The sequence below is a fragment of the Dipodomys merriami genome, unplaced genomic scaffold (assembly GCF_024711535.1).
Source record: "Dipodomys merriami isolate MVZ:Mamm:240054 unplaced genomic scaffold, mDipMer1.0.p SCAF_32, whole genome shotgun sequence".
In the NCBI taxonomy this organism is placed as follows: Eukaryota; Metazoa; Chordata; class Mammalia; order Rodentia; family Heteromyidae; genus Dipodomys; species Dipodomys merriami.
In genome coordinates this window covers 10,510,928-11,021,049 of record NW_027204715.1, presented here as the reverse complement: position 1 = coordinate 11,021,049, position 510,122 = coordinate 10,510,928, and the positions used below count along the sequence as shown (strand labels likewise).

At 44.0% G+C, this 510,122-nt stretch overlaps 3 protein-coding genes and 1 non-coding gene across 6 annotated transcripts; all 4 read left to right on the top strand.

Moving 5' to 3' along the window:
• The first annotated feature begins 24,253 nt into the window (after positions 1 to 24,253).
• Myo10 (myosin X) lies at positions 24,254 to 220,542 on the top strand. 2 transcript variants are annotated; one of them, XM_070042211.1, is made up of 41 exons: positions 24,254 to 24,718; positions 61,642 to 61,740; positions 91,584 to 91,742; positions 106,253 to 106,440; positions 116,333 to 116,467; positions 118,234 to 118,358; positions 120,283 to 120,296; positions 120,415 to 120,499; positions 122,017 to 122,120; positions 133,558 to 133,687; positions 136,500 to 136,618; positions 137,821 to 137,967; positions 138,128 to 138,228; positions 138,322 to 138,388; positions 138,908 to 139,000; positions 139,365 to 139,433; positions 139,672 to 139,754; positions 142,922 to 143,030; positions 145,194 to 145,274; positions 183,898 to 184,022; positions 184,121 to 184,235; positions 187,582 to 187,688; positions 188,598 to 188,831; positions 190,021 to 190,060; positions 190,691 to 191,551; positions 192,890 to 193,013; positions 195,791 to 196,034; positions 199,996 to 200,091; positions 204,127 to 204,220; positions 205,819 to 205,874; positions 207,338 to 207,480; positions 208,251 to 208,445; positions 209,309 to 209,466; positions 211,086 to 211,209; positions 212,012 to 212,309; positions 213,511 to 213,718; positions 214,143 to 214,279; positions 215,046 to 215,166; positions 215,555 to 216,007; positions 217,786 to 217,977; positions 219,089 to 220,542. In XM_070042211.1, the coding sequence occupies exons 1-41, from the start codon at positions 24,698 to 24,700 to the stop codon at positions 219,188 to 219,190; spliced, it is 6,156 nt and encodes a 2,051-aa protein (XP_069898312.1). In that variant the 5' UTR covers positions 24,254 to 24,697; the 3' UTR covers positions 219,191 to 220,542. The 2 variants fall into 2 exon arrangements, with proteins under 2 accessions (XP_069898312.1, XP_069898311.1); XM_070042210.1 differs by having other exon boundaries at positions 190,021 to 190,063.
• Trnaa-ugc (transfer RNA alanine (anticodon UGC)) lies at positions 32,618 to 32,698 on the top strand. Its single transcript has one exon. It is a non-coding gene; the product is annotated as a tRNA-Ala (tRNA).
• Positions 220,543 to 236,588: 16,046 nt separating the features above from the next.
• Positions 236,589 to 351,712, top strand: Retreg1 (reticulophagy regulator 1). 2 transcript variants are annotated; one of them, XM_070042208.1, is made up of 9 exons: positions 236,589 to 236,861; positions 270,789 to 270,895; positions 274,189 to 274,219; positions 341,773 to 341,899; positions 344,665 to 344,749; positions 347,207 to 347,344; positions 348,071 to 348,135; positions 348,801 to 348,927; positions 349,519 to 351,712. In XM_070042208.1, exons 1-9 carry the CDS (start codon positions 236,608 to 236,610, stop codon positions 350,010 to 350,012), a joined length of 1,428 nt encoding a protein of 475 aa, XP_069898309.1. In that variant the 5' UTR covers positions 236,589 to 236,607; the 3' UTR covers positions 350,013 to 351,712. The 2 variants fall into 2 exon arrangements, with proteins under 2 accessions (XP_069898309.1, XP_069898310.1); XM_070042209.1 differs by lacking the exons at positions 236,589 to 236,861; positions 270,789 to 270,895; positions 274,189 to 274,219 and adding an exon at positions 317,800 to 318,283.
• A 6,547-nt stretch (positions 351,713 to 358,259) lies between these two features.
• Positions 358,260 to 373,159, top strand: Znf622 (zinc finger protein 622). The gene is made up of 6 exons (XM_070042207.1): positions 358,260 to 359,020; positions 360,779 to 361,042; positions 361,648 to 361,810; positions 365,158 to 365,270; positions 371,601 to 371,744; positions 372,900 to 373,159. The coding sequence occupies exons 1-6, from the start codon at positions 358,402 to 358,404 to the stop codon at positions 373,025 to 373,027; spliced, it is 1,431 nt and encodes a 476-aa protein (XP_069898308.1). The 5' UTR covers positions 358,260 to 358,401; the 3' UTR covers positions 373,028 to 373,159.
• Positions 373,160 to 510,122: the final 136,963 nt, after the last annotated feature.

Sequence of the window (510,122 nt, the reverse complement as noted above, 5' to 3'; positions counted from 1 at the left end):
TGGAGAGTCATGCCTGTAATCCTAGTTACTCAGGAGGCTTAGATCTGAGAATCTAGGTTCCAAGCCAGCTAGGGCAGGAATGTCCATGAGACTCTAATCACCAATTAACCACCCAAAAAGTGGAGATGTGGATAAAGTGGTAGAGCACCAGCCTTGAGTAAGCTAAAGGACAGACCCCAGTCCCTGAGTTCAAACCCCAGTACTAGCACAGACACACACAGACACGTAAAAAAGCGGAGGCTGTAGAAGCAATTGGGGCTGAGTGAGTGGGAATCTTGGGCTCAGGAAGGGCTTGTTCTGTGTAATACAGAGCCTGAGAATCCCCTCTATGCGGCCAGTGACCAGCAGCTTGGGCCTAACTGGGCAGTAGACCAAAGTGGAATCCTGTGTAAACTCAGACCTGACACATAGCAGTATGCTTCTTCATCTAGCCCTGGGTGACTCCTGCACCCAGAGAAATTTGGGACGTGCTTCTTTCCCTGAGTTGACTTTAGCCCCATGTCACACATATGACAAACTCCTACCCACCCTGGTTTCCGCTGAGAAACAATCCCCCCTGGGTGCTTTCTCAGTGTGCAGGTGTCCACCAACTCTGGCCTTTCTCAGGCAGGAGACCTGAGTGGAGGAAAGGAATTTTCTCTACCAGCAGGTGTTTGGGAATGACTCAGGTGTTAGTGAGATCTTTAGAAAATATGCTTCCTGATCCCTCACCCCCAGTCCATGAAATAAATTGTCTCCAATTCTATTCTGCCTTGGGTGGCAAAGCCAAGGGGCATTCTAAAATTCTTTCCTGCCACATCTGTTTTCCTCAGAAGACTGCAAGTTCTTTCCCTTTTAATTTGCTTTTGTGTTGCCCGAACCTGCCCAGTGCCTTCAACTCAATAAATGCCTGAGGCCTTTCTGAATAACAGTGACCTACTAATGGCCAATTACAGAGAAACCATTGGTCAGACCAAAGATGAATGTGTGCTCCCGCAGCTCATCAGTAAGATTGTGCTTTCAAAAACCAAGTCAAGATATATTTCTGCAGCCCAATGGCTCGTCTCTGAATCCCAACCACATAGGAGGCTGAGATCTCAGAATCGAGGTTTAAAGCCAGCTTGGGCAAGAAATTTGGTGAGGCTATCTCCAACTGACCACCCAAATGCTGGAAATGGAGCTGTGGTAGAATGCTATCCCTAACAACAACAAAAAGAAAATTCAGGGAAAGAGGGAGGGAGGAGGGAGGAAAGGAGGGAGGGAAGGGCAGACAAATAGTTTTCTTCCTCCTAAATTTGGACATTGTCTGGCCTACCACATTAGCCCACTAGGTTAGTTCCTGTCTTCCACTCAAAGCCACAGCTGTCACCTCCCTTCCTCCAGCCATTGCTTGTATTTCACCAGCCTTGCAAGCCCTCTAAGGACTTAGGTCACCAATTGACATGTGTGGCAGCAAATTCCTCTGGTTGACCACAAGCATTGACCATAAGCTATATGAAGACATTGCTTCCTTCTGTTCTAAATTTCCTTTTTAACTACTCACCTTTAAGGGAATGGCCCTTCCTTTTGCCTTTTCCCCCACGCTTATCCATAGTCCCAGGGTGTAAACTAAGGACCTCAAGTAACCAACTGTGGCCCAGAACTAATCTAACCTACAAAAATTATGATAATAACGACGCTTTACATTGTGTGCATGGTTATAATGTGTAAAGAACCTGAAACAGTGCCTAGGGTACATTAGGCACTCAGTCAATGCATGCTGTAATTAATGACAGCACAAACACACTTGGGATGTTCTCTTCTTTCTTGGGTTGTTGTTTTTTTCCTCCAAAAAATAGCCATCAGTCTTTCCAAAATTATGTTTTTTCCCCATAAAGTATATTTGCTTAGCTGCTTCCCATGCTTTATGATTTTGCTAATGACTAATGTGGACAACTGTGTTCAAATCTTTCATTTTTATGGTTTCTAGGACTGCCATCCCATCTTGGAGCTATTATCAGAGGTATCAGATTGTAATAGGAAAGTGAGTGGAGGGAGAAGCTCCAACTGTCCCTCTGGGGTTCAGCTTGCCTGAGTTCACATCAGATGTTCTGGCCCACTGATTCACTCCGCCCAAGTGGCCTGTGTTTATGGAAGTTTCCCAGGGTAAGATTCTAGACCTCCATCCAATGATGAACCTTGGATAGAAATGAAAAAAAAGTAATATCTCTTGCTCTCTGTCAAAATATAGAATGGTCAGGAATGATCTTGATCCTTCAACTCTTCCCTTATGTTTTCCTTAGAGTTAGCTACCCTTCTTTCCAACCTAGAGAGGCTTAACAAAACTACATCAGTCTTGTGTTTCTTTTCTTAGTCTCCAACTCCCGTATGAAAATAATTATATAAGGCTGTACCTCTCTCCTTGTTTGGCTGTACCTGTTTATTTTATTTTATCTATTCCATCAGGAATAAGCAAGAGAAAGATTTTGTGCTCTGAATTCACCACTCTATTTTTCTAAAGATTAGATTCACCCTGGGACTGATAGTTTTACTCTGGGATACTAAGAAGAGGATTCTGTTCCTGCAATTTCTGTCACCAACAACCATTGTCTTCTGTAATAGAATACTTTGGACTACAAAGCTTATACGCAACAGAAATTTATTTCTCCAAGTCCTGAAGGCTAAAAGCCCATGATCAGGATGCCAACACGGTTGGATTCTCATTAATTGGGTCATGACCTCCTCCCTTTGGACCTAATTATCTCTCAGGAATCACCTCTTAGTACCATCCGATTGTAGATTAAAATTTCACTCTATAAATTTGGTGATGGAGGGCAGGCAACAACACTCAATTCCTGATAGCAATGCTCTCCCATTTTGCACCAAAATCATCTTAAATGAATGGAGTACAATTCCAGGAGGTAGCTGTCAGAATCACGAGAAAGTTTAGGCCCTTGGATACCTCATGAGAAACTAGCAGTCTTGATGTTAAATCTCTTTGTAGATAATGTAGACTCTATTGAAAAGCACTTTTATCATCCATTGAAATAATTTAAAGTTTGGCCTGTTGTTGCTATACTAAACATCAAGGCTTATAACAAAATTTGTTTTGTGGCTTGGAGCAATAATCAGAAATAGCTCTGCAAACTTTCCAGTTTTCTAACATAATTATAACTATTATATAATGATTTTCATCTATCTGGAATATGGAAGAAAAATGGGACATATTTATAACAGAGACTTGGTAGAAATGCACAACTGCTTCAAATCCGCCCTCTAGTACAGAGCCATTCTAGGTAGCTACTTAAAATCAGCTCTAATGATGACTTTTTCACCCTATAAATACATGTGTACTTAGTAGCTGCTTTGAAACAGAATTTGTGCTAGTTGATGGGAAAGATGAACAAAGCATGGTGGGAACTTGAAGGAAGAAGGAGGCCAAACTTTCTGCTTGGTATCATACATTCTACAATGAACAGATGGTGCAGGACACGGAAGGCGCAGAAATCTGCATTTGGTTACTTAAAGGCTTATGCAAGGGAGATGGCATGTGAACTGTCAATAATTCACTGGGCAGGAGGGCGGCAGCTAAGTAAGGCAGAGGAGTCAGCTATGTGGAGGCACTTAGATGTCAAAGGGCTGCTTGGGCCAGAACCACGAGAGGCTCAGTGTAGCCAGGTCATAAATGACACGTCATCTTGTGATCAACCTATCGAAAAGCCAGTGGGCAAGGACATTTATTCCTATAGCAACAGGAGGCAATAAGTGGTAAAGAACCATGGTAGGCTTCCCGGCAACAAAAATAAACTTGAGCTAAGGCAATTTCTGTGGGGAATGAAGAGCAAGGAGCAGGACCACAAGACATTGTCATAATAGGGTTTAGAGTTTGTACATACCCAAAAGGGAATGGTACTGAGCAAAGGAAATGTTCCCTCCTCCCTTTTCTCTTAAGCATAGAATAGATAATGATAATGCTTATTTATGGAAAAGAAGGCAAGGGACAGAGGACAAGCAAACCCTAAGGAGAAAAAAATCTAGCCTTGACCTTTGAGCCATTTAATCAACTATAGATTTTAAAATATGCATGGGTATTGACAGGTTCATTCAGAAGGCTCTGTCCTCCTCTTTCACCCTCTTGGCCTCAGTTTACCCAAGACAATATCTTGCTCGTGTCCTTCTGCCCACCTTCTCTTTGGGCATCTTACGGGCCCATTCCTGCCTGCAGACCTAAGCATTGGCTCCTTATGACACGAATATTACACCTGTTCCCTTAGAATTGTAGCTTCATTGACTGGACCCATACAAGCCCTCTTTCCTCACAGCCCCAGGCTCCCCCACACCTGTGAAACATGCTGTGGGTTCCCTCATTAAGCTTAACTTCAGGACAAAATATTAGATGGTGGGGGGCGTTGGGGAGAATGTAAGAAACTTGAAAAGTGCTGTGTCTAAGTTTCCTGACTGCTGGAGGTCCCCCAGCACCTTTGCATCTATTTCTACTGAAATGGACGAAGCCTGTTCTAGTGCTGAACAAGCATCATTATTACTGTGACCTTACAATATGGCCACCACTGACCAAGTCTGCTGCAGTGTCCACAGAGAGCAGCTAGGACTGTCTCACAGATAACTCACTGCAAGAGTCCCCACTGGCTTCTCTTTTCCAGGTTGACCTCTTAGCTACATAGGCAGGCTGCGCATGATGAGCCACTGCGTCTTTTGCCATTCCACTTGTTTTATCTGGAAAGAATAGAATTCCTTCTTTAGGCACTATGTGAGTTTCCTTTTTGCTGCTGCAATGAAGGACTACAGATAGAGTGGCTGAACACAACACAGATGCATTAATTTTTAGTTCTGGAGGTTGGAAGTGTTAAATGAGTCCTCTAACATTAAATCGTAGCTCCTTCCTTCATCTCCAAGAACACACATTACCACTTTCCTCTCTCCCCTTTGTACAGAAGACGCTTGTTGAATTTCAGACCTGTACCCTTCTCTGCCCTGGCTCCCTGCTACTCTAGTGTGAACATAGTCACGTGTCTTGCTTGGCAACATGAGATATAACAGGGCAACTCTACTTAACTGAGAGCTTAAGAGCTACTTCAATCTTGGACACATGTCAGTCTCCTCTATCACTCTACACAGCAGTGTTCAAATGATAGTTTTCATCACCCTGAGTGCCTCTCCCTGGACTAGTGAGGACACTTTGTGAATGGGTAAGGTGCACCTTTGTAAATGAGTAATGTGAATGAGAAGTAAAACATTTTTTTAAATTTATTTTTGCCAGTCCTGGGGCTTAAACTCAGGGCCTGGTCACTGTCCATGAGCTTCTTTTGCTCAAGGCTAGCCCTCTACCACTTGAGCCATCACACCACTTCTGATTTTTCTGTGTATGTGGTACTGAGGAATTAAACCCAGGGCTTCATGCATGCTAGGCAAGCACTCTACCACTAAGCCACATTCCCAGCCGAGAAGTAAACTGGTGATGCTTAGGTCACTGGAATGTGAGGGCTAGTTGGCGTCTACAGTATGGTCTATGCTAGCCTAGCTCTCTCCACAGACCAGTCAGGGTTGCTAAACAGGATTTCCCATGAAAAATCTCACCTTTTCTTTACTTTTTTTCAATTAGCATAAATTAGTTGTATAAGGAGGATTCCTTGTGATATTTTCATGTAATCAATGTCCCCTGATAAAATTCACACACACGCACGCACACACACACACACACACACACACACACACACACACACACACACACACACACACACACACCACTGTACCACTCTCCCCTATTCTTTCTGCTCACCACTTAAAACAATTTCAACAGGTTTCATTGTTCTATTTTCACACAGGCATAGAAAGCATTGGGACCATGTTCATTCTCTTTCATCCTTTCCTTTGGCCCTCCCTGCTCCCACCACATCTATCCCCACCCCCAACAGAGTCTGTTATACATGCCTGTCATTCTTTTTTCATGCATATTAATTGTACAAAGGGGTTTCAAAATGGTATTTCACACATGCATATATTACACCTTAATCAGATTAACCTCCTTTATTGCTCTCTCCTTCCCTACTCCCTGTCACTCAAGAGCTTTCAGTGAGTTTTATTATGCCATCTTTATACACAGATACAATGTGTTTCAATGTTGTTCAAACTCTATCAGTCGCTTACTGCTCCCTTACCCTCATATCCTCCTAGTTTCATAGTTACAGGCACATACATATGCATGCATGTTTGTGTGTGTATGTATGTGTGTATGTGTGTGTGTATCGCTATATTTCCCAAATGAGAGAAAACATAGGGCTTTTGTCCTTCTGAACCTGACTTACTTTGCTTAACAAAAGGATCTTCAGTTACATCCATTTCTCTGCAAACAACATAATTTCATTCTTCTTTATAACTGAATAATAAAACTCTACTCTGTGGGTATATACTATATTTTCTTTATGAGTTCATCAGTTATAGGACAGCTAGGCTGGTTCCCTAGCTTGAAAGAACTACAGATGGCCAATGAATGATGAAGAAATGATTCATCATCTCCAGCCATAAGTGAGATGCAAACCAGAACAATACCAAGATTTCACTTCACTCAGGTCAAACTGGCTTTCATCACAAACACAAACAGAAACAAATGCTGGTGAGAATGTAGGGCAAGGTAGGAGCCCCTACCTACTTTTGGTGGAACATAAATTAATGTTACTACTATGGAAAGCAGTGTGGCGGTTCCTCAAAAAATTAAAAACACAAATACCATATGGTCCAGTGGTACTGCTCTAGAGAACAAATCCAAAAGAATGGCAGTCAGGATACAAGAGACACTTGCACACCATTCAAAACTTCCATCTTTCCTTTCATGACCAAGACTTCAAGGCTGTCACATGTCTAGAAATCTTGATCTAAATGTATTACTTTAAAATCTGGTAAGTATTTTATTTTAATCAAAATTGTTGGCTCCAAAACAAAAAGTTTATTAGGACAAGATCAAGGACACTGACCACTTCAAAACGCTCCCTAGATTTTACTGATCCAAAAATAAAATTCCTGTATCACAATACATAAGGATGCATTGCCTTTTTATCTATACTTACCTATCATAGACAGAAGCCCTAGGAGTTTCCAAAGTACTTAATCAAGTTTGGCAGAATATTGCCATTATGATCTGGTAGCCCTTTAAAAATCAGTTTCGTTTGGTAACTTTACTCTTTAGGAACACAGACTGGCTTGTGGCAATCAATATATGCTTCTACTAAGTGCTCCTGGATCATCTGATCAAATAATAATTCTAAAATTACACAAGGGGTTCAGGCACATATTACTAAGTTGCACTTTCTGAGGCTGTCTTAAACAGTAGGCCCTATTAGATCACTTTCTGAGACTTAGGATAGCGAAAGGAAATTCTATCTTTAGCTTGAGTACAAAAATCCCTGAGCAGAGGGGAATGACATTGGACATTGCGCAGTATTTCTCCCTGATGATACTCATTTTCACCAGTCAGACAGCAGACTCTGAGGCACAGTCTTTCTTGAGAAAGAGGAAAGATCCACACAGAAGCAAGACTCTATCTTAACCTTTGCATTGCAACTAAGTGAATAGTGTTGTTTTAGTAGACCTCAAGATCTACTAAATGATTCAATGCAGTAGTCTCTAGAATCAAAGCATTGTGATTGGAATTCAACTTTTAGACTCACAAGTTTTTTGGAATTCAGACAAATTGATCCACCTGTAATTCTTGGTGTCCTCTTCTGTAAAATGTAACCATAATAGGAGGCCTCTCATAGTGTCATTGGAAGGATCCAAGTAGAAAATACAGTTAAATGCACAAAATGAAGTAAGACCTCAATAAGTGGCTTTAATATCAAGTAACATATCTCTTTATAGCACAGGGCACAAAGACAGCTAACCAATAAGTTAATTTACTGGTTAGTAGCATACAAAATGGGATTACCATTTCCTTCCAAACTGTCATGTAAGATGGGTGAAGTACAGGCCAGATGTCACCTGGTACTTGGGGAATTGGCTGCAGATTCCATTAAAATATGAGGTTGCATGCCTTTGCAATCTCTCTAACAAATGACCCTGATTCAACATCACCTAGGTTCCCAAGATGACACATGTTGAGTTTCCTTGTTAAGTGTCACCCAGTTATCTTACTTGACAGGAGATAAGCAGCAGATCAGAAAAATCCAGAAAAATCCCACTTTGTCTTTAGTTTTCTCTGCCTAGGGAATTCATCTTTTCAACTTCAGGACATAGTTAGGATTCCAAAAGGAAAAAGAAAAAGGAAAATCTCAAAGTCACTAATCCAGCTTGCTTTTTACTTCCTTCCTTCCTTCCTTCTTTCTTTTTCTTTCTTTCCTTCTTTCTTTCTTTTTTCCTTCTTTCCTTCTTTCTCTTTTCCTTCCTTCCTTTCTTTCTTTCTTTCTTTCTTCTTTCTTTCTTTCTTTCTTTCTTTCTTTCTCTTTCTTTCTTTCTTTCTTTCTTTCTTTCTTTCTTTCTTTCTTTCTTTCTTTCTTTCTTTCTTTCTTTCTTTCCTTCTTTTGTGTGTGTAAGTCCTAGGGCTTAAACTCAGGGCCTGGATGATGTTCTCTTGAGCTTCTTTTGCTCAAGGCTAGCACTTTACCACTAGACCCACAGCTCTACTTCCAGGTATTTTGTTTTGTTTGTTTGTTGTGGCTTTTTTTTTAGTTTAGTAGAGATAAATTTTCCTGCCCAGGCTGGCTTCAAACCACAATCCTCAGATCCCAGCCTCCTGAATAGTCAGGATTACAGGTGTGAGCCACCAGCCCCTGGCCAATCCCAGCTATTGATGCTACTTTCAGAGTTCCTTTAAGACAAACACATTTTTCAAACTTTCCAGAGACATACAAAATGGTTACCATTTGATATATGTCAGTTTACTTAAATTTCCATGAAATATTTAAACAGTTTCAAAGGATGGAGCATGATAACTAGGCTTATTTTTATTTTATTGATGAATCATATTTTTCATATCTAATACTATCTATGATAGTCTGCCATTATTTTCATTTATAGTTCTTTATACTTTATATTTACTGGAATAGGCCCTCAGTGCTCTCTCACTTGATCCTCTTTTCTCTCCCTTTCATTCCATCCTGCATCCCCCCTACTCCTCCCCCCCTGCCCTCAGAAGCAGGCCCACCATGGGTATCTGTTCTTCTTTTGGCAGGAGAGTTCCAAGACAGGACATAATGAAAGCCTGAGTCTCAGCTCTTTCATCTTCCTACTTATTTTCTGAAGTGCATTCCTGCCCTAAGTCCTGGTCAGCTCCACCCTTCCTAAAATAACACTGTGGTACTTCAAGATCAGCCTTCCCCAACACCCCACTAATTGCACAGAAAACCAGTGCTTGGTCCTAGGAGCTGTCAGGGAGGGCTATCTAATTGACAGGGCCCAATGTACAATGAAAATAAGTGACTTTTCCTTTTTTCGAAACACAGGGAAAAACAGTACCATTAAAAGTACTAACATAAAAAAGCTCTTGCCTTTCCCTTGTCATGGTGAGTTTATTTGTTCTTCAATGTCACCCTAATAAGCAGAGGAAAACAAGTGTGAAATTATTAGCAGAAATCTTGTTGCCATTCACATTTAAATTGTGAAATGCCATTTATTTATTCTTTTGCCTGTCCTAGGACTTGAACTCAGGGCCTGGGTGCTATCCCTGAGCTTCTTTTTGTTCAAGGATAGTGCTCTATCACTTGAGCCATAGTGTCACTTCCAGCTTTTTCTGAGTAATTTATTGAAGATAAGAGTCTCATGGACTTTCCTACCCAGGCTGGATTCAAATTGTTATCCTCAAATCTCAGCCTCCTGAGTAGCTAGGATTATGGGAGTGAGCCACTAGCACCCAGCTAAATGCCAATTTTTTTCATTAAATTATCAGAACATTTAACCATAAGCAACCATAGAATTTCATACTTCTTCCATTCTACATATATTCTATATATTTTATTCTTATAAGAACAATGGAAGCCAAGCGCCAGTGGCTCACGCCTGTAATCCTAGCTACTCAGGAGGCTGAAATCTGAGGATCTTGGTTCAAAGCCAGCCTGGGCAGGAAAGGCTGAGAGACTCTTATCTCCAATAAAAACCACTAGAAAACTGGAAGTGGCACTGTGGCTCAAGTGCTAGAGTGCTCGCCTTGAGCTGAAGAGCTGAGGGACAGAGTCCAAGCCCCATGACTGACAAGAAGAAGAAGAAGAAGAAGAAGAAGAAGAAGAAGAAGAAGAAGAAGAAGAAGAAGAAGAAGAAGAAGAAGAAGAAGAAGAAGAAGAAGAAGAAGAAGAAGAAGAAGAAGAAGAAGTTCACATGATTGTTTTTCATTTCCTTTTTAACCAGCTGGGCAGAAAATAAAGAACCAAAGGGTCTCACAAGGATTGGATCCCGGCACCCCAGACCTAGATAATATTTCCTCCTTATACTGTTACTCCTTATACTATACTATACTATATTCCTCCTTATACTATTTTGTTATTAGCATCTTGGTTCTTGGGTTTTTCTGTTTCATGGTGTGTTCTCATGGGTCTGGTCCTCCTCTACGGGAACCTACATGGTTTTCTTGGGCTTCCCAAGTGCCTATAGGCTAAAAGGAATAAGCAAAGACATTAATTCTGTCATGGCTCTGGTAGTTGGAAGTTCAAAATCAAGGTGTAGATAGGAAGAGGGGAATAGCTCCATGGTAATGCATGCATAAGAGCCTAGACTTAATCTCTAACACAGAAGAAAATAAAAAGGAACAAAATCAGAGTGTGGGGATGTTAGTGTCCCCTAAAACCCCTCTCCATGGCTCACAGATGGCCTCTGCTATGGGCTGAGTGGACCCCAGAAGCATTATGTTGAAATTTAGCTGACAACATGATGGTGTAAGAGACAGGGCCTTGGGAGGTGACTACAGTACGAGGCAGAGCCTTAGTGGATGGCATTAGTGTCCTTAAAAAAAAAACAACTCGAGCCAGTGGGTTCATTCTGTTCTTCCATCATATGACAACATACGTTCACCATTCCCACTGGAAACAGCCATGCTGCCATCTTGGAAGTAGAGATTGGCTCTTCACCAAACACCAAATTCTATTTTTCTTGCAGTTGATTTATTTATGTCTCAGGCAGCATTTTCTCTATTCCCATTAAAAACTGGAGAATCTAGATGATAAAATGTAAATAACATTTTCCCTTTTCATATGTTTCACCAAACTGGTTTGTTGTTGTTGTTCATGAGAAGAGCAGAATATTGGGGAAAGACTTGCTGGTTCTATTACTAGCTCTATTACTTATTATATAACTCCATGAACCCAAGGCAAGTCTCCTATCCTGTCTCATTGTAAAGTAGGAAAATAACAGAAACTTTCTTACAACACTTGTGTGTAAGGATTAAATATAAAAATGTAAAGTACTTTCACCAGTGTCATGAATATAATATAAATATCACTTAGTCACCTAACTCCTTAATAATGAAAACAGAAATTCACTATAGTCTCCTACTTAATTTGTAGCTAGGACTACAGTCAGGCTTAGTTGAGTAAGACATCCAGGCTGACAGAGCAAAGGAGCTGGGTTGGTGTATGCATTCCTAACCTTATCTACACCATTAAACTACCCAATTTGTCTTTTTCTCTTTTTGTTGTTGTTGTTAATGCTTTGATTTTTTTTTTTAACTTCTAGCTTCCAGAGTCTCAAGAAACAAATTTCTGTCATTTATAAATGACTGAGTCTAGGGTATCATGTGATAGTATCACAAAGAGACAAGGACATCTTCCTTCTTCCTGTCCTGTGTGGTGTCCTGAATGGTCTTTGTTCTGTGTGTGTGTGTGTGTGTGTGTGTGTGTGTGTGTGTGTGTGTGTGTGTGCGCGTGCAGGCACGCACACATGCATGCATGATGCTTGGACATCTTTCTGTGTATCCTGACCTCCTCTAGACACCAGTCTGATTAAACTAGACCCACCACACTTAACATCCTCATCATAACTTAACCAGCTCTGAAGGTCTGTCTTCAGATCTAATCCCATTCTGAGGTACTGGATGTTAGGAGCATGATAAATCACACAACAGGTTGAACGGATTTAAACTCTAAACCAGAGCAAGAGTGCTTGTGTTTATGACCCCTCAAGGGAGATAACTTTCCTCACACCAAATCAAGCCCTAAGTTGACAACTTTCCTTGTAGGCACTGTTGACGGGAGTTGTACATTTTCAGCTGTGTGATTCTGAGGGTGTTTTTGTAAGCTTCTCCATAGGACTCACGGCCTGGCTCCCAATTCTTATTTGCCATTTCACATTCTGCTCTGAGTTCTTTGGGGCCCTTGTGAACCCTTTACATTCTTGTGAGAAGATTTATTAATTTTTTGAAATGCACTGAGGCTTGAGCTCAGGGCCTGAGCACTGTCCATGAGCTTCTTTTTGCTCAAGATCAGTGCTTTACTACTTGAGCCATAGCATGGCTTCTGGCTTTTCTGAGTAGTTTGTTGGAGATAGGAGTCTCACAGACTATCCTGCCTATGCTGGAGCCGTGATCCTCAGACATCTGAGTAGTTAGGATTACAGGTGTGAGCCACCAATACCCAGCCTGAAATGTACTTTTGGAAGGAAGAACCTGAGACTTACGGGCAAGTTTCAAAGATAGTTCAAAGATTTCCTTTATTGTGTTGATTTTGTCCATTAAACATTTGTGTCAAAACCAAGATGTCAGCATTGCTACATTATTATGAACAAAACTTAGAATTATTCAGATTTCACTGGTTTTTCAAAGGCTCTTCTTTTGGGCTAGGAAGGTGGCTCAAGTGGTAGAGTGCTGGCCTTTAGCTGAAGAGCTGAGGGACAGCGCCCAGGCCCAAAGTTCAGGCACCACGACTCACACACACACACACACACACACACACACACACACACACACACACACACACACACACACACACACAGACTCTTCTTTCCACCACAATTGCATTTAGTCAGTAGTCTCCTTGATCTCCTGGGTCTCCTGGGGTTTCCTTCTTTCGCTGACATTGACTATGAGGATGTTTAGGTCCATTCATTTGGACATGTACAGATTTATGTTAATTTCTCATTAATTGCCCATGTACCATATTTGGCACATCAAGGTAGATGTGGTAAGAGGCACTGATTTATATGGGGTTGAGGAGGAAGCTTTACCCTTTGATTCTAACCAATTCCCAGTATGCTGCTATTAAACTCATTTCCCTCCTTCACATTTTTCCAGAGTTGTTTTCTCATTTAATTCAAAGAGCTCTATGACTAATTTATAACCCATGATGTCTTCCCATACTCCCTCCCAAGAAATGATCTGATTTGACAACCCTGTGCTTACTATATTCCTAACATGTTAAAATTGCTGCAATACTTACTCTGTGTGATTCTCTGCATTTACTCAAATCCCAGAGCTGAAGAGTAGGAGAGGTTCTTAGCTTTACTGGGCTAGCTTTCTGTATGAAGTTCTGGTTTTCCTGACAGCAGTCCTCAGAACAAGGAAGGTGGAAGCAGAGGGGAAGGCAGAACTCTGGCTCATGGGGGATTAGAAGGGTCATGGTATTGCTCACCATCAAGGCAAGGAGCCAGGGACAAAAAAGGAGAAAGCTGTGGGGAAGAGTGCTACAGTTCCAGAACAGGTGTGGGCTCTCCCAGCTGTGAACATGAGCACAGCTGCCACACCAGGTAGGAGAGTTGACTCCACTCCCTGTGTCTGCACCTGAAGTCTTAAAGGAAGGAAAGGAGGACTGCTATTTGTCCTGGCCACTGTCTGAGGAAGGGAGAAGGAAGCTGAAACTTCCAGCACCAGGCCTTTCTATGGACTTTGCCTAATTTGTGTCATCCTCAGACCATGAGAAGCAGCTGGTCATTGCCCAGCTTCCATTAACCAAATTGCCAGGATGCAGGTGCAGCATGGTAAAAGCCAACTGTGAGCCTAGGCCTGTTTTACACTTAAGTCCATGTCCTTTCTGAGGTAGTGTGGACAGAAGAGCGAGCACAAATCCTAGAGACCATTGTTCAACAGTAAGCAATTACTTGAGTCTTTGAGTCTTGGTTTTTTTCATGTATGAAGTGAGAAGATTGAAATCTTCTCCCTGGGTGGGTAGAAGTATTAAGTAATAGAATACAAGAAAAGTGTTTACTACAGTGCCCAGCCCAGACTTGTACTTACTCTCTAGTTAGAGGTTTTGAAGATTTTTTTTTTGTTTGGTTTTATTCTATTTTTGGTGGTACTGAGGTTTGAACTCAGGGCCTCACAATATGCCAGGCAGGCTTTCCTATTCCTCAGCCCACACCTGCTGGTTTACACATTTAGCCCTTTGTAGTGGTAGTGGGAGGGGTGGTAATGTTGTTAGTACGAGTCCAATGTGAGCACTCAACTGTTCGCATTTAACATACCATCATACTTCTTATCCCTCTCATTTCCTCCACCATGCAAGGGATTCTTCTGAGTGATCCAGTGATGGAGCAAAATGTTACACACTGTTCTCAAGAACCTGATTTCCTAGCAGAAGGAAGACAACAAACACATAAACAGAACCAGCAAGTGACCAGGGCTCAGCAAATCCCCGTCGAAAGAGACAGGTGTCATAGTTGAGTCTCAGTGGACTCTCAAGTCCTTGAGAGACTCCTGCACTCAAATCTGCTGTCTTTGGAGCACTTAGGAGGCTGTGCAGGGTTAGGGAATGGATATGGCTTCTCTAAACAGAGCTGCATTGTGTCCGAGCTTCCTGGCAGATTAGGGTCTACAGGTCACAGTTAACTGAACCCTGATGAAATGAGAGTTCGCAAAGTCATTTCAAAGAGTGATCAGTGCAGTGGAAAACATCAGGTGGGACAATGTGATTAGGCCTGACGGAAGAATATGATGAGCTGGTGGAGAGCACCTGAGCAGAGCCCTGAGCGAGGAGACAAGACAGCCCTACTGAGCGAAGTACAGTGAGTGGAGCATGAAGAGACAGTGGAGATAAAGGAAATACATGTGCAAAGGGAGGCATGTCCAAGCTCTATGACTATTGTTCTTCAGTCACAGAGAAGCCAGCATAGTCAAAGGGTAAAGGAATGGGGGCAGAGAGAGGTAGGAGACAACTCAACAGGAGGTGGTATTCGGTGCAAAGTAAGAAAGTCCCCTGGAAGCCTTAAGGGCCCTGTAAACTGTTGTTGGCTCACCGTTTGGAAGATTACTCTTGCTGCTGTGGAGCAGAGAAGTCACTGATGGCATCCAGAGGAGAGGCGAGGGGTGGAAGAGGGAAGAGCAGCGGGCCATGGAGGAGAGGATGCTTTCTGTGAAGACAGTGGAGTGGAAGCTGCATGATTCTGAGCATTAGTTAAAGGATTTAAAGCTTGGGCTGCTCAGGCATGTTGTCTGATAGGAAGGAAAAATGGTGCTAGAGCAGGCAAAGATGAAGGGATGGAAAAGAACGAGACCCTGAAAGAATAAAGATTTCATGGTATCTGAGAGGAACAAAGCCATGAAAATGTAGGTCAGATGGTGGCTTGGAGAGGGCAAAGTTCCACATTTGGCTGTTTCTGAGAACTCAGTAGAGTGTGGGGTCTTCTGGGAGGAGACCCTGAAGATGTCTGCATCTTCTTACCTTAATCCTTCCTATGTGCATATGAACTAGACCAGGTAGTGAAGTTCAATGGATATGTACCTTGTCCTGCTCCACATCTCTCAGAATCCCTTATTAATTTTTGATATGCCCTTGCTTAAGGGTACAATACACTGGCTAACTACTAGTTACTAAATACTAGTCACTAAATACTAAGTCAAGGATAAATACTAGTTAACTTAAACAGCATACTCTTGGTATAATGGACTTATGGTTCCACAGAGACTACCACTGAAGAAAATCTATAAGTGGTCACAATGCATAGGGTTCAGTATTCTATAACTACTCAGATTTATCCCATACAAACAGTATCTGTAACCTGAAACTGTGTAGAGGATATATCACTGTCATAAAATTCACTGCTGCACCCATTAATACTGCTTTGATTTCTTGCTTTTATCTAGAATACTTGATTCATTCTTCCTATAACACCTCCCAACTTCTACTAAAGGCATGTCACCTTTCCACACATCTCAGATTCTCACCTTATCACTTAAATTAAGCACATTACACAGCCTTTGTTGCTCAGAAGTTTTGCCACACCTTTTATCTTGTTTCTGAGGTACCATTTGCTTTTTTTAGGGGGCAGATTGTACCAAATGAAGGGCAAAAAATGCAGAACACACAGCATTTAAACACAGCAGGATGGACAGAGCTCTGTGCCACCTAAGCTGCATCCTATGCATACAGAAATTTAAATTTTTTTGTTGTGAAAATACTATACAGAGGAGTTACAATTACATGGGCAAGATAATGAGTTCATTTCTTATCAAGTATTGTTGCCTCCTCCTTTGTTTACCCTTCCTATCCCTTCCTATCTCCCCCACCAAAGTTGTGAAGTTTGTTTTTCAACATAACGACTTGTACATCTTGTTGTTGCAATGGGTCCACCTGTATCCCTATTTAAACGATTTGTTTTTTTCCCTTCCCCTCCACAAATTATACCAACATCAAATACAGTGAAAGCAGGGGTTATATCATGGGGGAGGAACATACAAGAAATTTAAATTTTTTATGTTTGAAATTTGAGTTTTTAGAATGTATATTTTAGATCATTCTTGATCAAAATCATGCATAAGAAAGAGCAACCGATGTGGGCTTACTATACATTCTGTTGTAGTTAGACTATGGAATCTCCTCCACAGGCTCCAGTGGTAAATGCTTGTTCCCCACCTGGATATTTTTAAGTGCTCTGAGTACTTGAGATGAGGCCTCATTGGAGGAAATATCTCACTGGAATGTGACTTTAAAGGCTATACTTGATCTCTAATACCCTCCTCTCTCTCTCTCTTGCTCTTTCAACTCCCTATGCACCATAAGATGACCAGCCTCCTCCTCTACATGCCCTTGCCACCATGATGTTCTGTTCCACCACAGGACCACAATCAGTAGAGCCAAAGTTAATGGATGGAAACCTCTGAAACAGTGAGTGTGAAGAAGCACTGTCCTCCTTTTTGTTTATGCCAAGGATTCCCTTTTATGATTCCATTTCTAGAAATATCTAGAATTGGCAATTCAAGAGAAACAGAAAGCAAATTAGTGATTTCTACAGGCTGGAGGTCAGTGGGAATTAGGGTCATGAAAATATTCTCTAGGTAGACTGTGAAAATGGCCCTCACAGATTGTGAACTTATTAAACGCCTCTCTGTCACACATTTTGGAATAGTGTAGGTAGTGTTATGTTAATTTTATTTCTGTTAAGATTTGGATATTCCCCAAAGGCTGCTGTGCTGAAGCTCTGTGCCCAATGCAGCAGTGTTCAGATATGATCGGATCATGAGGACTCTTACCTCATCAATGGATTGGTGCACTGATATCTGAGTGGATGAATGGGAGGTGGTGGACACTATACGAGGTAGCATCTGGTTGGAGGAGGTAGGTCACCAAGGACATGCCCTGGAAGGGACTATCTTATCATTCTTTTCCCATTTCCATCTTTGTCTGTCAGTCAGCTTCCTGGCTGCCATGAGGTAAGCTACTCTGCATCATTTTGTCCTCTCCACCATGGTGCTCTACCTCACCACAGACCATAATGCAGGAGCCAAGTGACCACAAATGGAACCTCGGAAGACACAAAAGTTTCCTTGTTTAACTTGTTTTCTCATTAGTATTTTTGTCATAGCAACAATAGCTGACAAATCTACTCCTCTTCCTTCTAAATTTGGATACAGATTCTTTGTAGCTTCTTTCATCAAGAGTTCAGAATCTGACCTGCCCTTAGGTTACTGTTTGATGGCTTAAATATGGCAGAAGCAATATCATATGACATCTGTGCAGATTCTCCAAAAGTCTTGCAGTTTTCTATTGTCATCAAAATGGAATCTTAAGACTACCACTAGTTGAAAATAAAGGAGAGAATAGCTCTGGTCTTTCTGTCCCAGTTAACCCCATCTGCCTGAGGGAGGTTCTTGTCATGTAGTAGGGCCACCTTAGATCTCCAGCCACAACTGAGAAGCTCTCTGACTTATCTGCCTGAGAATGTGGGTGACAAAATGGACAGGATGAATCATACCATCAGCTCATAAGAGTTTGACTTCATATGCCTGAGAATGGAGGTGACAGGAATAGTGGTCAGGCTGAATCACCCCACAACCCGATTGTGAGAGTAAGCCACTGCTGGAAGAAGCCATGAATGAGGTGGCTCTCATTACACAGAAAATTTAACTACCATCCAGGGCCATTTTCCCATTTGCCATTGCCCAGTTTCCTTTTGAGAGGTATGGATGTTGTATCCAGTCTTTAATAACAACAATTCTGCTCCTTCTTATATAAACAACGTGGAGTTTCATCTGATTCCCACCCCCATGCTCAATGGTAGCATAGTTGGACTTAATGCAAGATTTAGGAGGGAAAAAATCTGAACAGATTCTTAATTTGTTCAAAAAAAATCAAAGTCATGTTTGCAAGCCATTTTAGGTGGTAAAACAGTCTTTCCAAGCTACCAAGGACAGTTTCCATAAAATAGTCTGTGATGAATCCTAGGAATCACCTAAGTGTCTCATAGAGATGGTAAGCCCTCAGTGGGTTTTTTTTGTTTGTTTTCTTTGCTTGCTTTTTTTTTTTTTTTTTTTTTTTTGTCAGTTATGGGGCTTGAACTCTGGGCCTGGGCGCTGTCTCTGAGCTCTTCAGCTCAAGGCAAGCACCTTACCACTTGAGCCTCAACACCATTTCTGGTTTTCTGGTAATTACTTGGAGATAAGAGTATCAAGGACTTTCCTGCTTGGGCTAGCTTTAAACCATGATCCTCAGATCTTAGCCTCCTCCTGAGTAGCTAGGATTACAGGCGTGAGCCACCAGTGCCTGGCTTGCTTGCTTATTTTTGTACTGCTCTTCAAGTATTCTCTTTGGGTGTTTGAGTCCTGTAGTACACATAATTTAATTTCAAAACATATTACAGGATTCTTTCTCACATGGCTCCCAATCCTGTCATGGCCATCAACATTATGCTCAGAAGCTGGCACCATTGGCTAACATCTATAATCCTAGCTACTCAGGAGGCTAAGGCCTGAGGATCACAGTTTAAAGTCAGCTCTGAGACTAAGTCCCTGATACTCTTACGTCCAATTAACCACCCAAAAGCCAGAAATGGAAATGTGGTTCAAGTAGTAGAGTGCTAGCCTTGAACTAAAAAGCTCAGGAGCAGTATCCAGGCCCTGAGTTTAAAGCCCAGGACTGATGTACACACAAAAAATTATGCTTAGGCTTAGTGGTAGAGTGCTTGTCTAGAATGCATGAAGCCCTGGGTTCAATTCCTCAGTGCCACATAAACAGAAGAAGCCAGAAGTGGTGACGTGGCTCAAGTGGTAGAGCATTAGCCTTGAACAAAAGAAGCTCAAGGGGGGCTGGGAAGGTGGCTCAGTGGCAGAGTGCTTGCCTTGCATGCCTGAGGCCCTGGATTAGATTCCTCAGCACCACATAAGCAAAAAGAAAAAAGCCAGAAGTAGCACTGTGGCTCAAATGGTAGAGCACTAGCCTTGAGCTGAAGAGCTGAGGGACAGCGCCCAGGCCCAGAGTTCAGGCCCCACAACCAGACCCCCCCCAAAAAAAAAGAAGCTCAAGGATAGTGCCCAGGCCCTAAGTTCAAGGCCCAGGACTGGCCAATAAATAAATAAATAAATAAATACTAAAAATAATTAGTTAAAAAAATTATGCTCAGAGTTTTCATAGTTTTCACTTGTAGTTTGATTCCCAGAATAAGCCTTGACTGCCTATAGCAATTAGTTGCACCAAAGTCACACATTTGGAGTAAGAGAGGAGTGTAAAACTTCTCCATTGGATTGGGAGGTAGGTGTTGGGTTGAGGGACACTCTGAATGTAGGTACAATCTTCAAAAGATTTAATTCTGAAGGACAGATATCATGACAAACAGACACAGAGACAAAAGCAGAAGTCATGGAAATGAGAATGACATCCAAAGACAGTTTGTAAAAGTTAGAAGGACTGCATATATAATTTGTAGGGTCCACGTCAACTGAAAAGCTGTGTCTTTTTGTTTTAAAAAATCATTAAGAATTTTAAGATGTCAACAACCAACAACAGTTTTTAAAGATATCAACAACAGAGTTTAGGACTTTCTGTAACAAACTACACCTGTGATACTAGCTCTGATGCAGAAAGTTTGAGAATTTCCAAAGAAGGGTCTGTCAAGGAGAATGAGGTTTGAGAACAACAGGCTGTTGAACTTAATTATTTCGAAATTACAGTGATTTTTAGGAGGATGGGGTGGGAGATAAAAATCAGACCATATGGGGTTGAAAAATTTACTTGAAAATGAGTCACAGACAGTAAAATGTGAGGGTTGTGCCCATTTTGTGCTACTATAAGAAAATACCTGAGGCTGGGTGATCTATGAGAGTGGTTTGTTGGGTCATGATTCTGGCAACTGCAAAATCCAAATGGTGTGATGTTGGCCTCTGGAGAGGGTCCTCCAGCAGTCTCACATCATAACAGAGAAGCTGAAGAGAAAGCAGGTGTGTGCAAAGAGATGGAGCAAGTGTGGTGACCTCATTCCAAACAAGTCCCACACGACAACCATTTCCAGACACAACTATGAACCCCTTCCTGCTGACTCCAGGACCTCATGACTCTTCCTTAGGCCAGGCCGTTAAAGGTTCTGCCATGCAGCCTTACAACAATAGAACCAAGCCTCCTTCCATGAACCTTTGGGTACCAAAATAGAACCAAACCACAGCAAAGAATCGGAAGAGATGGCTTTGGTCATCTCCTCAGAGAGCCTGCCTAAGCAAACACACGCATCTGAGTTCAAAACCCAGTACCATCCAAAAAAAAAAAAAATCCAAGAATCTTCCCTCTCAAAACGTCAAGTTTTATACAAATCATTCACAATTAGTTGCAGGTTCCTAGGAGCAGTAAAAAGTCCCTTGAATGTAAGTTATGTCTAAACTTTAAAAATTCCTCTCATTTTTGTCTTTTCAGAAAACTAAAAATGTTTGTATTTTTAAATATCCAAAATTATAATTATATGAGCTCCTCAGGAGCTCATCCTTCCTGCTTACTGTTTGGTTAAGTATGAAAGGAGTTTAGAATTGTATCAGTTATTAACTTCTAATTTGTGTGAAAAAGCCCTCCAGAACTTTCCCTTTCTGTAACTAGTAATTAAAGCATTACTCTAGAGCAATTAAGTGTGGGGTATTTAACAATAATTAAGATAATGGAAAACCACCTGCTCACACATGAAGATTAGGATAGCAGAAATATTAGCATCATCAACAATTTGAGTTCATGAAAGAAACTCAGACAACACATTTCAGCTGAGAATAACAAACACGTGGTAGAGAATAGAGGATGATTATAGTACTTAACTCTTGAATAGACAAACAGGGGAGGGGATCAGGGTCCAATCAGTAGTAAAACAAACTTGTGTTCCTGGTGGGTTACTTTATGCCACTAAATAAGAGAACTGGAACTTTTGGGGTGTTTTATTTTGAACACCACTTTAGCCTGGTATCTTGAAAAGTAAATAAGAGAACTGAGAAAGAACTTGGCCTCAGAGTATTGTTCCTGGGCTGACATTAGCATCTTTGTATTATCTTGGGCAGGGTGGGGGAAGTTTAACAATTTTACACATTGCTGTGTCCAATGAGTACCACAGCCCTCTGAGAGCAAGCACTTAAGGTAAAAAAGAAAGTAAGAGTTTTCTTAAAATGTATTGATTTAAAATGCTTTCCCTTTTTTTCCTGTCCAATTTTGTTAATGATCTTGCACATTTAACAATGTCTTCCTGAACAATAGACAGACTTACATCACAATACCTGGGATTGGATAATTTATTTAGAATGCTTTTAAAAAAACATGTACCTAACTGTTCTGCAAATTGTGTCTTATTGCTGCAGTTTATCTTTCCACCTTTCTGAGAATGTGCATGCATACAGAAGATCAGCTTCATCCTGGTGATTTGCTGTAGGGATTTTCAAACTGAACCAGATACCTGGGGCTTATTATAATCCAGATTTTTAGGCACCCAACCTGACCCAGAATTCAGGGCCATTTTTTTTTCTTTTTGGCAATTTCCCCAGGAGAGTTTGATAAAATGGCCTAGGGACCAGTATTTATAACACTGGTGTAAACTCTTTAGAAAAGTTAAATGATTAAGAACTGGATCAAGCTTACAATTCTGTGAGTTAAACATGGAACAATTATTAAGCCTATCTTCTTAATTGACAAGAAATCAACAAGCATAAGAAATGTACTCATTACCTTAGGTAACCGTAAACTCTCTGTACATCACCTTTACAATAAAATTAAAAAAAAAAAACAAGCTAGGTGTGTTGAGGGAGGCTGAGGTAGGAAAATGGTGTTTGAGTATAGTTATGGACTACTTCATAGAGACCCTGCTTGAATAAATTAATTAACAAATTAACAGATTTTGTGTGTGTGTGTGTGTGTGCATGTGTGTTCAGGTACTGGGACTTGAACTCAGGGTCTCAAGCTCTTCCTTGGCTTTTTCCACTCAGAGCTGGAGTTCTAGCACTCCAGCTACAGCTCTATGTCTGGCTTTTTTTTTTTTTTTTTTTTTTTTTTTTTTTACTGACTTTCCTGCCTTGTTTGGCTTCAATTGGAGTCCTCAGATCTCAGTCTCCTGAGTAGTTAAGATTATAGGCTGGCACCAGGCAGTGGCTTAAAACAATTTGAGATGTAAGGAAACATCAAGGGAAAAAATATATATAGAATGCCCATCTACCTCGCCGGCCCTCATCTCCAGCTCCCCTAACACGCACCTTCTGCATCATCAGTCCGCACAGGAGAGTCTGAGAGCGCTCTCTGAATGAAACGTTGGAGACTGCCCAATACATTTCGCGTCTGGGCTGCTGCTGGTAATGTGGCTTCCCGCACACTCACTGAACAAGCACCCCGGTGATTTCTCTAGATGTCCCGGGCAGATTAACACGGGTAATGGCTGTAATTGTTCTGCCTTTGGATCTGCACACAATAGTTGCAGGACTCTTTTGCCTAAGCCCTGGGCTGGTGTTGAGGATTGCCATCTTCACACGGACTCCATCTTAACTTTCTGACTACTTTGGACACAATCTTTAATGACCTCGAGCCTTACGTGAGTAAACCTGTGAAATGAAAAGCATCACCATGGCTCTGGAATATCATTCGTTTATATAATATTATATAATATCATTACATATAGTTTATACCTCGACCCTTTCCGAGCAGTAGCCGGGCGGGAGTCAGGTCATTAATGCTAAGAACGACTCTACAGATGCTTGAACTTCCAGTCAAAGAATACGGAACGTTGTCTCATTCATTCATTCATTCTGTGAGTCAGGTTGCTGATTCTGTTTTTAAAGCCTAGATCTGATTCACCCACCTGCAGGTGGGTAGGACTCCAGGTTAAATCCCTTTGCACTAGGAGATTACTCCTCCAGCGTCAGGAACAAATCCCAAGGCGCAGGACAGTTCGAGCCCAGCACGTGGGTCTAGTTTTGGGGCGGGTGGGCTTTAATGCTGGTGAACTGGGAAATATGAGTTTTCTGCCCAGGCTGGCTTCAAACCCGGATCCGGAGCCTTGGGGGCGCGAGCCGCCACCGGCGCCCGGCCGCAGGACCCAGTGGAACTCCGGAGTGCTCCGGACGGACCCCCGGGGGGAGCCGGGGCCCGGAGGATCGGCGGACCCCGGGGTCCAGGTGCGGCGGGGTCCTCCCGCCGGCTCGGACTGCAGGGACAGCGCGTCCCGCGTCCCCGGAGCCGCCCTTTAACCTCACTGGGCGGGCCGCTCCCCGCAGTGCCCCGGGACCGCTCGTCCGCGGGGCTGCAGTCATGAGGTCCGGTGCCGCCGGTTCCGGGGTCCGCCAACATCAAAAGCAGTGGGAGACCCTCCCCCACTCGCCCCGGGTTCGCCCCTGAGTGGGGCTCCGCGAGGCCCCACTCACCTCCCGTCCCCGGGTTCCCGGGGCTCCGAGTGGGCGGAGCCCGGGTGGGAACTCTGAGCGGGCGGGGCTCCGCCGACTAACCAGAAAAAGCTGAGGGCGGGGGGAGGGGGGGGTCAGGGCGGAACTCAGCGCGGGAGTGGGCGTGGTCTCCCCCTCGGAGGCGGGACCATCCCGTGGGCGGGGCGTGGGAGAAGGTGGTGTGGGCGTGGTCGCGTCTTGGAGGGGCGTGGCCCTGGAGCGGGCGGGGCGGCCCGTGCGCGCGGGTCTGCGAGCCTCGGAGCGGCGGATCGCGGTCAGAGCCGCGGCGCCGGGCTGTTCAGCGCGGGGCGCTCGCCGGACGAGCGTCTCCGGGGCGCGCTTCGTGGCCGCTGTCCCTCCACCCCTTGCCCGCTTGGATCGCCCTCCGGAGGCGCGCTGAGGAAGGGGGCGCCCTCGCCGCACACCCCCCCACCTCCCCGGGCCCGGGAAGAATGTGCCACCAGCTGTTCCCCGCCCGCCCGAGCCGAGCCCGGGACTGAGGAACTTGGGGGCCGAGGAGACAAAGGCTGCTTGGGCTGGGGAGGTCGGGGGTGGGGGGGCGGATCGGAGACTCGGGGTTCGGGTGCACGATGGCCGCGGGGACGCCCCCCGCGCGCGAGCTCCCCGGTGCGGCGCCGTGACTCTCCGGGTTCCCGGGCCCCGCCGCGCTGACGTCCGCCAGCCGCGCTCGGCGGGCCGGGGAGCCAGGGCTCCGGAACAATGGACAACTTCTTCCCGGAGGTGAGTGCGGCCGGGCCCACCTGGCCCTGCAGCCCCGGCGGGGGGGGGGGGGGGAGACCCGCACGCCGCGCGCGGCGCCGCCCTTCAGCCGGCGCCGGAAAACTTTTGGGGAGTCTCCCGAAACTCCACTCCCCCGGGCGGCCGGGAGCCCCGGTGAGTAAGCCCGAGGCAGGTTCTGCTTTGTCCCGCGCTCGCACTGGGTCGGGGGTGGGGGGCGGAGTGTGCGGCCCAGGTGCGTTTCCCGGTCCCTAGGTGACTGGGTTTCGGGGGGGTGTCCCGCACCCCCCCCCGTCCCCGCGCCAGGTGAGTCCGCGGGCGCGCGGAGCCGGGGAGCGCTGCCGGGGCGCAGGAAGGCCCGTCTAAAGGAACAACGTTGAGCTTCGGGACGAGCCTCGCTGCGAGCGAGGTCTGGTGTGGCATTTCCTTCGCGAAGCGTGCCGGCTTCCTGTGCAGGGGTGCGGACGCTTCCCGGGCGGCCTGGGGAGGGGGCCGCGGGGCTTCCTGCCCGCGGGACGGCCGAGGGGGTCCCGCGTGCCCAGAGCCGCCCTCCAGGCCCCTGCCACCATGTCGGATCGTGGCCGGCTGTGTGCCGCCCGCCCGCCCTTGGCAAACGTGGACTGCGAACTTACAGAACATTCGTTACTTCAGATTAAAAAAGAAAAAAGAGGAAACCGATGCTCTCTTGGAGAGCCTTGGACCCTTTTTTCTCCCTCTGGGATCGACGAGTTGCTGTGGTTTTCTTGGCTCCCTTTCCTTTCTTGGTGGTGTTTATTTAATACATTTCTGTTTAAGTTTGAGGTTTGAAGTGGCTCAAAATAAACTTAATTGACTTGAGGAAGAGTTATGTGATTTTTCTGGAAAGGGGGGAATAGGAGTGGAAAGCTCAGGGAATGTCTTGTGAATCCAGGACCGCCTTGAAATCTTCCAGCAAAATAGGCTGGTGAGGTTTTTGCCTCCGGTGTTAGCCAACTTAACTTCATCTGACTTAATTGGATAGAATATTCCAAGTCCCTCTGCTTTCCGGACGCTCGATTGCTGTCTTCTCTGGCAACAGTGCTAACCCAAGTGCTCACTATTATTTTCTTGTTTTTGAGAGGGGCACCGAATTCATTGAGAATAGATATTTTGACTTAAACAGGAGAGGGACACACACACACACACACACACACACACACACACACACACACACACACATTTCACTGTGAGACATTAGCACTTTATAATCCATGGAACTTTATTTTCTTCCCTGTAAAAAGACACCTCAGGACTTTTGCAAGTAGTAGTTTGTCCAAAGGTAAATGACCCCAGGGCTTTGGTTTTTTAATTGCTTTCATCTGTAGGAAAACTGGGGCAAATAATTCTCTTTGCCTCTAGGGCAAATACCTCTGGAGCTTGGTTCTTGGCCATGTTTGTTTGGTGCTCTTGAGTCTTTTAGAAAATCTGATGGAAACATAGAATTTGAGTAAGGTGTGTTGAGGTTGCAATTCTCCAGCCCCGTGGACTGACTGGACTCCCTTGGGAAGAACATTGCCTCCTAGTGCCAGTGCGGGGGAACTTCAGGATGACTTGGCTGCCCACTGACCAGGTCTGATCTGTTGGCTTCAAAAGTATTCTTTTTTCTTTGAACTTACTTGGTGCTGGTTCTGGTTCTGGTTCTGTGTTTAAGGGGACAAGGACACCGGGGTTTATTTCAGTGATTAGTGTAATGTTGAATTTATTCCATCCTCTGGGGAAAGAACACCCCAAAGTCACTTGTCCAAAATTGAAGAGTGTGTTGCAGAATCCAGAGCCTTTTTGTTTTGCTGCTGCTGCTGACTTTTGAATTAATGGGCTACTTTCAAGTACTTAAATTTATCCTTTTAACCTGCTGTTGGCTTTTGTGTCACAATATTAATTTCTAGTTAGCCTTCAAGATTTTCACTCTGGAATCACTTTGAATGGATAGCAGCAGGGCCAAGAGAAATGACACAACAGTGTATGAATTAGAGACATCCTCCCAACATAAACCCTCTCTTTCTCTTGAATGTCTTAGAATATTCTTTTGTTACATTGTCCAGAGAAGAAAATATTGTCCTGTCCTGTTAGGATAGCAACAGAAAGTGTAGAAGTGGGGTCTTGTTATACCTTGTAGGGTTCTCCTGATCACAGACTTTTCTCACTGGGCTACAGCGATAATGAATTGTTGCTTGTTGAACAACCACTTAAAGCACGTGTTAACAGCTGGGGGGAAAAAAGGTTCTGAGTGAGATGTTCCATGTGCTAGCTTCATGATGGATAGTCAAATAATAAGGTGAAAGGGAGCTGCTGGTGAATTACAGCTGCTGCTTAGAGCTGTCCTAGGGTTTCTCAAACTGGGTATTACTGACATTGGAAGCTCAATGATTTTTGCTGGGTATCATCTGACCTATGCATTGCTCACCCGATGCCAGGAACTCCCCCTTAAGTGGTGACATCTTGAAATGACTGCTAACATTACTGAACCCTGAAGCCAAATCATTCCTAATTGAGTCGCCCTGAGCTAGACACTGGAGTCGGTGAAGCAATCGCCTCTCCCAAACATGCCTCTTGTCAGTGCATGCCTGGTCTAAGTGGGATGAGACTTCTTAGAGCCGGTCAGCAGCCAGGAGAAGCTGGTAAAGTGTGTGCCAATCAGCTGACACTGCTGGCTTCAAAAATGGGCGCCACAATTGGACAACCTGAGCCAGTTTCAGTTTCTTCTTGTCCTTTGTTAGATAATTGTGATCGCTAGAGTGTGTGTGCTTTCCATTGGGAAGCTTGGGTTTTGAGCATTTCTAGGTCATTTGTTAAAAAGTAGACTTCAGAAACTTGGGCATGTCTGTAACTAAATCAACTATATAAATATATACACACACACACACATATATATGCATATAAAGCAAAATAGTTCACAAAGTAGCACAACTATGGTGTGAAACTTTTTGAAGAGGATAGTGTTTGTCTTCCAAACCAAGCAAAGTGCCTAGAATGCATTGGGAGCCAGACATTTTTAGGTAGACCGATTTGGGGGATGTTTTTGGCAAAAGTTTGGTGTAACAGCTATTCAGGGGCAAGTTCTTTTGAAGGGAATTGAGACCTAAATGAACATGTTGATTTTCAGAATGGAAGTGTGAAATGACCACAAGTCAGACTGTCATAAAGAACAAATCCAGAAAGCAGGCATTCCGGCTCCTAGGGATGCACTGAGTGAAAGATACTCCAGATACACCTTTTTCCTGCTGCCCATTCAGACTGGCAGTGTCCCCTTACCCAGAAGGCACTAAGAGCTTCTGAAGCTGTAAATGGACTCCCCACACCTATTCTTCCTCCTTCTTCTGTAGTGGGGTGTGTGTGTGTGAAAGAGAGGGAGAGAGAGAGAGAGAGAACCTAGTGACTTTTCTTCTTTAGAAAAGAAATGGAGATCTTGTTCTTTTGGTCGCTTTTCCTCATGCTCAGCCATCTCTCAAAGTGAAGGACTTCCAGTCCCACCGAGTCACAAAAGCACCCTAGAAACTCATGCAACATCTTCAGTTGGGTCACTTTTCCTTGTCTTATGATGGAGTTACAGTATTTGCCTTCCCTGCCCAGTCCCAAACTTTTATTTTTTTCTTGAGTTTTTATTTCTAACTAGCTGTACAAAGGGGATTCAATGGAACATGTAATTTGTGAGTACAGTGCCCCTTGATCAATGTCTTTCTGTCATTCTCCCCACATCTCTCCCAACCCCACCCATCCCTTCAACCTACCTGGTTCCAGCTTTCATATATCTGCTCTGAATATTATGACTGCATTCGCCCACCCTTCTACTCTCCATTCCTTGATCTCACCCCCTACATACACACAAGCACAACACATGTTCCCACTTCCTGCTATTCATTTGGTTACCCATTGCATTCCTCCCCTGCATATACCATACTGCAGTTACTATTTCTATTGTCAAGTACTCTCTCTTTTTCCTCCCCCTCTCTCCTGCCATGAAGGGTACAGCAAAGCCATAGGAACAGCTGCAGAAGGACAGTTGTTGCTGGCTGTGAGCTCCCTAGCTCCATGTTCTTCCACATCACATCACGGTCACGTCACGTGGCTTGCTCTTCTGGCTCTCTCAACCTCTCACAAAATCAGGCTTGAACTGGTAGGGCCTAGTGCTCCCTGTTTTAAGCCAGGCCGTAAGAGAGGTGGACAGGATGTCTTGTCTTCCTGTGGGGGCTTTAAGTGGGGTCACTTTTGAGGCCGTGAACCTTGAATGTGTGCATCTGTTCTCCTCGTTAGTAGGATTTGGGATCCTTATCATTCACAGTTGCAAAAGTTTGGATTCAGAGTAAGTGATGGATAACATTGTTGAGTCCCTAAGTTGCAGGAACGTTCCAACAAGAAGACAGCAGGGAAGTCTGAAGCTTGGTCCACTTGCCCTTCCTGCCAGAATTGAAATGTATGGTTAAAGCTATGGTTTTTATTGGTGACAATCAGCATCGTACCAAGAAGGAAGGAATTTAATGAGTTGTATATGTCTGGTGCTCTGTAGTGCCGGAGCGAGTAGTTAGGCGTACATTCCATAATGTTTTTCTGTGAATCTACTTTTCTTGCCTATGTTTCAGTGAAATCACTCATTCTATGGGTAGTAGGGATTTGCATAATCATTTGTGTTTTGTGAACAGTAATACCACAGTAGAAAATCACTGTTAAATCATTGTGGTTCTGAGATGGTTCCTTTATTACTTTTCAGCATGGAGGAGGCTGGCTTTGCTGATATCAACAAGATTCATACAGCCATATTTTTTTGTTTGTTTTGTCAGTCATGAAGCTTGAACTCAGGGCCCAGGTACTGTCCCTGAGCTCTTTTGCTCAAGGCTAGTGTTCACTTTGAGCCACAGCTCCACTTCTGGTTTTCATATGGTTAATTGGAGATAAGTCTCATGGACTTTCCTGCCCTGACTGGCTTTGAACTGCAGTCCTCAAATCTGAGCCTCCTGAGTAGCTAGGATTACTGGCCTGAGTCACCAGTGCCTGGCTCATACATCCATATTTAAAGATGAATGGAATTATGAGCGATTGATTATATAAGTTATATAAGTCACAATCACTATAGGCATGATATTGTGAGTTTTCACCATTTCTTTTTTTTTCACCCTTACCATTTTCTTTCTTTCTTTCTTTCCTTCCTTCCTTCTTTCTTTCTTTCTTTCTTTCTTTCTTTCTTTCTTGTCGGTTGTGGGGCTTGAACTCTGGGCCTGGGCACTGTCCCTCAGCTCTTCAGCTCAAGGCTAGCCCTCTACCACTTAAGTTACTGTGCCACTTCCAGTTTTCTAGTGGTTTATTGGAGGTAAGCATCTCACAGATGCCTGGGCTGGCTTTGAACTATGATCCTCAGATCTCAGCCTCCTGAGTAGCTAGGATTACAGGCGTGAGCCACCAGCACCCACTGTTTTCACCATTTCTTAACGGCATGTATCATGTTCATTCCCCAGGGTCACATGCTACCTCTGAGCCTCCTGGGGATTGACTCCAGGCCTTAACATTTAGTAGAAAAATCCTCTACCTCTGAGCTCTACTCCCAGTCCCAGCAAATGTTTGCTTTCCTTACTTTCAAGCCTTAGGGCTTGAACTCAATGCCTTGTACTTTCCCTTGGCTTTTTTGCACCAAGCTGTTGCTCTACCATTTGAGCCACACCTCCACTTCCACAGTTTGGTGGTTAATTGGAGGTAAAGAGTTTCATGGACTTTCCTGCCTGGGCTGGCTTTGGACCTTAAACCTCAGATTTCAGACTCCTCAGTAGCTAGGATTACAGGTGTGAGCCACCTGTGTCGGGTAACTGTTCTTTATACTTTTCAGTGCTATAATGAAAACTGGAAACGAATTATTTGGCTAAAAGATGAAAGCATACCTTAATATTTATTATTTAGAAAATAGTCCATATAAAACTGTTTGGGGATTGCATCTTCCTTGTTAGCCATGAAAATGTGGTGGGTTTTTTTTTTTCAGATTTTTAAATATTTTCTGGAAATATCACTCCTATTGTACATTTTGCAAGTAATTCCTTTTTGTTTGAGGTAAAGTTTTGTCTCAAATTATTAAAATTGTGTTTTTTTTAATGGAATTGCTTTTGGTTGGGATTTTAGGAAGTTTTTGGTAAATCATTATTAATGATAATATACACAACATAATTGCTGGTATGTAAATTCAAAAGTAATATGCATAGGTGTTAATAGAAATATAGTAGATTCAAGGGTGAACTCACATCATAATTCTTAGAAAAACAAAGTCAAAATTCAACCAAAAAAAACCCACCACCCCAGGAACGGGGTACTGGAAAAGGGTGGGGTCAAGGGGTAGACAAATGAAGAGAAGAGGGTAAGAATGCAGTCAAGAATCCAATGTATATCCCAGGAAATTAAGCAGGTGAGGGAAGGGTTGAGTAGGGGAGGGGTGGGCAAGACCGTTGAAAGGGGTGAAGCTCAAGATGCATTGTGTTGATAAACTGCTTTGTTAAATGACAACTGGCAACTCCTGTGTACAACTACTTAAAGATACTAAAAAGAAAACAATTCCGCAAAGACCACGATTTTCACTTTTTTATACTGACGGTTTCTGCTTCTTTACTTTGTTCCCCCCTTCTTTGTGATTTGCAGGGGCGTGCACCCACCTACAGTAAGGTTCCTGAGTGTCTAATAGTATCACTGCTCTTTTAGGGAGACACATTCTCAAGTATTTGACCAGCTGATGTTGTTTCTAGTTGTTGGCTTTTATAACAGCAACTTAAACTTTTTTTGTACCTAGATCTTGGCACACTTGTCTGATTATTTCCTGATAAAAAACTTTCCAGTGTAGAGGGGTTTGATCAAAGTGTTTTCACATTTAAAAAATTTTTGGTTTATTTGCAGGAAAGTTTAGTGAAAAGTGTCATTGTTGCTCAGAGCGGGCCCAGGGGAGATACCCTGTCATGATGTATTTATGATTTTGTGGATTCTGTAGCTTCTCATTAGAATCTGAATGAAGTTCACTGTTTGGTGGAGGGAGTTCGCACGTGATCCTAGATTTATGCTTCCACTGTTCTTCCTGGTTAATTACAGTAAGGCTGTTGACTGACAGGCCCCCACCCCCACCCATCCCAGCACCGTGACCTGTGTTCATTTAAAGCCAGAGCACACACATGGACCCGGATATGCATTGCCTGGGGAGCTATTGCACATTTGTTTGGGCAACTGTTTCTTTGGTCTTTGAATTTTCTTTCAATTGCCTTGTAGTGTCCTTGGGAGTTGACCGCAGGCCAGGCGCTAGAGTGATATGGTTAAGTAGCATATCCAGTATTGGTGGTGGGGGAGGGTGTGTTTAAGCTCACTATTTATTAACTGCAGGAAACCTTTCCCTCGACTTTGAAATGAAAAGTGTTGAGTGTTAAGTGAAAACACACTGTGCCTTTAACAATGCTGCCATTCAGAGCTGGTTGACTCTGCCCACATTTTGTCCCTCTAATGGTGTGACCCCAGAGGACCCAGGGATGTGCCCGGTGAAGAGTGGTCTTCTAGGGGAGACTGGCCATCAACCTATTGCAGAAAAGAGCCTCAGTTACTTCAGAACCCACCTGTGCAGGTGGCCAACCTCTGAACCTTCTCCCCTTACCCTCCTCCTCCGGCCCCTCTTCCCTCTGCCCTCCTGCCCCTGCCCTTCCTCCCCCTGCCTGCCTCCCTGCCATTCTTCTCCCTGCCCTTCCTCCCCCTGTTCTCCGCCCCCTGCCCCCAGCTCTCTGCCCTTATCCCCCTGCTCCTCCTCTCTCTTCCTCTTCATCCTTAAGTGCTCTCCTCTCCCTAGAGCATTCGAGAAATACTGACTTGGTCATTAAATTGACAGTTGTTCTCCACTGGAAAGAGGAGGATGGTATTCTCTCATAAAACTATGAGAGCAGGGCTGGGAAGGTGGCTCAGTGGTAGAGCGCTTGCCTTGCAAGCATGAGGCCCTGGGTTCGATTCCCCAGCACCACCTGAGCAAAAAGAAAAAAGCTGGAAGTGGCGCTGTGGCTCAAGTGGTAGAGCACTAGCTTTGAGCTGAAGAGCTGAGGGACAGCGCCCAGGCCTAGAGTTCAGGCCCCATGACTGGACGCAAAAAACAAAACAAAACAAAACTATGAGAGCATGCCAAGATAAGCCATATCTCAGGTAGGCAAGTCTCATCTGCATGTTTCCTTTAGTCTTATTTACTACCTTTATTTATTTTTGTCAGTGACTGGGTTTTTGAACTTCAGACTTTGTCCCTGCTGGGTAATACCTCTGGTCCTCCTTTTTTATTTTTATTTATATTTTTTAAATATAGGCTTAGAAGTTACCATGTAGCTGGCACCAGTGGCTCACATCTGTAATTCTAGCTACTCTAAAGACTGAGATCTAGAGGATTGAGATTTGAGGCTAGCCCAGGCAGGAAAAGTATCCTAGATTTCATCTCCAGAATGACCATCAAAAAATCAGGTCTGGGTGTGTGGCTCAAGTGGAAGTATGCCAGCTGAGATCAATAAAACCAAGTGAGTAGAGCCCTGGGTTCAAGCCCCAGTACCGCCAAAATCAATCAAGAATCAATCCATCAATTAAAAGAAGTTATCCAAATAACTTGGAATGTAGCTTAGTGGTAGGGTTCCTCAGGCTCTGGTTTTGATCCCTAGCACTGCAGAGTTAAAAGTGAAAAGGTTGGGTATCAAAGTTGACATTTGTGCAGTCTTCAGACCTTCCTGGGGTTTCGATGATTTGAGATGCATACATGTAGTTGTCACAGGCATTCACAGTACCTGTGCCACCAGCAGGGTTACAATGCAGAACGGTCTCCCCTGCTGCTCCTTTATGGTCCTGGTGCCCTCCCTCCAACCCCTGGTAAGTACTGCTCTAGTTTCCTTCTAACTTTGCCTTCTGTGCAGGCTGCGGAAGTGGAGTCAGCCTTTGACACTGACTGTTTTCACTCTGAGGCTGTTGTCAGTGATTTGTCTCATTGTATTGCTGAGTAGTAGCCCGTGTTTAGTCACAGAGCTACATCTGTTGCTGTATCTGAGAGTAACAATTACTGACATAATGCTACCCTGTTTTGTCTTGTGGTTATTATGAGCACAAATCCTTATGGCTGTCTTTGTTTTATTCCTAAGTAAGTACTGTTGGGCTGGGTGGGTGCTGGTGGCTCATGACTGTCTTCTTAGCTACTCAGGAGGATGAGATTTGGAGCAAGGTTCAAAGCCAGCTTGGATAGAAAAGTGCGGGAGAATTTTTTATCTCCCATTAGCTAACAAAAAAGCCAGAAGTAAAGGCCTGGCTCCAATGGTAGAGCACAAAAACTCAGGGACATCACCTAGGCTCTGAGTTTGAGCCTGACACACAAAAAAATGGCACACACAAAAGAGAGAATGTTTGGGCTTTTATTTTTACAAGTTCTTAAAAAATTTGTGACAGCTTTGATGAGATACAATACGTGGTTATACAAAAAGTGGACTCCTAGTCCTGCTGACCACCTGGGACAGAGACTTGATGATGTAAAATTACTTGGATGAGTCGGACACCAGTGGCTCGACCTGTAATCCTAGTCTGAGATCTGAGGATTACAGTTTGAAGCCAGCCCAGGCAGGAAAGTCCGTGAGACTCTTACGGTTAATCACAGAAATAACTGGAACTGGTGCTGTGCCTCAAAGTGGTAGAGTGAGCAGAAGGAACCCAAGGACAGCACCCATGCCGAGAGTTCAAGCCCCAGGAGTGGCAAAAAAAAAAAAAAAAAAAAGACTTGGATGGCTCCACTGTTGCAAAGGACTCAGTTAAAGATATGGATGGACGTTACAGCTTGGAGCAAATGGATGCCAGAGATTGCTATGAACAAGACTTCTTGGAACCCTGAACAAAAACAGCAGGGCATTTCTGCCATCCATCCGTCAGCATCTCAGTGGGACCTAGTGGAAAGGAGACTTGTTTGATGAAAGGCAAACCTTCTAAGAGTGTTGAAATCGAGTCCATTATCATGGGGGTAGCAGTCAGGGGATCAGTGTGTGTGGCAAGAAAAACAAGTCGGTGATAGACAGTCTACAACCCAGACCGTAGGCAGCAGTGCCTCCTGGGTCCCCTAAACACGCACTCCACTGGGAGCGCACGGAGTATGAAAGGCAGAACTTGGACGGGCATCCCTTAGTTCTGTGACATCTCTCTGGCTCTGCACTGTCCCTATTTGGTAGGAATGTCTGCTGACAAGGAGCCCAAGATGAAAACCCAGGAATATTTCCTGTAGTTATTTCTTACCAAGCAGAGACTTCTTCCTTTCTCCAGCTTCATGCTCTGAAAAATGATGAGCTGTGCTTATGGGACAGAAGGCAAAACAAGCAAGCAACCATACCTAGGAATGAGTACAAAATGGGTGACAGAGTGCTCTGGTTTTGGCTTTTAATTTCACAGGCCAGGGCTAGCAGGGAGGCCTTCTGCAGCCCTCCAGTCCCAGAACTCTCTATCTGACCTACCCGTAGCCCCATCTCTTCCCACACCCCTCATCTTCCCTGCTTGTAATTACACTCCCAGCTGAGACTGGCTCTGGGCCTTGGGGAGACACCCTGTATTCCACTCACACCACCAAGACTGTATATGGAGGTCAAGGGAAAGAGTTTCTCCACATACTAATTTTCTTTCTGTGTGGCTCCTGGTTTGTATGAAAAACATCCACTTGCCCTTGTTTGTTCTACCAGGCATATGCAGGAAGGAGAGCTGTTCTGTGTGTGTTTGTGTGTCTCAAGTGTTATTAAGATTTTCTGTTTATATATACAACTAGTGTATATATAACATACATATCTGCATATATATGTGTGTATATACACATCTATGTGTGTATATATATATAGATAATAGATATCTAATATATAATCTAATATCTAATAGATCTAATATCTAATAGATAATCTTCCCCTAGTATTTGTGGGCCATTTGTTCTAGTACTTCCACAGATATTAAAATCTATATCTAGTCAAGTTATTTATATAAAACAGCCTATTTGCATATAGCCTTTGTGAATCCTCCCATTTACTTCCCTTGATAAGACCTTGCTATGTTGCTCAATCTGGTCTTGAACTCATAATCCTCCTGTCTCAACCCCCTCCCCATTATGCTAGGGTTACACGCATGTGCCATAGTACCTGGTCTCCAGACTTTGTTACATAATATAATGTTAAACTGCATTGTTTAGGGTAAGGTGACAAGAAAAACAAATTTGTCCATATCCAGTACAGGTAAGTCTTTCTGAGTTTTTATTTTTATTCTTTTGAGGTACTAGGATTTGAACTCAGAGCCCCACGCCTTCATCCTGTTTTTTGAATATTTTTGATCCACAGTGGATTGAATACACAAATGCAGAGCCCTTGAATACAGAGGGCCAACTGTATACATCGTGTGTGTGTGTGTGTGTGTGTGTGTGTGTGTGTGTGTGCGTGCGCACGTGCACGCATGCATATTCATGTTTCACATTGTGGTTTCAGTTTTTACATTGTGCTTTTCAGTCACAGGAGAGGTGAAGTCTCTCACCATTGCTAGGCTTTTTTGTGTTTTGTTTTGTTTTTTGCTGAGACCAACCTAGTACAATGTTTGCAGTAAATGAGGCTGGCAGTATTTCTAAACTGCTTCTGTTTTCTGAGAAAAGTTGGAGCCAGTTTCCCGACCATTTCACACATAGTTGCCTTGTCAGTCAGGTCGGGGTCATCAGAATACTTGTTTTGACTGTCCTAAGAATCACATTTGCGAAAAGTCTTTGTTCTTTTGGCACCTCTTCTTTGGAGAGAAGAGGGGCCAAGTTCAGCTTCAAGGTTATGAAGTTCAGGTGCAGATTGTAAATTCTGGCATTAGGGTTTTTTTTTTCTTTTTTTTTCCTGACCTTGAATACTCCAAACTCTGGAGTATTTCTCACAGGGGGTGCAGCTTTTTCAGCTGGAGCTATTTCCTTCTTGCCTCCGGGCAGATTTGCTAGGTTAACCGTATTTGAGGATCTAAATCCACGGCTGCCATGCACTCTCTTACACAAGCCAGTGTATCATTTCTATGAAATATTTAAAAGCTGGGTTGTCTTCTTGTTTCAAGGCATCCGTAGGACAAAGAACAGGACATGATGTTATGCAATTATTGGGCTGGATTTTGCCTTAGAATATTTCCAGGGGTAAACAGATCAGGTCTGTAGAACCCCTGATCTGTTTACCCCTGGAAATATGTTGTGAAGAGCAGTTTGTCCACCTGTCCTTTCCTCAGTGTTAGTATTTTCCAGTATCTTTTTTTAAAACCATAAGAAGAAAAATATAAATCAGCAGTTCTGAGAATGAAAAGATGAAGCAAAAAAAATATTAGTTGCATTAGGCTGTAAGTTGTGTGTATGTATTGCACTCATGTTCAGAAGATTCCTTCTGACATGAAAGCCCTTTCAAGAGTAGAATAGGGATCTGTACACAAATGTCACTTACCTAGGCACTGGTGGCTCACACGTGTAATCATCCTGGCGAAACCTGCATTTCTTTAGATATAGTTTCTTTTCTTTTTTCTCTTTTTGGTTTTATGAAACAGGGTTTCTCTATGTAGTTTAGCCTGGCCTTTAACCTGTGATACTTATTGTGCCCTAGCCAACTACTGGGATTATAGGTATGTACCACTAGGCATAACTAATCCAGGGTTTTTTTTTTTTAATTTGTGAAAATGTACTGTACCCTTACCATCAGCTGGGATGGATTCATTGAGTCTGCCCATGATCCTGTGCAGTTGGTATGGTCTTCATCTCCATTTTTTGTGTGGTAACACAGAAATAAGTAATTTGCCCAAGTTCACCCAGTTGGGAAGTGGTAGAAACAAGATTTATGCCCCAGGACTCTAGCTCTCTGGAATGTAAATTCTTCGGGGGTTTGCGCAAGTTTGTAAAGGTGAAGATCAAACCCATGTGGAAATCTTGTCAGGCTTGTGTCTCAAGAGCAGGTTAAAGTCATGTGATGGGAGCCCAAGAAGAGTGGTATGTTTTTCCAGCAGTCAGAACCCAGCATAGCAGTTTTCTTGTGACCAACAAAGCAAAAGTTTGTTTTGGTGATAGGGTAACAACAAGTGAGTGAGAAGGCAGAAGTAGGAAAGATCCAAGGAAAGGCTCTCAGGTGCACTTTGGTGACGTGCGTGTATGTTTCTAGGGAGTATCCCCAAGGCAAGCCACAAGCCATTGTCATGCTCCGAGACCTCAATCCATTATCTGTCTGTAGTAAACTCCAGAGTCCCAGGTGGTGATAGGAAAACCGTTGGCTTTGGAATCAGCATGCACTTTGGAAATCTTGCTTGCATCTGATGAGCTGGTGCGCTTCTGTGTGCTCTCTTCATGTGAATGACACCCGGGCCCGGGTCCCCAGCCTGGGAGGTCATCTCCTTCCATCCTCCTTCCAGAGCTGGAGAAAAATCACATGTCCTTCAAGGGTAGTGATAAAAGATTTAAGATGCCATTTTGGAAATGGATCCTTCCGTTGTGAGATTTTCAAAAGACAGAAAATGGTTTACATTGAAACTAACTTTTTAGAGTTGTAATCCAAATAAAGCCATGGTTCTTGGTAGCTTTTCATATGTAAGGAACACATATTTTAAAGTTTAAAAAGAAAATAGCCTGATTAGATCAGCTGATACATTCTGTGTCCCACAGTTAGCTTGCGAGTGGCTGAGGTGATGGGTACTCTATGGAACGGGGTTGGTCAGTTTTTCTTTTCTTTTTTTTTGGGGGGGGGGTTCAGTCATGGGCCTGAACTGTCCCTCAGCTCTTCAGCTCCAGGCTCGCGCTGTACCAATTGAGCCACGGCACCACTTCCGGCTTTTTTTTTCTGCTTATGTGGTGCTGAGGAATCGAACCCAGGGCCTCATGCATGCAAGGCAAGCGCTCTACCACTGAGCCACCTTCCCAGCCCTGGTCAGTTTTTCTATAGGACACATGTTCTTAGGGGAGCAGCTGTGCCTTCCTGACACTTAGCAATGTCTGGAGACATTTTTTTAGGTGATTAGCATGATCAGGTACTGCTGACCTACTGGGTGCTCTAGCTAGCATCCCAGGCTGTTCGGTGCTCCCAGCTAGCACTGCTCAGGTCCACACATTAATAGGGTCAAAGTTGAGGGACTCTGCTATAGAAAACACACTCAGTTTTCTCCAAGTCTACTCTGTTGTATTGTGTTCTTTTAATCTTCTGGGCTTTAAAGTGAAAAAAGGAATTACTTTACTGGTTTTGTGTGTGTGTGTGTGTGTGTGTGTGTGTGTGTGTGTGTGTGTGTGTGTGTGTGTGTGTGCAGGTGTGTGTTGAGAGTGTATATACATACATGTATGTATATATGCATGCATATATATAGACTTAGGTATTAATGTTCATATATTCATAACTCATACATATGGGTTCATATTATATAGGGATCTGTATGCTCACATACATGTGGTATTATATATTCATGTATGCTATTCATATATAGTATTATATGGTATATGTATGCGGGTACACATTTATTCCTGTTCATACATACATATTCATACATATGGATTCCTCTATTATATATATGGATTTGTCTGATTTTCATTTTAACATCTTCATTATATTTAGTATAACACTTGGTATATTTTATATCCAGATCTGTGGTTATACCTTAGTTCTCTTTAATCCGATACTGATTGCTGGTATATTAGTGAATAATGGAGATGATAAAAGTTTTTAAATTTTTTAGGGGGGCAGCGCGGGGCTTTGAGCTCAGTGCTGTGTTTGCTAGGTAAGTGTTCTACCATTGGAGCCACATCTGTAGCCCTTTTTGCTTTCAGGTTCTTTTTCAGATAGGGTCTTTTGCCCATGCTGGCTTCATTGCCTTCCAGCTCCCATATAACTGGGATTACAGGCATGACTCAGCATTCACTTTTTACGTACACTGTCCTTGAACCAGATCTTTGTACTTTCTGCCTCTTGAGTTACCAGGATTACAAATTGAAATAATCATACCCGGCTAATGTCATTATTTTCTATACTTTCTTGACTGTGTTTGCATTTGTCCAGAGAAGCAAAAGCATGGAGCACAGTACAAATTTGGGCACAGTACACCATATTTTTTGTAATATGTATTATATATAACATACTATATATATATATATAATTTATACACACACATAATTTCTGTATTTCCAAGCTGGAAGAAGGCAACATGAGCAAGCTGCATGTGCTGTGTATACTGGCCATTTGATTTGGCTCATTACGGATGCTCAGATTACCAACTCTGATGACACAGAGACTCTTTGAATGGAGTCAGTGAAGCTGTCAGCCAGATCCACACCTTTGCTTTGCTTTTCCACTTTGCCCAATCTTGATGAGTAAATGTGAGATTTTTCTCTCAGCTTCATTTTCACCAAGCTTGTTGTTTTCTTGGGAGCCACGGTCATGAATCACACCAAAAGCTTGCAAAAGCCAGGTAAATCTACAGGCAAAACTCTTTATTTGCTGAAAATAAATGAAAGTTCATACTCTGCTCATTGAGCCCGTTGAGTCATCACTAAGTGCCTGATTTATCTATGGTTTAGAAGTAAGCTCTCTTGGCCTAATTTCCTCTGCTACCAGGAGGAGAAAGAAAAGGGAAATAATTTGATTTTTATTGACTTTAAATTGAGATGCCTTGGTAGCTGAACTTTAGGTTTATGTATACTTTGTTTATTATTTGGGTGTAATTTAACAATGTTTATGGGTTGGATATAATTTAAAAAGATTCCTTTGGACTCCAAAAATAAGTATGCTAAATAGATAATTTATTAGAGTCTTTATTGCTGGTTCCTGGTGGACCTCGGCTTGGTAAGTTCATCGGGTGACTTAGCAATGATATCTTTACCAAAGCTGAAGCCTAAGCAGTTCAGCCAAGAGGGGACACACCCAGGTATGAATTCACTAATCTGTTAGTCCAGAAGAACGAGAGTATGGTAGGCTTCAGAGATCACTGCTAGTCTGAGCCCACTGATGGAATTCAGCAAGATTCAATGGGCCTTTGGGGTCTCTGGTTGAACTGACACATATGAGGCCCAGGCTGTGCAGGTGGCCCAGAGGCTGGGAAACATCAGGTGATTACTGGTGATTGCCAGTTCCTTCTGCTGTACCTAAAAAACTGTGAACCTCTAAGATAAACAATAACCACTTATGGACCCTCTCAGGGCCGAGTGGACTGCCCGTCCTGAGAACCAAGGGTGCCTCTGTACAATATTTACAGGTTTTCTAGCGCCTGTGATCTGGCACTGGGCAGCGATTGTATTTCAGGGCTGTTCTCACGGCATGAGTACACGTGCAGGGTGTGTTTGGTCTAGGACTCCCTCCCCTGGAGCCCATATCTGTTTTACAAATAGGCCAAACAAAACCAGTGCACTTGGCTACATGGGTCTGAAAGACGAGTCAGAAAGCAGATGGGCCCACGGTGCAGGACAGGCTGGTTTGCCCTTATGCTTGCCATTGTGAACGTATTGACCTATCCATAATGGATTTAGGCTCCCCAGTGAGTACCCCCTATCCCAGGCTTGCTGGAATGTTCTCGCAGATGTGTGGGACACATGACAGTCAGCAGAGGAAGGCTTTGTGGCCAGCACATGGGATGGACACACCTGGCTTCGGAGTCGCAGGTTCTTGCACCTTTCCTGGCCACTCGTGTTCTCTGCCTGGCTTCCCCTGGCTGCTATACTAAGAACCCCATCTTCAGTGTGTGGCTCAGCTCTCCAGACCTCACTGGAACATTAAGCCATTGCTGATTTGTCCGTAGTCTGTGCTCCTTGAGTCCCCTTGCTGCTGACGTCCAGGTCTTCCCAGGGTCAGTGTACATTTGGTTCCTTTCTTGCAGAGAGGGCCCCAAGTGACCAAGGCCAAGCTCTCATCTGGGGCCTCTTCAGCTGCTGCATCCTGACGTCCTCCCCTTGCTCCTGCTCTGCCCTGCCTTGCCTTTGGTGGGAAGGGGTGGGGCAGGGCGGGGTGGGGGGCAGACTTTGGCTTTGCCTGTTGTAGTTGGAGGCCTGGTTGGTGGCAGGCATACTTTAATAGGCACTTGTGCATCACAGCTGTAATTCATCTCTGGCTCTGCCTCAAGGTATTGTGGTCCCATCTGCCTTGCACATTGCCCTGGTCGGTCCTGCTATCATGCCAGACAGTCCTCTTACTTGTTGCCATCCTGGGTTCCAGTGATGCCACATCTCCACTTTCTCCAGAGATGCCTTCGCTCTCAAATGGGCAAAGAGGGAGAGTCTGCAATGGAGGAGGAAGGAAGGAATCATGCATTCTTGAGTTGCAGACAGGCAGATGAGAGGACAGGCTGAAAATGGCAGTTTGAAATGTCCACCGCTTGTCTCCCTCCCCAGGCACGCTCCCCCCCTCCCCCCCCCAACGCCCCACTGGGGTCGGGGCCATAGTTTCCAAGAATGCAGTCTTGTGGCTGGTCAGAGATGGCTCCCAGATGACCTAAGATTTGGAGCTGTAAAATAAATTGGCAAGAGTTCCATGACAATCTTGATAGCAGCTCCTGCTTTCCCCAGGCGGCCAGTTTTTAGCACCTTTACTCACTGCACGTGAAAATGGTTTGTTTTTACCTAGGGAGAAAGAAACAGTTCCTTTTGCATCTGATGGAAATCAGAAAAGCACTTTGGGAAATGTAAGTGCTTTGGGGGAATTCTTTTAAAAAATTCTTGCTCTTTTTTCTTTAACAAGAATGCCCTTCTGTGCCTATAGCTCAAGAATCGGCCAAATGCCTGATTGCTAGAGGCTGCAGTGCAATATGGAGGAGTAGTGTGTGTGTGTGTGTGTGTGTGTGTGCGCGCGCACGCATGTATGTGTGTGCGTGCCTGCATGCGTGTGGTGGGGTGAGCAGTAGGCATGCGATGTTTGGAAACCTTAATCTTTGTAGCTATAAATAGAATACTTACTCACTTGGGTGGCTAAAGTAGAGACCTTTAAAAAGGGGGTTTTATTATGCCATTTGGTCAGAATTAAGGTATGATTCAGTGTATTACATCCAAGGCCCGCCTGCACGCATACTCATTTTCTTTTTGATTTGAGCCAAGTTTAATTAAGGGCACTGCTTGACAAGTTCATTAAGTAACCGAATCACTTCCCTTGAAAACCTTTTACTCTGAATAGAGGCATTATATACAAAATAAGGCATTAAAAAAATCTATAGAGACTAGGAGCCAGTGACTCATGCCTTTGATCCTAGCTACTCAGGAAGCTAAGATCTGAGGATTGGGGTTCGAAGCCAGCCATAGCCGGAAAGTCTATGAGAATCTTTATGTCCATTTAACCAGCAAAAAGAGAGAAGTAGAGCTGTGGTTCAGTTGATAGAGCACCAGCCCTGAGCAAAAAAGTTAAGGGGCAGCACCCAGGCTCTTGAGTTCAAGCCACAGGACTAGCACAACCCCCCAAAAACAACAAAAACACTTATCTTGAGTCCCACATTACAGAAAGCACTGAGGAAGAGGAGCCACAGGTGAGAAAGGGGTGGGGATGAGGCAAGTTGGGGCAATATGGCATGGCAGGGACTGTGGTTAAGTGGAGTCCACCGGCCTTGGAGAATGTTGTTCAGTGTTGGACTTTTCTAGCATTTAAAATGAGGTCAGACATTTAGATTGCTATGAAAAGTCCCAATTTGTAAAATGTTGACAAGTTAACATATTCATTAACACAATTGTTTTGGTTTTTTTAGAGAGGGCCACACAATACTTGGCTGGGGATTATACTGTTTAGATAGGGAAAAGCGATGTTTCTTAATTTTGAGAAAAGGGAAGGGAATAGCTGACATTTTTTAGTTAATTTTAGCTTGCTTCCAAAAATATGTGCTAGATTATGAAGCTGTTTTGAGAGACATCTGTCTCTTCGTCTATTCAGAGAATCTCATTACTTAGCCAGGGATAGCAATGTACTCACAAGCCTTTTTCCTCCACTTCCTGAGTGCTGGTATTACAGGTGTACACTATCATGTCCTGTTTTTTGGGGTGTGTGTGGGGGGAGTCTATTCTTTTTTCTTTTGGGTAATCTAGGAGTAGAAATTAGGTAATCTTTGTCTTCAAAGGGAGGAAAATATTTTTTCTTTTTTTTTGGGGGGGGGGTCGGTCATGTGGCTTGAATTCTGGGCCTGGGTGCTGTCCTTCAGCTCAAGGCTAGTGTTCTATCACTTGAGCCACAGTGCCACTTCCTGTTTTCTAGTGGTTTATTAGAGATAAAAGTTTCACAGACTTTCTATCCCGGGCTGGCTTTGAACCACTATCCTCAGATCTCAGCTTCCTGAGTTGCTAGGATTACAGGCGTGAGCCACTGGCACCCGGCTTTATTTTTCTGTTTTAAACATTCATTCCTTTTTCTGTTCTTTTCTTTTCTTTTGGCAGATATGGGATGCTTGGAGGTTGGATGTCTTACTAAGATTGTCTCTTCTCGTTGTGGAACAAAGGTTCATTTCCTTTCCTTGCTCCTTTCAGCTTGCTATCCTCCTGACAAAAAGCTTTGAGATAAGAGTGCTTCCGGGTCAGGGGTCAGGAAGAGAGATCGGTATTCTCCACGACAGCTGTTTGTGTCTGCATAGGACACACCCCGAGTCCTTTCCTGAAGAGGGTGTGGAAGCCTGGTAAGAGCTGGTTAGCTCACACATCAGCATACTGACTCCAGAGAAAGGGACCACAGCACTCAAGACATGTTGCTGCATGTTATATGTGTCATGTACATGCAAGACTTGTCTGAACAGAGACACTGTGTAGTCTTGTGCTGTGAGTGATTCATTTAACCTGACATTAAACTCAGCAGGCTCACCCTGGGCCATCATGGCAAAACTTCAGTCACAGGATGTGGGGCTTCACCCCCATTTAGACACACTAAGTCCCTTTTGCATTTGATCTGCACTTCCGTGGCTTGTCTCTTCTCTGTTGTATAATGGTTACTGTCTAGGTTTGCAAAGTTGATTGATTGATTGATTGATTGATGCTAGTCTTGGTACTCAGGGCCTACGTGCTGTCCCTGAACTTCTTTTTGCTCAAGGCTAGCGCTCTACCACTTGAGCCACAGCTCCACTTCCAGATTTTTGGTGGTTAATTGGAAAAAAGAGTCTCGTGGACTTTTCTGCCCTGGCTGACTTTGAATTATGACCCTCCAAATCTCAGGATTTCCTGCTTAGCTAAGATTACAAGCGCCAGCACCGAGCTTGTATTTTGGGAGTTTTGTTTGTGATGAGATTCAGCCTCTAGGCCAGATTCTGGGAAACTAGTTTCTTGATCTTCACCGTCCAGAGACCCCAGTGGCTGTTCTGTGCCACAGGGCCTGCCATCCACGTTGTGTAGGATAGGAAGGGTGGCTAGCAGTGGTGGCGCGTGGGAGAGCACTGTGTCTAATGGTGCGGCTGGACTTGCCTGGGCTCACTTAATTTTATGGTATGTAAATTATATGGCAATAAAGCTGTATTTTTTTTTTTTAATTTAAGAGAAACCAAACCTGTTCTGCCACCTGCCAGCTCTGGAACCTTGAGCAAGTTCTTGAACTTCCCGCCTCAATATCCACATCTGTAAATTGGGAGCACAGCAGTGACTTAGTCCTAGCATGGGGGATGGGAGTCTGGCGTGCAGGATTCTGAATGCCATGTTCGGGCTGTTCAATTCTGTGCCCTCCTCAGCCCTGGCACCATGCCTTGTCAGTCAGGCATGAGGGCTAAGCAAATATTTATCGAAGGAATGACCACATCTGGAATTTGAGGGTGGTGGAGGTTTCTCCAGGTAAAATGAATTTGCTCAAAGGTGAACTGAGATCTGGGGATGTCTGGAAGAACTAGAAATCAGGTGAGGGTTGTGGAAAAAATTTCTACAGACCTTGTTCGTTCACTTCTTACCCCAGTCGTTTTGAATGAACTTATTTTGATGTGGAAAATACAGCTTTCTGACAGGCTGACCCTGGAGGCTGCCCGGGAAGCCAGCAGCGGTGGGAGTGGGCACACCCCGAGCCCCCTTTGCCTGTAGGAAATGACATCTGTTTGGTTTGGCTTGGGGCAGCCATGCTGGGTAGGGTTGTGAGCCAGTTTGGGGTGTTCCTGAGTTCTGGTGCCCGTGGGGGAAGTGTTGGTGATTCAGGTGGAGCTGTCACTTTTTACTAGTTTCTGCAGATGTGAACTTTAGAATCCGTGAGTCTGTACAAGTAAGCTGGGTCTTACTTTAGTTGGATGTGAAAGTTCTAAGCTGTTGTCTTCGGGGCACAGCTCCTCTGACCTAAGTGTCAGCAGGGTGGAGTGAAGTCCACTGTGTTCCTGGTTCTTTGATGTTAAATCCCACCTCCCAGCCCTCCTTTCCTATACCCTGTCATATCTAGTGCCGGGCACCATCACACCATATGAGGACAGAAGGAGGAGGAAGGAAAAGAGCAGGCAAGCACAGCTGGCATCCTAGGAGTTACTGATTTCAGGGGACAGAGGTGTGGCCCCAGGAAGAGGAGACAGAGCAGGCCCGGCAGGAGGGCCTCTCAGAAAGGGTGATTTATGTCAGGGTGCCCAAAGCAGACTGGGTGGGGCTGGGAAGGTGGCTTGCATGCCTGAGGCCCTGGGTTCAATTCCCCAGCACCACATAAGCAAAAAGAAAAAAAGCCGGAAGTGGCGCTTTGGCTCAAGTGGTAGAGCGCTAGCCTTGAGCTGAAGAGCTGAGAGACAGTGCCCAGACCCAGAGTTCAGGCACCACGACTGGACCCAAAAAGAAAAAAATAGCAATTCCAAAGCAGACTGGGTGGAGAAGATCTTCTTCCCTGGGTGAGATGAGAGAAGTCCCAGGGCAAGGTGGCAGAGAAGATGCTGGAAGGGTAGATAAGCAGGGCCTGCCCTGTGTCACTTTCAGGAAGGACTTCCTGAGGATGAAGGGCCGGTGAGTGCATGCTGGGAGGCTGTGTGGAGGAGAGGTGGATGGGGTTGGAGAGCACCGGCCACTGCTGGGTGTGGGTAGATTGATCAGCTATTCTGAATTTTCTTTTGTTCTTCAAACTTGAAGCCTTTGCAAACTCCCAATTCAAAACATATTCTCCCTGGACCACTGCTAGGAAGTGGGCAGGCCTTTTCCTCTCCGTCATATCACATTAAACACATCTGTGCCTGGTTGAAGAGGCAGAAAGGGCAGTTTTGAGGTGAAAGGTTATACTTTGTGCTGATTGCTATGTAACTAATTGTCAAGTTTTATTTGTCTGAGCCCTGAACCACCAAGAACTTGGATAATGAGCCGGCATGTACAATTTGGAGTTCAGGGGGTTTGGAAACACTGCTGTGGAAATTGCTGTGAGTTTTGCACTGCAGCAAATAGATGCTTTTCTTCCTCCCTTTTAACAGAAATGCCATGGGCGGTGGAGGATTGAATGGCTATGGGAAGGCCCAGGTCTGGTGCAGTCACCTTTCATGCAGATCTGGAGGCTTTACATTCGTTGAGTGGTTCTGGTTTGTCATGTGATTTCAGAGATGGAGAAAACCATTGTTTTTTCTGCCTTGCCCCTATGTGGATATTGAGGGGTAGGGGACCCCTGAGTCACTTTTGTGTTTTGGCTGTGTCTATAAATACTGGGGAAGTGCCGGCTGCTGGTGGTTCATGCCTGTAATCCTAGCTACTAAAGAGGCTGAGATCTGAGAATCACAGATCAAAGCCTGCTAGAGCAGGAAAGTCCAGTGAGACTCTTATCTCCATTTAACCACCAGAAAACCAGAAGTGGTGCTGTGGCTCAAGTGGTAGAGCACTCGCCTTGAGATAAAGAGCTAAAGAACGGCACTCAGGCCCAGAGTTCAAGCCCATGACCAACAAAAAAACAAAAACACTGGGGAGATTTGGACATGGAGTCCCATAAGTCAAGAAAACCAAACAGGAAGGCCTTGCTTTGATATCATCAAGGTCGAGCTCAGCCTTGCTCACGTGGTGAATATCTAGATTCCACAGTGTCCAGTCCATTTAGCCACTAGCCATGTGTGGCTTTCTTGTTTTGAGAATGAGGATGGAGAAAACAATGCCAAAAGCTCATTAACACATCTGTTATATTGTTGACTTGTTGACTTCTTTTTTTTTAATTTATTTTTTATTGTGAAAATACTGTACAGAGGGGTTACAATTACATGGGCAAGATAATGAGTACATTTCTTATCAAGCATTGTAGCACCCTCCTTTGTTTCCCCTTCCCATCCCTTCCCAGCCTCCCCCCACCCCACCACCCAATCCCCCCCCCCAAAGTTAAAGTTCGTTTTCGACATGACAATGTGTACTTCTCATTGTTGCCTTGTTGACTTCTTGACATGATATGATTTGTACCTATTGAATTAAAGGATAGATAGTTTTGGTTCTTTTATAGTGTTTATTACTGAAGAGAGAGAATGTGTGTTTATGTGAACTGGGATTAGAACTCAGGGTCAGACACTTGCCAGGCAGGTGCTCCATCACTCGAGCCACACTTCCAGCCCTGCTTGGCTTCAGTTGTTTTTCAGGTAGAGTCTTGAATTTTTGCCCAGTGACTGCCTCAGACCCCACTATCCTTCTAGCTACAACGGACTCTTACAGGTGGGACAACAGACACGTGCCACCTCTGCCTACTTCTTGATTGAGATGAGGTCTTACTAACTGCTTGCCCAAGCTGGCCTCAAACTTCAGGCCTCCTGATCTCTGCCTCCAGAGTAGTTAGGACTATGGGTATGTGCCACCATGCTCAGCCTGTTGTTATTCCGAGACAGGGTCTACCTATCTGTGTGCCCAAGTTGGGCCTCAGATTTCTAGGCTTAAGGAATCTTACTTCCTCAGTCTCTGAGTAGCTGGGATTACAAGTACACATGCATTTTGTTTGTTTTGGCCGTGCTGGGGTTTGAACTGAAGGGCTTTCACTTGCTAGGCAGGCATTCTACCACTGAGCCACAGGTCCAGCTAGGGAATTGAAAGTTATGGTGCTCGGCTCCCTGCCTACCAGCAGGGAGGAATTATCTCCCTGTCTGTGACTGACAGGACCAGGGAACACAGGCCCTAGAGCCTGCTCTCTCTCAAACCAAGAGCCTAAGGACTTCTTGACATGATTTTTCTTTACGCGCTTCCAATACTCACAAGTGGGCCATGGTGGCCAATTCAGTGTTCACTGCACTAGGAAGAATTGTTGCTGGTTTTTCTGTAAGCCACCTGCATTTTAAGCCAACCGGTTTGGGAAATTGTCGCTCTTTTATGAAAAGACTGGACCTTTTTGTCTCTGCTTTTTTAGTGGAAGACGTCCCTGAGAGAGCTGTGGGCTGACTGTAGCTTAGAAATGGAGACTTGAAGCTCTGCAGCGTCTGTGTGGAGGGTGCTCAGAGGTTTGTCTGTGTGCTGGTTGAGTTCTTCCAGTTTGCCAGTGTGGGCAAGAGAGAGCCGCCGGGAAGTGCTGTGGGAAGTCTGCAGGAGGATTTCTTGCCCATCAAACAGCCCACGCAATGGATTTCAACACAGATTAGCATGGCTTCAGCTAGAGGAGCCTGTGTTGGGTGCTGTTCCGACCTTTCCCATATATGTGTCTTGGAATGCTATGGTTGGTATTTTATTGGAGTGTTCCTGGATTGCAGAGCCCCCAAATCACACTAATATTTTCTTACAAACAATTAACTTTGAGGCAATGCTTAGTGTTTGAGTTCACTTTATGCAGGGACTCTGTTAGTTTTTCAAGAATACAAGATTAGTGCTTACACTTCCAGAGGTTGAGAAGTTCAAAACTGAGAAGCATCTACTGCCAAAGCCTTTTTTTTTTAAAGTAATACTGGGATTTGAACTCAGCGCCTTGCTTGGCAAGCAGGCAATCTACCACTTGAGCCATATCTCAGCTCCTTCTGCTTTCAAATAGGGTCTCACTCTTTGACTCAGCATGCCAAGATTATGATCCTTTGTATGTTTCCTAGGTAGCTAGCATGCCAGGCATGCGCCATCACGCCCAGCTTTTATTTGTTGAAATGGAATCTCATACCTGAGACCTCCTGAATATCTGGGATTACAGCTGTTAGCCACAGCTCCCTGCTTGTCCAGGACCTTCTCGCCTTGTCACCCCATGGCAGGAGACACCATGACAGGTCACACATGAGAGAAAGCAAGCCCTTGTTCTTGTTAGGGATCCACTGGTGAGAGCGGTCACCCCCTACACACAGAGGAGCCCTTGGAACTCGGTCACCTAAAGCCCTGTCCCTGAGACCCTGTTGTCCCTGGACTTAGCTTCCAGCTCATGAACACCATTCAAAGCCTGGTATTTAAATGAGCAACCAGTTTGCTAAACTGATGCTCTTCTGTGGGAACGTTTCGAATCCTTGTTAAATGATACGTTACACACTGACTGGCCTTTCAACTAAATGATTTCAAAACAACTACTTAGATTACAGTGAATGTTCCTTATTGAAGAAAGTCATAACTGGAGAGGTGTACTTATGTCCATGTTTCATGGTGAATCTCTGAGAAGTAATGCATTCGAGTCTGTGGATAGAATATTTACATGGCTTCCTCTCTCCTTCCCTCCCTCTTTTCCTCCCTTCTTTTCCCCCTTCCTTCTCTTGTCACTCTTTCTCTTCTTCCCTTCCTGGTTTGATTTGAAGTCCATGCTGTTTACATGGGTGGTTTGATACACAGCGCTCTATACTTAAGTTGGTGTTGGCTGTTGGGGGTCCGTGGGGTCCCGGTCAGGTGTAGGCCATGCGGTACTGGTGAATTGGCAGAAAGGAGGTGACCATGACTTGGTGATTCCCCTGGAAGACTCTGGCCTTGCTCAGTTCGGCCGGGAATGCTTTTCACCAGATGGACTTAGACATTGTGACAGGGCCTTGGAAGACCCAGTCCCCATCACTCCAGTTCAGACGTGGGCGCAGTCAGCACTGACGGCTCCGGGGTGGTTTGTTCGCACAGTACAGGCAGACACAAGAGCCTCCCTTCTGGTGTGTTGGAGAGTTGCTGGCCACTGGCGGTTGTGTGGCCTCTTGAATCATCAGCCGACTCCACCCGCGTACAAGGATTTTATTTTTCCCCCTGTGTCAGGCCTTCTCACTTTTCAATGAGAAGAAGAGAGAACAGAAGTGCTAAGTGGGAAGAGGCGGGTGCTGGGCCTGAAACTCACTTGAGAGGTTTAGGAACTAGGCCCTGCCCCTTGCCTCCCCCCCCCCACTCCCTCCACCATGGAGAGACTGCCCTTTTATAGAGCTAATATGGCGTGTGGGTCTGCTGTAGGCTTTGTGGGGGAGTGGGGAGGACTGAGGGGGTGAGGAGAGGTGGTGGGTGGGAGGGAGGGAGCCCTAGGGAATTGTCTGTCTGCTGGGGGGTGGGGGGGGACAGCTCCCTTGCTGATGGGAAGGAGTGTGTTTCCTTCTAGTTACTCCTAGCCTTCAGGTGGACATGGGCTTCCCTCTGGGATGGGGAAGGAATGAGGCAAGAGCTGGGAGGATTTTTTCCTTGATTTGTTCCCCAGGCCTCTCGCACCTCATCTGCTCTCTTGGCTCATCCCCTGTTCACCCCAGGGTGGTCTGGGACCATAGCCCATGCCTCCCCCCCCCCCCACTGTGTGGGAAAGCTTGCGGGTTTCTAAATTTTGACCCACTGAGGGTGTTTGGAACTGATATAGAAATGAGAATTGATCACCCAAAATGACTTGGCTCTGTCTGAACAAAGAATATTGCATGTGCTTGAAAGAGTAGTTTTGTCCACATTTTATTGGTCAGGAGAGGGCCAGCTTTCACCCCTAATTGTTTCTAGTCTTAGTGGGATGGCATCTGAGGCTGTTTGTTCTCGGCCTGGACAAAGGTGAATGCATTCATTGTTTAGTTGTGTGGAGCTGTTAATAGTTTATGGATGTGATTAAGTTGAGCTGCTGTAACCCAATTTACAGTGTGTCTTTGCTGACACTGGCGCTTGGCTAATTTGCAGAAAATGAGAGCTTTCATCTTGAGGCTTCTGTGTGCCTGTGTGTGGGGGATCTGCCCCTCAGCTGTCAGAACGTATCCCAGGAGGCTGCGTACTTGCCCCCACTCTCTAGTCTGAATAAATCCACATGGCAGTTCTCACAGCATTTGCTTTAACTTGGTCCCATTGGCCTCCAAGCTTCCTGCAGTCAGAATGTGTGACTGGTCCTCCACTTCTGTCTCTGGAGCAGCATCTAGTTGTCAAGGCCTGATTGTCCACACAGCCACTTTCTCAGGGATCACTCCTAGAAGGTTCATCATGTTTACTTCCCCTCTCCTGTTGATTAAAATAAACTGAGGCCCCCTGGGAGGTTAACGTGTCCAGGACCACACTGCCAAGGTGTGGGAAGCCAGGATCCCCCTTCAGGCAGTTTGATCCCAAGATTGAGTGCTCATTGAAAACCACTGCTGTCCTAATCCATCTGCATTACTCTTAAGAAAATAACTGAAGCCAGGCTCTGATGGCTCACGCCTATAAGCCTAGCTACTCAAGAGGCAAAGATCTGAGGATTGAAGTTTGAAACCAGCTAGGGCAGACAAACCAGAGAGACTCTTATCCCCAATTGATGACAAAAAGCCAGAAGTGGACCTGTGGCTCAACTGAGCACAGAGGCTCGGAGATAATGCCCAGTCCCTGAGTTCAAGGGACGGGAGAGGAGGGTAGAGGAAGGGAGGGGAGGGGAATCGAAAGGAGGGGAGGGGAAGAAAGGGGAGGAGAAGAGAGAAAGGGAGACCAGGTGATTTGTAAGGAATAGAGAACACCTGTGACCCACTGATATCTGTCTTTTTAATAAAACTCAGTTATCTCTATATTTCTTTCAACTCAGACACTATAACCTTATGGGGGGGGAGTTGACTTTTTGGAGTTTACTAGAACTCTGTAAAGAAGTGAGTGGCTACACACAGGATGAGAAATGGCTGTTTTAAGTAATTCACATCTTTGCACTCTACTCTCATTTTTATGAAGTCACAACAAACCCTGTTCTCAGTCTGTGTATTCCTTTCTAATGACAGATGGTAGCCAGAACATCTGAATTGCATTAAAACCATCTTATCAGTTTTATTTATTTGTAGGATATTTGTTTTCTCTGAGAAAAAAACCCCAAACCATTCTTGTCAGGAGTAGGGAGAGACTGTAACTGCTTTAACCGGGGTGAGCCTCTCCTGGGGTCGCCCCTGCCCCTTGCTTCTCTGCCCCCTGCAGCTTCTGCTCAGAGGAAGAACAGCACGTTGCAGCTCTAAAGCCTTGTGCCTCTTAATCAGGATTTCCTCCTGGGTTTAGAGAGTTTTTACAATTGGAACTGTTGCCTGCAGTCTTTACCCCATTTACCTACTTCTCTTTCTTGTCTCGTTCTCCTACTTCTGAAGTTGCATAATTATTCCCTGAAGAACAAAGAGATTTAAGATAGAGAGGGTGGGGAGATAGACACAGGTCACCTCTTTGCTCCTTACAGCAAGAAGGATTCTCCCTTGCATCCAGTCTTTCCTGGTTCTTGGTGCCTCGCACAGGGTTGAGCTTGTGGAAGGAGAGGTGGGTGGAGCAGTTTACTGATGTGTGTTCATTTAATGAGTGGCTAACAGATGAGATAATTTGATGTTGTGTGGTGTGTATGTTATACATGATCCTTAATGCCACAGGCAAACCCTCAAATTCCACTGATGATCATGTCGCTGAAGGTTGCCAATATGAGCTAGTTCTAAATAGCTGAAATAGATACCTTAGAAAATGTACAGTAATTCTGTAGTACTATTAAATGATGTCTGCGGGTCAAGCTAGGGAGTTACCAACACTTGTGGCATCTAGGGATGAAGGATTGTGTCTGTGCCATCACTGGGAAGTAGAATGTCAACAACACATTTCCCCCTGCAGTCTCCTGGTGCCATGAGCTCTGATGGACAGAGAGCAGTTCTCTTTTGGACTGCCAAGGCAGAAAACAGGCCTCCTTCCATGTCTCCCCAGCCAGCAGGAAAATGGCATGTTGGCATCCTGAAAGGACATACTTGGAACATTAAAGGATGTGTGCCTCCAAGGCCTCTTAGGAGTTTCACTTCATTGTTGTTATTATTTTTTCCTCCATGGTGGGTGCAGGGTGGGGCTTTGGCCTGACCACCTGGCTGGCTTCTGCAGCCTAAAAAGCCTGTCACGTGGGGTTCAGAGCTGATGTAGCTCTGGGCAAAATGGAAACTTGTCTTTGGAATCTGAGTCATCTGCTCGCTAAGGGTTGCCAGTTCCAGGTCCAAAACCTGCAGCCTGGATACAGGGGATACAAGGAAATGAGTCAGAGGAGCCAGCCTAGTCTGCTACTGTCATGGTCCCAGTGAGACTTTGAGGGCAATGACTTGTCACTGCTTTTCTCTATTTCCTGACCTTTACTAGGGTGGACGGTGGTGGGTTCAGGGGAGGAGTCTCAGATTCCGCCTCCCCCTCATTTCCATTCCCCAGCTTATCTTCCTGGCCTGTAATGGCTTTGTCCCCAGTTTTACAGACTGCAGGTGTATTTGGGTGTCCTTCTGCGGGGCACCTGCAAGCTCCTAGGGGAGTTGAGCTCTGGGCTTGGCAAGGATTTGGGGAAGGAGCAGGAGCACAGTCTGTGCAGTTCTAGTTATCTTCCTATAAACACGCCAAGTCAACAACGCATCTCAAGAGTGAGCATGCCCAGTGGGCAGAAGGGAGGAAGAGGAGGCTCTACCAATCCATCAGACCACCAGTCCCTTGTCAGATGTCTTGACTTACGTAGTAGTGGCAAGCCTTGGTTCTGTGCATCAGACAAGGCTAGTGCCCTGGTGAGAATTATCTAGAAAGATCCTACTTTGTATGGATGGCTGGTAAGGCTAGTGCCCTGGTGAGACTTATCTAGAAAGATCCTACTTTGTATGGATGGCTGGTGACATTCACTGGATTTAGACCAGAGCCTGCCCCAGGTAATTAGTTCACTGACAATAAATGGTGTTGGAAATTCTGTCACTGATCAACTCTCTACAGCTTTGTATCACTCTAGAGCAGAAGTTGGAACCCATAACATGATCACCTGGTCTCTAACAAAGAATTATCCTGTCTAAAATAGAAATAGCACCAAGGTTATGAAATCTGTGTTAGAACTTTGTTATAAAAACCATGTGTTCCTTGATGTGGGGTTAAGTGATAAGAATTTTAAAAAGAAAAAATAAAACAACAGAGAGCCTATAATCCTAGCTGTTTGGGAGACTGAGATCAGGGGATTGTGGCTCAAGGTCAGCTGGGGAAAAAGGTTTGAAAGACAACCCCTCCCTCACCTCAACCAATAAACACTTCCAGCTTCACTGGAAGAAAAAATAGGAGAAATAAGTCCAGGCTGGGCTTAGACTTGGATTGTAATCTCCGCTGGTGATATCTGAAAAGCAAAGCAAAAATGCCTGAAGTTATGACTCAAGGGGTAGAGTGCCAGCCTAGCAAGTTCAAAGCCCAGAATCAAGAGAGAAAAATAGAGGAGAAGGGGATTGGGTGGGGGAGGGTAATATATTGGAAAGGGATCACCTGCTTCTAACAGAAAAGACTGAGAAAGGAGAGCAAGTGCTTTTTAAGTCCACAATCCTACAACATATAATCCAGATCTAGTTTTTGGAATTCATAAGGGAGCCAGCCCCTCCCTCGGTCCCTCCCAGGACTCTGCTCTGTAAGAATTCCCAGCCAGGTCTTGCCAGGAAAAAAGGTGGAAAACTTTGGCTGCTAGATTTTCTGCAGCTATAAATAGTTGTATAAGTTCTTTATATGCATCCTAAAATTAGTTGTCCTCTGGGTCTTAAGGGCAAGCAGATGGCATTTCAAAAGCAAGGTAGTGGGCGAGGGCTTCTGACTCCTCTCAGGGGGTGGGGCTGATTACCCCCCTCTGAGCTCCATCAGATCTCTCCGGTGGTCCCCTTGCACTCTCCCCTCAACTGTGTTACTAGAAGCCAGGGACTAAAGTATGGGATGTTCCCAGTTTTAATGTAGTGTTTGTTTTGTTTTGCTTTGTCAGTCTTTGGGTTGGGCGCTGTCCCTGAGCATTTTTGCTCAAGGTTCTAGTGCTCTACCACTTTGAGCCACGGCTCCACTTGTGGTTTTCTGGTAATTAATTGAAGGTAAGAGTCTCACAGACTTTTTCCTGCCCCAACTGGCTTCAAACCCGGATCCTTAGATCTCTGCCTCCTGAGTAACTAGGATTAACAGGAGTGAGCCACCCGCTCACCGGTACATCTGGTTTTTATACTTAGTCATTTTGCACACTTTTTTACCTTGTTCTTGCAGGGAAAGGTTCACTGTCTAGCTCATGAGCCCACAATACTCTTGCCTCAGCCTCCCGAGTGCCGGGATGATAGGCATGGGTCATCACACCTTCTGTGTGTTTCTTGCCCTTTCTGTTGTTCAATTATAGAATCTGGTTCGCGTTTCCTTCTATAGAGTAGCTAGGAAGATTCGCTTTAATGAGGGTAGGAGCACAGTTGAATGAATTTTAACACAGTTATACAGATGCACAGCATCACTACAATCTAGTTTTAGAAAAATTCCTTTTCCCCTATACATTCAGGCTCCAGGAATCCATTCACCTGCAGTTTGTATCTATGGACTTACCTTTTCCAGAAGGTTCCCTAAATGGAAGTCTACAGTATATAGTCTTTTGCGTTCAGATTCTTTGAATCACCATGTTTTTGTGCTGGTACTGGGGCTTGAACTCTGAGCCTTGAGATCTTTCTCATCATTTTTGTTCAACTTGAGCCCTACCTCCAGTTCCTTACCATATTTTTCTTCTTTTTGTCAGAGAATTGGACTCAAAGTTTTGAGGCCCATCCTTGCTTGAGAATTATTGAACATATCAGTGATTACTTTATTTTTGTTTTCATTTTTACTGCGGAGTGCCATTGTATAGATGTTTTGTTTATTTTGTTGATACACATTTGAGTTGTAGTATGTGATATATTGGTAATAATGATGTTACGATTACTTACATAGAAGACTTGTTTAGAATTTCTCTTTCCAGAGGTTAGGGTGTGGTAACTCATACTTGTAATCCCAGCTTCTCAGGAGGCAGAGGGAGGAAGATTAAGTTCTCACACCAATCCAGGCAAAAGCAAGAGACTGATTTTGAAAATCAAACTAGAAGCAAAAGGATTGAGACATGGTTTAAGGGGTAAAGTACCTGCCTAGCCAGTAAGAGGTCCTGAGTTCAAGCCTCCCTCCTGCCAAATTTCCCCTTTTCATCAGACATATATATATATATATATATATATATATTATATGCACTATTTATATAACATATACAATATATAACATATATGATATATAATAAATACATATTTGTGTGTGTGTTAAGATAATGTTTGGATGTTATGGCGGTGGGGGGGGGTGCTGGAGAATACTGCCAAAATGTTTTCCAAAGTGGGTGTAGCATTTGTATAACCACCAATTTCCCTCTGTCTTTAGCAATTTTTGGTGACTAATTTTATGTGTGTGTGTGATACTTGAATGCAAGACCTCAAGCTTGTTTGAATGTAAGGCTTCGAGCTTGTTAGGCTAGCAGTCCACCACTAGGGTCTCATTTCCTATCCAGGCAATGTCTGAGCTGTGATCCAAGGACTTTAGGCTTCCATCATTGTCTAAAGGCACAAGCCACCTCACCCAGACTCCCTTCTTGGAGACAGAATCTCCTAGATTTTTCTTCTCAGGCAGTCTTCACATTCTCAACCTCCCAAGTAGTTTGAGATGACATGCAAGTGCCTGTGTCATTGTACCCTGGTATGATGGATGAGAAGGTATCTTAAGAACTTTTCTACCCAGGTTCACCTTGAACTGTGATCTTCCCAATCTTAGGCCCCCAAGTAGAGCTATGATTACAGGCATGAACCATGGATGCCTGGCTTTCATTTTATTTATATATATATATGAGAGACAGAGACAGAGAAACAGAGAGAGAGCATGCGGGAGAGTGTCAGGAAATCATTAGGTGGCAGTAGAAAATGGAACCTGCATTTTACAGAAAGGAATGGTATTACTTGCCTCTTTGTCTTACAGGATTACTCTAAAGATCAAAGGAGATGGGAATTTATCTATGTGAAAATGCTTTGTCTTGAAAAAGGGTTGCTGGTAACTATGTTCAGAGAAGATTTTAGGTATTTGAACTTAACATTCCAGTATCCATCTCAGAGATTAAAATGAGAACTTGTCTAAGTTTTAATAAAATGTCAACATTGGACCCAAACACATTCTACTTGCGTATAAAGGCAAGTTTTACTCAAATATTTTGAGATTGCTCCATATGTTAAGTTGCCTGTATTGCATATTAAATTATCAGCCTTATTTAACAACGACAGACTATAATGGCTTGCATATGGGAGGCAGAGTTTCTTTCCCTCCAACTTGGAAGATCTGGTAAATGTCTGCCTGTGACTTGGTTTTCAGATGCTGTGGGTGGCCTCTGGGGCCTGGGCATATGTGTTTAGTTCTAATAGAGTAGAGGTAGGAAGATTGGGGGTTCAGAGAAACCAAGAACAATCTGTGCCACAGGATCTGGTTCAGGGTTTTACTTTGCAATACAGCTTCTGTGAAAATTGTGTCTTTACACATTTGCAAAGAACAAAGAGAGTGTCTTGGGAGCGTTTATCTCAGACCTGGAGGACTGGTCAGCAGGCTCTAGATTAGATATTGCAGGAAGCTTGATTATGGGCAGCTCTTCACACTTGCTGAAAATGACCTTTGGCCACTGAAGCTGAGCTCTATGTTTGATCCCTGGGACTGTGTCAATAAAGGGCTATTAGATGCTTTCGAACAGAGGTGTAAAGAGAAGCAGAAGGTTCAAAGTGAGAAAAAGGGACTGTGGGCTGTCTGGAAACTCTTCCCCATGGCCTCCCAAAGACGGGAGGTTCCCAATACTGGTCACAATTTACAGTTTGGTAGTGTATAAGGCAATCTTGTTTTTCTTTTCTTTCATTCTTTCTTTTTTTGGGGGGGGGGGTTTGTGCACACATATTGGAGCTTGAACTCGGCCTGGTTACTGTCCCTTAAAGTTTTTCACTCAAGGCTGGTTTTCTACTGCTTGAGCCGCAACTCCCCTTTGTTCTTTTTGCTGGCTAGTTAAGAGTCTTGTTTATCTGCCTATAAATTTTACATTTTGTTTAAAACTCACCTAAAATAGTGCCTAGTGTTTATGAAGGATACTTGAAGATGCACAGGATAGATGTTTATTGCATTTATATTACTCTATCTCCTCAATGCTTTCAATCATGTTATTGAAAGATTTATTTAGAGTATTTTGTATCAGAGAATTTCATCTTTGTGTGTTTCTAGATACTAAACTTCTAAACCTAAACTGTTACCAATTTGTAAACCCTGTTTTGTGATATCTGATTATTGTTATTAAATAAATGCTATTTGAATACAAAAAAAAGTATCATGGATTTTTCTGCCTTCAAACTGTGATCCCCACATCTCATCCTCCTGAGTATATAGCTAGGATTATAGGCATGAGCCACTAGCACCCAGCAGAAAATCTTAATTTCATTCTTTGTAATTAGACTCTGTGTGTGTGTGTGTGTGTGTGTGTGTGTGTGTGTGTGTGTCTGTGTGTGTCTGTGTGTGTCTGTGTGTGTACTGGAGCTTGGACTTAGGGCCTAGGCACTATCCTTGAGTGTTTTTGCTCAAAGCTGGTACTCTACCAATTGAGCCACAGCTCTTCTTCCAGCTTTTTGGTGGTTAATTGGAGAGAGGAGTCTCATGGCTTTGAACCTCAGACCTCACATCTCAGTCTCCTGAATAGCTAATTACAGGCATGAGCCACCAGCCCCTGGCTGACTATATGATGAGTAGATTGGGAAACCAAATGTGGAATTCTTTGGGATGAAAGTGACATGGTCAAAGGCCACAGCAAACAGAAAGCTGTGGAGGTTCTGGGATGGAGGCTCACTCTCAGTCATTTCCTCATTCTAACCTACTGTGTACAAAGCGGCACATTCTGTGATTATGGTAGTTTCCTGACGTTTCAGGTGTGCATGTGCATGGTGATGTTTCAAGGCACCCCACTGCTGCAGTCTATAGTAAGGGAAATGAAAAGAGGGTAAAGGAAGTTGCCAAGGCATTTGGCAGCCTCTCTTCTGGGCCATTACCAGTAATGCATGGAATGATACTGGAGAGTCATTGAAGCAGGTGCCTGAAGTAAATGTTCTTTTGGGAAGCAGCTGTTTGTGAATAAAGAAATCAGGATTGACAGCACTTGTGTCATTCTTTCCATCCTTGCTGGGGTCTCAATGCAGAGCTGGAGTCGAAGGGCTGTGACTGGCCACCCTTGGGTTCTTGTATGTTCAGGGCTGATGTCAGAGCAGTTCACGCAGGCTCAGTACTGCTGTCACACTCACAGTGACGAGTAAATAGCCTAAAATCCCTGTCACATGGGGATTGAATGTCTACATGGAAGGCTGATAGAGGTTGCAATGGATGTGCTAGGACGGTGGCAGAAATCACTGGGGAATCATGGGAGCCAGTGGAGGGGCTTGATTCATTTGGATCTTAGGGCCTCCAGCCACCTTGATCTTGGCACTGCTTGCAGAACCTTCTGAGCACATGTCCCCTCCTTCTGTGACCCTGGTGAGGGTCTAGCTGATAGAGCCTCAATTTCGGTCATCCAACTGGAGATTGACAAACAGCAGTGACAGTAAATGCTTGGATGCATTTGAAACCAGGAAGAGCTGTTAACTCCAAATTCTTGTATCTTGGATTTTGTTTTTTTCCTTTTCAGGAAAATGTGAGACATTTATAGACAGACAGACAGTAGAGAGACAGAAACAGAAAGCCTTTATATTTCAATTGTTGGCAGATGGATGAGTGCTTTTGATTTTTTTATGAGTCATTTTAAGGAGATAAATCAGTGTGCTGTATAGATGCGTGTGATTAGGAGTTGAATTGTGACCTTAGCGGAGTCACTAAGAAAAAAAAAAAAAAAGCAAAACAGTGGGAAAATGAAGAATGGAAATAAGATCAGTGCCAAAAAAACAAAAACCAAAAAGTCCATGGTTAAAGTAATGGGATCTGAAGTTGTGGTTTCACTCTGTACCATACTTAAGTATCTGGTGGCATCCTAGAAAAATGTCATTCTGGCAGACTGAATGTTGATGTTTATCCGAAACTCTGGTCCCTTTTCTGGGAATTCCAGTTGGTGTGTGTTCTTGGCTCAAGTTGGACATCAAGGGAGTGGTTTAGTTGTGCAGCTTTTTTCTTTTCTGGGGCTTGAACTCAGGACCTGGGGCACTATCTCTTACCTCTTTTGCTCAAGGCTAGCAAGCACTCTAGCACTTGAGCCACAGCTCTACTTCCTATGTTTTGGTGGTTCATTGAAGAATCTCATGAACTTTCCTGCCCAGGCTGGCTTCAAACCGTCAAACCACAATCCTCTGATCTCACAGGTGTGAGCCACAGGTGCCTGGCTTTTGTATATGCTGCTTAGCCCTGGAAGCTAGGAGGTACCAGGTCCCAAAGGGACCATTCTCTCAAAGACAATAGATCAGTGTAGTGACCAGGTGAAATTTGTAGTTTGGTTTCTGAGACCTGGGTGTTTCCCCCTATCCTCTACCCCCGAGTCTCAAGGGTCTGCACAGGTGCTCTGCCTGTAAGCTTCATTCCCATCTGGGAGATGGGATGTAGCCATATCAGAGGGAGCTTGGGAAACATGAGATCCCATAACTAAGTTGCTGGTGTGGGAGGGCAGAGGGGCTACTGTCTGCTTTTGCTGTGGAAGTCTCTCTTTCCTCTCTCTCTCTCTCTCTCTCTCTCTCTCTCTCTCTCTCTCTCTCTCTCTCTCTCTCTCTCTCTCTCTCTCTTTCTTTCTCTTTCTCTTACACATTTCTCTTTCACATACTTGTGGGTGGAAGATTGTGATGAAGATTATTTCTTTGTTTGCTTGACAAAGACATTTGTTTTTCCAAAAGATTGCTATTGCTTTTTAAGCCTACTAGGAGTCCTAGTCATATTGAGAGTGGTATTTTGTCATAGCTGAAGTGTGTTTGTTTCTTCGTTTGTTTTACAGGGAGCACGCGTCTGGCTGAAAGAAAATGGCCAACATTTTCCAAGTACTGTAAATTCCTGTGCAGAGGGCGTCGTTGTCTTCCAGACAGACTATGGTCAGGTAAGAACAGGGCTTTAGTGTCCTTCTGACATTGCCCCTGGGCATACATGCCTCTCCTGCTCACACCAGAGTAAGAACACGGAACCCTGAGGCCGTTGGACCCCGTGGGGTGGGCACAGGTGGTGTAATCCTCCTTCAGACTGTCCCAACCAGTCTGGGACAGAAGACCCAGCACTTGCCCAGTTTCCTTCCCAGATGTTTTTCACACCTTTCCTTTCTTCCCAGAATCAGAAGTGTGGCATGCAGCTAAAAGGTCAAATGGATTGATATTTGCTGATTAATTCACTTATCACTGTCTGCTAAGATTCTTTAACTTTCATAGTGTCTTAGTCGCTTCTAGCTATCAAAACAGAACACCCTAGAAGGTATGCATGGCTTATGAATGATACATTTCTTTGTCTTAGTGGGGGAGACCAGGAAGTTGAGGGTCACAGTGGCAACTGATAGTGTAGTGAGGGCCAGGCTTCTTGATTCACACATGGCTTCCTTCTTGCTGTGACCTCCTAAGTTGGCAGGGAGAGGGCAGCTCTCTCAGGTCTCTTGTAATAATTCTAGTCACAGCCCTTTGCCCTGATTTCCCCACCTTCTCATGCCATTGTATTTAGTGTTAATATTTCAATTTGTGAGTTGTGGGGTGGCAGGGTCAGGGGTGGTGCTAAGGACATCAAGTCCATCACAGAATGACTGATCGGTGTGGAGTGTGGGAATCACTGCTCCTGAGCCAATTCATCCACCCTGGCAAGTCACAGAGACGCTTCCTTTCCACGTGAGGATACTACCTCTGCTGATGACCATTCTTTAGTGTAAACTGAATGAAAAGTCCCATCATGGACTATAAATATGTAAACCCAGAAATAGGTTCACTTGAGTATATTTTGATGATTTTGAGAGTAGGCTAGCGTCTCCATTTTGGTGACAGTGTTAGCTAGGGCTTGAACTCAGAGTCTAGGTATTCTCCCTTAGCTTTTTCATTCAAGGCTGGTGTCTGCTGCTTGAGAGCATAACTCCACTTCTGGTTTCCTCTTTCTTCCTCCTTCCTCCTTCCTCTTCTACTTCCCTCCTCCTCCTTTTTTCTTCCTCCTTCTTCCTTCCTCCTCTTTCCTTCTTCTTCCTCCTTCCTTCTTCCTCTTCCTTCTTCTTGCTGTGCAGGCAGTCACCTGACCTGTTTTGATTTACAACCTGATTTGCAGGCCCTTAAATGTTCCTGCAGCTTCCCTTGGCTTTTGGTAACCACGCCTTCTTCTGTTTCTGTGATTTTGATAATGTCAGGTGCATCATAGAATTGGAATCACGGGGCATTTGTTCCACTGTAAGGTGCTGTGGTGCTTTTCCACTCATACCTAACCTGGGGGATAGGGGCACCTCAGGACAACTCCACCTTCCCTTAAGGACTGCTCCTTCCCTGTGACTCAGGTCACTGCACTGTGACACCTGAACCCTTTGCTAGCCCCAGTGAGAACAGTCAGTTCTGAGTGGAGGGGGTAGAAGGGGATGATGGTGATTCATTCTTCAAAGAAGCAGTACTGAGTTTGAACTCTGGCTTCATGCTTGCCTAGGCAGCCTTCTACCACTTGAGCTACATCTCTAGCTCTGTTTTTAGGTTCTGGCTCTTTATTTTTTGGTGAGTCATGGGGCCTGAACTCTGGGCCTAGGCGCTGTCCCTCAGCTCTTCAGCTCAAGGCTAGCACTCTACCACTTGAGCCGTAGCCCACTTCCGGCTTTTTCTGCTTATGTGGTGCTGAGGAATCGAACCCAGGGCCTCATGCAAGCAAGGCAAGCACTCTACCACTGAGCCACCTTCCCAGCCCCTCTGGCTCTTTTTTTAAGATAGGATTTCACTTTTTTCCCAGGCTGGCCTGGACTGCAGTCCCCAATTTCTGCTTCCCATGATAACTATGAACCACTGTGCCTGGCTATTGGTTGAGATGGGGTCTTGATGACCTTTTGCCCAACATAGTAATGCTATCAGAGGGTGGCAAGGATATTGGTATTTCTATCAAACTAAGGGAGAGATAAGATGACTTCTTGTAAAATCAGAAAATGTTTCTTCTGGCCCAGAGTGAGGTCCTGAGTTTGAGCCCTAATACTGGTATGAAGTGAATGAATGAATTCCGGCTTTGGAGACCAGGAAGAACTGTGCATAACTACAGTCCTTCAATGGTACCTCGGCGCAAGCAGATGCTGAGAGCCTCATGTCCCAGCGGAGGAAAGGCCTTGCTCTCTTCTTGTACTGACCCTGGCCAGTTTTGCCTCTACTTTCACATTTGAAGTACTCTAGATTGAGGCTGGAAATGTCATAGACTGAAATGGTCCCTTTTGACTTGAAGCCTGTATTACATTCTCTGTGAAGTACTCAGATGGAATAATGGACAGGGGAATGACAGGCTCAGCACAGGCCTCTCTGTGGCCTCCCAAGCCTTTCTGGGGCTCACAGCTTGCTTACTTTGTCTCCTGCAGGGTAGAAATGAATTGTCTGCTTAGACAACAAGCTGTAGACAATGGTTATAGAAGCCTGGGCAGGAAAGTCTATGAGACTCCTAGGTCTAATTATTTACCAAAAGCTGGGAATGGAACTATTTCTTAAATGGTAGAGCACCAGCCTTGAACAAAAAAGCTCAGGGACAGCATCCAGGCTGTGAGTTCAAGGCCTGGTACCTGCAAAAAAAAGAAAGAAAAAAAGAAAAATCAGCAGTGTGACAGGGATATGGTCCAAAATAACACTGAACATTTATTTTTTCCTGAACATTTAGGAGGCACTTGGTCAGCACTCAAGCACCCCTTAGGAGTGCTGTGGAATTTTTTACTTGGAAAGATTGAATTGTTATCTTTTTTTCTGGAAAAATTCTGTTTGGATTGCTCATTATGTGTTAACAGGGATAATCATTTACCTAGATGTGGTTCCGTGGACTCCAGCAAGCTCATCAAGACTGTTATTCTGCAAGGAGTACAGTTGATTTTCTATGTAAATTGTCTTCAGTTGAAGTCTTCCAAAATATTTACTGGTTGGAGACCTCAGTCATCCAAACCTCTGAGTAGTTGTGGACTTGTCCCTTTCTATGCTATTTAGAAGAAGTATGATTAGATTTGGCTTTAAGAGTTATTCTCATTTTATTAATCCATTTAAAAAGCCATTAGATTCTTTCAAGTTGTCTCTATCACCTGAGAGAGTCAGACTTGTTCATATGCATGAGATTTGGTAGTAATTATTAATATTAGTAATTACTAATAGTCGGTCACACCTCTCACTTAAAGCCAGCTCTAGACTTTCTAGTTTGACCTTTTGCTCTGTTGGTGTTAACACTGTGAGTCTAATTGTGTGAAACCTGTTCATTGGTTTGTTATCTGGGTGGATTTTTAGTACATTTCTTTGATACTTTTACACTCTTTTGGCCCTGTCTAGCTGTCTTTTGGGGAAGAGGCATGGAGGTTCCATATTGGGCTTTCTTGCTTACAGCTGGCACTCTACCATTTGATCCATACCTCCAGTCGGCATTTTTCTATTAATTGAGATACAATCTGTTGGACTCTTCTGCCTGGGCTGATCCACCGTGACCCTCAGATCTCTGCCCTGAATAGTGATGATTACAGACACGAGCCACCAACACTCAGTTACAGCATTTCTTTTGCTTTTTTGCTTTTCGTTTTCCTTTTGGGCTTTCCCTTGTTGGTGACTTTTTGTGTCCCTGGATCACCATGTGAGCATGAGCAGTGTTTGTAGTTTGGTGTGTGTGTAGGCCGTGTATGTACATGTGCAGGCACTAGTACTAGGACTTAAACTAAGGGATTGAGCACTATTCCTTAGTTTTTTGTTCAAGACTGGCATTCTACCACTTGAGCCATGGCTCCACTTCCAGCTTCTTGGTGGTTAATTGGAGAGAAGAGTCTCACAGACTTTCCTTCATGGCTGACTTCAAACTGGGATCCTCAGATCTCAGCCTCCTGCATAGCTAGGAAGGATTATGGGCAGGAGCCATCCACACCCAGTTGGATAGCCCCCAACCTCTTCCTCAGTACCCACCCTGAACATTCCTGATCCTGGAAGTCTCCACCAATCAGGTGACTGCTGGACCTGGACTCTGCGGGTAGTCCAGCATAGCAAATCCTCAGCGCCAGGAGGAACTGGAAACCTCGAATTCATTATCGTCCACCTCTAGCAGGACAGAGTCAGATCTGACTGGCAGTCTGGTGGCGGGTCCTACGTACTCAGCTGAGTTAACTTCATCACAGAGCCCAGGAATGCCATGCTTGTCACAGCCAGGAGGCTGCATTCCGGGCTGCGCAGGCGAGCCAGCTGTTGGGCAAGGCAGCTGCCTGAGTGAGGAGGCGGCCGGAGGAAACTGGTGTCACCACCAGCTCCCTCCTATACCCAGACAGGACGTCAATGAGCAACAGCCGGCCAGACCTCAAAGGGGGCAGCTAGAAGAGAGGCCTGCAGGGGCTCAACAATAGTGCCAGCCCAAATGGTGGGCAAAGTGGGGACCCGAGGGAGAGACAACCTAACTTGTGAAGATGGAGGAATAAGGAGTTTGGGGGCAGTATTCTTCAGACTAAAATAGTATCATTAGGGACAAAAACAACAGCTCTTTCTAGTTAACGGGCCTGGACATAATTCTTTTGCTTTTATTTAATTTTTTTTTAATGTGCATTCTTTTTCCTTCTCAGTCTTTGCAATCTTCTTCTTTTGTTTTTTTGGTATGTAAAACTATTTTTATTTAATAGGGACAGCTTGCTCATATATATATATATATATTTTTTTTTTTCATGAGGAAAGGAACATTAAAATTGTTTGCATTTGGGCCCAGTCTGGATGCCAAGGCTCAAATGTCCTTGTGCAACAACCTCAGCCTCAGTGAGAATTAACCTATGGACTCAGTCAAACCACATGAATACACCACTTTTTTAAAATAAAAAAGAGTGGAAGATCTGCGATCCTTGTGGCTCTGCCCCACAGCACATTTTTATCTCTGTCTGTCTGTCTATGTAACCATCTATATATCTACCTACCACCTATCTATTTAATGCCAGGCCTGGTGCTTAAATTCACAGCCTGGGTACTGTCCCTGAGGTCTTTTGCTCAAGGCTAGCTTTCTACCACTTGAGCCACAGATGTACTTTTTGGTGATTATTTAGAGGTAAGAGTCTCACAGACTTTTCTACCCAGACTGGCTTCAAATCATGGTCCTCAGAACTCAAACTCCTGAGTAGCTACTATTATAGGCATGAGCCATAGGCAGATGCCTGATTTCCCATTATTAGCTTGGTGTTACTTAAGATTATCATTGACTGGTTCATTATTTTAAGATAAGAATTTTCTGGTGAAAGTTCTTACAGGAATTTGCAAGAAAGTTGTACAGAAGAAATTTTATTTTACTTATTTTCTAGTTGGGAAACAAAATGTATCAGTAACTCCATTCAGGCTTTTGGAAATTTTTACTGTCATTCAGTTGTTACTAACAGCTGTAACAATCCTTCAAGGTTTTTTCTTTTTCTAAAGGGTATTTAAGTGATTTGATATGATTAGTCTACAAATACTCAGATTTAAGAAAAAAGTGAACAAATATAGAGTTGATTTTTTTTATTCTTTTTTAGAGCTTGGCTTTTCTTCTATTATTTTGTGTGTATGTCGTTAGTTTATTGCAGAACACATTGGTGTAAATTACACAACTACCATTCTTATGTAAATTTCATACTTAACCAGCTTTAGATACCTAGTTTAGAGCAATTAATTACATGTGTGATTAATTACATGCAGAATGTCATGCAACCCACTCGACTGTCTATTTCTAAAGTTTTTTTTTTGGGGTAGTACTGGAGTTTGCACTAAGGGCCATGTACAACCCTCCAGTCCTTTTTGCTTTTATTTATTTTTCAGGTAGTATCCTGCATTCTTATCTGAAAACTCTTTCTACCATATAGCTGGGTTACAAGTATGTACTGCCACTGCTAGCCTAGGGAGTCTTGTTAACTTTTTGTCCTGGCTGGCCTCCAACTGAGATTCTCAAATCTCTGCCTCCTTTAGTAACTAGGATTACAGATGTGAGCTAGCACTTCACCTAGTCCTTCAAAGCTTGTTAATCACCTCAAACAAAAACTTTGAGGTTAATAATCAGTAATTCTTTGTGTGTTTAGTTTAAAAATCACTTTCTTCTTAGGTACTCCTGCATGTGCTATTTAAAAACAAAAACAAACAGCCTAAGTCCGGACATGGTGGCTCATGCCTGTAATTATGGCTACTCAGGAGACTGAAACCTGAGTGATAGATAGAGCTTTGGACCTGGTTTCTTAAGAAACCAACAATGCCAGGTGCTGGTGGCTCACACCTGTAATCCTAGCTACTCAGGAGGCTGAGATCTGAGGATCGTGGTTCCAAGCCAGACCGGGCAGGGAAGTCCATGAGACTCTTAACTCCAATAAGCCACCAGAAAACTGGAAGTGGTACTGTGGCTCAAGTGGTAGAGCACTTGCCTTGAGCTGAAGAGCTCAGCGTCAGCACCCAATCCCAGAGTTCAAGCCCCACAACCAACCAACAAAAAAAAAAAAAAAAAAAAAAAGGAAAGAAATCAACAATGTTGAGAAAAATGGCTCCATAGCTGGCTGTGAATAGCCTACATCAGCTGAGCACTGTGGATCAGCTCTGCCTCTGGGCTGTGCATGAGGAACCTGTGCAGAGCTACTCTGGGTAAGTGAAGGGCCCTTCTAAGTAGGAGGGTGAGCTCCACAGCCATCCCACATGGAAGAGGAAAGAGGAACATCTGCCACTAATGACAAACCATTTTTAAATGTGGACTATCTGTCTTCTTTTGTTGAAACCTAAGTAGAGTTCCATGGGTTATTCTTGGACTGTTACTTCCTTCGTGATGGTACAGCTGGGCTACAAGGCCGCACTGAATTAGGAAGCTCTCCAGTTCTCTGTGTCATTCACATTTTGCTATCCATCCTGGCATTACCCATCTCCGCCATGGACAGCAAGTACAGCGTGGAGTTTCCTAGAGCAGAGGGCCCTCCTCCAGAGACGACTTCCAGCTCTGCTTTCCAGACCGACCAAGGAGAATGCAGTTTGTCTGACTTCCCTGTATGATACTCGATGCAAATGAAACCTCAAGTTGGAAAAAAAAAAAAAAAGTAACATGCAGGCAGCTGTTTGTATTGATGAGAGGTATGGTGACACTGCGAAGTCAGTATGTCTGTGGAATTACTCCTGTGTTTAACCAGGCAGGAACAGCACACAAGCCAGGGCCTCACAACCTGTTTTTATATGGCCTACAAGAAGGGTAGGTTTCTCACTGTTTGGGAAAAATCAACAGAAGGATATTTTTGAAATGAAGATTGTCTGAAATGCAGGTTTCATCCTATTACATTGGGCCAGTATCACGTCCTTCCCTTGGCCACGGTAGAGCTGCAAAACCTAAAGCATCAGCCATCTGTCCCTTAGTAGAAACCTTCACCAACCTGATCTAGAGAGTCTGTGAGACTTATATACAGTGAACACCTCCCCGCGCCCCCCACCCCAGCCAAGAAGTGGAGCTGTGGTTTATGTGGTTGAGTAACAAAAGCTAAAGGACAGTGCCCAGGCCCTTAGTCGAAGCCCATAGGTCTGGTGCAAAATTACACACACACACACACACACACACACACACCAGCATCAGAAAACACACACACACACACCAGCATCAGAACACACACACACACACACACACACCAGCATCAGAACACACACACACACACACACACACCAGCATCAGAACCCCCCAGGCCCTTAGTCGAAGCCCATAGGTCTGGTGCAAAATTACACACACACAAAAAAATTACACACACACACACACACACACACACACACACACACACACACACACACACACACACACACACACACACACACACACACACACACACACACACACACACACACACACACACACACACACACACACACCAGCATCAGAACCCCCTGGGAGCTCTATCAAACATTCGCTCCTGGGCCTCAACCTAGAGTGTGTGATTCAGCCAGTCTAAGATGGAGTCTGAACATCTGCCCTTCTAGCAAGCTCTCGGGAGCAGTGGATGTGGCTGGTCTAGAGGCCACTCTTTGAAAACACATTTATAGGTTTGGCAGGCTGTGTTTTGATGTTTGCTTGCTTTTTTTTTTTTCAAATCCATGTTTTATACATATAAACATGTAATCCGCGGTCTTCCTCCCAGAGCGTGTTCTTTAAAAACACAGGTGGTCACTCAGTCAGGCCAAGTAACTTTTTGGACTGCTGCAGACAGAAAGGATCCATTCTCGCACACTGATTTGTCAGAAGCAAGACCAGTCTAGAGAGCTTCGCTTTAAATACTAACACCTGTCTGTGGTTTAGTCTGCGGGGTTTTTTTAGGAGTTGGTTTTATAGACAGCCACTCCCAGGCACAGCAGAAGTGGTAAAAGATGGTGCAGTGTGTGTGAATTCCAGTCCCACACATTTCCAAGGAAGATCCATGTCTTCTTGAACCATTTAAGAAGCAGGCTCATTCCTGCTGATACCCTTGGAAGTATTGATACAGCTTGACTCCAGTGCTTCTTGCAAAGGCAGTTCGACTGTGCACTTACCTTTTGCTGTGTGAGGTTGATTCATGTTCCTCTCTTTTGAAGAAGACAAGATTCTGTATTTTGTAGCTACTGTAAGAACACCCAGACGGTTGCATAGTTAGCTTTCTGTCTGATACCTTCTTTTATCCTATTGATTATACAAGCTGATAGAGCAAAACAGCAACCACAAAAAGTAACCAGGAACCACCACAACCCCAGGGACAGAGATGAAGCTGGACAAGACCCTGGAGTGAAAAATGTAAAGCAATACTTGGGAGTATGAACAACCCCTGGAGTGGGTTTTGCCCCAGTGTGCCTGCCTGTGTACTCCAGCCAGAACCCAGGAGCTCAGAGACCTCATCTTTAGTGTCAGACTCATCTCTTCTTGTGCTTGAATGATTCACTGATACACTTTAGCATACTTTCAGGAACAACTCCTTTGGAAGAAGTCTCTGTTTGGGATTTGGCTTTTTAATATCCATGTCCATACAATTTTCCTGAATTTTATGATAAAAAAAAAATCTTGGCAGTATGGCACACTGAGATGTATAAGATGATTTTGATTATTCCCATGAATTATTGAGTGGGGTGAAAATATCCCCGAAGGATTTTCTCCATGAAGACTTATAGCTGGGCTGTGCAGTCTCATAGAAAACTTCAATATTACATGTGTAAATTCACCACATGGCCTGTCTTAGAAATTCCGAAGGCGGTGGCATCGTTTCAGAGGGTAGACTCCGCCTTTAATCAAGAGGCCCTCTGGGTGTTCCAAATGGCTCTTGGAGTGATTTTGAAATAATGAATTGTGTTCCCGCAGCAAGGGTAACAGGGTAGCTCACCCTAGAGAATTCAGCAAGCATTTCAGTCTTCTGGAATGATCCTCTGTTGTGAAATGGATCTGTCTTCCTGCCATGTCAGAGTTCATGGAGTTTTGCTACAAGCATCTGCCTTGGCTCTCGCACACACAGCTAGTGACAGATGTTAACTGGTGGAGTCCAGAGTTGCTCAGCCTTGTGACAATGGCCTGGAACATATGCTGTCCCCAGTTTCAGGAAGCTTGTGTAACAAAGGACTCCAAAGAAACCTCGCCTCCTGGGATTGCTGCCAGCATGGCTTTGTAAAGGGCAAATCCTGTCCGATTAACCTAATTTCCTTCCCCACACTGGTACACAACTGAGGAGCTTACAGTTGTAGCTCTTTCGACTTGAGCATTATTTTTCCCCCAATATAAATGTATTTATAATTAAAATTTGAAGATTTTTTTTCTACTCTCTTTATCTTCCTCCACAAGCAGGTCTTATGCTAAAGTTTATCAGTGAATCATTCAAGCTCAAGAAGAGATGAGTCTGACACTAAAGATGAGGTCTCTGTGAGCTCCTGGGTTCTGGCTGGAGTACACAGGCAGGCACACTGGGACAAAACCCACTCCAGGGGTTGTTCATACTCCCGGGTGTTGCTTTTGGAAAATAGTCCATGGCGCTGGGCCTTATTGGCTGGACGTCAGCCTCCAGAACACACACAGCCTGGCACTGCAGTTCACGCCTGTAATCCTTGATACTCAGGAAATCTGAGGAACACAGTTCAAAGCCAGCCTGGGCCGATAAATCTGGTAGATTCTTATCTCCAGTTAACCACCAAAAAGCCAGAAGTGGTAGAGCGCCAGCCTTGAGCCAAATAGCCAAGCAAGAGTGCTAGGCCTTGATTTTCAAGCCCCAGTGCACTCTCGCACATGCATGCACACATGCACGCACACACACACAGAGGTATTTTAGGTATCTCCTGTTTGAGACATTCTTTTCAGGGAGGTAAATACCTCGGAGAAAACAAGTCCTGCTATCACAGAAAAGCCAGGAGTATGCACCGCTGGCTCATTGCTGTGTTGGATGCCGATCTTAAAATGGTTTGCAGATGTTGACTGTAGCTACAAGCAAAAGCAGCTGAAGCCACATTTTAGCACCTAGGATTTGATTAGTTAATAACTTTCATAAGCTGGTCCAGTGTCTGAAATGCAAAAGAACAGAGGCTTATTTGCACCCTAATTCACATCTGTAATTTACCCACTTCCAGTGTATCATTTAGCTCTTAGTATTTCCAAGGACTCATGCATTTGACACTATAGTAATTTGGGAACATTTTCATTACTCCAAAAAGAACCTGTGTGCTTCTGGCCTGTCATCCGCAGGCCTCCCTCCGGGCCTTGGCAACCACCTGTAGTTCTGCCTATTCTGAACATCCTGTGTAAGTAGAGTTATGCAGCATGTGACCTTCGTGTTTGGCTTCTTCCACTGAGCTTAATGTTTGGTCCATTATGGCCCATGCCAGTAACAGTATTTCATTCCTTTTTACATCTGAATAATATTCCATTTAATGGAAATACCAGATTTTATTTAAGATAGATAGTCTTTTAAGTTGAGGAAGAAGCTGATTGCCGTGGCTCGTGCCTGTAATACTAACTACTCAGGAGGCTGAGATCTGAGGATTGCAGTTCAGTGCCAGCCTGGGCAGGAAAGTCCGGGAGATGCTTATCTCCAGTTACTGGGAGTGGTGCTGTGGCTCAAAGTGGTAGAGCGCTAGCCTTGAGCAAAAAAACCCCAAAAAACAAAAAACTGAGGCACAGCACCCAAGCCCTGAGTTCAAGCTCTACTACTGACAAAAAAAAAATGAGGAAGAAAAGGATAAAACTGAAGAAGGGCTAGCCCCATATATAGCCAATTCCTGGAGGATTCATAATAGAAAAATATTTTTGACTTGCAAACTTAAGGTCAGAATTACAGCTAGGAACAATGAGAATTCTTATGCGCTTAAAAAAAATCAGTTGCGATTTTTTTCTTAAACAGTTTCTAGTTAGGGTCTCGTAGCTAACAGCAGGAACTTTTCCCCGCCACAGTTCGGAGGCAGCTGATAGGTGGGTAAGGCTTAGAAAATGAGCTTTGCTGGAGCCCAGGAAGTGAGGGAGTGGGTTATTTGGTCAGAAAGATGCCAGGCATTTAAGTGTCGACTCTTACGTAGAGTGTCTGGCCAGCCTCTGTCCTCTGGGAAGTGTGGACAGGTAGGTGGGAGAAGAGAATGTAGTGGCGGCCGATGGGTGACAGCCTTTGAGGGGCAGCCAGCCTCTTGTCTGTAGGGGACAACAGGAAGAACTGCCAGGATCCTCTCCTCTCACTGTGCCTGCCTAAGGCTTCCTCTCAGGCTTCTCCTGTGCAGGAAAGTGTCCTCCTCATCAAAAGGGAACTGTGACCGCTGCAGGTTGTTTGGACACTTATTTGACAGTGTTGTAGGGCGCAGTCATTTTTAAGGAGCGAGGGTACAACTTCAAGAGGAATGCCATGATAGCTGGCCATGGCTTTGTTTTTATACAATGGGGGTGGGGAGTGTACATGCACAGACGCACATGCGTGCTGGTACTCAGGGTCTGGACATTGTCCTATAACTTTTTCACTCAGGATTTATGATCTACTGCTTGAACCACAGCCCCACTTCTGGCTTTGGGGGGGTTAATTAGAGATAAAGAGTCTCATGGACTTTTACTGTCTGGACTGGCTTTAAACCACGATCCTCAGATCTCAGTCTCCTAAGTAACTAGGATTAGGCATAAGCCACCATTGCACAGTTTATATAATGCAGTTTTTTAGTCTCTGTTTTTAAGCAGTGTCTTGTATGGGCTTATTTCTGGTCTAGGGTAAGCATCAGTCTCATTTACTTTCTTCCTTCCCCTTCTCTTCCCCCTCTTTCCTCATTCCCCTTCCCTCCTCTTCTTCTAGTACTGCAGATTAGACCAAAGGCCCTCTTGACATGCCAGGCAAATTCTCTACTACTTGAAACACACCCTGGTCCTTTTGTTTGTGTTTTGTTTTTGTGGTAGAGTCTTGCCAACATTGTCCTGGCTGTCCTAGAATTTCAGAGCCTCCTGTGTCCCTACCACCATAACTGGGATTACAGGTTTGCATCACTGTGCCTGACCAGCGTTCCCATTTCATTTCTGGTTTTAACCTCATTTCCCACCCTTGGCAAGAGGTGGGTACAGATCACTGTTGTTCTCCTAAGCCCTTCTATGGCTGCCTAGCAAAGGCTTTTGCAGAAATTCCTTGAAGAAACTCCCAGAAGGCTTACACATTTTAAATCTAGTATTTATTGGAAGTTTAGAAGAGGGAACGTCTTTCCAGATGATTTAGTTTGAATATGGCTTTTCTATGCGTAACAAGGCTTAGACCAGAGAGCTTAGATCCAGGTCCCATAGGAAGAAATCAGAAGAATCTGGGGCGGAGGGAAGATTTCTTGTTTATAACTCAGGCTTCATTGGGTTATATGGTCTCTTCTGCTTGAAGGTAAGGTGGTACAGCTAGTGTAGGCCTGGAAAATAATGCAGACAACTGCAAGCCCTCCTGTTTTCTCCTGGCTGGCTGGGGATCACAACAGGGGGGGAATAAAACCATTACAACATTTGAATGAGGCAGGCATCAGTGGCTCATGCCTGTAATCCTAGCTACTCCAGAGGTTGAAATCTGAGGGTCACAGTTTGAAGCCAGCCCAGGCAGAAAGCCTGTTGAAACTCTTATCTCCAGTTAATCACTAAAAGTGGAGCTGTGTCTCCAGTGACTGAGTGTTAATCTTGAGCAAAAGAAGCTCAGTGACAGTGCCCAGGCCTTGAGTTCAAGCTCCAGTATAAAGCAAAAGAAGAAAAACAAAACAACCCACTATCGCCCATGCTTACTCAGTGATCCAAGACACAAAAACTTACCAAGGTAAACCAATCCAAAAGGAAAACACAAACCCCCAAAAAAGCAAAAGAAAAGTTGTAACTGGCACTGGTGGCTCACACATGTAATAGCTATTCAGCAGGCTGAGATCTGAAAATTATGGTTCAAAGGCAGTCCATGAGACCATCTCTAATTAACTAATGAAATGTTGAACTGGAGGTATGTCTCAAATGGTAGAGTGCCAGGCATAAGCAAGAAAACCTACTGAACAAAAGACCATACTGTCCATCAGCTGAAAAATAAAATCCAGAAGATCACAGTTTGAGGCCAACCCACACAGAAAAGTTCTCAAAACTCCATCTGCAAAAAGCAAAAAGTTATGCTGGAGTTATGGTACAAATGGTAGAACATCATCCCTAAAAACAAGCTGAGCAACATTGAGGTCCTGAGTTCAAACCCAAGAACCACTGAAAACAAATACAAAAAGGATAGGATGACTGCTATGCTAAGGAAAAGTTAAAGCAGTTAATTTTTTACTTGTCTAAAGTTTTCATCTTTCAGAAATTCTATGTCTAAAATGGCCATTAGGATGAGACTTGCTGGATAAACAGTTTAAATGTCAGTCTCAGTTACTTTGTGTAAAGGGAATCTAAGCCATCTGGACTTGTCATGCTTTTATTATAGGGGCTGTGTTTTGGGGTCAGAGCAGATGTTTGCAGCCTACTCTCCTCATTTCTTTTGTATGGGTTGGCATATATTTTAACAGCATTGAAATGTTGAAAAGATTTCAAGCCAACTTGGAGAATACCACAACAAATTGAGTCAGTTGACTGGTTCAACTATTTTGTGAACAAGGATCCTCTGAAATAAGTACATTTATTTAACACCATTTAAATGTGCCTCTGCATTTGTTGTTAATCTGGTCTTTTGACCAGATGTTGAACGTATGTCCAAATCATAAAACTACAATTTGGTTTCAACAAGAAGAGAATGGCCAGTGGCAGGACGTTCATGAAACCCCACAGCTACCTCTAAACAGGGCCTCTTCATGGTCCCTTGGGTTTCCTTGCTAACTTGTACTTTTGCAGCTTCCTATTTTATTGGGATAACATAGACAAAGATTTATCATTCATAAATATTTAGTCTTAGCTGACGTCTGGGTGAATCTGTTATTCTTAAAATTGAGCCTGAACTCCATCTTTTGATAGTATTTTAAGTTACCTGTAGAAAAGCCATTATACTTCAAAATGAAGGTTCCATCCCTGGTGCATTGCAGCAGACAGCCTGCTGCAATGGTGGCTCATGCCTGTAGTCCCAGCTACTCAGGACACTGAGGCTGGAGGATCATGGTTTGAAGCCAACCTCAGCTGAAAAATCTGAAACAGACTCTGTTGTGAATTAGCCAGCAAAATGCCATGTTTGCAGTCTTTTCAGGGATAATCAGATAATGGCAACCTTGTTCCCCTTAACCATTTCACTATTTTAAGGTAACTTGTAAGGCCTGTTTTTGAATCTGAAATGGCGATGGTCACACTCTGGGGTTGGCCAGAGGGCAAGGAAGGGTTTTAGTTGTGCCTGCTGGTGTGACTGCTGCTGGACACTACTGGACACTTGCCCCCTATTCTACGGTCATCTCTACACAAGTCAGGCTCTGCACCATCATGGTGATGCTCCCCGCCTTTGCACCCCAACTGTGTGATCATGCAGCTCTTCATGACTTCCAGCCTGTCCCTTCCTCCTTCGGCTACCTGTTACAGCTCAGAGCCAGGACAGCACATCGGTGCAAGTTAATCCATGAAAGTAGTGCTTCCCATGATGACCACAGTCTGGGAGAACTTTCTCAGAGCAGGAGACCTACAGAGCCAATTGTAGCCGTCACACCTGAGTGTAGGAGGGAAGGAAATGAGGGACTTGGCAGGTCCATTCTAGAACATTGTGTATCACACCCAGAAGTGATGGACATCCTTGGGTGACTTCAGGGTCATTTGGGGGGGGGCGGTTGTGTGTGTGTGTGTTTTGTTGGTCATGGGGCTTAAACTCTGGGCCTGAGCACAGTCCCTGAGCTCTTCAGCTCAAGGCTAGCGCTCTACCACTTGAGCCACAGCGCCACTTCTGGTTTTCTGGTGGTTAATTAGAGATAAGAGTCTCACAGACTTTCCTGCCAGGCTGGCTTTGAACTGCAATCCCCAGATCACAGCCTCCTAAGTAACTAGGATGACAGGCGCAAGCCACCGGTGCCCAACCTTCAGGGTGGTTTTTAACGTTGAAGAAAACTTGTGAAGGACAATGCCTCTCAATTCTGTTTGACAAAGCAGTAATGTTATAATTAGTCTGCGAATACCTTGTCTTTCTCTTTGGCTTCATTTTCACCTTGAAAATGAAATTAATGTCCAGCCCAGGAAGGCAGCTTGCCAAGAGCACTTTACATCTGCTGTTCTTCAACACCTGAACTGTATGACTTGCTGTTTCCCAAGCCTATACATTGCTGCTGCATTCAGGAATTTTAGGGGACCAGTGTAGACTGGTCCCATCTGTTATCTCACCAGAAAAAGCATTTAATAAACAATTGCTATTATTTTACTGTATGTACGTACATGTGTCTATGCATGGGTGCTGGTTCTGGTGCTTGAACTCAGGGCCTGGCTGCTGTCCCTGAGTTTTTATGCTCAAGGCTAGTGTTCTACCATTAGAGCCACAGCTGTTCCTCTTCCTCCTCCTCCTGCCTCTCTCCCTGCTCTTCCTCCTCCTCCTCTTCTTCTCTTCCTCCTCTTCCTTCTTCCTTCTTCTCATCCTCTCCTTCTTTCCCCTCTTCTTCCCCCCCCCTCTTTTTCCTCCTCCTCCTCCTTCTTTTTCTGGTGGTTAATTGGGATGAGTCTCATGGATGTTCCTGCCTTGGCTGGCTTCAGACCACAATCCTCATATCTCAGCCTCCTGAGTACCTAGGATTACAGGCATGAGCACTGGTAGGCACTGATTTCATTTTACAAAAGACAATTTGGCACAATCAGATGGAAAAGACATGGTCCCAGAATAAAAGACAACCTTTTAAATGGAAGACATTAAGTTGTTGTTGTTATTTGTGTGTGTGTGTGTGTGTGTGTGTGTGTGTGTGTGTGTGTGTGTGTGTGTGTGTTGTGTGTGTGTTGTGTGTGTGTGGTTTTTGTTTTTTTTAAGCTCCATTGTATTTTCCATTTGGCTACAGAAAAGTCATCTAAGTTAAGGGTTTGGAAATCTTTCAGGTAATTGAACACCTCCCAGGCCTCAGTGCAGTTCCTTGGCCTTGTCTGGCACTTTAAAGCTGGCACTTTAACTTATCCTCCTAATAACTTATGACAAGGTTTGGATCATGTTGATGCATTAGGTTGGGGCATCAATACAGTTTTGCTAAGATAATAATCTAAATCAGTATGTTTGAAAAAGGATATTCTTTTGTTTGAAAAAAAACCTCACTAGCAAGTTAAATTTTATAGACATATAAAGAGAGGTGAGCAGAAATCCATGCCTTCCCTTCCTCCCTCCTGCCTTCCTTCTATCCTTCCTGCCTCTCCTACCTTCCTCCATTCTTCTCCCCTCCTTTCCTTAGCAGTACGAGGATTTGAACTCAGGATGCACTTGGTAGGCAGGAAGTCTATCACTCCAGCCTTTTTTTAGATAGGGTCTCACACTTTTGCCCATTATACTGTGATTATCCTACCTAAACCTCCTTCATTGTTGGGGTTACAGTCATGAACTCTGATGCCTAGATGACCAGCAGTCCCTTTATTTCCTAATTGTGAGTTCTGTGAAATTTTTAGAGTTCTCCATAGCTTGATTTTAAACCACTGGTTGAGACTAATCTGTTCCTTGTACTTGTTAATGTTGCCATGATTTTTGACAAATTCCTTATTTGGCTTAATTTCATTTTAGGGACAAAATAGTATACAAAGTGAAACATAAAATGAATGTAAGCTAGGTACTAGAATCTATTCTTCCAGTGTGTCCTGATTTGCTGTGAGGCCACTTCTACTTTTTGAAAAACAACCACACACTCAGTTATGGCAGATGAATTTAGCTACAAAAACTTTAAAATGGAGCAAATTTTCTTACTTCAAATAAAAAGTATTCTTTACCTTTAAAGCTATGATTACTTTCTTAACTTTATGACTTTATAAAAAAAGAAGAGAACCAATAAAACAAATTCTTGGAGAAAGTAAAAGAGATAAATCTTGTAGTCATTGATAGTAAGTTTTACTTTCAAGAGTCATTGAACTTGGCGCATTGGCTCCCACCTGTAATCCCAAATACTTGGGAGGTAGAGATGGGGAGAGAGATGGTGGTGCAAGGCCAACCTGAGCATGAAGCTCAAGAGACCTCCTTTCAATGAATAAAAGCTGGGTGTAGAGGTATACTCTTATCATCTCAGCTACTGGGCTCACCGTCCAGGCTGGTCTGGTTAGAAATTGAATGCTCCATTTAGAAATTGCTAACACAGAAAAAGGGCTAGAAGCATGGCTCAAGTGATAAAGCATCTGCCTAGCAAGCACAAGACCCTGAGTTCAAATCCCAGTACTTAACAAATAAAAGAAAAATCACAGATTATGAAGATGCTCAGAAAGTGAAAAAGCGACAGAAAAACTGAAGGGCCGTGTTCATGACTGTATGTTTTCTTTGTAGTGTATCTGAAATCTTTCAGTCAATGCTGAGTTAGATAAAGAATTAATTATTCAACGAAAAAGAGGTGGATTAAAATCATTGGGAAGGAATGATTTTCTAGTTATATTGGAGAGATCAGGTTAAGGATACTTGTGGAGGAGTGGATTGGAAGAGGGACAGAGTTCTTCAGTTTTATTGTGGAACTGCGGAGCTGAAGGGGAAAAATATATTGATGGTGGTTTGTAACTAATCAGTCGCTGATTGGTTGAATGACTTAGACTCCTCACTTACCTTGTGCCCACTTTGCCTCATTATTTGGCAGTCCTTTGTTTGTTAGGCAGAATTAAAATGAAGCAATGCAGGTTAAGTGTTTGATGTTCTTATTATGTAATCCCATAATTAGTATGTACTGGTGGCTTGTCCTCACTTAACCTTCCTAGGTTAACGTGTCCCAACTAGTTTTGATGCTATTAATGAACTAAAGAAGACCTGGGAGCTTCATTCCTTAAAAAAAAAAGAAAAAGAAAAAGAAAAAGAAATTTTGAGCCACCAGCAGTATCTTACTCCTGTAATCTGAGCTACATAGAAGAAAATGGAGATCAGGAGGATGGCAGTTCAAGACCAGCCCTGAACTCTTCCAGTAGTTGGGCCTGGTGGCACATATATATCTGTACCAAAAGTAAGAGAATCACAGTCCACAGTCCAGGGCTTCCTCGACCCCACTTGAAAGAATCATTAAAGCAAAAAGTGTGAGAAATTTATCTCAAGTGGTAGAGCACCTCCCCAATAAGCTTAAGACCCTGAGTTCAAACCCCCATACCACCACCAACAACCAAAAAAAAAAAAATCTTTGTCCATCACTGAGTGTTTAATATGCTGTTCATGCAGTTTTAAAATACTGTTGCATTTTAACTTGATTTTTAGCAACAGGAAGGCAAGAGTGATTGTCTTAGTATCAGAAAGATAAAGCCAGCTAGGTGCTGGTGCCTCATGCCTATACTCCTAGCTACTCAGGCGACTGAGGTCTAAGGATTGTGATTTGAAGCCAGCCCTGGTAGGAAAGGCTGTGAGATGTATTATCTCTAACCAACTGCTCAGAAAAAGCCAGAAGTGATGCTGTGGCTCAAGTGGTAGAGCACTACATTGAGTGAAAGAAGCTCAGGGACAGTGCCCTGAGTTCAAGCCCCAGGAATGGCACCAAAAAAAAAACCAAACAAACCATCAAAACCCAATAATTGGTTTGGAAATGGGAACCCAGAAGCTACCTATAGCCTGTGTACACTGGCACGTTTGCATCAAGTCAGCTGACTTCTGTTCATGACCTCCACTGTTAAAATCAGTTGACCTTCAACAAGTTACTGCAGCTCTCTACTTCTGTGTTTTACATTTGTAAAGTTGGAATCAGAACTTTCCCTAACCTCACCAGATACAAGGTTACAGAGGTACACATTGCCACATGTAGACAGACACTTCCTTGAACATGCAGCTAGATCTTTATGCATAGCTGGAGCCCAGGGCAGCTCCCATGATGTGAGGAGGTCAGTGCTGGACCCAGAGGGCTGGGTGTAGTTCCAGCTGGTTGCTGGGTCTGGCAGGGAATGGGCTGGTGAACATGTGGCCTGAGGCTCAGGGTATAAGCAGGGTGAGCAGAACTGGAATGCAAAGGAGAATTTTCAAGAAAAGGTACCTTGACCATGTCACCATGGATCCAGAGCTGTCAGATGGTGAACAGTCTTGTCTTGGGAGCAGTCTGCATTTTCAAGTTCTTAACCCAGCACCTCTGACTGCAGCCTTTCGAACAGGGGAAGTCACCATCATCCCGTACATTCCACAAAGGCAGGTTCTCCAAGCCCAGTGGCAGCCACCGTGCGAGGCAGATCCCTGCCAGACGAGCCCTGAGCTGGAGCGCAGGGCTGTGGAGGAATCCATGGCCCTTGTGGCAGTAGTGTCTTCCTGGAGCCCAGGAGCTTTGATGGTGGTACTTTGGTGGTGGTGGTCCTGGGGATTGAACTCAGGGCCTCATACTTGCAAGGCAGTCTCTCTACTACCTGAGCCATGCCTCCTGCATTAGTTATTTTCAAGGGATGGTCTTGCTTTATGCCAAGCTGGCCTGGGCTTTGTTCCTCCTACCTGTGCTTTCCATGTGACTAGGGATGACAGATGCATACCACTGAACCCAGTCATTGTGCTTCCCCCATAGCTGAGATAACAGGCGTGCACTGCTGCACCCAGCCACTGAGTGAGATGGAGTCTCGTGTACTTTTATTCCTGGTCTGACACCTCCATCCTCCCATCTCTACCTTCCAAGTAGCCAGGATTAGAGTCTTGAGCAACAATCCTGGCTTTTTGGTTGGAGATAAGCATCTCATGGATTTTCCTGCCTGAGCTGGCTTGGAATCTGGTTTCTTAGAGCTCTACCTCCCAAGTAGCCAGGATTATAGACTTGAACAACCATGCCTGGCTGATCATGGTTCTTTTTAAAGAGGCTTCCTGCTGTCAGTTTCCTTGTCCGATCCTTCCCTTAATGCACTGGAGGCCGAGCCTCTCATTTATCTGTCTGCTCCATTTTTGTCATCCCTGCACACAGGGTAGAGAGTTGGTCCATTTTGTGCAAAACTGCTTTTAGCGAAGTGGCTAAAAGGTGACCTAAGCCTCTATCACAACACAGACATTACACTTATTTAAACATTGCCAGGGCTAGTGTGTGTGTGTGTGTGTGTGTGTGTGTGTGTGTGTGTGTGTGTGTGTGTGTGTGTGTGTGTGTGTATGTGTGTGTGTGTGTACGCGTGTGTGCATGTGTGTGCGTGTGTGCGCGTGTGAGTGTGCGCGTGTACGTGTATGCACGTGCGCGCGCGTGTGCACGTGCAAAGGGATCTTGTGAGATGCACCATCCTAACATTTTGCTTTACACTGTGAAGCCAGGAACACACTGGCCACTTATTTCCTGTTATGCAACACACACACACACACACACACACACACACACACACACTCAAAGATTAATCTCATGCCTTCCGTGATTGACTTCCCTTTGCCTAGTTACCTGATGAGATGCTAATGTCTGCAGGGGCTGTACTGGGGTGTGGAGAACTTAAGCTACTATGCTCAAAAAATCTCCAAGAGAGTCATGGAAAATAGACCATGACAAAGACATCCTATGCTTTATATTATTAGACATACTAACATTAAAGAGAATGCTCACTAATGAAACGCAGTGTGTGAGAGCAGCCGGCTTAGAAGTCAGCTTCCATTGTAAGCACTCTGGTAGGACTGTTGGAGAGAGCCTGAATTAGTTATGAGCCGTGGCCCAGCCTTGGGCTGCTGATGGTCTGGGGAACTTGTGAAACATAACTTTTCTGCCTTGGAAAGATGGTAAAAATGGAAAAAAAAAGAAAACCAACCTTTCAAATGAAAGTTTATCTCTAGCTTTGGTATTAGATGCGAACTCATGCATAATTGAAAGGGTATTAAATTTGCTGAGACAAATTTTAGTGGCAGGCTGAAGTCAAGGACATTTACAGCCATTCCCCTCCCCCCACCTTCAAAACCTAGAGGATCTTTCCACACTGAATGGTATCCCATCTAGCAGTTGTTGGCAGTTTGTTCTGACACTTTGTTCAGAAACCCTCGTTGTTGTCTTCATAAGCTTGGCTCAACTCACAAAATAATTACCCTTTCTACATGGGTTCTTACATGGCGTGACATTAAGACTAAATGCAGGGGCTAGGAAGGTGGCTCAGTGGTAGAGCGCTTGCCTTGCATGCATGAGGCCCTGGGTTCGATTCCTCAGTACCACATAAGCAAAAAGAAAAAAGCCGGAAGTAGCGCTGTGGCTCAAGTGGTAGAGTGCTAGCCCTTGAGCTGAAGAGCTGAGGGACAGCGCCCAGGCCCAGAGTTCAGGCACCACGACCAGACCCCCCCCCCCCCAAAAAAAAAAAGACTAAATGCATCCGGGCTGTGTGTCATTTCTGAGTACGTTTTCCAGAATTTGCGTTTGGGATAGTGTAGGCAGCTTCTGGACATGCTCAGCCCTTGTGTTGAATTTCTGTCTGTTTTTCATAGATTGATTTGAACTCTTATTGATTAAAGACTCACTGCTTTCCATGTGAATGTACGGCCTGATTTGGGTTGTGCTGCATTGATCATTAGAACATCCATCATGGAGACACGTGTACCTTTATACATTTCACTACCTGTGCCAGCCAGCGGCAGCTTGTTCTTTTTTTTTTTTTTTTTTTGGTGGTGGTGGGGGGGGCCTGTCGTGGGGCCAGAACTCTGGGTCTGGGCACTGTCCCTCAGCTCTTCAGCTCAAGGCTAGCGCTCTACCACTTGAGCCACAGTGCCACTTCCAGCTTTTTTCATTTTTGCTTATGTGGTGCTGAGGAATCGAACCCAGGGCCTCAGGCATGCAAGGCAAGCGCTCTACCACTGAGCCACCTTCCCAGCCCAGCTTGTTCTTTTTGTAAGTACTGAAATAAGTATTTTAGGGTTTTTTTCCTTAATACTACTGGGGTTGAGCCCTGGGCCTCACACTTGCTAAACAGGAACTTTACCACTTCAGTCCCACCCCCCAGTACATTTTCGCTTTCATTATTTTTCAAATAGGATCATCTCGAATTTACCCATGATCCTGGTATGTAGGATGACAAGCACATACCACTATGCCCAGCTTTTTATTAGTTGAAATGGTGGGGGGCGTCTCAGAAAGGCTAGGCTAAACCCTTGATCAGGATTCCTGTTCAGCCTCCCAACTAGCTAGGATTATAGGCATGAGCTATTGTGTCCAACTTTGCACAGGCCTTCTAAGGATGAAGAGAACACAGTATTAGTAGTGAAGCATATCAAGTGATCTCACAGGACCAATATGCTAAGGTCTCCTAGTCCTTCTTTATCAGTGCCATGTTGCAGTCTGTTAGTAGGAGAGCTGGCCAGAGCTGTGTTTAATTAACCCTGGTTCTTCTCCAATATGTATCTGTCTGGCTTCTGCATAAGCCTGCGTGTATCTCCTGCTACACTTATGCCTACCTCATGAGTGTGCTTTTAAATCAACAGCTTTATTGTGCTACAGTTCATATTTACCATAGGATTCACTATCTTCAAGTATACGCTTCAGTGGGTTTTGTCTTTACTATATTTACGGTGATATAATCAGCAGCACGAGAAATTCACGAACATATTTTCACCACTCCAAAGGGAAGCCCTCCCCATTAAAAGTCAGTCTTTGTTCCTCCCTCCTCCACCCTCTGTCATTCACTATCTGTTTTGTGTCTCAGTGCATTTGCGTATTTGGGACATTTCATATGCATGCAATTGTATAATATGTGGCCTTTTGTGTTTGTGCTCTCAGCGCAGCAGGGCTGATCTGTGTTAGAGTGTGCTTAAGTATACCATCCCTTTTCACAGCCAAGTAACATTCCTTTATGTAGGTAGACCGCAGTAGGTTTATTATCTGAGGGTTTTTATTTTTATTTTTTGTGTCTGTATTGGAGCTGTGATTGAGGCCCTCAGTGCTGTCTCTTACTTCCAGCTTTTTTAGTAGTTTAGTGAAAACTAGAATCTCATAGACTTCTGCCTGCTCTAGCTTCGAACTGTGATCCTCAAATGTCAGCCTCCTGAGTAGCTAGGTTTACAGGTGTGAGCCACTGGTGCCCAATTACATCTGCGGTAGTGAGCTTCTGCACTGTCTCCAGGAGTGTGTTTTGCTTTCAAGAAACATTGTGATTTGCAAGACAGATGAATTTTTAAAGAGATAGTAACAAACACTGGGCCACTTATTCATAACCTGGAATCTGGAAGGTTTTAGTTGGATTCCTACTTTTTTCTTTTATTGTTGGGTTTTCTGGCTCTTACCTGTTTGGACCAGATTTCTGGTACATAATGTTCAGGGATTTTAGATCTTTGACATGGTTAAATATTTACAGGCAGACATTAGTGTATTGTTGACAAAATGTTCTTGTTCCGCCTGCTTTCTTTGTTCATGCTCTATAGATTAGGAACACTATCTCAGTTTACGGTATTAATTTTGTCTTATTCAAATTTGTGTGTGTGTGTGTGTGTGTGTGTGTGTGTGCGCGCGCGGATGCGCTCTTAAACTGGGGCTTGAACACCGGGCTTCGCATTATCCCTTGTCTTTTTCTCTCACTGCTAATGTGACTTGAGCCACACCTCCAATTCCAGCTCTTTGCTGGTTAGTTGGAAAAAAATAATAAGTCTCTCAGATTTGCCTACCCAGGCTTCCTTGAGACTATAATTCACACATCTCAGCCTCCTGAGTGGCTGGAATTACAGGAGTCAGCCACCAGTGCCTGGTAAAATATTTTGACTGTTCTACAATTACTTTGTCACCTTTTCTTTCTAGCCCTCTGACTTCTGAGAAGTAGTGCAGATCGTGTTATCCTGACTTTTTGATAGATATTCTTGGTGATGGGATGGGGGTGGCATATCAGAGAAGTGGGGGAGAAAACCACATCATGTCCCAAGGCACTATACTGTTTTGGACCATGGATTTAGCTTCAGGATGGTGTGTTTTCTTCTATTTTTGTACCACAAGTTTGAGCCAAGCTAACCTCTTGTCCTCTTTGTACATTTTCAACAACCAGACAGTCAAGAAATGACTTTGGGGTTCAGCCTGGAATCTGGAATCAATCAGATTCTGTTTGTGCACTGGATGAATCTATGCCTTGCGTGATACCTCTCCATTCTTACTTGCCACTTGGAAATGTGACAGTCTGACATGAGCCATGTTGGGAAAAAAAAAAAAGTAAAGCTAGGATTCCTCAAATTGAGTTTAGGATTCCTAAACTTGATCTATGTATGCATATTTGGCTCAAGTATGACTTTTTTTATTGCACTGAAGAGCAGCCAAAGGATCATTGTCCAGTTATTCATTTTAAGACAGTTTCCAAAAAAAGGCAGGAGATGAAAAATGTTGACTTAGACTTCAGCCTTTGGAGTTCGGTTTCGATGGCAAATCTGAGCTTCTCATATGATTCCAAAGCCATTGGTGGGCAGTTGGTGCCTGTCCCTTTCGCACAGAGCTGCTGGTGCCCCGCATCTGACAAAGCAGTCGTGTGTTGGCATTCTCCTGTCCACATACTGGCCCTTGTGGGTGTGTCCTGTACCATGGTAGCTTGCAAGACAGTCAGCCATGCCACTGACTGTGGCCACTGTGATTTCATCCTGCCATCCTTCCTATGTGCTCCTATACAGCCCCAGACCCTCCTCACGCAGCCCCCAGAAATTAGCTACTTTGCCAAAAGAGCTGAAGGCCTTGTCCCCCTCTATTAGTAGCTGGAGATGGCACACTGGAGTGTGCTGAGTGACAGGACTGCCTTCGCAGGGACGGGGTGAGCAGGAGGCAAAGCCCTCCGGGGAAGGCATGACCCCAGTGGAGTTGACTCAGGTTGCTCTGTCACCACCGCAGACAGCTTGGCAGGAATAAGCAAGGGCATTGGAGAGAAAGCACGCTCAGGAATGGATACTTTATCTTGGAAGCCACTGGACACAAAGCACGGGAGACCTGCGGTCTGGGGATGATCAGATGACACTGCTGATAGCAGCGTCATGACTAACCGAAATATTTAAGTTGCTTCGTCAGCACCGGGGCTGTGCTGAGTCCTGTGTGTGCGCAGCCGTGCTCCGTCCACAGGGAAGGGCAGAGCCCCGTTATCGCTGTGTGGTGACACTGGTATCGAGAGGCCTGGTTGGAACAAGGGACAGTGCTTAGCCATGGAGGCTCCTAGCAGGGTTCAGAGCCACCCAAACCTGACGCTCAAACTTGACCAGTTTCTTTCTTTAAGGAGAAAGGTTCTATTTGCTATTTTGTGGCGGTAAATATCAGCCAAAGAAATCAAAGCTTTCGCTCAGAACATAGCCTGCAATTCTGCGTCATCAATGCCAAGGAAAACTGACATTAAAACTGGTAAAGAAAAAAATACATATATAACTTATCAAATGTAATAAAAATAAACTGTGTGTGTGTGTGTGTGTACACGTGACGTGTACGTGTACACATGTATGGGTTTATGCTGCAGAATGCTAAGGGCAAAAACTGAATTTGGAGATAGCCTCAGGGTGCTGGCTATAGATGATTTGAGTGCCCAGTAAGCTCTAGTCAGGGGAACAGGGAGGAGAGGGACATAGGGTTCAAGACAGGTTGGCTCTCCCATCTTTAGGCTTAGGAAGTAGAGTGACAACCAGCAAGGCAGAAAGGTTTTTGGTTGCCTAGTGTGAAGAGTTCTGGGTTTTGGTTTTGATGATGGCAAAAGCATCAGGTGGAACTTCAGCTGTGGGCAGAAGTTCCTTACCAGAGCTCAGGTCAATGCCAGTAGCCCCTGGAGGGCTCTGGGCCTGCGGCCAAAGAGAGAGTCCCAAATGGGACACCAGGATTAGAAGAATGCCAGGCAACCCAGCAGGGAGTAAGGCACTCCAAAGTGAGGATTCCACTGCAGTGTTCCAGGAGTCTTGGGCTGGGGCTGGGGTTCCTGGGCTGCTTTTTGACCTCTCCTCTGAGTGAGAACTTCCTGTGAAGTTATGTGAAGGCCCCTGCCTTTCCCTGGCTCCGCTCTTGACTAGTGGTGGAGCTTATCGTGGGGTTGAAAGTTATTCTGCGTGGTCTGTTTGCTTGTTTGCTTGTTTGCTTGCTTTTTAGTGCCTATATCATGGCGTAGCCCAAAGCTTGGGTACTACCCCCTTACCTTTTTCACTTGGGGATAGCACTCTACTACTTGAGCCACACCTCCCCTTCTTGCTCTTTGATGGTTGATTGGGGATAAGCGTTTCATAGATTATTTTTCTGCTCTTGCTGGCTCTGAACTTCAGCCCTCAGATTTCAGCCTCCTGAGTAGCTAGGATTATAGGCATGAACCACTAGTTGCCTGTCTTCTGTGCTTATTTTTTTAAAAAATCACTTAAATCCATTGTCGTTATCTAAATCCATTCTTGAGAGTACCTTTTGTTTTTTCTAGAAATGTATAAAAGCTTTAGAAAATTGGCAAAGTGTTATAGGAAAGTCATAAAAAAAAACAATTAAAAAAAAAAACCCAAGATTGAAAATACCTACAGACTTGGGAGCCATTATGGAGTTCTGCTGTGTTTTCTTCCAGTTGAAATGTTCTTGGGCCTTTTCCTTGAAAACTTGTTTTTCTGGATGGGGCACATACCCTCCTGCCACAGTCCCTGGCTCCGCCCAGCCCGTGTGGTGTCCCACCGCCCAGGGATGTGTGAGTCTCAGGAACTGCTGTGGAGAGACCTGGGCTCTTCCCCTGAGAGACAAGTGGTTCCCTGCACTTGCCTGGAACACTTTCTTGGGCTGGGTTTGGGCCAACTTGGGTGGCTCGTGTGGCAGAAATGCCACTGCTCAAGTTTTAATTTTTCTCTAGAGATATAAAGCATGCCACTTGTCAAGGAAAACTCACAGATTGGTATTTTTGCCATTTTTCGTGTGTTATTCTCTTGCAATAACATACCATTTGTGGCATGTAGGCAGCTGGTTGATATTTAAAAATAGAATTCTCTATCAAAAAGTTCTGCAGATGTGATTCTGCACGTCCATGCAGGTATGTATGTATGAAAACTGTGTGATTTTCAGGTTGCTTATGTTCTTACCTTAAAATACTTCAATGGTTATAGTACAAGTTGCAAAAATAAATAAATAAACAGCTACTGAACAGGCCAGGAGCCCATGGCTCATGCTTATAATCCTAGCCACTAAGGAGACTGAGATCTTAGGATCTTGGTTCAAAGCCAGTCCAGGTAGAAAAGTCAATGAGGCCCTTACCTCCAATTAACCAGTCAAAAGCTGGAAGTGGAGGTATATCTCAAGTAGTAGAGTGCTAGCCTTGAGTGAAAAAGTCAAGTGAGAGTACAAGGACCTCAGTTCAAATCCCAGTACTGGGGGGGAGAAAGCCCTACCAAATAGTAAGAACTGACAGCATAGCTCAATGGTAAACACACAAAACACTGCTGTCAAGTAAGTCCTAAATACAGAGAACTCCTAATCAATGATTTTACTGTGTTTGTAAAAGTGGCCAGACTTTGGTGAACTGATGGAGCTTACCTTGCTGTGGTTAATCCTATATCAAATCACCTATGACCGAAAACGCTGAGTAGGTCTTTGGAAATCCATGCTGAACTCAGTAGTGTCACCTCATGTGCTTGTTGTGACCTGTCTGCATCTCTTCTTCCTGTTCTTAGAATTTTAAGGAGTATAGGTTATTAAAGAAATGAATTCTAAATAAACCAAATTTAAATGACAAATGTCTTAGTTGAGACGAAATATTGTTCAAGGATGTTTCTAGACATTGATACCATGATCTATTTCAAGCTATGAATAGGTATATGAAATATTTGTGTTAAGAATATGAATTTAGGTAATTCTTAACTTATATAATACATTGAAGATTACTGTGAATGATTGATATCACTGTCTGATTCAATGTGAAAAATTATGTAAGGAAACCAAATGATGTTCTGAAAACTTAGCTAGTTTCTTAACCTGTATTATTGTGAACATATGCAGCAAAATGAACTACAAATAACTTATGTGATTTCCAATGGATAGTTAATTCTTAGACTGTCAAATGCTTCCTTTAGAAATACCTAATTTGGGCGCCAGTGGCTCACATCTGTAATCCCACCTACTCAGGAGCTGAGATCTGAGGATCAAGGTTCCAAGCCAGCCCGGGCAAGAAAGGCTATGAAACTCTTATCTCCAATAAACCACCAGGAAGTGGCACTGTGGCTCAAGTGGTAGAGCAGTAGCCTTAAGCTGAAGAGCTCAGGGACAGTGACCAGGCCCAGAGTTCAAGCCCCACAACCAACAGAAAAAAAGAAAGAAAGAGAGAGAGAGAGAGAGAGAGAGAGGAAGGAAGGAAGGAAGAAGGAAGGAGGGAAATCTAAGTAATATAAAGAGAATGAAATCAGGTGTGGTAGTTTATACCTGTAATCCTTGCTGTTCTGGAGGAGATTGGAAGGATTATACTTCCAGACTAGCCTAGGCAAAATGTTCATTAAGAATATTCTGGGTGCAGTAGTGCACACCATCATCCTAGCTACCATTGAAAGCATAAATAGGAATAATTCTGTCCAGGTTGGCCTTGATAAAAAGCAAGACCCTATAAAAGCAACAACAATAAAAAATCATAAAAAGGACCAAAAGTGGGGCTGGGAATGTGGCTTAGTGATTGCCTAGCATGCATGAAGTCCTGGGTTCAATTCCTCAGTACCACATAATCAAAAAGCCTGAAGTGGTATTGTGGCTCAAGTGGTAGAGTGCTAGCCTTGAGCAAAAGAAGCTCAGGGATAGTGCCCAGGCCCTGAGTTCAAGCCCCAGGACTGACAAAAAAGGACCAAAAGTGAATCAAGAGGTAGAGTGCCTGCCTAGTATGATGCTCTGATTTCAAATCCAGTACTGAAAAAAGAAAGAAAAGAAAAGGAAGAAAGAAATTTATGGAGTTCTTTTCTGTGTATTTTTTTTTTTGTTTTGGTACTGTTTTTTTTTGTGTCCACCTTAGGGCCTGGGTGGTATCTCTGCGAGTTTTTGCTTGAGGCTTATTAGTGGTCTATCCCTTGAGCTACAGTTCCCACTTTCAGCTTTTTGCTGCTCAATTGGAGGTAAGAGTCTCAAGGACTTTTCTGTCCAGGCTGGCTTCAAACCATGATGTTAGAGCTCAGCCTCTTGAGTAGCTAGGATTTCTGGCAGAAGCTACCAGCATCCTGCTTGTTGTTTACCCTTTTGAGACAGACTCGCTTACTACATAGCTCAGGCTACAAGCTCAGTCCTGCTTCAGCCTCCCAAGTGCTTGGATTACAGGCGTATTCCACCATGCTTGGTTAGTGTATATATTTTTTTTAATTGGAGTTCTTTGTGCTGTAGTTGTACTTGTTTGGGAAACACCTGTCAAAACCAGGTACCGCTGATTAACCAACTGAATTCCTCCTTCCCTCAGGTGTTCACCTACAAACAGAGCACGATTACTCACCAGAAGGTGACCTCTATGCACCCCATAAATGAGGAGGGCGTGGATGACATGGCTTCCCTGACAGAGCTCCATGGAGGGTCCATCATGTACAACTTATTCCAGCGATACAAGAGAAATCAAATATACGTAAGTTCCACCAGGAGTTCATTTGAGATGCAATTCTTGGGCCTGGTTCAGCGTTGGGGTCTCTCCCAGTGTGCTGGAGGCTTGGCATCTGGCCACAGCATGGGAAAAAGGGGCAGGGAGGGCTCACATTGGAGCAAATGTTTACTTTTCATTCTCAGAGAGTATTTCCTGTCTTTTGAGCACCTCTAAGTAAATCTAAGTAATCTAAGTAAAACTGTATTTTCAAGGGTTTTCCAAATTAGATTGGATTCAGGAAGCTGCCTCCTTGTGTTTACTGCCCAGATTTTATTAGAGGGATTTCTTTTCTGTTGAATGGGGTCCTGGGAAGGGAGTGATTTGCCCTCTTGCTTCTTGTGGGCACAGGCCCTCATGGGTAAGTGTAGTGTTACACACTGCATGTGGGCTTTGAATCCCACAGTCAGCGGCTGGGGGCAAGTATATTGTAGGCACTGGTGGTGTTTGACCTGAAGCTGCTTTCTTTTTCCCTTTTTTTTTTTGTGGATTTTTGCTGTTTTTGTTTTTGTTTCTGTGTTGTTGTGTTTGCTCTGGGGTCCATCCTGGGAGATACTTTGCACTGAAGGGAATTCATCATTCTATGTGATAGGATTCCCACTTGCTGTCTTGAATGGAGATATGTACACAAAATGCATTCATTCACATTTCCCTCTTTGTGTTCCTGACACATAACTATACCTATATGATAAAGTAGTGATATTTAAAAATCATTTCCAGAGCAATTAAAGTATATATGCATATATAATGTATATATAATTATATATGCATATATACACATACTCACATCTGCACATATATGCACATGCATGTGCATGCGGTCATACATGTACAAATGTATGTGTGTGCATACATACAACATACATGTTGTCAGTTCAAAGTCATAGTTTCTTAAAACAAATGAGTGATGAATGGGAGGACCTAGGCACTAAACAAGAGCAGTGGTGTGACTGCGATCAATCTGTAAATATTACAAATTCCTTTGTATGATTAATATATATTCGGATATATATTTTAAAAATCCATGATGATTTAGTAATTTGAGGGGCCTTAGGAGTTACAGTTACCATTGCTAATTGTGTTTGGCATTCTGGTTCGTAATAACAATGGCGCTGGAAATGGTGGGCAGGTGTTCACTGTAGCACAAGCAAACTTGGTGTTCTGGTCTCTCCCCTGTGGCTAAGCAGGGTGTGAAGGAGGAGGCACTGGATACTTGTGGATTTAATGCTATATTCATCAGCTTGCGGAAAAAGATGGCAAATAATTGCCCTTAATTCCTTTGTGAAAGTGTCATTTTGCAACATTGACTCGATGCCTGCCAAATGTCTCCTGTGTGGAGCAAGCCAGTAGTCTGGTCCTCCTCTGACGGAGGAATTTTGCTCTCCCCAAGCCTTTACATTATAATGGTTTCCATATGGTGCTTAGAAAGGTAATGTTCACATGTGTTTATGGAGCAGTGGCTGTCTAGTCTCTATGTTACATTTGCCAGCAGGATTTATTTATTCCTTTGTTCCCAGGTCAGAAGGCTCCTTAGAGGTGACCAGTGAGTGACCTTACCCATAGGTGACAAGTCACCACTCTGCCACCGCTCTGCTTGTGCTCATGACTGAATGTGCCATGCAGGCATTTAGCTACAGCTTCCTTGAACTAAGGGTACTGCCAGGTTCCTCGTGGTTGTGCAGTGAATGGTTGTAAAACAAATGCTAGGCACCATTAGCTGTCACCTGTAGTCCTAGTTACTCAGAAGGCTGAGATCTATGGACCAAAGTTCAAAGTTAGCCTAGGCAGAAAACTCTGTGAGACGCTATCTCCACAGACTCTATCTCTACAGATCCAGAATTGGATCTGTAGTTCAGGTGGTAAAATACGAGCTTTGAACAAAAAGCTAAGCAAGTCCACAGGGCCCTGAGTTCAAGCCCCCAGTACTAGCGCAAGCATGCGCGCATGCGCGCACACACACACACGCCATCCATACTACAAATGGCCTCTTCTAGTATATGGCAAATGTAAACCTAGATTTTTGACTTTTTTTTTTAAATTGGGGTATGTCTTTTGCAGGTAGCTCTCCTACTTTTTTTTGTCTTTAAAGGAAAGATTAAAGTTCTTATTACACATTTTCAAAAGGCAAGCAAAAGAAAGTCAATTAGAAAAAGTATCCAAGGGATTTCAAAGGTAGAACCTTTTCAAAAGTTTTTTTTTCTTTTTCTTTTTTTTCATGATAATGACATTAAACCTGATAGCTAAATTGCCCAATAAGGCCTTTGAATAAAAACTTGATCCTGTTTCCTGGAATGAAAGTCTTTATACTCTTTAGAAGGGAAAATACAGTATTTTTGTGCATCCAATTTGCAGTTTGGTTCACTTAATTATGCCCTTAGTTTCCTTTCTTTTGAGGTGTGCCTAATTGTGTTATTACTTACAAAGCAGCCACCACAGATTTCTTATTAGCAGGAAAGCTGTCTGCAAAATCTGTAGTACCTGGTGGAACATTCAACTTGAAACAAAACTCCCACTGTCAGAAATGCTACCATTTTCCCATGGTGTGGCCCAACTCTGCAAAATGACAGTCTGTGTTTTTTAAAGATTTTAGAAGAAGAAAAGAAAACTTCCTTAAGTCTTTCCAGAGGTGTTAGATTTATTTTTTGTTTGTTTGTGTCAGTACTGGGGATTGAATTCAGGACCTGGACACTGCCCTTTAGATTTTTTTCTTTTTGCTCAAGGCTAGCACTAATTTTTGCTAGCTAATTAGTGATAAGAGTTTCTGGGATTTGTTTGTTCCGGCCGGCTTCCAACCTTGATCCTCAGATTTAAGCAATCCTGAGTAGTTAGGATTACAGGCATGAGCTACGGGTACCTGGCCAGATTAGTTTTATATTGCTGATTAGCATGCTGTCCTAAACAAGCCAATGTGAACACATTTATTTCCCTATGGTGTGAAAGTCAGAAGCAGAAGGAGGCTTACCGTGATGAAATCAAGGTATTCTGGGGGCTGCATTCCTTCCTGTATTTTCCAGAGGAAACTCATTCCTGCTCTTTCCCATTCGCAGGACTGTCTTACAGCTGGAGAGACTCTTGAGGGCTGTCTCATGAGGGCTCTTCTGAGCTTCTAGAAGCTATTCCCATTCCCTGTTTCCCTGGTTTGTTGATTGAGTTTATCTTGTGCCTGTAAATCTTTCCTGTTTCTTTCCTTCTCTCTGTTGGTCTCAGTCTCAGTCTCAGTCTCAGTCTCAGTCTCTCTCTCTCTCTCTCTCTCTCTCTCTCTCTCTCTCTCTCTCTCTCTCTCTTTCTGTGTGTCTCTCTCTGTGACTACAGCTAAGAATATTTGGGAGCTTTTAAGACTCAGCGTGAGATTAGACTCAACTGAGTGGCCTGTCCATCTCAGGACTTTCTTCAGCAGAGTCCCACTGCTTTGGGGCCTCCCTAGTCACACACACAGATCTAGGGATGAGTTTGGGTGTCTTTGGGGAAGAAGCCATTATTCTGCCTTGCGTTAATGGGAAGGGACCCGCTCCCGCCACTGTCCCACCCTGGCTGCTGTGTGGCTGTCCCACTGTACAATGGACTTCTACTCTAATCCGACAGGTCACAGTTGTTGGCAGTGGACTCACCGCCCGGTAGAGCAGTCTGCTGCCTTCTGCTGAGGACAAGGACCTTAGCTTTTCTTTCTAGGGACCAGTCTTCTTGTCTGAGGACTTCATCCGAACCTAGTACAGTGGTTTTTTCTTCTAGCCTTTAACCTCCCCCAACTGCAATGACATGGGCGGCAATACAAAGATAAATGCTCTCAGACTAGACATATCACAACTGAGTCCTTCTCTATTCTTCAGTTCCATGTAATGTAATTTTTTTGAAAGGTCCATTTTAAAAAATGATGTCAAAGGTTGGACCTGACATGACTGTTTTGAAATCAAATCAGTGGGAGCTCTAGAAACTTTCAGCTGTTAAATCTCCCTAGCCTCATTATTCACAGCATACCCACAAGTATTTATCTAGGAAGCCCCTGCCTTGGATGTGCTCATGTCCAGGGGGATTTGGAGGAGGTTTGCCATACCATACCTGACCCCGTGACCCCTCTTCCACAGCTCTCAGCCACAGCCCTGCTCCCATCGCACCTCCCATCCATGCACTTCCTGCTGCCGGAGGGGATACTGCTCACCAGGGCGCTCCCAATGCGAGTCTCACCCTTTGACTCTTCTCTCTTCACTGCCTGATGGAGCCTGGTAAGCTCCTAAAGCTAAAGACGTGTGAAGAGGGGCTAGTGTGTATTGGTGAGAGGAGATAGGAGATGGGAGAGAGAGATGACGTATAGTTGGATCAGAAAGCTGACCTTGCTGCAGAAAGCCCTCTGCGGGCCAGGTGGCAGTAATGACCTGAAGGGGTAAGCGTTGGTCAAAGAAAGCGCCGGTACAGCCTCATCCGGGAAGTCAGACGGAAGAGATTAGCTTCCTACCAAGGGTCTTACTGAACCCAGAGAAGGTTGCCATGGGTCATGGAGTCAGGAGTTCGCTGGGGAATGTTGAGAAGTTAGATGCAGTGTTAGAAAGCCCTAGAGCATAGCTTCTCACTCAGAATGCTTCGGCCCATAAGGACACTTGGGAACCTCTGCAAAGCGTTTCAGGTGTCAGAGGCAGGTCCAGGAGCGCTCCTGGTATTTGGGATAGAGATGATAGATGCTCTCAGCACCCTGCTGGACACAGCACAGTCCCCTCCACCAGCAATTGTCCCGCCCCATTGTCAGCCAAACTGAAGTTGATAAACCCTCCCTTCCATTATATAGCTGATCTGGAAAATTCAAGGCTGTTGAAAAAATGAGTTTCCCTGAGAAATTTTTAGAAGGGGAAACGTTGATGGAGAAGCCATAGGGACAAGATTTGGAAGGGTGAATTCAGTAATCGGTGGTGAAGACCTGAGGCTTAGAGAAAGAGGAAGTAGGGGAGGGAGGGGAAGAAGATGGCTTATCTGTACTGCCCGTGCCAGCCTGTCAAACATGATGGCCATAGAGTCATGGCGCTGACAGGCCTGGAGATCAGGGAGAACGGATGGCTTGCGGATGCCTGTCCCCCTGCGGTCTCCGGAGGCTAGATCATCTCACAGTGTGTGTCTAGTGCATAACCAGTGCTGATGGGAGCAGATGAAGTTTCCGTTATGTTGAAGGGAAACTGTGTCCAAGCGCGGAGACTGCCAGATGCTGTGGTGCGGCAGCTTTGTTTTCTGCCAGATGGAAGGGAAGCACATCCTCTCCATTAAAGGGTTTGTCAAGTCCTACGTCCACTGCTTGGAGGAGACACCTCGCCCCGCCTTGAAGGAATTGTTCAAAACCACATCATGGCCAGCCACAGGGGACAGCAGGAGCTGGCCTGCAATTATGGCCTCCAGCAAGGTAGCTGGAGGAAGCCATCTTGGGCTCCACCCAGCCCTGAAGTTAGTTTGTTGGTTTTGCTGAACAAATAGCACCAAGATCAGAATCAAAGGAGCCCATTTTAAGAAGTGAGGCTGTGTCTAAAGATACTTGCTCTGTAAGCCCAGGACTCACTCCATAGCTAATGTATTTTTAGGTCTTTCAAAAATACCCTGTTTGGGTGATGTGGCATTCCAGCCTGAATCTGTAAATGTGTTTGATGTTGCTCCTTGGAAGCTTGATTCTGTAAAGCATGAGGTTTTCTGAGCCGGCACCAGTCAGATGAAGAGCGGCTGATTGCAGCAGGCAGGTGAGCGGAGTCCCAGCGTGCCCTGGAGGTTTCTCTCGCTTGGGGACCATGCAAATCAAAGTCTGTTTCATTTCCTTGAGTTGAGTCTTTCCCAAGTAGACTTTCTTGGTTTGTTGCCATCCCTCTGCAGAGCGGGTGTCAAGTAACAGCGTGCCTCTCACAAAGGCGGGGTGGCCAGGGTTGGCACAGCCTTGCGTGTCACATGTACCAGCTGAGCACAGTGTGGTTTGTTCAAGGGTTGTTTTTATCCCCCCTACATGAAATCAAGACTCAATGTTGCCAGAAGATAATTGTAACCATCTGTCTAACTATATATATATATAAATATATATAAACTTTACTGAACCTATGGTCTTGAGTGGCTATGTCCACATCAGCATATAATACTATTAATTAAAAGTTTTGGGTTTTTGTTTTTGGCAGGGGGGCCTTTTATTTTCCTGACTCACCTTTGGTTCAGATTCTTTTCAACAAGGAGAGAGTTTGTTTGAGTCAGAAACTCAAATGCAAAAAGAAATGCTAAGAACATCTAAATTTAAGAGCCGGGTTTCAGGAGTTAACTCTGGTGGTCTTCTCTTGAGCACACTCAGATTCTTAACATTTTTAAAAAATTGTTTAAAATGGTTTCTCCTTGTATAATTGGACCAAGGCAAATCATGTTATATAGAAGGTTGTGAATCTATAGTAGTCTGGAATGGAAGGAAACGTGGATTCATTTAGTGGATTGGTTGTCACATTGTGTCTACATTGACTTAGCCCTCTGGGTACTGGGTTCAGTACTGCACCCCAAGGATGCAGCATTCTCTTGTTTATAGTAATTGTTGACAGGCCGCATAAAGGGAGAATACTCGATTGATTGGTGAGGACGGACTCCAGCCAACAACTTAGGGTAAAGGTGAATGTGATTTAAAAAAAAGATGTGCAGATATATTTATATATATTTGGAACACAAAAGACAAAGAATGAGCATCTGAATAAAGAGACAGAATCAGAAAATGATTCTTGATGCAGGTACAAGTCTGGAGCATTCAGGAGCATTTGACCAAGAAAAATGCTGGCTCTCCTGAGAGAGGATCAGCATGTTTCAAGCACAGAATAGCATGTTGCATTTCTCCTTATAGCACATTCAGGATGCTGCTTACCAATGTGGGCCAAGAGTGGGTGGAGACAGGCCCTGGGTGTCAGTTAATGACACTTGAACTGACTTAGGAAAACTACAGTGATCAACTTGAAACATGAGTTTGGGGCATCTCCTTCTGGACACAGAGTGTTGGATGAATGCAGCAGCAATCAGGTCCAAAAGAGAAGTAACCAGTAAACCAAATGGAAAATGATAAGGTCTCTATCAGGGAAGGTTGGGTCAAAGAAATGAGATCTAGGTGTTTAACTGCAGTTGGTAAGCAAGTAGGCTGAAGTCATAAGGATTACTGGATTGATTACCCATTTGGTTAGACGCCACGCCATTTGTTGAGCTGTGACTGTGTGATAGACCTGATGGATAGGCTAGCATTGTCAGTGTTGAGTTATAACATCTAAGGGACAATGTCTAGCAAAGCATTGACTGGATGAATAGTAGCGTGAAGCTGCGTGCATAGTAAAGACTTAAAAAGTAAACTGCCATATTGAACTGAGATGATCAAAAAAAAGAGGAAGGAATGGTGAATGAGAAATAAATCTGGATAATGATGCCTACTTCTTAATAAACTCTTCCCTTTAGGAAAGGCAGTTGTGATGCTGAATTTAATAATCAGTTTCCCCTAGTGCATTTCAGCCCCTTTGATCAACCTCCAGCTTTGCAGGACCATAAAATTAAAAAAACAATTGGGGTTTTATTTTCATTAATAATAATAATCATAAATACCTCTGATTTTGATAGCACTTTCAAATGGTAATTTTGTATAATAATAGAGGATCTATTGCTATTACTGATCAGAAATGTTGATCAGTGGGCTTCCCACTGTACCAGGAGAGGTAGCATCAGGCCAGGGATTTCAGGTCTTTGGACTTGTCCAAGCCATGCCATCCAGATTAGCTGTTCCTGGGTTGGAATTCTGAAATCTCACATGTAGAATGGGTCCTTCAATTTCTCTAACTGATCATTGAAGCCATTGGGTCAGTGCAAATTTTGTTACTTACACTTGATTTTTGAAAAATAAATCACTATATATTACTATATATATGCCAGTGGCTCACATCTATATCTCTCAGACTGAGAATGGAAGGAATCACAATTTGAAGCCAGCCCAGGCAGAAAACTCTGCAAGACTCCATCACAGCAGAAGAAACTGGGCATGATCGCATGCACCTGTCATCCAAGTTAGGAAGGCTGAAGTAGGAGGATCATATTCCAGGCAGACACCCAAGCAGGAAGTGAGATCCTGTCAAAAATAAGACTGGCTAAAAAGGGGGAAGGGTGTTACTCACAGTAGAGACTTGCCTAGTAAGTAGGAGGCCCTGAGTTCAAACCCCAATGCTTTCAACAGCAAAATTACCATATATATTTAAGATATGCAATATGGTGTTTTGATATACATATGCAAGTTGTAGAAAACTATACCTGCTTTATTGGTAGGAGGCTACAAATGAACTATTGTACTCCTGTGCTTATATGTGTATATGTCGGTACTAGGGTTTAAACTTAGGGATTGGGTGTTGTCCTTAGCTTTTTTTGCTCAAGGATAATACTCTGTCACTTGAGCCACAGCTCCACTTCTGGCTTTTTGGTGTTTTACTGGAAAGAAGAATCTCTTAGACTTTGCTGCTAGGGCTGTCTTTGAGCCTGATCCTCAGATCTCAGCCTCCTGATTAGCGGGGGTTACAGGTGTGAGCCACCCGCACCTGACTTCTATCCTTCTGTAAACTTGAATCAGTAGACTTGGAATTGCAGAAATGCAGCAAAATTTCTCCCAACAATTTTTAAGTAATACATGCCACAGCTGTTCCAAATTAATAAAATGGGCAAGGAAGTAGGGTGATGGGGGGGGCCGGGGAGTTGTATGGAACTTTTCTAAGTAGAAAAGTTTTTTTTTAATATATTGCAAAATAGGATGTACTTTCTATTTCTGAATAAGCATTAAAAGCTATTTATTCTTGTGGAATTTGGAACCCACCATGAGGAAACTGGTACCTGGCCCAGTCCCAGGGTTGGAAGTTGCCTGTGTCCACAGTCCTTGGCTGTAGGAAGTCCTTGTAGCCATCTGGGGAGCAGTAATGAAACCCGTACTTGATTGGAGCATGCAACAAATGCTGTCGTGGAGCTCTGAAGACTTCTTATGACTCTTTGTCTTGCTTTCACTTGACACCAGGCTGTGCTTTCTCCACATGCCATTTTCACTTGTGTTACATGTGCTGCAAACATTCTGTTAGTTCTTTGGATCCTCCTAAGCTTTATGACAAACACTATGCATGACAAAAGGAAGAGTGAGCTCTGGTGTATTGAAGATCGAGGAGGATGGCTCTGAGATGTCTTTGACTGTCACCTCTGAGAGTTTGAATACGACCATTGGCTCTTTTTGACGAGACAGTTGTGAAGTGTTACCATGCTTACATTTTGGGTACACTGCTATGTTAGCAGATTGTGAAGTGCCTCTGGCACACTCGTGGACGTGGACAGTAGAAGGCCTGTGGTAAAGATCTTCCCGTGGACTGAAGCTCACCAGCCTTTGGTAGCCTGTAATGAGACCACAGTTATGCGTGGCTTCATAGTGGGAAAAATACTCAGAAATGCATTGTTTGGCATTTTTGTCCTCATAGGGATGGCAGAATACATGATATAAACGAAGAGGGCTGTGACGTCCCTAGGAAATAGTCATGTCAGTATGTATGTATCCATGTATGGGTGTGTACGTATACACACATGCATGCCAGCACTGGAACTTGAACTCAGAGCCTGGTCACTGTTGCTTTCTTTTTCACTCAAGATTGGTGTTCTACCTTGAGACACACCTCCACTTTCAGCTTTTTGGTGGCTAAATGCATGGACTTGCCTCCTCCACTGGCTTGGAAATGTGATCCCTAGATCTCCGCCTCCTGAGAAGCTAGGATTGCTGGCATGAGCCACCAGCGCCTGGCTGGCAAATACAGTCTTATGGGAACACCACTGTCTATGCAGCCCATCCTTGGCCAATACAGTACTCATGATACACAGCTGTGTGCCATGAAGACTTGTGCTCTTACCACTTGTTTGAAGGTTGGGTTAATGGAGCTAGACTGTATGGGAATTGTGGGGAAAAGGTAACAGTCAGAAAAAGGTGAGTCCTGAATGAAGCCTGGATGGAGTGAGAAGGGATGGATTCTAGACCCAAAGGTGCAGTGTACCAGACATGGAGATGGACCTGAGCAGAGTTCTGTGTGTTGGTAGATGGCGGTCCCTCTTCATCCATGGTGTGGCATCTGTTCAAACTGGTTCCCGCTCGCCAGCCGTGGCTCTCAGGGTCTCTTTGGGTTTTTTGTCTATCCCAAGAGTCTGGAACATGACATCCTGCATGGCTGGGTGGTGCCCCCAGTCACTGAGAGCTGTGCTATGCAAGCAGGCCGTTTGGCCATAGGGTCATGAAATGTTAGCTGATGTTGTTCGGGCAGCCTACACACTTAGTTCTATCATGTAGAATCCTCTGACACTAAAGAAATTTCTGGATACAGTGACCTAATGTCAATGACAAGGTGAAATGGTAAAAACAGGAGCATTCCTGTAGAAGCTTTGTTGAACCTCAGTGCTGAAGAGAGGTACTGGAAGGATGGCCTGCCTTCCTTTGTTCCCTCCCCTCCCCTCCCTTCCTGGTTCCCTCTCTACCCTCCCCTCTTCTTCCCAGAGTCCTGCTAGGGTATAGCCACATACCTTGGAGTATTTGGTCTTAGTCAGGTACAGCTGTTTATTTTACACTTAAGGATCATTCCATCCACAGGACAAGTGTTAGGAGGGGGAAATTAAACTCAAGTCTGAGTTACAGCTATAAAAACAGATCATGTGTATGAAGGACTGCCACAGAGTCCAGGGAAAGCAGCCTTGAAGGCGCTCCTAGTCTTATTTATAACTTATCTTACAAAGGGGAAAGGAGCCAGGCGCTGGTGGCTCACCTCTGTAATCCTAGCTACTCAGGAGGCTGAGATCTCAGGATCCCAGTTCAAAGCAGCGGAGGCAGGAAAGTCCATGACATTCATATTCCCATTAACCACCTTCCTTCCCTTTCTCGTTCTTCTCCTTTCCTGTGTGTGTGGTGGTGGTGGGGTTCAGCCCAGAGCTCCCCCCATGCCCGAGGAGGAATGCTGCGCCACCTCTTCACAGCCTCAGACAGGCATTTTCATTATGAGTGGGACAAGGTTTCATATAAACTTTAAGCAGAAAACTAAAGAAGTCAGGCTTTCTATTAAGCAGATACACATTTTACATTTTCCTTACCTTTTTTTCTTTTTTTAGTGAAGAGATTTCAGATGAATGAATTTGGGTTCAAATTAAACCAGGCTTTTTGACGTCTCTGTTAGTACACAGGCGCTCAGCTGCAGAATGCATTATTATCTGTGACATATAGGGTACTTATTAATCATTTGACCTCTAGTAAGATTATTTCATCCCTGAAAATCTAAAAGTCTTTTTCCCCTCCCCCGCCCAGCACCAAGTGCTGTCATATTTCTAGAACATTTTTCTTGAAGCATATCATTAAGTAGCATTAAAGTACATAGCCAGTGTTAGGCGGTAATCCCAGGATCTTTCATCTTGCAAAACCAAACCTCTGTATGCCCCATCCCCCTGCTCCTGCCTGTTTGCTTTTTTGGTCTGTCTTTGTTTGGAGAATTAAATAACCATCTAAACTGTCAGTTTCAGTTGTTTTTTCACAGTGTTTTTTTAAAGACTCAGATGTCAGGGGCTGGGCAGAGTGGCTTGTGCTTAGGAAGATGGTGGTTTGAAGTCAGCTCAGGCAGAATGTTTGTTAGTGAGCCTCTCATCTCAACCAATAAGCTGGATAGGTAGCGCACACCTGTTGTCCCAGTTATACAACAAGCACAAATAGCAAGCCAGCCAATAAAACACAAGACCTCCCTATTTGAAAAATAACTAAAGCATGAAGTAGTAAGGGTGTGGCTCAAGTAGTGCAGTGCCTGCCTAGCAGGAGCAAGGCCCTGAGTTCAAACCCTAGTACCACCCAAAAAGGGGGATGAGGGATGAATGTTGGTAGGTAGACCATAAAATGGGTAGGGCCCGCTAGTATTGTCTATGTGGTAGAGAGTCACATGGGGATAGAGCCGGGTACCACTGAGTGCAACTGTTTATTTTATACTTAATATCTCTTCATCTGCCAGGGCACATCTTGGAGGTAGGGTTGGGGTGGGGGGTGGGGTTCAATGCAGGTCTTGAGTTCTAGCTATAAAAGCAGATCCTGGAGCAGGAAGGACTGCCACACGCTTCAGAGCAGGCAGCCTTGAAGGTTTTTCATTCTCTTTACTAATAACTTACCTGAGAAGATGTAATGGAACTTGGAGCCAGTGGCTCATGTCTACGGCCAAGCTCCTCATCAGCACCTTGGCTGAGCCTCAGCTTCGTTCTCCTTCATGGTCATGGGAGCAGCTGGCTGGCTGGGCAGAGCTGAGGGGAGTGGCCAATCAGACGGCCGAGGCTCCAGCCTCTGCCTTGCTCACTGTGAACGTCATTGTCCAGGCCCGGGGCCTGAGTAAGACCAAAGCTCCCCCAAGAAATTGTTCAATCACTGACACCATCCTGAAGGACACAAGGACCATGCTGCACCCTGCAGACATTTCCCATCAAATCAGGGAAATCAAGGCTTCCTTGCATACAGTGGTTGAGTCTACTCTTTAGCCCTATGTTTATCCAAGTCTTCATTTCTCCACCATGTGTGATGGTAAGGGACTGTGTTTGCTTCATGAGAACTCACTGAGCTTGATTGATACTTGAGCAAGGCATGGTTGCCCTCCTATGCATCTTAGTATGGTTCTTGGAAATGTACATAAGCCCTAGAGAGAAGAGCCATTTGGGTTACTGACTGTGACCAAATGATCTTCCTGCTATTAAACTAACTTTGGTGGTTTTGTCTTTCACCCCCATATTATGGTCCCCATTGAAGCACATCATCCCCCCTCCCCCCACACACACACACCCTCTCTGTTGCTTAGCAACCACTACTTTCTTCCTCTGTGGATTTACTTACTCTGGATCCATGTCTGGCTTCTAAAATTTAGAATGTTTTCGGGCCTGATCTACATAGTAGAGCATATCGAATTGTATTGGTTCTTCATTCCTTTTTTCTGGCTGAATAATATTCTGTTGTGTAGATATTCCACATTTTGTTTATCCATTGATTCGATGAAGGGCATTTGTTTTTTGTTTTGTTTTTCTGGTGTGAATAGTGCTGCGGTGAACATGATATACAAGTATTTGAGTGTGTTTTTATCTTGAGCACTTTTGTTTCTGTGAGCACGATTGCTGTGATAATAGCATTTATGTTTTTAATCATTTTGAGTTCAAATTATTTCCAAAATGTAGACCTTATTACATTTGAAGAGTTGTGTGGAACATAAGATACTTTGCTCAATATTCCTGGCAGTTAGTATGAATATAAATGACTACAAATTGTTGTAATATGGTACAGATGTTCTCAGGATGTTAGGACTTTGTGTCTTGCTTGTTTTTTGTTGTTGTTTGCTTTTGGTTTTTCTCAGTAGGACTGTTATACTTTCATAAACGTGGTTAGAGGAGGCTCTGAAATTCGGTTGCCTGGGTTCAAATCTCACCTCTACCATTTCTTGGTGCTGCTCTTGTTTTCAAAATTTCTTCCTTATGCTTCACTTTCCTCCTTTGACCAAATATATATAGTACTAGTGCAAGCCTCTCAGGTTGTTGTACGCCTAAGAATAGCATAATTTAAGACAAAGCCACTGCTATCCTGACTTTGGCAGGAAAGGCCTGGGGAACTCAGAGTTAAGAAGGTAGCCTGGCCTAAAAGAGAGACTCCAGCTTAGTCAGTGGCTGTGTGTGATGGGGCATGCCTCAGGGTGCTGTGCCTCACACAAGCCATCTCAGCCATGAGGGGAAACACGAGTAGAAAGATGGAGAAGCCTTGACCAGCCTGGACATGGGCCTGACCCTACCTTGGAAATAGCCAATGTGAAAAGGGGATGGAGACTTGACCGGACGGGGTCACAGAGAGAGGGGGGGGAGGGAGAGAGGGAGAGGGAGAGGGAGAGGGGAGAGGAGAAGGAGAGAGGAGAAGGAGAGAGAGAGAGAGAGAGAGAGAGAGAGGAGAAGGAGAGAGAGAGGAGAAGGAGAGAGAGAAGATAGCTATCAAAAGGGCCCCTAATTCATGGGTGTCCTTGTAAGAGGACATTTGGGCACAGGAAGCCAGAGACAGACCAAATAAATGCTCTGTCTGTGTGTCTGTGTCTCTCTGTCTCTCTGTCTGTCTGTCTCTCTCTCTCTCTGCACCAGTACTGGGCCTGGCACAGGGCCTGGCACAGCTGTCCTGGAGCATTTTCACTCCATGCTAGCGCTCCACCACTTGGGCCACAGCTCCACCTTGCATTTTGGTTGTTGATGGGAGGTAGGCGTCTCGGGGACTTCCTGCCGGGGCTGGCTTTGAACCGCGATCCTCAGACCTCCCGCAGCTGGGCTCGCCGCGCGGGCCCTGCTCCCCGAGCCGCCCTCCCGTCCCGGGCGCGCGGGGCCCTGCGCGGTGGCGCCGTCCGCAGTGGCGCGCGGCCCGGGGCGGGGAGGGGGGGACCACGCGCCCAGCCGGGCCCCGCGGTAACGCAGCCTGCCCCTGTGCCTTGCCCGCCCCGCAGACCTACATCGGCTCCATCATCGCCTCGGTGAACCCCTACCGGCCCATCGCCGGCCTGTACGAGCGCGCCACCATGGAGCGCTACAGCCGGCGCCACCTGGGCGAGCTGCCGCCGCACATCTTCGCCATCGCCAACGAGTGCTACCGCTGCCTGTGGAGGCGCCACGACAACCAGTGCGTGCTCATCAGGTAAACCGAGGCACCCAGGGCCGGGCCGGGGAGGCCGGGGTGGGCCGGGGCGCCCGGGCTCCGCGCGCGCGCGCGCACTCGCGTGCCGCCCTGCCGCGCGCACAGCCGCCCTGCAGCCGGCCTGGAACCCGCGGCTCCGGGCCGCCTGGAGGGGCGCAGCCCGCAGGGAACCGGGAGCCGACCCCGAGGGCCCTCCGGGCTGGCCCTGTGCTCACAATTACCGCTCCCTTCTCTCCCATTCACTCATTCATTCGTTCGTTCATTCTTTTTTTTTTTTTTTGTCTCCCCTCCCCGCATTTGCTTTCAGGGCTTGCTTTGCCAAATCCTTTCAAATTTAAAATGTTCTCTGGATTCTAGACCGCTTGTATTTGCGAACAACTTTTTTTCTTCTAATCTATGATAAGGTGACGGAATTCTTAAGGATGTTTAGTAAGGGTATGCTTGCTCCTGGAGGTCACTTCTAAATTACCCAGGGGCGGCGCTGCCCCGTGTGGGATTTGAGAAAGCCTAAAGGAATGTTTATTCCCATTTTTTTAATTTGGGGGCAGCCTCGCTTTTTAAACAAAGCCTAGCTTCATTTTTTTTTAAATTAAAGAACCAGGAAATCTTTATTACTAGGAACTGTATAAAAGTAAAGCGCGCGCGCGCGCACACACACACACACACACACACACACACACACACACACAATACTTGTTTGTGCCCCTACTGAAGGCCTCACACTCTTACACAGGTTTTTCACTCAAGGTTGGCACTCTACCATTTGAGCCACAGCTTCACTTCTGGCTTTTTGCTGGTTAATTAGAGATAAGAGTCTCCGTGGACTTTCCTGCCTGGTCTGGCTTTGAACCTCCATCCTCAGCTTCCTGGGTAATTGCGATACGGACATGAGCCATTGACACCCAGATCTTCTTAGTTTTCATTTTTACCTAATTTAAACATCACATGTGACATCTCCCTGCATCTTCTTGCTGGTTTTTTCCAATTGTTACTGATTATTTTAACCATATGGGAGTTTGTACTCTTTCCTCACTCACCACTTGAACCATATTGGCAGTACAGCATTTGCTGGTTAATTGGAGTCTCACAGACTGTTTTGGCCAGGTTTGGCTTTGAACCTCTATCTTCCAGTCTTGTCTCCTGAGTATCTGGGATTACAGGGGAGAGCTACCACCTAGCTTACTAATAACGATGAGAACACTCTGCGTGACAACCAGAGCAGAGGTGACAAATGCCACTTATAGGGAGGCCTCCGATGTTGTCGAAGCACTTCTTCATTTATCCTTGCAGGTGGGCATTCCTGGAACATGGCGGTTCCTGAGAACTCTACGCTGCTGAACTTCCTTTGTGAAAGGTTTTAGCCCGGGTGCCGGTGGCTCACGCTTGTATTCCTACCTACCCAGGAGACTGAGATCTGAGGATCGTGGCTCAAAGCCAGCCCAGGCAGGAAAATCTGTGACTCTTGTCTGCAATTACGGAAAACCAGAAGTGAAGCATTGGATCAAAGTGGTTGAGTGTTAGTCTTGAGCAAAAAAGTTCAGGCCCTAATTCAAGCCCCACGATTGCTCTCCCCCTCCCCCCCCCAAAAAAGTGGTTTTGACTTCTATTTTAAATGACTTTCTAGTCCTAACCTGTGGCAGCAGAAGTTTAGCATTCAAAAGGAAAGGGAAAGAAAGGGGGTGAGGACAGTATAAAGAGTCCCAATTTCCTGGATTGCCAATTCATTAGACGTAAGACACAGGAGACAGATGGACAGCCATGTGTCAACCTTAGACTTCTAGCCAATCAGGAAGGCCACCTGCGCTGCCCAGTTTAGACAGAGCCACCTGGTCGTGGGTCCATCCAGGTAACTGGTGACTGCGGCCGCTGAGGGAAGCCAGCTCCCTGGTGAAGAGCAGAGCAGAGGACTGAGCGGAGCATGCGCATGCAGTCTTCCTCCCCGCTCTCCCTTAAGGACGCCATCCTGCTTGTGTAGGAGGACACGGGTGCTAGAGGGGGGGCAAGGGAAATGGACGGTGCCCCTAACTCAGACATCTGAAATGTGCTTATGCCATCCCTGTGGTGTCTGGTTGAAAATGGGTGACAGATTTGGAAGTAATGGCTGACAGATCCGGAAGGGTTGTGGTGTGCTGGATGCTGTGACTTTTCAAGCATCAAGCCATGAACCTTTGATGCGAGCACTTGATAGCAATGTCTATCTACAGGTGCCACAGAGAAAATGCTTTGCAGGGGCGGTGTTCCTACTGGCACTTTTTACCCATGGTCTTTGTTGGTTCTCTATTTCTTTTTTTTTTTAAATGGAATCTCTGCCAAGTGCCCATGGCTCACGCCTGTAATCCTAGCTACTCAGGAGGCTGAAATCTGAGGATTGCAGTTCAAAGCCAGACTGGGCAGGAAAGTCGGTGAGACTCTTATCTCCAATTAACCACCAGAACACCAGAAGTGGCTCTGTGTCTCAAGTGGTAGAGCGCTCGCCTTGAGCTGAAGAGCTGAGGGACAGCGCCCAGGCCCAGAGATCAAGCCCCACAACCGACCAAAAAAAAAAGGAATCAAGTATGTTTGAAGGACTGAACTTATTTTTTTCTCTGAAAGTATATCGACGATGGTATTTTTCAGTTAATCAGAGTGAAGCCTTTTGCTTGCTTAATATAGCAATAGAGCTTTTAAGAATAATGTCCCTAATAAAGTGATTCAGAAGAACTGCTGGTGGGTTTTTGTTTTGTCCCAACCAGTCTGTCCCTGCCGAGATTCCAACAAGACTGAGTGGGGTGGCTGTGTAGACTTGTTTGCTAAGACAAGGTCTCACTGTATGAATAGCCCAGGCTGACCTTGAACTCAAACTCTTCCTCTCTCAGCCTCCCCACTGCTAGAATAATAGGTGTGTTTGCCACTACACCTGACTTCCTTGTGGATTTTTCAGTAACTCCATACAAAATTTGGAGTTGGAATTTAAGGTTATTTTCTTAGAATATATAATGTCAGAAGAATACTAGAAAGAGAACTTACTGTATTTTAAGAATATGAAAATATTCACCACACTTTAAGTATTTAAATATTTGTCACTAATAACAGCTTGTGTTTATTGCTTTCAGTGGAGAAAAACGAAAGTATGAATAATAGATTGCTAGCTAAGCAGAGCAATTTAGAGAGAAAACAAAAAATCAAATGTGATCATTGTGGATGCATGTTGTGGTGTGTGTGTGTGTGTGTGTGTGTGTGTGTGTGTGTGTGTGTGTGTGTGTGTGTGTGTTTAACATAGAAAAGGCTTGGCTTTTTCATGCTACATATTGTGGTATTTGAAAATAAGGGGGTTGGGCTGAGGTTTCCCATCCGAAGCTCCTGAATGTAATGCTTTTGTGAAAGAGTAGCTATATTTTCCTAAATTAACTCAGGAAAAAGGACTAACGAATAATTTCTCACCAAAATGTGTTTTGTTTTTAATAAATCTTTCTGGCAGGTTCTCCTCCCCTTCCTCCTCTTCATCTCTTCTTCCTCTTCCTCCTCCCCCTCCTTTTGAGAGGAGATGTGAGAATTAAAAGAAAACAGAATTTAAGTGAACATGGCTGGGTCCAGTGGCCCTGTTTAGATTTTCTTAGACATGCTCTGCCCCCTGGTGGACACAATGTGACTTACTACTTAAAAATGCTAGTGTCTACAATCAGAAATTCAACTCCAGTCACCCAAATAAAAATAATTAGGAAATAAACCTATTGAAAAGTAGACAGGATTTTATGGCTTTATTCGCTGCCATTTGGCCAGGGTTTCCAGATGTGTGATGGCTATGCCAAGCTCTAGGCTTCCAGTCCATGCCTCTTTCTTTGATCTTGGTTTCTTCAAGATTGTTGCTTTCAAATTCTACATTTATTTTTTTGCATGTGTCCGTAAATGGAAGCTTATGCTGTCACAGTTTTAAATACATAAAAATAGAAAGCTGTATTTATTTAGATCCTACTTGGGAATTTTTGTGCATATAATTGATTTGACCTTGACTTTAGTTTTTTCATATATTACATGGGCAAAATACAGTACACTCTGTGTGTGTGTGTGTGTGTGTGTGTGTGTGTGTGTGAGTGTGTGTGTGTGTGTGTGTGTGTGTGTGTGTGTGTGTAGGACCTTTTGAGAGCCATGAGATAGTGTCAGAAGACACAAATGTATTCATAGAGCTAATCTAGTTTCTTTTTTCTTTCCTTTCTTTCTTTCTTTTTATTATTTATTTATTTATTTAGTCCTTGAGCTTGAACTCAGGGGGCGTAGGTGCTATCCCTGAGCTGTTTCACTCAATGGTAGCAATCTACCACTTTGAACCACAACACGTTTTCTGGTGGTTAATTGGAGATAAAAATCTCACAGACTTGCCTGCCCAGGCTGGCTTCAAACTGAGATCCTCAGATCTCTGCCTCCTGAGTAGCTAGGATTTTAGGCATGAGCCTCTGGTGCCCAGATTGATCTTTCTTTCTTCCTCTCTTTCTTTCTTTCTTTCTTTCTTTCTTTCTTTCTTTCTTTCTTTCTTTCTTTCTTTCTTTCTTTCTTTCTTTCTTTCTTTCTTTCTTTCTCTCTGTCTCTGTCTCTGTCTCTCTCTCTCTTTCTTTCTTTTTGGTGGTGATGGTGGTATGAGATGGGGTTTGAATAGAAAAATGCTATGTGAGCACTCTACCACTTGAACCACACCCTCAGCCCTCAGTTTGGCTTTTCCTTGAATTTTATGAATTGAGCAGCCTCAGTGCTGCAAACAAAATAGCATAACAGTTCCCACTGGGAATAGCAAAACAGAGGGTGTGTCAGATGGAAAGAAGGAAACACACCAGAGGAAAGGTTACTGGTTAACACCAGGGTTTATCGGGTTAGGTTTTTTTGTGTGTTTTGTCAGCATAGAAGCAAAGGATACTTCCTTACAGTGCTGACTCAGATAGACTGGAGGAATCTCCTGTTTTCAGAAAACCTAGTCAGTTTCAGACTTTACCCACTTCTCTAAAGCCTCCATTGTTGGATTGTGGGTCTTTAGCAGAGTGACCCATTTTGATTTGCTCTGGCCTTAGCCTAGTGCAGAACTCCCATCATTTTGTCTCCCAGTGTGCAAGGCCTGAGGCTAGTTGTCTTTGTACCTCAGTACCCCAGACTAGGGCCAATAGAAGGCTTGCATTCAGCAGCTGTCAGTCAGAGGTGAATCACTGGGTGTGACCGTTGCTTCTGAATCTTTGCTTGCTTTGTGTGTTTTGAGTTTTCCCTGAACTGGAGCAATTTCTTCTGAACTGTGTCTTTGATATCCTGGAATGATAATTGGGTGTTTGGTCTTTGCTGTTTCTAGAAGTATGTCTAGAAATGATGACTTTGGAATGCTGAACAAAACAAGCCTGAATTAGAAGGGCTGAAACAGGACATGTGCCTAGCTCGTGGTCACATAATACAGCTCCAGAACAAGATGGGGTGGAGGTGGGAGAAGAGAAAGGGAACTGAAAATCTTACCAATGTAAGCCTCGAAGCAACCTCAAGAGTTTTCTGGTGAATGACTTGCTAAAGAGACTTTAGCTTATAGTTAAAAAGCCACGGGATTTGAACTGCAGATTCTGTGACATTAACTGAGTCCTACTTCCTGTGTAAGATCATACCTAAAGGGCTTTATTTGGATTGCTAAGGCCTTCAGCCTTATTCCTTGAGACCCTAGAAAAGTTCCCCAACTCTTCTAGCAAGCCAGAAGATGATGATTCATTTTTTGAGAAAATCCTGTGACTCAGAGGAATTTGACTCACAGGAAGGGAAACGTTTGAGCATCAAATATCAACAAAATTAATGTATAAAGAGCCAAAGCATATATATTTTAGGTTTTGTACTGAGCTTAATGGGTTTGTGTCTTTGTAAATATAAAGTAAAAAAAAAAAAAAAAAACCCAAAACATGCCCAGCGCCAGTGGCTCATGCCTATAATCCTAACTACTCAGGAAGCTGAGATATGAGGATCACAGTTCAAAGCCAGCCCAGGCAGGAAAGTCCATGAGACTCTTTATCTCCAATAAACCACTAGAAAACCGGAAGTGGCGCTGTGGCTCAAGTGGTAGAGCGCTCGCCTTGAGCTGAAGAGCGCAGGGATAGCACCAGGCCCAGAGTTCAAGCCCCATGACCAACAAAAAAAAAAGCCTAACCTGTTCAGATAGGAAAACCTTTGGGAGTGGCTGTGTTTCTGCACATGCTCTGTTTAAAGCCTATATGTTTCTGAGCATACTCAGTTGAGGCCATAGTTCAGAAAGGGAAGATGGCAGACATATTTTTGCATGCTCAGCTCCAGGTCATAATGCACAGTTTGAAAGGATGAAAATGACAGGACAGGAACACTTCTAGGCACATTAGTTTGCATTTCTGTTGTTTTGTTTTTCCAAAAACGTTTAGCTAAAACAAAAGGAAACTTTGAAATCACACGAATAAGGGACCTGCCACATGAAATCACACAAATAAGGGACCTGCCACATCTAGTGGCTAAATATACCTTTCTTATAACTTCCCTCGCAGCTCAAAAGCACTCATGGACAAATGTGATGCAATAGACCTGGTCCCAATAAAACTTTATTTATAAACACAGGCAGCAGACAAACTCCAAGGGCCTTAATTTGCTGTCTGCATCTAAAAAACTGCCACTAATGTGCACTAGTAAAAGACAAGCCAGCACTTACAGAGTACTTTTTCCTTGCTTTCCTAAAGACATTCATCCATCTCTGATTCCTTGACTTTTCCTCCTCGATGATAAATATTGTTACTATTCAGAAATTTCTATCATGTTCCATTGTTCCATCTTAGTAAAGGGTGCAAATCTGGTTCTGAACTCTCTGTAGCCTACTCCTTGTCCAGCAAACTGTCTCTGTTCTTTTTTTTCAAAGCAATCCTCCTTTTTCTCTGGCCAATTCTCAGCTCCTTGGAGAGAGAGAGAGAGAGAGAGAGAGAGAGAGAGAGAGAGAGAGAGAGAGAGAGAGTGTGTGCGCGCGCGCCAATATTAAGGCTTGAACTCGAGGCCTGGGCACTGTCCCTTAGCTTTATCACTCAAGGCTGTCATTCTACCACTTGAGCCATAGCTCCATTTCTGGCTTTTTGGTGATTAAAGATCTCACAGACTTTTCCTCCCTGAGCGGGCTTTGAACTGTAATCCTCAGATCTCAGCCTCCCGAGTAGGTAGGATTACAATCATGAGCCACCAGTGCCAGCTCCCTGGTTGGTTTTTTTGTTTTTGTTTTATTTTCCCCAGTCTTCTAAGGCTTACTCAGGGCCTGAGCTCTGTCCTTGAGCCTCTCTGTGCTCGAGACTAGTGCTCTACCACTTGAGCCACAGTCACCCTTCCAGTTTATCTGAGTAGTTAATTGGAGATAAGAGTCTCATGGACTTTCCTGCCCAGGCTGGCTTTGAACTGCCATCTTCAGATCTCAGCCTCCTGAGTAGCTAGGATTACAGGTGTGAGCCACAGGGGCTTGGCCTCTTTTTTTTTTTTTTTCAATTACCTTCTCTTCCAACTTCCCTACACTATAGGAAAGGTAAAAATGTCAGGTTCTTCTGTGTGCTAGAAGAGAAAGAGATGGGTTTGGGAAAGTTGCAGGTTTCTTCCTTACTCATTTTAACCCGAGAAGTTAGTCCTTTAGTCTCTTTTTCTCTCTAGTAATTCAGTCATCAACAACTCCTAGGTCTGTATGTTTTCTGGAATGCAGACAGTTATTGACATATTTCCTGCAATTCTGTGTTGCTCATTTTGTGCATTATTGTCAGATACCTCCCTAATGCCAACCCCGGGGTTGTGCCAGGACCAGGCCTGTAAAGAGGAATGCTAACCCTCATGCTAGATGATTCTGAGTGCTGATAATGAACGTGCCAGCCATCCGGGCCTGGAGTGCGCATATCTTCTATTATCTCAAATACCACAAGGCAGGGCAGCGTCTAGGTTATGAATTCAACCCACTCCTTCTGGTCTTATCTCTGGTTTTCTTGGCTTTGGCTTCATGATCTCAAGCTAGGCGTGGATTCTGAGCTATTTGCTGTCTGCGTTTCTGCATGTCTTGTGGTGCGTTGGGAGACCTGGCCAGCGGCCCTCAGCACCCTTCTCCAGATGTTTTCTTTGGGAGGAATTAGGACACCTTCCCAGGCCCGGCCCGAATGGTGCACCGGGGGCTGGGTAGACTGGGATGAGCCTGGACCACTGGGGAATCCCCGAGGCCTGGGGGTCCAGCTGGCGCTGGGGTGTCATCTCTGAGTCACTTCCTCTCTCTCAGTACATGTGCTTAATCATGCACCACAGTTTCGGCATCAGTCCTCTCCTGATAATGCCCTGGGTCTTCCACTCCACGAGGACTTCTCTTTAACACGGACTCTTCTGTCAGTCCCACCACGGAGCGGCCGTCAACCTGCCTGCTGTTCCTGACCCTCTTACTTTAATTTTCTTGTACACATTGGTCTCGATGCTGCTTCCGTTCTCCCCATAGAACATCTAAAGAAAAATCAGCTGGGTTTTTCCTTCTCATTCTTCCATCTCCATACTTTCTTCTGCAGCCCCAGGACCTTTGCATGTCCAGAACCTGACTACCACTCACCACATAGTGAGTGCAGTGGCTACTCTGTGTGTCTTTCAGGGAAGTTCTTGAGTATTGCTTCCAGGGCTCCTCAGGTGACCTTGACGGTCCATTTTCTCTTCCTGCTCTTCCCTGTGGTTTGGTGTTTTGGGTTTTTTTTTACTGTTTTTTTTTTTTTTTTTTTTTGTCTTTCCTTTTTTGGTACTGAGGATCAAACCCAGGACATTGCACTTGCTAGGCAAGCGCTTTACCACCAAGCTACCTCCCAACCCCTGTTCTTGTCTTTGGCTTTGAACAGTTGAACTTGATCTGTCACTGATGCTGTCTAGAGGCTTGGGGTTCTTTCTCTTCACCAAATAAAGAATTATGAGACCAGAAAGGTTTGAAAGGCCAGAAAGACAGCTAGAGACAGCAGAAGAGAGAGCGAATAAGAAGTCAGAGGAGTTTCTTGGCCGGCCACTGGCGGGTTGGTGTACCCTCAGCCAGGACCCCCGGCTGGTAGAGCCTGGTCAGGTCATGTTGCATGAGATCTTGCCCGCCCACCTCCAAGGCAGGAAGAGGAGCAGAGGACAGACTTCTCAAGGCAAGACAGTGAGAACGGGAAATTGGTGTTTGTGAATTCCCCCTTTTAGATTGCTTTGGGGCCAGGCTTGTCTGTCCAGGTATCTGGTTGGATCATCGTCCACCCTTCCCAAGGGGCAGAGCACCCTGGTCTGCTCTACGGTTGTCTCCATGGGGGCCACAATCTCTCCCTAGCCACCTAGTTTTTTCTCTAACTCTCTCATTACTAATGTGTGACTCTAGAATCAGACACACCTGGTATTCAGCTCAGACCCGCCTCTCTGGCAGGGTTCATGGGGAGAAAGTGATTTAATGAGGGTCTCATACCTTTGGATTCATTCCCTCATGACTTCCCCAGTACTAATGAATTCTTTCATTCCTGTGCATATTTACCCATGTTACCTTTCCTGTGCTCATTCATGAAACAACTACTTAACAAGCTTCTGCCATGAGCTGAGTGACATTGATGTATTTGGGATATACTCAGGGACAAAGAAAGATCTGAAATTTGCAAAGCCCAGTGAGGTACGCTGCGTACCGATGGCATTCTGGTAAGAAGGTAATAAGACAGTCTGTTTCTATGATGTGCAGAGAGAGGCTCATGCAAGACCAGACCTGGAGCCTGCAGGAGAAAGGGCTTTTGCTTGCATCCAATTCAGCTCATTTACAACAAGCATTTTCAACTCCCCTGCCCAGTTTCTCCAGCCGCCACCACCTCTCGCCAACAGCCGATCTGTTGAGGCTGGATGTTTAAACAGAGTCAGTCTTAGAAGCTCAAAAATCTGTGTCTTGCAGTGGCGAGAGTGGAGCGGGCAAAACGGAAAGCACCAAGTTGATCCTCAAGTTTCTCTCTGCCATCAGCCAACAGTCTTTGGACTTGTCCTTAAAGGAGAAGACATCCTGCGTTGAACAGGCGATTCTTGAAAGCAGGTATTTCATTTATCAACTTCCTCATTCCCAGCCAATAGGATTCACTTTTCTTCCTGGCATGGGATCGTTAAATGGTTACCTATTAGTCTAGTTAAAGTTTAGTCTAGTTTTTCTTTGATATAATTCCTTTGTAACGATTTTGAAGTACACCTAGTGTTTTCTATTAACCTCAGTCACAACTGCTTCCCGGTGAAGACGCTCCTGACCCTTTTCCATTGGGTCACTTAGGAATGGTGACTGACTGGTGCTGGATAGTGGGCTATCGCCTCTTTCCTCCTGGGACCTTGACTCCAGCAGCCCACGTTTCTGAAGGACTGGGTTAGACGGGGCACAAGGGTAGAAGTTTGTGTAAAGAACAAAGTTGACCTACAGCCTGTTATCAGCTGAAGCTTCTACCCCCAACTGCTGTGGGAGGGAGGACTGAGCGTTCAGAGGGTGGAGGAGGGTTGGGTCAGCGTTCAGCCCTGGAGGGCTCCCTATGAGCAGAGTGGCTAGCCCTGAGTTGTCATTTGTGATGCCTCGTGTCTAGTTTGGGCCTTATGAAGTTTTAGAACCAGTAGGAACATTACTGATACTTATTACTCAACCAGTTATTCCAGACATTGGCAAATTACAGCCGAAGTCCATGTGTTTTTCCTTGCTTTTTCTTTTAAAAGCAAGCATTGCAACGTCTTCCTTTTCTTTCTGGTATAGGTAAGGTATGGGTAATGGAACTTGAACCCGGGGCTTGCTATCCCTTAGATTTAAAAAAAAATTTTTTTTATTGTAAAGATACTGTACAGAGAGGTTACAGTAACATGAGTAAGGGCATGAGTACATTTCCTATCAAGCATTGTTACCCCCTTAGATTTTTTTACTTCAGGCTGACACTCTGCCATTTGAGCCACACCTCTGCTTCTAGTTCATTGGTGATAAGTCTCACAGATTTTGCTGCCTGGGCTGGCTTTGAATCACAATCCTCAGATTTCAGCCTCCTGAGTAGCTAAGATTACAGATGTGAGCCACCAGTGTCTGGATGCATTTTGAAACACTTAATTTTAAAAATTGTAGTTGAGCATACATACCTTAAAATGGTAGCTGGTTTTCAGCGCCCAGCTCAGTAGCATTGTTCGTTCACATTATTGTGCAACCCTCACCACTGTCTGTCTCCAGATGTTTTCATCTCCCGCCAACAGCTTTTTTAAATTTTCTTTTGTAAATGGTGTTTTTGGGACCCAGCCACCCTCATTTGTATTGTTTCTAGCTACATATTTTAGCTCTAGAGGCAGAACTAAGTGCTTGCGACAGAGACCACATGATCTGCAAAGCCTAAAACATTTATTAACTGGTCCCTTGTAGGAAAAAGTTCACCAACCTCTGTGTTGCAATTAGAAAAGATCTAAAGAGTTCAATGGATTGCTTCCAGGATGTATAACCAATGGGCAATACCTGTTCTGGGACTTTTTCAGCTTCTAGAATTTGAAGGCAGGCTTTTCTGTTCAAGCCTTGGATCACATGTATCAGCCAAAGCTCACTTGTGCAGGGCCACGCCCTTGTAGACCTGGGCTGTGTTCCTTCCTTCACCAGCACAACTAGTTGTACACTCCTTCAATCAGGACAAAGCCATGTGAGCAAGTGTTTGGAAAAATCTGGCTCTTTAAATGGTCACCGTAGGTCCTTTCGGCTGCAGGTTTTTCTTATGTTCGTGTATTTTGGCATTTGTGAGGAATGCTTTTGCTGTCTTCCGATCTGATTAATACTCTCTGTTGCCCTCATTCCTTTCTCAGTCCCATCATGGAAGCTTTCGGCAACGCGAAGACAGTGTACAACAACAACTCCAGTCGCTTTGGGAAGTTTGTTCAGCTGAACATCTGTGAGAAGGGCAATATTCAGGGCGGAAGGATTGTAGATTGTATCCTGTTTCATTGATGTTGGTCAACAGCATTTGATTCTATCAGTGGGAACTGTTCTCATTTATTTATTTATTTATTTATTTATTTTTGTTGGTCATGGGGCTTGAACTCTGGGCCTGAGCATTGTCCCTCAGCTCTTCAGCTCAAGGCTCTACACTGTTCTCATTTATTGTGGGGATTCAAGAATGGGCAACACTTCTTATATGGGTTCTTGTTATTGCTTTAATAGTGTTGTCCTTGGCCTATTGATTATCAGATAAAGAACCATTTTTCTTTTGGAAATCTCTAGCATGTCTGTCATCTGAACATATGGGTTCATCATCTTATACATCCATATCCTATTGCAATAACACCATACCTGGCTTTGCATATTTCGTAAAGAGAAGAGGAGCTAGGCATAACATTTTGTACCATCCAGCTTGAACTGCAAGATACTGAAGCTTTCTTAAAAAGTGAAGACATTTGTAGCCAGGCACACCAATGGCTCACGCCTGTAATCCTAGCTACTCAAGAGCTGCCATCTCAGGAACTCGATTTGAAGCCAGCCTAGGCAGATAAGTCCCCGTGAGACTTTTATCTCTAACCACTCCAAAACCAGAAATGGGTCTGTGGCTCAAAGTGGTAGAGCACTACCCTTGAGCTAAAGAGCTCAAGGACAGCACCCAGGCCCTGAGTTCAAGCCCCATCAACCAAAAAAAAAGTGACATTAATTTTAGCTCACAATTTTAGAGGCTAGAAGTCCATGGTCCGGCAGATTTGGCCACTAATGTGGCCAACTCCATCATTGAATTGCATATGACATCATGTAGGGGACTGTAAGGGACAGAGGTCAGATGATATCACCAGAAGTGAGAGAGAGCGAGAATATCAAGACAGCTAAATTGATTTCAATCAACCCATTCTCTAAACAAGCTTTTATCCCTTTTCAAGACAGTGACATACCCCCATGAACTAACTCCCACTAGACCTCAGCTCTTTTAAAAATATAATTGTATTATTATTAAGCTGTTGTACAGAGGGGTTACATTTCATAAGTCAGATAATGAGTACATTTCTGTTTTGGACAATGTCGCCCCTTCCTTTGCTTTCCTCTAGTTTCCCCTTCCCATCCCTGTGCACAAGTTACATGGTTCATTCTCCACATTGTGTACTCTGAATAATAGCATGATTGTGTTTGTTCACACTTCCTCCCTCCTCTGTTTCCTCCCTTTTCCCTCCTTCTCCCCCACTCCTGCAAAAAAGATAAGTACCACCAACAACAAAACCCATGTTTCCATTTCCTGGAATTTATTTAGGTAAATAGTATTTTAAATGTTCAGAGGAGTTACACCTTTGTGTTCCTCTCAGACGAGTATCCTCCCTTAGTCTGGCTGTGTGTGAATGCCTATAGTCCTGTGTAGTTATATTTTAGCTCTAACTTCCACATGCGAGAGAGAAAACATGTGCCATTAGTCTCTCTCAGCTTGGCTTACCTCATTTAACATGATTTGTTCTAATGGATGAGTAAACTTCCATTGTGGATATGTACCACATTTTACTGATTCACTCATGTATTGAATGGCATCTGCAGACCCCAACTCTAAAGGGTTCTACCACCTCCCAAAGCTTCTCCACACTGGGGACCAAGGCTCAGCACGTGCACCTTTGGGCATCCCCTCAAACCAAGTCATTACATTCAGTTATTTGCTTGAACTCGGTTCTCCCAAATAGTGGTGCTGAGCCGAGAGTACTCTTGACAGGTCTGGAATTGTATTGGGGTCAGGAGATCTTTGCTCTGTGCTTGTCTTGGACACTGGGTGTTTCATTGTCAGAGATGCTGGATGCTATAATTCAGGGGACAATGTAGGATAAGAAACTAAACACCAATTCAGCTTTCCCCATCTTCCTTTTGTTCCTTGACTTGACCTTGCTTTTCACATGAAGATTTATTAGAAAAAGTAAGTAAACACGATTGAATTCATATTTCCCCACAGTAATAGTTTGCAGCCATTCAGTAATTGGAATGAATTAAGCAGAGGAATCCTCCCTGAATATAAATTTGGTTTCTCTCCACAGAATCGAGTAGTGAGGCAAAATCCTGGGGAAAGAAATTATCACATATTCTACGCACTGCTGGCAGGGCTGGAACATGAAGAGAAAGGTGAGATGGTGCGCAGACCAGAGAAATCCAGGCCAGCAACTCATGTCCTATTTAGAGCATGATGCTGTGGACAACCACAAACCCATTTTAGGACCAAGGAATCTAGGGGAAAGACTTGCCAAAAAGAGAAATTTTGACTCTGGGGGTTATTTTGGAGTCTTGGTACATTTTTAACTTAGATAATTTGTGAAAATATATATCAAATCTAGGTTTTCTTTTTTAATCATATCTAAGTAAAACTAATTCCTAAATGTTGGAGGGTTTTTGTGTGTATGTGGGGCTTGAACTCAGCCTTGCACTCTGGCTTGGTGGTTTTTCTTGATGTTGTTGTTGTTGCTTAAAGCTGGCTCTGTACCATTTGAGCCACAGCTTCACTTCAGCTGTTTCTGTTTAATTGGAGATAAGAATCTTTTGGGTTTATCTGCCTAGGCTGCTTTTGAGCCACGATCCTTAGATCTCAGCCTCCTCCTGAGCTCCTGAGTAGCTAGGATTACAGGCTTGAGCCACCTGGCTTTTTTTCCTTCTTCCTCTTTTAATTTTAACTATCTGCAACGCTTGAGATCACTTGCCTCCTGGCTCATTGCTGGTGCACCACTACTTCAGCCACACCTTCAGCCTGGCTTTTTACTGGTTAACTACATGTGAAGTCTCATAGATTTTTCTGTCTCAGACTGGCTTCAAACTTCAGTCTTCCAGGTCTCAGTCTCCTGAATAGTTAGGATTTGGGGATTGAGCCTGCTTAAATGTTTGATTTTTTAAGAGAAAGTAAAATAGAGTTGCCAGATGTTGGTGGCTCACACCTGTAATCCTTGCTATTCAGGAGGCTGAGTTTCTGAGGATCAAAGTCCAAAGCCAGCCCAGTGGGAAAGTCCATGAGACTTTTTTTTTTTGGCCAGTCATGGGGTCTGAACTCTGGGCCTGGGCACTGTCCCTTACCTCTTCAGCTCAAGGCTAGGGCTCTACCACTCAAGCCATAGTGCCACTTCTGGCTTTTTCTGCTTATGTGGTGCTGAGGAATCAAACCCAGGGCCTCATGCATGCAAGGCAAGCATTCTACCACTGAGCCACCTTCCCAGCCCAATGAGACTCTTATCTCCAGGTAACTACCAGAAAAAAAAACCAGAAATAGTGCTGTGGCTCAAAATGGTAGAGCACTAGTCTTGAGCACAAAGCTCAGGGACAGTGCCCAGTCTCTGAGTTCAAGGCCCAGGACTAGCACAAAAGGGGCAATCAAAAAAGTATCCTTGTCAATTCTGTTTTCAGTAGTATTTTGTAGAGTCCCATTTAGTTTAATTGAATGGTTCCTATTTTCCTTTGATGATGATTGCAAGGGAATTTTATTATTTTAATAGGGGGTCATCATGGGCATAAGATTATATGTACAATTTGGCTTTTAACACCATAGCGTATAACAACCCCTATCACTCACTTAGTCTGTCAGTCACACATCACTGGGTGAACTCTTGAATTTCACCTCACCAGCTGAGTGTCGATCTTACGCTTTTGTCTTTCTGTAGAAGAATTTTATTTATCGGTGCCAGAAAACTACCATTACTTGAATCAATCTGGATGTACAGAAGACAAGACCATCAATGACCAGGCATCCTTCAGAGAAGTTATTGTAAGTGACTTTGTTGTTGTCCCCTGTCAGCTGGGCAGATGTCATCTCCTGTTTCAAAAATAATATTTTAATGAAAACATTACACTTGGATGGCATGTGAGGGTAGATATTTCCTTCTCATTCGGAATCATGATGAAGACTTCCTTCCAGGGTGGAAGGAAATTCAAGGAATCCTGAGGGCAGGTGGCCTAAGACCTGGGGATCGCAGTTCAAAGCCAGCCTGGGCAGGATAGTCTATAAGACTCTTATCTCCAATTAACCTTGAAAAAGCTGGAAGTGGAACTGTGGCTCAAGTGATAGAGTGCTAACCTTGAGCATGAAAGCTCAGAGGCAGCGCCCAGGCCCTGAGTCCAAGCCCCAGGACCAACAAACACAAAAATGAAAGAAAGGGAAGAAAGAAAGAAAGAAAGAGAGAGGGAGGGAGGGAGGGAGGGAGGGAAGGAAGGAAGGAAAGGAAGGAAGAAGGAAGGAAGGAAGGAAGGAAGGAAGGAAGGAAGGAAGGAAGGAAGGAAGGAAGGAAGGAAGAAAAGAAAGAAAAGAAAGAAAGAAAGAAAGAAAGGTGTAAATGTTCTCAGATTCTGTCATCTGTGTGTGTTGGGAGGCGGGGGTGGTATTTGGAACCAATCTCCATAGATACCATGGGACAGTTGTACTTACTATTGTGAACTTCATTGGACTCATCTGTTCTTAGTGACCTTGTCAGGTCATTAGCATTAGAGCAGTGTCTTTATCCTAAGACTCAGAGGGAGGTGACCAGCTTACCCCTACACATTACCAGTTAACTGCAGATCTCCAGTCTAAAGCACCAGGCCAGTACCTGCTACTTCCAGTACACTGCAGGTTTGTCTCTCTAGGTGGTTGTGAAAAGGGCAATAAGTCTAATCCATATCCCTTTTTATTTTCCAAGGGTCTTCATGAGAATGCCTTTGGCAATACAAATTGAAATATTTTAGGTACATATAAGTCGTACAGTATTTCCCTATATCTCATGTATGTTGAAAATGAAATTTATGGGCTGGAGGCATGGCTCAGTGGTTAAGAGTGCCTATCTAGCAAGCCTGAGGATCAGAGTTCAGACTTCAGTACCCAGAAGAAAAATGGAATTCAAAATAGAATGGGCCACAAATGCCACAATCTGCCATTATAATGCAGAAGTTGGGGTTCTTTTTTTTTCTCTCTCTCTCTCCATACATACTCCCAACCTTCTCCTTCACCATCTCTTCTTTAACCTATTATCAGAAAGCCTTATGCAGGAATGAAGAAATTGTACCATAGGTACCCAGGAGGTGTGGGACTTGACTCTGCAAATTGGGTTTGGGGAAGGGTTTTGTTTTGTTTCCTCTTAGGTAGTTTCTCCCTCTATACCTCTGAGTCCCACATAGGAGGATTCAACCAACATCTAACAGAAGATACTTTTTAAATATAGTAAACCCTTGATACCAGGCTAATATGGTTCTAAGGAGGTAGCCATTGAAGATAACCTGCACATGCTCACTGTGCGTAGAGATCAGTTCTGTGGCGGGTGCTTAAATCATTCTCGGCAGGTAACACCACCCAAATTCTACTGAAGATGTGCTGCCTTTCAGCAGTTCTAAAGTTTTCACTTTATCAATTCAATCAAGCATGTTAACCTGTCTTTTGGACATCATTTACTTTTTGGAAGGCAGATTTTCACAAAATCAAGAACTGGGAAACACTACATCACGTAACAGTTTAAATACTACTGACGAGAACAAGTATTTACAGAACATACACATCTTATTTGTACCCTGAGAGATCTAGAGATGATCTAAGGTAATCAGGAAGGTGTGCACAGATACTGAACAGCTACTGAGCCTTATGATTTAAGGACTTAAGCCATGTGTTCATTTCAGCATCGTGGGGTAGGGATGGGATTTCCTGTAATGAATCCCCACAGATACTGACAGAATTTGATAGCAAATTGTGTTTTTTTTCTTTTTTGGTGTGTACTGATCCTGGGGCTTGAACTCAGAGTCTTTATGCTCTGGCTGAGCTTTTGTGCTCAAGGCTAGCACTCTACCACTTCAGCCACAGATCTACTTCCAACTTTTTTGGTGCTTAACTGGAGATAAGAATCTCATGGACTTTCCTACCCAGGCTGACTTCAAATCATAAGCCTTAGATCTCAGCCTCCTGAATAGCTAAAGATTACAGGCATGAGCCACCAGCACCAACTCTTTCTCAGTTTTATTTTGATCCTTTTCTTACTATCCAAACCTTCTGCCTTCACAATCCATTTATTTTTGCCTTCACCAAAAAAAAAAAAAATCGTGTATTTGAATAAGTACTCATTCTTGCTTTGTAGAGAGGGCAAAAGTGGGGCTTATCTCAGGAATCTTCTCTACTTTGCTTTTTTCTTGAAGCTGGTTAAAGGATGTTGTTTGTGGAGATGGTTAGGACTTCTAGTTATCCGAGTCTTGTCTTAGAACAAACTCCACACCCAGACACAGTGAGCCTTTCTGCCACCAGGGGACACTTAACCGCAGGGCCCAGGCTGGAAGGGCTGCAGTAATCCTCTGGTGCAGTTTCTCTCTCCTCTTCTTGGGGCATCATTTCCCTACTTTGAGCTGCTTTGTGTTGTTAGCTACAAGTAAATGTGGAGAATTTGTCTTACTTTCTAGGCTTGCTAGCTTTTATTGTCAATGAAATTGACCTTTAACATTTGCTTGTAAGACAGTATGCTTTATCAGAAAGGAATGGAAATTTATGAATATTGATTTACTATACCCAACAAATTTATTCTGCATATATATTCTGTGTATAGAACATTTTGGTAAGTGTTTAAATTAACCCTTTTTTTAATGATGGTAAGGAAAACTGAGCTGATGTTTACTGAGATCGCAAACGGGACATTCAAGGTGTTTTGTTGCTGGGTTTAGGGGGGGGGGTTTTGGTCAGTTGTGGGTCTTGAACTCTGGGTCTGGACACTGTCCCTGCTCTCTTCAGCTCAAGGCGAGCTTGAGCCACAGCACCACTTCCATCGAGCTGTTTTTATTTAACTTTGTTTGGAAGTTCTAAACAATGCAATAAAAAAAAGAAAGAAAAAGAAGTGTGCAACTGTGAGGAAGAAAGGAACAAAAATAACCCTTTCTATGAAAACAAGATTCTGTCTTCCCAAGCCTATGACAATCAAGAATAGGAGAATAGTTTCAGTAATTTGTTACATCCATAAAATTAGTTCTCTTTGTAGCAAGCATTTATATATCATGTGTTTATGGCAATTGTATGTACCCAAAACGTTACCTGGTGTGACAAAATCTACTGTTGTTCTCTGGGTGCTACTTTTTAAAATAGACTTAATGATTGTATGTTAAATGTTTATATGATTATTCTATGATAGCATTTTTAATATCATAATTACTGTGTTGAAATTGGTGCCTCCATGTCTGGGTATACCTTGTACATGGAATCAGCCAACTGTGGATCTAGTACTTAGTAGTGAGGCAATGGATGTGTCTAAACATGTACAGACATTTTTCTTGTCATTCCCTAAGCAATAAAACATAAACACAACATTTACATGATATATCACATTTTTTTGGTATTTAATGAGGTTTGAACTCAGGCCCTTGTATTGCCAAGAAAGCACTCTACTACTTGAGCCATGCCCTTTTTTGCTTATATTATTTTTCTAATGGGGCCTTGTTTTTTACTCCAAGCCAGCTTAGACTGTGATCTTCCTGTTTATACTTTCCACGAATTTGGGGTACATACTGTCATACCCAGCTTCTTCTTGGCTGAGATGGGAATCTCATAAAGTTCTCTCCTACCTCCCACCCCCTGACTGGTCTCAGATTTGTGATCCTCTTGATATCTAACTCTGGAGTAAGTAGGACTATAGACATGTACCCCAGTAAAGCAGACAGAAAGATGTGAATTCATTATAAAGGGTTATCACACTATTTTACATAAGAAACTTGAGTATCCATGAATTTGGGTATCCACAGAAACCCTGATCCAATCTCCCAAGGATCCTGAGGGACAACCGTGCAGGAATGACACCCTGAGTCATCATCAGCATTAGCCACCTATCTTACTGCTTGTGCATACTCTGCAGCCAAGAGGGACCTAGACATGAACCGCAGATGGCATCTTCCTCTTCCTCCAACACACATTGTGCATGTGTGAGCACCTGTTACGGGCCAGGCACTGCTATAACATCAGAGAGATGGCAGTCAGCAAATCAGATTTGATCCTAGTGAAATGAAAGGATTTAGAGCAGACTACACCACTGCGTTTTTGTGCCATTTGTCCCAGTATTCAAAGGAAAGGGACCGATGCTCAAAGAAAGTGGGTTTGTAGAAATGTGGGGAGAAGTCACTGGTGAGATTATGCATGAAAAATGTCATTCCCAGTGTTCATTTCTAAGTGCTAAAATAATATTTTTGTGAATCTTAATGTCACTGAATTTGTTTAAGAATTTGGATCATTTCTTTGGGAATTTATGTCTTTTTTTTCACCTCCTCATTGGCAATAGCTAATATGAAGAGAAGCAAACACCTGTGGAGGATTCTGCACAGATTTAGGAGAGACTTGTTTCTGTGTTACTGTTGTTTATATGCCAGTCCTGTGGCTTGAACTCAAGGCCTGGGTGCTGTCCTTTAGCTTTTTTATTCAAGTCCAGCAGTCTATACCTTATGCCATAGCTCTGCTTTTTTGGTGGTTAATTGGAGCTAAGAGTCTCATAGACTTCCCTGCCTGGGCTGAGTTGTCAGGATTACAGGCATGAGCCACTATAACCCAGTTGAGACTTCTTTTGTCCAGAAAAAGAGGCAATGGATGTGTGTGTGCTCAAATTCATAATCTTTTTCTAAAATATAGCCTTCCAAACTGCATCATAAATATTTCAGTCAGAAGTAACAAATAATTTATTGCCTGGATTTGACCCACCAGGATGATGAGTCTGATGAGTGATTGTCTGTTCATTCTCTTCTTCCACAAATTCTGTTCACATCATACATGGCTGCAGACCACAGCTGGAATTTCCTAACCACATCAGCCTTACTACGTGTACCCAGGGGTTTTATATGGTGCATGGTCACGATTATGTACGTGTAAATTCATTCAGCATGAGTCAGATTTTATTAAGATGTAAAGGATAGCCTTTTTGCTTCCAACTGTGGAAACATCCAGTCTTTCTGAGTCCTGGAACTTGGGAACTGTCAGCCTAGAGACCAGATACCTTCTCTAAAGTTATTCCAGCATAGCACTTCGGTGGGCACAGATAAATTGTGTATATATTTAAGGAGTTTGAGGCAAAGGAAAGTTTTAAAAGCCAAATGGGGGGGAGGGGTGGAGTACAGGAGTGTTTTTAAAGTACTGTTCTTAGGCTAGCAGGAGCAGGGATAGGGTGGCCTCCATCCAAGGTTGGGCAGGCTGACGTCGGATGGATTCTGTGGGGCATTTCACCTGTGAAGTTGTGGTGGCCGGCCTCTGGACAAGGTTGTGGTCTTGGAACTTCTTTGTGATACTTCTTGCTCTCCGGCTGCACATAGGAGATTCCTTCCTCCATGACTTCTCTGTTTTATTTCAAGTTTGACACGGGACTCCATTTTTATTTTGATAGCTTTGACATAGTACAAGCAAATTTTATAAATTAAAACATATTTGGATATGATATCATAAAAGATAATTACAGGGGCTCGGAAGGTGGCTCAGTGGTAGAGTGTTTGCCTTGCATGCATTAGGCCCTGGGTTCAATTCCTCAGCACCACATAAGCAGAAATAGCCAGAAGTGGTACTGTGGCTGAAGTGGTAGAGCACTAGCCTTGAGCTGAAAACTGAGGGACAGTGCCCAAACAGAGTTTAGGCCCCACCAAAAAAAAAAAAGATAATTACATAATAAGTTGTTATTAAATTACTTGTAGTTTATGACACTCTAGCAGCCATCAATATTTCAGGCATACCATTTATTCCAGGATCACGTAAGGCCCCCAGGCCTTCTCTCTGGCTTGTCTTCTCTCTGTTTTTGTGTGACAATCTATACCATCTATCACACACACATAGACATACACACACACCCACACACACACAAAAGTATTCATTTTTTTATGTGCTTAATAAAAATTTTAGTTGAAGTGACTTGGGCAGTTCTGAGCCAAGCTGAGCATTTCCCAGGGTTATTTTTGTTGTTGTTGTTGTTGTTTGCTTTTTGTCTTTTTCTCAGTCTTGAGCCATATTGCTGGGGTAATAATATAATTACAATAAGCCATAAAGTGGCTTATTATAATTAAGGGGGGAGGAGGGTACACAGTAAAACTATTATAAATGAGACAGCAAGAGGCAGTAAAGAGACACTCAGGACAGCAGTGTTGGCCCTGGCCCATACCACTTCTAATTGGATATGACCATTAAATTATCCCATGATTAATGTAGTTGCCACTACATTATCATTGTATTCCTAATTAAGCAGTTAGGGTTTGACTTGAAAGAAAAAGACGAAACTTTATGAATATAGCAGGCTCATTAATTTTGTGCCATTTTCTCTCTTAAGGCAATATATAGCCTTCATATGTATATTAAGAAAGCCAAGAATTTTTTTAATTAGGTATATGATCATATTTTTTGTTGTTAGGATTTTCCTGTACCTAAAATTTAAATAATTATTTTTCCATAGGCAGGTTTGTTTCTTTGTTAAATTGGTAAGCACTTGACAGTAGTTCTTACTCTTTCTAACAGTTTGTGCCCCTGAAATCATTCTCTCAACATTTGATAAAGTACCTCATGGTCTTTCAATTTTTTGTAATTAATACATGATCTTTTAATTTCTTGTAATTAATATTATTGAGAAAAATATACTGGTAATAAAATGCTTCCATTTAAAGTGTATGCATAGTTTTTTGTGGGTCATATTGGGACTTGAAATCAGAGCTTAGGTGCTCTTGCTTAACATTTTTCCTCAAGGTTGGTGCTCTATCACTTGAGCCACACCTCTACTTCTGGACTTTTGTTGGTTAATTGTGGAGATAAGAGTTTTATGAACTTTCCTTTGCAAGATGTCTGTGAACGGCAGTCCTCAAATCTCAGTCTCCTGAGGAGCTATGATTACAGGCATGAACTACCGGTTCCTGACCATGATAGATAACTTTTAAAAGAGGCTCAAAGTCAGTTCAATGGAGAAAGGACGGCCTTTTTAACTAATAGTGGTACAACAATTGAATTAAGGACTAAGGTTGTAGCTCAATAGAGAACTTGGCTAGTATGTGCAAAGCCCTAACACCACAAACATGTACCCAAAAAAAATTTTCACTTTTTACATTAAGCTATGACAAATATAATTGTGCATAACATTTATCACTTCCTTACAGTATTCATATATGTTTACTATAGTTGACTTCTCTAATTATGGATTTTTTGAAAGTGTGTTATGGTCTTTATAATAACAGTGTGTTTGTACAAGTATGGGGCTTGAACTCAGGTCTTTTATTATTGCTTGACTTTTTCACTGAAAGCTGACACTCTACCACCTGAGCCACACCTCCACTCTGTCTTTTTAACTGGTTAATTGGAAATAAGAGTCTGATTTGTCTAACCAGCCTGGCTTTGAACTTCATTCTTTATCTCTCTGTCTTTTGAGTAACTAGGATTACAGATGTGAACCACCAGCATCCAGCTTCTTTACAATAATTTTTGTAGTGACTACTGTATAAAGGCTTTTTTTCCTGCTGAAATTTTCCTTAAAATAGACTTCTAAACAGGATATCAGGGACTCATGCCTGTAATCCTAGCTACTCAGGAAGCTGAGATTTGAGCATGTGTATATTTCCTATGTAATGTCCAATAATTACATATATGTAAACACACACACACATACTCTCTCTCTCTCTCTCTCTCTCTCTCTCTCTCTCTCTCTCTCTCTCTCTCTCTCTCTCTCTCTCTCTCTCTCTCTCTCTCTCTCTCTCTTAGAAAGTAATAGAAATGGGAGCCAGGTGCTGGTGGCTCATGCCTGTGATCCCACCTACTCAGGAGGCTGAGATCTGAGGATCGAGGTTCAAAGCCAGCCTGGGCAGGAAAGTTCATGAGATTCTTATCTCCAATTAACCACCAGAAAACCAGAAGTAGCACTGTGGCTTAAGTGGTAGAGCGCTTGCCTTGAGCTGAAGAGCCGAGGGATAGCGCCCAGGCCCAGAGATCAAGCCCCATGACTAACAACAAGAAAAAGTAATAGAAATGAATTAGTTATAAAAACTTCATATACGCTGGACATCAGTGTCTCACACCTATAATCCTTAGCTACTCAGGAGGCAGAAATCTGAGGATCGTGGTTCAGAGCCCACCCTGGCAGGAAAGTTTGTGAGACTCTTATCTCCAATTAATCACAGAAAAAGATGGAAGCAGTGCTGTGGCTCAAGTGGTAGAGCACTAGCCTTGAGCAAAATGAGCTTAGGGACAGCTCCCAGGCCCAGGGTTCAAGGCTCAGGACTAGCCAAAAAAAAAAAAAAAAAAAAAAAACCATAGTAAGTTTAATAACAAGCTTTGAGTCAGATGAATATTGCTGTACAACCTAAAGAGTTAACCTCTCAGAACCTTTATTATTTCCCCCTCCAAATATGAAAGTTATAAGATTATATACAAGTATGACCTAGCACTGTACTACCACATAATTGTGTTTCTCTCCAAAGAATATCACGTGAGTTCATAGTGCCAGCAGCCAGTATATAGCAATCTATTTGTGTTTCACCGACCTTTGAATTAATCACTCATGAAATGTCTTGCTAGTGATTGAAGTGATGGCTGATTGGCTTGACTTTGCACCTGTTTCATGTGTAGGCCAGGACACAATACTCTGGGGTTTCACTTCCTTCTGTATGCAGTGACTTGTTTGACTTTGTTGCTTAAGTACCTTTCAGGAGATGTTTTAGTTACGTTCCCTTCTCTATTGTTTGCCCTTTCGGTCTGGCTTTATTGCTTATTCCCTGTAAAGAAATTAAACATTTCCCATTTTACAACCAGTTGTTTCCTCTCTTGAGTTCTATTGCTTCCAAATTGTGCCTGGTTTCCTTCCTTGCATTTCCAGTGCTCATTGTGTGCTTTCAAGTTCTTTTTGTGAAGGTCATTTCCAATAATTCTGTCCTTAGCAGCGTGTATATGTGTGTGTGTGTGTGTGTGTGTGTGTGTGTGTGTGTGTGTGTGTGTGTGTGTGTGTGTGTGTGTGTGTGTGTAAGATTTCTGTTTATAGCCTTCTTCCTTATACAGATGTGGCTCTTAAATGCTAATAGGAAATAAGTTATTCAGAAAACACCTAAAAAAAAAAGTTGTGTGGATACATGGTGTCATATTTTCCCCAAAACAGAATTACTTTACTTCTACTTATTCTGCTGAGTTAGTGTAAGCAATCTCTTGAGCCAAGATGCTATCTTTTTTTTTTAATTTTATTTATTCATTTTTATTGTGAAAATACTGTACAGAGGGGTTACAATTACATGGGCAAGATAATGAGTACATTTCTTATCAAGCAGTGTAGCCTCCTCCTTTGTTTCCCCTTCCCATCCCATCTTCCCCTCCCCACCCAACCCTCCTCCACCACCACCCCCCGCCCCGTCCCTACCAAAGTTGTAAAGTTCATTTTCGACATATGACTTACACATCTCATTGTTGCAATGGGTCCACCTGTATCCCTAGTTAAACGATTTGTTTTTCCCCTCCACAAATTATAACAACATCAAATACAGTGAAAGCAGGGGTTATACTGTGGGGGAGGGACATACAAAGCAACAAAGAAATCATCTTATAAATGTGTTAGAAACAATCGCATGAAAGAAAAAAACATTTGAATACATATCTTAGGCTTCATTTCCCTAACATCAACTTACCTGACCTTTTCTGCTTGTCTCAGACATATACTAGTTGTTGCAAATAAGGGAAACCATGGGACCTATGTTTCTTTGGGCCTGGCTTACTTCACTTAATATAGTTTTTTCCAAGTCTTTCCATTTCCTAACAAATGGGGCAATGTCATTCTTTCTGATGGAGGCATAGAATTCCATTGTGTAGATATACCACATTTTCATAATCCATTCATCTACTGAGGGGCATCTGGGTTGGTTCCATATCTTAGCTATGGTAAATAATGCTGCAATAAGCATAATCATGCTGGTAGCTTTAGTGTGGTCTTGTTTGTGAACATTTGGGTAAATGCCCAAAAGTGGGATTGCTGGGTCATAGGGGAGCTCTATGTGGAGTCTTTTGAGAAACCTCCATAGTGCTTTCCAAAGTGGTTGAACAAGTTTACATTCCCACCAACAATGCAGTAGGGTTCCCTTCTGGCTACATCCCCTTCCAGTGTCTGTTGTTATTAGAGTTCTTGATTATAGCTATTCTAACTGGGGTGAGGTGGTATCTCAGTGTTGTTTTGATTTACATTTCTTTTATGGCTAGAGAGGTTGAGCATTTCTTCATGTGTCTATTGCCATCCTTCTTTCCTCTTCAGAGAAGTTTCTCTTTAAGTCTTTAGCCCACTTATTTATTGGGCAGTTGTTTCTTTGAAGATTTGTTGTTGGGGGTTTTAATTTTTTGAGTTCCAGGTGTATTTTAGGTGTGAGACCCTTGTCTGTTTTATGGCTAGTGAAGATCTTCTCCCAATCCGTGGGCTTTCTATTGATCTTGCTAGCTATGTCCTTTGCCATGCAGAAGCTCTGCAATTTCATGCAATCCCATTTGTCCAACCTTTCTTTGATTTGTTGTGTTTCTGGGTCTCTATTAAGAAAATTTTGGCCTGTGCCAAGGAGACCTAGTGTTCTCCTATTCCATCCTGTAATGTTTTCAGAGTGTCTGCTTTGACTCTGAGGTCTTTGATCCATTTGGAGTTGCTTCTGGTGCAGGGTGATATATAAGGATCTAGCTTTAGTTTTCTACAAGTAGTTCTAAGATACTATCGTAAATCCTTGGAGAAAAGTACATTAGAGATATGATGAATGTCTAGGGAAGAAGACCCTACCTGATTAGATTTCCCAGCAGTCTTCATCATGAAAGGAAGAAGTCTGTCCTCACTATTGAGTTTCTGATGAATAATTTTTTTGGCTTCAACTATCATGCAAGGTCCCAAGGTTTACTCTGGAGGAATCTGATGAAGTTTTGCCTCTTCTCCTTTCCCAAATGGCTAACTCCACTCGCAGCATTTATGTAAAGAAAACCATGTTCACTATGCTTTTATATCTGTAGAATAAAGCATTTATGAATATTGTAATTACAGGAGCTCCCTTAAATAACTCTTCAGTGGTATAAACAGGAAGTGTATGGGGAAGGCAGGTTTTCATTGTATTCCATCTATTGGTTTCTTTATGTGCATCATTGTAAAAAGATTTTTCCTGGGTTTCTTGCCTTTGCAACAACTCTGAGTTTATCCTTTCATGAGCATGTTTTCATTTTCCTCGTGTTGAAGAAGAGCATACAGCTAAATGCACTTACTTTCTTCCAGATGGCAATGGAAGTAATGCAGTTCAGCAAAGAGGAAGTTCGGGAAGTTCTGAGGTTGCTCGCTGGAATTCTACATCTGGGCAACATAGAGTTCATCACTGCTGGCGGGGCACAGGTTTCTTTCAAAACAGGTAAAGTGATGCCTGCCTGCCTCCAGCTGTCTAAGCTGCAAGGAATTAAACTTAAAAAAAATTGGCAAGTCTTACAGAAAAAGTTTTCGAACTTCTGGAAAAGAGATAGAAATATACAATTATTGCAATTATTTATTGTCATTATTATTTTGGTGCTGGAGATTAAATACTGGGTCTCACACACACCAGGTACACATTATCACTGAGCTAAACCCTCCTCCCCCAGCTCAAGAGATAATGGGATTTTAACTGTATCTGACATGAAGTGTCAGTCAGAAGAGGACCAACACCAAGGAAAAGTTGTTGTTGAACTGGGGTAGCTGTGTTCTTGTTCTTACTAAAAAAGATGAAAAATGGGCCAAATAAGTTCACATCTGAGCAATGGGGACCTGAAGGAGAAGAATATTGAGGAGGAGGATAACATGCCTGATTGATCCTGTAGTTACAGAGTGGCAGGAAGTTAAACAGTTAAGCTGATGGCTAGGTGCAGGTGGCTCATGCCTGTAATCCTAGCTACTCAGCAAGTTGAGATGTAGATGATCATGGTTCGAAGTCAGTCTGGGCAGAACTGTCTGTGAGACTGTTATCCCCATTTAGCCAGCAAAATGTCAGACTGGTAGTATAGCTCAAATGGTAGAGCCTTAGCTATGAGCAAGAAAGCCAAGCTAACGCATGAGGCCTGGAATTCATACCACAGAGGGGTATGAATACAGAGGGGGGGAAAACTGTAATCCTGGCTACTCAGGAGGCTGAGATCTGAGGATCACAGTTCAAAGCTAGCACAGGCAAGAAAGTCTGTGACTCTTTACCTCCAATAAACTACTCAGAAAAAAACCCCGGAGTGACACTGTGGCTCAAGTGGTAGAGTGCTCGCTTTGAGCACAAGAGACTCAGGAACAGTGCCCAGGCCCTGAATTCAAGCCCCAGAACCGCCAAATATATGTATTAGTTCTCCATGGCAGAGGTACAGCTGAGTGGTATAGCATTTGCCTAAGCTGTGCAAGACCTTGGGTTTGATCTGCAACAGTGGGGGGAAGTAAAAGACTATTAATTTTCATGCATAAGCCAAGCATCAGTGGCTAACACCTGTAATCCAAGGTACTCAGAAGGCTGAGATTTTAGGATTATGGTTTGAAGCTAGACCAGTCAAGAAAGTGCAGGAGACTCTAATCTCCAATTTAACTACCAAAAAATAAAAAAGCCAAAAGTGGAATTGTTACTCAAGTGGAAGAATGCTAGCCTTGAGCAAAAAAGCTCAGGGACAGCACCTCGGCAGAGTTTAAGCCCCAGGACAGGCGTGCACACACACAGACACACACACACAGACACACACACACACACACACACAACAATTGCCAGAATATTGGGTTCATAACCCAGCTCTGCCTCAAGTTGTTTTCTGTTTCCCGTGTGATTTTTCCCTCAGCACCACTGACGTATCTGTGGTTGCTGTAGAAATTGGTTGTCAAGAGAAAATGAGCTCACAAATACAGTTAGGTCAGTGGTCCTCTTGCTGGAGTGACTTACCCATTTCCAAAACTTCCCAGGTAGAGACAATAGATGTGGTCACAGAGGCTCAAAGCTGGATGTATGTAGGGACAAATTGGCCTTAGGGGGAGGTTGCTCTGTAGGTCAGTAGTTCTGTAATGTTGGATTTTACCCAGCTCTTCTCAAAAATCATAAAACCTAAAAGAGCTTTTATTTATGTGGGCTATATATGGACATGTTTCTGAATCAAAAATTAAAACAGAGCTGGGCACTCGTGGCTCATACCTGTAATCTTATTTACTCAGGAGGCTGAGATCTGAGGATCATGGTTCAAAGCCAGCCTGGGCAGAAAAGTCCATGAGATTTATCTCCAAATAACCATCAGAAAAAAAAAACAACAACAAACAAACCTGAAAGTGGCACTGTGTTTCAAAGTGGTAGCACCTTGAACAAAAAGAGCTTAGGGACAGTGTCCAGGACCCAAGAGCAACAAAAGAAAAAAATTCAATAAAACTGAGGAATTTGAAATATTTGTTAATTTGCTTAACAATAAGCCAGTTGCCAGTGGTTCATACCTATATTCCAGCTACTCAGAAGATTGAGAACCCAAGGATTGAGAACCCAAGGATTGAGATCCTGTAAGCCTGTCAGAAAAGTCTGTGAGACTCAGTCTCCAAAATAACCAGCTAAAAGCTAAGCTGGAGGCATAGCTTAAATGGTAGAGTACTAGCCAAGCCAAGCAAACATGAGGCCTGAGTTGAAACCCCAGTAAAATAAAACCTTGACATATTAAAATCAGTGTATTGTTACCTAAGCAACTTTTCCCAGCCAGGAAAGAAGCCAGTAAGAATAGTTTCTTTCTCAATACCTTTTTTGCAAATTTTTTGAATGTTCAAAAAATTAAAGGACAGCTTGGGATGTCATAGCTCTGTCTGTACTCACATTGTTGAGATGGCTCATGGCCTGTGACCTTTCTTTTCTCTACACTAATAAGAGAATTCGAATGGAAAATCAAGAAAAGCAAAAAACACCTACATGGTGCTTTGAATGAAAATGCTCATCAAGCTCTTTCCAGGGTTTGGCAATGGCCAGCCAACATTTTTTTTGCCTAAATACAAGGTTCTCCCATGCTCCTAGACTAGAATCTATGAAGGAAGTAGATATCTTGACAATACACTATGTGTTCCTTGAGTTCGGCCTGCAGGATTCGGGGATGTTCTCTGCTCTATGATATTGCTGTGTAAGTTAGATTGAAGCCATTTGAGGTCTAATGGCTAGTTCGGGGGAATTCTGAGTTCACCTGTGACTTTTTCTTGGTTTTCAGCTTTGGGCAGGTCTGCAGAGTTACTTGGGCTGGACCCAATACAGCTCACGGATGCTCTGACCCAGAGATCGATGTTCCTCAGGGGAGAAGAGATCCTCACACCTCTCAACGTCCAGCAGGTACTCACGCGTTGCCATAACACCGTCTTACATGATACTCCTGGGATCTCAGGTCCTTGACTTTGATTTGTAATCGTGACTACAGTGTGAACTGCTGAAATGACTTTGACTCAAAATGCAGAAGATACTGCCTGAGTCTGGGGAATTGACAAAAGTTATAGAAGTATTTCCTAAGAAACAAAATGCACCATGTGCTTAGAGCATGTTGTGTCTAAGGCAGAATTCCTGAGTTTGAATCTTGAGCCTTCTCTACTTACTACTTTCTGTCTGTACTTCAGTTTCCTCTTTAAGTCAGATAGTTATCATACCTAACTCATAAGCTTCCTGTGAAGGTAAAAAAATAACCAATATATGCCAAGTATTTAATGTCTGTTCCAGAGTAAGTCTTAATAAACATTAACCCTATCAATGTGTTGCTACTCTTCCTATTATTATTATTATTAAAGATAATACAATTATCTGTTATTTTTTTCCTCTTTCATTGCAGAGGCAATTTGTGTTTTAGGGGTAGCTTTCCTAGTAGGTTTGGATTGTTGTTTTTTTTTTCTTTTTGTGCCAGTCCTTGGGCTTGAACTCAGGGTCAGGACACTGTCCCTGAAATCTTTAGCTCAAGGCTAGTACGCTACCATTTGAGCCATCACTCCACTTCCAGCTTTTTTTCAGTAAGAATCTCAGACTTTTCTACCCCAGTGGCTTTGAACCCCAATCCTCAGATCTCAGCCTCCTAAGTAGCTAGAATTTTAAATGTGAGCTACTAGCACCCAGCTTCTATCTTTTTTAATTGAATAAATAAAAATATTAATCATATCATGAAGAAAACCTGCATATGTTCAAAGTAAAAAAAATTGAGATCATTATTTAAACTAATATTGTAATATTTTAGACCTGGTCAAATCTGTGCCTGACTGAAGAGATTCAGATTTTCTTACTAGGACTTAGCAGGTAAAGTTGAGTTTACAAACCTGATAGTGACAGGAATTGTTGATGTATCTGACTTAAAGTCAGTGAGTCTGTCCTTTGTTTAGATATCTGGATTTTCCTGGATGCTATTGATTTTATTTCACAGTGAGGGCCCAGGTCCTTCCCCATTGTTTGTCTGTCTGTCTGTCTGTCTGTCTGTCTGTCTGTCGTATCTGTCTTATCTGTCTTATCTGTCAGGTCAGAGCTTGCCTGCCAGTGTTGCCCATGGTTTCCTCCTACAGGCAGTAGACAGTCGAGACTCGTTGGCCATGGCACTTTATTCACGCTGCTTTGAGTGGCTGATCAAGAAGATTAACAGTAGGATCAAGGGCAATGATGACTTCAAATCTATTGGCATCCTTGACATCTTCGGCTTTGAAAATTTCGAGGTAAGCTCCCAAAGAGTGGGCTAAGTGGATTTTTTTAGTGTGGACAGAAATTTCTGGAAACAGGCATGGATACTGTTCTGTGGAGACATATTTTTGCTTTTGCCCCTCCTATATATATTAGGACAGGCATTGAAGATCATTACGTGTCCCACCCTTTTAGGTGAACCACTTTGAGCAGTTCAATATCAACTATGCAAATGAGAAACTTCAGGAATACTTCAACAAGCACATTTTTTCTTTAGAACAACTAGAATATAGCAGGTAAGCATTGGGCTTGGCCTTTCAAGTGTGCCTATATACAAATCAGTGAAAAGTTGTTTTGATTTCACTTGGCGTTTTCTGATCTTCCCTTAGAGAAGGACTGGTGTGGGAAGACATTGACTGGCTGGACAATGGAGAATGTCTTGACTTGATCGAGAAGGTACTGGGTTCTTGAAGAATACATAGCTAGCCTCCCAAGGGTGTCCAGCTGGGCTGATTCATATTTATGGGAACAAAATAACTTGTGCAAACACGCACATCAAAGATGTGAATGTTTAGAACACAATGGACCATTTGGAAACATAAATGTAAATGTGCAGGGTTGAATTTAAATACTTGGCTGCCTCAAACCTATTGTCTCATTGAATTCACTACAGGAGAAACACATTGTGGGAATTGGCTTCATTTAGATGTTAAGTCTACCTCAGGCCGGCCAATTGAAGAATTCTAAGTTTAAAATAATTTTTTACAATTTAATTTTACAACTTAATTTTTATATGCAGTTTAAATTAATTGATTTTCTTTATGCTGTACCATTCTGAATTTTTCCATCCACAAAGTTACCATGGCTTTCTTTTAACCACTGACAGGATAAACAATGAATGAAGAGAAATTCATTCAACCGTAATTCATTTCATTCCTTGCTTAATTCATTCCACTTTTCTCTCCATCCTTGTAGAAGCTTGGCCTCCTCGCCCTTATCAATGAAGAAAGCCACTTTCCTCAAGCCACGGACAGCACCTTATTGGAGAAGTTACACAATCAGCATGCGGTATGTCAAAACCTGCCTGAACAGATCTGAGCATTAATACTGTGTACTAGAAGTTCACTGCTGTAGGCCCAGGGGTTGTTTCCACGTGAATGTGTTTTCCTCAGGCCTGTCTTCCCTTACTAGACCTAAAATGAATAAGATTTGATTTGAAGTGACTGGCCAGAACAGGCCCATTTATATCACGAGTGGAAAACTAAAAAGTTTGATTCTACTGAGATGACATGTGGAGTTGGAGCATTTTGAGAATGTGTTCTAAAGCACAGCAGGGGTTGCTGTTGTGTTTATCATCTGCTGGTATGGTTTTCTCTAAATATCAGTAAGTGAAATTTGTAATCCTTTTTTTTTTCTTTTTTTAAAAAATTAGAATAACCACTTCTATGTGAAGCCCAGGGTTGCAGTGACCAACTTCGGAGTGAAGCACTACGCTGGAGAGGTGATTTCTTCTTAAGAACTTTACTAATACTTTGCCTAGTTGGTAGTAGGTGCTTTTATTTTATTGTAAAGATGCTGTACAGAGGGGTTACAGTTACAGTAGTAGGCTCTGAAACAGGTCATAAATTTATTAAAATGATTCCTTTTTTTTTTTAATGACTAGCTTTGAAAGTGGTTGCTTTATGACCAGAAACTATTCTGTCTGCCACTTTGCCCCTCTTTTTATTTTGTAAAACTAGGTGCAGTATGATGTCCGAGGCATTCTGGAAAAGAACAGAGACACCTTCAGGGATGACCTTCTCAACCTGCTAAGAGAAAGCCGGTATGGTGGACTCCATGAGGCCATTAGCAAGTGAATGGAAATTTGGGCAAATGCACTTGATTCATGGATGTAGAGCAGATTACCACTATGGAAGTACTTGATTGAGTATTTTCTTCTGCAGACAATATCTAATCAGTTTCTCAAGAGATACAATAGTGGCTTCCATGGAGGAGCTGAGTTCAGTAGTCTCATTAATCTTATTTTGCAGATGAGGAAACTGAGGCTTAGAATGGATAAAAGTCTCACCAGGAAACTGAAGCATTATAGCTTAGTCAGTGCTGCCGGGTCAAGAATCTAAGATCTGATTACATGAACTAATAAAATATTCTCTAAATAATGTGCGGGGGAAGAACCTAAGACCTTTAGCAGCCTGACCAGCTCTCCTCACTCTGTGTGTCAATTTCAGCCTTAGCTTCATGGGCTTTTCTTATTAGAACAAGGGATGTGGGCATGGTAAGCGTAGCTACTTAGCAAGCTGAGATCTGAGGATTTTAGTTCAAAATCAGCCGGGCAAGAAAGTACTTAAGACTCTATCTCAGATTAAGCACCAAAAGCTGTGGTTCAAGTGGTAGAGATCTAATCTTAAGGAGTGCAAGACTGAGTTCAAGTCCCAGTACCAGAATAACAACAACAAAAAAAAACCCTACAGCTGATTACCAGTAGCTTAAACCTATAATCATAGCTACTTGGGAGTATGAGATCTGAAGATTACTGTTCAAAGCCAGTATGGAAAGTCTCTAAGACTCTTACCTCAAATTAAGCAGCCAAAAAAAGCTGGAAGTGGAGCTGTGGCTCATATAGTAGAATTTAGCCTGAGGGACAGCTCCCAAGCCCTGAGTTCAAGCCCCAAGTCTGGCACAAACAAATATCAAATAAATAGAAATAGAAAAAAATTAAGCAGATATTAATTGAGCCAAAATTTGAAAGTTATAAGTTCTTGGATTCATTCACGAATTGTAAATTCACACCTAAATGTTGACTGATTAGAAACCAGGAAGCTTCCCATTGTTTGGGGACTCTGTGTGTAAGAGGGAGAAAGAAAGGGAAGAGTCAGAAAAACGTTTTTTCCCAAAGGCTTTTCATGTGCTGTAGGAATCCAGTGTGAATCTACACAGAAATAAACTTTCCATCCCTGAGGAAGTAGCCCAGCATTGTGACAGCATTGTGAAATGTAAACACCAGGTGGCTGTCCTGTCCCTCAGACCACGATGAACAACAGCAGGCAGGGAGTGGTGCCAGGGAGTTAGATGTGTTAGTGCCAGTAAGTTGGATGATGTGTTAGCAGAGGTGCTCAGTGTTGAAGACCTTGTTTTCACTTTGCTATGTGAGGACTCACGGTTTATACCATTATCAGCTATTTTCATTGCTAGTTGAGTTTTCAGACCGATACAAAAGAAAGCATTGCTTTAAAACGATGGTAACCCGCTGTCTATCAGAGGAGTTTCAGGTTGTTAGATTGAAAGTGATACCTTTAGGTGAAAGCCATGTATTAAGTGCTCAGAAGCTGTGTGTGGCTGTAGAAAAAGCACCGGCTTGGTTGCCAGCAGGACTGGGATCCTGGGGTCCTGCAGAAACAGTCTGCTGTTTCAGCCCCAGGTGTCCCTTTGCTTTGAGATCTCTAACCTTATGACCTTCGACATCTTTGACCTTTGACTAGAACCCAAGCTTCTCATCAAGAGGTCAAAGCACAGTTAGAGAACTTAAGGGAAAGAGCATTAGAGAACAAAATAGGAACACACTGTCCAGAAAAAATGCTAGCACTGCCATCTTGGGGGAGAATGTGGAGGCCTGGACTTTCTCCCCGATTCTTTGGTAATAGTGCAACCCCTAACCCCACAGCCCATCATGCCTTTGGTGCCAAGAAGATCAAAGGTTACTGGGATGTCTTTTGCCTCATTAAGAGTGACGTGAGTTTCATAGAACTTCTGAGAAGTAGCAGCAGTGACAGCTCACAGCGGTGCTTTCTGTGCCAGGCCTCATGACCCGAGACATTTACATGTTTTCTGGTATCATTCTTGCCACACCCTTAGGGGACAAATTCTGAAATTAACCCGTTTTTACAGATGACAAACAAACAAAAACCTCAGGCTTTTGGGCTTGCTGGTGTATGTCTGTAATCCCAGTTTCTTGGGAGGTAGAGAAAGGAGGATTGCAGTTCAAGGGCCAACCTACACAAACTTTAGTGAGACTCTATTTCAAAAACAAGCTGTGGTGGTGGTACATGCCTGTAACTCCAGCTGCTCTGGAGGTAGAAGTTAGGAGGAGCTCAGTCAGAGATCACCCAGGATAAAATCACAAGACCTTGTCTGGAAAATAAACTAAAAGCAAAAAGGCAGGGCATGTGACTCAAGTGGTAGAGTGTTTGTCCAGAAAGTATAAGGCTCTGAGTTCAATCCTCAGTACCACCAGAAAAAATTTAAAAAATGGAGGCCACTAAACATGAAGCCTCTTGCCCATGAGGCCTATCTGGGAAGTGGTGATGAAGCAGAATTTGAAGCCTAGTCTGCCTCCCTACAGATTTCAGCGTTCCTCGCTGGCCCTATCATTCACTGGTCACATCTTCACAACCCTGAGGTGGGCAAAGCGAAATTCATATCTGTGGCTTCAGCACCCATATTCAATCATCCTCAGATTGAAAATGTGGGGAGAAAATACACACTTTTTTCCTTGTTTTTTTTTTTTTCACTAAAGAATATGTTATACCAGCTATTTGCATAGCATTGTATTGGACCACTGAGATGATTTTAGGTGTATGGGAGAATGTGCAGGCTCTGAACAGGCACAACCCCATTCTATAGAGGGGACTTGAGCACCTTGGGCTTTAGGACCATTCATCCTGGAGCCAGTTCCCTGCTAATCCAGAGGAATTCAGTGCTGCAAATAGCACAGCCTTCCTCAGTGGCTGCCACCTGGGGTCACTGTCTTTCCAGGCCACTTGTCTGTGGTTCCACCCCTTTCTGGCACTCAGAAGGCTGGCATGGATTTCTCAAGGCCTAAAGCTCTCTGGCAGTGGTTAGTTTGATATCTCTGGAAGCTGTCTTAGCCATTTCAGGCGTCCGGGGATGACTTTCCATTATCAGTGGGGAAAGGCACTGTAATTCTAGTAACCTGGATGTGATCATCCACTGTGTGAGTCTGCCTCACCATCCTGCCCCGCCTTCCCGCAGGTTCGACTTTATCTATGACCTCTTCGAGCACGTCTCAAGCCGTAACAACCAGGACACCTTGAAATGTGGAAGCAAACACCGACGGCCTACCGTCAGCTCGCAGTTCAAGGTTGGTCTCCACTGCCAGCTTGCTTTCATCCAGAGAACAGAAAATAGGAATCGGGTATACATAAGGTTTAGGAGAATTTTTTTATATGTATATCATGTTCTTAAAACAGGCAGTGCTGGGGCTGGGAAGGTGGCTCAATGGTAGAGTGTTTATCTTGCACGCATGAGGCCCTGGGTTTGATTCCTCAGCACCACATAAGCAGAGAAAGCTGGAAGTGGTGCTGTGGCTCAAGTAATAATGTGCTAGTTTGAGCTGAAAAGCTGAGGGACAGTGCCCAAGCCCAGAGTTCAAGCCCCACGACCGACAAAAAAAACAACAACAACAACAAATAGTCTGCTTTAAAAAGAATATGTTTTTGGTTTTTTTTTTTTGGGGGGGGGGGGTCCGGTTGTGGGACCTGAACTCTGAGCCTGGGCACTGTCCCTCAGCTCTTCAGCTCAAGGCTAGTGCTCTACCACTTAAGCCAGAGCACCACTTCCAGCTTTTTTCTTTTTTTGCTTATGTGGTGCTGAGGAATCGAACCCAGGGCCTTGAGCATACAAGGCAAGCGCTCTACCACTGAGCCACCTTCCCAGCCCAAGAATATGTTTTTGATGTTAGGTGATATGACAAAATTAACAGGACTTAAGAAACAAAGAACTTCCACTCATCTTGTCGAACCACTACTAAATATCCCCATGCTGCTGATCACATGTATGGTGTATATGTGTACACCGTTATATGTTATACTGTGATAGACAATTTGCAACAGGAAAGTTAGAATGAACTTGTGACTTTAAATGAGCATCATTATTCCACAATACTGTGAAATTTGGGAAATTATGTACTCATTACCTTGCTCATGTAACTGTAACCCTGTGTATAGTATCTTTACAATAAAAAATTTTTAAAAAAGAATACGTTTTGGGAATAGCTCAGTGGTAGAATATATGCTTAGCTTATGCAAGGTCCTAGGCTCAGTCCTCTCAACCAAAAAAACTGTGTATGTCTAGATGTGAAAATATGGTATATTTCTTCCTAGATCTGGATGTTTGTACTTTTCCCAGATACACTTACTCTATTGTAACTAGGAGTGATTGCCAAGTTCTTTTTGTTATTATTATTATTGTGAAGATACCATACAGAGGGGTTACAATTAATGGGCAAGATAATGAGTACATTTCTTATCAAGCATTGTTGCCTCCTCCTTTGTTTCCCCTTCCCATCCCTTCCCATCTCTCTTCCCCCTCTCACTCCCCCCCCCCAAAGTTGGAAAGTTCGTTTTTTTTCAACATAACGATTTGTACATCTCATTGTTGCAATGGTTCCACCTGTATCCCTATTTAAACTATTTGTTTTTGTCTTCCCCTCCACAAATTATACCAACATCAAATACAGTGAAAGCAGGGGTTATACCATGGAGGAGCCAAGTTCTTATATAAATTAAACTGACATCACTACTTTGCCCACATGTCCACAACTCAAGGAAAATTGATATTTGCATTTTTGATACAGAAGCATTTTATATCATTTTGAGAAATGGGGAACATTTCATCCAAAGGCCACACAGGTCCTTGAAATATTTTGGCCCACAATGGGACAGCCATGTACATTTCTCATATGCTTCTCGTTAGCTGTTCTCAGCTGTCTGCCTCTATTGATAATTTGATATGACCTTTGAATGATGTTAAAAATATCCAAATGTCTAGGTGCTAATGACTCACACCTGTAACCCTAGCTACTTAGAAAGCTGAGATCGAAGTTCATAGTTCAAAGATAGGCAGGGAAAAAAAAGTATGTGAGACTCTTATCTCCAAGTAACCACCAAAGAGCCAGAAGTGGAGGTTTGGCTCCAGTGCTAGAGCACCAGCCTTGAGAGAAAAAGCCAAGCAAGAGCAAAAGACCTGAGTTCAAGCCCCAGTACTGGCACAGGGCAAAAATAAATAAAGATCCTCTTTCAAAGGAAGTAATAAGTGAGTTTTGTATATTAAGATATAAATTTGATTACACTGAACTGCGATATCTTCTGCCTTATTTTATGTTGGAATGACATACTTAGAAAATGAAAAACTGTTATTCCTATGATTTACATTGTTTGATTGTTTCTGGCAAGTATGTAGGACACTGAGAATCAAAAGAATGATGTAATAAGAGACTAAGTCAACTTCTTTCTCCTTTCTGTAGGACTCCCTGCATTCCTTAATGGCAACCCTAAGCGCCTCTAATCCTTTCTTTGTTCGCTGTATCAAGCCCAACACACAGAAGGTAAGATTTATGATGGGGGCCAGAGGGAAATCACCCCTTGAAAGGAGAGCCTCCTGGGCTGGCTACTCGTGGATTGCTTTCTCTAAAGTCCTTTCATTATGGATGGTTGGAAATGGATATGACATTATTGTAACCTGACATTAGATGAAACGCGCCCCTTTGTCCTCTGAGGCTGGTAGTCTGCTTTTGAATGATGCCATTAGGCTTTAGGAGGAATCTGTTTTAAAAGGAAACGGTTTGAAGCCTTCCCATTTAGCATTTGGTTTGAAATGTTTGGTACTGGCATCCAAATTGGGGTATGCCTGTTTAGGCAGAAAAAAGTATGGTTTGGGTGGTGATTTTTTTTTGTTTGCTTCTTTTGCTTTATTGGTAGTTATGACATATAGGTTGTAATCTAAGAATTAGGACTGAATTTTAAGTACTTTAATGAGTTGGTTATTAACTACAAGAAAACTTAAAAGTTGTCATAAGTTTAAATGTCTAGGACCTACGATCTTAAGTTTAAAAATGAGTAACTACCTGAGCAAGAAAAGTAGAGTATTGGATTCTATTCAGTTGGTAAATCCAAGGCTAGATGGAGAAGTTGCCTTAATAAATGACTATTGATTCGGCCAACAGCCTCTTTAGGAACCCTTCCATTCAGAGCAAAGGAGAGAAGGCCCCACCTCCCATCCCACCCCTGAGATAGATGATGGCTTCAGTGAAAAGGCTGATCTGATGTTTTCCTATGACACGTGGGTTGATGCAGGTCTACTTTTTATATAGTTAAACAAGAGTTGCCTTTGCCTTCGTATTGTGTTCATTCCTCACCTATAGCTCACAGGCGTGTACTTACAAAAGCCACAGAATTGGAAGTGGAGAAATGCCTCAAGTGGCAGAGTGCCAGCCTTGAGTAGAAAAGGCCATGTCGGAGTGAGAGGCCTAGAGTACGAGCCTGAGTACAAACCAACATGAAAAAACAAGGAATCAGTATCAACTTCTCTCATCTGGATCTTGCTAGAGTAAACCTATTCAGTTAGTTAATGGCAAGAACTTAACATTTATATGAATCAAGTTTTTTCTATTTCTTGTTTTGGTGGTACTAGGATTTGAATTCAGCACCTCACACTGGCTAGGCAAATGCTCATGTACTTGAGCTAGTCTCTGGTACTTTCATGTGGCAGTTACTTTTTAATATAGGGTCTTGTTTTATGCCTGGACCATCCTATCTATGCATCTTCACGTAGCTGGGATGACAGGCATGTGCCACGTCACCCAGCCAGTGGCTGAGATGGAGTTGTGAACTTTTTGCCAGGGCTGGCCTCAAACTGTCATCCTCCCTATTGCCACCTCCCAAGGAGCTAAAATTATATGCTTGAGCTTCCCTGCCCATCAAGAGTACTTTTATGGAGATGATCAGTAATAGCATATACCGTTCTAGAAGTTTAAACAATGGCTTATCTGTTGATTTTTCTAATTTACATGACAATATTTGAGTACCTCAAAAAATGGAAGCATAAATAGTCCATGGGTTTTGTTTGACCCACGTAGGAAACTAAGGGTTGGAACTACCCTATTTATAGAGCAATATATCCTGGAAGCTGGTTCATATTCCAGATGCTGTGTTCTATAAACCAAGATGCACTGAGAACTGGTGGTTCATGCCTGTAATCCTAGCTGCTTGCCAGGAGGGGGTGGGGAGCGGGGGCTGAGATTTAAGGATCACAGTTCAAAGCCAGCCTAGGCAGAAATGTCCATAAGACTCTTTATTTCCAATTAACCACAAAAACAAACAAAAAACTTAGAAGTGGAACTGTGACTCAAGTAGTAGAGCACTAGCCTTGAGCACAAGTACTCAGGGACAGTGCTCAGGCTCAGAGTTCAAGCCCAGAACTGGCACAAGAGAGAGAGAGAGAGAGAGAGAGAGAGAGAGAGAGAGAGAGAGAGAGAGAGAGAGAGAGAGAGAGAGAGAGAGAGATCTAAGTTAAATAGTATGTTAAGAAAGGATGGTTGAGTGAGCATTGTTCTCATTTTCTAATAGGCCTGATGATACCGTATCCCATCACTTGAGTCACACATTCAGTAGCTAGGAGTATAGGCCTGAGTACCAGTGCTCAGCCCATAGATCATTCTTTAAACATCTAGGCCTTTTCTCACCTTAAATTGCTGGATACCCTGATGCGCCTTATACTTCATGCAGTTTAGCTGGAAGTGCTTGTCCTTCCCTCGTGGTCTGACACATCACTGCAGTTTACAGCCTGGCATCTGAGGCTCAGCGAAACAGGAGCGTGCCCTGGCAGTGACATCGTAAAGGCAGAAATTTCAGTCTTCAGTATTTTTGTTTTTACTCTTGAATGGCATAGAGCTGTTAGATTTTCCTTCAAATAGAGGCAGCTTTGAAATTAGGCCTGTTTGAAAACACTTCAGCAGCCAGATTATTGAAGAAATTACTTCTTTTTTGGAGACACATGCTTTTTGATGTTTATTTTTCCATGCTGAGATTTGATTGTACCCAGTTGCTTTAGTTTTGGCACTTTAAAAAGTGATCCAGCTCAACTGTATGTTTCCATTTGCATTGGCTTCCGTCCCTTGACATCTGACTTACTGTAGACACTCATTACTAACACACCAACACCATAAGACTAGAAGAAATGCCTTCATGCCATTTTTAAAGGGACCCAGACAGAATGGTGAAGCCCTGGCTCAAGAGCTGACTTGTCTGAGGCCTAAAACGTAGGTGTGATTTATAAGTGTCAAGATGCTAATTAAAATATGGAAGTGCCAAGTTACTACTCCATTAGCATTCATCTCATCTCGCTCCATGAAAAATACTGGACTGTAACTGATGATTATGTGCTGCAAAATACATGTCAGCAACCATCATTTGGAGTTTCTTACTGATTTCTTTAGAGTAATGATGGATCTTCTGGAAACTTCCACAGGAAAAAAATCTTGCCTTTCTTCTCTGCAGAGATGAAGAACATGTATTTCCAGCATGAGGAAATAACAGTCTCCCCTCTCCTCATGTTCTCTTCCAGTCATTCAACACGGGGACTTGGGGGCTCTAGTCAGATACAGGGGAGTGTAGGAGCTTCGGACATCATTCCACAATGAGAATTGTGCTTTTGGCAGATGGTAGAGATCTTTTTTTTCTCTCCAGCTACTATGATTTAAAAGTTTCTGGCCTAGGAGCTGGCATTAGAATTATTGAAGGCAGCTGCATTTATGCTATTAAGAACATCCTCAAGATTCACCCATGGTCTCAGCATACAGGTCACATGGCTCGCAGAACTGGCATTGTCCCCTCTTTGGGGAGCATTCGAGACCCTGGATGGGCATTTGAGCCTGAAGAATTTGGGAAGACTTTCGTTATTTGGTTTTGTTATTGTTACCATGTGGATTTGAACGTATGTGTGTTTTTATTTGGAAAAAAGGATGAACAGAAGGAAAGACATGCTAGAGTATACATTTCAATTCAACTCTTAACACCTGGCCTTGTTTCCTTTCTGTAAACAGGCTTTGACAAATCTTGAGTATTATGTGAAAGGCAGACACCAGCCCTGTTGAGAAAGCCTGTGGCACCAAGTTTGAAGCAGATTAAAAGAAAAACACCCCTCTTGTCTAGAGGTTTTCTGTAGCTAGTCCCTGGCTTCAGATAGCTCTACAGGCTGTAATCCATTCCAGAGCCCAGAATCTTCAGAGTTCACAAAGGGCAGGTCTGTCCTCAAGGTGATTTCGGGTTGGTGATGTGGCCTTTCAGCTTTTCTTTTCTTGTATCAACCCTAGGGCTTGAACTTAACGGCCTGGGTTGCCTCTGAACTTTTGTGCTCAAGGTTAGCAATCTACCACTTGAGCCACAGCTCCACTTCCAGCATTTTTGGTGGTTAATTAGAGATAATGACTCTCATGGATTTTCCTGCCTGGGCTGACTTTGAACCACGATCCTCAGATCTCAGCTTCCTCAGTAGCTAGGATAACAGGTGTGAGCTACCAGCTTTCGGCTCGTTTTTTCTGTTGAGACTTACTTTGGCAGTCCAATAGCTAGACCAAAGTGCCCCAGGCAGCCAGTGGCTGCTTGTGAGTCAAGTAAGACCTGTTGGCCAACGCAGAACATCTCCCTGAGGCCCTGCTTGGCCTGTCATCTCTCCCAGCCTGGTATTTTGGCAAATGAGTTCTAGTCAGAAAAGTCTTTCATTAACATTCCTCAAGCCCTCCCTGCTCCAGGAGGAGGAGCAGGAAAGAATTAAAGAAGAGAACACACTGAGATATATCAGGGGAAATGTCACGGGGAGAATTACTTGCCGAAATCCCAGGTACAGACTGTGAGACCAGGCCTGACTGCTGCAGAGTCTGTCATGACTGCCGTTTGCCACATGCCCAGCTACCTCTGCTTAAGGAGGTAAATCTTCTAGATTCCAGCAGCAGCAACTTAAAATGCTCGCTTATGTGACCATATCCTCTTTTGTTGTCAGTCGTGGGCCTTGAACTCTGGGCCTAGGCACTCTCCCTGAGCTCTTCAGTTCAAGGTGAGTGCTGTACCACTTGAGCCACAGCACCACTTCTGGTTTTCTGGTGGCTTATTGGAGAAAAGAGTTTCACAGGCTTTTCTTCCCTGGCTGACTTTGAACCACGATCCTTAGATCTCGGCCTCATGAGTAGCTAGGATTACAGATGTGAGCTGCCGGCTCCTGGCTATCTGACAATATCTTTAAAGATTCTGTCTTCTCCATAAAAGCCAGGAAGGAGGTCTCCCTGAACTCCCTAGAGCAAGAGTTTGGAGGAGGAAGGCCCTAGCTGGAGTGGCTTCTTGGAGTAAGACTTACCGGAGCTAAGAGTGAAGCCTAAAGACAAGGCCCAAAGGAGAGAGACAGAAACATCAGTCAGCTGGGCTACAGTCATGTTTGTTGGAATATGAAACATAAAATGATAGGACAAAGCTAGAAAGATCGGGCTGGTCAAATCGTGGTAGGCTTTGTCAATTAAAGGTCTGGAAACCTCCTGTCTCTTACTCTGAGACATGAAGACACACATAAATCATCTCAGAGAGATGATTGCTCTCCAGGGCTTGAGAAGATGTTAGTACTTGTCACCTACATGGATCCTGGTGGTCCATACAGAGACCAAGAACCATGTCCCGACATTTTGGACACAGGGGTATAGCAACAATGAGTGAATTCTGCGAATGGAACACATTCAATCCTAATTTATATGTGTATTTAATTTATATTTGTATAACCCATGTGTTCACTGTCACTCATTTTTTTTCCTTTACTCTTCTTTTGTTTTCTTTTCTTTTTGTGCTGGTCCTGGGGCTTGGCCTGGGAACTATTGGATCTGTTCCACTTGAAACACAGCTCTACTTCAAGCTTTTTGCTGGTTAACTAGAGATAAGAGTCAGACTTTCCTGCCTGAGCCAACTTAAAACTATGATCCTCAAATCTTAGCCTCCTCGGCAGCTAGGACTACGGGTGTAAGCCACCAGTGCCCAGCTTACTGTTTTCAAGTTACTGTTTTCCTTCTTTCTTTCTTTTCTTTTCTTTTTTCTTTTTTTGGTAGATACTGGGATTGAACTCAGGCTTACTAAGCAGATACTATCCCACTTGAATAACAGTGGTGACTGCTTCAATATGTCTTTTTTTTCGTTAGGCTCTCACATTTTTGCCTGAGGCTTACCTGGATTATGATCTTCCTATTTACACCCCTGTGTAGTGTGGATAAGCACATAGCATAGCTATTTATTGGTTAACCTCTGTGGCGTGGATGATAAATGAGTGCCATAACTATTTATTAGTTAATATGGGGGTTTTCTTGCTACCTTTTTGCTTAAGCTGGTCTCAAATTGCAGTCCCCATGACCTAGGTCTCTCAAGTAGCTAAGGTGATGGGCGCCATCCTGCCCATCAAAACTTAACACTTCTTCATCTTTTCTGCTACAGGTGCAAAGTTAGTTATTTTAGTTTTGTCATCTTTTCCTCTGTGGTCATCTTGGATTTGTATCCATGGAAGTTATGCTAGGGATATACCAAAGGTCAGAATGGAATGACATCCTTAATATGTAGCAGTCCTACTGTGTTAACATGTTACACTTGACTCTGTTTACCCCCCTCAGTTGACCCGCTTCCATGTACACCAGGGCGAGGGCTTAAGGCCCTTTTGGAACAACCAAGGCCGACATCAGTGGCTCCTTCACACACACTTCTCCCTCTGAGGGTGGTATCTCACACTCAAATACTCTGATTTCTAAATGCACAGGCATTCCCCACAGAAACCTTGTTTTCTGCCTTGTTGGCAAGAACGTGCAAGTATGTTCCATGCCCCATAACAGGGTGAGACCCTGGATCTTATTTCCATTGAACTTCTCGAATTGCAGATCATTTGTTTGGTCTAAATCTTACTGCACCATTATTTGTCTCTCACTGCAGAAGCAAAAGTACCACTATTCCATTCGGGGTATGATGCTTTCTTACTACTTTCTCCTCTTTATGGTTTGGAGATTATTCATTTATCACAAACATACACCTGGCCACTCTGTGTTCAGGTCTTTCTGCAAATAAAATAACTAGTATAATGTCGCTGTCTTTTTTTTTAAGCCAGTGCTGGGGCTTGAACTCAGACCTAGGTGTTGTCCCTGAGCTATTTTGCTCAAGGCTAGTGCTCTACCACTTGAGTGACAGCTGGCTTTTTGCTACTTAATTGAAAATAAGAGTTTCAAGGACTTTCCTGCCCCTTCCTCTTTCTAACTACCCCTTAGGCACATTTAATTAATTTTCCTGTATCTAAAGGTACCTTTTTTTCTTTAACTGTTTTAAAGCCTTTATTATTTATGGGAATGATTTGATTTTTTAATGAATGAAATCTGCATTTCTGCCTTTTTATTTGATCTTAAGTCCATGTTAAAGGCTTAGCCCTCTGGTGATGATAATATGAGGCCAGGTGGAACCTTTAAGCTGAGGAAGGAGGCTGGTAGGAGGAAGTGAGGTCAATGGGGGGCGTGTCCTTCTCACTTTGCTTCCTGTTCACCATGAGGTAAGCAGCTTTTTCCTGCTGTGCACTCTACCATGATGTTCTGCCTCACTGAGGAGCCAGCTGACCCAGGACTGAAACTGTGAGCCAGAAAGGACTTTCCTCCGCTAATTCCTTTATCTCAGGTGCTTTGTTAACAGTAACAGGTGTTCTAGTCTTCATCCCTTGGAGAGTCATATATTTCTAATTTCTTACTCAACATGTTCTCCAGTAGAGAGCCTCCCTTGTCTAATTTTCTTTTAGAATTTTTGTTCAACCCATCAGCATAGCTCAGGTACTCTGTTACATCAAGGCCCTTGAGGGTGACTAGGCTTTCTAGACTTTTCCTTGCCTTCTTAATGATTGTTTTCCCTTTTTGTTTTTGTTTCTTGTTTTGTGTTTGTTTTCACAGGGCCCCATTTATCACTACTCCACCTATACCTCAGCCCCCTCTAGTGCACCCCCTCCCCCAACTTAGGTTATTCCTTTTCTATACCACGGACTCCAAAGCTCTTCGTCACTGTGCTGACACATAGGGTCCTCAATCTAGCACGTTCTGGTGCTCATGACCTGGAAGCCACTGAGGCAGGAACCCTAAAGCAGTGAGCTAAAATAGCAGATGAAAAGTATGCATCTAGATCTCTTTCCAGCCTTTGGTTACTAAGCCCTATGTGGCTCACAGACAGTGTTCCTGCCTCCAGCCTTGTGTCTTGACAGCTACACAAAGGATGGTTCCATGTGGTCCATGAAATCAGAAGACCGATATGTATGAAAGACTTCAAGTTTACAGTACATTTATGGTGGAGAATGTGATGGAAAATCTTAGGGCTTCTTTATCCTTATAAGTTTAGCTGCTAATTTAAGTTGCATCATAGAACAATCTAAAACTATTATCAGACCTTTTCTCTTTCCAGTTTGGTTGTAATCACAAATCACGTACAGATAGCTGTAACTAGACTTTCGTTTCTTTCTTTGGTTTTGTTTTTTATTTGGTTTGGTTGCATTCGTTATATAGCTCAACCTGGCCTTGAACTCATGATCTTCCTGCCTCAGTCCAGAGTACTGAGATTATAAACATGTAACATCATTTTAGTTCTTCTTTAAATAGTTGTTGACATTGTTATAGACTGAAGAATGACCCTATTTTCTTCAGTTTGTGTGTATTTATCTGTGCTGAGCCTGAGTGATATGCCTGAACTTCTTTTGCTCAAGGCTAGTGCTCAACCACTTGAGCCACAGCTCCACATCCAGCATTTTGGGTAGCTCATTGGAGATGAGTCTTATGGACTTTCGTGCTCAGGCTGGCTGGCTTCAAACCTTGATCCTCAGATATCAGCTTCCTGAGTAGCCAGAATTACAGGCATGAGCCACTGGTGACTACCTTCTATCCAGTTTTTAAATATTGATTGGCTGTTTTTAGAGCACTAAAAAATGCTAGGGATGTAACTCTGTGGTAGAACTGTTAGCTAACACAGGGCTGGGAGTTTTGATTTCCAGTTCCAGGGTGAAAACTGTATGTGCACTGGTGGTGAACTCCTGTAATCCTACCTATTCAGAAGGCTGAGGTCTCAGGATCATGGTTTGAAGCTAGCTGGACAGGAAAGTGCATGAGACTCTTATCTCTAAACCACCAAAAAGCTGGAAGTGGAGCTTTGGCTGAAGTGGTGGAGCACCAGCTTTGAGCACCAAAAGTTAAATGAGAGTTTGAGGTAATGCCTTGAGTTCAGACCTCAGCACACACAGGGGCACACTCGCATGCATTCAGGCACAACACCAAAAATAAATAAATAACTTTAGAGAAATCAGAGCAATAGAAAAGTTCCTATATTATATCCCCTACCCCTCTACCATTTCCTTTTGGTAACATCTGGTGTTAGTGTGGTTACATTTGGGATACATCATTATCAAAGTGTAGAGTTGAGGTTGGGGTTCCCTACTCTGTTCTACCACTTCTTTGAGTTTGGACAAATGTATATTGTTCTCATATGCCAAAATACCAAATCTTCATAATCCATTCGTAATGTGATAAACATTTTCTCACGTAATGTTTCATTTATTTCCAAGCTGAAGGTGAAGCATTGGGAATGAAGTTCCTGTTGTCCTGATAAAAGATGAATAATGTAGCTTGTAGGAGGGACTAAATGAAGAATGGGATGGACAGAGTATCAACAGAGGGGCAGGAACTTTTTAAATTTTTCTAGATCATCTGCTCCTTTGAGCTGTAAGGAAGTCAAGAGTCTTGCAGTCTTACAAGATGGTTCTGTTTCTTTTGCTTGCTTACTGAGAAGTGCTTAAGTATATTTGAAACTTTCAATAATTCCCCTGTTTTTTTTTCTCTGATTGCCTCCAGTGGTTAGCTTTAACCATCTCTTGCAACTGAAGTATCCATTGCTAGAGACTTCTTTTGGATACATTTTTTTTTTAACATTTTAGAAGATTTTTGAAAAGGCAGCTTTACCTTTTGAGAAAATTGTAGGAAAGGCAGCACTGAAGCAACCATTCTTCTCCCCCAAACAAAACAATCCCAGTAAACCTCTCAGTGGGCCCTTCAATCCTGTTTACCAGGTTGTCATGGCAACCATTCAGCAGCCCTCTGTGAAGACCAGGATAAATAGCCATAAATGAAGCTCAGCTCAAGTGAAGAGGGTTGTGTTCTCTGGGTAGATTTTCCACAATCACCATTACATTTGCTTGATTTTATCCTGAAACATTTATTAAAGAAAAAAGAAGAACATCTTTTTAAAATCGGGCATCTTTGGGCCCCTCCATGTATTTGCCTATTTGTTGGTTTTGTTCAGGTGGTTTGCTGCTTTTGTCAGCGGTGTCTCAACAATTACTCTCAGGACAGCTCCTCTGGGCTGGACTTCCTTTGAGTAGAATCAGGAATGAATTAAGCAAGCACAGCCCAAGTCACCACATAAAAGGCTGGGAACACTGGCTAGCGGAAGAAAGCCGGGGTTTGTGTCTGTCAGTTTAGATGCTCCCGGTCCTGACTGCCAAAGGCAGCCGTTTCCAGCGGATAAAAGCTGAAGGGGAAAAAGAAAACCCAAGGTAGGGTGGGGTTCCCCCCTCTTGTTTTGCTTAAAAGTTTCATGCACTTTGCTGGTGGTTGAGATAGTGTAAAAATCTGCAGCAATCTCTAAGCACTAAAATGTTTCCTTTCTAAACAAATAGTGTGAATGCTGGTTTTGTTTGTCTACTCAAAGTTTGAATTTACTGATCCTTTGCTTTGTTTAAAAAAAAAGGCATAACCTATTTATCAGATCAGGCATTGGTAATTGGTTGTATTTTTTATGTCATCTGTCTTTTGTAGGAAAAATCATTTTGAATAGCTTGAAGGAAGGAAATTAGTAGTGGGGGTTTCTTTTGTTCAAAAATTTACTTGAAAGCATTTCCCTCTAGGTTTTTTTTTATAGCTTTCCTTAGAGCCATGCCACTTTTCCTAACCTTGTGCTTTGTAGAAATGTTTGAAAACAAACATATTCATACGAGGGTCATGGTCTCTTTTTATATTTCATTCATAAACCGCTTTATGCATGTGGAAATGTGAAACATTCCAGGTGTTGAACGGCCGTCCGTTGGATGTTAATGTGTTTGGTATGGGAACGCACGGGTGAGAATTGTGCAGTATGATGGAGAAACAAATGAGGCAAGTTTCTTTGGCTGTGGATTTTAGAATTCTCCAAGCAACAACCACATCCCCAGTGCTTGAAAGGCTGAATTTTGCCTGCTGGGGAGACTCTGCTTGGGTTGATGTCCATTCAGTTGCTAAATGGCTGAGGGCGAGGAAAGGTTTGCAAGTGTGAAGGCAGTTTTTAAGTTTTAAAAAAGAGAGAGAATGTTTCTGTCTGCTACTGGGCTAAACCTACTTTAGTTTAGGTAAGATATCCAGAAATGGCAGAAGATCTCTTAGGCTGGACTTGCTGGCCTGTGAGTCTCGTTAATCTGACTTAGTTACCCTCCTAAGAGAAGGGTGGCATGCCACGTCCCTTAGGGAAAAGTTCTCCTTTGTGTCTCACAGCACTGGACTCTGCTTCTCCTGCTCCTCACTTCCTGTGTAGTATAAATACCAGCATGCCTAGTTCATTTTCTGCTGAATGTATAGCGGCTAGAAGAATACACACAGAAAGATGGTGGCCATTAGAACACCACCTCCCACTAGGGAGGTGCCAACTGCCAAAATGGAGCATACACACTTCATCGGGGTGGTCATAGCCCTCCGGCCCTGTAGCTTTACTTTGTGTTCATCCTGATGAACTCCCAGAATATCACCTAATGGGAAGGGGAAACCCACTGGTACCTTCTGGCCATTCCCGACCTTGGCCACCTATCCAACCTAGGCTGATTTTTTTTATTGTTCCCTAATTTTCTTGGGCAAACACCCTTGCACACCTGTGTGCCCACAGCCCATGATTTCTCTTAGTGACCTTGTTCAGGAATTCCCACCGTTCATTTAGCAGCTGTTCAAAGGACTGACACCCAAATTCCCCACAGCCAGCCTACCAGCACCCCTGACTCACATGCTTCTCTGTGTTCCCACTCCCTTACCAAGGTTCCTCTTGCTTCTCTTCCATCCATGGTGTGTGTGTGTGTGTATGGGGGTGGGTTCTTCCTCAGGCCACCTCCTCCCTGACACTCAGATAATACACACACACACACACACACACACACACACACACACACACACACACACACGCACGCACGCACGCACGCGCACCAAGTGCTGGTTTATGCTTGTAATCCTAACTACTCAGGAGGCTAGATATTAACCATCAAAAAGCCAGAAGTAGAGCTGTGGTTCAAGTGGTAGAGTTTCAGCCTTAAGTGAGAAAAGCTAAGGGAGAGTGCCCAGGACCTGAGTTCAAGCCCCAGTACTGGCAGAGAGAAGGGAGGAGAGGGAGGGGAAGACAGGGGGGAGAGGGAAGAAAAGAGGGAGAGAGGGAGGAAAAAGAGAGAGAAGAAGATAGGGAAAAGAAAAAAGAAATATACTAAAAGACTAGAAATAAAGATAAAAATACCACAGGATAGTGGTTTCTGGCTTTCTTTTCTACCTATTCCCATATAAAGGCAATTTTTACTGAATATAAAATATTTGTAAAACACATGAAAATATATTTAAATTACAATTGTCCATATTAACTTAGTATACCATAAAACATTCAGTGGGTTTTTTTTGTGTAACTATAGAATTCTGCCAGAGGCTACACTTTAAGGTCAAATGCTATGAATAGATTGTTTCCTTTATTTGTTATAATAAACAATGCTTTTACAGTGTCCATATGCACAAATACTATTTTCCTAAATTCGTGGAAGTCTGTGTGCTAAATCAGAGTACGTGTATGGTTATGGCATTGATGATACCTGATAGCCAAGTAGCCTTCATGAAAACCAACAACTAGAGTTTTGTTTTGTTTTGTTTTGTTTTTTGGTCAGGTTGTGGGGCCTGAACTCTGGGCCTGGGCGCTGTCCCTCAGCTCTTCAGCTCAAGGCTAGTGCTCTACCACTTGAGCCACAGCGCCACTTCCGGCTTTTTTCTTTTTGCTTATGTGATGCTGAGGAATCGAACCCAGGGCCTCAGGCATGCAAGGCAAGCGCTCTACCGCTGAGCTACCTTCCCAGCCCCGTCAACCGGATTTTTTACAATGGATGTGAAGAGCCTTTAATAAGGCTCTGGTGCAAAAAAAAAAAAAAGGCGGCTCTGGTGACTTAAGCCTGTGATTGTAGCTACCCAGGAAGCTACAGTCTATAGGATTGAAAAGTTGGAGAGACTCATCTCTAATTAACCAGGAGAAAAACCAGACTAGAGGCTTCACTCAAGTGATTGAACACCAGCCTTAAGTGGAAAAAGTCAAAAGCCAAGGGAGTATATGAAGCTCTGGGTTCAAGTCCTATCACCAAATGTGTGCACAAGCACTCACACAAGCACACATTAAGAAAATAACAGATCATTTAGTAGAAAAATGAGTAAAACATACAAAAAAGAAGTTAGTGAAAGAAACTGCAGATGTTAACCTGACATTCTTAGTGTAATCAAAGAAACACAAGTTAAAGTCACGTGATATTTTTGCCATTGTGAGGACTGAAGTGATGTGTATGACTTTCTGTTGTTTACTTTCATTTATTAATTTTTGAGACAATCTCCCGTTATATAAGCCCAGGCTTGCCCTGACTCCAGTGTTGGCCTTGCTGGCCTCAGACTAGTGATCCTCCTACCTTAGCCTCTGTGGGGATTATAGGAGTCCACCACCACACCCAGCAGCTTGTGCTGCTGTGTAATAACACATGCCAGGGGCTGTGGTGATTGGAGAAGCTGCCATTAATGTGCTGTGCGATTTCGTGTTGCAGCCATTTCTCAGAATGGGTTTTTTTCTTTTGTGGGGTTGTTTTCTTTTGTGTTTTTTTCCATCGGTAGTGGCGCTTGAACTGGACACTGTCCCTGAGCTTTTCCCACTCAAGGCTAGCACTCTACTAGTTTGAGCCACCATGACACTTCTGATTTTTCTGGTGATTAATTGGAGGTAAGAGTCAGGTGAACTGTGATCCTCAGATCTCAGCCTCCTGAGTAGCTAGGATTACAAGCATGAGCCACCAGCACCTGTCTCCTGTGGGTTTTTACACACACACACACACACACACACACACACACACACACACACGTATGTATCAAGATTCTCTTCACTGCTTAGTATTTTTTGAAAACAGTCCAAGTCTATGGGATCAAGGTTGTTGTAGACACTTTTCTGGAAGCTACATGTTGCAGTTTTTCTCTGGCCTTCCCTTCTAATCTTCCCTCCACCCGGAGGCCCCGGGCACCCCTCCTTCCTGGCAGCTCTGACCAGCCCAGCCTTCTCACCCCCACGCCACGCTCCTGACTGGTTCCTCACGGTGGAGGCTGGCCTGGGGCTCTGCTGAGCCTGCTCCCCCGCCAGTCTTGAGAGACGCCCCTTGGCTTCTTCAGCTCAGGCTGGGTGAGTAGCTGCCCTTCCCCGCTGCAAACTCTCCTCCAGGCTCCAGCCTCACAGTCCGTCTTCATTCTGTAAGCACTTTTTGCTGCTTCCCTTCCCTGGGTTCTCCTGTGCTGGACTGTGGAGCGCTTTCAGTTGAGATGTGTCTGTAATTAAGTGTCACGTCCTCTCCCTTCCTCCGGGGTGATCCTTGCTTCCCCGTGGCCCGTCTTAACTGGACCAACAAAGGGCTCGTCAGTCTTGGTGCTGCTGACATTTTGGGCTGACCTTTTCATTATGGGGGGTGGGGGGGACGGTATCTAGCCTATGCTAGCTATGGACCTAGGAACCTGTGCTAGCCCCCTCCCTGAAGTGTTTCCAAACAAAATCCAGGGTCTGGGAAAATACTGGTTCAGGTGTCAGTGCCACTCACTGCTTGCATTTGTCATTCTTCATGTTGATGTGTCCTCAGGGAAATGGCATCTACACACATGTCAGAGTTCATTCGAGCACTCACCATTGCCTTTAACTTCGATTTCAACTATTATGCCTGGTGTGAATATTTTCCACCTTTTTCCAGATGTATTGAGTCATTATGTCGGACATATATTGTTTTCTAATAAGTCTTGCTAGGAATTTGGGAGCCCGAGGGGAGGGAGGGTGTGAGGGCAAGGGGAAGGGCACTTGCGCCGCTACCCTTGCGGTACCGCCGTGGCGCGGCGCTCCCCTTTCTCAGATGAGCGTCTGCCCCAGTTTTAGCCCCTCTGAAAGCAGAAAGCAGCGCATTAAAGCATGCCAACGCCTTCATGTGTCAGCCCTGGACTTCAGGAGAAACCCTGTGGAGGGCTGGAATTACACAGTGACAAGGGCAAGGTCTGCAGCTAAGAAATGGATGCAAAGTGACCTTGGTGAATACGCGGCAGCACCTTGAGGAGGAGGGTACATTTACCAGAAAACACGTACTTTAGGGCTTATTTCTTGAGTCTTTTTTTTTTTTTTTTTTTTTAATGTGCCAAACTAGGGCTTGAACCCAGTCTGGGCACTGACCCTTAGCTTTTTCACTCAGAGCTCTATCACTCGAGCATAGTTCGACTTGTAGATTTTATTTTATCTTTTGGTGGTTAAGAGACTTCTTCTGTGCTGGCTGGCTTCTAACTGTCCTCCTCAGATCTCAGCCTCCTGAGCAGCGAGGACTACGGGCGTGAGCCACCTGCGCCTGGCTTCTAGCATCTTCAAAATAGATCTCCTAGAGGAGCAGTGTACATAGTAACCTTAGATAACTGCGATTTCAGCTGCTGAAGGAGTATTCAAAGGACCATGAAGTCTTTCAGATGTGCGTTGATCTTCTAAGCCAACAGAGGTTTAAATAGAGTTTTTTTTTTTTTTTTCCAGTCCTGGGGCTTGAACTCAGGGCCCAGGCACTGTCCCTGAGCTTCTTCTACTCAAGCTAGCACTCTACCACTTGAATCACAATACCATATCGGGCTTTTTCTTGTGTATGTGGTCCTGAGGGATCAAACCTGGGGCCTCATGCATGCAAGGCAAGCGCTCTACCACTAGGCCACATTCCCAGCCCTTAAATAGGGGTCTTACAGTAAGTGGAAGACTTAGAAGTTTTGCTGAGCCTCAAAGAAAATCTATGGGATTATTGAAGCTAAGTGTAAAGCATCATTGATACCGTGTTCATTGTGGTCTGGGGAACTGAAGAAGGAAAGTGAAGCCTTTGTTCTTCGGCTGCTAACTCTGCAATGCTGACCTGGGCTTTTGACTCCAGTGGAGCCTGGCCAGTTTACGTTGGAGCACAGGTGCTCAGCGTCACAGCCTTCTGAGACTTTAGTCAGAGAGACACCTTGCAAATTAGGGAAAGTGGAAGGACTGGTTGGATTTGGTGGTGACATCATTTGATTCGGATGTCCAAGGTTCTAGCACAGCCCATCAGAGCTGAGAGCCAGGCAAGAATCAAAGGGAGACAAAGGATACAAAAGCTGCAGCGTTTGGGGGACCAGCCTTTTGTGGCAGGAGCGAGTGGCCCACTTCGGGTCAGTCCCTCCTGCTATGTAGGGCAGGCCAGCTGCATTCCCTGGTTGACACAACTGCAGCCTCCCACCATTGTCCACACGGTGAAAGCCTTCTCAGGCCCAATTAAAAAAAAGTAATTACCACACAATTGCTACTTGTTCTCCATTACTCACCTGGCCTGCTGTAGCACATCCACCCTTCTTGTTACAGCATGTTGCGGCGGAGTGTTTAAATGGTTGAGAGGTGGTTTGGGAATATTTAAAGAGCCTTCAGCAGCTGGCCTAGGTGCACAATCTTCTCTGTGTCTGTTCTGGTCATTTTGTAGCCTCATCCCTACAACTCAGATTGCTCTGAAGGCTTCTCGCTGTCCAAGTGTGTAGGTCCTGGGAGGTATCCATCTCAGGGGTACAAGCAGGGAGACAGGGTGCATGTGAATTCTGTTGGTGACTGGAGCGGAAGCATTGGGAGAAAAGAGCAAGTCATGTCTCAGTTCTATCTGGTGGTCGCTGACTGGCTTCACATCAGGAAGGAAAGTGGGAGCAACACGGGGGAGTGTTTGAGAATTCCCCAGCATAGGAGGTGTCTTGCTGGTGGTTCTAATAGTCTTCACCCCCCTGGGCAGCCTTCACAGACCCCGCAGCTCCTGTGTTGTATTCAGACCTACCGGCCTGGCGATCCACGCTGGGCCATCAGCCCAGAGGAATCCTGTTCCATCCTCCAGAGGAAGAAGCAGTTCTCCAGGAGCAAAGTGGTTTTGTTGTGTTATATGCAATGAATCAAGCCATAAATCTTCCTTTTAGATGAAGTATAGCTACCTAGGTGACTGTACAGGCTACTCTTTAATTTTTTTTTTTAATTTTTGGTCATGGTGCTTGAACTCTGGGCCTGGGTGCTGTCCCTCAGCTCTTCAGCTCAAGGTGAGTGCTCTACCACTTGAGCTACAACGCCACTTCTGGTTTTCTGGTGGTTCATTGGCGATAGTTTCACAGACTTTCCTGCCCAGGCTGGCTTTGAACCACAATCCTCAGAGCTCAGCCTCCTGAGTAGCTAGGAAGACAGGTGAGAGTGAGCCACCAGAGCTCGGCATAACCTTTTTTTTTTTTTTTTTCTTTGCCAGTCCTGCAGCTTGAACTCGGGGTGTGGGCACTGTCTGTCCTTCCTTGAGCTTCTTTTGGTCAAGGCTAACGCTCTACCACTTGAGTCCCAGCGCCACTTCTGGTGTTTTCTATGTATGTAGTACTGAGGAATCGAACCCAGGGCCAAGTACTCTACCACTAAGCCACATTCCCAGCCCCTCTTTAAATATTTCTCAGGTCACGTGATTGGATCCTGGTGGACAGAGCAAGGTTGAAGGAGGCTGTGGCCTGGCTTTCACAAACCACGTCACTGGCCCATCACCTACACACTCAGCTTAGGTAGATGATATGAAGACAAAATTCACACCATGTAGGGTGGATATAGGGATTCACTATGAGCTTGTCTACAAAGCACGTCCATTCATACTCAGAGCAGAGTCACACGAATGGTCCCAGTGGCTGATAAGTAAGGCTCATGGTGATAGGAAGGAAGGGTTACTTGATGCTAATTGTGGGGCAACCCAGCACAAGAGGGGTTCTTTTATTTTTTTTTTTTAACAATTGGTCATTTGAGTTTATTCACCATTGAATTCAGCAGCACATTTCCAATTCGAATTTACGAAGAACATACACTCATTGTGGGCTAGACTCTTGCAAGGACCAGTCCTGGGAAAGCTCTTATGGAACTGCCAACGATGCTTTAAATCTAAGATGGGGATTGGCCAGTGGTTAGTTACATCGAATCAGTATGGCTGTTAATGGAAGTGGGTAGAAGATGGCATCCCAAGGACAGGTGAAGGAAAGAATGTTATTTGTGCAGTCTTCCTTTCCTGTGCACTTTTTTAAAAATCTCATTTTATTTCAGCATTTATTTTGTACTGATGGGAATCAAGCCCAGTGCCCTGTCCCTGACAGACAAGGACTCTACCACTGAGCCGCCTTCCTAGTCCTCCTTTAGTTTGAACATCTTGTGATTGCAGGCTGGCTAACTTCCCATTATAACTAGCAGATAACCACTTCAATACATGAATTAAGCCAGGGAAAGAACTGCTAGGACCTGAGTCCACCAGTGTCCCCTCCCCAGACCTTCCTGCATTCTGGCAGCAGAATTCACCAAGGATTTGTGAGGGAATACTGTTAAGCTGAGCACATTGCATGGTGCATTAGTCAAGTAAATGTCTCCCGATTTTCTTTTTCTTCTTAGTATGACTTCATGATTATGTTACAAGTCAACTATATTCATTGATGAAAAAGTTTTTTCTGTAATACACACACACACACACACACACACACACACACACACACACACACACACACACACACACACACACACACACACACACACACACACACACACACACACACACACACACACACACACACACACACACACACAACATGGTGCCTGTCTGGGACTTGAACTCAGGGCCTGAGCACCATCCCTGAATTTTGGTGCTTTTTTGTGCCACTTGAGTCAGTCTCACAGATTTTTGTGCCCAGGCTGTTTTTGAGCTGCGATCTTTAGGTCTCAGCCACCCAAGTAGCTAGGATTCCAGGCATGAGCCACTGGTGCCCAACTACACCATATATTTTTACGCAGATGAAGTCCCTAAACAGATGGGGTCTTAACAGATGGGGTGAAATATCAAGATCCTTCCAGCTCTGACATGAATCTGACCACTCTGCTCTTTCATCTCTGATGCCTCTCTGTTTTGGGGCTGAGTTTTTTCTGTGTTGCTGTCTTCATCCTTCCTTATGATAAGTTTGATGCCTCAGTCCTAGTTTTCACTTTTTGCTTCTTTTATCTTTGTCTCTGTCATTGTTTTCCTCTGCATACTAACTTCTAAGGTTTCTTTTTAAAACTAAGGATGCTAAGTGATCTTTAACTTGCTTTCCCTGTTGGCAGTTTTACCAGTCCTTTGAAAGTTCAGCTGTCTCTCCACCAGAGCCCACACATGTGTACTCTCCTGATTGCCGATGGTTGACACGTACACTCACGCGGTGGACTGTTTGATAATGCTGTGCCTGTAGCATGATAGAAACATTCACCCTGGCCAAACGTTCCAGCTCTGTTTGATGATATTCCTGACTTTGGACATTGAAGACTGATTTTTGCTTACGGGCCCACAGACGTGAGCCCCCCCCCCCAATTTGAGTCCCTGTCCTTTTCTAGCTCAGCGTCCTGATTATGCGGTGACAACTGACTCAGTGAGCCAGGCCTCCCGCCCCTCGGGTTCAGCATTTTAATGACTGGTGTGAGCCTGCTTGCCAGCACGCATAAAGAGACAGCTGCCCTCCTAATTTGTATTTCTCAGCATGATTTTTTTTTTCAGAGCAAGTCTGAATACAGGATCTGACCTGTTCAGTATGGAGGACTAGGTGTGGGACAATGAAGAGAGTGAGACAGAGGCTTTAGTTTCTGGAGATGAAAAGGTTTCGTTGGGTTCATTAGATGAGACAGCAACAGATTAGACTCAGGACAGAAGGCCCAACCTTCTGTTGTTTTACCAGGGCTTCTGCTCTGGTGTGGAATAAATCTTGTCTCCTGCTTTCTCTGCACGTCCCTGGCAGCATTTTGCTGTTAGGGTTCCCTGCACCCCTGCCCCTTTGGCACTAGCGAAGGAACAGAGGCCCTGCGCATGCTAAGCACACGCCCTCCCGCCGAACTACCCTGCAACATTTGGTGCTTGGGATCCGTTTTGCTGGTGTCAGGGGTTGAACTCGCGAGCATTTCACTCTTGTTTGGTTTGCTTGCTTGGCTGGCCACACTTCCAGTTCAGCTTTTTGCTAGTCATTTTGGACATGGAGTCTAGTGAAATATTCTGCCCAGGCTGACCTTGAATTAGGATCCTCTAGAGCTCAGCCTCTTGAGTAACTAGGATTATTGGTATGAGCCACTGGTGCCTGCAAAGATACATTTTGTTTGTTTGTTTTTTGTCAGTCATGGGGCTTGAACTCTGGGCCTGGATGCTGTCCCTCAGCTCTTCAGCTCAAGGCGAGCACTCTACCACTTGAGCCACAGCGCCACTTCCAGTTTTCTGGTGGTTTATTGGAGATAAGGGTCTCTCAGACTTCCCTGCCTGGGCTGGCTTTGAACCATGATCCTCACATCTCAAGCCTCCTGAGTAGCCAGGATTACAGGTGTGAGCCACCAGCGCCCGGCTTGTGATTATTTTTCTTTGGTCTAAGAAGTGTTGTTTTAAAAACCTAAAATTACTAATTCTCTGACTTTCAATTCAGATGACCTACTCACAACTTAAAATTTGCCTCTCTGTCCTGTTCTTTTCTTCTTCCAGGGGGAGAGGGAACTTGCTTCTTTAGTTACATAGGCCTCTTGGAACCTAGGTCAATATTTGTTTCTGTGGGTACTGGGGCTTGAACTCAGAGCTTTGGTGCTGTATCTTAGTTTTGTCACTTAAGACTGACAGTGCTACCACTTGAGCCACAACTCTACTTCTGGCTTTTTAGTGGTTAATTGAAGTTAAGAGGCTTACGGACTTTCCTTTTGGGGCTAGCTTCGAACCACAATTCCTGAGTTGCTAGGATGACAAGCGTGAGCTGCCAGTGCCCAGTTCATAGGAGTCATTATCTCCTTCCTTACCTGGTTTATTAATCAGCCTTAAAATATTTTTTTCACCCAATGCTGGTGGATTACATCTGTAATCCAAGCTACTTGGGAGGCCAAGATTGTTAGAATTGGGGTTCAAGTCTAGTCTGCGCAAAAAAAGTTAGAGAAACCCCTTCACAACCAATCCTTGCATTCAGTGGCATGTTCCCATATCTTTTTCCTCTCCCTCCTCCTCCTCCTCCTCCTCCTCCTCCTCCTCCTCCTCCTCCTCCTCCTCCTCCTCCTCCTCCTCCTCTTCCTCTTCCTCTTCCTCCTCCTCCTCCTCCTCCTTCTCCTCCTCCTCCTCCTCCTTCTGTACTAGTCTTTGAGCTCAAGGCCTTGTACTTGCTAAAAATATTCCTTTCTAATTACAGCATAACATATGTATAAAGAATGAGCACTCAGAGCCAAGTGTCCAGCGCTGGGTGCTGACAGACTGCACCCCGGCAGAGGACAGTGGGAGACCTCGTGAGCTGGCAGCCTCTGTGAAACCCACAGCTCTCTAGCTTTCCTCTTCCTCCCCCCCCCCTTCTCCGTTCTCTCCTCTCCTCTGTTGGTGCTATTGCCTCAGCTTGGCCTCAGATTCCTCACAGGCACTGGAAAATCCTCAGATCACTTCTCACAACTCAGTAACCACAGCCTGAGCCTGCTGTGCACCATCCAGGGCAGCGCATGACCTCACCCGGCACTGGCCTGGGCACCTGTCCTTAGTACTCACCCAGCTTCCTCCCTCCATCAAACCCTCACTGAATTTGGAGTCTTTGCTTGTAAAACTCTTCCGTTCCAGGTTGTGTAGGCATTTGGCTGCTTCAGATAAGGCCAGCACCCGGTGGCTCATCACTGCCAGGGAACCCAGTCCTCTGCGTTCAGATTCTGACCTCTTTGTCCTGAATTTGAACTTGACTCCTGCCTGGTCCATCTGGCTTTGCATCACTTAACTCTCTTTTGCCACTATTCATCCCTGCTCCTCACCTGTGGGACATTTTTCAAGATTCATGGTGCCAATCACCATAATTTTAAACTATGCGCCAGCCTTCCTATGTGTTTGTGTGTGTGTGTGTGTGTGTGAGAGAGAGAGAGAGAGAGAGTGTGTGTGTGTGTGTGAGAGAGAGAGAGAGGGCCTAGGCACTGTCTCTTAGTTTTCTTTTTGCTCAAGGTTAGCACTCTACCACTTTGAGCCACGGCTCCACTTCTGATTTTCTGGTGATTAATATGATTCTCGTGATCAGATTTTCCTGCCTGGGTTGTTGGCTTTGAACTGTGATCCTCAGATCTCAGCCTCCTGAATAGCTAGGAGTGCAGGCCTTGAGCCACCAGCATCTGGCTCATTTGGTTTTTTTCACTCAAATTTGGCACTCTTCCACTTGAGTCATACCTCTACTTCTGGCTTTCTATTAATTCTTAATTCTAATTTTATTAATACTTAATAGAATTTTTAATTCTATTAAGTCTCATGGATTTTTCTGCCTGGCTAGCTTCAAACATCAATCTTCATATCTCAGCTTCTTGAGTAGCTAGGATTACAACCATGAGCCACAGGCTCCTGACTCTTCTTAAATCTTCGTATTACCCCATCTCCTGTATACGTCCCTTCTTCAGAGTGTGACCTACCCTACAGGAGTTCTCCCTACCATCAAACTACAGAGGAATGCCAGTCTCCCACTGGTTAGACTCCAGCCTTTCAGTGTGTGGCAGAATAACTTGGCCAACAGTGGCCTGTGCAGTCAATAGGTATAACTAGCACATTTAATAATTAAGAAGCGCTTGTTGAGAGATTCCATGATATCAGAGCTTTGCATCTGTAACTCTCTTGGTCCGTCCTCATGTTTGCAAAATGGCTGCCAAAACTATCACATCTCAAAGAACATCCTCATTCAATTTTACGTGTTTATAGAACTTGAAGATGTGTTCTTGCTATATAACTAAGGCTCACTTCAAATTTGGAACCTGTAAGTGCTGGGATTCGGACTCTTGCCTTAGCTTTCCAAGTGCTGGGATTAGAGGTATACACCTTCATACCTGAATAACTTTTTTCAGTATTTATTATCCTAGTGGGATGCAACCTCAAGTACAGCAAAGACCTTGCCTCTCAACATAAGTAGTCCTCTTTCCAGGCCTTCTTTTGAAAGGCAGCAAGCTCTTGGGATGGCCCTACAGGTTTGCTCACGTCTAGGCCTGGCTTCTCTGCCTGCTTCCAGGGCCAGGGCTGGCTCGTGCAGCTGGGCCTCTCGCCACAGGAAGCTGGGAAATGAATATCTGGCTAAGGTGAATGAATTTGTGCAGTTGGCATAGAATGATCTCTTTGCTAGGACAACAGGCCTGGATACAGAGGGGGTCCCTTCGCAGAAATGGCCTGATTGGCCCCCTAAGAAATGTGCAGGTGGAGAGTCAACGACATGAGATGGAGCGACAGCAATGTGTGGGCTTTATCTACAGAACTACAGGGCTTCTTCGCAGTTGTGGGGACAGCACTTTGTGAATGGACATTTTGTATTTGTGACAGTTTCCAGGAAAGATCTAAGTAAATACATGCTGCTTTTCCTTGAGGCTGCATGATGCTAAACAGAAAGGGAGGTGGGGGGGGAGGTGGCTCAGTGGTAGAGCGCTTGCCTTGCATGCATGAGGCCCTGGGTTCGATTCCTCAGCACCCCATAAGCAAAAAGAAAAAAGCCGGAAGTGGCGCTGTGGCTCAAATGGTAGAGCGCTAGCCTTTTTTTCTTTTTGGGGGGGTGGGGGGAGTCCGGTCGTGGGCCTGAACTCTGGGCCTAGGCACTGTCCCTCAGCTCTTTAGCTCAAGGCTAGCGCTCTACCACTTGAGCCACAGCGCCACTTCCGGCTTTTTTCTTTTTGCTTATGTGGTGCTGAGGAATCAAACCCAGGGCAGGGCCTCATGCATGCAAGGCAAGCACTCTACCACTGAGCCACCTTCCCAGCCCCAGAGCGCTAGCCTTGAGCTGAAGAGCTGAGGGACAGAGCCTAGGCCCAGAGTTCAGGCTCCACGACCAGACCCCCTTCCCCCCAAAAAAAGAAAGAGAGGTCTGTGCTTTCTGTGAAGTTATGGAATAATGTCATGAGGACAGACCTGTACACACAGATGAGAAGAGATATCTTTTTTCTTCCAGTCATGGGTCTTGCACTCTGGGCCTGGGAACTGTCCCTGGAGTCTTCTGCTCAAGGCTAGCACACTACCACTTTGAGCCACAGCGCCACATCTGGTTTTCAGGTGGTTAATTGGAGATAAGAGTCTCAAGGACTTTCCTACCTCAAAGGCTGGCTTTGAACTATGTCCTTGAACCTCAGCCTCCTGAATAGCTAGGGTTACAGGGTGAGCCACCAGCATCTGGCTACGACACTAGGACAGCTTCTAGAACAGCTTTAAGTGTTGCATTGCCAATTTGTCCACAGATTAATTTGTTTGTGAAACATAATAAAAATGAGACGGCAATGCTGTGCAGGTTCCTGACTGCTTGTTCCTGGACATGTGTCTCATGGCCCCAGCACAGGTACCACATACAGTCTTTCTTCCAAGGAGAACACGTTGCAGGACTCTGCTTCTTCATGCTGCCATGGGCACAATGAGGGCAGCATTCTGTCCGGCCTGCTGGATCTCATGGAGTTCTTTGAGCTTCAAATTGAGATAATGAAATGTCCTGATCCACTGCAATCCATTCGTGGCTATTAGTGCCATTATTTACTGTTGCCTTTTAGTTTAGGAAAGAAAGAGTCACTTTCAGGATTGAAGCTTCACATCTGCATGGAAGCTAAACTTATTTTGGAGGGAGGTGGTTTGACCTCAGGGCCTTGTGTCTGCTAGGTATAAACTCGACCTCTTGAGCCACACATGATTCCATTCTTTGCATAATGTCTCAGCTTTATGCCTAGACCAGCCTAAACTGCAGTCCTGTTTAACTCTTCCCTCCTAGCTGGGATGACAGGCATGTACCACCACACCAAGCTGGGATTGGCAGATATGGACTCTTGCAAATTCTTTTCCCTGGGCTAGCCTTGAACCTTGATCCTTGTAATCTCCGCTTCCTGGGTAGCAAGCATTACAGGGATGAGTCACTGTGTTCATTTTAGGGGGTCCCTTGTTGTGATCTTCCCATGCAGTTGGCAACATATACCACAGAACATCCCATAAATGTGCAAACCTGCCCCGTGGGAATGTAGCATCCACAGTTGGGCATGGTCCGCACTCCGTATGGGATTCAGAAAACCAGGATCCCAGCGTGTGCTGTCCTCTGAATGCATGGCCCTGGAGAAGGGGAGAGGGCTGAGCAGGTGCAATCTGTTACCAGCTTCCTGCCAGAGAGGACTGAGAATGGAGGAAAGGTGGGAGGCTGGCGGGCCTGTATTCTTACACCTCAGCAAAGCATTTCACCATATGCTTAGTACGTGCTATTTTCAGGCTATTTGTGGGGTTTGGAAACAAACATGCATACAGCCAGGGTACAATGGTAGCAAGGATTCAAGTGAGTGAGTATCCATACACAATGGAAGGAAAAGGATTTGTTCAGAACAAGGGGGCGCTGTAAAGCATTGACCTGCCAGTTTGAAGGAGCAGAAGAATCTGTGTGTGTGTGTGTGCATGCGTGCGCACACACGCACACATGCATGCCTCATTTTGGCTTGTTCAGACTTAAAAAAAAAATCATACCTCCTGTGGACTTCCATCACTGCCTTAAGTGCTGAGATCAGAGATTTCGCCAACCGGCATGGCTCAAGTGACCTGGCTCTTGCCTAGCAGGTTCAAGACCCAATTCAATTCCCAGTACCCAAGTCAAAAGGAAAACAATTTAATGTCTACGAATCTCTTGGGAACAAAGAATAGATGGCTGAAATTAACGCACACTGTTTGAGATTTGTTTCCTATCTTGAAAAGTGTTTTACACACTTAATCTGGCATTAATGGAAATTCTTCATCTCTGCTTGTTGAAAGGACTCCTTATGGGCACAATTCATGAGGTGTCTTCTGTTTGTCATTGTTCCCCCTTTGAGTAATAAATGTTGTTAATCAGAAGTGATACATTTTAGTTTCCAAATAGATAAGCTTGTGTAAAACCATTTTGAAAGTTCATTTATAGAACTCAAGTTCCAGAGATCAAAAAATGCAAAGAGACTAATTTTGCCGGGTGCCAGGGGCTCATGTCTATAATCCTAACTAAGAAGCTTAAGATCTAAAGACTCATAGTAGTAGGCCAACCCCAAACAGAAAAGTACAGTGGTTTCCATCTCGAAAACTAGCAAAAAGCAAGATTGGAGGCTTGACTCAAGTGGTAGAGAGCCTACCTAGCAAGTGATGAAGACATGAATTCAAACCCTACATATAATTTTGAGCCTATAATTTTGAGCCTTATTCTTTAATTCTCCAAGTCTTTATGGTACAGGGGGTCTAATTTCCTAGAGCACCACTGTTCACTAGAACTATTATGTGCTGGATCAATCATTTGGGCACTGATAGTTCATACCTATAGTCCTAGCTAATCAGGAGGTTGAAACCCGAGAATTGCTGTTCAAAGCCGGGTCAGGCAAACAAAGATTTTTTTTATCTCCAAGTAACCAGCAAGAAGCTGGTATTAGAGATGTGCTCAAGTGGTAAAGTGCCAGCCTTGAGTGGGAAAAAAAAAAGCCACAGTGTGAAGTTCAAGCCCCAGAACTAGTGAGCATACACAAATCCCAGTCCAATAGCTATACTTGAAAGTATAAACCTTTTTTTTTTTTTTTTAGAAAAAGAGTGTCTTACTAGTTTATATGGCTCATACATCCTGAATATGATCTTTTCCACTGAGCTACATCCCCACAGCAACTTTTCTTCTCTGACCCAGGAGATCCGCACATTTTTCTCCGATGGCAAGATGATAAATATTGAAGGCTTTGTCCATGCGTCCTGAAAGCAACCATACCGCATGCGTGGCCATGATCCAATAAAAGTTTATTTACCAAAACACTCGGCAAGCTGGATGTGGCTCTCAGACTATCCTTTGCCAACACCCCACTCTAACTCAATGCCTCCTCTCCTTTGGGTTTTAACCCTCTGAAGCTAGCTTCTATTTTTGGTCTTTCATGAAGATAACTATTGTGTTGGATTTCATTCAGGAATATTCAGGAAATACGCACCAGGAAATAAGCCCCATTGTTAACTAGTGAATACTTTGGAGCTGCGGGAACTACCCCCACTCCTGCTCTACCTTTCAGGAAGAGCAGTGTAGCCAGGGGATGCGTGGAGTAGGCTGGGTGTGAATCCTGCCCCCTCAGACAGGAGCTCTGCGATCCCACACAAGCTGATGTGCCTCCTCTCAGTGATTCAGGTTATGTATCTGTAAAACTGGCCATGATGGTAATGTACATGTTATAGACCTGTTAAACCAAAAGCTAGCACAGTGCCTGCCACGGAGTCTTAGTACATGTTAGCCTTTATCATCACTGCTGTGGCTAATGCTGGCAGGATATTGCTTGTGCACTTACTGAGTAGTAAGTATAGACTTACTGTTGCCACCACGGCCACAAAGGTGCACAAGTACAGTCTCACCCATATACCAGAACAAAGCGGGGCTCCTTGGTGATCATGCACAGACATGGTGGACACTCACCTGTTGTTACCATGTACTTAAATCTGTTCACTAAACACTAGTGCTGGTGGCTGATGTTTATAATCCTGCCTACTCAGGAGGCTGAGTCCTGAAGGATCTTTTTTCAGAGCTAGCCCAGTCAGTTAAGGCTGTAAGACTGTCCCATTAACCAGCAAAAAGCTGTGTTAAGAGACTTGACTCAAATGGTAAAGATCTACAAATCCCCGTGCTTCAGCTACTCATCCCTTCCCTGAGCTGCTCTTTCATATTTGCCTTTTGGTGGTGGTGATAGTGGTAGTGGTTATAGGGCTTGAACTCAGGGCTTAATTGCTTTCCATGAGCTTCTTCACTCAAAGCTAGTGCTCTGCCACTTTGAACCACAGGTTTTCTGATAGTTAATTGGTGATAAGAGTCTCATTGATTTTCCTGCCCAGGCTGGCTTTGAACTATGAACCTCAGATCTCAACCTCCTAAGTAGCTAGGATGATAGGCATGAGCCACTGATGCCCAGCTTATGTTTGCCTTTTTTCAAAGTGTCCTGTGATTGGAATCAAATTGTATTCCATCATTTCAGACCAATATTGAAGGGTCCTCGTGGCCTTTTGTGTGACTTGATAGCTCTGTCTTCTTTAAAAATCTGAAGAATATTCCACTGTATGAATGTACCATAGTGGCTCCATTTTCTTATTGAAAGACGTCTTTATTGGGTTTTTTTGGCAAGTATAGCCAGTACAAATGTCCACCAGGACATGAGGTTTTCAGCTCACGTGGGTGATGCTACAGAGGGATATTGCTGGAGCTTGTGTTAAGGCATTGACTCTACCCCATTCCACGTTCCTGACATCTGTGAGCCGCCATTTCTGTTCCACATCCTTGTCAGCTCTTAGTATTCACATTTGTAATCATTTTCATGGGTATGTAGTGGTATTTCCTCGTTTTTATTTGTAACTCACTAATCACAAGTGATACTGACCATGTTTTAATATGTCCATTAGCTGCCTATTTATAGTTAGCAAAAGTTTTATTCAGATCTTCTAAAATGATTGTTCACATTGTTGAATTTTAAATACTCTATATGTGTATGCATGTGTGTATGCATGTACGTATGTATATGTGTGTGTATGTCAGTATGTATATAGAGGAGAGCTTGGCTGACTGAGACTGTGATCCTCCTATTTCTGCTTCCCTTTGTAGCTGTTATGACAGAGCTGTACCACCATGCCAGTGTTTTATTGATTGAGATAGAGATCTTTTTCTTTTTGTGGACTGGTCTCAAACTTCAGTCTTCTGGATAAACACCTCCCCAGTAGTTAAGGTTGCAAACGTGAGCCAGTAGCACTTGGCTCTGGGTATAATTTGCTAGTCTGTTTTCCACATATGTGTTTTTCAAATATTTTCCAGTCTACTACTTGTTTTTTTTTCATTATCTTTAGAGTGTTTTAGAAGGCGAGATTTTAATAAAATTCACCCTAATACTTTTTCCTTCCATGGGCCATGCTTTTGGAATGGTATAAAAGGCATCACCAAAACCAAGGTTGCTTAAATCATCCTCTGTTTTCTTTAAACTGGTCCTGTGGCTTGAACTCTGGTCCTGAGTGCTGTCCCTGAGCTCCTTTTGCTCAAGGCTAGCGCTCTATTACTTGAGCCACAATGCCACTTCTGGCTTTTTCTGTGATTAATTGGAGATCAGAGTCTCATGGACTTTCAAGCCCAGGCTGGCTTTGTACCATAATCCTCATATCTCAGCCTCCTGAGTATCTAGGATTACAAGCGTGCTCCACCAGCATCCAATTTCTTCTAGGATGTCCAGTTTTGTGTTTTATGCAAATTATGTTTGCATCTAGAATTGCTTTTGGATATTGATACCCAGGTTATCCAGTACCATTTATTACAAAATTTATCCTTTTTTTTTTTTTTTTTTTTTTGGTCAGTCATGGGTCTTGAACTGGGCGCTGTCCCTGCACTCTTCAGCTCAAAGCTAGTGCTCTACCGCTTGAGCCACAGCACCACTTCTGGTTTTCTAGTGGTTTATTGGGAATAAGAGTTTCACAGACTTTCCTGCCTAGGCTGGCTTTGAACCGTGATCCTCATATCTCAGCCTCCTGAGTAGGTATTGATTATAGGCATGAGCCACCGGCGCCCGGCCAAAATTTATCCTTTATTCAAAAAATATTTTTATTATCACTTGATTATAGTTGTACAGACTAATATGCTTCTAAAACTGCAATGAATCTTTTTTTTTTTTTTTTTTTTTTTTTTTTTTTTTTTTTTTTAGTACTGGGGCTTGAACTTGGGCGCTGGGCTTTGTTCCTGACCTTCTTTTTTTGCTCAAGGCTAGTTCTCTCTACCACTTGAGCACAGCTCCACTTTCAGCTTTTGTGTGTGTCTGTGTGTCTGTGTGTGTCTGTGTCTGTGTGTGTCTGTTATCTGTGTGTGTGTCTGTGTCTGTGACTGTGACTGTGGGATAAGCATTTCACAGACTTTCTTGCCAGGCTAGCTTTGAACTACAATCTTCAGATCTCAGATTCCTGAGTAGCTAGGATTTCAGGCAGGTTGAAATGGGGATTCTGGTCTCCTGGCTCAGGTGCTAACTGTCCACGGGCCCAGGAAGGGTGTGGCTCCTGACTGTCCTCTGCGAGAAATTTCCATGCTCTGTAATCTGACCTCTGGGGCTCACTCACAGCTCTACTTTTGCTAGTCATGTAAGCTCAGCTTCCTGCTCTGGTCAGTTCTCACCTAAGGGTGAGGGAGTGTAGTGTACCTTTTGTGTAGGGACAATTCTTTCTGCCTTCTTTTTTCAAAATGTGAAGATTAAACCTGTGGCAACAATTTGTATAAAAAGTTTAACAGCCCGTGGGTGAAATGGCTGAAGTAAGTACAAAGAACCTTTGTCAACTATTTAATTGGCTTTTGTTTACAGCTTGGTCAAGGTCAAGAAAATTATATTGCTGCTTTAGCAGCCCGTGCTTTTGAACCCTGTTCAAAGCATGATAAACTTCTTATTGGATAATAATTTGCTTTTTCACTGCTCCTGACTTTTTGATGTAGCAAAGACTGAAGGTTGGCAGGGGAGTGTTTGGCAAAACCTCTCACTCAGTGTGGGACAGGGAATAATATTACTAGCGTAACATTTGTTACAGAATCCTTACTTGTGAAGAGGGATTATGAAAATGTGAAGCTTGTTTGTTTGTGTTAAAGTTAAAATAGACTAGAGATAGATCCCCAGTTGGTAAATGCAATACAAATATATCTAGTATATTTATTTAAGTGTTCTCTGTGTACGTGTTCTATGATTTAAAACAAAAACATTTATTACATAGAGAACCATGCAATGGTTATTTTTGTTAGTTTGAATTTGCCTAAAGTTTTCTGTTTCCATAATTATTCCTCTGTTCTTATACTGGTAAACTATGTAGCCAATCTGTTTCTTATTCATATTTCCAGGGCTTTTAAACGTTATAGCTGGTTTGTTTGTTTAGAGATGGATTCCTGACATGTTTGCTAAGTAATCCACATGTTAGGGATTTCTTGGGATGTTTGATATCAATCTTTATAATATGATCAGTTTGCAGACCTAATATGCCTACAGATAAAATGGAAAACATTTCCCATAAAGTGGGTCAAGAGTTATTTTGAAAAAGAATGAGAAAGGGTAGAACTTTTCATTTTAGGATGTTGTACCATTCACTTGGAAAATCAGTACTGGTGATGGAGGGTTAAATCTTAGAAGACAGAAGGATAAAGACAACTGTTGATAATAATGCTGGGCTCCGCTGTCTCCCCACCCCCTCTCGGCCATCTGTGGAGGGGTCCCTGGATCACCGTCCCTGGCTAAGCTGCTGTCTTGCATACTAAGCAGGTTGGATCCCAGGAGCCTGCATCTGTCATGTCAGGTCTGGGCGAAGTAGGGCTAGATTTGTTCTAGTCCATCCTATCAGTTGATGCAATGCTGCAATAAATTCCTCTTAATTGATTAAAGTAAGTAACATCTACTTTTATATCATGTCCAAGATACGGTGATCACAGCTACTCCTAGACACAGAATGTATTATCTTCAGGAAAAGGAAGCAAAGAAGCATTCTAGAAATTTAACCTGTCAGAAGCACTGGTGACAGTCTTGTCAGCTGGTATTTAAAGCAGAGCAGTCATTATTAAATATGTTCTCACAGACGAGAGCTTTCTGTGGGATGCAGTTTGACGGGGTCCAGGTTTACTGCTCTGTCTACTCTGAACCTGATCCGCCCAGATGCCTGATCTCAGTACACACCCAGGGTGGGTGGGAGAGGAAGAGAGAGAGCCACTGGGGGGGCTGGGATGAGGGGTATTTGGGGTTTTGTCAATTGTCCAAAGTTGAAGTGAAAAGTAAGGACACTGTTGGGCTTTGCCCTGTTTTACAGACCTACTGGAGTTGGATTTGCTTGGAGTTGACTATTTTGAATTGGCCTAACGTTTTCTGGCTCAGTAATTGTTCCTCTGTACTGATACTGGTGAACGCCCTACTCAGCGAATCACTTTCTTACTCACTTTGCCAGGGCTTTTAAAATCATGGATGGGTTGTTTGTTTGGGTGAATCCTGGACATGTTGCCCAAGTTGGCTCCCAGATTCCTGCCTCAATCCCCCAAGCACCTGTCCCTGTGCTGGCCTACAATTGGGATTTGTTTCAATCAGTTGGGTTAGACCAGGTCAGCACCTGACAGATGAGTCCCTAAGACTCACCCGCCCCACCCCACCCCAGCCCCAGTGCTGCACACTTGGATAAAGCCTGTGTTCCCAGCACACAGAGTGCTCTCTGCCAGAGCCATCTCCTTTCCTCCCCCGTTAGAAAGCTTTGTGCTGGCAACTCACCCGGCTTCTATAACATGAGTAGGAAAATAGGTTCCATGTGTACATGGTTGACTCGTGTGTTGTAATGATTTTCAGGAATGTAGATTCTTTGAGGTTGATTTTCCTAATCCATTTTTCGTAGTTGTTCCTTTATGAGGATGGAACTCTGCTGTAAGCACATACTGAGCTATACCTCATTCTAATTGTTCAATATGAACAACTTCTCTTTCTCTCTGCTGTGAACTCAGGGCCTCATACTTGCTCTGCAGGTGTTTTACCACTTGAATTATGCCTCCATTTGGGTCTTTTGCTGTTTTTTTTTCCTTTCTTCCTTTTGGAGATAAAGTCTTCAGGCCTTTTCTGCCCAGGTTGCCAGTGTCTCACATACAGTGGCAGTCCTTCTGTGTGGCAGTCCTTCTGCCCTTAGGGAGCACAGAAAAGAGCCTTAGCTCCTCTGGCTGTGCACGGTGGGCTGCATTCATTCTGACTCCCCCCTCACCCCCCAACTCTGGGCTCTGTTCAAGCATCCTGGGTTTTGTGGGATCCTCAAATGTTGAAGTCTGTAAAAACAAAGTCTATACATCAGTCGGCCTGCTTGTATTTGGCCGTGGGCAGGTGTCAGACTTGGTGTCCTAAAACAGTGCTCATGAAATTAGGGACCGCAAGGGGTTGAGAATGCCCCCGTCATTTCTGTGTGGTAAGTGTCCTCCTCTGTTGCATTATTTGATTTCAATCTGTGGGAGGAAAGGCTTGCCTAGAACTGATTTCTGTGGGGAGTCGAGCTTGTCGGGTCGCAGTCATTGTCTTTATCTGGGTATTCTGCACCTTTGCTATTTCAGGTGACTTTTTGTTTGGGTTTCTGTTTGCTTTTATACTTGAAGGGACTCCTCACTTAACTTTTTCCACTCAAGATTGGCACTTTAGCTCCCCTCCACTGGTTAATTGGAAGTAAGAGTCTCTTGGATTTAGGAGTTTCTCAGCCTGAGCCGGCTTCAAAGTGGAATCCTCAGATTTCAGTCTGTTAGGACTATAGATGTGATCCACCAGCCCCAGGTGTCTGTTTCCCGGCTTGTTTGTGTGAGTATGAGGGCTGAATGTCGGGCCTGTGCCAGTACTGTCCTTTAGCTTTTTCACTGAAGGCTGACACTGTATCACTTCAGCTCTCGCAACACCTTCAGAGATCCACCTCTGCTCTCACAACACCTTCAGAGATCCACCTCCAGACATACAACCAATCCACTTGTTAATTGGAAATAGGAGTCCCACAGACTTTCCTAAATATCTAGGATTACACCTGCCGGGCGCTGGTGGCTCACGACTGTAATCCTAGCTACTCAGGAGGCTGAGATCTGAGGATCGCGGTTCAAAGCCAGCCTGGGCAGGAGAAACCGTGAGACTCCTATCTCCAATAAACCACCAGAAAACCGGAAGTGGCGCTGTAGCTCAAGTGGTAGAGCGCTCGCCTTGAACTGAAGAGCTGAGGGACAGCGCCCAGGCCCAGAGTTCAAGCCCCACGACCTACCAAAAAAAAAAAAAAAAAAAAAAATCTAGGATTACAAGTGTGAGCTAAGCGTGCTGGGCTATTTCAGTTTTTTTTTTTTTTTGCTTTGTTTTGTTTTGTTTTGATGCTTTGGTTATGACTGAGTTACCCCCAAGTATACATTGAAGCAAAAGATATTTTGTCCTGACTGGGTCATATCCAAGATAGGAACTTTCTCTTACAAGTATCCCCTCTGGTCCATTTAAAATGCCTCCTTGGTCAGTCTCAGCTTTCATTCCGTTTCAGCCCCTGATCCTGCACAGGCTGGGCAAGTACTTTATCCCTGAGCTGTGCCCTAGCCCCTCCCTCTCCCTCCCTTGAAAAAGTTTTACTATGTAGCTCTTGCTTGCTCACACTGCTGCTCCTGTCTCAGCCTCCTGAGTAAGCTGGGATGGCAGGTGTGCATAGCCATGCCTGATCCTCCTAGTTTTTCTTTAAGGCTGTTTTGCTTTTTGTGTGTGTCTGTGTCTCTGTGTGTCTGTGTGTGTTTGTCCTAGGGCCTAAACTCTCAAGGTTAGCACTCTACTCTTGAGCTACAGCTCCACTTTTGGCTTTTTGTAGTTAACTGGAGTTAAGAGTCACATGGATTTTCCTGCCCAGGCTGGCTTTGAATCATGATCCTCGAATCTCAACCTCCCTTCCTGAATAGCTAGGATTACAAGTATGAGCCACCAGCACCCAACTGCCTTTTGTGTGTGTGTGTTGGGGGGGGGGGGCAGTTTCTGGTGTATGAAATCAGTGCCTTACACTTACCCACTGGCACTCTATGGAGTGAGCCATACTTTTTGCTACCTTTTGCTGGTTATTTCAGAGATGGAGTTTCCTGGCTTCATCTGGCCTGGGCGGGCCTAGTACTACTATCCCTCAGATCTCTCCTGAGTAGCCAGGATTATAGGTATGAGTCCCGGGTGCCCAGCTGTTTGCACTGTTAATGGCCTTACCACAGCCTCTCGCCAGTCCCCTGCTTCTCTGGCCTTCTTTCACCCTTTTCCGTGTAGGACCTCCAGAATCCAGTCTGGTTATAGTCTGTCCCCTTTGTAAGAAGCGCTGTTTTGAAATGTCTTCCAAGATATATGGTCTTGAAAGTTCTCATCTTATCTGTGGTTATTTCCTTGTTTCGGTATCCTCTTCCCTTTGTTCTCCTTGGAGCCATCTCTTTACCCACCACCCCTAGCAGTGGCATCCACTCCCTAATGACCCGTCACATACCTCCTCCCCATGTACCCATCACTAACCAGACTTACTTGTTCTCACACAACTGATAGTAGAGCAGGGTTGGGGGCACATGGTCTTTGTAGAAGGAGGCTGCCACACCTGCTTTTCTGCAGCTTCCTTTTCTCAAGAAGACCAGCCAACTGCTGACATTTCCTGATGCCGTTTGAAGAGGTGGCACACTAGCTCCTGCTGTCCCTCTGGTGGCTGCTGACCTTGCTTCCAGGATTATCCCTGCCTACCAGTGGGTCCTACCACAGCAGATAGGGCCGTGTCCACACCTAGTGGCTCTTGAGCACAGTGACTGTGCCCCATGTCCATGTGAACTCAGCTCAGGACTCTTTCTCCCTACCTCTCTCTCTCTCTCTCTTTCTCTACCTCCTAGCTTTTCTCCATGCCTTTTCTGTTCGCAGTACCCCTTCCCCACCAGTACTATGAGACCCCAAGCTGTGACGTGAATCCAGGCACTGCCCATCCCTCCACAGTATTTTCTGTCCTGTGTTCCCAGGGAACTTAACATCTTTAATATGGCGCATGGTTAGACGTCCCCATTCTGAAAGTGGCAGTGCTGGGCATGGCTGGCACTCTCCCTAACTTCAGGGTCTTTGGAAACAAAATGCAGAGCGCCTCACCCCCAAGCATGAATCACCAGAGCTTGAACATAGTAGGTGTTTAATAACTATTCACTGGACTGGTCAAGCTGGGACTCCTGGGACTCTAATTGCCTGTAGTTCGAGTTATTCCTTCCAAAATGGAACCTATTTGTTCTGCCAGAACATAGCTGTGAGTACCCCGCGGACCTTCTTTGTTGGGGTGAACTCCAGCTCTGCAAACCTAGTTGCCAGTCAAGTTCTGAACGCACTGGGGAAGTTTTGAAAGGCAGAATGCCTCTAAGTTGTTCCTCAGCCAGCCTCCAGCTGTGACAGCTTTGAAAGTTAAATGCATCGAGACAGGAAGTTGCCAGGGGAAAGGAGAACCACCAATGGAAAGCCAGGATCACCCCCCTCGTGACCACCCAGTGGGTTGCCTAGGGCGATCCTAGGCCTATAGACACCTTCCTCCCCCCCCCCCTTAAATTACTGAGATGGGGCTGCCAGACAATGGGAGTAGGAGTTTGGAAATAGCTGTTCCCTGCAGTGCCTTCCCTCCCTCCGCAGCTAGCCAAGCTGTATCAAATCCTACAACCACACCACCCTAATTAGCCCAAGAGTGGAAGGGGTTGCCATGGTGACAAGGCACTTTTTTTAAAGCCCAGGAATGGTGTTCATTATTGTTCTCAGTCTTTACTTAGCTGTGGGGGAAAGGTCAGTGTGGCCGCTGTTTTCCCTATGAAGTTTGGCTTGAGAGCCTAGGAAGCTGGCGGAATGTGGCTCAGGGAGACAGGACCATGGTGAGTGTGGAGGGCATTCGGGGCGGGGGCGGTCCTGTGACTGTCATCATAATAACTGAGGGTCAGACTGAGGGATTGTACGGATGCTGTTCGCTGGATGAAGGGGCAAACTGACAAACCAGAAGATGGGTCAGGAACAGCAAACATGGGAGCGATGTCTCGAACAATGAGCATCTTGGATCCTCCAACAGGTTTACTATGGAGACAGGTTCTCTGGTCTTAGGATATGGTAGTGGGTAGACATCGTGGATGTGCGCTGTACATTGCTCCGGGTCAGATTGAATTTCCAGATCCCTATCACAGAAACACGGAAGCCAAGCCACGCACTTCCCAAACGGTTCATTTCTGAAAGCGGAGATTCTGCCAAGGGAAGTTTGAGTCTTGATCATTTAATGGTTTTCTTACTTTTGAAAGGTGAGTTGAAATACCTCAAACTGTGAGCCACGGACAGCAGACTCTTGGCTCCAGTCTGCTGGTTACCGTCCCCTCCCCAGAGTGACTACTGAACGTGAAGATGGCTTGACTGCAGTTTTGTCTAGAAGAGCAGTTTTGTACTCTGAGCGCCGTAGGACGGCTAGAGATGAGGGGAACTCTTCCCTCCAAGGCTGTTCTGGACATTTGCAGAGCATTTTTTAAAGACCTTCAATTATTTGCTTACCTATTTGCAAGTTTAGGAAAACACCACTTTAAGCCTCATTTTGTGTTTATGACTGCATTTTATTTTAGGATCACTGACTAAGCTACTTTTGCATTTTTGTACTTTTTAACAATTACAGCTTAGGGATCAACTTTTCAGTCTTTTATTCATGGTTGTGTAGAATAACAAAAGACAAGTTAATTAAAGGGGATGAGTGTGTTTGTATTATAAAACCAATCACCAGTCAAAGAGCTGTGAGTGGGAAATGACCCACTTTTTTTGCTTTACCCCTGTAAACTGTCCTGGCCAGAATGCCTGTCAGTTTGTTTGCCAATTAAGCAGATAGTGACCCCATTTTTGAAGTTGAGATCTGGTTTGATTTTCTTTCTTTAATCCTTATGTCTTTAGGCTCAGTGAGCGAAGTATTTGACTGAAAATTGAACAAATTTCACTTCCTTTGTTTTTTGTTTTTGTTTTTTATCTAGTGACAACTATTTATGTCCCATTCTCCACCGTGTATGTGTGTGTGTGTGTGTGTGTGTGTGTGTGCGCTCATTTCTTGCTTGATACTGCATTCTTTAGAAGAAAAAAGTGCCTTTAAGTGCCTTAGATTTGATATATAAAAACAAAGCAATATTTGTCTGACAACCATTTAGATTCTTTTGAGAAAGGTGGATTTTAAAGTGGTGATTCATTTGTAGTTGTAAAATAGGCCATTTTTTACCTTGATTTTTTTTTATATCAGAGAAGATATGATATGCAACTTTTGACTTTGCTTGTGTATACTAACGAAGATACAGTGGTATTATAGTTAAACTATTACATATACTAATGTTACAAATGAGATAAAGTGGGCCTTTCTTCAGAAAGTATGTGAGTGGAGAAAATAATCAGCTCCTGGATAGAGGAGAAAACCTGTGGTGATGGGTGTTAAAGGAAAGACACAGACCCCTGGGAGCCTGTTTTCTAGTGTTCACCTTGGTGTGGGTTCAGAAGTGTTACTATTTTTATTTTTTGGTGCCAGTCCTGGGGCCAGTATTCAGAGCCTGGGGCACTGTCCTTGAGCTTTTTCTCTCAAGGCTGACGTTCTACCACTTGAGTACAGTTCTACTTCTGGCTTTTTGGTGGTTAACTGGAGACAGTCTCATGGATTTTACTGTCCAGATGGCTTTGAACCTTGGATCCTCAGTTACCAGATTTTTATTTTATTTTTTGCTGCCAGTCCTGGGGCTTAAACACTGGTCCTGGGGACTGTCCCTGAGGTTCATTTGCTCAAGGCTAGTGCTCTACCATTTCAGCCACAGTGCCACTTCTGGCTTTTTCTGTTTTGTTTTGTTTTTATGCCAGTGGTGGGGCCTGAACTCTGGGCCTGGGCACTGTCCCTCAGCTCTTTAACTCAAGGCTAGCGCTCTACCACTTGAGTCACAGCCCACTTCAGGTTTTTTTCTGGAATTGAGCCCAGGGCCTCATGCACGCAAGGCAAGCATTCTACCACTGAGCCACCTTCCCAACCCCTGGCTTTTCTGTTTATGTGCTACTGAGGAATCTAACCCAGAGCTTCATGTGTGTTAGGTAAGCATTCTATACTAGGCCACATTCCCAGCCCAGTTAACTAGATTCTTCAGTAGCTCTTACAATCATGAGCCAACAGTGGGTGCCCTTTTTTGTGCTGGTACTGGTCTTGAAACTCAGGGCCTATACTTTGGCTCCGAATTCTTGTGCACATATGTGTGTATGGTCACTAAAGCAACATTGAGGATGGTCTTAGGCGATTGTGTCTAATCCCACCATAACTAACTTCATCCCACTTTCTGAATGTTCCAGATGCCAGACCAGTTTGACCAGGCTGTTGTGCTAAATCAGCTGAGGTACTCGGGGATGCTGGAGACGGTGAGGATCCGCAAAGCCGGCTATGCGGTGCGAAGGCCCTTTCAGGATTTCTACAAAAGGCAAGCAGAGCTGGACAGCTAGCTCCGATCTCCTTTCAGAGGGGTGGAAGCAGGGGGAGCCCGTGCAGAACGCGGCGCCATGTGCCTCTGTGTTGCAGGTATAAAGTGCTCACGAGGAACGTAGCCCTGCCCGAGGATGTCCGGGGAAAGTGCACTGTGCTCCTGCAGCTCTACGACGCCTCCAGCAGCGAGTGGCAACTGGGGAAGACCAAGGTACCTTTGTGGGGCCCAGTCCCCTTAAGCCCGGAAGGCTTCCCCAGGCCTGGTGTGCCAACACACCAAGAACCGTTTTTGTCTTTCGGGCCTGGGGCTTGAACTCAGGGCCTTGTGCTCTTGCTTGGCTTTTTCAAGGCTAATGCTTTACCATTTGATCCACAAACTCCACTTCTGGCTTTTTTGGTGGTTAATTGGAGATAAAGAGTCTCACAGATTATGTTGTCCAGGGTGGCTTCAAACCCTGATCCTCAGATCTCAACCTCCTGAGTTACTAGGATTCTGGGCATCAGCCCCCAGCGTAGAATCAAGGTTTTCACCTGCGCCCTCACTCACTGTGGTCTTTTGTCTTCCCAACACTGCAAAGGACACTATTTCAATAAGGGACACACTGAACCAGCTCATCAGAATTGTGCCTACCTGGTACCCAGGGTTGTTGTTGTGCCAGGCAGCTACACCACCTCACAACTGAGACCACCATAGGAAGCCAGCAGTCTGAAATCCTGTAGGTGGCCAAAAACTCAGTCCAGAAAAGGGAAGGGAGGGGGCAGCCTTTGTTTTCAAATGTGCTGCTGTGGCGCAGGCCCTCACCCCTCACTCCACACAACAGTCTAGCCCCAACTTCCTTCATCAGACAGACAGTTCCAAGCTGACCTCTTCTTCCTGTGTCAGCAAACTGCCAAAAATCTCAGTTGGCTTTGCAGTCCACCCCTTCCAGTGCTTGTTCCAGGGGAAGACACCAGTGTGATTCTCAACTCAGACCCAAGCATCTGGGTCTGGTGTTTAGGATCTGGTCCTCCAGCCTGACTTTCCTGCCCCTCTCCATGGCTCTGAAATGTCAGAGGAGCATTTCCAGGTTTCCAGCCAGCACCACATGGTTTGGGTTTGTTTGGAGATGATATCTCCTTATGTTGCTGGGACTGGTCTCAAGCTCTTGATAAAATTGATCCTCCCAACTCAGACTCCTGAGTAACTGGGATTATAACAGGTTTCTTTGTTAAAGAGGGAAAGAAAGGAAAGAGAGTGTTTAATTAACCAATATGAAATCTATGGAAAGACTTCAGCTGGAGTTCATGTCTACTCAGCAAAGAAGTCAGATGCACGGACACTGGGCTGGGTTGGCTGGGGAGGGCTTCAGATTCAGGCAGTCCAAGGCGTTTAGAGCTGTGGCTTGGAAAGCAGCAGACATTGTCAGAGGTGGAGCCTGCCGTCTGACTCTGTCTCAGGATGCTCATCTCTGCTCACATGAGTTTTGACAGCATTCCATTCCCAGCTTTAGTAGGACTGAGGTCCCCACTTTCTCTCTGGTTCTCCATCAGAGTCAGCTAAAGGTTCCTGAATTTGCTTGCTAGGCTGCCTGACACAGAGACCATGAACTGATCTGTCCAGGCTCAAAATGAGATCAGCTTTAGAAATTAAGGTAGTCGTTTATGCTAGGCACCAGTGACTCCTGCCTATAATCCTAGCTACTCAGGAAGCTGAGATTTGAGGATCACAGTTCAAAGCCCAGCAGGAAAGTCTGAGATTCTTTTTCTTTGTGTGTGTATGGGGGGGGTCCGGTTGTGGGGCCTGAACTCTGGGCCTAGGCGCTGTCCCTCAGCTCTTCAGCTCAAGGCGAGCGCTCTACTACTTGAGCCACCGCGCCACTTCCGGCTTTTTGCTTATGTGGTGCTGAGGAATCGAACCCAGGGCCTCAGGCATGCAAGGCAAGCGCTCTACCACTGAGCCAACTTCCCAGCCCCAAGTCTGAGATTCTTATCTCCAATTAACCACTAGAAAACTGGTAGCAGCTGTAAGGCTCAAAGTGGTAGAGTACTGGCCTTGAGCAGAAAAAGCACAAGGACAGGACCCAGCCCCTAAATTCAAGCTTTAGTACTAAAACAAAAAAAACATTTAACAATCATGCCTATACATACGGTAGATTCAAGGGAGAACTTAGTGTAATTCCTTAGAAAAGCAAAGGCAAAGTTCAACAAAACAAACACTAGAAAGCAAGTATTCAAAGGTAGGGTGGGTCAAGGGGAAACACTAGACAAGAGGAGAAGAAGGGGAGAATGCAGTTAAGAATTCAGTGTAGGGGCTGGGAAGGTGGCTCAGTGGTAGAGCGCTTGCCTTGCATGCATGAGGCTCTGGGTTCTATTCCTCAGTATCACATAAGCAGAAAAGGCCAGAAGTGGCCCTGTGGCTCAAGTGGTAGAGCGCTAGCCTTGAGCTGAAGAGCTGAGGGACAGTGCCCAGGCCCAGAATTCAGGTCCCCTGACGAACAAAAAAAAGAAAAGAAAAGAAATCAATGTGGCCAGACACTGGTGGCTCACTCCTGTAATCCTTGCTACTCAGGAGACTGAGATCTGAGGATCGCAGTTCAAAGCCAGCCCAGGCAGGAAAGTCAGTGAGACTCTTTTTTTTTTTTTTTTAAATAAGTTTTTTATTGTGAAAATACTGTACAGAGGGGTTACAGTTACATGATTAAGGTAATGAGTACAGTTCTTATCAAGCATTCTTGCCTCCTTTGTTTTTCCCCTTCTCTCCCCATGAGACTCTTATCTCCAATAAGCCACTAGAAAACCAGAAGTAGCTCTGTGGCTCAAGTGGTAGAGTGCTAGCATTGAACTGAAGAGCTGAGAGACAGCGCCCAGGCCCAGAGTTCAAGCCCCAAGACTGACAAAAAAAAAAAAAAAAGAAAGAATTCAGCATATATCTTACAAAATTAAAAAGTGATGGAAGGGGGTGAGTTGAGGAGGGATGAGCTAGAATGTTGAAAGGGGCGACGCTGAATAAGATGCATTGTATTCATAAAACTGCTTTGCTAAATGGTAGTACCTTTGTACAACTACTTAAAGACAATAAAATACTTTTTAAAACCAATCATGCCTATAGAATGTACTAGTAATAACCAAAACATAAGGCTTAGGTTTTATATGTTCTTTTTATTTTCTTTTCCTGTGATACTCCTCTCCCCCTTTCCCCCAATCCAGTCCTGGGGCTTGAACTCAGGGCCTGGGCACTGTTCAAGGCTAGGGCTTTACCACTTGAGCCACAGCATCACTTCCAGCTTTTTCTGAGTAGTTTCTTGGAAATGAGAGTCTCACGGACTTTCCTGCTCTGGCTGGCTTTGAACTGTAATCCTCAGATCAGATCTCAGCCTCCTGAGTAGGTAGGATTACAGGCGTGAGCCACTAGCACCTGGCTCATTGGGATATTTAGCAGGATCTGCTGGCTCTGTTGTATGTGTGGCTCTCCTTAGACACCAGGAAAGAGGGAAACAGGAGCTACCCCCAAGTCCAGCCTGAGTGAGACCTTCACTGTACCAGCTACTGTGGGCTGAGACCCATGACTCTCTCCACAGGTCTTCCTTCGGGAATCCTTGGAGCAGAAGCTAGAGAAGCGGCGGGAGGAGGAAGTCTACCGGGCAGCCATGGTGATCCAGGCCCACATCTTGGGCTACTTGGCACGGTAAGAGCCACACCTTGGTAAAGCCACACAGGGGCTTTGTGTGTCCCCAGTGGGGTGGCTTGTGAGCTTGGAGGAGCCACTCCTGTAAGCATGACCTGAGTAGCAATAGACAAGCAATTCATATGGGGGCTCTACTGTGTTACTCAAATTGTCTACCGTCTATTCTTCTGCATCCTGTGCTCAAGGCTACTGCTTTTGTTGTCACAGCCGCATATCCCTTATCCAAATGCCGAAGAGATATTAGGCCAACCTACAAGCATGAAGCCTTGAGTTCAAATGCCAGTACTGTCTACCAAAAGAACTGACCAAGGATTTTCGGATGAACAATGCTCAACTCATGTCATCTTATCAGTAGTTTCTACTTATTTGGGAAATGAGACAACTTCTCACCTGGCATTTTAGTTGTGCCCACTACATGTCTAGCATGGCACCAAGAGCTAAGGCATTCCATTTTCTGTGGTACAGAGCCTCCCTGTGGTGGTTGCTGTTGGCTGGTTGGTTGTTTTCATATGAACAGGAGGCCAGAGTGAATCTCCCTTGGTCCAGGCCATTCAAGGTTGGCATTAGGCTTTACATGTCTCCTTCGCCAGGGTAGCCATAGTATTCTTCTTTTGTGTGTGTGTGTGTGTGTGTGTGTGTGTGTGTGTGTGTGTGTGTGTGTGTGTGTGTGTGTTCTTTGTTTTACTTTGTGTGTGTGTGTGTGTGTATGTGAGTGTGTATGTGAGTGTGTGAGTGTGTGTGTTCTTTGTTTTACTTTTTAGCCAAAGAGCCTCTTTGTCCTCTCCAGTCCTCCCAGTGAGAGAATCCTTCCAAAACTAGGTCCCTTTTGTCTTGTGGCCAGAATGTAAGCTCATTTGAATAGCTCACAATCTCATTACCTCAATGACTATTCTCCTGTTTTCCTTTTAGAAAGCAGTACAGAAGGGTCCTTTATTGTGTGGTGATGATACAGAAGAATTATAGAGCCTTCCTTATGAGGAAGAGATTTTTACACCTGAAAAAAGCGGCCATCGTGTTCCAGAAGCAACTCCGAGGCCAGCTGGCACGTAGAGTTTACAGACAACTGCTGGCAGAGAAAATGGAGCAAGAGGAAAGGAAGAGGCAGGAGGAAGAAGAGAAGAGAAAGCGGGAGCAAGAAGAGAGGTATAGTGCCTTTCTCCATTAGATGAAACTAAAGGATGTATTTTGACTTTTTTGCTTATTATCAGAACCTGTTTACTTGAAACAAAACAGTAAATCTTGGTAGCACTGAGACCCAATTCTGTGCATTTTTGTTTCTTGTGTAGATTGAGGCTCTGTCCTCCCCAGTCTTTCCACTGGCCTTAGCAAAGCTCATTGAAGGGTCTTAGCCAGGTGCTATAGTATGCTATAGTATAGCTCATACCTACCATCCCAACTAATCTGGAGGTAGGGATGGCTGGGGAGACTGAGGTTTGAAACCATCCAGGGGCAGAAAATTAGCCAGATCTCACTCATCTCAATAAAAGCAGCTGGATGTGTAGTTATTACCAGTCATCCCTGCTACAAAGGAAGCATAAGTGGGAAGATCAAGGTCACAACTAGTCTCACCAAAAAGAAAAAAATACAAGACTAAGATCTGAGGATTGAGCTTTACAAAGCCAGCCCAGGCAGGAAAAGCCATGAGATTCTTATCTCCAATAAAACTACCAAAAGACTGGAAGTGGCACTGTGGCTCCGGTGGTAGAGTACCAGCCTTAGCTCAGGGCTAGCCACGCCCTGAGTTCAAAACTCCAGTACAAGTTAAAAAAATAATAAACTGGGAAGTTGGCTCAGTGGTAGAGCGCTTGCCTTGCATGCATGAGGCCCTGGGTTCAATTCCTCAGCACCACATAAGCAGAAAAACAAAAAGCCAGAAGTGGTGCTGTGGCTAGCCTTGAGCTGAAGAGCTGGGGGACAGTGCCCAGCTCAGAGTTCAGACCCCACAACTGGACCCCCCCAAAAAATAAAAAATAAATAATAATAGTAATTGGAGCAGGGTGTCAGTAGCTTGTGCCTGTAATCTGAAACCTGAGGATCTTTGTTTGAAGCCAGCCTGGGCATGAAGAATCATTAGACTTTTCTTTCCAATGAGCCAACAAAAGGCCAAACGTGGCTTAAGTGGTAGAGCACCAGACTTGAGTGAAAAAGCTAAGAGACAGAGCCCAGGCCTGAGTTCAAGGCCCAGTACCAGCATGAAAATAAAGTTGTATCTTCGGTTGCGCCTTAGAACAATTGTAGAGCACTTGCTCCTATGCACAAGGGTTTCTGCAGGCTAGACCTGGCTGAAATGACTTAGAGGTTATTGCTGATTTCACTTTTCTTTTTTCTTTAGAGAAAGAGCACAGAGAGAAGCAGAGCTCCGAGTCCAGCAGGTGGTAAATACTGGGGCAACCTGCCCGCCCCCCACCTTACTTCTCTTTCACTTTAGGATTCAAACTCCTCGAGTGCACACGCGTATGCACACACACACTGTGTAGGACTAGTTTCCTCTCCACCTCTACCTTTGGGCAAAGCTTAATGAATGTCTTCAGATTTAAATGCAAATGACAGGCATGTCCCTTGGGGCCTGACCCAGGTGGATTATAAAACAATGGAAATTGAGTTTCTCACCGTCTGGAAGGCTGGGGCGTCCCAGCTCAAAGTGGCTGTGGGTTTGGGTCTCCTGATGCCTCTCTCCTTGGCTTCCAGACGCCTCCCCCCCCCCCCCCCCCACGGTGTGCCCAGACCCTGTGTCTTGGCCGAGGGCTTCTGGGCCCAACTTAATCACCTCTTTAAAGCCCTCTCTGCATACACATTTGCATTGTGAGGACTGGGGGATTAGTCCTTTAGCATAAGAATGGGCTGGAGACACAATTCTGCCCGGCCCCCCCCATTTCCATCGTGATTGCCTGAGGGGAGGGAGGGGGGGACACCGGAGGGTTTCATTGTAACGCCCTCCTCCTCCTCCTCCTCCTCCTCCTCTTCCTCCTCTTCCTCCTCCTCCTCCTCTTCCTCGCGTCCAGGAGGCGGAAGCCCGGAAGCAGCTGGAGGAGCGCGAGGCCCTGCGGAAGCGCCAGGCGGAGCTGGAGCGGCAGCAGGAGAACCGGCAGGTGGAGGAGATCCTGCGGCTGGAGAAGGAGATCGAGGACCTGCAGCGCATGAAGGAGCGGCAGGAGCTGTCGCTGACGCAGGCCTCGCTGCAGAAGCTGCAGCGGCTGCGGGACGAGGAGCTGCGGCGGCTGGAGGACGAGGCGTGCCGCGCAGCGCAGGAGTTCCTGGAGTCCCTGAACTTCCACGAGATCGACGAGTGCGTGCGGCACATCGAGCGCTCGCTGTCGGAGGGCGGCGAGGGCGGCGGGGGCGGCGGCCCCGCGGAGAAGCCCCGCTTCAACTTCAGCCAGCCGTACCCCGAGGAGGACGACGACGACGCGGAGGACGGGGTGGACGAGGTGGACGAGGGCTTCGAGGCGGACGACGACGCCTTCAAGGACTCGCCCAACCCCAGCGAGCACGGCCACTCGGACCAGCGCACCAGCGGCATCCGCACGAGCGATGACTCCTCGGAGGAGGACCCCTACATGAACGAGCCGCGGCCCGGCGCGCCCTGCGCCCCCGGCCCGCCCGCCGCGCCCGCGCCCGCCAGCCCGCGCGGCTCCGGCTCCTCCGGCGGGGAGTCCGCCTACTGCCTGCCCCAGAGCCCCGGCGACGGGGACGAGCCCTCCCCCGACGACGACGACTACGAGGACGGGGCCGCCACCTCCGCCAGCAGCGTCACCTGCTCCCACTCCTACGGCAGCCAGTGGTCCCCGGACTACCGGGGCTCCATGGGCACCTACAACAGCTCCGGGGCCTACCGGTTCAGCTCCGAAGGGGCGCAGTCCTCGGTGAGTGCCAGCCGGGGCTGGGCCGAGTGCCCCAGGCCTGTCATTCCTAGTGCCCGGGAGAGGGGCGTCCCGGAAGATCACGATTGGAGGGTTAGCCTGGGGGTGGGGGGCAAAGGGTCTGGAGACCCTCACTTCAAACAGTAGAAAGCTGAGCGCGCTCATGCAGGCCGGTGTAAATAGGAGGATTGCAGTCCACACCGGTCCTGGCATAAGTAAATGCAAAACCTTATTCAAAAACCAACCTAGCCGGGCATGCTGGGGGCTCAAGCCTGTAATCCTAGCCCCTCAGGAGGCTGAGATGGGAGGATCACGGTTCGAAGCCAGCCCAAGCAGGAAACTCCCGAGAGACCCTCCACTCCAATTAGTCATCGAAAAAAGCCTGAAGTGGCGCTGTGGCTCAAGTAGTAGAGCACTAAGCCCTGAGCAAAAGGAGCCTTGCAACAGTGCCCCAAAGGCCTAGAGTTTCAAGCCCCAGGATCGGCCACAAAGTAAAATTTAAAAAATAGCAAAAGTTGAAAAAACAGCCAAGTGAAAATGGCTGGGGGGGGTGGGGTGGATCAAGTGGTGAGACTCTTGCCTAGCAAGAACAAGGCCTTGAGTTAAACCTCAGTCAGCGCCCCCCCCCAAAAGCCCTGGAGCCTAAGATTTCAGAGTGGAGTTTAAACATAATCTTGCACCCCATTTCACTTACCCTGGACAGCGGAATTGGGAGATGCCTCTTGGAAGTGGGGCACAAGTCCCAGGCCTGAGCCTGAGCTTTACCCGGCTGCAAAAACCCCAGCACTGGGATTACATCTGCCAAGGGCTCCTGGAGAAATTCCCTCGCAGCCCCTGCCCCGCAGCAGGCTGATTTCCTGCTCTGGTTTTAGGAAGGACTCCCTAGGGGTTATTAAATACATTTCCAGTTTCTGGAGTCCTTTAAAAGTTTGCTTTTTCCCTTTGGTCACGCTACTAAACACTGTCTTTCCTTTCTAAGACGTGGTAATATTTTTAGCATAGCAATTTAAAGGAGATTAACTGTGTCGTGGTTTTGGTTCAAAATTATACCTAAAGGAGATTAACTATGGTGTGGTTTTGGCTCAAAATTATACCTTTAAACAGCAGTGTTATTTTTAGAACCTTTGGATTTAAAGCACATCTTGTGTTTTAGCTATCTGGCCAAGTGACCGTTTGACCCTAACCCTTGGTATCTGGTAATTCAGGGTTCCTTTCATTTCTGTGTTCATTGGAGCACATGCATGGGGGTATGGCTGCCTGGTTTTGCTGCGAATATGAACTGCACATCTCCTTAGCCTGACCAGCATGTCTGTCTGCCCCTCCATCCTTCTCCTTGTGCAGTTTGAAGACAGCGAAGAGGACTTGGACTCCAGGTTTGACACGGACGACGAGCTGTGTTACCGGCGAGACTCTGTGTACAGCTGTGTCACCCTGCCTTACTTCCACAGTTTCCTGTACATGAAAGGTAGGACTTGTGCACCACCCCCCGAAACCTGGCCACCACACTGCAAAACCAGCATCTGCTTTCCCTGAGCTGCTGCTCCAGGGCCTGGGAAAGTTACTCAGCCTCCCCGCATTCAGTATTGTGACAGCTGGGTGTGAGTGTTGGTGCCATGCTAATGTCACGAGGGCAGTGTGGCTCTACCACGGGACTGTGGACTTCACTCCCCTGGATTGGCAAATGACCATTGTCGGTCTCTCCCTCCTGTTCATATACTTTCTTACTCTCTCTGACACACAAACACACATGTGTACACACAGAGAATCGGGCATTAGCGAATCAAAGAGGAAAAGTCAAGTCTGTAGGTCCTGGGTTGATTGAACTTGCTTCCTGTACCTGCTTTGTGATGACAAGTTGACCTATCTATTGCAGTTGCTACTAATATAAAATGTGCTGTGTTGAACCTTAATATTTGAGGGTTTTTCTTAAATTTTAAATAATATAAATAGGGAGTGTTAATTCTCCCTCTTGGCTATATTGGGTTTAGATTCAGGGCTTCTTGCAGGCGTGCTTCTGCTGAGCCACGCCTCCATCCAGGAGTATGTTTTCACTTGGACCTGGTACTGGAGATTTCCCCTGATTCACACTCTGACCTCGGGCTCCGCACCCAGGGTGGGACAGTGAGGAGCCCTATTGTTACCAGTGTAGGTAACGAAAGGGTGGGGGACCGTCCTGCTTTTCACAAGGTCCTAGACCAGGTAAGAGCGTAAGCAAAACAAGCAAATAATGACCAAAAAAGCCAATGCCAAAATAGCATGCAAATACAAAACCCACGAGAAAGGGAAGAGTCATTTAGTCATTTCTTTTTGGTCAGAAGGAGAAAGGAAGAACAAATGCAAAAAGAAGGCCGTAGGGGAAAAGTGAAGGAAATGGCTAGAGAAGGCTAACCATTGGATGGCAGAAGAATGGGGAGAAGAGAACAGGGTGCAAAGCCAAGGGTCCTGTGCCTCCACCCGTCATCAGTCATAGCCACTCAGGAGGCTGCCATGTGAGCTAGGCAGCTCAGGGCCCGCCCAGGCAAGCAAGTCTTGTGAGACTCTTTATCTCAATCACCAATACGTAAACCTAGAAGCAGAGGTGTGTCTCAAGTGGTAGAACCCTAGCCTTGAGCAAAAAAAGCTTAGGGACAGTGCCCAGGCCTTGAGTTCAGGCCCCACTACCAACCAAAAAAAGGTTATTGAGAAAATGTAGCATCATTTAGTCTTAAATGAGATCATAAATACAATAAGATCCCCAGTTTTCAGAGAACAGTAGAAGAGACCAGTTTGCAGTTATGCACAAGGACGAGTTCTTACTGGCTATAGATAGCTTGCTAAAGGCATAAAGTAGGAAGTGAATAGCATCGATCAAATTCCTTAGTTAAAAGTGTCAGAGGAGCACGAGGACTTGGGGGTGAGGAATTGGGAGGTAGAGGAGAGGAACTACACATCCACCCACCGCCAGGAACACAGCAGGAATGGCTCCTGGATGCTTTGGTGCTCAGTGTAGGATGATAAAAGAATGGAAAGTCTGTGTGCTACTGTTTCCTTCCGGGCTTGTTTTGAGAAACTCAGATTAAAGTCACAAATCAAGAACAATAATACTCCGTTTTGACAGTGCTTGGCCAGTTTGCTGTAGGTTAAGAAATAGCTCTGACACTTGGCTTGATTGCCAGAGGTATCCCTGCCAGGCGAGCTGGAGTGCTTTCAGAGGAGGAGGAAAATGTCTGTGTAAGTTCAGCAAAATAGGTGGGCCTTCTTTCCATGATTTGTTTGCTCCATGAGGCTCAGATCTGTAATTATTGTCACAATCACTGAAGAAAACTCAACATTTATTTTCTGTCAAATTTCTTTTCCTAGCTGGGCCTGGTGGCTCAAGCGTGTAATCCTAGCTACTTGGTAGGTGCAAGATTTATCAAGGCACCAAGCTCGGAAGACCTGGTGTCATCGAACAAAAACCGGGGTGTGGTGGCATACACCGGTCATCTTAGAGACATGGGAATCACAAACAGGTAGATCCTGGCCCAGTCTAGTACAGTATTCAAAGAAAATGAAAGCCAAAAAGACTGGGCGCATGGTTCAAGTAATACAGCTCCTGTTTTAGGAAGTATAGGGCCCCGGCTTCAGGCCTCAGTGCTGCCATATGTGTGTGTGTGGTAGCTCAAGTGGTAGAATCTTGAGTGGAAAAAGCTTATGGAACTGTGCCCAGGTCCTGTGTTCAAGCCCTAGTACCACCACACACACAAAAAAGATTTCTAACCAGGCATCGGTGACTCATGCCTGTAATCCCAGCTACACAGAGGCTGAGATCTGAGAAATACAGTTAGAAACTAGCTAGGCAGAAAAGTCTGTGAGACTCTTTTATCTCCAATAAATTACTGAGAAAAAGTATGGTCAAGTAGTAGACACTAGTTTTGAGCAAAAGCTCAGGGACAGCGCCCAGGTGCTGAGTTGAAGCCTCAGGACACACACATCCTCAGGACACACACACACACACACACACACCCTCAGGACACACACACACACACACACACACCACAAAATAAATAGATAAAAACAAGAAATCTCAGTTGAGTGAGTAAGACTGAATTATTATGCGTAAGGACTAGAGCAACAAGGATGTGTAACGAAACCTCTCACCCAAGGGTCTCCAAGTGCATGTCAGCTGGGGCACAGTTGAGGACTGGCTGTCCCTTTCGCCTCTGTAGATGTGTTTGACGGACTGTTTCCTTCCACCTTTCTCTGCCCCGTCTTGGGGAACAGGTGGCTTAATGAACTCCTGGAAGCGCCGCTGGTGCGTCCTCAAGGACGAGACCTTCCTGTGGTTCCGCTCCAAGCAGGAGGCCCTCAAGCAAGGCTGGCTCCACAAGAAAGGAGGAGGCTCCTCCACCCTGTCCAGGAGAAACTGGAAGAAGCGCTGGTTCGTCCTCCGCCAGTCCAAGCTGATGTACTTTGAAAACGACAGTGAGGAGAAGCTCAAGGGGACTCTAGAAGTCCGGACGGCCAAGTAGGTTGCTGACAGCTGCACACACGGCTGGCTGCGGCTGGGGTGTTCTGGGTAGTGGGGGGCTGGTGGCTGTTGATGGCGACAGAGCTGCACTGAGCACTTGCATGACTGCTGAGCAAGTGCTCAGTGAGTGGGTAGTTCGGTTCAGCAGACTGAATTATCTGGACACTGGAAGCGAGACTTCTTTTTGTGGACCCTTTGTTACTCACGGTTGTGCTCAGGTGAATGGCTTCCATTTAGAAGATGGGTTCTGGGACTTAGAACTAGCCCATTAGAAAAGACATGGTAGATCTACAGGAGAAAGTCTACTAATGAGTCAACTTCATTTTCAATTCTTCCATACTCTGTTAGTCACAGATGGATCTGCTGAATCGGGCAGACTGACAGATGTGTTTTTGAGTGCATTGGGAGTGCCCATCTTCCCTTGTCCCAGCAGGAGGAAGAACAGCACTTGCATGTAAATTCTACACAATCACTTTTTCTGCCAATTCTTTTGAGACTATCATGGGCTTAACATTTTTTTTTTTTGTTACAAGTTAATGTTTTCAGGGAAGGTGGCTCAGTGGTAGAGTGCTTGCCTTGCGTGCATGAGGCCCTGGGTTCGATTCCTCAGCACCACATACACAGAAAAGGCCAGAAGTGGCACTATGGCTCAAGTGGCGGAGCACTAGCCTTGAGCTGAAAAGCTGAGGAGCAGCGCCCAGGCCTAGAGTTCAAGCCCCACAACCAACAAAAAAAAACAAGAAACAAAAAGGTTGTTTTCAAAAACTTGTTGGTACCAGAAGTGGCTGCTTTTCTTGGGTAACTAGGCACTAAGCATAAAAATTTGTTTGGGGATAATCTGAACCCACCCTTCTCTCAACACTAGCCAACACAAGTATTTGGGGAAGTGGTAGAATGAGCCTAAAGAGATCCAATTAATCCCTAAAGTCAGGGGTCCTGAAAATGTTCCCAACAGCCAGCATCAGCAGCTTGGGAAGTTATTCAGGGGCTGGTAGAAAGTTGACTGAGGAAAGGAATGTCTTTCTGTATTTGATTTTCAGGAAAAGTGCAGACAGGAGACTCTAGGACTTCTCTCTAGGCTGTCCCTTGGGGTTCATTAGGAGCAAGAGTGGGTTTGGAGGAATCTGGGTCTGAATCCTACCAGTGGTCACAGCCTGGTACAGCTGTCATCTTTTGGTGTCTGCCTTCTACCCTGCTTGCTGTGACGCTCCTCCTGTTCAACTCACAGAGAGGGCAGAGAGAGACAGAGCTGTCACCAGAGTAGAATGATGTACATTTGCTCTTCATTCCATGGTTTGTGTAGGTGAGAAAATATTCAGAAAAATTGCTAAGTATAGTGGCACATGTCTGTAGTCCTGGCTACTTGGGAGGCTGAGATTGGGGGGATCTTTTTCAGGCCAGCTGAAGAAACCATGAAATCCCCGTGGCCAGAAATATAATTCAGAGAATCACTGTCCATGATGGTCTAGGCAAAAAGTGAGACCCTATCTGAAAAGTAACCAGAGCGAAAAGGACCAGCCAGAGTCATGGCCGAAAACAAGCAGGAGACCCTCAGTTCAAACCCCAGTGCCACCAAAAGCTAAATTAAAAACTAAGTGGATGGAATAAATAATCTGTCCTAAACATAATTTTCCCCCTTATTTTCTAAGCAATATACTGATTAATATAATTTATATACTGCTTATATAATTCGAGTGTCTTTAGTCATCTAGTGGTGGTTTAAGATCTATGGGAGACTGTGCATAGGTTGAGCACAAATACCATGCTACATCTGCAGGTATCTTAGGTGAGTCCTGGAACCCACAGATACTGAGAGGGGAAGAGTTTGTCCCTTTTGCAACTTTATTGTTCTCAGTAAAAACGCTATTCTCCAAGGGCTTCGTCAGAATTACATTAAGAGAGAGAGCCATTTCTGTCACATTCCTAGCTAGGATTTCACCATGTAAATTTTTTTTTTTCCCTGCTCTGGTCCTCACTTCTGCTTATGTTTTGCCCTGATTTTTTTTTTTTTTTTTTTTTACCCCATCTCTGGGGAGGGTCGGAGAGTGTTGGGATAAGATGAGATCCGGGAACATCAAATCCTGCCCTTCCCTCATAGCCCCTGATGGAAATGGGGCCCTGTGTCAGACGTGTGTCTGATCAGCCAAGGCCTTCATCCATGATGGAAAGCTGTTATCTTGTCAAATGTTTTTGCCTGCCGGTGCAAAAGGTAACCTGTCTGCCCGGGACCTTTGTGTTTCCTCATGGATGACCACAGGGCAAGAAAAATGGAACTTGCATGCTCCCTTTAAGTCTTTTTGTAATGAGCATTGACCTGTTGATAAAGGTGTACAGCCCTCTTAGCCCACTCCAGCATCCCCAACCCCACCCCACTTCTTGGCACTCTTTTATGGATTGAGCATTAAGTTTCCAACCCATAAGCTTTGGGAACACATTGAAAGCAAGATGAGCTCACACTACACTAGGTCAGTTGGTCACTTGGTTTCCTTCCATTCTAAGAAGGAGCAAAAGGTAGGATTCCCTAAACAGTGGAGGCATTGGATTGGGGCAGCGTGAGAAGAGCGCCCTCTCTGGGGGAGTCAAGAGACTGCAATGCCTCCCTCCCTGAATACATGAATAGCCAGCTCCAGTCTGGCTAGCTGAGAGGTCTTAGGAATCAATATTGAAAGAAAAGGAGGCTTGGCTTCTAAAGGTGCATGAGTCACCCTGTTACACTAGTTCACATTCTGGTGTGAAAATATAAATTTATTATTTTGAGAGAGGGCAAGACTATGTTCATGTAACATTTATTCTAGTATATCTTTTCTTTTTTATCGATGATGGTTGATAATCTTTTACTCTGCCTACTTTTAAGTGTTGTCATAGATATATGTGTAACCAACTCGGCATCTTTAGCCTGAAACACTCCGAACTCTTTGAAAGTTAATGACACTGCAGTGGAAAATCCCATCCTTAACTTCATACAGTGGGTCCCGATCAAGATGTAGACACACAAAAACCACTGTATAGTTTCCTTCCAAAGGCTGGGAACATGGCTCAGGGGTCGAGTGCGTACTAAGCATGTATAAGGCCTGGCTTCAACTGCAAATATCAACAAAATAGAAACACTTAAGACAATGGATATATGACACAAATTAGTTCCAATGTTTAGACTTAGGTTCCATCCCAAAGACATGTCATTACAAATACGAACTTACTCAAAAATCCGAAACATCTCTCATGTCAAGCATGATGGAAGGATGGTTAGCCCATCTAGTAAAAAACAAAACAAACCAAAGAAAGGAAAAAACAAAACAGGCTGGGCCTGGCAGTTTGTGCCTGTAATTCTAGCTACCCGAAAGATGGAGATCAAGCCCAACCTGGGCAAAAAGTTAGCAAGACCCCATGTTTTCAAACAAACCAAGCATGAAGACCTACACCTGTAACTCCAGCTAAGTGGTCTGAGGCTGGCACTAAGCCAAAACAGGAGAGTATCCAAAATATTACTAACACAAGAAATGGATTGGCTGGGAAGGTGGCTCAGTGGTAGAATGCTTGCCTTGCATGCATGAGGCCCTGGGTTCCATTCCTCAGCACCACATAAGCAGAAAAAGCCGGAAGCAGCACTGTGGCTCAAGTGGTAGAGGCTAGCCTTGAGCTGAGGGACAGCACCCAGACCCAGAGTTCATGCCCCGTGACTGACAAAAAAAAAAAGTGGCTTAAAGTATATGGCTCAAGTAGTAGAGCACCCATTTGGTGAGTGCAAGGCCTTGACTTCAGACTCCAGTTGTGGAATTCAAACATCATGTTTATAATGTTCGGTCCTGCCTGCAGTTTCAGATATCCCCTGGTTGCGTGGAAATTGCTGTGCACAACTTCAGCACATGTCCAGATCAACAGTAGTTGTCTAAACGTCACTTCCCATGTGCATCAGCAGTTCTGTGTTCCTCACTGCCATTGGTGTCTTTGTTCTTTGCAGAGAGATCATCGACAACACCAGCAAAGAGAACGGGATTGATATCATTATGGCCGACAGGACCTTCCACCTGATCGCCGAGTCCCCCGAGGATGCCAGGTAAGGTCGGCATGGTGCACGCCCCTCAGCCATATCTGGCCTGCACCGGGCCAGAAGCGTTGCCCAGAGCTTGGCTCACCTTGCTGCCTGTAGAAGGGTGTGAGGGCATTTCATGGTTGGCTTTCTCTGTTCCACGGGTTGACCAATGGAAGCCATAAAGATGTCTGCACTGTCCCCTAGGAATTCTTCCAAAGCAGAATGGGGTCTTGTATCGCCCAGGCTCAGGCTTTGCAGCCTCAAATGCCACTGCTGGATAGACAGAGCCCTATGTATCTTGCTTGAGGAGGGCGGGGGGGGGGGGGCGGTCCAAGGCCTTAAACTCAGCATTGTACTGTACCAGAGCTTTCTTTCATGCTCAAGGCTAGTGCTCTACCACTTGCGCCATAGCCCCACTTTTGGTGCATGCGCGTGCGTGCGTGCGTGCGGTGTGTGTGTGGGGGGGGGGGGGTTAGTTGGAGATAAGGGTCTCACAGCTCCTGCCTTGGCTGGTTTCAAACCACAATCCTCAGATCTCAGGAGCTAGGATTACAGGCATGAGCCACTGGCACTCAACTCTACTCTTGCATTGTCTCTAGCCACGTGGACAAGTGAGGCTGAAAGCCTAGCTTCTGAAAGTTTCTGAGCCTTAGAAGTGACAGCTGGTGTATGTACCAGGATGTACCAGGAGGGGGAGCTTTTTAAGCACTGGCTGTTGAGGGCGGGGCATTAGTAGTCCGCATTGACGCATTCCATCAGTGGGATGCTCACAGGCTCTGCCGGTTTCACCATTTGTCAGCTCATTGATTGCTTATGCCTGTGCCGTGGGGTGGATGTTGTTGGTATGGTCTTTGCCCTTGGCTGAGGAGGGAACCCAGAGGGCACAGAACGCACGGCCTCATTGAGAACGGACCACAAGCTCCATTCTGCTGATCAGATGCATGCAGCTTACTTCTTTACTTTTAGCACTGGTCCTGGGGATTGCTTGAACTCAGTGCCAGGGCGCTATGCTGAGCTTTTTTGTTCAAAGCTAGCACTCTTACTGCTTGAACTACAGCTCCACTTGGAGCTTTTTGGTGGTTAATTGGAAATAAGAGTCTCATAGACTTCCATGGCTGGGGTTGATTTTGAGCCCGGATGCTCAGATCTCAGCCTCCTGAGTAGCTAGGATGATAGGCCTATGAGCTGCCAGTGCCCAGCAGCTTCCTGTGTTTCCATCTGGTGTCCCTCACTGGCTCTGGCACATTCCCAGACTCTTTTGGACCCTGGGTTTCCATGTTGGAGTGCTGAGTATGAGGAGCATAAAGTCAAGGCGAACTGGGGCTTGCTTTTGCGAGCCCCATCACCAGGTGAGCCGGGCGCGGCGCAGTGGGCGTCTGTCGCGTCTCTTCCTGCGGCCCTGTGGGTGTGCAGGATCTAGCAGAGCTAACTATTACCTGTTCTGAGCATCACTAGGGTGTGATTTTTTATGAAGGCCACATCCAGCGAGTGACCTGTATTCTTCAGGTCTCAGCTCAGAAGTGATTAGAACCTTCTGGAGAGTTCTCAGGACCTCTCACTTACCCCTCGCCTTTTGAATGTTTTGAAGTTGATATAACACCATGGTAGCAGCCCAGAGCGTAAAGACATCAGAAAGTAATTCTCCCCATGGGAAAAACTGAAACCCTGCTTGGACTCATAAATTATAACACAAACTGGAAAAATAAGCAAGCCTGAAATGACAGCCCCTTCGTTCTGTCTGGGGCTGGAAGCGGCCAGGGAATGCCCACAACTTTCCAGCTGAATTACAGCCCTGGCATTTGGCAGCTGGTCCTGTCTGTTTTGTGCCATAATGAACCTGCTAAATTTAACCTTCGGAATAGTTTAGCCAAGGACCTCTTCCCCTGACCAGCCAAAGTCATTTCTTTAAAAATTCCTCTTCAGATTCCAAGTTATATACTTGATTCAGAAAAAGTTTGTGTGTATGTGTATAAAGATTGATTCGCTTCAGGTTTTTTTTTTAACCACTAAGCCACATTCTCAGCCTGAAGTTTATAAATTGAAGCCTATCTGTAGAGATTGAAAACATAGCAAATTGTGTGTGTGCTTGCGTATGTGTATGTGTTAGCTTATGTGTTCAGTATTTTTTGATTGGGGAAGATATTTGAGCTTAATAATGACCTCAGGCTCGCTCTCCAGTGGGCCAGTTCATATGAAAGTATTTCCCTTGGATTCTCTAAGAGTCTGTTGGATATTTTCAAGTCCTTGGTGATGACATTTCCTCCTTCAGTAACCACAAAAGATAGATTTCATTCTTTACTGTAAATAAATTGCATTGCTTACCTTCATTTATGGATGCTACTAGTGTCTGTGCGCGCGCGCGCGCGTGTGTGTGTGTGTGTGTGTGTGTGTGTGTGTGTGTGTGTGTGTGTGTGTGTGTGTGTGTGTGTGTGTGTGTGTGTGTGTGTGTGTGTGCGCGCATGCGCGCAGGCACAGGCTGGTTCTGGGGCTTGAGCTCAGTACCTGGATATTGTCCTTCATCTTTTCTACACAAAGCTAGCACTTTGCCACTTGAGCTAGAGTTCCACTTCTGGCTTTATGTGTTTAATTGGAGATAAAAGTCTCACACTTTCCTGCATAGGCTGACTTCAACTGTGATCCTCAGATCTCAGCCTCCTGAGTAGGTAGGATTATAGAGGTGAGCCATCCTCGCCTTTTATTATTACTGTCTTTTAACTTAAAAATCCCGTTACATAGCAAGACCTTTTTTCTCTGCCTTAATTATTTATTTTGTCCTGGAGCTAGACCCTGTGGGCTTAGGCACTGTCCCTGAACTTTTTTATGCTCTAGGCTAGCACTCTCCCACTTAAGCTACAGCTCTACTTCTGGCTTTTTCAGTAGTTAACTGGAAATAAGAGTCTCAGGAGCTTTTCTGCCCAGTCTGGCTTCAAACTGGTTATCCTTAGATCTCAGCCTCCTGAATAGCTAGGCCTACAAGCCTGGCTGCTCTACGTAGACCTACTTTAGTTAAGAGCCTGTATATGACTTAAAAGCTTCAGAGGGGAGACGCTACCTTTGTTTCATACTCACATTTGTTCCCTCTCATAATTCTTTTGCCTAATTATTATTGGATGGATGGATGAATGGCCAGGCGTTCCTGGGTCATTATCGTGTTGTGTATCTTATGTTTCTAGTTATACAAAGCCTTTGATTCTGCTCTGTTTTTCTGAGATGAACATGTCTTTTCCTTTACTCACTGATTAGAATGAGACTAGAAGTAAGAAAATCCATATCCAATGAACATAGAAGAGTTCTCTGGCTCAAACTATTTTCTAGCTCTGTTACTTTTGATGTCTACCTCTCCCATGGCTTTATTTTCTCAAGTGGAACTCTTGTCAGGTGGTTGGAAACTCCATTGTGAAATAAAGAGAGAAATAAGCATTCGAGGGCTGGGGCTGGGGCTGGCGTGGTAGAGCACCTGCCTGCCCAGGGGGAGACCCTGAGCTCAAACCCCAGTTGCCTCCCCCAAGAAAGTGACTGTGCTGAGAGTTTCCCGGGATTGATTTTCCTGCCTTGGGGTTCATTTTCTGAGAGAGCGAGGGACGGGGTGATACTGTCCAAAAAGAAACATATTCTTCACCTGACTTACATAACTGTAACCCTCTGTACATCTCCTTTGTGGTAACAATACAAAAAGAAAAACATTTATTTCCAAACAAGAAAGAGCACCTGGATGTTCTCTAGGGTATAAAGTATGATACTTAGTGAAGAGCTTTCACATAAGTATTTTGAAAAGAAGTGAAGATTTCATAATTGTCTCATATTTGTCAAGGAACTCATCTGACATCCGAAGGTCTATGGGGAAGGAAGGGAGGGACTTCCAAACACGTGGTACTTACGGGTACTCTGGCTCCGTGTTTGACCTGGTTCCCTGGTGTGGTATGCAAGGTACTGAAAGAAGTATGCATTCACAAAGCACAGGCTCAGAGATGTCTTGCTGAACTAGAACATGGTGGACAGCACCATTGCTTTGCCAGCGCAGGGCTTGGCACCCTTGACAGTTGCCCTCTCTTTCCACAGCCAGTGGTTCAGCGTTCTGAGTCAGGTCCACGCATCCACCGACCAGGAGATCCGGGAGATGCATGATGAGCAGGCAAACCCCCAGAATGCCGTGGTGCGTAAGGCGTGGCTGGAGAGTCGGGGTGAGGCCAGCCAGCCGAGGGAGACGGGAAGGATCTTGGGATGGGAAACAGGGCAATTTTAGATTGTCTTTTGCTTTTCAGTAACAGTATAAAAATTAAAGAGACAAAAGCAGGACCATTTGGGTTAAAAAGTTATAATTAAAGATAAATTATAGAAAGGAAGAAATGGTGTATTTCAGTTATCTCACTTCAAACCTTTAAAAGAAAAAAAATCACAATTTTTATGCCATCCTAAGAGCAGATGATAGATTTTCTTCAAAAGACTGTGTGAATTCTTTTTTTGTTGTTGTTTTTTATTTTGTTGTTGTTGTTGTTTGGGTCCAGTCATGGGGCCTGAACTCTGGGCCTGGACGCTGTCCCTCAGCTCTTCAGCTCAAGGATAGCGCTCTACCACTTGAGCCACAGCGCCACTTCCGGCTTTTTTCTTTTTGCTTATGTGGTGCTGAGGAATCAAACCCAGGGCCTCATGCATGCAAGGCAAGCGCTCTACCACTGAGCCACCTTCCCAGCCCCAAGACTGTGTGAATTCTAAGTTGTACTGTTTTCTCTCCAGACACATAAAAACTGGGTGAAATTCTATTTTAAGAAATTAGAAGCCGGGCGCCGGTGGCTCACGCCTGTAATCCTACCTACTCGGGAGTCTGAGGTCTGAGCCTAGGATCACAGTTCAAAGCCAGCCCGGGCAGGAAAGTCCATGAGACTCTTATCTCCAATAAACCTCTAGAAAACTGGAAGTAGTGCTCTGGTTCAAGCAGTAGAGCGCTCACCTTGAGCTGAAGATAAAGAGTACAGGGACAGCGCCCAAGCCCCATGACCGGCCAAAAAAATTAGAATGAAATATCATAGTTTAGACCAGAACATGTATACTATTGAAAGAGCTCATCAGCGCTACTTCCCTGACAATATTATAAGAATAAGAGGGAATGATGAGTTGATCATGTGGGGTTTTTTCCTGTTTTTTGTTTTGTTTTTAAATTTTTATTTATTTATTTATTTATTTATTTATTTTTTGGTCCGGTCGTGGGGCCTGAACTCTGGGCCTGGGCGCTGTCCCTCAGCTTTTCAGCTCAAGGCTAGCGCTCTACCACTTGAGCCACAGCGCCACCTCCGGCTTTTTTCTTTTTGCTTATGTGGTGCTGAGGAATCGAACCCAGGGCCTCAGGCATGCAAGGCAAGCGCTCTACCACTGAGCCACCTTCCCAGCCCCTCTTGCTTCGCTTTTCATTCTCAGCTGGCTCTCCATCACCTGAACCATGCTTCCAGCCCAGCTCTCGCTGGTTATTTTGGAGATGGACTCTGGTAGACTTTTCTTCCCAGGCTGGCTTTGAACCAAGATCCTTAGATCTCAGCCTCCTGAGTAACCAGGACTACAAGTGGCAGTTTCAGAATGCTTGACAACGGTCTGCCGCTTCCACCCTGTCTTGAGGCTGTGTGGGAGGGACTATGCGATAACTATTACTCTATAGTTCTTTGCTGCTTGTTGGCTTGGTGTGTTCAGGGTGTTGTAGTCTAGGTGCTGCAGTGTCCTGCTGATGGCTTCTCTCACTGGCCATTTTTTGCTCCTTTTCAGGGCACATTGGACGTGGGACTGATCGATTCCGTGTGTGCCTCCGACAGCCCTGATAGGTAAGCTCCAAGCCGCCACAGTCCTCTGCGCTGAGCCATGGCTGCTTCACTGGGCTGTGTGAATGGAGAGATAAACTAGGGAAACACAGATAGAAAACAACTGTTTAGGGAAATGGTGTTCTAGTCCAGGGAGGGTTTGGAGTTTTTCCTCTAAATTTAATAATGAACTTGAAGGGCTTGGAGGTTTGACACAAGATAGATGCCTGCTACCATGCCACAAGGTCTGAGTTTAACCACACAGCAAAGTGATGATGATGATGAAGAAGAAGAGGAGGAGCAGGAGGAGGAGGAAGAAGAAGAGGAGCAGGAAGAAGAAGAGGAGCAGGAGGAGGAGGAGGAGAAAGAAGAACAAGAACTTGGAAAGAGTTTTGATGATGTACATGGAGAATATTCATCGGATTTCTAACGTTTTTTAGTGTCCAGCAGGCTGGGCGTGGGATGGTCTATGCTCTTATAAACCTCTTATAAAATGCTATTATTAGACTTTAAGTACCCCTCCTCACTTCTTCCCAACTTCATCCCTGACTGAGAAATGTATCCTTTTTTTTGGCGGTCACGGGTCCTTGAACTCTCTGGGCCTGGGCGCTGTCCCTCAGCTCTTCAGCTCAAGGCTAGTGCTCTACCACTTGAGCCATAGCACCACTTCTGGCTTTTTCTGCTTATGTGGTACTGAGGAATCAAGCCTAGGGCCTCATGCATGCAAGGCAAGCACTCGTACCACTGAGCCACCTTCCCAGCTCCGAGAAATGTATCCTTATTGGAGTACATTTTTCAAAATTCTGATACTAGAACTTGAACTCAGAGCTTAGGGATTGTCTCTGAGATTTTTACTCAAGGCAGGTACTCTACCATTAAAGTAGCAGCTCTTCCAGCTTTTTGCTGACCAGTTGGGGATTAGTGTCTCATGGACTTTCCTGTCCAAGCTGGTTTTCAACGGTGGTCCCCAGATCTAAGCCTCCTGAGTAGCTAGGATTATAGGCCTGAGCTGCTGGCACCAGCCCTGCTAGCTTCTTGTAATCAAGTACAGAAGATCTCCCACTTGAATACCTGCTTCCCAATCCTCCTCTTTTACCAGTGTCTGATATTTCACTCTCTACGGATGGAAATAGTATCCATGGCGTGTCCAGAAGCAGGGAGAAATTGACTTTGGAGGAACTTCAAAAAAAAATTTTCCCCCGTGGTCACCTTATTTAGCCTTCCCGGAACTGAGTTTCTTCTGGAAAGTTTTTTGCATGAAGAAATGTTTTCCCTCCCAAGACCTTCCAAATGGATGTGTTGCTCCAAGTTTAAAGGTTAATGATGCATAAAATAAATCCTGCAGAAATGAGTAAGGTTTGCCTTGATATAAAATACAAATCGGATAGCAGTGAGGCTCCTGTGACCCGGGACCAGGCTCGGGGCAGTCAGGGTGATGGGCCACTGGTGCTGAGAGGCCTTATTCTCTTCTGTTCCCCACTGCTCAGACCCAATTCATTCGTGATCATCACGGCCAACCGAGTGCTGCACTGCAACGCCGACACCCCAGAGGAGATGCACCACTGGATCACGCTGCTGCAGAGATGCAAGGGGGACACGAGGGTGGAGGGCCAGGAGTTCATCGTGAGAGGTGAGGTGACCACCCCTCGCACCTCCCCTAGTTCTGGCCTGCACACGCCTTGCTGTGGCTTCTCCGGGGGGGTGCGGGGGGTGGGGAGTGGAGGGGCGTTGTTTTATTCTGTTGAGAGGGCTCCTGTAGCTTTGAACTCTTGCTCCACCTGCCTGTGCTTCCCAGAAGCTGGGATTCAGGCATGTCGCCACTGTGCCCGGCATGACACTTGCAAGTGTTCTTTTAAAAGACATAAGCAGCGATGAGTAAAATGCCGCCATCTTGTAGCATAAAGGTAGAAATGCAGCCCGTGCAAATGAGTTCATGGTACTTAGGGTTTCTCTTCATAGGGTTCCCTCCCCCATCCCCCCATACCAGGGTTTGATTTCATGGCCTTAAGCTTGCTTGGCTAGACTAGCTCCACCATTTGAGTCACATCTCCAGCGGGTTTTTTGCTGGTTCTCTCTAGAGATAAAAGCTGGAAGACTTTTTTTTTTTTTTTGTGCTCAGGCTGGCTTCAAAACATGATCCTCCATCTCTTCAGCCTCCTGAGTAACTAAAAGTCCAAGTGTGAGCAACTGGTGCCCATAGGTTTTTGTTGTTTCTATTGGCTTTTTTTGTGGTTAGGTATTATGCGGTGCTGGCGCTGGAGCTCAGGGGATCTCGTGTGTGCGCGCGCGTGTGTGTGTGTGCGCGTGGGCGTGCGTGCATGTATGTGTATTGCAGGCGCGCCTGCACTCCACCCCCAGCCTCTCTCATTTTTTGGCTCACACTTACGTCTGCCCTTCCAGGGTGGTTACACAAAGAAGCCAAGAACAGTCCAAAGATGTCCTCACTGAAACTGAAGAAGCGGTGGTTTGTCCTGACGCACAACTCCCTGGATTACTACAAGAGCTCGGAGAAGAACGCGCCGAAGCTGGGGAACCTGGTTCTCAACAGTCTGTGCTCGGTCGTGCCCCCCGATGAGAAGATATTCAAAGAGACAGGTAAAGCCTGGCTGCGGATGAAGAAGCGCTTGCTAGAGCGCGTGCTTTGTCCCTCCCCTTGGCCTCCTGTGCTTGCTGAAGGGACACTTGGTATTTAAGCCACAGGGAAGATGTGCGGAGGTACACAAGGACCCTGGTAAGGAGAAGAGCACGTCAGTAGACATGGCGCCTCCTTGGGGAAGCTCTGCATTGTGGGTGCTTGCGCGTGCTCCCCTGGGGAAGGAGTCTGCGCGCCTTAGCGTAGCTGAGTCCTGACTGTCGGTGAACTTGACCGAGAGCAGCGGAAGCAAGTGTCAACACCTAGCAGTGTTGGCTGGTTGACGGTACCGTGTTTCCTTTGGGTTTTGTTTCTGGTTGTAATTTTGTGCGTGTGGAAAACATGGTCACTCCGTTTGTGTTTGGATGGTGAACTCTTGTCTTACCTGCTACCACGCAGGCTGTAGGTCTGCATCAGGTGGAAGGAAGTCAGACTGTCGGGAGGTTCTCAGCAAAGCCTAGAAAGAGACCTGAGCCTGTCCCTGCTCTTCCTTTGAGAGACAGTATGACAGTTGATGTATTTAATAATTCGGAGTTTCTTGTCCGAATATTTGTCTTTCTCTTTCCAGTGCAGGGATCAAGCCCCAGAACCCTATCACTTGGCCACATTTTTAGTCTATGGCTCTTTAAGACAAGGTCTCACTGTAGAACCCAGGCTGACCTTGAACTCTAGTCCATTTTGGCCTCACACTCTGGATGCTCCTACCTCTGCCTCCCCCCATGCCGGGATTACAAGCAGGTGCCACCATGTCCAGCAAGGGCCATCTGTTTCCCATTACTCGCTGGATACCTGTTAAGTTGATGCACTGCTGTCGCTGCCCACACAGGCTACTGGAACGTCACGGTGTATGGGCGCAAGCACTGCTACCGGCTCTACACCAAGCTGCTCAACGAAGCTACCAGATGGTCCAGCGCCATTCAAAACGTCACAGACACCAAGGCCCCTATTGACACCCCCACCCAGCAGCTGATCCAAGATATCAAGGTAGGTCACAGAGGCTGCCCGGGGCTCTTGGCTGGCTCGACTTTGACTTTTACCATCATATGATTCATCTTGAGTTCTGACTCTAAGCCCCGAGGATGCGGGCCTCACAGTGGGCATGCGTGTGTGACCTGGCGTAGGGACCATGTCCCAGCAAGGGTCCACGTCAGCTCCAACTGGGAACCTTCAAGCAGTGAAAGCAATTCTGTTTTCACCGTGCCATTCTAGACCACACAAGTGAGTCACGAGAAGTATAGATAGTTCTGGAGCATTTGGGATCCCTATTCTGCCAAGAAGCCCCAAGTGTCTGGATTAACATTGAGAGATTGTTGTGATTTCCTCATGCATGCACGCACCTTGAAGGATTGTCATGCTCTCCCCAGGAGCAGAAATGGGGAGTGAGGTATTATGGTGGGCTCGCTCACAGATCTGTCCGTCCCCGGGGCCCAGCCCAGCAGCAGGGATTGGAAAGGATTGTGTCCGTTGTCTCCACGCCAGGACAGCATAGGGCAGAGAGAGCTGGAGCTGGGGCGCCTTTTACTGATACATCAGTAAAAATAAAGTAGCCAAGAGGCAGGAGGAGGCGCACTCACCTGAGGTGGAGGTGGGGCATGCTAGTGCATCATCCGCCGAACTCCTACCACTTCCAAAACACCTCCTCACTCCAAAATTTTTTCTGGGAATTTGGAGCCAAATTCTAGCCAGTCACACATTCTAACCTTCTAAAGCTTCCTGTGGAACCCAGTGGCACTGAATACAAATCGTCTCATTTTTAGCTTTAAAAATATATATGGCCAGGTTGCAGGTAGCTCACAACTGTAATCCTGGTCACTCAGGAGACTAAGATCTGAGGATCACAGTTCAAAGCCAGCTGAGGCAGGAAAGTCCGAGAGACTCTTTGATCTCCACTTAACCACTCAAAACAGCAGAAGTGGGGGTGTGGCTCAAGTGGCAGCGCGCTAGCCCTGAGCAAAAAAAGCTTAGGCACAGTGCCCTAAGTTCATGCCCCAGGACCAGCCCTAAATAAATAAATGTTTTTTTAATGGACTGTGGATGGAAGTCATGTGATCTGGTTACATGATTGATGGCCAGGTCACTAGATGAGGCATTGAGGTGAATGTTGGAAGCATACCTCAGCTCTAGAGGAGAAGCTTTGATAACACAGGAAAAATACATACATACATGGAACTAAGAAAAAGGAAAGATCCTGTATTTCTATAACGTGTCTTCATCTTCAAATGTAGATTGTGGTTCTACTATGTTTAAAACTGCCTGCATGAGACCCTCAACCCCATTCGACTTATTCCTACAGTTTGTGTTGTTAAAAAGATTTAGGCAAGCTGGGCGCTGTGGCTCACGCCTGTAATCCTAGCTACTTAGATGAAGATCGGAGGATCACAGTTCAAAGCCAGCCTGGGCAGGAAAGGCCCTTTATCACCAATTAACTACCAGAAAACCGGAAGTGGCGCTGTGGCTCAAGTGGTAGAGCGCTAGTCTTGAGCTAAAAGCTGAGGGACAGCTCCCAAGCCCAAAGTTCAGGCTCCACGACCAACCAAATACTCAGGCAGATGTGTTTCTAGCATGCTCCCTTGTTCTCTTCCAATGACTGCTCTGCTTTCCAGGAGAATTGCCTGAACGCAGACGTGGTGGAGCAGATCTACAAGCGGAACCCCATCCTCCGATACACACACCACCCCCTGCACTCCCCGCTGCTGCCCCTGCCCTACGGAGACATAAATCTCAACTGTAAGTTAGCACTTCCAGCAGGATCTTCAGGCTTGTTTTCTCCATTAACTGACTAGTCAGCGCTAACATAGCATTGGCTTCACTCAGAGCTGTTGGGGGTGGGGCAGAGGTAGAATGTACTCAGATTCATACCTGAAGTACGGACTTGGGCTTGGTTTTAGTGATGTTTCTGTATAGAAGAAAAAAAGATTTTTAAAGAGAGGATGCGGGCAGAACCCGGACTTTCCTTGAATGTGGTCTGACGGTGTCTGAGCCGCGGTGGTGGATGTGGGCTTTGTGAGTGATGCTGGCCTCAGACATTGCTATTCACCACTGTCTACACAGCATTCAAGAAATCACATGAGCTCTTCCCCGCGTCATTAGCAAACAGGCTGTGTGCTAGGTGACTTTTGCCCAGCTCTGGGTTCATATGAGTTTCAGAACACATTGAAAGCTAGCTGTGGTGCTGGACAGTTAGGTATCTTAATGCATTTTTGCCTTCAGTGGTTTCTAGTCATGATGAAGATGACCCCATCTTAAATCGAGGGTCATCTGTACCCCAGAAATGGATCTTTGCATTCCAAGGACCCGTTCACCCACAGAGCAGCTTTCCAATGAAGCATTGTTTCGTACTGCAGAAGCCAGCAGTAGAATAAGTGATGCAGCTCATCCGAGGACGCGGTTTTGCCCCTGAATTGAGTAGACTCACGTCCAGGGTGTAGGTTTGGCACCTATCAGGAAATGGTTGCCTGTCCTCTTCTCTCCCGAACAGATTACGCTGCCCGAGAGCCCTTTGTGTGACTTGTCTTGCTTCTCTCCCTAGTGCTCAAAGACAAAGGCTACACAACCCTCCAGGACGAAGCCATCAAGATCTTCAATTCCCTGCAGCAACTGGAGTCCATGTCTGACCCCATCCCCATCATCCAGGGCATCCTGCAGACCGGACATGACCTCCGGCCTCTGCGGGACGAGCTCTACTGCCAGCTCATCAAGCAGACCAACAAGGTGCCACATCCCGGCAGCGTGGGCAACCTGTACAGCTGGCAGATCCTGACGTGCCTCAGCTGCACCTTCCTGCCCAGCCGTGGGATCCTCAAGTACCTCAAGTTCCACCTGAAGAGGTAAAGCGCGTAGGTGGCCGGGGGAGCTGGACTCAGCCATCCACACGGAAGCCGCAGTTCACGGCCCGCACAGTTCACAGCTAGGTCCCTAGCAGCCCCTGGGAGACCGGGGGGCCAGACGCTGAGACTCCGCTGTGTCCAGCAAGCTTGCAGGACACGGCACACCCGCTTACCTGCAGCTGCACAACGTTGTATTGAATGTCCTAATAGAAGGTTGAATCTGTTGATCAGTGGATTGATTCCCATCGATCAAAATTGGTCATCCCAGTAGTAGGGCTCAAGCTCAGGGCCTGGGCACTGTCGCTTAGCTTTTTCTACTCAAGGCCGGTGCTCTACCATTTGAGCCACAAACTTCATTTCTGGCTCTTTGCTGGTTAGTTGGAGATGAGTGTCTCAGGTTTGGCTGCTTCTGCTGGCTTCAAACTATGATCCTCAGATCTCAGCCTCTTGAGAAACTAGAGTTACAGGCATGAGCCACCGGCACCCTGTGAATGTTGGGTGTGTTTTAATTGCCACTAATCTGTCTCACTTAAATATATTTCTTGCCAGTTCTGAGGTTTGAACTGAAGGCCTCACGCTTGCTCAGCTTGCCTGTTCAGCTGGCATCCTATTACTTACTTGTGCCACATCTGAAGCTCAGCTTTCTGCTGATAATTTTTGAGATGGAATCTCAAAGACTTTTCTGCCCAGTCTGGCCTCTAACTACAATCCTCTAGATCTCAGCCTCTTGAGTAGCTAAGCCTACAGGCCTGGGCCATCAGCACCCAATCTAACTTAGGTATTTCCTGCAGATCAAAGAGATGGCAATCCTTCTGATTATGGTTTTTAATATTTGAGTTTTAATTTTATTTTAATAAATTTTGTTGTGTCTATCTGTGGTTGATACAGTGAAGCAAATTAACCTGTGTCATCTCACAGAGGTTTTGTGTGTGTGTGTGTGTGTGTGTGTGCGTGTGTGCGTGTGTGTGCATTTTAACAAGAGGAGTTAAAATCTTATTTTAACTTTCCTAGGATAATATGAACACAGTTCGTGTTTTAATAGCACCCTTGCAGCGAGCAAAACGCTGGCTCTTCATTTTTTTCTGTTTGAAATAAATGCCCAGGAATGAAGCGGCTGCTGTTGGTCCCTTCACCACTAGGGGGCGGTTCGCCACCTTGGGCTGGCTTCCTTCTATGTTAACAGCTCACCTTTGTCTCCTAGGATTCGGGAACAGTTTCCAGGAACCGAGATGGAAAAATACGCCCTGTTCATCTACGAGTCTCTTAAGAAAACCAAATGCAGAGAGTTTGTCCCTTCTCGAGATGAGATCGAAGCGCTCATCCACAGGCAGGAGATGACGTCCACGGTGTATTGCCATGGCGGCGGCTGCTGCAAGATCACCATCAACTCCCACACCACTGCAGGGGAGGTGAGGGAGGGGCGGCCCCTCTGTTACGCTCCATGCACATGTTCGCATGCTGCTAAGTCAGCGAGGTCATGTGTAACTAGAAAGCTATTAGGTTCAGGGAGGCACTGCTCTGTAAACAAGGGAGTAAATAACCACGCCAGCCACACATGTATCAACTCAGGGAAGTTGTGCAGCAAGAGCCCACAGCCGTCTTGTGTAGAAGCATCAATGTTTGCAGGCGCCATTGGTTGGGGGGGAGGGGAGATGGCATGCTTGAGATTTTAGTGTACCCACACTCGTGACAGTTTCAGGAGGTCATTCTCACGGCCACAGAAATGTTTGGGTCCAGATGAAGGCACATTCTAGAACATTCTGCAAGCACATTCTAGAAGTGTGTGGACCCCAGCCCCCAAGCTGAATGGCGGCTTCCCAACGTATCTTGCAGGTCGTGGAGAAGCTGATCCGAGGCCTTGCCATGGAAGACAGCCGGAACATGTTCGCCCTGTTTGAGTACAACGGCCATGTGGACAAAGCCATTGAAAGCCGGACCATTGTGGCTGATGTCCTAGCCAAGTTTGAAAAGTAAGTTCCTCCTTCCTAGATTACAGCAAGAGCAAACAAAAAAATGAAGAGCCCAATGTGCAGATTTGAACTTCCACTCCCTGTTTGGCGTCACTGTGTGTTTGAGTTACTTTTATTGACCCGGGTTGAGGTCTGTTTAACTTTCCATCGCTGCTAGCTGTGTTTCCTGCTTGGTAAAAGCCAGGGTCTCAAAGGTGGCTTGCCTCATCGCTGGTCCTTTCCCCCTTCGTTCTCTCAGCCTCTTGCTATATTTGCTGTCTTGGACTTGCCTGATAGTTCAGGTGTTCGCTTATCATAAGCTTTGAAATGCTAGATTTAAACCAACTTGAAGGTCTTCACAGTGCCCTCCCTGCAGGGTGAAATGTGCCCTCTAGTGCTCGATCTTGAACTCCAGGTCCCCTCAGCAATGCAATAGGAGCTCCTCTGAGTGCAGGCCCCGAGAATGCAGGAACATTCTTACTAATTTTTTTTAAATCAGTGTTGTTGTAATTTATTTAAAGGCTGGTAAAGGAAATAAGTTGTGGGTTCAGCATAAGACTTAGCCTACTGGTTAGACTGTTGTCATGTGGAAGTTCATGGTTTTTTTGGGTGGAACAGGTTGTGTCTCAGCTTTCAGTAGAGGAGTCTAAGCCTTGCTGCCTGTTTGCTCCCCCAACCTGAAGTTGCCCCACCCCACACTGTGTCACCTCCTGAAAGGCAGGCACCCCCCTGGCGGGACCCGGCCCATCTCTCCTTTGCTCTGAGTCTCTTGTGCCTTCGTGTCTAGGTTGGCTGCTACATCAGAAGCGGGGGACCTGCCGTGGAAATTCTACTTCAAACTCTACTGTTTCCTGGACACCGACAACGTGCCGAAAGACAGCGTGGAGTTTGCGTTCATGTTTGAACAGGTGAAAGGAGCTCTTAGATTCTTTTACTAGTGAGCAGCAGTGAAAATGCAGCCGCACCTTGGAGCTGACTGCAGGTCCTTAGAAATCATGCTCAGGGACCATAGATTGCCTGACATAGGCCTGTGGCTCTTTTTTTCAGTTGTGTTTGCCCATGCTCCCTTGCCCAGAACTGTTCCACTTGGAAGGAGAGACACCGTAGGAATAGAAGATCCAGTGTGTGTTAGTTGATTGCTGGGCTGGGAGAAATTCAAGCTTAAAGAGAGTGAGGATGTGTAAAGCGGGGAAGGCGGGGATGTGACATTGGAGTGCTTGGGTGACAGGGCTGGGAGGCGGCCATCCGGGCTACCCCAGCGCCGTGAGCACAGAGCTGGTCCCCGCCTCCTTTCAGGCCCACGAAGCTGTCATCCACGGCCACCATCCAGCCCCGGAAGAAAACCTCCAGGTGCTTGCCGCTTTGAGGCTCCAGTACCTGCAGGGAGACTACACGCCACACGCCGCCATCCCGCCTCTCGAGGAGATTTACTCCCTGCAGAGGATCAAGTCCCGGATCAGCCAGTCCACCAAAAGCTTCACCCCGTGCGAGCGGCTGGAGAAGAGGCGGACGAGCTTCCTGGAGGGGACCCTGAGGCGGAGCTTCCGGACCGGCACGGCGCTGAGGCAGAAGATGGAGGAGGAGCAGATGCTGGACATGTGGATTAAGGAAGAGGTCTGCTCCGCCCGAGCCAGCATCCTCGACAAGTGGAAGAAATTGCAGGGAATGAACCAGGAGCAGGCCATGGCTCAGTACATGGCCTTGATCAAGGAGTGGCCGGGCTACGGGTCAGCACTCTTTGACGTGGAGGTGAGAGCCAGATGCCGTGGGGCCTGTGCACCCGGAGCCGCGGGCGGGGGCCGGGGGGCGCAGGGATGGGGGGGGCGGGGATCCGGGGACTCCTACTTTGCCTCTTTGATGACAGCCCCTCCAGTGTCATCGTGAGCACTCACATCCTGAGAAAGTTTTTTTCTCCTCTATTTTTGTTTTAATTAGGAATGAGTGCCCAACTAATGGCCTGTGTTTTTAAATAACAAGTACTTTTTCTGTGGAAGCTATAGATCTAGGTTTTTTTTAATGTAGGTTAAAAAAAATACGCAAATTAGAAACCTGGATGTACAAGTTGCATATATCACCGTCTCCAAAACACTGCGATCAGAAGTGTTTCAGGTCTTAGAAATTGCTCAGATTTCAGGGTGCTCAAATAGTCTTCACCAATTCAGTATCTCTCATCGGGAAATCTAAAATTAAAGTGCACCAACACCCAAGTCTCTTTGATCTTCATTCATGTTGGTTATGAAAAGGTTTCAGATTTTAGATCATTCTGACTAAAGATTTTTGGATTGGGGTGGTTAAATCTGTTCTCTCTTTTTCACTCTTTCTTTTTCTTCCTCCCTCCTTTTCTCCTCCCTCTCCCCTTTCTTTTTTGGACTTATGATTTGCTGGAAGGGAATAGTATCTAATGATACAGAATTTCTATTTCACCATTGGAATTGAGCTGCCAGAATCAGTCTAGTACGGATTCCGATCTTTTCATTGGTCACCATTGATTGAAATGAAATCTTATGGTCTACACATCAAATGATGTGTGGGTAGTATATATATCAAATCCTGGTGTTTTTGCTTGCTTGTTGGTTTTTTGTTGGTTTTGTGCTTGTACTGAGGCTTGAACTCAGAGCCTTTGAAGCTCAGGTTTTTATTCACAGCTAGCAATCTGTCACTTCAGCTACGCTCTCCAATTCCATCTTTTGGTAGTTAGAGAGTCTGATTTGTATGCCTGGGCTGGCTTTGAACTACGATCTTCAGATCTCAACCTCTTGGGTAGCTAGGAATTCTAGGAATGAGCACCAGTGCCTGGCTTCACTACCTACTTGTGTAGTTTTATTAGAACAGTCACTTTCCTTCCCTGTAAGTATTGTCCTTGGCTGCTTTCATGCAGAATCAGCAGGGATGGGTCATTTGCATGTCCCCAAAGCCTTGAGCAGGCAAGTTTCCCAGCCCCAGGTAGAGAAGCTGTTTTCTCATGTTCATTGTCATTCTGTATGTTATCTGATGACTTACAAATTGAGACCCTAGGAATCCAAACATGAATTACATGCTCTTAAAATCTTTTCATTGCTTCTCCTGGAGGCTGTCTGGGGTCTGGTGGGTTGGCTGATGGCTTTGGTTATGTTTCTATAGAAATATGTCAGGCACTTTGTAGCTCAGGTCCTCTTTTACTTACCCGTTCTGTACATTCTGCCTCTGATGAGCTCTGTGTTGTAGCCGACACACAGGCTCCTGTTTTTCCCGTTAATCTATCCCTACACTGAACACGCGGCGGGTCGTGCCGCTCCTTGTGATGCAGAGCCTCCACCGCACAGCGTGGCTGCGAGGACCGTCCTGTGCGGCCCAGCATTCACTGTTAGACTCCCCCAGGGAAGTGAGGCCCGTTACCCAGTCGAGCAGCAGCATTGGTCCCACCGCAGTACCAGTCCCCGCACAGCATGCCGCCAGCACCTGCCTCCCTCGGGGTCTGCCTGGCGGCTTCACGACTTTGTCACTGCGCTACTAACCCCAAACCTCACCCTGATGATCTTGTCCGCCAGTGCAAGGAAGGCGGCTTTCCCCAGGAGCTCTGGCTGGGCGTCAGCGCGGACGCCGTCTCGGTCTACAAGCGCGGGGAGGGAAGGCCCTTGGAAGTCTTCCAGTACGAACACATCCTCTCCTTCGGGGCCCCCCTGGCCAACACGTACAAGATCGTGGTGGATGAGCGGGAGCTGCTCTTTGAAACCAGTGAGGTAAGAGGCAGAACCAACCAGAGAAGAGGAGTAAGTCCCCCACTCACGCACACCTGACCAAGTGGCCTCATTTTACCTGCAGAGGAATTGGGGGGGGGCGGTGATCAGAGGGTCTGTTAGGTATTTCCACAGGCCCAGGCAGCGGTGAGGAGGGACCACCCATGGGGGAGGGGTGGAAGGTTATCAAAGGCACCCGAGCAAAGGTCCTCGCTCTAGGACGTGGCCAGTGTGAGACCAGAGTGGGCTGGGCTTGGGGGGAGGTAGACCAGAAGTATCAGATGCTCCAGACCCAAGGGCTAATCTGATTCCATGCTTCACCTTTATTTCCAGTGAGGGCGGGAAACAAAGGGCTCATGCTGACTTGAGTGTCCCTGTCCTGTCATGTTTCCTCTTGGCCCACATCTGACAGTGCACAGGAAACCAAATTTGTTTGTTTGTTTGTTTGTTTGGTCATGGAGCTTGAACTCTGGCCTGGACACTGTCCCTGTGCTCTTCAGCTCAAGGCAAGCGCTCTACCACTTGAGCCACAGCACCACTTCTAGTTTTCTGGTGGTTTATTGGAGATAAGAGTCTCATGGACTTTGCTGCCCGGGCTGGCTTTGAACCACAATCCTCAGATCTCAGCCTCCTGAGAAGCTAGGATGACAGGCGTGAGCCACCGGCGCCGGGCTTAGCCAAGTCTCTTTGTGAGCGAGAACCCACTAGGTGGAGTCTGCCACTCACAGTGCACACCTGTAATCCTAACCCCTCAGAAGGCGGAGGTCTGAGGAGCCTAGTCAGACCCAGCCTGGTCAGCCAAGTCTGTGAGACTCTTTTTCTCTCAGCCAGCAGAAAGCCAGAAGTGGAGGTAGGGCTCAAGTGGTAGAGTGCCAGCCTTGAACAAAAAGGTCAAATGAGAGTGAGAGGTCCTGAGTTCAGGCCGCCAGTCCTGGCACAAAAGGACCGCCAGCTGGTCCCGGCCTCTTCTTTGGCCTGACTGGGGCTAGGTGAAAAGCAGCTCAGCCCATGGCTCCATGCACAGGTGAATTGGCCTGGGCAGCCACTAGCTTTTGTGTGGAAATGGACAGAGGGTGTCTGAGCTCAGGTCCATGTGTCTCCTACAACCCCATAGGTAGTGGACGTGGCCAAGCTCATGAAGGCCTACATCAGCATGATCGTGAAGAAGCGCTACAGCACCACTCGCTCGGTGAGCAGCCAGGGCAGCTCCAGGTGAACGCCCTGAGCCCGTGGGATTCGTGTCAGACGCGCCCGGCTGGCCTCAGTGCCCTGAGCCCGCCCAGGGTAGACCCGGAAGCTCTGTTGGAGGGAGCATCCTTGGGGAAGAGAGGGTCCTTCACCCCGTCAACAATTATGTATTAAGCTGTCAACCTTAACAGTCTGCACAATTTCCAAAGCTTTACTACTCTTACATGACACATGCCTTAATAAAGAAAGTGGGGGAGAAAAATCACGCTGCCACCAAAGCAGCCGCAAGTGCCTTAACTGATAGAAGCCGCAGCCTGCGCGGATGGAGCTCACCTGTGCTACTGAGGGCCTCCCCGCTCCAGCGGGATTTGCAGAGCTTGAAAGCGGGCGTCTATCCATTGATTATGCACTAGCCTCCCAGCCTGACTTCCCCAAAGGGGAGGGGCTGGTGGGAGAGGGAGGGCGGGCAGATGAGAGTGGAGATGGAGCGCTGCTGGCAGCCTTCCTGGTGAACACGCATTCACATTTTGCTTAATTTCATCTTTTACATGTCTGCTTGCCCGTGCATGCATGCATTCACAGACCCAACACTTTAGTCATTTCACGAGCGTTAGACACAAAGGGAAAAAGGATGTGCAATGGTGTAAACAGTCTGTGTGTATATTTCCGTAGCTAGAGTCTTCAGCGGTCCCTTGGTTACTTTGTAAGGTAGGTTTCATTAACAAGCGTGGAACCCTGTCTTTGCTGTATTTTGGAGACACGTTTTGACTCGGTTTTGTTGTTCATGTAGCAAAGTCTGCAATCTGTATCTGCTGAAACTCCGACAGATCTGCAGCTTCCAAGAGAACTGTATTTATAAACCACTCTTCAAACTGCTGGCTCCAGTGCTGTTTTTTAGAACAATACGAAGTCATTTTGTAGTCTTTTGTTTGTAAACATATTAAGTTAAAAAATGTTTTTTTTTTCTTTGAAAGTTAGCTCCTATCAGTCTGGATAGATTGCAGATATAAAACCATGATGACTATGGAGAAGCCATTGCATTCCTAAAAAGGTGACAATTAAGCCAATCTGTCACGCACCCCACCGTGGAGTGCGCGCGAGTGCGGCTTCGAGCAGACACGGGGATGCGTCCCCGGTTCGTGATGGTGGCTGAAATAAAGCACCAGGGAATATGTCAGCAATGTTCGCCAGGAGAAAAATAATCTGGACTTCTATTTTTATATGGAAAAATTATAAAGACTTAGGCCAACTAAGTCCCCTCAAAAAGAAAAATGCAATTTGCCTTATTCCTTGTGGACAATGGTGTGAAAGTACTGTTTGTTGGCTCACTGAAGGTCGGACAATAAAAGATATTAGCTAACATGCTGTGTGTTTTTTTCGTCAGAGTGACTGGTAATCATTTTTGTGGGGGGTTTATTTGTTCTGACGCGTGTACATTTGGTTTCGGTGTTAGTCCTGGTTTCTTTTTGTTTTCTTTTTAAAAATAAGATTTTTATGTGGTTACAGTTACATGAGCAAGGTGATGAGTACATTTCTTATCAAGCGCTGTTGCCTCCTCTGTTTTTCCCTGCCATCCCTTCCCTTCCACCTCCACTGCATCCCCCACCTGCCCCCAGGCCTGGTTTCTTGTACAGTCATCTCTTGGCATCCCTAGGATTGACTCGGGGCCACAGTCTGCGGACGGCCGCGTCCCTCGCACGTCCACGCAGCCTGCCCTGTGCCTTCACTCATCTCTACATGGTTGCTTATCTAGCCCAGCGGGTGACTGTATTGTTATTTGGGAGCTTTTCATTTCTGCGTCCAGCTTCGCTACGAGGGGACAGTCCAGCACACTTTCTTTGTTTTCCTAGGTTGGTCTGGAGTCCATCTTCAGAGTCTCAGCTCCCACGTAGCTCACGATGACGGGCTTGCTCATAACTTTCTGTCCAGACTGGCCTATAACTGCGATTCTCCTGTTCTCAGCTTCCCAAGTAGCTAAGATGATAGGCATTAGCCACAAGCATTCAGCAAATACAGGGAGTTGTAGTTTTGGTTTTCGGGGGGAATGGTGCTGGGGTTCAACTCATGGCCACAGCACTTGCTAGGCAAAAGCCCTACCACCTGAGTCATGCCGCAAGCCCCCCTTGCATTAGTAATGTTTGAGGTAGGGTCTCACTGCACCAACAATTGCGCTTCCTTCATAGCTCAGGTAACTGGTCTCTCCACTGCATCCCGCCTTTGGTTGGGATGGAGGCTCCGGGCCTGGGGACTTCCCTTGGCTTTTTTTCCTCCAGGCGGGTGCTCTATTTCAGCCCCAGCTCTACTTCTGGCATTTGGGGGTTAATTAGAATTAAGAGTCTCATAGACACTGCTGTCCTGGTGTGAGCCCTGGGCACCCCGCACAATAGCCATCTTGAACCTACATTATCTTTAGTTAGTTCTGTTGCTCCAGAAAAGCAGAGACGGTAAAGCACACACTGGTGAAATGACAAAGCTGAAGGTTTAAAATACACTCATACCTGAGAGGATCCTATTGCTTCTCTCCAAAATGGTCCTGACTTTGAAGTCCTTGATTCTAGAACCTACTCACAGTTCACTGCGGAGTAGATAACACAGGTAAGAGTTGGGGCCCGTGTGTCTAAAGCCACCTGAAGCCTGGAAATGACAAGAACCCGTGCCCTTCAGGATCAAGGAAACCAAGAAAGAGGACTCCCTGTGCTCATTTATTTTCTTTTGGTGGTACTGGGGCTTGAACTGAGGGCCTTGCACTCATTCTGCTTTTTCTGCTCACAGCTGGTGCTCTACCTCTGCACTTGTGGCTTTTTGCTACTTATTTGGAGATAAGACACTTGTGCATTCGCTTTTTTCCAGGCTACTTCAAAATTCTGGTTCTTAAATCTCAGTCTCCTGAGTAGCTAGAACTCGATAGGTGCAGGCCAATGGATTTTGTTAGAAGAGTCGAGAAGTATTTGGTAGAGTGCTCATCTTTAGGATTCCCTCTGGGGAGGGGCTTCACTTCAGATTTGGACAGTCCAGTTGTATCTTCCTGTGCTTGTGTGTGTGTGTGTGTCTGTCTGTCTGTCTGAACTCTTACCACTTGAGCCACACTTCCATTTCTGGCTTTTTGCTGGTTAATCACATGTTTTTTTTATGCCCAAGCTGGCTTTGAACTACAATCTTCAGATCTCAGCCTCCTGAGTAGCTAGGATTACAGGCATGAATAGGTGCCTGGCTGCTTTAAATTTTCATAAAAGCATAAATTCTTTTCTACTTATTTTTTTCTCTTCAATGCTATTTTAGTTTCTTCTCCCTCCGGAACTATTCATTCTAACCATTGTGGAGTTTCCCAGACAGCTTTGTGAGGAAAAATTTAAAAAGTAGGCCACCTAATTTCCAGATTAAAAATAGTCTGGAAATCTAAGAGGGCACACTGCTTTGGGTTATGACTCCCCACCTCCCCCGACTCCCGGTGAACCATCTGAGCTAATTATACATGCTGTAAAAAAGTCACGTGCCATCTATGTCACACCTCAGAGTCTTTGGAACATTCAAGGAATGTAAATTGGAAATGCTGGTGGTGCCTGGCACATTTTGGCATAAGTAATGAACAAGGCACAGCGCCAGCGATGCCACTTGCAGGAAAGCATGTGAGATGTCACTGTGCAGGAAGCAGGGCTGGGGAGTGGAGGCAGTGCCAGGCCCTCACTGATCCCACAGGGTGGCAGGACTTAACTTGGGAGGTGGAGAGGAAGTTATGAGGGGGGCCCCCACAGGTATGGAGCAGAGGGCAGAGCCCCATCGGCTCTAATCCAACCACACAATAAAGGTCCCTGGCCGGCCCCACCCCCTCTCTTCTCCAGAGACCAGACCCCAGGGGGTCGTCACCCAAACACAAATCCACATGCATTCCTCTCCTCCAAAGTCTTTGGTCCAAATTTTGGGGTCTGCCAAATAAGAAACCCTTGTGTTCCAGAGCCGCCTTGTGTTGTCTCCCCTTCCTCACCCACACTCGGCTAGGCAGCACTTTGAGAAGTCCTGGGCAAGGAAAATGACAGCGTCCCCCACGGCACCCGTGTTCACGTCCCCGAACATGATAGGGGGTGCTCGAGGGCTGCGAGCTCTGGCAGCCATGATCTGGTGAGTGTTCATCTACCAGCTCTCCAGGGAAGATGGCCAGCTCTGGCCAGCTCTGGCCTGCTCTGTCCTGCTCTGCCGCTTTCGTGCATTCCCCACCGTGGCTGATTTTAAGGTCCAAGGTGACAGCATGGAACCGAGTTGGAATGAGAAGCTGACTCAAAACACACAGAAGCCAGAGTGGCCGCGGAGAAGATGGGCAGGAAAGGAGGGAGCTGTGGTTCTTCCCACAGTGCGCTGAAGAGCAGCACGTGCTGATTCAGAAGGACGCGTCCAAGAGGAAGATGTTTACAAAGCTTTGAGTGCTTCACACGGGTGGGAATCCATGTGGGGAAAATCAAAGACATTTTCAAAGTCCAGAATGCATTCCTGCCTTCCGTTTTCTCAGAGACTTTTCTCTTTCAAGTAATAACAGCCTACAGTTGATAAGCGGTTTGAGCCATAAACAGGATCTCCTCCCACAGAGGCGCCCAGAGAGCGCGGTGGGAACCGTTGCTAGAGCGAGGGGACTCCTTACCGTTCCCTCCTGATATGCTGGGAAAGAGAGCGAATCATCTCTATAGATCTGGGCTCTTGGGGTGTGCTGCTCTGTAGGTTTACTGCCTTGCAAGAAGGAAGGCCTCTTGGTTAGGGAGAAGAGAACCCCCAGGGCTAACACCGCACCCAGCATAATTAACTTTAATAAGTGCCTTGTAATCTATTGCTGTCTGGATTTAAGGAAACAGCAGTATTACAGTGGGCTTCGCCAAGGAAAAGGAATTGTTTAAGGTTGCTTAGAGCCTAATCAGAAAGAGGCCCCAGGTCAGGCCCCAGTACTGACAAAAAAGAAGAAGAAAAAAAAAGACAACTGCTCAGGAGTAACAATCAACTATCAAACCAAATATTATCGAAAACATTGGCTAGCAACAGGAAAATCTCAAAGAAGTATTGTGTCTTCTGTTATCAAAGCTCGGGTTTCTCCTTTGTGCTACAGTTTGAAATGAGATGTAAGTGGATCCACCATGGTGTATTAAAGAAGAGGTGAAATACTGTGATAACTACTGTGAGCTAATCAGACCAGCAAGATATACGTTTCATATGAGAGGAAATTGATGCATAAACCTAATTAATTTTCATGCAGATGGCATGCTGAAAGGCTTACAACTTCTACTCTGCCGGCCTTTTAATTATGGTGCCTGGAAAACATAACAAGAGAATTTAACTTCTAAATTCAAACAAAATGTAACTCCCCCCGGGGGGGGGTGAAAAAGAAAAGTTTATTTTGTTCTTTAAATCAGCTAGACTTCTGTTTGTTCGGTAGAATCATGAATTTTTTATAAGTAAACTTCAGCTGCTATTAACTAGGGGCTGGAACCAGTCATATTGATTGAAAATTGATACCCGCCACTAATTGGACCCCTCTTTCAATGGCTCTTTGTCATCCGGACTGTGGCTTAACTTCCATCTCCAGGGGCCTAACCCTGGAGCGTGGTTGTGTTTGGAATAGCACGTGGCACATTGTGATAGGTTGTCTTTTTTTTTCCTTGTTTTTTTGTATATCTTCCCCCAAAAGACTGCTGGTTCTGTGCGTGCAATCTTTCCTCTTATCACCACCTCCGCGTTATCTAGAACTGTGTGTGAAGAAGTTCAGGGCAGGATTTCTTAACGAATGAAGGAATCGGTTGTGACTTTCCCTTTGGAGCCATGCCAGCCGAGATGTCCCAGAGGACACAACACCAGGCAGAGATTGAACTGCTCCTGCGCCCACAATCCAATTCAAGGGCAGCAGGATGGGAGCCAGGGGTGGGGGGGATGGGGGACGGGAGGGGGCTGAGGCTCTGGCCGCTGCGCCAGCCTTTCCACACACTGGGTCACTAAGAGACCCTCTCCAACTGTCCCCGTCAGCAACTGTGACTGTGCGGTAGACCTCTGCACCGGCTGTCCCCGGAAAATTCCATCTCAGAGCAGATATCCAGAGGGAGGAAAGGAAAGAAATGTCTCTTCCTGGCTAGGTCCAATATCTTACTTCCTTGGCTACTGACTACATTTTGCTACAAGGGCGGTGAGCTCCCATGTTTCCATGTCATCAGGTGTCTTTAAAAGCTACTTAAGAAGCTATCACCCACACGGGGGGGGGGGGGGGGGGGGATAAGATGCTCCCCTCCCCCCCCCCACGATGCCCACATCGGAATCCTCAGAACCTCTGTGTTACTTTATGGCAAGAGAGAATTTGCAGATGTGGTAGATGCAGTGGTTTAGATCTCCTGCCTACTAAGTACAAAGCCCAGAGTTCAAACCTTAGTATCATTACCATAAAAAAAAAAAAGAAGAAGCAATTTACTTGGGTGACTGAGAAATACCCACAATGTTTGGAACTACTAGACAAGGCCCTGATGGATAGAATACATGGCGGAGGCAGCATGGTCTGTCCCTGTGGGAGTAGGGGAATGAGGGGCTGGGTGAAAGCCAGACTGGCTCAAATGCAGCCCGCAGAGCCACGCCAGCGCCATTTTCCCAGGCCCCACATATAGAGCCATGTCAGTGTGCAACCCCACATTGGCCCCTTGGCTGAGCAGAAGACAGTGGAAGGGATCCAGGAGGCTATGGTGAAGGAGAGTGAATCTGGTGAATCTGGTGCCCGGGACAAATGACAGAACTAGACGGTGCTGGGTGCCATACCCCACTCTGTCACCATTTCAGTCACATGCTAGAAGATGAACCATGGCAAACTCAACCAAGCAGCCTCTCGAATGGCACGTGCGGTGCCAGATGTGGTATCGTGGCCAGCCGCGTCTGAGTGCTCGGCTGTATGATGCCACGTGTATTCTTCCTTCAAGTCTTGTGTTGCAAACTGATTCCAAGTTAATTCAAGTCCGAATATAAAAAAAAAAAAAACCCACCCAAGCCTCCAGAATATATAGTAATGTCTGAAAGGTAGATGGACTGTAGGATTATTTCTTCAAATAGACTTATAATTAAAGCTTAATAAATGTCATATTCCATTAAAAATAAATTATGCATATGGTACTTACTTGGCAAACTCAATAATGCAGAACCTAGCCAAGAATCTGAAGAAGCAAAACTTGGCATCCCGTGAAAAACTAATAACGATCTATGTTTCAGCCTCCACAACGTCAAAATATCTTCTCTTTTATAACATATAGCAAATGCCCTCTTTTCCCACAGAGTAATGACAGCACAAGCTCTGTCATTCCAACCCCTACATCCATCTTTTCCTTAAGTTCCTTCTCCTCCAAACTGTAATGAAAGCTGGGGTACACCTCCAAACCTTCTTAAGGGGGAGCTGACAGCGGCTAGCTCCATTTCCTCGGCCTTAGTGGGAGATGATCTCCCTCTAGCTTCTGCACAATTTCTCTTCCTTTCTCGCTGAAAGTCAGCAGGATCTTTGAGGCAATATTGTTGGACTGTACCGTCCTATTTCATATCTCGGGGACAAAACCAAAATGTAACCATTGTTATTTAAGTTTATATATCAACTCAGACATGGCACCTCATTGTTTGGTCAAAGACTGGGCAGGAAAGAAGACTGTACCTCAAAATATAACCAGAACAAAGTCAGATGCTAGTGGCTCATGCTTGTAATCCTAGCTACTCAGGAGACTGAGAGCCAGAGGATAACACTTTGAAATCATTTTGGGTGGAAAAGGACACAGGATTCCATCTCCAAATAATCAGAAAAAAACTGAGCTAGAGGCATGGCTCAGGTGATGGAGCACCAGCTGTGAGCAAACATGTTGAGTGATAACACAAGGCCCTGAGTTCAAGCGCTGATGCTATCCATCCATCCATCCATACAAGATACCGCTATTCATTAGGTCAGTTTTTCTGGGCTAGAATTTACACTTCTTAATGGCAGAGAACATCCTGATGTCTGTCTTCGTCTTCATATCCTCCTCTCCCTGAATCTTTGACATAGTTCAAACATAATATAACAAGTATGAATTGAAGAGAGAAGCTGCTGTTCCTAGGGGAAATAGAAACCTCTCATTTCTTGTCATTCGAAGGTTTGTCAGCCATCTCTCCCGGGGAAGGAGATCACAGATATGCCACCCAAGCAGGAGCTGTGACCAACTCCTGTCCCTGAGCAGCGCGGGCTCGGGGAAGAGGAAGTCGAAGGAAACGGTCTTTGAAAATGTTCTACAGAACAATGGTTTCCTATTCACTCAGTCTTCTGAAAAACATTTTTTTGTTGTTTGGAAAGTTTCAAACCCACAGAAGAGTTGAAAAAATACGACAACGAGAACCCGGATATTCCTCAAATAGATACAACAGCATTGTGCCACACCTATTTCCTCTCTCTCTCTCTCTCTCTCTCTCTCTCTCTCTCTCTCTCTCTCTCTCTCTCTCTCTCTCTCTCTCTCTCTCACACACACACACACACACACACACACACTTCCTTCATGTTAGGTGATTACAAGTGCATCTTGTCTTGCTCAGAACAAGGACATAAAACTTTTGCCACACGAATTTCCCTATTACCTTCCCGAGCAACGTTGATAGCGGATCTTTTCTTGAGAGAAGCCGCTCAGGGTTCAACCACTGCTTTGGCTGTTTGTCTCTTTATTCTCCTCTTGCTGATACCTGACTGAGAACCTAGGCCAGTGGGCCTACAGAGCGTTACCTTCTAGATTCTTCCTCCACCTGAGGTGGCAAAACTCCATTTAGTTCAAATGTTGTTTGGAGCAAATTTTGGCTGTGTTTCCACCAAGACATCAGCTCAAGCTTCACAAAGCCAGAGGGGTCAGAGCCGGGGAGCCCGTGAAAGGGCTGCAGGTGCAGGCTGGTGCCGGCTGCCCGCAGAGCCCTCCGATGCCTTTGCAATGAGACTGTGCCCACAGCCTCGCCCCACGCCTAACCCAGGCAGGTCACGTGATCCATTCAAGGTTGGTGTCCAAATCAGTGATTTCATTGAGAGGTATTAAATGGTGCTTTTTTAAAAGCTAAGTTTTACACATATTAACCTATAGTTTCATAAAGCAGAGCTCTCTCTCGCTTTCTCTTTGATCCTAATCTATCTATCTATCTATCTATGTCTCCAATGTGATACAGTGATTTATTAGATCCTCAGATCTCTCTTGCTAGGTCAGCGGGACCCTTTCAACCTGGGTTCTTCATCCTCTCTGCGTGGAGTCTGAGCATGCTGCTGCTTCTAGCACGCCAGCTATTTTGAATTCAGACCTAGCATCAGCAGATTCTCTAAGTAGCCCTGGGTCTTCCTGGCAGACAGAAATATTCACAAGCCAGCCCCTGATCCCTAAGCCAGTTTATGGTATAAGGTCATTACTCATGTTAGGTTTTTCCCTGAGGCCAGGGCTACTGTATCAGAACATAGAGAACTCGCATTCAAATCCTGCCACGGAGGGCTCGGCCTTCCCCCGACCCCCAACTCTATGCTCAAACCCTCATTAGCTCCAAGCACAAGAGGTAAAACAAGCCTCAGCACCTGAGTCTGGGGCTTCTTGGTGGAAGCCAGGCTTCTGACCAGACACAGTGGCAGCCAGACAGATAGCTAGATGCACCCCAGGCTGCCAGGCTTTCTTCATGGAACGGGATGGGGGAGGGGAGGAAAGGGGGGCAACTTGCTCATCAAGGAGAAGAACCCTCGTGGTGGCCGGAGGGAAAGCTGGCCAGTTATCAAAGCTTGCACCTGAGGTCAGACTTGTAAGAAACCTAGCTGCGGGCTTTTTAAAAATCATGTCCGTGTTTGAAGATCCTCTACGTGCACAATAAATTAAGGACAGAGTTACTTTTGTACTTTAATGCAGAAAACGACACTTAATTGGTATTTTTAGGTGACAGGTTTTATTTTGGTTAATTGCTTTTATTTTTTAAAAAATTCTTACTATCTTTAAGTGGTTGTATAAAGGCGGTGCCATTTAACAAAGCAGTTTATGCGTACAATGCATCTTGATCACATTTTCATCAAGGACTTAGAAACCTCGGCCTAGAAACCTAGGAGAAATGTTGGCTCACCAAGCTCTCTGCGTAGAGGGCTTTGTAAACACTGTGGTTAGACCACACGTGTCAGCCAGACAGGTTCTCTTTCGAACTTCTTGCTCTGAAGGTAACTTGGTGAAGCTCCATGATTAGACAAGCTTTTCAGTACCTATTGTAGAATTTCTTTCCATACAGTACCAGTCTCCACAGATAGAGCAATCACTGCAACATGACCAGGCAGGGAGTTCAGACTCCCAGGGCAATATTCTACTCCCAGATCTTTACCATGAGGTCTCAGTCATTCCCACAGAAGCCCTGGGAGAAAAAGATGCTCCTGTTAGAAAGACAAAAACAAACAAAATAAAACCCAGAGACTCCAAGTCTTGCTGAAATGCTAAGTAATAGAACAACTATTCTCCATTAGACTCTCAGATGCTTAAGTTTAAAGTATATTTTGTTTCTAAGAATGTTAAAAAGAAAAACATGTTTCTTAGCACCAAAGCAATGCAGTCATTAGCGAGGGACTTCCGAGCATCGCCTCGTCTCCCTAAGAGGTTGGGGCTCCAAGGAGTTCTGAAAGAAGTGTGAGTGCACCGCAAGGTAGCATGGGAAGGGTGTGAAGAGGCGAGAACAAAATGTTTCTGTATCAGCAGCAACAGCACGGGCGAGAGGACTGGCTTAGAGCTGGACTAGAAGACCAAATCTGCAGATCATAGTCTTCGTCTATTTAGATTGGGAGTGTGCTTTAAGAAAGATGCTGGGTGCCTTTGGGTCACGCCTGTAATCCTAACTACTCAAGACACTGGGATCTGAGAATCATGGTTCAAAAACAGCTCAAGCAGCAAAGTCCATGAGACTCTTATCTCCAATGAACCACCAAAATGTTGGAAGTAAAGCTCTGGCTCAAGTGGTAGAACACTAGCCTTGAGCACAAAAGGTCTGGCAGTGCCCAGGCCCTGAGTTCAGTCCCCAGGACCAGCATACACACACACACACACACACACACACACACACACACACACACACAGAAACCACACACACACACACACACACACACACACACACACACACACACACACACACACACACACACACACACACACACACACACAGAAACCCTATTGGGTATTAGGTTAGGGAGTAATACCCAAACTAGACAGCCCAACAGTCTCCACTGTTGGTAGGATGGCTGTCTACCATGTTGGTAGTAGACTGTTTGTTCCTCATAGAATGCTTGTCAAATGTGGAAAGTTCTAGCTTAGACATTCTCATTTTCCTAAGCACAATAGACAAGTCAAAGCCGGGCGCTGGTGGCTCACGCGCCTGTAATCCTAGCTACTCAGGAGGCTGAGATCTGAGGATCGCGGTTCAAAGCCAGCCCGGGCAGGAGAAACCGTGAGACTCCTATCTCCAATAAACCACCAGAAAACCGGAAGTGGCACTGTAGCTCAAGTGGTAGAGCACTTGCCTTGAGCTGAAGAGCTGAGGGACAGCGCCCAGGCCCAGAGTTCAAGCCCCACGACCGACAAAAAAAAAAAAAAAATAGACAAATCAATCCAAAACAGAAACAGTTCATTCCTAGATGAACGAGGCACGTGCTCAGCCTTGGAAAGCAGGTCCAGGAAGCTGGAGTCAGAGAATGTTCTTTATTGCACTTGTTCTGTCGTCCACATTGTATGATGAGCTACTTTCAATCTCTTGGTTCAGTGATGTGAAAATGAGGAAAAGTTCACACTAAAGAGTGAAACAAGGCTGAGAAATGTGGGAGACAGAGATAAGAGAATCACCATGGTTCAAGACCAGGCCAAGAACGAGAAGGAGACTCCATGTCAACCAAGGCTAGGCAGAGTGGCATGCTCCTGGAATGCCAACTACACAGGAAGCCCAACAGCTGGCACAGTGCTGTGTGCCCGTCGGCCGCATGCGCACACGGAAGCACAAGTCGGAGGATTGCATTCCACGCCTGCCTGGGGGAAACTGAGACCCCACCTACACCACAAAAGCTGAGACCTTCCTACAGCACAAAAACTCAGACCCCACCAACACCACAAAAACTGAGACCCTACCTACACCACAAAAACTCAGACCCTACCTAAACCCACAAAAATTGAGACCCTATTTAAACCACAAAAACTGAGACCTACCTAAACCCACAAAAACTGAGACCCTATTTAAACCACAAAAACCAAAATTTAAAAAAAGATAGAAAAGGGGGCTGGAGGTATGGCTCAAATAGTGGAGCACCTAAGTACAATCCCAGGAATAAAAATAAATTAATAGTAACAACAATGTGATACACACACACACACACACACACACACACACACACACACACACAGAGAAAGAGAGAGAGAGAGAGGAGTGTAGAATTGCTTTAATGCAATTAAGATCACACAAAAATTCCATCAGCATGGGACTGAAAAGAGCGAGTGACACGGACACTCTGTACCAACCCCTTTGGTCCCAGGAATGTGAACCTGTGGTAGGATATTAAACCCCATGAAATACTTTTGAAGAAAAAGCAATATCACTGGAACATTTTTTCTTCCCTCTAAAGCTGAGCTTGATTTTTCCTGTGATGCCTTCCTTCTATGGCGAGAGTTAATGATTCATTATTTTCCTGTCCGGTTACAAACTTTCTACCTACTTTTTGTTTTGTTTTTTTTTTCAAGAGAAGCGTGATTGGCCCTTCTACACAGTTTCTCCTGCGTGATGACGTCTTTTGCTGGAGCTGTTCCCTTGAGTCACAGGCTATATTATTTTCTCTCTGCCTTGCTTTATTTTCCTTTGACACAGTCCTAACTTTTTTGTTTTGCTCAGATAATATACTAGCACACACACACACACACACACACACACACACACACACACACACACACACACACACACACAAGCTCACTCTCTTCCAAACATACACCCAGGTCACATTCAGAAGAAAATCTTAAATAGTAAGGTTCCTCACAGGAGGCTTTTTTCAAGTCATAAGTTTTCTTTTTGTTGTTTTGTTTTGGTGCCAGTCCTGGAGCTTGAACTCAGGGCCTACGCTCTGTCCCTTAGCTTTTTTGCTCTACCACTTGAGTCCTATCTCCACATCCAACTTTTTGATGGCGAATTGCAGGTAAGAGTCTCCCAGACTTTTCTGCCTGGGCTAGCTCCAACTGCAATCCTCTGATTTCAGTCTTCTAAGTAGCTTGGGTTACAGGCGTGAGTCACTGGCACCCAGCTACACCACATTTTCCTGAAATTAGGGCGCAGGGTTTATTGCAGCCATCCATAGCCTCCTGTGGTCTTGACATTGAAAAACCTCCCCAAGCATCCCGCCCATCATCAGACAAAGAAAAAACAAGCCCGGCAACACCCACACATGTCTGCACGCCTGCAGCTCCTCCCTTCACAGAAGTTGGGAGTAATGATTAGTGATCAGAGGTGACAAAGACAGATTAGCATAATGAATCCAGCCTGTTCTGCACGTTTCCTCCACAGTAATCTAATGGGAAAGCCAACACTTGACAATGCAGGACTGTTTACAGGGAGATTTATCAGCGAAGGCCGGTACCAAGGTTAGCCATGCACGCAGAGCAACTGAAGCTTGGCTTTTCTGTCTCAGTGGCCAGCGGCTTTTTACTACTTCAACAGATCCGACAGCAATAATTAGAACGGGCAGGAGGCCTGGGGAGAATCTTGCCAACGAGTCTCTGGATGCACTTGACCCTGAACATCTGTCTGTCTGTCCGTCCACTCTGCCCTGCACGTGTAGCTGGCTCCAGCCCCGTGTGTGGAGCACTGATGCTTAGAACATCACAACTCTGTGTGTGCAAGTGCTACACACACACACCAGACGACACCAAGAGGCACGTGCATCTGTGCAAAGCTCCAGGGCCGAGGGGAAGGAGCCACACCCGGGACAGACACAGGGAGCTCTTTGCTCATGACTCTGTGTGTGTGTGTGTGTCTGTGTGTGTAGGGGTGTGTGTGTCTGTGTGTAGGGGTGTGTCTGTGTGTAGGAGGGTGTGTGTGTAGGAGGGTGTGTGTGTCTGTGTGTGTGTCCTGTGTGTGTGTAGGGGTGTGCCTGTGTGTGTAGGTGTGTGTGTCTGTAGGGGTGTGTCTGTGTAGGTGTGTGTGTGTAGGTGTGTGTGTCTGTGTATGTGTGTGTCCTGTGTGTGTAGGGGTGTGTCTGTGTGTAGGGGTGTGTGTCTGTGTGTAGGGGTGTGTCTGTGTATGTAGGTGTGTCTGTATGTGTAGGTGTGTGTGTCTGTGTGTGTATGTCCTGTGTGTGTGTAGGGGTGTGCCTGTGTGTGTGTCTGTAGGGGTGTGTCTGTGTGTAGGGGTGTGTGTCTGTGTGTAGGGGTGTGTCTGTGTATGTAGGTGTGTATGTGTAGTGTGTCTGTGTGTGTGTCTGTGTGTAAGGGTGTGTGTCTGTGTATGTAGGTGTGTCTGTATGTGTAGTGTGTCTGTGTGTGTGTCTGTGTGTAGGGGTGTGTGTCTGTGTGTAGGGGTGTGTCTGTGTATGTAGGTGTGTCTGTATGTGTAGTGTGTCTGTGTGTGTCTGTGTGTAGGGGTGTGTGTCTGTGTATGTAGGTGTGTCTGTATGTGTAGTGTGTCTGTGTGTGTGTGTCTGTGTGTAGGGGTGTGTGTCTGTGTATGTAGGTGTGTATGTGTAGTGTGTCTGTGTGTGTCTGTGTGTAGGGGTGTGTGTCTGTGTATGTAGGTGTGTCTGTATGTGTAGTGTGTGTGTCTGTGTGTAGGGGTGTGTCTGTGTATGTAGGTGTGTCTGTATGTGTAGTGTGTCTGTGTGTGTGTCTGTGTGTAGGGGTGTGTGTCTGTGTATGTAGGTGTGTCTGTATGTGTAGTGTGTCTGTGTGTGTGTGTCTGTGTGTAGGGGTGTGTGTCTGTGTATGTAGGTGTGTCTGTATGTGTAGTGTGTGTGTCTGTGTGTAGGGGTGTGTCTGTGTATGTAGGTGTGTCTGTATGTGTAGTGTGTCTGTGTGTGTGTGTCTGTGTGTAGGGGTGTGTGTCTGTGTATGTAGGTGTGTCTGTATGTGTAGTGTGTCTGTGTGTGTGTCTGTGTGTAGGGGTGTGTGTCTGTGTATGTAGGTCTGTCTGTATGTGTAGTGTGTCTGTGTGTGTGTGTCTGTGTGTAGGGGTGTGTGTCTGTGTATGTAGGTGTGTCTGTATGTGTAGTGTGTCTGTGTGTGTGTGTCTGTGTGTAGGGGTGTGTGTCTGTGTATGTAGGTGTGTCTGTATGTGTAGTGTGTCTGTGTGTGTCTGTGTGTAGGGGTGTGTGTCTGTGTATGTAGGTGTGTATGTGTAGTGTGTCTGTGTGTGTCTGTGTGTAGGGGTGTGTGTCTGTGTATGTAGGTGTGTCTGTATGTGTAGTGTGTCTGTGTGTAGGGGTGTGTGTCTGTGTATGTAGGTGTGTCTGTATGTGTAGTGTGTGTGTCTGTGTGTAGGGGTGTGTCTGTGTATGTAGGTGTGTCTGTATGTGTAGTGTGTCTGTGTGTGTGTGTCTGTGTGTAGGGGTGTGTGTCTGTGTATGTAGGTCTGTCTGTATGTGTAGTGTGTCTGTGTGTGTGTGTCTGTGTGTAGGGGTGTGTGTCTGTGTATGTAGGTCTGTCTGTATGTGTAGTGTGTCTGTGTGTGTGTGTCTGTGTGTAGGGGTGTGTGTCTGTGTATGTAGGTCTGTCTGTATGTGTAGTGTGTCTGTGTGTGTGTGTCTGTGTGTAGGGGTGTGTCTGTGTATGTAGGTGTGTCTGTATGTGTAGTGTGTCTGTGTGTGTGTGTCTGTGTGTAGGGGTGTGTGTCTGTGTATGTAGGTCTGTCTGTATGTGTAGTGTGTCTGTGTGTGTGTGTCTGTGTGTAGGGGTGTGTGTCTGTGTATGTAGGTCTGTCTGTATGTGTAGTGTGTCTGTGTGTGTGTGTCTGTGTGTAGGGGTGTGTCTGTGTATGTAGGTGTGTCTGTATGTGTAGTGTGTCTGTGTGTGTGTGTCTGTGTGTAGGGGTGTGTGTCTGTGTATGTAGGTGTGTCTGTATGTGTAGTGTGTCTGTGTGTGTCTGTGTGTAGGGGTGTGTGTCTGTGTATGTAGGTGTGTATGTGTAGTGTGTCTGTGTGTGTCTGTGTGTAGGGGTGTGTGTCTGTGTATGTAGGTGTGTCTGTGTGTGTGTCTGTGTGTAGGGGTGTGTGTCTGTGTGTAGGGGTGTGTCTGTGTATGTAGGTGTGTCTGTATGTGTAGTGTGTCTGTGTGTGTGAGTGTGCATGAGCCACGACTAGGGCTTGACCTCAGAGCCCGGGTGCTTTCCCACGCCAGGCTGTCAGTCTGTCTGTTGGGTGAGCCGCACTTCTGGCCCCTTGGAGGTTTACTGGAGTTGGAGGTCTCAGCGGACTCGGATGGTGATGCTCAGCTGTCAGCCTCTGGCGGATGGCGGATGACAGGCTGAGGGGGTGAGGTGGGGGTGGGGGTGGGGGCGGGACTCCTCCTCTCGGTGGTAAGGGGGCGGCCACTGAGCTGGCACCGAACTCCAACACGCGAGCCGGGGACACCAGCATGAAAGCAACCATCCTAACACCAGCAGCCGCCGCCCTTGCCCTGCCCGCGCTCACCCGGGCCAGGCGTCGGCGATCCGGGCTCGCCCGCGCCTCCCCGCCGCCCGCGGGCTGAGCCTCCTGCACTGACCTTCCACACCGAGTTCTCCCTTCTGCACACGGCATTCGTACCAGCGCGTGGCTCTCAGGGCGCCAAGGACACCCGCGGCCGTGCAAAGGCCCTGGGGTGCGGAGGGAGGGGGCGCGCAGAGGGGTCCTGGGGGCTGAACCGTGCATCTGGGGCGGGGGGGGGCGGGGAGGCGCCGGGGTGCGGCCTTCAGACCCCCAGGGGCTCCGGATGGGGAAGCGAGGGCCGTACCGCTTATTTTATTCCCAGTCCCGACCCCTTTGGAGAAGGGCAGCGGGGGGAGGGCTCTCCCTGGCCCAGGTGGAAAGAGAGGGGTGCCCTCCCCCGGCCTTGGAAGTGAAAAGAGGGGTGCTCTGTCTCCAGCCCAGGTGTGTGTGGGGGGGAAGGAGGAGGCCCAGGCTCCCCGGGACGCCTTCGCCCCGTCGGCCAGCCCCGCCCCCTGCCCACAGGCCCCGCCCCTCAACCACGCCCACTTCACAAGGCCCCGCCCCATCCACTTGCCGCCGGCCCCGCCCCTCCATCCAGCCCCGCCCCCTTCCCTCCGGCCCCGCCCCTCCGTCCCAGCCCCGCCCACTTCCCGGGGGCGGCGCCCTGCCGCGGGCCCGGTGACGTCACAAGGCTCCGGCCGCCGGCGCCCCGCCGTGCGCACCCTGCGCCGGGACCCGCCGCGCGTCCCCGTCCCCGTCCCCGTCCCTGTCCCCGTCCCCGCCTGCGAACCGCGCGGAAGATGGCGAGCCCGGCGCCGGGGGAGCGCGCCCGGGAAGGATGCCCGGCCCGGGGGCCCGAGGCGGCGGCGGCGGAGGCGGAGGGGGCGCGCGGGGCGCCGCCGGTGGACGAGGCCGCGGGCCGCGCGGCCGCCGCGCTGAGCCGGCTGCTCGGGGAGCCGGGGCTGTGGCTGGGCGGCCGCGCCGTGGAGCTCCTGAGCTGGCGGAGGCCGCTGCGCAGCCTGCTCGGCTTCCTCGGGGCCAACTTGCTGTTCTGGTGAGAGCGGGGCGGGCGCGGGGCGGGCGCGGGGCGGGCGCGGGGCGGGCGGGGACCGCCACCCGGCCCCGCTCCTCGGGCCACCTGTCTCCCCCAGGTCGAGACCCCACGTCAACTTCCCTGCGCGCGCCTCCCCACCCCGCGGGGGCCCGGGCGCTTCCCGGCCTCGGCCGCGGGCCCCGCTCCCCCCCCCCCCCCGCCCCGTCCCGGCGTGCGGCGCCCGGGGCTCGGACCCGCGTCCGCTCCCGCAGCCCGGAGGTCCCGCTGCCGCCGCCGCGCCGCCGGCCCTCCGCGCCTGGCGCCCTCGCTGCTCAGGATCTGAGATCCCGAGGATGGCGGTTCAAAGCCAGCCCGGGCAGGAAAGGGCCCGCGACCGACGCCGGGAGCGAGCGAGCGAGGGAGGGAAACTAACGAGACCACGCAGCCGCTCCGCCGGGCCCGGCACGCCCCCCCCCCCCCGTTCGCTTCGCCGCGTGTGGGTCCCCGGGGCGAAAACGGGAGATGAGCGAACAGGTGGACGGTGCGCCTCGCCCGCCCCCTCCTGGGTGTGCAGGGCGTGCGTGTGCGTGCGTGCGAGTGAGTGTGTCAACACGGGCGCACTGCCCGGCAGAGTCCGCGGAGCATAAATAACTACATCAGGGTGTTTGTTCTCGGGACCCCGGTCCCACAGGTGTGGCCCCCGTCAACAGATGCTCCTCCGGGGCGGGGAGTCTGGAGCGGGGAGCGGGGAGCGCGTGGCCCGCGCCCGGGGATGCGGGGAGCGGGGAGCGGGGAGTCGGGAGCGGGGAGCGGGGAGTCGGGAGCGGGGAGCGGGGAGCGCGTGGCCCGCGCCCGGGGATGCGGGGAGCGGGGAGCGGGGAGCGCGTGGCCCGCGCCCGGGGATGCGGGGAGCGGGGAGCGGGGAGTCGGGAGCGGGGAGCCGGGAGCGGGGAGCGGGGAGCGGGGAGCGCGTGGCCCGCGCCCGGGGATGCGGGGAGCGGGGAGCGGGGAGTCGGGAGCGGGGAGCGGGGAGCGCGTGGCCCGCGCCCGGGGATGCGGGGAGCGGGGAGCCGGGAGCCGGGAGCGGGGAGCGGGGAGCGCGTGGCCCGCGCCCGGGGATGCGGGGAGCGGGGAGCGGGGAGCCGGGAGCCGGGAGCCGGTGGCCCGCGCCCGGGGATGCGGGGCGGGGCGTGCGCCGGTGTGAAGGGCAGGGCCCCCTCCTCCACCCCGAGCACCCTCCTCACAGCCAGACCTCGGTGCGGAGCCGGGGCTTCCCGGGCAGACACTGCACGCGCGCACGCGCACACACATGCACGCGCACACGCACCGTCACCCTCGCCATCCCCTGTCGCTGGTCCAGATGAGCGCGGCGCACCCGCGTGCAGCCCTCCGCCCGCCCGTGCTAGTTCGGGGCTTTCTCCCGACACAAGCTGGGCCCGTGGGGTTCCCGGACTGTCCGCTGGGGTAGCGTGGGCGCCCCTGGGATTTGCCTGCTTCTCCCTCTCTTCCCGGCTGTGAAGTCACTGCAGTTCTTTCTCCCAGGAGCGTGTGTGTGTGTGTGTGTGTGTGTGTGTGTGTGTGTGTGTGTGTGTGTGTGTGTGTGTGTGTGTGTGTGTGTGTGTACGTGCGGGGCTGTCTCCTTACTACCGAGGTGTGCAGCTGTCTTGTTTTGATTGTTAAATCTTGTTTATTTAGGAAAGGAAGCTAGTAAATCCCCGCCGTTGAGGAGTGCGAGGGGCAGAAATGTCAACACTTTGTCCTGAAAAGCCTCCTCCCGGGCCAGGCTCGGGCCAGTCCCTCCCACAGGCCAGCAGTGCATCTTTCCACAGAGGTGGTGTCTCCACACGGGAAATACTGCATGCAGACAGTGGAACGAGTGGATCGGCTGTTCTCTTTTGAGTACACCAATGTGTTCACTTCGTTTATTTTTTCCTCTGATGCACATACTTCCTTTGTAAGACTATCTCAGGTTATTTAACCTGAATCCTCAGGAGATCCTGAGTACTTTTCAAGCTTAGGTAAGGTAAAGGAGTTAGCTCAGTGGGAGAGGGCTTGCCTAGCCAGGGCAAAGCCCTAATTCAGTCCTCAGCACCAGAAAAAAAGTTAAAAAGACCAAAAGGCACCGTGATTCACTTCTGTCCTTATTGTCTGTTGATATATAATCTTTGACTACTTTTTATGAGGTTAGATAGATTAATGAGGTCATTTTTTGATTGTTGATCTTTTTCCATTAAGAACTTTAGCCTAATCTCTGTAATATGAATTGCAAACATTTTTTTCTGTGTTATAGCTTTTAAACAACTTGTATTGAAACTTTTTTTTGCATAAAATGGAAAGGGATATCTAATATTAATCAGAGGGCATTGTCAGCTCCTGGTTTAATGGCTGATTCTGAAGGAGAGGTAAACTGACCAGGTATTATTTGCTGTTTCCTTTGCTTGCATATCTGCATTCCACGCATGCATTTGCTTTCACAGAAAGATAACAGTTCTGCTCTTCAAATTCTGAAGTACCTTTTTGCTTTTGTATTGTAATGCATTGGAGTTTATGAATCATCTATTACTGTCATAAAATTTGGAAAATTTCCCTCCATTATTTGTCTCTGTGGGGTTAAAATGATTTTGGGGCTTTTGAGGTATGTTTTGTTCTGTTTCTTGCAGAGTATATTTCTTTTCAGTTGATTGTAAATGATATGACACTTTAATTTTCTATGTGGCAATACCTCTAAAGCTGGTATTTTCTGTGATAAACTAAAGACCCATGTTAGAAATATGAAATATCTAAATCTTACCTATTTTAGCTGCTGTTATTTCTTCTTTGTGGAAATTAACTTCTTTTTGATGGGATTGGGCTTGACCTGAGGCCCATAAATGTACTAGGCAGGTGTTCTACCACTTGAACCACACCTCCAGCCCTCTTTTTTTGCTTTATTTTTTTTCAAGATAGGGTTTCTTATTTTTGTCTAGAGTTGCCGCTAACTGTGATCATCTTACCTACACCTCCTATGTATAGCTGGAATTACAGGTATGTACTACCACGCCTCACCTGTAATTGGCATTTTAAACATAATTTTTGAATGATTTAATGCCTGGTATTAGCAATCTCTTGCAAGATTTTTAATTTGCCTCAGATGTTTGGACATGTATCACCTGCTTGTAATTTGTAACATTTTAGTGCTGTATGCTAAGATGACAGAAATTGAGACATGCTCACAACAAAAGGTTGTACCTCTACTCTCTGTATTCAGCATGGGTGGTGGAAGATTCTGGAAAGGATAGTTCATTTTGGTGTATTACAGAGGGAGCAGTGGCATTGTGGGTGAGAGAGTTTGTGAAGTCATGGTGAGGACCTAGACCTGGATGGACAGGAACGATTTGAGTAGCTCTCTGGCATACTGTCAGCGTCTATCCAGCCACAGGGATGAATTGAACAAATTAATAGCATTTTGTAGGCACACTTAGTATTTAACTGCGACACAAGCAAACAGCCTGGTTGGTGACAGAATGGAGATGGGGACTGGGGTGTCTGCGAGGACATATTTGGGGCCGGCGCTTGTTCAAATGCTCCGCTCAGTCATTTGGGCTAGATTTTCTATAGGTAATGGGACCTGTACACATGAGCATCAGCTCTTTACTGGAACAAGTATACCCACGGAATACTGCACAAGCGTGGAGATAGGCAGAGCCATGGGCAGCAGCCTGGATGCAGTTTACAAGAGTAATGCGGGACACATATGTACCGAATGATTGGTGTGTGTGTGTGTGTGTGTGTGTGTGTGTGTGTGTGTGTGTGTGTGTGTGTGTGTGTGTGTGTGTGTGTGTGTGTGTGTGTGTGTGAGAGAGTGTGTGTGTGTGTGTGTGTGTGTGTGTCAATAGGGCCTTTGCAGAATGATTCCATTTAAACCCAAGTTTTAAAATATGTAAAATGAATCAGAATTGGTTAGGGATCCACTCATAGGAGGTAAAACTGCCAGGAAAATGTCACAGACCTGAATGAGAGGCACACATACAAATATCTTCCCCTCTTGCAATTGATAAATACAAAAATATAAAAAATGCAAAAACAAGAAAACCCCAATGGATACGCACTTAGAGCTCATTATATGGACTGTGTATAGTTGTGGTCTCAGAAATCAGACTTTCCACATGCGAGCTTTTCCACATGAGAGCTTTTCCACATGAGAGCTCAGTTTGAGGCTGGGCAGGCCATCAATCCATACTGTTTCATTGAATGCTCAGTTTACCCAAGTGGACTTTCTTTTCTTCCCCTCCCTTCCCCTCCCCTCCCCTCTCCTCCCTTCCCCTCCCTCTGCCCCTCTCCCTCCCTTCTCTCAGCGTTACTGAAGTTTGAACTCAGGGCCTTGTACCTGCTAGCCAGATGATTTACTACTTGAGCTGTACATCCAGCCCTGTTTTGCTTTTGATATATTCTGAATACTTTGCGTTTTTGCCCCACATTGGCTTCCAACTACAATCCCCCTAACTGCTGCCTCCCAAGTGGTTGGATTATAGAAGGGAACCACTGTGCCTTACCAATTTTTGTTTACTAAAAAACTAACGAGCATGGCCTTACAGTTAAAATATTCCAAAATTTAAAAATAGGGTAAATATTTTGAGAGACCATGCCTGTCCCTGGCCTCCTAGCTTCCTTCCATGGACAACCAACGTTACAATTTTAAGCCCAAAGTGAAATGAGCCCAATAAGACAGAAAAATAATAGTTTTTTCCTTTTTTTTTTTTTTTTTAAAGAATCAGCCTTTTGTGGTTTATTGTCAATGAAATATACACATCTTGGTGGACAGCCGAGTGTGTATATGGTATAATCACAGAGGCAAGCAAGGTCTGGGATACTCATCAGCCCAGGAGGGTGCTTTGCTCCTTGTTGGCGTTCTCCTCCTGGAGCCTGCTCTGCTGTTGGAAACAACCGGGGCACGTATCTTGGTACGAAGTGTAGGTTTGGGGAAGGGAAGGGACAAGCTGTCGTCTAAGTGGTGGATGGCATAACTTGGCTCCCTTGAGTGAGCAAGGAATGACCGAAGGCCACCATGTGTGCCGCCTTGCTGGCTGTGAGCTCAGGTTCGACGGTCCCTCTTCTGGGTCATTCTGCTTCTGCAGCTTGGACAGCTACTCTGATGTGATGGAGTTTTGAACTCATTGTTGGTGGCCACACATCTAGAAAACTCCATGCACACAGGCCCCATGTTCACATAATCCTCTGTTTCCAGAACTTTTGCAGCTCAGTCGGTTTTGCCCGCGGTGACTTCAGGGCCTGCCTGGCGGGAGACGCTGGGCCTTCTGACTCTCCAGGGATCTCAGGCCGGGCACTGCAGTCTGAGGCCAACTCGACCCACCAGGAATCCTTGCAGTCTTCTGCCCACAGGACCAGCTTGGCTATGGCGTCTGGGACCCCTTCTCCTTCGGCTCCGATGCCCTTCTCACCTGGGACACAGCAGCGCTCCTCAGCGTGTGCCATTGGCCTCACCTGCTTGCTTGTTTATCTTAAAAAAATAACTGCCCCAGATTATCTGGGCACAGTGGCTCACATTTGGATGAGAGATACAAGTTCTCAGGCCCTGGCCCACACCCCACACCTCACATCCACGCCCCAGGAAGTTGTGGAGCTGGGACCTGGACATGGGGCTCTCCCAGCCTGCAGGTGGTTTGATGCACACACACGCACACGTCTCGCACACGTCTCGCAGTCACCGTGTCTGCACTGGCACCGCCTGCGGTGGTGAGCACTCTCCAGAACTCTGTGTTTCCTTCCACTGCCAGACACAGCTCACGCAAGGCACCATTTTATGTTGGGCTAAGATCATCTCGTCGTGATCTCTGTGGCTGCCCCCAGCATCCAGGTTCCACTTGGGGCAATCCTTCATTGACTTCAAGATTTGTTCTGTTCTCTGTCCCAGCTGACTCTTCTTTTCCCAAACCCCGGCAGCCGTCTCCAGACCTATCCCAAGACAAGTCTTCTCCATTCCAGGGCACAGTCCCTCCCACAGCCCCGTTATTACTGCCTGACTGAACTCCTCAAACCATAGCCTCTGCAGGAAACCAAACCTCTAGTATTCCAACAGTAATTACACCAGTCACTCTAAGAGATGTTCTGACATTCAGAACTTCACTCAAACCAAATAGCAACCCAGTAATGTATTCACTGTCCTCATCTTATGCAGAGGGAAACTGAGGCCCTTAGAAGTTAATTGAACTACCAAGAGTGGCTCCAGCCAGTACTGTTCAACAAAACATTTGTCATGGTGGAACACCTTCTCTTTGCCCTGTTTATTCAGTAGGCAGAGGGTTCTTGTGGCTGAGCGTGTAACATGGGGCAGGTGTGGCTCAGCGAGTGCATTTCACTGTCAGACGCCACTGTGGTGGTCAGCACAGCGCTGGCTGGGAGGCCTGGGGTGGCCATGCATTCATGCGGTTTTCCCTGTGTACCAGGAGACAGTTGAATCACAGAATCACACTTAATGATTGCAGCATAGAATGAAGAGAGTTGTGTTGGGAGAGTATGGCTCCATTCAGAGGGGTCTGTCTGCTCTGTGAGCCACTCCAGTCTAAGTTCCTTGTCTTGTCTCTAGTCCATCTGGGTACTCACTGGCTTCAGCGCAGCTCTGGTCAGAGTGGCGCAGCCTGGAGCAGGGAGCAGCAGAGGTCCGTGGTCCACGCCCACTGCCGAGCGCGCACGCGCCCCTGGGTGGAGTTGTGGCTGCGCAGTGAAGGAGGGAGATGCGTCGTGGCTCTTCCTGCATGTCATAGTCTCCAGGACTTTACAGCGCAGGGCGAAGCTGAGAGTGGGGCGCTCCCTTCACGTCCATGAAAGCTGCGTGCGGTCTATTTTATAGGCTTAGGAAGCGACATTTTTGTAAATGTGACAAATGGAGGATGAGCTCTGGATGGCTCACCTGACTCACAGAGGATTGATTTGGGGAGTAGAGAATTACTCTGGGGTTCCTGGAGTGGCAGAGATCTGGAAGGAAGTCGTTGAGAAGGATGGGATGAACTGAGTGAACGAGACAAGACAGTGGGGCTGGCTGGAAGGCTTGCGGAATAGAGAGGACTCAGCTCATGGAAAAGAGCCTGGAGCATTGCACTAGGCGCCCTCAGCAAGCATGTCTGCAACAGTGGCCTCCTGTCGCTGTGGGCGTCGTGGCTCTTGGTGAGCCTTCATGTGAGGCTTGCTGTAGGATCTCGGTTTTCCTCTCAGATCTCCATCCTTAGCACCAGCAGACGCTGGTTGGCTTTCTTGCTCAGAAAGATGCTCATTGTTGAAGCTCCGGGGGTTGTCCCCAGGCTGCGAGCCCCGGGGCCAGCGCTCAGCTGCAGTCATGGATGTGCTGAGTGATAACTACCTCATCTTCTTGCCATTCTGCTCTTTATGTTTTGTCCTGTTACTGGGTATGCATGTTCTTAAGCTGTCTGATGAATCCAAATAAGTGTAAATAAACGAAGTATGGCGAGATTCGTAGCTGTTGGGAAGATAATGATGACTAAGACACAGTCTGATCCCTGGGGAGGCAAGTTAATAAGTGAATAATTTTAGTACAGATTATGGGTGGAGTAACAGATTTTCACCCAGAAGACCCAGAGAGGCAGTGAACGAGAGGTGCCGTGGTTTGATAGTTCATCCTCACATTTGAGCTAATGGAATTTGCAAGTGGGGCCTGAGGAAGGAATTTAAGACAAGCTGAAGTCATGCGAGTGAGACCACCATGAAGTGCGTTACTAAGAAGAGAAGGAGCCCAGGACCTGCACACGTGCTCCGGCTCGCTGTGAGACCGGGTGCCATGTTGTGATAGAGTGGAAACCCCCATCGGACAATGGCGCAGTGAGCTTGGATTTCCAGCCTCCAGAGCTGTATGCTGCATGCACCTTTGTTCTTTATGAGCCAACAAATCTGTGGAATTCTCTTATAGCAATAGAAGATGGATCAAATGAGGGAAAAGAGGATTGAGGAGACAAGATGGTCAGTATGCAAAAAGAAGTGATTATATACATAAGAAGTCATTGTTGTATACTTGTACTCAGTCAATTTATGGAAGCATGGATTGGGTACATTTTAGCATTCATCAATTTCTTTTTTTTTTTTTTCCCAGAGCTGAGGACCAAACCCAGGGCCTTGCGCTCTGCAGGTGGGCGCCCTTCGATGAGCTAAACTCCTAATCCCTATCAATTTCTTTATATGTAGAGACAGACAGAGACAGAGATAGGAAGAAGAGAAGGAAGGTGGTTTATGAGCTAGGAGAACATTCCAGAGGTGAGGTTACAAAGGAACTGGTTGAGACTGGTTTGTGATGAGGTTACTACTACTGGACCACGCTAAGGAATTTGGACTGCATGAATGGAACAGTGGCCCCTTGGGACCTTGGTGGCCCTGATCTACTGTGGGGAGCTGTTGGGAGGAGGAACCTCCAGACACTGCTTCTGTAGCTCTTGGATATCTCAACTGTAACTAAGCAACTACTGTTACTGATAGAGCTACTCAGTTTAGGCGTTTTTGTTCCTTCTATGATACCAGAGATGGAACCCAGGGGTCCTGTGTATGCTGGGCCAGCACTGTACACTGAGCTACACCCAGCCTGGTATTTTTGTTATATATAGCCCAAACTGTCTAGGACATTCTCTCTGAGAAATGCCCCAGTTTGAATGTTAGGAGCTGCATGGGGGCTGCGTCATTGTGCTCCCTCTGTAGTCTGACCTGTCCCTCATCCTGTTCCCTCATTCCTGGAGAGGTGGGTGTGCTGAGGACAGTGGGATTGGCGGGGAAGGGAGGGGTAAGATGTAAGAGCAGCGTGTGGGGAGGGGCGGCTGGGGGCACCTGTTCCCTGACACTGCGGAAGAGGGGGAGGGTAAATCAGGTACCTGCAGGGATTAGACGTGACTCTTGACAAGGCCCATCAGCAAAGCATAAATAACTTGGGGGGAAGCGGAGGACACTCTTTCCTTGGCTTTATTTATACTTGGCCCCCTTTTTTGGGGGGGGCAAGTATGGGGCTCAAACTCAGGGCCTGGGCACTGTCCCTTAGCTTTTTCACTCAAAGCTAGCACTTTATTTACCCCTTGAGCCACAGCTCTACTTCTGGCTTTTTGGTGGTTAATTGGGGATGAGAGCCTCTGACACTTTCTGCCCAGGCTGTCTGGATCCTGATCCTCAGAGCTCAGCCTCCTGAGCAGCTAGGATTACTGGTGGGGTGCCTGGCTTGGCATTGTTTTTCTTATCAGTGAAAATATGTTGGATCAGATTCCTGTGTGCTCCTTTTGTCCTTAGACATGGTTTTTCAAGAATTCCTGTCCCCTTCCCCTTCTACTCCCTCTCCCCTTCCCCTTCCACTCCCCTCCCCTTCCCTTCCTCTTCCCTTCCCCTTCCACTCCCCTCCCCTTCCCTTCCTCTTCCCTTCCCCTTCTCCTCTCCTCACCCTTTCTTTCCTTTCCCTTCCCCATCCTCTTTCCTTCCTTTCCCTTCCTCTTCCTCTTTTCCTTCCCCTTCCTCTTTTCTTCCCCCTCCCCCTCCTTCTCCCCCTCCCCTCTCCTCTCCTTCCCTCCTCTCTCCTCTCTTCCCCTCCCCTCCCTTTTCTTTCCTATTCTACTGCAGAGTCATACCTTTTTACACTCCTTATTTTTTGAGCCGGGGTCTTGCTCCGCACCCAGATCAGCACCTAGACTGTGATTCTTCTATATTGTGTTCCTCACAGTAGCGGGAATGACCACGTGTGCCATAATGCCCAGCTTTGCTTGCCATGAAGTTCATGAGCTTTTCTGCCCATGCTGGCCTTGAACAGTGATGCTCTCCATCTCAGCCTCCCAAATGGTTAGGACTATAGTCTGAGTCCACCACTTCCTGACACATGGTATATTTTTTAGTGGAATAGTGCTAAGTTTAGTATTTTGACCACTCTATTGTGTTAGGTTAACACTTAGTATCTTATGGGGAATTTCTCATTGCTGAAGTTAAAATGATTGCATGAAATCCATGTGTCATTCTAGATATGCCTGTAGAAGCATGTAGTTCTTAGGATTTGCAAAGATTCTGCCACGTCGTGTTATGCAGTGCACCTTATCCTGTGTAGCTCAAGGTTGCTCAGAGAGATTTTTCTGTCTGGGATGCAGTTAGCAATGCCCAAGTGGAGACACACTGAGTGAGGTGGGGCTGCTTCTAAAGCCCTTTGTGGTAACCTTCGAGTCGGGAGAGAGAGCTCGAGCTTGTGCTGCAGCCTCTTCTCAGTCAGAGCAAACCTTTCGTGTGGAAGATGAGATCAGATGGTGCACGTGGCCCGTGTTTTGTGCTCTTGCCAGTTACCTTTCCTGATTCCTCTGGTGGCCGTTGATAGCAGCAAGAAGCATTTGCTGAGCTCTACTTAGCAGGGCACTTGGTAGTCTCAAGCAGCAAGGTGTCTTTGCCCTGTTGACAAAAGGTGTATTGAGGCTTAGGTTTAAGTAACTTGCCCCCAAATAACAGAAGCCAGGCATGGTGGCTCAGACCTATAATACTTAGGAAGCCATAAGTAGGAGAATTGTAGTCCAAGGTAGCCTGGACACAAATGGAAGATCCTATTGGAAAAGTAATGAAAACAAAAAGGGCTGGGGTGTGGCTTAAGTGGCCGAGCACCTGCGTAAGAGGTGTACAAAGCAGAAGAAGTAGAGGAGGAAGAGAGGAAGATGAAGAAAAGGAGTGGGAGAAAGAAAAGGAGGAGGAGGAGGGGGGAAAGAAGGGGGAGAAGGAAGAGGGAAAGGGAGGAGGAGGAGGAGGGGGGAAGAAGGGGGAGGAGGAGAAAGAGGAGGAGAGGGGAAGAAAGGAAGGAAGGAAGGAAGGAAGGAAGCAAGGAAGGAAGGAAGGAAGCAAGGAAGGAAGGAAGATAGGTTATAGGTTGGTCCAGTAACTGGACTGCAGGGCAGCTCTCTGTCTTCTCACCTCTGTCTCTGAGGACAAAGTCCACTTTTCAAATGGAAAACCTCAGCTGTCTCCCACATTCTCCATCTGCCTTTAGAGAAGGAAGCTCATAGATTTTTTTGAGTAAAATTTCCACAGCAACCCCAGTGGCTTCATTCCTACCCAGCAACCTTTGTTTTCCATTTTAGGCATTAATTATCTAGACTGGGTGTGCCTTTCTAAGTTGTCAAGTGACCTAGTTTCATCATATTTCACTTCCTTTTTACATTTGTCCTTTTGACCCAAGGCTGGCTTTTTCTGGCCAGGTAAGGTACCACGGGGACTGCCCCCCCCCCCCCCCCCCCGCAGGCTCCATGGCTGTGAGGAATGGGTGCTGGCAGTGGGTGGAGCTGGCTGCTGGCTGGGGGGCAGATGCTTTTACTGGAGGAGCACAAAGCATGGCAGGAGAGGAGTCACTTGCTTGGCTCATGCTGCCAAGACCACAGGCTGTTTTTGGCTTCTGTGCTCCTAAATCTTCTCCCTCTTGCTTCCAGGGCCTGCCATCTTCCCACCCTCTTCTCTCAGCAGGCTCGCCCCCAGCCAGGTGGGTCCTCTCTAGTCTTAGCTGTTGTCCCCTTGCTGCTGCTGTAGCAGATTACTTGGGTCTGGGTGATGGATCATGAACAGAGATGTGTTGGCTCGTGTTCTGGAGGCTGGCGTCACGCAGTGTCTGCCAGGGACCTCCCTTTCTGCTGTGTCAGCGCATGGGAGAAGGCATACAGGCAAAGAGGGATGGGAGCAGCCAGAAGGGGGGCCCCACTCCATGACAAAGCCAGTCTCCTGGGAAATAGGCCACTCCCCAGAAAGCATGACTGTCCTGCCGCCTGAAAGTGATCACCGTGTGTGTGAAATCACCATGGCTGTGAACACGTCTGAGTGAGTAGAATACCACCACGCTTACATCTCTGTTCTTGTACTACTTTATTTTTGCTGTGACTTTTAGTATTATTTTTTCTCCTGGGTGAGCTTTTGACTCTCCAGGATGCCTGGAAATGTCATGCGGGAACAAATGTCTGTGGGATACATCAGGTCCATTTCTGTGCCTCCTCCGTGCCCCTCCCCCGGCCCAGAGCCAGCGCTGCAGGCCCTCATCCTCCCGGTTGAGTCTGGTGTGATCGTCCTGGACATCCATTTCATTCTGCTTCCTCCTCTCCTGTTGGGAGCCTCTTCCTGAATCCAGGCTAAAACGGGGTCAGGAGAAAGATTCTTGCTGGGAGGGGTGTGCTTGGTCAGGTTGGGTGAAAGGCATATGGCCTCTGGGTGGCCGTCTCCCCCACTCCCCCCTGTGGCTTCCACTTGTACGTCCCCAGCACCACCATGCACACAGTAGGTGCGCAGCCTCTGGTCCATTTCCTCCGGAGTCCCATGCCTGTGGGGAGGGAAGGCATGCCTCCCTCTGCTCCCTTCCTGGATAAGGGTCATTTCTGCAACCTTCCGTTTTGCTCTTCCTCGGATGCTGACTTGACTGATCTGAGAAACTTTGTCCAATGCCAGCATAAGGCTTTGTAGATTATAACTTTAAAAAAAAATTGGTTTGCCAGGTGCTGGTGGCTCACGCCTGTAATCTTAGCTACTCAGGAGGTTGAGATATGAGGATCACAGTTCAAAGCCAATCTGAACAGGAAAGTTCTTGAGACTCTTTATCTCTAAACACCAGAAAACTGAAACCAGAAGCGGAGCTGAGGCTTGTGGCTCAAAGTGATAGTTCAGGGACAGCGCTTAGGCCCTGAGTTCAGGCCCCATGACTGACCAAAAAGAAAAAGAAAATTGGCTTGATTGTCAGTTGTCATTGACTTGTTCATATCAAGATTTTGGAATGTTCACAAAGTAGAACTATTCACACATAAACTATATTTGGCTCTACCTCATCTTCTTGGTGTAGGAATGGTATTTTATACAACACATTAGTTTATTTGTAAAATTGTAGAAGAAAAACTAAACAAACATGATTTGGTGCTTGAAGGGCCCTAACTTCAACTCAAGTCCTAAGGACCTTCCGGCCCTCAGGGGTGGCATGGAACTCTAGGCGTCACTTGGATCAGATGACTCGGTGGGGCAGGGTCTCCAACTACCACAGGCTGACAAGATAGTTCTGCTCCCTCTTGCAACCTTAGATCCACCAGACTGTGGACCTTGGCATGGAAAGTTCCTTGAAAGATGGCAAGTGGAGTAGCCATTGGGTCTGAGGAGCCTGAGGAACGTGCCCTGCTGGTACCACAGGAACAGAAGGCCCAATAAAAGGGGGTCTTCAGGGGGTCACACTGTAGGTAAGTAGGACTGACGAGTGAAAGTGAGAAGGGCCATCGAGGTGTAGGAGTAGCATGGGGTGAATGGCAATGAGGGACAATGGTGACCTTTCCATGGTTCACACCACGAGCCAGGACCCAGTGGGGACCTGGCAGGTGGCAGGCATCATACTAGATCCTGAAGATGTATTTCTCCCTCCTTGACCCCACCCTCTGGAGAAGAAACTCAGGTAAAAGAGACCTTCTAGAATGTTCTCAGTGCCAGCCAAGGTATGTAGGAGGGGAAGCAATCATGAAAGACTAGAGGAAGTCACACTTTAGCAGAGACCTAAAGGGCCAGCACGAGGTGGCTGTGCTCAGACCAGAGGAAAGGAAGGGCATCTGTGGGCAGACGGGATGCTGAGGGGTGGGGGAGGAAAGGAGGCACAAAAGTTGGCCGTGAAGGTCCTCTGCGGAGACAAGGCGTTGGGCTGGGTCCTGAGCACAGCTCGGAGCAGCGTCTGCCCCGGCCCCTCTCGTGTAGTTCCTGACCCCTGGAGAAAGCCAGCTGCACCTGGATGTTGCCAGGGGACGGGGAGGGGAGGCAGCACAGACCCAAGGGGCTGGGGCATGGTTCAAGGGCGCTGCTCAAGGGCGAGGACCCCTTTGAGATGGAGGAGCCCGCAGGGCGTGGTGCGCCACCTCTGACCTTCCGTGATAGGTTTGCTAAAGAAAATGCTCAGTGGCATGAGGAGCAGTGCTGTGTTGGCGATGATTCTGGAGTGCGGACGGCAGGGAGGAAGTCTGTAGGGATCTCCAGCTTTTCCACAGAGATGCATCCGTCACACTTGCCCAACGTGACCCTGAGTGTGAGAGGCCACCAGGCAGGTACGCAGTCCTCCCACTGGGGGGACTTGGGATGTTCCAAGTGTCCAACTAAGGCTGAGGCCTGTGAGAGGCCCCAGAGCTCAAGCATAGAGAGGCTGCATCGCCTTTTATGGCCTCATATTAGGACTCATCAAATCTGTGAGGATTTTTAGCCCAAATGTTGAAGACGCATGCCAAACCATTAAATAGTAATAATGTTAAGATTAACAACCAATTTGCTGAGGGGTGAGCTTATGCCAGATTTTTTTCTTTTTTCTTTTATTATTATGAAAGGTGATGTGCAAGAGGGGTTACAGTTACATAAGTCTGGTAACGAGTACATTTCTGGGTGCTGGTGGCTCCTGCCTGTATCCTAGCTTCTCAGGAAGGATGAGATCTGCGGATCTGAGGAAGCCTACCTGGGTAGGAAAGTCTATGAGATTCTGTCTCCAATTAGTCACAGAAAAAGCCGAAAGTAGCACTGTGGCTTAAGTAGAGCGCTAGCCACGAGCAAAAAGGAGTTCAGGGACAGCACCCGAGCCCAGATTTCAAGCCCTAGGCCCAGCCCCTCTTCCCCCGAAAAAAAAGTGTTTCTTTTTGGACAAACAAGAGAAGGGCTGATCCTTCCCTTGCTCTTGCCCAGTTTTTTTCCCCTCCTGTCACCATCTACAAGTTTTGTAGTTCCTTTTTAACATAGTGTCTAGTGCGTACCACTGCTGCATCATGCCTAGTGTTTTGATCAGCCCCTTATATAGTATAACAGCTGGATGAGGAGGTAGGCATCAATACCCATTCCCATTTTACAGAGGACAGCGGGACCAGAGCTGTTTAGTGACTGGAGACAATAGACAGGTCTCATGGCTGAGGCTAGTTAGTTGGTGGGTAGAGACTGCCTAGTTTCCCCTTGACTGACGCACTATTTTGTCCATTAATTGAACTCCCAACTACTTGTTAATGTTCTTGGATGTTGCTAAGTGGAGAATGCATTTCACTGTAGTTGAGCTGTTTTATTTTAGTTACCTTACATTAGCGATACAAGTTGGGATTTCATTGTGATGTTTCCACACATGTATATAGTGTATTCAATTCATTTCCTTACCCGCCGTCACCTGTGATCTCTAGTATTGAGGTAAGCAGAGAAGCACAGTAACTCTTGTGTTATTTCTCATGCTAAACATCTCTTTTTGTCTTTTAGGTTTCAACGACCCCACTTGTAAAAACTAATGTAATTTGTATTATTAGGATGTTGTACAGAGGGGCTATGATTTCATAAGTCAGGTAATGAGTACATATCTTTTTTTTTTGGACAATGTCACCCCTTCCTTTGCTTTCCTCCCATTTTCCCCTCCCATCCCTGACCACAGGTTACACAGTTCTATACTGTATCATATGATTGTATTTATTCACCCTTCCTCTCCTCCTTTCTTCATAACTCCTTTGCTCTCCAAAAAAGAAAAAAAAAACAAAGTAAACACCACCCCCACCACCCCCACCACCCACATTTCCACTTCCTGGAATTCATTTTAAAAATTACTATTTTAACATGTGCAGAGGGTTACACTTTTGGGTTTCTCCCTCGAGGGTATGTTCCTTTAGTCTGTCTGTGTGTGAATGCCCTGAGTCCTATATAGGTTTCCATGTCCACTTGTATTTCAGATCTAGCTGCCACATGAGCGAAAACGTGCCATTTGTCTCTCTGAGCTTGGCTTCCCTCACTTAGTGCGGTAGTTCTGGGGAAGACCCACTCTTGCTTTCTGTGTGCTTCCCGTGTGACTCTCGCGGTCTCTTCTCTAGGTGGGTGGTGTTGAACATAGGACTTTTGTGTTGCATCTCTCTAGGGAACACTGGCAGAAGACAGCCTGAATCCTGTAACCAGGTTTTATAGACTTTGTTTAATTGTACCCAGAGAGGTCAGTGTCGAGCTGGATAACTGATTTAGTTATTCCAGAACAGTATATAGTTCTAGAGTGGACTAAGCCTAAGTGAACTAAAGGATAGAAAGTTACATGGGGTCTCAGCAGTTCACATAACCTAACCTGACATTGTTGAGGGAATGTCACTGCTGTTTACATTTTAACCTTGGTTTGGAACTTAGTACTGTAGAGATACCAGTTTCCCCCAGTCAACTTTCAAAAGCCACCCTGGCAGTTTTGGTTGTGTTTTATCAAATTGTGTAACACTGAAAGAAGCGTGTCTGAAATAAGCAGATTGCCACCAGAGATGGCAGAATGAATGTGTTAAAAGCCCCAGGACCTGAGCCTCCCGTCTGTCTGAAGGCACAGGCTGCGTCTGGTCTGGTATTTCAGACTCGCACTGGGAGAGGCCCTTCTCCCTTTTCCCATCAGGTGGCCGCAGCGCTGGCCTAGTAAACTGGGTTGTGTGTTTGGCTGCAGCTCAGGCTTGAAGGGCAGGCATTGCGTGGTGAAATAAAAGGAGAGGACATCTCTGTTCCAGTTTAACCAGCTCATTTTATGGATGAAGAAACTGAGTCCCAATGTCCCACTGGGAGCTGGGGACAGTGTGACCAATCAGAGTCCCCTGACCTCTTTCTTAAACTCTGAACCTCTCAGTGTCAAAACAGAGGGTGTGAAGAGATGAAGAAAGCTAGGCACGAAACTTCTTGAGTGCTGTGGTCACGGTCCTGTTTGGCAGGTGGCTGAGGGATGTGACTGCTGGCCAGTCACGTCTTTGTGGCCTTCTGAGCACTGTGCATGGTGCACACGGGAGTCCCATGGTTGGCCAGCTTCTCTAGCGGTGGCTCCAAGCCTTTGTCTTAGATGTCACCTGCCTGCTTCCCTGACAAATGAACCAGTTTGTGAGAAGTCACTTTGAGAAGAGGGGACAGCACAGGATGTTCACTCACTTGCAGTAGTGATGGCTTGTGTCTGACCCCAGCTTCTTGAAACACGGGACTGAGTGAATGGTAATACAACTTCGAGGGTGACTCCATCCTGGAAAACCTTCTATGCAGACAAAGTGCATTTCCTGTTCAAAGGAAACATTTTCATGTTGTCCCAACTTCACAGTGACATTGGTATTTACCAAAACAGCAACAAGACCTTCTTTAAGGCCTATGACCTCTTTATTGGCTCTATTAGCTACCACACCACAATTTAATGAAATGTTACAAAATAGCCTCTTTTCATTAAGGTCTACTCTAGCTGTTACACATAATACAGGGTATCTGCAAACAAAAATATATGCACTCCATGCTCAAAAATACAACTGTGTGTGTGCGTGCGTACATGCGTACATGCATGCGTGTGTGTGTGTGTGTGTGTGTGAAATAAAGCCAGAATACAAAGACAAAAAGCAAGAGAGTCCATTAGAATGGTGACTATTCCAATGGAGTGGGGCATGTCTAGGCCTGAGGCCGTATAAGACCCAAGAAATCATTTGGTATATGACAGAACAGACACATATGCTCCTTCTATACTCATCTGCTGTCTGCAGCCATCTGTGCCTGGATTGATAATTTTCTATAGCCTGAAAATGATCTTATAAATATTCAAATGGCCTTTGGCAGAATAAAGGCTCCTAGCCCAGGCTCTCAGGCTGGGAGTGTAACTTGTACCTGTCATCTTGCACATGACCAGGCTCCTGTCAGGGGAACCATGAGTCACAGATAGCTTCATATAGGGCTTAGCTGCTCACAAGTTACATAAAAGTGCAAATCTGTCTTCAGTTCATAGTTGAAGGAGTGACATACAGCCTTTTTTCCAGCCCCTGAGTTCTTGTAACTCATAGATTATCTCTGGAATATTGGCCATAGTATGGAAATCTTATGTCATTGATGTCTTTTTAGGAACAGATCTGTATCTTCTTGGCATCTTGTTGAGTTTAAGTTCCCAATACCTTCTGGTTAAATTAAAACTAGCTTGTCTCATCTCTGCATGTGGAGCAGGGGTTTTTAGTGAGATCATTTGTGTGTGTAGGTGTATACAAGGTTGGCTGTCTTACCAAGCACAATTCTTAGACCATAATCTCCAGAAGGTCAATAACAGTAATTAGACTTTTACTTAGAAGAATTTTTAGATCTTTATAAAGTAACAGTTTTCTGTTCTGTAGTGTGTGACCTTTATAGTAAACTAAAACTCAAAGCTTAGGCTGGTGGCTCACGCCTGTAGTCGTAGCTACTCAACCGGCTGAGATCTGAGGATCAAGGTTCAAAGCCAGTCCAGGCACAAAAGTCTGTGAGACTCTTATCTCCAGTGAACCACCAGAAAACCAGAGGTGGTGCTGTGGATCAAAGTGGTAGAGCACTAGCCTTGAGTACAAAAGGTCCGGGACAGTGGCCAGGCTCTGAGTTCAAGCCCATGACCATCACCACCACCACCAATTTTATTTTTTAATCTGAAGCTTAGATTTGAGTGAGGTGAGTCAGTTACGCCTCCCCTCGTGGTGGGGATGTGCCGGCAGCCACATACCACCTGCTGCCCTCTGCCCAGCCACACCACCGCCACACAGCAGGTTAGGAGAGCCAGGCGGGCTTTTGATGCTATGATTTCAGTACAGCTTGTCTCCTCTGAAACTCATGTTGACATTTAATCTTTCTGAGCTATGAAGAGGTGGGACCTTTAATATAAGGGCTTTGCCCTTATGAATGGATTAGTCTGCTTAATCAATTAGTGGATTAATGGATTAATGGGTCAATGAACTATCTGGAGAGCAGATCTGCTATGAAAGCCAAGTTGGCCAGGATGGAACAAGCTCACCTTCCCTGCCCTGCCATGTGATCCCTGCCCTCCAGGCATGCCAGCAAGGAGGCCATTGCCAGAGGTGGTCCCTTGACCTTGCATCTTAACTATGAGCCAAATGAAACCTTTCCTTTTTCTTTCTTTCTTTTTTCTTCTTTAAACAACTGAGTAATTAGTGGCAGAAAATGGACTAAGATGGAGGGATTATCAGAAACTAGTTCTCCTTCTTATTAAAGAACTAGTCTTCTAGGGGCCTGTGGCTCACTCCTGTAATTCTAACTACTCAAGAGGCTGAGATTGGAGGATCATGGTTTGAAGCTAACCTGAGAAGGAAAGTCCATGAAATTTTTATTTCCACCAAAAAGCCTGTAGTGGTTCAATCGGTAGAGCACCAACCTCGAGAGAAAAAACTAAGGGATAGCACCCAGGCCCTGAGTTCAGCCTCATTATTTCCCCCTTTCCCACTATTCTGAGTCAAGATCTCAGCGCATTGTTTTTCAATGCCTTATGCAAAGTGCCTTCAAACAGTGGAAACTTGAGTGATCTCCATATATATTGTTTCCAACGTTTCAAGCTGTTCTCATTCAGCAGTGGGTATGCTTTGGGGAATCCATAAGTCCCAATTACATTGATCACACGCATGATTACTGACTGCATTACCTTAATTAAATCATTTGCTCCATGAACACCACACAGCACCAGGAAGCCAGAACTTACTAAGCACTGCTGTGGGTCAGGAAGACTTAGTGCTGGACGAAGCGTGTGCTTGACCATGGGAGATGAAGAGATGGAGAGCAGAAGAACAGTCATTGGGAACCAAAAAGAGCATTCCGGGAAGCAATGGGGATGGATTTTGTCTGCACACGGCCAGGGAGCCTGGGCTAGATGCTCCTTGCAGTATTAGCTCTGTGCATGGGGCTGTGAATCACAAACTCACACTGTGTCTTTGCCACACTTTGGAACAGAGAAACCAGGCTTTCATTTAGGTGATCAGCGTTCCTCCTGGAAATAGGGAGTTAAGGTTCTGATAAAACCAAGTGACTGGGATTAATGTCAACAGAAATGTGCCAGAGCACAGGGAGCTTCTCTGTCATTATTTGTAAGCACAGGCTGCCTCCCCCGCCTCAGTCATCAGCTTGAAATGTCAGCAGGTGGCTGGCACGGACCCCGTCCAGTCCACGTCAGTGGCACTCCACGTCAGTGAGAGACCCTTGTGCTGGAACGGAAGCATTTTCTTTGATTGTTCAGGCCTCATGTCAAATGCTACAGACAGAAGCTGGAAAGCATAATGAGGAACTGTCATCATTCCTTATTATGTATTCTTTTATTCCTGCTCCCTGCATTGTTAGTCTTGGGCTTTGCCTGTCTCGTCTGGAGAGTTCATATAGCACTGGCAATCTCAGGTGGAATTATCAAGAGAGGCATATGTTTTCTCTTGGAGCTTGGTGAGGGCTGGTGCTGAGGGAGGGCTTTGTCTCCCTTGTTTAATTAGAGAAAGTTGTTAGGGTTGTTTGTGGCTCTGTGCACTGCACAAGTGTACACACACAGGGAGTGGGTGCGGGCACCCTGCCAGGGGAGGCGGCTGCTCAGCAGCCCCGCGTGAGTGTTTCACAGGGGGTAAGAGGGCCACCTTGGTTCCCTAGACTTTTAATCACCCTTCCTAGCTGCTCGCTGCTGCTGCTGCTGCTGCTGTTTCTCCTCTTCCTCCTGCTCCTGCAGTGAAAGCATTGAAACAAACAAACAAACAAATATCCCTAGGATCCACCTTGAACCAAGTCAGGACTTGGTGGTGGTGTTCATTATTGTGTCTCAGGTCCTTGGTGTGTCTGCGATGTTCACTGACATTATAGGCCTGCTGTGCCTGGTTGACGGTTTCTCTCTACTAAGAACAGCTGGAGAATTATTTTCCTGTATTCGTTTGTCTTCTCATTCCACTGAGTTAACAAACTAAGGATGAGCCACCCAGTCACAAGTAATCTTAGCTACTCAGGAGGCTGAGATCTGAGGATCGTGGTCAAAGACAACCTCAGCCGGAAAGTTCCTGAGGCTCTTATCTCCAATTAGCCACTCAAAAAAGTCTGCAGGTGGAGGTGTGGACCACATGGCAGAGTGCCAGCCTTGAGGAAAAAACAAAAACCTAAAGGACATTGACTAGGCTTTTTGTTCAAGCCCCTAGCCCCACCCCCCAAATGGCACAGAAACAAAAAACAGCAAGTAAAACTACTTAAAGATGAAGAATCAAGTCCTCGGGTGGCAGGGTCATCTCAGAATCAACTTTGTGGCTGTGTGTTTGCAGTTCAGCTTGAGGCTTGAATTTTTGTGGCCTGTACTTGAGTTTGACTCTTCTTCCTTTTCTTTGTGTATTTTCCCTTTGCCCACTGTCTTTATTTTCTTATCTGTACATTGTGATGTGGCAGGTGTTTCTGCTCTCTGAGTTGCTGTTGGGCTGAAGTATAGTTGAAGTAAGTGCTCCAGTTGGTGGGCAAGTACATGTGTGCTTCTGTGCCTGGGGGAAGGGGCTGGGAGGGGGATTTCTGAAAGGAAGTGAACTCCGGTGAGATGAATCCAACCTTTGAACTGTACGTTTCTCATTTGTAATCAGTGGATAGCCATCACCTGGCAGAAAAGCTGTGAGGGCCTGGGACACTGTCCTACGCACATCTGGGGCTCACTTCCAGGGTCTGGTCTGGCTGAGCGCGCGGTGTGCGGGCCACAGGCTCCTCAGCCCGGCCTCCTCGCTCTGTCAGGCTTTTCCATAATCAGACTTGCCTGCTTCCACATGTATCATTAAGTTTCCTCTCACAGTGTGCTTAAACTATTTCCAGGACTTTGTTTTCTCATCAGTCAGTGTGAAATAGGACATTTGAATATGACTTCCAATGAAACCACCTTGCCTGGCCTGAACTTGTACTTGGATGCTGACGTTCTGTGTATGACACACACTTGGGGGTTAGGGGACATTTTTGTTAGCGTGAAAGCCGGTTCTCATGCAGCCTCACACAAAACCTCCACCTCAGTGAACGGCATGACTGGCTGTATGTGGGGCTGAGGATGGGTGAAGTTGAAGAATTAACACTCATCAAAGACACTAATTCTCATCCCCAGTTCACCTTCAGTTTGGAATGCTCTAGAAAACTGTTTCTAGATTCCTAGGGAAGTTGAAGAAGTGTGATCCAGGGGGCAAGTGGCAGTTCTGCATTGTGCTCGTTTGCTTCTCTAGGGGTCCTCTCCCTTCCCCTCTCCTTGTTCCCTTCCCTCCATGTCTTCCTCCTCCCTCATTCCTCCCTCTTCTCTTCTCTTTGTTGGTCTTCTCTTTTTATTTGACTCATAGGAAGATGTTTCCTACTAATTTCTGGCCCTGAGACAGTTCTGCCAATGTCCAGCTGGAGTGTGGCTGTGGGCATCATGCCCTTTCTCTTACATAGTGGGTGACCAGGCGCCTGTTACCCCTTTGTCCCGCCTTAGATTTGGTCTCAGAATAAGAGGTGGTCATAGCTCCTGTGCACTGGACTTGAGGGTCGTAGATACCCCCTTCCCTGCCAGCAGCTACAGAGATGTCCACTGGACACACCCACGCTCTCCCTGGCTCCATGGGACAGCTGATGACAAGTGACCTGTCTACTGCTGGCTCTGGGGGTTTCTTGAACATTTTTGGTGCGGAATAAGAAATAACAATGGGTGATATTTTCAGAAAATGACTACTGGATAGGATTCTGTGGGTGTGCTGTGTATGTGTGTGTCAGCACTAGGCTTGAACCCAGGGACACATAATCTTGCTTAGCTTTTTCACTTAAGGCTAGTGCTGTACCATTTCAGCCATACCTTTACTTCTGGCTTTTTGCTGCTTCATTGGATATAAGAGTTGCACAGACTTTTCTGCCTGGGTTGGCTTTAAACTGCAATGTTCAAATCTCAGTCCTGAGAAGCTAGGATTACAGGTGTGAGCCACCAGTGTTGAGTGGTTCTGGTTTTTAAAGGAATGTGTGAAGCCTGCTGTACCATAGCCGTAGACATGGTCATAGTGTGACCATGCCAGCTCTGCTAGGATGCTTGATCTCAGCCTTCAGATAAATGACCCTCCTAGAATGACACACTTACAGAGTCACTGACCAGCATATTTTATGGCTTAGGCTTTTGAAACAATTGAACAGTTGCTTTTCTGTGTCTTCACTTGGAACTTAAACAGGGTGGCCATAAAATTTATTGTCCAAGCCTAAGGAGGTTAGGATACCATTTAAACCAGAATATTGTGGCCTTTCCAAATCTGAGCTATGCCATCATACCATACTTTTTAGTGATGAGATGGGGTCTTTTGAATGTTTTTGTTTGGGCTGGCCTTGAACTGTGGTCCTCCATATCTCAGTCTCCTCAGGGGCTAATACTACAGGCACAAACTAACCTACTGGCTAGGAATCTTATCAACTTAAAAAACTGACTTAGGTAATTTTGAGGATGATGAAAAGGCAGTTTGGGAAGGACTTAGCTGGCCGTGCCTCTGTTTATAAACACTAAAGCCCCAGGCAGAGGGTATAGAAGTATTTGGGCCATGCTGGCTTCTGTCCAGGTGGGAGTGAGCCTTTATTCTCCTTGTCACTTGCATACAGACCCTAAGAAACCAAGGGTGCGCTCCTCACAGTTCCCTGGCTACCCCACGTTCATTTCTCTGCCCCTTGCATTCCCCTTTAATCCCTTTCCTTCTTAGCTATCCTGCTCTTAGTTGCAGTGTGTGACTTTGCTGCTGCTTCTTGGCCTTTTTAGTCCTTCTCCTGATGGAGTTGGTGTTTAACTTCCTTGTAGCTCAGCAAGTTGCAGAGGATGGGTCCTGATCACTTGCCTGTCACATGCAGGTCAGGCTCCAGGGTCAGGCAGTGAGCATGGACCCGCGTTCAGCTTCAGCTTAGGTGGACCGTGGAGCCCATGTGCTGACCCTGGGCACGGCTTTCCCCTCATTCCAGTGAGGAGGCCGAGCAGCGCCTTCATCACCGACGCCTCGGTTCCACTCCAGCTGCGCCCTTGGCTTCTCCCCTTCATGGGCTCAAGTGCACAAACAGCACACAGACTCCCCACGGCGCCTCCCTGCTGTCTTGTCTGTTTCTCCGTGGCACTTGCTGACCTGGGCACATTCCCCACATTCACTGGATTAGCACAGCCTGCTTCTGCTGGAAGTAGGCCCTTCCCTCCTCCGCCGCCCGCCTTCTTCTCCTTCATAATGCAAGTATTACTTCTCTTAGAAAACAAAAGCTACCTAAGATTCAGGAAGTCTCTGGTTTGTAGTTATTACTTTATCTTACTCCATTTTATGGTTCACTTAATTCCAAATTATTTAAAATTCTATACTGTGTTGCTGATTTGTACAGAAATAAACACCCTCCTTGGCCAGCACACAAGCATATTATTATTATTATTATTGTATATGCGGGTACCAGGGAACTATCCCTGAACTTTTCTGCTCAAGGCTAACCACTCTATCACTGAGCCATAGCTTCATTCCAGCTTTTTGGTAGTTAATTTGCATTGAGTATCATGGACTTTTGTGGCTGGGCTGGCTTCAAACCACAATCCTCATATCTCAACCTCCTGAATAGCTAGAAAGTAGGGGCGTGAGCCACTGGCACCTGGTGATTTTAAACTGTTCTACACATGGGATGCATACTACAATTTGGAGGACCATAATCAATTTAGTGCCTTTCCTTGCTTAATTTAGTTGAGTAGCACACACTAATTTCACACTGAATTTTTCAGACACTAATTTTGTGGGAGCTACATAAGGAGTCAGGAATTTCAGCTACTAAGTCAAGAGCTGGCAGTATTGCTAATGTTAGATAAAATGGTCTTTTTTTTTCTGTTAGGATCTGGGAGATTGCAAATCATTACACCTCAAGAGACCCCTTCTTTCTCTTGTGATTAGATCTATGATGGTGTTAGATAAAGCCGGGAAGCATTAAGGACTCTGTCTGGCCCCAATCTACAGTAACATGGATTTCAGTAAAGCAAACAAAGCCTCATGTTTACATATGTAGCTTGAAAGAGTTCTAAAGCAAATAATGTAGTTTCAGTGGAAGTATGAGGGTTCCAGTGCTTTATAGACTTCCTTTAAGGACAGAAAGGTATGTATTTGAGCTTTTGACATCATTTCGTAGAGCAGAGTGACTTAGTTTTAACTGAGAAGCGAAGTATTTTACACCTGGGAAGAACCAACTATTGTTCTTTCCATTCGCTGTCAAGGAATGGTGCCTTCTTTGCCCTGTAAGAAATCAGTCCTAAGGAGCTCTGTTATTTGCACTTGTAAAATTCATCATGAAGTAATAGGAAAAAAATGTAAGTTTTTCTTGTTAAAGTCATGTATGAATAGTCAAAAAAGCACCTGTAATTAGCACTTAGTGGGCCACAGAAGTGCACTTATAGGTTTACCTTCTGTTTTTACCATGTAAATTGCTCACAGAGCCTTGGACCCGTGTCCACTCTCTGGGCAACCCGGGCACTTTGTTGTGACTTCATTCATTCCTAAGCCTGAGCAGCCAGACCCAGGACCCTGTGTCTCCCTGTGTATGGAATGCTAGAGCATCCATCAAGGTCAAGGCTGAATGTGGCCTTGGGAGAGGAGAGGTCCGGGTGATGGTGCATAGAGAGGTGAGGTGTTGTCTTTCCTGAAGTTCCCTGGCCTGGCATTTCTCATCTCTCTCATGACTATGAGCCACAAATGTAGACTAATTATATTGATCCAAGCCTGCAATTAGATAGGAATTTTTTTCTCCTTTAAACTGTAGTGCATTCTGAAATGGAAATATAAACCTGAGACTTAACCCAGGCTCCTTCCTTAACCATGAGGAAAGCCTGGAAAGACTTTGGATCTTTATGTTTTCCTTCTGTTCTTCTTGATCCCTCAGAGCATGGATCACGTGTCATTTCTTAGTGGCACCAGCTCACTGAAAAGAGACTACTCTCCTAAACTTTCCCTGCAGTGGCCAGTGGGGAAGGCAGCTGGGTGCTTAACTATTAAAATTCAAAATGGTGTAACTGACTAGAGTAGAGGAAAGGGTAAGAGGAACAGAAGACAAACCACGCAGAAGACAGCAATAGACAAATATATCCAACGTGAAAATGAGTCAGAGGTGGTGCTCTAGGAGCAAGGCTGGAAATTGTCTGTGGGCCGGTGCTGATGACAAGCTGAGCCAGGCTCACCACATGTGGAGAGGCTGGGTGGTACACGTCTCATGCGATCCTCGCCCTGAAGTGGAGAAGTAGGCCACTGCTCGCCAACAGCAAGTGCGCGTCATCATTTACAGAACTGTACTTTTCCAGCCCGCACCAAACCACACAGTGTGGCACACAGGGTGTTATTACTCATCAAACAGATAATTTTGTATTTTTACATAGCATATAATCGCTGTATCTAATACTTAACTTCTCCTGATCTGCATATATTTATTATAATTGTCATATATAAGGGTTGTCTTGGTTTATAAACCCTGGCATAGCCTTTATCAGATTGCAAATATGTCAGCTTTGCTTTTGAGAATGTAACTCTTCCAGTAAGCAAATTATTTTTAACAGATACATCATTTCCCCCCTTTTAATTGGTTGTAAGATGGTTGGTGGTTTATAGAAAGGTGTCTCTGATAGCTGTTAACTTGGTGGAAATGATCCGTCTCCATTTTCTTTGTTCTTTCTAGCATAATGGGTCATAGGTGCCTGGGCTAGCCTGCAGAATGACCAGCGACAGTGGCCTTTCTTATGGAACTAACAACCATTTTAAAGAGACTAAAAGCCTTCACTGATCACAGTGAGGGCAGGGTACCCTGTCACCTAGTACACAGGCCTGCCTGGTCTGTCCCGCCCAGCTTCACCTGTGACCTTCCAGGACTGAATGAATGTGTGGCTGTCACTCCTGAAGAGGGCCTGAGCATGAGAGGCTGTGTGCTTGCTTAGTTGTAACACAGGTCCGGATTGCCCCCTCACTGGCTGGCAGGGATGTGGGTCATTCAGGACCACTAGGTAGGGGTCTATAGTCTGCCCATCCCAGATCCAGGTCCCGACGTGTCCTGTGCTGTAGTTTGCAGCACACTAGGGTTCACTCATTTGTCTGGATTGGGGCGATGGCAGGCTGGGAGGGGCACTGACTGCTTCCTCAGGTCTTGTGAGGCAGCTGTGTTTTCCCCTTGTCTTGGAACACTGCAAAGCCTTTTGAGTGAGGATGATGTACAACAACAGACCCCACGCTGTGCTCTGTGCCCCGTCTCAGCTCTCCTGATCCCTGGTGCTAACTGCTGTGCAGCATCCAGGAACTCCTGACAGTGTGAGGCAGTCTGCACCTCAGCATCTCCCCATCCTGTGGACCCGGTAACCACACATTCCTGGAGTCCCTGAGCCGCTCGGCAAGGTTACGCTGGGCTTCGGCTCAGGCGGTGCCCCGGGGCAGCCGTGGCACATCCAGTGCTGCCAGTTCTGCCGAGCCGAGTCCTCTGCACGCCTCACAGGCTTGCTCAGCAGCCACACGTGCATGTGCGCGCGTGTGCACGTGGTCAACACCTCCAGACGATACTCACACCTCAGGAATGCAGCCGGATGTTAGCAAGGTGTTTATGACAGCGCGAGGACAAGAACACAGTGACAACTGGGTCATCTGTTGCATTCTTGAAGTGCAGGTGAACAAAAGGAGGTCAGGCTGCTAATGGGGAGGCCCCCATTGATCCATGGTGCCTAAGGCCTGGTGAGGACATGCTAATGACCAGTGGGTGGATTCTCAAGGGGGCAAGAGCACACGTGACTGATGCCACCATGGGAGGCTTTTAACTTGGAGAACAAGCTATGTTAGGCAAGAACAAATGTAATAGGACATACTTGGAATCAAAATAGAACAGAAATCCAATGCAAGTCAGCATTTTGACTGAACTGTTAAAAATGGAGGGGGGAGTTGTGCTGAAATTAGTTGGAAACATGTCCATACAAAATCCCAGATGTGAATGTTAATAACAGCGTTATTCATATTTGCCAAAATTGGGAGCAACCAAAATGTTCTTCAGGTGATAAATTGAGCCAATCTTTGTGTATTATACAATGGAATATTATGCAGTGATCAAAAGAATCTGCCATGTAGACACAAAAACACACAGAGGAATCATCAGTGCATATTAGTAAGTGGACTTAGGTTAAGAATCATAACATATTGGCAGGGCTTCGTTGTTGTGAGAGTGTACCGCATCGGCAATGCAAGGAATTAGTGGCCGGTCCCAGTGTGCAGGGGAGAGGGAGTATGTGGGAACTCTCTGTACTGTTTATTTTTTTGTACACTTCAGATTGAGCTAAAAAAGTCACCTAAGTAGGGCACTGGTGACTCATATCTGTAATAGTAAGCTACTCAGGAGGCTGAGATCTAGATGTGGTTCAAAACCAGATGTGTGCTAGTTGTTGAGACGGGGTCTCAAACATATTGCCTGAGCTGTCCTCGTACCTAATCCTCCTGAGTTCGGCTTTCCAAGTAGCTAGAATTACAGGCACGAGCTACCATGCCTAACTTAACATTTTATATTTTTAATGCCCATTTCAAGTATTTTATTTGAGGGGTTGACTAGAAGGGATTCAGGAGCCGGCAGTTGTGGGACAGCTTGATCAGCAAGTACGATGTGTGTTACGAAAACATCACAGATGTGCAGATGCTTGAGTTCTGAACAATATTAGGGAAAAGAGGAATGAAGAAACCAGCTTAGTGACCTTTGAGGATACTAGGGAACTGCCTCAATGCCTTGAAGAATGCTAGTAAGTAAAGGGGAAGAGTCTATCTTTGGACCTGCCTCTCTTGTGACCTCTGCCTCTCAAAAAATCAGAGTTGTGATGCAGTGAATTAGTATGTGAGCTGGAGTGAAGGGCCATCACCCCAGCAGAGCCTGTCAGTCGTAGGGCTTGAACTCTGGGCTTGGGTGCTGTCCTTGAGCTTTTCAGCTCAAGGCCAGTGCTCTACCACTTGAGCCACAGCACCACTTCTGGTTTTCTGGAGATAAGAGTCTCTCGGACTTTCCTGCCTTGGCTGGCGTTGAACCTCGATCCTCAGATCTCAGCCTTCTGAGTAGTTAGGATTACAGGTGTGAGTGAGCCACCGGCACCCAGCAGTAATCTTTAATGACTGCTGATTTCAGGAAAATATAGATGGCCGATGCCTGGACAGTGCAGCACCTGTTATGGAGTTTACAGAAAAAAGAAAAAAGAAAGAGGATCTAACTCTGATGAGGTTGTAGATCCAACTGCCAATTTCCATACTAGAAAATACAGAAAATGTGACACAAAACCATAAGAATGCCATGCATAGTTCCAGATCTGGGAGACTTACTTATATATATGTATATATGTGTATATATATATATATATATATATATATATATATATAACATATATGTATATGTATATATATTAGCACACACACACTTTCACACAACTTAAAGAAATAAAAAAGAAATAGATGGAAGCAGATCTAGAAGATACAAGAATCATAAAGTCCAAATTGACAATTTGAGGACTTTTTGCAGATCCTGCCTTGTTCATTATTCTCTCTCTCTGGGGAAAGGAAGTGTGTGTGTGTGTGTGTGTGTGTGTGTGTGTGTGTGTGTGTGTGTGTGTGTGTGTGTGTGTGTGTGTGTGTGTGTGTGTGTGTGTGTGTGTGAGATTGGGGAAATATGAGCATTGACAGGGCATCTGGTGGCATTAAGAATTAAAAAGAGTTTTGGGGAAGGTCATGGTAGTACAAGTCTGTAATCCAGCTTTTTGAGAGACAGAGACGGGGGACTGGGAGTTCAAGGCCAACCCAGGAAAAATCAGTCCCTGTCTCAAGAACCAATTACAAATAAAAGGACTTGGGGACTTTGCTCAGGTGGTCCAGTGTTTGCTTTGCAAATGTAGGCCTGTGTCCAGCCCACAAAGAAACCAACATATAAGTATGATAGTGGTATTGTTGTTTGGTTAAAAAGACTTTTTTTTTTGAATATCAGTAGCAGGGTGGATATAATTTATAGATTGTCTGATGTTTAGGACTTGTTTCAGATAATGAGGAAAGGAGAAGGGGGAGTTTAATGGGTGGGACTATGGGAAGATTGGCTAGGAAATGGAGCATTGCTGGAGCTGGGGTTCATACTCTGCCTCTCTTCTTGTATGTTTGAAATGAACCAAAACAATAGTTGTTGTAGTTGTTTTTTCTGGTTGTCTTTGTGCTGATCCTGGGGCTTAAAAGCAGTGTCTGGGTATTGGGATTCTGCTGGTTGATTGGAGATAAGGGTCTCCTGGAGGCCAGGTGCTGGTGGCTCACGCCTGTAATCCTAGCTACTCAGGAGGCTGAGATCTGAGGATTGCGGTTCAAAGCCAGCCCGGGCAGGAAAGTACGTGAGTAGATTTTTCAGAAGGCCAATTTTTCATTTTAAATATTTGTTTCTCTAGCTCTTGTTTACCTCATCCTTTGGGCTCAGTGATCCTAAACTATCAAGAAAACAGCTAAGCAGTTCATAGTATTTGGACATCATTTTCCCAAACAGTTTCAGGGTGCCTTTGGCCATGACGCCAGCTGGACCTTGCTCAGGACAGAGAGGAGACTGCTAGCTTGCTCTCTGGCGTTGCTAGGCAGTGTCTTCCAGTGAGGTTGGCAACCATGTCTGTGGCTCAGTGTCCTATCATTACTTCATTTTTTAAATTTCTGACACTTGAAACTTCCATGAAGAGAATAAATAAAGTCAGATGGTGTGTGCAGTTCTTTGTTTTAAAGTTACTTAAATGGCTTTCTGGCTAGCTGTAAAGACATTTAAATGTGAGGGAGCTTTCTGTTTCTCCCAGAGCACTGCCTTACTCTACAAAGATGGCATTTCTAAGAAATATACCAGCCTAACATTTGGAGCTTCTGTCTGATTCACTGTGAGAAAACTTGAGCTACAATACTTATTGAGCCCCAGTCAGCTGAGTGAGACAGAACCACTCTTCACACGCAGAAGGCTTCCATCCAAAAGGAATGAAGATATGGAAAGGAAATACAGCTTATAGGAATAAATAATGGGTTTGGAAACCTTGGCTTTATTTATATGTAAATAAATTTCTTATGGTATACAGTAAATTCCTTACGGTAAAATAAATAAATTTCTTATGATGAATCCCTATCCAAAAATTGCCCCTTCAAACTGGGCACTAGTGGCTTATGCCTATAATCCTAGCTACTTATGAGACTGAGATATGAGAATCACAATTCAAAGCCAGCCCAGGCAGAAAGTTCATAGACTCCTTTCTCTGAGACTCTTACCTCTAATTACCCACCCAAAATCTGGAAGTGGAGCTGTCTCAAGTGATAGATAGCCTTGAGAAAAAAAAAACCAGGGATAATACCCAGGCCCTGAGTTCAAGCCCTAGGACACACACACAAAATGCCCCTTCAAGCCAGACACCGATGGCTCACACTTATAATCCTAATTACTCAGGAAGCTGAGTTCTGAGGATCATGGTTCAAAGCCAGTCCAGGCAGAAAAGTCTTATCTCTAATTAACCAGCAAAAAGCTAGATGTGGAAATGTAGCTCAAGTAGTAGAGCACCAGCCTTGAGGGGAAATAAAAGCCATCTGAGACTGTGAAGCCCTAAATTTGACCCCAGTACCAAGACATACACACACACACACACACACACACACACAGTACCAAGATAGACACACACGCACACACACACACACAGTACCAAGACACACACACACACACACACACACACAATTGCTACTTCAATATGATGCATGCAAAGCTGGGACGGTTTCCATCACAGGGGCAAATGCAAGAATCCATCATGAGCTGATACATTAGGAGGTCACCCAAAAGCAAACCAACAAGCACCCAAACCTGTTGCTGTCCTCAGTGCAAGACCAAGTCATGGTTGCTAAAGACGTGGGTGTTGGCATTATGGGTTAACTTCTGTGCTTGCTCCTACCGTCTGTGCTCCTTGTTCAGCACTTACAATACTGCCTGTCCCAGCAAGGTAAACCACGAATAAATATGTATTGGATGCAAACACTGCTAATTACACCACCTGTGTCAGAGGACTCGGGAGACGCCTGAGGATCTGTGTGTAACAAGCTTTCCTGGGAGCCAGCCTGACTGCAGTTGTGGCCCACTACTGAAGAGGCTGCCCATTTTACTGGCCCCACTCACAGAGGCACCTAGCATTACAACCAGGCTAGAAGTTGCCTTGTCTCCCTTTTGTTTGTTTGTTTGTTTTTGGGTCCGGTCGTGGGGCCTGAACTCTGGGCCTGGGCGCTGTCCCTCAGCTCTTCAGCTCAAGGCTAGCGCTCTACCACTTGAGCCACAGCGCCACTTCCGGCTTTTTTCTTTTTGCTTATGTGGTGCTAAGGAATCGAACCCAGGGCCTCATGCATGCAAGGCAAGTGCTCTACCACTGAGCCATCTTCCCAGCCCCGCCTTGTCTCTCTTTTGGTGGAGGGCCTGCCTCAGCTTCTTTCAGCACCTCACGTTGAGTCACTTGTCACCAGTCACAGTGCCTTCTTTTACCTGGCCTGGACTCCATACTTCCTTTGTACCCCACCTCCTCTCTGTAAATTATCCATCATTTCATTTTCCTGCTCTGTTTCTCTCTCTGGCTTGCATCATGAAACCCGCACACCCTAGCATATCTTAGATCTGCCACCCACCTGGCCCCTCAGTCTCTCCCCTCTCCCCCTGCCAGTCTCCCAATTCTCCCTTGCCCTTCTCTTCCTGCTGAGGCTAACCTTGGAAGGCTTGACCATCTCTGGTTTTCTGTCCCTATCTAGCAGCTGGACCAGCCTGTGTTTTCTTCTGAAATACATGCTGCATCCTAGTGCCACTTTTATCAGATCCTCCAAACATTTCTTCCTTGGAGCTTCTTGCTCCTTGCTCATATTCTTGCCGTGGATTTTGTTAGCATGTATGTCTGATGAGAAAGTCTGTTTGTAGAAGGCAGTGGGTGTGTTCTTCTCCAGTACTTTGCCTTTAGTACTAAATATTTGTTGATTTCATCAAAGCTAATATTATTGAAAGTTTGGCCAATCAACTGATACAAAACCAATCTTTAGGGCTGGGAAGGTGGCTCAGTGGTAGAGCACTTGCCTTGCATGCATGAGCCCTGGGTTCAATTCCTCAGCACCACATAAGCAAAAAGAAAAAAGCCGGAAGTGGCGCTGTGGCTCAAGTGGTAGAGTCCTAGCCTTGAGCTGAAAAGCTGAGGGACAGCGCCCAGGCCCAGAGTTCAGGCCTCACGCCCGGACCCAAAAAAAAACAAAAACAAAAACAAAAAAACCAATCTTTAGTCCCCTGTGAAGCTGAGAGTTCCCTGTGACTTGTCATTCTTTTTTTTTTTTTTTTTTTTTTTGGGTTGGGTGATATTAAAGAAGACAGTTTGCAAACTGAATCTTTCATACTTTGTGTGTGTGTGTGTGTGTGTGTGTGTGTGTGTGTGTGTGTGTGTGTGTGTGTGTGTGTGTGTCCTCAGAATCTGTGTGTGTGTGTGTGTCCTCTGAATCTTTCATACTTTTTTTGGTGTGTGTGTGTGCGTGTGTGTGTGTGTGTGTGTGTGTGTGTGTGCGTGTGTGTGTGTCTCCTGGGGCTTGGACTCAGGGCCTAGGAGCTGTTCCTGAGCTTTTGTGCTCAAGGGTAGCACTCTTCCACTTGAGCCACAGCCCTACTTCCAGCTTTTTGGTGGTTAATTGAAGATAAAAGTCTTACAGACTTTTCTGCCTGGGCTGGCTTTGAACTGCAGTCCTCAGACCCCAGCCTTCTGAGTAGCTAGTATTATAGGCATGAGTCACTAGCACCCAGCTTTCATACCTTTTTAAGAGACAGAGTGAGGGTCACCAGAGAAGGAAATGTAGCCTCGGAGAAGCAGGCGGAGACTGTCAGTACCGGGGTCTCCACTCTGCCTCAGGTCCCTCCCCGCTCACCGCTTACCAGGGACGCAGGGGTCGGGGGAACCCAGCACCCATATTCCCATGTGGCTCAGACCTAAGAGAGCAAATCCTCCACCCAAATTAGAGGCTGGGCAGAGAGCTCAGGACAAACTTATACACGATTCAAAGGCTTTTATTTTGCTGACTTCAAGGGGATATATTGGGGTGAATTTTGAAAAGTTGTATCATAAATGGATGCATTTAAAAGTTTTTATAGGTTGAGTTCAGAAAACACAAACCTATTATTTTTGAAAGATGCAAGTCCTCATACTGCAATAATGATTTGTCTATTTATCTGGTCTAGGTTCCTTGCACTGACTCCATGGAGGGTATATCATCTGATTTCTGTCATGATACTTGGACGAGTTATTATGCAAATAATAAAGGATATGGTGCTGTCTAGAACGAGAGGTAAGTAGACACAGATTTCATTTTTATGTATCTCACTGAATTTATGTTTTATATAGATACATTAGCCAGTTGATCCTTTGAACAGAGCAGAGTAATAGATTACATAGACATTGATTTTGCTATTTTCAACATGATAATTTCTTTGATGGCTGTCATCTCTGATCAGAGCTATAGCTACTGGGCCAAAGGTTTGTGTGTGCTGGTTTCTGTCTTGGCTTTAAATGCTATTTCAAACACCACTTTGGCATTTATGTAGGCTACTCTGAGAACAGCAGTTAAACATTTATTGCTCCTCAAATGAAACTAGGTCACTAGAAAATGGATTAGTTTATAATTTTCTCTGCCTCAGTGAAAGAAAAAAACTAATTGGAAACAAATGCCAGTTGCATCAATTAGCAATCAATGACAATTAATTAATTGTAAACATTAAGTTTGAAAATGAGAATTTGAGTATTCTAAATTTCAGCCAGGTAACTTTGGTGTAGGCCTGGAATCCTAGCTACTCAGGAGGCTGAGATCTGAGGATTTTGGTTTGAAGCCAGACCAGGCAGGATGTCCATGAGACTCTTATCTCTAGTTAAAGTGGAGATGTGGCTCAAGTGGTAGAGAGTCAGCCTTGAGTGAAAAAGCGTAGCAACAGCACCCAGGCCCTGAGCTCAAACCCTCATGCTGGCACACAGATAAAAAGTATTCTTTAACATTTACTTATTTTTATTTTTTGGAAATTAAAAATTTCAGAAATTTAACTGTATTATAAGTCTGAACATGCTTTTCTATATTTGAAAGCTCTTTTATTTGTATCTGAGGTAGTTTTTGTCAACAGACAAGAATTCCTCCGGGAACTTATGAGCCTGTGAACCTTCATGATGTAATATGATAGATATGCTCAAAAGTAGTCAAGAGGAGGCTTAAAGGGAGTTCCTCCTTTCACTAAGTGGAAGGATGTTTTCGTTGGGGCCTATGGGGTTGATGTGTAGAAGAACTGCCCAGTTTTCTCTTGGGTTGAGGGAGGCACCTTCTCCCCAGTGCCAGCTGAGTCAGATAGAAGCTGACACAGGAGGGGTGTCAGCTTGATGCTTTGAGTCTTTCCAGTTCTCCTAAACTAAGCCATCAGGTTAATGTTTAGAAAGACTGTTCAGTGACTTTCCATCCAAGTTTGCAGGTGCTAGACTCTTAGGATGATGACCACATTTTTTGTCCACATTTGTCCACATTTCCTAAATCTGTAGATTTAGATTACATTCAGGCATACACACTTTTTTCTCTCCTTTTCTCTTATTTCTCCATCCATCATCTATTTGAATGTCAGAGAACAGACACTCAACTCACTCCCACTCAACTTTTATAAGCCATGCTTTGATGCCTTCTGTTTACTCCAGGCATGAGGCCACTCTCAGGTGGAGCTCCACTGTGCCTCAGGGTTTGGTGAGTGGGTAGGTTGGTTGGTCCATAGTGGGTCTTGTTTCTGCCTTGACTCCCATCCCATGGAGGAGGGCTCATTTTCCCCCAGCAGACTGTGACATGTCCCCTCTAGAACTCCTGATGGACTCCGAGAAGACTCAGGCACTTGCAGGATTCTTCAGCACCCCTTTCAGCTCAATAGGTTAAGAATAGAAAGTGACACACCTCATTTTTTTCAGTTGTGTATCAAATTTGGCCCTCATCTGGGCACAGAAGAATAAGAACAAAGCTGAAAGACTCCAAAGAACCCAGGGATTTCTAAACAATAGCAAGCTCTCAATACGAGTTGGGAACTTGGATAGGTAGGCTGTCTTACAGGCATCGACCTGCCCTTTCATGCAACATTCCTGTAATTGCTCTGGAGTCAGAAGTGGTTAAAGTGGGTGATGATACCGGGTGTTTTTATTTATTAAGACTTGCTGGCCTTATTTAAAAAATAGAGAAATGACTATGAACGCTGGACATGGAACAGGGAGGGCTAGAACAGGACAGAACCTCTGCAATACTGAGTGGGGACTGACTGACCCCATGGGGAGGGGGCTGAGGGGCAGTATAACTGGCAAGGGCAGCTGGACACCTTTGGCTCACACCTATAATCCTAGCTACTCAGGAGGCTGAGACCTGAGGATCACGGTTTGAAGCCAACTTGGGACAGAAAAGTGCATGAGCCTCTTATCTCCAGCTCCAGTTAACACCCCCAACTGGATGTGGTATTGTGGCTCAAAGTGTTAGAGCACTAACCTTGAGCTAAAAATTAATTCAGGGTCAGTGCCCAGACCCTGAGCTCAAGCCCCACAACTGATCACCTTCCCCCCCATTCCCCCCCCCCCCGCAAAAATAGGCAAGGGGTGGAGCAGGGAAAGCCAACCAATAGTCAAAGGTCCAGCAGGAGCAGGCATCAAGGACATGGGCCGGGTGCACTTGACTTTCAGTGCAAATGCTAAGGGCAGAGACAAGGCTACTGCTTGTGGGTCTTGGATAAGCCGAGATGGATTGGCAGTGAGTGGCGTGTGGCATGGAGGACTGCCATCCCCCGGCCCCGTCCCTTTTTGTGTCCGTTCTCGACAGCAGTGAAGGTACTGAACTGCCGGGCAGAAATGGACAGTGTAGATTTCACAGGAAGGGAGCAAACGCTCCCCAGGTGTCTGTGGAGAGTGAGGGGGACATTTGCAGGGCCCTGCCCCCACCCACAGCTACAAGCCAAATATCCCAATGAGAGCCTGAAGTGGAAAGAGGTTAAAGAGAAAAAGAGCGAGGGAGGGAGGGAGGAGACCTCTGTAGGTGAAGGTTGCTCATAGCAGCAGTTCACAATTAGAGACGTGCGTTCTGTAGCATGCACGAAATAGCTCTCTGCCACTTCTTCCTCCATTTATTTCATAATAACTGGGAGTAATCAAACTCAGAGGAGAGCCTGGGGGAAGGGACAGCTGGGAGTCGCTATCCAGTGAATACAGAGGCCCAGCCATCAAAGATGGACGCATTTGAGATGTGCTGGTCAGCATGGTGCCATGATGCCGTACTTTAAAAATTTGTTAAGAAAATAAAACCATAATAATTGATGTGTATTTTGTCTGTCCTATTGGACATAGAGTCTGTGAGACAGAGGTAATTTGTGACAGAATGTCTCTTCGCTTATGGTACTTATTCAGTGTTTTACACAAAGTAGGAGCTCAGTAATATCTGTGGCTTATTGCTGGCCCCATGACCAGCGATATACACTGTAGGATTTGATGCAGTCCACGTTATTTAGTGCCGGACATTTCTAAGTGGGGGAACACCTCAGGTGAGCAATACCTGGGCTGTCTCTCATGTTTCCCTTCTTCCTGTTGCAGGTGCACAGTTGTGGAGAAGCCTCAGTGAAAGGTATGGGACATTCTTTCCATTACATGGTGATGCATCAATTTTAGTGATAAGACCTGAGTCTTAACAGTAATTTGTAAAAGCAGAAAAAAATACAGTAAAACAGAGGACCAGGACAAAATTGGAACTCATTCCAGGAATGCGTCGTCTTTCTGTCGTGCTGGGCAATGTGAGTTCCGCGTGAGGAGTTGGAAGTGCAGAGGCAAGCCATTGCCACTTGGGCTCTCCTTTCAGACCTAACGGGTTGGGCATAAACAATGCTGTTGTTATGGGAGAACCAGGTCACACTCAGTTGGAGAACTCTGTTGGAATGTTCTTGAAGAATTGTGCATGGTGTCAGCTCAGAGGACTGGCGTGGGAGAGAAGGAGGGTAGGAGTCTCTTAGGTGTGAAGGTACTACGACACCGACAGTCACTTAACCTCTTGTCCTGCTGGGGACAGTATCAGCACTTTTACTTACGATGGCATGGCCCCTGTAATGTGTTTTCCAAGTGGAGAAAAAAGCCGGTGGGTGACAGAGGGAATGCAGTTCATGTCACCACTAGCCTATGAAGAATATAAAGACAAAGATGAGGGGCAACAGTGAAGTTTTGTAGCAGTTGTTTTTTTGAGAAGATTAGTTTTGCCTTAACAGAAGTCTGTATTGCTTACAAAGGAGAGTTGGGGTACTTAGCTTGTGTTGAAATAATTATGTGAATTGGAAAAATCCAATGGGGAAGCACTATCCCTGCACACGCTTCCTGTCATAGCACAGGTGCAGTGAGCAATGAAGCAATAATTAATCGGGGGCATTCCTACAGCCTCAGTCCTGGCTTTTTTAGGCCCCTCAGCCCTCACCTCAGGCCACTTCCGGTTCTGGGAGTCAGGATACACACCACAGTGCATTTGTTCATTCTCTCAGCCCTCACCTCAGGCCACTTCCCCTTCCGTCTGGGCGCATACTGTTTCCTGTCTGGCCAGCTCAGCTGCTCTGGGTTCTGATGGTTGTTGATAGGCTGCTGTGGGTCCTGACAGCTGTGAGGTCTGCCTTGCGTTGTGTGTTGCCAGGTGTCCCTGTGACATTTCTGCCATCTCTCTCTCATGATTGTGGGTTTTCTGTGCCCAGGACAAGACTACCAGAGGTAAGGTATTGTTTTAGTCACTTACAACTGAGGGTCACAATGGGGTTCCCATCATGTGGTCCTGTCTCTCCAGGCCGGTTCCTTTAAGCAGGGATCCCTGCCCTCTTTTCGCCTCTCTCTAGGTTGGTTCCTTTAAGCGGATTTCATTGGGTAAATTGAGTTAGGGTCCTAAGGCCACCAAGAGGGATCTGAGTGTAGGCAGGTGGGCCAAGTCTGTCCTGGCCCCTGAGGTCCCAGGTTCTAGTCTTGCCCAGAGCAGATAGACTGAACCACCCCAGGTAGAGTCTTAAGCCTTCTGAGCCTGGGTTTTGCATTCACGGGGTAGAAAACCCCAGGCTTTCTCTCTAGTTGTAAACTAGCGAGATTTCAAAGGATTTAAAGCACACAGTTGCGCTCTTTGATGCTGAGCTCTCAGATTTATTGACAGAGTTTGATCATTGTCTCTTGCAATGGTTTGAATAAATCCCTTCAAATCCCCAAAGCAGCTGGGAGGTGAGGCCTGACGGGAAGTGTCTAGGTCATGAAGACTATGCCCTGGGACTTACCAGACGGCCGAGGCTGCAAATCTGAGCTCTTGGTGCGTCTGGCCGTCACACCTTCTACCTTCGCAGTGCAGGTGAAGGCCCTCACAAGGTGCAGCTTTTCAGACAGTACTGGGATTTGGACTCAGGGCTTTGCACTTGCTAGCCCCTTGAGCCATGCCCTTAGCTCTTTGTGCTCTCTAATAGGGCCTTGCTTTTTATCCATGCTGGCCTGGGCTGGGATCCTCCTATTTATGTGTTCTACTTGGCTGGAATGACAGGTGCACACCACCATGCTCAACTTTTTATTGGTTGGTTTAGAGCCTTGTAAACTTTTTCACTGGGTTGGTCTCAAACTGTGATCCTTCTGATGTAAATAGCTGGGATTACAGATGTGAGCCTTTGTATCCGGCTCATGTCTCCTTTTAAAAACATAAAAGAGTCTTGAGTCTTATTTTCCTTAATAAATATAGATTAGAAAGAAACATCAAACTCTTAATGATCATTCATTTCCTTCACCAGTTCCCTAATGGCTGGTTTATAATGTAACACAGATTAAGGCGTGATTCTTCTCATTACAAAGCTTTCTGGTTGGTTTGTTTTCTGGGGACAGTGTCAGACCCTGAGCCCCAGCCTCCTTTGTCATCTCCCAGTGCTGGAACCCAAGGCACTCAGACCACGCCTGGGTTCTTAACTCTGCTCTATTGCTCAGTGTCAGTTTACATAACATAAATCTTTTTCCAGAGTATTTAAAGTAGGAAGGTTAAGGAGCACGGCTGACATTCCAGGATTTTCGACAGAAGTGCTGCAGTCCACCCGCGTGCAGTGTGCGTTTATTTGCAGGAGTTGGGGAACTTTCCCAGTGCTGGAGCTGGGGTGTGCGTGCACCCGTATCTGGAGCGAAGTCTTGAGTGGCAGGCACAGGAATGGCAGGCTGTTGTTTGTAGGGTCAGCGGGGTTGATAGCATAGCCCGACCTTCCTGCCTCAGCACGGGCAGGTTACAGGGACCCCTCCCGGACCATGGCCCTTGCTCTCGCCTTCTCTTTCCACACTTCATACGTGTGCTTCCTTCTCCGAAAAAAAATGGCTTTTTATTTGGTGGGGTGCCCATGACTGCCAGCTCCCTAGCTGCCTCTGTTGTGAGGGGCTGAACAGAGAAAACCCAGAATCCTTAATGGTTAAATCTGAGTCCTGAGACTAGACTCAGCTCTAGGCCAGAGCCAACTGGAGGAGTGTTTAAATGAGATGTTAGTGAATCCTGACAATAGTATGCCACTATTAACACTGAGACGTTGGCTGGGGGCTGGGGGTCACACGTGTAAGCCGACTACTAGGAGGCCGAGATCTGAGGATTGCAAAGTCCGTGAGGGTCTTTATCTCTTCTGAAAAGCCAGAAGTGGCTCAAGTAGTAAAGTACCAGCCTTTAGCCAAAAACCTAAGGGAGACCTGAGTACTAGTGTATGTGTATGTGTATGTGTATGTGTGTATACATACACACATATTAAATGATACACATATAAAAATGACAGGTCACAAGATGGCGACGGGGCAGTAGGGAAACGCCACAGCTCTCTCCAACCAAAAAGAGAGTTCGAGTTCCTACGCTTAATCTTCCCAAGAGACCTACAACAACAAAAAGACGAACACTCAGAGAAAAACCAGAGGCGGAGAATAACAAAAAAAGAAAGAGAGAAAAAGAATTTCAAAACAGAGAAAAGCGAAGACCCCTCCCCCAACCTTTACTGGCCGCGCGGCAGTGCGCCAAGCCACCGGCCAGCCGGCCCCGGCGGGGGCTGGGGGAGCCCCAGAGACACAGCAGAGACACAGGGGGCCGCTTTCAGAACATCAGGTACTGGTTTGCAGAACAGCAGATCGCCAGGAACAGAGAAACCTACCAGCCGGGAGTCTCCACGAGGATCCCACCCCCACCCCTCACTCTCCACCCGAGCAGAGAGGCTCCATCCCGCCAAAGCCGCTCGGCATCAGCAGAGTGACAAAAGGACCTGCCAGCAGACCACCCGGCCCGCCTGATCGCGATCCCAACGATCCAGCACTCTCCACCCGAGCAGAGAGGTTCCATCCCACCAAAGCCGCTCGGCGCCAGCAGTGCGACAAAGGGTCCTGTCTGCAAACCACCCGCCCGCCCGATCACGATCGCAACGACCCGGCGGGGTCACTCGGGCCCCAGAGGTACCAAGAAGAAGCTGCCTGAGCGTGGACACTCTTGACCCGACAGCTTCGACAGAGGCAGAGACAGAAAAGAATCACACATAGCCACCACCGCCCAACCCAGCCCGGATTGCAACAACAACTGACGACCTACACCACACAGAAACAACCAGCTCCAGGGTGAGTACCCCACAGGGGAAGTGTATCCCTCAAGGGAGACCAGAGCTGGAGGGAATCCCCAGACCCTGACCTAGACTCCCTACCCCAGCACCCGGACCACAGGACCCACTAAAACTGGGAACTGTTTGAGAGCTCCACCAGCCCGTGGAGCACACTCAGCTGGCCAGGCTAGAGCAAGGGAGCTTAAATGCCCAAGCCAGGAACAGCGCCCCTGGGTCAAGACTACCAACAGTAGAAGAAATTCGAACTGTGTCCCCCAGGCTGTATAACCTAGGTGGTATACACATCAGCACAGGCCTAACGAGTGCGCTCCAGGCTGCATAACCTAGGTGGTATACACATCAGCACAGGCCTAACAAGCGTGCTCCAGGCTGGGGCTGGAACCAGGCCCGGGGATCCGGCGCCTGAACAACACAACCAACTCCTCCCAATTGAAGTAAAAAGCTGAGCATACGCCTCAACAGAGGGGAGAAAACCAGGAAACAACACTCCCCCGGGAAGCACGCCTGTGACAACAAAAGACCTGGAGGCCCAGGACAAGAGAAGCCCAAACCCCACCAAAACTCCACCCATATACCCTAGACTGAGAATTGGGCAACACAGGCTGCCAGCACCTGATAGTAAGCAGGAGCTCAGACTGTTAAGGCGGCTCAGCAATAGAGTGATAGTCTTGGATGTATGAGGCCCTGGATCTGATTCCTCAGCATCACAAAAGCAAAAAGGGTCAGAAGTGGTGCTGTGGCTCAAACGGTAGGGTGCCAGCCTTGAGCTGAAAAGCTGAGGGACAGCACCCAAACCTAGAGTTCAAGCCCACAACCAGCCCAAAACAAATAAACAAAAACACATCAGGAGCTCATAGCAGACTCCAGCATTTGGGAGAGTGCATCCAGAGCATCTGTTCTTCACAAGAGCACCCGTAGGAGCAAACACAAGCAGTCTAGGCTGCTCAACCCTTCCAAAGGCGGGAACTGCCAGCAATCTACAGCAGAGAGCTGAGAATCCTAAGTAGGTCAGAATAGCAGCTGGAAATAGGCTCCCAACAGAACCCAGATCAGGCACAGACTCTCTCTACCAATACAGAATCAGCAACCAAGCAAAGACAGACACACCAAAACAAAATTGAAGAGCAGTCTCCTGAACCTCCATGCGAAAATCACAGAGAAAAATCACAAGGTTTACTACCACCCAGGACAGCAAGCCCACCTCAAAAGCCAGCAGCCACACAGGGGAGAGCCCCAGTGGGAGCAAAGCAGGAATGGAAGACAAAGGCTACTTCCAAGGGTTGCTGGAGGCAATGACTCAAGAAATAAAGCGAGAAATTGATCAGAAATTGAAAGAGCACAAGGATGAACTATCCAAAGAGATACAGGGTATCAAACAAGAGATGCATGCAAAAATAGAAGCTGCACAAACCTCAGTAAGAAGTGAGATAAATGCCAAATTAGAGGTAATGCATACCTCATTGAGAGGTGAGATCAGTACTCTGAGAACCAACATTGAATCCATAAAGGGATCCATTTCCTCCATGCAAACCACAATAGAAGCCACTGTCAACAGAGTGAATGAAATGGAAGGTAGGGTGTCAGATACAGAAGACAGAATACACCAACTGGACCAAAAAGTGACAGATATGGAAAAAACACTCAAATTAAACCAAAGGGATATTCAAGAGCAAGCAGATAATGCTAAAAAATTTAACCTTCGCATAATTGGAGTGGACGAAGGTGAGGAATTCCAGAGCAAGGGAATGCAACACCTATTTAACAAGATAATCAATGAAAATTTTCCCCACCTCAAAAACGACCATCTTAACTACATCACAAAAGCTTATCGAACACCCAACAAGCAAGACCCCAGGAGAAACACTTCTAGACACATTATAGTAAAAATGATAGATCTGAATAATAAGGAAACAATCCTGCATGCAGCAAAAATGAAGAAGGAGCTATACTACAATGGGAAAAAAATAAGAATTACTGCAGATCTCTCCACACAAACAATGAATGCAAGAAAAGCCTGGGAAAGCACCATACGAGCCCTGAGAGCCAATAACTGCCAACCCAGACTGATCTACCCGGCAAAGCTAGCATTCACATTTGATGGAGAACTGAAAACTTTTAATAGCAAAGAAAAACTAAATGAATACATAAACATTAAGCCAGCATTACAAAGAATTCTAAGAGGGGGGACACAACCTGAAGAAAGCAGCCAGGAACTGGGGCCTGCCCCAAACAGGCGTTACTCAAAGTCTAACTGAGCAAGCACAGGAGGAAAGGAAAAAAGAAAAACTTAGGAAAACAGAATGGCAGGGACAACAATGCATCTCTCTATACTTTCTCTTAATATAAATGGGCTGAATTCGCCAATTAAAAGAAAACGAACTGAGGACTGGATAAGAAAACAAGACCCATCCATCTGTTGCCTTCAGGAGACCCACCTCTCAGCCAAACATACAAACAAACTCAGAGTGAAGGGGTGGAAAAGGATCTACCAATCAAACGCCCCCAGTAAGAAAGCAGGTGTAGCTATCCTGATATCTGACAAAATAAACTTTTCATTAAAATCAGTACAGAAAGACAAGGACGGACACTACATATTAATAAAGGGAACAATCCAAGAGGAGGATATAACCATCATCAACTTATATGCCCCAAATATTGGTGCACCCAGATATGTCAAACAAATGCTCTCAAACTTACAGAATAAAATAGATCCCAATACGATAATACTAGGAGACTTTAACACACCACTCTCACCAAAGGACAGGTCTACCAACCAGAGGATTGGCAAAGAAGCTACCGAATTAAGAGAGGCCATACTTCAAGCGGAATTAACTGACATCTACCGAGTATTTTACCCTAAAACAACACAGTACACATTCTTCTCAGCAGCTCACGGAACTTTCTCCAAAATAGACCATATCATAGTTCATGCAAGGAACTTAAGCAAATACAAAGGGATCGACATAATCCCCTGTATCCTATCTGACCACAGTGGAATCAAGCTAGCTCTCAATAACAAAGCATACCGCAGAAATTTCTCCAATACATGGAAATTGAACAGCACACTCCTTAACAATGCCTGGATAACAGAAGAAATCAGAGAAGAAATAAAGCATTTCCTACAACTCAATGAAAATGAAAACACCTCACAAAGAAACTTGTGGGACACAGCAAAAGCAGTCCTGAGGGGCAAATTTATTGCCCTCAGTGCCCACATCAAGAGAATGGAGACAGACCAAGTAAATAATCTCATGTTGCAATTAAAACAGCTAGAAAAACAGGAAAAAATGGGACCTAAAGCTACTAGAAGAAGCCAGATAACCAAATTAAAAGCAGAGATTAACCAATTAGAAAATCAGAAAACCATAACCAAAATAAACCAAACAAAAAGCTGGTTCTTTGAAAAAATAAACAAAATTGATGGCCCATTGGCTAGATTAATTAAAAAAAGAAGAGAGGAAACCCATATTAATAGGATTAGGGATGCCACGGGAAACATCACCACACGTACCCAAGATATCCAAACAATTCTAACAAACTACTTTCAAAAGCTATACTCTCTAAAGGAAGAAAATCGGGCAGAAATGGATGCATTTTTAGAGAAATACAAGTTGCCCAAACTGAGCAAAGAAGAAGTTAACCAATTAAATAAGCCAATATCCTATAATGAGATACAGGAAGCTATCAAAAGTCTTCCAACAAAAAAAAGCCCAGGACCAGATGGATTCACAGCAGAATTCTATAAGACCTTTAAACAAGAACTAATACCCATACTCCTCAAGCTCTTCAGAGAAACAGAGAAGGAAGGAGCTATCCCAAACTCATTCTACGAAGCCAATATCACACTCATCCCCAAACCAGGCAAAGACCCAACCAAAAAGGAGAATTACAGGCCAATCTCCTTGATGAACACAGATGCAAAGATCCTTAACAAGATTCTAGCTAACAGAATCCAGAAACACATAAAAAAAATAATTTATTATGACCAGGTAGGCTTCATCCCAGAGACACAGGGATGGTTTAACATACGTAAGTCAATAAATGTAATCCAACATATCAACAGAGCCAAGGTCAAGAATCACATGATTATCGCTACAGATGCAGAAAAGGCCTTTGACAAAATTCAACATTCATTCATGCTAAAAGCTCTGGAGAAAATAGGAATAGAAGGAACATTTCTAAAAACAATAAAAGCCATTTATGACAGACCAATAGCCAATATTATACTTAATGGGGAAAAGCTGCAACCAATTCTCCTAAAATCAGGAACAAGGCAAGGATGCCCACTGTCTCCACTCCTCTTCAATATAGTCCTAGAACCCTTAGCCAGGGCAATAAGGCAAGAAAAAGACATTAAAGGGATCCGCATAGGGAAAGAAGAAGTTAAACTATCCCTTTTTGCAGATGACATGATACTATACCTCCACGATCCCAAAAACTCCATCCCCAAACTCTTAGAAATCATAAATCACTTCGGCAAAATAGCAGGATACAAAATAAACCCACAAAAATCAGTTGCCTTCCTATACACTGATAATGTACAGGAAGAGAGGGAAATAAAGGGAGCAACCCCATTCACAATAACCTCCCGAAAAATAAAATATTTAGGAATTAACCTAACCAAAGATGTAAAAGAACTATTTAATGAGAACTATAAAAAGTTAAAGAAAGAAATTGCAGAAGACACTAGGAAATGGAAAGACCTCCCATGCTCCTGGATAGGCCGACTTAATATAGTAAAGATGGTAATACTTCCAAAACTAATATACAAATTCAACGCAATTCCTATTAAAATCCCAATGACGTACATCACTGAAATACAGAAAACAGTCCAAAAATTCATATGGAACAACAAAAGACCTAGAATAGCCAAAACAATTCTAGGGGATAAAGACAATATGGGAGGGCTATCCATGCCGAACTTCAAACTATACTACAGAGCTATAATAACAAAGACAGCATGGTACTGGCACAAAAACAGACCCGAAGACCAATGGAACAGAATAGAAGATCCAGAAATAAACCCACAGGCCTACAGCCAGCTGATATTCGACAAAGGAGCCAAAGACATACAATGGAAGAAACACAGCCTCTTCAAACGCTGGTGCTGGGAAAACTGGGCAGCCACATGCAGAAAACTAAAAGTGGACCCCAGCCTATCACCATGCACCAACATCAACTCAAAATGGATTACAGACCTTAACATTAAACCTGAATCTCTGAAACTACTGCAGGACAGAGTAGGAGAGACACTTGAACTAATAGGCACAGGAAGGAACTTCCTGAACAGAGTCCCAGGGTCACAACAAATTGGAGAGAGACTCGACAAATGGGACTACCTTAAAATAAAAAGCTTCTGCACAGATAAAGCTATCGCAACCAAGCTAGAAAGACAACCAACTAATTGGGAAAAAATATTTACCAGCAATATATCAGACAAGGGGTTAACATCCTGTATATACAGGGAACTCAAGAAACTAATCCCTCCCAAACCCAACAAACCAATTACTAAATGGGCAAGGGAACTAAAGAGGGACTTCTCAAATGAAGAAATAAAAATGGCAAAGAAACACATGAGGAAATGTTCATCATCCCTGGTGGTGAAGGAAATGCAAATAAAGACAACCCTGAGATACCACCTTACCCCAGTCAGAATGTCCCACATCCACAAATCAGCCAACAACAAATGCTGGAGGGGATGTGGAGAACGAGGAACCCTATTACACTGCTGGTGGGAATGTACACTTATACAACCACTTTGGAAAGCAGTCTGGAGGGTCCTTAGAAAGCTAAAGATTGACCTCCCTTATGACCCAGTCATACCACTTCTAGGCATCTACCCTGAACAACAGGAACCAATATACAAGGACACGTGCACCTCCATGTTTATTGCAGCACTGTTCGCAATAGCTAGGATATGGAAACAACCTAGATGCCCCACCACAGATGAATGGATCCAAAAATTGTGGTATCTATACACAATGGAATATTATGCAGCCATTAGAAATGACAAAATAATGGCATTTGCAGGGAAATGGATGGAGCTAGAAGGAATCATGTTGAGCGAGGTAAGCCAAGAACGAAGAGACAAACAGTACATGGTCTCCCTGATAAGTGGATGATGAATCCAAAATGTTAGGTAATATGACAAAACTAATAGGACTTAAGAAACAAAGAACTCCCACTCATCTGGTTGAACCACTACTAAATATCCCCATGCTGCTGATCACATATATGGTATATAACATATGAGCACCGTTATATATTACAGACTGTGATAGACAATTTGCTCCAGGAAAGTTAGAATGAACTTGTGACTTTAAATGAGCATCATTATTCCACAATACTGTGAATTTCCGGAAATTAAGTAATCACTTAATCACAATCAAAAAAAAAAAAAAAAAAAAAGAACCTCGGGGAAGGGAGGGAGGGAGGGGATGGTAGGGGGAAAACAATGGAGGGGGTAACAATGTTCAAGAGGAAGTGGAAGTGTACTCATTACCTCACTCATGTAACTGTAACCCTCTGTATAGTATCTTTACAATAAAAAAAAATGACAGGTCAACTAGCATCACTAAACCTGCTTTTTGAGCAGGAACTTAGTGAGGAAACTTCTAGTTATGACTTGGAATTGCATAGGTGGGGGGTGGAGTGGAAGGAGCTGATCACCGATGCTTTCACGTCTGCCCAGAACACGAATTCTGACTCTTACATGTAGAAACGACTAGACTTCACAGTTTTGTGTCTTTGAGGCCCTGTCACTCTTAGACGGTAACCCTGTACCTCCCGCCTTGCTAAGGAAGGGACACTGTTTGAAAGCTGGGGCGCTTAGATTTATGTTTAGCCAGTATGGACAGCGAGCCACATCCCCAGGACGTTTACAAGAAATACTTGTGTGAAGGAGAAATCAGATTGGATTAAATGAGGGAAAAATCGTCCTCCGAAAAAACAAAACCAAACCCAACCAATCCCTGTGCTTCAGAATATGCTGGACACCAGAAAGTGGGTGTGAGTTCAGCCAGCCTTTGTCCGGGCAGGCCCCGGGGGCGCGCCTCCCTGGCAGTCTGTCCTGTGCCAACACGAAACCCAATGGGCCTTTTATTCCCATTTTCAAAAATAGTAAGTGAGCGCCATTGTGCAGTCATGCAGCGCACAATGGCGAGCCAAAGCCCCTTTCTTCCTCCCCTGACAAGAGAGGGGAGCCATTCATCGTCCCGCAGCAGCCCTGGGCTGGCCGGGCCGGCTCGGGCCTCTGAGCTCTCCCTCCCGATTCCCATCAGCAGTGACGGTGCTTCCTGCGTGTGCTGGGAAGTGGACAGCTGTTCACTGCAGAGCTCATGTGGAGGGCAGCGGTAGGATGATGCCTCCCGCCTCTCACCAGCCACAGTGCACTCACGTGACCAGGATTGCTGAGCCTTCGTGCGTGCGTGTCTCAGGCTGGGTGCTGAAGGCCTCGCTGTGCTGGGCGCCCCTCAGCTGAAGTCACTGCCCAGCCAGCACGGATGGCCCAGGGAGCGCCCTCTACTCGTGGGTGTGGACCTTCGTGGCGGTAATTAGAGGTTTTATTTCTCAAGGAAATAAAAAGGATATGGAGCAGGTGATACACCGCACTGACCCTGAGTTTCTTTTGCTCAAGCCTAACGCTCTACCATTTGAGCCACAGCGCCACTTCCGGCTTTTTTCTTTTTGCTTATGTGGTGCTGAGGAATCGAACCCAGGGCCTCATGCATGCAAGGCAAGCGCTCTACCACTGAGCCACCTTCCCAGCCCATCACTAGCATTTTTTTGATCTCCGCTTCCTGAGGAGAAGTATTATAGACTGACTTTTTGAAATTTTGCTTATCCTTTTTGCATTTTCTTCCTTCTTAATAAGCACAGCTTTTTCAAGAGGGAAAGGAAGATGTCAGTGAAAGAGAGAGTCTCAGCAGGCAGCTGACACAACCGGGCTGCGGTGGGAGCAGCACCCTGGGGACCCGGTGCTCAGGGCTCTGTGGCTGAGCTGCTATCTGGAGACGGCTCTGCTTATGTAACAGTAACAGGCGGGAGACCAGTGAGCTCAGACATTGGGAACCAACTTGGAGTCCAGAGGGGCCTCTGGACAAGTAAGCCCAAACTCTGGATGGAGCCCGACAGCCCAGTGGCACTTCACACAAAGCCTCACGAAACTATATTTCCAGCCGATGGCTTCCCGAGGAGTGGGATCAACGTTCTTGCTTCCTGAGACTCTGAGCTGGGCTTCCCAGGGACAGGTAGCGACCTAAGAGTCCAGTTCTCAGGACCTGCTGACCCGCTAAGAGTGGATCGGGAACCATTTGGAAAGGCCTTGTATCCCTAGAGTGGCTGTGAGTCTCCAGCCTGCAGTCTTCAGGCAACTTCAACAGAAAGGCACCTGCATGGGTGCTGTGTTCTCAGCATTGGCTCCCAGGCTTCTGTCAGTCACTGCCTGCCTGCCTGCCTGCCTGCCTCTATGTATCCTGAGTGTGTGTGTGTGTGTGTGTGTGTGTGTGTGTGTGTGTGTGTGTGTGTGTGTGTGTGTGTGTGTACATGCGATGATGTTAGGGCTCGAACTCAGGGTATGCATGCTGTCCCTGAGCTTTTCTGCCCTAGGCTAATGATCTACCATTTTGAGCCACAACTCCATTTCTACCTATTTGGTAGCTAATTGGACTTCCCTGCTGAAGTTGGCTTCAAACCTGATCCTCAAATCTCAGCCTCCTAAGTAACTAGGATTATAGACATCAGCCACCAGTGCCTGGCTATCCCTTTTTTTTTTTTTTTAATGCTGGCTCTTTACCACTTGAGCCGCAGTTCTGGCCTTTTTGGTGGTTAATTGGAGATGAGTCTAATGGGCTTTTCTGCTTAGGCAGGCTTTGAACCATGATCTTCAGATCTTAGTCTCCTGAGTAGCTAGGATTGTAGGTGTGAGTGACCACCACCAGCTCTCACGTACGTTTTAATATTGATACTAAAACATAATCCTGGATTTTGTGCTGCTTTGCTTTGAAAATGATCAGTATGTTTAGGTATATTTAAGTTACATATATATGTAAAGCTAAAGATAAAAAAAGATAAAGATAAAGCTTTTGGTTTTGAGGTATATAAAAATGGTTCCGTATTTGTGTTATTGTCCAGTATTAATGTCTTGCCCTAGCCTCTTTTTTTAAAAGATTATAAATCGGTTGCTTTATATATTTGTGGTTCACTTAAGTTTTCACTGCTTTGTAATATTTCATCATCTGACTTTAGTAAAGTGTATTTATCCACCTATTTTCCATTGGACTTGGGTGTTTTATTTTTTAAATCAGGCTTCCCACTGTTTCTGACTTTCTAAGGTTGGTATAAGACAGTAAAAATGAGGAATAAACAGAGAATGGTAAATGCCTAAAACCTAAAGTAAGCAATCTTTGAAGCATACAAACTTGTATTTAAAAGGCTGTGCAAACTCGGTATTTGAAAGACTGTATAAAATCTACCCCAGTCCTTGGGCTCTGACACATTTCAGAAATATTTCTGGTGTTCTTGCAAGTTTTCTTTGAGACTTTAGGTGATTATGTGCTGCAGGGTTCTGGGGGTGGAGACCACTAGGGGGCGTAAGAGAGCCAGACACCCGTGACAGCACTCATGGCCCCAGCCTTGTGTTAGTACTTGCACTGTGCATTTTGGTAGAGTAAAAGAACTGATACCGTTCCAGTTACAGGGAAAAATAAAAAGACAGGTCACATCTGTCTGTACTTGTGACATGGTTAAAGGGGTGTGTGAATAAATAAATTGGGACCTAAGAGAGCACCACTGGAGTAAGAAAACTGGCTGAGGAGGAAGTTCCCACGTGAAAGGCAGGAATCAGCGGCGGAGGTCTGGGGTCTGGGAGCCTTTGTGGAGAGACGAGCTCAGGTTGGCAGAAGTCAGTGGCACTTTGAGGTCATGGCCATTTTATTGCTTGTGCCTACCCACTGCCTCATAAAAGAAAACCTTTAAAATGTTGCTTCCTGTGTGCTCTCAACAGGCTTCCCCTTCTCTGGTTCTTGAGTTAGAAATGAATGAAAACTTAAAACACCCACCGGCCTTGAGGGAAAAAAAAACCTGATGGACAGAGCCCAAGCCCTGAGTTCAAGCCCCAATACCAGCACGTGTACACACACACACACACATACACACACACACAAAGGTCCCTACCAGCACGTGTACACACACACACACACACACACACACACACACCCTCTGATGTGTGTGGGATGTTGAGACAAAGGTCCCTACCAGCACGTGTACACACACACACACACACACACACCCTCTGATGTGTGTGGGATGTTGAGACAAAGGTCCCCGCTAGTTAGGACAGTGTGCAGGTCTGGTTTGTTCTGAGGACATGGGCATCTGTGGTCTCCTGGTACCCACGTTCTTCTTCCCAGGCCCTGTGACAGGCCTCGTCTGGCCAGAAGGCCGTCACAGAGGTGCCGAGGCTGAGGAGGGAGGCGATTCTGGCTGTCGGTGGATGCAGGTCATCCCAGAGATGTTTCAGAGGGAGAGGGAGCAGCGTGCAAGCAAGGAGCGCAGGCAGCCTCTAGAAATGGCTGGGAGAGGAAGAAATAGAGCCTCTAGGGAGGGCAGCCTAGAAGATCAGGCAAGAGCCTGACCACCAGAGTTGCTAACTTTGTCGGGTTTTAAGCCACTGAATGTATGGTAAGTTGTGTGTGTGTGTGTGTGTGTGTGTGTGTGTGTGTGTGTGTGTGTGTGTGTGTGTGTGTGTGTGTGTGTGTGTGTGTGTGTGTGTGTGTAAAGCAGCAGGGGGAAATGGCTATATTCTTTATGATGTGTGTGTGTGTGTGTGTGTGTGTGTGTGTGTGTGTGTGTGTGTGTAAAGCAGCAGGGGGAAATGGCTATATTCTTTATGATGTAAAAGTGCTAGCTTTGGGGGAAATGTCAAGGAGTGTGGGTGGAGTGCATGATGTGAGAGGTCTGTGTGCTGAAGCCATTAATTACCCTGTGGGACAGAATGGTAGTTCTCTGGGTGAGGGAAGGGACGGCTGGGGGTTTGGGGCCCAGGACAGGGGCCTGGCCTGAGGAGAGGAGGGAGCAGGAAGAGCCGGGGGAGCTGCGAGGACTCCAGGCTGGGTGCCGGTGCCGGCACAGAGCATGGCAGCAGGCAGCCTTGTTTGTGTCCCATAAATGTAGATGATAGACACCCTTGCGAGCAGCTTGCCATGGTTTTTGTCCATGTGTGTGGAAGAGGAGAGGGAAGCAGCCTTTGAGGGAGAAAACCCTGCTGGGTGCCCCCCCCCCCCCCCCGGCCCAATCCTAGCTACTCAGGAAGCTCGGATCTGAGGATCTCAGTTCAAAGCCAGCCTAGGCAAGAAAGTCTGTGAGACTCTTCGCTCTGATTAATTCCTCCCCCAAAAGCTAGAAGTGGGGCTGTGGCTCAAGTGGTAGAGTACCACTCTTGTGTGGAAAAGCTAAGTTCAGGCCCTGCTTACCGGCACAAAAAGAGAGGGGGTAGGTGAATTTGAGGTGTATGGATGAGGAGGAAGTTGGGAAAATGGGGTGGGTAGTGTGGGCTACAAGATGTATTGGCAAGAATGAGGAGGGAGCGGCCAGCGGCCAGGAACAGCAGCAGCTCTGACTTTAGCTGTTTCTCATATATGCTTTTATTTTGATAAAACACTTCTAAGATTTTACCTTGAGAGACGTTTAGTGCGTTTCAGTGTTGTGTTACCCCAGAAGAGGACCGGGCAGCCATTCACAGCATTTCCCTTTCTCCCCTCCCTCCAGCCCTCCCCCCTCCCCCCAGCTGCAGTGGCTGCTCTCCACAGGTTTGCTCTGTTTTCTAGGCAGATCTCAGGCTAAATAATATTCTACCGGTTACGTAATACTGTGTCTTGTTTTTCCTTTAATTGATGGGCATCTTGATCATTTCCACCGTTTGGCTGGTGTGATTAGTGAGCAGCTGGGTTTTTCCTCAAAATGGAAAGCTAGGATCACATGGGTGGAGAAGAGGTGAGTGTGTAGAAGGGCACAGGGCAGCTCTAGCAGGGACAGTCAGCTCTGAGACAGAGGGCAGCTTGGGGCTGGGCAGCTGACTTGAGTTCATCAGCTGTGAATCTCCTCCATAGAGCTGGAGAGAGCATGGGATGCCCGGATGTGCCGGGGAGGTTGGTGCTAGGCCCCCAGCAGTGAGATCATTATGCCTAAGTCCAGACCTGAAGGATGGCTGACACCTCAGTCAGACTCCCTTCTCCAGTGCCTTTTCTAAAGCGGAGGGAGTGCAGGAAAAGGCAGGGTGGGGCTCAGGATGCTTAGAGGATTTGCTCAAACAGGGACAGGTATGTGGCATCCCTGCCGGGGAGCATTGCTTTATTACTCATGTGCTGTTTATTAGTTCTTTTGAAGCTATTCTTACTTGTGCCTGGTTTTTAATGCCCGAACAACTGGGAGAGAGAGCTTCTAATCCTGTAGTCATTTGGCTTGTATTCTTAGGGAGTATTTTTAAACTATAACATTCAGAGCCATCTCGTGTCATTTAGAGCCCGAGAAGTCCTTTGCGTGTTTATTTCTTCTGAACAAGAAGCTTTCCATGGTCAAAGACATTTGTCCCTGTATAGAAAACACACCAAGGGCTGGGATGTAGCTCAGTGGCAAAGCGCTTGCCTAGCAAGTGCAACGTCCTGGGTTCGATCCCCAGTACCAAAAAAAAAAAAAAAAAAAAAGAAAAGAAAAGATGAAAACACACCAAACACAGCTTCCTGCTCATTTTAGTTTTATGTTTTAGTCAGTTATTACTGTCTTCCCTTAAAACGAATAAGGACATTTTTAATCACGATCATTGTAGAGTCAGCTGCAGTGGAAAGAAAATTGTCTGGATTCCAAAAACCAACAAGCCAAACATCTCCTGACTCAGAAATGGATGTTTATTTTGAATCAATTGCACATTTAAATGTTTCCCCCGCCCTCTCGGGGCATAGTTGCTGTCAGGAGATTTTAGTGAGTGCACCATGCTCAGCTTGTGTACAGGAGAGCCAGCGATAGACAGAATTTTCAAATGGACAGGACACTTGTCTTTTGAAGTTGAGAAATAGTCTGAAGCTGATTTGGGACCGAAACAGGACTGTCTCAAGTCTTTATTGAGTTGTTCTTCTCTGCTTTGTTGTTACCCACTTTGGTTGTTGGGGAAAATGGCTAAGAAAACACTTTAGGAAGGAAGGCTGGGCCCAGGAATCGGTTTTGTGCCCTGGTCTGAGGTTTCAGTCCGTGGTCCAGTGGCTCTGGGGCTTCTGGCCCACTTGGGATGAGGCAGAGCATCATGGCCGGAGCGTGTTGTGAAGTGTCTCACCTGGTGGTTGGCAGGAAGCGGAGAGAGGAGGCGGCGAGCACAAGTAGAGAGCAACTGTGGACAAAATATGTTCTTTAAAGAAACGGCCCCAGTGGCCTACATCCCATGTTAGGCCTATCTCCGGCTAGGCCATTCAAGCTACCACCTGTTGATTGATTAATCCGTTGATGTGATCCATCCACTCACCTCTTAATTGTGGGGATCAAGCTTTCAACACAGACTTTTGGGGAGGACATTTCCTATCCATGCCATAACACGTTGATATGAGTTGTCAGTAGTATGAAAGTACTTTGTTTCACCATCGTGACTGGTGTAGTGGATGGAGGAAGCTATCCTGGGTTAAGAGGCTGGTTTGTGGTTTGTAGATAAGGCATCTGGAAATGAGAAGTCATTCGTAAGCTCATCTTTTTTCTTCAGTCAAGACATGAGAGTCCTCCAATAACGAGTGAGGAATCATTTACAATAAACCAATCTTCTCATGATTAAAATGTGGCCTTGATCAATAGCAGAAAGCTAGTTAGCTAAGTTGGAGAGAGCCTTTTCTCTAGATGCTCCTAATGAATTCTGGAATGGAAGAAAACTGTTGTCTGGGAAACAAATGATTTGGAGAGGTGGAGAGGCAGCTGTGGCAGGTGTTTAGCTCAAAAGCTGCATCAGTAATGCCGGCCTGATTCAGACTGTGACATTTATTCTGCTATTGCTCTATATAAAGACATCCTGACCATGTAATTGTAGCCACTCTGTACAGTATTTTCACACACACACACACACACACACACACACTCAAAGACATCCCGAGCCACTGGAATCAAAACTTGGGAGAGTTACATCATCATCAGGAATTCTCACTAGTACTATAGGTTTGGAGGGGAGCAAGTTCATGGTTATGATTAGAGGACTATGTTTTGCCCATTGAAGCGATACTTTTAAGACTAAGAAAAAGGTAGACAGGAGAGGGATGAGAGAAGAAAACCCTCTGGATTTTCTTTGCACACACTGATGAGTGTTTTTTGGTGCTGAATCATTCCCACTGTTTTCCTCCTGCTTCCTACCACCTGTCACAATCATGCTGCCTTTTATCAACGACAGAGGCTGTGGTGCAAGGTGTTGCTGCTAACAACTTACCTCTTTTCAAACATTGAATGCATATTTATCTCAAGAATACGACACTTGAAGATTTCTACAGTGACAAAACAGATAGACCAAAGGAAATTTTCTTCTTCATGTTCTTATTTCTCCCTTGGCATTTCTGTCATTGCACATCAACATTGCTTTTGATGAGCCATTCTCCCACTGTGGGAAAAAGGGTTTCGTCCCCTGCACATGACATGTTGCATCCAGCACAAACCTCTTTTCCTGGCTGCTTAGAGTGATGAATTAATTCACCTGTCTTCCAGAGGAACTTTCTGTGTTAAGAAAAAGCCGGGGCTGCTCTTTTCTTGCTCCCTCTGTTCTATTCTAGCTCTCTCTCTGTTCTTTTCTTGCTCTCTCTCTTTCCCAGCCACGTGGAGTGCCACCCTTGCCTGGTCCCATCAGGTCTACTCAATAAACCTACCTCTTACCTGAATACCACGTGAGTGCTGCTGTTCTTACCCCTCTTTCTGCTCTTTTCTAGCTCTTTCCTCTCTTTCCCAGCTCTCTCTCAGTCCCAGGCCTTTCCCAGCCACGTGGAGTGCCACCCTTGCCTGGTCCCAGCAGGTCTACTGAATAAATCTACCCCTTACCTGAAAAAAAAAAAAAAAGAAAAAGCCGGAACCTCCTTAGTCTACCTAAATAAGGAGACATTGTAATTTGAATTCAGGGCATCTCCTAGAACCTGAAAGCAAGAAGTACAAGAAACTGGAACCAAGAAGTCACCAGGAACAGAGGGCGGTAGATGACTCCCTGGGAGTCAGAGGAAGACAGGAAGAGCATCAAAGGAAGGGGGGGAGGGACTGTGGGTGGTAATGTTGATGGATGATGAGGATGATGATGGAGAGGAAGAACTATGAGCAACGGTGCTTATTAGTGCTTAACACATGCCAGGCACCACGCTAAGTTCTGTGTGTGCATTACTGATTGCTCATCTTCAAGGGCAGGATTTATTAACCTGACTTAAAGGACAAGAACAGCAGAACTTGGTTAAGAGACATGACAAGGTGGTTAGAAGGAAGACCTGCAGTCTAGTCTGTCCTCTCCCAGGCTTCTACTGCATCCCATATCAAGTAGCAAGTTCATATTCTCCTCCCCGCCCCAGGACTTAACTGGTTAAGCAGCATTTCAGTAGATGAGGAATGTAGAATGTTTTCATCACATGCCTGTCACGAAGAGGTGAACAGTGTTGGTGTCAGTAGTAGGATTAGGGTTAGAGGTGGTTGGAGCCTGGGGGTTCGACGTGGGGGGTTGGGGTTTTGCTGGGTGGAAGGAGCCAGATGCTGGAGAGACAAGGTAGACTTTTTGTGACCAAATGTATTTCTTTGCTCTTAAAAACTTGGATCTAAAGCCAGGTGCCGGTGACTCATGCCTGTAATCCTAGCTACTCAGGAGGCTGAGATCTGAGGATCTCAGTTCAAAGCCAGCCTGGGCAGGAAAGTCCAATTAGACACCAGAAAACCGGAAGTGAAGCTGTGGCTCAGGAGGTAGAGTGCTCACCTGAGCTGCTGAATCAAAGGACAGCACACAGGCCCAGGGTTCAAGTCCCATGACTGACCAAAATAAAATAAAATAAACTTGGATCTAGGGGATTGGGAATTTAGCTCAGTGGAAGAGCACTTGCCTGGCCTTGCAGGCCTTGAGTTTGGTCCTCAGCTCTGGGGGAAACAAACAAACCCCTTGCATTTAATTGTTTAAAGCTTGCTTTCATCTCCCAAAATGATTCTGTAGTAAAAATACAAGATATGTCAGTGTCTGGAGTATCTTTTTTTTTTTGTATGTAAACTTTCCCTTATGTGTAAAAGAATTGCATTTTAGTAGATGATAAGGCACCAGTGAAAAACACAGTAAACCTTTGAGGGTGAATTAAAAGGCCCTTTCACTTTTGAGGCTAAGTTACTGATGGTTTTAAATGCCTGTGGATTGATAGTGGGAGCATAGACCAGTGTAGAGCTGAGTTAGCATTCCGTCCTATGGTCAATACCAGAAATAAACCATTTACAAGGAGGAGACGTGCATCTGGGTTCAAGAGTTTCAGTCTGTAGTTTCATTTCATTTGGGCCTGTGGTAGCTAAGTACGTCGTGGTGCGAGCATGTGACATAGGTGGCTGTTAGCTTCATGGAAACTGAGAAGCAAGGAGAGAGAGAGGGAAGTCCCTAATATCTCCTCTAAAGAGTTCACCTCCAGTGAGATAACTTCCTTCCAGCAGCTTAGTCTCCTCCAGGTTCTACCTGGCAATCTCCACAGGCTGGGCACCCAGCCTTTAACATTTGGCCTTTGGGGGCCAACTGTACCTGCTTTTTTGTTTGGTTGTAGAAACAAACAAAAACAACGAAAATCAAATCGGGTGGTTGTTTGGAGGAAAACAGGTTCTAATGGCTTAGTGCTACTAGCCCCTCCCATTTCCCAGTTTATTGTCTATTTTGCCGAGCCTTGTCCCCTCTCCCTGGTATAGGCGAACAAAATGCCGAATCCCCGTGCTGGACCCTCTCCTCCAGTGACCGCCGCCTCGGGAGCAGAGGATGGCGGCGGTGTGTAGTCCTGCCTTTCTCTGGAGTGGTTTCTAGAGGTTAGGTCGCCTCACTCCTGGAGGCAAAAGGAGGGAGGGGCCTGGGTGAATGTTTTTGCAGTGGGTGTTGTCAGTGTTGTGTATCTTACTTGTAATGGTGGTGGCGTGGGAGCAAATCTATCAACTTTTATACCTTCCAGAGCTATCTGTCAATTCTGCCTTATTAAAGCTGGTACTATAAAAGCTCCACACCTTTCCAATTTCACCAATAGAACACAGTGGTCCCTGAACACAAGGAGTGATAAAATAATATGATTGCCTCTCTGACTCGTTTTTCTTAGAACGTAGCTTTTAAGTGTTATTTCAGACACAGGTGTTGCTGTGCTGTGGACATGATTTCCTTCCCAAACAGCCATGAATTGAGTCTGGTCCTTGACCTTTGCGAGGTGGAGCCTAAGGGGCCCCCCGGGGTGCTGCCCTGAGGTTTTAAGGTAGTCTCAGAGGCCCCTTGCTTAGTTCTCCCTGGAGAGGGCCTGGCCCTTTCCAGCTGTTCCTGACCTCCTCCCTGTGGTGTGATCTCCAGCTCAGACATCTAGCTAGTCCTCAACGGCAGCCACAGCAGCAGGCCTCCCAATATTAGACTCTTAGCCCCCAAACCTATGGCAATCTGCACCTTTTAAGGAAAGATTGTTACTCACCTATAGGGCAATCTGCACCTTTTAAGGAAAGATTGTTACTCACCTATAGGTGTTTTATTAATAGTAACAACAATGGGCAAATATAAGCGTACAAGTGAATATTTACTTCTAACCTTGAACACTATTTTCCCTTTGTTTCTAAGAGCAAAGCAGTTTGTTTCTGATGATTGACTCCATTTGCGTTGCTGTAAAGCACCGTAGACTTGGTCATTTCTAAGTGACAGGACGTGTCACTCCTGGGTCTGGAAGATGGGAAGCCTCTGAAGGTGTGGACGGGGAGGGAGCCATGGCCTGTGTCCTGGCCAGTGGCGTTCCCCAGCGGCTGCTGTAGGCCACTACTCTTCCCTTGAGGGAGGAACCCTTCTGACTTAATCAAGTCACCAAAGTCTTTGCCACTTAATAGTATCACAGTTATTAGGCTGCAATAGAAAAATTTGGGTAAACGCATATTAAGAAAGCATGATCACTAGTCGTGTCTTGTAGGCGCGTCGTAAATACTTCTGGAGTTGACAGTTGACTGAACATTTTCCTCCTCAGGTCATTAGAATAACCCATTCCCATCTGCTCCTCTCACCAGTCCCCTGTGGTTTATATGGACCCATGGCACAAATTAGCCAACCGGTAGCCACAACATGTTGTGTATCTGTCTTGTCACTTGCTGGGCTCAGAGCCTAAGAAGGCCTGTTAATGGGAGAGGGGCTAGGGTAATCCTTATTCTCAGGGGGCTGAGGCAGAAGGATCACAAGTTCAAGGCTGGTCATAGTGAGAGACGTTGGAGAGAGAGAAGAGCGAAAACTGTGATTTCCTGTTTGGATCTTTGGAGGGAGGCAGACAGGAGGAAATGTGTGCCAGTGGCATGCCCCCAGCATGTATAGTACGGAATATACACAACGTTATCTACCTCATTCTGTTCATATTCCTTTTATAGAGCCATCCGTTAGTTCCAAATTACTCATTAACAAGTCTACATCTTTCCCAGATTTGTTTTTCTTAGTGACAAAGTGAATCATTCACTGGGAGGCGTGTGAATTTTCCAAAAGGGAACAGATCAAAGGATTTTGAGGAGCTCAGTCTTTCAGATTATTATTATTATTATTTATTTTGTTGGTGATGGGGCTTGAACTCTGGGCCTGGGCACTGTTGATGAGCTCTTCAGCTTAAAGCGAGCACTCTACCATTTGAGCCACAGTGCAACTTCCTGTTTTCTGGTGGTTAATTGGAGATAAGTGTTGCACGGAATTTCCTGCCTGGGTTGGGTCTGAACCATGATCCTCAGATCTCAGCCTCCTTAGTAGCTAGGGTTACAGACGTGAGCCACATTGGTCCCCGGCTTCAGATTCTTTTTGCATGAGGTAAATGGACCCACTCTTTAGTCCTGGTCTGTCCCGGTGAGGTGTACTGTGGCACAGTGGGGTGAGCCTGCTCCTCATTCCCCAGGCCAGGCACGCCTCTGCGGTGCTCCTGTGGAAAGACACTCAGTCTTTCCAGCTTGGATCATCAACCATGGGCTTCACTGGTGACTGCTCAGTATTCCGGGCGGCTTGGTTGCCTGCCCTTATGAAGTTTACCAGTGTTGAGGTTGCACCAGGAGTCATAGAAAAGAAAGCTGCAGTGAAAGTCCCTGTGTCTGAGAAATTTTAGCTGGTAAATGGATTAAAGCTTGAGTTAGGAAATTCGTTTGGGATTCCTAGATTTAAAAAAAAAGTTTTAAGAGGGCAGAGATAGAGCTTAGCGGTACAATGTATGCCAAGTGTGCGCCAGGTTCTGCGTTTGATCCCAGCACTGAAGACAAAATCCAACAAACCAAAACCAGGTTTCTAAGGCATTGCTTGCTAAATCTTCTGAATGTTAGATTTTCATCATCAGTCCCATACAGAAAACACTCAGAAATATAGTCATAAGCTCTATATTTAAGCAACTGTTTGGACATGTACTTTCTTCATTTCCCACATGCTATACTGAGGCTACATTACTTTAAAAAGATGTCCTTCGGTTCAGCTATTGTTGTGAGAAGCGAGTACCAGCCATTATTTGACATTAAATGTGTGGTGATGAAAACTATTCATTTAATTTTTGGTAGTCACTCAGAGCATGTTCAGGGCGGGCACAGCATATAATGCCACTGCGTGCTGATAGCTGTGTGGATCTGCCTTCAGACGGTGAAATGATGGTGAATGATCCCCCTTCACCCCCGCCCCTCCCAGAAGGGACACTGAGGCTCAGAATGTGATGGCAAGCAGAGGAAGCAGAGAGCTGTTTCCTTGAGGAGCAAGGCGTGTAGACTGCTGGGGGCAGGCAGAGGCTGAGCAGCAGATGAGGGCTGTGCTTTGACCTTTTCTTGTCTCTTGGCTCACTCGGTACCAACCCTAGATTACGAAACATGTTCTGGAAGTTATTTCTAGAGGGCACACATCCCTTTGGTGACAGCTTATTTCTGGATTCCTGGTGCACATGCCTGGACTCTGATGACATTCGGAGGTGTGTGGCCAGCCTGTCACTTGATTAGTCACTGAATTGTAAGGACTCCCCACTGGCAGGGCGGGGTGGGGGCATCCAGGCACATGAGGGAAGAAGCAAAATAGCTTGTTTGTTTCTTCCAGGATTATCTTGACAGGACACCAAGCCAGGCCTCCTTCCTTCCCCTGTGTCCCTCTTTATTGATGTCCCCGCCAGTTCAAAGGGAGCCAATGTAGCCCCTCCTAGGGAGTGATCTGTAAGGAGTGATCTCTGAGACCCTTGGAAGCTGCTGTAGTTATGGGAGAGCTTATATCTACAAAGGTGACTCAAATCCCCCCTGAGACATCCTGAGATGATAGCAGATTCCTGTAGTCCATGCTCAGTGTCCCTGTGATTTCTCTCTCTTGTCTATTCTGAGGTTCTGTGCTGAGGCTCACTGTGTCTCAGGAGGTCTGTGGTTGTGACGGAGGAGGCAGGGATGTGGAGGTTAACTTAAAACAGACTTGACTTCTCTGTACCCTGCTGTGCTTGACTTTGAAATGAGGATAGAAAGCAGGTTCTCACAGAGCTTCGGGGAGAGTGGAATGAGGCCTGGCCTGGGGAATGTTTAATGCAGAGTCCAGCACAAAGGTGTGCATTTGGTTCATGTTAGTGAGCACCACCGTTTCTCTCTGCTCTTACCTAGATTGTGTTGGAGAAGCAGAGCCCCTGATCTGGGGCTGTTTCCAAGCTAAGCACAAGACTCCCGGGAGCCGGGAGCCGGGAGCAGGCATCAATCCCGCAGCCGCCTCTAGCCGTCACTTCACAGGCTCCTTTCGTCCAAGACTGTCTCTTCATCTGTCCTCTGGCTTGGCAGCGTGGTCCTCCCAGGGGGAGGCACCATCTGCTCCCTGTTTTAGTTGTGGGGGGAAGGTTGAGTTTCTGAGTCTTCTCCAGGGGTCAGGGCTACACCACATCTCTGGGTTCCCTTTCAGATCCAGGGCCCCGAGAGCCTCCAGCGTCTGACCTTGTAGGAGGGACGAGGCTGTGCACTGAGATCCCAGGATTCTGTGACTATACCCGAAAGTTCCTGCACCACGCGGGCTTTGCGTGCCAGGAGTTTACTTCCAGTGCTGGGGCCCCGTGTGTGTGGCAGGGGCTGTGCCTGGGATCCCAGGCGGGGACCCCACAGGCCGTGGACACAGGGCAGCCTGTATGGAACTGTCTGTGACCCACAGGGTCCTTTTACCTGGGGTCTGTGGCCAAATCCACACACCACACACTATCCGTTCCACTTGCTGTGGCTTAGATGCAGTGATATGTGCAGCTGCACCTTTGCCCAGGCCCTGGGTGCCTAGGGGGGAGAGGAATCGGTGACCGGATGGGCTCTCAGGCTCACCTGGGCTTTTCAACCCTGCTTGCTCTCCCTCTCCGCAGGTACTGGCCTCTGGGCAAGTGATAGGTCTCATTAAAAAAAAAGTCTTTAGATTGTGGGAAGGAGTAAAGCCCACAGACACTTATGTGCTCACCTCAGTGCCTGCCCCTCGGTGTGTTGTAGGCTCCATAAGCAAAGCGGTTCCTTAGATTTGTGTGGGTGGGACAAGACCCGGATTGGTGGAGAGAAGACTGGAGAGGGGAGCTGGGTTCTCAGCGGACCTTGTGCCTGACCTCGCAGGAGTGGCTGCTGTGGTTTGAAGGTGGTCTCCAAGTTTATGTGTTGCAGATTTAATCTCCAAATTTGTATGTTAATGATATCTAGAGAAAGGGCTTTGAGAAGATAATTAAAATGAGATGTGGTCAGGAGTGTGGGGTCTTCATGGTGCAAGGCCTTGGGTGTCTTTATGAGAAGAGTCCCTTGTTGGGTACTGGTGGCTCACGCCTATAATCCCAGCTACTCAGGAGGATGAGACCTAAAGATCATGCTTCAAAGTCAGCCCAGGCAGGAAAGTCCATAAGACTCTTATTTCCAGTTAGCCACAAGTGGAGCTGTGGCTCAAAGTGGTAGAGCACTAGCCTTGAGCAAAAGAACTTGGGAACAGTACCCAGGCCCAGAGTTCAAGCCCCACAACCAACCAGAAAGAGAGAGAAATCCAAGGTAGCAGTTGCTCTGTCTTACCATAGAACAGTATTGCCAGAAGGGCTTCCTCAGGGGCCAGCACCCTGCTCTTGGACTTCCAGCCTCCAGAGCTATGAGCCAAACAGACTTACTCTTTTACCAGGTTTTATTGTTACAGCAGCAGAACATGGCCATACAGCGTCTCTTGGCATCTAGGACTGTGTCATGTGAGGCCGGAGGCGAGCTCATCCTCACCCTCAAGAATCCTTATCCCTACTCAGAGAGTTGATTGCTCTCAGCCTACAAGCACATCTTTGTTGGAAAAATACTATTTCAGTTTGCCAGCGCGTTCTACAAGCCGACAGTAGGAGATGGATGAACTTTTAAGTCCGTTCGTTTATGGAACCTTCCTGCTCTGATTTTACTTTGGTCTCGGGCATCCGTTTGCTTGCTTGGCACCCATCCCTTGCATTGGTTTCCAGTCTTTTTGTTCACAGCTATGCCACCCTTCCAGCGTTTAGGATTTTTCCATCTGATGCAATCTGCCAGTTAGAATTTCCTGTTGGCAGCGTGCTGAGAAAATGAAACTGGAGTTAGAGGTTTGTTCTGCATCTCTGTGGCTCGGGAGAGAAGGTAGAATGCGTTGAGAAGTGTGCCGGGTACCTGGGTTTGTGATTCATATTTTCTGACTTGGTCACTCTGATGACCATCATGAGGATCATATTCTTCATGATTAAGTTTGGGGTCCCATCCCCACTGTCCACTTCAGAGCATCGAGTGAGAACTCTTGGGGAGTGAAATCAGTGGGGCTCACTGGTTTCAAGGCCAGGTCTGGGTGGAGGCAGGTTTCTGCCCCTGGGGAAGCCAGCTGGAAAATTCCCACCAGCCCTGTGGATCTGGATGATTGATTCCATGCCAGACAGGTGAAGGGTGGACAGTTTACCACCACCTTTGGTGAGACAGGCTGGAAAGGAGATAAAGGGGAAGAATTCTTGTCAGAATCTTGCTTCATGTGTCCCTGTGTGGCATTAGATCCACATTTGATGTGCACATTAGATCTGCACAGGTGGCAGATGGCTCTTGTACAGCCCAAGGCAATCTGCACCCAGCAGCCACAGTCCCCGCTCTCAAAGCGTGAGGTCAAGTGGAGTACTCTGATCTTACAGGACTCACAGGGTGCATGTTTGTGAAATACACAGTGAAGAACATGCACATATTTGTGAGAGCGCAAGAAAGAACAGTGATGCAGATAAGATTCCAACTTCTCATGACTCTCAACAGATTGTGTGTGTGTGTGTGTGTGTGTGTGTGTGTATTCATGTTGCCACTTGGCCATTGTCTGCCCTGGGAGCTCTGTGAGACAGGAAGATGTCTGTCTTAACAATCCCTGACTCTCAAGGGCCTACTATGGCCAGTGGTAGTCTTGGCACTTAATTCACACTCAATAAAAATAAACAGCGATTGAGCGATCTGGTTTCTGTAAGAGACCATCACTTGCTATGTACTCGTGGCTTACACCTGAATTCCTAGTTACTGAATTGGCTGAGACCTGGAAGATTATGGTCTGAAACCAGCCTGAGAAGAAAAGTCTGCAACACTCCATTTCCAATTAACAGCAAGATGTGTAACTAGAGGCACGACTCAAGTGGTAGAGTGCCAACTGAGAGCAAGCAGGTCAAGGGAGCGTGCTAGGCCCTGAGTTCAAGCCCTAGAGTGCACATGTGCACGTGCATGTGCACACACACACACACTTAAAAGTGGAATGCAGGTGCAGAAGGTACTTTGGTCTGGAGTTTGGCAGCAGTCTGTGGTAGACTAGTTCCATGGTGACTTTATTTCTACTTTTGGCATGCATTCAAGTAGCGGTTAAGAGTGTCATGTGGAAGGTGGTTGTGACGGCTGGCGGGGAAGGTGGCAGCTGGCTGGAGGTGAATGTGAATGTTGATGTGGAGACAGACATACCTGGCTTCCCCTTCTGATCGATTCACACATTATGGCGTGGTGGCCTTGGCCTTGCGAAGGTTAGCTGGAGGAGGTATGTAATCTCCCCACCGCTTTGTATATCTCCATGCTGCGGTAAGACCGGCCCCGGGAGGACACTCTGCACTGATAACCTTGGGGAGCCCCTTAGGGCCTCTTCAAACCTCACACATTGGCAGTCGCTCCTATCTCCGTCCTTAGAGAGCGTGTGGACAGCAGGGCCCTCACAGGTTACAGTAATGTGTGTGTGAGCGGCTCCAAACGCGGCGGTGCTTGGCGGTGCTGTCGGGAGGGTGTTGGTCCTGCGTTGGTGGCAGTCATTTCTCTTGGCGGTGCAGATTTTTTGAAGGACCTTCCAGTGCAGGGTCATTTTCTCTCTTCCAGTCTGAGACTTTTCAAAAGGCTGAGCACACTTCCCCAGCCTCCCTCCAGCGAGGATGGCCACCTACATGCTGGGCTCCACCAACCAGATGGATGCATCGGGCCAGACTTGGCCTTAGAAGCTGGGAGTGAGAGAAGCAGGCTTAAAGGAAGCCATTCTGACTAGGGACATGGTGACACATGGTTTCCCAAACCTGGGACGCCCGGCCTCGCACACAGGCCCTTCCCATGGTGATTCTGCCAGAGTCCCATGTTCTGATTTGGGTGACACTTGGGGCCTGCGTCTCTGGCCTTCTAGAAATGCTCAGGGATCCTTTAGTGAGTTCCTTTCTGCTTACAACAGCCAAAGTCTTCAGTCTTATTTATCATCAGGACTGTGGGCTGAGATTGTAGGCCTTAGGCTTTTCAAGTTCTAGAGTCCACAGGAGGGTGAGTTTATGGCCATAACCACCTTGCACTCTGCTCACCACAGAGCTTGTTCGGGAGCCTAGAATGGTCGCCTGCCTGCCTAGCAAGCATGAGGACTGGTTCAGTACGTGCTGCTAGAGGAGGAGGAGGAGGCGCCTGAGAGGTGGCTGTTTGTTTTCTCAGTGGTGAAAGTATCTGTTTCTGAGAGGTCCGCGCATAAAGCAAAAAGCAAAGTCTCTGCAGGAGGAAGAGGGGCCAGTGCCTCCATTGTGGGCTCCCAGACTGCCGCGTGCTGTGGAGAATCCACACGTCACCCGCAGCGCTGAGCAGCGTGCCAGGTTGCTTCCCAACCCAGACGATGTTAAGGCTAACTTTGCAAAAAAAATTAAAGAAATAGCACCTAACACATTGCTTTCATCTCCCCCTGTATTGTCTGCGTGCAGCCTGGCTTGAGCTACCACAACAACAAAAAACCAAGGATTCTAGAACTCTAGAAGAAAATTAATGTGAAACTTTTGATGTTCCGGAAAACTGTGTATCATACCCCGAACACCCTCCCACCCCTGCCCACCAAATTGAGTGACAGCTGCTCACCTTGAGTCAGGCTCATCAGGCTCATTGAGTGTCTGTTAGATTGGGAAGTAATTTCATCTCAGCGTGTATCTCCCTCTGTCCGCTGTGGCAGGAGGGTTTCCGAGATCGCGGTGACCCTGGGTGTATTCCCTCTCCATCTCCACCTGTCCCAGGTGGGCTCAGCCCAGAGGCTCCGCCCCTTCCTGGGCCTCTCCTAACTGGCACTGATGGAAAGGAAGCCTGTAATGAGAGGAGAAGGTATGTGGACACCTTCCGAGTCCGTGCCGTCACTGCTTGGTTATAAAAGCACAGGCAGACCCGCTCCCAGCGCTGACTCGGTCCCTGCCCCTTCCCCCCCGCCCCTCCCCCCCCCGACTCCTCACAGGTGTCCGGCTCTGTCTGTCTCCTGTCTGGAGTTTGAAGCCTTCATCATCTGCCACCTCCACCTCCCAGGCCATGTTCCACGTGCCTGGCAAGTCCCCAGCACGGGGTCATGCTTCTGCATTGCTGCAGAATTGCCTGCAAGATGGTGGAGAGCAGGGAGAGCCCCCAAGCCGAGCTGCAAGACCCGAAAGGGTGGGGGTGGAATGCCTCCTCCCGGCGTGACTCTCAGAACGCCCAGAGTTTCCCGAGAAGGTCGAGCAGCCCTGGCTTGAAGGGAGTTGACATTTCTACCCAGGTGTGGGCTATTTCCACACCACACTTTCTGGGAATACGGGGATAGACCAAAATCCATGCTAACTATAAGCCACCGGCTTCTGAGGAGAAAGAGGTTACTGACGGGTGCTCGCGACTTCAAGGATTGAGATCGTATCCCATGATCGGTGCTGTGGCTTCACTTTCTGTGTATGCTCCTGGACCCTACTCAGTAAATACCCTGTCACGGGGCTCAGGACACCGAGGCTGGCGGCGGGCTTCAGCCCCTGCTGCCCCAGGCCTCAGTGCCACGGGCTGGTGTCCATCATTGTCTTGTCCCCGTCTCTGTGGGTCACGACAGAGACCCTTTCTGGTCCGCAGTTGCAGAGGTGAGTCACTCCCCAAGCAGTGTCACGACCGAGCCTGCGTGGTGAGGTGACACGGTGCATGTGTGGGAGACGCAGGAGGAGAGCGCACAGCCCGGGCTCAGCGGTGGCCGCGCTGTGCGGCTTTGGCAGCATACTTGGCCTCCCTCAGCCTCAGTGTTCGGGCCTTGAAATGGGTAAGAATGACTGCTTCATGACGTCATAAGGATTCTGTAAAACAAGGAACAGAGTTTGGTACTTAGCTGCTGTTATTATTATTGCCTGTCATCAAGGGTCACTTGATCAGTGGTAATGGGTGGTTAAAATAACAGATGCATTTAGGGGAGTCTTTCTCCTTCTTCCTTTCTCTCTTTTTTCGTCCCTTTATTCTGATTAAAATAAGAGAAAGGAGACACCAACAAAATCTAACCTGAATTCAGGTACAGTGGCACACGCCTGTAGTTCCAGCTACTCGGGAGGCAGTGGAAGGAGGATTTCAAGTTTACGGACAGCTTGTGCAAAAACAAAATAGAAAGCAAAAAGTTGAGGCATAGTTCAAATAACAGAGCAATTAAGAGGCCCTGGGCACAACCAGGAACTGCAAAACAAAACAAAGCAAACAGGTCGACTAAAATTTATTTTTATTTATTTATTTCTTTTCTTTTCTTTTCTTTTTTGGTCCGGTCGTGGGCCTGAACTCTGGGCCTGGGCGCTGTCCCTCAGCTCTTCAGCTCAAGGCTAGCGCTCTACCACTTGAGCCACAGCACCACTTCCGGCTTTTTTCTTTTTGCTTATGTGGTGCTGAGGAATCGAACCCAGGGCCTCAGGCATGCAAGGCAAGCGCTCTACCACTGAGCCACCTTCCCAGCCCCTATTTTTATTTTTTTAAAGCAGACACACAAGTAGGAAAACCAGTATGCCAGTCATGGCTCACAGTTCCTTGCCTAGGATTCCATTCTTACCCAGTCCTGTATACTTTATCCACTACAGTCATATACTTAATCCACACAGATTTGCATGTGCATTGAGTCTTCAGATCAACTGTAAAAAGTACTATTATTATCTTGACTGGTGAAAAAACAGACACAGAGAGGGTGAGTAACTTGCCTAAGACCACACAGCTCCTAAGGGATGGAGCCAGCACCGGCTTCCAGGCAGGTCATTTCATTTGGCAGAGGGTCACTGTGTCCTGAGCAGTGACAAGACTGGACAGCACAGACAGCCCATCGGCAGCGGCCCCATCATGGGAGGCGCATGTAGGTCTCATGGAGGAGTAAATGCAGTTCTGGGTGGAAGTGGAGAAGGACTGCGGCCAGGGCTTCCGGCCGTCGGCTGGGGGTGGAGATGGGCAGGTAGATGTGAGGGTCCAGGCCCGATGTGTGTGGGGGAGGGGCTGGAACGTGCTTGGCCTCCTGGGCAGGGAGGACCCGGGGAAGGGTGGATAGAGCAAAGGGCACACGCTTGGGATTCAGGTCAAGCTGCATCAGGCTCTATTTAGACTTGACTTGCTCTTTGAGACAGGCTGAAAATTCACCCAACGGCCATTCCCACGTACCAGGCTGGGCGGAGCCTGTGCCGGCATGGAGTTACCTGTCTAGGACCCCTGTTGTGGAAGGTGTGGGACCCCTCCTGAAGGGCTGCTGTGCATGCACAGCCGTGGGAACCCCTACAGCAGAGCTGAGAATGCCACCTCCAAAGGTCCCACCCGCTGCTTCCCGGCCTCAGCTTGCTGGGGAGCAAGCAGTGATTGGAAATCTCCATCTGGGACTCCATGGGGGATGGAGAGACTCCAAGGAAGGCTGGTAGCTGCAAACAGTGTCTCTGATTTGTTCAATTACCACATTACCAGCAAGGGCTGTTAGCTTGATGATGAGAAGCTAATTATATGACAGGGTGAGCCACGTGGCCAGCCATGCCACTCAGAGCAGCACAATATTTATCTGGGCGGCGGAGCTGAGCTGCTAATTCAGTGCCATCTTTTCCAGAGATTCAGCAATGCAGTCAAAAACAGCCCAGACAGACAGACACCCTCCAGGTCCTGGAGACACAACTCTAAGGCATTCTCTTGCCAGCTACTGACTTGGGCGTCACTTGCTGATGGCCTTTCTTGTGTTTCCTGTTAAATAGCCTCCATAAAAAGGGCGGAGGGTGACGGGACATGCCGAGTTTCCGGCAGAGCTTCCTTGGTTGATCGTTAAAGGCAGAAAGAATCACGGGCTTTATGTTTCACACGGGCTTTATGTTTCACATGTAGATTTTTTTACACAGCTGGAGAAAATTTGAAACATTTAAAGCACACGTAAGTTAAGAATCCTGATTATGGCCAGAGCCAGACCTGGTGGAATAAGCCTGTCATTCCAGTGCGTGGAATGCACAGGCAGAAGGACAGGGACGGCCACCTGGCTACCAAGGGACACCCTATCTCAACACAGAAACAACAGCAAGTAGTCACCGTCACTAACGATAAATGCGTGCATTGACATCCCATCAGGGCCAGTGACAAGGAAACGTTAGCTTAAACCAACTGATACAGTTAGGAACCGAAAATGCTTGACTTACACAAAATGACCCTGTGTGTGTGTGGTGGATGGTTATAGCACTAAAGCAGTGTTGCTGCGTGAACAGTGTGAGATATATAGTGCCTTCCAGGTGTTATCTTTACAAACCAGTTTCAAATTGGGCCACATGTTCTGTGGTACGTGTGTTGGGAGACACACGCGGTGCACACATATTCCTGGTTCCATGTTGTCCACCACTGCTCTTGAGCTGAGTAGTTGTGTCAGAGACCACCTGGCTCACACATGGGGACTATTTGCTGTGTGGCTTTTCCCAGAAAACTGTTCAGTCTCTGTGGAGTCTGTCAAGCACTCCAGCCTTCACACGTGCTTCAGAACAGTGCTTTGCAGCACTGCATTGTATTCAGATGATTGACATCCCCTTCACACATGTCCCGCCCTCCTCAGGGCCTCTGATCCTCCTTCGCCCTCTAGGGGCTGCTTCCCACCAAATCAGAGTGATCGGTATCACATGGGGAAGCTCCTTTAGACTCCCATGTTCTGAGTCCAGCCGACACTTGTAGGAAGCACTGTTTTCATCTCCATTTTATTTATTTTTGTTGTTCACAGGGTTTGACCTCAGGGCCTGGGTGCTGTCCCTGAGCTTTATCACTCAAGGGTAGTGTTGTACTACTTTGAGTCATAGCACCACTTCTGGTTTTTGGGGGGTTAATTGGAGATAAGAGTCTCACAGACTTTCTTGCCTGGGTTGGCTTTGAACTGAGATTCTCAGATCTCAGACTCCGGGGTATCTCTACCTCCTCAGATCTCTGGCCTGAGCCACCAGAGCCCAGCTCATCTCCATTTCAGTGATGTAGCAAAAGACATGGAGAGGTGAAGGAAGACAGCCCAGTAAGGCAACTTGAACACATATCTACACAGGGTGACCTTGAACAAAGTGGTTTCCCCTTTTCTACTACGAAGATCCGGGAGAACGCTGGTCCCCTTGAGTATGATAGGCTTCCAGGAGCTATACTTTGTACTCATATGAATTTTAATCTCTTTAAAACATCTTCTTTACATCATATGTTTGTTTTAAAGCATAGTTTTTCCTGTTTTCCTTTTGTACCTCTTTTACTGGGACCAGAGTAAAAGTCCTCATTGGGATTTTTTGATTCTTACGTTTTTTAGAACAAAGGTTCTCCCCTGTTTTTTTGTTTTAAATTTACTTTTGTGCTGGTACTGGGCTTGAACTCAAGGCTTGCACTCTTGCTTGGCTTTTCTGCTTAAGACTGGTGGCCATTTTTAAGCTGCGGTAGAGCACTTTAAAAATTAGTCATTGTAAAACACACTACATACTTTTGGATTCAGTCTTCATCACACAATCCCTTTTAGAAAAAAACATATGGAGAGCTTATTTAAAATGACTTTTAGCCTTTAACTGTGAAGGCCCATTTCCTCCAATAATTATTAAATCTATAATAGATTTTTTTCCCTCAAATTTTGATTATTATGTTTGCTAGTTTCCTCAGGTGATCACCATGACATCTAAGTGCTCCCGGATCCTGGCTGACTTCCTCCTTCCCCAATTTATTTTGTATTCAAAACAGATTGAAAAATAACTGGTTTTGTAAGATCACAAGCATACGCCACATGCCCTTTGTGAGGGATGATTTTGGACAAGGTGCATAGGTGACATCTGAAGTCCGGCAGCCACTGGACCCCACTCACATAGTCCTTGGACTAGAGGAGCAGCGTTAAGCTCTACCCCGGAGCAGCTGGCCAGGGTTCCAATCCTGTCTCTGTGCTCACCAGTCCTTTGACCTTGAGCGTTGGGCAAGTGACTTCCATACCTTGCCCTTATCTCAAAGGTCTTCCTGAAGAACCCTCTTGTTGGGGCGGGAAGGACAGAAGCAAGATTGATTGCCTAGCAGGGGAGGCTGAGCCGTGCTTTGTCTCTGTGGAGTTTCCAGCCCTGAAGCCTTCTCCCAAACCAGGACGAGGAAACGTGGTTTCCACAGTCCCTAGCTGATGTGACACCGAGGAAGGCAGTGCAGATGGCACCCGCACAGGCCTGGCAGCTGTGAGGCCTCCATCCGCCTGGAGGAGCAAGTCCTTCGTCCCGCAGGGGCCCTGGCCGCGTGTCACAGTCCCCATGGGGTACGGGAGAGCCGCTTCTCAGAAGAGCCGCATCAGAGCAGGTCTGACCTGTAACTGCCGTGCGCTTGCTGAGTGGATTAAAATTAAAATCTCAAGGTTTTCTCTTCACCTGTCACGTTCCTCCTACCAGTGCTGCTACCTTGTTGGGTTCTGGACCCTGTGTTTGGAACATGTCTGTTCCCCTCCTCACTCAGCCTTTCTGCTTACTCTTGGGACATTTCTTCTGGTGTTTGTTTTCCCCTGGGTAATGGCTGAGGCTTCTTTGGTCTGGGGTCTGAGCCTCCTCCCAATCAGTCACTGACACTCCGGAAGCTGGTCTTATTACTTGTTATATCCCATGGGATCTGCATGAATTACCCTCTCAGTAAACACGTGGGAATGATAAAAGGCTGAGAATTTTCTCATCCACTCCACAGTACCCCTGTAGGCCAGGATTCTTTGATTTTTGTTGGAAACAGAACATATGTTTCTGTGGACATCAATCTACTTGATGCTCATGCCAAGGCCCTCCATAGACGCGGGGATTTTCCCATGGTGATGATCAGTTTCTGTGTCAGTTTCTGTGGACCCAGTTATTGGGTACAACACCCATCAAGATGCTGCTGGAAGGTAGTTTTGGGATGTGCTTTATGTATCAGCAGTCTTAGAGTAAGGTGAATGGATGACCCTCTGTCATGTGGGCAGGCCTTGTCCAGTCAATTGAATGTGAACAACAAAGATGGAGTGCCCTTGAAGAAAGAATTCTGCCTCTCGACTCAGAACTGCATGGAGCCACATTTCCCCCCTGCTGGTCTGTCCTGTGGATTTCAGACTTGCCCAACCTGGCATGCACCTATTCTTTAGAACAAGTCTGTCTGTTTCTCTCTCTTCAGTGTTGGCTCAGTCTCCATCCCCAACTTGTTTCCAGATTGCTGCCATGCCCACCTGTTTGAGATTGTTCCTCAGCTGCCGTCCCAAAGAGCAGCTTTGCCTTTACCTGTAGTGTAGTAGTTCTGTGCCACCGTGAAGAGACTAGGAGAGCTGTTTCTCACTGTGGAGCGGTACTCCTGTGTGTCTGCTCCCAGGAAGCCAGATGCCTCCTCATGGAGGGAGAAGGGACGTGGCTTAGGCTGGAAAACACGAGTAAACATGATGCTCTCACTCGCACATTCGTTGCAGATGGTGTGGCCATGCACGTTGTTTGGGGGCCTCTCTTAAAGCTCCTGACACATCCTGTTCCTTTCCCTTCACTTATATTTAGACCGAGGTGATGTTTACGTTTTAGCCTCTTGTGATGGGCACCCAAGCGTGGCCAGGAGGACTGTTCATGGGCCTTTGCCCTTTGCAGTTTTCAGGACAGCTTGTGACTGCATTGTCTCATTGGAAATAGTAGCAAGTAGACTGGAGCAATGGAGTTCACATGGATTATAAACAAACAGCTAGGTGGACAGCCACGCTGGGCGGCGTGAGTCCATGAAGACTCCTGAGGAGCTGTGTGTACGGTGTTGCCATGGTTTGGTGCTAAAAGTAGGCACACATAAAGAAGCCAAGTTCATTCTATTTTTAAAGCATAGACTTCCTCTAATAGTCAAAATAGAAAAGGTAAGGACTGGTGGATTGGATACAAAGTGAATCCAAAGTAAGATAATGTTTTTTTGGAGAGTTTAGCAAAGAGTTTATTGAAGTTTATCCAATGGCAGCTTATTATTCATGGCTTTCATAGGAGCGTGCTGGAAATAGTTCTGCGCACTTGGGTCTGCGGATGCTGCTCCCAACATGAGAGAGGGTCCCAATGTGTTTCTGTGTGTTGTGAATGTCCCAGGAGATGGATGTGCCTGTGCGGTGCAGCCGTTTGTTATGCCCTATTGTATCAGCTCACGCAGATTTCTGCCTTCTCCCAGCGTTGGGGTTCCTCCCGGTGATGCCTCGTGGCTGGCATAAGGCATGATGCTGGTGGGAAGGGCATGAGGTATCTCAGAAGGGACTGCGTGCTTTGTGCTTAGTGAGCTCATCTAGAGAGGATGGGACAGGGGGAGGACAAGTCTGAGGGCGTGATGCTGAGTGGGCAGGAGGGGAGCTGGAGGTGGCCCCTTGTCAGGATAGGAGGGAAAATCAGATGTGTGTCTGGAATAGTTGGAGCAATGAAATAAATAACATGGTGCTTAACCCAGAGTGTGAACATGAGTTCTTGCTAATAAAAATTACTGAAGAAATGGAGGAGTAAATCTTCCATGTAGAAGATTCCCACATAACCACATGCCAGTTCTCTGGTTAGGATTTAAGATTGGGTCTCTTTTACTAACATCCTTCCCTCTTTAAGCCTGGATTGAACTTAGTGACTTGTTTTCAAAGAATAGAGTAGGAGAAGGGAAAAAAGACTAGGAGGTTTATAATAGGCAAACCTGAAATCACTGTATCCAAGTGATTCCATTAACATTAGTTTTAGTAGCTGTGTTGGGTAGGGTGGCACAGACCTGTAATCCCAGCTATGTGGGAGGTGTAGGTAGGAAAATCACAGCCCAGATCTAGCTTGGACAAAAAGTATGAGATGCTATCTAAAAAATCATGAAAGCAAAAATGTTTGGGCATATGGATTAACTTGTTGCCCAGTTACCAAATGCAAGAACCTGAGTTTAAATTCTAATGTTACCAAAAATCCTTCCTCAAACTGAAAAATCATTAGCCTCGTGTTATTATTTTTGACCCTCAATATACTGCTGAGAAAAACTCACCACAAATGCAAGCTGAAAGGTATCTGCAGAATACTCTGCATAACCATGAAGGTCATGAAAAGCAAGGAAAGACCCAGAGTGACTCTCAGAGACCATAGGACACTAGATAGGATACAGTGCAATCGCTTGGGTAGGATCCTGGAAGGGGAATAAAAAGTTAGTGAAAAAAATTTATGAAATTCACATGAACCCGCTCGCAGGAGCACACCTACTACATCACCTACTACATTGGTTTTCAGTTTTAAAACAAGTGCCACGGGAATGCAAAGTGGGGACAGGTGGAGGGGGATCGGAGAGGGGCAAGAGACAGCTCTCTCCATGGCCTTTGCTGCTCGTCGGTAAATTGGAAGCTATTCCAGAAGAAAGCGCTTTGTGTGCTCCCAGGAGAGAGGAGCAGATGCCGGAGAAACGCAGACAGGCGCTAGATACGGTACAGGCAGAAGCCAGAGGTGACCGCACACCTGCTTTCTCCTGTGAGAAACTCTTCGAGTTATGGATTTGTTTCATTCCTGAGTTTAAACCTCATTGCTTTTCTTTATTTTTTAAGTTTTATTGTCAAGGTGATGTCTAGTGGGGTTACAGTTACGTAAGCCAGCTCATGAGTGCCCGTCTCTCTGAACGGTGTCATCCCCGCCCTCATGTCTCCCAGCTGTCTCCTTCTCAACCCCTCCCCCACAAGTGGTGTAGTTCATAGTGTAAGTCACCCTTTGTCCCACCGGCCGCACCACCCTGAATGCGCCTATCTCATCTCATTACTTGTCATTGTCATTGAAGGGTGGTGTGGTTTGAATGTGTCCCCAAAGTTCATGGGTTGGAAACTTGTTCCCCAAAGTACCTATATGACAGACTTCACCCTCCTAGTGGATTAATGCTGGTCCTGCGGTGGGGGTTCATAACTGTGAGAATGGGTTCCTCATCCAAGGTGAGGAGGCTCCTTTCCTCGCTTTCTTGCTCTCCGCTTCCCATGCTGGGTGATCAGCAAGAAGGCCTTGTCAGATGTGGGTCCCTTGACTTAGGGCTTCCCAGCCCCCACAGGTGTAAGAAATAATTGAATATTGGTTATAAATTACCCTTCTTTGGATATTCTACTTTTATAGCACACAATGGACTAAGGCAAAAGGGTTTTGCTTATCGCATGATAGAAATGAGCTCATTTACGGGAAACTTGCAGGTTACTGTGTTGTTTGGGGTCCTGAAGTAGCCTGAAGGTGATAAGCCATGTTTCCAGGAGGCCGTTTATCACCACACAACAATGGAGGCAATCAGGGGCGAAGAACCTGTTGGTTAAGAGCCTGTTGGGTGACAAGACAACTCAGTCATGTGAGATGCAGTTCTGTGGTCTGTTAAGTTAAAGACCTTGCCCGGCACTGCGGCTCATGCCTGGAATCCAAGCTACTCAGTAGGCTGATACCAGGCTCAGAGCCAGCTGGGGAAGGAAAGTTTGTGAAATTCTTTATTTCCAGTTACCATCAAAAAGCCAAAAATGGAGGTGTGGCTCAAGTGATAAGAGTGCTAGCCTTGAGTAGAAAAAAGTGATAAGAGTGCTAGCCTTGAGTAGAAAAAAGCTAGAAGACACACACACACACACACGCGCGCGCGCGCGCGCGCGCACACACACACACACACACACACACACACGTCTTCTTTTCCCCACTTGCCTGGGTTGGCCTGGTACCCAGCACATGAGGGCTTCTTCCTCTCTGAACTTGCCTAGACTGGAGCACATTGGCCAGCAGCACAGTTAAGGCCAGGGCCTGGAGGAAAAGTGTTTTCAGTGTCTGAAGACTTCTCATCCTGTGCCAGGGCTGGGTCAGCAGATGGAGCTCCTCCAGCCCAGGCCACCAGATTGCCAAGTAGCATATGACAAAAGGGGGACTTGGTGGCTGAGGCTTTCCATCATCTGACCCAAACAAATTCAGAACTAATAATGAACTGTTTGAGTTGTTGAGCTAAATGGCCTCTATTTCAGCCTGACTCTGCCCCAGAGCACAGGGTAAGTCTGTAGACAAGAAGCCTCTCATCCTTCATTCAAGAATGGAAGCATCTTAGCCCTAACATAAGCAAAGGCAATAAGGAAGATCAGCAAGCAAAGGATTACTCAGCCCGTCGTTCAATAACAGTTATATGTAATTGCTCCTGTGTTACATTATGTTTTTAAACTCAGGAGATAAGGCTTGTTTGTACCAACCTTGAGTCACTCCTGTCTTCAGTGTCCACAAAGACCTCTGTCTCCACCACTAGCAGGCTTGGAACATTTCCATTTCCTTGTGCTTGCTAAGACACTGAGACTTGCCCAAGCCCTTTTCATGGCTGTAGCTGTTTGTTCTAAAGTTCTTGGAACCAGAAATTCTCTGTGAGGGAACTGCAACCCTCAAACACACAGAGTCTTAGGAAAGAGCTTTCAGTAAGGAAGCAGGCAGGGGCAGTTTTCAGGAACAAGTGGCCCAGCTGGTTATATTGGCCCCCTACGGAATCAGACCCTGCAGAGGCCTAGGTGTGTAGATGTCTGTGCGAGTTATGCTACAGGGTTGGCTGGTTTGTTTTAGAGTAAGGATTGAGGGTATGCAGCTAGGGGAAGGACAGGATGTTAAAAGAGGAACAAGAATAGAGTAGAAAGGGAATCGGTCTCCACTGACCAGCAGTCTCTTTGGGAGGGAGTCCCAGCTGAATTTCTGGAGCTAGCTTGGTACCATGAAATGGGTCTATAATGGCCAGCGACCCAGCAGAAAGCAGGCCAGTGTGTCAGGGTAATCTGCCTCCCCAGGCCTGAGCACCTGCATGCTCTCTCCCACTTCCCTGAGCTGTTGCCAGCCTGCTTCCTCTTCCTTACCACGTTTCCTGGGGCTACTTCTGTCCCCGGAATTTCTGACCACTTCCTGCCCTTCTCGCCTGCCACTCTTCCTGGAGCAGAGCCACTGCATGAGGGACGAATGGTGGATGGCAATCCTTGAACTTGACTTCACCTATTCACTCAGTCATTAACTCCTAAATATACCACAACACAAAATTTAGCAAGTGTCATGGGCAGTTTTGGGTTTTTTTGTCGGTCATGGTGCTTGAACTTGGGGCCTGGGTACTGTCCCTCAGCTCTTCAGCTCAAGGCAAACACTCTACCACTAGAGCCATAGCGCCACTTCTGGTTTTCTGGTGGTTCATTGGAGATAAGAGTCTCACGGAGTTTCCTGCCTGGGCTGGCTTTGAACCGAGATGCTCAGATCTCAGCCTTCTGAGTAGCTAGGATTACAGGCGTGAGCCACCAGCGTCTGGCATCATGGGCAGTTTTTGAGAAACACATTTTGATCAGAAAATCAGGACATATTGTTATAAAGGTTGAGGTGAGAATGGCAAACTGGGTATGATGGAATCTTCCCAGGCTGTGAGGCCTCTTGAAACTTCCGTCAGCCCCTCTGCCATCCTTCCCCTTCCTACCTTTTTCCGACTTCTGCTGTCTTCCTGTCCTCACACCTTATTCCTGCTCATCTTCCTCCACCACTGGCCTTTTCTTCCCCACCGGGCTGGCTGGCTCCTCCAGCTCCCCTTGAGTGCCCACTGTAGAACACCGTCTCTACCTAGCTTTACTCCACCTGATCTTTGGGATAACAGTGAGCTTTAGGTATGGCTGGAACTGGAAAGCAAAGGCCTGAGAGCCCCTCAGGGCCACACACAGTGGCCTTACAGCAAACGTGGTTGTTCCAGCAGGACTGGGTAACTTACCAAGGAAAGAAGTGAAGTGGAGGCTGGGAGGGGTGACGGAGAGAGGGGGCGTGGGGGCTGGCGAGAGCCTTCGCCCTGTGTCATAATATGGCAAGTATTTGCAAAAGAGAAGGCCGGAGGGGCCCTCTCTCATTCCCTAGCACCTCCCACCCCAAGAGTAACGCTTTCCGTGTGAGAGATCACTCCATTTATGAGGGTTCCGTCCTCATGACCCAGTCACCCACCAGAAGGACCTGCTGCTGCCCACCATTCTCAGCAGTCTAAGATTCTGACACAAGAACTAGGGAGACCCATCCAAACCACAGCAGAGATATTTCTAGAAAAAAAGATAGAGAAGGTTGGCAGAGCGCAGAGGAGGGGAAGCCTCAGAAGCTCAGTGTGTTGCTTTTAGAGTTGCAGCTATCTGAAGATGAAAAGAATTTTGGAGAAAACACTCCATGTGCTACACTTTACCAAAAACAAGTACAAAGGTACAGCGTATAACTGGGTCAATCTAATTGTTATGAGAAGAGAGGGAGAGAAAGCTTTCCTACTTTTTCCTTTTGCTTGGCTGTGCAGGTGAGCTAGCCACTGTTGGCCACCTGTCTTGTAAGTGCTTCCCCAAGGACCCATGTCAGTTTGCCCTTGGGGGACTGTGAGGCCATGTTTCAGCTCCCTGCCCCCATCCAAGACTAGTGAGCTCCTCTTGGTTTGACTGTTGTTTTGTCTTCTGTGTTTTAGGTTTGGTATTACAATTGCATTGAGAGTGCTTTAAAAGTCACAATCTAGGGCATGTCTCAGCTTGATGCCAACCTTAAAGCAAGCCCAAGGAACCATCTCTCCTGAAGCAGCAGGCTTATAAAGTCATTATTCATCAGATCAGCAGTATTGCATGCTGACATTTATACCATATGGGTATGCAAATTTGAGTATGCAAAACTCTGCATACCTTTGCATTCTTTGATATGGGGCTTGCTTCTAGCACTGTACCCTCATTCCACTGTTGTGAAGAACATAACATGGACTCTGAACTGTCCTGGGACACAGATTCTGTGCCAGCAATATGAGGAGGCTTGGGTGAGACATCGGCAGGTAGGGAAGAGGAATTCATATTCTCTCGAGTTAAGATTTTGAGGCAGTAACTGTCCCACTCTGCTGATGCTTTCCCTGTGCTTTATGCTTCAACGCAGTTCTGGAAATGTTCTGAAACAATTAAGATTGTATCCACAAGTTAGCACTTGCCGGTATTTCTGTCTTATGTCTAATTCAGACACTTTGGGCAGAGAATTAAAGCTCTTAACCTGAGCTATCTGATAGAAATCCACAATGCGATAGACATATATGTATATATGTTTATTATATAATATTAGATATATATATTTATTTATTTATACCCTATATATTTCAACATTGCTAATGGCCATGTTGTAGAATGAAATAGACAGGTACCAGTGGCCTGTAACCACTAGCTTCTCAGGAGACTGAGATCTGAGGATTGGGGTTTGAAGCCAGCCCAGCAGGAAAGTTTGTGTCACATATCTTCAATTAACCAGCAAAAAGCTGGATACCAAGTTCAATCCTTAACAGACACACACACACACACACACACACACACACACACACACACACACACACACACACACACACACACACACGTCAGTGCAGGAGAGAATCAGCTATGGAAAACTATACAGCAAAGAGTTGTTAAAACACTCAGCCCCAAAGCCCAGCCTTGTACCAATAACACTCGGGGAGAAAGCCCTTTGCCCACAAGGGCACCCACTCAAATACATGTACATGCTCCCACTGAGTCGAGAAATCTAAATGACTCAGAAATCTAAATAACTCAGAGATCTAAATGACTCAGAGATCTCTCAGAATCTGATTGCCTCGCAGGCTGTTGTGTTTTTCCTCTTTGAGTGAGGGACCTTTTGCTGAATGGCCAGGCCTTCTGCAAACAAGCCTCCCAGCCCTTGAAGGGACAGTCTGTCTTGTCTTGCTCTGTGCTCTCCAGCACTGCCTCCTGTGACTGGAGATCTGATCGCCTGGGTGAAGTTTCAGCCTGCTCACAGTCACTCCACTCCACCTTTCGGTGGGTGCCTGATCATGCCAGGAAAAAAAAAAAAGGAAAGAGAGGGCAGGCCTGCACAGTGAAGTCATTCCACGAGGGTGGTGACACGGCTCACACGACTGCGGGAAAACACTGGCTCCAGCTGCTGTCACGGTGCTGGGAGTGAGAGGTGACCTCTTTATTTTTAGAAGGGGGCTGTCATAATAACCCAGCCCTGAGCTTCATTCACGGCAGGTGGCAGGCACTTTGGGAGTTTGTAAACACCAACTTTCTGAGTAAGGGAGGAGCACCTTTCTCCCAAAAGGACAGACTTTCACTCCTCGAGTTTTTCCTCATAATATTCTGTGTTATTGTGGAAAAGACGCTATTGTTTGACCGTAGCTGTGTGGCCAGATCTTTAAAGGGCAGAAATGCCTGAAGGGGAGGACTTCGGACCAGGCAGAAGGTAATTATGATATATAAATTATGATGTATACTTTGTTTAGAGTCAGTTTTATTTGCTAATTGTCTTCTTAAAAATATTGTGATTAATTTGAAGTATAGGTTAAGTAAAAAGTTTTTTTTAAAGAAAAAATGCCATTCCTTAATTCCAGAAAATTGAACTAACCAGAGAGAAACAAATAACTGAAAAACTCTTAGAAACATATGTAAACAATGATGACCTAAACTCCTTTGTTATTTTCTATACAGAATGTGAAGTCTACTTGAATTTTTGATGGTTTTCTTTTAACTTGAAATGATAAAATCGTGTTGAAATCTAAGTTCGAGAACTTCTTTAACTATTTGCATTTTAAAGACCTGCTAAGCAAGCAGTTCCAAAGCTTAAATATTGGGCCAACATACCTATTTTGATATTCTATAACTTTTAAAAAAAAACATGGTTCTTGTCTTTGAAAGTGTGATCAGTTGCACCCTTCCCCCTCACCCTCCTTGCAGCAGCTTAATTGTCTCAGTGGTTTTTTATTCTTATCTAATTCTAAGAAGGGGGAGGGGAGTTGCAAAGAGAACAGGCACAGGCAATTAATTCTTGCTAATCTGAGCACAACTGTGTCCATATTGAAAGTCCCTTCTCCGGCTCCTTTGCTGTTAAGACTTGTATCGAATCACTGGAATTGGGGTCACTGAGATTTGGTTATGAAAATGTAGAGCAAAAAACTACTAAAGAAAGACAAACACTGACAATTTCAGTACCAAAGAAAATGTAACTAACTTTTCAGAACAAGAGCTCCAAAGCTGTGGATGAAGCGACCCCTGGGCAGAGATTATAAGTATTAGTAACAGTATCCTCAAAGACCACCTTTCTCTGCACTGTTCTGCTTTTCATTTCCTCCCAAATTCCTTTCCAGTAAACGAAGAGATTTTAAGTTGACATTTAACTGAACTAGGAAACAACTTTATACATAAAATAAGACATCAAACCAGGTACTTGAAGATGACCTTTATAAAAGTGCCTGGAGAGGTATAAGGATTAATGAACTAGTTAGGAAAACATTTTCAGAGAAATTTAAATGTCAGTTTGGGTTTTGACAAGATAGGTTGATACATGGGTCTTGTGTGTATTCTCTGAACATCTGATGTCTCTTTCCAAACAGCAAGACTTTTGTGACTAAGGCCTGATCCCTGTAGGATAAGAGGAAGTGAGGTTGGCAGAAATGTAATCAGGGTTGATTTAATAAAATGCAGCACTATCAAAGTCAAATAGTAATGGATTGTTGATAACAGATATTTTGAACTCTCAATCTGTGATGCAAACTTAACCAGGCATAGTTTGTTAAGGATATTTTACTAATTAAAAGGGATAACCAGAGGGGCTGGGAAGGTGGCTCAGTGGTAGAGTGCTTGCCTTGCATGCATGAGGCCCTGGGTTCCATTCCTCAGCACCACATAAGCAAAAAGAAAAAAGCTGGAAGTGGCGCTGTGGCTCAAGTGGTAGAGTGCTAGCCTTGAGCTGAAGAGCTGAGGGACAGCGCCCAGCCCCAGAGTTCAGGCCCCATGACTAGACCCAAAAAATAAATAAAAGGGATAACCAGATAAAAAGGAGAATAGATGTGTGTATTTATGCATGTATCTATATACATACATACGTGTGTATTATACACACGTAATAATAGTAATAATAACCAAGGACTGTATGTTTGCTGGAAGGTGAGAAAATCCTTGCTTTTTTTTGAGGTAACATACTTCTGCCTCCCATTTACATTACTTTGCTTGCTTTTCGGTTTATTACTAGTTTGTATATTTGGCTGTACTGGGGTTTGAACTCAGAGCCTCACACTTAACTCTGTCACTTGAGCCTCATACCTAGCTCTCATTTTTAATTTTGATGAGATAACTTTCAGCTAATAGTTAGGGGTTTTATCCTTTGCCTCCTGTATTTTTTTCTTCTATCTGTGCAGAAAAAGGGCATCCTAGATCATGTCAGGGAGTGGGGGAAGGTTGTTTAGAGCTAGACTAGAAATAAAATATTTACACATGAGAGCGAAGCTTGCTTTTGCTACACTGGAGACTATAAATGCCTTTGAACAAGGCCTTTGGTGTCGTGTGTAAAAGAGCAATCACTATAATAAGTCCTGAATCTGCTGACAAAACTTGTTCTGAGAACTCTGTGGCAGCAGGTCTTGATTGAATCCCACACCAAGGCTTATTATGTTACTTGAGTCCCTGTGTGGAATTTGGCATCCTGGATTGCTCTATAATTTCTGGACAGCTAAATCTGAGTTGGTCTTTAAAAAAAATCAGTGGAACCAGCAGGACAGGGACCTTATCACATACAGGAGTGTGTGCCTGCGGCCCCATTGTCCTCCCTCTGCTCACTGGGGGCCAGCTCCAAAGCTCGTGTACAATTCACCAAAGGGGGATGGACTGCCTGTGACCAGGGGCGGGCCAGGAGAGGCCCTCCCCAAGGGTGCTGGCCTTTGCCCAGTCATGAACCTGCTTAGTAAGGACATCTGAATATTCCATGCCATTTCCAAGGTCAAGATTTGGGAGGAGAGGGCAAGGAAGCCATTCTGAAACAGGCTCAGGACAACAGAGACCCAAGCAGGAAGCGGTGTGTGCTGGGGTGGGGGGTGGGGTGTCCAATAACCACACCCCAGCTAGAAGGCAGAGGAGATGAAGAACACTGGGAGATTATTAGACCTCATCCACGGGCTAGCCCTGACTCTTTTCCTACCTCATCTTGGAGCATCAGCCCTGCCAGCCTGCTGAGGAGCCCTGGTAGCCAGATAGATGGCTGGGTGGGTGGGACCAGACCTATCTAACGGTCACAAAGAGAGATGGGCATATACTGGCCCTGAAAGCGCTTGGACGGTGGATAATTATGTCCATGTAGTCATGGGGAGAGACACTATAGGGAAAAGCACTAAGCAAATCAGGAGTAGTCTGATCATCAGGGCTATAATTTAAAATGACAGTGTGGGAGAGTTCCTGGTGAGGGTTCAGTGTGTGAGGGCTGGGGTGGCGGTGGTACAAAGCAGGGGGTAGCTGCCAGGGCTGGCCCTGTGATCCGCTGTGGGATTACTTGTCAGGGAACAATGACTTACAAATTTGCTAGGAAAGGCCACCAGGCCTCTTAAAATTGGAGCTTTGTAACACTAGTGTCTGCTGCTCTCAGACCTTTTTGTTATTGCTGCTCTGGAGAAGCAAGCTGGTCCTAAACAATTCAGAATCCTTTATCCAAATGCTCGTATTTGGGTCCTTTTCCTTTCCAGAAGAGGTTTTTGCATGTCGTATTTCTTTCGAGACTTTTGGCCTATTTGCACACATAGAACGATAGATCTTGGGGCTGGGCCTCAAGTCCAAACATGAAATTCAGTTATGTTTCATTTAGACTGTAGCCACAGAACCTGAATAACTTTCATAGATTTCTGCATCTGCATTTTGACTGTGACTCATCACTTGTGAGTTTCCACGTGTCACATCAGGTTCTCCCTCAAACACTTTTAGATCTGGAACACTCTAGATATTAAATTTTCAGATTGAAATCAATACCTTATATTTGTTTCTGGCAATAAGAAAGGAAATATTTTTTTTTAAAAAAACCAAAGCTCTTATAATGCAGTGGGCTACTATTTAGTATTTGGAAATGTTCTTAGCAAATGCATTGAATTTGCTTAGAAGGCTTGGAAGAAATCGATTTAAACATAGTCTTTAATCCAGACATTGAAATAATTCATCTTGGCTGGATGATAGGTGTAGTTTTACATTGTTGCTGTTCATTAATAATGCCATTGCTTTAAAATCTAAGAAAGAAAGGCCTTGTTACACAGAAATCCAGTTTGCACAAATCTTCTGTCCGTGTATTAGCTTGTATGTGTTTCACGAAGTTCTTGATACTGTCAGTGGTCTGGAAATAGCTATTGAGAGGTAAAGTAAGCAAAGCCCACAGAAGCCATGAAATAAGGGAGTTGTGACTTGGCTGGGGGTAGGTGGAAGTGGGGAAGAGCCCCTCCCTCACATGGCCCTGCAGGAGCAGTATGCTAGCCAGGGGCTGGAAGTCCCCCCGCCCCCTGGCCCTCGCCCCAGCCACATGGGATAAATCTGTACCCTGAGTCCAAGCCACCTACCGGAAGTTCTGCAGATGGCACAGGAGGCCGGAAGTGCTGGCTCCTGGTGAGCCTCAAAGGCAGCCCTGGTGTACACGTGATGGGGGAAGGCATTAAGAGGCAGCATTTAACTTCACGGTGCTACATCTTCTTAGCTGATCTATGCCCTCACTGATGCCCAGCAATGGTTTGTTGAAAGAAGTAATGATTTATTTTCTTACCCCCTCCCACACAGTTATAAAACATGTCAAAAGGGCCTGGAAAATATTTATCACTTTTGAAATCCTGCTTTGACCCAGCTGGGCTAATATTTGAACCTGATAAAGAACACGTAGAACAATGTCATCTGTCCTTGTCACAGGAGAGTTTGTTCTGCAGGAGAGATATCGTAATCGCCACTTAGCTCTCCTTGGGACCCCCCTCCCCCAACTGCTGCTTCCCTGCAAGTCTCTGGCTTTCCCCCTCCCCGCCCTGCCCCTGCCGTGAAGCCGATTCCTCTGCCACTGCCAAAACAGGCCTGCAGCAGCTCTGCAGTGAGTCACAGACAGATCTGTCCCAGGTAACAGCGAAGCAAGGGTCTAATTGTGGGGGTCTTAGGTCCCTGTAGGGCAGATGGGCGTGCAAGTCCGCTGGGTATCTGGCTTCTTCTCCGTGCTGTGCTGACCTGGAGGCCAGAGGCGTGCCCCTCATTCATTAAAAACAAACAAAAAGGGTTTGGTACTGGGGCTTGAACTCATGGCCTGGGCGTTGTCCTTAGCCTCCACTTTTGGCTTCTTTGGATAGTTAATTGAAGATAAGAGTCTTACGGACTAGGGAGGGGAAGATGGGGGGAGGCTGGGAAGGAATGTGAAGGGTAAACAAAGGAGGAGGCTGCAATGCTTGGTAAGAAATGTATGCATTATCCTGCCCACGTAATTGTAACCCCTCTGTACAATATGTTCACAAATAAAATTAAAAAAAAATAAGAGTCTTATGGACTGTCTGCTGAGGCTGGCCTTTTGAACCAAGATCTTCAGATTTCTGCCTCCTGAATAGCTAGAATTAGAGGAATCAGCCACAGGTGCATGGCTAACTTACACATTTAAAAAGCAACAGCCCTCTAAAAATTAACAATAAAGGATATTGTAGATGCTCATTTGAGTAGATAAAAGTAGTATCAGCAAAAAAGAATAAAAAAATTATAATCCTTTTATTTCTGATTCTACTGAGCTCCCCCCCCCCCTTGCTTTTTTTTTTTTTGTTGTTGTTGGTCGTGAGGGCTGAACTGTGGGCCTGGGCGCTGTCCCTCAGCTCTTCAGCTCAAGGCTACCACTTGAGCCACAGCGCTATTTCGGCTTTTTTCTGCTTATGTGGTGCTGAGGAATCAAACCCAGGGCCTCATGCATGCGAGGCAGGCACTCTACCACTGGGCCACCTTCCCAGCCCAGCTTTGCATTTTCAAGGCAGGTGCTTTACCACCTCTCCAGCCCTCATTTCCCTGGATACTTTTCAGATGCCATCTTAAGTTTTGTTCTGGTCAGGCTTGACTGTGATACACATATTTATGCTTCAATGACAGGTGGATACCACCATGCCTAGCCTTTTCTATTGACCTGAGGGCTTGAGAATTTTTTTTTTTTTTTTTGCTAGATTGGCGTGAAACCACAATCCTCCTGATCTCAGCTTCCTCCGTAGTTAGGACTACAAGTATGAGCCACAGCTACCCAGCTGTAATCTTAATACCTAAAACAAAATCAAAATTATCTTTTAGTTTCTCTTAGATCTAATTGTTTGACAGTTTCAGTAAGCATATGTATACATGACTTTTTTCTCTCATAAGTGTTTCTCAGTGGTGTCTAAATGCCTGCCTCCTTCTGCTGTCCATTTCTTGTTGAAATGAAAAGGATCATGCCATTTATAAATGAGATGGCGGCAGAACACAGCAGTTTTTTGTTTTTTTTTTAAATTAAAGGAACACAGGATCAAGGAAGGGAAGGATAGACTGCTAGTGCTTGAGACCTGGGTCTAGAGTCTCCCAAAGCCCCTACCACCATGTTCTATTGGTGGCCCATCTTTCCCTGGGAAGATTGTCAGAGAATTTGGGGGCACTATCTGCATTCTTGTATGTCAGTGATCAGTGGAAAAGGTATCTGTGGTGAAACTTAGCATCTAGCTCCCTTTCCTGAACAGTCGCAGGCCACAGACGGCGGCGGCTCTATCTTCTCTGCACCCCAGTGACCCCACTTGATGAATAAGCTCACTCACATGGAGTCTTAGTATGTACAATGTTTAAAAAATTATTTTTCCATAGTTGGACAAGGGAGTTACCATTCATCAGATCAGCTTGTAAATACAATGTGTTAAGCACTGACCCATTCTCCAGACAGCCTCTCTCCGGGGCTCTGGAATAATGCCAAGCTGTTTTTGATCCTGGCTGTCACTGGGTAGCCTGGGGCAAGGTACTTCTCTGAATTTCATTTTGTTATCAGTAATAAAGGAGGCTAATAATACCTGTCCTACAGGTTTGTTTTATAGATTAAAAATGATAACACTATTTAGTGAAAGGCTCATTGTTATGTTCTCAGAAGCAGAACAAAATATGTAAATGACATATTTTCCTAAGTCACTTTTGAATGAAGCTATTCCTGGTATAATTCTTGTGCATATCTGTATTGTAGGAGAGCTCTCAGTGTCTGAGTCCCTCTGCTCTCAACTGTGTTTAGGGCTAAGAGGGGTGCTTGTTTGGTCCTCCTTGTTTTGACCTTCCCAGGGATGGCTTCAAGTCCTGTGTTATGCCACAGATTGTGTTAGTGAATGGAAGCATAGCTTCCGTAAGGGCTCGGGGCAGAGTGTTTGCACAGACCCCACACAGTCCCCTCCTATGCTTCCAATCACCTCTGGGGTACTGGCTCTATCTCCTGCTATGTAAGTACTATGTAAAGAGTTGGCCTTCTGCACTGTTTAGGGAATAAGGTCAAGAAGTCTGTCATGTACCACACAGACCTCACTTCTTTTTCCCCAGGTTGGTTGAATTGGTGGCTGTGGAGCTACGTGAGCCATGTCCTTCCAGAGGCTTCTCAGTGTTCATGCAGGGAGACGAGAACCCACGAAAGGACTTGCAGGCTTAGACCACACCCACGTCTCTGGTGCCACTGCTTTGGTTTTACTTTATGGGCACTTTGAATCTTAATGGTGACACTTCTGTGTCTTACTAAGCTGTTGGGAAATTTGCAGTTATTGAGTGAGTGAAGGCATAATTATCCCTCAGTATCTACAGGGCCTTAGTTTCAGGAAACACCTCTGAGGGTACCAACACCCCTTTAAGCAGAACTTCCGCTTCCCTCTAGCATAGGTTCAGCCCTGTCTGTAATGAATGCTCTGCTTCTGCATAGCTTTGTTATATTCATTCCCTTAGGGTCCTTTACCCCTTTCTCTTATAGGATAACCCTTCCATACAGTCCTCCCATAGTTTATTCCTTGTGTCCTGTGGCATCCAGCTAAACTGATGGCAGTTCGGGCCCTGGTTCTGGGTCACATACTGATGATGGAGCCCGACTTTGTATGTCATACACATTGGCTGGGTACAACAAGTGCAGAGAGAAAGGTGGGGAGAGAGAAGAGTCCTCATTCACCTAGCTTTTAGATGAAGCAACCAAAAAGGACTTGTTTCTAGAGGTCAGGGAAGGGGTGGGGATGGGGGAGAACGCAGCCCTTTCATTGTGTGCTGTTGGCAAATAGGACATAGCATGCGATGCTTAGAGGGTGCTTTGAAAAATCATTGTTTTCTTTACCCATCAGACTTCTCTTTCAGCTAAAATCTAAGGGTTTTATTTTAGTTTGTTTCTGGCTCATATTTCGTTCTTAATATATAATGAGAGCCAGACAAAACACAGAGGAAGGACCTTCAGGCAGAGGCAATTAGAAAGTTGGACTTATATTTTTTTCAGCCAGTCTTGTGAAACCTCCAGGAAACCCTGAGTGGGGAAATGACAGTGACCTCAGGAGGGAACACTGGCGTCTGGTTCTTTGGCCTCGCCCACGGGCTCCTGTGCGGGAGATGGAAGCAGGCGGACAGCTCAGGCCCGCAGGCCCTGTGTGCATTGTTTTCTTCTCTCTCCTCTTCCTGCTTGCCGTAGAATCTGTACCCACTCTTCTCTCTAAGCGCTCTCCGCCTCTCCTCAGGCCCTCCCACCAGTGAGCTTCCTTCTCAGATCATGGCACCTCCAGTCTCTGAATTCCAGTGTGACAAAGGCAAAGGCCAGCCCCAAATGTGGCAATGCCTTGTCTTACAAGGCATCTAGGTCACACCATGTCCTGATGGCCACGTTGGGAAACCAGGGGGGCAGGGGATGTCCCAGCTGCCCCCGAGGACACAGGGAAGCTGTGGGCGAAGAGGACAGAGGTGGTGTTTGTTCCGCATGGACCAATTAGCCCTTTCCATAGAGATGAAAAGAAGCTTTGAAGGAGGCTTCCAGTCTCCAAGCACAGCCACACCCTTCTTCACTTTAGCTTCATTTTTTAAGCGTTGGCCTGTCCTGGTAGTAATTGCCACGAGTGGGGAAATACCAGCCAGGGCGATCACAGCTTTGGCGCTGTGGCCTGTAGTGGTGTTTCAGGGTTGTGTGTGTGTGGGGGTAGTGGTGGTTATCACCAGACTGCAGTCTTTGCCTTGGGAGGGGGAGGGAGGACTCCAGTGGTGAGCGCCTGACATAGAAACCATCCAAGCCCAGAATGTTCTCTCTGCCTGGCAACAGTGAGGTACAGGGAGTTGCTGCATCCTTGTCCCCAACTTGCAAGTACTTGGTGGGTGGAGACTGGCCCTCCCAGAGGTGGGGCACGGCCCCACCGCCGAGGCTCACGAATGTCACGCGGTAATTACTGCGTGATGGGCCGCCTTGGCCTCCTTTGCCCGCCCCGTTGACAGAACAGCAGCAGCTGTGCACAACTATTAGACCCAGGAACAGACACTTGGCGCCGGCGTTTTGGTTGAACTTAGAAGCTTTATAAACAAGTGTTTTGTTTCGTGGTTTTTTTTTTAAAGGATAACAAACCCGCCAATCACTGGGACATCTTAAAATTATACTTGGAAAAATGATAAACTTCATCCTTGAAGATGAGAGGATTACAGATGGATGTAGGTTTCTTGGAAAGGACTTGTTTCTCTTGCTTTGATTATTCTATGTAAGAATCAAATCTGAGCGAGGCACTGGTGGCTCCCACTTGTCATCCTAGCTACTCAGGAGACTAACATCTCAGGATTGTAGTTCAAAGGCAGCCAGGCCAGGAAAGTCTGTGAGACTCTTAGCTTCTATTAACCACCAGTAAGCTAGATAGGGCAGTAGCTCAAGTGGTAGAGCACCGACCTTGAGCAAAAAAGCTAAAGAACGGGCCCTGTATTGAAGCTCCAGAACTGGTGCATATGCACGCTCACATACACACACAGAAACAAATCCAGCATTTCTGAAGCAGCTTGGGTGGTCCAAGCTCTACCATTGCAGTAAATAAAACACAGATTCTTCAGTCTGTTTCTCTATGCTGGGATTGTGTCAAGACTTGCTTTGAGGAGAATATTTGTTTGCACTATGAAAGATTTTGAGATATACATTTTGTTGCAAAATGTATGTATTCACAGAGGAATTGTAAACCTAGAATTAATTGACTTGCTTGCTGACACAAGAAGAACTTTGCCTAGTAAAGCCAAGAGACAACAAACACTGGCAGGAGCGATGGAGGAAGTCACTGATAATCCCTTGTTCGGGCACGGTGGGGGGGAAAGCCGGACGGATGCTGGTGTGTCCCATGAGGCAAGTGTGGAGGGTTTGGTGTCCCATGACTTAGTGGCCCCATGACAACTCCTATAAACTGGAAATAGTGCCTGAAGCTATGATAAGAATCATGAGGCCTTGTGAGGAAGTTTCTGGAAAGAGTGCTAGGACATGTTACATGCTCTCCCATGGGTAGGGAGGATGCAGGAGTGAGGACAAGGGTTGAGGTGATCATCTTCCTTCCCTTGTATTTAGATAGACCTTGGCGCACGATGTTGGTGCCCAGTGGTCTTGATGGACACTTGGCCTTTCTACCCCCTCATTAGTGACTCGTGTTCTCATCATTAGGACCTTGAGATTATTTCCCAGGAGCACCTTGCTATGTGCCTCCTTGCTAAAGCCAAGACACTTCTAACACAAAGTCTATTTTAAGATCAGAGGGAAGACTGCTTTTTACAAGTCAGGTCGGCAGAGCGGCTTTGCCAATCCTACATACATACATTTCACTTATTGTTAATGAAGTATGACTTTTTTTTTTTTTGCCAGTGTAGGTTTTGAACTCAGGGCCTGGGCGCTGACATAGAGCTCTTTGACTCAAGGCTAAGAGCTCTACCACTTTGAGCCATGAGACCACTTCTGGTTTTCTCGTGGTTGACTGGAGATAAGAGTCTCATGGACTTTCCTGCCCAGACTGGCTTCAAACTGTGGTCCTCAGATCTCAGCTTCCAAAGCAGCTAGGATTACAGGCGTGAGCCTCCAGCCCCTAGTTTGAAGGAAGGACAATTTTGCACCTGACTTCTGAAGAACATGGTTTCTTCTGGAAAAGACCAGACCTGGGTAGCTGGTAGGTTGTGGCTGCAAAGAATTTGGGGCTGCCTCCTCTTGACTGTGTGTGCTGGTCATCTGGAAAATAGAGGTCCTCCTGCCCACTCCCCCCCCCCCCCCAGCCAAAGTTGTAAAGTTTGTTTTTTGATATAACTTCTTGTACATCTCATTGTTGCAATGGGTCCACCTGTATCCCTATTTAAACAATTTGTTTTTTCCCTTCCCCTCCACAAATTATACCAACATCAAATATAGTGAAAACAGGGGTTATACTGTGGGAGAGGGACATACAAAGCAACAAAGAAATCATCTTATAAATATGTTAGAAACAATTGCAAGAAGGAAAAAAAACATTTGAGTCCTTATCTTGGGGTTCATTTCGCCTAACATCAACTTATCTGACCATTTCTGCTTGTCTCAGACATATAGTAGTTATTGCAAATAGGGGAAACCATGGGACCTATGTTTCTTTGGGCCTGGCTTCCTTCAATTAATATAATTTTTTCCAAGTCTTTCCATTTCCTAAAAAAAGAGGCAATGTCATTCTTTCTGATGGAGGCATAGAATTCCTCTGTGTGTGTGTGTGTGTGTGTGTGTGTGTGTGTGTGTATTTTCTTGATCCATTCATCTACTGAGGGGCATCTGGGTTGGTTTCATATCTTAGCTATGGTAAATAATGCCTGCAACCTGATTTGTAAATAAAGTTTTATTGGGCCACAAGCAAGCTCTTTCATTTTTATATTGTCAGTGGCTGCCTTCTCATTGAAAACAGAGACCTATATATGGCCAGTAAAGCTGGCCTTTTACAGAAAATGTTTGCTCACTCCTCATCTATTACATATCTACTTGCACCATTGGAGTTGTGTGCTTATGAATCAGTTATGTTTATCTTCATATCTCTTCATACCAGTTGTTGTTTTGATTACCCCTGAATAGTGGTTCTTTTTGACCAACTGGCCCACTGGCTTCCTTTTGGCTGTGTCCACAGTCTGAAGACTCACAACCTTGGTGAGTCTCACCTAGCACTGTGGAGTGCCAGGTATAATATGTGTGGTACCACATGATCATTCTGCTGGCCAGATGCAAGCAAGTCTTGCCATGGATGTCAAGGGCTATTCTCTAGTAGTTCTAGTCATGTGGTTCTAGATGTTTCTCACTCAGGAAAAGTAAATGATTGAGGTAGATCAGTTGTACTTGATTTTACTAGAGGATCTTTATTTTTTAAATGGTCTCTAAGTAATTGTACTAAGGGGTCCAATTCAACATGTCAGTTTGTGAGTACAGTGCATCCTGACCATTATCACCCTTCCTTCCTTCTCTCCCATCTCTCCTAACACCACCCAGTCCCTCAAGTTACCCCGTTCCATTTTCACATGCGTACATTGAATATTACGACAGTATGTGCCCACCTTTCTACTCTCCACTCATCTGCCCCCTCTCCCCTTGACTTTAACACATGTCTGACAAAATGTTTTTCAGCTTTCTTTTATTCATTTTGTTGAACTGTAAATTAGTTGTTCAAAGGATCTACACCGTTGGAATCCTCTTAGTCTATTTTTTGTGTATACAGTCATATGGCCCTGTATATGTTTTTAATTTGAATCTAACTTCTACATATAAAAGAGAATATGTGCCTTTTGTTTTTGAGCCTGAACTGTTTCACTTAATATTTTCCAAGTCCATCTGAATGATATATTATTAGCCTTCTTTCTAATGGGTTAGTAAAATTCCATTGTGTATGTGTATATGATGTATGTATATGTATGTGTGTATGTATGTGTGTATATATTTTGCTTGATCCATTTATCCATTGAATTGCATCTGGGCTGGTTCCATAACTTGGCTATGGTGAAAAGCACAGCAGTGAATATGAGTGTTCAGGTGCCTTTACAGTATCCTGACTTGTAGTCTTTTGTATAAATGATGATGAGGGTTATTTCTGGATCATAGGGCAGTTCTATGTTTAGAGTTTTTGAGGAATCTCTAGACTGCCTTTCCATAGTGGTTGCACTAGTTTACGTTCCCACCAATGGTTTAATAGGGTTCATTTCCCCCCCATATCCCTGCCAGCACTTGTTTATATTCTTTTTTTTTGGGGGGGGGGTCCAGTCGTGGGGCCTGAACTCTGGGCCTGGGCACTGTCACCCAGCCCTTCAGCTCAAGGCTAGCGCTCTACCACTTGAGCCACAGCACCACTTGCGGCTTTTTTCTTTTTGCTTATGTGGTGCTGAGGAATCAAACCCAGGGCCTCATGCATGCAAGGCAAGCGCTCTACCACTGAGCCACCTTCCCAGCCCTTGTTTATATTCCTGATGATGGTTTTATCTAGTTAAAGTAACCAAAGTACAGAGTATAAGCAGAAAGTGCAATAATTACTTATTATCTCTATGTGTTTATGCATGTTGTTTTGCTGGTGTAGCAAATAAAGAGGCATCAGAAAGTAAGTCTAGTAAACAGTGCCCCTGCAGGAGAGGGGTGGGGTCGGGAGGGAAAGGGTTGGGGGGGGTGGGAGGCCATGCTTGACTCCCTGTGCTGTGTGACCCCTGCAGTGTGGCTCAGCAGTTTATCACACCCCCTCACCTCATTAGAAATGATCTCCAGGTTCCTGACAGCACTTGGGGAACATAAGCTCCCACCATCCTCCCCTTTGAACGTGCCCCCCAGATAATCCCAGCTCAACTTCCTGCATGCTGCTATTGAGTAGTGCACTGTGTGATTCTACATTAATACATTAATTCCCAAGTGGCGGATTACCCAAATCTGCTTTTGGTAGGGCCCATGGCAGGCACAGACATCACTGGGACATCGCAAGGAGACTCTGTGGCTGGTCAGGGTGTGGTCCCTTGATCCCTTTCCTGTGATTCTGTTCCTTCGAACGCCTCTGGTGATGTCACTTAACCACTGATGTATGTATGAAGAGAAATAACAGACGTATGCTTCAAAGATTAAATAGCCCAGCATCCTGCTATGTCCATGTGTGATGGCCAATCCTGTTTTATCCTACTTATATTCCCCGCCCCCCCACCCCTCCCCGCCTTTTATCTCAAAGACTGACAAAGGATTCTCCAAACAGACTAAATTTGAATTGGTCTTCTTAATAAAGAACGTTGGAAACACTCAGTAATTCAGTCTCTGTAGGTTGTATATAATTGGACCCAGTGCAATGGATGTAATCTCCAAAGAGCAGAATTAGGAACCATATTGTTAATTACTCTTTTTTTCTTCTTCTGGTGCCGTATTGTGCCTTGAACTCAAGGTCTAGGTGCTGTTCCTTGTTGTTGTTTTTGTTTTTGTTTTGTTTTTTTGCTCAAGGCTGAGTCACACCTCCACATTTCACTTTTTGCTAATTGATGGGAGGTTAGAGTCTCATGGACTTTTCTGCCTGGGATGGCTTCAAACTATAATCCTCGATCCTTAGCTCTTAGCCTCCTGAGTAGTTAATTTCTATTCTTTTGTACTATAAAAAAAAAACTCCCCCCCTGGGGCTGGGAAGGTAGCTCAGTGGTAGAGCGCTTGCCTTGCATGCTCGAGGCCTTGGGTTCGATTCCTCAGCCCCACATAAGCAAAAAGAAAAAAGCCGGAAGTGGCGCTGTGGTTCAAGTGATAGAGCGCTAGCCTTGAGCTGAAGAGCTGAGGGAAAGCACCCAGGCCCAGAGCTCAGGCCCCACTACCGGACCAAAAAAAAAAAAAATTCCCCCCCTTTTTTTGTATTGTCACAGGTTTCATGTAAAGAAAAAGGCAGGCCAAAGAAAAAGCAGGGAAGAGGGAAAGGACATTTACTTTTGAATCTAGCTGCCATAAATCCTGAATTATTATTGATGGGAAATTATGGCTTCCAAATAGACCAGCATCTTCCACACACTAACTTTGTTTGACTTGAGGAATGTTTAGTGTGTCTGATAGCATCGCCCTTCAGGATAGAGTAGAAATGCGGCATGCACAGATGAGGCGTGCTTTGTCTTCTACATCTCCAGTATGTACTTGTTCTATGTTAGTGATGGAATCTACACTGTTTGTGCCCTTTCGAAAATCTAGCTATTATAAATTAACCCAGTGAAAATGCCAAAAACAACTTTAACTAGGATCTAGTTCTCAGGAATTCAAAACTATACCACTAGCCAGGTATTGGTAGTTCCCACCTGTAATTCAAGCTACTTAGTGGGTTGAGATTTGAGCATCACAGTAGCATAGGAAAGATGATGAAACTCTCATCTCCAATTAACAACCCAAGACAGAAGAAGTAGGGCTGTGGCCCAAGTGAGAGAGTGCCGGCCTTGAGCGAGAAGCTGAGGGACGGTGCCCAGGCCATGAGTTCAAGCCCTAATAAAACACAAAAAACAAAGCTCGAATATTACCTGTAATGTAGTGGGCTACCGTCTGTGTTTCGGAATGACAGGTGAATTGAAGAGCTGGTGACATTCCCCTGGGTAGTGGCAATGTTTAGTTTGAGATAAAAGGGGGAAAGAGACAGTCTCACAAAGCAAGCATCAGACCTGCTATAAGAAAGAGCCTCAGATAGAACCGTTGGGTTGCCCAGGGCAGGTGGGGCCCTGCTTCCCGGGCAGACTGCAGACACGCCACTGGCGCCTGCCTGTCCCTGGTCTTAAGGGGAGGGTGGTGCTGGGTGGCTAATTGGTCTGAGAAAGTGAAAACCTCAAGTTGAGTGCTATGTAATGTTTTAATCTGGTGTTTGCTTATTTAATCCTCCAGTTGACACATCTTATTTGCTTTGTCATAGCTCAAATTCTGTGAGGGTTTGTGAAGAGAAATATAGCCCTGTTCTTTTGTTTCTCTGTCTACATGTATTCACTCACAGAGGAACAGATTAAGTCTCCACAGATTTTTTTCTTAAATATTCGAGCATACTACATTAAGAAATGTGAAGAGTTGGAATCAGAGATTGACTGACCTTTCTAAGAAAAATTCGGCAGGTCTTAGCATCAAGAGATGCTTCCATCCGTGGACAGCATAAGACTCTTAGTCACTTGCTGAGAACAGAAGGTGTCCAGGCCAAAGGGTATTTATAGGTGTGAGGGCAGCGGCAGCTGTTGGTCATGGTTGCTAGGTGACAAGTTACAACAATTTTTATCTTTAGTGTGGGTCCTAGAACTTCAGCTCAAGGCTTCCCACCCTTGTAAGGCTGAAACTCTACCATTTGAGATACCCCTTCTGGTTTTTTTTTCTGGGTAATTGGAGCTGAGTCTCAAGGACTTTTCTGCCTGGGCATGGCTTTGAATCATGATCCTCAAATCCTAACCTCCTGAGTAGCTAAGATTACAAGCATGGAGCCATTGGCACCTGACTAAAAACTGCATTTTTAATGTTATACAAGGTGCAACCATGAAGAGATCTTATCTTTAACAGGTCTGCTCCTGTATCTAGCCCTTAGCTTAGTATTCAAATTACTTCTTCTCCAATAGCTTTAGATCCAATTCAAAGTTGTTTTTAATATGGGACTTCCATATGTGCTCTGTGTGTGTGTGTGTGTGTGTGTGTGTGTGTGTGTCTGTGTGTCTGTGTGTGTGTGTCTGTGTGTGTGTGTGTCTGTGTGTGTGTGTGCGCGCGTGCGCATGTGTGTGATCACTTAAGGGACATATGTAGGCTGGGAGTTGCGCCCTAGTCATCACTAAGTCTTTAGCGCCAGTAATGGTCGGATAGCCTGCTGTTGGTGTCTATTTATTTACATGAACAGAGGCGAAGTGACAGACACCAAGGACACTGCTATTCCTATACCAAGATTCATTTGTTTGAGTGCCACCTTTCCTAGCGCTCAGTGACTGGAGAGCTCCAGGGCCAATCACATGTCCTCTCTGAATGACATCTATTTTTAAGGAGTGTTGCATTTCTTAGTCTCACAGAACCCCCTACTGGATATTACTAGGTATTGCATGCTGAAATGACATTCTGTCTGTGTAGCCATTAAACTACACAGAACTATATCAATCTTACATTATTTAGACATAGCTTTTGTTAACTCTAGTTTTGAAGGGGAAAAAAGATACATGATAACTTAGAATATACACATAAAGATATATATGTAAAATCATTCAGATCCCAGTTTGACTGAGTTGTTTGGGATTCTAACAAAGCCTGCCTCTCTGTTTTCCTGATTTGAGCAACTTCAAATCAGTTTGACCCATTGGAGGCCTGCTTTGAGGACTTGTGACCCAAGACCAGGCATGTCTAGTTTACTGTTAATATCTGGTGTTGAGGCAAAATCTTTTTGAGAACTCTGCCAGTGTCTATGGATTTTGAGTTTTTTCTAGTCTAGTTAGCAGGACCAGGAATCGTTACTAGCAACCAACACTGGCCCTTCTCATCCTTCCTAATGTCTCTTTTCTGGCCTCGTTTCTCACACACGTGTGCCCTTCAACTGAGGTCTTCAACTGAGGGCTCCAGGCACACCCTGGTTAAATGTCCAGTACTTTCTTTTCCCTTTTTGAGATTTTTGTCCTGGGGCTAGAACTCAGGGCCTGGGTGTTGTCCCCGAGCCTCTTTGTGCTCATGGCCAGTGCTCTACCACTTGAGCCCCAGCATCATTTTTTTTTTTTTCTGAGTAGTTTATTGGAGACAAGCCCCATAGACTTTTCTGCTTGGGCTGGCTTTGAACCGCCATCCTCAGATCGCAGTGTGTCCTAAGTAGCTAAGATTACAGGCGTGAGCCACAAGCCCCAGGCTGGTACTGTCCTGTGCTCCTGGCACTCCCTCTTTGTAGCACTCTCCTTTCCCGCACTTGGGTCGGCAGCCCAGGCAGTTTGGTGTCCTTAACTCAGGAGGCAGCAGGCTAGCTCTGAGGCCTGTCAACCCTCAAGGCAGCAAGCGGGGCAATCCCGACTCCTTCCTTGATTTCCTGGTGGTGGGGCACTGTCTTCCTTTGTCTAAAGACCAAGGCCTTGGAAATAATTATCTTTTTTGTTGTTGTTGTTCTTGTTGTTGGTCGTGGGGCCTGAACTCTGGGCCTGGGCGCTGTCTCTCAGCTCTTTAGCTCAAGGATAGCACTCTACCACTTGAGCCACAGCACTACTTCTAGTTTTTTGGTGGCTTATTGAAGATAAGAATCTCACAGACTTTCCTGCCCAGGCTGGCTTTGAACCATGATCCTCAGATTTCAGCTTCCTGAGTAGCTAGGATGACAGGCGTGAGCCACCGGCGCCCACCTTGTATTTTTCTTTTTATGGTTTGTTTCAGGTGGGAAGGTAAATCATGTCCCTCACATACTGTCTTGTCCAGAAACAGAAATCTCCCTCTTCTTTACTCATGAAATAGGAATCCCGTGTAGCCTTCTGTCAGATATTTCTTTCTTCCTTTTTTTTTTCTTGTGCCAGTCCTAGGGCTTGAACTCAGGGCCTAATAGCTACACTTGGCCTTTTTGCTCAAGGCTGGTTCTCTACCACTTGAGTCAGACTTCCACTTAGGGCTTTTTGGTGGTGGGTTTGCCTTCTGAGCTGACTTTGAACTAGGATCCTCAGATGTCAGCTTCTTGAGCAATTAGAATTATAGGCATGAGCAACTGGCACCTGACTCCCAGGTGTTTCTGATAGTGATTTGGCTAAGAACGGATGCCTCAGTAATCTGGGTCTCTTGTGAATGAGGGAGATGTCTGCGCGTCACCCTGGCATGTCTAACAGACTCTCCCGACCGAGGCTCAGGCACTGCCGCAGCAGTAGCCGGGGGTGTCGCATTCCCAGCGCTAGGGACTCCACAGAGGCCTCACATGGGAGTCCGCACCCCATGTGCATAAGTCGGTGTATTCTAACATGGATATGGAGGCAGAAAGAATTCTGATTTGAAATTCTCCCCCAAGAGCCAGGGCGACTCCCTGCAGATGGCAAGGTCCCCTCGCTGCTTTGTATTCCCCAAGAGTTGCCCACGGGGAGGCCAGCCATTCGTCAGCTGCCCAGAAGGAACTCTGTCGTGGCATAGCATTCTTTGGTAAATAATTACTTACCTTGACTGCAGAATGCCCTTTCTCAAGCGCGCCTGATTGACTTCTTAAGAGGGAAGGTAACCAAGCAGCATTCACTAGAGCTTGTGTGGGAAGCATCTGTGCCTGTAGACTCAGGGTCAGAGGCCATGTGGAAACTGGCCTGGCCTTGCCGGGGTCTGCGACTCAGTGACCTCTCCCAGGGAGCCACTTGGGCTGCTGCACTGCGATGCTGGTGGTCACAGCAAGGTGGACATGCTGGTCACCAGCTGTGCCTGAGTGCCGAGCAGGGGCACTGGCTAGCAAAGACAGTGGAGAGGAAGGATGCAGGGAGGGATGAACCGAAGGGGCCTTATTCCCCATGAACTCTGAAACCGCACATTCCCTCTGAAACAAAGAAGGAAATCGCAGGAATAAAGCCATTGGTAACATTTTTTTTTTCCTTTATAGATGACCTTCAGTCAAACTTTTACTCTTTGGTTAAGAACTGGTTAAAACACTGGATGCCAGTGGCTCATGCTTGGCTAGCTACTTAGAAGGTTGAGATCTGAAGATCTTGGTTCAAAGTTATCCCAGGCAGGAAAATCTGTGAGACTCTTATCCCCAGTTAACCACCAGAAAATGGGAAGCGGAGGTGTGGCTCAAAGTGGTGGAGCACTAGCCTTGAGCAAAGGCGTGCCCAGGCCCTGAGTCCAAGCCCAGGACCAACAAAAAGAAAAGAAGGAGAAAAAAGAACTGTTCTGAAAGGCAAGGTCTATTTCCCATCTTTGTTAGTTGGGCCTTACGTTGTGTTACTCTTTGTGCCAAGCCTGGTGGGAAGACAGCCACACACCACGGAAAAGATCTGTTGTCCAAACCTTGTCCAGTATTCACAGGTTATCCTTTCTCCGGTTCTGTCTAGGAAAACCTAGAGTTTCGTTATGGAGCAAGTCTGTGCACACGTCACTTGTATTACACATCTACCAAGCACCAGGCCTGGGGCTTAGTTTCCGCTGAGTTTTTAGATTCTGCCCATGACGTGCTCTGTGTTCCTGGAAAGGCCTCACATGATGCCACGACGGCACTGGTGAATCACGGCTCATCCTCCTCACTCCAGCCAGGGGCAGGAAGGACGTGGCGTGTTCCCCATTCTAACAACAACATAGTGTCTAGTATGGAGGTTCCTCAAAAGACTTCACATAGAGCTCCCCTATGACCCAGCAATCCCACTTTTGGGCATTTACCCAAATGTTTACAAACAAGACCACACTAAAACTACCAGCACAACTATGTTTATTGCAGCATTATTTACCATAGCTAAGATATAGAACCAACCCAGATGCCCCTCAGTAGATGAATGGATCAAGAAAATGCGGTATATATACACAATGGCATTCTATGCCTCCATCAGAAAGAATGACATTGCCTCATTTGTTAGAAAATGGAAAGACTTGGAAAAAATTATATTAAGTGAAGTAAGCCAAGCCCAAAGAAACATAGGTTTCCCATGGTTTCCCTTATTTGCAATATCTAGTATATGTATGAGTTAAGCAGAAAAGGTCAGATAATGTGATGCTAGGAAAATGAACCCTTAGATATGTATGTAAATGTTTTTTTTCTTTCATGCATTTGTTTCTAACGCATTTATAAGATTATTTCTTTGTTGCTTTATATGTCCCTCCCCCTCAGTATAACCCCTGCTTTCACTATATTTGATGTTGGTATAACTTGTGGAGGAGAAGGGGAAAAACAACTCATTTAAAGATACAGGTGGACCTGTTGCAACAATGAGAAGTACAAGTTGTCATGTCGAAAATGAACTTTACAACTTGGGTGGGGGGGGCAGGGAGGGGAGGATTGGGTGGGGGGGCAGGGGGGAGGCTGGGAAGGGATGTGAAGGGTAAACAAAGGAGGAGGCTGCAATGCTTGATAAGAAATGTACTCATTTTCTTGCCCATGTAATTGTAACCCCTCTGTACAGTATGTTCACAATAAAAAAATAAATAAAAAATAATAAAAAAAAAAAGAATACTGCTGACGGTATTCATCTGATGAAGACACGTGGTTCAATGTGAATAGAACTGTATTGGAAATCAGGAATGATCTGTCCCAAGCTAGCTGAGAAAACTAGGGTGGGTTTCATGATCTTCAGCCATAAAATAACAGTCCCTGAAAAGTGATCATCAAGGGTCATATTCAATTCCAAAATTATGTCAGTGTCTGGTATCCAAATTGAACTGCAGTGATAGTAAGGTAGGTTAGACGCACAGTCTATGCTGTAGGCTATAGGAATGTGTGTTCCTATAGTACTTATTCTGAAATGACTACTGGGCAAATTTCAACTTTCATTCAGACCCCCAGAGAGCAAGTCTTTTGGGTATGTGTCTCATTTGAAGTTGTAGAGTGATATCCATTCTTCATCTTGGAACACAGGATTTCTTTTTAAATCATAGGTTCTCAGGGCTGGGGGCATAGCTCACACGATTACTTGCCTAGTATAAGTGCAGGGTCCTGGTTTCAGTCCTCAGTACTGAAAATCAATCAATCCTACTAAATTTCCCTTAGCACATTTACTCTTACCCCAAATATTGATTACTCTCCAGAACTTACTTGGTTAGATATGTTCAAGTAGTACATACGGCATTTCTTATTTATGCTTATGTATCAATGAGAACTATTGGTTATTATATTAGTATAAATGTAACAATGGAGCTTACTATTTTAAAAAACCTATCCCATAGCTGGAGTTTGAACACAGGCCCTAGTGTTTGCTAGGCAGGCACTGTAGTACTTTAGCCAAGTCCTCAGTCCTTTCTACTGTAGTTACTTTTTAAGTGGAATCTCAAGTTTGTATCCTGGGTCAGTCTTGGATGTTGATCCCCTCTTTATACCTCATGTATCAGGGATAACAAGTGTGTCCCACAACACTCAGCTTATTGGTTGAGATGAGGTTTCACTAACTTTTTTTAGCCTAGTTGGCCTCAAACAATAATTTTCACAATCTCTGCTTCCCAAGTGGCTGGGAGTACAAGAGTGGCCATCACACCCCCGGCCTCACTCTATCAGGAGCTAGGATTATAGGCACACATCGAACTTGGTTATATGAGTTTGTTCCAAAGGGAAGAAATTTAACATAAGTGCTTTTTATGAAAAATAATCACAAGTTATTCTTTGGTTTCTTCTTCCTAGCAACTTGTAATATCTAGAGAGGCAGCTAGAGGGTAGTGGTACAGCTATTCAAGCTTTTCAAGTAATGCTTGGCATATTTATCATAACGCAGGACACAAGGGGAAACTTTGGTCACCTTGTATTAAATAAATGAATAAAGTAATGGACAATATCCAACTCTGAGGTCCACTGTAGAAAATAGGTAAAACTCTTAAATGTGAAAGAAAGCTTTGTTATTAAACTGTGCTCTCTACAAATCTTTTAGTTATTATTATCTCTACAGAGCTCATTTAGCATCAGAATAGGCTCTGTTCCAATTTAGGGCATTATGAAATAGAACAAAACACACACACACACACACACACACACACACACACACACACACACACACACACACACACACACACACACACACACACACACACACACACACACACACACACACACACACACACACACACACACACACACACACACACACACACACACACACACACACGTGAACTCAAGGCTAACTTTAAGTCACAGTGCCACTTCCAGTATTGGAGATAAGAGACTCACAGACCTTCTTGCTCAAAGTGGCTCTGAGCTGTGCTCCTCAGATCCCAACATTCTAAGTCGCTAGGATTACTGTGAGCTGCTGGTAGCTGGCTGAATTGGGGTATTTTTATGAGCTAGGATTGTAAAAGCAGAATTTCAGCTTGGTATCATTTATGCTTGATGTTGTTGTCAGTTGAGGGAATGGCCTGCATCTGCATATGTCTTCTTCCTGGAGCGACTGTTTCTAGTTTTTAGCTTGCTGGGGTTCTCCTGGAAAAGTGAGGGCAGGGAAAAAAGTACCTTGCCTGACATTGCATCGCCCTCCACACATTCCAGGTGATGGCTGGGAAAAGATACTTGAGAAAAATAAGGGGTAGCGGGAGATGACATTGAGTTTGACAAGCAACTGCTATGTATATTATATTGAAAGTAAGTGGTTGAATAGTTATTTTGATTTAATGCTTGAATTTTCAAAAAAAATCCCTCCAGTTTAAAAAGTTTTTTTTTTTTTTTTTTTTTTTTTAAAGTCCTACAAAGCTATCCTCGTCCCTGAGCCTTGTAATTGTTCTTCTAGTTCACTGTGCTGGCTCCACATGGGACTAATAGGGTAGCACTGTTAGCTTTTTTCATCCCAAGTCTTTCATGCTTAGGGTGAACTGCTAATCCATTCCAGACTTGAGCTCAAAAATGACTTCTTCAGAGAAGATACCCGGAAGCTCCAACCCTGACTTTGGCCCAGTGTTTTCCTGTTGCGTTGTAATCAGATATTTCATTGTGTAGCTACTTGTATCTGTTGGCACCTGAGATTTTTTAAAATTTACTTCATTGTTATTACAGAGGTGATGTACAGAGGGATTACAATTACATGAGTCAGGTAATGAGTAATTTCCTTTCAAAGAGTATCTTCTGTTCCCTCCCTCTCGCAGTCCCTCCCTCCCATCGCCATCCAAGAGTTGTTATAGTTCACTTTCATCAGTGTCCAGTGAGCTCCACTGCTGGTCTTTTTCACCCTTCCCCCCACTCCCAAAGATAAGCAATCAAATTCACCATACAGAAAAGAAGACAGGCATCGGAGATTCTTGAGTTATGTATCTTACTGGTTCAACTCTGAATCCACAGAGCTTTTACAAAGTGAGACCAACAGTAGAGGATGATCTGAATGAATCTTCTAAGGTTCAAGTTATATTTTGTTTTCTTTTTCTCTATTTAGCTGGGAAGTTATCAATTCCAAACCAGATGAAAGACCCAGACTCAGCCACTGTATTGCAGAATCATGGATGAATTTCAGCCTATTTCTTCAAGAAATGTCTCTTTTTAAACAGCAGAGCCCTGGCAAGGTAAGTTTTCCAATGGAGAGAGTGTGTTTTAAAATGCAGAGTATACTTGAGAACAAATGAACTCTAACCTCTTTTGGCTTGGAAAGGTTCTCCAATTCTGAATGTAGTAGGAATGTATGCTATGAAAGTTATTCTCAACAAAGACCTTAACAAGTGAGCAGTAGTCTGTTGCCTCGTGTTTTGGAATTGTATTGGTTTTAGATTTTATGCAAACTGAGTTAGCTTATTAATTAGAATGAATGATGATTGGCTTTATCAGCCAGACTAAAAAGGAAGAAAAATATCTGATTAAAAATGTCAGTTATTATATTTAGTAAGGTTTGAAGTCGGAAGGAGGTAAATAAATACATAGCCCTCTGATTCTGCTTTCAGAGGTAACAATCCCACTTTCAGTCTAAAAAGTGGAGATTCTGGCATGATTTATTTCAGAAAATTCACCACCTATAGGTGCCAGCACTCAGGAAGCTGAGGCAGGAGCATTGTGAATTTGAGCTCAGCCTGGACTACAAAATCTAAAACAAAGCAAAATAAAACAATTCAACTGCTGGCAAAAACATTGATGGCAATCCTGCATTCCCAATCAAGATGAAAGTCTCAAGAGACAGGCGTGGGATGCATGGAGGCGTGCACTCGCTTGCCCTTCACGTGCAGGAGCCTCTCCACCTCAGCCCAGCATGCCTGATGATTTGGGTGCAAAGAAGACCGTGTCCATTCCACTGCTGCCTATAAATGTAAATCTCCATCTGGTTGGAACCAAGAGCTGGAAATATCCACATCTGAGATCCCTGCCATTGTACTTATAACTTGATGAACCTGGGGACTTGCACTCACTAAGCAAGCACCCTAATACTTGAGTCACATCCCCAGCCCTTTCTGTTTTAGTTATTTTTTCAGATAAGGTTTCATGATTTTTGCTGTGGCCATCCTCAGATCACAGTCCTCCTACCTGAGCACCGCACGTACTAGGCTTACCGAGAAGCACACCATGCCTGGATTGCTTGTTGAGACAGGATCTTTTCCCTCCCTAGGCTGGCATTGAAGAGACCCTTCTGATCTCTTCCTCCCAAGTAGCTAGGCCTACAGGCAAAAGCAACTCAAGGTCATTTTTAATCTTTTTTTTGGGGGGGCGGGTCTGGTTGTGGGGCGTGAACTCTGGGCCTGGGCACTGTCCCTCAGCTCTTCAGCTCAAAGAAAGCACTCTACCACTTAAGCCACAGCGCCACTTTCAGCTTTTTTCTTTTTGCTTATGTGGTGCTGAGGAATTGAACCCAGGGCCTCATGCATGCAAGGCAAGCGCTCTACCACTGAGCCACCTTCCCAGCCCTCATTTTTAATCTTGACAGATGTCAAGTCCATGTGTTAGTGGAGGGAGGGGGGAGACAGATTTTTGACACCTCTTAATCACTGAAGTGATTCAATGTATTTTGGGGGAGATTCTAAACTTGACACTTCTGCATTGATGAATGTGTTCAGATACATTAGCTGACGAGGCTGAAACTAACAAATCTAGATGATTATAAAAAATCCTTTGCAAAATAAAATTCTGGTTGCAATCCTGCTTTTATGAACTATTCATTCAAACTGTTTATTCTTTTGATTTCTGTGGCCTTTTCCTCCTTTTTCATTTCAGTTCTAAGATTCCAAAGGACTTGCTATTTCTGTAAGAACTTTAGCTCCATAAATTCATTCATTCTTTCAGTGAGTTAATTTATTAACCCTGTGCCAATGAAATATAAAAGCAAGCCTGAAATATTATAATCTTGTTCTTCCTCGGAATCAGTTATTGTGTAAGCCCCTTAGTGAAATTTCTTTGGTCACTTTGCAGTTTTCCACCCCTCCATTTAAAGGTGAGAAAGGACAGGAGAGTCAGACTGGGTGTGAGCTCATGTGAAGACTCCTAGGAGAGGCTCTTCTGGGTTGAGCTTCGGAATGGAAATCAGGAGACTTTACTGTAGGCTGTTTTAAAATGTCTTAAGACAACCAAGGAATTTAAAGAAACTAGACAAAAGAAAAATAATCACAAGCCTGGCGCCGGTGGCTCACACCTGTAATCCTAGCTACTCAGGAGGCTGAGATCTGAGGATCATGGTTCAAAGCCAGCCCGGGCAGGAGACTCTTATCTCCAATAAATAACTAGAAAACCAGAAGTGGTGCTGTGGCTCAAGCGGTAGAGCACTTGCCTGGAGCTGAAGAGCACAGGAACAGTGCCAAGCCCAGAGTTCAAGCCCCACGACCGACCAAAACAAAAAATAATAATCACACTTCACTGGAGGTATTTCCTTTGCATTGGTTTCTAGGTGACCTGGAAGTGACTGAGTATAGTTAGGGAGGAGGATTATAGTGACCCCAGATTTATGCCAGAACTTACCAGCTGTGCAAATTATGAGTGGTATAGATGCCTCTGATTTCTGTTTTGCTGTGCTTATGAATTTTAGTGGACTTACCATGGTTCGAAATTTCAGATTAGCTGATCTGGCTGCATTGTTTTTATTCAATGAGGAGAGTAGTCTTCTGCCCAGCAACAAAAGTCACAGGCATGGTACGGGAAGTCATTTCTCTTGGTGTCAGAAACAAGCTCTTCTGCCCTCCAAATGCTTATTACTAAGTGTTAAGGTGAATTAAGACTTAATAAATGTCCTCAGTGCAAAGCGTGTGGCTTGAAAGAATGATTATATGTAGGAAAGTAATTGAGTGTGAGTAAATGTGTGCTCTCGGATTTCCTCATGTTGTGCATAACTGGTCTGTATCATTTCTGTTACTTCCAGTTTTGTCTCCTGGTATGCAGTGTGTGTACGTTTTTTACAATCTTGGGAAGTTATATTCCTGGGGTTATACTCAGCTATCTATTGTGTAAGTATCAAAGGACATTTTTTTTTTGCTCACTTGGATGATATGTGTGGCATTAGTATACCTACTATAGTTTGGAAAGGAACAAATGAGTTTCTGTGTTATAAAATAATCTCATTCTTTTAACATCTTGATGCACAAAATTTCTTTCCTAGAGATATCTTTTTATTTTGAAATTAGAAAAAAGGTTGAAAAGGGAAGGATAAGTAAATTTGTTATGTTAAATTATGCCAACAAAAATTTAAATAGTAGGGTAACAGTGGCTCGTGCCTGTAGGCTCCTAGCTACTCAGGAAGCTGAGATCTGAGGCTCACGGTTCAAAGTCAGCTCAGACAGAAAAATCCCTTGAGACTCTTATCTCCAATTAACCATTCAAAAACCAGAAGTGACACTGTGGTTCAAAGTGATAGAGTGTTAGCCTTGAGCAAAAGAGCTTGGGGACAGTGCCCAGGTCCTGAGTTCAAGCCCCACAACCGACCAAAAAATAAATAAACTATATATCCCATTCTCTACAAGTATACTAGCACTTTTTCTTTTAGACATATACTGTGGTTCTATGAGAATAATATATCATATATAATAATATATCATTGACTTCTACCATTATGGCTAAAATAAAAAAATATTGATCATACCAAGTACTAGGAAGAATATGGAGCAGGCAAAATTCTTTCATAATGTTGATGGATAAGGTACCAATGTAAAGTCATTTTGGAAAACAGGATGGCAGTTTGTTGTTTTGTTGGTCATGGGCTTGAACTCAGGGCCTGGGTGCTGTTCCTGAGCTGTTTTGCTCAAGGCTATAGCCCTATCACTTTGAGCCACAGCTCTATTTCTGATTTTCTGGTGGTTAATTGGAGATGAGTCTCATGGACTTTCCTGACAGAGGTGGCTTCAATCTGTGATCCTCAGATCTCAGTTTCCTGAGTAGCTAGGATTACAGCCTAGTGAGCCACTGGTACCCAGTTCAGAATGGCAGTTTTTATTATATGCCTAGCCGTCCCACAGCTAAGTATGGAAGCACACTTTGAATAAAATTCTTTATGTAGAAATGTTCACAGCATGGAGGGAGTATGGGAAGGAAAAAAAAAAAAGAAATGTTCACAGCAGATTTTTCCGTGGCCCAAAGTAAAATGTAACGCACATGATCTTAACTAATGAGAGCAAATGAACTGTGGTATATTTATATAATAATTACTACTACAATTGATTTGCAACACTATAGATTTTAAAATAACTAGTCTGAGTGAGAGAAGCCAGACAAAAGTCTATGCTCTAGGAGTCTATTTATATATAATACTAGAAAAGTCAAAGTAGTCTTTATGACAGTCATGTCAGCTGTTGGCTGGGATGAACCAGGTGGAGGCAGCAGTTCAAAGGAATGTGAGAGCACTTTTGGGGACCTGAGATTTGTTTGCTCTCACCTGTGCTGCTAGTTTCTAGCAGGGTGGATAAGTCAAGCTCTAGCAAAATCTACACTTCGTGTACTATGTGTCAATTATAACTCAGATATTCTACCAAGATGTATAGATTTTTCTCTTGTTCCCAAAAAACTACGAAGATCTAGCACTATCACCTATGATGGGGCACATACGCTCATACTCTATCTCGTTGGCTAACTTTTATTTCCTTTTTTTTTTTTACCCTGGCTTCTCAAATTCACATTTTGTCTCAGAAGAAACTTGAGTTTGCAACTCCTATATTAAAAGATAGTAGGGCACATTTCTAACAGTAATAAAGAAACAAATTCTACAGAATACAATATTGCTAGGTGACATTCATTTTTTTGTACTTCTTATGCATAACACAAATGACAAATGCTTGGAGCTCAAATCAAGCTTCCCAGTAGAACCTATATCCGGTATTAGCTTGTGGGGTGTGGATAGAGCTCAGCAGTAGAACGCTTGCTCAGCATGTACAGGGTCCTGGGTTCTAGACCCAGAATTGCTAAAAAGAAAAAAAAAGAGATAGCTTCCTGATCTGCACTGTCTAAAAGATGGGGAAGAAGAAAGTGCTGAGAAAGGAGAATTACGAGCAAGCATTTTCAGGTGGTCACATTTACTCCAAGCAATAATATTATTCCAGTATTTCTGATGAGAGGCTGATAGTGATTTTCCCACAGTAAAATGGTATTGAACAAACAATGGTGAGAGTTTAATTCAGGACAGTCACCTAGACAGTATGCACTATCACCTTTCTATAAGTTTTAGGGTAGAAGTATAGAGGGAAAAAGCTGATCTAATTACAGGTCTAAAAACAATGGGCATGAGTGTGTGTAGTAGTAGTAAAACATGTTTTTATTACAAAGGAAGAGTAGAAATTAAGCACTTTTTCATAGAGGCATCTTAAGAAAAACCTTTTTTTTCCCCATGGTTTAGAAAATCATATTTTGTGAGCTATTAGGATGTAAGCATTTGGAAACAAAGGGTATTTCACCTGTACTCTCTTCTTGTATTCCAGTACTGTTTGCATTTTTGTGTCCCCTGTTTAAATGTAATGACATTGGACAAAAAATATACAGCAAAATCAAGTCAGTTCTGTTGAAACTAGACTTTGGAATTGGAGAATATATTAATCAGAAGAAACGTGAAAGATCTGGTATGTAATGTGTGAATTTTAGTTTCTATGGATTAGACATTGGCAGGCTGTTTATTATGAGATCATTGTTAAAAGGATTTCAGGGTGGATTTTGTCTTTTGCTAAATACTTTAAAGAATACCCTTCTCCCCCCCACCCCAATCTAATATATCTAGCCTTTCCAACTTGGGATTGTATTTTTTTCTAAAAAACACTAATAAATTGACTTTTCAATCAAAATAGTCAAGGGAGGGAGAAAAGGTTTCAACCACTTCATATTTTGCTATTCATGATTTATTTTATTTTGGATGGGACAGCTAAAGATAAACATTGCCAAAGGTAGAGATCACACATGGGAGCCCTGTAAGTCAGGAGTGAAATAGTGGGAAGGAAAGGGAAACACGTAGAAAAAGTGATCATTTTTTACCTGTTAACTTGACCTATGACCCGGTATGTCATCTAGAGGATGCAGCAGAATTCCCTGACAGGCTTATGAAAGCATAAATGTGGTCTTACAAAATTTCTGGCTTAGTGGAACCTGAGACTGCACAGCTAGCAAGTTCCCAGGAATGATGGTTAAATGTAGACCATCACCTATTTTGCACATACGTGAAGCTTCTTGAATGCACTTAATTATAGGGAGGTATTGGAGAGTATAGGGAAATTGAGTAAGAATTTATCGTAAAATACGTATACTTTGTTCAAGCTTGCCAGGAAAGTGAAAACTTCCATTTTTTTCCTCAACAGAAGCAGATAAAGATAAAAGTCACAAAGATGATAGTGAACTTGATTTTTCAGCTCTTTGTCCTAAGGTATGTTCTGTTTGTTTAGTTTAGTTTGTTTCTGCATGGTTATTTTTTTACCTGAAGCAAAATGTAATTTTTGTTGTTGTTGTTGGTTGTGGGGCCTGAACCCTGGGCCTGGGCACTGTCCCTCAGATCTTCAGCTCAAGGCTAGCACTCTACCACTTGAGCCACAGCGCCACTTCCGGCTTTTTCTGTTTATGTGGTGCTGAGGAATCAAACCCAGGGCCTCATGCATGCAAGGCAAGCACTCTACCACTGAACCACCTTCCCAACCGCAAAATATATTTTTTTCTAATAAACTGGTTTTTTTTTGTTGTTGTTGTTGTTATTGTTGGTTGTGGGGCTTGAACTCTGGGCCTGGGTGCTGTCCCTGAATGCTGTACCACTTGAGCCACAGCGCCACTTCCAGTTTTCTGGTGGTTTATTGGAGATAAGAGTCTCACAGACTTTCCTGCCCGGGCTGTCTTTGAACTGTGATCCCCTGATCTCAGCCTCCTGAATAGCAGATTATAGGTGTGAGCCACTGGCACCCAGCTATAAACTCCTATTTTATAGGATGACTCGATAATCTCAAAGGAAAATGCATCTGTCTTTACCTTAGGGGTTAATGGGGATTATTCACAATACTTGCATCTGTTTATAATGTATCACTGGGATTTATGTTAACACAGATTAGCCTCACAGTTGCTGCCAAAGAGTTATCTGTGTCTGACACAGATGTCTCAGAAGTGTCCTGGACTGAAAATGGGACCTTCAACCTTTCCGGGGGATACACTCCGCAGACAGACACTTCTGATGGTATACCTCTTTTTATTAATATTAAGTACATGCAAACATATTCACTATCAACAAATGAGTGGATAACTGAAAGGTGGTATGTATTATTAATGTATTATTATTTAGCTATAAAAATGAATGAGGTACACATACTTGCCTATAGCATGGATGAACCTTGAAAACTTTATGCTAAGAGAAAGAAGCCAGACACAAATGGCTACATATTGTATAATTCCATGTCTATGAACTGTCCAAAATAGCAAATCCACAGGGAGGGAAGTAAGTTAGTGGTAGCTAGGAGTTAGAAGGAGGGGATGGCAACTGTTAATTGGACCAACTGTCTTCTTGGAATTCACAAACATGTTGTAGAATATGCAGTAATGGTTGTACAGATTTGTATATATACCAAAGCCCAATGACTTGTATACTTAGAGGGGTCCAATAAATGGTTAAAAAGATCCACAATAAATGGTTAAATAGATTCAAGTGGACTCGGGATGAGATGAATACCAAGGCTGCATGGTGAGGTGGGCTTAAAGTCAGATTTTCCATAGCTCTTGGTTCTAATTTGTTATGATGCTTACCTATGAACTTTTGTTATACATTTCACAGATCTCGATCGGCCTGGTGAAGAAGTTTTCTCCCGAGATCTCTCTGATTTTCCATCCCTAGAAAATGGCATGGGAACAAATGATGAAGACGAGTTAAGCCTCAGCTTGCCTGCTGAGCTCCAGAGAAAAAAGGAACAGTTGGATGGTGGTCACAGAGCATGTCAAGAGAGGCCATCAGCAGCTGGCCTCAGCCTCCCTCTGAACAGTGACCAAGCCTATCGCTTGATGGGTGACCTGGCTGGGGACGTCATCACAGCCGCAGTGTCTGCTGCTATCAAAGACCAATTAGAAGGCACCCAGCAGGCACTGGCTCACGCTGCCTTCAGCCCAGGAGAGGACACAGACACTGAAGAAGGTGATGACTTTGAACTGCTTGACCAGGAAGAGCTGGATCAAATTGAGAGTGAACTGGGACTTGCACGAGAGCAGGAGGCAGAGGCACAGCAAAGTAAGAAGTCTTCAGGCTTCCTTTCAAATCTTCTGGGAGGTCATTAAACCAGGAATTAGCTTACAACAGAATACAGACGAATCACCAAACATCTCAGACAAGCAAAAAAGGAAAAGGAAAAAAAAAAGGGAAAAAAAGGAAAAAATACAAACTGTAAGCTTTTAATGATTAGATTTTTTTTTTGTTTTCCCTTCTGCAGTGAATTGGATATATATCAACTGATACTGGTAGACTGGTTATTTCTGATAGTTATTTTTATGTAATAAGCATGGAAATGAACTCTATATATGCATATATACATTCTGTGGTGTCAGAGATGAATACATGGGGTTGTTTGTAAAGAAAATTGAAACAAACAAAAACCCACCAGATTACTAAGATCCTTCTGTAGGCATTATTTTTTCTTTATAATTAATTTTCAAGCATGTAAAAATTTATTGTAACTAAGTGAAAAATATTGTGAAGACATGCTCTATCAATGACCCTTCTTTCTAAAACTTGGCAACAGTTTTAAGACTTTGATGTTAAAAAAAGCTCAGTTATCAAAGTGTCTTTAGTTGAAGGTGTTGGGAAATAATCACAATTAATTTCCTAGGAAAAAATAAAAAAAATAAGTATTCCGGATAGGCAGAAACATTTCCATGTTATTTCTGTGGTTATAGACAGGCACACTTATAAAGTGGCATGCTCCATTGACAGCCACCTCTAGTCCAGCAATGGTGGTGTTAAGTATGTATCACATAGAGGGTGGTTATGATGTAACAGATTTGGTTGTTCAATAGCTCATTTCTGTCATATGTTTGCAACAGGGGTGTTGCGGGTACAGATCCCTTGTGTCCATTCAGACTTAAGTTATACTTTCATTTTTTACATTGTGTCATGGAAAAAGTCTCCTAAAATTGTGAAAGTAGTTATTGATATGTCTCCTGTGAGTGATGTGGTTATCAGCAATAAAGAAATAAGAACTCTGTTCTCTTAGTCTGCATAGATAAAAGAGAGGAACTTGCTTGGCTTTAGAGTGTATTTATTTGCCATTGAAGTTAAATATATACTGTTTCTTATTGGGAAGGTAGAATATATTTTTTTCCTTTAAACATTTTTCAAAATCACTTTTAAATAATCAAAGCAGAAATCAAGGTAGTTTTGTATTTATAATTAAAATTTTAAGTAGTGTTGAGGGACCATGTCAGCAATTATCCCAAATCTCTTAAATCTTCATTTGTAGCTGGCATTTGTCAGATAAACATAGACATGAAACCATCAGATAGGCATGTAGGAAATCTGTGTTCACATTTTTTGGTTTATCCCTTTCTTCTATGTCTAAGGTAATCTGACATTTTAATGTAACATCTCTTATTTACTTTTTCTTTCGAGGTATTAAATATCTAGACTGAATTTTGCCAAATGTTAACAGGAGGAAAGTTACTGTAGACTGAACACTTAGGTTTCTGTGACTGATAGAATGTCATTAGTGCCTCATGACTGTGTGATATCCTTCATTGACACAAAGTGAGCCTGTGCCTTCATTTTCTTGCCCATTTTGGTACAAATGTAAACTCCTGTTAGGAAATCTTGGAACTGTGTGGGGTTTGGAAGAATATATCTGAGTTCTATTCAACAAGTTTCTGGACATGAAAAATACAGTTACATATTCACAAAATAGCTGTTACCAGTATTCTTTTTTATATGTATGCATTTTCATTTATAAAATACTCTTGGACGTGAAGTAAAAAAATTTTAAAGGTCATTTCTGTTTCCTCACTGAGAAGATAACAAGAATTTAAATAAATAATGAATATTTTATAAGTTTTTTGGGCAAACTTCTAAGGAGATAAACGCTAGGGCTGTTAATATTTAATGGCATGAATAAGACTACAAATTAAAGAGGGTTTGCAGATCGGTGGTTGGTAGGATAAAAAAAAAGAGTCATCAATATAGAAAAAAATACCATCTCTCCATGAAGGTAACATTATAATAACTATATATCCTTTTGATAGTCTTTATATAAGAATATGTGGTTATTTTTCCATATTCAAAACCTTTCATGGATGTGGAGGTTGTGTGTGTGTGTGTGTGTGTGTGTGAACGGGGGCATTATTTTCAGTTTTACAATATAGTAGCCAATAAACCATGTGAATGATCTACAGTCAAGGCCTACACAGCTTTACCATGCAGATGCAAATAGCAGTATTTCTCTAATATGTAAGAAAAAAAAAAACCCTGTAAAACAATGGCTTATAATCCTAGTTACTCAGAAAGGGGAAACAGTAAGATTGTGGCATATGGCTAGCTTGGGCAAAAAGCATCAAATTCTATCTTTAAAAAACTAAGATTAGGGCTAGAGGCATAGCTGAAGTCGTACTTCCTGGACTTAATTCCCAGCAACACACACACACACACACACACACACACACACACACACACACACACACACACACACACACACACACACACACACACACACACACACACACACACACACACACACACACACACACACACACACACACACACACACACACGCTTGTACATGCTTTGTAAAGACTTAAGTGGAAGATAGTCATTAAAATATCAATCATATTTTTTCTTTAAAATTGTAGAGGAGCTGTGAAAAAGTTTTACTCATTTCCTTTAGAGAGTGCTGAGAAAAACCATATAATGGGAATAGCATAAAGATAGTATATGTTTTGATACAATAAAGCAGTCTTCAAGAAGTTGGAGTTTGCTTTGGAAGTTTAACTAGGCTTGGGTATTTCTTACTCTAAAAATCATCCAACATGATGTAAAACAAAATAAAACAAAACCACTCTCCAACAATGATAAGATTTTGCATTCTACTTCATATTTAAATAAGTATAACTTTCTTCTTAAAAATTAGCAAATGTCATCATGATACTTATCTTAGGCTGAAGCAAATCCACCCAAGTTGTAAGAAGAAAACTTAAATGTACTTTTTTTGTTTAAACAAGATTAGTATGTTGCTTATATTGTTCTAGCTGTTAGTTGCTAGAAAATTTATGTAAAATTACCCTTAATGAAGTACTGTTGTCAAAGATCACTTGCATTATAATAGTTATAATGCCTCACTATCTTATTGTATAGCATTCCTCCCTTTTTACTGTTAGAACACAATTAGAAATACAGGCTCTGGTTCCGTTATTAATATCATAACTCTACTACACAATGATAGAAGTCATGTACAATCTACAAGCCACTGCCTATTTCACTAAACCTGCTTACAGGAACATTGTAACGTTCTTTTTAATGGATCTAGTGCTGTATTGGCCTCATAGTCCAATAAATGCCTTTGGAATAAATGGATGGAAAATAGTACAAAGATGTCAGTTAAACTTGGGACCATGTGAAAGGTTCTAGGCTTTTTTTTTTTGCACTAGTAGGATTTGGATTTAGGGCTTTCATCTTTGTTAGGCAGTTTTCTTACTGCTTGGTCATGCTTCTAGTCCTATACTAATCATTTTTAATGCTTCTGACACTACTCTGGGGCTCTGGGACAGTAGCCTAATAACTCTACTTGTTTCATCTACAAAATGAAGACAAAATAGCTCCTACCTCATAGGACATTGCAAGGACTTCCTGTCTTAAGGTTGGCATGGACCCATGGACCAAATCCAGTCTGCTACATATATGGGCTACTATCAGGAATGATTTTATATTTTTAAATTAAAAAACCAACAGAAGATTACTTTGTGAATGTGAAAGCTATATCAAAACAGATACCCATAATAAAGATGGATGAGAACACAGCCATGTTCATTCTTCTATGTATTATCATGACTGTTTTTATACTATAAAAGTAATCTTGAATAGCTTCAATAAAGACGAGAATGGCCTACAAAGCCTACATTATTTACTAGTTGGCCCTTTAATGGGAAAAGTTTGGTAAACACTGAAAAGTATGCTAAGACAGGAAACTGCTCTTCTAATGGAATAGTGTGCTAATGGTTACATTCACTTACAATTTAATTCACCCTAATTCTCATGGCCTTAAAATTTGTGGTGATTTGTTGTATTTCCTGTGGCTATAACAGGACTCCTGAGGCTAAACAGTTTACAAGTAAGAGGTTGATTTAGGAGGGCTCTGGATTCTGTGGCCCCAGCATCTGCCCAGATACTGGTGAAGCCATATCATCAATGTGTGGAAGATGGAAATGGAAGTAGGTAGGTGTGGAAGAGAGGTCATGTGTAAAGGACAGAAAAGGAGGGACAAAGGCCTGGTGGTAACCAATCACAAGTCCCAGTTTCTTGATATAGTAATCCATTCATGAGAGTGCCCTATGATCTAGTTACCTTTTAAAGGTCCAACCAACTCTGAACACAGCTAAATCGGTTCCTAAGGTGGTAGCCTATGAAACTTGAAGGATGGACCATGTACAAACAATATCAAGTGGGAATTAAGAGCATCTGGATAGAGTGGTAAATTGTCCACAGTCTATATTGCTAGAAAGGAGAAAAACTAGCCTGAGCCCACGCCTATATTCTTGTTCATTGGAAAGTTATTGTGGTCCTGGACACAAATACCCTTTTGAACAACAAAAGTAGAGAATCTATGGAAAGTTCAAAGATGCTGAAGCAGGAGGATCACGAAAATAGACTGGAGGAGGCAGGGAATAAATAGTAGTAACCTTGAACAACAGAGGCTAGAAAAACCATGTAAGAACATGGTAGGAAAAAGTAAAACAGTAAGTTCTGTATATAGCAATTTTCTGCTTTAATTTTGTTTTATTCCAAGTGATGATTTAATATGACCTACATTTCTGAAAATGGGTATCTGTTCGGAGAGCGCAGTTTTTTCAAAAGACTTGATAATCTCAAAATCATTCATTTGGAATAAAAATCACCATCAGATTTAACTTTTAACACTGCATTATTGCCCATTTCACAAATATTTATATTTATATGTTGGCACTGATCTAGCACTGGAGTATACAGACCAAAAGGAATGCCTGCTCAATACAGTTTATATTTTAGATGCTTGTGAATGACCACATTATGTTAGTCATTGATTAGCCCAAGATGGCAGTGTTTTCTGGGATGCATGATTTCCAGTGCTGACACTGGGAAATTAGTAGAGGCTAGTAGTAGCCAATTTCTCAAAATGGTGACTGGATACCACATGTCCTCACTCCCTTCATGCCCTAACACTAAATAAGATTGACCTGTGGAACTAACTGGTTTCCACGACTGGGTTTTAAGAAGACATCATGGTTCTATTCAGTTCTAAGACGAAGCCAATTGCCATGTTATGACACTGGAGCAACTGTAGGGAGAGATTCGCTTGAGAGGAGAACCTCTTACTATCAACTATGTAAATTAACCATTTTTGTTGTCTTACTTGGAGTACTGGGGTTTGAAATCAAGACCTCAAGTTTGCTAGGCAGGAGCAAACAGACATCAGATGAAGTCTCATGTTTTTGTCCAGAACTGTTCTAAGATTATGATCCTGTTAGCTACACCCTCCTCTGGGACACAGAAGCGCTTTATTTACCATGCCCAGTTTATTGAGATAGGATCTCACTTTTTCCTTGGGACTGGTCTTTAACTTCAATCTTTAACTCCAGCTTGTGTAGTTGGGCTTACAGGTATAAGCCACAGTGACCAGCCTTTAAATGAGACTTTTTTTTTTTTTCATGAGGCTGCTCATCATGTTGAAATACTCAAGCCTTCATATGACTTCTATTCTGGATACAGGTTTGCCACAACCTCATGAGACTGAAGCAGAACTACACTACCCAGCTAAGCCCACTAAATGCCTGATTTACAGAAACTGAAAGTTTGAGGCTAAATTCTGTTGTAATTCAATACAGAATAATAGATAGCAGTGCTATTACAGAGAAAAGTTATTCTGGTTAAGGGCTTGTAAATTGGGGTAGACACTATTTTTGAAACCTCTCTTGTAAAAGACCTTTGAGCAGAAACCTAAAATGACCACAAGCCAGCAAAAAAAAAAAAAAAAAAAAAAAAAATTCAGATTGACGCCTACATAGCCGTATTAGAAGATTGAGAATGTGTCTGTGACTGCAAATAGGGTGAACAAGATGGAAGGGGAAAAGGAAGCCTATCAGGTAGAGTGTACCTAGGGGCAATTTCTGTTAGGCAACCTTAAACTATAAAAGGAAGATGTTTAGGTCTGGGAAGGTGGCTCAGTGGTAGAGCACCTGCCTTGTATGCTTAAGGCCCTGGGTTCGATTCCTCAGCACCACATAAGCAAAAAGAAAAAGCCGGAAGTGGCGCTGTGGCTCAAGTGGTAGAGCGCTAGCCTTGAGCTGAATTGCTGAGGGACAGCGCCCAGGCCCAGAGTTCAGGCCCTATGACCGGACCTCCCCCACCCCCCCCAAAAAAGGAAGATGCTTATTTTACTCGTCAAGAAAAGCCACGGGAGGTTTTTTTTTTTTTGTTTTTTTTTTTTTTACAAAATGACAGTATGATCTGACCTTAGATTCAGAAAATGTAGTGGTCAAGCCTGCAACTCATGCCTGTAATTCTAGCTACTAGGGAGGCAGAGATCAGGTTCCTCATTCAGCCAACCCAATTCTTAAAAATAAGCCCAGCAAAAAGGGAGATTTTTTGGCTGAAGCAGATTTGCTCGTGTGCAAGTTCCCTGTGTTCAAATCTCAAAGAAAAAAAGTGTCCTATACTCAATACAATAGGATGCCCAAGATTTAGTACTAGTGAAAGAACTTAAAATCTCTCGCGAATTTTTTTTAGATTACAAGTTGAAATAACATTTTGGAATTACTGAGTTAAGTGTATAATTAAAGAGTAATTTATTTTTATTTGCAATGTGGATATCCTATTAAAAATAGGTGATCTGTGGAAGTTAGGTCTAAATTATAAACATACTATACACACACAAACCAGACTTAAAATGACTTATGTGGCGTGGACTGTATTTCAAACTGGGACCCAGCAGGCAAGCTGGATTTTGCACTTGTTAGGTTTTTAAAAAGAGGTAATCAAGTAAGAACAACACCACGCACGTGGTATTCAGGTAAGGGGTAGGTTTATTCAGTAGACCTGCCGGGACCAGGCCAGGTTGGCACTCCACGCGGCTGGCAAAAGACCTGGGAAAGGGGTGGGAAAGAGCCGAGAAAGAGCTAGAAAAGAGAAGAGAGAGCTGGGAAAGAAAGAGCTAGAAAAGAGAAGAGGGAGCTGGGAAAGAAAGAGCTAGAAAAGAGGAGAGAGAGCTTGGAAAGAGAAGAGAGAGCTGGGAAAAAGCTAGAAAAGAGTACGTCTGGGCCTGGGCTAGGCCTTATCTAGGGTATGGGCAGAGAAAGGTGTGGCCACATCAAATTCAGATGTGACCTCAGCGGATGCAGATGTGACCTCTTCCAGGTGTGCCAGTTGCCTAGGTAACGCAGGTACTGGGTAGAGACTGCTGGGAGGAGGGTGGAGTCTGCTTGCCATCCAGGAGCGGACTTTACATTCCAGCCTTTTAATAATCATGGAATAGGGCGGGGATTCTCTCTGGCTACTTCCTGCTGACAAGGGGCATCGCCAATGTAAGTAAAAGGCTGGAATTTGGTCCTCTCCCATAGAAGGCAGAGAGCAGCAGCTGTCCCTTGGTGGCATGAGTCCTTAGATGAAGTCTGGAGAAGTCTCATGAGGCATTGAGGGGCTGGAAAAAAAAATACTAGAGAGCAAATAAATGGCAAGAGGAAGGAATGGGGCTGAAAATGTTGGTAGAAATGTCCCTAGCTACTTCTGACATCTGGCGACTAGGTAGAGAAGTCAGGTGACAAAGGCAAGAATATAAATTCCTTTTCAGTTAATAGGTAGACAGGTATAGACACTGGATTGGCAGGCTTCTTACTTCTACTGACCTCCCGGCTCTGGTTAATTTTGAAAGGGCAGAGCAGGCACAAAGTGGCTGGTGTGCCATCATCTCCTCTTACTCCTCTCCACCGTCCCTTGTTCCCGGACTGGCTGAGTCTAGGTGCTGGTCGCTGCTAACAGCACTCAGGAGTCTGGCCTGCTGCCGAGTTCGGCCTAGATTCCCCGGCTTCCCAGTGGACCGGGCCTGCCCGCAGGGTGAAGCCTTGAGTGTCGGGGATCACCCGTCCCAGTACCGGAGCGCCCCGTCGGCCCGCTCCTCGGCTTTCCTCCTAGGGGCTGCGGTAGCAGGAGGGCGTGAAAGCCTTCCATTAACGACCGGGCGCTCAAGAGTCCCCACGTAGGTAAAGCCATACACTTCCGGGGCGTGACCACCGTCGGAGAGGCGGGACTTCCGGCAGGGCTAGCACTACCTTCCGATGCGGACCGGAAGCTCCCTCAGTGAGAGTCCGGAAGTCGCTGCGCGCGGGCCTCTTCGTGGCTCCTGAGGCGGCCGGGGGCGCCGGGGTTTTGCGGGGTTGGAACGCTGACCGCCGGAATCTGGGCTCGGTCGCCTTGTTTATTTTCCGCCCCCCGGGCCTGGCCATGGCGACGTACACGTGTATCACCTGCCGGGTGGCGTTCCGCGACGCGGAGCTGCAGCGGGCCCATTACAAGACGGACTGGCACCGCTACAACCTGCGGCGCAAGGTGGCGGGCATGGCGCCGGTGACGGCCGAGGGCTTCCAGGAGCGCGTGCAGGCGCAGCGCGCCGGGGCGGCGGCCGAGGCCCGCGGCCCGGCCACCTACTGCACGGTCTGCAGCAAGAAGTTCGCCTCCTTCAACGCCTACGAGAACCACCTCCGGTCCCGGCGGCACGTGGAGCTGGAGAAGCGGGCGGTGCAGGCCGTGAGCCGCAGGGTGGAGATGATGAACGAGAAGAACCTGGAGAAGGGCCTGGGCGCCGACAGCGTGGACAAGGATGCCATGAACGCCGCCATCCAGCAGGCCATCAAGGCACAGCCGTCCACGTCCCCCAGGAAGGCGCCCCCGGCGCCCCTCGAGTCCGCCAGTGCCGTGGCGGTGGCCGCCGGGGCCCGCGGGACGCACGGCCGAGACCCGGCGGAGAAACCGCCCCGGCTCCAGTGGTTTGAGCAGCAGGCGAAAAAGCTGGCCAGGCAGCAGGGCGAGGAGAGCGGGGAGGAGGGGGACCTGGACGCCGAAGGTGAGGGGCCTGTCGGGGGGAGGAGGGGGACTGCTAACTGGCTCCTAAGTTTCTGGAAGCTTCGTCTTCCAGGCTTACACCCGAGTGTATTGTTTAAATTACTATTGTTGTTGTTGTTCGTTGTGTTATGGCTGGGGACCACACCTAGGGCAGCACGCCTGCGAGGCAGCGCACCACGCCCCTCAGCTACGTACATCGCCAGCCTCTTACAGTTTATTTTATATATTTGGAGACTGGTCTTCATTTGCGCACATTGGCTTAGATCTTTCAGTCTTCCCTGTCTCAGCCTCCCAACCTGAGATTCCTGGCCTGGACCACTACCTCCACTGACAGGGCTTTTGGTTTTGTTTTGTTTTTGCTTGTTTGTTTCTGGTGATACTGGGAGTTGAACGCAGGACTTGGGGCTTGCTAGGCGGGTACTCTGGTGCTTGTGGAGTGCCTCGAGAGCCACCGTGAGGGTGGTTTAAGTGCTTTCTGAAGTGCCTTTTCCACATGGGAATCATAATTTCGGCTGTTTGGTTCCATGTTGTAGATTCAGTGTCTATAACCTTATCTGAAAAAAGACTAGGTACTGGGAAAATACGGTAAAGACTCATTGTGTCTTTTGGCTTTTGGCTTGTGCTGGGATGACCTGTGTGTTGTTGGCCTACATCTGTTATAGATTGTGCATCTAGGGGGCTTTCCATTGTATCGGAACCTGCCCTCATTGGCTTTATGACCTGTTTATTACTTTGATCACCCTGTGTCCTGTTAGCACTGATAATGTATGTGTTGATATCTTAATTCATTTATACTTATATGACAAAATGCCCAAAGTTGTTTTTTTTTTTTTTTTTTTTTTGGGTGTTGGGGGGTCTGGTCGTGGGGCCTGAACTCTGGGCCTGGGCGCTGTCCCTCAGCTCTTCAGCTCAAGGCTAGCGCTCTACCACTTGAGCCACATCGCCACTTCCAGCTTTTTTCTTTTTGCTTATGTGGTGCTGAGGAATCGAACCCAGGGCCTCAGGCATGCAAGGCAACCACTCTACCACTGAGCCACCTTCCCAGCCCCATCTCCAAAGTTTTAGAGCATGAGAAGTTAAAAAAAAATCAGGATACTGGTATATTCAGTGTCTGGCAGGGCATAATCCATAGTGAAGTTTTCTCATGATCTGTTCTCATGATGGGAAAGGCAGAAAAGTGACAAGGGGTTGTCATCCCATGGAGAAGGAACAAACAGCAAAAATCGGGCTTGTTAGTTCCCTCAAACACTTCTTAATCCATTCTTGAGGACAGAGCCCTCACGACTTCTTAGACATCTTACCAGTTAATTTTGTCTCAGTAGGGGTATCAGCATGGAAGGGAACATACGTTTAAACTTAAGAACGTATATTACATGAACATGTAGCACATATTTGAACACCACCACCATGCACATTCATAGAAATATTCCTGTGAAATGTTAGAGATGGTTAGAGTATATAAAAATAGGAGATCACTGGAGTCCCACACTGGGTGGAGTGTACAGAGTTTTATTGTGCAAGAGTTTTCTGTGTACTTGAAATTAAAGATTAAGGAGTTTCTTAGCTGTACAAACGTTTCTGTGGTTAATAACCAGTTGCATTTGAGATCTTGAAAAGATTTGTTTTCAGGGGGATGTCATTGGTACCATTTCCCCCTGCATGTAGTACCCTGTCACTTCATAAGAATCACTTTGGTGTCTTTAACTGTGGTTACTACTTTTCATAAATTAACTTTGCTTTTTGAAACTTTGGCTTGAAGACTGGGAAGACATTGATTCTGACGAGGACTTGGGATGTGAAGATTCTGAAGTGATGGATGACGAGGAGGAGCAGGATGTGGAGGAGGAGGAAGAGGCTGGTGAAGGCCCAGCCCTTGGTGCCATCCCAGTAACGGACTGCTTGTTTTGTCCCCATCATTCAAGCTCTCTCATGAAGAATGTGGCTCATATGACTAAAGTCCACAGCTTCTTTATTCCTGATATAGAATATCTTTCAGACCTTAAGGGACTGATTAAATATTTGGGTAAGTATAATGATGATGTCTTCCTCACTCATCCCTGCCCTCCAGCAGTACTGGAGTTTGAACTCAGGCCTTGTGCTTGCCCAGTTGTGTGACTGGGCTTCTGTCTACCTATTTTATGTTTTCCATTTGTAGTTGTGGTAACATGTATGTACAACCATGCCCGCCCAGCTGTGCAGATGGAGTCTTAGACTTTGCTTCCTAGAATAGCCTGAAACCCCAATATTCCCAGACTCTCAGCCTCCTGTGTAATTGTGATGACAGTTACCACTGTACCCAGCTATTGGTTGAAAGGGAGTCTCCTGTATGCCTGGCTGGCCCTGAACATGATCCTCTCATCTCAGCTTTTTATATAGGATTATAGATGTGAGCCACTGGGGCTTACCTAGTTTTACGTTTAATGAGGAAATACCATGTTACTGGGGCTGGGGGAATTAAATTAGTCTTAAGAAAATATCATTTTTGTTTTTCTTTTCAATCTTTGATTTAATAATTTGCTTACTTTGTGAAAACAAACTTTTTGAGTTGGAGAGAGAGATGATGAGAGTCAGGGTATCTGCACATACTTTAAACTTCTTTTTTTTTTTTTTCTTAAATGATTTGACTAGGAGAGAAAGTTGGAGTTGGCAAGATTTGCTTGTGGTGCAATGAGAAAGGAAAATCCTTTTACTCCACAGAAGCAGTACAGGCACATATGAATGACAAAAGCCATTGCAAGCTCTTCACAGATGGTGATGCTGCTTTGGAATTTGCAGACTTTTATGATTTTAGGTAAGTTGAGGTTTGGCGAAATGACTTGATGACTTATTTTCATTGAAGTACAATATGTACACTAAATTCTTAACAACCCTTATAATAGCTCTCTATGAGCCAAGAACTTAGTTTAACACAACTAGGAAAGAGAAGATCTTGGGTTCAGATGAAGTCTGTTTGACTGGTGGTTAGAAGGTTATCAATTTTGCCACTAGTGAACCGAGAGTGAAAATTAGATTTCATGTTTTGGATTTCCTGAGACTTTGAGTCACAAGCTGTTTCCTAAAGGGATTGTGATGGTCGCTAAGCTTGGCCTGATCCTGGCATTTGGTGGGAGATTATTCCATAGATGATTTCACTAGAATCTTGAACAGTTCATACGTTAGGCAGCAAATGTATTAGAGCTCATGAACAACTAATTCCTATTGTCAAAGTTGCTGTGATGTAACGTAAGAGATGAGTAAATGCGTATAATTACCAGCCAAGCATGTATAGCCCAAGTTGTACAGATGTTTAGAAAAGTTTGAGTCTTTCAAAGCCTTTCTTTTACGTTGTTTTTTTTTTTTTTTTGGTCGGATGTGGGGCTTGAACTCTGATTGGGCGCTGTCCCTGAGCTCTTCAGCTCAAGGCTACTGCTCTACCACCTGAGCCACAGCACCACTTCCCTCAAAGCCTCTTTTATTTTCACAGTGACTGCTCACTTTTCCAGTTGAGAGCTTGGGTCTGTCTTATTTAGGTGGTTAGAGGTGGTGGCAGTGCAGAAGATGAATTGTGTCTTTAGGAGGTGGAAAACATCCTTCTTCTGGCAATAAATTGTATTTTTTCATGTCCAGTGTCCTGTCAGACAGGAGTGTTTTTTTTTCATACAACTTTTATTATCATGCATTACTTGTGCATATAATTTCATATATACATACAGTGTAACTCAACCCTTTATCACTGTTCCTTACCCACCTCCCTTTTCTAAAACAATTTCAGTTTTTTTGCTGTTCTTATATATGTAAGGAAACAATTTCAAAGTCCTCATATACCCTTTCCTTTCCTGTTTTCTCCTACTGATGCCCACCCCCAAATAGAACCTGTTTTACTTTCTTGTCACTGTTTTTTTTTTTTTTTTTTAAATCTTTAAGTAGGTGTACAAGGGGTTTCAATTCCACAGGTCAGTTTGTAAACATAATGCATCTGATCAATGTCCCCCATCCTTGGATCTCTTCCAACTCCACCCATCCCCTCAGGTTCCCTGGTTCCAGTGTTAATGACCTTTTGACTGATGTGTTCCAATCAGAAGTGGTTACAGTAAACACCACAGGCTAACTCCTAGCTGGCTTGGCATGTTGGCAGTATCGCACATGACCTCTCAGTCCACATCCTCTCCTATGCATTCAGGTTTCTGTCTTCCTCATAATTTCCATTATTTGTGTAGACTCATGACTCCCAAGTTAATGTACCAAGTATAGTAGTCTTCTTAACTCCAGGCATACATACCAAGCTCTCCTTGCCATTTTGGTACTATTTCTAAGTAAATTGTTATCCTGTCCTTCTAGTTCATACACCTCAAAAGTCTCAAAGCTAGGCAAAAGGATTCCGACATAAAAGCCCTATGAGTTCTGGCCTTGCCATGGTCCTGGTGTTTTCAGCTGTTCCTCATGATTGTCATATCCCAGGACCTTTGTACTTTCTGTTGTCTTTGTGTATAACCTTTGTTCAGATTACTCGTATGAAATTTATCCCCTCCTTTCCTGCAGTGCTTGTCATGTTACCCACTGTGACTTTCAAATTTTCATAAAATTGCAATAACTTCCTAATCTTGTTTATTCATTTGTCCTTACAACGCTTACTGTCATTTCAACTTTATGTATTATTTCTAGTCTCTTAAAATCTAGATGGCTTAGGTCTTTTTGTTACTGTTATTGTTGTTCACTGTGTTGCTCAGATTGTTAGTTTGAATTAAAATTTATAGCTAATTTGAACCAAGAAGTGGATTTCCCTGTATCCAAATGAAGATTTGTTATTTAGACTTAGAGGTTTTTTTTTTTGGCTCCTAGAAATGAGAAATGGAATGAGCCTTAATAAAAGAGAATAATAAATTAATTACCTTGAAAGCAAAACTTGCTAATGCTGAGTGAAGAAAACTTGGAAAATAGAAAACCTTATTGAGTTTGAACTGTTCTAATAAATACCTTATGTGGATTCGTTGAGTTAAAAATTACTTGTAATTCCACCCTTACTCCCAAGATAACTGATAACTTACTTGACAAATATCCAGATAAGAAAGAGAAGATTAATGATACCTAGACATTTTTCAAGTATATTTCTCTAAATGATCCTTTCTTTCTCTAAGAATAACTACTTTTAGAACTACATATATCAGTTTTTTGGGCCTTTTATAAAAACATGTACTCTGAATCTGATTTCCTTTTCTTAGCTTTATGTTTGTGAGACTTATCCATAATGCTTAGTACAGTTTTAGAACATTCTCATTGTTAGAGTATTTTAGTTGTGTCTAGTTGTGAACTGTTAGAAATAATGCTGCTCTGTCATTCTAGAGTCTTCTGGCAAACATATACATTCTCTTGTGTAAGAATGCATTTAGGAGCTAGATCAGAGGATATGCATCTATTCAAATTTTAAAGATGTTGTCCTGTGGTTTTCCAGAGTGGTTCTCTGAAATCCTCCTTTAAGGGAGAGTTTTTCATTTTAGCTGCTTTGGTAGGTCTGTCTTAAAATGACTAATGTAATTAAGAGCCTTTTTTATTTGGATTGGTCACTTGGAAAGCTTTTTGTGAAGTATATAATCTAGTATTTTATCTGTTTTTTTTCTATTGAGTTATGTGGCTGTTAATATTTTATTGTACATTTTTTCAGTTATTGGTCACCAGTATATATAAATATGAATTTATGAACAGTTTTAGTTACATATAAATTCTTACTAGAATTGCATTGTCCAATATGGTAATTACTGGGTAGCTATTTTAATGAGCTAAAAGGGAAATTAAAATTATAGTTTTTCAATCAGTTTTAGAAGTTCAGTGCTAGAAGCTTCTGTGTCTATGACACATAGAACATTGCTCTAAACATAGAGTTCTGTTGGGAGAATTGTCTAGAACTTGTTTTTATAATGGTTCATTTTACCACATGTGTATGTCTAGATCTGTGTTCTCTTAGAACCTTAGAAACAAATAAGAAAAATTATTAGTGTCACTTCCTTATTTTTATTACAGAGAAATGCTGGCAAGTTGCTTTCTCCACCAAACCTTTCAGCTGGCAATCTCTGCAGCTGACTTTCAGGTAGTTAGTGGGTATGCCACATGTGCAAATGCAATTTGAATGAGGTATTGCATAAATGCCCCTTCTTACTGTTCTAGGAGTAGCTACCCAGATCACAAGCAAGGAGAGGACCCTGATGAGGCTGAGGAATTGCCTTCAGATAAGAATTTAGAATATGATGATGAAACTATGGAATTGATCCTGCCTTCTGGTAAGTGTATCTGTCCAAGCAAAATAGCTTGATGTTAACGGACTGTGAAGAAGTTACCTGCTATGCTGAAGGAATAGAATGGAATGTATTTGTTCTTATGTATATAAGATAACACCTTTAAGTTAGCTGTTTTGTTTAATTTGGATCAACTTTTTTTTTTTAACTAATTTTTTTAAAACTAATTTCTCTTACAGTTCAGATTAGGCATTCCTTTGTCTTCTTTTGGGTCTTTTCTAGGTTTCTCTTATTAATCTTGACGTTACTGATACCTATGGTTTCCAAATAGTAGACTAGTAATCTGGCATGTGCATCCCTGGCAGACACTCCTGCGTTTCTGTGTTCTAGTTGAAGGGGAAGCCAGGGATTTTAATTCTGCCTTTTGTGAGGAATAGGATTTGGTGGGAATTTACTCCAGGTATGAGATGGAAAATAACCGTGAATATGAGAAATATCCATTGTATGTTGTTTGGGAAAAAGGAATTGTATCTAGCTGGTAATGGAGAATGTGAAGTTAAAGGGTGATAGAGATGATAATAAAATCCTAATAATGCCTAGAATTTGCTCAGCAGGTTTTGTAGCAAGTCTGTGAGAGAGATTCTGTCATCCTCACAGGACACAGGAATCAAGCTTTCAGGAATTGAGTAACTTACAGAAGTCACATACCAAGCCTGTTTTCCACTTCTCTGTTGTGGTGGGGCAGGAGCAGCACACCTGCCAGGGAAGTTGTGTGTGGTTAAGGAGCAAGCTTTCAGTATTGTTTTCCATGCCATCTTTAGTCAGAATGATAACTGTTTAAGGCTCAAGGGCAACTTGAGGGTATGGCTGTAGAAGAAGATGGCAGGCAGAATCTGTCTTAAAGAATCTTCCTACAGTGATACTTTATTGTAGTGTAGCATTGCTAGTAAGAACCTGAATATAATCATAAAAAATCTCTAGAATTCTGTTATAAATACATAATAGGACAAGAGCATCTGTGTCAGCAGTCAGCCAATTAAGAACTGAGGATATTCACGGGGAAGAATTGCATTTGTATTGAACACACTTTTTCTTGGCATTTCTGAAAGAAAGTATAGCAAATGTGTTGCACTAAATTTGTGTTACAAGCAAGCTAGAGATGAAATAAATAATACTGGAGGATATGTGTAGGTTATATGCAAGTACTATACCATATTATCTTGAGTACCTATGTGTATTTGATTGTATAATAAAGTAACAACATACCTTAAAGTAAGTTGACTGAAATAAGTAGTATCTGATGTGGAAGAGTAATTCATATTTACTTCGTTTTACATCTACGTTAGCATCTATTACAAAAACGCTCATAATAACAAGCATGTCCTATTTAAGAAGTATAAAGTATTTAAGAACTGTTTTCATCTGGACATTTTGAAGGGGAGGGGGCTGTTGTTACTGGGCTTGAGCTCAGGGTCTAGAAACTGTCCCTTGGCTCTTTCACCCAAAGCTGGTGCTCTGTCACTTGAGCTACAGCTCTGCTTCTGGCTTATTGGTGGTAATTTTGAGATGAACTTTCCTGCCAGTCTGGCTTTGAACCATGATCTTCAGATCTTAGCCTCTTGAATAGGTAGGATTACAGGTGTGAACCACCAGTGCAAGGCTTTGGACTTAAAATTTTTGAACCTTAAAAATAAAGAATCATCAGCTATAGAGAAAACATTTTCTTAAGGTGACTGGTTTCTCTAAGGTTAGTCAAAGTCCCGAAACGGGTATCTTTTTGGACAACCATTTCTTATCCCACATTCAGATGATGTTCCAAGTTCTTAAGTGTCTTTGGAATATTTTTTTGTTTTCTCTTTATCCATTGTTTGTGTCACCAGTATAGTTCAGTCTGGTTTCCACCAGAACCTTCTTTCTAAAAACTCAGTGTATTTTCTTTTCCCATTAGAGTTCTGGCAGCAGGAGCCATTGCCTCCAGGGTAACTTGAGTTTCTCTAGCCTCTGGTCCTTCAGATGCCTCATGCTAGACCTTTCTTTACCCTCTTGTAGTCCTATGGGTCTTTCCATGTGTGATGCCTTCAACTCTGTAAGGCTCACTTTGAGTTCACCTCTCAGGGGAGTCTTTAACCTCTCTCTACTGTCTATTTGCTGAGGGGTGGAGGTATTCTCTGCTCCCAGGACACTTGCATGTCTGCCAAAGCTTTCACCTTGAAATTGTTGGCTTGCTTGTCTGTCTTTCTCCATTACCTTAAAACTTGGAATATATATGTTAATTAATACATAGTAACTGTACATATTTCTGGGATTCATTATGACATACAGTACATAATGATGCCATCAGAGTAGCTGTCTTTTACTTCAGACATCTTTAAGTTGGGAGCACCAAGTTTTGAAATAATAGTCAACCATAGTAACCCTACTGTTACCATTAAAAGTTACTCCTCATCTCCAACCTTCCATTGCGTTCATGTTTCATCTGGGTTCTCAGATACATAAGAACCAGATAAATGTTATTTACTCAGAAGGTAGTGGCAATTTTAAAAAGGTGAAGTTGATTTCCTTGGGCCTGAAGTAATAAAGGAAATAAAGGAAAAGGCAGGCAGTGGGTCATGGTGACGATTTAGAACCATATTTGTCTATATTAATGTCTTGGTCCGTGAAGAAAATTGCTTTGCCTTTGTGACATCTAGTCAAAGAAGAAATTAGCTGAGATGAGCTGGAAAATATGTATGTATGTATTTATAGATTTTAAAAGCCTGGGTTTCCTTGCTCACAGTTGTAGGTCTAGTTACTAGTCATGGATTTAAAAGTACATGATAACTCAGGCTACTCTGACAGTCTTGGGAGCAGTGAAGTAATTGCCTTGGTATTAAGGATACTACAGATGATATACTTTTATACCAACTGTCTTGGGAAAGAAATTTGACTAACAGAAACTCTGAAACCCAAACCTTTTTTTTTTAATTGTGAAAATACTGTACAGAGGGGTTACAATTACATGGGCAAGATAATGAGTACATTTCTTATCAAGCATTGTAGCCTCCTCCTTTGTTTCGCCTTCCCATCCCTCCGTCCACCCAATCCTCCCCGCCCCCCCCACCAAAGTTTTAAAGTTCATTTTCGACATAGCAACTTGTACATCTCATTGTTGCAATGGGTCCACCTGTATCCCTATATAAACTATTTGTGAAATCGAAAACTTCTTACTAGACTGTGTCCATTTTTTTTCCTGTGAGTGCTTATCCTTTTTATAGGGAAAGGCCATAATTTATTGAAGTCATATGTGACCTAGAGAAGATGGAGAGCCACTGGTAAGCATATCTAAATACAAATCACAGTTGTAACATGACTATTCAATAGGAACAAAACAAATTTGTAAGTCCATCAAAAATCACCAGTATCCTGAAAATTCTTCCATCTAGATTGACAAAAGTGCTTTTAATTTGTCTTGTACTTCTTGCTCAGATTTTAATAACAATGTATGCTTTAATAACAATGTAGTCTTGTATACAGTGAGATTTGGTACTTGATTGGTTTGCTTCTGTGTCTCAGTACTGTTTTCATGGCTTTTGTAGCAACTCTAAGAAAATAGAGGATCTTTGCACACTACAAAAATGAGTCAGCTGTTTATCTCTGAACAAATTTACCATTCAGAAACCTCTTTGAATATGCTTAAAGCAAACGTGGGAAGGATTTTATATAGAGCTTAGTAATATTTAGTCATCTCTCCTGTCTTATTTAAGCTGGTTTCAGAGGAGATAGAATACCTTAAATCTAGTTCTTCAGTAAAATTAGTAGTGAGATAATTCCCAAAACCAATGACAAAATGTATCCAGCAGAGGGCACTATGAGCATTTGTTCTCTTCATTGCTCTTCAGTTCATCTGGAGGAACCTGGGTGTGAAAGACACATTCATTAAGCTTCTGTCTGGCTAGTTAGATGAAACTGCTGCTGGATCTACAAGAAATACATAGGTAATCTTCTTAGGAAAATTGCCTTTGGAGATTGTCTTTTCTACTATCCAGGTGTAATGAGTTGCATAGCTGTTTGTTCAGCAGAAGTGGGCAGTTTTGTAAGCAGTGTGTTTCACCATAACTCAGACATAACCAGTATGTTATTTATTGAGCAGTCATACTGTGTTCTAATATAGTTTTCCTTGATGAGGGCCTTCAGGTTAAGCTGTTCTGAGAACCTACAGCTGTCATTGACATGGCAAGAAAAGCTCTAAACTGTGTTTACACTTCTTTTCTGCCAACTATTTGAAACTGTCAGGTGTTTTTTCAAATGTTGCTTAAAAATACCCATCTTGATTTATTATATACATGTTTATTGATTTGGGGATAATTATCATTGCAAACCTAGAACATCTTGCCCTAATACTGTAAGTAGAAAATCTTAATAATTGCTGGAGTTTCCTGCTAGGACCATTATGGCTGAGGCCTTCCCATTAGCTTTATCACACTTGTTTTTTGTGATCCTGGAGATTTGTTAACTGTTAGCCTTCCAGAACAGTCAAGCTCAAGGGAACTAATTTTCATCAGTACTAACATCCTAGGACTGTGTCTTTGATTTTGAAAAATTTTTTGTCATCTCTTGAAGTGTGATCTCAGTCTATTGAGTAACTGCCCTCCTATGTCTATTGCTAGCTAACGAATTATTTACCAGGTGTTTTACCACATGGAGGCACTTAAAATAATCTGATCACATCACATTTTCATGCAGATTAATTTCATGCTTGACCTTAAAAGCAAACAGCCTTTCATAACATTTATAGTATTATTGTTCATTATATTAACACAAAAGGTTTAAGGTATGCAAATGTAAAAAAAAAACTTTACTAGGAATGACGTATTTCTCACTTTCATGGGAATAACTGTCTTTAAGTGTCTTGCATGCATTCTGTTAAATATCAACATGTTTATGTCCAGGAAGATTTAATTGCTGTGTCCTAATCTTGGGGAAACGTTCATGCTTAGCCCCTGAAGCAATGTTGAGGGCTACCTTTTGGGAACTGCTGGTGTGAAGGAGCCTGGAGTTAGGCTTTTCAGCTTCATCTGGTATTGACTAGGCATGGTAGTTGGAATTTTCCTATGAAGGGGCAGAGTTTAGACTTTATATACCCTTTTGTCTCTGAAGCAGCTACTTAGCTTTCCTTTGTAGCATGAATGCATCTAAGATAATTTCTGCATGGGCAAGTGTGGATATATTCCAATAAAACTTACAAGCAGACTGGTTGGCTGGATCTGGTTCTCCTGAAGTTTGCCATCCTATTGATTATTTGTATCAGATGTGTCTGCCTTTAAATAGGAACTTTGAATTATTCCTCCAGCAGTTATCTTCATTTGCACTGGATTTCTCTTAGTCCAGCTGCCACATTCTAAAGCATTGGGTACCTACTATTTTTGTCCATTGAAGTATACATAGGCCTTTTTCTTTACCTATTATGATGGATAATGGCTTCTGAGAATACAATGTTAATGTATAATCATTCATTGTAATGACATCAAAATACATTGGAAGTTAAAATTAGAAACACCTAACTAGGTAGGGCAGCTCCCGCCTATAATCCCTTTACTCAGAACTCGGAGACAGGAAGATCAACAGTTTGAAGTCAGCCAAGTGTGAACAGCAGGACTGGACTGTCTCAAAACAATTAAAAGTTGGAAATTCATTTCTGAAAGCCTAATTGTTTTGCAAGATTTTTCAAAAAAGCAAAAACTACAGGGTTCATCCTAATCATCTTTTAAAAGTTCACCAAGTGATTTATGTCATTTAGGAAGCAATAGAGAGCATTATTCAACTTTGCATTGTTGACAGTTTGGGCAAAATAATTGTTGGAGCTCTTTCAATGTTTAGTTGCATTTCTGGTCTCTAGCCACTAGATGCCAGTAGCACTCTAATTGTAACAACTTAAAATGTCTCCATTGAGCTTGAAATATCTCCTGTGTGGTTAAAAATCACCCTTTTAGAGAATATTGCAATAGAGAATTTAAGTTGTGACATGTAGACTTAAAAATCAGGACTATTCTCTGCTTAATCTTCTATTTTTTAAAAATAATGTAAAATCCCTGTCTACATAGGCCTGTTTTTAATGGAATTAGTAGGGCATTCCTTGGGAGGCACATTGTTATATGTAAGTCTAAGATGCTTAGTTTCTGTTAACAGTGACCTACCATTTTCCTCTCTAAAAATATCCTTGTCTTGTTCCTTCACACTTTTTTCTAAAATGGCTGAGTATTCTTTTTTTAGTAATAAAACACTTATTTCTTCTGATGTATCCATTTTCCTGATGTGATTTGGAAAGCGTTGCTTTATAATTCTGCCTTGAAAGAACTCTCCAACTCAGTGTTTAAATGCTGCTCTTTTGAAAAACAGGTGCCAGAGTGGGCCATCGTTCTTTGATGAGATACTACAAACAGCGATTTGGCTTGTCAAGAGCTGTCGCAGTTGCCAAAAATCAGAAGGCTGTGGGCAGGGTACTCCAGCAGTACAGAGCCCTAGGTTGGACTGGAAGCACAGGTATATCAATGTTTTTACCCATGGATGCCAGCCCAAGGACTTGCACTTCTAAAGGGACTTGGGTGGTGTTTGCATTTATCTTGTCCTTATGAGTCGTCTCTGGAGAAGACTGATGTCTTATCTCTGGAGTTTCTATTACCACTTGATAGGTTTATGGCAATAAGTACAATACTGAATGACTTAAAAACTTCATATTCCTGGCACAGTAACTTAATCAATACCATGAACTAGTTGAGAAGATCACAGTTACAAAACGAATTGCTGGTCATCACAGGTAGAAATCCTGGAGGCTATCTGGAGGAATTTAAATAGTATGCCTCATGTCTAATTATTTGAGCTCTGGAGTCTAGCACAACTTGCAAGCATACTTACAAGTTCTCAGTGGTGCAGATGAGTAATATAATGAAGCTTTCTGTTTCTTCATTCTTACAATGGAAATGATAATGGCAATTGAGTGTTGAATATCATAATGCTTACGTTAAGTTCATGCTCACAGTAAAGGTTAACTATTAGTTCCTTATTGCAAAATTTCTATACAAACTTTTGTAAAGATTCTGATGGATAAAGCTCTCAAATAGTGATATGCCTGAAGTCTACTGGGAAATAGAATTATAAAGTAAATTTATAAAGCTGGCTATCCTCGGATCCCCAGAGAGAGCCTCAATCCAACTAGCGCACAGTGGAGAGGATAGAGGAGAACTTTCTCATGTCCAGCAAGCTATGGGTACCCTAAATCCATCTTGAACACCTCTGTTCATGCACATATGGCTTCTTCACTGTGGATGCGTATTGTAGGCTCTAAGCCCACTTGAGCTTTGCAGAGACTGACTTCATCTTAACTCTTGTCAGAAATTATTATCTGATTCAATTTGTAGTTTCTGCCTTTGTCCTCTAAGATCAGTGAATCCTGTAGTCCCTTCAAGATGATGAGAATTAAAGATGCTCATAGGAGAATTGTGTTCTACTGTGCAACTCTCAGCTTCACAATAGACCCCTGAGGTTCATTGCTCGGAAACCTCAAGTTAGCATTTCTTCTTTAAGTATAAGAGCCTGCTTGACCCCAAACCAACTTTGGGATTCTTTGCAAAAACTGGACTTTGTCTGCCTACAAATAACAGAGCTTCACCTCATTTCTTAACCTCCTTCCAACCGCAGGAGCGGCTCTTGTGCGAGAACGGGACATGCAGTATGTCCAGCGGATGAAGTCAAAATGGATGCTGAAGACAGGAATGAAGAACAATGCCACCAAGCAGATGCACTTTAGGGCCCAAGTGAGATTCTGAGAGTCTGTGGGATCAAGCGATGCATCCCCTGCTCAGTTTCCTCCTCATCTGAGGGTGGAAGTTGAGTCGTAGGATGAACCCTGTTGCTGCTACTTCATTTGTTCTGACCTAATAAAGAACGTCAGAATCAGACTGATTTTCAAGTGTAATTTTTAACAGAGTTTAGAGTTTATGTGTAGGTAGTATGGATTTGCTTGGCTGTGGGACCTCTGCTACTTGCCAGCTACCTTACTATCTCAGCTCTCAAAGGCTTCTGTGCTGTGGTATCATCATGTGAGAAGTATGAGAAGTTTGCCTACTCCAAAATTAGTTTAGCTTTCGGAATAATTACCACATTATGACAGTGGGACTATGTTATAAGGGCTTTGTGGCTTATGTCGGAACAACACTGAATGTCAGTTGTTAAATGTTTCATGGCTCAGGAACTGGTACATATCTCTAGCACTTTCATTAAATCTAGGCAGAGGTAAAGAAGAGAATGGCTTCCTGCAGTGGCTTTTTCTAGCAACACATAAAAATGACAGTGCTAGACATTCAGACCCGTTTTTAGGGTTGTCATTCTTTGAGCAGTTAGTTTAGGGGGGGAAATAAATATAAACTGGATAGTATTTTAGAAAGATTGCCTCACAGTGAAATTCCTGAGGCGATTCTCAGTTTAGTCAGTCAAGCACCAAGCATTGAAAATGAAGCTCTAGAGTTCATTGAGCTAACTTCTGGATTTTGGAAAAGTAGCTTGATTTTTAAAATGCATTTTTAAATTTTATTTATTTTTGTCTCACAGGTTATGGTGGGGGCTAAATGAATCTGCCAAAGGACCTGTTGCTTATACAGTCACTGGCACTAAATCAGTACTTAAAGCTCCCTTCCAGAGCAAACATGTCACATCAAGGTGATGGAGCTGCCCTAATGCTGGTAGCCACCCTTTATCACCAGAGTGGATGTTATTCTTCAGAGTTGAGTTCATTACATATACCTCACATATCTAATAGAGGGCTTGTTTCAGTTTTGCTCCTCTGCCTTGTAGAAATATACAGTCTAGACACATTCTTAAAGTCTCTGTCTTAGGAAATGGTGTCATGCTTTGCATATATATCTTTAATATGATACTGTGTTAGCTTTTCTCATTCTCAGTTTTCATTTCAGCATCTTTCACTCAACCATGTGGCTGTGTCTCCTTCGTAATGATGGTGCCCAATGTGAATGTGCTAGCACAGAGCTAATGACTTGGCTGTTCCCATGCCACATTATGATGTCAGCCCTGTACTGGTCACTTGGAGCTCGTTTATATGCTTCCTCATACTTTGTCATCTCTCTTCACCTTTGGAGTGGGATGTGATGGCATTGTTGACTGACTTCTGAAATACCAGTACTGCCGCCATGTTTTCTTGGTTACTTTCAACCTTCAGGAGACACCTTTGATCCATATCATTTTTGAAATTGAGTTTGTCTTTCCTCTGAGAGTCATCCCAGGACTGCATGGCCTAGCAAGTTGCTTTGTCTGGCTTTAGCTTCAGACTTGAAGCCAGGATGGCAAGTGAGAACATGACCTTTTGTTCCCTCTGTGTGCATGTTGCAGAAGCCCCGGGTGGCCTGGCTGATGTTTGCACTTCCTATCTCCACACTAGCTGCTGCATGACTGTACTCTTACTGTGTGGTATGAGTTTGTGTTTTACTGAAGTACAGGTAGTGCTATTTTGTAGACCAGGAGAGCTCACTAACTTTTAAAGGAGGACAATAGAAGGAGGCTTGAGGTGATTCTGTCTGATGTTGCTGATACTGCCATAGGTGCGTGTAGGTCTTCAGTATTGTGCCTAGCAGAGGGAGAAGATGAGGCTGTAAAACTTTTAAGTCCATTAGATTTGTGGCAGCTATGAAAAAACCTTACACTAAGTCCATAAATAAATTCACTCTATTATTTACTTTGCTAAGTAAAGGAAGATGTCACCTTTTCTTGCCTAGAATGTGAACAAAATTTGCTCCCAACCAATTTTGGCTATTTGGATTCCTAATTTGTAAGCTGTATACCTCCATCAACTTTGTCAGGTACAAGTGAGACTCAAGGCATAATTCACCCTGAGGCAAAAATCCTCTTTAGCTGAGCCTTTGAGATCAAACATGTTAATGTGCTTCAAACAGAAAGCACTGGATATGAATGGACATTTTCATCCCCAAAGGAAGAGCTGGGGATTGAAATAGCCATAGGTCCCAAGCAAGTCAAAAACTCAACAGAGAAGGAAACATTAAGTGACAAAGCTGGAGGATAATTCCCTTTGACTCTATATTTCGTAAACTTCTTCCCTTCCCCACTTTCCTCGCAGGTTTCCGGGTAGCCCTGCTCAGCTTCGAGGGCTCAGCTCACCAGTGCGGCCCGTCTCATGCCTGCTGCTTGCCCAGGCTGTAGTTGCATGGTAGTGGCCCTCCCAAGTTCTGTAATATTTGAGACTGCTTCACTCTTAGGGCTTCACAAGACATTCACCAGTGGGCACTTTGCCCCACTGGATATTACCCTAGGAAGGACTCCCTCCTTGTGTCAGTCCCCAACCCCTTGTCTGTCTGCGATGTCCTTTGAAATTGAAGTGGAAGCTGCCACGGCTCAACAGCTCTTGAATTCTTAATGCTTACAAGAATTAGTGTCATGTGCACGCTACTGAGATTGGCAGCTTATACCTTCCACAGTGTGGGCACAGAGCCGGAGGGGTGCTGAGCTGGAATTCAGGGAGCAGTCTTCACATGGTGCCAGCAGAAAATGCTGATCCTCACAGGCTTCTTCTGTATGGAAATCTTGAGCTCAAGATCCTACCTTACCTCACAGGCCTCTTGGCAAATGCCTCGTTTTTTTTGTTTTGTTTTGTTTTTGTTGGTGTTGACTAGAACCTAGCTTTCTTTTGTGTTAGTTTCTAGCAAACAAACTAGTATTGCCTACAAACTTGGTTTTTCTTCCAGAGCACACTTGGTTAATCTTTACATGGACAAAGCTGAGAGTTGTCCAATTCTTCTCATTTTGCTTCCTTTTAATTATCAATTCCATCTTTGAATCATTTCTGTCTTATTTAATTGTAAGCATCCAAGAAAAATCATGCAGCACTTTGGATGCTTTGGTACTTAAATATTTCTTCTGTCAGATGTGCTAATTCATCACTGAAATTTCATCTTCCGTAAAGCCTTAGGGCATAGACAAAATTCATCCAAATTCTGTGCTACTTTATAACAAGGATGGATTTACGTAATCCCTAAGAAGATTTAAACTCTCCCTACAGCTCTTGTCTTCCCAGCTTTTACCAGAATTGCCCTTGATGCTCCATTTACAGCAATACAGGATTTTTTAAAAACTTGTTCCTTCAAATTCTTCCAGCCTCATCCAATTCCAAAACGTTTCAGGTATTTGTTATAGAAGTGGTCCCCCTTCTTAGGACCAATTTACTGTCTCAGTCTATTTTTTGTAGCTATAACAATATCAGACACTTGGTAATGTGTAGAGAAATTGATTTCTCACACCTCTGGAGGCTAGGAAGTCCCAAATCAGGTGCCAGTACCTGGTAACACATTTGTTCCTATGCCACTCCATGATGGAAAGCAGAAGGTCAAGAGAGTGTGAGAGAGGGGGCTGAGCTCACTTTATAACAAACTCACTCTGTAAAAACAAACACAGCAACATTAATCCATTAATGAGGACCATGCTTTTGGACCTGCAGAAGGTCCTATCTCACAACACTGTTGTGTTGGTCTTCAAGTTTTCAATGCTCGAACTTTGGAGGACAAGCATCACACCATACTTGAGCATCAGTGGTTCCTACCTAGAATCCTATCTACTCAGAAGGCTGGGATCTGAGGATCAGGGTTTGAAACCAGTCCATGAGGTTCTTATATCCAATTAACTACTTAGAAAAAGCCAGAAATGACTGTGGCTCAAGTGATAGAGCACTAGCCTTGAGCAGAAATCCTTCGAGTTAGCAACCAGGCCTTGAGTTCAACCCCTGGAATGGATGGACAGACAGAGTGTGTGTGCGCGTACACACACACAATATCAATCTCAACATACAGTTTAACAACACAATTGGATGGCTATATCTGCTTTTGCATTCTATTTGTTGCATCAGAGGAGCACCATATAAACTTTAGAAATTCTTCTCTGTAGTGGGTGTGAGGTCAAATAACAATTTTATAAAAAAACAGGTCTGGCTTTGCAAATCCCCTGCAGAAATCTCAGGACCTAAAAGACCCCTACCTTTTACTGCCACACAGACAACTTCCTGGTAGAAGACTCGGTGCTCCCTAAGGAGTTTTCTTCAAGTATGTCTCTGCCTACTGTGGAGGAATGAGGGCAGTGATCATCAGCCAGAGACGGGTGCCACCCTGTTTCTGCACTTGTAAGTTCTCAGATTCTGCCTTTAAAATACTTAACATTGTCATGCAGGAACATTGTCCACATCCCCCAGTCATGCTAAAGTGCCCAACAGAACATTCCTGACCAAGGGTAGTTTTTCATTTCAGACCAGCTAATTTAATCAGGGGAAACAAAGAGGAGAAGCCAGAGGGAAAGGAAAGCAAGAGAGCAATGACAGATTCCCAAACTTTAAAACCCTTTCAATTCAACTTGAGCTTCTAGATGTTTAATGTGATGCATAAGTGGCATATGCCTGCATTTTTTTTTTCTAGAGAAGAACTATTTTACACCAAAGCCTTTAAATAGCTCCCTGCCAGTCCAGAAGGGATTGAGGCTGAAGGATGTAGTACTAGCACCAAGCTAGGGCTTGTGACCATACTAGTTCATCTCATTCACTTAATCCTGTGAGCACAAAGCAGATAGATCTTAGGAGTCAAAACCATCCTTGCTTTGTTTTTGCCTTTCAGCAAAGCTTTACCAGGCCCTAGTGTTGGAGTGGTAGCCTGGGGCATGGCTATTATTTGCCATTTAGAGCCTAAGCACTAGGGGAATTAGACATGTGTGTCTTTTTTTTTTTTCCTGGTCCTTGGGCTTGAACTCAGGGTCTGGACTCTGTCCCTGAGCCTCTGTGCTCAAGGCTAACACTCTACCACTTGAGCCACATTGCCACTTCTGGCTTTTCCTGAGTAGTTTACTGAAGGTAAGAGTCTTACAGAGTCTTTGCTGCCTGGGCTAGCTTTGAACAGTGATTCTCAGATCTCAGCCTCCTGAGTGGCTGGGATTACAGGCGTGAGCCACCAGTGCCTGGCACATGTGTGTTCCTTATGTGTCTCAGAATGAACCCAATAACATTAACAAATGTCCTCATAAAAGCAAAATACTGTCCCCCTCATATATTTAGCTGGTAGAAAATTTACCTAGCTAGAAGCATATATTGTGAACAAATAAGTATAAGCTGCAATGATGTATTTTGGGCACCAATAAGATTCATTACTCACTGCATTTATAGGGATAGAAATTGAACAGATGGTAGCATTTCAAAATCTGTAAACAAGTACCCATGCTCATTATTTCATGTTCGTAATCTCCAATGTACAGAATTTCTTAGAGAAATAAACCCTGAAGTTGAAGACAAAAACAAGGAAGGGTCTTGGCTAAAATGAATATTGAACAAGATGAAAGCATTATAGGTACTTGGAATTAAACTACTGAAGAATTTATCTGAATTTGAAATTACTAAAGAATTATGACAATGCCTGAGGTTCTTGAGAAATGATTTCAACCTTTGGTTTCTGTGGGGTTTCTTTAAAAACTTCCTTTATCCTCAAAGATAGCATAACTTTACATGATTTCTTTGAACGACTTATTTTTCTGACTTTAGGAAGAAATAAGTTACATTTATTTGGGCAGTGCTGCACATACTGTGTGATACTTTGCTGATTCCAACTTACCTATATGTTTTTCTTAAAATCATAGTTAACCTCTTAAGATTACCACTGTTACTTATTCAGTATAATGATGCATCCAGTGACCCCCTCCACAAACAAAATGTTTGGTAGAAGACAGGGAAATAATTTATAATATGTATGTTTGGTTAAGTGGATAGGCTGCCATAGTGAGTTGGGAGGAATTAATTTTTCTTCCTTTCTGTCCCTCTGTCCCTTCTCACACCCTCTTCTCTCCCTCCCCAACCCATTGTTATCTTACCCTTAGGTTAAGGGGTGAAGGGCAGCCTGTATCTCATGGTTGGCTCCCTGCCTAGACTAGAACAAATCTGACAGTACCCCACAAGGTTGCCCAAAGCCTCCATAGCAACTGAATCCTCTTTCGGCTTCCTCCTCAGTGGAATTCTGTTTACCTCATTGATCCTGAAAGTGCTCCTCAGTAAAAGTCCTGCATGTAAATGTCTTATGTCAGTGTTTGTTCTCATTTAACAACCGTTGAAGCCAGGAATAACCCAAGGAAGGCACTCTAAAATGGTATCTAGAACCAAGTCACCAGCTGGCCAGCTGTGAAGGAAGACACTACTGCTGGGTGGGCGCGGTATTAGGGCTGTGTTCTGCTATAGTCCTGGGATGCTTGCAGCCTTCCCCATGGTGACACTGGAAGGGAATGCACTGGTGGATCCAATACCTGAGGCATTTGAGGGTCTAGGGGACTGTAATTGTCAGTACAGAGAGAGTGGAGGGCTATGGCACAGTGCTATAAAGTGAATGAGAGAAGGCAATGAAAGGCTGCAGTGATTAATCACCAATTTAGGGCAACATGTGAAAACCAGAGACTTTATGCTAGTTTATAAAGAAACTCTCTCCTCCTGCAGCCAAAGGCAGAAAAAAGCCAGGATTTTAATGATAAGAGCAGCAGAGCTCCAGGGAGGGTTGAATTCTCAACCCTAACAAGCCTGCTATGCCCAGACCAGCACCTAGTTGGCAAAGAGTAAGATTTGGAGATTTGGATTCAGTACATTGGTGTACCAAAAATCTAGTATCCCCAGAGTATCCCACCTTCTGGGTCCATTCACCCCTTTTACAAGCTACTTACATTTTTATATAAAGCTACTCATGCAGAACAGAAGCTTTGGAAGACATTTCTGTCTCTATTCTTGGACACTAGACCAATAACCAGAATTAGGATCAGCAACTAAACCTAGCCTGAAGTGTGTGTATGGGGGGAAGGGCCTAAAGTTTTTTTTTTAATTTTGTTCTATTATTATTTAGTTATACAAAGAGGTTACAATTCTGTAAGTCAGGTTATAAGTACAATGCATCTTGGTCATTATCACCCCTTCTATCATTCCCCATTATTCCCCATTATGAAGGTTATTTGGGGGATTGTTTTATTGGACTACAACTGCTACACATTCCAATGACATCATCTCTGGCTGCCTTCATGCTACATTGGGATAGTTGGAGCAGACTATGCATGGACCACAAAACACTAGTTGGCTTTTTGTAGGACAAGCTGGCCACTGAACTAGGTTCAAGCTACATAGAATCTGGTAGGAGAAGTGCAGATCTTGACAAAGAAAAACGAGTACACAGCAAAGAACATGCAAGGTCTAACCAACCAATGCTAGTAGAAGTGGACATGAGCATATATAAAGTTGAATCCTGAAAGTTCTGGATGAAGGAGGATAAATACACAGCTGGAAAATGATGTTTATATGCATAGCAGCACTCTTGAGATAAGTAAGAGGGCTTGGCACTCTGGTTGACTTTTGTAGTCTCTTGTTTGACTTCAGAGGATTACTAAACTAAGTAGAGGAGATATGTGATAAATGCTTAAAAGACAATGACAAAAGAAATCAAAAGGCCTGGAGAAGTGGATGCGCTAGCCAGAGTGAGAAAGGAAAACCTACAAGCTCATTGAGTTTCTCAAGGAAACCAAAGTAAACAAAACAACAAAAAGAACAAACAAAACAACAACAACAAAAAAACTCAAGCCATTTTCCCAAAGCTGAAAGGAATGAGGCTGGTGAGACCACTGCGACACAGACACTTGATGAACGAGCTCTTCAGGGCAGGCTAATGATGTAGGTGATGCTGTCACGGACCTGGACTCTCTAAAACAACGGGCATGATAAGATCTCAGGTTGCCAGAGGCTGATTGGCAGAAAGCAGATGGTAGAAGCAAGAAATATGCAGTTATAAAGAGGAAGATCCATGCCAAGATGCCAGCCGACTATCAACATAAACAGTACTGAACCTACACATGCTATATTTTTCCTGTACATATACCTAGGATAAAGTTTACATTTTAAGCCAGGCACCAGTGGCTCATGCCTATAACCCTAGCTATTTAGGAGGCTGAGAGCTGGAGGATGACCATTCAAGACCAGCCCAGACAGAAAAGTCCATTAGACTCTATTTCCAGAATGACTAGCAAAAGCTAGTTAGGGCTAGAGCCATGGTGCAGTGGTAGGGCACCAACCTAGCAAGGATTAGTCTCTGGGTTCAAATCTTAGTGCTTCCAAAACCCTGAAAGTTTACTTTATAAATTAAGCATGGTAAGAGATTCATAATAAAACTGAGCAATTGTAACTGAATTCTATAATGAACATGATATAATTTTGTTTCTTTCTCTAAAATGTCTTACGGTACTGTGCTGATGGTTTTTTTTTTACATTTTCTTGGGATGACATGAGATAATACAGTGCTTCAGGGAGATGTTCCCTCTTCAGTGGGAGACACAGGTGGTGTAATGTAGCGGTAGGTTACCATGTATGGAAGGGTAGCGTGAACATGGGCACTGCAACACCACAACTGTCATCTGCTAGCCAACATGGTTGTTCATGTGTAGTGAATGTGGTGTGCATACACTGGACCACGGGGTAACTCATGTCCTGAGTGGAATGGAGGTCAAGAGATGCTACACGAAATGATTTACAGTTAAAACTTGGAAATGGTTTATGACTGGAATTTTCTGTTAATTTTTAGACCACATTGACTATAAGTAACTATAATGACCCAAAGTAAAATTAACAGGTAAGTAGGGGAGGAGAAGAGGACCATTGTTCTAAAACATGTTGCTCTTAGGAGCAAGATGTACAGTAAGGGTAAGTTGAGAAGTCATGGCCCATTTACAGACCTGAGCTAGTCCTGGTATCAAAACCTATTAACTGAAAGAAAGGCTGTATCAGGAAGGATCTGCAATCTGGCATATTGGGCAGAATCTTAGCATCACAAACTCTGTTGATATTTAGGGAGGAGATATAAAGACTACGTAAGGACCAAGAGAATATAAAAAACCAATATCACAGACAGAGGGAAAGATGAGGAGATGTGACATTCTAAACAAACAATATTGCAAGAGTAGAGGTCTCTGTCATGTCCTTACCTACTTCATTATGCCGCCCCCTTCAAAATCAGACGTTGGTGGTAATAATTAAGAATAGATCACCATGAAGTCAACTAATTACCCACTACATCTGTAGCCATTACTGCGTACTGCAAGTGCTGAATCCACCCCCAATAAACACTGTTTTCTGTAGAGAACCAACTATTTATTAGAAACGTAATCACACTGAATCCATTTCAGTTGGGAATTGATAGTAATTTATCTTGAATGAAATTTATACTTCATAAACACCTTGTTTTTGCTGTTCATGGAGACTCATATAGTATCTCTATCCCAGGGAGTGATAAACAGACACAAGATCTGTGTAGTTTGGGTTCATTGCTCTTGCCACTTACACACCACTCCGAAACTGCCTGCTAATCAGACCTTCTTACAACCCAACTAAGGTGCCAGCCTAGATGGAGATGGTACCTAGTGAGTGTGATGACATTAAACCAAGGCCCTTTGTATGATACTATTCTCTTAATAGATGGCATTGGTGACCCCATAAAACAAGGACTGGAAGTAGGTTTGACACCATTCACCTTTACTCCCAATAACCTACTTAGAGAATTTGGGCCTGGGTCTTTACCTGGTTAGGCTCTTGTATCCTTGTTCCTAAGCAAAAATACTCCCATCAAGAGACAAAGAGTTCCATTAGCCAGGCCTAGGTGGCTCACGCCTGTAATCCTAGCTACTCAGGAGGCTGAGATCTGAAGATCGCAGCTCAAAGCCAGCCCAGGCAGGAAAGTCCCTGAGATGCTTATCTCCAATAACCACCAGAAAACCGGAAGTGGCGCTATGGCTCAAGTGGTAGAGCACTAGCCTTGAGCTGAAGAGCTCAGGGACAGCGCCCAGGCCCAGAGTTCAAGCTCCAGACTGACCCCCCCCCCCCGAAAAAAAAAATTCCATTAAGCTTTACAGCTGCCACTCAGTTCACCCAGGTGACTCACTGGGTTAGTCTGGATTGTTCCCTTGGTACTGATTGAAAATGAGCAAACACAGCAGTTATGGCTTGAACTTGGCCATTTACCACCACAGCCATGTCCTTACTGGGACCCACAGAGATGAGAATCTGGGTAACTCCACCCAAGAAGCCACCCAGAATAGCAACCCTGTGTTTCCCTGTGTGAGGAATGGACCAGGGAAAGCAGGTGGGGACATCATGATAGCAACGGTAGTGGCAGGGGCTAGGATTCTCCTCAGGACCACTCTGGTTTCTACAGAAAGAAACCATTGAGAAACATACAGTGTTTCCTAGATGAGATCAGCTTGCTGTCTGCAGGCAATAGTAGAGTGGAAAGGCTCAGAGACTGGATGTAAAATAAGTTGATGTTCACTCCTTAGATCTCCTTTTCAGGACCAGAACAATCATTTCTGAAGCAGTCCGAAGAGCTGGATTCTGTGTCCTGGAGACTACGTAGGAATGTTGAAAGGAAACTAGCTCATCCTCAGGAGCTATCTCACCCATGGTTACAGACCATTTCCAGTGGCATCCACAGGTGTGTTTATGTGAGGCTAGGAAGGCCTAACCCCTTGCCTGAGATAGAAACACAGTGAAGGGTCATTTCCAGCTATCTCCCTGTGGCATTTGCAGAGGCTTCCCGTAATAACGCCACAGTTGAGCATTTCCTATGCCCAGTTGGTACAAGTGATGCATCTGAGAGCCTTCACATGTTGGCCTTCCATGTCAGAGCTGGTTCCTGGGGACCCAACCGAAGAATGTGCTGTGGCTTAAACATGTGATAAATGCTTTCATCCCCCACTTCCAAATTAACTGTGGGGTTAAAAACAAACCAATTTAGCTGGGCACTAGTGGCTCATGCCTGTAATCCTAGCTACTCAGGAGGCTGAGAACTGCCTGGGCAGGAAAGTCCGTGAGACTCTTATCTCCAATGAACCACCAAAAAACTGGAGATGACACTGTGGCTCAAGTGGTAGAGCGCTTGCCTTGAGCTGAAGAGCTGAGAGACAGCCCAGAGTTCAAGCCCCATGACCAACAAACAAAACCAAACCAATTTAAGAATAAATTTTCCCTCACAAAGTTAAAATATTTAGTCATTTAATTTAGCAGAAAATATTTTGCTGAGCTCAAAGAGCTTTGTCTTCTTCACCTACCATTTTTCAACGTGCTTTTAATCAAATTTGAATCCATTGTTTAGACATTTCTGAAGTATTTTTATAATGTAGTATGTTTTAAAAATTAGATCTCCATCTGTCATTATGTGGAATGTGTGTGGGCATATGGTGAATGGACTTATTTTTAACCCCAGAAAGCTATCAGCTTACTTAACTCTATCCTGTTATTAAAAGTATTTTCTTCTTTTTACTCACAATTAATTTTTTTCTACTTCCAGATCCACAGCATTAGATTTTTTAAAAATCAGATTACCATCTTAGCTTCCTTAAAGAGGATTACAGAAAATTGATCTGCAGGATTTATAGCTTCTTTCCTTCTCCAAATTATTTCTTTGCAACAGGAAAGACATGTTCACTGAGCACATCATGAGACTTAATTCTCTACATTTCTTCTTTAGGTTGAAAGTTTTGATGTTCCTAGTTAAATTGGTGGTAGTGTTAGGTGCTAAATGAATGTAGAAGGTGATTAATCTTTTTATTAATCATCAGTTTCAAAGCTAATCGGATACTATTTGGAGTAGTTTCATGTCAAACTTAGATAAGGAATTATCATGTAGCTTATAGAGTAGGTATTTCTAATAGGTATTTTTTGAGAGTTATTTATACTATGTGTTTCTAGATTTTTGCACTATGGAATTTTATTTCTGAATATTTTAAAATATCTTTTTGCCAGATTCTTTTTCTTTTTGTTTGGGTCCAGTGGTGGGCCTGAACTCTGGGCCTTGGCACTGTCCCTCAGCTCTTCAGCTCAAGGCTAGCGCTCTTCCACTTGAGCCACACCGTCACTTCCAGCTTTTTTTTTCCTGCTTATGTGGTGCTGAGGAATCGAACCCAGGGCCTCATGCATGCAAGGCAAGTGCTCTACCACTGAGCCACCTTCCCAGCCCTAAATATCTTTTTAAATATCACTTTAATGTCACTTTTATTGTGAAATTTTCTAGACAAATTCAAAGATAGAATAGTACAATAAAACATCATATAACCATTGTTAAACTTGAACAGTTATCAAAACTTTACAATTTTATCTACCCATCTTTTTTATCTCTCTCATCTCTCATATATCTCTCTTCTCTTAATATACACACACGCACATATACACTTTGCTCCTGGGCTATTTAATAACCAACAAACAACAATACTTTCTAAAGTATTCTAATACTCAATCCAAATCTTTCCAATTTCATCTTTTACAGTTTACGTAGTCAACAATTACAAACCTATAAAACTCATAAACTGCATGATTATAATTTCTCCAAACTGTTTTTTTCAAATAGTGACATCAGGGGTTGTTCCGTGGGGGAAGAACATACAAAGAAACAAAAAAAATCATATAGTACATTATAAGTACATTAAAAAGAACAGTAACGAAGATAAAACCTCTTGTGTCCCTCTCTTGGGGTTCATTTCATTTAGCATCAGGTTATGTGGTCATATGTACATAGCTTTTGACCTCTTCTGCTTGTCCTAGACATATACTGGTTATTGTAGATAAGGGAAACCATGGGACCTATGTTTCTTTGAGTATGACTTGCTTCACTTAATTTTTTTTCAAATCTTTCCATTTCCTAACAAGTGGGGCAGTGTCATTCTTTCTGATGGAGGTATAGAATTCCATTGTATATGTATATGTGTGTACATATATATATATATATATATATATATATATATATATATATATATATAAAATATCACAGTTTCTGGATCCGTTCATCTACTAAGGGCATTTGGGTTGGTTCCATAACTTAACTATGGTAAATAATGGTTGTGCTGGTAGCTTTTGTATGGCCTTGTTTTGTGATCGTTTGGGTAAATGCCCAAAAGTGGGATTGCTGGGTCATAGGGGAGCTCTATGTGGAGTCTTTTGAGGAACCTCCATACTGCTTTCCAAAGTGGTTGAACAAGTTTACATTCCCACCAACAATGCAGTAGTGTTTCCTTTTGGCCACATCCCCTCCAGCATCTGTTATTCTTAGATTTATACTTAGAACTCAAAAAATTAAATCCCCCAACAACAAATCCTCAAAGAAACAACTGCCTGATTAATAAGTGGGCTAAAGACTTAAAGAGAGACTTCACTGAAGAGGAAATAAGAATGGCCAAATAGCCATATGAAGAAATGCTCAACTTCTCTAGCCATAAAAGAAATGCAAATCAAAACAACATTGAGATTCTCTGAACTATTTTAAAGCATATCATTCCTCCTCCTTTTTCCTCAATTCTTTTCGTGATATTGAATTTGTTGGAGAAATAAGGATATATATATGTATATTAGATCCTGCATTCTAGATTTGCATGATTGTTACTCTGTAATGTTATAAATTTGCCCTTCTGTTTTATTGCATTTTCTACAAAATGGTAATTGAATATGAGCCTTGATTGGATGGAAATTAAAATGGTATTTTTAGGTCCTCTTCCTATGTTGTGTACTTCCTGTGGAAGTATACCAAGAGCCTATGACGTCTGTTTGCCCCACTTTGAGTACTGAATCCGATGAGGTCAGAGCATTCCATTCTCACCAGGCTTCTATGAACAACTTACTGAGCCTTAGCATTGACAGCCTTGATCCTGTGTTTCATCTGGGACTGAAATGTCAGTTTTCTCAATGTGTCTTTTCTTTTGCATCCTGCAGCCATACTTCTCCTGCAGAAGCTTTATTCTTATCAATTATTTAGTTGTCTTGAAATACAGTTTGTACAGAAGAGTCAGGGCAGATTCTTGAATCTACATATTTATCAATTTTCAGTAGAATAACTTGGTGCTAATTTATGAGTACACTGATTTTTATGTTTAATATTTTAACTGACAGCAGTTATACATTTTGAAAGTCACACTGTGCCATTTTGGCCAGTGAGGTTTCTATCAAGTCAGTTTTTTGACATAGCCTATTTGGTCATGTCAGCATATTTCTGGATCATCGTGTATGCTTGAGATTCTGTATAGGTTTCCAAAAGATGTGATTTACTGAGAGGGAATAATTATTGTTGTCTTTTGGCAGCAGTAGAGTTTTGAATTCAGAGCTCTGAGTTTGCCAGCCTCTGCCCTTTGAGCCATGTCCCAAACACTGGAGTAACTCCCCCCCCTCTCGGTGCTACTGGTAATGGGACTTGAACTCAGGGCCTGGATGCTGTCCTTAGGTTTTTTGCGTTTTTGCTCAAGTCTAGTGCTCAACCACCTGAGCCATACCTCCAACTTTCAGTATTTTGCTGGTTAATTGGAAATAAAAATCTTATGGACTTTCTTGCCTTCTAGCTTTGAACTGTAATCCTCAGATCTCAGCCTCCTGAGTAGCTAGGATTACAGGTGTGAGCTGCTGGTGCACAGCTAGGAATAACCATTTTAAAGGCCACTGATCATAATGAAAAGACTGTAGTCTTTGGAGGTATCAAGTTGCAATGCCAACTTCATTGCTTTTAGTTCTGGCGTCTTAGAGAAAGGCTTACCCTCCCCAGATGAGTCCAATAGTCTATAAAATTTGTAGAGGAAAGAATTTATAACAAAATAGGAAATGGTTTTATTTTGGTGTTAAGTGAAAACAAAGAGCAGAATTCACAACTCTATAAAATGCAGAGAGAACAGTTCTGATTAAATATGCTGAAATGTTAACAGTGGCATCCCATCCATTGTTGGTGAGCCTACAGGCTATGTTTCTCTTCCAGATGCGTCAAGCTGTGCATTAACATGTAATTTAGAATGGAGAGATGCAGGACAATATCAGAACAAACAAAATAACCTCTGTTGCAAATCCTATAGTATTGCTTAAAATTCATTTGAGATATGACTCATCACATTCTCTCTCTTAGTATCTCTCATGGTCAATTTAATCTACTTGTCCTTTAACAGAATTTAATGCAAATTATATAAAAAGAAAAATATTGATGTAACTATACACTGCCATCTGCTTCCTTTCTCTGCATCATGTTGTATTGATTTCAGTAGACCAGGTCAAAGCTGAGTGTTTCCTGCTTTCAAGGATGACCCCGAAAGCCTCCTACTATCTGCCTCCAGCTCCCAGGGGAGGGTGTCTAACTTCTTTGTTGACAGCTGAAGGCAGAGCTGTAAAAACAGGAAGTAAAATATAATCTCCATTTGACATGCAGATAAATCAGTTTTCTCATGGGATGGAATTGTTGGTGGTGGGTACTTACTGAAAATAAGTCTTCTTGATCAGGCAACTAAACCAACTGGTCCTGATTCACCTAAGGATTCAAAGGATTTAGAATGACTTGTCAAAGACAGTTTCACCTTGTATCCTTTAAAAACATGGAAAATGATTTTTACAAAAGCTTTTATGGACCTTATCTGCAGATTTCTAATTTAGGGTTCAATCTGGTTTAAGGGGTTGTATTTTGGGACTTGAACTCAGGGCCTGAGCACTTAGCTTTTTTGTTCAAGGTTGGTGCTCTGCCACTTGAGCCATAGTTTCACTTCTTGCTTTTAGGCGGTTGATTGGAGATAAGAGTTTTACTGACTTTCTGCACAGGCTGGCCTCGAACTGTGATTCTCAGATCTCAACCACTTGAATACCTAGGATTTTGGGTGGTATTTTTCCCTTGGTGTTGAAAGTCATCATTTCATTTTCTAAATAGACAATAAAACTCAACACTTGGAGTCTAAATGAGGGTGATAATCATACTTATATATATTTTCAGTTTGAATGCATCATATTTCAAAAGATAGCTCTTGATTTTTAGTCTTGAAACAGGTTAGGTGAAGTCCTACATTGTGACAACTTGACTATGGTGATTTACTTGGTCAATTCTGTGACCATTCTCTGTACAGCTGTATAAGAAACATGCACAATAAAGTCTTCTGAAAATGAAAACAACTGGATAAGAGCTGTTGTTGTTTCCCTTGCTTTTCTCTTTCTTCCCAACTGATGAGCAGATTTAAATGCTGAGCTGTAGAAAAAGAAACCCAAGCTCTCATCTTGAAGACAATTGTCACTAAAAGTACAGCTTCAGCAACACATCTTTATCGAGCCCTGTTACTGATGCAAGTTCTCTGCTAAACATTGGAACTACATGGATGTTTGGAACAGTGCCAGCTCATGAAGACCTTCCAGGAGAGCTAGCAGGGCTGGGTGTATACACGCCAGTAAACAGAACAGCAGAGCTATATGAGGTGAGATCTGGTGGGAGAAAGCATCCCAATGGGCAGCACATCACTTGGGGTCTCCAGAGGAACAGAGCAGAATTAATAACATCCCATCCACCCCACCCCCCACGAGAGATTTATTTTAAGGAACTGTGCATGCAGCTGTGGCTGACAAGTCTGAAATTTGCAGGCAGGCTAGCAGGCTGGAGAGCTAGGGAAGGGCTGATTTAAAATTTCCTGTCTGAAGGCAGTCGGGAGGAAGGAATTCTCCAGGGATCTTCGTCTTTTTCCCTTACAGCCTTCAATTGATTGAATGAAGGCACCCATCCACTTTACTTGAAATCTACTGATTTAAATGTTAATTTGATCTGAACACTGCCTTCACAGAATCCTCTAGACTGGTGTTGGACCACACACTCCTGGATGCTAAAGCTTAGACAAGCTGACACATAAAATTAACCTTCACAGTTGAGACAGTTCATATGGAAAGGCCAGTTAGGAGCCATACCAATATCCAGAGAACCCCAGGACTGAGGTTTACAGCTGCTCTAGGAGTGACTGAATTGCAGCATGTCAGCGATGAAGATGCCACCCAATAGAAACACTTTCACTAGGAACAAATGTATAAATATTTGACACATGTTGAGCAGAGAACAGAACTTCCACCAAGAGATGACCTCATGATCTCCATTACAAATGCAAGTTTCTCGCACACACGTGTATTTGTGTGTGTGTGTGCATATGTGTATGAGCTGATGCTTGAACTTAGGGCCTTGTGTTTGCTCAGCTTGCTTGCTTGGCTGTTGCTCCATTACTTGAGCCATTCCTTCTAGCCTGGCTTTCTCTGCTTGTTCTGAAGACGGAGTTTTATAGACTTTTCTGCTCGGGTGTGCTTTGAACCATGATTCTCTGGTTTCTGCCTCCTGCGTAGCTAGGAGCACAGGCTTGAGCTCCTGCTATGGACTTTCTCAATGTACTTACCTAATTATTTTTCATTGTCCTTTGCTAGATTGTGTCACTGAAATTTAAAATGTTATTATTGTTTCCAAGGCTATAAAATACTCCATCTCACAATTGTACCATATTTTATTAAGTCAGTCTCCCATTTGAGTCTAGCCTGTTGTAGTTGAGACAATACCGATACAAATATCTGTGTGCACTTTTCTCTCTCTCTCTCTCTTTTTTTTTTTTTTTTTTGGTCAGTCATGGGGCTTTAACTCAGGGCCTAGGCATTATCCTTCAGCTCTTTTTGGTCAAAGCTCTACCACTTTGAGCCACAGCTCCACTTCTGGTTTTCTGATGGTTAATTGGAGAGGAGTCTCACAGATTTTCTTATCTGAGCTGGCTTTGAACTGTGATTCTCAGATCTCAGCATCCCCAGTAGCTAGGATTACAGGCGTGAGCCACCAGCTCCTGGCTTTGTCTCCCATTCTTTAGGATAAACTTCTAGGAGGAGATTTGGTAGGTCAATGTATGTGCATTTGACATTTTGGCATATTCGCAACATGTCTGCCACAGAGGCCCTGCGTTCCCCCTTTCCCACCTGCAGAGGTACAAACGTGGCTTCACACCGGCTGATTTCACCATGGCGCTCCATTCTGGCAGATCCATTCTTTCTTTACTTTTCATACTTGGCCTAATCACTAGCCTCCGCAAGTTTGCTGCCCCGGTTGGATGAGGAAAGGTAGACAAGATGAAGGGAAAGTTCCCATGGCCTGATTGACTCCAGACATTCTCCTCACTGCTACTTGGATCAAGTTCAAGTATGGAATGCTAAGTCTCCTTGTGATGTGCCACAGGTGCCAGGAACAGAACGTGAATTCTGCTCAGTGAGTTCTTGTGGCCCTGGCTGGGCAGGGCCGGGCATGGGATGAGAGGGGACGTTGACTTGTTAGCATTCCTAAATAGGCTGATCCTTAGACTCGGTTTAGGACACCACTTGGTCCCCAGGGCACCCAGCAAAGCCTTTGTTCATCCTGAGGGGGCTGGGATGGGTGGAGTGAGAGGGGCTGGGGGGGTGTGGGAGAGTCTGTGTACCCCTACCCCCAGCAGGAGGCTAAGCAGCAGGGGGCTTGGCTGCGCTCCCCTGTCCTTCCTTCCATCTGTGCGGTGCAAGCAGCTCCAGCTGCAGCGTTTGAGGAGAGAGGGCCTTGTTCTCCATTGAGCAGCAGCTGAGGAGAGCTGCTTTTCCTGCATCTGCCCACTGGGTGAGAACACACAGGACTGACCGCAGGGCTGGAGGGGCCGGCAGCCACTGCGGAAGAGCGCTGGGCAGACACAGCGAACTGCGGAGGGGGGGCCTCTTCCCCCTCCGCCCTCCTCCCCTCTGCCCTCCTCCCCCCTCTTCCTCCTCCTCCCCTCCCCCTCCTCCCCCTCCTTCTCCCCTCTCCTTCCTTCCCTTTCTCTCCCCCTCTTCTTCCTCCCCCTCCTCCTCCTCCTCTCCCTCCTCTCCTTCCTCCTCCCCCCTCCCCCTCCCCCTCTTCCTCCTCCCCCCTCTCCTTCCTTCCCCTTCCCTCCCCCTCTCCTTTCTTCCTCCCCTTTCCCTCCTCCTCCTCTTCTTTCTCCCCTCCCCTCCTCCCTCTTCCTCCTCCCCTCTCCTTCCTTCCCCTCCTCCTCTTACTCCCTCTTCTCCCCCTCTCCCTCCTCCCTTTCCTCCCCTTCCTCTTCCTCCCCTCCCCCTCCTCCCCCTCTTCCTCCCCCTCTCCTTCCCTTTCCCTCCCTCTCTTCTTCCTCCCTTTCCTCCTCCCCCTCCCCCTCCTCCCCTCCCCCTTCCTCCCCCTTCCCCTCCTCCCCTCTCCTTCCTTCCCTTTCCCTCCCCCTCTTCTTCCTCCCCCTCCTCCTCCTCCCCCTCTTCCTCCCCCTCTCCTTCCCTTTCCCTCCCTCTCTTCTTCCTCCCTTTCCCCCTCCTCCCCTCCCCCTCCTCCCCCTCTTCTTCCCCCTCTCCTTCCCTTTCCCTCCCTCTCTTCTTCCTCCCTTTCCCCCTCCTCCCCTCCCCCTCCTCCCCCTCTCCTTCCCTTTCCCTCCCTCTCTTCTTCCTCCCTTTCCTCTTCCTCCTCCCCCTCCTCCCCTCTTCCTCCCTCTCCTTCCTTCCCTTTCCCTCCCTCTCTTCTCCCTTTCCTCCTCCTCCCCCTCCCCTTCCTCCCCTTCCCCTCCTCCCCTCTCCTTCCTTCCCTTTCCCTCCCCCTCCTCCCCTCCCCCCCTCCTCCTCAGCATCCTTGGGATGGCGCCGCCGTGGCCCCCGCGGAGCAGATGGGACAGGCACATGAGCTCCTGGCACGGGGCGTCGGCGGGGCCGCGTCCCAGCTCGGAGGAGCGGGCCTCCTCTCTCCCTCTCTTCCTCGCTGGCCTTCCCCGTGTCCGCGGCCAGGTCTGCGGTGCACGGGGTGCAGAGCTGCGGGCGTCGAAGGGCCCGAGTGGACGCAGACTGCCCGCGTGCAGTCGGGCCTCTTCCCGGGCTCCAGCCCAGCGCCGGTGGAAAGGATCCCACGGGCAGCCCCGGCGTCAGCCGAGCTGCGGCCGGAGCGAGCCCAGCGGGAGGGCGGGCGCCCTCAGCCCCCAGCCACCCCCACACCACGGCCCGGGCCTGCGAGCTGAGCCCGGAGCCCCGATCTCTGCACGCCTGGAGTTTGGGGCCATTATCCTCTAGGCAGAGGGACTAAGAAGGCGGGGGCCTTGCGGACAGCGCAGGTGGCCAGCCACAGCGGAGGAAGGTCGGGAGGCCAGAGCCGGCCTCCTGCCGGGCTCACCCAGGGAACGCGTTCGTCCTCAGCGCGGTCCGGTAACGCCGGCTACAGGAGTAGAGTACAGTGAGGCCGCCGCGGCCTGTCGGATGGAAGCTGGGGCTCCGTGCTGTCGCGCAGCACCGCCAGCAGGCCCGCACGCTGCTGGGTGGCAGCGCTGGCCGCTAGTGCAGCTGGCAAGGCAGGCGCAGCAGAGGAACCCCGTGCAGGAGACAGAACGTGGAGGAAGTGGAAGTCCCAGCTACTGCGCCTGTGGCCTGTGAGCTAGACCCTGCCATCCCAACCCCGGCCATCCCAGCTACTGCGCCTGTGAGCGGGCCTCCGGGCAGGCTAGACCCTGCCATCCCAGCCCCGGCCATCCCAGCTACTGCGCCTGTGAGCGGGCCTCCGGGCAGGCTAGACCCTGCCATCCCAACCCTGGGCCTTCAGTTAGGTCACTGCAGTGGGTCTGACGTAGAAATAAATCCAGTACTTTATTTAACGTACACCATATGATTTAGTTTGACATACTATAATCTTCATACGTACTAGTTAATAACTAATAATCATATTCATATGTCTTTAAAAGCAGTCCTAGAAAAAGAATTGAAGGTATGTTCCATTGCATAGAAAGAAATCACCATAGTGTGTTTCACGGGTGGCTTGACATTTAATTTCTTCCCAATATAAATCCTAAAATGAATATTTTTGCCTATTAAGTTATATCATTTTTCAAAAACAATTATTGTCCAAAAATAATGTGGCTCCTATTCTAGATTATTAATTTGTTTGTGCCAGTCCTAGGTTTGAACTTAGAACCTGGATGCTATCCAGAGCGTTTTTTGCTCAAGGCTGGTGCTCTACTCTTTCCAGCTTTTTGAGTGCTTAATTGGAGATAAGAGTCTTACTGAGTTTCCTGATTGAATTGGCTTTGAATGTCAATCCTCAGATCTCAGCTTCTTGAGAATCTAGAATTCTAGGCATGAACTACCCACACTTGGTCTCTATTCAAAATATTTAATTTGAATTTAAAGCATATCTAAAAGTAGTGTGAACGACCTAATCATCCGACGTCATCACATGCTTCAGCGCTGATCAGCACCAGTGTTTTTTTTTTATTGTGAAAATACTGTACAGAGGAGTTAAAATTACATGGGCAAGATAATGAGTACATTTCTTATCAAGCATTGTAGCCTCCTCCTTTGTTTCTCCATCCCTTCCCATCCTTCCCCCCACCCCCCACCCAACCCTCCCCCCCAAAGTTGTAAAGTTCGTTTTCTACATTACGACTTGTACATCTCATTGTTGCAATGGGTCCACCTGTATCCCTATTCAAACGATTTGTTTTTCCCCTTCCCCTCCATAAATTATACCAACATCAAATACAGTGAAAGCAGGGGTTATACCGTGGGGGAGGGACATACAAAGCAACAAAGAAATCATCTTATAAATGTGTTAGAAACAATCGCATGAAAGAAAAAAAAACATTTGAATACATATCTTAGGGTTCATTTCCCTAACATCAACTTATCTGACCTTTTCTTCTTGACTCAGACATATACTAGTTATTGCATAAGGGAAACCATAGACCTATGTTTCTTTGGGCCTGGCTTACTTCACTTAATAGAATTTTTTCCAAGTCTTGCCATTTTCTAACAAATGGGGCAATGTCATTCTTTCTGATGGAGGCATAGAATGCCATTGTGTATATATTCCACATTTTCTTGATCCATTCATCTACTGAGGGGCATCCGGGTTGGTTCCATATCTTAGCTATAGTAAATAAGGCTGCAATAAACATAGTCGTGCTGGGAGCTTTAGTGTGGTCTTGTTTGTAAACATTTGAGTAAATGCCCAAAGTGGGATTGCTGGGTCATAGGGGAGCTCTATGTGGAGTCTTTTGAAGAACCTCCATACTGCTTTCCAAAGTGGTTGAACAAGTTTACACTCCCACCAACAGTGCAATAAGGTTCCCTTCTGTCCACATCTCCTCCAGCATCTGTTGTTATTAGAGTTCTTGATTATAGCCATTCTAACTGGGGTGAGGTGGTATCTCAATGTTGTTTTGATTTGCATTTCTTTTATGGCTAGAGAGGTTGAGCATTTCTTCATGTGTCTATTGGCCATCCTTCTTTCCTCTTCAGAGAAGTTTCTCTTTAAGTCTTTAACCCACTTATTTATTGGGCAGTTGTTTCTTTGAGGATTTGTTGTTGGGGGATTTAATTATTTTAGATATGAGACCCTTGTCCGTTGTATGGCTAGTGAAGATCTTCTCCCAATCCGTGGGCTTTCTATTGATCTTGCTAGCTATGTCCTTTGCCATGCAGAAGCTCTGCAATTTCATGCAATCCCATTTGTCCAACCTTTCTTTGATTTGTTGTGTTTCTGGGTCTCTATGAAGAAAATTTTGGCCTGTGTCAAGGAGACCTAGGATTTCTCCTAATCCATCCTGTAATGTTTTCAGAGTGTCTGCTTTGACTCCAAGGTCTTTGATCCATTTGGAGTTGATTCTGGCAGCACCAGTCTTGTTTAATCTGTTGCCTCTCCATTCTAAAGTTTGTTTGAGGCAAATACCAATGGTATCCATAGATATTTCCTAGTATATTTCTGAAGAATAAAATATTTTACAAAAATATCTTCAATACCATTGTCACAACATGGCTAAACAATTAGCCATGATTTATATTGCCAACTATTCTGTTAGCTCATATTTCTTTGTTTTCAGATATTTACATTGGCATTCAAATAAGTCTCATACATTCTACTTAGTATGTTTTTTCTTCTATTTTAACCTTTTTTATACTATTTTATTTTTCACTACCTTTAAGTAGTTGTACAATGGAGTTGCCATTTAACAAAGTAGTTTATGAATACTATATATCTTGATCAATGTCACCCCTTTCAACATTTTCATCTTTTCCTAGATGCAACATGGTTAAATTTATATAAAATTCTAGACTGATGTAAAACTAATCATTGATAAAAGTCTCCTGGGTTTGGGTATATGGTATAGTGGTAGTACACTTACTTACATGTGCAGTGTCCTGGGTTTGATCTCCAGCACCATAGGAAAACCAAATCACAACAGAAGATAGGTTTACTATAAAAGTGTCTTGTGCTTGTGGTAGAAACATTCAGCTCATAATTACTGCTTATGACATCAAAAGGCCATGTCTAGTGATTGACCCAATCCATCAAGGCATGAGTTAAATATACACTATGCTGTTCTATCATCACCCCTAGTAATGCAGTTTGAAGAACACATCCCTATTGTTCAGTGACATATGATATTGCTTCCCTTGGAGCCCAATTTATAAATCTTATGTCAGAGGGATCAGCCAGTATGTAAGAGGTGCCTGTTTCTGATGAGGAGGTGTGTGTCACCTAATCATTACTCAGTTGAGCTGGGATAGACCTAAAAATTATCTTTAAGTAATTGTCCAAAAAGGTTTGAATTCAACATGATCAGTGACACCCCTTTCATCATTCTTCCTCTCTCTCCTAACACCATCCTCTCTAGTTACCTGGCTTCATTTTTACATGTGTTCATTGTTACGTCTGCATTCTCCCCTGTTCCTCTTTCTGTTTGTCAGACCTTACCCCTGACAAAACATATTTCAGCTTCCTGGTATTCATTTGTTAAACTGTAAGGTAGGTATTCAAAGGAGTTACACCATTGTAATCTTCCCTTGTAATACAATTCTTCCATTTCTTTATGTATGCATATGATCCTGTGTATGTTTCATGTATGCTTATAATTTAGATCTTTACAACTTCCACACGTGAGAGAAAACATGTCCTCTTTGTCTTTCTGAGCCAGACTTAATATATTTTTTCCACATCCATTTATTTCCGTGAAAAGGACTTACTATTATTCTTCCTGAGGAATGAGTAAAATGAGTAAAATTTTACACCCCCCTCTCTCTATATGAGATACCTTTTGATCCATTCATCCATTGAAGGGTATCTGGGCTGTTTCTATAACTATGTTGAGTAGTGCGGCAGTGAACATGGTTGTGCAAGTGTCTTTACTGTATTCTGACTTGTAATCTTTTGGATAGATGTCCAAGATGGTATTATTGAATCACAGGGTAGTTCTGTTATGTTTTTGAGACTTACCCAAACTGATGTTCATAGTGGTTACACTAGTTTACATTCCTACCACCAGTGTAATAGGGTTCATTTTCCCCAGCATGTCAGATTGCCAGCATTTATGTTGTTTGTATTCTTGTTGATGGCTGTCCTTATTTGGGTGAGATAGAATTTCAATATTGTTTTGATTTGTATTTTCTTTGTGGCCAGATGTGTTGAGCATTCTTTATGCATTTATTGGCAAATTTTACTTCTGAGAAATCTTTATTTAGCCCTTTAGTCCATCTATTAATTGGGTTATTGCTTCTTTTGTTGGTTTAATTTCTTGAGCTTCTGGTATGCTCTGGGTATTTGGCCTTTGTCAGACCTAAGTAGGCTGTCTTTTTAGCTTAGAACTTTTTGTCTGCCAATAATGTTGCTCATACTCTTGCCTATAGTAGTTTCAAGTTTTAGGTCTTACATTGAAGTATTTATATCTATTTTGATTATATGAATTGACTAGTTTCAGTCTTCTGCATAAAGGTGTCCAGTTTTCTCAGCACAATTTGTTGTACATTGTCTTTTTCCAACATATATTTTTGGCCTCATTTTCAAATATCAGATGGCTATAGAAATGTAGGTTTATTTCTGGGTCTTCTACTCTGCTCTATTGGTCTGTTTTTGGACCATTACCAAGCTGGTTTTACTATAGCTCAGTAGTGAAGTTAAAAGTCTGGAGAGCTTCTTTTCCAGTTCTTCTTTAGAGACACAAGTGACACAACCATGATTACTCCGTCACTTCTGGGGCTGGAGTGTGGAGCTTTCCATTCTTCAACCAGTATTCTTTGCTCTGTACCATTGTCATTCCTCAGTCTGAGATTTAAAAATGTGCAAGTCTTGCTAGGGTTGGGAAATACCTACACTAGGGACTTGCATATTTCCAGCTAATCTTTGAGGCTAGTAAGGAAATCACACATTTTATATACGCATGCATATATGTGAATATATGCACATACATACTTATGTAGATACATATACACACATATATACAGACATGAGCATATACATGCACACATATGCACATACAGATAAATACTGTATATTTATATATGTATATGAGAATGACTTTTAATGGATATTCACTCTCTATATAAACCTATATCCTAAAAGCTCAGATGCAGCTGAGTCTCTCATTCCTTTCTCGGATTCATTCTCCAAAGAGTAAGAAATCTATTGAACAGTTTCATTTCAGCTCCACTTCGCTGCAAGGAGACATACATACCCTTCAAATTATTTCTTTATTAAAGAATCCATCTTGATGCTAATACATCTATGGATTTGTCCCCAGCCGATGAAAAATTAGGCAATATTCATGCCAGATAGGTATTGGTGCAATGAACAACATTTATGAAAAATTCCATGTGTCTTTTTGTCCCTTTTTTATCCTTTTCCCATTTGGTTCTTTATTCATTATTTGGCAACTCTTAGGATTTCCTAAGGATGTGAATATAAAGAAGATGAATCTCCAAATAAGCTTCAGTTATCTCTGAGTGTGGGAGAGATGGCGTGGGTAAGATAAAGGATAAGTACCTGGACAGGAGGATATTTTGAGGATGATTTTTCACAGATTTTTTTCCCAGAAATATTATTAAGGCCCTGAATGTTATCAAATAAAATGTCATAGGAAAGAATGAAATAACTAATTTTATTATGGGACTCTTAGTTGTGGAGGTAGTGATTTAAATTTCTGTTTCTAAAAGAATTAAAACATGTATTTTGTTAGCGAGGGAAAAAATAAATGAAAAGCAGGCGCTGACATCTGGGAGCTGGCCTGATGCTCCCAGTGTTGCTGCAAGCTGCTCCGATTCTCATGGCTGGACCTGTTGTTCTCCTGTTCATGTAAACAATCGCAGAGAAGAGCCAACATCCAGCAAGGTCACTCTGAGACCATGTGAAGTGAGAGAAAACAAGGCCACTGTACATCCCATAAACCCACAGCCATGCGTGTAGTGATGTGACTGCTGTTACCTTCCAGCTATAGTTTTACCTCACTGCAATCTGCCCTTGACATAGATAAGATGTGCTGGTATGCACAATCGTAGGGCATCATCACTCACTTTCCAGCATCAGTCACCTAGACCAAACCCTGGTTCCTTAACACCCACCCTCCCTGATAACCCATCCAGAATCTGTACAGCACCCTCCCACTGAGGTGCCTGTGTTCTTGTTCCTAGGTGCACAGAATAATGGACACAGCTGGTTCACTGTCACTTTGGACAGTGGGTAAACTTACAGAGCATGTCACTTGCTTTTTATGAAACCATTGACTAGTGACAACTAAAGAAAAGGTTGAGACAACCCATTCCATCTTTTTTTTTCTTTTGGTGCTGGTCCTGGGGTTTGAATTCAGGGTCTGGGCTGTATTTGAGTTTTTTAGCTCAAGAATAGCACTCTGCCAGTTGAGCCATACCTCCACCTCTGACTTTTTGGTGCTTAATTGGAGATAAGAGTCTCATAGAGTTTGCTTCCCTGGCTGCCTTTGGATCATGATCCTCAGATCTCAGCTTCCTGAGTAACTAGTATTACAGATGTTAGCCATGTACTTATTTATTCTTTTGATTTATTTGGCTTTATTACTAACAGCAATGTTTATTTTCTGGAAAAAAATTTCATCCCTAACTATGAAAACATATGCCCTGGAGTTTGAAGGTATATACCCTTACTGGCCTTGTACATCTCATGATTGCTATCTCTATATTGCTTCGAGAGGTCATGATGAATGACTGACTTGATGTTAAAGCTTGAACGTGGAGGTTCCTAAGCCTCACCAGCTTGGTTCTCTCATGATTATTTCCACAATAGTATTAAGACAATTCCATTTTTCCGAGGAAAGCTACTTGTCAAAAATCCCTCATATTTTTTGTTACACATCATTCCCCAGATTACTCTGAGTTCTTTAAGGAACATGTCTCAGATGAAGACCCTGATTTCCTTGCTCTAAGTATAAAGTCAGAAGTTCTTGTTTGTTTGTTTTTTTGTCCTTCATGGGAGTTTGGTATTGGATCACCTGCTCTCGTAACCTGCTGTGAGTTGCTCATGTGGCCACAATGGCTACATTCTCTTCCCAGTTGTGCCACTGCGTTGGACATTTGGCTCTACAAATGTCCAATATCTCTCCTTTTTCTTTTTCTATGTTCTTGACCACCAGCCATAATGGTGCATATGGGAATACCAGCATGGTGGGATTGGCATAGGAATAGGAATGAGATTCCCACTTAAAATTATTTGGTTCTTTTGCTGAGGATCGATCTGAGCTCTCCATACTGAAGACTGAGTTCAGGGGGATGGACCTGGGAGATGACTGAAAAGAAGCTAAAGAGTCATGGCGTTGGCGGGGGGGGGGGGGGGGGGGGGGGCAGCACTTGGTCTTTCTCATGACTGCAGTGATGAGGTGAGAGGTGCTTTGCTTTATCCACATTTATGAGCCCAAGAGACAGTGTCTCCTCTGCTTGTGCCAGCGAAAGTTACAGAGTGAGCACTCCCTGAAAGAAAAACACTGCACAAACTGAGGAGGGGACATGGAAAAATACCCATTATGGGTGGTAAAGCTGATATAGACTGAGAAAAGTTTCTTTAGGTCCCCAACAGAGCAAGGCGTCAGCCCTAATGAGGCAGGTGGGACTTAGGGACAAAAAAGTAGACTGTTTTGATTTGCATTTCTTTTATGGTCAGAGATGTTGAACATTTCTTCATGTGTCTATTGGCCATTCTTAATTCTTCTTTGAAGTCTCACTCTAAGTCTTTAGCCCACTTATTAATGGGGTTGGTGTTTCTTTTATGATTCGTTTTGGGGGAGGTTCATGTTTTGCACTGCAGGTATATTTTAGATATAAGGCCTTTGTCTAAGGTATAGGTAATAAAGATCTTCCATTCTGTGGACTTTCTATTTATCTTTCTAGCTATATCCTTTGCCTTGCAGAAACTCATCAGTTTGATACAATCCCATTTATCCAGTCTTTCTTTGATTTGTTGTATTTCTGGATCTCTTCTTAGGAGGTTTCAACCTGTGAGTCCTAGTGTTTTCCTTATCCCTTCGTGTCATATTTTCAGGCTATCTGGTCTTAAATTGATCCATTTGGAATTTTTTCTGGTGCAGGGTGGTATATAAGGATCTAACCTGGCCCCAGTTAGGATGGCCATTATCAAGAAAAAAAAATAGATGATGGGAGGGAATGTGGCCAAATAATACTACACTGTTGGTGGGAATGTAAACTTATTCAACCACTTTGGAAAGCAGTATGAAAGTTCCTTAAAAGACTAAACATAGATCTCCCCTATGACCCAGCAATCCCACTCATGGGCATTTACTCAAATAATCACAAACCAGCCCATACTAATACCACCAGCAAAGCCATTTCATTGCAGCATTATTTTCCATAGCTAAGATATGGAATCAACCCAGATTCACTTCAGTGGATAAATGGATCAAGAAAATGTGGTATACATACACAATGTGCTTGCATCAGAAAGAATGATATTGCCCCATTCACAAGGAAATGGAAAAATCTTAGAAACAGTTATATTAAGTGAAGTAAGCCAGACCCAAAGAAACACAGACTGCATGATTTCCCTCATTTATAATAACTAGAATATGTCTATAGATCTGCAAGTTAATCCAATGAATAGTAAAAGAAATAATTACACTTGGACACGATTAATTAAACAGCATCTAAGCATCGCACAGTGAGAAGATAGGAGGATATTCTTAGCAGACAGTCACAATAGCTCAATAGCTATATGCATTTAACCATATAAAATGATGCTTATAGAAATGAACTCTAAGAAATGGAAACAAGAGGTTTCTCTCTTTTTTTTTTGTACTTTTACAGTTATTTCTTTTTTCTTTTCCCCTTACTTTGGTTTAATCCCTGTTGTCCTTGTTTTTTGATTTCTGTCCCCTTTGTCTTGTATATATATGATTTGGGAAGGGAAAAGGAGAATCACAGAAATGATGGGATGAAGGGTGAACTAATTAAACAGTGACACTCACTAGACACTATATTGGAAATGAATTTTATAACTTGGGGCTCGGGAGGGGAAACATGAGGGAGGGGGTGACACTGTTAAAAAAGAAATGTACTCATTACCTGAGTTACATAACTGTAACCTCTCTGTACATCACCTTCACAGTAAAATTTAAATTAAAAAAGAAGGCTGTAATGAACTTGTTCTGTGTCTAAAGTAAATGTCTGGTGGAGATTGATGGCTCAGCCAAGCCTCTTCCAGTGAACATGGCGTGTTCCTTTCTGCTAGTCATGCATCTTTCTGATTCAGGCTTTAGCATAAGCTCTGCTATTTTCACATCAATGTCCAATTGTTCATAAATCACAATGGACATGATGACATAGAAACACTGGAAAATGGACCTGTAAATAGATTCCTTTACCACAACTACTAGAGACAAGCACCAGCACAATTCTTCATAAACATTTTCAGTGGTGAATAAATTTTTGTTATTAAGTGATTCCATAAGGAGCAACTGTCATTGAGCCCCTATGAAATGTCAGAGAATAGTAACATAAGGCAGAGGAAGGAGGCATAAATAAACTCAGTAATTAAGATCAATAATTTTTTTATTAATTTACTTTATTGTTTTTGTACATGTGATATACAGAAGGGTTACATTTGCATATGCCTGGCAATAGGTACATTTCTTTTCCTCAGTGTCATCTGTTCCCTGATTCTCTCCAATTCCCTCCCTCCCATCTCCACCCATGAGTATATAGTTCACTTTCATAAATGTCCAGTGCCCTCCATTGCTGTACTTTTCACCCCTTTTCCTTGAATTCTGTGCCTTCCCCCCAGCCCTTCTACAGATATGCTTGTGAATATACTGCATTTAAGGTAAAGAATACAGAATCATCAGCAAAAGAAAAAACAACTTAAGAAAAGAATAATTTGTTTCCATATTTTTGGAATGCATTTCAGTATGTATATTATTTTATATACATATAAAAAGGTACATGGGTATTTCATCTCTATAATATATAGAAGTAATGGTATGTAAGGGAAGAATATGAAAGAAGTGCAAATATTAGAGCTGGGAACCAATGGCTCTGCCTGTAATCATAGCTAATCAGGAGTCTGATATCTTGAGAATTGTGGCTTGAAGCCAGCTCAGAGAGAAAAGTCTATGAGATTTCATCACCAAAATAGCCAGCAAAAAGCAGGGCTGGAGTATAGCCCAAGTGGTAGAGCACCAATAGAGCAAGCACTGAAGGTAACATTTGAGTGTTTACCTGAAGTTGGATTATGAGTTAGGCACAATCTCCCCATCTTTTCTGTTCACTCTGGGCCTGTTCTGTTTTTGAAGCAAGCTAAGCAAGTGTAAAGCCCTTCCTGAATTCATACCCAGGTACTGTGACAAAAAGAAAAAAAAATAAAGAAATTACAGAAGAAGCAGGATGTAGAAAACAATCTCAAAAAGGTGAAGTACTTCAAGTGTTGAGGGCTTCTGACTCCATAAAAGCAGAAATACCTAAACAGGAGCAGGGCATATGAACAGGGCTAGAGGGTACAGAAAAAAGACAGTGTCATGGAAGTTTATAGAATTTCCCAATTCTGTGGTATGTTGTCCAATTTTTAGTGATGTCAGTAAGCATCCCAGTTTTCCCTTGGGTGCTGTCTATATTTGCTAGGTCTCTCTGTTTGTGAATAATCTCTGCTTCCTCTTGATGCAAACTAGAACATCCCCTGAATCATTTACATGATGTCCTGATGGCTCCTTGCTAGCCGAATGGCCTTGTTCAAGGTTACACCATGATCCATAGCTGGGATTTGGACTCAATCCCAGAGTCTGACTTGTAAGCCCTGCTCTAGCCATTATTTCCTGATGTTCCTTCTTAATTCTCCTTATCCACAAATTTGCAGGTTTCACAAGCTCAAGAAGGGAATTAATTTCTGTAATAGTTGGTGCCTTGATTCAGTATGTTTTGGTTCAACTGCCCTCTGGGGAGGCTCAGGTGAGCTCAGATATTGCTCAGTGTCTGGCACACTGCCCCTGTGTTAATCTGAATTTGGACTATGAGTTAGACACAACCTTTTTTCATCCTCTTTTCATCTTGACTTGGCTTTGGACAAAATGTTTGTGACTCTTAAATTCACCTGTTGAAACCCCATGTCCCCATTTAATAGAGTTAAGAAGAGGGGTCAGTGCCTGTGTGTTATAACAGCTCTCATGAATGGGGACTGGTGCCTTTGTAAGAAGAGACCACAGAATTGGCTAATTCTTTTTCTGCTGCATGCATCTTGCTCACAATAGGGTATCCATCTACAAAGCCAAAAGAGGGCCTCATCCAAATTACCATATTGGCATTCTGATCTCAGATTTCCAACCACCAGAGTGGTATAAGTAAGTCTAAGTCACCTAGACTTGGTGATTTTGTTGTGTCAGCCTGAGCTTAAATAGATTGGTGTTGAGTGTGTGTCCCTGAGGCATATCAATATAAGAATGCAATACTTGCCTGTATTTCCTATGCCTAGAAAGATGAAAGGTGACTTCAGCATCCTTAAGTAGTCGACAAAAGTGTGACGCGTAAATATCTAGGCCTTCACGTCTAAGGTACATCTAGATATAAAGTTTCCCAAATACTATCAAGAGAAAATCACCCAAGATTTATGCAGGAAAAATGTTCTTATCTTCTAATTCATCCCTGAGTCCAGGGACAGCCATTATGGGATGTTTACTCAGCATCCTTTCTACCACTGCCTCAGACCCATGGCTTCTTATTTCATTCAAGTCCAAATCCCAAGATGGCTCACATTCCCAGATTCTCTGGAAGATAAGATGGAGCCTTGTAATCCATTCTTGGTAAAAGAGGCACTGTCTGTGTCTGTACATGGGTGGTGGAAAAGCATTAATATGTTTCACTAGATGCAGCTATGATATATCTGCACATTTAGGGGAGATGCTACAGTACTGCAAAGCAGCAGAGTTGAGAGATGGACAGAGCTTGGAGGCCATCAAGGAAATGCAGCACCAGTGTGGGAATCACCCTCCCAAGTTCTTCTGGATTTAGCTGTCATGGTTTAGGTTGCTTATGATTGGGTACATTCTAAGCTTTGGCTGAAAGTATCCTGATATACACTTATCCCAACTTCCCTTGCACACTCATTCTCTACAGACCCAAAGTGGCTCCCTCCTCACAAACACAGGCACATTTCTAGGCACTAGGGATGTGTGTATGTGCACACACATCACATCTGATATGGTTCCTCTCAGTTCAGTGTCCAGTGTGTGTGTGTGTGTGTGTGTGTGTGTGTGTGTGTGTGTGTGTGTGTGTGTGTGTGTGTGATGTGCATGTGTACCTTCCTCTCAGTTCATCATCCTGTTTGTGTGTATGTATGTGTGTATGTAAGAGAGAGAGTTTTAAATGACCAGTGAATATTGACAAGAACAAAAATAACTCAGTTTTAAGTGGTAGTGTCATTGTTGGGTTGTGGGTCACAAAAGAGTCTGTGTGGGTGGAGTCTGGTGTCTCTTCTTGAGGGTTATGGGTGCTTTTTCCTGAGGAACTTGAAGAAGGAAGGTACATTTACATTATTTTTTTTTTCAGAAATAGGAGGAAACATTGAAGACAAGTTGACTTTGCTTTTCATGGCTGATGAGGCCCAAAGAATGGGTTCCTGCTAAGGAATGGAAAGTATTGATAGTGGGGCCTGGGAAGGGGAACTGCTACTTGGAGTGTGTGCCATTCATTACAAGTATAGCTCACTGCTGTGTAAAGGATAGAGGCCTTGGGACAAAGTAACCATAGGATCTTGGAATAAGAATTAAATGGAGACCAGTGACACAGTTAGAGCTGTACATGAGACCTCAGGACAAGCTATGCAAGAAGGTGAGTTTGTTTGGGCTTATTGAAAAGCTGAGCTTGGAGAGTTAAGTTTAGAGGATTAGACAGTCTGAGAAAGGCCATGCTGGATGCAGGTATAGGCTGAGATCAATGTGGAAAAGGTCAGCCAAGGTTGGCCGTCATACCTGGCAGTTATTGATTTGGGCCAGTTTTTCACCAGGAAAGCAGAATTTAAAAAGGAGTCCTAGATGGATGACAAATTAGAATGATTGTACTGAGAACATTTGTAAAAACTACAAACATGTACCTTGAATTCCACCCATGAATTCTCATTTTGCTGCTTAACTTGAGAGTCTAACCTAGAGCTGGAGCTTATATTTTTAGAAAGGATTTCTGTGATTCTGATGATCAGACAGGTTTAGAAACTTCAGACCTAAGCATTGTTAATGCTGACAGGCAGGTTTAGGGCAGGTGGTGGATGTACTGAGATTGACAGGCAGTCACCCCTTACTGGTCAGGGGCATGGTTATATACTCCATGTCCTGGAAGTATCATTTCCCTACAATGCACAATGGGCTTGACATCAGCAATGCTGGGCCATTGTTATACAGACTCAACACCTCAATATCAGAGGTATATATTTTACTATACAATGATGAAATTGGGGTGTGCAGAGACAAAAAAGATGTACCCCAGTTGAAGGTCCTGGAAATGGTGTAAGTAGGAAGTAGACCCAGGAGGGCGTGCTCTTGAAGGTCAGTAATGGGGTAATGACCACATGTACCCAACAGAAACAGAGACTGGTAAGAGCAAAGAAAGAAAAGTATGCTTAATTAGAATGAGGGCAGGGCAGCGTGTCTTAGACTTTTTGCTGTAACAAAATGCCTCAGACTGAGTAATTTATTTATTTATTTATTTATTTTTCTTTCTTTATTTTTTTTATTGTGAAAATACCGTACAGAGGGGTTACAATTACATGGGCAAGATAATGAGTACATTTCTTATCAAGCATTGTAGCCTCCTCCTTTGTTTCCCCTTCCCATCCCTTCCCATCCTCCCCCCGCCCCCCACCCAACCCTCCCTGCCCCCCCACCAAAGTTGTAAAGTTCATTTTCGACATAATGACTTGTACATCTCATTGTTGCAATGGGTCCACCTGTATCCCTATTTAAACGATTTTCAGACTGAGTAATTTATAAACAAGGGAAATTTATTTTCTCCTAGTTCTGAAGGTTGGAAAATCCAAGATCACAGCATTGGTGGTTTGTGTCTGTCGAGGACCTTCTTACTGCATCCTCCTTTGGCAGAAGAGTGGAAGTGCATTGTTATGGTGTGGCCCTTCAAAAGGCTCAAGTATTGATAGTTTGGTCCTTGGTGGGAGCAGTACTGAGTGGTGGGGCTTGGGGGAAGTGGTTAGATTTTGTAGAATTAATTTTTTGAGTCATTAATGGATTCAAAATTTAAATGGACTATGGACAGGGGAGCAATTGTGGACGGTGAAGCTGGTTGAGGAAAATGGGTCACTGGGAGCACTTCCTGGAAAGATGTAGCTGATCAGTGGCCTCTTCTTGTCATCTTTTTGTTTTGTGGATACCATGAGGTAAACAGACTCCTTCTCATGATCTGATTGCTGTGGTGTTCTGTCTTGCTTCAAATCCAAAGTGCTGGAGCTAACTTCACAGTGTGAAGTAAAAAACAGACACCAGTTTGTCTCCCCCCGTCCTTTTATTTATTTATTTATTTATTTATTATTTTTTTTTGGGTCCAGTCGTGGGGCCTGAACTCTGGGCCTGGGCTCTGTCTCTCAGCTCTTCAGCTCAAAGCTAGCGCTCTACCACTTGAGCCACAGCACCACTTCTGGCTTTTTTCTTTTTGCTTATGTGGTGCTGAGGAATCAAACCCAGGGCCTCAGGCATGCAAGGCACGCGCTCTACCACTGAGCCATCTTCCCAGCCCCTCCCCCAGTCCTTTTATAAGAGACTAATTCACTCATGAGGGTGAAGCCATCATGGCTTTTACTCTTCCAAAATCCTTACCTCTTAATGAAGTCACAATAGGGATTAAGTTTCAACAAAATTTTCAAAGGGAATACATTAAACTATAGCAAAAGGAAAGAAAAAGGTATTGAAAACCAGAGAAAAGTCTCTTATTTTTCATTTGGCTTCATTCATTCATCATTTATTTAGTCACTGTTAGTTCATCATTACTGCTTATGTCTTTTACTCCTTCTTAATCTGAGTTCTTGCTTCCCAGTGTTAATTCTCTTTCCCTTCTTCTCTAAGATAAGGAGGCCCCTCATGCCCATTGCCACCATCTTCTTGCCACTTGGTTGATGTAATATGACACCATCTTTTTACATACACATGTTTCCTACTTGATTCCTGGGGAACACTGGGAGTGTAGAGTGAATTCCTAGATCCTAAGCTACGAGTCACATTGTGACTCTTCTTTAATTTTGTAAACAATACCTCATCAATAGCCAAATATAGAAACAACACATTTGTCTAGGAAAAGGAGTGTTAGACTTTTGTTACTCTGACCCAACTTAAAGGAAGAAAGATTTATTTTGGCTCACTATTTTACAGGTTTAATTCCAAAGTTGGTCAGATTCTTTGCTTTGGGTAAGGCAGAGTATCATGGTTTTGGGAGCGTGTAGCAGAGGTTCTCATGGCAGCCAGGAAGTAGAAAGATAGAAAAGTGGAAGAGTCTGTGAATGAGATATAACCTTCAACTCTTGCCCCTCTCCGTCCACTATCGCAGTGTTCTCCTTCCTTCAGTTAGGCCCTATCTCATAACGTTTTTACCTCCTCCTATAACAGCACCGCTTGCTGGGGACCAGGCCCTTAAACATGGGCCTGTTCAGGATATCATAGTCAAACTGTAGTACTAGGCAAAATAAATCCATAAGGAACTAGTTTTTTATTGTACTGCTTGGATCTCCCCATTTGTCTCAGTGAGCTTCCAAAGGAAAGAGGGAAGCCATTTATAGTGGACAGTCAGAGTGAACATTTTGATCTTCTATTGTTCAGTTAGAAGATTAGGAAAAATATATTGGGTGCCCAATCTTCTTTCTGGAGTTGACCACTCAACAGCAAGCAAGAACTCAGTGTGTGTGTGTGTGTGTGTGTGTGTGTGTGTGTGTGTGTGTATGTGTGTGCGTGTGCGTGTGCGTGTGTGTGTGTGTATGTTTTAACATTTCTGCAATTGACATTTGTGCAGCAATACATTAGGCTTTAAATTAAAATAACAATTAAAATATTATGCTAAGCATTCTCTTATTTATAACAACTAATTTATTGTAAAGCAGTTTGCTTTTTTCTATGGTTGAGTTTAATGAGTTTCTTTCAGGAGCACCATAAAAAGCATGCTTGGAGAAAAGAGACTTTTTTTTTTTTTTAATAAGCAATGTAGCTGTCACCAGATGTTATAAAGATTGATTACTAATGCATTTTTAATGAAGATAATTTATTAGATAAGAAGTTTTCCCCACTTTTAAATTTCCAGTAGGAGGAAATCATTGAGGTTTTTTCCATTTTAAATTAAAGGTTTTCTGCAGTTGGTTTTTCACTAAGTCTTAAAATGGATGATCAAATTCAATTATGTAACAAATATCCTTGGGATGAAGCTAATACTTCTTTCACTTGTTTTTATGTCTGCTCCAATCCCTCCAAACCTCTGGGGAGTAAGAACCAAACAAGACATGTAGTGTAAGCAATGTGCCTAAACAAGTGCTTTTAATATATAGTAAGTGTTTGTTGGAGAATGAAAGTCTTAGGCTGGTGTTTTGTTGGTTGGAAATACTAATTCAAAGCTCCCGTTGAGTACACTTGTCATGGCTCGTTTATCAGTGATGGATAGTTATGTTGGATTTATACTTTAGGCTTCCAGCAGTCAGGAAAGGGGATGTGGTTGGAAGACTAAGAATAAATTAATATGATTATGGCATTATTTGCTTCATTGAAGGAGCTGAAGTTGTCCTGTTCCAGAAATGCCAAATATCCAGCCTGTGGGACAGGGGAAGATCTCCTTTTCATGTGACTGAGAGCTCTAATATGACCAGGATGAAACCATTACACAGAGAAGAAGTATAAGTTTAAGAGTTGTTCCTGAGGGGGCTGGGAAGTTGGCTCAGTGGTAGAGCGCTTGCCTTGCATGCCTGAGGCCCTGGGTTCGATTCCTCAGCACCACATAAGCAAAAAGAAAAAAGCCGGAAGTGGCGCTGTGGCTCAAGTGGTAGAGCACTGGCCTTGAGCTGAAGAGCTGAGGGACAGCGCCCAGGCCCAGAGTTCAGGCCCCACAACCGGACCAAAAAAAAAAAAAAAAAAGAGTTGTTCCTGAGAGACATTGGGATACAAAGTCCAAAAGGGATTATAAAGAAAATGTATTCCTTAAATTCTCTCATTTTATCTTAAATGTGTGTACAACTTTACGTTGGAAGCCACTATATAACTTTATTGTTAATATGTTTATGTTTTATTGTTCATATGTTAAATAAGACAGAAGTTTCCTACTTTTCTTTGGTCAGTTCTGAGTTAAGTCAGTCAAGTATAATATCAGGAAGAACAGACTGAATTGAAAAGTGTTAACACTGAATATTAGATTCAGACCCTGTTTGATGTCCTACTCAGACACTAAGGGTGAGCAAAACAGTGTTGGGCTCCCCCTATTTAGGAAATGCAGACTCAAGTAAATGTGATGACATCTTTGTGCCTGCTGAGCCAGGCGGGGGTAATCACAGAGGACAGATGCTCCAGTGTAGTCATGAACTTGTTCTGTGCTGCATATTCAGCCATAGTTCATGAAGCCTTTGGATAAGAGTCTGTTGAGAGGTTAAACTTGGACCTTGGGATGGTTAATTTTAAAGTATCAACGAGATAGGCATGGTGCCTCTCTCCTTGTTCAACTATTATTTGAGGTGTTTCTGTGAAGACTTTTACAATGAGATTAACATTAAAGTCAGAAGACTTTGAAGAAAGCTGATTTCTTGCCATGGGTGGTTGGCTCTCCCCCAATCAGTTGATGGCCTTGTAGAGACAAGAATGATCTTCCTGAGGCAGGAGACAGGAGGCCATTCTGTCAGAAAACAGCTCCAGGACTCAGGCTGCAATTAGCTGGCCAGCCCAACAGTCCACTACACAGACTTTCGACTTTCCACAATCTGTGAGCCAATTCCTGAAAATAAATCATGCTTTCTCTAGATATAGCCTTTTGGTTCTGTTTCTCCGGAGAACTCTGACTTACACAGGTGATATGCCGGACTGAAAGAGTAATTGATTCTTATTTGTAGTCAAGCAAAGGGTCATCAACAAACTCAGAGAAGAAAAATGAATGGATGACAATGTTGCTCTCTACTTAATTACTGTGGACAGAATTTGTACGTGTATTTGTGAACTAAGTCTCAGAGGCCTCCCCATCCTCATAGCTATGAGCCTCAGAGCTCCCAAATCACATTTCCACTATGTCTGTGTCGTTGTGGCTGATACAGCTGTGCCTTGGAGTAGATGGTCAAAAGCAGGCTGTCTGAACGATGTATTAAGAAAGCCAGTGAGAAATAGCATCTATTTATACACAGGTCAAGGAGCAGCAAAGGTAACTGAAGTGATGAGTGGAGGATTGCAAGGAAAAGCTGAAAAGAATGAGCAATAGCATTAAAGTCTATTAAATCTGGAAATTTGAACCAAGTTGTAAGCTGGGCACTGATGACTCACACCTGAATCCTAGCTACTCAGGAGGCTGTGATCAGAGGATTGAGGTTCAAAGCCAGACTTGGCAGGAAAATCCAGAAGACTCTTATCTCCAATAAATTACCAAAAAGCCAGAAATGGGGCTGTAGCTCAAATAGAAAAGTGCTATTTGGGGCAAAAATCTAAGGGACAGGCCAAGGCAAGCTCCAAGTTCAAGTTCCAGATTTGCCTCCTTTCCCCAACAAGCCAGTAAGTGAATTCTGTTGATTTACGAAATCCAGGTTTTTAGCCTCTGTAAAGATGTTCTTTGCTTTTCTATCAGAAGAAAAAAGCACTCTATTCTAAATAATTTGACTTTTTAAGTGATCCCAGGTAGTGTTTGTTTCTCTGTGCTCTGCTGTACCACCTAGCATATGGCCTCCAGCTTCACCCATGATGTGGTAAAAGACAGAATTGCCTGTAATTTAAGGCTCAATAGTATTCCATTATTGCTCTCTCTCTCTCTCTCTCTCTCTCTCTCTCTCTCTCTATATATATATATATATATATATATGAACATATATATTCACAAATATATATATCACATTTTATTTATACTTAGAAACTGGAAGAGAGAGCAAGATAGATGGGGAAAAATGGGCTGTTGGTCAAAGGACATGGCGTTTCACTTCAATAAGAATAAATTTTAGCAAGTAATTGCACATCATGGTTACTTTAGTTAATAATTGTGACTTAACATGGTATGTGCATGTGTGAAATTCCATAGTGAAACCCCTTGGGGTAATAAATACAACTAAAAAAGCGAGAGAATATCAGGAAAGTAAAACAGGATCAGATTGTGGGGTAGACACCAGCCAGAGGGTGAAAGGTTGCTATAGTTATTTGCATATATGAAAATAAATAATGACATTAAAATTGCTTCAAGAAGCAGAGGTGAGATGTGGGGGTGACGGAGGGAGTAAGGTTGGCTGAGATACAGTATATTGTTTACATGTATGGAAATGTTACAGTAAAACTCCCCGCTGCACAACTAATGCACAGTAATAAAAATAATTATGTCATGTTTAAAATTGCTAAGAGTAGACTTTAAGTGTTTTCAATGTAACAAAATGATATGCATATGGTTGGTGAATATGCTAATCAGCTCCATTTAGTCATTTAGTTGTATGTATAATGTGAACCTTACATTGACTCTTATAAATACACACATTGCTATCTTCCATTAGTGGAGCATGTGTTCCAGAATCTCCTTCAGATACCAAAATTCAAGGATGCACTAGCATCCTTCTAGAAAATTGTGCAATATTTTTATATAACCTACTTGTGTCTTCTTTATATTTTAAATCATAGTAATTTCCAGATAGAATAATACCTAATACCATGTAAGTGCTATGCAAATTATTGTTATACATTAAATAGCCTTTAGGGAATAATGAAAAAGAAGAAAGCCTATGCATGTTTAGCCAGACACGATTTTTCAATCTGTGGTTGGTTCACTTTCAGATGTATAAAGCACAAATGCAGATAGCCACCTGTATACAATTACTGGTCACATATAAATAAAATAAAATAAAACAGAAAAAGCTGACAATTCAACTCAGTTCCTAATTCTAATCCTTTTCTTCTAATAGGAAACCCAGCCTAGTTGCCTAAGACTGAGAGTCTGCAGGTTTATGGAATCTTTATTGCTGAAACTTGGAAAGCCCAGTGTAAAATGAGATTGTCATCAGCTTCTCTCTTTGTAGTAGACTGTGTCCCCAAATCCCTTCCTTGTGCATTACTTACTAGTGTAACATAATGAACCTTCAAATCAACATTTTACATTCAAAGAAAAACCACCCAAGTGGGCACAGCAAGCCACTGAAGAACCAGTCAGTTCATTGAGGCAGTGTTGGTGAAAGGCTGGCCTTGTGGATGTACAATGAGGCTCTGAAATTTGACTGTCATGAGCATTCTAATCTCTTGTATCCATTTAAGTTTGTTGTTAGTTGACACACCACTAGTGAAGTCTCATTTGTTTTTCCATTTTTTTTTTAAAGTTATCAAGTGCTACCCTTATGGGTCCCCCTACCCTAGGTCATCAGATTTGCCAGACTTGTGTCCAGGTGAAACAGTACCAGCCCTGGCCACCAGGTGCTTTTATAGAATCCATTTCTTTTCCAGGACTGCTGTTCTAAGTAATAGCCTCACCTGGTCCCCTGATAAATGCAAGAGAACCCAATGACAGGGTCACTTCTGGTTCATTAAGTTCTTACTCATTACAGTAGACTTTACTTATGGAGAGCTCAAATAGGATAATTTTTTAGAAACACTAGGTCAAAGCCCAACAATATCAGCACCAGGATATGGGTGCATGGGAGAGAGGAGGTGGAACCTAGGGGAGACGTGTAGACAAATGACGAGGGAAAGAGGATGGAGAATGCAGTGAAGACCTCATTATATATACCTCAACAGTGAGTGAGGGCAGGGGTGGGTCAAAGCAGGGTGAGAATGTCCAGGGGGCTGATACTGATGAAGATACGCTGTATTCATAAACTGCTTTGTTCCATGGCACCTCCTTTGCACAACTACTTAAAGATAATAAGAAAAATTTAAAAAGATCCTCTTCCTCCCCATACTTTCCAACATGAACATGTGTGTTGCTTTACATTGTGCTGTGGTTTGAATCCTAAATATCCTCCAGATTGTCTTACGTTGAAGGCTTGTTGACAGGTGGACCCTTTCGGAAGTGAAATGGACCTGGAGCCCTCTGACCTCATGAATGGATTAATCCATTGATGGATTCACAGCTGAATCAGCCGTTGGGAGGTAGTAGAAAATTCATGAGGTAGTAGGTCCTAGCCGGAGGAAGTAGGTCACTGAGGGTGTTCTATTCAAGGATATATTTTGTCCCTAGTTTCTCCTCCTCCTTCCTTCTTGTTCTTCTCTTTTCTTTCTCTCTCTCCTTCTCCCTCTCCTTCCCCCCGCCACTGTGACTTTTGTCACAGTGACAGAAAACTGACAAACTCACATTTCAATTATGTATGGTATGGCAATATCTTTTGGGGGCAAGAATTCCAAAGTTTCCCCTTTACATAGTTCGTAAAAATCAGTGTCCACAGAGACATGTGGTGTGCTTAAGAAGGTCATGGTTCAAAAGGACCACAGCCCTTGATCTCTGTGTATTTTGTCTCCTCAAATTTAGTGATTGGGTGAAACACATTTTGAACTAGGACATAAAATCCAACTAACTTTGTGGCTAAGATTTATGAATGAGTATGTGTGTTCCACTAGTAGGTTCTGTTGATTAAAGAGTCACAGGCAAGAAAGACACTACAAAATTTACAATTCTAGCCATTCATCTCTATAAATATAAGGAACATGTTGAGTAGTCATGAGTCCAACCAATGGAGCTAATTAACTGAGTGATCTCTAGACTACCAAATTCTTGTTTACCCAATTTCATATCCCCTTCAGCAACGCATGCAGTGCCTTCTATTAGGGAGATAATCGATAACAGTGGGTGACAGATCACCAGTAGCTCTAATTTATGCAAATCAATGAAAGGCAGTGTAAATCTGTCTCCATGCATCTGTGGTGTGCTGGATGTATCTGTAAGGATGAGGCTGGTAAGGTGCTTCAACACATTGCCCAGACTGTTCCTTCCATATATCATACCATAGGGAAAGTTAATTCACTTGGGTAAATAGGGATCGAAAAAGCCAGCCAGTTAAGTAGGACCATGCAGTAATCTTGGAGAGATCATGAGAGATACAAACAGAAATTTCGGAGAATCTATTGGAGGTAGGCACACATTTCATCAAGACAAGATTGAGAACCAACTGGATTTTGGAAGGGGAGATGGCAGAAAGGTTTTAAGCAATGCCTGACTGCCTTAAAGTTGCTTTATTGTTTTTTTTTTTTTTTTTTGGAGAAGGTGATAGTTTAGATTTTAGATGTAATTTGTTGAGGACTTATTTGGGGTTCTTAGGTGGGCAATGAGTGCTGTATGACAAAAGTATCTGGGGAAAGGGTAGAAGATGGTTAGACTCCGTAAACGGAATACTGCCAGGTTGTCCCAGGAGTCAGTCACACTTAGACCTTTGCCTTAATCTTAAAAGAGGGGCAGAATATAACACTGAAACGGGTTCAGTTAGCTGTAATGAAAAGTCACTTAAATCAGGACCAAGACAACGGTGTCATATCACCATTTTTATACCACACTGTCAAAGACCAAGGGCAAATAATATCTATAAGGATTAGATTAGTGATAAAAATGTTATACAAAATAGAAAGGAAGGAACAATGCTGTTAATTGTTGATAGCAACTTCAAAAATAAAAGGGCGAAGGCTACTGAAGTAAGATGAATAAAAGCAGTATATTTGGATAGACAGTAATAAAGAGCAAGAAAAGCAACATTAGTAATAATAATAATAAGGCACAAAACCTGAAACTAACAAAATAGTTGTAAGATATTAATAAATCAATTATAAAACTTTATTTCAAGATATTAAAAATGAAATATTGAGAAATACCATCTTCATAGTTGCTACTTATTGGAAATTTGATCTATCAATTTAAATCCCATCAAAATCTCAATAGCATTTGTGGCAGAGCTTGATAAATTGGTCAGAGAATTTCCATGAAAATAGAAAGGATTGTGAATATCTAAACATTTCTTTTTTTTTAAATTTAATTTAATTTTATTTGTGAACATACTGTACAGAGGAGTTACAATTACATGGGCAGGATAATGCGTACATTTCTTACCAAGCATTGCAGCCTCCTCCTTTGTTTATCCTTCAAATCCCTTCCCAGCCTCCCCCCTCCCCCCCAATCCCAATCCTTCTCCTTCCCCCCCTTCCCCCCCCCTCCGCACCGACGTTGTAAAGCTCGTTTGGGACATGACAACTTGTACTTCTCATTGTTGCAACAGGTCCTTATCCTTAAACAACTGTATCCTTAAACAACTGGTTTTTCCCCATCTCCTCCACAAGTTATACTGACATCATATATTTAAAGCAGGGGTTATACTGTGAGGGAGGGACATACAAAGCAACAAAGAGATAATCTTATAAATGCGTTAGAAACACATGCATGAAAGAAAAAAACCTTAAAATACACATCTAAGGGTTCATTTTCCTGACATCACATTATCTGACCTTTTCTGCTTGACTCATACATCTACTAGATATTACAAATAAGGGAAACCATGGGACCTATGTTTCTTTGGGCCTGGCTTACTTCACTTAATATAATTTTTTCCAAGTTTTTCCATTTCCTAGCAAATGGGGCAATGTCATTCTTTCTGATGGAGGCATAGAATTCCATTGTGTAGATATACCACATTTTCTTGATCCATTCATCTACTGAGGGGCATCTGGGTTGGTTCCATATCTTAGCTATGGTAAATAATGCTGCAATAAACATAGTTGTGCTGGTAGCTTTAGTGTGGTCTTGTTTGTAAACATTTGGGTAAATGCCCAAAAGTGGGATTGCTGGGTCATAGGGGAGTTCTATGTGAAGTCTTTTGAGGAACCTCCATACTGCTTTCCAAAGTGGTTGAACAAGTTTACATTCCCACCAACAATGCAGTAGGGTTCCCTTCTGGCCACATCCCCTCCAGCATCTGTTGTTATTAGAGTTCTTGATTATAGCCATTCTAACTGGGGTGAGGTGGTATCTCAATGTTGTTTTGATTTGCATTTCTTTTATGGCTAAGGAGGTTGAGCATTTCTTCATGTGTCTATTGGCCATCCTTCTTTCCTCTTCAGAGAAACTTCTCTTTAAGTCTTTCGCCCACTTATTTATTGGGCAGTTGTTTCTTTGAGGATTTGTTGTTGGGGGGTTTAATTTTTTGAGTTCCAAGTATATTTTAGATATGAGACCCTTGTCCGTTGTATGGCTAGTAAAGATCTTCTCCCAATCCGTGGGCTTTCTATTGATCTTGCTAGCTATGTCATTTGCCCTGCAGAAGCTCTGCAACTTTATGCAATCCCATTTGTCCAACCTTTCTTTGATTTGTTGTGTTTCCGGGTGTCTATTCAGAAAATTTCCGCCTGAGCCAAGGAGACCTAGGGTTTCTCCTATTCCATCCTGTAATGTTTTCAGAGTGTCTGCTTTGACTTCAAGGTGTTTGATCCATTTGGAGTTGATTCTGGTGCAGGGTGATATATAAGGATCTAGCTTTAGTTTTCTACATGTAGTTAACCAACTTTGCCAGCACCATTTACTGAAGAGGTTGTCTTTCTTCCATTCTATTGTTTTAGCTCCCTTATGGAAGATTAGATGGCTATAGGTCTGTAGGTTCATTTCTGGGTTTTCAATTCTATTCCATTGGTCCTGAGGTCTGTTCTTATGCCAATACCAAGCTGTTTTGATTATTATGGCTTTATAGTAGAGTTTGAAGTTTGGTATTGATATTCCTCCAGCAGTGTTCTTTCCATTGAGGAGCGTTTTTGCTATTCGGGGTCTTTTATTGTTCCATATGAATTTTTGGATTGCCTCTTCTATTTCCTTGAAGAATGAGGTTGGAATTTTGATAGGTATTGCGTTGAATTTGTAGATAGCCTTGGGAAGTATTGCCATTTTCACGATGTTAATCTTTCCAATCTAGGAGCATGGGAGGTTTTGCCATTTTTTAAGTTCTGTGTTGATTTCCTTTTTTAAGATTTTAAAGTTTTCATCATAAAGGTCCTTCACTTCTTTAGTTAAGTTAATTCCTAGGTATTTTATTTTTTGTGGGGCTATTACAAATGGAGTTGCTTTCCTAATTTCAGCCACACTTTTCTCATTATTGGCATACAGAAAAGCCATTGATTTTTGGGGGTTAATTTTATAACCTGCTACTTTGCCAAAGTTTTGAATCAGCTTGAGTAATTTGGGTGTGGAGTCTATGGGATTCTTTAAATACAAGATCATGTCATCTGCAAAGAGGGAGAGTTTTATTTCTTCTTTCCCTATTTGGATCCCCTTTATGTCTGCATCTTGTCTTATTGCTGTAGCTAGGCATTCTAATACTAGATTGAAGAGAAGTGGAGAGAGTGGGCATCCTTGTCTTGTTCCTGAGTTAAGAGGAAATGGCTTTTTTGTATTGAGGAATGTTCCATGGATTCCTAATTTTTTTTTGTATTGAGGAATGTTCCATGGATTCCTAATTTTTCCAAAACCTTCATCATAAAGGGGTGTTGGATCTTGTCGAATGCTTTTTCTGCATCTATTGAGATAACCATGTGGTTCTTATTCTTGCTCCTGTTGATGTGATGAATAATATTAAATGATTTGTGTATATTGAACCAGCTTTGCATCCCTGAAATGAATCCTGTTTGATCATGGTGTATGAGTTTTTGGTGAATTGTTGAAGTCGATTGGCCAAAATTTTGTTGAGAAGTTTTGCATCAATGTTCATCAAAGAAAGGGGTCTATAGTTCTCTTTCTTTGATGAGTCCCTGCCTGGTTTTGGGATGAGGGTTATGATGGCTTCATAGAATGTGTTCGGTAGTGAGCTTTCTCTTTCAATTTCATTGAAGAGTTGGAGGAGTATTGATGTGAGCTCTGCTTTGAAGGCCTTGTAAAATTCCGCTGTAAAACCATCTGGTCCTGGACTTTTCTTAGTTGGGAGGTCTCTTATTGCTGTTTCTATTTCAATGCTTGATATGGGCCTGTTAAGCTGGTTTAACTCATCTTGGTTTAGTTTTGGCATGTCAATATTTGCTAGGAAAAGGTCCATTTCTGTCAAGTTCTCAAACTTATTGGCATAAAGTTTTGAGAAGTATTCCCTTATAGTGTTCTGAATCTTGGTTGTTTCCGTGGTGATGTTTCCATTCTCATCTCTGAGTTTATTAATTTGGGTGTGTTCTCTTCTTTTTCTGATAAGATTTGCTAAGGGTCTGTCAATTTTGTTAAGTTTTTCGAAGAACCAACTCTTTGTTTTGTTGATTCTTTCTATAGTTTTTTTGGATTCTAATTCATTTAATTCTGATTTAATTTTGATTATTTCTTTCCGTCTACTGGATTGGGGTTTATCTTGCTGCTCTTTTTCAAGGAGGTTTAGATGTCATTAAATTGCTAGTTTCAGATCTCTCCAATTTGTTGATGTAGGAGCTCAGAGCTATAAACTTGCCTCTGAGTACTGCCTTTGCTGTGTCCCAGAGGAGCTGGTAATTTGTGTGTTCATTTTTGTTGAATAGCATGAACATTTGAATTTCCTTTCTAATCTCTTCCATGACCCACTCATGATTCAGCAGTGTGTTGTTCAGCCTCCATGTGATACTGGACTTTCTTTGGTGGCTTTTGGTGTTGAGTTCTAATTTTATTCCCTTGTGGTCAGAGAGAATGCAAGGTATAACTTCAATGTTTCTGAATTTAGACAAGTTTGCTTTGTGGCCTAGAATGTGGTCTATTTTAGAAAACGTTCCATGTGCTGCTAAGAAAAACGTGTATTCTGATGCTGCTGGGTGAAATGTTCGGTAGATGTCTGTTAAGTCTAGTTGATCTATGCAGCTGTTTAGATCTGCGGTTTCTCTGTTGAGTTTTTGCCGATTTGATCTATCTAGTGGGGAGAGTGGTGTGTTAAAATCCCCAACAATTAATGTCTTTGGATCTATATGGGATTTGAGGGAACGTAGTGTTTCTTTGATAAATTTGGGTGCTCCATTGTTTGGCGAATAGATATTTAGAATTGTAATATCCTCCTGCAGGAGAGATCCTTTAATTAGTATGTAGCGACCTTCTTTATCTCTTCTCACGAATTTTAATTTGAAGTCTATTTTATCTGATATTAGGATTGCAACTCCCGCCTGTTTATGGGGGCCGTTTGCTTGGTAGATTTTGTTCCAGCCTTTAACATTGAAAATGTGTTTGTTTTTACGGGCAAGATGTGACTCCTGCAGGCAGCAGATAGAAGGGTCTTGTTTTTTAATCCAACTAGACAGTCTATGTCGCTTAATTGGAGAGTTCAGTCCATTAATGTTAAGAGATAGGACTGAGAGGTATTTGGGAGTTCCTGCCATGTTATCCACCTTCTTGGGGGCTGCGAAAACTGGGTTCTTCCTAAGGCTCTTGGATTCTCAGTTTGGGTGCAGTTTCTTGGCCTTTGTTCTTGGCCTTTGTCTTGTTGGTTTTCTATGTGTAGGACATCTTTAAGAATTTTTTGTAGGGCTGGTTTGGTGGAGATGTATTGTTTCAATTTTTCTTTGCTATGGAAGGTTTTTATTTGGCCTTCAGTTATGAAGGAGAGTTTAGCTGGGTACAGTATTCTTGGTTGATAGTTGTTTGTTTTTAGGGCATGGCATACATCATTCCAGGCTCTTCTTGCTTTGATTGTCTCTGCTGAGAAATCTGAGGTGATTCTAATTGGTTTCCCTTTATAGGTGATTACCCTTTTCTCCTTGACAGCTTTAAGGATCTTTTCCTTGGTCTGAGTTGATCCTGTGTGGATTATAATGTGACAGTGCGATGTCCTATTCTGGTCTGGTCTATTTGGGGTTCTAAAAGCTTCTTGTATCTGAATAGGCCTATCTTTTTGTATGTTTGGGAAGTTCTCTGCTAGGATCCTGTTAAACAAATTTCCTAGACCATTAACTTCTGTTTCTAGGTGCTCCTCTACACCCATTATCCTTAGATTAGCCCTTCTGATGGTGTCTTCCAGGTGTTGGATAGATCTATCATATTTCTTGGACTTGTCTTGGATGGTTGTATGTTCTTTCTCTATAATATCTAGGCTGTCTTCAATCCCTGAGATTCGATCTTCTGCATGGTCTAACCTGCTGTCAAGACTCTCTACTTTGTTTTTTATCTCTTTTCCTTCTAATTGGTCAGCTTTGATGGCTTCAAGTTCTTTGTTGAAGCTCTGTTTTAGGTCTTATATGAATTTCTTTACTTCCTTAATTTGATGTTCAGTGTTTGTTCTCAAATCACTTAGTTGATTGGTTATGGTTTCTTTGGACTCCCTTCTGTTGGGTTCCATTCAGCATTCCCTTTGTGGTCTCCCTGACTTCCTTCAGCTCTTTGTTAATGGATTCCATGAATGCCTTTAGTGATCTTTGTGTATTTTCTACCTGGTCTCTCAATTCCTGAATTACTCTTTGATTAGCTTCCTCCCATTTGTGGGATTCCTGCAGTTCTCTTTCCTCCCGTTCGTGGGATTCCTGCAATTCTCTTTGAGTGTTCTCAGCCTGCTCACGCCATTCCTCCCTTTCTCTTTGAGTATTCTCAAGTTGTTCACGCAAATCCTGTATCAGTTTTTGAGTAGCTTCCTCACGCTTATGATATTCCTGTATAAACTTTTGGGATGCCTCCTCTCTCTCCCTATCACGCTCATACAGAGTCCTTTGTAAGTTGTCAAACTTCTCATTTATCATGTTTGCCACCAGTGTTTGTAGAGCTATTTGGGAACTCTCCTCTGGATTGTTCATTATCTGATCTGACCCCTGATTATCAAGATTGGGAATTGAGATATCCGGATTTGCCATTTTTCTTGTGTTTTTCCGGCTTACTCTGCCCATTTGAGATGAAAATAGCACCAGTTTTGTGCTAGAACACTATCTTAAGGCAACCATCAACCAACGTTTGCATTTATACAGTCAATAGTCTACAGATACAATCTAGTTCAACAGATACATCTATTCAACATCAAACAACTATATGTTAATGGGCTTCGAACCTCAGAGAAGAATTTGGAAAACCAGAAATTTTTAGGGTTAGGGAGAGATGTGGGTAAAAAATAGGAATAGATTGGTGTGGGGAGGCACAGGGAGAGTTAACTATGTCCTAATCTCAATGCAGGAAATAGGTTGGGTAGGATGCAAGTAGAGAGAGAGAAAAAAAGAAGAAAGGGAAAGGGAAATGAAAAGAGACCAGAAAAAAAATAGAAGCGTAAAAATTAATATAGTTATGGAGATTGAAAGACCATCTATTTAGAGAGGAATGTGAATATATTGAGAAAACAGGAGGGAGATAGAGGAGATGTGAAAAACTTAAAAAAATGCTTAAAATATTATATAGGTATAAAGAGGTAGTACTGCTATTAAGGAATTTAAGTCTCAGAGGTTTTGGATTGAGTAATAAATTTGTGGATTAAGTGTGTACACAATGGGGGATAGGGTCTACTAGTTAACTATGGGTTTATGTGAGGATGTGCAGGACAAGAATTAAGTCACATACAGAAGAACAAAAGAGAGGAAAAGGTGAAAAGGATAAGAAAGGCAGAAAAAAAAGATCAGAAGTTCAGTAGAGCTAGACAAAAAACAAAAAGATAATTAAGAAAGAAAGAAAAAGAGAAAGAAGACAAGAAAAGAAAGGAAAACGCACATTCACGTATTCCTAAAATAAAAATTGTAAGAGGGAAAAAAAAGTTACTGGAAAACAATTATTTTTTCAAAAGAGGCAAAAATTAAAGATTAATAAAAGTTTTAGAAAAGGAAAAAAAAATTTTTTATATATATAAGGAACCAAAAAGAAAAAAGAAAAAGAAAAAAGAAAAGAAGAAAAAAAAGAAAAAAAAAGTTCTTTGATTTTTTTTTTTTAATTTTTTTAGGAGGGGTGGGAAGAATCCTGTATCTCCCTTTTGTCTGTAACCAGCCTCTTGTTGGAGTCTCTGGTCAGCTTGAGGTCCTGTAGGTTGATTGGTTTCTTAAGTCAGTTTGTTCGAACAGGCAGAAAAATGCTCTGCTTTACCCAAGATTTTGAGATCCCCCTCCCAGGTTAGTTTAATGGGAGGGTGATCTGCTTTGAGAATCAGAAAAGAGGGGTGATGAGGCTAGGTTCTGGTAGAGTTGAGGCCTCTCAACAAACAGTAGCTTTTCCCTGGGGCTATTTTGTGAAAAACTCACAGAGCCCAGCCTGGAGCCATTCTCAGGGTTTCTGTTTTTCAATTGATTGTGGAGGCTGCTAGAGGGAGGGGCAGCCTCTGGTTCTGGTTACCCAGTGAGGAAAGCCACTCCAATGGCTGGCGCCTGAGCTGGGTGACTTTTCCCTGGATGGAGCTGAGTCTGGCAGGTCACTTCGCCGTTAAGTTCTTGTGACCTGCTAAATGACTCATTTTATTCCGAGGCCTGAGTTGGAGCTAGCAGCTCCTCCGAGCTTTGTCAGTATCCAAGATGGAGATCACCGGTGCTGGGGGGGAGGGGTGGCCTTCCCTCCTCTGCTCCCTGAGAAGGAGTGAGGACGTCGGGCTTGTACTCACGCCGAGTCTTGGATCCTGGGTCGTCTCTGGTTTGCAAACTGCAGGATGAAGATGTCCGCTCCTTGTCGGTTCTTGCTGGTGTTGAGTAGAATCCGCTCGCCCGCTGCGTCTGGCTCCTTCGTCCCGGACTCTCTGTGTGAGCGCTCAGGTATGGCCGCGGCTGCAGTTGCTGCTGCGACCCTGCCGCCGCCGCGGCGGCTGCTGGCAGGTGCTCAGATGTGTCTCCTTGTCTTGGCTTCCCCTCTCTTGTCTAACTCTCTGTCCTGTGATGGCACACTTGGTGTGATTCTCTGGCTTAGGACTGTTCACTGGAACTCTAAACCTGCTTTCTATGCGAGAGCTTGTTCAGATTCCAGCTTCTCCTCCACCATCTTCCCGGAACCTTATCTAAACATTTCTAAAGAACAGGATTTTTTTCCTGCTAAATACCAAGACTGAGAAAAAAAAGTCTAGTTATTACAAAGGTAGTAATGGTCAGTAAGGTAGAATTATGAACCTAGGGACAAGCCTATAATCCTAGCTTCTTTTTTTTTTTTTTTTTGAGGGGGTTCCGGTCATGGGGCCTGAACTCTGGGCCTGCGCGCTGTCCCTCAGCTCTTCAGCTCAAGGCTAGCGCTCTACTGCTTGAGCCACAGCGCCACTTATGGCTTTTTTCTTTTAGCTTATGTGGTGCTCAGGAATCAAACCCAGGGCCTCATGCATGCAAGGCAAGCACTCTACCACTGAGCCACCTTCCCAGCCCCTAATCCTAGCTTCTTGTGTTTTGAAGCTAGCCTGGGCAGACAAACCTGAGAGATTTATCTCTAAATAACCAGCAAAAAGCCATAACTAGAGGCATGGCTCAAGTAGTAGACTTCCAGCTATGAAGGAAAAAGCAGAGTTCAGCAGTCTGAGTTCAAACCTCAGACCCCCTATATGGAAATAGTTTATAAAAGGGAAGCGTTGCACATTAGAAGGTAAGGAGGAACAATATGATGAACGGTGCTAAGAGAACTGGTCAGCCGTGTAAGCACAGGCAGGCAGCATAGATGTATTTGGGTCTTTTTTGTGTACTGAAGATTGACTTAGGGCTTCAAGTTTTCTAGGAAGGTGCTCTACCACTTGAGCCACGTTCCCAATGCATATTTAGCAGCAATGTAGGACTTCATAATGGTATGAGACTATTGGTTTAGGTTTACAGCCATCAGCAGTCCTGGCCCTTCAAAAGAGAATCAGCGTGTCCTTTGACATTTCAAAGGCAAGCACTGAGGTTTCACTAGCTTATAAGAGCTCGCGATGGCATGGTCCAATATAAGGCTGCATTATCCACATGGATAATTGGTTCTTCAGCAGTCTTAGGTGTTAGCTCACTTGCTGCTTCGCCTTGTCCTTGTGGGCTGTGGGGACAACTTCTTAAATTTCACGAAGCATCCTCAGTTAGCTTCAAACTTTTTATTTTTCCCTTCTGACTACCTGGCTTTTCAGCCTTCCAGGAATAGAAGAGAGTTGCAGCCTTGCTCTGGGTGCTAGATTTGACGAAATGTTGGTTTGGTTTATTCTGACCACTTGTGCTTTCTCATATCAACAGCCAAGCTGGTTTTCTTTCTTTCTTTTTATTTTTTTGGTCCGGTCGTGGGCCTGAACTCTGGGCCTGGGCGCTGTCCCTCAGCTCTTCAGCTCAAGGTTAGTGCTCTACCACTTGAGCCACAGTGCCACTTCCGGCTTTTTGGCTTCATGCATGCAAGGCAAGTGCTCTATCACTGAGCCACCTTCCCAGCCCATGGTTTTCTTTCTTATCATTTATGTGCTCACTGGAGGAGCACTTTTAATTTCCTTCAGGAATGTTTCCTTTGTATTCACAACTTGGCCAACTGGGTACAAGAGGTTTGGATTTCAGCCTGTTTTCAGCCTGTCTTGGCTTTTCACAACCTTCCACACTGAGCTAAAGTACTTCTTTTCTTTTCTTTTTTAAAACTCATATAAAAACGTTTTCCTTGAAACAATGGAGGGGGTAACAATGCTCAATAGGAAGTGTACTCATTACCTTACTCATGTAACTGTAACCTTCTATATAGTATCTTTACAATTAAAAAAAAAATTTTTCCTTGAACTGGAACTCTTAGAAGTAATTTTGGCTTAGTAATTGGTCTGATTTCAATATTGCTTCCATAGTCAGGCTTCCATATTCTGAGATGGAAAATGGCCAGTTAATGAAATGGTGAGAACACACATCATTTATTAAGTTCATTGTCATATATGAATGTTGCCCATGGAGTCAACAAAACAATTATAATAGTAATGTCAAAGATCGCTGATTGAAGGGCTGGGAAGCTGTCTCAATGGAGAGAGCTTGCCTTGCATGCATGAGGCCCTGGGTTTGATTTCTCAGCACCACATAAGCAGAAAAAAGCTGGAAGTGGCACTGTGGCTCAAGTGGTAGAGCGCTAGTCTTGAGCTGAAGAGCTGAGGGACAGCGCCTAGGCCCAGAGTTCAAGCCCCACGAGAGACCCCCCCCCCCCAGAAAAAAAGATTGCTGATTTAAGCCAGGCACCAGTGCCTCATGCCTGTAATAGTAGCTACTGGAGACATGGTGAGTATGAGGAGTGAGCACAAAGCTCATGAAACACACTTGTCCCAACAGTGAAAGGTGATTGTGGTAGCACACACCTTTCTTTCTAGGTAAGCAGGAAGTATAAATTGGAGGATTATATTCAGTAAAGCCTGGACAAAAAGTGAGACCTTATCTTAAAAAATAACCAGAGACCAAAGGTCTGGAGGCGTGGCACAGGTCAGCCTGCCTGCCTAGCTGGTGAAAGCTCTGAGGACAAACTCAGTATCACCTATCACCAGAAGCAAACAAGCAGGCAAACATCACCACGGATCTCAGAGACATGGAAGATAGAATAACAGGGAAAGAGTTCGAAATACTGTGAAAGTTACCAAAATGTGAGTCAGACATGGGAAATGTATATTGCTATTGGAAAAGTAACACCCACATACTTGCTTTATGCGAGATTGCCAGAAACCTTCAATTTATGAGCAAAAGCACAAGCAAAAACAAACAAAAAACAGCAAACCAATACCTGCAAATTACAATTGGAGGAGATATACCTGCATGCATCAACACATACGAATTTCATATCCACAGTGGTGAAGAATACATTGTCAGATATATTGAAATGTATATTTATACTCATTCTGCATAATGTATAAGACTAAATCATGTGATGCTCTGGGATATGTAGATATGGTTGATTCATATTATTTGTGATAGTGTTATTCTAGAAAGTCAACTTAGGAACATTAAATTAGTGTATATGGAAACACTGCTCTCAGGGTAAATGAAAGGTTTGGTTCCTATGAGCTTCTGGTCATTTTTTTGTCAAGTAATTTGTATGTAACTTGAGTTATACACATTTCTGTTTCGAACACTGCAGTTAACGTATAATGTGCATTCATTCGCGTTGTGCTCAGCACTGTCAGTGGCATTGTCACTTTGCCTGAAGCTTATCTAGTATAAATACACATTTTTTTCCTATAAGGCACAGCTGTGATAAGAAGATGCAGTAATGAGAGCTGTAATAACGAGAGCTGTAAGAAGAAGGCAGGGTGTCACTGTGTGCACCATGAGCGGCGGACATGGCCTTGCGGTTGCTCACTCTCACTTTTCACACCCGCTGCACACTGGCAAATGATGCAGGAAGTGCCAGGAGGGTTGATTTGTAGGTTATAAATGCATTTTAGCCAGCAGGCAAATTTGTGCATACTAATGCATAAATAATGAGGATCAACTGTATGAGGTAAAACTATAAAGGCATAAATAAATTCATGATATAAATGATTACAATGTAGAGTAAGAATTGCGAAGCACTTTGGGATGTGCAGATATGAGACTTCAAACACTTGCAAATGTTCTACTTCTTCAGCTGAATGTTGACTGTTTATTAGAGTGTTTCTTAAAATAATAAATATGACATATAAACTCCTTAAAGCATTTATTATAGTTATACTCTAGAGATCTACGTTGTACGAATGAGATATTTTTAAATGGTCCATCACAGATGTTTATTCAGATATCATTAATCAATTTAGCTATAATGAGCCTAGAGTATATCAGAAGTACTAAGCTTTGTATATGGAAAATCATCATGTCTTCTAGAAGCTCAGGACTTAGTAGCAGGCTTTTTGCCACTAAGGATTCTAGAGTTTTCCTCCCTCCCTCCCTTCCTTCCTTCCTACCTTCCTTCCTTCCTTCCTTCCTTCCTTCCTTCCTTCCTTCCTTCCTTCCTTCCTTCCTTTCTTCCTTCCTTCTATCCTTCCTTCCTTCTTTACTTTCTTGTTGGTCATGGGGCTTGAATTCCGGGCCTGGGTGCTGTCCCTGTGCTCTTTTGCTTAAGGCTAGTGCTCTACTATTTTGATCCACAGTTCCATTTCTGGTTTTCAGGTGGTTAATTAGAGATAAGACTCTTACAGGGACTTTTCTGCCCAGGGCTGGCTTCAAACCACAATCCTCAGATCTCAGCCTCCCAAGTAGCTCTGATTACAGGTGTGAGCCACTGGGGCTAGGCCGATTCTAGGATTTTCTTAGGGTAGAGTAATATCCAAATATCTGATTGTATCATATTGGACTAGAACTTGGGCACAAAATACATTTTCCTTGTATTTACTGCAATCATCCATAGTGCCCAGCATTTCTTCACAGGTGGTACATGCTTGATATTGGTTGAAAGGAGGAAGTTGAAGGGAATGGGAGAATAAAGCCAGGACCTCAGTGCAGTGTTCCTATACCCATCCTCCAAGGGAGCATCTGCAGCTTCTGCTGTCTCTGTGCTTTCTTCTTGTTTCTTTCACCTTAGTGCTGTCAATGTAACCCTCTTTCCCCTGCAGCTCCCTGGGGCTTCCTGCCCTTTCCACAAAGGGCAGTACCCTCTGAGACTGCAATCTCTTCTTAGCTCTTTCCTCCTCTCCTCTCCGTCCTCAGGCAGTGCTTTCTTTACAAAACCCTCTACTTTCCTCCCTCCATACTCCAGCACGCTTAAGTAAGTGTAGATCCTCTGTTCTTTTTGAGGAGGTCACTGCTATGAACAAATTTAGAAGTGAGCTAGACAGCATAAATATTTGATAAATACAGATATGGGCTTCATTTTGGCAGTTTCCTGATCTCAAATATGAATTTGAAATTTTCTAGGCTCCTATTTGAATCCATTTAATTCAGATAGGGTAACAGATGGTAGAGGTTATGTTGCTGAATGAGAAAAGAGACCTTTGTACTTTGTACATAGGTGACCCACGGACTAAACTGGTATTAGAGATTAGCTCACATCACATGCTCATAAGTCATCAATTGGTGGGGATGACATTCTGATGGGAAAACAAGATGGGAAATATTGACCATTTTCTACTCATTTAGAAAATAGGTTTATGTCTCACATGGCTCTTGAACTTTGTGTTCCTATTATTGTGTTTCTACTGTGTGCCATCTATAATTAATGAAAGAGTGTTTAAGCAAGAAATGTAGAGGGCATGATTTAATTCTTAAAGATAGATGCCTTGCTTCTGAAAAGCAGGAATTGTAGATAGCTTAAATTCACCTACCTCAAACATCCATGGTTTCCCTTCCCCAGGAGTTTGGCTTATTTGAGAACACATGGAAATTCTTTCATTTCCCCTCTTGCCTGAAAAGATGGCCATCCTAGCAGAACACATTTATTAGCATAAACCCACTTGCTTTCCAGGTGGGTGATACCACCTCAGTATCCAAGTGAAGACATTTCCAGAAATACTAAGACAGATGTTTAGCTATCACTGGATTAGCCACACAAACATATATAAAGTTGTCAGGTTCTTCTGCAATCAGACTTCTGTGTGTTTTGGGGACAGGAGTCACTCTGATACTAAAGTGCAGTTCTATTTGGCTGGAATAACAGCCCTTCCTTCCCAAACCACGAAACTGTGGTGGTAGACTTCAAACTCCGGCAGACATCTTTAAATGACAACCCATAGTTGCTGTGGGATATTCATTTCTTCCTGACCGCTTTCAGTTAATAGAGTGAAAGTTAAAAGCACCCAACTCATGCAAAAGTTTTTATGAAAATAAGTGTACAAAACAAATGAGTCTTTAAAGAACTCCACGAGTTATGCATGCCAATAATATTAGCTGCAATTATATTTAGCTCTTCTCAAATAAAACCTTGCAATACATAGGAGAGGACTGCTTCCATTTCCGCTTCTCCCTTTCGCCCTCCCTCAAGATGAATGACTCATGGATCAGTCTTTAGCCCAACAGCAAAGCAATCAAGGAAATCACAGACAGAAGATGGTGCTTTCTCTTTCTTCCTCCTCCCAGGGTCGCCACAACATCTCTCCAGAGGTGCTGAAACTGGTCAGGATGTTGAAATCTCTCTCCTGGTGAATTTCATCCTTTTATATTGATTATCTCCCTCTCTCAGTTGTCATTCTCTATGATTAAGTAAAAATAAATGTTAGCACCATTAGGAAGCTGAGATAATTCCACGGTGTATACTAATTTGCCCCGATGTGTCTGCAGTGTGTTTTTTAAACCCAAGTCTCATGCGCTGTTTCTGGATCTTTAGAAAACACTATTTATAACATGAGTTGTCACCCTTGTCACTGACACTTCCTAGAAGTGATAATGAACCCTGTGTGTTTATAAAAGAGAGTGAGTCTCCATAAATCACAGCGTTCCCTTTGCACATGGCTCATGTGAATGTTATCAAACCAGCCTGGGGTACCTGCTGGTTGCGGGGGGAGGGGATGTTCGTAGATGTCTGAGATCTAACTGCTGAGGCTTCATGGTTGTTTTCCTAGAAGGGATCACTCACTAGTCAGAGGAAATGCTGCTGCTAACTTTCTTGCAGTCACATTGGTAACAAATTAACACCGAGAGTCACTGAATGCATTCATTGTGGTGATGCGAGTCAACTTTCCTGCTGTTGCTTAATATCCATCTGGGTAATAACAATTTCCATCACTGAGCAGAGAGGGGAGCAAGGCATCTTCACCATCTGGAAACCAACACCTTTATTTCTCTCTGTTCATTTTCCATTCTCATCCTGAGACTACCGGCTACCATGTCTCATCGCGGGTCATGATTTTCCTAAGGGTGGCAACGTAATGATTCTTCATTGATTCCGGTGGCCTATGTGGGTGGGCCAAAGATTGATTGGTGAGCATGCAAATAGAAATTGTCACTGCTAATGGATGGTTGGTAGGACAGAGTTACCTCTCTTGGAAGGCACTGACAGCTTTTGAGTTCTACATACAGAGATAACTTACTGAACATTTAACTTAGTTCTAAGATGTAAGTAATACAACTGGTATGACGAATGTTAAACTTCCCACCAGCTAATCTAATCAAGTGAGTCTGCAAATGATCAAACTTGTTTTTTTTTTCATAGAACCATAAGCCAAAGAATAGTTTTCCAGTGATGTCTTTATCATTTTAATTTTATGTTCAACTCAAATTGACAGCTACATTGACAGCCGTAAACTCAATTACCAGCTAATCAAAGAAGCCTGGTTATTTGTCATTCTTTCCATAAATTTGCAATCAGCTCTCAGCTAGTATCTGTATTTACAGAAAATCAAACCGCACAACCCAGTCATCTTAGCTAATGGGTTAAACTCTACCTCCCTGCACCCCAGGACCCTGACATAGGATCAAGGCTGGATTGCCAGGCTGTGGGGCTAGTTCAGTGGGAAAGCATTTATCTAGAATATATAGGACTCTTGGTTCTACATTTAGTACCAAAAAAAGGGCAAGACTATTTTAAAAAATCTTGAGTTGTTCAACATACTTGAAATGTTTCATAACAGGAAATGTAATTTGGGGGTAATTTAATATCACATATCTCTTAGAAGAAAAATATTTTTTTAATATTCATGTTTTGTGGAGTTTGGGCTTTAGTGGGATAAACATCAGAGTAAGGCTGATAGTTACTGAATTAGCACATTGAGTTAAACTGAGGTATACATGAACATACACAAAAAAGAAAAAAAACACAGCAAATAACTCATAACCCAAGAAATTAGTCTATATCCTGGAAGATGATTTTCTGTAAATTTATGGCATAGTCCTTTTAGGATAGGGGTCAGGACGAAGGGCAAGCAGTATGGCAAAGAATGTTCAAGTATTTAATGATCTAACTCAATAAATGTGGAATTTTGGATATTTCAGTTTAGAGGCTAGACTGGAGCTTATCACCATATAGCTATTATAAAATCCTCTACTCAGGAATCAATATGAGAGCTATTATTAAAAAGATAAGTCATTCACTGAGGACAAATCCTTGGTATGTCTTAGTTTTATTGACTTTTTTGGTGTAGTGCCTGCTAGGCAGGTGCTCTACCATTTGAATCATGCCTCCATAATTCCTCCATTTGATGCTGTATTTCAAGTTACTGGATGTTCCTGAAACAGAAATTCGATATTTAATGTCTTCTGAAATCAAACTTGCCTTTTTACCTATTAAACTTTATCAGGATTGGAATGAGCGATGCTCAGAACATCTGTTTAAGTTGACTCCCAGGAAGCTCTGGATTCAGGACCATGTGATCTGCCTACGGAAGATGCTCAGTGAACTTCCATACAAGGTGATCCCACAAGCTGACCCCTTCCCTGGCACTGCAACATTTCTCCACGTTTTCTAGGATCACATTAAAACCTACTCGCCTCTTAAGTCTTACATGTTTATGATAGAAACACTCCCTAGGCACTCATTTATCACTGTATTGGAATTCTTCGTTACATTTCTCAAGTCAGCATCAAGTTCCTCGATATATCCATATTCTTGTCCTCATTCCTGAGCAATCCAGACATAGCTACTAGTTGCGCTCCTCCCTCCCGCCTTTCCTTTCTCCCTCCTTCCTTTCCTCCCTCCCTCCTTCCCTTCCTTCCTTCTTTCCTTTCTCCACCCCTTCCCTACCTCCTTTCCTTCCTTCTTTCTTTCCTCCCTCCCCCTTTCTTTTTGCCTCTTTCGAAGTCACGCTTTCCTTCCCAGTGGCTGTACCTTCCATGGAAATGGTGTGTCTCTTCTGGCAGCACTTGAAACTTGCATTCACTTTCCTCCCACGTCAAGTAAAGGCAGAGTTAGGTTAGGAACTTGAAGAGGCAGAGGGTGGGTCAAGACTGATATCTTATTTCAGGCAATGACTTATTATTGCCTGATGCAGAAAAGAACGTGTCTCCCTGCTCTCAAGTGATATAATGAACTAGATGAGGTTAAATGAATTATTGTCATTCCTCACACTGTGTCATCCAGGGTGGATAAAAAACTACACGTGGCTGCCGTTTATCACAGAGGCTGACCCTCTTCCCAAGTTAGGAAGGAAGATGAATGGTTAATAGCTAATCTTTAAAACCAATTCCAAAATTGTGGTTAACTATCACTCTGTTACACCAAGCAAATCCTTATTTGAAAACTGATGAAACTATACAGTAGGTGCATTGACTGAGCAGGTACCATACACCAGGCTTTGATCTTAGCATGACAGCATATAGTAGATAGTCAGTTAATGTTGGCTAAAGCTTATTTTCTTGTAACTAATTTATTTTAGTCTTGCAACTCCAACCTGTGGAATCAGTATCCCACTAGCAGGTACACTAGCTTGCTCAGTTCTGGAGGCTGTAAGGCCAAATCCAGCCATCCAACAGAGCTGTTTCCTTCCGAGGCCTCTTGCTGTGCCTTGCAGGTAGTCAGTCCCCGGCCACATCTTCACACAGTCCTCCATATGTGCCTGTTTGTGTCTTAATCTCTTCTTATGAGAAAAATAGTCATATTGGACCAGGGCCAACTCTTCATTTAACTTTAATTATTTATTTATTTATTTATTTATTTATTTATTTATTTATTTATTTATTTATGTTGTGAAAATACTGTACAGAGGGGTTACAATTACATGGGCAAGATAATGAGAACATTTCTTATCAAGCATTGTAGCCTCCTCCTTTGTTTCCCCTTCCCATCCTTTCCCATCTTCCCCGCCTCCCAATCCTCCCAGCTTCCTCCCCTTCCCCCCGCCCCACACCAAAGTAGTAAAGTGTGTTTTCGACATAACAACTTGTACATCTCATTTAATTTTACAAGATAGTAAGAGTTAGGACATCAGTATATTGATGTTGAAGAGATGCTGTTCAGCCTTTAATAGCAGATGAGGCAGCCTAGGCATTTACAGTACCAGCGCATGGTTTCCACCTGAAGACTTAGGTGCTAGGCTGTGAATCCCTACTTCTGTGTGTGTGTGTGTGTGTGTGTACGTACGTATGTGCGCTGGTCTTGGGGCTTGAACTCAGGGCCTGGGCACTGTGCCTGAGCTTCTTTTGCCCAAGTCTAGCACTTTACCACTTGAGCCACAGCTTTACTTCCTGTCTTTTGGCAGTTTTATTGGAGATTAGTCTCACAGAATTTCCTACCTGGGTTGGCTTTGAACCAAGACCTTCGTATCAGCCTTGTGAATGGCTAGAATTGCAGTCATGAACCACTGGCACTAGGTCATTAGTGTATTTTGAGTACAATATAATTCCCAGATAGGTGTTTTCGACATATTTACTTTTCTCAATTTTATTTGAATTGTTATATAATAATGAAAATCATTAGGAAATGAGATAATATTCATTTCTTCTAATTCATTAAGTATGAAGTATATTTTTATTTCATACTTTAAGAATCTTGGTTTGCCTATCTCCTTTCCTCCTTCGATACTTAGACTGTCACAATGATTTAAGTCTCATTTTGTGATTGAAGACTAGGTTTTATGATTCAAACTTACACTCTGAGTTTGAAAAGTACAATGACATTGCAGGTGTGAGAGAACAAATCTACCAAGGGCAGAATATTTTTGTCATGGCCTCTTGCTCATGGGTTGAACATCTGCACACATGCACATAATTACACATGCATGCACATAATTGAGTTATTATATTATATTATATATTATATATTATATAATGGGTTAATTTTATTTGAGACTTTTAATCTTATCTAAAAATGCAGAGATTTTTTAGTGAGATTTAGTTCTACAAATTTGTAGACATTTTCTTTTGCCAGTAAAAAGAATATGTTTCCACACTCATAGGAAAAGACTTTTATAACTATGGTAACAAGTAGACACTGAAGTGGATTTTAAACTTCCTTATGTCTCCGGAAAGACAATTTTACAGTGGGAGAGCCATTGGGTTGGTTTTAGGCTTATTTAGGCCATCAACAACTCTCTTCAGTGAATATGTTCTGCATTAAGGAGCACCATTTTGCAGAGTCAGACAAGAGGGAGCAGACGCCCCGCAATATCCAGGCTTCTGATCTCTAGTTCATTCGCACTTTACCTGAGGCGCGCGCGCGGTCTCAGTTTCCAGCCCTCCAGTCCTGCTTTGGAACGTAGCAGTGTCTGCACCTGTGCTTCCCCGTCCCCTCGTGAGATCCAGCCTGTGCTGGAAAGCGAAGGTGTCCATGTCTCTCTAGCTTAGCTCCTTCTTGCTGGAGGAAGTGGCCCTCTTACTTTTGTGGGCTTTGTTGTAGCTGTTGTCTGCTGGAGATATGAACAATGGTATCATCCTTTGACACTTTATTGCTTCCTAGTAACTTTCAAATATTGACTTACCTAATGCCCTTCTGGTTCTCTCTCTCTCTTTTTTTAATTGTGAGAATACTGTACAGAGGAGTTACCATTACATGAGTACATTTCTTATCAAGCATTGGGGGGGGGGAAGGGAGGGATGTGGGGGGAAGCCGGATATGAAGGGATAGGAAGGGGAAACAAAGGAGGAAGCAACAATGCTTGATAAGAAATGTACTCATTTAAAAAAAAAAGAAATGTACTCATTATCTTGCCCATGTAATTGTAACTCCTCTGTACGGTATTTTCATAATAAAAATGATATCTTTCTTCTTCATCATATTTTTAGTATTTCATAGGAAAACATATCAAGTATATTTCACATTCTGTTTTTGATCATTTTAATGTCTAATGGCTGGACCTCCAGATCAAACAGAAAAACCTGGTACTGTGTTTTTGAGTGTTACTCAGACAAATGCACAGGGATAGAGATGAATGTTGGGATAAGATGAGAAGATGTGTAGGGATAAGAGATAATCCCTGATGATAGAGATATTGAGGATAACACAAATTGTACATGCCCATTTCAATCTTGGAGTTTAGTGAATTGGAGAAAAAAGTTACTCTTTTATTTCAAACTTTGGGTCTGTAATCATAAGGTTTGGGGACTAAAACAGTAGTCTTCACTTGGAAGTTTCTGGGAGAAGGAATAGTCTGTAGAGGCAGACAATTTAATCAATGGCCTCAAAGAACTACAGATAAAGTTCAGGAAGAAAATGAGTTCTTGATTTAAAACAAGCCAAAAGAAGCCATTACAAACAAAAGTCAGCAGGAAAAACCAAAGCACAAAAGAAGAAAAGACGTTAGATATTAAAATGATCAAAAACAGAATGTGAAATATATTTGGTGTGTTTTAATGTGAAATATCGAAGATATGGTGAAGAAGCAACTAAGTATACATATATATGTGCGCGCACACACACACACACACGCACACACACACATACACACATATATGGAGAGAGAGAGAGAGCGCACAGAGGGGTTTAAGGAAGAGGGTTTAAATGACAAATGACAAATCTCCTGGCATATATTTATGGGCTGACTTCCCCCGAGGAAAGCAGAAAAGCTGCTGTGAAAGGAAAGATCTTTTGCTTGAGGAACTCTTGGAGTTAGAGATCAGTAGCCATCTACAGATGTTCCATGGTTTATTTATTTAGTTGCAGGTCCTGGGGTTTAAACTTAGGGCCTGAGTATTATCTCTGAGCTTTTTTTGCTCAAGGCTAGCTAGCACTCTACTACTTGAGCCACTTCTAGCTTTTTCTTTAGTAGTTTATTGAAGACAAGAGTTTCACAGACTTTCCTACCCAGGCTGGCTTGTGACCTCCGATCTCAGCCTCCTGAATAGCTGTGATTACAAGTGTGAGCTTCTGCTGCCAGGCTTCATGGATTGATTCTTTTTATCCCAGGTAGTTCCTCTTTCCTCCTATTCTCATTGTCTGTCTCCTCCATGAGATGACAGGGTCCAAGTGGCTGTTGTAAGGTGACTCAACCCAGAAGCCACATATAGCTGGATGGAATGCTGGAATCTTTATTACGGTTAGCAGGCTGCAGGCAGCCAGTTTTTACAGAGGCCTGCAGCCCCCAAATACACTCAACATGGTTAGGAAACGGGCCAGAGAGGAAAGAACAGAAACAATACCAACAAACCAATCCAGCTCCAGTGGAGAGCTGAATTAGGACGCCATGATGGCCAGAGACGAGCCAGGAGGCAGGACACAGGATAGGCTCACAGAGACACCCGTAGCATGGCAAAATGGTGTTGGTCTGGGCCTAAATAGGGTCATTAGCAGGGGTCCGAGCCACAGGAAATTCCCAGTCCCAGGCACTGGACTGACAGGCACAGTAACCTATCAGCTAAGTGCCCGCCCCTGCCTCCTGGGATCCAGGCACGCCCATCACCTGGGTGTCTGGGCTGTTTCCTTCCCCCAGCATGAAGACAAGATGCCAGGTCCTGCCATCCACCATGTGAGCCAATATGGTGCTGGCCAGACCCAATCTCCCTACTGCCGCTCATTCCTCTAGAATATCAAGGTTTACACCTGGGCATGCGCTAGCAGAGACTACCAACAGAATCACTTTCATACTTTGCTCACTGAACTTTCCCTTATTGCTGGAAACATGTCTGTTGACTTTTTCTAGATGGAAATGGCAGCGTGTGTGACTTCCAAGGCTAAAGTGACAGAAGACATTGTGGTTCTTTGCCTTGCTTTCGGATCACTCTTGGGGAAGCCAGCTGATAGGTCATGAATCCTAATGCTTGCTCAGCTACACCTGCTTAGGAAGGTGCCGACACTCTGTGTAGGCTCAGGACATTCTGAAGCACCTCCACTCCGAGGTCGGCGTCACTGACCAATGGTCCACAGCTTTGCTGAGGCCTAGAGGCTGGTGCTGGCTTACAGGGCTCAGGAGGCAGTGTCCCAGAGCATACCTGTGTGAACTCCAGTAGAAGTGGTCTTGACATGATTTTTGGAGCCTGGTGCCTTGCTGGCTTGGTAGGCCCCTGGGCCTTTGTTAATCCCTGGACTGCCTGGCTCTTTAGCCAAAGCCTGTGCATTCTATCAGATTTTTTTCCACTGTGTAATCAACCTTGCTTCTCTGGAGATAGTCAATGGTCCGTATACAAATCCCACAAAAGCTGAAGTCATTTGCCAAGGTCAAAATACTATGTAGCCTGTGGTTTAAAGCTTCTGCCCAAGCCATAGCAGTTAAAACCCATTGCACAGTTGTATTAACATTGTGTATAAGCCTCGAGCACTTCTAAGGTTAAAGTCCTAGCTCATGCACTAAGATCCAAGATCAGGTCTATTTCTCTGACTCAGTCCACAGGTGTTTTGCTTTTTGTTTATTTCCTCAGATGACATATCTGGCACCAGTTAATGTAGCATTAGAGCTGATATTCCCAAAACTATAGATTCCTTCCCTGTGTCTTTGAAGCTACTTCTGAGAGTTAGGGTGACTAGGATCAGAGAACTTAGGTTCTGTACACAGAGGAGTGGCAGAGAAGAGAGGAAAGTATAGTTGATCCAGATTCTTCTTCCAACCTAAGCTATCATTTCCGGTCTCAGGGAAAGGGGATGGAGTGTTGGGGCGGGGAGAAGCAAGGAGGCAGAGGGCCCTGGAGTGTTAGGGAAATAACAGGATTCTTTATCTGAAGGAAAATCCCTGCGGAAGGGCAGACGTATTGCTTGACTTGTCTTCTCACTTTTTATATATTACTTTAATCTTTATGAGATACAGTTTTCTTGGAAGTAGAAATGTCTACATGGCAGGACCATTGTGTGGGGTAGAGAATACTACTAGCACACACTAGGCTCTTAATACCATTAAGGGAGAGAAACATACAGAAGCAGACAGAGTATGTATTCTTTTTTTTTTTTTTAATTCAAACCAGTTAATTGCTTATTCAAGCCATTTACTTTCTTCCCCACCTGTAACCCCAGAATTAAGAATAGAGGAAGCCATTCATAGTAGTTGCCCAATAACTAATTTTGAATGAGAACTTAGTATCTATTTCTGAATGAATCTGAGTGAAACTTCACCTATTTACACAGCAGTCCTTCACAAAATTCTTTCTACTTCATGAACCTCTTGGAGCCTTCCAAGGCTGCACTTGGGAAGTGAGGCATTTAGATATTTCTTGAATGTTTTCTATCTCCTTAGCTTTATATGTCCTTTGTGAGCCAGTGTTAGAATCATGGCCTAGAGTATGCACTCTAAGTGCGGTGAGGGAGAAGCTCAGACTAAGGAGATCTTGATTCTCACACGGGGCTGTCGTAGGTGATTTCATGGAGAGTCATCTCTGGAGTTGCATTTACGATTCCATGCAGTGCTGTCCCGTCTCAGCATCACGATTTGGTGAGCACACTGTTGTGATCATCTGCTGTCTGAGGCTCTAGGCCAGCAAAGATATAAAAGATAAATACCAGAACTCTTGCACCTGAAGATATAGTTTTGAAAAACAGCTCCCCATCTCCTCTCTCTGTCTGTCTGTCTCTCTCTCTCACACACACAGACCCCACAAAATAATTCAAAATGCTGTATGTGTATGTACAGTCGTGAAAGATATACCACTGGGCTTGGGTAGAGTGCACAGGAGGGCCAAGAGGGGAAGTTCATCTGAGATGGTCTTGAGGCAGCAAGCCTTTGTGACAAGAATAAATAAGAAAAGGAGTGGAAGCGAAGTTAAGAACCATGGGCAAGAAAGTAAAAGAGTAACTGTGATCTGAACAAAGAGAGCTAGTTAGTGGAAGGGGCTTCCTTGGCAGGCTTTGTTCCTACAAAGAATATCTTTTAAGATGAAGGGTTCAGATGTGTGTTAAAGGACCACAGAAAGCTTGTGGTTGCGAGCCCATTTTCTAGCTCGGTGAAACCATTTCCTTCTCATCAGGATCTCCACTTTTATGTTTCATATCTTGAAGCCCATAGTCTACTAACAGGTTAAATGCATTTAAGATGTCTAACAATGATCCAAGACTCATTGCTCTTAAATGAGGAAAGGGGGAGCTGGAGAAAGAGAACACGCGATACGATGTTTTGAGAATATATCACTGATGCTTGAACAAGGGTATGTTTTAAAGTAGGTAAACTGAAGTTGAAAAAAATCAATGTTATTTCATAATCTATACTCTCCCTACTTTGTATTTCAATTCATGTACAGAAGTCCAGTGAAAGGAATAAATGATTTCCTGGCCTATTTAATGGGTGGTAATATATTTAATGGCTTACAATGTCATAGCTTTAGGTAAATTTCTCAGAAATCTGAAGGGAAGCAAAAATGTGTGATCTCAGCCCAGCAAATGCAGACAGTGGTCTGCGCCATCTCCAGTTAAGCTTGTTCCAGGGACTGGTCTGTGGAATGGACGAGAATTCCGGTGCGTAAGAGAGAAGCCCTCTCACCCGCACTTGCTCTCCAGAAGAGGGCTTGTGTCATTTAACAGTAATGTCTGCTTATTGACCGTCATAAACTGAAGTCTCACTGAAGCACGAATAAATAAATTAGTATCTTGAAAGCACATAACAGGAAAAGGAAGTAGAGAATAGCTGCAGGATCAAAAGAGTGCTCTAAAGTGCAGTGGGATGGATCGTGCAGAGGGTTGAACTTGATCTTCCTCTGCCCCTAAAAACAGTGCTACAGGGTGGTATTTTGGCCACTTTTATGTAATGGAAGTGGAAATTCTCTGAGAATTGACTGGTGTGCTCCCATAGGCTTGTGGGTGTGACCATATGCCGGCTCAGCCAGCTTCGCTGCCTTCTTCCCTTCCAAAGACGCATGTGCCTGGAGGGAACCCAGGACTCGGCTGTCTTCCACTCCCAGCACCTCCAAATTGGCACTGTGTGTGTTTTGGTAGAATGGCATTGAAGCAACTTGACTCGAGGTGGGGACAATGACGTTGTGTTCAGAGTCCTGAAGTTATCTGGTGTGTTTAGTAGGGTTGTGGTAATCAGCATGGATGTTGACTTAGGTCCAAACGAGCCTAGGCAAAATACATGTCTCTCATTTGTTATTAAATGGTGCACAGGGACAGGTTCATCCTTGATCTGTTTAATGAACTATCTTCTCCTTATCTCCATTTGCTCTTCTATCTCCTGCATCTTCAGCTGTAAGCAGATGACAAATGTTCTTTCTGTTCTAAGATGGAAGGAAACCTAGTTGATGGGAATAGCTTTCAGTGCCTGGGGTAAGCATCGTGTCATACATTGATTTTTCCCTGACCTATAGCCACGATGATGTGAAGCAAATTGGCTGCTGAAGTAGCTAGCCACACAGTGACTATGTGTTCTAGTTAGTTCCATGACAGAGATGTCAGCCAGAGCGCTGAAGGAGACAACCAATTCACCTTGGTTCAAGTATTCTCCTATTGAGCAATTCTTCCTCAGTGATTTTGGATAGTGTAATGGCAGGGTTGAACTACACCCTGTGTGTTCAAATACAAAGTAGAACATTGCCTAATAAGCCCAAGGCATACCCCAAACAAACAACCAAAAATTAGAAAACCAGAGACCTTACTTTCCTGATACATTCAGTTTAGGAAGAACTGCAGAGGCTGCCATTGGAGCCTCTAGTTTCTGTACCAACTCCCCATCATTGCCAGGTATACCTTTCTATGCTCTGGGCACATGGATTTTCCTACAAGTGCACTCGTCAACAAGTGTGCTCCTGAATAGCTTCCAGGGAGAGGGGTGGTATTTGAAAATGCATTGTCACTGATCTAACAAATCCCAGTCTTCCCAGCCTCATGTGTGTAATAAGCCACAGGTTCATTTTCCCAGGTGGGCAGTGGGCCAGCTCGACAGGTGGTGAGGTGGACGGCAGCCATTCAGAGATGGAGACTGTAACTGGAGAGTTGTACCAAGGAAGAGCAGGCTACCCAGCATCAATGGATGCAAGTGTCATTAGCCCGAGTTCTTCTGCAAAGGTTAGATGAGGTGTGCTGGAGGAGCGCAGCACTAACCAAACATGCTAACAGGAGCCATTTGACATTATGACCTTGCTTAATTCCCTTGCATTGCAGAAATGTAATTCTGATCTTCTTGAGTATTGTTACCTTCATTGGGATGGGTGTGCAACACAAAGGCCTGGGTAAAGCACAGATGAGTGAGACTAGTTCAAAGCAGGTTGCATGTCCTTGTGGATGAACGAGATAGAACATCCGACTCATTCCATGGCAGTTGTCCTAGGGGTGAAAATTACAGAGATCAAGGGGTCACAATCATTGTAGGCTCTACAAATTCAACCCAAGTGGCTTTCTTGCTAACTAGGGTAAAGAAAAGGGAATTTAGGACAGGGTAGTGTGTGTGTGTGTGTGTGTGTGTGTGTGTGTGTGTGTGTGTGTGTGTGAGTCCTGCACACAGGGAAGGAAAGTTCCCATTCTGCCTACTTCTGAGAGTTGCACATGGTAACCCTGACCACCTAGGAGAGTCTCTGCCTCTATGGAGATGAGAGCCATGCTGTGGTTCTATTTGTGGAGCCAAGAGGGGTCTGCCTGACTGCAGAGCAGAGCGCCTCTCATCATGAGCATCCAGTGCTCATTTGGCGTTGAGAAGCTCTCAGGCATTTTTTTCCTGCTCCTGGATCACTGGCAAAGCGCCTTGTTTGGCAGTGATGAACTGTTGGCATTTAATTGGTTGTACATTGCCAAAAGTCAGAGAGAAAGAATTCCCTGGTACCGTTTGCTTATGTGCTTCTTCCTGGCACAGATAGTGGGATAACATGGTCAGGGAAAGGCACACAAAGGATATCTACTAGGCATCTAGGTATATAGGCCTATACCAGCTGTTGAATAGGATGAGAGAGAAATAGCTAACTAGTCCACAATCATGTCAGGCATCCGCTGTGGTTCAGGCAGAGTGGGTGAGCACTGGAGTTATAGTAAAAAAAAAAAAAAGAAAGAAAGAAAGAAAGAAAAAAGTCCTGGTTGTGTGGCGTTTACTCCGTAGAGGGGGAAGATCAAAATACCCTCAATAAACATGTTAGGCAATGAAAGCCTGATGGACTGAGACTTTAGCTGGACTGCCTAGATTTTAAATGCACTGTTCAGCCATCCTGGAGCTCTTAGCAAGCTTCTTAATTTCTGTGTTCCACCTTCCTCCTCAATGGAGGACCCAATTTCCTTGTTGCTGTGAGGATCCAATGAGCTAGCCTGTGAAATGCTGTTAGAATCGCCATATGGAGGGCTGAGGTTTTATTGTCCCAATGCTAGCTAGCAATGAGTATTTGTACTGGTAAGGAAAGTGGAAAAGGGAGTGAGGAGGGATGGGTTTAAGTTTCAAACAGAGTCAGCAGGAATGGGCTCACTGAGAAGGAGACACTGGAGAAAAGACCGAGTAAGTGTGAAAAGGGAGGCTAGCCAGGGGGAGAGTTGGCCAAGTAGAGACAGCTGCTAGAACACAGTCCTAGCTCTGAGGGGGTAGACATATTTGAAAGACCAGCAAAATGGTGGTAGTGGACAAAGAGAGTGTGTGAAAATGGAGGTGGAAGAGATGAATCATGGAGGAGCTCATAGGCCATTGAAAGGCAAACATATGGAAAGACACTGTGACCTCAATACACTGATTGCTTTCTTGGCAAAGGTAACAGCCTGGAAGCTATTGCTGACAATAATCCCTGGGGTTTTACATTCAGAATCCTGGGGACATAATTAAAAATGTCTCTGTATTTACCATTTGGTCTACTTTTTGTCCCATCTAATAAATGGGCCAAGTCCTTGTGTTTCCTATTTGTCTGCTTTTGTTTCTTTAAAGAAACAGTCATTTAACAGCAATAATAGTGAAAAATAACCCATGCCTCTATCACCGCAGCAGAAACAACCTGTGCTGTGTTCAAAAAAGAGGAAGGAGTCCAGGACTGAGAGTTTCCCCAAAGTAGGTTTTACTCACAGTTGACAACAGTTGACACTAATCAGTGGTGTGATCTGACCCTTTATTTAAAAAAAATATATGTAGTATCTGTATGCATTTTGATTTTGATCATATTTCAGAGTAGAAATTTCTAAATAAAATGAAGGTAATAATATCTCCTTGTGTAATAGTTATGTGATTCGGAATGAAAGGGTAGATCTTGGTAGGAGATGCCCTTCCAATCTCCATATGTCCAGGCTGGGGTTAGATACTTCAAGAGGCTTCAAGAATATCTACCATATGCTGTTGCTAACAGTGGGAATGATGAATACAGGATCAACAGTGAAGATGGAAAATCGAGACCGAAAGCTTTGTGATTTGGCAGACATTTGCCTAAGATTATGTGAGAGAAAAAGCCAAAGGGATCAACATTTTGATTATGGGTGATTAGGAAATATTGGATTTAAAACAGAAACAGGACAATTGAAAAAAGAAAATAAACTCTTAATTTGTAGGGAAAGGCATTGAGTACTGTTTTGGAAGTGCAGAATTGGAGAAACTAGAACAGTGTTTCTGAACTGAGGGGATACATAGAATCCCAAGGATTTTTGGGAAGTTGGAATGATTGGGCTCCAGCAGCTCCTACTGCATCAGAATATTGGGGATGGAGCCAGGGACTGGTATTTTAAAAAAGCTACAGGTGATTTCAATGTATAGTCAGGGGCACCTAACTCTCTCTGCACTGGAGGGAAATTCAGGTGTTAATAGTTCTGGACATTAAGAGCTAGAGAGAAAGACTTGAAAGTAGGTTGGACAGAGGTGAGAGTTGAGGTCATTGGGTTAAAAAAAGGTCAGGGAGATAAAAGAGAGCTCTCATTATCTCAAAAAATTCAGTGCAATAGATAAGTAGACCACAAAACTCCTTCAGTATGTGTGGAAAATTCATGCAGAACCTACGTTATGGTCTCAAAAGGCACAGAGGAAGAAGTGCAGGATTGGCAGGAGGAAAATTTGGATTTTTTTTTCAGTACTAGAGTTTGACCTCAGGGTCTTGTGCTTAGCTAGGCAGATGCTCTACAGCATGAACCATGCCCCTGGTGGGAAATTTGGATTTTGCTCATAGTAGTAACTAGTGGTATGATCTCATCCATTGTATTATTAATGGGGACCTGCTATGTGCTTGTATTAGTGTAGGGGATAGAGATAGTGATGAGAAAAACTAGATAAAGCTTCTTGTGATGCTTAAGCGTACATTTTAGTGCATATAACACTGTCCTTTATGCGTTTCCATGAACTCTGCCCACAAACTTTGTTTTTTAATTTTTAAAAATTATCTTTCAGTAGTTGTACAAAGGAGGTGCTATCTAACAAAGCAGTTTATGAATATAATGATTCTTGATTAGTGTCTCCCCTTTCAATATTCTCATCCCCCTTTGACTCACCCCTTCCCTGGGGTATATATAATGCATTCCTGACTTCACTCGTTGCCCCCAATCTCCTTCGTTTGTCTACCCCTCCCTCCTGGGCTCCCCCCTCTTGGATGTACCCATTTCTCGGTGTTGATTTTGTTGAGATTTGACCTAGTCTTTTTAGATTATATAACTATTTGTGCTCTCCATAGAGTCTCTTATACATCAGCTAATTCATTTGTAACTACTTGCATTCAACGTGGTATATTTACGTATAGATTTATAGGTATATTCTAGCTACCACATATGAGGGAAACCATCCAACCTTTGTTTCTCTGAGTCTTGCTTACTTCACTTAATATATTTTTTTCCAAGTCTTTCCATTTCCTTACAAATGGTACAGTATCATTTTTTCTAATAGATGAGTAACATTCCATCTGCCCATACCTTTGTGACAGCCTCTTTGCTAAACTCTTCCAGTGCAGCCTTTGGAATGTGCCATCTGTTTCCCTCTGGTCCATAAATGACTGATTAATTTTAATAGCCACCAAAAACTATAAGCCTAACTTGAAACATTTTTAAACAATCGTAGCAGCACTGGGCTAAGAGAGAACTGGGAAACTTCCACTTTCTATAAATTCTGAGAATTGTGGGTATAATAACTTTGGCTCTGAAATTCTTCCAGCAGGGCTTAGGTGCTGCAAGTTCAAGTATAGGTATTTATTTTATGTTTTTGGTAAAAAAAAAAAAAGTTTTCACCATCTGTAATTCTGTACAATGCAGACGGCAGTGAGAGATCTTAGAGATAGTGCCAAGGGAAGACGTGCACTCCTTTGAGGAGAGCTGAGCATTCTTAAAATGTGGAAATATACAGCGAGTACCCTAAAGTGAATGAGGCAACTGCTTGCACATCAGCAGCTAGTGAAGGAGTCAATGCCTTCTCTGTGTCAGCTCCTTTTTTGAGTTTCCATGACCAAAATACCTGTGAGAACAATTTAAGGGAAAAGAATTGCTTTTGCTTGTGGTTTCAAAGGCTCAGGCACTGAAGGCTTGGCCTTGTGCACGTGGGCAAAACCTCACATCAGTCCAACTCCTTTGGACTTGCTGAATTCAGTCCACAGGGCCTCTGTCTTGTGTGGCTCCGCTCAGAGCCAGTGGCTTTTCCTGGCAGCTCTTCCACATTCCTGCAATCTCTCATTTCCTGGGCTGCAGTGTGGCTTAGGCTCCACCCTCACAGCTTCCTGTATCACCCTCTGAGGGGGTCCGTGTGGGGAACATGACCCTATGGCACAGTACCTGGCTCTCCAGGTCTTTTGAAATCTAGATGGAAGTCTCTGTGACTACTGTAACAGTTTCATTCTGCGCATCTGCAAAACCCTCATCGGGTGACTGGTGCCTCCTCAGGCATTGTCCTTTGCCCATTGGCTGCTTTGGCCTCTGAGTGTCTGGGTGGCTGAGCACATTGAAAAAGAATCCTAGGGGAGTAATGTAACGTCCAAGGCTGTCCCTCAGCACGGAGACCCTCTCTTCTCAAGGGGAAAGTCTTTCAGTGATTTTGCTCCTTCATCCCCTGGACCCTGGGATGGATGGGTTCTGGTCAATTCCTGAGATGACCCAAGGCATCTTTCCTGCTGTCCCAAATGCAAGGTACCTGCCTTCTTTGGACTGGCACTAATTTCTCCAAAACCATGTCTTCCTTAGCACCAATGTCACACAGGCTTTTCCACAAAACTATGTTTTGTTTTCAGGTCTTTCTCCTCTGCTTTTGGATCCTTATTTTCCTTGTAAACTTAGCTAAAACCAGCCACCCATAATTATTCCATCACACGAATGTCACATAACCTGAAATTCCTGCTACCAATTAACCTGTCATCATAAACTTAACCTCCCATGAAGTCTGAGGACAGGGACAATAGGTAGACAGATTCTTTGCGACAATGTAACATGCATGGCCCTTAGTCCAATCCCCAATAGAAACCATTTGAATCCCCATCTCAAACCTCACAAGCTTGGCCTTCACTGCCTGCATTTCTGTTGGAATTCTGCTCTTCTGATCATGCATGAGAGTCATTCGTATGCTCAGCTTACTTAGATGCACATTAGGCCTTTCTAGCCCACCTTTTCAACCTTTTTCAAATTCTTGCCACAAACCGGTTCCAAAAGGTTAGGAACTACATGTCCAGCTTTAGTCACAGCAATGATCCTACTTCTCTGGGACCATTTTCCTCTATTACTTTTTTTTTTTTTTTTGCTGTGACTAAATACCTGACATAAACAATGTGAGGGAGGACAGGATTTATAGCTTCAGCGAGGTCCGTCCATATTGTGTGTGTGTGTGTGTGTGTGTGTGTGTGTGTGTGTGTGTGTGTGTGTGTGTGTGATGGAGCAGAGTCTCACATCATGGTAGGCAGAAAGCAGAGACAAAGGAATACACAGATGGGCCAGAATAAGACACAGCGCTCGAGGACATTCCACAGTGACCTGCTTCTTTCAGCGAGGTCTCACCTCATAAAGTTTACAGAAGTAAACCCCCAGTACATGAGCCTCGTGGGGAGGTAACTTCTATTCAAACCACGTTCTTGTCGTTAGAGACTTGAGAGGCTTTCAGTCTACTGGGGAGGCCCATTTGAAATGATGTCTTTGTTTTTTAGTAGAAATCTTCATTAGTATCAAAGAACCAACCAACATATGGTTCTCATTACCATAACATCCACCACTACCCACAGCATCTCCAGTGTATGGCAGCGTGGTGTGTCAGCAAGTGAACTATTGTCAGCAGTTGCACAAATCAGCTGCTTCTAACATCGGTCAGCTCAATAAAGCCATGGAGCAAACTAAGGGTGAGATTCCAGTTTTCCTCTTCTCCTTTCTCAGGGCAGGAGAAGCTCACGGAAAGATGGCCACCCATCTTGGTTTGCCGAGGAGTCCCGGGGCTTCAGTAGAGGTGGTCTATGCTCATGCATGCTGACGTGTTTTCAGCAGCTGTGGCTAGCTTGTCCTTAGAGATGTACAAGACACTACATTGAAAAGGAACCTTACAACTTTGGGAGGTAGGGGGAGGGAGGAGCTGGGGAGGTGGGGAGAGAAGGGATGGTAGGGGAAAAACAACGGAGGGGGTAACAATGCTCGATAGTAATTGTACTCATTACCTTACTACTCATGTAACTGGAACCCCTCTGTATAGTATCTTTTCAATAAAAATATATATATATTAAAAATAGAGACACAGGTTGGTTCCATATCTTAGCTATGGTAAATAATGCTGCAATAAACATAGCTGTGCTGGTAGCTTTAGTATGGTCTTGTTTGTGAACATTTGGGTAAATGCCCAAAAGTGGGATTGCTGGGTCATAGGGGAGCTCTATATGGAGTCTTTTGAGGAACCTCCATACCGCTTTCCAAAGTGGTTGAACAAGTTTACACTCCCACCAACAATGCAGTAGGGTTCCCTTCTGTCCACATCCCCCCCAGCATCTGTTGTTATTAGAGTTTTTGATTATAGCCATTCTGACTGGGGTGAGGTGGTATCTCAATGTTGTTTTGATTTGCATTTCTTTTATGGCTAGGGAGGTTGAGCATTTCTTCATGTGTCTATTGGCCATCCTTCTTTCCTCTTCAGAGAAGTTTCTTTTTAAGTCTTTAGCCCACTTATTTATTGGGCAGTTGTTTCTTTGAGGATTTGTTGTTGAGGGATTTAATTTTTTGAGTTCCAGGTGTATATTAGATATGAGACCCTTGTCTGTTGTAAGGCTAGTGAAGATCTTCTCCCAGTCTTCCTATTGATCTTGCTAGCTATGTCCTTTGGCATGCAGAAGCTCTGCAATTTCATGCAATCCCGTTTGTCCAACCTTTCGTTGATTTGTTGTGTTTCTGGGTCTCAAATATTTAGATGATGCTTTGTTTTCTTTGTGATGAATTGGAGGATGGGACACAGTTTTAGTTGGTTCTTAGCGTATTTTCACAGTGCTAAAAGTAAGCGAAAGCCAGGTGTGGTGGCTCCTGTCTGTAATCTGAGCTACTCAGGAGGCTGAGATCTGAGGATGGCGGTTTAAAGCCAGCCTGGGCAGGAAACTCCATGAAACTTTTTGGTTTTTAATAAGTTTTTTATTGTGAGAATACTGTACAGAGGAGGGGTTACAGTTTTATGAGCAAGGTAATGAGTGCATTTCTTATCAAGCATTGTTGTCTTATCTCCAATAAACCACTCAGAAAGCTGGAAGTAGAGCTGTGGCTCAAGTAAGTGGTAGAGCACTAACCTTGAGCTGAAGAGCTGAGGGACAGTGCCCAGGCCCAGAGTTCAAGCCCCATGACCGACCAAAAAAAAAAAAGTGGGAGAAATTCAAATGAGTCCATTTTTGGTAGCAAATTTGAAATTAGACCTCTCAATTCTGAGGGTCTGGAGGTGTGGCTCAAGTGGTAAAACACCAGCCTGGCAAGCAAGCCAAGCAAGATCTTTCAATTCTGGATTAACAGACTGTGATAAGAAAATATAACTCATAGCTATATGATAAAATGTTATTTCAAAAGCTAGATAAAGCTCAAAGGTCGCCAATATAATTATTACTACATAGAATTTGTTTTTCTACTTGATACTGCTTTTGGATTATTTCCTGGGTCTTCATAGGTGTCAAGTAGAAGGTCTTTCTAATACTACGGTCTCTTTGCTTCTAAAGCTACTTTGCATTCCAAAATGTGTTTCAAAATCAATCAATTTTTGTCTTCCTTTTGCTTATTTCTAAAGTTATACTTTCAAAGAACCCTGGCTTTGCTTTCCTGTGTGTGCTTGTCAAGTGAGGATGAGAGGAAGTCCTCGAGAAAGAGCAAATACCCCAAACATGATGGTAGAGGGGCAAGAGGAGGGAAAGGAGCTGTCAGGGGAAGACCCACCCCCACCCCCACAAATGCAGGACATGGACCATAGGTCCCGCCTCTGCACGTCAGTCATGGCTGCACACGGAAGCTCTCAGTGCTGGCTCATCACGGGGACAAATGCAGCCTCTCTGGGCATTGGCTTCAGCCACTTCCTGGACACATCCCCTGAACAATGTCTACAGAGCAACCAAGAGTGAAAAATCTCTGTGCTAGGAACAGTAAGCCCTTGTGGTTCCCAAACTTGGCATCTCGTTCCTTGTCTTTGTGACCCTTTGCCAAGGGTCTCTCCTTTGCCATTATAGTACTGTCTACTTTACATCTACTATATATTAGCACTGATGGGGGACAAAATATTTGGACCAGCCCTTGCTTTACAATTTTGACTCAAGCCTCAAAACAATTTTGAGTACACATTTCTTTTTTCCATTGAGTCAAAATAAGAAGAGTGAGGAGGATACAGTCAGAGAGGAAGAGACACTGATTACACTGGAGAAGATCATGTTAATAATTCATTCAGTATTTGTGTTGTTCAGAATTTGAGAATGCTTTTTGATTAATTATTCATAGCGGAAGGTAAAGAAAGCATCAGATGCCCTGGTACTCTTGATCTGATCTTTTTGAGAAGAATCATTTCCTGGGTCCAGTTTGGTGCCATGAAATCAACCCATTAAAGGTCTTTGGCTATATTCAGTGAGCACCTTACATAAGCACCCTGAAATGTCTTAGAGAGTCAAGCCAAGCTTCTCCTCCAGGGGCTATTATACATCTATTTTCAGGAGAAGCCCGAAGAAACATCTGCTTGGAGAAGTTAGCTGGTGACCCCCTCTGAGACTAGAAAGATATAAGACATTGGGTTTCCATAGATCTCAAAGGCCAGAGGCTGTGCCTCCCAGGAAAGGGATATCATGAATGTAGTAGGGACCTCTTCCTCATTCCCACATTCTTTCACCATCAAAGAATTACTGGTGTTTACAAAAAGGCTGGATAAACAAAGGGTTAATGAGTGAACTAATGAGGGACAGCTGGTGTCCACTTTTGAAGTATAGAAGGTAAATTTCCCAGCATATAAAGCAAGATTACCTGAAATGCTAACCAAGTTTGCCTTTTTCTTTTTGGTAAGGCTTTTTATTCTTGGAAGAACATGAACTGAATTTGAGAAAACTTTTTAAAAAGTCAGCCTTAATTTGTGTGAGGTTGAAATTGTATATGAAACTCTTCTTCGTTGGGAGTCTGCCAGCATTATACATCAGGAATGTGGACTACAATCTTAACAAGTGGTAAGGCTTTTAAGAAGCAGTTTTTTTTTGTTTTTGCAAGTGAAAAAATACAAATAGTTTCACTCTAGTAATCTTTGGGCATGATTTCTTGAACAGCTATATTTTTCCTTCTCATTTTATGAGATTTACCTTTCATGATGCCCAAATTAAAGGAGAGATTTCCAGAAGGGCATTTGTAGATTTCTGCCTATGTAAATGCACAAGGATCTGGAATTTAAAAAAAAAGGAACAAAATCTTAGGGTCAGGTGAAGGATAGCACATGTATTTAGAAATGACCAGACACATACACATGCCTGTCCATACTATCACAAAGCTAGCAGAATTTCTTTCCTTAAAATGGGAAAATGGAAAGTAAAAAATAGGGAGGTAGTAGCATTTCTGAACAGGAGCTTTAGTTCCATTTCCTCTGAGATCTGTGGAGTGAACTGAGGTAGCTCCTTGTCTTTGCCCTCCAGATCCACCCTTCCCCCAGTCCCCTCATTCTCTTCCCACATTCCCTACACTACATCAATGAATTTTTGAACACAGGCTGGAACCCAGCCAGGAATATCTGAAAATGCTGTCTCATGTTGTCTGAATCTATAAGGAGGAAATTATTCAGACTATTGATGTTTCTGGGGACAGAGTATTAAATTGATCCTTTGGCAAGAAATGCCTCATGGAAGTTAACACAGTAATTCCCATAAATATTACTGTAATTATCAACCAGAAGTAGGACTTATCTATTTCTCAGCACTAAACAGCAAAAAGTGCTGCATACATTTTTGTGTAATTGTTATGTTTACTATGTGTGTATCTGGACCTGTTTAAACCTGCCATTATACAAATCACACTAATGAAAGTGCTCTGTCAAGCATACACAGTGTGTTAGATGGAGCTAGTTCCATTACAGGACTTTGTTTTTGATTACTTATTTTTCAAGTAAAATTATCCCCTGGACTGACATTTCCTCTTTGCCTTTTTTCACTTATGTGAAATTCTCTTTTCAACAAGATGGCCAATATAGTCCCTTTGGTGACATTACTATATTTTAATGATTTAAGCTTTCAGAAAAGGTTTCTTCAACAGTTGCCTTATGAAATGAAAAGCCTTTCTAAAAATATTCTCTCCTCAGGATAGCATTTCTTGTATACATCCCTTTTTTCACTCATATCTTCATTCAATTCATACTTGCTCCCGCTTTGTGGCTGATGGGTTGTTCTAGGCAATCGTAGGTAATGATAAGGAAAAACCAAATTGAGCAGATGAAATTTTTCAGGCAGGTGGTACAGTAGAGTGTGATTGGTGTGACTTCTGAGAACCTCTTTAAAAATAACTGAGATTTTGGCCACGTGGAATTCAATTGCTGCCTGATTTTGAATAGTTGTCTTGTTCCATTGGCCATTAATTTTGATCAATGGCTGTTCTAGGGCTGGAGAAATGGATCGGAGAGAGAAGCAGTAGAAAAGGATGTTGGCACGGGACTGCCCTGGCAAAGCTGGTAACTTCAAGTCAAGATTTGAATAATTACAGGCTGTGTGACAATAATTACATGCGGAGATTTGGACCATGTTTCACAGGAAAATTGTTTGAGTAACACCTTTTTTCTTGATTATCATGTAGCACTGAAAGACCAGGCTGATGGGTTGTTTCACTCTGTGGACTTAGACATTTGAAACAACATCAAGGTGTGCTTTTAATAGACAGAAAGATCTGGGCTTCAGGCTGCTCTCTATGTAAATATGCTGAGTAAAGGAATGCTTGATGAATTCAAATTACTTCTATCCAGTAGACAAAAGTCATAGAGAGGGGACAGGCAGCTACTGTGGGGCTGAATTAAGTAGCTGGGTTCAGTGTGTCCCTTTCATTCTAAGGCTGAAATGAGCAGAAGCTGACCGTGTCCAGCACGTGGCCTCTCTCTCTAACACCACAACTTGCATCCTTCTGTCTTCTTTCAGATTTTGCCTTTGGCTCCCTCTTTTCCACTGTGTTCTTAGTTCTTGGGCTTCGATTATCTATCTACACTCATGACTCCTTGGCTTTTGCTTAGTATGATTTTATTCCCTTCCATCCCAGCCTCTCACCCCTTTCTTGCTGTGCAGTAATTTTCCAGCTCTCCCACTTCCTGCTTTTTTCAGTTCTTTCTTCTAGCACCCTGACTCTGGGAGTCAAGTAATTCCACAGCCCCTCAGGCCCCACCATCTTTTCTCTGCCATTCACTTCCTATATGTCTTTCCTTTTCCCCTTAACTTCCAAGGTCCATGGTGAACATCCCTGTCTGGTCCCTGGCCTCAGCTCTCTTGTTCCTGTCTCGCTTTGACCCCTGATCACGGCTGGAAGCACTTGGTGCTGTGGCTTTGTCTTCTGGCGTTCAGCAGGGGCTATGCCGGTATTTGGAAGTCACGCTACTTTCCAAGATCATCACCCTCCAGCAATTTCTTCTCAGATGTCCAAATCATAGCGGCCAACTGCTTCCCACTTCCTGGGGGGAAAAATGGTTGAATCAGAAAAGAAGCATCCTAAGTTCTCATCCCATACCTACCTGTGTCAGCGTCCATTCAATCCTCCTTCTCTCCTTCATGTTGGCTTCCTGCCGACAGACCTACTGCCGACTGGAAATGTTGTCAAATACATTAGCAGTTTCCCCGGGTCTAACCATCAGCACAGAAGGATGTTCCTGTATCTCCACTGTCTTGGATCTTGATTTATCTTCCAGCAATTTCCCTATTTCTCTCCTTCCCTTTATAGCAAAACTTTTTTTTTTTTGGTCCAGTCGTGGGGCCTGAACTCTGGGCCTGGACACTGTCCCTCAGCTCTTCAGCTCAAGGACAGCACTCTACCACTTGAGCCATAGTGCCACTTCAGGCTTTTTTCTTTTTGCTTATGTGGTGCTGGGGAATCGAACCCAGGGCCTCATGCATGCAAGGCAAGCGCTCTACCATTGAGCCACCTTCCCAGCCCCTGTAGCAAAACTTCTTGAAGGTGTCTTTATTTCTTCAGGTTTTCCCCTCTTCGTCCCGTTAGTTGTCTTTTGGAAGGCGCCGTGACTCCCCCTCAGAGCATGGATGGTATCGACACTGGGAAGTGCAGTATCCTTTCTTCGTATCTAGTCAACTGTTCCATTTTCCCCTTCAGTTCAGTATGCACAAAAGGACGCGAGATACTCAATAGTCCATTATGCAGCAGGCTTTGTGGCCATTGATTTTGCCCAGCTGTTGGCCAATGGGAGTGTTCTGTCACATTTAGGGTGGGCAGGTCTAAACTGTGCTGGTCCATAGGTTAGGGAGATGAAGTGCATTTTTGACTAATGATATTTTCCAGTTATCCCGAGCTAACCTCATTCCCAGTAAGGTAAGGCGTCTTTTTCCTTACATAGAGGAAGGTGATGCTAAATTTCTGTTTGCAGTTAATAAAAATAAAGATGTAATACATTTCCTCATCTGAATTCTCATGCCATCTGAATGCCTCATGTTATCACATCGATGGATATGCTGATTTCGCAAGCATCTGTATCTGCATTGGGGTTTGACCGCATTGGGCTTCGTGCTTGCTAGGCTGGGTGACTGACATACCAATGGTGGACGGTTCTCAGTAAGGCAGCCACAGGATTCAGCTAAAAGTAGCTCATGTCACATCACCCCATAGTAACAGACTGACTGAGGCCCCTAAAGCGCTCAGAGTAGGTGTTAAAACCCATTCAGCCTCCACAGCCACCTCCACCAGCTGTGGCATACTGCGTCTGCAGGAGCTCTCCCCCGCTTCCTTCCAAGCAGGCAGGCCGCTTCTGCCTCAGTGCCTTTGCATGCGTTCTTCTTCACGATTCTTTCGGGATTTGTGTGGCTTGCTCCTTCAGATCCTTTAGGTTCCATTTGAAATCCCATGTTCTCACCACACGTTGTTTTTAATTCTGACCACTAAGTGTTCTCTTTACTTTCTTTTCTCACATCATCCATAATAATAATAATAATAATAACAATAGCTCTCAGACTATTTCTTACTTTTTTCTCACCATATAGTAATAATTACTATTATTAATATCTCTCAGACTATTTCTTACTTTTTTCCCACCTTATTTATAGTAATAATTACTATTATTATCTCTCAGACTATTTTTTACATTTTTCTCACCTTATTTGTAATAATAATTACTATTATTAATATCTCTCAGACTAGTGTGCTCAGTTACTCTGTTTTGACTCCAGTACTAACACGCAGGAGGTACTGTTTCCCATTCACTATTCTATGTCAGTCACCTGGTAGGCACTTGGTAAATATTGACTGAATGCATGGCTCATAGTCCTAGATGCAGGTCATAACATGTTTCCTTTATGTAGTATATTGCTGAACCCTATATGTAATTACAGTTTTCTCATAGCTATATTAAAAACAAAAAACCCCATGAGATTAATTTTAATAACACAGTCTATCTAACACAACCCAGCCATGCGACATCTCTGGGACCCAGGGATTCAACACTTGGAGTTCATCTCAGTTCATAGCAGTGTTCCGCAGCTACTCAGTTTGTGGCTACTGTGTTTGGACAGCACAAATACAGAGGTACCAGTTGTATAATTGGTGTCAAGAAGGCTGGGTGAAACTGCCTGGATGTGAATTTAGATAATTAAACACACACACACACACACATACACACACACACACACACACACACACGCAAAGCACATTGTTTTACTTTCTAAATCAGTTGGTAGCAAGGGCAATGACTCTGTAGAGATATTTTTAGGATTACGTGAGAAGATGTGGCCAGGAGCCAGGTTGGAGCTAGCAAGGCCTTGGAGCAATCAAAGTCTTTAGAAAGCCTTTAGGACGACAGGATTGGGGATGGCTGGCCCCTGGCTCCTGTCTCAGGGAGACGGCCAGATCCCCAGACCTTCTAGGGACAAGGCTGGCATGGTGGGAGCAGCAGCTACACAGAAAGAGCACGTGGCAGGTGCAAGACAGTGCCATCGAGTGGAGCTACAGAGGCCTCTGTGGCTGATGCCAGGGTTATTTTCTTGTTCATGGTGAGCTGAGATGTGCGAGCTCGAAATCCTGCAGCTCCAAACCCAAACCTACATCCAGTGATTTTAAACGGAGCCCCCAAACATGCAGATTTTCAGTCATTTAGGACCTGCCTATTTTTCACCCCTCTAGAAACTCTTCCTAACATCTAGTTGTACATAAACTCGACCTTGGAGTTTATAGACTGCTCTTAGGGGCAGTCTTCCTGCTGGGTAGTTCAATGGCATCGTCCCGATGCGTAATCCCCTCTCCAATTATCCCTCTCCACTAAGTGTTCCCCTGCTCCCAGCTCCACCTTCTGGATAATGGTCTCTGACCTTCCACCAGTCTCCGGACTGACCCATGGCCCTGTCTGGACACCTGTCCAAACAGCATCCAACTAAAGCTTGTGTAGACTACTGCCACCTTGTGGTCATATAGTTTCCCTCCGTCAGCCCCAAGTCTGTCATCTTTCCCACAAATGGGAAATCCATTCATAGTGGGTCTTGTTGCAGAAGTGTTTCAAGGCAGACAGAGTGACTTTGGACTAGAGAATAAGGGACATATTTATACTCATCATTGGAGAATGTTTACTTTTGAAAATAAATTTTGACTTGTGATTTTTGTTGGATAAACTTGTCAGTTATGTAGTAATCTACAATCCAGACCTATTTGAAAATAGATTTTATTTATTTATTTTTATTGTTATTATGAAGGTGATGCACAGAAGGGTTACAGTTACACAAGTCAGGTGGATTGTGTGTGTGTGTGTGTGTGTGTGTGTGTGTGTGTGTGTGTGTGTGTGTGTGTGTGGTGTGTGTACTCATGTGCCCGCCCCACTCCTGGAGTTTAAACTCAGGGCCTAGGCACTGTCCCTTAACTTTTGTGCTCAAGGCTAGTGCTCTACCACTTGAGCCACAGCTCCACTTCTGAGTTCTTTTTTTGGTGTTTAATTAGAAGTAGGAGTCTCAAGGACTTTCCTGCCTGGGCTGGCTTGAAATCTTCAGATTTCAGCCTCTTGAGTAGCTAGGATTACAGGCCAGAGCTACCGGCATCTGGCTGCAAAGGGCTGTTAGTCTTTTCAACTTTGTGTGATAAACTTTTGCAATAATTGAGTGCTTTAGTATTAGCTGTACTTCAAAAGATAGTCGATCTTTGTCCTTCCAATTTTAAATAAGCACAAGTGAGATATAGGAACACAACTGCACTAACACTTAGTGTATTTGTTGTAGACATTGGGTCATTCTTGGGTAATGCATGATAAAAACATTCTTCTCTTCTGCTACAATGCTTGATAAGAAATGTACTCATTATCTTGCCCATGTAATTGTAACCCCTCTGTACAGTATTTTCACAATAAAAAAACAAAGAAACATTCTCCTCTTCTAATTTAATGGCATGAGAATAGTTAACTATACTGTGACAGGAAGTTAACTATCTGCTGCATTCCAAATAGAAAACACCCCAACAAAATCAATTTTTCTGGTAAGTCTTTGAGAAAAAGAGTTGGCTATTAAGGTTAAATACAGCATTCACAGCATGTTACAAGTTATTACTGAGCCCCCATGATAGCCCCATAAAAACATTTTAGACATTTTGAGAGCCCTATTTACTTTGCTTGTCTTTTGAATATGGTTTTGCTTTCATGCCCATGCTGGCCTGCACTGTGACCCTCCTTCTATTTATTTCCCTGTGTAATCAGTATGCCAGGTACATGCCACCATGCCAGCTTTTTGTTAGCTGTAATTGAGTCTTTTAAACTTCTTGCCCAAGCTGGCCTTGAACTGCAAACTTCCTGACTAGCTACCATTTCTCTTTTGGTATATGACAGACTAAGCCATTGGCTGGTCTATCATCCTGATGGGGGTTAGGATGTACTGCCTCCAAATACAGTGCTTGGCCATATTGAATATTCCAGGCTGAATGGAATAGAGCCAGATATGGTTCCAGAAGGACTCTCTGGCTTTTTTCTCTTTCTTTTATTAAAATTATTTTTATTTTTTGTGTATTTGGTACCAAGGAATCAAGCCTAGGGGCCCTATGCATGCTAGACAAGCACTTCACCACTAAGCCACATTCCCAGCCCCTCTCTAGCCTTTTCCTAAAGCAGATCATAAGACCCCAGGAAGAGAGAGGCCTCCTCATACCCAGAAGTGAAGGACAAAGACAAAGGACATCCTTCCCTCTGAAGAAGAGGGCGGTCAGAGGGATGCACAGCCAGGTTTTCTCCTATCTCGTTTTCTACAGCTTTTCACCCTTCATCAAACCTGTGGAGCAATGCTGAAGGTTAGCCATTTCCTTGGGTCTTTCTTTCCTTCTGAGGGTTCTCATGTCATGTAAAATTTCTGCTAAACGCATCTGTGCACTTTCTCTTTCTCTTTTTATTTTTATTTTTTAAACCAGAGCAGAAGGAGATACTTTTCCTCTCCTAAAACCAACTATATCAGATGGTTGGTTCAGCACCTTAATATATAGGCTGATTCCATTTTTAATGCTCTCTTTAAAAGATACAAACTAATGGTGTTTTTTTTGGTCAAAAATGAAAACAAAAAACCTAAAAGAACAAACCTACTTTATAGGCCCCTACTATTAATATTTTTGATGTATATAATATTATATAATCTAAAGAGTCTTTAATACTAAGATAAATCACTAAGAAAGAAAAGAACAGCAATGGCTAGCACCTCTGCCCATATAAATCCAGAAACCCCGCCCGCGGCCCCATAGACATAGGAAGGAACGGAAGGAAATTTTATTAACAGTGTTGTGAAGAAGAAAAACAGAGGAGGTGCATCACAGGCTGGACCTAAAAGCAGATTTGTTGTCTGAATTTACAACTCCTGTGTGGCCCAAAGATTCCAAAGAAGAAAATTTAATTTAATTACAAACACAGCAGAAGCAATTCCTAATCCTCTCTGGAAAAATTCAATTTCTTGACTCCAGATTGTCAGCAACAGCATGACACACTCATGATACAACAAGATTGTAGAGAAAAAGTGCATCTAGAGTAAATGAAGTAGTTGAACAATGTATTTACGGTTTATCTTCTCTTAGAAATGAGATCATATTTTTTGATTATAGGCACAAGCTTTGCAGTAAGGCAAGCCATCGGTTAAGCCACAGCTGTGTTGGGTACTGTTTCTCTGAGTTTACACTCAGTACTTAAACATTTTGAGACTCAGTATTAACATCTGCACCTCAGAGTTGTGTCACAGGGGTTAACATGAGATACACGTGGTATCTCACATGTGACATTTTACAATATACCACGGCTTGTCAGACTATGTGGTTTTCACTTTTTGGAGGATCACAGCATCTTCCCGTTACAATGAGCATAGTTCTGCATTTCCCTTTCTGAGAGGTGCCTATCTTGCTGAGGGCGAAGAGGAAGTTCCTTCTGTTCAATAACTCTTTCTAATGTTTAAAATGTGCAAGTGGAGAAACTGAAACACAGTCAGTACTTTTACGAAGATTTTAGAATCGCGTCACATTAAAAATTATCTGGGCTTTAAATTATTTTGGTTTCCAGCTACTTCCCAGCTCTGCATTTAAAATGGCCCCTCAGTTCTTCTAACACGGCCATGGACCTGTCAACTCCCTCCTGCTTTTGATGCCATAAAGAATTTTCTCCAGCTTCCTCCAGACTGTGCTCCTCATCTTCAAAGGGTTTTGCGGGAACGCTGCTCAATGCTTTCTTTCATTCTGAACTTTTCGGTTGTAACTCCCCTGGTTTTAATTGGCTAGTTCTACCTCCTGGCACCCTTACTTACCAGACCCAGATGTCCTTGTGTCACTTCCGGTCCTACACAGCGACCATCCTCTTTGCAGCCAGAGATCCTTTTATGAATTTCCACTGTCCACGTGACGAATTATGTCTATAACTGTGTCAGAAGTCCTGACAATGTCGATTAAGAAGGAAGCTGTGTGTTGACTGTCTGATTCCAATAGTGGTTTGTGAGGCTGCCATTTGCCTTATCACTTACCCTTTTTATATGTAACTTCGGAAAATGTCAAACAATGAAGGCCTGCCTCCTTACCACAACCTACCAAATGTCAAACAACAGCTCATTTTATGATTAAACTAATAAATTATATGGAGAATCAGATAAATTCTACTAGTAGTTCAACTGCTTCCAAATGTCATCCTTTCTTTAAAGATGGTAGAATTGTAGAGGCAGCTAAGATTGCTTAGAGGATGGTAGAAGGAGCCTCATGAAATTCCAAATAAGCTAAGGTAACATGAGCGATGCGGTGCCAGGCATACAGAGCAGGAGGTGACCCTGAGAAATGTCTGTCCTTAATTAATGGAAGCAATACCAGCACAAGGTAAAAACAACACCACGGCAGGAGAGATAAGCAGGGTCCAGTAATAGGAAGAGACAACACTGCATTTTAAACACTGTCCCAAGCAGTTCAGTTCAGTGAGTGCAATAGAAAACAATCCTAGCCACAGAAACTGAAACTGCTGAGAGACTTTGACTATGGTAGAGGCTAACCCTGAGTTTTTTTTCAATGCTGTCTTAAACAATTACCTCAAACTTAAAAGACTTAAAGCAATGCCAGTTTGTTAATTCTCTGATTGGTAGGTTGGAAGTCTGAATTTGTGTGCTCCAAAATCTTACCAGTTTAGCAACAACATGAAAGGGCTATATTTTTGTTGTGGAGGTCAGGGGGAAAATTCTCTTCCTAGTTCTTTTACATGTTGGCAGGATCCAGTTCCTTCATATGCAAAATGGAGGCCCCTACATGGCCTTCTTCATCTTCAGCCAGCAGTGTGTGCTGAGCTGGCTTCATGCCTCATCTTGCTCTGACCCCTGCTGCTACCCTCAGCCTTTCTCTTAAGCCACCGGCTGGAGAAAGCCCTCTGCTTTTAAGGACTAACAGGATTAGTTCTCCAATGGGTAGCCTCCCTTTTAAGATTCATTGTGCCATCTACATAGGGCAATCAATGGAGTGATACTGCTTTCATGGACTTTGGGTTCTAAGAGTGATATTCCTTCCTGGGAATTCTGCCTACAGATTTGGCAGGATACTGAAAACACACAAAAACTTCCTGCCAATAGACACAAAAATCAGGCTCCCCCCAAAATTCTTGGAAAGATATGTTGTAGAATTTTCTTTTAGCTTGACTAAAAAAGTACATGTGGTTAGGAGAGCTGGGGAGAGCAATGGACAGGATGACATTGATCGAAATTCATTGTGATTATGTCAATATGTTGACTTGAAACTCTTTTGTTCAACTACTTAAAGACAATAAAAAAAGATTTAAAAAAGTTGGAGTCTCATAGACTTTCCTGCTTGGACCTGCAATCCTGTCAATCTCAGCCTTCCATGAGGCTTATGATGACAGGCTCTTGACACTGCTCCTAGGATGCCTGGAATCATGATGTAGCTTCCAAAATAGCTAGGCTTACAGCTATGAGCCACAGGCAATTCCCTCTCTTTTTCTGTTTGTCTTTTTTGCACTAGCACGGAATCCTAATTCCATGTTGAAAAGCAGTGGAAAGGAGCATCCTTGCCTATTGTTGGCCTTCACAGGAAACTCTTGCCCGTTGGATTATATTAGTGGATAGTTTAATGTTGAACCAGCCTTGCATTCCATAGATTAAATCCCCATTTATTAATGCTAGACAACTCTTTAAATAAGTTTTTAGATTTAAATTGTTGAATTTTTTGTTCTACATCAAAATATTAGCATGTAACTTTATCAGATTTTGGTAGTAAGATAAAGTTGGGTTTATAGGATAAATTAAGAGGTATTCTCTCTGCTTCTGTGCTTTGAAAGAGATTTTAGAGAATTTAACTTTTACCTTAGATGTTCAATAAAATTCACTACTCCATCTTTGCCAGATATTTTCTGTTTTGGATAATTGATTAATTACTCAATTTATTTCATAGACATATACCCACTAGATTTTTGTGTGTGTATTGGCAGGTTGTCTCTTTCAAGAAATTGTCTTTTATGTAGATTATTAGGTACAGATTTGTTCATAATATTCTATCATTGTTAATTAATATATGTTTGTTGACACAAAGTCTTTCTTTGTTGCTCAGACTAACCTGGAATTTGCAGTCCTCCTTTGTCTCCCAAGTGCTGAGATTACAAGCATCATCACTATCTCTGGTTCTTTACTTTTTAGTGCTTATAGGATTGATAGTAATGCTTTCTCTTTCATAACTGATGTGATGTAGTACTTTGGGTCTTTATATATATTTTTAACTTTGGCAATAGTTTGATGATTGATTCTATAATTTTTTTCAAAAAGCTAGCTTTTGTTTTGTTGATTTTCTCTATTAGTTTCCCAGTTCCAATTTCTCTATTAATTTCCCATTTCTAATTTAATTCATTTCTATTCTAGTTTTTTAAATTATTTATTTACCTGGATATACATTGGATTTAAGGTATTTTTTGTTTTAGTTTTCTAAAAGGAAGCTCTGATTATTAGTTTTGGACCTATCCTGTCTAAATACATTTTTAACCTAAGTACTTCTTTTACTGTATCACATACATTTTATAAATTATGCTTTGTTTTTGTTAAAAATATTTTATAATTTGTATTGAAATGTGACTCATGTTATTTAAAAGTGTATTGTTGCATTGGGGTATAGATCCTGCTAACTTCTGCCTTTTATTTATTTATTTTTTATTGTGAAAATACTGTACAGAGGGGTTACAATTATATGGGCAAGATAATGAGTACATTTCTTATCAAGCATTGTAGCCTCCTCCTTTGTTTCCCCTTCCCAGCCCTTCCCACCCCTCCCCCAGTCCTCCCCCTTTACCCCCCCCCCGACCAAAGTTGTAAGGTTCGTTTTTTGACATAATGACTTGTACATCTCATTATTGCAATGGGTCCACCTGTATCCCTATTTAAACGATTTGTTTTTGACCTTCCCCTCCATAAATTATACCAACATCAAATACAGTGAAAGCAGGGGTTATGCCGTGGGGGAGGGACATACAAAGCAACAAAGAAATCATCTTATAAATAAGTTATAAACAATTGCATGAAAGAAAAAAACATTTGAATACATATCTTAGTGTTCATTTCCCTAACATCAACTTATCTGACCTTTTCTGCTTGACTCAGACATATACTAGTTATTGCAAATAAGGGAAACCATGGGGCCTATGTTTCTTTGGGCCTGGCTTACTTCACTTAATATAATTTTTTCCAAGTCTTTCCATTTCCTAACAAATGGGACAATGTCATTCTTTCTGATGGAGTAATTTCTGCCTTTTAATTGGTGTATTTTGATAATGAATGTCTAAAGTGAAGTTGAACCTCAAGGTTGTGTAATTGGATTAATACCTACTAATATTTGTTTTTTATTTTCCTTTGTACTTATAGTTCCTTTGTACTTCCTTCCTTTTTTATCTACCGCACTTTTTCTTTTGCTTCTTTTGTTGTTGTTGTTGTTGGTCATGGGGCTTGAACTTAGGGCCTTAGGGCCTGAGCTCTTTGTGCTCAGAGCTAGCACTCTACCACTTTGAGCCACAGCATCACCCCCCCTTTTTTTTTTTCTGGGGGTTAATTGGAGATAAGAGTCTCATGGACTTTCCTGCCTGGGCTGGCTTTAAACTGCAATCCTCAGATCTCAGTCTCCTGATTAGCTAGGATTACAGGCGTGAGCCACCAACACCCGGCCTTTTGCTGTTTTAATTGAGCATTTTATATAACACTATTTTGTTAACAAATGTACTTTCAGTTGTCAGTGTACATCATCTTAGGTTGTGCAGGTACCATGTGAGCAGAAAATTTGGACAATTTTAGGGCTGGGAAGGTGGCTCAGTGGTAGAGCGCTTGCCTTGCATGCATGGGGCCCTGGGTTTGATTCCTCAGCACCCCATAAGCAAAAAGGAAAAAGCTGGAAGTGGCGCTGTGGCTCAAGTGGTAGAGCGCTAGTCTTGAGCTGAAGAGCTGAGGGACAGTGACCAGGCCCAGAGTTCAGGCCCCATGACCGGAACCCCCCTCCCTCCCAAAAAAAAAGAAAAGAAAATTTGCACAATTTTGGCAGTTGTTTTTTCTTGTCCCCTGTATAAGTACTGTCTTTATTTCACTTATGCCTAAGTTTATACAGTTAAATAATTTGATATTGTTATTATTTTGAACACCCTGTCCTCTGTTAGCTCATTTAGAATTAGAAAAATAAGTCAGGTGCTGGTCACTCAGGCCTGTAATCCTAACTGCTCAAGACTAGAGTATTGAGGTTTGAGGTCAGCTTTGGCCAAAAGTCTGTAAGACGCCATCTACAAAGTAACCAGCAAAAAGCTGGGCTATAGGAATGGCTGAAGTGATACAGTGACAGTTGAGCAAGCAAGCCAAGCAAGCTTTGGGCCATGAGTTGAAATTCCACCTTGGCAATAAAAGAATGTTTTGTATTACTTTGCATGATGAAATATATGAAGTTTATTATGAATTTGGCTTTTAGTGCACCTGGTAATTTTTTGTTACATTCTGGGCCTGGGTAGAAAAGAATTCTTCTCAAATAGGCCTTTAGTTGTGTGGTAGTAATGTATGGGCAGGGGAAGTGTTCTAGAGTTCTCGGGGCTGGCTGCAGTGTTCAGGTGAACTTATTTCTCTGGTCTTTGAGTTTTGGGTGTTGGGGTTGGGTTTCCCTCACATTGTCATTGGCTTTGCTAACATCAGCAGATGTTAATGAAATAGTTTCTGCTGAGGGTGGGCTTTGTTGAGAATAGAATATGCAGGTACATTTTATCATGGTAACTTGGATACTTTTTTTTTTTTTTCTGACAGAAGCATGAGGAGATCTTTCTCTAATATTTACTGAGGAGCTAGCAGATAAAATTCATAAAAGTCTGGGATCTAACTATAAAGAAATCTTCTGAAGGGTTGCTTTTCCTTCCTTCCTTCCTTCCTTCCTTCCTTCCTTCCTTCCTTCCTTCCTTCCTTCCCCCCTTCCTTCCTTCTTTCCTTCCCTTTGCCCTCTCCCCCCTCCCTCTCTCTGTTTCTTGTGCTGGGGATTGAATTCAGGGCTTCACATAAGCTATATAAATTCTCTACCTTACAGTATTTTCACAATAAAATTTAAATAAAAATTAAACAAAATAAATTCTCTACCAGTAGCAACATTCCAATTCCTATCTCCTTGAGTTTTTTTCTTTAGTTCTCAGACTTGTCCACGCTGAACTCCAAAAACTCCTCAGTTACACAGCAGATTTTTCTATCCTGGTGTTGGTTGTAGTAGAAATTTCTACTCTTGAGATTTCTCTGAGTTAGGATTCTCTGCATGTGTCTATCTATTGCTGTAGTTTTGGGGCATCAGTTTGCCCTCTGACTTCAGTTCTCTGATGGATTTAACAAATATTATTGTTTTTCAAGTTAGTTTGAATTGTTACTTGTTGATGCCTTCTAAGGTCCTTACATGTTAGACTGGAAATCTGAAGTCCTCCAACTCTATTTGAAAATATCCAGTAATGCTATTTCAATAATTCTGCTTTCTTTTAGAATACTGTTTTGTGATTTTTAAAAAAGCGCAAAATATCAATAGGGTGCTGGTGGTTCATGCTGTAACTGCTCACAAGGCTGAGATCTGAACATCATGGTGTGAAGCCATTCTGGACAGGAAAGACCATGACGTTCTTATCTCCAATAAATGACTAGTAAGCTAGAAGTAAAGTTGTGGCCCAACAGGTAAAGCGCTATCACCCAGGAACAAACGAAAACAAAAAAACCCTTAGTGACAGTGCGCAGGCCCTGAATTCAAGCCCCAGGACTGGCAAACACATACATACACACAGACTCAAAACATCAATCATCTGGCTAAACACCAGTGGCTCATGCCTGTAATCCTAGCTACTCAGGAGGCTGAGATCTGAGGATCACGGTTCAAAGCCAGCCCAGGCAGGAAAGTCCGGGAGACTCTTATCTCCACTAAACCTCTAGAAAACTGGAAGTGGTACTGTGGCTCAGGTGGTAGGGTACTCACCTTGAGCTGAAGAACTTAGGGAGAACGTGCAAGCCCAGAGTTCAAGCCCCATGACCGAAAAACCAAAACCAAAACCAACCAAACAAACATCAATCTGATTCTTAAGTACTCATCAAAATGCCAAAAGATCGCATGACACAAACAACTTCAGGGAACTCTGATCTAAATGAGTAAGGAATAATACATTTTATGTTTGATTCCATTTTGTTTTATAAACTGTCTTTCAGATTAGGTGACAATTTCACTGCGTTTTGCAGTTTGACAGTTACAGGAAGTGGCTTTCTTGAGATAAATTAATTCATGACACTTGACACTAGCTGACCCATAATGTACATACCTCTTTCTCTGCCTGTGCTGAGGCCTGCTGGTGGGTCCTCTCAGGAAGCAATCAGAACAGCAGTTAGGATGGGAAGGCAAAGCAGTGGGTGCGAAATACGAGAAAAGTCTGTTAAAGAAAACAGTCCACTCCACAGCTCTGATTTGTAAGCAACTTAGGACAGCATTTGCATACACTGACCACTGATCTTCCCACAGAGCCATTGAGAATTTAACATTTTAACAGTTCTCATTTGCTGTTTTCTCTATCCATCCAGAAGTCTGTCTGTTCAAAGCAGTTTTAAAGCTCATTGCCCAAATAGGCACTAAGGTTATCCTTTTTGGCCAATCTCTTCTCAGCAGCTGCTCCCAGATAACGAAGAAATGAATGTCTCAGCGCTGGTTAGGAACCTGGAGAGAGACACTGGGTGGAGAACTCCAGAGAGGGAGTTCTCATGGTCTGAGGGCCAGGTGTCCTCTTTGTTTCTGATGCTGCCTGCTGCTACTACTGCAAACCTGACAGAACTTCAAGGAATTGCTCCATTAAGGCTGTTGGCAGACCCCAAGATGGGGATACTTTCCAGAAAGGGCAGAACAAATTAAATGTCTTGTGAAGAAGAATGTGTGTTGACAAAAATGGTCTGAGCCCATTTTTCAAAGTAGAAATTGAAGTTGTGCTTTTGGAAGATGGAGACATGGATCACTGAGAGAAGGTTTAGCTTAAAAGGAAAAAAAAAACAGTAATAAAAGGGCACATGCATTTCTTGTTCAGCAAATCTATTTCAGAAGAGACTAAAACAAGAATATAGTCTAAGGATATGGCTTAGATCCCACCTGTCCCTAAATACTTAAGCCATGTAACAAGGAGACTTAGAGCCTTTGAAAAAAATCTATTAGTTCTTTATTTAAAGTATCTTTCTATTAAAATATTAGAAGGAAAAATTTCAGGATTTCTTCATGGACATCTTAATAATGATCTTTTAGCTCTTCGTTTTCATTTTCCAACCAATGATTATTCCTTTAGTATTGCCTGGTAAACAGAGACAAAGGTGAACCAAGCTAAAACTAGATGATGCTTCCTAAATCTAGTAAATTCTCATTCTATGACAAAATAATGCCCTGTCAATGAATCATTGGGTGTTAAAGAAGAAGAAGAGAAAGACAGGAACAGATTCGCCCATGACTAACGCAATTTTGTTAAAAGGGAATGAAAACCAGACAGTTATTATAAACATAGAATAATACTTTGAGTCCTAATTATTTTCCCACTTCAAAAATAATGCTTACTGGCTTTGATTTCCTCTGACTTGCACAGGTTAGGTTGCAGCTTGAAAGGAAGGCCTTATGATGTTATTTAAAATTAGTTATTTGCTGAAGGATATTGATTTCGGAATGTTTGGAAGAGGAGGATTATCTGCATGGCAGAGTGGAAAATATGCAATAAATCTGGCAGATTAGTTAGGAAAGGTTGCCAGAATAAGGAAAGGATATTTCCTACATTGTGAATACAACACCTACACTTGCACTTGATTTAATCAGCTTCTGAATCTGGTGTCGTGTTTGGGAAGGCTGCTATATGCGTGGAGAAAACGACATTCTTATCTTGTCCAAACTATAATTGGTATGGAACTTTTCCTTGGTTATAAACATAATTGATTAAGTTGCCAAAGAATTGATGGCAAAAATAGGTCCCAAACCTCTAGAATATTGATTCTTTCACCAGCAAATGGAAAAATGAGAATTTCTCATACTTGAACCAAAATGTAAGTGTACTCCATAAGAAAATATATAAAGTTAAGAAGAAATGTTTTGGATCAAAGGACACCACGAATACCACACTCCAAGTATACATCCTACCTGGCTTTGCAGCTGATATTTTCTACGTAAGTCTAAGAACCTCAGGATCCACTGCAAATGTGTATTAAGCTATACTTTGGGCAACAGTAATTGCACAAGTTTACAGTGCTTTGGAAGATGCTACTGTGTATATGGTGGGCTATGACTGAAGGAATGATGTGATCATTGTATGAGAGATGAAGAGTAATTACCTAGTAACTTGCTTGGATTCGTGCAGGGACTTGGCTTCTCTTAATTTTCTCATATGCATCTTCCTAGACTCAGTTTTATTTGTTGACTTTTTGGGTACCAGTCATGGAGCTTAAACTCAGGGCCTAACTGCTATCTTTGAGGGGTTTTTGCTCAAAGCTAGAACTCTACCACTTGAGCTTCAGCTCTTCTTCTGGCTTTTTGGTTTGGTTAATTGGAAATAAGAGTCTCATAAACTTTCCTGCCCTGAGCTATCTTTGAGCTGTGATCCTCAGATCTTAGCTTTCTGAGTTGCTAGGATTACAGGTGTAAGTCACTGGCACCTGACAACATAATTTTTTAAGACCTTATTTTTGGTATAAAGCCACAGTGAGGGGATAATACTCTGGTGAGTAGTTAGAGACACCCATACTCACATTCCTGACATACACACATCCCTCAAAACTAGCCATCTTCTGGGAGCTCTCATATAACCTTAACCAAGTCCTTTCTACCTCCTCAAGTTCCTCATCCACTCCTGGTCCCTGGGACCAAAGACCCAAGACTGTAGAGAGATCATCACAAATTGGCATGTGCTTCTACCCAACAAAGTGGTCCAGAGCATCAGAAGTGGCTTCAGTATATGCTGGTTTGGAATCGCTGGACTGTAGGGGGTATGGATGTCTCATTTGGACCATGGCTCTTATGTAAATAGATACCATAGGGAGATACGAGCTATTTTGTTTGATATGTGGAATTTCTTGTTTTCCTGCAGAGACAGTTACTTTAATTTCCAAACAAAAATATGAAAGTTGTCCTTTTAGGTGCCAACTCAATTATAACAATATTTTAAGAAGCATTAACGGAGATAATAGAAAACTAAGGTCCATTACTACTTAAACCTTATGTCAATTTTGTGCTAATTTTGTGTTTTGGCTATTAGCAAATACAATATATTTTAAAGAAAATCTCTATATTATTTGTCATATTATGTTATTCGTTATTACTTAATCTTCCTGCTAAGGTTCAGATATAGATATAGGTATAGATGGGCATATAGATATATACGTCTTTGTCCACTATCACAAGGAAGCTTCCCAAACGTTAGTCTTCACATCCCTTCTTAAGCAAAGAGATGAGCCACCAGGGCTGTTGTTGCTTTTAGTGTCACTGGCTATTAATCAGTCCTTCTTAGTTCAATTCTAGCCACACGACCTTTGTTGGACAAATTAATCAACCCAAATGTTACTTTTCTTATTTGCCAAATTGGCACAGTCTATTTTTGTCTGCATTATAGGTCTTCAATATATGCTGTTTTCACTATTCACAGTAATTAGTTCAATAACAGGTTTTTGTTGTTGTTGTTGTTGTTGAACTCTGGGCTTTGGCGCTGTCCCTCATCTCTTCAGCTCAAGGCGAGTGCTCTACCACGGTGCTTGAGCCACAGTGCCACTTCGGCCTTTTTCTGCTTATGTGGTGCTGAGGAATTGAACCCAGGTCCTCATGCATGCAAGGCAAGCACTCCATCACTGAGCTACCTTCCCAGCCCCAATAACAAGTTTTTAAAAAGTGTTACAAGACCTTCATGACTGCTTCTGTTTGAATTCCTCCAACATCACTTTCAACCCCCAAGGTTTACTAATGAGTTGCATCTTCTGCATTGAGGTGTCAACAGACTTGTTTTACACCAGGGATGTGGGCCTTGGCTCCTCATAAACAGCATGAGCTATTTGAAGGAGGGGTCCATGTCTTAGGATCTTTTGAAATTTTATTCACAGTAAAAGTTCAGTCTTCACTGATTAATAATTGCTCATTCTCAGGCTTAAGTCAGAAAAAGAATGTGCTAATGCCCAAGTGGAATTTTCTTAACAGCGTTTAAAGACTAGAATAGGCATCTTCTACATGTAGTCTTAAAAGAACTTAAAGAAACAGAGCAGGAAAATCATGATAGGCCTTGGTCAGTTCTATAGCCTGTGACCAAAATAAGTGATTTCTAAAAATCAGGCACATAATTGTTTGGCCTATCCAATACCAAATAAGTGATTGGCTTTTTTTTTTCTTTACAAAATTGACTAAATTGCTCAATTGTTTTGTCTTTGTGTAGACATAGCCTGGATTTCTATTGATGAAATTATATTTCATGCTTGGGCTCTGAAACAGCTGTAGTTCAGCAATTTGAAACAACTTAATGAGGTATTGATTGTGTCTGTTCAGCATGCTCTGAAACAGCCACCAAATTTGTGGAAGGCAGCATCACAAGAGAGGAGGAGAGAGAAAGGTGAGTTTCTAATGAATGTAGTAAATGAGTTCCTGTCAATGAATTTGAATTGGATGCTTTGGAATTAGAGAAATGATTTTTTAAATTTCATTTTTTAGAATTAATTAATGTAGGTGAAAAATAGGAGCGCATTTTGCTCCTTTGGATTTCTGGAATTGGAAAGGAATCACATGCATCTTGGGGAAACATAAAAGTGAAAGTGAAAACCATTATGCTTGGAGAGGAACCTGTAGTGGCAAGTTATTCTTCAAGCCAATTTTTAGTTGTTCGAACTAGAAGAAATGGAGAAAACCTTGGAGTGGAAATAAGGCTCTAGGGAAAGGAAATAAAGGGACTGTTCCTTTTGCATGTTTCATAAATACTCCCTGGTGGCTCTTACGGAGCTGCCTTATTGCATCTTGGCTGTGGAGCTACAGGGAGCTCTGCCATAAATTAGCAAGATGGAGGAATTTGAATGGGGATACTCTCGAGGTAGGTACACGGAAAACCAATTCTCTGTATTGCATTTGGCCAGATTTTCATTCCATGGATGAACAGTTGGCATCCGGAGGGCTATCTCTGAGTTACTCAACTTGGAAAAGAACTTTCTAGAAGCACTGAGCTAACAGTTGTACTAAGCAAGTAAATTGATGTTCTCCTGGCACATTTACTTAAGCTATTCCCTTTCCTGGTCACCTTATTTCCTTTCATTAAGAAAACCCAGTCATTGATTATGTGTCTAAATGTAATAAATTTGGTATTCCCCGTGAACACATGCTACTTCTATTACAAAACAGATTAGAGCCAGAAAAGATGGCATAGTAGACCACGAGAAGAATGGTTGTAAAACAATCAGCAGAGGTTAGAGGGTCATTAGGAAGAATTTCCAGCCAATGCATATTGAGAGTCCTCTTGGGTCAAGGAAAGCCGGGGGGAAAAGCAGGCAGCCATCTATTCTGGGTGCTTTTGACACTCCTATTCTGAGGAAAGAATCCTATTACTGTCTTTCAATTCTCTAGTACTTTTATTGGTTTCAAATTTGATTTGGTCTCTTGATTTCTGGAAATTCCATCAAGTTTTTAACTTAACCAAAGGCTGTTTTTTTTTTTTTTTGTCTCCTCTCTGGTCACATTTTGGTTATCAAAAACAGAAAGGAGAGGCAATGGGCATTTAATGAGTGGAGGCCACAGTTACAGTGAACCAGGCCAGAATATACAGGACAGCCCACAACAAAGATTAATCTGCTTCTCAATGTCAAGAGACAAAACTAAGAAACCCTGCAAGTTCAAGACCAACTTTTGTGTTCATAGAACAGCTGGTAGGAAGCCTGGCAGGATTTAATTGCTATGACAAAAGGGAAGTCAACAAGAAGAGGTAAAAATGTGACAAGATGATCCAATGCTGTTGTCAGGTGCCTGGAGTTAATTAAACCACACTAATGCCTGAACTGTATGGCTCAAAAGCACCTTGGCCATCAGCCCAGAGTCTTGAGGTTGAAACTGATTTGCATTTAACGAAACATGTACATAAAAGGTGTAGTTATAATAAATATAAACAGTCTGGGTTTTTAGAGTGCATTTTTTTCTTCTATTGACAGATAATTACAATTTCCTTGGTACTTACTGGGCCCTGACAGTAGTGCAGTAGTGTGTGTGTGTGTGTGTGTGTGTGTGTGTGTGTGTGTGTGTGTGTTTATGCCAGTACTGGGGCTTGAACTCAGGGCCTAGATACAGTTCCTTAGCTATTTTACTCAAGGCTGGTGCTCTACCACTTGAGCCACAGCTCCACTTTGAGCTTTTGATTGTTAATGGCAGATAAGAGTCTCATAGACTTTCCTCAACCAAGCTGGCTTTGAACCATAATCCTCATATCTCAGCCTCCTGAGTAGCTAGGATTACAGGTAGGAGCTACTGGTGCTTGGTTTGTATAACTTTTAAAAAAATAATTCACATTTGGCTTTTTTTTGTTTGAAAACAGTATCCAACATCAGTTATCCTTATATGGATAGGACAGAAGTAGTAGTATTAATATAGTAATAATCTTAAGGACTTAAAGAGATTTGCACATACCAAGCCTCAATGATATCGTTCTAGGCACATTTCTCAAGTGGGCGGGGGGATGTCTGTAGCTCAGGGATAGTGCACTTGTTCAGCATGTGCAGGCATGGGTTCCATCCCAAGTCCTGTAAAATATATGAACAATCAAGCAAATAGAGGGAGCTTTACTGAGTTCTGTATTCTCCTCCAGTCTAGGACTTCAGGATCCTTCTGTTCTCTTCGGCCAGTTGGAGGTGAGACAATTGGATTATACACTGATTTGAGAAAGCTGAATGGGTTGTTACCAATCATTTCAAGAAATTTAGGAAACCGGAAAATTAGCTGCCAAATTTCTTGAATCCATGCTTAGGTAGATCTTCCAGGATGAATTTCGTACTTACAATATCAATCTAAAACAGATTTAAAAAGGTTACGAACTGCTTTAATAGGGTGTGACACAAATCCAGGATTAAAAGCTGCTACTCTCATTGGCTATTCATGTCATTATTTAGGTTTTTCTTTGTTTTGCAGTGCTGAGGATGAAAACCCAGGGCCTTACACAGGCTAGGCAAGGGCTTTGACAGTGAGCCACATCAGTAGCCCTCTGTGGTTATTAACTTTAGATAGAAGAAACTCTAGTCTGTGATCCTCGCCACCACGATTACCCCTAGGAACTGCCTGCAAATATGTGCTATTCGTCACAGAAGACAAAGGGAAAGTCTAGAGGGGTCTGGATCTGCTACTTCTGCTTAGCACAGTGGTCACAGATGAAGAGGAGGTGCTTGAGACTTCATCTGTTACAGCTGCACACGGAATGCTGGGAACTGATGCTCATCTTTCTCTTCAGATTTTGGAGCTGGTGGAGAGACAGACAGATGGGGAATAAAAAAGAAAGTTGGCTTTAATATTGATGGAGTGGATGAGCAGCATAGCTCTAAATGTGGCCAAATAGATTTAATAATGCTTCTTCTTGATTGGAAAGACTGGTTCCAGCTGTTTTGGGTCCAGCTGAATAGCTACAAGTGGCTTCCTTTTTAAAAAAATTATGGTTTTATTATCTTTAAGTAGTTGTATCATTCAACCAATCTGTTATTAAGTACAAAGAATCTTGATTGATGCCACTTCCTTTCACCATTCTCTCTCAACCCTTCCAACCCATCAATTTCTTACTCTCATCAGATACGCATTAAATATGGTGGCTGTACTCTCCCCAGCCCTTTCCACAGCTACAGGTAGCTTCTTTCTTTTGGCTGGTCAGAGCTACTGATCTGAGGATAACAGAGTTCTGAGGTCTCGAGCCTTCTGTCTCTTGGCCTTACCAATTAGACATCCCAGTGGAACCATAGGTGAAGGAAGGAAGAAAGGATACTATTTTCAGTGATTATTGTTTCTTTGGGGACTAATTACGATTGCACAATAATGATAAGCCCATTTGTCCTTTAAAAATGAATAAGCCAAACAGCACAATAAAGGCAAGTGTGACCCTATGATGTCGTAGATAGATGGAGTTATTGTTATGTGGATAATTATGCAATTGGATTTAGAAAAGGCTATGACATAATAATTTCCTTTTAGAAAAACCAATTGATTTTTAAATAGCTCAACAGTATGGTTGCACCTTGCAGACTTCCACAAGCACATGCAAAAGGCTAAGTAGCAGATGTTGAATGCAATTTGAATAGATAACAGAATGGGTGGGGCTGGAGGCAGCCGTGCAGTAAGGCCTTGATGTAATAGCCACGGAAAATTCTCAGCACCATCTCATTCCCACATGCTCCTGCTCCCGCCTCATCTAGCGACTCTGTTGAGTGGAACTCTCTCATTTCTTGTTACTGTTTAGGTAGACAGTGACGCTTGGAATGGTGCTATTCCTTCGAAAACTGGCACTTCTCCTCAACTCTTTATTTATGCTTTCTTTAACCCCTGATAAGATCTCTTATTTCCTAGCCACTAAGTACTATAAGCCTGACTGTCCAAAGTGTGATCAACTGGTAAACAGATGAACATCATTTGTCTCAAAACAAACTCCTGTTGTGCTTTGCTTCCCAATTGTGTGAAGTGCGGCCTCAGAAGCGTCGCTTTGAGTATGATGCGTCAGTCAGATCTTCCCTATCATGCTGTCAGACCCAGCCTTCTCTATCCCCGTGTATGGATGCTGCGGCCCCCAGCATTAACGAGGAGCATAGATATGTTAAAATAGACCACCTCTTCCCTTCCCTTCTCTTCAAACGTACTGTTTCTGTTGTTGGCATGGAGAAATATGCGTTAACAGTAGTGGATATTTCCAAGACTGGGGCAACACATAGTCCCCTCATTTGGTAACATTGCTGCTTAAAATAGAAGACTGTTTCAGAGCCAGATAGGAATAGTCACTGTTCAATGTCCTGAAAGTGGTCCTGCAGCCCCTTTCCTTGGCCTGGCTCTCGAGCACTCCAGCCAATGAGGGACAACAACCAGCCAAACAAGAGGCTACTAGGACCTTGCTCAACCTATTCTGATCAGCTGTGGCTGGTGCCACTCCAGTTTCCTCACAATGATGATGATGATGATGATGATGATGATGACAATGATGATGATGATGACAATGATGATGATGATGGTTGGTTGGTTGGTGTGGGGCTTGAACTCAGGGCCTGGGCGCTGTCCAAAAGCTTTTTTCGCTCATGGCTAGTGCTCTACCACTTTGAGCCACAGCTCCACTTCTGGTTTTCTGGTGGTTCATTGGCAGTAGAAGTCTCATGGACTTTCCTTCCCCAGGCTGGCTTTGAACTTTGTTTCTCAGATCTCAGCCTCCTGAGTAGCTAGGATTACAGGCGTGAGCCACCTGTGCCTGGCCTCATTATGATTAAAAAAATATAATCTAGTGCTTTGGAATTCAGCTTATTCCTTTTGGGGTTGTGTGTGCATCTGTGTGCACACACACAGTTTGCATATGTACATGTAACAACAGCCCTGATTTATTATCTATCCTTTAGAATATGTCCAAGTAAATTCACTACTCAACAAGTTGGTCAACTGTTCAGTTCTCAGATCAGGAACCCTTTAGAGATATCCTGCACAAACCAACTATGAGCTACAGATGTTCATCTAGTTTTTTGCTGACTTTGATGATGGAAAGTTCACTACCCTTGGAGGTCATTTCCCCTCTGAAATAAAACAAAATGACTTACATTCATTTCTTAGACATGTTTCTCATCAAAAACTGCTGTACGATAGTCTGCCGCAGGATTAGTCTGTCTTTGCTTTGAAAAACGTTTCTCTGTATGATCTTCTCTTAGCCATTTCCTCCATATTCATATTCATTTACATTTGAGAAATGTTGGAATCCTGAAGAGACCACATGCTTATGATTCCTGCCTTTTGGCTGAGAAGTGTGCTGTGTACATATTTAAGTAGCCAGCTGTTTGGTAATCAGACATTCCTATCAAAAGAATGAAAGCATGCATGAATGAACGAACCAATGGAATGAAGGAACTCAATTTTTTTAGCTTTTACAGAAAATTCCTTAAGGATATACACTTCATTACCTCTAATTTTCCTATCTTGACATCTTATTATATAAAATCAAGAATTTGTCTTTATAGCCAATGAAATCTGTCTGGTTTATTTAAGCCAACTTCCTCCTCCTCCTCCTCCTCCTCCTCCTCCTCCTCCTCCTCCTCCTCCTCCTCCTCCTCTCCTCTTCTTCTTCCTCCTCATCTGTAAGCTGCATGGGTTTCCTTTGGTCTGGCTCCACTCTTCGAATAACCTTTGTGTTGAAAGGCTGGAAGTAGAAAGAAGAAAGGAAAAGCATGAATTATAGATATTTAGTGTTTAAGAGAACTCCATTACTTGATTTACCTCCCCATATAGTGAAGAAAAGCATTTTTCTTGATCAGTCTCAATATCCAATTGTATTACAAAGTAATAAAATTATAGGTTGTTTTCCTATACCAAGGAAAATAATGTATTACAAAGTAATAAAATTATAGGTTGTTTTCCTATAGCAAGGAAAATATTTACCAAGCTATATTTCAGCTTTGGCTATTTGGAGAGAAAGAAACCATTGTCATTGTAAACATGGAAAGAAAAGTACTCTTGCTTTATTTCTCGTATATCCTAGAAAAACTATCTTATTACTGATGCTCAAACCTAAAAGTAAGAATAATGTGTTTTTGTTCCTACAGACCAGCCATCTTACTTCTGTGTTCTGCTAAACTGGGATTTAAATTCAGACACTCATGCTTGTTAGACAGGTGCTCTACCACTTGAGCCATACCACCAGCCCTCTTTGTAATAAATACAATTAAGGTCTTTTTGGTTTGTTTCATAAAAATATCTTATTGCTAGCTTGCCAGGATGAGGGGTAAATAACAAATAATGCATTGTCCGGCAGAGCAGCGCCAATAATACCTGACATAGAAAGAAGTTTTTCTTTCCCCTGAGACTAGTAGTTACAGGACTTTTAGAGAAATAAATCCAGGGATTATTTAGTGTCAAAGCTTGATTTAACTTTTTTTCTTTTGGAAGAAAGGATGCTTAGTGAAAAGTAACTTTAGGCGCCTGTAGTCTACCTTTTAGATTGCACAGGAGGATCTACAGTGCATGCTTTTCCCATAAACCAATGTTTTTCTTCCTAGGACTGAGCATGGAGAGGCGGTGTGGAATAGCGTCAGAGTTACAATGCTTATTTTTTGATTGTCTCTGGAGTAGGTCCATTTTCTGCTGCCTCACAGTGAGGGATGTGTAAAACAGAGGATTGTGACTCATCTGATGACTCTGGCTTCGTGGCAGTGTCCCTTAAAACCGCTAATCCGTTGAAATGTGTTTTTCTACGTAAAGTATGAATATTTATTTCAGGCTTTAGATCCCAATCGGTTTCAAAAGGAAAATCTTATTTCTCTCCTCAGAGTAACTGAGGTCACGGTATTAGGTGATTTCATGGAGGAAGAAGAAGCACATTTCATCAGGCCTAGCACCAACTAAGTCCCTGATACCCACTCCTTGCCTAGCCTTAGGAAGGGAAAGAAACCAACTTTACACCTGTGGGTCAGAACAAATATCATGCACACTCAGGTAAATGAACAGCTAAACCTTGGTTGAAAAAAGAGAAGTTGTTTAAGTTTGTTTTTGTTTTGTTTTTCCCTTTTCTTTTGAATCCTTTTAAATGTAATTCTAGGCTTACAAAATAACCCCTGCATCTCTGCATCTCTTAGGCTTGTTTATTCAGAGAGTGCCCTGAGCAAACAGTAGATAGGACTCTTGATAGTGTTGTAGACATCACCATTCTGATGTTTAAATGAATTGGGTTGTTTTGAGGCACTGTTTAAAGCCAATCTGAAGCTAGGAATGGGAGGCTCATGTCTGTAACCCCAGTGCTTCTGTTGAGACAGGAGGACCGCTAGTTCAATCCTGGGTCAGTCCTCTTTGCTTTTCCATCTCCTTGAAGTTCTGCCTATACTGCTTACATGAGGGCCAAGTATGGCTTGCAGGCACTGCAGAGGGACGGTGCTCTGGTGAGACGTGTTGTTAATAAAGACAATGAATCTCCTAGACAGGTATCATTGTGGGCAGAACATCTGAATTCGATTCAAAAATGAATATTGTTAAACTGAACATAGAAGAACGATTATGTCAGAACTACTGATGTCGCTGTCTGCCTTGTACCACCAATTAATCATTTAAACTTACTCTTACTACTGTTCCACCCACTAGAGGGATTCAAATTCTCTCTTTTTCCCCCCTGAATTAACTGTGGTTCAAGGCTGAATTGAACATCAGTCGTTGCTTTAGCTTTGTGAAAACTCAATATATCTCTTCCCCTGCTGAGCCAGAAGGGGACAATTTGGATTAATATTTTATCATTTCAACATGCCTCCCAGACACTGTCTGATTCATCCTCCTAACAATTTTGGGAGACAGGAAGAGGAAGCAGGTGAAGCATCGTTTTTACTTAATGGTAAATTTAATGCTGCTTGGTCCAAGATGAAAAATGAGGAAATTATTCATAGGGAATCTAATTTAAGATCATCATTCTTAATGACATTTATGACTCGCTGCTGGCAAGAACTTTGTTTGTTGTAATATGAGGAGTATTCCACTCTGTTTTTGAAGGTGACATCACTCCGCCCTTCCCATCAGTTGCCCGTGTGATCTGCAATTTGTTTTTTAAATAGAAAGGACAGACTCTTATTTAGCCACTTGTACTCCCTTTCAGCACTGGGATGATGGACACGCATTTTGAATTCCTGACTTGGGATAAGTATTACAGTCATCACCACAAGCAGAGAGAAACAAATTGCCTGCCTAAGGATTTGAACTTTTGCCACTGGCTTCATTACTATCGTTTGCTAACCAGCCAGGGTAACCATGGGCATGCAATTAGAAACCAGCAGGAATCCACCTTGGTTTAAGGCCCTGGAATTTAACCTTTGAGTATATCCATTAGCCTTGCTGTATCTCTGCAGAAGAATGTGAGGACATTTGTAAAGACATCGACTGCAAAATGGTTGGCTGTTACCCTTCAGAGACATTTGTTTTCCAAATGTAATGAACATAGTAACATTTGTGGATGGTGAGGAAATACAGTTTGGTATTTTCCTAACACTGTTAGATTTTAAACAATATTTATAAATGCATGTGAGACAGTTGACTTCAGTGATTTCCTTTTAATGTTACTGGCGTGCTTGAACCACTGAATTTATGTCTATTTGCCCTGTGGAAGGGATTAACACGTCAGAATTAGATTACAAAGACAAAACCAACTTAAAGTGAGCTCTTCATGGAAATGCTAGAAAATGGAAGGGGTTATTTTAAAAAGAAAAAGAGAAAAGCCAATTCTTTGCCATCAACAGCACTTTCTTATAAGCAGTTTCTTATTTTGAAAATGACATAGTTAATTAAAATCATCACTGTCTTCAAATCATGGAGTTACATAGATATAAAACCTACAAGAAAATGGGGAGGGATGGGACGGTGATATTTATAAGCTGAAAGCCACTGGACAGTTTAACTGGCCAGCAAGTGCCTCTGTTTTCTTATTTAGCTATTGAGTTAGTTGTTTCTTTTTGAGTCATCGAGCCCTGCCGATTGGACCTTTCACAAGTTTCTTTAATCCAAATCTCCTGTGGGAGCCAGTGTGGTCGCCCAAGTGCTTTCAAGCCTCACATGAGCAACGCCAGCTGCCCACCGCCTCCATCCGCTCTATTGCCCTTTGCTTTCTCCTTCTTTACAAAATGCAAATGAGATCAATCACTCTGCTTCCGTTCTTTTTAGGGGTTCTCATCGCTCTTATCATCAATCTTACTACTCAGAGAGTAGTGAGGAATACTCCATGAGTATTGTATAGAAATACAGTGTCTGTGTAGGCACACATATAAGCATTTTGGGAGAAGCGTTTTTATACTAATGAAAGACCGCAAATCTACATTTCTTGTCTTATCTTTAGCTTGAGATGGCTGCTACAACTTTTAACATTTATGCTGAATCATTAAACAGAATCATTTAATACATCTATTACATAGTACTTTGGGAACATCTCTTCTTCTGCTTTTAAAATCATATCAAGAGCCCCAGGAGAACTTTAAGCTCTGTTTAACTTCTCTCAATTGAAAGACTCTTCTCCTAAGCTTCAGTCTACTCCCCAGCCCTCCACACGTATTTCCTCCGTGGTCTGCAAGCATACTCACGTAGCCTGGGGTCTGTATTTGACTTTCTGCAGTCTGTGATGGTCTGGTCTGTGGCACTTCTCACACAGTGTGCTTACTCATGCTTTCTCATGTTTTGATATTTTCAGGGAATAAGGATAGTACCTCACAAGTTGTTCTAAGAACCAAGACGACGGTTCAAGAGGAGGTAGGGCCATAAAACTGAAGCTATAAATGAGCCATGGGCAGGGCTTCCGGTTCACGCTTCGCCTTGGGAGAGTTCCTGTGGAGGTTGTTTCAGGGGATTGTTGGCTGCTGTACCCACAGTTACCCTGCACCCGGGCCAGTCCTAACTCTAAGACAACGGCAGCACAGGATGTTTGGCAAAAGGTATCTAGCTAGATAATGGTCCTGCTTCATGACCTGGATGTGTTAGTAGAAAAATGTCTTCTCAATTTGTAGCATGCCTCCCAGTTTGGGGTTTTCTTCTTTCATTATGATTAGATTTGGATTATTTATTTTTGGCAAGAAACTCATGATGCTGTGTTGGATTACTTTAGAATGTTGTAATAACTTGTTTAGTACTCTACCATTGACACCCTGACTCCTACATTGTTCCCACCTCCCTCCCAAATTGTAAATGTCTTTAAAAATAAGTATATGTTAAGAGACAGTCTACAGCATTATTTTATATCTTTATTTATACAAATCACTATATATATACACTGTTTGCAATGTGGTTTGAGATCCTTTCTTGGTGCTGCATATAGACCCTATGTGATTATATATTTTTTATTGTAAAGACACTGTACAGAGGGGTTACAGTTATATGAGTAAGGTAATGAGTACATTTCCTATGGAGCATTGTTACCTCCTCCTTTGTTTTTCTCCTACCATCCCTTCCCTCCCTACTTCCCCAATTCCTCCCTCCCCCCACACCAAGTTGTAAAGTTCGTTTTCAATGTAGTATCTTGTACATCTCATTGTTCCAATGGGTCAACCTGTATCCTTATTTCAGCATTTTGTTATTTCCCTTCCCCTCCCCAAATCAGAAAAATGTATAAACAAAATGCAGGGCACCAGTGATTACTTTTGTCCAAATGGCTGAAGTATGGATTCCACAGCATTGTGTCTGGCCCATTCTGGGGCCATTTGGTCATAGAGTCTCAATTAATGTCTACCTAATGACTTGGGTATTGGTAGGTTTTTAAAAAGAGGTGGCTGAGTAAGAACAGCACCACGCATGTGGTATTCAGGTAAGGGGTAGGTTTATTCATCGTTCTGGCTGGCACCAGGCCATCTTGGTCCTCCATGTGGTGGGCAATGAGTTGGGTAGACATTCATTGGTGGATCAGAGGAATCTACTGATGCCAGGGTAGTTTCCCATAGAAGATCCTATGAGCACCCAGAAGATGGAGGGATCCCTCAGATCTCACTCTTGAGTTCTGAAGACCATGGGTGTTCTGATAATGAAGTCCCATCCACGTGAAAGTTTTCTTTAAAAATTCAGTTTTAAATTCACTTCTAGGGACCAGAAGTGGTAATCAAGATTAATGTTAGTTGTTGGATGCAAACACTTCCTCATTGTCATAAAAGAACATTATTAGTATTTAGGAACAGCAAGTCTCTATATATTGCTGCTGTTAAAACTTCAACACAAGCTCTTTCAGAGTATTTTAATGATCAGTGAATGACTTAATGAGTAGCGAGCTGCAAGCTATTAACCCTGACTCTGACCTCTATTAGCTATGAATTAAGGCAAGAATGTAGATTTCAAAGAGGAGGCCATAGTAAATATGGAGAGGAATTAAGCTTCAGTGGGTCCCCAGATTTTCTATGTTTCCCATTGTAGTAATCTCTGTAATTGTCAAAGAGAATTGATCACCCTGAATCTGGAAAGAATATTCTATTTTGCATGTGCAGGAAACAGAATGCATTCTTCTTTCTCACTTTGAAGTCAGTGGAAAAAGACAGAGGCTTCAGTAGAGGTGAAATTGATGATAGAGGGAAGTAGTCACATGCTCCCAATCAGGTGATAACAATATTTTGGGGAAATGACTTAGTATTCCAGTTTTTATCTAAGTAGGCCTCTATACTGGGTCAAGTACAAGCATGAACATCTAAGCCTTCTTGTGAGAATCAGAAAAAAGCCCATCTTTTTTCTAATTAACAAGTTATCTGATTAGGTAGTCTATTGTTCAACGATGATATATCCCAAATTCAACATTCTCTGAAGCATCAGGAATTTTATGGCTCAGTGTATTTACCCAGCACCATTTTAAATTTATTTGTAATTTGTAGCTCTTGAACAAAAACCCATCATTCCTTAATAGTAAAGATGTGAAGACAGTTTTTCTGTTTCATGACTCAAATTTGGTCAGAATAGATTTCCTTTATTTTTATTATGTTTCCAGCATAGGAGTTTAAAATTCTGGAGAATTTATGTCTTGTTTTTTCATAAGGAAAGAGGGAAGGAAAGGAGGATGAAAAGAAGGAAGATTCGAAAGAGGAACGGAAAGAGAGAAGAAGGAAGGAAGGTGGCTTTTTCATAAAATTAAACTTTTCTTCTAAGAGGCTACAAGACTTCCCTTTGCATCTCTATATCCTCCTGAACTCTCAGTGAGCGCTTGATTGCTAATAACCAGAGGAGTTCCTACAAGGACAAGAGGGGCCCTATGACCCTGGCAAATTCATAGGTCACATGACAACAGCTAACATTTAGAGACTGAAGTTCCAATGAGCAATCTTGAAGAAACACACAGTTATCTCACAAAAGGAATCATTCTGAGACCAAAAGGCTCTCAGGAATGTACCTCTTCCCTATTTCTACCAGATTTCGCCAACGTGTGTATCATCTAAAAATGGTCCTTGGAGAGCAGAATGCAAAGAGCAATGGAATTATACATGTGTTTCTATATACATATGTAAGTATTATATGCAAATATAAATGCATTTATTAGCATACGTATATTCATGGGAGTCCTACAAAATATGAAACCCGAGGAAGGGCCAGATAGTTGAGCTTCCCCTTCCAAAGGGGAGCAGTAACTGTGGAGGAGGGGTCCTTCAGCCGTTTTCAAGGACCAATTTAAGGGTGGCAGTGTGCCCAGAGAACAGATAGTGCACTGGGGCAAAGGCCCTCTGGTTTTAGGGGTGCTGTTTCATTTTGTTTCCTCTACGATACAAGTGTAATCTTCCTTGCTTAATGACATTTCAGTGAGAAGATTGGAAAGTGTGCTCCCCACTGGGGTGTGGTCTTTCGGTTGATAGGGGAGCCTCAGGGAAAGCTTTTCAACCTGCTTCTCCCAACACCTTTCCTCACCACAGGGGCAGTCCGTGTGAACGCTAAAGCAACATTTTGGGGGGTGCTGTTTTCAATATGCAAATCAAGTGGCTTCACGGGACTGAGCACTTTTCTAGATATTTAGGAATCAGAAAAAGAAAAAGAGCCAGTTTTTGTCCTCGTTGAACTTACAGTCTACCCATAGAAACGGAAGCCACAAATACACGGATCACTATCATCACACATCAGGCCAAAGGGCAGGACAACAACAGTCCAGTGTAAGGACATAGACATCAAGGGAAAGGGATATCTGGCATTGCATGATGGGGAAGCCTCGCTGAGACAGGCCCCAATTACCCAAAACAGCCAATATTCTGAATTTCTGAGGGAGACTATTTGATGGAGAAGGGTCAGAATATATCCAAGGAAGAGTTTGGAGCAAGCATGCTATATCAGCGGTTGAATGAGAAGTCTAGGTATGATTGGCTGGTCAACAATGGTAGTTTATCAGCTAGAAGGGTAGGGGATGCCACATGATGGTGCATTTTAACCAGGGTGAGCTTAGATTTTATTCTGACTTGAGAGAAACGTCTGGATAGGTTTATACTTAAATTTATGTTTATATAAAGTAAGTCAGGTAGCTGGAGGTACCAGAAATTGTACCACTAGAGAAGATAAAAAATAATAATGAACTAACATGTGACATATGTGATCATTTATAGCTTTCTCAAACAACCTAGGCCTGCTTCTTCACATTTTACAGGTGACAAAGCCTTAGTCCTGGGAAGTACAGTATTGAATCATGGTAGGTTGGCTGGTAGTAGAATCCATTTATATTGACTTTTTGATCAGGGTGCCAGCAGTTACCCCAGGTGAGAATCACTGTTTTCCACTTACCAGGGGTGAGAGAATCTTTGTCTGAAGCAAGGATTCAGATAAGGAATTTGATAGGCAGGCCAGAGCTCCTTCTTTAGCAAAGACACCTAGCATAATCTTTGTCAAGAAGACTAGTGCATTACTTTCCCTCAACAGATATTTTCATATCTTTTCTTTAAGGTAACTAGAGTAAGTTTATTTCAAAGTGAAAGGAAAGTAACCAGACCCCATTTGGAGAGGGTCCTCAAAGAGGAGTCCAAGAAATATTTTTTGAATACCTACCATGTATTCTGCTGTGATGTAAATGAGATTGTAAAGAAAGGCAGGTGAGTTTTTCACAAATTAAGCGCCACTTACAAATTCACATACTATTAAGTATATTCCTCTAAAAAATAAGACTCATATTTTTTTCCTGGGTATATCCTGAGCTCTGTGTAACATAGGCAGATTAACCAGAGCAAGACAGAATTCTGCTCAGTAACACATGTGGGAGATAACCCACATCTATGAGTAAGCCCCTAGAGCATCTCTAAATATAGCAGTTGGTTGAAGTAAAAAAATAATAATAAAGAAAAGCATGAGAGAACGACTTGGATAAGATAAGACAGTGAAAAGAATCTAGAATAAGATAAAGGTGTAGATGAAATGCAGGTTTAAGCCCAAGCCTTCCCCATCAATTGAGTTTAATGGGTAAAGGTGTCTTCTTTCTGGTGAAGAATTTCCTGATCAAAAGGACGACTTTCCATAGTTGCTTCTTTGCCTGCCATTTCTCAAGCTCAAAACAAAATCCTCAGGCCAGAGAGGCATATTTTACAGTGACACATTTCCTTCTGTCATATTTTTTGGTGACATATCTTAGGCCCCATCAAACTATGAGAACAAAATTAGTTTGAGACTTGCTCTCTGAAAGAACAGATATGCAGTTAGGGGAAATAATATTTCAATTATTTTCTTCAATAATATATATATTAAGTAAAGATAGTGGTTAGATATTGGCTAGGCCCTAAAGCTATCTATGAAACAGATATGTCAGAATTATTGTCTAACAGAATTCATTATTTAATTATTCATACAAACAGGTAAAATAAATTATGGTAGATAGAAAGTATGTAGTATAGTATATATAGTATATAGAATTAGAGGGGCAGAGGAAGGACAGAGATCCTCATAGTTTACCCCATCAACTGCTCTTTTCCACATAGTTCCTGACATACTAGTTACATTGTTTCCGAGTTACATTGTTTCCGTTTTTATTATCAATCAATTCTTTTTTGCATGAATTGAAGAGATCAAAAAGTTATGATGCCATTATATCCCAAGAATTCCTTTTAGGTGAAAAGCATGTCCCCTGAAGATGTCCAGATTTGGAGTCCCGGAATCTGTGAATATAACCTTTCACATGAAAAGGGATCTTGTAGATACAAATAGGTTACTGGCCTTTAAATAAGGAGATCATCCTGTACTATTATGTTATCCTGTATTGTTCAGATAATTACATGTTACTTATGGCATCCTTAAAAGATGGAAGAGAAGAGATGTGAAAAGAGGATGAGGGCTAGAGTCCGTATGAAGATTTGAAGAGGGTGTGACTACATGTAGTCTCTCACATGTGCAATCTAGCCCTTGGATAATGAATAACTGGAATATTTAATGGGGAGTATTTGAGGACGAGAACTGAAGGGAGGAGGAAAGCTGAAAGGAGAGAGGGAAAGAGGTATGAATGTGACTGAAGTGCTTTATTATACTTATGAAAATAGAATAATTAAACCCATTAAAATAGTTTTTAATTGGAGGAAAATGGGATGAGAAAGAAGAAGGAGTGCTTGATCAAAGTATCACATGTGCATGTACAGAATGGTCACAAAATCTTTTTATACAATTAATATATGCTAATAAAATAATAGATAAAATTAAGTTGGAGATACTGCACAAGCCAATGAATAGGCAACCTCGGGAGGGAAGGACATGTTTCTTTCCTACAACCTCTGAACACACGTTGATTTTATTAACTTCTTTTGGGCTTCTAACTTCTAGAACTATAAGCAAGTAATTCTTGTTCTATTTGCAATAGGAAACTAATACAGCAGAACACTTTATTTCCATCTGCGAGTCCCTTGGCTCCATTTGCTCATGGAGGTCATATGTTTGAAGTTTCTGTCAGCAGTTTCTCTACATTGGCATCAGACTCTGCTCAAATGATAATCTTGTTTCCCAATAGCATCTTTAAGGTATTTGTTGCACAGACTAACCAAAAATCTCCCTACACAAGCTCTGCTTTGCAAACTCAGGTCTTCCACAGACAGCATTGGTTACCTGTGTTCAGGTAACAACCAGTGCGTATGAGAAAAATAACAGTATCCACCTTAGCTTGTAATGTTGTGGATTCTTGGGGTATATACTGTCTCACAGTGGTTATGTCAGTGGTAGATTATGGATGATTGTGCAGTTAGCTCTCATGAGCTGGTATGAGCAGGTGCCTCTGATGATTTCTTATTGGATCTGAAAATGGAGTAGAGTTTGTCTGATTTATAGAGGAAGCATGAACATAGGAAAGGACATTGTATGTTTGTAGTGGCAACAAAAGTAGAAAGCTTTTATTTAGCAGTATTTTATATTAAAACTTTGAAACTAAGAGTTAGGAGGTTATAATAGTATGTAGTAAAATAAATTTTAGCAATGGAATTTTAATTTAAGATTTACTTAATATACCCACTCATGGCAAATCATTTGACAAACTTAATTATTTTGTGAGTTTGAGTTTTAAATTGTAACTGTATATCTTGTTTTTGTGATAAAGAGAAAGTTACCACCACACTATAATAAGGTAGTACAGAACAAAACATCTTGGATTTGTTTTGCACAAACATTAAGTGAACTTCCTTGTATTTATTTTATAAGTCAAACACTTGTGCAAATACTCGAGAATGGGGAAGTGTCAAATAGGGTGTATATCTCAGTTAAATATGAAATTCCATTTTTTAACAAAAAGGTTCTTGTATGACTCAAGCAGTATCACCAATTGTGTACTTTTGCAAACAATTCTTACTTATATGGTCTTTAACAAGATTCTTTTTTGTGTTTGGTTGGTCATGGGGCTTAAACTCTGGGCTTGGGCACTGGCTCTGAGCTCTTCAGTTCAAGATGAGCACTCTGCCACTTGAGCCACAGCACCACTTCCGGTTTTCTGTTTGATTAATTGGAGATAAGAGTCTCATGGACTTTCCTGCCCAGGCTGGCTTTGAACCGTGATCCTCAGATGTCAGCCTTCTGAGTAGTTAGGAGTACAGAAGTAAGCCACAGGAGCCTGGCTCTAGTATTATTCTTATGTTAATTTAAGTGTGTTTTTCCTAAGTTCTCAATGAAATTTGGATTTAAAATGGAATATCTTGGTCTATATTCCTTTTTCTAAGAAATCAGAAGACATCATACAACAGTTGCTGCTCATAAAAGATGATTAAGTGCCACTTATAAATTCACATACTATTAAGTATATTCCTCTAAAAAATAAGACTCATATTCAATAGAGAAGGAGGAATAAAAAGACCTAAAACTTAGGAAAAAGAAAAACTAGATTAAAATTGTGATAAAGAGATGTTTACTCCTTTGCTTATTAGGAGAGCCCTACATGGCTCACCAGCCTGTGGAAGTCATCATGGAACTGTTGTACCTTTCCCAACACCTGACCTCATCTTGGCAGTACACAGCTCTGGGCTTTGAGTGTTTGGTCTATCGTGAGCAGGAGGAAAAGGGGGAAACACTCCATCTCCTGTGCATTCTGGCCAACTAGCAACAGGATGAGTATTATCATCACTCTAGTGTGTAGTCTACTTCTCTGAAATTTGTATTGAGTATAGATGACCATGAAAATGTTACCGTTATAAATGGTCTAAAAGTGCCATCAAGGCATGGTACAATTCCTCAGAAAGTCTTTCAGGTGCCGTGCAGATTCTTTGATACGATAATGCAGATGTATGTGTGAACATAAATTTTTGCTCTTGTAAGCCCAGCCACTTGGAAGGCAGAGATCAAGAAGTATTCAGTTTAAGACTGGCCAGGGCAAAAGATTAGTAAGACTTCATCTCAGCCAGTACATGAGGGGTGGTAGAGCACATCTGACATCCTGGATAAGCAGGAAGCCTTAGGTAGGGGTCCCAGTCTAACGCTGGCCTAGGCAAAATCCAAGACCCTATTCAAACAATGACAAAAGCACAAAGAGTTTGGTTTTGTGTGTCTCAAGTGCTAGAGTGCTTGCTTAGTAAGCACAAGGCACTGAGTTCGAGCTCCAGCAATGCCAAAAAATTAAAGTAAAATAGATATTATTATTAATAATCTCTACCTTACATGAAAAAATGGAAAATGAAAGCATCAGAAAACTAGTGAATGTCCATAGGATCTCGTGGGAGCTCTGTGATCTTTTGCTTCCAGGTTTCAGGCCATCTAGTAAGACAATAGCATTCGCATTAGGAAAGTAAAACCAACCGCAGTTTCAGAAGCCATGTCAGCACCTCGCAACAGTCTGGTTGTTTATACTGAAAAATGCCCACGGAACTTTCAAAGGGGATTGCCTTCTACGCAGAGAAGGTACTTTAATTTTCAGCATATTTCTCAATAGTTTAAGATTCTCTTCCTCCCCACATACACATACTTTTTTTGTATCATTGCATTGTAGAAGGGAGGCTTCTTTTGAAATATATCCCTAGAATGCACCTTAGTCAGAACAAATTACATTTTTTGGAAAGTCTGCGTGGCTTTGGTTGGCCAATCAAGAGACCACACTCTTGCAAGGTATATACAGTGTGTGTCATCTCTTTCCTGCCAGAAGTAGGTACAACCTTTTCACTCTGCAAAAAAAGTGAGGGCTTAGAACCACAGGTCTCCTTAGCTAGTTTTCAACTATTGAAAACAGACCTGAACAGACCAGGCAATGATGCAGAAATTCTAAATAGCAAAGCCAAGAAATTTAGAATCAGTTTGGAGATGATAAGTATTCCTAAAAGGCTATCGGAATACAATGCTTTTCTCTGTCTAGCAGCTATAATAAATCTTCCTTCCATCGTGTCTAGCTCAGTGGAAACTATCAGTGAAGCTGGGCATTATTGCCATACTGTCTGGAATAGAGCCACCCCTTTAATGCTGATAGGTTGTCACCAGCAACAATATTTAAATCAGTGATTATGATTTTAGAAGAAATATGACCTAGGCTGTCTTTGCCATAGACTGGAAGTGTCCTTCCTAAATCAATGAGAATAACCCCTGAGATATTTGGAGAAAGGACCTTTGGCAAGTGATTCAGTGGCTAGGGTAAAGCCCCTGTGAGCAGAATTAGCACCCTCTGAAAGAGACCCATGCTTCCCTTTGCCATGTGAGGTAGCAGGAAGATGGCTATCTATGAATGAGGAAGTGGGCCTCAGCAGACACTGAATCTGCTGGTTAGTGCCTCGACCTTGGATTTGGTCCTAGCTTCCAGAACTGTGAAGAATAAACCTTGAATGTTGATGAGCCATCCAATCAATGGTATTCTATTATAGCAGCCTGAATGGCATAAGAACACCTTCATTTTTATAAGACTTCTGAAATTCACTTCTTTTGCCTTTATGAATAGAGATGAAGTATGAGGACTCCTAATCTTGAAACAAAGATACGATGGTTATTCTTGTATCACTGGGAAGGCCGTTAAGTATTTGATGAAGGAGGGTAACCTAGTATATGAAGAACATTAAGGGATAAAATGGGTCTTGGAAGTAGCAAGGGGGATAGTGACATCAGATCAGTACCAGCAAAGGCTATTGGGACACTGGAGAGAAATGGTTATAAATAGGTTTGTTATTTGGAGAACATGGTACCCATCAAGTGCGTCTCTCTTCATATAACCACTGGGATCCAGCATTGCTATGTGTGTCTTGGGTCTATTGATTGTGATGCATCTAAGAAATAATGGAACTGAAACAGCCCTTGTGATTTAGGGGAACAGAGAAGAGATCAGGTCACTTCCGTTGGGATTTGCACAGTACCTCATTGGATTCTAACCCCCAAAACAATACCAGTAATTATGAGTCCACACAGATATAATAAAGGGTTAAATTAACAGAAGCGGGAGAAGAGATGAATCTTCTATGCAGAATTCCAAATAGTTTGTATAGATGCCTTCCTTCAGAGAGAGAGCTCCTCAACCTATTCCACGGATGGAGGCTCTTAATAGTATCCTCCTTTGTGTATAGAATGCACATCAAGGAAAGGAAGAGGGTAGAAGAACAAATTTACAGGGTCTGGCACTGATAAACACCATGATTCAGGTGCAGAAGAAAATAATAATAGTAAAAAACTCATGTCGCTGCTGTATGATATGATATGATAAAAATCACACTTTGATTTTTATGATCTTTCTCTTCCAAACACAAACTTCATCTAACTGTGAGAATATCAGAAAAATTAAAATATCAGGATGTTCCACAAAAGGCCTGACCAGTGTACTCTTCAATAGTCTACAACTAGGAGGAGCTTAAGGAAATGTGATATCTAAATGCAGGGTTTAAAAAAATCACAGCCTTGCATGTTCTTATGCTTTTATTTATACACATTCATAAATAATTTCTAGTTTCTTTGTAGATTTTAATATTTCCTATAATTTCATCTTCTTATACATAGTCATCTGAAACACTTTTCTGTTATAAAAGATATAATTTAGAAATTGTATCTTTTCAGAGTTGTACATATGGATTACATGGGCTTTGGCTACTGTCCTCTTATACAAATATTCTTTTCAGCATTGCAAACAGTGCGGCATATATTTTTTTCTTTGACCTGTCTCTCTGTGTATACAAATGAGAATTCTCTAGAATTGCTGGCCTGGAGCAAGTCTATGTATTTTCAACTTGACTAGAAATGGACTGTCCTCTGAGCAATTATGCCAATAATAGACATGATCTGTTACATCATGACCTGTTCTGTGAACTTGCTTTTTGTCCAACAATGATATTGCCTAGCATGGTTAGCGTCTCTAGGTGCTACCTCTTTCTGAATGATTTTACCACCCAGGAGGCATATCCACACTCAAAGGTTAATCTAGGATCTGAAACCAATTTTATAAAAGGAGGTCCTGAATGTTTGAAACAATAATAGCATCAGTGAAGTATCTTACACAGCATAGAACTCTGATAGGATATATCTCATGCAAATGAATAAGCATGTTTATTTTTAATAGGCATTGTTGAATAAACACATTAGTAGAGGTGTGAACACTCTTGGAGCAGAAGATAGATGAATGTATCTTGAATAGCATCACTAGTGGCTTTTTACTTCTACCCCTGAGGATGATTAGCCTGAGAAAGGGAGGATAAGGAAGTTTGTTGTTCCAGCACAGCCAGGCTTGCTAGGAGCATTCTTGGGAGTGTTCAAAGCAAGAAGGTCATCAAGAGTAGGTCTGCCTTGCCTCCGCTCACCTTCCCGCTGCAGCGACTTATCCAGCCGTGTTTGAGGTGGAGACAGACAGGGACAAACAAAGAACAGCAGTAACTGCATTGCTTCCCCCTTTGCCACTTTTAAAATAGATTATTTTCCTTCAAGTGAAAGCAAATCTTCCTTCCCTTCTTAGCCTCCCCTTACCCCATTTGTGCTCTTCTCTTTCTCCTTCCTTCTGTCGTCAAAGTGAAAAACACCATAGGACAGGCAGTGGCCGCATCCTGAAGGGGAGAGGTCATATCCCTGCTCCTGCCCAAGGCTGGGGGAAGGGCAGTCTTTTCTGTGTCCCCAGTTTCCACTCCTCTGGAGGGCTAGAACATTCTTTGTCTCACTCGTAAGTCCTTCAGATTTTTTTCTTGAAACCTAAAGCATTTTGACCAACGGCTGCTGCTCCCTTGGTTGTCCCTTCCCACCTGTAAACATATGTTTCCTTTTCCTGTTTTTCTGCATTGAATTTATTTTTATATTATTATTATTATTTAGTTGTAAGGTGGTATCAGTTAACAAAGCTTATTGTGAATACAATAAATACAATGTATCTTGATCAAAGTCACCCGAAGTTGAGGGAAAACCTGATTAGAGAGTTGATGTAAAAGTTGAGCAGACACGGGGATTCGTCCCCGGTTCGTGATGGCGGCTGAAATAAAGCACCAGGGAATATGTCAGCAATGTTCGCCAGGAGAAAAATAATCTGGACTTCTATTTTTATATGGAAAAATTATAAAGACTTAGGCCAACTAAGTCCCCTCAAAAAGAAAAATGCAATTTGCCTTATTCCTTGTGGACAATGGTGTGAAAGTACTGTTTGTTGGCTCACTGAAGGTCGGACAATAAAAGATATTAGCTAAAAAAAAAAAAAAAAAAAAAAAAGTTGCCAAAACAACGTCACCAGAATCCATGTCACTAAAATCCTATCAGTGAACAATGTCTTTCTATAGGGAGAGGGGGTAAAAAGCATCACTGTAATTCGACGAACACTCTCAAGCCGTCTGCACACATTCATTGCTAGCATGGTATCTATACCAAGCTTAATGCTGCTTCCATGGCCGTTTTCTTCTTTCCTGTTAGAAAGTACAAATGGGCTTTGTGAGACTGCTTAGGTGGCTGGAAGTTGCAGAACTTTAAAGAACGACTGAACTTTAAACAACTACTGAACTTGCTTTTTCTCCAGGAGATAAGGGCACTATGCCTTGGTAGAATAGCCACTTAGAAAGATACATGCAGGCTTCTCAGTTCCACACACACTAAGACAACGGGGGAAACATGGAGGTAAATGAAGAGATTTCTCTCCCTGTGTCCAGATGTTTGAAACCACATTAAGCTGTGCGTCACTCACCTAGTAAGTAACAGAGTAGGGAAATGGTTTAAAATGATGCTGATTTTTTTTTTTTTCATGTGGATGGTTTAAGGGCTGAGAAATTCTGTGCCCATAGACTTGGGAAGTGATGGAGCTGGAGATACATTTCCTAATTGCTGCCCTGTGCCTGGCCTCAGGGGTGACAGAATACCACAGGGAACTGAAGTCCCTTTCGCTGGCAAGCTCATTACCAAGTATGTCAGTTTGCTCGGGCTGCAGGAACAAATGGGCACAACCAGGTGTCTTAAAACAATAGAAATGTATTCTTTCACAGTTCGGAAGCCAGAGATCTGAAATTCAAGGTGCTGGTGGGTTTGGTTCTTCTTGGAACCTTTAAAGCAGCCAGCCATCTTTGATGCTGTCTTGGTAGCAGGTGTTTCACTGTTATTTACCCTTCACCATGCTTCTCTACCCTTCACCGTGCTTCTCTACCCTTCACCGTGCTTCTCTACCCTTCACCGTGCTTCTCTACCCTTCACCGTGCTTCTCTTCTTCTAAGAACACTAACCACTGCACTTAGTGCCACCCTCAGTCTTGGAATATATCACCTGAAGACCCTTCGCTAATTGTATCTGCATTTCCAAAGAACAAAACATCCAAGGTTCCAGCTAGATAGAAAATTTGGGAAGACATTAATCAACCTACTATACTAAACAAATACATAAGTAAGTTCTCGAACAGCATGTCCTAAAATACAGTCTGGAGGTCTGTGGTAGCTCGCAAAAAGTCTCTATGCCCTCTGTGAGATTTTGAGCTCATTGTAGGAACATGCAATGTGCTCTCCCCACAAGGATACCATTTTTGTCACTGGCATGGATACTAAGATTGCCAAGAGGGAATGAGGAAGTGGACAGGATCAGGTACTTACTCAATAAAACTGTCAGGTCTGATTATCATGCACTGCAGTCCCAAAATCTGAGCATCTTTAGTCACCTATCCTTACAAGTCATCCTATCCTTCTCAAACCTGACAAATTGCACAGTTTTCTACATCCTCAGCACACTGGCATTGATGTATGTCATTGCAATATTCCATATTCTCAATCTCTTCTCTTAATGACCTCTCATTGCTGTTGTACTGAAGTTTGAACCTAGGGCATTACACTTGCTAGGCAGGAATTCTACTACTGGGTCACATCTTCAATAATTCATACATGTGTTTCATAATACACAATATATAATACATACATACATACATGTACATGGTACCAGGACTTGAACTTAGTGGCTCATACTTACTCAGCTTCCTTGAATAACACCTCCAACACTACTTTTTGCTAATTCTTTTACAGATGGAGTCTAGTGGACATTTCTGCCTGGGCTGAGCTTGAACCACTATTCTCCAGATCTCATCCTCCTGAATAGCTAGGATTATAGCTGGGAGCTACTAGCTTTGTTCCTTTTTTGTTTGTTTGATTGATTGTTTGTTTGTTCTGGTTATTTTTGAGATTGAGTCTTGCTTCCTTCCCAAGCATAGCTGAGAAGACAGATATGAAACATCATGCTCAGATTCTTCCACTGCGATAGAATCTTGTAGACTTTTCTGCCTGGGATGGCTTGGAATCAGGATCCCTTCAATTTCCCGTGTAGCCAGGAAAACAGGTCAGTTGACAATGGGCACACTTCTCTTTCTGATCATTCTGTAACTGTGATTCTTCTGATCTCAGTCTCCCAAGGATCTAGGATTTCAGGTCCATGGTCCCTGGCTACTCCTTCTCATTTTGATCCTACCGAGACTTATTACTACAGGCCCCAATTCTTCCCGCATGCACCACTATGGTGTGATTCTCTTATGCCCACCCTGCAGTCGAAGGCCACAAGTCGAGGTAGACCTTTTTGCTTCTCGTCGCTGTTCACCCTTCTTCATAATCCCTAAACACCTCATGAGAATCTATCACTTGCTCTCTTACCTAGCTGTAATCATCTACTACCATTCTGGCCAGCTCCTTACTCACTGAAGTTTTTCTTAGCTTCATAGTCTTCTTCCAGTTCTCTCTATCATCTCAGTGTTTGTGTGTTTGGGATCCACACATCGTCCTGGGGTCTCACCACCTTTGCCTTGCTTCCAGAGACCTTTCCCTCAACTCCACCATGATTACAATTCTAGAATAGTGTAATACCACTAAAATAAATGCAAACTACGGTTACGAGATCTATGTGGCCATTTTAAGTGTTGTAAAGCCATAGTAAAAGCAGTATAGAGAGCTCAGTGATGAATCCTCACCTTGAGCTTTCTTTCTGTTTTTCTGAAAATGCTGAGCCAGTTCCAGATCTTTTCGTGTCTCTGGAAAATGGTTCCCATATGAGCTACCGAAAGATCCATCCAATACTATGGAAACTATAAGTCTCTGCCAAGGAAGCTTGATTTTCATTTATGTGGTCATACCAGTTCTGAGATGAGCGGATAGGCTTGAGTGGGATTTGTTGCTGAAGTCTGAGCTGCGGTCAGTCGAGCTTTCACACAAATGCATTCACCCTAGGTTTGTCTGTCTGCTTTTGTGTCTCACTTGTCTTGTTCTCTCAGCCCACGTGTAGCGCTGAACTGTTTTGAGAAAAAATGCACGTGGGTAGGTCCCCCATCACGGGACTGATTCCCACACATCCAGCATCCCACAGCATCCGACTCCTCCTCTGTCTGTCCTCTCACTGACATGATGGAGAGCACCTGCGCTTATCTCCGGCTCCCTCTCCTCTCTGCTTGGATCCTGGCCTTTCTGATTTGAGGATTTTGCTGCCGCATTTATTGCTGCTGTTCCCCACATTATCAACTGCCGCCTCTACTGGGGCCATCTCATCAGCATATAGAAAGGTTTTAATGTATCACAAGCCAAGGGAAAAAAATCCTCCTTTGACCTTAGAATCTCCTCCAGCGACTGCCTCACTTCCTTGAGCCAAAATTCCTTTAAAGGGTTGCTTCTATTTCCCATAGTGTAATCTCCTTTTAAATTTCCATTTTAATCCTCTTCATTTAGTTCTTTGTCTCTTACTCGGTCATCCTATGAACTGAAATTCTTTTGAAGTTGCTAGTGACTTCTATTTGTCAGATCTAATGTAACTCCCAGATGCTCATTTGATTTGAATATTGGAGTTTGGTCCAATTGCCCCTGTCACTCAAACCTTCTTGAAACACTATTTATTTACCTTTGATGACTCAAATTTGTACTTGCTTCTACTCACCTCGTTGCCTGATTCTCTTCTGTTCCCTTGTTGAATCCATTCCCTCCCCCTTTCTCTTAAGACTGGAGTGGCCTCACAACTCTTCTCTCTAGCTGATCCCAGATCTCATGGCTTTAACTATCCTCCACACGCTGGTGTCTCCATAATGCCTCTTTTGGAGGTCTCCCCCGAGCTCTAGGCTTATACACTAACACGTTATCCACATGCCTTTGAAGAATGAATGCCAAACTTCACATTTCTAACTCGAACTTTGAGTTCTACTTTTTCCATATTCTTCTTCCCTTAGAGATTCATATTTAAAAACCAACAACAAAGATTACCCCTGATCCCATGTCTTCTCCCATATGCTGTTTATAACCCATCAGGAAGATTTAGTGGCTCTATCTTTAAAATCTATGTGAATAAATCCAAATTCATTCTTACTACTTTTCCCTCTGCATCTGTATCCCAGGTACCCCTGACCTCCTTTGCCTCATCTCCCTAGTTCTGAGTGAGTCTGTTGGCCCAACAGCCTCCTCTCTCATAGCTTAGCATGCTCCTTTCCTAGGCAAACACTAGGCCCATGTAGTAAAGGTGGTAAATAATTAGCCGCCACCCCCCTTTACCTTGGCGTGGCTCTCCTTTGGGACAGCTACAACCATATAAGGCAGCAAGGTCCCCTCAGCCTCCCAGTTATAAAGTCTCCCGAGACAATAGCTGGCACTTCTCTCTTGTGAAAAGGGGTCTTGCCATCCCTTTGCTGGCAATAAACCTTTTCTTTGCTCTTTGTACCTGCATGTTGGTGTGGTTTTCAGGTAAAGTCCAATTTACTCTAATGGAATCCTTCAAAGGTAGATTCCTGGCTTTCACAGAGTCACTCTTTAAAAGGTAGATTTCTTTCCAAACAAGTATTTGGCTTTTATTATACAGAGAATAAAATTCAAACTCCTTAATATAGCCTGTAAGTCTCTGAATGTCCAGGCCTTGCCCATCTCCGGGACTTCGTTATGAATATTTCTCCTGTTCAGTTATTCTAATTTACTCATACTACCTTTTTGCAGATGCTGGGCCATATCTGGCTCAGGCCTTCCTATCTTTAGTCCTTCTACCTGAAACGCTTCTGAAGGGCTTTAAAGAGCTGTTTTCTTAAAGATCTCTCAGTCACCTTCTTGACCACTTTTGCTAACAAGTAAACAAATGGCCACTCTATACATTGATCTTTCTCTCTCTTTTTTTTCCACTGATTTTTTTTTTTGGTTGGTCGCAGGGCTTGAACTCTGGGCCTGGGCGCTGTCCCTGTGCTTTTCAGCTCAAGGCAAGTACTCGACCACTTGAGCCACTGCGCCACTTCCTCTCTCTCTCTCTCTCTCTTTTTTTTTTGTCTTGGTGTGTTTGGCTCTCCATTACTTATGGGCACTGAAGTTGCTTCCTATGCTTATTTGCTTACTTTGTAATATTCTGTGCCCTCTTCTAGTGCTTTAGTTACATGAATGTATACAGTCTACTTTTTAAAAAAAAAAACTATAATCCTTAGGTTGAGGCCTTAGTGTTTAGAACAAAATAGGTGAACAGCATTTACTAAACAATAAGTGTATGTCAGACTCACCTATTATATTATAAATTATTATAAATTATACATAACTTACGTGATAAATAATGGTTTACAAAAGTACAATTCTCAGGTGGACCTGTTGCAACAATGAGAAGTACAAATTGTCATGTCAAAAAGGAGCTTTACAATGTCGGTGGGGGGGGAGGGGGGAAAGGATTGGGTGGGGGGGGAGGGGGGAGGCTGGGAAGGGATGTGAAGGGTAAACAAAGGAGGAGGCTGCAATGCTTGGTAAGAAATGTATGCATTATCTTGCCCATGTAATTGTAACCCCTCTGTACAGTATGTTCACAAATAAAATAAAATTTAAAAAAATGAACTCTAGGAAATGGAAGAAAAAAAAAAAAGTACAATTCTCTAAGGCCAAAATCAGCTATCATAAAGCTACCAAGTAAAGTAGATTCTCTGCTTCAATTCAACAATAAACATTAAATTCCACACATTAATGTTTTTTTAAAATGTGGCATTACTCATGTTTTGGTGTCTGACTCCAAAATTGAGGCACTATTTCATTCATATCTGAGATTATACAGAAGGTAGTAATTATACCCAAATGAAACAATGATATCAAGACAGGAAAATTTGCGCCCATGGGGGAAAATTGTATCACAGGGCAAAACTTGCTCAGTGTGTAAGGACAAAGTGTAGGCTAGTGTGGTTAACTTTGACCTGGTTGGAAAGGAGTGGTGGAGGTATAAATGAGTGAGAATAGAAAGCCTTCACAAAGCAGTCAGGTGGGAGACGACTAGATAACAAGGAGTGCTACAGCCCTTTGAGGAAGAGCGGCGCTATGGTAAACATGGCATTTGACTCCCATGACCTTGCATGCCTGCTGCAGGAAGAGCTAATGAACGGGGAGTGAATTTGGAGATTCGTGTTTGGACCTAGACGTCATGTGAAGGAACTTGGATAGTAACATCAGACATCTCATTCCAACCATGTAAGAATTTGCCTTTTAAAAACTGAATGGGGAAGGGAAAACTCCATATATCTTTTTTGAAAGAAACTGATGTAGGCCTGGCTCCTTCTTGACTTCGTTTGAACAAATGGGAGAATTTCCATGTCTGACAGGAAGAAAGTTAAGTAATTTATCATGATTGAATTTATTTTGGAGGCAGAAAAAAGTGAACCAAGAAGAAAGGCACATTAATAATTTTTCTTTCTTTCTTTCCTTTGTAGCGACACTTTGTTTTTCTTTTGCAAGGAGTAGGAGTGATGCTCTGTTCACAGTCAGCTCAAATTTCAGTTTCTAGTTTTTATATTTTAGATAGATCTTCTGAAATACTTCTTTGTGAAGTTGTATGGCTGACTAAGATTTGCTTTCAAATCATCTACGGGCCTAGGGTGATGATGATGATTATGGATGAGCTAGAATTGCTGAAACAAGAAACTGGTCAAGTTATTTTCCTTTATCCTTGTATACATTTGCAGCTTTTCTTTTTCTTTTTTTTTTTTGTCAATTGTGGGGCTTGAACTCTGGGCCTGAACACTGTCCCTCAGCTCTTCAGCTCAAGGCTAGAGCTCTACCATTTGAGCCATAGCACCACTTCCGCCTTTTTCTGTTTATGTGGTGTTGAGGAATTGAACCCAGGGCCTCATGCATGCAAGGCAAGCACTCTGAGCCACCTTCCCAGCTACATTTGCAGCTTTTCATACTAAAAAAGTATCAACAATGGTAACAACAATAAATAGGAATCAAGCTGAGTTTTCATGATGCCTTCACATAAATGAACAAGCAAAATAAATAAAACCTCCCAAGTTCTAGAAAATAAGCTGACTCCTCTTTATATAGCCTGTGAGATTGTTTCCTTGGGATCTCATACTCAGGTGATATTAACTGATGTCTGCACAGCATGGAGAAAGGGAAGACCTTCAAAATTAACCGAGAATAAAAAGAATAATAAGAACACGGTAGACTGGGGTTGAGGTCTAAGTGTCCTTCCTGTCCAGATACTCTCATAGGCTTTGGCGGGGTGGGCCTGATGGGTCTCCACTAAGTCCTAAAAAGCCTGGAAGGAATCAATATTTGCAGCTAATTCCTAGAGGTCATCCCTGCCTTCTGGCTTCTTATTAGTGGTCTCTCTTCCTTACCAACTTTACCCCCTCCCCTGTGTGAACCTCTGTCTCTTTCTCTGAAGTGATTTCTAGCCTGAAAAGGCCACTGCTTTTCAATTAAGGCCCTCTTGGCTTTATAGATATTTCCTTCACAGACTTTGCCTGGTATCATTTTGTCTAGTCATATGCTCTCCCACAGGTAATAACCTGTGTGGGAGGGAGATGTTCACTTGCAGACTCTTTGGAATTTGATTCATATTTCCAGCAGCTTGGACAGAAGTAAAGCTTTATGGGCCACTGTAGATATGCACAGGGGAGTACTGCAATCCCTAACAACTAGTGTAGAAGGGTATGCGTCACTAATATTGTGATAATACTGTAGTACATGCCGCCTTCAGCATTTGACCTGGCTTGACTTCGAGGGACCCCATTATACCAACCCTGCTATTGGGATGCCCCAGATGTTCACAGTAAACTCCACAGGAAACTGGAAATTCAATGGATGGAACAGAGGATCTGAGGAAGGTATAAACAATCATAATCATTTGTGAGAAGGTAGAGATATTTTTTGCCTTTCGGTAGGTTTAATAGTGCTTGTGGGCTTGGAATATAGTCTATGTGACAATGAACAAACCGATGATGCCTCCTTCTCCTTACTAGATCAATGGAGGTGACCTGCATTCTTATCTACCTATTGATGGCAGGTGTCATCAGAGGTGCTGTATAGTATTGGGCCCACATTTGGTCAGAGGTGTTCTTACTCATATAGTTAAAAAGTAATACAATTGAATGTTTTTAGACAATGACAATACAACCCAATGGTTTAGGATGCATCTTCAGCTTTGCTTTGGGAGTGGCTCCTCATGTTCCCTGTGAACCAGCTGTGATCACAGTGTCAGGCTGTTGTACCGTGAGGCTAGATTCAAATTTTCAAGACAACTCTATTAGCTAGATTTTTATTTGGCCTCTGTTGAATCTGGTCATATGGTCATGCTGTTTGGTTGATGATGAAATGTTTCCCTTCTCTGTAGCCAAGTATTGTGGACTAGATACTTTCAGGGGCTTTGTTATCATGGGAAATGAGTTGAGCTACTACTATTGGATAATGATTGATAAAACCTTACTAATACACAATGATAAAACATAATAAAAAAATCTAAAATAAGCTTATTGTAACCAATTGGCTCTTCTATGCAAGTGTGTGTGTGTGTGTGTGTGTGTGTGTATGTGTGTGTGTGTGTGTGTATGTGTGTATGTGTGAAAGAGAGAGAAAGACAGAGAGGCAGGCAGGCAGACAGACATAGAGAGAAAAAGACAGATGGAGACAGAAATTGAGACAGACAGAGGGGATGGAGACAGAGAGAGATAGGCAAAGATGCTAGAGACAGAGAGACAGACATACAAGACAGAGAGACCGAGAAACTCATAAGTGACAAATAAATGTCCTCCTAAGAGGAGATAAGGCAATAGCATCCCAGGGGATTTACTCTAAAGAGGATGTCAATAATGAGTTCTTAATGGATGCCATGTTAGTCATTTATACAAATGCATGATAATGGCACATTATTTGTGTATTAGGAACACATCATGATTTCATACCTGTATAACTATGAATGTGATATATCAAAAACTTCTTAATTTCCTCCTTGTGCTAAGCGATCATGGCTTGAAACAGAAATCAGCATGATTCTATGTCTGGAATACCCATGGATGATACAAGTGTGACGTGAGGTGTGATGATTTCCCCCTTTTTCTTCCCCATTAGCTTTGCCTCTCCCGCAGTTATGCTATCCTTTGCGTCAGTCTGGATTGCTTCGCCTGTGCGGAGACTTGCTTAGGAACTCCTCAGAGGCACATTGCTTCATGGAAGACAGCTGTTCTTCACTGCCTCAGACAGACTGGCGTTATATATAGTGACGATAATAAGAAATTGTCTACGCACACACGCACACCACATGGGGACCCGCTGATGAGAATGAGTGTTTTATGCATATGTAGTACTTCCCTTTGCATTGACAAACATCCAGCTAACTCCAGCCCTCAGCTCCAATAAGGGTCAAAAGATTCCCCTTCAACCTCCACGCCCCACTTGCATTTTCTCAATTAATTCATCTACTGTGTAAACTCCCCTTCCAGTTCCATGTAGTAGGAAGCCCCATTTGGATCGGTGAGCTTCTAATTCTGTTTTTATTCTGTGACTATAAGGCACATTCTAAATTTCATCTCTAAAACTGCAATATGTGTGAAATTGATATATATTCAAAGTTCAGCTATATGAAGCACCAGCAACTACAAAAAAGATGGAGATTTGGGCTTAAAAATATTGGTTACCTTTTTTTTTGTCTTTTTGCTTGTAGCCATTTTATCTGGGGTGAGATAATACTTCATTGTGGTGTTGATCTGTATTTCCCTGATGATTAGTGATATAGAGCATTTTTCATATTGTATTGGATATTTGTATGTCTTCTTTTGAGAGATGCTTATTCAGATCATTTTCCCATTTTAAAATCACATTATTTATGTTTCTTTTCTGTTAGAATGTAAAAGAGTAGAGCCACTATGGGACAGAATATGAATATTTCCCGAAAACAAGAAAAGAGAAGTATCCTGTGACCCAGCAATCCCATCACTGGCTATTCATCCAAAGAAAATGAAATCAATGCATCAAAAGATAGCTACACTTTCATATTTCTTGAAGGACTGTTCACAAAAACCAAGATGAATGAAAATATGTATCTGACTCTGTCTCTCTGTCTCTGTCTCTCTTTCTTTCCATTTCTCTTTCTGTCTCTCTGTCTCTGTCTCTGTCTCTGTCTCTGTCTCTCTCTCTCTCACACACACACAGAAATAGTCTTCAATCAGAATAAAAGACATCAAAACATAGATGGAACTGGAGGAAATAAGGAAATAAGCCGGGGACAAAGAGACAAATACCACATGACTTCACCTATACATGGAATTAAAAAAATTGTCGGAAAAATAATGAGAACAGTGGTTACCATAGGGCAGGGAAGAGGAAAGCAACAGGCAGCTGGGAAGAGCCTGGGTAATGGGCACAAAGGCACATGGCAGGAGGGGCAAGTACAGATGTTTTCTTACATACAAGTTGGTTGTACTTAATATTATGTCATTTAATGAAAAACAGCTAAAGGGCATGATTCTTTTTTTTGGGGGGGGGTCCGGTCATGAGCCTGAACTCTGGGCCTGGGCGCTGTCCCTCAGCTCTTCAGCTCAAGGCTAGCGCTCTACCACTTGAGCCACAGAGCCACTTCCGGCTTTTTTCTTTTTGCTTATGTGGTGCTGAGGAATCAAACCCAGGGCCTCAGGCATGCGAGGCTAGAGCTCTACCACTGAGCCACCTTCCCAGCCCCAAGGGTAGGATTTTTAAATAAATAAATATATTTTTGGTGTTACTGGTAATTGAACAAGGGCCTTCCAACTTCCCAGGCAAGTACTCTACTGCTTGAGCCCCAGCTCCAACACTTTTTGTTCTGGTTATTTTTAATACAGAGTTTCACTCTGTGTCTGGAATGACCTGAACTGTGTGCCTCCTATTTACTCTCCTAATCATAGATGGGAAAACCAATATATGCTACCATGCCCAATTTCAATCTCCATCCTCCCAGGCTCAGCCTCCCATCTATCTGGGACAACAGGGTCATGAGTGGCAGGTCCAGCTATTAGTGGATATGGGATGTCATGAACTTTTTGTCCAGGCTTGCCTCAAACTGTGATCCTCCTGATCTCTGCCTCCTAGTAGGGAAGCATAAGCCACTTTATCCAGAAGAAGAGAGGATTCTGAATGTTGTTATTATGAAGAAAAATTTTGGTGATAATGGATAACCTCAAACACATATACTATAAATGTACCAAAATAACACAGTGTGCCACAGAAAGGTGTACAATTATAGCAATAAAATGGGAAGAAAAATAGAACCATCTTATTGGCATGCTTGATAGGAATAGGTCTTGTTTGAAGCTATTAACTCAAGTTAATTCACGGATTGGACAGCATTTGAAAAAGTACAAAAAGCCATCAAGTTACCCTACCTGAAATTTTAATATACATATAAATCTCACTTTAAGCTACCTTCCCATGTGCCATATATTTACTGGAGTCAATGTAGTAAGACCCCTTAGAGATAGTGACAAATGAGCCCCTTACTGTTGTATGGAACATCTCTAAAGCAGTTGCTCACTCTTTCACTAGCAATCTATTTTGGAGTTGACAGTAGGACTAAAGGGCATGATATTTCCCTGATGGAAAGCATTCTTCTATCTCTGGGTTTATTTTTATTTGCAGGTCTTCATATGCTGGCTGTTTTTTCTTCTTAGGTTCATATATTTCCCTACTAACATTTCATTGACATGGAAAATCTTTTTCATTTTGTTCATCAGCATACTGAATGACAGCATCATTTTTTTTAGTTTTTTAATTTGCCTGATATTTTATCAAACAGTATAAATTGAGGCTACAATAGCTCCATTTCCAATGGATCCATTATAGGATTAATTGGAAAAAAAAATCTTTCCCCAAAGAGGGCGTGCATATGGTGTCTGCAGTCAGGGATAGCCATACTGGCCACGTTGCATATGGTACCCAAAGATGATGTGGGCACTCACTGAATGGGAAGGAGCTCTCCCAGCTAATTTTTCTTCATAGTCTTCTGGACGGCCTTTCTCCTTCCTGTATATCTAGCAGGGATCTGGACACTCAGGTGTTTTCTACAGACATAATGTTGCACAGATTATCCTGGCTGATTTTGTTATGCTAGCTAGCATGTCTGGGCCTGTTTGCTTATCTTGAAATAGCTATAGGAGTATTAGGAAAAGCTTGGGATTAGGCCACCTCAGGTTCTACTTTGAGTTTTCCTCTGTCTCCTGTATTACCTGGAGTAATTTCCATCCTCTCAGAGATATATGAAGTAAGTTGGCCTGTAGCATATCAGAAACTTCTATTGCTCTTCTGCTGTCCTGTCTTACTGCCTCCACCTCCCTGCCACTGAATGGGAGTTTAGTGAAGTAATACGAGAGAACGTACTTGGTACACTTGGCAAATTGTTTCATAGTGTTCAGATGGGTTTAGGTGGTGGTGCACATAATTAACAGTATATTTTGATGAGCTAACCATGACTGACTTTGGCTAAATCAAGGCAACACGCACCTCTGGCTTGTCCTGATGACTTTTAGAAGTGACTCAAATGTGGGTCATATTTTTTGTGCATACTTTATTCTTTTCTATTTTTGTTTTTCAATGATCCTGAATAATGTATGAATTTCATGGTGTGAAATTAAACTTAAGTGACTCAAAATTAGACCTTTTTATGCAGCTTCAATTGCAACCGTTGAGAGAGCTGAGTTTGTCAAATGATGCCTGTAGATACAATGGTAAAAATGGAAGCCTACTAGGTCTTATTAATTTTTACCACTGAGCTGTTGGGCTGACTGATCTCTGTTTGCACCCTCCCCAATTTGCCCTCTAGCCTTCTCTGTCCCCCTATTTGCCCTAGAAGGTAAAGATCAGGTAACAACCGAGGCAGAAATTGGAGGGCTGCAGCCACCAGCCAGCAAATCCCATGACTTGCCAGCCACAGAGAAGCGAGGACGAGGCAAGGGAGGACTCCACACAGTTTCAGAGTTGTGAGAATCAACTATCCAGTGTGGTCTTTTGCATGACAGCCGTAGGAAAATAAAATAACAGAACTTCTCTATATTCTCTTGCTTGTCCTCCACGCAGTGAAATACACTAAGGGCAGTATAGTGTATTCAGGAGTAAGGCCTACATGGGTAAAGACCACAAGGGGTAAGTTGTTTGTAGCCAACCCCATGAACAATAAAGTTAGGCTAAAGGGTGTTTCTCTGTAGCCTGATTCCAAACCAAATCAACCATTATTCGTTTTTCTTTCCTTTCCCAGAGAAGAATTATTGAGGTAAGATCTAAACATTTGCCATAATTACTGTTGAACAAAAACTACTGTACCCATGTAAACTTCAATGTAGCATGCTCCTTTTGCATATCTCTAAATGACAAATGCATTCTACATGGACTCCCAGATACACCGTTGGCCTGCAGCCCACATACATTCTGCTGCTGAGGTACATTCTCAAGCCTCAGAATGGATCCAGGTCTGGTCTATGTCTTCCACCCCCTTAATGTAACATACTTCTGGGCTTAAGAACAAATAGCAAGGCCACAGTGATGATCCAGCTGACATCATAAGGATTATTAAGATGATAAGTGGGTACTTGGCCTCCTATATGACCACTGGAGTTTCTATTTATGTTTAAAAACTTGCATTATAAAGAGGGAAAAATCTAAAGTCTTCTAGGAAGGAGAGCAAAGATGGGTACTACTGTGATTTCTGAAATTTGTGAAACAGAATCTTGATGTATCTCTACCAAGGATGTCCTGGCATTTAGATGATTTATTATCCTGGGGCTTGAACTCAGAGCCTTGAACTCTTAGATTTTTTTTTTCTTTGTCAGTGGTGGGGCTTGTACTCTGGGCTTGGGCACTGTTCTTCAGCTCTTCAGCTCAAGGCGAGTGCTCTACCACTTGAGCCACAGCACCACTTTTGGTTTTCTGAGTGGTTTATTAGAGATAAGAGTGTCATGGAGTCTCCAGTCTGGGCTGGCTTTGAACTGCAATCCTCAGATCTCAGCCTCATGAGTAGCTAGGATTACAGGCATGAGCCACTGATGCCCGGCCTTAATTTTTTTTTGCTCAAGAAATATTTTATATCTCAATTCTGGAGTCTAAAAGTACAAACTCAAGATGTTGGAATGGTTGGTCCTTGTTAGAGAGGCTCTGAGGGCTCTATTTCATGGCTCTTTCCTATATTTTAGGAGTTCCTACAATCTTTGGCTTTCTTTGGCTTGCAGACATGTCACTGCAATCTATGGCTTCACCTTCACATGCCTTCTTTTCTGTGCACCATTCTCTCTTTCTTATAAGGTGAAATCACTGGACTAAAGACTAACCTGGTTAGTTCAAGATGGTCCCATCCCAGTACCCTTCACTGAATTACATTTACAGGGACTCTGGGACAAATGTTTTGGGAAGCTGTAAATCAACCCAATGATTATTTCCCATGTTATTTTGTACCTTATTAATATTATTTTATTATCAGCATGATTTTGTATTCAAACCTTCATAAGTGAAAAATTATGCAGTCATTTTCTTTTTAAGCCATGTTTGTTATTCATCTCATTTTATGCTGATTACTCAAAGTACCAAAGGTAATGATGGTGTTTGAGGAGAGGAGTATTAAAAGTATGTCCTCCTAAGTATAAAGTGGGATATGAATTGTTCACGGGCTGAGAAACCAAAGGCACAAAAACAGAAAGGGAAGTGCAGAGAGGAAAAAGAGAATGATCACAGCACTGAAGAATTCGAGGGAAAGGTGGGCAAGTGTGCAGGCTTGATGGTCTGGGCTTCAGCCTGATTTATAACCTGGATTATGAATTCAGATCTCCAATATTCTGTCACCAAACAGTATCTGAAAAATGTGAATGGCTCTACATACAAGTGTAGAGACTTTCCAGAAGAAGTGTGTATATATATATATATATATATATATATATATATATATATGTACATATATATATATGCATATGGCTGTAACATACTCAATGCATGTACATAAAAACATATATGAACACGTACATATATGAATACATTTGACCTTCTGTATTTATGGGGTAGAAATCCATTCATTCAGCCAAACTCAAATAGAAAGCATTTAAAAAATTGTATCTGGGCTGGGAAGGGTTCAGTGGTAGAGTGCTTGCTTCACATGCATGAGGCCCTAGGTTCGATTCCTCAGCACCACATAAATAGGAGAAGTCAGAAGTGGTGCTGTGGCTCAAGTATAGAGCGCTAGCCTTGAGCTGAAGAGCTCAGGGACAACACTTAGACCCAGAGTTCAAGTCCACAACCAACAAAAGAAAATTGTATCTGTGCTGAACATTGACAGACATTTTATTACCATTTATTCACTAAGTGATGCTGGACAACTTCTATTTGTGTAGCACTTACATTGTATTAAATATAAGTAATTTAGAAATGACTTAAAGGACATGAGAAGGTATGCAGAAGAGAAGTTATATGAAATACCTTGCTATGGTATGGTATGTGACTTGAGCACATACAGGATTCAGTGTCTGCAGGGGTCCTAGAACCAGTCCCCAGGGAACAACATGGAGCAGTTGTACATGGGGGAAAGGGTTTTTAAAGGAACTGGCTCACATCAGTATGGAGGCTGAGCATTCCCACCAAGTATGGTCTGTGAGCCAGGGAAGCAGGGAAACAGGTGGTGCTGAATCAGGACAGACCTACAGCCCTGAGACCCAGAGGAGTCTATGCTGTGAGTCCTGCTCCAAGTCTACAGTTGTGAGAATCAGAGGGCGAAACGTGTGTAGGCAGGAAAAAAGTGAGTATCTAGCTTTCGCGTTGAACAGGAGGGAAGAGGGGAGGGGAAGGGAAGGGACAAAGGGAGCATTTTGTTCCATTTGGATCTTTAATGGTAAGAGATGCCCACTCATGAAGGTGAGGGTGATTTTCTTTGCTCAGTCTACTGATACAAATGTTCATCTTTTCCTGAGTCTTTCTCACAGATACGACTAGGCATTCATTTTTATCAGCTATCCCAGTCAAGTGGATACATAAAATTAACCATCATGGTAGGGTTGTAAACAGTGCGTAGCCTGGCAATGGAGGGTAACAAAACCAAAGTGCATCCCCGCAGCTTTGGATTGGATTGTGGGTGGGTTGTGGAGAAAAATGCAAGGCATTTGAGGGCATTGGTAGTGGAAAGAAAGGAGAGAGTTACCCCATGCTATTGCAAGATTTTTCATATTTCATCTATTTTTATTTGGTGGAAAAAGTAAGATGAATGAACCATGAGAGAGTCACAATTAGTAAGCTACAGCATGTCTGTTAAATGGGCCTTTGAAAAAGAAGCTATCACGAGCCCTCCATTTTCGTTCTTGGTTTTTGTTTTTTTGGAAAAATTACTTGTGTCATTTAGTTTGAAAACAAACATAATTTATGTGTGTTTTCTTTGCTTCTTTTTATTGTCTTTAAGTAGCTGTAAAAGGAGTTGCCATTTAACAAAGCAATTTATGAATATATCTTGATCAGTATCACCCTTTCCAACCTTCCTACTCATTCCCCAAACCCACCCCCTCCCTCGCTCCTCTTCATGTTGTAGGCTATACATTGGACGCTTGTCTGATTCTCCCCTTCTTTTTCTCTTCATTCATCGCCCCATCCCCTTGATCCCACCCCCTCATTCAGAGTACCCATTACCTGGTTTTATTTGGTTGTACTTTGACTTTGCCTTTGTAAGGAATTACAATACTTTGAGTTCTCCCTCGAATCTACCATATTTCAAGTAATACATTTGTATACACTTTTATACTACCCAACATATTTACTTATAAGTTTGCAACCTAAATCTAGCTTCCATATTTAAGAAAAAAAAACATGTATCCTTTGTTTCTCTGGACCTGACTTACTTCCCTTAACATAATTTATTCCTGGTCTTCCTATTTCTTTACAAATAATACAACATCATTCATTCTAATGGATGCATAAAATTTCATTGTGTATATATACTGTGAGCCCATCATTTTCAAAAAGAAAATGTCAAATACATAGAGG

Excerpts from the sequence above, each read along its gene's own strand:
- Myo10 (XM_070042210.1), top strand. The coding sequence starts at position 24,698 with ATGGACAACTTCTTCCCGGAG. Across the intron at positions 120,500-122,016 it reads GCTGGAACATGAAGAGAAAG|AAGAATTTTATTTATCGGTG; the intron begins GTGAGATGGTGC and ends GTCTTTCTGTAG. Across the intron at positions 190,064-190,690 it reads AGCTCCGAGTCCAGCAGGTG|GAGGCGGAAGCCCGGAAGCA; the intron begins GTAAATACTGGG and ends CCTCGCGTCCAG.
- Retreg1 (XM_070042208.1), top strand. The coding sequence starts at position 236,608 with ATGGCGAGCCCGGCGCCGGGGGAGCGCGCCCGGGAAGGATGCCCGGCC. Across the intron at positions 236,862-270,788 it reads GGGGCCAACTTGCTGTTCTG|GTTCCTTGCACTGACTCCAT; the intron begins GTGAGAGCGGGG and ends TATCTGGTCTAG. Across the intron at positions 348,136-348,800 it reads TTTCAGCTCTTTGTCCTAAG|ATTAGCCTCACAGTTGCTGC; the intron begins GTATGTTCTGTT and ends ATGTTAACACAG.
- Znf622 (XM_070042207.1), top strand. The coding sequence starts at position 358,402 with ATGGCGACGTACACGTGTATCACCTGCCGGGTGGCGTTCCGCGACGCG. Across the intron at positions 359,021-360,778 it reads GGGGGACCTGGACGCCGAAG|ACTGGGAAGACATTGATTCT; the intron begins GTGAGGGGCCTG and ends TTTGGCTTGAAG. Across the intron at positions 365,271-371,600 it reads GGAATTGATCCTGCCTTCTG|GTGCCAGAGTGGGCCATCGT; the intron begins GTAAGTGTATCT and ends TTTGAAAAACAG.